The sequence below is a fragment of the Oryctolagus cuniculus genome, chromosome 15, assembly GCF_964237555.1.
Source record: "Oryctolagus cuniculus chromosome 15, mOryCun1.1, whole genome shotgun sequence".
Taxonomy (NCBI): domain Eukaryota; kingdom Metazoa; phylum Chordata; class Mammalia; order Lagomorpha; family Leporidae; genus Oryctolagus; species Oryctolagus cuniculus.
The window spans coordinates 5,301,619-5,870,026 of NC_091446.1; the positions used below are offsets into that span (position 1 = coordinate 5,301,619).

At 52.2% G+C, this 568,408-nt stretch overlaps 6 protein-coding genes and 2 long non-coding RNA genes across 30 annotated transcripts in view; 5 read left to right on the forward strand and 3 right to left on the reverse strand.

Annotated features, from left to right (window-relative positions):
- The first annotated feature begins 11,998 nt into the window (after window positions 1-11,998).
- Window positions 11,999-334,787, forward strand: ADAM12 (ADAM metallopeptidase domain 12). Of its 2 annotated transcripts, XM_008274835.4 has the most exons (23): window positions 12,001-12,586; window positions 59,918-60,015; window positions 104,740-104,813; window positions 213,940-214,018; window positions 228,108-228,184; window positions 239,213-239,387; window positions 247,053-247,118; window positions 248,178-248,249; window positions 255,613-255,782; window positions 259,585-259,669; window positions 263,952-264,100; window positions 282,473-282,650; window positions 288,417-288,506; window positions 290,315-290,510; window positions 302,180-302,288; window positions 302,397-302,595; window positions 304,459-304,536; window positions 307,167-307,275; window positions 310,793-310,928; window positions 311,549-311,657; window positions 315,369-315,548; window positions 328,253-328,383; window positions 330,146-334,787. In XM_008274835.4, the coding sequence occupies exons 1-23, from the start codon at window positions 12,499-12,501 to the stop codon at window positions 330,201-330,203; spliced, it is 2,706 nt and encodes a 901-aa protein (XP_008273057.2). In that variant the 5' UTR covers window positions 12,001-12,498; the 3' UTR covers window positions 330,204-334,787. The 2 variants fall into 2 exon arrangements, with proteins under 2 accessions (XP_008273058.2, XP_008273057.2); XM_008274836.4 differs by lacking the exon at window positions 315,369-315,548 and having other exon boundaries at window positions 11,999-12,586.
- Window positions 203,889-208,598, reverse strand: LOC138845273 (uncharacterized). 2 transcript variants are annotated; one of them, XR_011382193.1, is made up of 2 exons: window positions 208,303-208,598; window positions 203,889-204,359 (listed from the first exon to the last, which is right to left on the reverse strand). It is a non-coding gene; the product is annotated as an uncharacterized lncRNA (long non-coding RNA). The 2 variants fall into 2 exon arrangements; XR_011382192.1 differs by having other exon boundaries at window positions 203,889-207,126.
- Window positions 334,788-340,158: 5,371 nt separating the features above from the next.
- On the reverse strand, window positions 340,159-473,131 carry FANK1 (fibronectin type III and ankyrin repeat domains 1). Its single transcript, XM_008274828.4, is given in 12 exon segments — window positions 340,159-340,398; window positions 340,512-340,556; window positions 340,662-340,739; window positions 341,203-341,313; window positions 341,315-341,347; window positions 344,884-345,049; window positions 352,596-352,661; window positions 353,371-353,445; window positions 354,460-354,541; window positions 361,773-361,897; window positions 370,133-370,310; window positions 472,974-473,131. Coding segments are annotated over 12 exon segments (1,038 nt in total). The 5' UTR covers window positions 472,987-473,131; the 3' UTR covers window positions 340,159-340,332.
- LOC138845274 (uncharacterized) lies at window positions 453,403-454,908 on the forward strand. Its single transcript, XR_011382194.1, has 2 exons — window positions 453,403-453,770; window positions 454,399-454,908. It is a non-coding gene; the product is annotated as an uncharacterized lncRNA (long non-coding RNA).
- DHX32 (DEAH-box helicase 32 (putative)) lies at window positions 468,627-535,496 on the forward strand. 8 transcript variants are annotated; one of them, XM_051833498.2, is made up of 13 exons: window positions 468,627-468,737; window positions 471,634-471,708; window positions 486,016-486,534; window positions 497,207-497,400; window positions 504,941-505,313; window positions 508,884-509,129; window positions 510,772-510,871; window positions 510,961-511,119; window positions 520,210-520,401; window positions 521,781-521,930; window positions 522,914-523,101; window positions 524,256-524,437; window positions 524,985-528,129. In XM_051833498.2, exons 3-13 carry the CDS (start codon window positions 486,256-486,258, stop codon window positions 525,145-525,147), a joined length of 2,226 nt encoding a protein of 741 aa, XP_051689458.2. In that variant the 5' UTR covers window positions 468,627-468,737; window positions 471,634-471,708; window positions 486,016-486,255; the 3' UTR covers window positions 525,148-528,129. The 8 variants fall into 8 exon arrangements, 6 of the variants coding, with proteins under 6 accessions (XP_051689458.2, XP_051689459.2, XP_017206249.3 ...); XR_011382191.1 differs by lacking the exons at window positions 468,627-468,737; window positions 471,634-471,708 and adding exons at window positions 473,136-473,432; window positions 534,809-535,496 and having other exon boundaries at window positions 524,985-525,234; XR_007914499.2 differs by lacking the exons at window positions 468,627-468,737; window positions 471,634-471,708 and adding an exon at window positions 473,136-473,432 and having other exon boundaries at window positions 524,985-525,234; window positions 526,067-528,129.
- BCCIP (BRCA2 and CDKN1A interacting protein) lies at window positions 525,238-539,291 on the reverse strand. Of its 7 annotated transcripts, none has more exons than XM_002721242.5 (7): window positions 538,941-539,291; window positions 534,627-534,701; window positions 533,912-533,992; window positions 529,112-529,201; window positions 528,340-528,527; window positions 526,649-526,823; window positions 525,238-525,678 (listed from the first exon to the last, which is right to left on the reverse strand). In XM_002721242.5, exons 1-7 carry the CDS (start codon window positions 539,106-539,108, stop codon window positions 525,508-525,510), a joined length of 948 nt encoding a protein of 315 aa, XP_002721288.1. In that variant the 5' UTR covers window positions 539,109-539,291; the 3' UTR covers window positions 525,238-525,507. The 7 variants fall into 7 exon arrangements, with proteins under 7 accessions (XP_002721288.1, XP_017206251.2, XP_069913176.1 ...); XM_017350762.3 differs by having other exon boundaries at window positions 525,238-526,521; window positions 529,025-529,201; window positions 538,941-539,150; XM_070057075.1 differs by having other exon boundaries at window positions 525,238-526,521; window positions 538,941-539,149.
- A 102-nt stretch (window positions 539,292-539,393) lies between these two features.
- UROS (uroporphyrinogen III synthase) lies at window positions 539,394-562,204 on the forward strand. Of its 8 annotated transcripts, none has more exons than XM_008274834.4 (11): window positions 539,415-539,750; window positions 543,525-543,743; window positions 543,909-543,992; window positions 545,025-545,121; window positions 550,090-550,164; window positions 555,488-555,562; window positions 557,386-557,481; window positions 560,019-560,099; window positions 560,467-560,552; window positions 561,375-561,473; window positions 561,865-562,204. In XM_008274834.4, exons 2-11 carry the CDS (start codon window positions 543,681-543,683, stop codon window positions 562,000-562,002), a joined length of 894 nt encoding a protein of 297 aa, XP_008273056.1. In that variant the 5' UTR covers window positions 539,415-539,750; window positions 543,525-543,680; the 3' UTR covers window positions 562,003-562,204. The 8 variants fall into 8 exon arrangements, with proteins under 8 accessions (XP_002721286.3, XP_008273056.1, XP_008273053.2 ...); XM_008274831.4 differs by having other exon boundaries at window positions 539,415-539,657; XM_070057077.1 differs by lacking the exon at window positions 539,415-539,750 and adding an exon at window positions 542,899-543,024.
- A 151-nt stretch (window positions 562,205-562,355) lies between these two features.
- MMP21 (matrix metallopeptidase 21) overlaps window positions 562,356-568,408 on the forward strand; it is a 9,428-nt gene continuing 3,375 nt past the window's right edge. The window contains exons 1-5 of the mRNA XM_002721244.5: window positions 562,356-564,252; window positions 565,037-565,586; window positions 566,576-566,715; window positions 566,951-567,092; window positions 568,174-568,408. The exon at window positions 568,174-568,408 is cut by the window's right edge and continues 23 nt beyond it. Coding sequence (XP_002721290.3) covers window positions 564,091-564,252; window positions 565,037-565,586; window positions 566,576-566,715; window positions 566,951-567,092; window positions 568,174-568,408 — 1,229 coding nt within the window. The 5' untranslated portion in view covers window positions 562,356-564,090. The remainder of the gene's footprint in view (window positions 564,253-565,036; window positions 565,587-566,575; window positions 566,716-566,950; window positions 567,093-568,173) is intronic.

Consider the following 568,408-nt stretch of genomic DNA (forward strand, 5'->3'; position numbering starts at 1 on the left):
ACTTGGGGAGTGAACCAGTGGATGGAGGATCTGTTTCCCTGCCTCACCCTCCCTCTCTGTCACTTTGCCTTACAAGTAAATGTATCTTTAATGAAGACAATTCCTAAGCTAATAACATCTAAAATCATCTATTACAATCTCAACACATCAAGATTCCGTCAATAATGGCCAAAGCAAGTATGTGCACACTTTCTCCAGGGAGAGCCACGATTTTAAGCGTGAGAACTCTTTGAATTTTTCCAGTGAAGATTTTTTTAGCTTTTAATTATAAGTCCTAGCATGAGGAAAAGCAGAAAGTGAAATATCACCCTTAATAATCCATCAACCAACTGAACAGTTGTCAGTTATTATTTTCCTCACGTGGTCGTTTTTAACTGTGTTTTATTGCGGGAAATTTGAAATGTTAGAAAGGAAAGTCATGTGATGAACTTCCAAGCACCTGCCACTCAGCCCTGGAAATTAGAAAGCCAAGGCTAACGTTGTTGCAAGGATAGCCCTTCTGATTTTCTTGTCTCCTACGCCAGAATTATTTACAGACAAAACTCCAATATGGCCTCATTTCTAGATGCATATTACTAAAAGTTCCTTTTAAACTATAACTGCAAGACTGCTGCACCCCTTTGAAGATCAGCAATTATTTCCTAACATCAAGTCCTGATCAGTGGTCGGATTTCTCCACGTCTCTCTCAGAGGGATTTTAGGAGTTGTTCAGACCTGTGGACCAGCAAGCCTCACACACTGCATGTTGACATTTTTTAAATAATCGTTTAACATGCACAGGACCCCAGTCTTCCTTTTCTTGCAGTTCGTGTATTAAAGACACAAAGTTCAGCATGCCACAGAACCACCTGGGAGCTTGCGGGCGTGCAGGGTCCTGGGCCCAGCCTCATGGAAGATCTGATCCAGTCGGTCCGGGGTGGGGGGGGGGGGGCTGAGAATCTGCATTCTTCTTTTTTTTTTTTTTTTTTTTTCAGGCAGAGTGGACAGTGAGAGAGAGAGAGACAGAGAGAAAGGTCCTCCTTTGCCGTTGGTTCACCCTCCTATGGCCGCTGTGGCCGGCGCACTGTGGCCAGCGCACCGCGCTGATCCGATGGCAGGAGCCAGGTACTTATCCTGGTCTCCCATGGGGCGCAGGGCCCAAGCACTTGGGCCATCCTCCTCTGCCTTCCTGGGCCACAGCAGAGAGCTGGCCTGGAAGAGGGGCAACCGGGACAGAATCCGGCGCCCCGACCGGGACTAGAACCCGGTGTGCTGGCGCCACAAGGCAGAGGTTTAGCCTATTGAGCCATGGCGCTGGCCCAGAATCTGCATTCTTACCAAGCTCCCACAAGATGCTGGCTGCTCTGTGAACGCCCAGTAAGTAGCATGGCTCCAGTTTCTCGCAGCCCATCCCCAGGGTGTCACAGAGCATGTCTGCTTGCCCTATAGTGTTTCTCAAATCAATCTGGCTGGGTTGGATAAGAACAGTCATCGGGAGGCCCAGCCCGTGGCAGCGAAGGCGCTGATGATCACGCCGAGGTCTGTTATTTCCCCAGGGGCTGCAAAGTGCTGCTGCCCTAATTCTATTGCTCCTTTCCCTTCATTCCTGGCCTACTTCTATGGAGAGAGCCCTTCTCTCATCAGCTCTCTGAATACCCCCAGGTGGCGTTCCTACAGGACAGTCAGGGTAAGCGCTTGCGTCTGGGCCTTTGTTAACCCATTTGCAGAACGATGGCTTGATTCCCTGGCACCTGGAGCAGCCAGCGAGGTCTCGCTGGTGTTTGCCTACCCAACGACCTCACGCTTGCAAGGGCGTCTGATGCTCTGCCCTGCATCAGGGAGATTCTTGCGGCTCTAACGGCCATGCGTGAGGAGCGGGCACCTGCCGACGTTAGCTCCTGGCTCCTCCGGACACGACTGTAGTGGCGTTGATGGCCTCCTTTCTTTCGCTATGGTGAGACTTGAAGTCTAGCTTGTGTATTTCCTGCCCCAGCCCCGGACTCAGCCATTTTTCCAAGGACTCTGGTTGCACCTGAGGGAAATGGGACAACGGAGCCCACCGTGGCCACGATTTCCCCGCCTCCTCAGGGCATCAGGCTCGGACATTTATACGAATTCTTCCCGTTAGGGTTTTCCTGGATGCCATTCATTGTAAACCTCAGAGCAACAAGCCTAACGCTGCAGTCGGTAACACGATTGCTAAACATTTCAGCTGGTTTTTTTCTCTGACTTGTTTTCATCCCTTGGCTTCATCTTCCTAACGAGACACCACACGGAATGATCTCTTTCTGGTCATGCCACGAGGCAAACTGGATATATCTGTTTAATTTTACTTATAATTTTCAGGGACTGATTCTTTGAACATTTCAAGTTGTTTTATCATTGGGAAACATTATTTTCATGGTTTCAAAATCAAATCTACAAAGTATATACAGAGAGGTCTGACCTATTAAAACAATGTAATAGTGTAATATCATACCCATGCACATGACATCAGATTACGACTTCTTAGATGAACGGTAACAAAAAATCACACTTTCTGCCACATAAATTTTAGATCATTTTATATCAATAAATTGTAACTCGATAGTGGTCCCACTTTGGACACAGAAAATGTATGAAATGAAGACTGCAACGCACTCATAGTCCTTTGAATGCATTTATTTATCTTAATGCATCGAAGTGTCACTCGAAAATGTTATCCACTCATTTGTTCAGGCTGCGATAGATAATTCTGTGTTCCAATCCTGATCCGAGTTGCCCAATCAGAAACCTCAGGAGAACTATTGCTCTTCCCTCCCAAATGTTTGAATAATTTCAAATCTACATAAACATTGCGAGGATCATACAGAAGGTTCTCCTGCTTGTTTTACCCAGCTTCATCCAGCGTCCACACGTGAAAGAACACAGGAGGGCAGCGAATTAAGCTGACGGTGGCATCGTGTATCGAAGCGCTGGTTCAAGTCTCTGCTCCTCTGCTTCCCGTCCCACTCCCGGCTGATGTGCCAGGGAAGGCGGCAGAAGGCGGCCCAAGTGCGTGGGCCCTGACTGCCCATGTGGGAGACCTGGGTGGAGTTCCTGGTTCCGGGCTTTGGCCTGGCCCAGCCCTGGCTGTTGTGACAGTTTTGGGTAGTCCAAGGGCAGATGGAAGATCTCTGTCTGCATTGCTTTGCCTTTCAAATAAACAGATGCATCTTTATAAATAAATAAAATTAAAACATGGTACCTTTGTCAGAATGAGCAGCCAACACCCTCACAGTGCTGTTAACTGGACTCCAGCCTGTGTTCAGATCTCACGGAGCTCCTCCTCCTTCTGTTCCAGGATCAATCCGGGGTGTTGCACTGCGTTCAGCACCCATCCGTTTTCCATCGACCTGAGTCGGTGTTGAGGAGTGTGCCCATTTTACAGGCGGTAAGAAATGGAAACCCAGTGGTTTATGGGCAGCGGGATAACCAAGGATGCAAGTACAAATATGGGCGAAACTGCTCTTCTAGAAGCAGTCTGGCTTGGGGACGGAACTGTGGACCACGCAGTTAGCAGGGGCCGCCTGCAGCCCCAGCTTGGGTTTCTCCTTGGTGGTGGTGAGGTCTCGAAGCATTTGTAGTGTCACTGGGTCTCAGCTTTCCATCTGTGCAACCAGAAACGAAAATGGGCCCCCCTTGAGCAGTGGGAATTTGTAAATAACATACGCAGAGTGTTTGGACCGTAGTAAGTGCTCATTAAACGATAGTTGCCATTGCCATAGCAACCGTGGAGGGCAGGCCTCTGATGAGCACTTGGGAACTGCTGTCTCGCCAGGCAGAGCACGTGTCCTGTAAATCACGTGTCCTGTAAATCACGTGTCCTGTAAATCATGTGTGTGAATTTGCCCCTCCACTTACTGTGGAGTTCCAGCCCAGACAGGCAACCTCCCACTAAGGTGACCCCAAGCAGGGGAAGTTCCAGTCTGCCCTGACTCATCCATGAATTTCCTGCTGTCTGTGTACAGAAGCAGCTGTCTGGGGCTGGTGTTGGGGCGCAGCATGTTAAGCCATGCAAACATCCCATACGGGTGCTCTACTTCTGATCCAGTCCCCTGCTAATGGCCTGGGAAAAGCAGCAGACGATGGCCCAAGTGTCTGGGCCCCTGCCGCCCGTGGGAGACTCAGACCTGGCTTCAGCCTGGCCCTGCCCCAGCCCATTTGGGAGTGAACCAGTGGATGGCAGCCCTGTCTCCCCACCCCCAACGCTCCTTCCCTCTCTCTTTCTCTTTTTCCCTCCCTCTATTTCTCCCTCCCTCCCTCCCTCCCTCTCTCTCTCATTCCCTCTCTTTCTCTCTCCCTCTCTTTCTCTCTCCCTCTCTTTCTCTCTCCCCCTCCCTCTCTCTGTAACTCTGACATTCAAGTAAATAAATTAATCTTTATAAAAGCAGCAGCTGTCCAGCAACCTGGGTTCTTCTAATAAGCACAGCATCTAATTTAGTAGCGCATCACCATGGATCTTTGAAAGGACTCCTGACGGTTAACTTCTGCCGTGCTTCCTGACAAGCCGTTGTTCCTGGTGCTGGCGACAGCTGACCAGAGCGCCCATGGCCCAGTCTGCTGAGGCGAGCGCGTCCGTAAGTGCCCTCGCGTGTCTCTCTCCTTCCTCTTCTTTTTGCAGGGAAGGGAGGTTTCTGTGTCACTTTTCAAAATAGAGCCTAAAAGTAGGTCAGGAGAAGAGCCGTGAAATAGGTCAGTTGCCATAAATCTCCGCAGGGGAGGGAGCGGAGCTCAGCTCCCAGAAGGCTTTGCACGTAGACCCCGGTGCCTGTTCTGCTGAGGCCCAAAAGGCCGTTTGGGGCTGGGATGGCCCCAGAGCCTCGGCCACAGCTCTGGTGGAGCTGGCTTGGGGTCAGCCCAGCCCACTCACCCCGGACTGCCGGAGGGGTGCCACAGGGGAGGGGCTGCCACCTGTGCCGGCCCCCTTCTCTGGCACCGTGGTGCGCCCCCCACGGCCTCCATCTTGCCCCCAGACAGACAGCATTTTCTCCACGGTGCAGGTCTGTGGCTTTCAGGACCAAATGTTCTCAGTGTCTTGGCACTCCTCTATGTGGAAGCGGTTCTCTAATATGAGATTATAGTTTAAAAAAGGCCACGAAATTTGATGTTGTGACCAAGGCTCTCCCACGTGACTTTCACAGTTATCACCAACACACATTTCTGGTTTTAAATTATTCTGCCTCATGCTCGTATTTATGTTTTCTGTTGTTGGCAATATCTCCAAGTAGCCACAGTCCTTATCCATTGTCTGATTAGCAGAACAAACACAGTCTGAGGGTGTTTGGAGTCTTGGAAGAGCTTTATTTTGCTTTTATTAAATTTCAAAATAGTACCAGAAGTAATAGACTTAGTTAGAAATCAAAGATTTTCGAAAATAAAACGTGTCCCAGTACAGATTGCTAGCGTTGTGGAAATTAGGCCTAACTTGATTTGCAATGGTAATGGGCCTTAATGGAATAATTAGGGAGGTTATTGGGAGAATGGTCAGGGAAAGAAATGAAATATTGCTCACTTATCTTCTTGGACCTGGGCAATAGCCATGCTTACACGAAGTCACTGTTCTCGGGCCAGAACTGGAAAACCGTATGGAGAGGAAAATACTTAAAGGACCCAGATGGGAACATGGTGGCACACTGGTTCATTTATCTGCTCAGCCAGAAATTGCCAGCCTCCCTCTTTGCCAGGCTCTGGGCTGGCCAGGGGCACAGCAGACGAGGCAGTGAGCATCAGGGGACCGTGGCCTCGTGAGGTAGACAGGCACGCACATCGAGAGTGACCACGGCAAGCTCCGTGCTAGCAGTGGGCACCAGGACGGGGCGGGCAGAAAAACAGCAGGGAGGAAACAGTGCCCCGTGGGCCATGAGCGCTGGGCCGGCTGTGGAGGGCAGGAGAGGGCATCCCGACGCTGGAGGAAGTACATGCCCAGGGGCCCACGGGACTGGAGGGCGGGGCCGTGTGCTGGAGGACGGGACCATGTGCTGGAGGGCGGGGCAGGTGATCCATCCCCTGCAGGGGATCCAGTGTCTTTCTGAGCACGGCGAGGACCCCATGGAGCTTTGCTAGATGTTCATCCTCCAAGTGCCCCTGCCTGGAGTGACAGCCCAAGGAGCCCGTTCTGGAAAAACCTGGGATACTGAAATCGCTGCCAAAGGCAGAAAGGTCCCTGAGACCCAAGGAAGAGGACAGACCCACGACGACACGGATGTGATTTAGGGGGGACCTCGCGGGCGGAAGCGGGGTCTCTGTGGCTATGAGACAGCGGGTTTCAGCACCAGCGCCAGCAGGCGGAGGGAGGGCTCCACAGACAAAGGCAGTGCGTGGCTCACAGGAAGGCCCTGGGCTCCAAGAAAGGTCCACGTCTCAGGTGTGAGAGAAGGGGCACCCCACAAGCCCAGCCCTGGGTGTTATGCTAATGACCATCGGGTCACCTAAGAGGCAAGATGGTGGTCACAGCCAGGACGGCCAAGACGGCCCACGGTCCGTCCACCTGAACCCCTACGGAGCCAGGGGCCTGGGGCTGTCTCCGTGGGGACTGTCTTCCCAAGGCTATCCAGCCCTGGGGCCGGGGGACAGGGTGTCCGCAGACTCCAGAGGGACACAGGACTGGTGGCCAACAGAGGCACATGGTGGAGGAACTGAGAGGGGAAGGAGCCAAATGGACTCTGGAGTTGGGAGGAGAGGCGGTGGAAGACCCAGCCTCCAACCCCAGGCTCTCGAGGTCTGCATGTACCTCCTTTCAAAGAGGAGGAGGCCACCTAGCGGCGCCGGCAAACCGGGTTCTAGTCCTGGTTGCCCCTCTTCCAGGCCAGCTCTCTGCTGTGGCCCAGGAAGGCAGTGGAGGATGGCCCAAGTGCTTGGGCCCTGCACCCCATGGGAGACCAGGAGAAGCACCTGGCTCCTGACTCCTGGCTCCTGCCTTCGGATAGGCGTGGTGCGCCAGCCGCAGCACGCCGGCCATGGCGGCCATTGGAGGGTGAACCAACGGCAAAAGGAAGACCTTTCTCTCTCTCTCTCTCTCTCTCTCTCTCTCTTTTACTGTCCACTCTGCCTGAAAAAAAAAAGAGGAGGAGGCTGGTGGCTGTTGGGGTGCAGTGGGTTAAGCCACTGCTCACAGTGCCTGCACCCCCGTTGGAGTGTGTGGCTCCAGTTTCAGCTACTCTGCCTCCAATCCACTTCCTGCTGCCGCATCCCGGGAGGCAGCGGATGCCAGCTGAAGTGTTTGGGCCGCTGCAGCCACGTGGGAGACCCAGATGGAGTTCCAGGCTCCTGGCTTCAGCCTGGCCCAACTCTGGCTGTTGCGGGCACTTGGGGAATGAACCAGCAGAAGGAAGACTCTCTCTCTCCCTCTCTCTCTCTCCCCCCCGCCTCTCTGCCTCTCTCTCTGTAGATCTTACATTCAAGTAGATGAAGTTTACAAACAGAGGAATAGTGATTGGAGGGATTTAGTGAGGGCTGATGAGACCTCGGAGGCTGCAGGTTTAGGATTACGTTCCAGAGGCGCAAAGCCTCTGGACTAGGTCTGTGTCCCTATCTCGGAGACATGTGCTTGAATTGTGGTTCCTTATTTCACAACTCAGCCTAGGACAAAAAAAAGGAAGAAAAAAAAAAAAAGAAAAAGAAAAAGAAAAAAAGCTGAGCAAGCGCTTGCTCTGAGGGGTGGAGCAAGCAGGTGACATCCTGGGTCGGCACCGCACAGTCTCCCGCTGATCCCCGACCCGGAGCTCACCACGGCTGGCCGGCTGCCACCGCCTCGGGGCCTGGCAGAGAGGGAAACTGTGAATGTGCAGTGTCTGCTAAGAACCCAAGCTGCATCAAGTCCCAGGCCAGAGCTACGGGTAGGAGGAGGAAGAACGGAGTTCGGCCCCAGAACGTTGGACGTGGAGGGGGCAGCAGGGAAAGGAGCCCAGGATAGAAGCACCTGCTAGGATGCAGAGCCGAGAAGGAGAAACAAAGACTCCCAGGGGATCCCAGAAGAGGCCGCAGAGCACTGGAGAGGGCGGGTGGATGAGGGGCAGCCCACCCTGCTCAAGGCAGCCACCGGCCTCCAACCGCCACTTCATCCTCGAAGCAGCCTGGCCCAGGCAGACACCGTCCGCCAGCCCTTGGCTTCCCTTGGCCCCGGGCAGATCCTGTTTGGAGTGCCAGGACCGCAATTGGCCTCCACCGTTTAAGGGAAATGAAGAAACTGGAGAAGATCCAAGACGGAGCAACAAACATGATTAAAGAGGGCGAGAACAAGGCCCGAGGGGCACGTTACAGAAATTGGGGTCGATTTGCCTAAAACAGTAAAGACGAAATGAGGACCGTGCCTAGTTAATTTGGAGAGCAGAGAGCCCAGCCATGGACTTGCTAATGGATGATCCTCCCCACACGACTGGAAAGCAGGTCTCCCGGGGAGGAAACCTGCAGGAGACCAGACACGGGGACCCCTGCCTATCCCCGGAGCTCCTGCAGGTCCCGCCCAGCCCCCACCAAGCCCGGCTCCCCTGGCTTTGAGGAGCCTGAGAAGCAAGTGGCCGTCCTGGGGGCATGCAGGCCCCTCTGCCTCTGGGAGAGAGTGCCTCTTCATCACAATTGCTCTCTGGTGTGCTCAGGGTGCAGCGCCCCCCCCCAAAACCTGCAGGTGCAGGTGCGTGGCAGCTGGGGTTACAGATGGCCTGTAGCGCCCCCCCCCCCCGGCAGCCCCCACCCTGGCAGCCCCCAGCGGTGGTGGTTTGCATCCGTTCACCGCAGGACAGGCTACCCCCGCAGTGAAACCGCTTAGAGAACTTCCTGAAGCTTCGTGCCCGGAGACAGCTCTGCCTCGGGCCAGGCCGAGGTCTCCATTGAGTCAGGATGGAAAACCAAGCATGCGCCTGCCTGCCCTCCAGCCCGCAAACACCATGCACAACACGGATCTCTCTACAGAGTAGGGCGGCTGTGAAATTTGGTGGCAAACCAGACACTTGGACACAGAAGGCGCTGCTATTGAAAGAGATCCTGGGACAAAACAGGGACCCAGGCCTGCCCCAGGCGAACCCTCATCCAGAGCTCAAAAATGGTGAGGGCAGTGGTCTTGGCAATGAAATGACCAGGAATTCCTGGAAGCCAGAACTCAGCATAGAGTTACCTGGGTATCACCCCTGCTGTATAACTCATCAGCCTCCCAGATCTCTGACGCCCCAGGACGAACCTCTGTCTTCCGCCCAGCGCGTTCCGTGAGCAGGACTTCGGGCACCACTGGACCGGGTGGTTTTGCCTCGGGGTCTCTCTGAAACTTGCGTTCAGCTGTTGCCCAGGCCTGCTGGCCACCTGTCCCAGGTGGCAGTGCGAGGGGCGACTGCCCGGGTGACGCAGGTGACTATGGCTGGGTGACCTTTCTGGTCCCTTCTGACTCAGCACCACGTTTCCAGGCACCACCAGCACTCCCTCCTGCCTGGGCATTCTTTCCTCGCCATTAAATGGGCAACTTTAAGACCCCGTGGTGTACAATAGTGAAAGCAGCAGACAAGAGCTTCGCGTGCCCCACTGGGAGCAGGTTTTTGAGGAGGTAAGGCATGGGTTCTTGAAGCGAGATGATCTAGGAAACCAAAAACGGACCACATGTTGCTGCAGGCTAAGAGGAGCAGGAGTTTCCATCTCCCCAAGAGAGGGAGTTAAAAAGATTTCCAAGAATCTTAATCACAGAGCGCCTGTGTTTGTTGATTTTTGCAGCAAGCCTTGGGAACTGTGCTTGGAGAGAGGAAAGCTGTTCCGTGAGCTGTGTCTGCAGGCCCTTCGCTGGGCAGAGCTGCAGGGAGGTTGAGCCTGCACATCCCGCAGACGCCTCCGTGAAAGCCGGGCTCAGGAAAATGTGGCTCCGTGTCACGTCGGCTGACGGCAGATCAGGCTGCAATCGAGCGGGGGTAGGAAATAAGTGCCCTGTTCATCGTGAATGCCCGGGCTGTGACCCAGAAATAGCACACAGGAAACCGTACTGCAAAGCTCAGTTCTTCCAGAAAGGAAGGGACAACAAGCTGTCTATCTGAAATTTTAACGAGCAGACCCTGGCCCCTGACCCCACACCATTACCTAACAATCCAGAATTGAATGCGATGTCAGCCTCCATTTCCTGTGGAGGAGGGGCAGGAGTCCCCTCCAAGGCAGACCATCTGCTGGACCGACACTTGGCCCAGCTGGCTGGAACTGACCTGCACACAGTCCCAGTGCCCAGAGGCTCAGCCTAGCTCCTGGCTTTACAGAGATGGCAGATTACAGGGCTGGGAAACCAGACCCTGTGGCTAGGAATACCTTTCCCTTTCTAGTTTTTGGGTTTGTTTTCTGCAATGGCTGTTGGGTCTTTTTTTGGTCAGAAATGAACCAAGGATCGTCTTGGAGCACCTTGAGCCTCTGGGAGAAAGTAGTGCAACTTTGAGGGTTTTCTTTTTTAATTGGACTTTGATAGTCAAAGGTAACAGCTGACTATTAAAGAGCAAAAAGAAACAGTTGAGAAAGTGCCCGGTGCCGCTGGCGCAGGGCTTCCGAGGGCCGGCCTGAGTGAGCCGTTTCTCCAGTCTGGATGACGCAAGAGGCCCGCAGCTGGGCTCTGCGGAAAGAAGTCTGTCCCACTGACCTCAAAGGAAACAATGCTGAATTCTCTGGCCCGGCCTTTCGGAGTTGTAAGGCCCACACGTCTGACTCACCTAGGCCAGCTCAGCAGCATCTACGAGCAAAGCCAGGGTCCCGGACCTCTGACGCACTGCAGGGCTCGGAGTGCAGACTGGCTTCCCACGGGCTGAGCGAGGCGCACAACCCCGTGCGTGCGTATGTGTGTGTGTGTGCACACGCGTGACTCTCAGCAGACGGGAAAGCTCACACCCAGGACGCAGGGTTAAAGACCAGAGCGAATCTGCACGAAGACCCGGGCCGGCTTCTGATGGGAAAACCCCTTCTGGGAGCTGTGGGTTCATCCTTTGGGTTCAGGAGGTGAGGGGTGGGGGAGCACCTGAGCACCCCTCTCAGCCTCCATGAAGTGTGGGACACATAACAGTCAGCCGGCCACGCCACGATTAGAAGGGGTCACCAGCCAGCTCATTCGGTGAAGGATGGCGATTTGCCCATTTGCCCTAGCAGGCAGGAAGGTCCCGGACGGCCTGAGACATTCTCCCCTCCACTGGTGCAATGCCAGTGAGTGGCAGGGCTGGATCTGCTAGGAGCGGAAGGGGCCCAAGAGCCAAGACCTGCGTCTTGTTGAGGGGCGACCCCACAGACCCCCCCCCTGGAGCAGAAAAACCCAGCTTTCAGCAGGAAGCGGTGGAAGGGAAGGAAGTGGGCTCCAGGAGGGGCAGACCCAGGCCGGCATTGCCCCAGGTGTCCCCCCACCCCCAGCCAGCTCAGCACCGACCTACACCTGGGACTGCCAAGGGGTTCCTGGGAGATTGTGTGTTAAGCGGTCTGGGCCACCCCCTCGCTGTGGGCCCGGACGGAGCCCCGGGGCGGGCAGCAAGTAAGGCTGCCAACACCGAGGCCCCGACGGCGAGGCGTGGGATTAGAAGGCCAAGGGTTCGGAGCTCGCTTTGGCGCGCGTACGCGGTGCCGCCCGGCCCCAGGCCCCGAGAGTCTCCTTCCAAAGGCGCGGAGGGCGCCTGGGAATCTGTATTCCTATAACAAGCCCAACCAGGACAGGGAAAGTTTGGGAAACTTTGCCATGAGTCTACCCAGGCCACGGCAAAGAAATGGGCGCCCATCTTCCAACATGAAGCCCGAGGCTGCGCGGCCACAGCGCCCGGGCCCGAGGGCTCGCGTCTCCGCGCCTGGGGGCCGTCTGGGGGCCGCGGGCCGCCGCTCCCCGGCGCGCAGCCGCCGAGTCATCATTTCCAGCCCAGCCTGGAAAGCTGGACCGCGCCGCCGCGTGTGCTCTTGGCAGCCGGGCGCCCGGGGCCCCGCGGCCACATCATCCCGGGGCGGGGATGTGTGCGCTCCGAGCGCCCGCGCCGCCACCGAGCCACGTCTGTGCCGCCGGCGCGCGCGCCCCGGGAGGCGCCCTGGCCCGAGCCGCCCCGGGGGTGGGCGAGCGGCGGCGCTGGGCGGGACCCCGGCGGGCGGGGGCCCTGCGCGGTCTCTAGGACCCGCGGGACGCCGCCGGCGGGCGGGGTGCTGGGGAAGCCGATAATTTGTTCCGTGGTAATGAGAGCGGGGACTGCTGGCCGCGGGTCCATTTCACAGGCCGGCCTCCTCTCCCCGGCGAGCTCCCTCGTCCCCGGGCCAACTCGGACAGTTGGCTCACTTGTGGCAACGGTCAGGGCCGGCCGTGCCAGCGCCGCGCGCGCGCGCGCTCACACGCGCGGGGCGAACTTGTAAGAAAATGAGCGGCTAGGCCGGCTGCTCCGCGGCGCGGGCGCTGCGCGCGGGCTCCGAGCCGACTCGCCGCGGCGGGAGAGCCCTCGGGGCGACGCCCGGCCCCAGCCCGGCGCCCGCGTGGGATGCTGCGGCGCTCGCCGCGGGGCCCCGGAGCTGCTGCTGCACCGAAGGCCGGCCACGATGGCCGCGCGCCCGCCGCCCGCGCCCCCCGCGCGCGCCCTGCTGCTCGCCCTGGCCGGGGCTCTGCTCGCGCCCCGCGCGGCCCGAGGTAAGTCCCGGAGCCCAGGCGGTTCCCCCCTGCACGTCCGCCGGGGTGCCGAGCGCCCAGGCTGCCCGGAGAGAGAGGCGGAGTCCCCGGGCGCATCGGTGCGGCCCCGGGGCGCGTGCGCCCAACGCGGCGACCCCGGCCCCCTTCCTGGAGGCCCCCTTTCCGGTTAGGACGACCCCTCTTGGGTGACGTTCGCCGGGATCTCGCCGCGTAGCTTGACAGGTACACGTGTCGCCGGGAAGTATGCGCTCCAAGTGGTCTCACCGACACTGCCCCTCCGGCCGCCCCGGCCCCGGGGTCACTCCCCGCCCAGAAGTTTCCCTGCCTCTCTGGCTTCGCCACCTGCGACACCTGGGGAGCGCGCGGGGCCCCGCGCCTTCTCCCGCAGGTGTGCCCACTGCGCTCGCTGGATCCGCCGCCGCCTCCCGTCTGCGCCCGAGCCCCGGGCCCCCGCCCCGCCCCGCCCCGCCCCGCCCCGCCCCGCCGGTCACTGCCTGGGCGCCCGCGGCCGCTGGACCCCTGAGCGGAATTCTCGCGCCTCTCGCGGCTCAGGTTCTCGGCCGTAAACCGCCGCTTCCGTCAGCCGCGTGCGCCGCGAGAACTCCTTTCGGAGGGAAGACGGCGCGCGGGTCTCACAGCTGCTTCGCAGACGTGGGTTTTCCCGCGTGGAATCCCCTTGCAGCCGGGCACCTGCGGATCCCGTTTGCGTAACGAGGGCTCACCCAGCAGGTGCCTTTGTAAAAATTCGGGGGCTTTCCCTGCTCGCCGCCGGCGCTCCGCCGCCAGGGGCGCTGTCGGTCCGCCGAGGACGCCCTGCCTTGGCTTCTTCCAAGTCTGCATTTCTGATTTCTCTCCCGCAAACCGCCTCCATCACGAACCCTCACCGCGTTTTTGGCTCACTTTGCATTCGCCACTGCTACCCTCCACCCCGCACCGTGCCTACCTTATGTGGCCGAAACAACAATAAAGGCCCATCCGGGAGTTGTTGATTTAAAGAAGGTGTTGTACAAGGCAAGGAAGAAGCAAACGGAAGGCAGAGAGAATACTGCCGACTACATAGACAAGTGGAAATCATAGTCGTCTGAGCGTTTTCAGAGACTGTGTACAAGTTAGGCCCCTTGGGTGGTTATTGAGAAAGGACTTTGAAAAAGCCGAAAGCCCCAAGTGTGCCTGAGGATGGCTTACACATAAGAAATCTGCTGAGCTGGGACAATATTCGTGTAGAGGAAACTCAAATTAGACTAGTAACGGGAAGCCGTTTCTTGGAGGAGGGGGCTTATGATTTCATCTTTTAAAAAATATTTGAGAGGCAGAGTTAGAGAAGGAGAGGTGTTGCACCTGCTGGTTCACTCTCCAAATAGCCGTGAGAGTCAGAGCCAGGCTGATCTGAAGCCAGGAGCCAAGAAATTCCTCCCGTCCCACGTGGGTACAGGGGCCCATGCCCTTGGGCCATCTTCTGCTGCTTTCCCAGGCCATCAGCAGGGAGCTGGATTGGAAGTGGAGCAGCCAGGACATGAACTGGTGCTTATATGGGATGCAGGCATCATAGGTAGAGGCTTGACCCTCTGGGCCACAGCACCGGCCCCTAGGAGCTCTTACTTTATGACTACAGATTTGGGGGGGGGAGTCCTAGGGTATGCACTACCCAGTAGAAAGTCAGTGAGGCCTGCACATTTCCCGTGGGTTCCACACTGTGATAGATCAGGGGCTACTGCTTGTTCACCCGTGGACTCCCAATACCAGATCTTAATCAGCGTCCCAAGTCACACACCATTGAAGCTGTTGAAAAGTCCAAAAATATGAGACATTTGTTCATGCTGGCAGGATAAAAAGGGGAATTCTACTTGTGAAGGGAGGAGAATATCCCGGGTTTGTCTCTATCTTTGTCTGTTCCCCTCCATGGTACCTCCTGCGACAACTCAGCCCTAACAGTCCCAAACAGGACCCTGGGTCCCAAGCCCTCTGCTCCCAAATCATACCCCCTCCAATCATTCCTCTCCCAGTCTTTGTAAAAATTAATTAATTACAAAGGCATAGTGGTGAGAAGTTGATTGATTATATCCATTGGTTCACTCTCCAGATGGCCTCAACAGCCAGCATTGAGCCAAGCCAAAACCAGGACTCCACGTGGGTCTCCCACATGGGTGGCAGAGGCCCACACTCTTTGTCCATCACTGCTGTTTTCCCAGAGACACTGGCAGGAAGCTGGGTCTGAAGTGGAGCAGCAGGGGCCGCAGCTGGCCTCTGGTGTGGGATGCTAGCATGGCATTACAAGTGGCAGCTTAACCACCCCCCTGTGTCCTCATCCTCCCGGTCTTAATCAACACAGTAGTAAAATCCTGGGTGTCGGACCCAGAAGGACTGCAGGCTCTTCTCTCCCTTCCCCACATTCTTTGCCCTACACATCTCTTCCCGCTGGCTGCTCATCTGTAACCTTTGTTCATATTACCCAGTTCTGTTAGCTGTCCTGGCAGATTAATTGAACCCGAGGAGAGGGTTGTGGGAAGCCCAGTTTACAGCTGGTGGATTAGCAGCTGAGCAGGGCCAGCCCTGTGGGCCTGATGGTGCTGGGTTATCTCCAGATAGCGTCAGATGGAGCTAAATTGCAGATCACCCAGCCGGTGTTCACTGAGGAGTGGTTATTGGTGGGAGAAATCCCTTGTGGGGAGCAATCCGGACTGGACTAAGTTACTGGAATTAAGACTTATTCTATGCATCTGCTCTCCCACAATATGGCGCTGGGAGAGAAGTAAACAGCTTCCGCACAGCTGCCTCCAGTTCAACCAATAAACTGTAGGACTTGCTACTGATTGGAGGAGAGCAGCGTACTCGGCATGTGGGCAGCCGAGTTGGGATTGGCAGAGGAGGACTATAAAGGAGGAGAGAGACGGCATGCGCCAGGAACATCTAAGGGGAACACCTGTGCAGCCCCCGAGAGAGCCGGCCGGCGGAGTGCCGCTCCCCCGCGGAAGTGGGGAAAGTGGCAGGGGGAACCGCCCTTCCACGGAGGTGGAAGGGACGGTAGCCAACCCGGGAAGAACCAGCAGCAAACCCGGGGAGGGCCGAGCAGACGAAAGAACAGCGCAGGGTCCTGTGTCGTTCCCCCACGAAGACGGGGGAGCGACATCCCTGTGTATTTTGGTGACCAGAAGTGAGGCATTCTGTCAGTGAGTAGAGGAGCACCTCGGTTTCTCTTACCACACAACCTCCACTTTACTACGAACGTATCCTCCTGTTCCCCTGCCGTAGCTGGTTTCACTGGCATAGCAGGTCAGTGGTGTGAGCAGGAACCCAAGTGCCACATTTTGTTTGCATCTTCCATACTTAGACATTGACTTCCACATTTATATGTACTGCCTCAAGGTCTCATCATGACTGCTGTACCTCCTGATATCATATCTGTATTCTGCATGATAATGAGGCACAAGAGTCAAAAGACTGAGCCAGCCAATTTTATATTTATTAGAAAAATAATAATACAAGAGGGCTTTAAAAATTCATGGAAAATGCAAATTATGAAAAAGCAATCCACAGATTTCAAAATTATTTTGCACCAAAATAAAGTTATCTTTTTAAAAGATGTATTTATGTATTTGCAAAGCAAAGTTAAAGAGGGCAAGAGACAGAGAGATCTCCCATCTGCTGGTTCACTCTCCCAAAGCCCACAATGGCTGGGACTGGGCTGGGCCAAAGCCAGGGGCCAGGAGCTCCAGCTGGGTCTCCCACACAGGTGTAGGGTCTCAAGCGCCTGGGCCATCTTCCTGTGCCTTCCCAGGTGCTTCAGCAGGGAGCTGGATTGGAAGGGGAGCAGCTGGGACACAAACTGGTGCTCCTATGGGATGTCACCATCACAGGCACATGTCACAGTGCCATCTGAAGCTATCTTTAAGATTTTTACATTGAATTTAAAGGCAGAGAGAGAGAGCGCGCTTCCACTTGTTGGTTCACTCCCCAGTGGGTCCACCAGTCAGGACTGGGCCAGGTGAAAGCCAGGAACTCCATCTGGGTCTCCCACATGGGTGGCAGGAGTCCAGCTACTTGGCCCTTCATCTGCTGACTTCCCAGGCCATCAGCAGGGAGCTGGATCGGAAGCAGAGCAGCCAGGACTCGAACCAGCACTCCCACATGGGATGCTGGTGTTGGAAGTGGCCGCCTAACCTGTGCCACAACACCAGCCCTGAAGTTATCTTCTAATTCCATTTCTCCACAAACTCTCTGAAGTTCCCTTATGTACCCACTCATTCTATCCTTGATGGCTCGTTGGTTTAGGTGTAACATTGCGAGGCAAAGTCATTTCCTTTAGTGTTTTGTAAGGTGTTTTTCACCGTCTCTGCAGCCTACTGGATGGAGAAGCTGTGCTGGCCTGATTTTTAGTCCTCTAAGTGTAGTCTTTTTTTTTTTTTCTCCTTTCTGGAAGCTTCTATGTTTTTTGTCATTCATATCTTTGCATTTCAGGATGGCGTACTTTAGCCAAGCTCTCATTAATTACTGTGTTGGGAACTCAGTCTGAAAATGCATATTTCCATGTTCCAGCACACTTTTGTGTATTTTTTCTTCAGTTATTTTTTCCTTACTTATTCTACTACATTTTTCCTAAAACTGCTGTTTGCTGAGTGTCCCAACCTGCAATAAACACCCTCACCCTTTAATTGTCTTATCTATTTTTCGTCCTGTCACATTTTTGTTCTACTTTCTGGGAGAGTTAATTTTATTTTTCAACTCTTATCTTTGCTTTTTAAATTTTTCTACCACATATTTAATTTCTAAGAAATTTTTCTTGTTCTATGATATTCTTTGTTCTTTTAATATTATTATGGTATCTGTGATACTGTTCCTTGTTGTAGTGGATAGAAGATTTCTGTTTACTGACTGCATTAAGCATTGCTTGTTCAGCATCTTATTCCCATTGTTGGCTCTAGGGTTCTTCTTCTTTGTTCTCATCTCTAATGGTCTTCAAGAGTCTGGAGGTGCTTGGTTAAAGGCCATTGAAGAGTGGACTGCCAGTGCTGTGCACACAGGGACCCACCTACTGCTGGGCCTTTGCTCTCTCTGTCACCGACTCTTTCTCAGTCTAGTCGATTTTTCCAAGAATCCTCCAGCCTCCTGCTAAAGAGATTTAGGCTTGGCTTGAAGGCCTGTGAGGTAAGCAGGGGGGAGGATTAAGCCCTGTGACTTGCCATTGTGTATCCTTGGAAAAATTACTACTTGCTCCTTTTGTTTCCAGTCTACGCTGGCTACACTGTCTCACCTAGCTCCATGGAGTCCTTGCCTGCAGAACTTCTCTGCTTGCATGTCCTGTGTCTGTCAGAGTGTGCAGGGGAGGCTGCTAGGGTGCTGCTCTGGGGCTCTAGCACGCCCTTAGCCAGCATTTCAGCATTGCCTGCAGAGGTGCCCAGTGCCCCATCCCCACACCTGTCCAGGTTCCCATGCAGCAGTGGGTTCCAGCTTCCCTCTCCTCCATAAGTAGCCGCCTGTCCATCCTCTCCTTCTTCCAAAGCTTTGCTGCTTTCTCTTGCCTGTTGCTGTCTTCTCTCTGGTTCTGTCTTGAAATTATTGTTACTATAGTTACTCCTTCTGTGGGGTTTCAGGTGGGAGTACTTTTAAACACCTGCGCACCTGCTGTGCGCATTTGGAAGTCTGTGCTGTCGTTACCACACTGCACATAAAGCCACGTTCTTTTTCACTTGTCACTTGGCTCTTCTATTCCTTCCTAGTGGAAACAAAAAAAAATCCATTTTTGAATGTTTCAAAACCTTCTTTTCAAAATCTATAAAAACTTGAAGTCAACATATACCTAATTAGATAACTGCTGCAGCTGTGGAAATTGTGGGAAAAATTTAAGGCAGCTACATCGTCTGAAGAAGCCGAGCACATTTCTTCCCGATGTGGATGGGGCTGTAATGAACTCATTCATTGCCAGCTTGTTTTGGTTTTTGTTTGTTTTGTATCCGTGTGTGTCCAGAAGCCTGCCTTAGCCAGACGGCTCTTGCGGTGTCCGCGATGTTTATGGCAGGTGTGGGCACGTTTTCAGATGTTTCTTCTGTACGGGGTGGCCAGCCCTGCAGCCGCTGGCTGTGTGCCTCCACACACCATGCGCTAAAGGACTCCTGGGTTTGTGTATGTTCCTTAATGATCAAGTCTCTGTGCTTGAGAAGTGAAATGGACATAATGAAGAGAGAGAGCATTTTTAGGGGCTGTTTCTTTGTATATGTTTGGTTAGTATTTTTCATGCCAGCACATCATTACTTACGATCATTCTTTTAGTAACAATGATAATTATTATTATATAATTACTTACTGAATGCTTTGGTGCCAGTAGCTATGCTAAGATACCTGCGTGTACTGTATCCTACAATGGGACTTCACAGGTTTGTGGGAAGCTGGAATTCAAAGATACATTTATTTTGATGCAAAAAAAAAGTGAAGCCCATGCTTGGTGTTTATTTCAAGATGTGCACTTTCCACAGCCTTTTGGAAGACGCCTCGTAGGACCCTGGTGAGACTCCTGTGGTTTGTCCTCTTGTTCCACGCTGGAGCAGAGGAAGCGTGGCTGCAGGTGGTGAGCGTGTGCAAAGCCGCAGGGGCAGGGCCAGGTTCTGCTGGAGACCAGGTCTTCCCCTGACGGTGGCAAACATCCTGGCATCTTGGTCTTTTTCTTTGGCGTGACTGTTCCATCTACAGCAAGCTGATTGTAAACTGGTTTTCAACAGAAAGATAACACAGTTCAAATAACCTTGATTCGCCCACTGAAACGTGTGCCTTGCATACTACGCTCTCTGACAGGCTTCCGTTTTCTGTCTTCATATGTCTCCAGCTCATTTTCCCTCGTACTTTATTTCATGCTCAATATACCCTGCCTCCAGTTGACAGATGGGGTAGAGAAGGTGCATCATGCAGCATCATGTTGATGCTTTCTATCCTTTAAGCTTTTGTGTCATTCCAAGGTTACATTAAGAGCTCAGCCTCTTGGCAACTGCTTAAAAACCTGGGCAGCTTCGTTGGCTGACTTCTGTCTGTGTCCTGGGCTGGAAGAAACATTGGCCTCCTCCGTTTTGATGATGTGGTCTTAGAAATGTTGATACTCCAGCAGGGCGTGGTACGCGCTGGCCTGCAGTTTAACGACAGGATTCCTTGTTCTGTGTTCTGCTGTGTTTGTGATTAAAGCCAGGAGAGAACTTAAGCATTCCTTAGGAGAGCTACACTCACTTTAATCTGAATGCGATCTGGGCACTTGGTTTTGCTTGTTTGTTTTGTTTGGGAGCCTGCATTAGGAGGTAGTCTGTGTTACAGGAAAGTACAGCTGCCCTCTGCTTTATGGCATAGACACGTTCCTGAAATGAGGCATACTTAGGAAAAATTTTAAACGAAAATCACTTCTTCAGCCAGATTTCAGTAGGCTTTGAGATATGATCAGGAAAAACAGGGCCGGAAAGAAGTTTGGCTCATCATTCATTCTGTCATAAAATGAGAACATTTTCAAAGTTCTGGAAAAGACGTAGAGTAAGTTCACACACCTACATTCTTGGCAACCAGATTTGCCTAGGTATGACGGAGAACTTTTAAAATGTAAAGATTCAAAGTGGTAAAGACACCTGGGCTGCAAAGCCACCCCCTTTGCACCTGCCCATTCGTGAGCCTTCTCTGAAGGAGGTGCACTGTTCCGAGGGTGCTGGGTTTGTTTGCATACCTATCCCTGTTCGGTGGCTGAAATTGTTCATTCAGATTTGCTGTATTTCAAGATTAGGTACAGGGGCCAGCTTTGTAGCACAGTTAAACCATTGCCTGGGATGCTGGCATTCCATATGGCTGCAGGTTCAAGTCCTGGCTACTCCACTTCTCGTCCAGCTCCATGCTAGTGCACTTGGGAAAGGGGTAGGAAATGGCTCAAGTGCTTGGGGCCCTGCCACTCACATGGAAGAGCTGGATAGAGTTCCAGGCTCCTGGCTTCTGCCTGGCTGTTGCAGCCATTTGAGGAGGGAATCAGGTGATGGAAGCTCTCTCTCCTCTCTCCAACTCTGCCTTTCGCATAAATAAATACATCTTTTTTAAAAGATCAGTATATCTTTAAGACATTCATGTTGATGTATGAACTCTGTTCCCTTTCTGATTGAATGACTGAACTGTAAGTAGTGCAATCCTCTGTAGATAAGTGTCTGTTTCCCCCAATTCTTTTTTTTCTGAAATTTATTTATTTATTGGAAAATCAGAGTTACACACACACAAAGAGAAAGAGAGGTCTTCCATCCACTGGTTCACTCCCCAATTGGCCACAATGGCCGGAGCTGTACTGATCCGAAGCCAGGAGCCAGGAGCTGCTTCTGGGTCTCCTACATGGGTGCAGGGGCCCAAGCACTTGGGCCATCTTCCGCTGATTTCCTAGCCGCAACAGAGAGCTGGATCAGAAGTAGAGCATGTAAGACTCAAACCGGCACCCATATGGGATGCTGGCACTGCAGGCGGTGGCTTTACCCCTTAGGCCACAGCGCTGGCCCCACCCCCAATTCTTTTGATATTGCAATGGTCCTGGTGCCTGTCTCCCTGTGCACAGGTGTAAGCTCTGAGGAACCTGTTACAAACGCATTGTGGAGCTGTGGAGCACACCTATTTTCTACTTGAAAATATTTTGCTAAGTTTCTTCCCTACTTGATTGTACCAGTCCACCTATCTACTTGTTGGAGATTCTGTTGTCAATACTTGATATTTTCAGACTTTTAAATGCTGCTGGTGGGATGTGAGTCCTGCATTGTTTGCACTGCCATTTTCCTGATTGCTGCAGATGCTGAGCTCTGTGAATGTGTTTCCATGTGCTTTGTTTCTCCTGTTTCTTATTCTCATCAGCTCTCATGTTTCTCTGGAAATTTGGTTTAAGCAATCCTCTTTCCAAGCTCCAGAAGAGATTTTTTTAAAAATAATTTTAAAATTTAACTTTTTGCAGTTCATTTTTAGGGTAACTAAGATTTTTTAAAATTTATTTATGGTGTGAGGTTAGCATCTGTTTGCTTTCCATCTAGGTCACCAGCTGTCCTCGTAACATTTATTGAGTTCTCTCCCCCTTCTGATAAACTCCAGTGCAGATGATGTACAGACGGGTCCTGTGTTTGATCGACTATTGCATTGTGCCCGTTCCAGCATCATATATCCCCGGGGTCTTATACTTGATAATACGGCTGAAGTGTTCAGGTCGGTTGGTACAGTGTGTGGTGGTGCTGAGAGCAGACTTTGCTGTCGGCTGGGTGAGGCACCCCAGCCCCTCTGCTACCCACTGACTCAGGGTGTGTGGTCTTGTGAAGGTAACCCTGCTGGGGTGCTCAGGCATTCCCCGGCTGAGCCCCGAAATCCCCACAGCACAGAGAACTCAGCGCCGGGCAAGGCGGCACGGCTGGTCACCCTCGGCCCCGGAGCAATGATGTCCTTCTCTTCCCCAGTCCCCCCGGTCTATGAGATGGTGACAGTGACAGTGTCCACCCCGAAGGGTCGTGCTGAGGATTAAATGAAATCACAGGGCGCGTGAAGTCGAGCCCATGCCCCCTCCTCCTCTCCTTTCTTCTCCAAGATGATCTGGATGAGTCTTGAAGCTTCAGTGTTGCTTACGGGTTCCTGCCCATTTCTGCCAGATACTCTGGATATTTGTTGAAGTTGATTTCTTCTGAGAGGAGGAGCGTGATAGGGGCAAGAGGCAGGGAGTCACCACACAGACCCTGGGAGTCGGGTGAAAGGCCAGAGGCGAGCAGCCCACAGACTCGTTTATTTCTGTTGCTACAGCTGTTTATATAGCCAAGGCAGCCAATCTGGTCAAGGGGTGGTCTATGCCCTAACCAATCACAGCCTGTTGCCAGGCAGTTTCCAAAGCCATCCAATCACAGCCTGTTGCCAGTCAGGCTCTGTTGCCAGGCAGTTTCTGAAACCATCCAATCACAGCCTGTTGTCAGGCTCTGTTGTCATGTGGTTTCTGAAGCCATCCAATCATGGCCTGTTGCCAGGCAGTTTCTGTTGTCAGCGGCCATCTTGGCATGACCTTCTCACCTTCTCATTCCACCACAGATATTTATAGGCTAATCTGGGGGAGAAGGGGCATCCTGTTGACAACAAGGCTCCCCCTCCAGAATGTGATCATTTTTCTCTTTATTCTCTGTAATGTTAATCAGTGAGTTGTAAATAGTTTTCTCCCCAAAGTTCTTGTACTGTTTCATCAGCCGTGTTTCTAGATACCGAAGGTACCCAATAGATTTGTCCTTATTCGGAATAGCACGGCCATTTTCTTCCTTTTCTTTTTTAGATTTTAATTCAACAGGAGACATTTAAGCCACACAGAAACAGACCAGTCTGAGCACCGGGTGTGTGTGTGTGTGTGTGTGTGGACACCTCAGCTCCAGCAAGCACCGGCTCATGGATTTTTTTTTCCTGTTGAGTTTTATCTTTTTTGCAAGTCCTAATTGACATTTTCTTGTTGGTATAAGTAAATGTCGCTGAGGCTTGTATGTTGATTTCGAATGTAACTATCTTATTATATTTTTTTAGTTCTGATGGTTTTCTGCAGGTTGACGTCACAGAGGTCCCCGAGGATCATCTCCTGGAGGTGGTGGCCTCCCACTTCCCTTCCTTCCCTTCTTGGCCACGCCCTCCATCACAGCGATAAACAACGTGCTGATTCCTAGTGTCTGTGCTTATTTTTTCCAACTCTAATTATTTTAGATTTTGCTACTTTTAGACACTTTTTTCTTTTCTGACTCCTGTTACGTTGATGTCTGTTCCTACCTGCTTCCCCGTGTTATTAATTAATCTGTAGAAGGAGCACCTGTCATTGAGCACGAGCACTTCAGTAAAGGCATCTCCAACAGCTCTGGGCGCCTCCCAGGCAGTCCCCACAGCTGGGCGTGCTTGAGTACCTTTCACGTTCCTATTGGCTAGCATTTAAATTCTACTTTAAAAAAAAAGATTTATTGATTTATTTGAGAGGGAGGGAGGGAGGAAAGAAGGGAGAGAGAGATATATCCTTCCATCTGCTGGTTCACTCCCCCAAATGCCCACAACAGCCGGGGCTGGGCCAGGCCAATGTCAGGATCAGGAACTCCATCCAGGTCTCCCATGTGGATGGCAGGAACCCAAGTACTTGGTCCTTCACCTGCTGCCTCCCAGGGACATAACCAGGAGGCTGGATCAGACGTGTGGCATAGTCAGGACTCAAAGCTGTCCTCAAATGGGATGCAGGCATCCCAAGCAGTGGCTTAACCCGCTGCACAGGGACTCCTGCCCCACTCTGATTCTGCCATTTTGAAACGCATCTCTTATCAAAAAGGTAACGTGGTGGTGATCAGCCACGTTCTGTTGGAAGCAGCCTGGGCTGGTTTTGATTTATCGGGGCAGCCACTTCCTCTTCTCTTCACAGCTTCCTGGGTACCACTTCTGCCACAGGATGCATCACAGTGGTCTCCAAGGAAGCTCTCTGTGTTGCAAGTTCTCTGTTTCCTTGTTTATCTTTTTCCTTAATGTTCCTTAGCTATGCCAAGAATTCTAGATTGGAAGTTACTTTCCTTTAGCAGGTGTCACCTATTGTGTCCTGACTTCTCCTGTGCTTGTTGGGAAGAGTTTAATTTAATGATTTGTTCCTTTGCATTACACCTGCTGTTTAAGTTAGTTCTTTGTTTCCATAAATGGGGGAAAAATTAGAAAATTTAAAGCACGTGAATAAACAGCTCAAACAGCCAAGTACCCAGGCTAACTTCTGTCACCCCCGTTGTGATGTTGTTGGTGGATCAGAAGTTGAGCAGCTGAGACTTGAACTTGCACTCTGGTGTGGGAGCCACAAAGCAGGCCCCCAAAATGGATTTATTTTTAATTTGTGTATATTTAGCCCTGCTGTATTTGTTGAGTCCAATTAGTTATTAAAAGTGATTAGCCATTGGTTTTTCATTATGGTAATGAAATACTTAAGGGGGATAGCTGCACAGTTCTGGGGGCTCAAGGCCTGGTCTGGCATCCTTGTGGCCCTGGTGAGACCCTTGTGGAGCTTGGCAAGATGGCAGGAGCATGTGGAACAGAGACCCCCACGGCCAAACAGGGAGCCAGAGAGGCCTGCCATTGGTGTCTCCTTATAATTGCTCTCTTGAGAACTCACGTGGGTAGTTCCCACAAAAGCTACCGCAATCGCATCCGGGGCACACACCCACGAGCTAAGGATCTCCCACGGCCCTGCCTCTTCACAGTGTCACTCCGAGGACCACTCTTCCAACACGAACCCTTGGGAAGCAAACACAGCAGCTCTGCCATGACTGCTTTCTCGTCCTCCCGGTCCCTACCTTGAGGTTTTATTATATGTAGTCGGACCTTGGCGTCCATCCATCCTGTTTTTAGCTTCTCTTTTCTCTGCTGCTCTCTGCCCTGTTTTTTCCAGGGTGTCCCCTGTGTAAACTCCATTTCTCTAACTCTCTCTTCGGCTGTGTCTGAATGGCTGTTTAAGCTGACTCTTCACTGGCTTAAAATTTTCTGATGTCTTTTTTTCATTGATGGAACCTCTGTGCTTTTTCAAACTTGCTAGATCTTTTAACAGGTGACGTCCTTCCTGTGTTTTCCATTGTGCTTTCTTTGTACTGTCACGTGCCTTTTATAATTCGGGAGGTAAGCTGGTTACCCCTTAGATTATTCTCCTGGCACAGTCCTTCATCAGTGCGGTCATCTCCCCAGCGCCTTGCAGTTCTGAGCTGTGAGCCCCTTTAGCTTCCCCCTTTGTGCACCCTAGACCAGGCTGCACAACCCAGGGACTGTGCTGGACAGCAGGGTGAGACCCCCCTTGTCCCGACCCAGCTTTTGTGTGAGAATCTCAGAAATTTTACACTATGTGGTTGTCATAATTTTCACCTCCACGTTCATGGGACAGAGGTTTGGAGTTTGAATTTCTCGTGGGAGACTTCCAGCCTCTGCCAGATCTCTGGGTCGACGCGAGCCCCTTTGCAGTTCCTCTGGGGCATTTGTTGTTTCTTGCCCAGCTACTTGGGAGGGGCAGTCCTGACTCTAATCAAGGGGCTTAGAGTTTCTCCATCCTGGGTTTTCTTGGTCCTACTTCCTGTCACTGGGGGTCCAGTTCCCAGGCTGCACTTCCTGGGTCTCCACAGCCTTGGCAGTGTTTGAATGCTGCGGCCAGGGATTCCTTCAATTCTCTGGACATTTCTTTTCCTTTTTTTGTTTTGTTTTTCATCTTGTTCTATAGCTGCTGCAACACCACCACTCCCTTTCCCTAATGGTGTTGCAGGAAGGATTTCTGTCTGCATTCGCTCAGTCCACCGCACTTGCAGAACCCGGAGCCCCAGTATTGATTCTTCAGTTCTCTTAGTCAACATGGTTGTTCGCTCCCTCTTGTGAGCCCAGAGTTGGCCAGGAACTGGGGGTTCAGTGGGGGAGAACAGAGACCCTCACCTCATGGCAGGTAGCGGGAGTGGCTCCTACACGTGTGCAGGGCACCTGGTGGCCGGATTTGCCGCCTCCAGCCCTCCGTGTCCGCCCCTGCTCAGCTAAGCCCTCAGCTGCTGTCCTGCTGATCCTGGTGCAGCAGCTGCAAGGGGTGAGATGAGCTTTGGGGGCGATGCCATCAGCTGTTCCCAGATCCCTCTGGCTGAGGCGAAATGAGAACAGCTGGGAAACTGGGCGACGGACACTCCCAGAAGCTGCTCCGCCGCCAGCCGAGGTGCCAACAGCATTCCATCCGTGTGAGCCTTCCAGGATGCACACTGAATTCGTTCCATTCTTAAACATTTGCATAGGGAGAGGACCGCGGAGGGGAGTGAGCTGACAGTGGAAACCCGTGTCTGTCTTTGTGATTTTTGGAGTGAACAGCGTGGTTCCGTAAGACTGATTTCTCCACCGATTTGTCTAGGAAAATCAGATGCCTGATTTGTCATCAAATTTCTGAGCGTCAGGTTTCATCCGCAAGGGCCTTAGTTTCCAGAACCGTTTCCTAGGGGGAGAGTCTGCTCCCGGGAGCGTAACCGCTCAGCTGCAGGGCCTGCGGGTCCCCAAACGCTGCCTCCCAGAATCCAGCATCTTCTTGGTTCCCGACTCCACCGGCCTTTCCAGTGCCCCTCATCCTCCTGCCTCCTGGAGCACAGTGGGGACTAAGCCAGGGGCCACGGAGCCTCAGCGAGGAAGCAGCGTCTGCAGCGAGAGGCCGAAGCAAGGGGAGCCGAGCCCAGACAGGAGCTGGCTGATGGAGCCCTCTGCTCCCCTCGAGGACATCAGGGACGCACAATAGTGAGGCTTCTGCCACTCAGCTCCCAGCGCCCCTTCCGTGTGGACTGATTGCTCCAGAGTGCTCTGTTCCGCCGGGGGCTTGGATCCTGGCCAGAATTCTGGACTTGAGCTGAGAAGGGGCTTTGAGTCCTGACTGCACCCCTTAGGGCTGTGTGGGGGAGCCTGGCAGGGACCTTCTGAACTCCGTTTCTTTTTTGCCCATGGAGAGTGAGGCTGCTGCTGCCTCCTGGGTTGCCGTGAGCATCAAGGGAGGGAGATACTGGGGAAAGCATTTTGTTACCACTCTCCTTCTCTCTAGGTCGTGCAGAGGGACACGTGGGCCCACTGCGGGTTCCGTGCTTACGTTCGTCCTCATGTTGGGGAAGTTCTCAGACTCCTTAAAGCACCACGCTCTCCTGCTCCTGCTGGGCGGGGCCCACGGGAACCCCGCAGCTCAACAGAGGGAACGGCAGAGCGGGGAGAGGAGGGTCTCTGGTTCTCACCCTTGAATCGCATGTTGCAGTCTTTGTTTTTATTGATCTGGGCGAGGGGCATCTCCTTATGAACCAGGACTGTTTGAGGTTATCAGCCTTCCAGTATCCTTGACGTAGAGCCGACGTGATTATTACTGGTTCCTGGATGGGATGTGCAGCGGGCTGAACCCAAGGACTGGAGAGAGAGAATGCATCGTGGCAGAGCCCCAGGCAGAGGCGTGGGTCTTCAGCCCCAGCCTCCACTGGCTTCTGGAGAAAGGGGTTTGGGTGGAGGACTAAGTAGAATCGCACAGCAAATAAAATCTAAGATGCTCCCCAGGGAGCTAGTGGGCGTCAGTGAGAATTTCTGTAGAAAGAGGAATCTTTCACGTTTTTGAGGATAAAGCACACAAGTAGACACTTAGCTTTTTATTTCCTTTAAGATTTATTTATTTGAAAGAGTCACAGAAATAGGGAGAGACAGAGAGATCTTCCATCCGCTGGTTCACTCCCCAAATGGCCACAGTGACCAAGGCAGGGCCAGATCAAAGCCTGGAGCCAAGAGCTTCCTCTGGTCTCTCCCATGGGTGCAGGGGCCCAGGCACTTGGGCTGTCTTCTGCTACTGTCCAGAGCACGTTAGCAGGGAGCTGGATTGAAGTGGCAGACCTGGGGACTTGAGCCAGTGCCCATATGGGATGCCAGCAAAGCGGGGGTGGGGGGGTGGTCTCTTAACCTGCTATGCCACAACGCTGTTCCAGCACTTACTTTGTGTTGATTACCAGTTGGAGCACACAGTTGCAGCAGCACAGCCAGTTAGAAGCTCTGTCATCTTGATCTCGATGATGCAAGTTTAGAATATTCTGGAATCTGACAGGTTCCATTCTAAGACCAAACGTTGGTGTTATTCTCGCAGTTTGCAAGCAGGTCTAAGAGAAAGGGAAGGTTCCCACCCCATACCCCGCTTGCATGGTTTATCCCCTGGCTTGCTCGTACATGGCTGCTTCCAGCCACCATTTACCTTGAGTTGCAACATGGCAAATGGATTTTCCGAAGCACCCACTTCTTCTTAGTTCAACACATTTTCAGACAATGGCCCAAGGCTCCAGGTTGCACTTCTGCCTGCACACGGGAGCACGGTCTTTGCTCTCACTTTGTGGGGCAGGAAGAAGAAACTCCGTCGGGAGCTTCGCTTCTGTGATTGTATTCTCAGAGCGTCCTCCCCAGGCCCCGGGGAGGCGGACGCTACAGTCACTCTCCCACCACATAGGACAGCCAAGGCCAGAAAGTTCCGTGTGCTGGAAGACACGTAGCTGGCAGGTGACCCAGCCGGGGTTGTGCATAACAGTTGCTTTTCAAATAGGAAATACAGACGTACCTTGGCATCCATGAGGGACCGCCTCCAGCACCTAAATGCTCAAGTCCCTTATCCACAATGGCTTGGTATTTGCATGTAGTCTACACACACCTAGCGCCAGGTAAATAGTTGTCAGGTTGTATTGTTTGGGGAATAGTGACAAGGAAGAAAGTCTGTACATGGTCAGTACCCAGGTTTTCGTGGTCAATTCAGGGTTGAGTTGGTTGAATCTGCAGGAACAGAACTCGTGGACACAGAGGGCCAGTGACATGGAAGTTGGACTTCTGCAGGAATGACAGCAGTGGTGAGGACAATGGACTCAGCCTCCAGCAGGCGTTGTGGTCAACCTCCCGGGTCACTCATCCCATGGGACATCACAGTAACCCCTAGGAGTGTGTGCCAGCGTGGACCCACTTCACAGAGAAGTGGGGGGTTCACCACAGCCCCTATGTCATGTGAGAGATTAAGCCAGGACTGAACTCGGAGGTTGATTTCAGAGCCCACATGATCAACACTGGGCAGCCAGGAGGGAACCATGACCCCTGGGCCCCTTGCAGATGCTGAAGGCTTTTGATCCAGCTTCCTGCTAATGAGCTGGGCAGTAGTGGACACAAGAGTTCCTGCCATCCACGTGGAGACCTGGATGGAGCTCCTGCCTCCTGGCTTCAGCCTGGCCCATTCCCGGCTGCTGTGGCCATTTGGGGCGTGAACCTGCAGGTGGGAGATTGCTCTGTGTGTGTGTGTGTGTGTGTGTGTGAAGTAGAAAGCTTGGCTGATAATTTAATTGAAAGCAAAAGGTGTCTAATTTTACCTTGTGCCTCTGATACTCCTGAGAGGAGAGCAGAGGGAAGGATGGATGTCGATAACTCTGGCCCTTCTTGGCGTCTGGGATTTCTGTGGTGTGTACTTGGCAGCCCAGTGAGCACCTGCATAACTGTGTCCCTTCTTTTCCTTTTGTTCCCTCTCCTTCATTTTCAGTGTCAACTGGGGAATAAAAGGACCATGTCTCTTTTTTTTTTGTATTTATTTATTTATTTGAAAGTCAGAGTCAGAGAGAGAGAGAGAGAGAGAGAGAGATCTATCTACTATTCACTGGTTCACTCCCAAATGGCCACAATGGCTGGAGCTGGACCAGGCCGAAGCCAAGAGCTCCATCCGGGTCTTCTATGTTGGTGCAGCAGCACAGGTTCGTGGGCCATCCTGCCTTCCCAGGTGCATTATCTGGGAGCTGGATTGGAAGTGGAGCAGCTGGGATCCTAACCGGTGCCCACGCCCACGTGGGATGCCGGCGCTGCAGGTGGTGGCTTAACCTGCTGTGACCCTTTCTAAAGCAGCTCAACCACACCAACTACAGAAGGAAAGAAATGGTGCCAGGCTGCTTTGCAAAGCCTGATTTTTACTTTGTTTTCTGTTGCTTCCTTGTAGCAACCTTTTATTTACATCCATGTAGGATGAGTTCGGTGGTCTGAGGAACAACACTTTTATATACACAAGTCCGAAACTTCGCATACAAGATTATTGTTGATAAACACACATTAATTTTAAAAGTGCACTTCTTAAGGCTGTACCCTACTTGTTTTCATAATACATTTTTCTCTCGGTGCTTGCCATCAGTCCTATGTAGAAATATCATAAAAACAACATGCTGGGGTCATGGAATATTGAAGTAAGTTATCAAAGCAATCATGAAATTCGTGTTTCTGAAGAGCTCTATTATAAATAGCAGCTGGGTGGCCTAATTAGTTATAGGCCTGGGAATAGGATATATTTCGCCTCCACAAATTAGCATGCCCTTCGTTTCCTGTTTACCCCATTTAGTATGTGTGACTACGTGTGTATACAGAGAGAAATCTGGGATTGATTTTCTAATATTTTACTAAAAACTTTGTGTTTAGAAGAGATACTGGTCTGTGATATGTTTCATTTCTTAATTTTTATTTATTTCAAAAAGGTGGTGAGGGAGGGAGGCACAGAGCTTAATCTTCCGTCCACTGATTCACTCCCCAAATGTCTGCAACAGCTGCGGTTGGGCCAGGCTGATACAAGGTGCCTAGGACTCAGTCCAGGGGTCTCACGTGGGTGGTAGGCACCCCAGGACTTGAGTCATCATTTGCTGCCTTACGGGTTCCACATGGACATGAAGCTGGGTTCAGAAGAAGAGGTAGGACTTGGACCAGGCTCCCAGTAGGAGACGCACGTGTCCCAAATTGCATCTAAACCACTGCACAAAATGTCAACCCTCATTTTCTTTTTATATTTTTGCCTGGTCTTCATATCCGGGTTAAACTGGCTGCATAGCAAGAGTTACGAAGGTTTTCTCTTCTGTGCTTTGTGCAGGAGTTGTAAGATTGTTGTTATTTCTGGTTTGAATGTCTGCTCAAATCTCTCGGAGGATTTGTCCTTGTAGCCATCCAGGCCTAGGGGGTGTGTGTGTGTGTGTTAAACAGTTAATTGTTAAGTTAATTTCTTTGAAAGATATAAGACCATACTGATAATTCTCTTTTGTCAGTCTTGATAATTTGTGTCTTTCAAAAAAGTGTTCATGTCATCCGAGTTAACAGACCAATGGGCACAGCGTTTCCGTATTTCCCCCATGTCACGCCGTTATCTGTAAGGATGTCCTCCTCTTGAGATCCTGACACGGGTCAGTTGTGTTCTTCTCTCCTTTTCCTCTGGATCTTGCTGTGAAATTAAGGGACTTGTTGATGTTTGCCAGTGGCCAACTTTGCTTTCAAAGCTTTTCTCTTTTTTGCATTGATTTTGATTCTTTGTTAGTATGTTTTACTCTTCTTTGGATCTTTATGAACAAAAACATTCTCATTTTCTTGGAACTATTAACATTCCTATAAAATACGCCCTTAGCTGAATATCACAAAATTTTATAGGATGGATTTTTATGATCGTTGGTTCAGAACATTAACAAATGGGAATCTTCTGGGGTGGGTGTTTGCTGTAACATTTAAGAGGCTGCGTGGGGTCCCTCCGCTCCCTGTCAGAGCGCCTGGGCTCTGGTTCCAGATCCCTGGGAGCCCGCAGGGATAGCTCAGCTACTTGGGTCCCTGCCACCCACCCACATGTGGGACTTGGATTGAGTTCTGGACTCCTGGCTTCAGCCTGGCCCAACTCTGGCTGTTGATGACATTTGGGAAGTGAACTAACACATGGGAGATGGCTCGCTCTCTTTCTCTCTCTTGCTCTCCCTCTCCTCTCTCTCTCTCGATCTCTTGCTTTCTCTCTGTCCTCTTTCTCCCTCCCTCTCCCCCTCCCCCTCCCCCTCCCTCTCTCTCTTTGCCATTCAAATAAAAAGATATTCTCTGGTAATTACCTTTGGTCCATGGCTTATTTAGAAGTATATTTCTTAACATCAACCTATATGAGAATTTTTAAGATAACCTTCTTTAAATTTGTTTCTGATTTCAACTTTTTAAGTAATGTCTTCTTTGATTTTGATTTTTACATTTGTTGAGACTTGTTTTATTATACCCTAGCTTACATTCCATGAGCATGTGGGAGGAATTCTGCAGTAGCTGGGCAGGGTAGAGCCTTTAAATGTCGTGGGGAGTCGATGGAGTCATCAAGGCCTGCATAAGCTTACTGCTCTTTTTGGTTAACTGTTTCTTTTTTTAAAAAAGATTTATTTATTTATTTGAAAGTCAAAGTTACACAGAGAGAGGAGAGGCAGAGAGAAAGAGAGAGAGGTCTTCCATCCGATGGTTCACTCTCCAATTGGCCACAACAACTGGAACTGCGCCGATCTGAAGCCAGGAGCCTCCTCTGGGTCTCCCACGAGGGTGCGGGGCTCAAGGACTTGGGCCATCTTCTACTAATTTCCCAGGCCACAGCAGAGAGCTGGATCGGAAGTGGAGCAGCCGGGTCTCAAACCAGTGCCTGTATGAGATGCCAGTGCTTCAGGCCAGGGCGTTAACCCGCTGTGCCACAGCGCCGGCCCTGTGTGCACTGTTTCTACCAGTTACACATGAGTGAAATGTTTAACTGATGTTATCGATTTATTTATTTCTCTATTCAGTTCTATTCATTTTTTTCATGACTGAGCGTACTTCAAAAAGTTTGTGGAACAATAAAATTAATAAGTATTTTCATAGAAAACGTTTTGAAATCTATACAGAGTTTTTTCATAGTATGCATTTTCCTTGGACTTTCTGAAGTTCCCTTATTTTTAAAAATATTTATTTATTTGAAAGAATTACAGGCAGAGATGGGGGAGGGGAGAGAGAGAGAGAGAGAGCTTTCATCTTTCATCTGCTGGTTCGCCCCCCAGATGGCTGCAATGGCTGGGGCTGGGCCAGGCTGAAGCCAGGAGTCAGCAGCTTCATCCAGGTCTCCCAGGTAGGTGCAGGGGCCCTAGCACATGGGCCATCTGCTGCTGCTTACACAGGCCATTAGCAGGGAGCTGCATTGGAAATAGAGCACGCATTTGGGATGCTGGTATCACAAGCGGCAACTTAGCCTGCCTGTGCCACAACACCAGCCCTTGAGGTGCCCTGTTGTTTGAAACTCTTGCATGGTTTGTATGCGTCCAGGATGGTTCTGTTCTGGTGAACTGACCTGCTTATCTTCATGAAGCAGCCTTTTTGTCTCTGGTAGGAAATCGTGTGGTACAGTCTTCGATGGGTGTCACTATGGTTATAGCCCTACCTCAACTTTCCTGTGCTTGGTGTGTGCATGGAGAACCTTGTTCCTGCTTGTTTTCTTTCAATATGTGTGCATTTATGCTTCAAGTATGTTTCTCATAAGCAGTGTGCAGTTGGCTTTGCATTTTAATGCATTTTGAGGGTCTCTGCCTTTTAATTGAAACATTTAATCCAATTACATTTAATTTAATTATTCATATGGGGAATTAAGTACATTTCTTGCTATTTCTTTCATATTTGCCCAGTAGGTCTTTGTTTCTTTCCCTTATGTTCCTGTTTTCTTTTGGATTGTGTAATTCTAGGGTTTCATATTTTTAAATCCATGCTTCATGGTTTCGACTGTATTTTAGTGGTTGCCATGGGGATTCAGATATGTTCTCATTCATTCCCAGTGTTACAGAAAGGAGCATGTGTCTTTAGTGAGATTCAGAAAGACTTCATGAAGTTGGTGTGGGACCAATGTTCACGTCCAGCTCTATGATTTTATTTTATTTTTTTCACTTTGAGCATTCATTCACCTAGTATTTCTTTTCATTTAAAACATGAAAGTAGGATTGCATTGTCTTTTCGGAGAGCTACCCACTCGTGACGACTGTTTTATTTCACGTGACTTGAAATGCTCCCTTGGTCATGTATTCCTTTCTCACATATGTTTAGGTCCTGTATCCCACGTGCACTGGGTCTGTTGACCTGTGCAGCCGTGCGGTAGCTCCGCAGGCTTAGTGACTGCTGCCTGAGGAGGTTGTCTGGGAGATCCAAGCCCCATACTCTATCCCTTCCTCACTCTACCTTCCAGATAATTTTCCACGTAAGCTTCAGGCTCTAAAAGGAATCACGATAAATACGAACAGGATTGCATTAAAATTGCAGGTGCCTTCAGAGAGGAGCCAGCACCTGGTAGAATTGGTGTTGTGCATTGTTGTCACCAATTATTACCTTACTTTGCCAATTTTCTATTTGGGAACATTTCATTTACGTTTTTAATTAGGGGGTGGGTTTAGGAGTCTGTTAAGCAACAGCCTCTTTCCCATCTTAGATTCAGAGCTAACTGATTACTCAGGAAGTTGAATGTTGTTAGAGATCAAGATCAGTCTGAGGACAGCTGGTCTTTAGGTTCCATGCCATCAGAGTCAACCAACCTTGGACACTTGGGAGAAATTATGCCTGTGTGAATGTGTGTTGATGTTCTTCTGTCTTTATTCCCTGATGCTTACTTACATAGCATTTACCTTGTAGCAGGTGTTACATGGAATCTAGACATATGGGAGGGTTCGTGCAGTTCATATGCAACTAGTACATCATTTTCTATAAGGAGTACGAGCGTCTGAGGACTGTGGTATCCAGAACAGATCTCCCATGGATACTGAGGAATGACTTGCTAGAAAACCGATTGAAGAATCTGGCTGTAGATCCTTGGCTGAATTGGTTTGCTATGGCTTCACTTCCAACTGTGCTGGAAAATACTGACAACACCAAGCCTTGCCCGAGAGGGTCACAGCCCTCGACACGTAGCAGGAGATCAACCGGAGTGCAGGGGTGGTGGACAGATCCGAGGAGAGGGAGGACCCAGGGAGCTGAGCCGTCACGCTCGGTTCCTTCTTCTCTCATGAGATTAGGCTCTGGTTCCCTCCCTGGAGAGGTGGAGGTGGAAGCCAGAAACGCTGTCATAGTGGTACCTTCATGCACATGGAAGCAAGGATGAAGGTGGGAGGTGGGGGAGTGGGGAAGGAGATCAGTGCTGATCAGTGCAGTTTAATAGTCCCCCCGATTGTCTCCCCAATTTGTGATTCTACTCTCTCAGATTGTCAGTTCTTCCCCTTTGCTGACTGAAGTATTTGTCTTCCCTTCATTGATCTGTTGGGAGTTATTTATATAGTATGGCATGTCCTTTTGGGAGCCATGATTTTACAGGAACAGCAGGGCCATCCGTGTTTTACTAAGCATTTTTAGTTTTTTTCCTAGTCATTTTCCTTATCATTATAAATGGGATCCAAATTTCAATTTTATTTTAGTTGTGATATTTTCTTTTATGGAATATATATATACACATTTTGGGACTGGCGTGTTTATTAAAATGTCTCGCTGGTTTTAGTAGATGTTCAGTTGATTTTTGGGGGTTTTCTCGATGGCTAATCATGTCACCTATAAATAATCTTTGTAGTATTTCTCTGAATTCTTTTTTGTTGCTTTGTTGCATTGTCTCAAATGTAAATAACGACTTTGGAATATGTGTAAGTAGCAGCGATCAGTCTTTTGCTCCTTAATGTGAAGGTGATGTTTCACCACTGATTCTAATTTTGATGTTGATTTGAAATGCAAGTTCATTACTTTAATAAAGAAACTATTTGTAGTCTTCAAATAGGTTTTTCTAAAAGAAAAATCAACATTGGGTACTGAATTTTACTGACTGCTTTTTAGATACTTACTGAGGTATGTAACACTTTCACTTTTTCCCCTTTCTTTTAAAATCCTTTGATCTACTGGTGTAAGTATTTGTTGAGTTGTTGATATAATTATTCATTATAGATTTCCAAATATGAAAATATCCTTGTACTTTGGTGATTATGTCCAGGTCTGCTAAGCTATATCATATTTTTAATGTGCTATTGGATTTACCTTTCTAGTGCTCTAATGAAGATTCTTTGTGTCTGTATTAAGGAAGACAAAGTCTTGGTTGTCTATACAAATTCCGTGGCTGAAAACAATGGAGCATGTCTCCAGTTCATGAGTCTCTGAGTCAGGGATTTGGACTGGCAATCCTGGCCCAGGCTTGCTGTCGTGTTTGTGGGCCACCCAACCGTTATCAGGGCACCTGGGCTCTTCTCTGTGTCTCCAGCAGGCTGGCCCAGGCGAGTTCTTACAGGGAGTTGAAAAGCCCCAGTACAGAAGTCCATCTCAAACCTCTGCTTGGGTCTCACCTGCTAGCAACCATCAGCCTGTCAGGGATCCAAACTCAGGATGAAGGGGTGGAGAAATTGCCGCAAAGTCACATCCCAGCCCCAAAGCAAGAGGTCCTTTGAAGTGTAGCTGGAGAGGGGTGAGCTATTAGGGACATCTTAGTCTGCCATAACCCTGAAGCCCCTTTTATCTAGGATTGTGTGTGTGTTAGGACAATAGAAGTCATGAGAATTACCCAACTTTTGGGACTTTAAAAAACTCTTCCCTTAAAATGATCTGGGCCCAGTGTCTTTATGGGACCTGTGTCTCTTAGAGATTTTTCAATTTTTAACACACTGGTTTTACTGTTTCTTATTGGTCCAATTTTCATAAGTTATCTTATCCTGGAAAATCTTATTGTTTCCATATTTTCAGATTCATTAACATAAAAATGTGTAATACCTATTTAGTTTTAATAGCTATAATGGTACCCATTTCTCTTTTAAGTTTATTTTATTGTAAATGGACAATTTATATTTGTATCTGTTTATGAGCTATACAATGTTATGACCTAAGTATAATATATTATGAAAATGAAATAATTAAACCAAGAAAGTTAACATTTCCCTCAGTTCAGATATCTTGCATTTTTCATGATGAGAACATTTGAAATTTACTCTCAGTGATTTTGAAGTGTGCGACACATTATTATCACTTTGTTCACCATGCTGTGCTGTATGAATTTTATTATTCCTCTCATCCGAGGCCCTGTGCACTTTGACCATCATCTCGCTATTTCCTCTACTCCAAAGACTCCAGTAGCTGTAATTCTGGTCTCTGTTTCTGTTAGTTCAGTTGATTTAGATTTTGCAAATAAATGAGAAAATGCAGTATTTGTCTTTCGGTTCCTGGCTTATTGCAGATAGCGTAATGTTCTCCAGTTCCATCCGTGTAGTCACAAACAGCAGACTTCCTTTCTTTTCAGTGATTTAGTTGTGATACACACACACTAGATTTTATTCATTTATCCCTTGATGGACACTAAGGTTGACTCTGTAACTTGGCTACTATGAGTAGTGAATGTTAGATCTCTTAGGATGTCACACAGTTCCAATAAGCTTTCTTCATTTTTTCACATCCTTTTGTTTTTGCTCTTTTGATTGGATAATTTCAACAGCTCTTTGAGCAATCTCACAATTTTTTTATTTACTTTAACCTGCTGTTGAAATGTTCTGTTGCATTTTCATTTCAGTCATTGTATTTTTCATCTCTAGGATTTATATTTTTAACTTTCTATATATTCACTCAATTTCTTATTTACGTACTTCCCATTTATTAAATTCCATTTCCTTTTTTATCCACATGTTTTTGTTGTTCAGTGAACTTCTGTAAGATTATTCTGAATTCTTTGTCTTTCCATAGATATCTTTAGGGTCCATTCTTGGAGCTTGGCTAGGTTCCTTTTCAGGTATCATGATTTCCTGAGTCTGTAATCCTTGTGTCCTTGCACTGGCATTTGCCATTTGAGGGGTCAGCCACCTCTCTGGCTTTCTGGGGTGTCTTTGGCAGGTACACACCGTCGCTGTTTAGTGTAGCTGTGACTCTGGGTTTGCCAGCCAGTGATGATCTCGTGGAAGCAGAAGTAGCTTTCAGGTTCTTTAGGTGGCTGTGCTGCTGCATTGGCTCTCAGTGTGGGTGAGGCAGACGGATCGGCCCTGGTTTCCAGCAGGACTGCTGGCTGCGAGCTACACTCATGCAGAGCTCTGGCTGGCCACTGCACTTGCTGGTGACAGCCTGAACCACGGGTGTGGTCTTAGGCCAGGTGGCACCACTCTCTGAGTTCTGCAGTTTTGCAGGGTTGTGGGAGAGTCTGTGAGGTGGATGGTGTGACTGCTTGGGGTGGAGATGAGCCTTGGTTATGCTCAGTAAGAATGTGCAGTTTGTGGTTGAAGTTTGCCTGGGGGAGGTCTTGGAGCTCTGCGGAGCATTGTGTAGGGCACAGTAGAACTGGCCCCTATTCTTTGCTAAACTACACAGTTTACATAGTTACTACTATTGTTAAGCACGGAGGCTGGACTTCAGGTCTGGCTACCTAAGAGTTCAAGCCAGATGGAGCTTCCCACCATTTCTGGGAGTTACCAGCTCAACCTTGCAGTGGGCTGTGCTAGTAACAAGGCGTTACTGCTGGCAGGCACACAGGGCTGTCCCAGGATCTGCACGCTGGCTGCTGCGGGTCTGCCTCCTTGCTCTAACCCTGCCTGCTCCCAGGTGGTCCACATGTGTTGTTATCTGCTGCATTCCCTGCCAGGAAGTGAGCTTCCTGGGAAGGCTCTTGGAATGTTCTGGAAGGTGAACTTCCACGTTCCTTCTTGCTTCCCAATGCAGAGACCATGGGCCCTGGGAATCCTCAAGTATCAGCTGCTGACGTGGGGGGAGGGGGGAGGTGTGTGGTCATTGAGACCAGTTTCTCCCACCCTTACTTCTGTGCTCTCCGTGGGCATCTCGGGCTGTCCCTCGGCTCTGGGGCTTTGTCCAAGGTGTTCTTCCTGTGGCAGCTGCTAGTTGAACTTTCTGTGTTGGAAGCGAAATCTGCCATCACTGTTGATTTTTCTTTACGATTTATCTTTCTTCTTTAAATATATCAGATTTAGATACCTATTTAACTTGTCAGCAGAATTAAGTTTTGGATTTATTAATCAACTCTGCTTTTATTTATGGCCTCTACATTTACAATTTTTGCTTTTATTTTTTTATTTATATTTATCCTTTGAAATTTTTTTATTTTTATCCCTGAAATTGTTTTAATTTGCTTTTTCTAATCAAATGCATAATTCATCTATGTTCATATTTCTTGATAACAAAACTTTTAAAATTATACATTTTTCTATTGATAAATGTTTGGGTCTATTTAATGTATTTTTATGTGTAAATTCTTTTTAAAATATTTACTTATATTCACTACTTGAATGCAGAAGAGCAGAGAAAGAGAAAGAGAGATCTTCATCTGCTGGTTCACTCCCCAAATGTCCACAACAGCCTAGTGCTCTGCGTGGACCTTCCATGTGGATGGCAGGGGCCCAAGCACTTGAACCATCGGCTGCTGCTTCCCAGGATGCATTGTGGGAAGCTGTAGAATGACCGAGACTCAAACCAGCACTCTGGTGTGGAACGTGGGCATCTCAAGCAGTGGCTTAGCCTGCGGGGCCACAGTGCCTGCTCCATGTGTGAGCTCTTTAGATCAACTTTTACATGTTTCTACCTTCAAAAAAGTTCCCTTTTCCTGTGGGTAATTGCTGACTGATTATTGATAGAAGGGGTCTTATAGGACAGAGTTTCTGTAATATAAATATGTGAAAATCCTTGATTTCCATATTTTACCATCCCCCCAAAATTTGATGAGAATAGATTAGAATTTTATTGATTGAGTATAATTTTGAGTATTCATTTTCCAAAAAGAAAATAGCCATGGTGAATTCCATGGCATTCATGAGAAGACATAGATTGTCGTCACTGTCCCAAGTGTATTTGTTTTTAAATTTGTTTAAGACGATATGTAATTGTACATGTAATTGTACAAGTCTGTAGGGGACAGTGTGATAATCTGATCCATGTATGAAATGTGTAGTGATCAAGTCACGATGATTAGCAGTGTGCCTCTTGAGCTGTCCTCATCTCTTGGTGGTGGAGACCTGCAGACTGCTCTCGTCAAGTTCTCTGTAAGACACAAATGAGTGCTTGGGAGCGGCAGTCATCCTGTCAGGCTGCAATGCTAGAACTCCTTCCTCCTGCTGAGCTTTGTCTTGGTGCCTGCTATCCAGTGCTTGCTTCTTGAGTAGCCAACCAGTGTGCCCTCAGCATTAAAAATTAGTATGGTTTCCATCAAAATGCTACTTCAAAAAACAATAAAAAAAATTTAATTATAATATGAATGTCATTTGCATCCACAGTTGTCAGTAAGGTCCGTGGGTTTTTAAGAATTTTGCAGTTTTAGAGCTGGCAGAATGTGGGCACTCACCCATTCCCGTGGGCACCAACCTTTCCACATCCCCTCACAAGTGTTCACTGAACACCTACTACGTGCAGATACCGTGGGAAGTCAGTTGTGCATCCTCCTGTCTCCCTGAGCCCAGGACATAGGGTCATTAGTTATTTGGAAGCCGAGGCTTGGTGAGGGCAGGAGCCAATTGCACTAAACAAGCTAGCATTGTTGTTGGATATTGAGACAGATTCAACTCTCTTAATAGGGATTCCCAGGACTCCAGAGCTGCCTTTTTGGAACCTCAGGAAGCCAGTGACAGCATCAACATACCGTCTTCCAGCTGAGGAAGGTGAGGATGGGGGGGGGGGGGCATGGGACTTTGTAAGCGATAGACGCCATCCTAGGGAGAGAGCAGGATGCAGGAAAGCATAGACGAGGTATCTGCGGGAAGAAAAATCCAAGTAAACAAATGTAAGTATCTTTCTCTTAAAAAGGGATATTCTGTTATTGGTATAAGCATATTCTAAATATATCATCTCAAATGTAAATGGGCTGCCTTTGGGACAGCACACAGCGTTGTGGGCTTTGTGATGAACCTGGCTGCCTGGCCAGGGGTAGGCACGGTCTTGTAGGCTTCCGGAAGGGGTGTTGTTCCCAGGTCAGGGCAGCTGGAAGCCTGCAGGCAACCATGCCAGAGCCGTCATTTGCTACAGAAGGGAGATTCCCCTTCGCTGGAGGGACTCTGTAGGGCTTTTATGAACTCTTCCTAAAGGTGGGAGCACCACCCGGCTAGCTGGATTCCTTTAGCGTTGTCTATTCACAAACCGTGGTTAGCGTTAGAGGAGTCATAAATCAATGCCTTATTCTGCTACCAGAGCCCATCATGTAACTCAGCCCTTCCATAAACAGATGTAGACACTGAGAATAAAATGGAAAAATGACAAACTCATGTAAACATGCTGTGTGCCACATTCTATCACCGAGCACCTACTGTGCCAGGACTTTGTTGGCCTTGCCAGCTGCTCCCGTGGGCCTCCCCGTGGCACCTCTTGTTCTGTCACTGACCACTGTCCTCTCTCTGCCACCCCCAGTGCCTTTCTTCGCATTACCGTGGGCTGTGTCCCTGGATGCTCTGCTGTCCTGGTCTAACCCTGCTGTCTTCAGAGCTAAGCGTGTGACCTGGGGTCCCGAGGGCCTGGCACTCAGCAGGTGCTTCGTATAGCTGACAGGCTGCATAACGGTCTCCCAAGCTTGGGAAATCATTGGTATCAGAGTTCACATCCCATACATCTCACACATACGACGACGTTCTGTTCATTTGATCAGCACAGGAGTTTTGACTCATTCCGTTTCCAGCCTGAGCTGGTGCCCCCTCCTGGTAGTACCCCCACTTGGGGGAGGTCACCAGATTGATGCCAAACTTAGTATGGACTCTTGGTGAGCAGAACAACACAGCCCTGAACTGCTGGGCTGCAGTGAGCTGGCTCCCTCAGCCTGCACCACTGCACCCAGCTGTCCCACCCATCGAAGACGAGGAGCGAGCCATGAGGGCTTTTGAACCTACGAGCTGTATTTGGAGTGCAGGAGGTGTGTGTATGTCCTGGGGACGGACGGGAGGCTCTGGAGCAGAGGAGAGAGGCCTGTCCTGACCCCAGCGGAGTCACCAAAGGGGCCGAGCCCGTAGCCAGAGCAACCTTTGTGCTTTCGTCTTAGGAGATGGTTAGAGACTGCGGGCTCGAAGCCTGGGGTCGCCGAGACTACCGATCTACCAAACAGCCCCCGGTGAAATCAGTCGCTGGGGTCTTGTTTTGAATGCACGCTCTTGTACCGCACCCCGAGTCAGGATGGCACCTCTGCGTGTACTGAGACCCCACTGGTCTATCCAACCCCTTAAGTGTTCACCGAATCAGCACCCACAGCCGGCTGTGTGTGGTCTAAGTCCCCATCGTCCCAAGTTTCCCAATGTGGTGCTGCTTGGGAGTTTCCTTTAGGACATGTCATAGGTGTGTATCACCTGTGCTGTGCTTTCCTTAGTAATTTTGTGAATTTACCTTCAATGTTCCTTTAAGTCGGCTTCCACATCTTGCTTAAATTTATTTAAGAAGGAAATTGTGCTTCCATATTATAAATAGAAGGCTGAAACCACATGACATAAATACTGTAAAAATAAATCAAAGGAAAGCAAAGCAATGCTATTCAATTCCGGCCAGACAATAGTGTCTGCTGATGTCCCTAAGCCAGAGACCGCCTCGTGGACAAGAAAGGGCGGGTGGCCAGAGGCTGGGGCAGCTGCAGCCACGCGGTGTCCAGTGCACTTTCCCCGGGGCAGAGAACCGAGAAGGGAACAGCTTGTGTCCGCCCTGACCTTACGCTGCATCTCAGCACTGCCCATGGGCACTCGTGTCCTGTGGGCCGGGTGGGTCTGGCCCTCTGAGAGATGTGAAGACCTGAATGAGCCTTTGTGTAGGGCAGAGGGGGCGGGGCTCTGGTCCTCCCGTGACCTGAGAGCATCTGCATGGTCCACTCCTTTGGTCTGAGTCCAGAGGCCCGGAGTGAGGGGTGCTGGTGTCGGAGGACGTGTAGACCACCCCTGGAGCCAGCTAGAGCCTCAGGGGGCTCGCCGACTCCCTGGACAGCAGGGATGCTGGGAAAGCAGTGACAAGGGGACGCCTTGTCTCTTTAGCCAAGGGGTTGGCCATGTGTTCCTGGGCCCTGGACTCAAACCATCACCGGGGAGCGTTTTGGTGCCTGCCACCTCACAAGCCGGGGACCCATCCCTCTCTGTCACATCCACTCAGTGCCTGCACCTAGCGTGGGCTGCATCCAAGGTCCTATGCCCAGACGGAGGGCACCACGGTCCCTCACTCACGGAGCGGGCTCCCCTGGGGGTGGTAGCAGCCTACACTGGGGTGCCGGCTCCACATCAGGAGGGGGCTGCTGGGAGGCCAGTGCAGGGCAGGAGCACTTCATCATGGGGCAGGGATCGGCCGCCCCTGGCGCACACAGCAGGGCGTCCAGTGAGGACAGGAGGTGGCCTGTCTGGATTTGGGTGAAGCCACAGAGGACAGAGCTAGCAGGAGCTCCTCACAGCCAGGCCCCATCTGCCTAGGTGGAGGCAGAGGCAGGGACGCGGAAGCCAGGGGACAGCAGTGCAGGAGGCCCGGGCTGCTCCGCGCTAGCTTAGGGCTGAACAAGCAGCTTCCGGACCTCAGGCCCAAGAGCTCCGTCTCTGGCGCTTGAAGGGAGGACAGTGGTTTGCAAGGGACAGCAACTCAAGCAACTGATTTATTATTTTCTAAAGATTTATTTATGGGGATGGCGCTGTGGTGTAGTGGTTAAAGCTGCCGCCTGCAATGCCAGCATCCCATATGGGTGCTGGTTCATGTCCCAGCTGCTCCACTTCTGATCCCGCTCCCTGCTATGGCCTGGGAAAGCAGCAGAGGATGGCCCAAGTGCTTGGGCTTCTGCACCCACATGGGAGACCTGGAAGAAGCTCCTGGCTCCTGGCTATGGAATGGCACAGCTCCAGCCATTGAGGTCATCTGGGGAGTGAACCAGTGGATGGAAGACTTCTCTCTCTCTCTCTCTGCCTCTGCCTGTCAAATAAAAAAAAAATAAAATCTTAAAAAAAATCATTTATTTTAAAGGCAGAGTGAAAAAGAGAGGGAGAGAGAGAGAGATTCCATCTGCTGGTTCACTCCCCAGAGGGCTGCAATGCCTTGGGCTGGGCCAGGCTGAAAGCCAGGAGCCCGGAACTCCAGCTGAGTCTTCAACATGAGTGGCAGGGGCCCGAGGACTTGGCCACCAGCTGCTGCTGCCTCAGGTGCAGTAGCAGGGAGCTGGTTCAGAAGTGGAGCAGCCAGGTGCCAGACGGCACTCACCTGGGAAGCCGGTATTGTAGGGATCGGCTCTACCTGCTGCACCACAACGCAGACCCTAAAGCAACCTTGGAGTGGGTGGGCCAGGTGGATGGCCCAGACGGACAGGAGCCAGGAGTGTGCAAAGGTGCTGTGCAGGACAGAGCCCAAGGTTAGAGGGTCCAGGCTTTGGGGGAGCCCAGCTGTTGAGAGCACAGCGGCTCCGGATGTGAGGCGACCACGGCCTGCAGGTGAGCCAGGGTCCGAGCTCTGGCCTGGTGAGATTCACTTCTCCTGCACTGCGGCGCCCCCTGCAGCAGCTCCGTGCATGTGCACTTGGGAAGCACTGTGGACTGTGCAGCGCCTGGCACACAAGCCTTCCAGATCACACAGCCCCCTGCAGCCTCCTCCCGCAGGCGCTGCGGGGCTGGACCTTCCCAGAACGGCCAGATGATGTGGCGGTGGCAACACCCAGGTGGCCGTCCCTGCCCCGGGCCTGAGTTCCTCTCCCTCCCTCCCTCTCTGAGCGGACCTTCTAGACATCTGCTCGGACGTGTATTTTTGAGAGCAGAGTTTCTCGCCATGTGGCTCTGATTTGCGCTGATACTGTCAAGCCGAAAAACATAAATTGCACAATTTCCACAGAAAATCGATGTGACAATTTCTTTGCTCCCCACCCAGCTCCTCTCGTGGAAAGTCATCTGGATCCATGAGTGGGCTGCACGTGTGCCGGCTCACGGACCCGGCTCCCTTGGGGCTGCTTCAGGTCTTGCGTTTTCTTCCTGGGAACAGGGAGGGTGTTGAGATATTCACAAGAACGTCACCGGCCAGCCAGCAGCCGACACGGCCTGCTCTATAAGAGGCAGATGCTGTGTGTGCATGCTTTGCGTGGAAAACAGAGAGAGAGAGAGAGAGAGAGAGAGAGAGAGAGAGAATCAGAGTCTACCCATGCACGCCCTTTTGGCACTGGAGACAAAACAGCTGTATTCCAACACTACTCATCCCGACCTTTGTTCAGATGGGGAAGGAGCATGCCAGCGTGGCTCCAGCCGTCTCCCCGCAGAGAACTCCGTTACAGGAACTTTCTCTGCTTCCGACCCGCAGAGCTGAACCCGACGGCGTAGGTGCTGTCAGATCTGACCTAAGACATATTCAGAATCATTGAGGGTGTCAGGAACTTTCAAAGGTTTGAACGGCAGTTTCTACCCTTCAGTTCCATCCTGGTCTTGGAGCTCTGGGGGCTGCCTGCACTCTCTGTGAGGAGCTCTGCACGTATTTGGCTGGGAGGAGGTGTGTTTGGATCCCCGTCCCCCGTTTGATAACAGTTGTGTCCTCAAATAGGCGGCAGCGCCCTGTCTCCCACAACCTGAGCCTTCTTGAACGTATTTTAAAAGCGAATAATTTTGGTCCTGTGGTCTGCTGCAGACATCACTTGTACTTTAGCCAGGATATTATTTGAGAACTGAAAAGCTCTCTAGGTATTACATCCGTATATAAACCATGTGTTAGAAAGATATAAATGCAGTTTTGAAATATTTGTTAGACTGCTCTTGGCTTTCAGTGCGTGCCAGACATGTGCTTCGGTGACAGATGGAAGTGAGCCCTGAATGGAACACACAGCCGCTGTCTCCCAGCAGTTGGGTTGGAGAAGCTGGGAGATTAAGAGGATCCTGTTGCTAAGAGGTGTGTTCCCCAGTGGCTTCCACATATGTCGGTGGGTTGTTTGCTCTCACATTCTGTGCCGTTGAAAATATCGTTGTATGTTCTGAATTGATCTAGAATAATTAAGTTTAAGGCATTCTCAGGGTAACTTCAAATCTTGAAAGTAGAACATTTTCCTAAGAATTTATTGACATTTTTTTGGCTTTGTGGGCCTGTGAGCAATCCAGGGCAGTCTGGACCTAGATCTTCCAGATGCAGCTGAGGACTCCCTGTTAAATCTTGATTTCAGACCAACAAGCGAATGTCTTCTTGGTGTATACCCCAATATTGCGTGGGTGCACTTAGGCTAAAATGTTATTCATTGTTTATGGGAAATTCAGATTCAATGGAAGGATTCTATTTTTGCTTGCTAAATCTGGCAACTCCTCTGGATCCTAATTCATTGTTTGCACTTATAAACAGTGACAGTCAAAGAAAATTGCTCAGTGACGAAGCTTGGTGAGTGTGGAGGTCCATGTGGCACAGTGGTGGGGAAACCCCGGTCTACCCCGTGAACACAGCATGAACGCAGCCATAGGTCACATCATCATGCTCCTATTTTATTTTATTAGAGAGAGTGAGAGAGAGATTGATTGATTGATTTCCTGTCTGCTGGTTCACTCTAAATGCCTGCAGTAGCCAGGGCTGGCCAGGTCTTCCATGGGGGCGGGAGGTACCCAGGGCAGAAGTCAGCAGGAGTTGGAGTTGGAGACAGTGCCAGCTCTGAAACCCCGGCTCTGGTAGGGGATGTGGGCATCCTGACCTGCAGACCAGACACAGGCTGCCTGCCGCACTTCTGTGTAGACTCCGCTCCTTGCCTGCTTTCTCCCGGCGCGGATCGGGTTCCTCAGAGCTCCGTGGCCGCCTGCTCCCGTGTTGTGTGGGCCGAGCAGGGATGCCAGGGGCCCCCTCTCCTAAGTGCCCTTTGTTCTGCTGCTGCACGTGAGACGGCTTCCTTGCCCTGCACCACCCCCACTCACATGAGAACCCAAGCCGTGCCTCTTCCCAGCCTGGTGCAGTTGGCCCCTCTTTTGTGAAGACGTCTTGGATGGACCTTCTCATCTGAAATCTGGTTCTCGAGTTTTCTTCACTCATCTCTCAGCTCCCCGAGGCCAGGATCCAAGGGTCTCCTCCTGGGCAGTGAGGACGTGGGCAGCAGGTGCTCGGAAAATGCTTCTTTCCTTTCTTGTTCTGTAGTGGGAACTTCTCACTGAATCCTACCACGTCCTGGGTCTTAGGACAAAGGATTTCGGCAGTCACACTTTTAAAAAAAATATTTATTCGTGTATTTATTTGGAAGGCAAAGTTGAGAGAGAGAGAGAGAGAGAGAGAGAGAGAGAGAATCTTCCATCTGCCAGGAACTCCCTTCATGTCTGCCCTGTGAGTGGCAGGTACCCAAGTACGTGCCCATCTTCCGCTACTTTCTCAGGTGCGTCAGCAGGGAAGTGGAGCAGCTGGGATTCCAGCCAGCCCTCTGGTATCGGATGCCAGCGTCACAAGCAGTGGCTTAGCCCGCCATGCTGTGACACTCGCCCTTGTTGTCATCACCTTTAGTTTTCCTGCTACTCCTGGGTTGAACACTGCAGGCTCGTCGTGTCCATCAAACAGGTCCCACCTCCGGGAGAGGCAGAGCTCGAAGCTGTGTCTGCCGGCGTGGAAACCTGCGATGCCAGGCCCCACTCACTCCTCTCCAGCAGCACAGAGGAGCCTCCTCCCAGCCACCTCCCTTGAGTGAGGACTCTGACCCAGCAGGGTTTCTTGTGTGTTGTTTTGGAAATAGTTCTGTTTAATGTCCTTGACTCTCAGAAAGCTTCATTCATATCAATGAATCAGGAAGAAGACAGAGCAGTTAGGAATGGGCAGTCGACATGAGTACATTCAAGGGTGCTGCCAAACGTGGCAAATGGACTTAAAAACAAGTTCACTTTGGCCAGTGCCGAGGCTCACTAGGCTAATCCTCTGCCTGCAGCGCCGGCACCCCGGGTTCTAGTCCCGGTTGGGGCGCCAGATTCTGTCCTGGTTGCCCCTCTTCCAGGCCAGCTCTCTGCTGTGGCCCGGGAGTGCAGTGGAGGATGGCCCAAGTACTTGGGCCCTGCACCCCATGGGAGACCAGGAGAAGCACCTGGCTCCTGGCTTCGGATCCGCATGGTGCGCCGGCCGTAGCGGCCATTTGGGGGGTGAACCAACAGAACGAAGACCTTTCTCTCTCTCTCTCTCTCTCTCTCTCTCTCTCTCTCTCTCTCTCTTACTGTCTAACTCTGTCAAGTAAATAATTAAAAAAAAAAAAAGAAAGAAAAACTGAAGTTCTGACTGTTTCGGCTTTCCCTGTGGGACAAAGCCAGGATTTAAAGACAGTGAAGCCGCCGTGCAGTTGTAAAAACTGCAAACGACGGGTCTCTAATAACGTCCCTGAGTCAACATTCGTGCCTAATAGGTAGGTGTTGCGCTGACTAGGATTAAAACATCTCTGAACTCAGAACTCTAGTCCCCTGCTGCAGTAGTTTTGATTTCCCCGTCTGACTAAATTGGGATTTCCCATGATTCCGTCGATGCCAACGGCCAGAAAACTAAAAGTTGTAACAGTCGTGGCAGCACCTGCATCCAGACAGGCCCCCTGCTCCCTGGGTCGTCAGAACTGGACAAGGTGCTCCTGGAGCTAGTCACCCTCGCCCTCACCCTGCTTGGAGTCCCGCCTTACGCCCTGTCTCGCTCAGTCCCCCAGTGCCAGTCTCAGGAGAGGCCCAGCAGGTGGAGAAGGCCGGAGGAAAGGCTTCTGTGGTCGGGCCGTTTGCCTTTTTGAATTTTTCCCCCCAGAACACGTGGGCTCCCAGGTCTGTGCGTCAGCACTCGCCGTGCACTTTCCTCGGGAAAGCAGCGTTCGGGATGGAGGTGAGGGAGTCCCTGCACCAGGAGTTCATGAGCGTTGGAGAGCCGGCCTGCAGGAACGGGCTGAGGCCGTCAAAAAGTGAACTTCAGAGCGGAAGTGGCCACCTGGCTCTCGCTGGCTGTGGTGCGGCCTCGATGGGGGAGCGAGGAGCAGGCTGGGCGATGACGGTGTCTGTTACGGCCCCTCGGTTCCCTGTTCCCGTCTTAATTTGGCTTCTCAAGGAGGCCTCCCTGCTGGGTAGATAATGAGCACAGTGTTTCAGATGAGGACTCCGGCTGACTCGGCAGTTCCTTCTCATTAAAAATAAGTAAATTGGAATTCTGGCGTATAAATAAGGCCCATGTGGACTTGGTTCTGCGCGTCAACCTGCACGGGGCCAGACGCCACCGAGTGGCTACAAATCAATCACCGGTCAGGGCGTCCAAGATGAGAGCCCAGCGTGGACCCGGGTCCCTGCCGTCTCCTCGCACAAGGCTGGGGAAACGTTCCTAGAAACGTGTTGAGCGGACACTTGGCTGCACATGAGGATGCAGCAGTGAGTTTGACAGACACGGCCCCTGCCTGTACTCCTGCCGTCTTTGACTGGGAGTGGGGTGGTGGAGACGGAGCCGGCAGGTGGAGAGTGGAGAATGCTGTGGACGGAAGGGCCGAGGCAGGGTGGTGGGCTGGAGCCAGGCGCTGGCTGTGCGTGGAGCAGCCTGTCCGAGAGAGGGCGATCGAGCTGAGACGTGAGTCAGATCCGGGCGTGCAAAGGCTGGAGAGCAGTCTCCTGGGCAGCAGGACCAGCACAGGCCCGGGGTTGGACCTCCCTGTGTGTGTGAAGGGGCAGTGGGGTCTCGGCAGAGTGGGCGCGAGACACCTGTGGGAGATGCGGTCCCAGAACTTGTATGATTCGGGAAGGACCTTGAGTTTTCATCTGAGCATTTCCCAGCTAGTGTGTAGGGGGTTGGGGGCACAGACCCCATCAGCTGGCCATGTGGGTTGTCTTCCTGGCTTCACTATTGTGTGACCCCGACCCCGGACGAGGGACTTCACGGCTCTGCGTGACATCACCTGTTAACTGGGGAGAAGTCTAGGGCTGCTGCTGGGTGCAAACAGTGAAACTGTGGAAGATTTGAGTGGAGCTGGCTGTAAAACAGGTGCCCAGCTGATGTTTGGCATTATTGGATCATCTATGATCAACGCTGCATTTTTGACCTGTTAATAATTCTCATGTATCTGTTCCCCTCCAGGCTTTAGACAATCCATTCTTAGGCAGAGAGGTTTTCTGATGCAGATCAGATTTGCCCAGATTACAAACCCTTGAATGGCTTCCCGCTGCACTCCAGTAAAATCCAAGCTGCCTTGGACGTCCACTGCCTCCTCTCTGCAGCCCGTCACTCGCCCGTCAGAGCCACCCTGAGCACCTTCCTGCTGCCTCGAGGCGTTCACTTTTGTGGTCCCATGATGGAAGTCCCTGCTCTCTGTCTGCTCCTGTCAGCTGTCAGAGAGCCTGCAGATGATGAGCGTATCTGCAAGTGTTCCATTAGTAAGGAAAAGAGGCTTTAGGAACCAAAAGTGAGCAAAACACCAAACACCTGCTGGAGTTGCGGACTCTGGGTGATGAGAAGGGAACTGTGTTGAGGAAGTCGCCCGGCCAAGCCGCTTCCTTAAAGGTTGAGTGGTGTCAGTATGGAGCGAATGACAGGAAATGTTTTGCTCTTTGGCTAGAAGATGGAGATGGAATCCTTGGGGTTTACACATGTTGCATTTGAGGTGGTCATGGTGACCGATTCTGAAAATTAACATGTCTAGTAGATCTTATGTACGGACTGAACTTGGGGGAGATGGCCAGTGGGAAAATATTGATTCAGGACCATGGGCTTAAAAATTAATGAGGTCTCTGGGGAACAGCAAGGGCAGAGGCGAAGATGGCCAAGAGCTGAGTCCTGGGAGGTGTGCAGCTGGAGAGGCGGCTGCAGCGGGTGTGTGAGGGCTTTTCAGAGGTGCGGGGCTTCCTGGGGGCGCCTAGTGGGTCATTTCTCATTGTCGTTCAGCGGCAGTTAGTATAGTTACCAGACCGAATGGAACAAACTACGTTCCGTTCTTGCTCTTTTGCTGTTAATGTCCATTTTTTTTCATTCCATTTTCCCTCCCAATCATCTCTTGAAAGGTAAATTTGGAAGAATTCTGACAACCCCACCCCCCCGCCCACCTCCCCTGAAGTGTTACCAGCATGTCGTCCCTACGAGAGAGAAGCTATTTTCTTAGAACTGTATCTGTGAAATCCATGAAATCTGTTCTCTTTATATTCCTGGAAATAAGCCCATGCAGAGGGCTAGGACTTGCCATTTGTTGTTGGACAACATGGGGAAGAACCTGCTGGGCTCTGTGGCTGAGGCTGAGCCCCCCAGTTCGTGGTATGGGGTTTGTATTAGCTCCCCTTGACCCGTGAAGTGGTAGAGACAAAGAGTTAGCGCCGTCGACTGCTCTGCCCGTTACAGACGGAGGCACTGTGGGCCGGCAGGTGGTTTGTGTGTTGGAGACGAGTTGTGCTGGGGTGTGAGTTCACTTGGAACACTTATGGAAATTATAACTAGCTACGTTTGAATTTCAAGATGACATATAAAACATCTTCTCAAAATTGCAATTGTCCCAGGGTACTTGATTGCTTTTATTTCCAAATGGGCTTTGCCTTTAGCAAGCCCAGGGCTGCGTAGCCATGGTGCCAGGAAGACTGTGGGTTTGTAGTCAGGAGTCCAAATGATTGATTTGTCTTGAAGTTCATTGTTTTCTGTCCTAAAAGTATTATGTGCTGGTTATAGAAAAATCAGAAATACAGACATAAAGAAGTAAAACATAATGAATCATAGCCCCAGTGTTCAAAGAAAACCAACAAGAGTGTTTTGCTATCTTTCTTTCCAAACACTTACTTAAAAACAAACAAACAAAAAAAGCAAATGAAACAGAGAAACTGAACTAAAAGGCATCCACAGTGACTTTTGTGTCCATGGCCTCAGTGGAGCCCCTTGGTGACCACTGTGGATGCTGGTCCTGGCCTTGCCTGGCTCCCACGGGCTCTGAGTGTCAGGGCCTGTGGGTCACTTTGCCCCAGGCCATGCACAGTAGGGGTGGGTGCAGATCTCGCCTTGTGACTGCTTCCCTGTCCCAGGCCCCCGTCCGCTGTCCCAGGGTTAGCCTGCCGGCATGGCTGGCTGCAGTCTTAGACACTCTAGGTTCTGTTTCCACACCGGGTTATCACTGTGTCTGTGTGGTGGTCACTCGATGTCCCCTTTGCAAACCGAGCGGTGCGTCCCCCTTTCCCTCCTCCCCCGTTCTAGAGCTTCGCAGCCAGACTCGCAAGCGCGTTCAAGCTTTCGTCTCAACTTGTTTCCGTGTTCTCTTGCATGTTCTGGAGAGACTTCTCAATGGCTTAAGGATCAACTATTTTCTTACACTTCTGCCTTCTTTATAGTCGAGGGCACCCAGACTTCTTTATGCTTTTAGCTGGACTGCAAATACTGCCTCTTCTTTCTCTTTCATCTGACCAAGTGGCAGTGTTGGGAGGGAGGTGCAGGGCGAGCACCCCAGTCTGCTGATGGTTGGAGTCCCGAGTGAGAGCCAGCGTCTCTGAATCTCTTGACGCTGGGGAGGTCCAGGGAAGGATGATTATCCTCACAACATTCCCATGACATTTGGAAAATGATAATTAATAGACTTAGTTTCTAGGTTTTGTTTAAATGGATCGAGCAGCTTGGAGGCTGGAGTAGGTGGTCCAAGGCAGTCCAGATACTTTCCAGGTGTGGTTGGTCCTCAGTCTCTGGAGGGCATTAGCCCCAGAAATCTTTGTTTGTTTGTTTGTTTGTTAAGACTTAGTTTGTTTGAAAGGCAGAGTGACAGAGACCAGGCAAAGAGAAGGAGATCTTCCATCTGTTGGTTCAGTCCCCACGTGGCCACAACCGTCAGGACCGGGCAAGGCGGAAGCCAGAACCCAGAAACTCCATCTGGATCCCCCACGGGGTTCCAGGGTCCAAGCACCTGGGCTGGGATCCCCCGCTGCTTTCCTGGGTGCAGCAGCAGAGAGCTGGATCAGAAGCGGAGCAGCCTGGACTCGAACCGGCGCTCCTGTAGGGGATCTGGCATTGTAGACAGAGGCTTAACCTGCTGTGCCACAACACCAGCCTGGTCCCAGGCACCTTGGCTACTCAAGCGCCTGTGTACAACAGTGTAGACTCTTCAGAGATCCTCCACACATCCTCCTGTGTGCGGTCATCTCTGGGTGACTTACAATACTTACTCTGGGCATCGCGTGGGCTCTGGGGAATTGCTGTATTGTGTAGGGCTCGATGGCAGCAGAGGTCTCTATGGGGCAGACACATTTTTCAGATATTTTTGATCAGCAGTTAGTTGCGTCTGTAGAACCCAAAAACACGGAGGGCTGACTGTGCGCTGCACTCCAGCTCCCTGCTCCTGAGACGTCTTACCTTGCTGTGGCTATTATCAATGAAGCGGCTTTGGCGTAACATTTGGGATTCAGTTTATTCTCACTCATTGTTCTTTGGTGCTCTCCTGGTGAGCATTATCGGGCCCCCAGTCCCACCCAGGACCCCCGTACGTGTAGCTGTCACGTGTCCTAGGGCTCTTGTGTCGGATCATCCTGGCTTTTGAGAGCTTTGCCAGTTTCAGGACGCACCACGTCTTGGGGATTTGTCTCAAGACTAGACCACGGGCCGGCGCCGCGGCTCACTAGGCTAATCCTCTGCCTAGCGGTGCCGGCACACCGGGTTCTAGTCCCGGTTGGGGCGCCGGATTCTGTCCCCGTTGCCCCTCTTCCAGGCCAGCTCTCTGCTGTGGCCAGGGAGTGCAGTGGAGGATGGCCCAAGTGCTTGGGCCCTGCACCCCATGGGAGACCAGGAAAAGCACCTGGCTCCTGCCATCGGATCAGCGCGGTGCACCGGCTGCAGCACGGCGGCCATTGGAGGGTGAACCAACGGCAAAGGAAGACCTTTCTCTCTATCTCTCTCTCTCACTGTCCACTCTGCCTGTCAAAAAAAAAAAAAAAAAAAAAAAAAGACTAGACCACGGTGATGGGCTCGGGGAAGAAGCCCGCAGACGTAAACTGCCACTCGCAGCCCATCGTGTCCAGGGTGTGTGCCAGCCCCTGCCTCACCACTGTTGATGGGGATTCTGCTCGTGGGGCTGCAGACGGTGTGAAAGTTCTCTCCACTGTGCAGTTACTCTTCTCAGGTTAACGTTTGCCTCTGGTTCTGTTGAGGATTCTTGAGCTCTGTGGTTTTAAAATGGTATCACCCTTTTCCACGGAGAGAATGTGCAGATGAGAGGAGAGAATGGTGTTGTTCTTAAAGATCGAAGACGTGAAGCTGGGCCAAGGAAATCTTCTGTTGTTATAAGAGCATCACCATCCTATGGCCAGAAAACAGTCGCTCAGCTCACCAAAGTTTTCTTTCGGTCTTGGATGTTTGGGACAATAAAAACGATGCACTTCTGGGGCCTTTGCAGCTCAGCTTTTCTCCCATCAGATTTTCGAAAGAATATTTATCGCAGTCCTGATTTGCCAGCTCGGATTGATTGCCAGGCCTTAGCTCTAGGAGGGGTTGGGAATCATTTCCCTGTAAAGCCAGAGCTCCAGGTGTGATGTTTGAGTCTCCGCTGATCTCAGCACAGTCTTTCTCCAGTGGCCGTGGACGTCAACTTAGAGCTAAAGCTGGCGTCTTCTAGCCGTGAGTGTGTAGCTGTGGTTTGCACCCCGGGAGCGCGACCCAGACAATCCCTGCCTCACGGCCCAGCAGCTCGGATGCTGAACGCCTAGACTGGCTCCAGCCGCCGAGCCTTCTGAAAGCCCGCGTTGCTTTAACGTGTCGGAGCTTCCTGAACGCTCGGGCAGGGTGAGGGGGGACAGTGTGGTTCTCAGCTTGTGCGGGTGGGACCCCACCGGCAGACTTCGATGCAGGGCAGTCAGTCAGGATGGGGGCGGGTCTCGCGGCTCCACGACGTCCCCCATCCCTGTGTGCACCTCAGAGCAGAGCCATCAGTCCTCGACTCTGGGGAGCGGGCGTCAGGGTGATGTGAACCTGGTCCTCTCCCCTAGCACTGCCCTTCGTGAGCTGGCCAGAGTAGTGTGGGCTGGAGCAAGAACGGGGCAGGACGCGTGCAGGCAGCCGGGCCCTGGATGACTCACGTCGGGGAGGATCTACAGTCGCTGTGTTGGGGGAGGGGATGTCATCTTTGCCGGCTTTTCTGTCATCTTAAAAGCCATTGCTGCAAAGATTCTGGCCTGAGGAACCGGGCCTGTAGCTTGCTTCTTAGCCAGCCTTTGTCAGGGCTGAAGATGTCAAACCCAGAAGACGAAGCAAGCAAAGGGAACACACAGATCCCGTGGGAAGGCAGAGGGAATGGCACAGAGGCAACGGTGCTAGAAACTGAAATCCCTACTGTGCTTTCTTCCAGTGTGAGCTGATCCAAACCGGCCATTGGTCAGCGGCAAGCAGGTTACCCAATAGCAAACACTGGAAGTGCCTCCCCAAGACTAGTTATCCACATTCTCTTTTAGGCAACTGAGTTTCGTTGATGTCCAAACATATATTATGAAAAACAAAACGCATGCACGCTGTGTATTTTACAAGGTCATATCTTTTGAATGTATGCATCGGGCAGGATCTGCTTTTATGATTTGTCAACAAGATCACTCCATAAAGTGCACTCTGATATGTCACAGCTGTGTATAATCTATTCTGTCTATCCACGCAGCACAAATAAAATTTTTATTTGCATCATCTGAAAGAAATACCAGCGTATAAGTGCATAAGCAAAGCTCACAGGCAGGAGTCGCCGACTACAGATGCTGCAGGGGGATATTGTGCAACCAATTAAAAAGCTGAGAGACGGCTTCATTAGCCGTGCACATAGATAACAAAATCTGCACTCAGCAAACAGTGCAGTTACTCAAGTTCTTAAAAAGGTTGCACAACGCTCTGCAAGCGCTGGCCCGGCCGCCTCTCCATTCTCCTGGGAAGTTTTAGAAATAATGTCTCTCGGAGAACTGGAAAGCCACAAAGTCCTTCTTTTGGCTCGAGATGCTGGGATATGTGGGTGAAAAGGGAAGCGTTCGGTGGCGGGAAGGTTTCGCCTGCGGAAAACTGAACAGCCCGAGAGCCTGGGTCGCAGCAGCCCCACGGATGGAGGATGCTCTGTCCGTGGGGTGTGGGCAGGCCCGGCTGAGCCTCCGTGAGGCCCCCGGGTCAGGGCGTGGAGCCTGCCGTGGCCGGCCCGGTAGTATGGCACGCCCAGTGGTTCCCCTAGAAGCTGGGATGTCGCGCACTGTCTCCCTCCTGAGACAGACAGCTGCCCGGCCTCAGCCTCCTAGTGTCTGTGGCCTGCACGGAAACCTTCGGGGCCTTTCATTGAGATCACCCTGTCCCCACCCTTGCTGGGGCTGTGGCAGGCGACATAGGGCCCCCGTCTTAGAGCCCCCCCCCCTCCCCATCTCATTGGACAGCCGGCCGCACAGTGCACTGCTCAGCTGTTCAACCATTCACTTGTGCTGGGAGCTTGCGACTTGCCGGGAGCAGCTTGTAATTCAGCCGGTTTGTTTGCGGGGAGGGGATTGCCAAGGCCATTGCTGGCCACTTCACCTGACTTTTCGAAGGTGACAAGGCCGGCCATGGGGACTCTTGGCACCTGGAGCGGTTTCTGGTGGTGGAGGGGAAAGTTGGGATGGGTCTCCCAATTGCACTCCATAATTGCTGGTATTTCGCAGCTGCCTTAATCCAATTCAAATGACAAGCCAGCCGGCTCAGAAGTTCAGTAATTGCCGTCTCCAGGCTGGCTCTGCAGGGGCTGTTTAACTGGATCAGAACCCACTCTGTTTCTGTAAATTCCAAATGTGAATCTCAGGGGTCCTGAGCAGGAGGCCCAGGCCTTGGCGAAGCTTCGAGAACAACTCCGTTGGTTGGACCCGGCTGCTCCTCCCTCCCACAGCTCGGCAGGGGTCTGTGGTTCTCCCCCTCAAGGCTCAGCTTCAGTCTCCTCACCCCTGTCCCTCAAAGTTCTCTTCCCAGCCACTCCTTCCTTTGTCAGCCTGATTTTGTAAAGATTTTTAAATTTTGAAATCGTGGGGCTGGTGCTGTGATGTAGCAGGTTAAGCCTCCGCCTGTGGCGCCAGCATCCATATGGGCACTGGTTGGAGTCCCCCCTGCTCCTCTTCTGGTCCAGCTCTCTGCTGTGGCCTGGGAAAGCAGTGGGAGATGGCTCAAGTGCTTGGGCCCCTGCACCCACATGGGAGACCCAGAAGAAGCTCCTGGCTTCATATTGGCCCAGCTCTGGCCATTGTGGCCATTTGTGGAGTGAACCAGCAGATGGAAGACTTCTCTCTCTCTTTCTGTAACTCTGCCTTTCAAATAAATAATTACATCTTCAAAACAGTTAATCACCTTTGACGGACAGGAAGGTCATGGTGTCCTGTGGTCCTGGCTTCCTAACACAGGCTGCTCTTGGAACTGGCCGCATTCCTTGGGACATTTCTCTCCCAGGGCAGGAATGCAAGTCACAGTGGCGGCTTTACCTGCACCCTGCCCTCAGATGCACGGCGCCCAGAGAGCCGAGGGGCAGAGGTGGGTTTATGGGGTGAAGGTACCAGCAGTGCAAGCATAGGCGGTTGGCTCCAGGTGGCGTTCGGAGGGGCCGGCCTGAAGCAGAAAGAACGGGCTTCTGGAATGGGCGCGTCAGGTGTAGGGCAGCACAGCGCAGGCGGCTCAGGGTGCAGCAGGGAGTCCGCGAGTCAGCAGTGAGTCGGTCACCACGCGGCGCGGGGGAGGTGCGCAAGTTGCTCCACCCCAAGCCCTTTCCACAAAGGCAGGAGCGCAGCCCAGGGAGGAGGTTCACGGCCGCGGGACCTCCATGTCGCTGGTGGCCCAGACGGCCCCGTCCCTGCAGCTCCGGGCACCCAGATTCCCAGGTCCCTGCAGCTCCGGGCACCCAGATGGCCCGGTCCCTCCAGCTCCGGGCACCCAGACGGCCCGGTCCCTGCAGCTCCGGGCACCCAGACGGCCCCGTCCCTGCAGCTCCCGGCACCCAGACGGCCCGGTCCCTCCAGCTCCGGGCACCCAGACGGCCCGGTCCCTCCAGCTCCGGGCACCCAGACGGCCCAGTCCCTGCAGCTCCGGGCACCCAGACAGCCCCGTCCCTGCAGCTCCGGGCACCCAGATTCCCAGGTCCCTGCAGCTCCGGGCACCCAGACGGCCCCGTCCCTGCAGCTCCGGACACCCAGACGGCCCGGTCCCTGCAGCTCCGGGCACCCAGACGGCCCGGTCCCTGCAGCTCCGGGCACCCAGACGGCCCGGTCCCTCCAGCTCCGGGCACCCAGACGGCCCGGTCCCTCCAGCTCCGGGCACCCAGACGACCCGGTCCCTCCAGCTCCGGGCACCCAGACGGCCCGGTCCCTGCAGCTCTGGGCACCCAGACGGCCCGGTCCCTGCAGCTCCGGGCACCCAGATGGCCCGGTCCCTCCAGCTCCGGACACCCAGATTCCCAGGTCCCTGCAGCTCCGGGCACCCAGACAGCCCCGTCCCTGCAGCTCCGGGCACCCAGACGGCCCGGTCCCTCCAGCTCCGGGCACCCAGACGGCCCGGTCCCTGCAGCTCCGGGCACCCAGACGGCCCGGTCCCTGCAGCTCCGGGCACCCAGACGGCCCGGTCCCTGCAGCTCCGGGCACCCAGACGGCCCGGTCCCTCCAGCTCCGGGCACCCAGACGGCCCCGTCCCTGCAGCTCTGGACACCCAGATGGCCCGGTCCCTCCAGCTCTGGGCATCCAGATGGCCCGGTCCCTGGAGCTCCGGGCACCTAGATGGTCCAGTCCCTGCAGCTCCGGGCATCCAGATGGCCTGGTCCCTCCAGCTCTGGGCATCCAGATGGCCCGGTCCCTCCAGCTCTGGGCATCCAGATGGCCCGGTCCCTCCAGCTCCGGGCATCCAAATGGCCCGGTCCCTCCAGCTCCGGGCACCCAGACGGTCTGGTCCCTCCAGCTCCGGGCATCCAGACGGCCCGGTCCCTGCAGCTCCAGGCATCCAGACGGCCCGGTCCCTGCAGCTCCGGGCAGTCCTCCGCAGATGTCCACAGAGGTCGCCACCTGCAGCCAGGGCCCTCATCCCTGAAGACCTGGCCCACCCTGCTCCTGGGAAGCGCCCATGGCCATACCCAGCTTGGCTCCCTGTCCTCACCTTCTCCCGGCCTGCCTCTCTGCCGTGGGCCACTCTCCCAGCTTCCCATCCATCCCGGTTCCATGGGACTTTCGGTGCCCTGTGCCCAGTTTGAGAAGTTCCTGGAAAGGCCGTGCAGACGGTCAGTACTCTGGTCCTAGGCCTTTAGTCACCTGAACATAAGTGCAGGCTTCCACATGGAGAATGATAAACCGGCGTGGATTTAAGAGTGTTGGGGGAATTATAAAATGTCTGGGGTTAAAATTTCAGCACCGTTTGTGCACCGTGAATGTGAAGTCTTTAGTAACTTAACACTGTGCCGTTATGACTCAGGTCTGAAAATTAGGAGTCCTGGTTGAAGAAATGGGAGTAACGCGCGGGAACGTGTCCCTTCCCTTACCCACGAGGGGCGGGCTGTGGCCGCCCCGGAGCGCGAGGCCAGAGGAGTGGGGCGCTCATGAAAAAGCGGCGCACCCTGCGGAGGAGAAAGTGCTGTACTTTCCCTTTGGGCTGGACCGCGACGGCGCTTTCACCGGTTCCACGGCAGCCCGAGAAACGAGACCATGTGATCGCTTATTGAGTGACTTTTTTTTTTTTTTACATAAACCAGTCTAGTCGGTCTGAACTGGCAAATTAATTTTGTCTATAGAATCACTTACTGAAGCATATAAAATTAGACTTTGTAAGTACAGAGAGGAGAATTGGCATTGTGTTTAACAGATTCCCTGGGACTTAAGTAATGGATTTAGACTTTAATACAGCTAAAGCCTCGAGACTTTTTATAGAGAGCTGATCTTAAGGAAGGCATTAATTCATCACTTAAAAAGTCACTGCTTGTACATTTTTGTTGCTTCAGGGAGTGAATTATGTACCTTGACCATGATAATAGCCCAGCACGTGTCACTGGGCCTGGAGGAAAAAAAAATTAACTTTTGTTTTCTTTAAGCTACACAATTTTAACAGCTAGATTGACGGAGAATTCATGCGTTTAACACTTACAGTGATTTAAGGGATTATAGTGCTTCTCTGGGCTCATTCAGCGTTCAAATATGTTCACTGTGCCATTTGCGTAAAAGCCTGTGATGCCAAACTCTTGCTGAGCCGAGCGACAAATGGGCTGGTTTCCTTTTCTTGCAGGGGTGAGCTCAGGGGAGCAGGGAGCGGCCCCCGAAGTCGTCAGCGCCTCCCTTTGGAGCAGAGACCGCTGGATCCCGGCAGAGAGCATCCGCACGCAGGTCAGGGTTGTTTGCTTGCTTGTCTGTCTCCACCGCGTTGAGGCTGCTGACTGTTGAAAATCGCATTAACGGTGGTGCAATTCTTGGATCGGGTTCTGTCCTAACCCACTGCAGTGCTACCGTTACCTTGGAGAATGAGCACTCTTTCCTGATGCGAGCCGACTTGAAGGTGACTGTTCTGAGGCTTGGGCTGGCACTCTGTGTGTCTATTGAAAATTAATTTTCACACAAATACCAGGGATTATACTTCCAGATACACGAGTTCTTCGAGACACACCAACACTTCCATGTTCCGTTTTCCTGAGTGATGGGTGTTTGCCTATGTTTATGTCTGTGTAAGCAACATTTTGATTTTTTGGATTGCCTATTGGTAGAAACATTTATGCAACTTAAAAGAAATATTTGTAATGCATTTTAATACAGTCTAAACTTTGTTTGACGCATTTGATCTGAGCCTGCTATGATATAAAAGCATAATATAAAATACATGAAATTCTGGTAGTAAATTTAATATTTTGGTGAGTTTTATCTGCCAAAATTGACAGGACTTCTTAAATTTCAGAACTTGTAGGAACAGTTGGAAAGTGATAAAATCTATAGAAACATGAGCTCTTTGGAGAGATCAGATGATGGATTTGTCCCTGTGCTATGTAGAACTATTTTTAGATTTTTTTTGTAATATAAAACAGGTTTTTTTAAAGATCAGTTGAGATTATGAAAATCCTTTGTAGCTTTCTGGGGGGTGGCAGTGGGCTGCTTTTATGTGAGCAGTGATGCGCTGATTTACATCATTAATTTATTTTCTGGAGAGTTGGAGTTTGGAACTGAGCCCTCGAAAGGTCGGTGGTTTCATGAAAGGAACCAAATGTCAGAGCTTCGCTTTTTAAGACGTTTCGGCCTCACAAAGCCTGCTGTAAATTGAATATATAACGTACAAGTCAAGCATTGTCCTATCTGAGGAAAAACTTGAGATATTAAAGAAAATTTTGGCCAGCACCATGGCTCAATAGGCTAATCCTCCACCTGCGGCACCGGCACACCAGGTTCTAGTCCCAGTTGGGGTGCTGGATTCTGTCCCGGTTGCCCCTCTTCCAGGCCAGCTCTCTGCTGTGGCCAGGGAGTGCAGTGGAGGATGGCCCAGGTGCTTGGGCCCTGCACCCCTTGGGAGACCAGGAGAAGCCCCTGGCTCCTGCCTTCGGATCAGCGCAGCGCTGGCCATGGAGGCCATTGGAGGGTGAACCAACAGCAAAAAGGAAGACCTTTCTCTGTCTCTCTCTCTCACTGTCCACTCTGCCTGTCAAAAAAAAAAAAAAAAAAAAAAAGAAAAAATGTCATTATGTCACCAATCCTCAAAATCAGACTCAACACGATAGATACAGAACAAGAGGAGTGAGCCGTTTTACAATGAAAATGACTACTTAAAACATGATAAGTACTAATGATGTGAAACTTTGGGGCAGTTCGGAGCTGGGAGCCATTGAGGGACTTTCCCTGAGGGTAGAGCTGCCCGATGTGGTAAATGCAAGGAAGAAGGCCCAGCTAAATGTGGGTTTCAGATAAATGATGATTTATTGTAAGTGTGTCCCCACATGCAATACTGAAGTCCCATGTTGACATATTCACACCTAAATTGTAGTTTATCAAATGCAACCTTCGTGTGCTAGCGCTGAGCTTGCAACCCTGGCTGGGGGAGACTCGGAGCAACGCGCGGCCGAGGGCTATGGGCTTGCTCGGGGTGCGGAGCAGGCCGGGCACGTGCTGGTCTCTGCCCTCCAGCTGCCACCCCCCCATCCTGCAGGTGCCACCAGGAATGCTGGAGTGGACGGGACACCCCCACTGGACAGGCTCCCCGTGGTGGCTGTGGGCCACGGGCACTGTTTTGGTGGAAAACAACCCCTGTTCTCTGGTACATGTCCCGGCTCCTCTGGGAGACTCCCTCCAGGGTGAGAACCGTGTGGGTGGTGCCTGCTGTGCTAACCTGACTGCAGTCCCCGGCGTTTAGGGGAACGTGGCCCGGGTGAGTTGGGAACAGTGCCACCGTGGGGCCCGGCCCAGGGCAGAGCCCGTGGCTTCCGCATCGGGACTGCGTAATTACAGCACGTCCTCGTGTTTGTTGGATCACTGCCAAGGAAGGGTGCACGAGGAGGTTTGCTGGGATTCTCTGTGGAGCAGATGTGTGCTCCAGCCGATGGTGTACATATGTGTGTCTCCCTGTCAGTAACAGATAAGGTTTTAGTCTGAAACCAGATCTGCACCGTGTGTCCTCAGGTAGACAGAGCACGGTCACATTAATGAATACGTTTGCACACAGCGGTGCCTGTTACAGCTCAGACTGCGGGCTTTCACAAGGCTGCCTTACCCCCTGCTGCTTCGTAGCCAGCTTCTAACTGGGCACCTGTGACCGCCAGGTGCCAGGCGTCCGGCAGCGGAGGAGGGCCACGGGGCTTCCTGCCCCCTGCGATGTACATCCCAGTGAGGAAGACGGAAGTGCAGTAAATCCAGACGTGCTCCGTGTTTGCCAGCCCGAGTCCCCGGGGACGCACGCGGAAGCCGTGTTTGGATGGGTTAACGGGAAGGGGACGCACGCGGAGGCCGTGTTCGGATGGGTTAACGGGAAGGCCCTCCACAGAGGGGAACAGGGTGACAGCCTTTAACCTTTTTAAGTTTTAACCATTTTAAGTACTGAAGAGCAGGCCTGCGAAGTGCAAGGAGCAAGGAGGAGCGGGTGTGGCTGGGGCACGGGAGATGGGACGGACACAGACAGACAGGTGGACAGATGTGCATGGCTTGGGAGCAGTAGGTTCCAGATTTCCCACAGGGGTCCTCCTGCTCCCACAGAGAGAACATCGATCCGTAGAACATGGACGTCAGCGTCCAGAACGCGGCCGAGGGCGGCTCCTCCTCTCCTGGCCAAACCGTCGGGCTCAGTTTTCACAGTTGTTCCTCCCCAGAGGGGACACGCACAGCCTTCCTGAGAGGGGCTCCCTTGTTCCTTAGGATGTTCTCCATGCCGCTTCTGTCTGCATCGGGAATGCCGCTGGAACCCAGGGCCGCGGCTGGAACTGCAGGGCGGTTGCCTCTGTTTGCCCTCTGGGCAGTTTGCCGGAGTTGGCCTCAGATCTGGTGCTCACGGTTGTGCCCGAGTTTCAGTGGTGAATCTCTGTCCACAGCCTGGAGGCCGCCTCCTCCCAGCGAGGCGAGAAAGGTGTGGCCACTGTCACTCAACACCCCACGGGCCACAGGTGTGGGCTGCACCCGTCCCCACTCACCCCTGCCATCACCCACTCTGAGGAATCAGAGGAGGCCACGCGTGCAGTCTGCAGGCTGAACCCGTCGCCTCCCCAGAAGCATTTAGGGCTTAAAGAGCAGGACGGTTCCCCGGGGTTCCCCACTGCTTCCCAAACGTTCACGCCACGCCTATGATGAGCCAGACTTGGTGCTTGCTCCTGGAGCCAATCTCTGCCCAAGCATGGTCACGAAAGGTCTCTCTGGGGAGGTGACATCTGCCCTGGATGACATGACAGGTGAGCCAGCCGTGCAGAGACGTGGGGACGAGCATCCAGGACGAGGGACAGAGAGCCCAAGGCTGGAACAGAGGAGGGAGAGGGGAGTGCATGCAGAGGTCAGCAGGGTCCTGATGGGGTAGGACAGGAAGGGGTGGGTACCCTGGGGCTCTGCGCCTGGGGGAGTGAGAGTTGGCCCTGCAGAGAGATTTGGGGCGGAAACAAAGAGGGTGGGAAGGGGGCTGGAGCAACTGCCTGGGAGAGGCGGGCAGCTCAGACCCTGCTTGTGGGTGGTGGAGGGAGGTGGGCCAACAGTGAAGGGAGACTCAGTGGGGCTGTTCCTGCCGGTGGGTGAGACCCCAAGGGATGAGCCTGGCTGCATCGGTGGGGGGGGCTGCTGCCCACTACTTTTGGTTCTCAGGGCGTCGGTGGCTCCCGGCATGCACGCTGCTCCCCATTCTGGCCACATATCAGCGTTTCCTGGATTCCTGTCACAGTGTCTGGTGTCCAATGCCCAGGGTTAGGGACGATTTCATTGGTTTGGGGAAGGCAGAGCCATCTTCCCTTCTAAAGATGCCGCCAGGTGATTTTAAAGAACACACACAGTTGAGAAAAATGCGTAGAAACATGGGCGTGTTTCTCTGTCTCACCGGGTTTGAGGCTTCTCCGAATGGGATCTTCAGCAGTCGAGAACCAAGCCATCACTGCCACCCTCGCGCTGCAAGAGTGGAGGTCCAGGAGGAGGTGGGCCTGGGGCAGGCGGGGACCTGGCAGCCTCTTGTCCTTGTCAAGCACAAGCTGTCTGCCTCCTGTCCCTCCTGGGCACCGTGGAACGCGATGGAGCAGCATCCGCACGCACGCCTCGGAGACAGACGCTTCCCCTCAGCAAGGGGGTGTGAACAGTTGCACGGCCTTTGGGGCCCAATCTCCAGTTTCTTGTCTTGCAAAGCATCCGGCCAGAGCCAGGGCAGACGGGTCACCCTGTGACTGACAGCGAGATGGCCTCGGTGGGGCTTGGCCTTGGATTTCCCGCCTTCCCACGGGAGGATGAGATCATGGATACAGGAGGTGAAATGGAGAGTAAAAGCGAACCGGTGAGGACATGAAAGCCAAGCTCGTAGTGCAGACCGCGGATCTCAGACCCGCAACAGCGGCGGAGGGCAAGGGCAGCGGCCGCGTCTGCCCCGTGCACGTCCACTTGCTTTGTCTCACGGCTCAGAGAACCGAGTGCTGTTCCTCCTCGTTCTTCCCGTGCCAGCCCTGCGTCAGAACGGCCCTCGCCAAGGTCGGAGGGGCCTCCCCGCTCCCCGCTTGTGTGCGGTTTCCCTTCTTTCTCTTTCTTATCTCGGCTCCGCTCCTCTCTTCCCATTGGCTCCTGGGACCCAGTTCTCCTTGGTTTCTTATCAGTTTTCAGCTCTTGCTATTCCAGTCCTGTGAGTTTCTCCCCAGGCCCACTTCTCTAAGGGCCTGCTCTCAATGACGTCACTCAGCCCTGTGACTTCCTGTCCACCTGTGCCAGGGACTCCCAGGGATACTAAGCACCCAGAGCTGCCACACTTTGGGTCCTTGGTACAGGCAAAGCGTGTGTGACAGCTTCAGCTCTTGTCATGTCTCTGGCGTTGACTTAAAATCCACAGCCCTTGCTCTGCTTGGAGCCTTTGAGGATGCCCTTGGTGCACGCCGGGCACCTTGAGGGGAGAGTGCAAAAGGTTTGTTGACTGACACCCAGGCGTCCCCTGCGCCCAGGTCCTTAGTCGCCCACTGCTGCAGAGCTGGCTGTGACTGCTACAGGACACAGCCTGAGTCAGCTTCAGCGTCCCCCACCTCCTGCAGAGCGTGCGGACCCCCTGGGCTCCCGCAGCGTTTTGGGTGTTGCCTCTTTCAGCCAGTGCGGGACCTCGGGAAGCATTGGGAGCCCCGGGAGCCTGGAGGGACACTGCGGTTTTGACTCTGGGTTGCCAACGTCTCACCTGCAGGAGCCGCTCCTTAACAGGTGGTGGTACGTGGCCAACCCCGTGTCCTCCATGTTTCTCCTTCTCTCAGGGCTCATCTTGACAATTGCAGGTGGTACTGGTGTTTGGCCAGGTAAGCTCAGTGGTTAGCCTTGTGTTAGAACAAGCCAGCCAGTGGCATTTCCTTGTAAGAAAACAAATTTTTTTTTTTTGACAGGCAGAGTGGACAGTGAGAGAGAGAGACAGAGAGAAAGGTCTTCCTTTGCTGTTGGTTCACCCTCCAATGGCCGCCGCGGCCGGCGCGCTGCAGCCGGCGCACCGCGCTGATCCGATGGCAGGAGCCAGGAGCCAGGTGCTTTTTCCTGGTCTCCCATGGGGTGCAGGGCCCAAGCACTTGGGCCATCCTCCACTGCGCTCCCTGGCCACAGCAGAGAGCTGGCCTGGAAGAGGGGCAACCGGGACAGAATCCGGCGCCCCAACCGGGACTAGAACCCAGTGTGCCGGCGCCGCAGGCGGAGAATTAGCCTAGTGAGCCGCGGCGCCGGCTGTAAGAAAACAATTTTAAAAAGATTGTAAGCTTTGTCCTAAGAAGCATACGGGGCTCACAAGTCGGGACATTTTCTCCCAACTGCCCAATTGCACCGCTGGCTGCAGCCCCAGCCCCACCCTAGCCTGGCCATTCCTATGAGGCCGTGCGGGCACACAGAAGGCTACTGGAGGCCTCAGCTCCCGTCCCAGGCCTCTCACGCCTGTTGCAGCGTGAAGTCCTGCCCGAGGACAGAGAGACTTGGGGAGGGGACTGGGATCGTTTCGGAGAGCCCGGGCCATGCCCAGCCTCTGGGCAGAGGAGCTGCAGAGCCAGAGCTGGCTGCCCCGCACCTGTGTGTGTGAATTCAGGGGTCTTACGTGCACTGGGAAGACAGTGGTGGGGCGGGGCTCGCAGAGACGGATTCAGACCCTGCTGGGCCTCCCTCGCGCTATGACGTTGGGGCGGCCGCTGGCCCTTGCTGAGCTCCCTTTCCTCGTGTGCACGGGGGTTGGCTGCACCCACTTTGCTGCCTGCAACAGCACGTTTGGCTCTTAGCAACGTCCGCGGCCTCCTCCCTGCTCTGTGTCAGTTTCTTGACTTCCGGACGTTGCATTCTGCTGGGTGACCCTTTGTTGTGTGTGTAGCGTAAGTGGCTGTCTTGTGCCATGGGGGATGTTTATCCTCTCGTGCAGGTACCGTGTCCTCCCAGTCGTGGTTACCGCAGACGTCTCCAGATACTGTCCTACGTCCCCTGGGGGCCAGAACCGCCCCTGGTTGGGAAAGGTGAGAGAGGTCAGGAAACCCACAGCTCCTGGAGCTTTGCCTTGAGCTTGGACGGGGCTGGCACTCAGCCATCCATGCGCCTGTCTCCTGGGGCAGCTGGAGCTGGGGATCAAATCCAGGTATTCCGGGTTGGACATGGACATCTCAACTGCCAAGCCACGTGCTTGCTTCATTTACAGACATTGGAATTAGAATCTATTATGACTTTGATTTGTTATGGAATATTCTTCGTTCTCTAAACCACTGAGAAACCTGGCACCAGACCAGGCTCACAGGAAGCAGGACATGTGCTAGCTTTGGGCTGAGGGCCACAGGTTGCCATGCCTGGGCTGGATGTCCCACAGAGGCCATCTCACTGGCTCCTCCTGTACCTGCAGGGTGGACGCTGTTGTCCAAGGTGGCCTTGGGGGTGCTCTCGCCCAGAGGCCGGGGGCACGTGAGAAGATCAGCGTCCTGTCTTCCATCCTGCTTCACTCCCCAGGTGGCCACCAATGGCCGGAGCTGGGCCTATCTGAAACCAGGGGCCAGGAGCCAGGAGCCAGGAGCTTCTTTCGGGTCTCCCACATGGGTGCGGGAGTCCAAGGACTTGGCCCATCTTCTGCTGCTTTCCCAGGCGCATTATCAGGGAACTAGATTGGAAGTGGAGCAGCTGGGACTTGAACTGGTACCCACGTGGGATGCCCACACTGCAGGCCGGGGCTTTAACCCTCTGAGCCACAGTGCCAGCCCCTGGGTGTTCTTTCTATAGCACTTTGCTACTTCCCAGAACAGTCCTCGGCTTTCCTCCCTGTGTGCGTGGTCCCGGGGCTGGTTCATAAATCCCCACTCCAGACGGCTGAGGTCACCGGTCGGAAGACAGACATGGGGAGCGCTCGCGGGGGCTCACCCCCTGCCCGTCTTGCCCTCCCCGGGGAGATCTGGCTTTCTTCAACAAGATGTGACTGCTCCATCTCAGCTCCCTGCCAGCGCGTTTCCTGTTCTCTCTTCCTCTCTGGCTGCCGCACAAAGCAGAGAGAGCAAGCCAAGGTATTGTGCTTGCTTCAGCCACGGCCCCCAGGGGGACTATGTTTCCAGCCACTCTCACCTCCAGCCTGTTTCTTGTGACAACGGCCTTGATATCATTTGTAAAAATCTTTATTATTGAATGACCTCTTCCTGCAGTTCCCACCCCCGAGCCTCTAACACTCATCAAAAACCTGGATCTTTTTTTTCTAAATCATGTTTTTTAAAACACTGAATCCATTGGACAACTGTGAGAGATAATTTTTCTTGGCCCTTTGCATATTTGACTAACGCGCGGGACACTTGGTTGCTTGGTGTCAGGAGAAAGGGCGTTTGATGAGTTCTGTTTTCAGAGGTTCGTTTGTCTGTCCAAAGCCGTGCTGAGCTCTGGGCTCAGGGGTCTTGGACGGAAGGGCGAGCAGCACCCAGTCCTGCCCTGGGAAGTCCATAGCGTAGAGTGGATTTTAAATAAGTGCGTAATAAGAGATGTGTGCTTAAAAAAAAATAACTTGTATTACGAAGTTTTAGATTTACTGAATAAGGCAAAGATGCTACAGGAGTCCCCTTGTATCCACCCTGGTTTCCCTTGTTACCGGCACTTAGATACCTGTGGCCCGTTTGTGACCTCCATGGATACATTTCTGTGTCTGAGACCTTTTGCTGGGAGAGAGAGTTGGGGGACTGAGATCGCTTAGAGAGCTCGTCGTTTCTTGCGAGGATTGTGGTCCTAAAGAGCTTATTCCCCCCTCAGCTGCAGTGGTGTCCGTGCTGCACCTCCTCCTGTCTTGTCCTGTGGAGGCGGGATGCTGCCACCCGTGGGTCCACCTGGGGTTTCTCTCAAGTTGCAAACCTGAAACCAGTGAGGACTTGTGCCTCCCCATGCTTGCTCCCTGAACAGTCTCAAGGGAGTAAACGGGTTCTTGTTCAAGCAAAATTCTGCATTCAGATTTGGAAAACAAAAGCCTTCCTGTTCTTTCCTTTAAAGCTAGAAGCGGGCTGCTGCGGTGACGCCTGCATCCCACACCAGAGCTCTGGTTCGAGTCCCGGCTGCTCCACTTCTGAGCCAGCTCCCCACTAAGGCACCTGGGAAGGCAGAGGATGATGACCCAAGCCCTTGGGCCCCTGCCACTCGTGCGGGAGACCCGGACAGAGTTGCTGGCTCCCAGCCTGAACCTGGCCTGTGGACACTGTGGGGTGAAACAAAGGGTGGAACCTCTTTATCTCCCCCCTTCCTCTCCATCTCTCTCTCTCACGCACCCCCGCTCCCAATCTTGTTTTTCCTTTCAAGTAGAAAATAATAAGTAAATAATCGTCTGAAAATGAAAAATCTTTCCAAGCTTACCACAAGAGTGTGTGTATGGAGACTCCTGTTAAAACAACAACCGAATACAGCGCTGGAGGGAACCTTGACCTTGCACTGTCACATACAGAGAGCGTCCACCAGAGACCTTCTCTTTGTTGATTTATCGCTGTCTGCATGTTCTCTCCTGCGTGTCCCTGTGAGCGCCAGGCATGTCTGTCTGTGGTGTGCATCCATGTTTTGCAACCATTATTCATAATTACCTCCTAAAGAGAGAAATTCATTGGAATGAAAATTTAATTTCTCCCCACCAAGAGGAGCTGAGAACTGAGAATCGGCTTCCGGTGGCCTTGCTGAGTGCCGGAGGACCCAGTGTTGTGCCTGAGACTCTCCTCTCCTGTCGTAAGCACGGGTTTTTGCCTCTGTGGGGGCAGCGTCTACGCAGGTTGAGAAAGCGCCGCGGGCGCCGTGTGTCAGTGGGCAGACAGAAGTGTCTGTCTCCCGAGACCGGGCGTCTGCAGGAATCTGCCCACTGCAGATCTGAGGCAGCTGAGGATTCGCGTTGATTCCCCACCCACACACTGCTCAAGCGTTCTGTGCAGGAACAGCTTTATCTTTGCAGAAAAATTACAAAGAGAGTGCATTGTTCCCGGTGCCTCACCCAGTTCTCCCTGCTAGGAACGTCTCGCACGATAGTTACAGTTGTTTGCCAGAATGAATGAAGCCATTATGGTGATGGTTAATTCAAATCCATATCTTATGCAGATTGCCTTAGGTTTTATTTTAATTTTTAAATTTTTAAAATTTTCATTTTAATTAATTTTTAACAGATTCAATATGGTTTGTAGATACAAGTCTAAAAACAGAATGATATTCCCCCATCCTCCCTCCCATCCTCTCCTTCCTTCTAACCTTTTTTTTTTTTAGTTTTTGAGATAACCTATTTTAAATTTACATTACAGTAAAAAGACTTAATACTTCACCAAGTTCTTTTTTTAGAAAAAGATTTACTTATTTGAAAAAGTGACAGGCAGACAGAAAGAGAGAGAGAGAGAAAGAGGGAGAGAGAGATCTTCTATCTGCCGGTTCACTCCCCAAATGGCAGGACGGGGCCAGGCTGGAGCCAGGAGCCAGGAACCGCATCCGGGTCCCCCACATGGGCGACAGAGACCCAGGCACGTGGGCCATCCTCTGCTGCTTTCCCAGGCGTATCGGCAGGGAGCTGGACTGGAAGGGGAGCAGCTGGGACTTGAACCAGCGCTCACATGAGGGATGTCGGCATCGCAGGCGGTGGCTCTGCCGGCTGCACCACGGCATTCCTGGGTGTTCCCTGAGGGCCTCCATCCCAGGGTCCCCGTGACGCCCCCTGTCCTGTCTCCCCAGGCTCCTCCTTACAACAGTTTCCTAAGCTTTCCTTGATCTTGCTGACTTGGCAGTTTCGAGGAATGCTGGGCAAGCCGTGTCGACTGTCCCCCATCTGTGATTTGTCTGTGTGGGGAGAGGCGGCACAGGTAAGGCGCTGGCCTCACTGCCCCGTGTCCTGGGCACATGCTGCCACAGGACTTGCCACTGCTGGTGCTGACTGCGGCGGCCCAGCTGAGGGCTGCTGGCTGCGTTTCTCCCCTGGGGGTCCCTCTGTCCCCCTGCACCCGCGTTCTGTGGAAGGAGGCTGCTGAGACCCCCACACGATGGAGTGGGAGCCGGGCTCTACCTCCTCGGGGGAGAAGAATTTCGTGTAGTTTGGGGACTTCTGTGTGTGAGACTTGCTCCTCTCCCTGTTCATTGCTGTGTTTAAGCCTTTTTCTCGTGGGCATTTGTGCTTTCGGTTGCGAGCCAATACTGTTCTAGTTACGTTGTTGTTCAGAGTGTTCTGGCTTTGGCCACTGGGAGTTCTTTCAGCTGGCTGCTGTGTGCTTTTGACCTGTGTGCATTTGTGTGTGTGTGTGCGTGTGCGTGTGTGTCTCATCACTTCTACCACTTGTCACTACACACACCCTGCTTGTCTGGTGTCCTTGTGTTTCCTGTTCTTGTCCTAACGTTGCCTGTTTCTCCAAGGAGCCTCAACTCACTGGAGAATGGACTTAGAAACCAAGGCCTGGGCTGGGTGTGCTCACGGCCAGTGGGTTGTCCTGGCTTGCAGGTCAGCTGACAGACTAAGGAGGCACCTGTGGGCCTTTGGAGTCAAAAACAGAAGAGTGGCTAGCGGCAGCTATCAATTCTTGAGACTCAAACCCAATCATTAAGTTATTTCATCTGAAAACGTTATTTTAAAAAGTTAATTCCTGACGGTCCAGCATCTGACATACAGAACTCCGGCATTTCACATTCCCCGAGCGGATCCGTGCCTCGGGGCTCTTCTGCTACTTACCGGGAACGAATCGACCTTTTCCTGAAAGTGGCGCACAGGATTCCGTTCCGGTGGCGCTGCCACTTTCACAAGCGTTTTTCACACTAAAAACCCCGAAAGAGCTTGTCTTCCCTTGAATCTGCCGACCTCCCAGGAGTGTAGAGACTGGGCCATCCGCTCGGGGGGACCCTGCCGAGAGAACGGGGTCATGGATGTGGCTCTGCTCAAACGTCCCCTCCTAAGGGGACGCTCAGAGCTGGGTTCCTTGCCCTCTCTGGCACGCGCTACCCAGCAGGCACCTCTCAAGGGTGTAGGTGAGCTGACTCAAACTCACAAGTGTCAAGTGTGCGCTGTTCCCTGTCGCCGGCGGATCAGCAGGCTTGTATCTCCCTTTGTGGGTGCCCCATGTTACATCCATGTTTGCGAACTTCACCCGTTGTCCGCCAGCATAATCTTAGCCTAAGCGTAAAAGCAGCTACATACATATGATAGTTTATCCACACTTGTTGTACGTAGTAATTCCCCTAACACCTAAGTGAATATCAAAGACTAAAATGAAATGTAGGGTGGGCATTTGTATAGGAATTAAGACAGGCTCGGGCTGCCTGCATCCCATAACCGAGCGCCAGCTTCAGTCTGCCGCTCTATCCTGATTCCAACTTCCTGCTAATGTGCGCCCCAGGAGGCAGTGGTAGCAGCTCCAGTGGACGGGTCCCTGTCGCCCACATGGGAAACTGGCTTAAGTTCTCAGCTTCTGGCTTTTTCCTGCCTGTTGTGGGCATTTGGGGAGTAATCCAGAGGATGGGAGACACCTCCGGCTCTCACTGTCTCCCTGTGGGGTGTGGGGGGGGGGGGTGGATGGGTGTGGGTGTATGTGTCTACTTTTCAAATGAATAATTTTTAAAATCAAAGTGTGCTGTGTAGCTCTTATAATGAATTTTCCTGTCACCAGGGAACATTGAATACCTCATCAGGGTCGCCCACATGCAGTCATGGACATTGAGCCCTGCCCGACGTGGGGAGTGGGTGCCACCCGATCCCTGGGCTCCAGCAGCGTGAAGCCTCCGCACCTGCTGGGGGTGTGGCTCTGCCTGGGGCCGAGGTTCTGGCCCGTGGAAGTCTGTTTCAGGGTTTGACAAGCAGGAGGCCTTCAAGACATTCACGGAAGATATGTAGGGTTACAGAGAGGGAGGGAGAGAGTTTCTGTCCATTAGTTCATTCCCCAAATGGCCTCAACAGGCGGGGCTGGCTCTGGCCAAAACCAGGAGCCTGGAACTTCATGCAGGTCTCCCATGTGGGTGGCAGGGGCCCAAGCACTTGGACCACTTCTTCTGCTTCCCCAGGAGTACACAGGGAGCTGGGTCCGAAACGGAGAGGCCAGGACTTGAACCAGCACCCGTATGGGATGCTGGCATCACAGATAGCAGGCTAACCCACTGCACCGCACACCGGCCTCAACAAACTTCTTCTAATTCCATTTCCCACAAACATGTTGAAGCACTTTTGAGCATTTTTGAGGGGGAAATAAATTCCTAATTTGAGATGATCTTTTCTGTTGAGTTCTTCTGTCTGTTCATTTAATTAACAGCATTTCTTGAGAATCCATTACGTGCTGGCTCCTGTGTGGGAGCTAGAGATATTCTACTCTTTTTAAAAAGCATAAATCAGCCGGGACCGTGGCTCACTAGGCTAATCCTCCGCCTGCGGCGCTGGCACCCCGGGTTCTAGTCCCGGTCGGGGCGCCGGATTCTGTCCCGGTTGCCCCTCTTCCAGGCCAGCTCTCTGCTGTGGCCAGGAAGTGCAGTGGAGGATGGCCCAGGTGCTTGGGCCCTGCACCCCATGGGAGACCAGGAGAAGCACCTGGCTCCTGGCTTCAGATCAGCGCAGTGCGCTGGCCATAGCAGCCATTTGGAGCGTGAACTAACAGCAAAGGAAGATCTTTCTCTCTGTCTCTCTCTCACTGTCCACTCTGCCTGTCAAAAAAATTAAAAAAATAAAAAAAATTTTTAAAAAAGCATAAGCCAGCAGTGCCAGGTCAGCACTCCTGCGCTACTTGCTCAGACAGAGCCCTTGACCGTGTCCATCCTCGTGCTGTACGAACGTAAGGGTTAAGAGCCTGCCAGGGGTACAGGACTCTCTCCCAGCTCCTTTGAAATCCAACGCCTTCTTTTCTAGTTCAAAACAGGACCACTGGGGCATATAATCTTTGCCCGTGCCTAGTCAGCTGCTAGGAATGTGTGTACACGGCCAGAAGTTCCTGCTGGCTTTCGTGTTCTCTGCAGTGGGCTACGCGGGCACACATCAGGTCTCCAGGCCTCCCCGCGGCTGCCCGTGCGTGAGAGTGGGCGTTTGCTGTCTTGCCACGTTCGTGTCTGGGGCTGCTTCGGGAAGGTTGAGAGTCCTGGTGCTGTAGACCCCCGCCCCCCCGGCCTGCATTTGAAGGGGGGGGGGGGGCTTTCAAAGTCCACCTCCAGAGCAGTGTTGGCGGCGTCTGGAGGCTGCGTTTCCGGGCCTGCAGCTTCATTGGCAGGTGCTACGCCCCGTCTGGTCCAGCCTGGAGTGTCTCTGGGAACGCAGCTGCCCTAGGAAATGCCTGTAACAGGCGTTCACACAAGGCGGTCACCCCCAACTTCCAGATCTGATTTCCACGCCCCGTGTTGCCACTGCCCAGACATAACGAGAAAGAGCTGTCAGCCGGGAGGGGCAGACACGCGTTCTGGGTGCAGCAGACAGGCGCACAGAGCCGATCTCCCGGCCCCGGCAGGTGCGGCGAGAGAGAGCCGGTGAGTGGAGCCGGCAGGTGGGGAAACGAGTTGGAGAAGCTTTAAAGATGTTCTCTAAAATAAACGCCCAGGAGCCGCGCCAACGCGTGTCTTTGGTTCACTGAACAACCCTCAGAGACAACACGTGCGCTTTTCTCGGAGGAACCTTACCAGTTGCAACTGCTCAGGTTTCCAGTTTCCAAGAATTTCAGCACGCCCGGCATTGGCGCGTCGTCATCAGTGACTTCAGAGGCAGCTCCTTTGAAGAACTCCCTGTGGCCGTGACAGCAAATTAACTGAGCGACTTTATTTGAGCAGCTGAGACTGGAGCAGCTCTCCCAGCCGTTCCTTGCCGTTTCGGGTTCAGATAAGAAGGCACATTCACGGTGTCCCAGCTTCTGTGGGAGCTGAGAGACCCGCCCAATCCCGCTCCCTGCCCCTCCCTGTAGGAAGCCGCAGCCATCGCGCTCTGAGCACCCTGTGGCCAGTCTAGGGCCTTGGCTTGCTTGGCATTGGCACGTGGTGAGCTCTCTTTTTGCAACTGCTGTTTCTCGACTTCTCGATTCCAAATGTTTCTGGGTTCTCCTCCTACCTCTTTGTCCACTCCAGCTGCTGCTTCCTCCCCTCCCGTCTCGGCCACCGGCCCTCTGAATTTGTGTTGCTCTCAGCTGCTGTCTTCTGCCTCCTCCCTTTTTATCTCATTGTACCTGGAGCGTTTCAGCACCTTCCAAGGAGTCAACTATTGATTCCGTTACTGTGACACTAACTCCTCACCTCTAGCCGAGAGTTACAGAGAGGCAGAAGCAGAGAGAGAGAAAAAGAGGGAGGAAGGGAGGAATCTTCCATCTGATGGTTCATTCTCCAAATGGCCATAATGGCTGGAGCTGCGCCTACCCAAAGCCAGGAGCCAGCAGGTTCCTCTGGGTCTCCCACATGGGCGCAGGGAACCCAGGACTTGGGCCATCTTCCAGTACTTTCCCAGGCCTTCAGTAGGGAGCTGGATTGGAAGTGGAGCAGCCGTTCCTTGAGCCAGAGCCCATGTGGGATGTCAACACCGTAGGCAGCAGCTTTACCTGCTAAGCACAGCACCGGCCCCAGCCGTGATCTTTTGCCAAGTCCAAGTCCACGTGTATGACCATCGTAGGTCCTCTTGGTCTGGGTGCTACACGATTCTGTCTAGCTCCTGGCCCCCAAGACAATTTCACCACATCTCCTTGGAAGCTGAGTGGCTCAGGGATGTACTCACGTTGGGACGTAGCCACCTCCTGTACGTGAACTTCCACCAGAGTAAAGCAGAAAGAGCCCTTTAGATTCATCTCGGTTTTCTGGACTCTGTTCTGCCCTTTCTCGTAATGAACTCTGGCTGAGAACGATGATCCATTGTTGAGAATGATCTAATAAGGAAACTGACTCTTGGTTATGAGTGATACTAATCAAACTAAAACCTGCTTATGTTGAGTTGGGATTTTTTTTTTTCTATTCACAAAATGAAGAAGTCCTGGGGGTATTTCCCGGCTTCCTGGACAGGATCCAGGGACTGAGCCAGTGTCCCCACTGGTGTTTCTTATCTGCATCCACTGGCTCAGCCTCCTGCTGGCTCTGCCTCAGTCCCAAGATGCCGGCCAGCCGCTACAGCCTCGTGTCCCTTTCTGATGGACTCCAACAGAAAGCACTCTCCTCCTCAATTACATAAGGGAAATCCTCGCATCGAGTCTTTGAGGATCAGCACAGACCACGTGGAAATGATCATTGGGACCAAAGGTGTGCAGTAGTTGTCAGCCAAGCCCAGGTCACGTGTCCGTCCTTGGCACATAGTCCCGAAATCACGAGGGTTTGGTGGGAGGGTGATGGTTCCCTCAAAGAATTCTGCACTCTGGTCCTGTATGCAAGGGGCATGGGAGACAGCGGACAAAACTGACAGGTGTCCACTGGGTCGTGTATCATCCCAGGAGAGGCTCCATGATGGCTGACACACTTCCTACTTGGATGGCTGAGTGATGAGATCTGACCTCCTGCTATGGACGCATTATTGAAGGGATCTGTACACGTCACAGCCGTCAGTTGCAGTTGCTGACCATAAGACGGTGATGCTTTGTATCTGAGATGCCCTCTACTACAAACCACGCAAGGCACCAGTCAGTCTGCAGTGGACATTTTCATGCTTCTAGGATATAGTTTGAGGACATTTCCCCAAATAGGAAAAAAATCAAGATTTGAAAAAAAAAAAGTAGTCAAAACAGCATGTACTCAAAATTAGAGCTGATTTTAAACAGTAACCATGTAGAAGTTGGGTTTTATACTATGTATTAAAAATGTTAAGTAGGTCAACAGTGAAAGCAAGATTTCCATGGTCCATTTAAAGTAGGAAAGGGAAGGCTTGGGTTGAAGGTTTGCCTTGGCTGTGTAGCACGAATGTTCGTGTCAATGCTCACGTAGTGTTTGGGGCTGCCGTGCTGGGGGAGAAAGGCAGAGTGGAATCTTCTACACCATCCTGGTGCCTGGGGAGGCGAGGTCAGGCTGCAGGAATGGGACCTGCGGCAGGTGTCCCCCCAACTGCTGGTGTGTGGACGAGGAAGCCAAAGAGTGCACTTCCAACCCCAAGAGGTGAGTGGAACCTCGCCTGCAGCCTCCTGGGGCTGAGAAGATGGATTCTCGATCCGCAGCCAGGGAGAGTCGTCTCAAGGAATAGGTACTGGGCAGAGCTGGACTCTCAGCAGGAGTCATTGCTGACCTGGCTGAACAAGTTAGAGACTGACCACATCAGTCTAACTGGCCCATAGACCGAAGGTTGCACTTTCTCCGCTGGGACCTGTTATTTGGAGCATCTCTGGGGACTTTCATACACAGTGTCTGGCATGAAATATGAAGTAGACGTCTTTTTTTTAAGAGGTGGGAAACTGCCAATCAAAAGAAAAACAATAAAAGCAGACTTGGAGATAATACAGATATTCAACTTAATTAAGAAGGACTTGGTGTTATTTTGAAAAAGTTTGAAATGGAGAAAAACATGCAGAAAAGTCGATAGTGGCCTAGAATCCGTGAATAATGAGTCAAGTGGGAATTGTGTAACTGGATAATGGCAGTCTCTAAAATTAAGTTCTCATTGGAATGGAAATAGAACAAATTAGGAATAGTAAAACTGAAGATAAATAAATTGGCCAAAGCAAATATATAGAAGGAAACAATGAAGAGACCAGGACAGATCCTACATGACATTTGGAAAGGTTAAATGTCTGACTTATCTGTTCTACTTAATATGACTGGTTTAGTTCTGTAATTGATGCACAGTTATTCTTAAGTGTTGAAAATTAACTGAAATGTGATCCCTGTTGAACATGGGAGTGGGAATGGGAGAGGGAAGAGATGTATAATTTGGGACATGCTCAGGCTGACTTGCCCCAAGTGGTGGAGTTGGAAGCATACCAGGGGATTCCAATTCAATCCCATCGAGGTGGCATGTACCAATGCCATCTCACTGTTCCAGGTGATCAGTTTCAGTTCACAGTTGGTCATGGTGGAGGGACTGGGAGTCAAAGGGAGCACATAGACAAGTCTGGTACCTGCTAACGCTAACCAATCGAGTAAATAAAGGGGAGAGTGATCCAACATGGGAAGTGAGATACTCAGCAGACTCATAGAATGGCAGATGTCCTAAATAGCACTCTGGCCTCAGAATCAGCCCTAAAGGCATTCGGAGCTGGCTGAAAAGCTCATGAGAGTATTTCAGGCATGGAAAGCCAAGACACTCTGGCAAAAGATCTCTGTGAGTGAGATCCCAGTGGAAAGAACAGGTAATCAAAGAAGGAGGTACCTTTCTCTGAAGGGAGGAGAGAACCTCCACTTTGACTATGACCTTGTCTAAACAAGATAAGAGTCGGAGAACTCAGAGGGCTTCCATAGCCTTGGAAACTCATGACTGGAGCATAGGGAGATTACTGATGCCATAGACAGGAGTGTCAATTGGTAAAGTCAACAACAGGAGTCACTGTGCACTTACTCCTCATGTAGGATCTCTATCCTTAATGTGCTGTACATTGAGATTTAATGCTATAATGAGTACTCAAACAATATATTTCACTTTGTGTTTCTATGGGGGTGCAAACTGTTGAAATCCTTACTTAATGCATACTAAACTGATCCTCTGTAAAAAAAAAAAAAAAAAAAAAAAAAAAAAAAAGAAATTATCAACTCCCAACTTGACTCTCACTGGGATTAAACATGACAATAGGTCTGCTCTGATTTCATCATCATTTAAAAAAAATCATCTATTATTTTTCACTTTATGTTTCTGTGTGGGAGCAAACTGTTGAAATCCATACTTGATGTATACTAAGCTGATCTTCTGTATATTAAGATAATCGAAAATGAATCTTGATGTGAATGGAAAGGGAGAGGGAGTGGGAAAGGGGAGGGTTGTGGGTGGGAAGGACGGTATGGGGGGGAAGCCATTGTAATCCATAAGTCGTACTTTGGAAATTTATATTCATTAAATAAAAGTTTAAAAAAAATAAAAAAAAATAAAGCTGCTTTTCACAAAAAAAAAAAAAAAATGTCTGACTTGCAACTGGATTCCTAAGAAGGAGTAGAGAGGTCGAAGCAGAAGCAGTATCTAAAGACACAATGGCTGAGGGATTTTCAAAAGTGATGAGAAGCAGTCAGGTCACAATTTTAAGTTGTGTGAACACTAATGAGAATAAATACAAAGGTATCTCAGCTTATGACAATAAAATTATTGAAAATCAAAATCTAAGAGGAAATCTTTATAGCATTCGGACAAAAGACTTTGAAAGGAGCACAGTTAGGACTTACAGCTGACTTTCCAACAGAAGCATGCTTGCCAGAAGCAAATGGAAAGATAACATGAGAGGCAAGACGGTAAGGACAATGCCGCCTAGAATTCAAGTGCAGTGAAAAGGAAGATGTTTAAAGACCGGAGATAGGTGGTAAAATTCATCTGTAACAGACTCGGCTGTAAGAGCTGTACAAGGGTATTCTTCAGATTGAAGGAAAACTCCCCAGATGGAAGCATAGAACTCCAGAAGAGTGGTTAAGCCTACAGTACTGATAACTCTGTTGCATATTTCACATTTGGTTTATACTCCCACCATCAACGGGCATTCGGGTGGTTCAGCTTTTGAGCAGTGAAGAGCAAAGCTGTCAGGATGAACCCTGTGTGAATTGTTGTGTGGACGTTTCTCTCGGGAAGATGTGTAGCAGCAGAATTCCTGTTTCACACAGCAGGTTTATGTTCAGCTTTCTAGGAAACTATGCAATTGCTCTCCAAAGCGGTTGTACCAGCGTGCTCCCCTAGAAACGTGTGTGTGTCTAGTTGTCCCACCCTCAGCAAAACGCTTGGTATTTTTGGTTTTTGGAGCCAGCTGTTCTGGTGGGCGAGTATTGGTGCCTCCTTGCAGTGTAAGTTCACGTCTTCTTCGAGTCTTGTGTGCTTGGCCTTGTTAGCGTCTGCTTATTGCCCACTCCAATATAATTTTGCATGAACATTTGCTCCAGTTTTGTGTCCGTTTTAAGTGAGTAGTTTTTGCTCTTGGGCGGTCAACAGTTCTTTGTGTGTTCTAGAAACAAGGCTTCTGTATTGCAATTATTTTCCCCTCCTCTGCCTTAACTTTATGTTTTTTAAATGATGTCTTTTGGCAAGCAGAATTTTTAAAATTTGAAATCCAATTTATCAAGTAGTATTTTCTGTAGTATACCAGTTTCTCTGCTTTCACCTTTAAACGCGCTTCCTCCTGAAGCCCAGGGTGGAGTGTTGCTTTTTCTCTATCTGACCATTTACATTTAACTTCATTGTGGGTATGATTTGCTTTATGCAGTGGTGGCTATACATTTTCTTTTCTCCATATGATTTTGTTTCTTCCTTGCCTTGTTTTGGATTTATGTCTTTGTTTTAGTATTCCGTTTTTCAGCATAGTTGGTTTCTTAGCTCTCTGCCTTCACCCCATTGTGTATTAGTAGTGATTTGTTCATCAGTTCATGTATTTTTGGTGTTTGTATGAGGCACAAGCTTAGAGTCTCTCAACCATGGTGTCTCAGCCAACGATAGAAGATAAGATGATTTTAGTGTTTATTTTCCCAGTTATCCCAAGAATGAAGTGTATCAAACACCACTCTAAACGCATAGGAGAGATGTTAGTTCGTCATATACAGAGTTGTTTTAAGGGTTATGGCGTAACCTGCGGAGGTCTGCTTGGGAAAGCTGTTATTAAGAATCTACTGCCAAGTGATACTGTTCTGTGGAAGGAAAATGTAAACATGGCTGCAGCCTAGGGCAGGCATCCACCCGTGAGTTAGCTGCTTGGTGTGAGATGTGATGGTGGTCCCGCAGCTTGGAGGAGTGGCGTGAGACAGCGTCTGACAGGGCTGCCAAGACCACCGTGTGTAGAGAAGAGGACCTGTCCCACAGCTGCTGCCTCCCTAAGTCCACACAGCATAATTTCCCCTTTCTGCTTTGCCTGGTTTTGCTCAGAGCACCAAACCTCACCTCAAAACAAGTCCCCAAGACCCAGGAGCAGGGCAGGACTTTGTCAGTTGCCCCAGATGAGCACCTTCAGGCACAAGCACTCCACACGCGTGTCATCTTCTTAGAAAGTCATTGATAATGAGTCCTGGGCAGTGGCCTGGGCCCTTGTAGCGGATGTCACACTACTCTTTCTCATCTACGTATCCCCACTCACCACAGAAGACCAAATTAATAAGAAGGGAAGTGACAGCTTTGCTGAGAAAAAGCTGTACAAACATGTTTGTGCTTTTCCTGTACCGTGACAGAGACAATTAGAACAGCTGTTGTTACATTAGTGACATCCACAGTTACTACGGGCAACCGGAGATACCAAGAGGATGAAATATCCACTGGGGTGAATGGGGACCAGATCACCCAGCACGTGGCCCGGAGTCTCTGTGCTTCCGGAAGCAGCAAGGGGTCACCCTGTCCGGAAGGGAGCCGTGATGGAATCAGCCCTCTCGCCCTGGTCTTCCTGCAGCCTCCCACTGGTCCCACCCTTCATCCTTTACCCAGCCTGCCCCAGGTGTCCACCCAGTTCCTGCTCCCACTTGTAAAAATCACCTGTTTGCTGGTGTCGCTGTTCCCACACTCAACTTGTAGAAGGCGGAGGTAATGGACGACTCAGGCACGCACAGAGCACAGGCACTCATCGCTATGTAGAGATGCAGTCTTTTTTTTTAAGACTATGATTTGATTTTTTTTTAAGATTTATTTACTATTTGAAAGGCAGAGTTACAGAGAGGCAGAGGCAGAGAGAGACGGAGGAGAGTAAGAGAGAGGGTGAGACAGAGAGGTCTTCCATCCACTGGTTCACCCTCCAGATGGCCACAATGGCCGGAACTGCACTGATCCGAAGCCAGGGGCCAGGAGCTTCTTCCGGATCTCTCACATGGGTGCAGGGGCCTAAGCACTTGGGCCATCTTCCACTGCTTTCCCAGGCCACAGCAGAGAGCTGGGTTGGAAGTGGAGCAGCCGGGACTCATATAGGACGCTGGCACTGCAGGCCACGCCTTTACCGGCTACGCCACAGCACGGGCCCCAAGATGGGTCTTGGGGAGTGGAGCGTCTCGCTGTTTCCAACCCTTCTTCTTTCTTTCACGATGTTGTTTCGCACTGATGATTTATAATTTGGGATAATGGGGGTCCTCACCAGTGGTGGTTTCCTCTCTGAAAACAGTTGAGTAGGAACTGACTATGGACAGGAGACAACTGTGCTTTTGTTTGGGGTTGGTAGGGAGCATTTCCAACCCTGTGGAGACCCTCTGTCCTCCCACCCTGCTGCGTCTCGCACACCCCCGCCCCCTCATCCTCAGCATCCTCATGCCGGGGTGGGGGCGGAATTCTTCCCCTCTCTCTCTGTGTTCTTCCTTCTCATTATTCTGCTCTCTGAAACTCGTTTATCATGTTCAAAGACCAATTACTTTCTAAAAAGTGCTGACTTTCCATTTCCAGCCCCAGCTCTGGGTGAGCTCACACACCAGAGGAGCGCAGACCAGAGCCGCAGCTGTGACCCCAGGAGCGAGCGAGCGAGCGAGAGAGCGAGCGAGGGCTGCCGCTGAGCCCCTATCTCGGGGCAGGGCCATGTGAAGGCTGGAGCTTGGCCTGCAGAGTTTGGCAGGGAAACACACTCGGAGAAGCAGAAGAACAGTTTGGAATGATAAAAGCACCAGGGTGGAGGGGGCAGGGTTTGAGGAACAATGAGAGAAAGAAGCCAAATGATGATTTGATTGAAGCGTCAGCACTGGCTGGCTCCGAGAGCCCCTCTAGAGAACACACAGCAGACTGCGGTTTCTCCCGAGAATGTCGGAATCTCAGATAAGACCAGGATGTTTTTGTACACTACTTGGACTTGAAGTTTCTCTTAAGTGGCTCAAGCTGTCCCGTGCTTGTGATCCGTGCTAACCCATATATGTTCCTTCAATTTGAAAAAGATTCGGTGATTAGACCCCAGGCAAGGAGCCTCAGCCGTGAGCCAGGGAGGCAGAGAATGAGCTGTGCTGGAAGTTCGGGCAGAGTCAGCGTCTGTGACAGGCGGCGCCCAGCGGAGCTCTGTCTCACTTCCGAGTGATCCTAGGAGGCTCCTGAGGGCTCCTGCCTTTCCCTGGCCTGGAACTGAATATCGCCTCTCACGATTGTGCTTGGAGTTTCTTGCTAACAGGGCACACCCAACAAGGCCACACCTCTCCCCTCCAAAAACCCAGCTGGTTCAGCTATTCTGTTCCCACCCCCACGTCCCCACCTCCCAGCTTCTGCACCTTCCCCCCCGACTCAGCTTCCTCCAGCCGGAACGCCCAACTCGTCCCTCCCACAAGACCCAAGAACTGTCCCTCTGCAAAACCTTCCCCAGTTAAGTGCCAACCACCACTCCCCACTACGGCACCGACATCCCTGCGGCCCAGTGGGGCTTGAGTGTGGTTTTATTTTTGGCACGTTTCCTCCCATTCAAAGGTGGCCTTTCAAAGTACATAACACATCTGTTTGCCCATATAAGTAACAACTAAGGGAACTCAGAGATTTTCTCCTGCTTATTAAGTTATAGACCATCTGGTTAAATGTAGCTATTCAGGAAGAGAAGATTAAAATGGGGTCTCTCCCCTGTGGGGAGACATTTTGGACTGGACGGTTCTTTGCTGGGGCAGGAGGGTGCTGCGTGTGCATTGAAGAATGTTGGGCAGCCTCTCTGGTCACCAGCACACCAGTCACCCTGCCATGACAACCAGCGACTTCCGCAGACGTTATCACACGTGCCCTGGTGGCAAAATCATCCCTGGTTGAAGCTACTGACTGTAACCCAGTTATTGACATAGCTGTTTCTCTTGAATACTTCTGTGTAAGTTAGCAGATCAGATACAAAGACCTGGTGAGAGTAGCTGTTGGGATTGAGGCAGCGTTATCAAATGGTTGGAAATTTTTATCCTCGGAGGGGTAAACAGTGAGGAAAGGGGTTAAGGGAATAATTTTTTTTTGACAGGCAGAGTGGACAGTGAGAGAGAGAGAGACAGAGAGAAAGGTCTTCCTTTTTGCCATTGGTTCACCCTCCAATGGCTGCTGCGGCCGGCGCACCACGCTGATCCGAAGGCAGGAGCCAGGTGCTTCTCCTGGTCTCCCATGGGGTGCAGGGCCCAAGCACCTGGGCCATCCTCCACTGCACTCCCTGGCCACAGCAGAGAGCTGGCCTGGAAGAGGGGCAACCGGGGCAGAATCCGGTATCCCGATCGGGACTAGAACCCGGTGTGCCGGCGCCGCAAGGTGGAGGATTAGCCTAGTGAGCCGCGGTGCCGGCCAGGTCAAGGGAATAATCTGAAGAGGCAGTGACACAGGGGTGAGAGAGAAAAGTGGGATAGCAATGGCAGTAAAACACTAGACAGGAATGTAGACTCTGATTGAGCCTTCATATTGGAGGGTAATTCAGGAAGTTCCTGGAAAACCTGAATTAAAAGATGAGTTTACTTTGATGATAATTTGAAATCCGTGTTTTCTTTTCCACAATACACATTTCCCATGAGCTCTTTGAAGCCCTGCCTTCCTGCTATTCTTTACTGGGGGCCAGGGCTGCTTGGTAAAAAGTCTTCTGCCAGGAAATCAAGCCAGCATCTGGCTGTGCCGCCTGGAAGCCCGGTGACCTCGGGAAAGCTGCCTAACTTCCCGGAGGCTTTCTTCTTCGCGCGTCAGGTGGATTTCTTCATCTCTGTGGCCCTGCACGTGCCTGGGAAGTAGTATATGCTCAACAAATATGTTGAGTGGACGAGAAAAATGAAGACGTTGGGGCAGCCGGGAGACATCTGGGCTGTGAAGCTAGGGACTGAAATTCCAGGCGGGATGTGAGGGCCCAGGGTTGGGATCTTCCTCCAGTGGAAAAATGCGTCATCGGAGAGGAAGGCGCGGCCGTGGACACGGGCAGGGTCTGAGCCGCCACAGCCTCGTCCCTGGACTCTGCGCACTTGCTCTGCTTCTCAGTGCTGTGCCATGATTTCAGTGTTCGCATCAGGGTTGGTCTTCCCTCTCCATTGCTTCCACGTGTCCAAGCAGCTGGCAGAAATAATATTCCTCTTGCTAGAGAAAAGTCTTAGTATTCCTTTAGTGCACTTTGCTGCTGCTGAATTCTTTCTGTTTGAAGAATATCTCTTTCACCTACAATTTTGAAGGATATGTCATGGGAAACAGAACCGTACGAGTCAATTATTTTCCTTAAGTCTTGTAGCATAGGGGTCTCCAAAACCTGCATGAAAGTGCATATCCTGGGAAAACTCTGCATGGATTTTTAAAAAATTGCATTGCATCAAAGTAAGCTTATCTTTGAATTGTTTTCCAAAAACTTGGTGAAATATCCTGGGATATTGTTTTCTGTGATGTCATTTGTCAACTATTGTTGCTCTTTTTCTTTAACAATGTTACTATGACTCACGTAGGTTTGGCTTTTCTATTTTATGTACTTATGGAGATAAGCATTTTTTGAGAGGTGGAGGCAGAGAGAACCCATTCACTGATTCACTCCCTAAATGCTGGGAGCCAGGACTCCATCCAGGTTGCTCAGCTGGGTGGCGGAGACGTTGCCGTCTGAGCCGTTGCTGTGCCGCCCAGATCGTGTGTTGGCAGGAAGCTGGAACTGGATGCAGGTCCAAGGCTCACATCCAGGTGCTCTAACAGGGAATGCAGGTGTCCCAGCCCCCAGGACAGACACCTGCCCCAGCTTCTTCCTGGTGTGTTCACATGAATGATTTAATCTATTTTGCCAGCTTTGGTAGATTCCTAATAGCTTTCTTGTCAAGTGCTGATCCTGTTATGTTTTCTCTCACTACCTTTTTGGCATCTGATTGTACACACCTTTCACCATGTCCCATACCTCTGGAGCTCTGTCTAAATCTCCCGCCCTTTGTCTCTTTGTGCTTAAAGCCTGCATATTTTCTTCAGGCCTTTCTTCCACTGCACTGTTTCTCTCTTTAGCTGTGTTTAAACTGCTGTTGAGATCACTTCTCATTCATTCTTTGACCTGGGTTGTGGCCCTGTGAGATCCAAACTCAGATCCCAGCGTGGAGGATTCTCAGTATCCCCTTCTGTCAGGCTCATCTCCAGTTCCTGCCCGTGTAGCCCCCTGACTCTTGTGGCTCAGCAGATTAAGCTGCAGCCTGCAGTGCCAGCATCCCATAGGAGCATGGGTTCCTGTCCTGGCTGCTCCACTTCTGATACATCTCCCTGCAAATGCACCTTGGAAAGCAGTGGAAGGTGACCCAAGTACTTGGGACCCTGTGGGACAGAGTTCCTGGCTCCTGGATTTGGCCTGGCCTAGACATGGCTGTTATAGACATTTGGGGAGTAAACCAGCAGATGGGAGATCTTTCTCTGTTTCTCCCTTTTCCTCTCACTCTCTCTGTATAACTCTGCCTTTCAAACAAATAAGTAAATCTGTTTTAAAAAGAAAGAAAAGAAAGTTCTGAGATTTTTTCAGCCTCTCAACTGCCTCTTACACTGTAGATGCCTTCAGGGAGAAAGTTAACCCCAATTCTGGAGCCCTGCCCTGCTGTCCTTGTCTACCTGGGCCGTGGCGCCAATGTCCTTCCTTCCCTTGGAAACTCTGCATTGCTGTCACATATCATTTTAATGCATTTCCTCAAGATGGCCTGGTTATTTTCAGTGGGAAGATGGCTCCAAATGTCTCCCGCTGTCATGACCAGAAGCAAAGCCCTTCGTTCTTACGCTGTCAGTTTAGCGGCTGAAAATGTCTTATCATGAGATTCCTGTCATTTTTTTAAAAAATCATTCCCCTGGGGTGGACATACAGGTGATTTCTGAGTGTCCACTGTGAGCTGTGCTATGTGTCTTTCTGCATGCTTTTCTAGTTATTTCCTTCAGGATGACTTTCGGGAGTGGAATTGTTGAATCCAAGCTGTGCACATTTCGGAGGCGTACGGTGGCTATTTGCAGTTAGCTTCACGGAGGGCTGCGGCAGGGCACACTCTGACCAGCTGTCCCTGGCAGGGTTCCTGATGCCGCAGCAACACTGGCGTCTCACACGTTAGCAGGTCTGGCCTGACCCTCATGGCTACCAGGCGGGCTAAGACAATGTGCTTTTGAAGAAGCTCTCAACAGGTTGGAATTGTGGGTTGAAACTCACAGGGTAAGGCAACAGGTAAAGTGACAAGGCCTCCACTTCAGTTAAAAAAGAAAAACTAAGGAGGCAGGTGTGCACTAGGGAACTCCGCTGTCCCAGCAGGCCAGGGGAAGAAGAGCTGGGCTCGCAGCAGATGACCGGCTGACGCACTCCTGGATTTGTTTGTAGACCGCGAAGGCACAGATCAAAGAGGTTAGGGGTCTCGATGAACTCCGGGTTAGGAGACGCATATGTGAAATCGTCTCCCCATGCTTGTATTTGACGAGGAATGGGTGCACCTGTCAGGATTCTGGAACAGGCACAAATGGTGGCTGGCCTGTCATTGTACCCTGAGGGAAAAAAATGGAAGGAACGTGGTGCGTAGCTCCCACAGAAGGTGTGGACTTTGCGTGACTCCAGTACGTTCATTCTTTTCTACCACATTTAAAAATATCTTAAAATAGGGTCGGTGGTGTGGCACAGCAGGTTAAACCGGTGCTTGTGGCGCTGGCGTCCCGTATGTAGGTGCTGGTTTGAGTCCCGGCTGCTCTGCTTCCAGTCCAGCTGCCTGCTCGTGGCCCTGAGAAAGCAGGGGAAGATGACCCAGTACCTGGACTCCTGCCACCCGCGGGAGAGACCTGGATGGAGTTCCAGGCTCCTGACTCCAGCCTGACTCCGCCCCGGCTGTTGAAGCCATTTGAGGAGTAAACTAACAGATGGAAAATTCATTCTCTCTCACTTTCTCTCTCTCTCTCTCTCTGCTTTTCCGTGTGTTCCTCTGTCAGTCTGCCTTTCAAATAAGCTAAACTTAAAACACATTTTAAGATCAGAAGCACATGACCACACACTGTGCGCTGTAAGTGCTTTGGCACTGTTTCCAGACGCCCGGCACCCTCGGGGCTGGAGGGCGCCTCCTGTTCTCTGCAGTCTCTGTGCCCCAGGACTGTGGCTTGGTGGTAGCAGAGAGGATGTGAGATGTGTGATCCCCCGTGCTGTGTCGTGTCTGTGTGTGTGTGTGTGTGTTCACACTTCATCACAGCAGCGTAGTTTAGTTTCAGTTGTCAGAGGTCGGAAGGTGGGCTTGCCGTCAGGCCACTCCGCTCCGTCATCCGGGGCAGGAGAAGAGTCGCTGTGCTGAGGGCCGGAGTCCCCTAGAATCACTGAGAATCACCAGCCATTGTTTTCCTGTTCAGGTGACTCTGCGGGGTGGTGTTACTGAGGTTCTCAGGAAGCCTGGTGCTCTTAGTTCCAGTGGGAGAGCAGAACTAACTGTGTGTGCCCGTGTGTTTGTCGTAAGATGCTGGGTGTGGGAGGTGGAGCAGGAGACTTGCTGGCGTGGGGGTGGAGGGACAGAAAAGATTCCTCATCAAGAGAGCCAGGCATGTGGCAGGTGGCACAGCCCCGCTCAGTCACCTTGAATGCTCCCCCGCCCCAGCCCTGGGCTGGTAGTGATGGAAATGATGTCATTTAATGCGCCCAGCTGGTTTATCATGATTGACAGGTGGGGAGGCGGGACTCAGAGGGGCTGGCGATGGTGTTCAGTGCTGCGGTTTGGATTTGAGTCCCTGACTGTGTGAGCCTAATTTATTTTATGGGAAACGAAGGAATCTAGAAACTAACGAAGTTCTAGTTTTGTATGGGAAGCTACTTACAAGCTTAATTGCTGACTTTTATGCTCCACTAAGCCTGCATTTTCCATTTATGAAGTCTTAACAGAGAAAACTGTCATTTAAACTTGATGTCCATGAAGTACGTTATACGTATTTTTATTTCAGTGCACCTGCAGGTAAGATCCTACTTTATAGTAGAGGAACACATACACACGCACGCACACACACACACATGCACACACATACACACACACGCACACACATACCCACACATATGCATGCACACACACATACACGTGCGCGCACACACACACACACACATGCACGTGCACACACACACTCACACACACATACATATGCACACACACAATACACACATGCACACACACACATACACACGCACATACACACATGCACACACACACACACACATGCGTGCACCCACACACACGCACACACGTACACGTATGCACACACATTAACACACACGCACACACATACACACATGCACGCACACATGTGAGCACACACACACACACACACACTGTTCTTGTGCAAAATTTCTTTCAGCTAGTAATTTCCCTGAAATATTTTCTGAAGCGTTCGCTTTGAAATTCCTACAACTAAGACGTTTTCCAGCAGGCATTCAGGGATCCCTGCATGACGCGTCACCTCTAGGAAATAATGGAATTTTGGGTTACAGTGGTGAAAAATCTTGTTGGCAGGTTACAAGTCATTCCTGCCCGTGTGCTATATCTGTTAGCCAGCCTGTCTCTTCTGTTTCTCCTTTCGCCAAGTGGAGATTATTTCATGTTATTATCTAGTTAAGTTGATTACTTGCCCAGTTCCTATCCTTGTCAGGACAGGGAGAGAGCCCTGAACATCCAAGCCACCTCCCAGCAGCACAGCTGCGTGTGGGCCCGGAGGAAGTGAAGGTGCAGCCATGACCGTGAGCTGACTTGGTCGTGTCCACTTCAAGGCAGCCGACATGGTCCTGCTAGAAATGCTACCGTTCCCACCATGACTGCCGGGATGCTGCCGTCTTTCCCCTCTCCTGGTTTGGTTTCAGATGTGCCAGTCCAGGAAGGCGCAGTAGGCTCAGGATTCAGTAATCACCCATCTGTAGTAAGCAAACTTTTCTGTTTTGGTTTGAAAATTGTGTTGAGGATGAACTTAAATGTACCTAACTTTGTCTATGTAACATCAACAACACAATAGGTAGTAAATTGATTGGTACAGTCTAATCAGATATTGTAATGACTTTGAACTTCGTAGCAAATATCAAAATTGTTCACCAGGGTGGACATCGGGACCTACAGCACTACCAGGATCCAGGTAAATATCAGAGGAGGGACTGTGCAGAAGTGCTTTGTACTGCATTGAAGGAGTTAATGCATAGAAGCATTGTGTCTGGACCTTCTGTGTGTGGTGAAGCAGACAGGTAGACTAAGGCCACCAGAAACTACAGCCTGGGGAGTGCACACAGTACACTGTACACAGTTACAGCCTTTGGAGAGCACACAGGACACTGTACACAGTCACAGCCTGGAGAGTACACACAGGACACTGTACACAGTTACAGCCTGGGGAGTGCACACAGGACACTGTACACAGTTACAGCCTGGGGAGTGCACACAGGACATTGTACACAGTTACAGCCTGTGGAGTGCACACAAGACACTGTACACAGTTACAGCCTGGGGAGTACACACAGAACACTGTACACGGTTACAGCCTGGGGAGTGCACACAGGACACTGTACACAGTTACAGCCTGGGGAGTGCACACAAGACACTGTACACAGTTACAGCCTGGGGATTACAGTGTACACTGTACACACTGTTACAGCCTGGGGAGTACACAGGACTCTGTACACAGTCACAGCCTGGGGAGTACACAGTACACTGTACACAGCTACAGCCTAGTGAGTGTACACAGTACACTGTACACAGTTACAGCCTGGGGAGTGCACACAGTAACCTGTACACAGTTACAGCCTGGGAGTACACAGTATACTGTACACAGTTACAGCCTGGGGAGAGCACACAGGACACTGTACACAGCTACAGCCTGGGGAGAGCACACAGGACACTGTACACAGCTACAGCCTGGGGAGTACACACAGGACACTGTACACAGTTACAGCCTGGGGAGTGCACACAGGACACTGTACACAGTTACAGCCTGGGGAGTGCACACAGGACACTGTACACAGTTACAGCCTGGGGAGTACACAGGACACTGTACACAGTTACAGCCTGTGGAATGCACACAAGACACTGTACACAGTTACAGCCTGGGAGTACACAGTATACTGTACACAGTTACAGCCTGGGGAGATCACACAAGACACTGTACACAGTTACAGCCTGGGGAGATCACACATGACACTGTACACAGTTACAGCCTGGGGAGTGCACAGTACACTGTACACAGTTACAAGCTGGGGAGTACACAGGACATTGTACACAGTCACAGCCTGGGGAGTACACAGTACACTGTACACAGTTACAGCCTGCGGAGATCACACATGAAACTGTACACAGTTACAGCCTGGGGATTGCACAGTACACTGTACACAGTTACAGCCTTTGGAGAGCACACAGGACACTGTACACAGTTACAGCCTGTGGAGAGCACACAGGACACTGTACATAGTTATAGCCTGGGGAGTACCCTGGGGAGTGCACACAGGACACTGTACACAGTCACAGCCTGGGGAGTACACTGGACACTGCACAGCACAGCAGGATAATTGCCCTCCAGGTCTGCATGGCCACGTCACATAAAATGTGGAGGCAGAGAGGTGAGTTCCATTGGAGCCAACAATAGGACTTCTGGAGCCAGGAGCACCTGGGTGTTGTGGGATGGCAGTGTTTCAGGAAGGTGAGGCAAGCAGAGCAAGGCGTGGGCACTCATTTGTCCGTCTCTCATGTGTGAGTTATACCCTTTCACCCTCCTGTTTTTAGCTTTCCCTTTTAAAATGTGCCTTGTAATTAACAGGCAATAATTGAACGTGTTTTTAGGGTCCAGTGTGATTTGCAGTATGTGCATGCGTTGTGTCGTATTCAGCTCGGGGCATTTAGATCCTCTGTCATCTCAGTTCTTGGTGTTGAGAACTTTCAGAGTCCTCTCTTCTGGCCGTTTGGATAGATGTGACTTGATACTGTCTGGCAGGAGACCAGGGGCCCGGCGTGTTGTAAGCGAGAGCGGCTGGCCGGGCGGCAGGTGACAGGCCACCTTACTCCGTGGACTGCACACTGCATCCCGTAGGCGCCATGGGGCTGGGAGATTTGTTGGCCTCTGCTTTGTCTTGGCCAGCTGTCGCCACCTGAAATGCAGGACCAGCACCAGTACTGCCGCTTTTCTCAAGTTTTTCCCTACTGAGAAGTGGGCAGTGGGAGTTGTGTGAGAATTCTCCAGCCCGCTAGATGCTAGAACTGAGTGGGATCGCCATCCCCAGGTGGCACGTGCGCCAGCCTGGGAGACGCGTGAACACTGAGGTTCTGTGACAGCCTCAGCACCACCTGGGAACTTGGCACCCACACCCACACCCAGCCCTGCCCCACGCCCACGCCCAGCCCTGCCCCACGCCCACGCCCAGCCCCTGCCCCACGCCCACGCCCAGCCCTGCCCCACGCCCACGCCCAGCCCTGCCCCACGCCCACACCCAGCCCCTGCCCCTGCCCCACGCCCACACCCAGCCCCTGCCGCACACCCACACCCAGCCCCTGCCCCACGCCCACACCCAGCCCCTGCCGCACGCCCACACCCAGCCCCTGCCCCACGCCCACACCCAGCCCTGCCGCACGCCCACACCCAGCCCTGCCGCACGCCCACAGCATCAGAAACTCTGCTGCGGGGCCTGCAGTCTGCATTTATCACAAACCCACAGGTGGATGTGGGGCTCGCTGGAGTTTGACAATTTTTTTTTACCCTCTTGAAAGCCTGGGGAAGTAACCAACACAGAATAATATTTCACGTCGTATAAAATTCTATGAAATTCAGATGTCGGTGTCCAGAGTGAGGTCGCCTTGGGCTCAGCCCCACTCATTCACGCCGTCTGTGGCTGCCTCTGTGCTGGGGTGGCAGGGGCTCCCGGAGCAGAAAGCTTTTAGTGTCCGCCCCTTTGTGGAAAATCTGCATCCCCCCTGCTCAGGAGCGCCGGGGGCTGGGCACGTGGGTGGTCAGAAACCCTCCTTCCAGACCCCTGGTGCAGCACGGTGGTGGCGACAGGGAGAAGGGGCTGCAAGGGGAGGTCGTGCTTGGGGAGGCTGGGGAGGGGTGCAGCGTGCACGGTAGCATCGGGGGGATCGGGGGCAGGGTGCGGGGCACTGTGGCCTCACGGAGCACCTGGGACGCACGCCTTGGACTCCAGAGAGAGGCTGGAGCTAGAGATTGGGAACCAAGGGTTTCCCGTGTATCGGATGGTTTTCGGTGCCTGTCACTGGGTTTTGCTAATACCTCAGCATCAGAAAGGTTACATCCCAGCCTTCATTCAGCAAAGACAAGACAAAGAGTGCTTCGAAAAGTTTCTGGAAAGTAGAATTAAAGGCAGGGAGCAACAAGCGTTTGGTCTGGCAGTTCAGACCCTGCTTCGCACGCATCACACGGCAGAGCCCCACTGTGGCTCCCGACTCCAGGTGCCTGCTAATGCAGACTCCCAGGCAGCGGCCACGGCTCCGGGACGAGAGTCCTGGCTCCCCACGGGGGAGACACAGACTGAGTTCCGGGCTCCCACAGGCTCGCCCCAGTCCGCCTCTGGCCATTGTGGGCATTTAGGGAGTGAAGCAGCACACAGCTCTGTGTTTTCTCTCTCTGGTTCTCGATCCTCCTCTCAAATTAATAAGTAAAGATTTTTAAAAAACGATGTGCATTTTCAATGAGCTTCTGGAAACCCTCTGGTGCACTGAGGACCGCTCTGTTCCCAGCACCAAGCCTGGTGGGAGATGGGTGCAGAGGCCGCTCACGCAGCCGGGTGCCCCGGGGGGCGGAGCACTTCGGTTGCCCTTCCTGAGACCTGAGTCTTGGGTCCCACGGCTGCCCCCACCGCGCCGCCACCCAGCCGCACCCCGGCTCCGTTCTCCCGGCATTGCTGGAACTCCCATCCAGCCCCTGCCTGTGCCCCTCCCTCCTCTGCCTGTCTTCCTCCAGTTCTGAGGCTCCCGTGCCCCTCAAGAACCACTGGGCCAGCAGGTGCAGGTGGAGGGCAAGGCTGGGGCGGTCCTGGCCCTGCATTTCAGGTGACAACGGCTGGCCAAGACAAAGCAGAGGCTGCCAAATCGCCCAGCCTGAAGTCAGGACAGGAGCACTCTCTCTGCGAGGCCCGTGGCGTGGGTTTCCAGGGTGCGACTCGAATGTGTTTTATAAGAAGTGCACAGTGAGCTCCCGCTCTGCTTGTGGTGGACAAATGTGTTTGTGCTCGGCCGCACTTGGTGCGCTTGGCAGCGCCTCTGACCGACGGCCGGGTGACTCTCTAGAGGGCTGACTGCATTCTGCTAATGTTTATTTGAGAGAGATTACGGTGATACTTTAAGAATGGCTCCGCGTCAGCACGGGACAGGGAGGTTCTGTAGAAGGCGGCTTGCGTACACACCAACTGGCAACTTACGCTATTAACTTCCTCTGACAGCTCTGAAATGGTGTTCTGGGGGAAAAGAGACGCGTGAACATTTCCAGATATCAAATTAGTGAGATAAATGACCTCTGTGTTGGAAACCAAGCCTTCTGGATAATAAACACGGAGCATGATATTTTACGGCCGGCTGTGTCTTAGAAGCTGGGGCGAGGCCTTCCAAAAGGCACAGCTCTGTGCTGTTCTGTGATATTTTAATACCCGGATTATGTCAGGAAGCACATCTTAGAAAGCACTGCCTTCAAAATAATTCACATCAGAATGAATTATTCATGTGCTTTGTGCCGTAGCCAGACAAGTCTTCTAGAACTTTCTATCTCGTTCTTTAATCCTGGTCACATTTTGCGTAAGGTCAGTTTTCCCATATGGAAGAAGGAGTGCTAAGTTGTTTTCAGCCATCCACCCAGGACTGACCTGATGCCTAGATTATAAATCAACCTTTAGCTAACAAATGTAAAACATTCCCATGGACTGGCGCCGCAGCTCACTAGGCTAATCCTCCGCCTGTGGTGCCAGCATACCGGGTTCTAGTCCCAGTCGGGGCACCCGATTCTGTCCCGATTGCCCCTCTTCCAGGCCGCCCTCTGCTGTGGCCAGGGAGTGCAGTGGAGGATGGCCCAAGTGCTTGGGCCCTGCACCCCATGGGAGACCAGGAGAAGCACCTGGCTCCTGGCTTCAGATCAGCACAGTGCACCAGCCACAGTGGCCATTGGAGGGTGAACCAATGGTAAAGGAAGACCTTTCTCTCTGTCTCTCTCTCTCACTGTCCACTCTGCCTGTAAAAAAAAAAAATAATAAGGATGCATTTTCATTTCATCATGCATGATATTTTCCCAACAGACAATTCATCATTTGAATTTCATATCAATCTTATAATTATTTCAGTTTTTGAGTGCTGCTGGAACAAATTAGCATGATTCACATGGCTTAAACCTCACACAAGGTTCTCAAGGTCAGAAGTCCAGTGGACAAGGCCGGGTCCTCTGTTACGGCTCTCCAGGGGGAAGGCCTACAGGTGCCTCTGCGTCTCTGTGGGAGGCGCTCAGGGAGGGTCTGTTTCCTGCTCAGTTAGGATGTGAGGTGCAGCCTTTGTGGCTATAGGGCCAGCGTCCCTATCTTCTTCCCGGCTTTAAGTCAAGGGCCGTTCCCAGCCTCCACAGCCACCACATTCTGTGGCTTGTGGCTCTTGGCTTCTTGCTCAGAGTAAGCAAGTGGCTTATGTCCCGCTCTGTCCCACGTCTTTTACCACATCTATGACAGACTCTCTTGGGATTCTGTAGGGCCCACACACACGATGTAGGTCAGTGTCCTGTCTCAAGTCCTTGACCTCGATCAAGCTTCCTGTCCCTTTCCTCAAGCAGGAGATGTGACCGCAGGTTACAGCGTTGGCAGGTGGACACCCTGGGGACCGTCCTCCCACATCCACACTAACAGATGGGAAGGTACTGCTGTCCCAGTTTGCCCAGTGGGGAAGCTGAGGCCCACAGCCACATGACGGCCCTGCCATCCAGCACCCACAGATGCCCCCAGTGGGCAGACTTCCCTTCCCAGTGTGTAGCCTCCTCTCCCAGATGAGACGAAACTGTTCTTTGTTATTTGAAATTATCTTACCACTCCAGTCGGAGGCAGAAGAACCAGTCCATGGTCACCAGCTTTCAACTCAAGTGTCCTGAGAAATCAGTCAGGGTGCTCAACACCACATCCTCCACCACCTCCCAGAAGATGCTGGGAGATGGTTGGGATGTGGGAGGAGGGAGGATGGCTGGGAAGATGCTGGGAGGTGGTTGGGATGTGGGAGGAGGGAGGATTGCTGGGAAGGTGCTGGGAGGTGGTTGGAGGATGCCAAGGTGAACCTGGCTTCCAGAGCCCAGCCCAGGCCTTCTTCCCTCGGTGAGCCCTCGTCGCCAGCCTACGTGCATTGCAGTGGTGCAGCCTTGACACTGCTCGTGGGGGCTGCCCCCGCGTGTGTACAGGATGCTGAGTCCACAGTGCCAGGGAACCTGCAGGTGCTCATGAGCCCATCTGGGGCCTGGCTGCCAGGAAGTCTCATCTCCGCCAGTGCTGTCCCACATCCTCTCCTGGGCATCCCGGGCTCCCTGAGCCAGGAGCAGGCCGCCAGGTGGACAGAGGGGGCTGCCTCTCTTTGTGGCTGACAGGGACATCTGCACAGTACAGCTCTGAAGCTGGGAAGGTTTAGGGTCCGCTCGGCCCCAGTTAGAGGTCGATTTCAATAGCATGATGTCATTCTACGGTGCAGCCCCTGGTCACCGTGTCACCACAAGCCACCATATCAAAGTGATGAAATGCCCTAAAAAAAGACACAGCTGGGTGTGCGAGAGCAAGCAGCCCCACTGTCAGGAGTCGGGGCTTCTCTGAGGGGGTGTCCAGGCTGACAGCCGGAGGATAAGCCACCCAGAGCACTCTGGGAGTGCTTCAGCGGGAGTCACTGGCTGCAGCGACCTGGGAGCTGAGCTGGGAGTCAGAGCCTGGAGAGCGAGAGCCGGATCAGTGAGAAGTGACACCTGTCGTGGGTGGATTGCATCCTGATTATACAGCTCCGAGGGTGGCCGTGCATTTTCGTGTTTACTGCTAATGCGGGACCCTTGAGCATTTCTCGGACGGCTGGAGCGGTGAAGTCTCCCCAATTTTGCTGATCTGGAAAATACCTGATTTCCCCTTCACTTCCAGAGTAGCTCTCTGGATGTAATATTCTGGGCTGGAAGTATGTTTCTTTTAAGACCATGCATGCATCCCCTGCTCTCTACTGGCCTGTCGGGTATGCACAGTTTTGCTGTAGGTACAGGGATCACTGTGGGCTGGGGGCATCCCCCACCTCACTCTGTGATGGCGGGGGGCGGACAGGGGACTGGCCAATAAGCCCCGGGTCGTGGGTGTGCGAGGCTGGGGAAAGCTGCACCGTGGTGGTCTCCAGATGGCTTTCCGGCAGGCTGTCTCGTCCCACCCTCTCCCAACCCGGCAGAAAGCACAAGAAGGCAACAGGTGAATGCTACGTGTGCTGTGGAACGGGCCATGGTCATCTCCAGCCCGACACCACACTCGGGAAACCCCAGCCAGCGCTTTCAGACGCCCTGAAGACAGCAGTGGGAAATCTAAGCAGTCTGACAGCTCTGCAGGCTGGCAATGGAACCGGTGAGCACGGAGTACGGAACCGGAGCTGAGAAGATCCCCGGGCCGCGGCGGCTGTGGTTTTCCTGGTAGCAGGGAGGAGGCGGCTGAGAAGCTTCACGGCTAGCATGCCACGGAACACGGCGAGAAGACTCCCCACTACATAGCCCGGTGTCAGCGCACAAGCAGCCCACAGCTGTGGGACACGTCTCTGCAAAGCAGTTTTATCTAGAGACCCGAGGATAATGTGTGGCGAGCTGAGATGGGGACAAGTTGTTGGCTGATGTCAGTTCTCCACCAGGAAGAATCGTCAATCAATAGCTCATGGATAAGCATGATCCTGGTCTATGTGACACCTAATGGGCCCCAAGTCGGGATGCCCCCTTATGGTGCTACTGTACCCCATTTCCTCACTGTGCTTTAGGGCAGTGAATTCAACTCCATCTTCAGTCTGCAGTGCACGGACCCTCAAGGCTGTGGGACTCGTGCACTAATATTCAGGTGGCGCTCAGGATCGCTGCTAAATTCTCACAGCAGGGAGTGGTCCCCTGCCCCCCGATGCCCAGGCTGCCGTCTGGAGCACTAACTTAGTGCCGGAGAGGGATCCGGTTGTTGCAGAGTTCCCTGGAATGCGATGTTTTAATATTGCTGTTCTGCTTGGAAAATCAGACCCCTCTGAGCTTCCAGTATTGATGGATTTGATGAATGACTTTGGCAAAGAACAGACCAGAGTCTTGACAGGATGAAGTAGGAGTTGTGATGGGAGTGGATTTGGCCACGGACACTGATTTTCCCATTCTCAGTGGTGATTCCGTCCTGCCTGTTCGTCCTGCTGCTGAGCTGCTGCCCCAGAATCCCTGCTGCTCGATGAGGTCAGGTGGTTTCTAAGTGGTTAAGATTGGCATGGAAACACCAAGGAGGCGACGCTGTGCATTGTTCCAGCCACAGAAGGGCCCCTGAGCGCAAGAAAAGCAACGTTTATGGACTTGACTCCAGGTATTTGAGTGAGCCCCTAGTTACACAAATTAACAAAGGGCAGCCCTGCGTGGGGGATGCCAAGGAGGAGACCAGAGTTGGCTAACAAGTAAATCACTTCGTTCGCATCTGTTTGTGCTTGCCAGGCTGCCTGGCCAAGTACACTGGGGAGGAGTGCAGTGGCCGTGGGGCTGGGCCCAGTTCTTCTCTGCGGACCTGCCTGGGCTCGCCGTCGGGGAGTCTGCAAAAAGCTCATTTCCCCGAGGAAGCCGTGTGCCTGCCATGAGTCCGTGCGCACTGAGAGGAGGAGGCGTGATTAGCGTGGCCCAGTGACAAGGCTCCCATCTGAGGAGGGAAGGGAGATTCGGGGTAAATGCTCCATCCTTTCCTAGCTGGCACTGGGGACTTGCATCTGAGCCCTGGGTAGAACTAGCAACAAAGAGTAATTAAAAATAGCCAGAGCCATCTTATGAAAAACCCTATAGGGAGTTGAACCATGAGCCAAAGTCCTATTTCATGTACACATTAGATGCACATATGTACATGTACATGCAATCCACCTGTTTCATATACACATGTACAGGCACACGCATCCGTCTTTTCATTTACGTCCAGTGAATGGAAGATCTCTCTCTCTCTCTCTCTCTCTCTCTCTCTCTCTCTCCGCCCCTGTCCTGATCATCGTTCTTGCCTGCCCAGCCCCAGCCTGCATCACCCTGGCCTGCTGTCTCCCCCAGCCTGTGGCTGGGCCCTGCACACTGCTGGAGCAAGACAGGTGTGTAGGGCGGATGCAAAACAAACCCACCCTGGGGAAGAGGGGAGTGAGGAAATACTCCTTCTGAGTGTACCTCGGAAACCAATTTAAAGATCCTGAGTCAAGTCAAGTGGTGCAAACCCCGCAACCCAGAGAGTCTATCCCAGGTACAGCCAGGGAAGCTCTTGTCCAAAACAGGGCAGTGTACGCCGAAACACGAGAAACCTGCAGGAAGCGCCACGGGTGTCCTTCTTAGGGGAGTGGCCATGTAAGTCGGTCACATGAAGGGATGCCGCAGAGTGGACTGTAGCTGTTCACAGCCGTGTGTGTGAACCGAGAGAGGGAGGGAGGGAGGGAGGGAGAGAGGCATCTTCCATCTACTGGCTCATTCCCCAAATTCCTGCAATAGCTCGGATGATCCAGAACAGTCCAGAAACCCAAAACTGCATCCGGGTCTCCCATGTGGGCAACATGGAACCACGTACTTGGGCCATCACCTGCCTTCCCAGGTGCAGTAGCAGGAAGCTGGATCAGAAGTGCGGAGTAGCCTGGACTTACAGGCCATAGCTCCATGCGTTCACAGCACCCGCCCCTACGTGCACAGGTTGCAAAATCAGGTCAACTAAAGGAAGCTGATGAAGCTGTACCGGAAACCAAGAGAAAGAGAAACAGGAAGCAGGGGAAAGAATTAGTGAGTTAGGGGTCGGAGAATAGTACGGGTTGGATGCATTTCCTTCCCCCAAAAGTGTTTGTTGAAGTCCCAACCCTCAGTACCTGGGAATGTGGCTGTGTTTGGAGACTTAGCTCTTAAACAGGTCACTGGGGTAGGGTGAGGTCGCGTGGTCAGGCCGGTCCTTGACACAGTGCTTCCTGGGAGGAGACAGGATCCGTCACCTACCCCCACAACATGGCGGCACTGCGTCCCTCCAACTCATGTGACCTTCACTTGTGGGTTTTGTTTCGTTTGGACTAATTCTTTTACTGTTGAATATTTGGAATTCATAAGTCATTTTATCTTAAAGTGCAACATGTGGGTAGTTTGTTCTCAGCATAGCCAAAACCCTGTATTGTAAAATAAATTTTAAAGAAGTTTCTCAAAACCTGGAGTTACCATGGTGCCTTTCTCAGCTGGGAGGCAGCCGTCTGGAGACCAAGGAGAGAAGCCTTGGAAGGAACTGAACCTGCCAATGGTTTGACGTTGGCCGGAACTGAGAGGCAACACACGCCTGTTTTCCAAGCTGCCCTGCCTGTGGTGTGGCTGTGACAGCCCCAGCACACTAACACAGCCATCTGCGATCCTGACAGTGTTCTGCCTTAGCAGTGGGAGGGAATAATTCTATCGTTGCTTTGATAGACTGTTTTGGATGTACTTTCTCCAATTAAAAAAACAGAAGTATAATTACTGCCAGGCATTTAATTGATTTATTTAGCAAGTATTCAACAGAAGATGCAGTTCTAGTAGGGTAATCAATATGTCATTTTCTTAAAAAAAATTTATTTGAAAGAGACAGAGAGAGGATAGAATGCTTCCATCTGCTGGTTCAGTCCCCAAATGGCCACAGTGGCCAGGGCTGGGCCAGGCAGAGCCAGGAGCTTCGTCTGAGTCTCCCAAAAGGGTGTCAGAGGCCCAAGCATTTGCGCCATCTTATGCTGCTTCCCAAGGCCATTAGCAGGAGACTGGGTCGAAAGCGGAGCAGCCAGGCCGTGAACTGGTGCCCACATGGGATGCCGGCATCGCGCAGTGGCTTTGCCCACTGTGCCACAACGACAGTTCCATTGTGTCGTTTTTAAGAAAAGGAATGCTACATTTCTCCAGTATTGATTTGTTTTCAACCAATGGATAACCCTCCAAGGAAAATGGACTGAACACATGCCTTTAAACTAAGCAGTGTAAAACTCTGTGGTTTTAAGTTAAACAGCTCTCCTTCTCCACTCATTCCTCTTACACCATTCACATCTCAACTAAAAGATCCAAACCGGGTCCTCTCACCTCCCTGGAGGAAAGCAGGTGCGTTGGAAAGGTGCTGACATTGGAAACTTTCAGCAGCTCTGTAGTTACTTTACTGGAATTGATACAAATGCGAGTGTCTAAGCTAAGCTTAGTTCTTTGGAGAGACGCATACTGCAAGTGATTTCTTTTTAATAGCAAATATGATTTCAGGACTTAGTGATAATATTTGTGGATAGCTTCAACAAACACAATTGTCACTAAAATGCTCAGTGCTTTATACTCAAACATGGTTAAACAGCGCGTTACATATACATATGGTGTTTGGACATATTTTGACAGAATACTGAAACATATTTTTGTTTTAGTAGTTTATTGTAAATGTAATTAAATCTTTTCCAACATATTAATAAGTACACATCGCAAACTCTGGGGAGAGCATTATGTAAGTGTTGATAATTAAAATCCAAATCCAAGTGCCAGAGAGTACAAGGAAAACTAGGCACAGGTCCCCGGGACAGACCCGCCAGCAAATGCGGGCTCCTAAAAAGCCCCTCCGTGTGCTGTGTTGGAAAGAAGTAATATGAGTTTAAGGGTGCAACTAAGAGTATCGATTTTAAAATTTCAGCAGACAGAAATCCATACAATTCTTAGACATACCGGACAGCCTCAAAATATGTTAATTAAGAAGTGTGTTTGCATTGCCTTTTGCTGAAATGAATCAATAAAAACAAGCGCTGTTTAACCCCAGAAAATACACACAAATATTTTGCACGTGTGGAGGTTCAGCAGTTTCACTCTGGAGCTTAAGGAACTGTTTAAAACATAGCCTCGGCCTGCGCGGTGGCTCACTTGGATAATCCACTGCCTGTGGTACCAGCACCCCGGGTTCTAGTCCCGGCTGCTCCTCTTCCAGTCCAACTCTCTGCTGTGGCCCAGGAAGGCAGTGGAGGATGGCCCAAGTGCTTGGGACCTGCACCCGCATGGGAGACCAGGAGGAAGCACCTGGCTCCTGGCTTTGGATCAGTGCAGTGCCGGCTGTGGTGGCCATTAGAGGGGTGAACCAACAGAAGGAAGACCTTTCTCTTTGTCTCTCCCTCTCTCACTAACTCTGCCTGGCAAAACAAACAAACAAACAAAAACAAAAAACAAAAAAACAAAAACCAACCACACAGCCTCCATCAATAACTCGAGGAGGGTACCCTCCAGGCGTGTTACCTGCTGCAGAGGCCTGCTGTCAAGTAGCAGGTGGTGCTGGAGCCTGGACTCCCTGCCCCCACCACCCCCTCCAGGGATGCTGGGGCAGAGCACTAGGGAACGCTTGCTCCACTGTGGCCTGAGAACTCGCGTGACAATGACTTGCTGTGGGTTTTGTTGATGTTTGTTTCATTTTGTTTTTCAGTGTTGCATATTGGGAATTCATAATCCCTTTTATCTTTTTTAAAAGATTTATTTATTCATTTGAATGGCAGAGTTACAGAGAGAGAGAAACAGAGGCAGAGGCAGAGAGAGGGTCTTCCATCTGCCGGTTCACTTCCCAGTTGGCTGCAATGGCCGGAGCTGCACCCATCCGAAGCCAGGAGCCAGGAGCTAGGAGCTTCTTTCAGGTTTCCCATGCGGGTGCAGGGGCCCAAGGACTTGGGCCATCTTCTACTGCTTTCCCCGGGCCCCAGCAGAGAGCTGGATCAGAAGTGGAGCATCCAAGACTTGAGCCAGCGCCCATATGGGATGCCGGCACTGCAGGCCATGGCTTTACCGGCTGTGCCACAGCACTGGCCCTAATCCGTTCTTACGGTGCAGTTTATACATAGCATAGCCAAAACCCTATGTTGTGTAAAAAATAAATAAATAAAAAAATAAAAGGCTCTTGTACACCCAAGTTGAAGTTGCCACGGTGCCTTTCAGCTACTGGGAATGTGGAAAACCGCCTATAAACTATTGTTGTCAAGGCTCTTAGGCAACGTAATTGACAAAGCAAAGGTAGACAAAGCCGTGTGGGTGGTGACGTTGTCCCAACAGGGCTGTCACCCGCAATACTTGTGTGCTGTGTGTGGTAGAAACCAGGTGCCCGTCCCCCGGGGTGCCCCCATCTCCCTCCACTTTTCTCCCTTCCAGCCACCAAGGAGCCTTAACGGATACACTCGGCTGCGACGGGGTCTAGCCCTTTCTCGGGGGGCCTCACCATTAGGGACGAACCCCTCCTCTTCTCACACTGGCCAGGACAGCCGTGCCCCTGAACACAGCATGGATGGGGGCTGACCCGGTGCCTGCATGGGCTGGGTCCCTCGTCTGGGTGCCTGTGTGGGCTGGGTCCACTCTCCTGGTGCTGTCAGATTGCAAACACAATGCTGCTTGTTTTGAGACACCCGGGAAGACACTTCCATTCTCCCAGGAAGTAATGCCCGAGGACTATGTGAGTGCCCAGTTGGAGCCCAACACGAGGGAGGGAGACGTGAGCGTCAGTCACCCGGCATCACTGAGGGTACAGGAAGTGAGAGGAGAGGAGCGGGTCTTCAGAGAGCAAGCCGGGATGGCGAGCGTAGGTTGTCATGGTAAGGACTCCACGCCACTGGACTCCAAGCATCACATCTGGTCAGCTGCTTTAGAGGGGAGAGAACCCAGGGTAGGGTTGGGAGTTTAGGGACCCTGTGGCAGTGGCTCCTTCTCAAGTCAGGCTTAGAAACTCGGGGTTCAGGGCAGAGAGAGCACAGGTGTCTGCTTCCCACTGGCAGCTGGGCATACGGGTGCTGCTTCCTGGGCCCCACAGGAGGGGTGTTCCCTGCCTGGGGGAGAGAGACCAGGCTGATGAGCTGTTGGCCCTATCGTTGATTGGTTCCTCTGCTGATTGAGCTGTTCTTACTCCCCTGGTGCCCCTAGGACACCAGGAACAAGCAGACTCCCAACAGCGTCCTCAGTTGATCCATGTGGCCAGGATGCCTTCCTCACAAGGAAGACGAGGCCAGGAGGCAGGAGAAGGAGTACCTGGGGGAGGAGGGCGAGCTTTCTTGGAGTGTGATGAGGCTTCCTCAAGTGACCGGCTTTTGTGCTGACCCAAGCAGGAGGATTGGGAGGAACACATCCTGGGTAGAGAGGACAGCGCAGCCAAAAGCTCAGAGCTGCGGCAAAAGCTTGGTGTGTGAGAGCAGCCGGCAAGGCCAGGTGGGCTGCAGCCAGACGCGCAAGGGGGAGAGCAACAGAGGAGAGCGTGGCGGCAGGGGAGGGCCGGGCTGTAGGGACCGGGCCCCATCCGCCATGTCCAAGACCCCGCATCTTGGTATTGGTGCAGTGGGATCCAAGGTAGGCTCAGTTGAAGAAGTGGGTTGGCCAGGCTGTGCGTGAAAGACATCCTTTTACTGTTACTGGAGACCGACTGGCAGGAGGGCAGGGGAAGGTGCGAGTGACTCGGACTGGAAGGGGTGTCCAGTCGCCTGGATGAGGGACCGCTGTGGTGTGAGCTAGGCTGGGGTGGAGAGAGGTGAGGCTGGACCAGCGGCCTTGTACCTTGGTGGGAAACTCGACTGGATGTTTTTGTGGATCCGACGGAGCTGATGAGGGAGAAGGAGGCTTGGCGGGTGGCTGCACATCTGGGACGTGAGCAGGTGGGCGAGGAAGGGGCCCCTTGCGGAGGCAAAGAAGATGAAGGAGAGAGTGGGTGGGGCTGAGGGTGCTGAGGGATCAAGAAGGGTGCCAGGGAGAGCAGCAGAACAGCCGTGATGGTGCCACGTGGGAAGGTGTCGTGTCCCAGCCCCTGCCCTGGTCTTCTGCGCTTGGAGTCTCTGCTCCCAGAACGGGCTCTCCTCTCTCTGCCGAGCAGGCCCCCGGAGCACATCCAGATGTTGGCGAGGCAAAGCAAGATGTTTTCCGACTGACTTTCCTTGTTTATCTTTCAGAACCATCCAGAAGTGTTGACTGCTCGCATACAACTGGAAAGCAAAGAACTGATCATAAGTCTGGAAAGAAACGCGTAAGTGTTCGCTCCTGCTTAGGGCACGATGGGGGAAACTTCAGACGGCAGGGACTGAAACGTGCTGTGTCATCTGTGTTGGCATCGGCAGAAACAGAGCCGAATGCATGGATCTGTAATCCAGATTTGGAGTTGAGGCTGGAATTAGCTTCAAGAATTATCCACTGGAAAAATAAAGACTGTTATCTTTCCAAGAAAGAACTTGATAACTCAGCAGGTTTCTTTTTTTTGTTTTTTCATGGTTCTGCTGTTTCTTTTTGTCAGAGCCTGATTTTTCGAGGAGAGAATTGAATCATCTGTTCTGTCCAAATAGCGGTGTTCCATAGTTAATTGACTTTCGACAATTCCTGGGTTATATAAGAGGAAATGACTTCAAATGGATAGAAGTTCCTTTCTCCTTGAGAAATACCAAGAGTTTATTTTACCTTTCGAAGCTTGTCTCCAGTGGTGTTAACTATTTATCTTTTTATATTAAAATGTGGCCCCTTTTGGGAAAAATTGCATAAATTTTTAGACAATGGTCTTACATTTTTTTTTCTGGAGGATGTAGGTGTAGGGACAATGCTTTGTGTGCCTTCCTGCATGTGCCTGAAGGCGGGAGTGGAAGTGACTGGCCCCGTGCCATTCCTTACGTTCAGGTGATCACGTGGAGGCTGCAAATCCCAAAGCCCCTCGTGTCCTGTCCGGCAGTGGCAGAGCTGAGCTGCTGGAAGTGGCACACTGTGCTGGCGCTGTCAATCAGCTCCCGGGGACTGCTGGACGTGCCGCTGCCGCCTGTCACTCGTCTCTAAGATGCCGATCTTGTTGGACTGACGGCTGAGACAGGCAGCCTTGGTGGCGTGAGTCCCACCATGACGAGGAGTCAGAAACCTGGCTCTGTGTCTCCACATGCGCACGTCTTCCGTGCTTCGGCGCGTGGGCTGGAGGGGCTAGGGCAGTCAGACCAGGGGGATCAGCGGCAGCCAGTCCCAGCATTCGGAATCTGTTGGCACGGCTTATTGCAACTCAGTCCTCCCGGGATCCCTGGGTACTGGGTGTCCTTGGATGCCGAGGTTCTCGGGCACTCAGGTCCCTTTTGTGAGGTGGCATGGTGTCACCCAGGACCTGCGCCCCCTCCTGCCTGCTTCCACCATCTCTGAACGACTTACAGTACTCCCATGGGTGACTGCTCTGTAGGTGCCACTAGACGCTGTCGTTCGAGGAATCTTGTGAAGGGAAAAGCTGTGCGTGTTCAGTACAGATGACGAGTCCTAAAAGTAAGCCATCTCGGTGCACGGCTGGCTGAATCCACAGGTGTGAAAGCTGGGGGGGCGGAGCGCCCGGGGGCCCCAGAGCCTGGCTGTCTCTCTAATGTGCTTTGTCCTCACCGGTAAGTGAGAAAAGCCTGGTTAGCAGGACACGAGTACAAGGCCTTTGGCTTTTCCTGTGATTGGATCTGAACGCCAAGGTCCAGGTGCCTTTATTGGGGAAGGAGGCTCTGAGCAGGAAGGTGTGTTTCGCTTAGGAAAGAAAACACCGTCCTGGTCCTGTTCTTCCCTGCACCAGAGAACAGGTGGGACACCTCACTTGCTGTACCTGCCTCTCTCTGGCGCTGAAACTCCCTCAGTGGAGGAAACTGAGTGTTGCCTAAGAGAGGGGAAGGAGAAAGCCTTCCTGTGGGCTGTGCTTCCCCGGCGGGGCTCTGCGGATTGGCAGCTGGACTGGGCGTGGGCGGCCAAGGCTCCAGGCTGCTGCAGGATCCCGCTGGGTGGAGGGAGGGAGCTGGAGTTCTGACTGCGGGTCACAGGGCAGGGGTAGACTTAATAAAAGCCTTGGGCTATTTGTTTTGATTATAAAAGGAGTTTGGCTTGTGCAGAGAAGTGAGCACTGGAGAGAAATAAAGAACAAAGCTCCCAGCTTATGCGTTTGGACTCGAAGGCGCCACCCTGCTTGCTGATTGGTGGCTGCTGATACGAGTCGGGTTGTTTGGCTATGAGTAAGGCTCTGCTTTCTCATCTTAGTGACACTGAGTCTGTGGCCTTTTACTTCCGACCTCATTTGGCTTTACGGTGGGACACACTTTCCCACGGGGAATTAATGTGGTAGGGCCCACCTGGGTCTCTGAGTCTGTGGGGTGGGACAGTGGCCCTGTGCGTGTTTTCCCCTGAAAACGCCTTCCCTTCCACGCCTGCAGACGACATGACACACACGGACAGCAGACACTGGCCAGTTAGGAGAAGGCAGCTCTGTAAGAGGTGCCACCATTCGCTTCCTTCCCCTCGGCCCTCATAAGATAATCTCAAAATGAGAGAATGAAAACGTAAAACCATCTCTTCTCAGTGTCATTCTCTCTTCCCACCTGTCAAGCTATATTTTAGAAGATTTATAGAGTATTTAACGTAGTCCTATGATAGTCCTGAGCTTGATTTTAATTAGGCCGCTATCAATTTTAGAGATTCTATTTTGCTAAACACAACATTTTTGTGAAGAGAGCCCACCAATATTAGTATTTTTGTAAGGTATTTCCCTCCCAAATGTAAATATAACAGTTTGTTGAAAGAAGTTTCGTCTCTCTTCTCTTTATTTATTTTTTTAAATTTATTTGACAGGTAGAGATACAGACAGTGAAAGAGAGAGAGACAGAGAGAAAGGTCCTCCTTCTGTTGGTTCACTCCCCAAATGGCCACCACGGCCGGCGTTGCACCAATCCGAAGCCAGGAGCCAGGTGCTTCTCCCTGGTCTCCCATGCGGGTGCAGGGCCCAAGCACTTGGGCCATCCTCCACTGCCCTCCCGGGCCACAGCAGAGAGCTGGCCTGGAAGAGGGGCAACCAGGACTAGAACCTGGCACCCATATGGGATGCCGGAGCCGCAGGTGGAGGATTAACCAAGTGAACATGGTGCCGGCCCCTCGTTTCTCTTCTAAATGGCTGTGAGTTGGAGGCGATGAATACAGAAGCATCTACACCTTGCGAAGTGGAGTGAGATGCCTTGTACTTTAGAGCTTTCCCTGCAGAAGGTGATCGCTCACCGGAGTGCACTGGAATTCCTGATTTGCATCGCCTTTGACGCCGTAGATACGACGCGGGGAGTTTGTCCAGAGGAACCTCTGAGCAGAGAGAGATGGAGCCGTCAGCAGGGTCACTTAGACGTTCAGCAGCCGTCCAGGAAAGGGCCTGCGAATCGGAAGCCAGCTGCGTGGTGGCCTCCTGCAGCCGCTCCAGGCTGGGAATCGGCCCTCTTCTGGGGATGGTCACTTCTGAGTATTTTACCTAAAGTACCAGGATCGGCAATTGAACCAATAAATTAGGGCTCAGCTGTGAAAGCACGGTCAGCAATGATGGGAACCTTTACTGCTGTAAAAATTCACGGCGTAATCAATGCAGAGAGCATGCTATAAAGTTGTTTACGTGACATTCAATTTTTATTTTAAAATTATGCACATGGCCTGCGTCTCTGAGTAGGAAGAGCGAGGGAGATATTTACTGTGTTGGCTCAGTGTTTTACTACAGAAACATAACATGTTAAAAATCTGGGTGAAAGGCATTTTATTTTGAGGGGCAAAAAGCTGTTGTAAAAACTTGATAATAGTTGAAAGGAATGTTAAAGTATTTATGATGAGAAGAAAAGGGGGAAAGACCTATAAAAGGATGGAAAAAAATCCTCTCGTTGATGTTGTCTTTCGATGTCCAGGAGTGTGCTTGAGTTGCAAAGTGCAGACAGATCACAAGTGAAGGGGCCGGTGCTGTGGCACAGCAAGAAAAGCCACCGCCTACAGTGCCGGCATCCCACATGGGCACCAGTTCTAGTCCCAGCTGCTCCACTTCCGATCCAGCTCCTTGCCAATGAGCCTGGGAAAGCAGCAGAGGATGGCCCAAGTCCTTGGGCCCCTGCACCCACGTGGGAGACCTGGAAGAAGCTCCTGGCTCCTGGGTTTGTCCTGGTCCAGCCCTGGCTGCTGTTGCCATTTGGGGAGTGAACCAGGCGATAGAAGATCTCTCTCCCTCTCTCCCCCTTCCCCCGCCCTCCATAAGTCTGGCTTTCAAAAAATTAAAACATCTTAAAAAAATCAGGACCCAAGTCAAAGTGGCCATGGTCCTGAGATCCTGACAGCTGCAGCCCAAGCCGGCACTGATCCCCTCCTCACAAGCTCCTCCACGGGGCACCAGTTCTTCCTGGAATTGCGCTGAGAGCTGTTTCAGGGAGTATAGCATCCCTAGTTTGTACAAAGACCGGATGCTGCTCACTTAAAATCTGTGCTTGTGTAGCCAGAATTAAATATTTAGGTGCTTCCCCCGAGAAACGTTTTTCACATCACTGCTGTCTGCCTGTGGAGCCACAGGGGCCTGGGTGGTAGCAGCCATCGCTCATCGGGCTCCCCGGGGGCCTGGGTGGTAGCAGCCATCGCTCCGCGGGCTCCCTGGGGGCCTGGGTGGTAACGGCCATCGCTCCGCCGGCTCCCCGGGGGCCTGGGTGGTAATGTCCATCACTCCGCGGGCTCCCCGGGGGCCTGGGTGGTAACGTCCATCGCTCTGTGGGCTCCCTGGGGGCCTGGGTGGTAATGGCCATCGCTCCGCGGGCTCCCCGTGGACTCTCGGGCCATTCCTCCAGCAGGTGCTCTTGAAACTGCATCTTTGACCAAGATGCTTTATGGGCGAGGCTGCCCAGCCTGGACGCCCATTCTTCCAGTTCAGGCTAATGGGGGACGATGGCGGCGGATCCCACTCCCTCCACTTCTCGACCCAGTGAGCGGTCTCTTCCAGCTGCTCCATTGCTGGCGGAAGGCAGTTGCCATGAGAAGCGCAGAGCAAGCTGACCTTGTCTTTGGGGTGTCTTGGGGTGTCTCTGGGCTGGAACTTCGGCATCGACATTGGTCTGGAACAATTCCAGGCATCTCTTAAGATACAACTTCCATTAGGGTTCGTCCTAGATTAAGAGCGGAAGCTTTCAATTGTCAGACACAGGTGTGAACGTTTGGGAAGGCACTTAGGTCGGGTCACCTCTCAGAGCAGGTGGTGGTGCCCGGCATGGGGACAGAGCCGGCGGGGAGACCAGCACCGGCGGGCGGTGAACCTTCTGAGGATACCAATCTGCTGTTCGTGGTGTCGCACTGCCCAGTTGGGCCGAGATTGCTGCTCGTGGCCTTGGGCCGTGTGTGCCACCTCTGGTTGGCCCAGGGTGTGCCACCGTCTCCGGGAAGACAAGCAGAGGTGCACTGAGCCCCCTTCCTGGTGGAGGGAAGCCGGCAGAACACGGCAGGGTCTGGATGATGGAGATTCCAACAGCGACCAAGAGAGCATTTCACGGTTGTGGTTACATGCAAAGTCCTGGGCTTGGGCTAACAGGAAATCAATGGCGAGTTCAGATTTGCCCTCTCTTCACAAGGGAGACCCCGCTGGAGCCTGAGGTGATGTGGCTTCCAGAAGAGGTGACCGCCATCTGAGCGGGGAGCCATGTGTCTGTGGCGGGTCCCAGCCTGGGGAGGTCATCCTTGTGCCATGCAGTGACCCTGGGTAGCCACCGCCCGAGCCCTGCACCCTGTTCGGGCAGGATGTCTGAAGCCGCCGGCCCCTTTGTTCGCAGCTCTGCGGGGCGTTCCTCCCTTTCCTACCACTGAGGGCCGTTCTTAAGCACAGGCGCATGGTCTCGACCTCCTCCCCACTGTGTGGCTCCTCACGGGCTCTCCCTAAACCCCCACCAAATGAATGACAGTGGAGAGCGGACGAGCTGGGCCAGGCTGGACGTGGGTCCCCATGAGGGCGCAGGTCTGTACTGTGCAGGGTCGGGGAACACTTCAAGGAGAGAAACTGTTGGAAAGGAAACAGATTTGTCTTCGGGTCTGTATTTTAAACCCAGCTTGGCTTCCGATCACAAAGTGGCTTAAACGTCTGTGAGCAGTCGGTGCAGAAAGACAAGGGCTCAGGATGGCCGTGGCGGTCAGGTGTGACAGCCCGCACCTCTCTCTGCGAGTCCAGGGTAGGCGGTTTTTACGCACTTACACCCCTGTCTTCCCCGTAGCTGCTCCCGGGGAACAGCTGTTCCCACTGTACACCTGTACGTCTGGTGACAGCAGACCATCCGGGCCACACCAGAAAGAGGGGCCGAGCTGACTTTGGTTTTACCATCCCGATCTTCTCCAGAATTTGTCTCTGAAAGCCTTTGCTGGAGCACAGTGTGCGATGCCCCCCCCCCCCGGAGAAGCCCCACCCACCTGCCAGAGCCGGTCTCTAACCAGCTTAGTCCTCCAGTTGTTGCCTGAAAGACCAAGTACAAAGCTATAGCTCAGAAGTTCACCTGCCTCGTTCTGTGTTTCCATCTCCCAGCTTCCTTTCTGCTGCCCGCAAACCTTTATCAATGGAGTTCTTTGTTCATTCATTCGGTTACCTGGTTGTTTGTTCACAGACACCGTGGTCGACACTGGGCAGGGGAATGGTGAATGAGAGCCTAGCCGAGGAGCCCAGCACCCTACAGAGCATCACGCAGCTGGTGACTGCCTGGTGCCAGGGAGGGCAAGCAGGGGGCCCTCGCCTGGTGTGGGGAAGGAAGGCACTTAGGAAGCAGCAGCGTTTAAGCTGTGCAGGAAGAGGGGGGAGCCGGGTAAAGAAGGCAGAGGGTGGGGAGTTGGAGAGAGAGCAGAGAGCAGGTGCGGGTCCCCAGGGAGGAGGACGGGGCTTCTCGGAGACTGGGAAGGCGGCCGTGCGGGGGAGCAAGGAGAGTGGTGGCCAAAAGACGGACAGGGGCAGGCGGGCCGTGCACCATCCTGGGCACCGTGACAAGGATTTTGCTGTTTCTTCCCTGGAGGGCAGGGGGCACCGTGGGAGGAAAGCCCCCAGCAGGGAGCCCCCAGGGAAGACTGAGCTTCCTCAAGACCGTGTGGCTGCACGTGAGGACCTGACCTCAGGATGCCTTTGCTGGGGAAGACCACCCCTCTCGAGACTGTGCCCCTCTCGCTCCGGTTTGAGTGTGGTGTCCTCGGGTGGGCTCCTTAACTCTAAGAGACTCTGAAAAGGGCGTCCGATGTGGAAGTGGATGTCGACATCTCAGCCCGTCCCTCGCAATCCCTCGCTCCCGGCACCACAGCCTGGCGGCTTTCTGATGGACATCCTGCCTGGCCCTGGGGTTCCTGTCCCCAGACCGCTTCCCACATGGACGGCAATGGTTCTCCTGCTCCTTTCCAGGTGGTCTCTGGCTGCTGGGTGCACAGCCAGTGCCGTTTCTGTGGTTGTCATCACTCTGTCCCTGCCCCCGTGGTGTGGCCGGGCTGATGTGCAGGTGCTGTGGCGGCTGGTGTGTTGTGGCAGGTCTCTTCCTGTGTCCCCAGCAGGAAGGCCACAGTGTGTCTGGGTGGCATGCTAGAACTGTTCATTGGTCACTTAAGACTTAACTCTCTGGAGAGCTTAAAACTTTAGCATAGTTTTAACAAGTTCATAAGCACAGGTTCTGATCTCTGTATTAAAATGCCGCATGAAACCAAAAGCTTAGAGTTGTTTCAGAAATGTTAACCCAAAACTTGCTATCCTCAGTGGAATCCGAACATCTGCCTGTGATTGGTCATGCCTCTTACTGTGCTGGGGAGACAAAACCTCACCTTGCTAGTTACAGCTCTGTCTTGATTCAGATTCCACGCTGTTAGAGGTGGTGGAGAGCCGTAGTGTAATTTTCTTTACCAAGAGCCCATGTTCCCCTGCATTCCTCCTGGGCTCTATCCAGTACTTCAATGGAACTTGCGCACTTATGTTCCTGGCGCACTGTGCATAACAGCCGAAGGATGAGAGCATCCAGGTGTCCATCAGCAGACGGGAAGATGGACACAGTGCGGTTATACCTGCCGGGAAATGCATACTCCTGGCGCTGGCGCTGTGGCTCAGCAGGTTAAGCCTCCGCCTGCAGCGCCGGCATTCCATACGGGCACCAGCTCGAATCCCAGCTGCTCCACTTTTGATCCAGCTCCCTGCTAATGCGCCTGGGAAAACAGTGGAAGATGGCCCACATGCTTGGGCTCCTGTACCCATGTGGGAGACCAGGAAGAAGCTCCTGGCTCCTGGCTTCAGATCGGCACAGTTCCAGCGTTGTGGCCATTTGGGGAATGAAGCAGCAGATGGAGACCTTCTCTCTCTGTCTCTCCCTCTCTCCGTCTGTAACTCTGCCTCTCAAATAAATAAATCTTAAAGAAAATGTATATTTTTCCGCCTTGAACAGGAAGGGAAGCTGACACGTGCTAACATGGATGGCTCTTGAATGTGTTATTATAAAAGACATAAATCAAGCACAAAAGGACAAATGCTATGGAGTCACACAGAGTAGTCAGATTTGCAGGGTTGGCTGACGGGGACGTGGGGTGTTGGACGATGGGGCAGTGTTTAATGGGGACAGGATTTCTGCCTGGGAAGATGACGATACTGGGAATTTGGATGGTGATGATCATGTGAGTGTACTTAGTGCCACTGAGGTATACCTTTATCAGTGGTTAAAATTATAGATGGTACGTGCATCTTACCGTGAGTTTTTAACAGCTAGGTTCTTGGTGTGTCATTATTGAGCAAAAGGAAGGCACCCTCGTTAAATTCTTTCATGAGCTCACATGATATAGAATAGAAGGTGGCCAGTGGCTTATTCTGGATCTTTGTTTCTTAATTCCGGGAGACTCATTCCCAGGTAATGAATATGGCTGTGTGGCTGTAGCCAGGATGGCACTCACGGAAGCGAATAGAATGTTCCTTGATGCCCCAGTTCTGAGACCCTGCCCCCTTCTTTCCGGAGCTGCTTCCATGGCCCTCATGTAGAAAAGCATGATTGACAGTGTCGCTCCCCGTCTTCGTGGGGGAACGACACAAGACCCTGCCTAGGCTTCATATCCGAGTCACGGCACCATTATGTTGCTCCCCCTCTTCGTGGAGGAGCGACACTAAACCCTGCGCTGTTCTTTCGTCTGCTCGGCCCTCCCCGGGTTTGCTGCTGGTTCTTCCCGGGTTGGCTACTATCCCTTCCACCTCCGTGGAAGGGCAGTTCCCCCTGGCCGCATTCCCCACTTCCGCAGGGGAGCGGCACACCGCTGCACGGGTTCCCTTAGATGTTCCCCATAGATGTTCCCGGTGCATGCCGTCTCTCTCCTCCTTTATAGTCCTCCTCCGCCAATCCTAACTCGGCTGCCCACACGCCGAGTACGCTGCTCTCCAATCAGGAGCAAGTCCTACAGTTTATTGGTTGAACTGGAGGCAGCTGTGCGGAAGCTGTTTACTTCTCTCCCAGCGCCATATTGTGGGAGAGCAGATGCATAGAATAAGTCTTAATTCGAGTAACTTAGTCTAGTCCGGATTGCTCCCCACAGACAGTGACAGGACTCCGAGCTGGTGTCAGACAGGGGAGGAGGCAGGTCAGTTCCTCCCCTAGATGGGCAGAACAGTTTATACCTTTCCTCAGGTCGTTGGGAGGGCGAGTGGCTGTGGGATTTATGGCACTTGGCACCCACGCTGGCATTTAGGGAGTGCTGGCGCCATGCTGTCACTTGGGGAGAACTTGGGTGCTGCGCTGTCATCTAGGACTTGGTCATTGTTCTCTGTCCCCTTCTCCCTGTGCCACCTCTCTCCTCAGGAACAGGGATCATGGACATGGTTCTCGGCTGTTCTGCTCCTGCCTCCAGCTCCCGTGGCGCCCGCTGTTCCTGGGCCCTGGCCCTGCTTCCTCCACTCGACCTTCTCCCCCTCGCTCCCTGCCATGGTCAGCCTGGGCCCCCGTCACTGCCCCCCCAACCTGCACTTGCTGCCCAGCCCTGTTGTCTGCCCCAGCAGGAGAGCTACAAGTCCCCTGTGTGCTGTGGTTCAGGTAGGCCAGGAGATGCCATGTGATTCCCTGGACCTCTGTGGCGGGGGGACTGGGTACAGAGTAGAGGACTGGGGTACAATGGTTAATGTGCCTGGACCCTTCGTCCATGTGCAGCAAAACTAACACACGGTCACCAGCCTCTCCCACCCCCAGGTGGGCATCCTGTTTCATCTACAAATTCCTACCTATCTATTGCTAAAATAAATGATTTTCTGCTGTACCCCGACTTGAATAACAACAAAATATCCACCACCATCCATGTCTCGTAGACTCCCCGTCTGTTCTGGCAGGCGGATTGATTGTATCAGGCTGTAAGCATGGTCCCCGGTTGTATCTGTTGCCTGTATCTCTGAAGTCTCTGTTAATGCATCGATTCTCTGTCCCTCTCTTTAACACTTGCTGTGGGGAGCAATCCGGACTAGACTAAGTTACTCGAATTAAGACTTATTCTATGCATCTGCTCTCCCACAATATGGCGCTGGGAGAGAAGTAAACAGCTTCCGCACAGCTGCCTCCAGTTCAACCAATAAACTGTAGGACTTGCTCCTGATTGGAGAGCAGCGTACTCGGCGTGTGGGCAGCCGAGTTAGGATTGGCGGAGGAGGACTATAAAGGAGGAGAGAGACGGCATGCACCAGGAACATCTAAGGGAACCCGTGCAGCCCCCGAGAAAGCCGGCCGGCGGTGTGCCGCTCCCCTGCGGAAGTGGGGAATGCGGCCAGGGGGAACTGCCCTTCCACGGAGGTGGAAGGGATAGTAGCCAACCCGGGAAGAACCAGCAGCAAACCCGGGGAGGGCCGAGCAGACGAAAGAACAGCGCAGGGTCCTGTGTTGCTCCTCCACGAAGAGGGGGAGCGACAACTTGCACGTGAAATCTTCCAGTCCTTGCAAGACCATTGGCAAATGGAACCAGACGGCTTTCCTGGTAAGGTCTCCATGCTCTGCTCTCTGTGTCCCCATGGTGCCGTCCAGCCCATTCCTGTGGCCCCTGTGCTTCCTGTTCACTGGCAGTAAGGTCTGTGGACTTCTTCAGATTGGCAGGACAATGGCACAAGCAGTGCCTTGACCTTCCTTTGCACCATGGCAGGTGTTCCGTGGCCTCTGGTTGTCTCGTTGGTGCTGTCGAGTGTGTTCGGGGGTCAGCGGCCACTTCATTACACAGCTCCATCTGAGCCTCACTGGCTCCAGTCAGCAGCCATTAGCAATCAATCCCAGATCTGTTCTTTCTTTGGGTCATGCAAAAGAGTAATGTTTTAATGCCGTTATCTCTTCTTCATTTATTAACTGGAACACTTTTTAGATTTTTTTTAAAAGATTTAATTTATTTATTTGAAAGGCAGTGTTGAAGAGAGGAGTGAGAGGAGAGAGAGGAGAGAGAGGAGAGAGAGGAGAGAGAGGAGAGAGAGGAGAGAGAGAGGTCTTCCATCCACTGGTTCACTCCCAAATGGCTACAATGACCAGGGCTGGGCCAGGCTGACGCCGGGAGCCCAGAGCTTCCTCCAGGTCTCCCATGTGGGTGGGACCATCTCCGCTGCTTTCCCAGGCATGTTAGCAGTGAGCTGGATCAGATGTGCAGTAGCTGGGATGTGAACTGGCAGCCATATGGGTTGCTTGCACTGCAGGCAGTGGCTTTGCCCACTGCTTCACAGTGCCGGCCCCGTCTGGGCCAGTTCTATAGAGAAGAACTTTCCCACCAACAGCTGGCTACCCTGAAGCATGAGATACAAGGCAGGATAAGTTCTTTCAGGGCCACCCTGCTCACCACTCTGCCTTTGCTGGTGGGCGGCCCCTTATACCCCAAGGTCCGCACCCCACACCGGTGCTTCACTCCGCCTGTGTTGGGCACCCACATGCGTGCCAGGTTCTGTGGGTCTGAGCTACACCAGAGAGCAGGGAGGAGTCTGACTGAAACCTGTGCAGAGGGCACCCGAGAGCACCCCTGCATCCCCCGTGGAGGTAGAGCCGCAGGGGTGAGGACGGGGATGTGCGAGCTGGCTCAACAGCAAGTGACAGAAGTTGTCCCCTGGAAGCAGGTGACTCGGCCGTGAAGGCTTCCAATCCCAGCAGTCTGGGGAGGTGACCGAGGTGTGGTGAGGAAAGCAAAATGCGGCCGCTCATCTAGAAACGCTCGCTCCTTTCTGCTCAGCGCTGGTGGTCTCTGCTGCGGGACAGGTGGGCGCAATACAAGCAGAGAAGAGCTGCTTTATTTTCCTGGGATTGTCTTCCTGCGAAAGCCGTGTGGGCAGACACAAGATGCAGGGCCCCCCCCTGCTGCAGCCTTCGCTCGGGACAGGTCGCCCCCACCGAGCTCCTGCCAGGGGCCATCCGAGGTCTCTTGGATTTCAACTGCACTAGAGATTGAATGGGCCCCTCTCATGGTTTGCCCTGCAAGTCCGGCAGGCTGGCATGGAGGTACCCTTTGAGCTGTGGTGGGAGCCGAGAAACACCCACTGGACAAATAACCTGTCACCAAAGTTCACTTGGGGGCGGTGGGGAATGGTCTTTGTTTTTCAAGATAGATTGATGGATTTGGAAGAGAGACAAAGAAACATCAATCTTCCAGAAGGCAGGAATCCATCCGAGTCTCCCACTTGGGTGGTGGGGGCCAGGCCCTTGGGCCATCTTCTGATGCCTTCTCAGGTGCGTTAGTGAAGAGCTGGCTTGGAAGTGGAGCTGCCAGGACTAGAACCGGCACTCCTGGGTGGGGTGCCGGCATCTCAAGCAGTGGCTTAACTCGCCGTGCCACAGCGCCGGCCCCAGAACACGGCTTTTACGTGCTGCTTTCACAAAATAAAAGTGTGTTTATGTTTCCTGGATATTTCCAGCACAACCCTGAGAGTATTGTGTATTCTCAGCAACAAAACGTCGAATGTTGGGAAGTTGACTAAATTTAACATATGACGTTAAAGTAATAATAAAAAAAACTACTAAAAGCAATATCTCTGTAATAAATGTTTAAACTTCATTTAAATTTTGGGTCAGATTTATTATCTCACCAAGTAGGGTAATGATTATGGCTTGAGTACTTTGCCCCTTGCATTCTGTAAACAGTTCCTGGTCCGAAAGCCTTGTATCTCCACTTTGGACCATAAATAGCTGTATAGACACAACACCAATCGCTTTCATTAGAAACTATCTAAGGCTGCTGCTTTCCCCAATGTAATTTTGCCTGTAGGAACCTAAAAATAATCATTGATACAGAGGGTAATATATTATTACATTAATTAATTCACACAACCAGAGAAAAGATCCAAGGTTACATTTGGTTCTTCCACATGTATGGAGTACCCCTAACAACCGAGTTCTGCCATTTTCAGAGTGGCAATTCTAGCCCATGTTGATAGAAATCATGAAGACATAGACAGTCATTTGGGGAATTCATGCTACCTCCTGCCATCGCTTTAACTCTTCTTTCTTCCTTGTCTTGTCTTGTCTTGTCTTTTACAACCAGAGAGGGTTTCGTGTGCATGGTGTGGGGAGAAGCACTGAGCCAAGCACAAGGGAAAATGGGGCCTCTGGTAGCCGTGGGCTTTGCACATTTGGGACAAGTTATTCGCCTCTGTGAGCGCTCTCCTCTGTGATAGGCACGAAGCCTCACCTGCTCGCGGGTCGGATGGCTTCCAGGGGCCCCGTTTCCACCCAGAGACCTACGGCCTCGGTAACGGTGTGCACTGGGGCGAGTGCTTCCTTCCCTGGAAGGATGCCAGGACTGGCCGCGCCGAGAGCCTGCCCTGACGCGGCTGCTGCGTGAGGAACCACGGAGAGCATGCTGAGTGTAAGTGCTGACGAGACACAGGCTCCCTGCTTAGCTGTATTTCAGGGACCCAGCAGACCCTGCGCGTGTAGCTCCGTCCACGAGGTACTGAGCTTTGTTCCCTGGAGACCGGAGAATCCCTGGGGTTCCCTGGCCCAGGAAAGTCCTTTTTCTTGGGAGATGGAAGCAGGTGAGGTCACACAGCTGAGGCCAGTGTGGGCTGGAGGGAGGCTCCTGACCAGCATGATGAAGTGTGCGTGGGGTTCACAGTCTACGAAATAGACACCGGATGGGCAGTGCCCAGGGGAAGACAGTGCCTCGGCCTGTGGTGTCAGGGTCATTTGAGAAGGCTGGAGGGTCTTCATGACTCTGAGAGGTGATTGTAACCGTGATCCCCGAAGGACTTTGGCCGTAAATTCTAAGACGATTGTGATGAAAGGAAAGGCCCTGGGCACCTGCAGGGCCCTCGCTAGGCTCCAGGTCGTGATCCAGGGAGCAGGGCACAGGGTTCACTTTTCACACACTTTATGTGAACATTGGAGGTCATAGACACCACAGGGACTGTGCGTGTGTGTGCAGATCCAACACAAGTGTCTTGTCCAGAGTTAGTGATAGACACACATTGGTGCTTCCCTTCTGGTCTCCTGGGATGGGAGTCCAGGTTGCTTTGCAGAGGTCATTGTCCTTGGAGTGAGCTCAAGTAAAGTGACCACCTTTTATGGCCAAAGACAAGGCTTGGCGAGGCGTTGTGGTGAACTGGCCACTTGCGTTGTGCACGTGGAAGTAGTGAAAGCAAGCACACACGGTGCATTGCTTAGCTACATCTCAAAACCGACGTGACCACATGTGAATGTGCTTAGATCTATTACTTATTATTACATAAGTGTCAGTCTTCGTGCCTGCATTGCAATGGTTCTTTTTTTCCTTCCAAGTCAGCCATAACCAATGTGTTCTTGTTTAGAAGTCAGTTAGTTGAGGCTGTACTTCTACTGAGTTTTCAAAAAAATCCTAGAGTATTGCAAACATGACTCATGGCCTGAAAATAATCTATAGGTATTGATTGATAAACAGAAATTAGGGCTCCATGGAAGTTAAGGTTTGAACATCAGACTCTTTCTAGTATTTATATGTTATATATTAAGAAATACTAGCAACTAAAAACAACTAAATATTAAAAAATGAGCAATCCTTGCTTGTTAATAAAAAGGGAATATTAATCTGGGATTTGGTGTTTTGCCATTTTTCCTTCTCACGTTTTTGTAATAAGTACTCGAATCTACGACATGTTCTGTTCATTTATGTTTGTTCATTGGTTTCCTCATGCAGCCGAGTTTTAAACCTCGTGCTGGGGTTAGCACATAAAATGAAATGAGGCAGCTCTTGTCCCCCGTGCTCCAACCACCTCCATTCTGTAGACTAGCGGAGGGCAGGCTTGTCTGAACTGATTCAGCACATTCTCACTCGGGGTGTTGAGCAACTAAGATTTCTGGTTAACAAAAAGGGAAAGTCCGATGAGTAGCCTGTTCCTCCTCCTCTCTCCATCTTTGCCCTTGCCTTCTTCCACAAAAACTGGATAATTTTTGTCTTTTTCTCAGTATGGTTTTAATTTCTTTAAACCTGCATGTGTGTGTGTGTATGAGAGAGAGAGAGAGAGAGAGAGAGAGAGAGAGAGAGAGAGAGCGCTTGCTAAGTCTGTGTTACATATTACACAGTTGTATTTCTTGGTGTAGTCCAGAGACGGTTGTTTTTCTAACAGAGCCTTTGGGGTGGATGTGGCAGAGACAGCACTGGCACTGTGGCACTGTCCTCACAAACATGTCGTGTCCTAGAACTGGCGGCCCCTGGCCTTGAAGAGCAGCTCTGCTCTCGGGGACCCTGTCCGCCGTCTGCCTCCTCTGCCAGCCTCTCACATTGCCCGATGCATCCCCTCAGCAAATCGCCTGATGCAGGGAAGGGGCCGTGGCCAGCGCGCACCTCCCGTGTCCAGAATGAGAGCTCTGCTCGCCTCTGAAGATGATCTTCTAGTTTTGCCATGACCCTTTTCCCCAGTAGCCCAGTTTTTCTAAATGAGAAGCAGATGACGAGCGGCCCGTTCCTTCTGCCCTCTGCTGTCCTCGGATGAAGTTTTCTTGGTTCCCGTGTAAGGTTGTTAAGCCGTCCCAGTAGCTTTCCCTTTGGATGCCGTCGTAAACGCTGACCATTTTCAGTTTATGGGAATCTTACACGGGATACAGAGCAGTTTCGTATCCAGAGCTGCTTGTGAATGGAGACAGCTCCGCAGGCCGCTTGGAGCACCGGCCCCTCGCAATGCGCCATGTTGACCGAGGACAGACCTGCAGGTGCAGGCTGAGACCACCCAGCCTCCATCCGTGGCTGGGTCATGGGCTCACACATGGCAGAAATGCCAGTGCTGTTGTGGGCAGGTGGAGCCCGAGGTCTCAGGCCACGTGGCGGCCAACCTTGTGTCTAATCGCCTGGGAGAGGTCATCCCAGCTTTGCCCGTCCAGAAATTATTCTCCACAGAGCGCAAGACGTGTAGACTCCCAAGGGTCAAACTCACGTGAGGTCGACTCCTAGACTGGCACTTGTTCTCAGAAGACCCAAACAGCCGAGTTCAAGACCAGGGCCAGAACAAAGGGCAGGGAGAGCCCATTCAGAGATCAGGGCACACGGACAGGAGCCCTGGAGTGAGATGTCCAGTGCAAAGCTGCCACAGCCCTTATGCCCCATGATCCTGGTCAGCCTGTTAACCTCTCTCAGCCTCAATGTCCTCCTGTAAAAATGGGAATAGTATCTGTGGAATTGGGGCAGGTAAAGTTATGCAAATCCAGTGTCCAGGGTCTAGCCAATCAAAAAGCTCAGTATATTAGCTGGGTTTAATTCAGGGCACTGGGGACCCATAGTTCATGCCCACACGGGTCCCTGTCTCTAGGGAGCCGGGGCCTATGGCCGTGTCGGGCCGCCCCACACCGAGTCAGGTCAGCTCTGTCCCTCCTCTCTTCCACTGGACGTCCAGCTCCCAGTGTCCGAGCAGCAGCGCTCGCTGCTCACAAGCTCCTCCACAATCCCCTGCTGCCCTCACGCCCTAGATCTGCAGCCCTGCCCCCTGTTAGCGTCAGATCTGGGAGGACCTCGTTGTTCAAGGGGGGACTTCGGAGGGCTCATCTGTCTTGCGTCGATTCCCCTGTCTAACTTGCAGAGCAGTGTTTATGTCCTCTGCTGCTTGGTTCCTAGAGGGGATCTGGGCCACGGTGTAGCATTGTTCCCCCATCCCCACCAGTGAACTCAGTTTTCTTAAACAAAGCACCCAGTGTTATATGTTCATCCCGCAAACTGTGCTACGAGGGCTTTGAAACTGTCGAGACGTGCAGATGGGCAGTTGAGTGGCGAGTCCTGGTTTGGCTCGTGGGGTGACCACATTCCCTCAGGGCCCAGGAAGGCGCACTTCCGTCTAACCCCAGAGTAGATCACAAGCGATAGATCACAGGGTCTTTGTAACAGAGAACAGAAGACCTCGGAAGTCAAACCTGCACCTGGGGATCAAGTGTTCGAATCGCATTTTCCCGTAGTAAAATATGTGGCTATTCCCATGGGAACGCAGCAGCAGATGGCCTGAGGACATGGGCCACTGCCACCTGCCCAGCCCCAGCCATTGTGGCCATCTGGGGAGTGAACCAGCAGATGGAAGATTTCTCTTTTTCTCTGTCCCTCCCTCTTTCTCTGTAACTCTGCCTTTCAAATAAATAAGTCATTGTAAAAACGTTTATGGAAAACAGATATTTCCCAGGTGTATTAGGGGGCTGTATCAGAAGTGGAGCAGCCAGGGCTTGAACCAGCGCCCATTGGGATGCCGGCATCCTAGACAGCAGCTTAAGTTGTCACACCACAACCCTGGCCAGTTTTTGGAAGGCCACACACACATCATCTACATTAGTCAGATATAAACACAGAGATACAGGTAGATGATGGCCAAAACCATCCTTTTGATGTCTTGTTGCCGTGAAAGTTGAGGACCATGTTCTGTGTGGGAGCCCCTTATTTTTGGCAGTCTCAGGAGCACCTGTCTTCCCAGCTGTGCCCCCCCCCCCCCCCCAGCACGCTGCTCCTAAGGACGCCGCTTCGTGTCCAGAAATCCACGACTCCTGGGCAAACCGTCACCCGCTTCTCAACGCCTGCTCTCACTGACTTCATCGAATCTTCCCTGAGTCCTTGGCCGAGCTGTCTCTCTCTCCACCCAACGTCTGCATTTATATGTTTTTATCTTTATCTTTATTCCTACCTCAATAAAATGAGGACAGTTATATCTCCTTGCCCATCTCCACGGTTGATGGATGAGAGTTATCTCGTGAAGCGATTGTAATATTTTATATGCCGTGTAATTCTTCCATGATCACTGTGGCAGGTCATATCTCCCCGTTTTTCTTTTATTGGTGTAGATAGAGTTTTATTTAAAGAGTCAATAAAACGGTGTTTTTAAATGCACAACCACTTCTGTGCGCCTAAGAAACTTGGTGAAAATAATAGATTCTCGAGTGCTTGAGAAGTTCTTGGTTCTGAGTTTACTGGGGTCAGAAATAGCTGCTTTGCTGAAATTGTGAATCTCCCGCCTTCTCGAAGTAGAGAAGAGGCCATCTCAATGAAAACGGAACACTGGGGCCCCAGCACTGAAGGTGACGTGTGAACTCCAGGGCTGCACAGTTCAGGGCTTTTGGCAAGAAGGCTGGCGTGGACCTGCCCGGCGTCATGGCTGCCGGGTGTCTGTTGTGTGACGTCATTCTTCCTGGTGCTACCTCTGGACTTGACTGTGTCCCTGTGTGTTGAGAGCGTGTTCAGGGTGGAGTGATTGTTGTCAAGTACAGAGGAAGTGCAGGAGGTGCAAACGTTTGGGGTCGAACAGGCAGGGGTGGGAAGTGTGGGCCTTGGCAGGGAAGCAGAGGTGGGCTCGTGGGCCCCCAGGTGGGCCCAGAACAGTGCTCTGTAAAGTACTGCCCGGTGCAAATCCACGGCGTCTCTATGATTGTATGATTGTATTACTGATTACTGCCGCTGTTCCTACCCCAAGCTGCAGGACCCGTTCCCGAGAGCGTGGATGTCCTGCAGTGGTACATCAGGACTGGCCACGGCAGTGTCACGGTGAACGCGGAAGGGATTTCTGGGTGAATCCACTCCCTCCTCATCCCCTGTGCTGCCTCCTAACCTCACGTCCCGTATTTTGAGGCCCTCCAGGGTGACTGTGGGAAATTTGCCTTCGGTCGCTGCACCTCTCAGTTGGCACAGTCACTGCCTCTCTGAGCTGGACCACGGCTCAGAGAGGTGCAGGAGACCCCTGGGTTTTGAGCCTCTCCGGAGTCCATGCAGCGTGAAGGTTGTAGGCCAAGCCAATCGCCAGGAGCTTTCTAAAAGTCCCCAGGCAGGGAAGCTGGTGTGATTGGCATTTACCTGGACAAAAGGGTTTTTTCGGAAGCACTTCTGGCAGCAGTCTTAGAACCACCTTGGTAAACCAGGTAAACCACCGTGGGAAACCAGGCTGGAACTTTGCCGAATGAAGTGGCTGGTGCTCTCATGAGATCCTGCCAGGCCGCCCCCCCTCCCCCCCACACTGCTCCTGCTCCGGCCCTCCGGGAGTCTACACCCCCTGGATGTGGCTCCAGGTCGGAGCAGGGCACAGGGGGAGCCGAACTCTCGGCCTCTGCTGCCCCGGGCGCCTGCTGCACTGTACAGACGGCAGGCAGGCAAGCTGCAGCCGGGCCAGCCAGCTCTGCCAGTCCTCCCCGGAAGGCCACTCGGTTGTCTTGGAAACAACCCTCATGCAGCCCACTGCTTTGCGGGGGATTCAGTGAGATCAGAGGAAGCCGGGATCGCGCGGGGTCCTCAGTGCATGGGGGAAGCCACGTGTGGGTGTTCCTTAGTACAAAGCAAAGCAGATTGGACACCTTCATTTCCTGCGGGGCTTAATAACCCGTTTTCCTGGTAACCTTTGCTTTTCCAAAATGGATAGCACGGCCGAGCTGGCTAGGAGCTGTCCCACCCCCCGCAGTGAGGGGGATCCCCCTCCAGCAGCCAGTGGCCAGACGCGTGGCTCAGCATTGAGAGAAGGACCCACGTCAGGAGGGGTCTGCCCAGTGACAGCTTCCCCTGGCAGCACACTGGAGGTTTCCTGTGTTCCGGAAACTTCTGAATGTGGGTAGAAACCCCTGCTGAAGTGGGGGTGCCCAGAGCTGGTGGTGTCACGCACCCGGAAGGAGGCCTGCAGACGGACATGCGTGGGGGGCACTGTGCAGGCTGGAGGCTGTGGGGGCCGCAGGCTCGCCTGGGTCGGGGCTGACGGAAGCAGCGCCCGTGGGTGGAGCACTGTCCCACCTGCATTGTCTTATTTATCCGTCACATCTCCGCTGTGAGGTGTGTGCTGCCATGACCCGCGTGTCACAGCCAGGGCAACTGAGGCACAGCACAATCAAACGAGCCACTCCAGGTCCCACAGCTGAGACGTGTGCACGCTGGGGTCTGACCCAGGCAGGCCGGTAGGCTGTTCTGATGGCCGTGGGCACCAAAGGGAAGAGGTGGGCTGAGAAGAGGAACTGTGCTGCCCAGGAGGGCCCTGGGGAGCCTCAGAGAGCGACCGAGTGGCCCCCCGGGCCCAGACGAGCTGAGCACTAGGGCGGGGTGAGCAGGGCTGTTGCCTCGGCACCCCTGGCACGCGGGTCCTCTGCACCCCACTGTGCCGTGTCGTCACCCCCTCCAGGGGCAGGCCTTGGGGCTGCAGCAGAGAGAAGCAGGCCCACGTGGGCCTGCCTCACTCATCCACGAGGCTTTGTTCACAGAGCCTGGGCAGGAGCTGCCTCTGGTTCACTGCCTATCCCAGCCCTCAGCCCTCTTCCCACAGGACGAGTGAGGTGAAGACCCCCACTCCCCTACCCCCACGGTGTTCTCTTGCCAAGTGAGCCTGAGAAAAGCCAGAGGCCCCCGCGTCCTCTCCCGGGGGTGGGCATCCCCCGTCTCATCCCATCTCTGCCGTACAAGAAGCAGATGTCTTATTCTCATCCCCCAGGGCTCCGTCCGTGGCCGGTGCCATTAGCTGGCTCCACTCACAGGAGGAGCCGGCCGCTTAGTGGCCGTTCCCCCGTGGGCTGAGCTCACTCAGCAGAGCCGCTTCCCCGGGGAGCAGGAACATGATAAGCCAGCATAAATCATGCCGAGCAGAGCGAGTACACATCATGAGTCATTAGGACGGATGACACGCTGGCCAGAAGATGAGAAAGCTTGGATGAAGACCAGTTGTAAAAGCACCAGCTAATGCTGCAGCAATGCATTGTGGTCACTCAGCAGTGGAATGAGTGCTCCCCCCACCCCTTGTCTCTCTCCTTCTGTCTTTGTAAAATAAAAAAGAAATGTTTTCGCAGGAAATGTCAGCGGTGGTGTACCCTGTGTCTGGGAGGGCGGCGGTCAGGCAGGGGTGAGTTTGAAAAGACGCTTTGATCAGGGAGCGCTGGAGGCGGTTTGGCACAGGCGTCAGAAATGTGGGTCCCAGTCCCCATCGGGCATGTCCCGCCACGCAGAAGCAGCCAGGACAGGGCACACGGCAGGACTGGATGAAGTTCCCACCCGGAGACGTTCCAAAGAAGGGGCCACGGAGTCACAGTGCCACCTCCGTCTGTTCCCAGGGGCAGCTGGAGGCAGTGGACACAGGGCTCTGCACAAAGAACATCCCTGTTGTGCCCCCTCCCGGCACTGTGACTGCGATGGCCACGTTTAGCGTCTGCTGGACTGGGTTAGGGATCCTGGGCAGCTGGCAGAGCACCATGCCTGGACCTGTCTGAGATGAGCATTTGGGTCGGTGCACTGAAGAAGCAAAGCCTGTGTGAGCAGGCGCCGTCCAGTCCACCGAGGTCCAGATAAAACAGCAGCCCAGAGCAAAGGTGGATGAGTTGCCCTCTCTGCCTTCTGGAACCTGGGCACCCTTCTTCTCCTGCCCTTGGACAGCAAAACTCCACGTTCTGTAGGTTTAAGACTCTGGGTCTCGCACCAGCCAACCCCAGGAGCTCAGCCCTTAGTCTGGGACTGAGAAATCCCAGGTTCAAGCCTTCACCCTCGGGCTGAGCTCGACCACCAGCTGTCCTGGTTCTGTAGGAGCAGGGACGGTAGACGGCAGCGGGCAGAGCTTCTAAGCTTCCATGGTCACATGAGCCAGTTCTCTTAATAAATCCCCCTCACTCATCCATCCTGTGTTCAAATGTGCCATCCATCCTCCATCTATCTTCCCTCTGTCCATCAATCCTCAGTTGTCCATCGTTCATCCGTCCTCCCACCCACCCATCCTTCCTGCGTCCTCTACCCACTATCTACTCATCATCCCTCCCCTTTCACCCATCACCCGTCCATCTATCTTGCATCCCCCCACCAGTCCTAGGGGTTCCATTTCTCTGGAGACCCCCGATGGATATAGCAAACTTGGAAAGTCCTTCAACTCCTTCAAGCCTGCTTCTTCACCTACAAAGAGAATGATAATCGAGGTATCCCCTCTGTATACAGGTCTCTTTGATTTCAAGCAGTTGAAACAGACTCTGCTGAATTAAACTGCAAGGGGGTTTGGGTAGCAGTGGGGGAACAGGAAGGAGATGAGAGTGGCTGTCATTACCGGAGGAAGGCACGTGAACCAGGTCTCGGGAAAGGCAGGGGCCGGGCCACCAGGGATCTTGGAAGAAGTTTCAAATAGCCAGGCTCCCCAGGGTGTGATAAGGACATCCTTGTGTCACCTCATCAGGGTCATACCCCAGAGAGAGTGTCTGGTCACTGTGTTTGGTCAGTCCCCATCTCTCAGCTAGAGGGGACCACGCTGCCTTGACTTTGTCCACTGGGTGTGGCAGAGTTTCCGTTAACACAAGAAGGCAGGAAGGTCGTGTGGTTCGATCAGCATCGTGTGTGTGGTAGGGGATCCTAGCACCACACCCAGCATCATAAGAGCTGAAGAGTCAGCACTTGTGTGTTAACAGGCAGAGGTTGGCCTGATTGATAGCAGATCAATAGTGTAAACTACCCCGGATGAAAAGCTGATGATGCGCACACACAAACGAGTGCACTGAGCCAGGGAAATCGCCCACGTCCTGGGATTGCATCAGCGTCCACATCCTGGCTGTGATGTTACACTGGAGGTTTGCAAAGATCTTTCCACCGGGGGAGGCCGGACAGACAGTGCAGGCATTTTTTTCTAGATTATTTCTTGACAACTTCATGTGAACCCACAATGGGCTCAAATAAAAATTTTCAGTCCATAGCAAAAAGCCAACCATGACTACAAAATCCCAAGAAGATTTTTGGTCTTTGTTGGAGTCTGTTATTTTAAATTCTGACACTGCAAAAAAAAAAAAAATCAGAAAAATATGGTCTAAATGTGAGAGTCTTGATGGATTAAAAATTCTTTTTAAACAATTTGAGAGAAACTTAAAGTACAGCAAAACCAGATCAGGTTATTCCTCTATAATAACGCTCGTTATTGGACAGTTGATTAATTGGCCACACACACACACACACACACTCCTACCTTCCCAGTAAACATGCTAACAAAATGTCAGCCTGGTTTGTCCCCAGTGGCTTATTTTCGGAGGAGCTGTTTGTTCTCAGCTCTTATCTCTTTCATATTAGCTCATGTGAGCGAAGGTGGACTGCCGTGGGTGTGAGCTCCTGAGGGCCGTTTGCTGGGCGGGCGGAGACCTGAGTCCTGGCTGTTGCTTGCTGGGATGACAGTGTGGGCGGAAACCTCATCTCGGGACCTGGAAGAGCCCTGCGCTTGGTGTGCCTCAGCCCCCACTTCCTGTGATGGTCCTGGACGCACTGGAGCCCCTGGCTGGGGGGAGGGAGACTCTGGCCAGGCCCCGAGTGTTGCTCGTGGCTCCTCCCTTTTGTCTCTTCTGGCCAATGTGTATGGGTGCTGTGCTGTGTCAGGGGTCCCTGTGCTGAGCAGTATGGCCGCCCAGACCCGGTCCTCCCCGTGAGAAACTCCCAGTTTGGTAGACCTTGATGTGTGTCGCAATAAAGGGACTCAAGGCAGAGTCTGCATGTCCTGTATGCACAGCCACAAGCGAGGTCCATTCACAAGGGAAACGGCAAGTTCAGCCATGAATTCTGAGTTGGAGTTGGAGCTCCTGCTATTCAGATTCCTTGCAGCCAGGGGCTGCGGCTGGTGTCGGCTTCCGAAGGCCCCTCTGGAAGCTTGTACGCCGTCTTTCTCCTCCAAGACTGCAGCGCACTCCCCACCGTGTCCACGGGGACCACCCTTTGTGGGAAGGAGGGGGTGCACGTTGAGTCTGCTTGCTGATGTGTGTGGCTGGATTTGGGAGGAGGAAGCTGATGGGAAGCTGTTCTCCAGAGCTAACTGGGAAGAGGAGGTAGGAACATTTAGCCTTGAGGGACAGGACCTGGGAGAAGCCCATGCTGATGGGCAGAGACTTCATCTCCTTTGCCTCGGCATCCTCCAGCTGTGAAGCAGGAAGAGGCTGTCGTCCACAAGGGGTTCTGGAAACTTCTGGAAACGAAACTCCACCTGCAAAGCGCTCAGAGCAGTTCCTGGCTCATGGTACACACTCGCTGTCAAAAAGTACGGCATGTGTTTGTTGATGGGCCCTCCAGAGGGTGAGCCAGTCAGAGGGCAGAGGAGCCAGTCAGAGGGCAGAGGTGTCTTCTGATGGCTACTGAGGGTGGAACCACACTGGTGAGTGGAGATTACAGAAGAGGAACCAAGGGAAGCTCCACAGACAGGGGCTGAGCTGCTCAGGAAGGGACACGGCTGTGTGGGAGGGCACCTGTGGACCGGCAGGCCCACGCGTGTCCTGGTGGAGAGCAGAGGCCTGTGGGAACGGCGGCTCGTTGTGTGCCGGCTGTGTGCTGGGGGCCCTCACGCAGTGGGCACTGCCGATTTTGGGCATTTCTGCCTCCACTTGTTCATGCCCAGTGCCTGGACGACACCTGGACACAGAGGAGGCCTCGTGCTGGACACGGAGCGTGAACTGCAGGCTTGAATCCTTGCTGCAGCCCAGGGTGTACCGGAGCCGTAACGGCCAGCGTCACGCTGTGGATCAGGACACGGAAGCACAGGGGAGGGAAAGCTCTGCGTGCCGCCAGCAGGGCTGGAAGCGCACCTGACGCCGTCTGCTCCACTCCTCCGCCTTCCCTGAAGCCCCCTGAGTCTCCGGGCTTTGATCCGAAGGAATCTCCAAGTTCAGGGCGTGTGCCCCTGGGTCCCTGGCTCTGGGAGACCCAGGGTCCCGGGAAGTGGCTCGTTTTTCTTTCTTGGAGCTGCAGGGAACGGCCAGACGGAAGAGGAGGTGAGGTTATGGCCACTGCCGCTGCCCGTGTTATCTCTGCTGCCACCGTGCTGGTTGGAGAGGTATTTTTAGAATGACACGTTCATTACTCATGGTTGACATTTTTACTAGTACCAAAACGAGACAGCAGCCAAGAATTCCTGGTTGGTGACTTATTCTGGGGGTTGGCGCCGAGCCCTGTCTTAGATGATTCACTTTTGTCTTTGGCTGTGCAATGCCAGCAGCTCTGGCAGCTCGGGGCCAGAAAGCGCATGGGTTTCTCAGGACTGATCCGGACGCTGGAATCCATCCCGCGTCACGCACGGCAGGCTCTGTCCCCTGCTTCTAATGGTAACTGTGGAGTGCACCCGCGTTTCCTCGTTCCTACCAGCACCGGGACACTGGGGGACCACGCCGTGGCTGTGGCTGTGACGTGGCCCGAGTGGACTCAGCTACTTCTTGTCGTGGAGAAAGGGTGAGAGCGGGTAGCATCCCACACACGCGTGTTATCCGCTGATACTTTCAGACCACTTCCAGAGGCACTAATGCTTAAGGAAGGCATACGGTTGACTCCTGTCGCTTTCTGACTTCCTGAATTACACAGTGGATCTGAGATAGCCGTGTGAAGGCTGACAGAGAGGGCTTTCTCAGGAACCACTTTGAGATATTTTAAAGGATAATTGGAGTGATTTTTCCATCAAGAAGCGATTTTATGCAATTTTTAAACCACTTTTATTTAAATATCGAGAGACATTTCTTCTTTGCTATACAAAAGCAAAACTGTAGATGTGTGCTCACAGCAGTGTCTGCATATTAGCTGAGTTCATCTGGAGCTGTTCGTGGCCAGTTTCTTGAGGAAAACACTGTGAAATCTGGGACGCCATTCAGCAGGTCCAAAATAGCGAGGGGAGGCAAGCACTTGGCCTTGGGGTTAACAGGACTGGGCACTATACCGCAGGACCTGGGTTCAGTTCCTGGCTCTGGACCCTGAGTCCAGCTACCCACCCGTACGGACCCTGGGAGGCAACGATGGCGGCCCAGGTAATCGGATCCGTGCCACTCGTGTGGGAGACTCACAGCGAGCTGCTGGCTCCATCCCCAGCCCCGCCCCGCCCGGCTCTTGTGGCACTGGGGCGCCAACTAGCAGATGGGAGCTGTGCACTGTCTCTCGTTCTTTCTCCCCGACCTTGTCTCGCTGCCTCTCAGAGCCTGATTCCTTTTGGGAGCTGAGCTGTCACTCGCAACTTCACATCCTGTCGATGGGCGTCTCTGGAGATCTTTCCAGCCCTTTCCCCCATTTCTGGAAATGGGAGTTCTCATCTTTTTGTCCCTGGAGCCCTTTTATGCTGGCCTGGGTCTTAGGGCCTGTTTATTTCTGCCTTTCTCCTCCAGAACACCGGGGCTTGTGAGCCAATTCTCCTCTCCGTGTTGTTCGATTTCCTGGGCCTCTTCCCCTCCACTTCTAAAGATACCCAGGAATCCCTACTGTTTCACGGTAGGTAGGTGGTTGATTGATAGATGGATAGGTGGTTGACAGATAAGTGATCGACAGATGAGGGAGGCAGAGAGAGCGAGCGGTCACTGCTGCTCCACCCACCCTCCCGTCCGGGCCCCGCTGAGTGTGGCCCCGTCCAGCCCACGTGCGGCTCCCCAGCCCTCGCCCCTCTGCCCACTCCCACTTCAGATCACACAGGAAGGGCCACTTTCTTGCCAAACCCAGTGATTTCTCCCGGCCCACTTTTCCCTTGCCCTCTGGCTCGATTGCTCACCCACCCCGAGATCTCCATGGTGATTTGTCTTTTCTGGTGTCCCCTGCCTGCCCAAGTGCCAATTCCCCAGCCTGACTTCTCCTCGTGTGCCTGGACCCCAGCGCTTGGAACTGAAATCCTGTAGGCTTTCTCTGAGACCTACATCCTGTGGCCATAGGTTGCAAAATGATGGCTTCTCAGCCCTGACCTGCCCATCCCCGCCAGCCAGTCCCAGGGTGTCCCACTGCCTTCCAAAGGACACCTCGCCGTGGGCTGTAATTCCCAGCTCTGTTCCCTTCTTGCGGGCGCAGCAGAAACGCCTTCACCGTGCAGATTTGGTGCTTCTTCCACGCTTCTTCCTTCAGAGCCCCCCTGCCCCACCCCGCCGGGCTCTCATGAGCAGACACCTGGGTTATTTCAACAGTCTGCTCAGCAAGCTTCCAGAAACTTCCTGCCACCAGTTTATCTTACAGAGATGCCAGCCACAAAGCCCGTGGGTCCTGTCTGTCTGTCTGTCTGACAGTGGGTGCTCTTTCCCGAGCTTGGAGTAGAGTGAGTCGCTGTGAGGCTCACCCACCCTGGAAGCGCCCTGTGCCGGCGAAGGGTCGTCCTGCCGCCCTCCCTGGGCCATCCCCAGCCTTGCTGTCCGTGCGGCTCCAGCTCCTCGTCTTCTCTTTCCCCAGTGCAGCGCCCCTCCCAGGTCACCCCGTGAAGTTATTCCTCCTCTCCACATACGCCTGGGCGTTGGCGTCTGTGTGGTTCTCTTGTCTCAGATGCCTTCGTCACTTTTGCTACTCGTTTCCTAATGGGCGGTTCTGATACCTTCTTCTTTCAAAGATTTCCCTGTGCAAGTTACGGTTCTCCCACCTGTGCCAGTTCAGATAGGATTATCCATCTCTGATTCTGTAGGATTTTCTACCTCTCTCTATGCTAATGGGGTATGAGCTGCTTATCTGGCCTGCGGTGACGCTTTGAAAACTTCATGGAAATACGGAATTCAAAGCTGGTTTACATGGCCAGTGTTGGGACAGCAGTTGAGCTACCAACACTTGGGGTGGCTGAACCCCACATCGGAGCGCCTACACAGATGTCTCAACTCTGCTCTCCTTTCCAGCTCCCTGTCGCTGCACACCCTGGGAGGCAGCAGGCGATGGCCCGGGTAACTGGGTCCCTGCCACCCCTGTGGGAGAACTGGACTGAGTTCCAGGCTTGTGACCTCCCTTGGCCCAGCCCAGTCTGTTGAAGGCATTTGGGATATGAACCAACAGGTGGGAGATGTCTGCCTGTCTTTCTCTGTCTTTCAAATAAATAAAAAAGCTAAGTTTATTTTGATGCAAAAAAAAAAAAAAAAGTGAAATCCATGCAGTTTTTTCCACAGTACACGTTTCCTGGGAGCTTTTCAAAGATCCTTCCTGTCGTCTGCTCTCTGTGCTCCTGGCACCAGACTTGTCAAGTGATAGATGTCAGTAAATCCCAACTGAATCACATTTTAAGTGATATTTTCCTGCTGAGGGAGCAGGATTGGATTTCCATTAATTGGCTTATCCAGTCCGAGGTTTTCATCATCGTCATGAAGATTTCCCAATGCACAGTCAGTCAGAGTTGTCCAGAAAGTGCTGCAGCTCCTTCCTGCTTTTGTGTGCTGGGCCCTCTCTCCTCTCTGCTCTGCAGGGCTGCGCCCCTTCCCCGCCCTCTGCAGCTTGCTCCTCTCTCCCACGTGGCCTGTAGTTGGTACCGGATGCAGACGGTGCACCGTGTGGAGGGTGCTCTCCAGCAGTCTTTTGGTTGTCTTATCTCCCAGAATTTCGCATGAGCTGGAAGAAGGCAGAAGCCATGCTGTACGCCTTCCCTAACCACCACCAACGCTGGGCTCGTGGCATCCACATAGCTGTGCATCAGAAACATGATGAGTTGTTTAGATATCTTGTACTTCATTTCCAAGTATTCAAGACCATCCAACCCACAGTTTTATGGCTGAACCCTTATGTTCTAATCACAGAGTTGCCAAAGCATGAGCAGGCAGTCTGGAAATGACTAGAATGTGAACAACAGAAACCTCCTGCCCCCAGCCTCATCCAGCTGGTACTGTGCCGTCTACCAGATTTGAACAGAGCCGCAGCTCTTTGCTCAACGTGCTGACTCTAAGCTTCTGAAAGCTCGTGGAGGATGGTCAGCGAGAGTGAGGCTGCATTTCCCAATGTGGATGTCGGTGCCACCCCAGGGGACCAAGAACTCCTCCTCCCTCTGGGCTGGATTCGGGGCAAAAGATGGATATTAGAAGCAGCTTCCTTTTGGCCGCGTCTCTGAAATGCCTGGATATTTGTCTCTAAAAAAGCAGAGCCGGTTTCCTCCTTAGTAGTCTTCTATGCATAAAGTATCTCTAGCTTTTTATCCCCCTGAAAAAGAAGCCGCTAAAAATATGTTCACCCCAAACATGAAAAATGCATCTCCAAAATGCTTTACTGTGTTCTGAGTGAGCCCCTCGGGCTCGCAGGATGCTGCACCCCACTGACCCACACCCAGACAGCGTGGGTGCCCGCCTCCCAGGGTGGCCCCCGAAGCGGGCGGGGCATGGGTGAGAAGTGCTTTGCACAGAGCAAGAAGTCACTGAGACCCAGCTGGTCACCAGGCACGCTCCTAGTGGCCATCCTTCATTGCTGTCCGTTTTACTTCCACACTGCTAAGACGCCTCAGAGCTGGGCACAAGACTTCTGGCAAAGATGTGCTGGCTGGTGGCACCAGCCCCCCGGGGCAGGAACCCCAAGCCGGGCTCAGCAGCTCCTGTGCTACGTGCCTCTCCCCATCACCCTCACACAGGAGACGAGCTGTCAGAGGGGGGAGGAGAGGATGACATCACCGCTGTCCCCTGTGGGTGGATGGGGGCCCCCAGGCTTGGCTGGGCCACTTCCCTCCCAGGGGACATTGTTCATGTGGAGAACAAAGCCATGTTCCCTTACAAGTGTGATGCCACAGCCAGGCGTGGAAGGAGCTGGCCAGCCCTCTTTGTCACCATGTCTCAGCCCCGAGCTGGGAGGCAGACCCGGGCCTGTGCCTTTCTTCTCCGGGGCAGACATCTTGAAACGTGGAGGAGCCTGGGGCCCAGCCGTGGCTTTGTTTGTTGTTTGTGCAGAATGTTCAGAGAGCGAGCGAGCACTTCCGTACCTGATCCAACTCAAACAAAGCCAAATGGGTCTTCATGAAACAGGGCTGCCCAGCATGTGCTGGGGGCTTAGCCGGGGCCCCACTGTGGACAGGCCAGGAGCCGGGGCCTTGCCAACTGCTGCATCCGCACAAGCACAGGGAGGGCCACGACCCCCAAGCCCCCGCCCCGTGCTGGGCCAGAACTGCTTACAGTGCTCTTGACTGCGTCATTTGGCCTTGATTCTGCAAGTCCTTGGGGAGCTTCAGTGGAAAATGAGCAGGCCCCATCAGTGTTTCCTGCTGACCCAGAAAAGCAGCCCCAGCCATCCCCTGCTTGCAGCAAAGGCCTAGGGCTCCCCGTCAGCTTTGACGAAGTAGGTAAGCGGGGGTCCCTCAACGTGTCAAGGGTATTCGAAAGTGTGTTTTCACAACTTGACCAAGTCTGGGGAGAAAAGAGGCTTAAAAGTAAAGTGTTAGGAGCGGCTGCCAATTGAAAATGAACCACAAATGAAGATAAATCACCCCTGAGCATTTAATGTGGAACAATGGGAAAGTAGTATCAGAATTGTAAAAATTTGATTTGCATGCAACTTTTCAGAAACTCGGCTTTGCAAGCATAAATTGAAACAAGCAGACTGACTCATGTAATGGGGCGGGGGGTGAGGGAGGAGATCGGGGGAGGATTCCAGACGTGTGTGTCAGGAGATGGTTATTGGGCTAGCCAAAAAACCCACAATCTGTTTTACCCCAGTAACTCTTACTTTGCCATGGAAGATTCCAGAAAACATTTATGAAACACACCAATGGCCAAGGCCCTGCAGAGCACCTCAGTAGGAACTATTGGTAGCATCTCGTATCAAGTGTCTGCTGCTTGAATTGATTCTGGGAACGTATGGTTTCTCCTGGTACTAAGGGGTGTCACTAGCATTCTCGCCCCATTTATACATGAGGTCGGCGTGCTCGCCGTCTCGCCCCCGGCCACACAGCTGTGCAATGGCGCGGTCACGGTTCAGGCTCAGTTCACCGTTGCCTTCAAAGCACCTGCTTTTCCATCACCTGGTCGTGGGGCCTCTCGGCCTGGTCAGCAACAGGAAGGACGGACTTCCTGTCCCAGCCTCAACACATCTGACACACAGGAGACTGAGCTTTGTCCTGGTGTAGGTGTTCTGCTTGTAGGGAGGACGAGATTAGCCCCGGACAGCGATTCTGTCGGTCTGACAAGCCAAGCGTCCTAAGAACTGGAGGAAACAAGCGACTGCACAATGCGTGGTTTAGATGTGGGTTTTCCTTCCCACTTGTGATTTGTCTAATTGAAGTGTAATTCATGTGACATAAAATCCCCCTTTCAGAGTGTCTGGTTTCCATGAGCATTAGTACATTCATAGCATCGTGCAGCGCTCACCACCGTCTGACTCCAGACCCTTTCCGTCACCCCCAGAAAGAAACCCCAGGCCTGTGAAGGTCGCGTCCTCCTCCCCACGTTCCTATCTCCCAGGTCCTGGCAACCACTGATTGCTCTGTCTCGATGGATTTTCGCATTGCAGACATTTTGTATAAATGAAGTCATACGATATTTGTCCTTGGTGACTGGCTTATTTCACTTAGCGCAATGTTTTCAAGGTCATCCCAGTTGTAGAAGGAGCCGGAACTCCATTCCTGCTCGTGGCAGAATATGTTCCCCGTTATCAATGGGCCTCATTTCACTTGTTTATCATCAGTTGCCGAGTGGTAGCTGAGGCCTCTGTAAACCTCGTCTGAGGGAGCCTGGTGTGAGCGAGGTCCATCGCTACACCGTCGGCAGCGAACAGGGATCCAGCAGCGTAGACAGTGAACAGGGATCCAGCAGTGTAGACAGCGATCAGGGATTCGGCAGCAGTGAGGAAAGCCCTGGAGGGGTTTCATGTTGCCTTGGCATGGCACGGAACCCCTAATTGTGACCGTCCAGGCCAGGGTGGCCGCCATCGCCCCACCTCTCTGATCCTGATCCTGCCGCTGCTCACTCATCCCACTGTTCCTCTTCCAGTCTTGAACGTGTCCTCTTCCCGCCACACGTTCCGGCCCCTGCCTGAGAAGTCCTGCCTCCCTGCAGCCCACTGGCTGCTCCTTCTCGGCCTGTTGGTCTCAGCCCTGTGCTGTCCCATCACCAGATCGCAGGTCAATAATACAGGTTTTAACCAGCCCTCGGGGGAATCCCAGTGCCCGTTCAAATTGGACAAGAGCTAGTGCAGGAAATACCCCTAAATCCCTGGTGATGCGACCGCCCTTGCCGGGCTGAGCCCCACAAGCAGTCAGAGATCAGGAGAGGTTTCTACGATACAGGTGGAGGCAGAAAGAAAAATGACGCCCACGCCTTCTACACTTTATACAGCACTTGCTTCAACACGAGAAAAGGAGCTGCTGTGTGCTCCGGAAATTGCAGCCAACGTCGACATCAGGATTTTGGAAAGAGAACTCTACTCCCGTCTCATTAAGCACTATTCATAATAGCCCAGATCTGCAATCAGCCTAAGTGTGCAACTGATAAGTAGAACACAAAACATTAAACCTGGACAACACAACGACCTTGAAAATGAAGGCGTCCTGTCATTTGCAAGCACATGGCTGGACCTGAAGAGCATTATGCTAAGTGAAAGAAGGCAGGCGCAGGAGGGCGAACACTGCGTGGTCTCACTTACGAGTGGACACACTCATGGGAGAGGGCATGGAGGGCTGGCTGTGGGGGCTGGAGGCAGGGGGGAGGGGTGGTCAGGGAGTATGACGTTTCAGTTAGGGTGAGGAAGTCCTGATGTGTTGTCCAGCATGGCCACTGCAGCTCATCGTCTTGTATCACGCGGCTAAAACTGGCCGAGAACAGACCTTGAATGTCCGCACTACACGGGTGAAAGGACGGCTGAGTGAGGCGACGCAGCCTGAGAACGAATTAGCTGGGTTGGGGTCATGAAATGCACGTGAATCTAAGCGTGGTGCCGTGTGCCATGGGTGTCTGCAGCTTGGATCTGCCAGTCATACCTCAGTGAGGGAAGGGGCAGGGGCAGCGTGGCCAGCCACGGGGAGTGGCCCGTCTGTCACACCGGTGGGGTGTGGAGGCGCCGTTCTTCCCACTCAGCCCACGGAGTTTCTGATGTTGGCGCCTCTCCTGAAATCACAAGTCACAGGGTGTGCGTTGTGTCATCTTCTCGGGCTGACGCCATGGAACGTGGCCCGCGCCCACAGTGCCCGCAGCATCATGCGTGCACTTAGAGGGCTTCCTTGAGAGGTGCACACGGCTCGGCTCTGTGCCTTGTCTTTAGCTAGTGGAGGGTCCTTTCCATGCACTCCCCAGGGTGTAGCCTGGGGCTGGTCAGCGCAGCCTGGGGGATCGCTCCCCTGCTGAGCAGTGCATGACCAAGGGGCTGTGTGGAGACGGCTACAGCAAGCCTGGCAGTGGTCTGGAAGGTGTGCCAGGAGGATGGAGGACGTGGCCAGGTCGGGAGGGGAGCACCAGGCATGCCTGTGGACACCAGAGACAGAGGATAAAATCCTTCCTGGGAGCTGCACCAACCAGAGCTCGCCTGGGAGTCCAGCTGCCCATCACAGGACAAGATAAAAATCATTGCAAGTTGAGCATCCCGAATCCAAGGTGCTCAGATGGCCCCCGATTTCGGAGCATCACACGTTTCACATTTGCAGAGTAGGGACGCCCAGCGGGGGAAAACCCATACAGATATTCCAAACTCCCGCAGCCTCTTAGCTCTGAACACTTCTGGCTCCGCACACTTCGGCTAACGGGTGCTCGAGTTGCAATACACAACCGGGTGTCGCAAGTGAAGGGAGCGCTTCTCTTCACCCTCCCAAGGTCTTGAGACGCAAAACCTTGCAACCAGGCACTGTCATTCCTTAGATCCAACAGTGAGGAATTTGGTTGTAATTCTTCCTTTTAAGAATTGTTTCCCTCTTGGGGAAAAACAAGAGTGTGTGTTTCCGTTGCTGAAAGGAACAAGTCGCCCCCATGGCCGTATGAGCACGAGCTTTGGACTACGTGTGGGTCTCCACACCTTCAGTGCTCCAGAAAGCTGACGGGTGGGAATCCGAGGACAAGTTCACACAGCGCGCTCTGAGCGGGGCTGCTGACCCTGGGAGTGATGCCAGGAGAATGCACAGCCGTGCGTGTCTTATGGGAAGGGCCCACATCCACACCCACTGTCTTGGTTTCATCCAACTGTGCATTGGCTACTTTAGACTCATGGAAATGATGAGTTTTTTTCCCATACATAATTTTTATTTTTTGTCATTTTCATATCTTGCCTAAAGCTGGAAAACACATAGTTGAATTCTAAGTACATGTAATGTCGTTTGACTTAGGTTAGCATCAAAAGTTAATCTTTTAATGCTAGCATTACTGCTGGAGGTGCTTCTCCCCTAATCCCTGATTTTAAAAAATTGTTGACAACATTTCTGCCTCTTGCTTTTGGTTTATTTCCGCTCCCAAGGTGCCCGCTTAGACAATGGGATCAACTCACAGCACCTGAGGCCCTGAAAACGCCTCTCTCTGTCTCTATGAATAATTCATTTGTCTGCATAGCCTCTGAGGCAAATCCTCTTTACAGAAAAGAAAGGGAAAATGTAGTAGAACACACTAAGTGCAGTGAGCTCCGAGGTTTGCCCTCAGAAAACGAGCCACGATCTGAAGGGAGAAAAGAAGTTTCTGTGCGTGGGACTCCTGGGCGGCAGATGACCATGGAGGAGTTTCTGTGGGTGGGACTCCTGGGCGGCAGATGACCATGGAGGAGTTTCTGTGGGTGGGACTCCTGGGCGGCAGATGACCATGGAGCCGTTGCCTGGCATTGAGACATCCAAGTTCCTGTTCTGGAGACGGCCTTCCAAGTTCTTGTGTTAATTTCTAGAATGTCCTGTGCGTTTTGGACTTTTTACAGTGAAACCTATTAGGTATATTTAAGGCATACAACATGATGTTATGGGGTATATAAGGAGAGTAAAAAGTTACTGTATGTACTTTATAAACACTCAGGATGTAATTTAAAATATGAGTTTCAAGGTACATCATTTTATACAATGCAGATATTCCTGTAAAGGAATAGAAGTTGAATTTTTGCCCAAATTTTTCAATGATTTTTTAAGGCAAGGCTTCGGGTAATACCTTGGTGGAGCCACAGTGACCCTCGCTTGTGCTTTCTCTGCTCTTGCAGGCTCCTCGCCTTCATCCATTCTTTTGTGTTTGTCTCTAAACTTAACAAAGACTGAGTCACCCCTGTGCTGGGTGCTCGGTCTTGGGCACACAGCAGGGTGCACCTTGACCTTGTCCTGCTCGGTTGTCCCAAGTCCACCACATTTCATCGCTCTGGGGCTTTACATTCGATTGCTTTGGAACGCTGGCCCCTGCAGTGCGTCATGAGTTACCAATGAATGCAGATTCCAAAAACCGACGCACCTTTCAGTTCCATCTTCTCTAAGCTTTCTGAAGCACCCTCAGGGCTGGCCGTGAGTTGATCTTGGTTAGATTTGGGTGACAGGTGTTCAGGGTCTGTTGTGGTTATGTGGGGGTGATAGGCATATTGGGGCCATCTTTCTTTTTGAGCAAATCTGAAATTTCCCTAAATAATTTTAAACTGCCGGGCTTGCCAACAGACAAAACAAATTCCCATTGAGCTCTAGCCATCGAGGTAAAGAGCAGCACAGCAGGTTCTGTGTTCTCTCATAGCCCAGGAAAGGGGCACTGCAGTTTCCTAGGAAGATCTCCAAATCCAGCAGGTCATGGGGGTGCTGCTCTACAGGGTGCTGCTAGGAACGAGGTCATCAATCCAGAGGTGGGCGGGCGCTGGCCCAGTGGGGAGGAGGGTTTAGGGTTTGCCAGTGCACAGAGCAGGCTGGCACCCCATATGGACCCCAGGTCAAGTCCTAGTTGCTCATTTCCAGTACAGCTCCCTGCTACTGTGCCTGGGAAAACGGGAAGGTGACCGCAGTTCTTGGGCCCCTGCACCCACATGGGTGACCCAGAATAAGCGCTTGGCTTCAGATTGGCCCAGCTCGGGCCATTGTGGCCATTTAGGGAGTGAACTGGTGGATGGAAAATCTCTCTCTCTCTCCTCGTCACCCCAACTCTGCCTTTCTAATAAATGACTCCTTAAAAGCAGCAGCAGCAGGCCAGTGTTACCTGGGCAACACCCCTGCCCTCGACTGCCTGCCCTGTGGTGGACAGCACCCCTTCCCTTAAGGGCCCATCGCCCTGGCTTCCCAAAGTCCTGGGGCTCCTCTGGGGCCTCCTGCCTGCTGGACGTCCTCCATCCCCTCCACAGCAGAGCTTCCCTCTCTTCTCTGCCCACGCCCGCCGCGTGCCAGACAGATCTGTGCTCCAGCTCTGACTCCGGAGTTCCACATCCGTCTGGACATCTCCAGACACCAGACTGACCACGCTCAGCCGTCCTCCAGGGATCTCAGACTCAGCAGTTGCAACCCCGGGACTGCAGGGTTTTTTGTTGTTGTTGTTGTTGTGTGTGTGTGTATGTGTTTTAAGATTTATGTACTTATTTGAAAGTCAGAGTTACAGAGAGAGAGAGGAAAAAAACAGAGAGAGAGAGAGAGAATCTTCCATCCGCTGGTTCACTCCGCAGTTGGCTTCGATGGCCAGGGCTATGCCAGGCTGAAGCCAGAAGCCAGGAGCTTTGTCTGAGTTTCCCCTGTGAATGCAGGGCCCAAGCACCTGGGCCATCTTCCACTGCTTTCCCAGGCCATGAGCAGGGAGCTGGATCAGAAGTGGAGCAGCCGGGACTCACACCAGCTCCCCTGTGGGATGCCGGCGTCACCGGTGGCAGCTTTACTGGCTCCCAGTCTGCAGGTGGACGTCCAGGCCACTCCCGCTCCCTGGGGAGTCACACACAGCCTCTGCTGTCACTCTTGATCTGTTGGCCCTGGCTGGACCCGGGAGAGTTGCTGGGTGCCCCCTGCCTGACCTCTGGGCACCAGCAGCTCTGATTCCTCCTTTGTCTCCGCCGCCCCTTGCTGGCCCAGCCGAGAGCGAGCCTGCTGCCATGAGCTCCTCCCCTTCCTCTGTGACCTCCCGTCCCTCTCAGGATGAAGCCCTCACGCCAGCCCCTCACTCTCCCACGGCTCCTGGCCTGGTCACGCACCTGTCACCTGTCCCCAGGGGTTCCCGGCCTCTGAAACTCAGCATCCTCCTGAGCTCTCCTTTCTCAGCTACCAGGCTGCCAGGTCCTGGGGTTCACCCCCCTCACTGAGCAGTACTGTTATCTCCATGCAAGCCGATGGTTCCGTGGGTGGTGGTTATCCAAGAGCCTGTCCTCCCAGTGAAAGCCAGAACAAAGCCAGAACAAAGCCAGAATGGCGGTGGGGGAGGTGTGGGGGGGCAGTGGTGGGGGTGGGGCTGGGGAGGGAGCTGGTGAATGGTTAGCAGGGATTGAGAAAGCTGGGCTGGCACGCAGTGTGCGAGCAGCCTCGTGTGTGCCCCGTCTCTCCTCACTCCTGCAGCCCAGGGTGGGAGCTGCACCCCCGTCTCTCCTTGCTCCTCCAGCCCAGGGTGGGAGCTGCACCCCTGTCTCTCCTTGCTCCTCCAGCCCAGGCTGGGAGCTGCACCCCCATCTCTCCTCGCCCCAGCAGCCCAGGCTGGGATCAGCACTCCCGTCTCTCCTTGCTCCTCCAGCCCAGGGTGGGAGCTGCGCCCCCATCTCTCCTCACTCCTCCAGCCCAGGCTGGGAGCTGCACCCCCGTCTCTACTTGCTCCTCCAGCCCAGGGTGTCTGGCTTGTGCACGACCTAGAGACGCAGCCCCTCCTCAGGAACCCTCTCACCCCCCACCCCCGCAGCCTCTTGGGACTCCCCACCTCTCCTCCTGTATCTGCCCATCCAGGTCACAGGACACCCTGCCCGGTCTCCTGCCCACAGCGTGACTTCTTCCTAAAGACTCCCGAGCCCGTCGCCCTGAGCTGGGGAATGCTCTTGGCACGTGAGCCGTCACCCAGAACCTCACACTGGCCTCGCCCTGGTCTTACCCAGCCCTGCTTCTCCTGTTTCCCAGAGTAACCGGCCTGTCTGTTCTCACGCCCTCCTCTTCTGGCCTACCAGCTGGAGAGAAATGCACATTTCGGTTGTAATGGTCCAGTACCCCAGTGGGCCAGCACAGTCAGCGGTGCCTAAGCCTGTTCACTCCCCCCCCCCCCCGCCCCGGCCAGCCGAGTTTCGGCTGTTGATGCCAAAACTTTATCTCCTCTGCTGCACCAGCTCGTTGTATGCAGAACAGGCCCTCGATAAGTCCTGGAGGAGCCACGATCTTGAAACCAAAGTTGTGTAGTTGTGTAGTTGTGTAGTTGTCCCATAGACCTGCCGTGGGCACATTCCGTGAGCTCTCCACCCCTCCCCACACACGAATGCCTGAAATGGGAAATAATACCAAACCAGACCGATGCTATCTTCTTCATAAATACAGTTTGGTATCATCCACAGTTTTGGTTGTATGTGTATGTATAGGTATATAAATCTGTGATAAAATTTTACAAATAAGGCACAGTAAGAGATTAACACCAATAATAGAGCAATTATTACACTGGACTGTAATACAAAAGCCATGTGACTAAGGGCGCTCCCTGCCAATGTGTTATTGTGCTGCACCCAGCCTCCTGCTGATGGGAGACAGCAGAGATAATGCCTGCCTGACAAAGTGAGCCGCGTGGCAGAGGAGTCGTGCGGCTGTAGGCTCCCACAGTGGGGTTCCCGAAGCACAGACGTAGGAGGACTGCGAAGTGACGAGCTGGTGGATGGCATACACACGGTGGATACGCTGTACAAGGTCGGTCTCAGCCTGGGCTGGCTGGAGCGGGACAGCCCAGATTCCACCACACTGCTCTGAATGGCGCATGATTTAAAACTTACTATTCCTGGAATTGTCCATCTCATGCACTCAGATTGGTTGATGCAGGAAAGTGAAACCTGCAGTCTTTAAACCAATTTCTGTGCCTGTGTTTGGAGTAAGATCACGTGGCTTTCATGGGAATATCTGTTAGACAGCCATGGCAAAGCCTCATCAGCTTTTTGTATATTTAGGGATCGGCCACAGCAATCTAACCAGCGTTCAGACAACAGCCATCGCTGAACCGCTTTATATTTCCTTAAAGAATAGTTTTGAGTTTCTTTCTTTGTGAATTTCTTTCTACTTTTTGTATCAGTGCAACTCAGGATGAAAAATGTAGAATATTGAAAACACAGGCAAGCCAAAAGGAAGGGAAAAGACAGATAATCTCATCCCATTTGGGCACACTTTTCTCCCAGCCTTTTGCGGAGGGGGGGCATGCTTGAACTTGCAAGGAGGGGCTTCCTCTGTGCAGGAATAATGCGTGTGCTGATTAGCGTGGGAACGGCTGCCCGCAGCCCGCTGTGTGCTACCCGTCTCTTCATTACTGTTCTCAAGAGGGATCGCTGGAGCCAACTTGCACTTCCTTTTCAGTAAAATAGATGTGTGTTTATTTTCCCATCATGCACATGCGAAGATAACAGTGATATACGGCCCCTTCCTTAATCTCTTCTCGTTTCCTTTATAGAACATTTGGGGATACAAACTTATGTATACAAAGGATCAAAAGATACCAAGTGCACCGTATAAATACAGTTGTCACTCGCCTCTGTATCTGTTACCCTAAATCAAAGGCTGCCTCACTGCGGTCCCCATGCAGGTGGGACTCCCCGGAGTGTGCCGGGGAGGGAGCAAGGCCATTCGAAACCTCGGTTCCTGCAGTTACCCAATACCCTCCCTCCCACTGGAGCACCCCGGCTTTGGGGGCTGGGATGGGCAGGCTCCTACTATCCCCTGCATAACGTGCCAGTCTCCCACGTCTCCAGCCTCTCTCTCCTTCCCAGCTCCATGCAGCCCCAAACTGTACCACCCTAAAAACCAGGCCTCCTTCCCCACCGAGCACCCACGTCACGTGGACCCTGTGGTGTCCTCCATCCCCTCACCCTTTCTGGCCCACAGCCTCTCCCCACTCTCTGCTTGCTTCCCTCTTCCCTGACCATGACCTTGTCCGGTGCTGACCCGATGTGGACTCCACTGAATTTTGGCCAAGTCCCTCGGTTTCTACTTTCCTTTTTTTTTAAAAAAAAAAGGATATTTGTTTATTTATTAATTTATTTGAAAGGCAGAGTTGGAGAGGAAGAGGAGGGTATTCCATCCTCTGGTTCTCTCCCCAGATGGCCATAATGGCTGGAGCTGGGCCAGGCTGAAGCCAGGAGCCACGAGCTTCTTCCAGGTCTCCCACGCAGGTGCAGGGGCCCAATGACTTGGGCCATCTTCTGCTGCCTTCCCAGACACATTAGAAGGGATCAGAAGTGAAGCAGCTGGGACTTGAACCAGCACCAGCATCACAGGTGGTTGCCTAACCTGCTACGCCGCAACGCTGGCCCCGGTTTCTACTTCCTTAACACCTCTTCTCACCCGATGGCTGCTCTTCTAGTGCCATGTTGCCCCTCGGGGGGCCTTTCCTGCCCTCCCAGGGCTTCTCCTCCTCCCCCCAGGCCTCACGTGCTGAGGCCCCGAGATCCTGCCTGGGCGGCCAGTTTCCTCCCCTACACCCTGCGTCTGGGGGACCCATCCTTGAACTCCACCTCTTCACTGAAGAACAAGTAAAGAAGTTTCGGATTCTCTTTCTCCTAGAAGGCTCGGGAATTTTCATCTATAAGCTGACAGCAGGCAGATGAGCAGGGAGAAAACGTACCACACTTACTAACAGGCAGAAACACGGGCGCCGCACGCCGCGTCGGGGACTCGAGGGGGCGGGCTGCACCTTCTACAGAGCTGAGCAAGCAGGGGGCATCGGGGGAGAGAGGTGTGCAGGTGAAGTCCCTGGAGCTCAGCCCATGGACATACACCTGGCGGCTTGCACCCACCTCTCCTCTCCCCCCGGGGTGGGGATTTTTCCTGCAAGGAGAGAAAAATCTGTTTCTCTCCGCTGCTTACCTCATTAAAGCAGAGGATGTAATTTTCCTGTTACAAGGCAGACTTGGAGAGTTAACCCTGTCTACAGTCTTAGGATAGCTGTCTCAAACTACCCCAAAGAAGCAGGTTTGGGGGTGGCGTAGGCTGTAGCACCCGAAGCTCACATCTTCAACCCCACATCTGTCTGATGTGAGAGCTCAGAGCTGGGGTCAAGCCTTGGAGGTCTCTCCTGCACACTCTTCACGGGCACCTGTGGGCAGGCCACGCCTTTCCCCCCTGTCCCACCCCCAACCCCACCCATGCCCCCGTCTCCCCTCCTCTTCTCCACCAGTGACTCCACCCACCCGCTGCCTGCTCTTTGTGCCTGTCCTGGGAACCTCATGTGCTGCAGGTTCACTTGCTTTGCCCTAACTGTGTCAGCTGGTGATGGATGGACCGGGAGAGAAGACAGGAAGTATGACAGGGTGGTACTTAGGCTGTTACCTGAGCGACCGTGAAGGTGTTGGCCCAGTGTTGTGACGCCCGCGCCTTGCATCAGAATGCCCAGCTCAGTTCCCAGCAGGGTCAGATTCGTCAGTGACGGGTCCTGCCGCCCACGGGAGAGACCCGGATGGAGTTCCTGCTTCTGTCTTTGGTCCAGGGCTCGCACGAGTTGTTGCAGGCATTTGGGGAATGAACTGGTGATGGAAACTCGTGTGTGTGTGTGTGTCTGCCCCTCAAATACATAAACGCGTGGGAGAGGGAGGGCCAGCGGCGCGATGGCCGGTACCTCCGACTGGGATTAAGAGGAGGAGAGCCGCTGTCTGTCTGGTTTGGGGTTTCCACTGGTGCCGCAGAACCTGCTCATTTCCTCTTACTGCTTTTACAGATTGCTACAAGCCCCGTGGCTTAGAGCAACTGGGTTTATCATTATCCAGTTCTGGACGCGAGAGGCCCCGCCTCATCCCACAGGCTGACAGCAGGCCGTGTGCGGTGTCTGTGGAGCTGTGTTCCCTCCCGAGGATCCAGGGAGGCTGCTTCCCGGCCTCTCCCAGCTTCGGGAAGCTTCCTGCATTACAGGTTCTTGACCTCACCCTCTGCTTTCAAAGCCTGCAGTGCAACACCTTCTGATTCTCTCCCAGCTCTGCTCTCCTGCTTTCTCTCCTAAGGAGCCTTCCCTCGCTAATCCAGGCTAATCTTCCTCACCCCAACACCCCTCGGCCATCATCTCGGCAGAGTCACTTGGCCGCATGTTTGCGGGTTCCAGAAGCTGGGATGTGGCCATCCTTGCCCGTTACAAAGGATGCTGCTGTCAGAGTTCGTGTCGTCCTATAGAGTCCACACCGAGAGCTGGACACGCGAATGCAGGTGCCACATTTGTCTGAGATTCGGGGTCGAGAATGACCGTTGGGGATCCAAAGAATAGAAATTGGGGCCAGGATGAGTCTCTTAAAGAGAGAAGATTGGAGGAGCCAAGGCAGGGGTGCAGGGAGCAGGGGTGGGGCTGCTGCTCGTGCTGACGGGAAAGTGGTCCTCAGTCTGACCTTGGTAGCAGCGCTGTTGGTGGGGGCAGGAGGCCCACGGCAGGGCGAGAAGAGGATGACAGTAAGAGACAGAGACAGCCGGCGCCGCAGCGCACTAGGCTAATCCTCCGCCTAGCGGCGCCGGCACACCGGGTTCTAGTCCCGGTTGGGGCGCCGGATTCTGTCCCGGTTGCCCCTCTTCCAGGCCAGCTCTCTGCTGTGGCCAGGGAGTGCAGTGGAGGATGGCCCAAGTGCTTGGGCCCTGCACCCCTTGGGAGACCAGGAAAAGCACCTGGCTCCTGGCTCCTGCCATCGGATCAGCGCGGTGCGCCGGCTGCAGCGCGCTGGCCGCGGCGGCCATTGGAGGGTGAACCACCGGCAAAAGGAAGACCTTTCTCTCTGTCTCTCTCTCTCTCACTGTCCACTCTGCCTGTCAAAAAAAAAAAAAAAAAAAAAAAAAAGACAGAGACAGCCCAGGCAGCTCCCTAAGGAGAGTGGTGTGGGTGGTGTTGCTGGAGAGAGGCAGGCTCTGCGAGGAGGTTAACGGGGTTCACGCAGGCCAGGGTGCGGTGCTCCCCTGGGAGACACCCACCCAGCGACTCTAAGGGAGCCTTGGGAAGTGATCCATGGCGCTCAGCTTCCAGCCAGACCCTGTGCATCCCAGGACGGCAGATCTCCCTTCCTCACTCCACAGTGCACGTGCGTCAGCGTGGCCCAGAGGCCAAGGGGCTTGGGGGAAGCAGGGGTGGTCTCTCACAGGTTGGACGTCGCTTTCTTTGGGATGTGGTTGTTTACGACCGTCTGAGGAGAAGGCTGGACAGGTCTAGGAAGGGATAAGGAAGCTGTAGCGAAGAACCACGGGTCGCACGAGGCAGCCCCACACACACCCAAGACGCACAGCACCCAAGTCAGGCTGACCTGGTGGCCACGGTGAAGAGCCAGCTCCTGACGCGTGCCGACACGTCTCCGCGGGGGTCCGTCTCGCATGCTCGGCTGGGTTTGTAGGGGCCCTGGCGTGACAGCTTAGCCTGGGAAGGCTTTGTTTTGAAGGTGGACGTATGAAGGCGGCCAGCGTTTGCGGTCGGGAAGGACCAGCGGCTTGGGTTTTCCTTGCTGGGCTTTGTCTTGCCCTGAACACCAGGGCGTCCATTCACAGAACGGGGCCCTGAAGTCCTTTTCAGTCAGTGGTTTATTTCTTAGTATGTTTATGGTTGCTAAAAATTCAACTTATAACCTTTTAAAATGCAACCTTTCGAAATGTACACAGGCCACGGTCCCTCAGACTTCCTGCGTCTTTCCTGAAGAAAGATGATGGAAAACAGCAGCTATGACGGGCTAGGAGGGCTGTACTGGCTTAACAGAAACTGGGGGCTGCCGCTGGGTTCCGCTGCTGCCTGCGATGCCTGTATTCCCTGTGTGCACCGGCTTGAATCCTGGCCGCTCCGCTTCCAGTCCGTCTCCCTGGCGATGTGCCTGGGAAAGCACTGGAAGATGGCCCAAGTCCTTGAGCCCCTGCACACACGTGGGAGACCCGGGTGGAGTTCCCAGCTCCTGCCTTCAGCCTGCCCAGTCCTGGCCATTGTGACTGGGGGGTGAACCAGTAGATGGAAGATCAATCTCTCTCTCTCTCTCTCTCTCTCTCTCTCTCTGTAACTCTGCCTTTCAGATAAATAAATCATTTTTAAATAAATTAAAAATTTGAGTCTTACAGTTATTCAAATATCAAAATCAATGACAAAAATAATACACTAGGAAAGATATTGGCAGCATAAATGTAGTTTCATGAAGAACTTTTACAAATCAACAAGCAAAAGATATTCAGAGCAAAATGAAAGTGAGCCTAAATCAATTACAGAGGAAGTACAAATAATCAGTGGTTAAATAGGGGAAATACTCAAATTGATTCGTACCTAAAGAAACGCACATTCGAGTGAGATTTTCTTTTGTATCTCTCAGATGGGCAAAGAGAAAAAAGCACAATTCAGGGCTTCTGAGGCTTCGGGAAAGCGAGTGGGTCCGTGCAAAGCTTAGAGGACTAGAAATGTGTGCGCCCTTTGTTGGAGCCTGGGGCAATGAAGGCTGAGAATATAGAACATGTCGGGCTCAGCGATCCGTGTCAACGATTTTTCCTCAGGGTATCTAAGCTTTTGCAAGGTATAGCAAAGGTACATTTGGTGCCATGTGGTTATGATATTCTCTGAAGATAGGTTTTTTCCTGGAGTCATTTATTTTATTTGAAAGGTAGAGTTGCAGAGAGAGGGAGAGACACAGAGAGGAGGTGGTTCCATCTGCTGGTTTACTCCCCAAATGGCTACAACAGCCAGAGCAGGACCAGGCCAAAGCCAGGAGCCTGGAACTCCATCCAGTTCTCCCACGTGGGTGGCAGGGGCCTGAGGACTTGAACCGCCTTCTGCTGCTCTCTCAGGCGCAGTAGCAGGGAGCTGGGTGGGAAGTGGAGCAGCTGAGCTCCAGTCGGCACTCGTGGGCTGCTGGCGTCATCAGTGCTGCTTGACCTTAACACTGTGCCACGCCAGCCCCTGAAGATGCGAGCATTCAATATTCGTGAAATGCCAGGAGCCGCGGTGGGTGCATGGCACGAAGCGATCAGGAATGAGTGGAAACAGACCCGCCCCTGCCCTCCCTTGTGGCTGAGGGCAGGTGGATGAATTGGCCTTGAGAGCCCCAGGCCCCCTTGGCGGCTGGAATATCACACGGGGGACGCCTGCCCTATGCCTGGTGACACGGGAGCAGGGAATACTCAGAGAGCTTCCCAAGGAAGTCACATCTCAGCCAAGAGGGCACCTGCACGCCTGGTCCCTGGGAGCCATCCCATCGCGGTGTGGTCATCCCACCAATGTTTCTGGGTGAAAGGGGACCTCCTCGGGTCGTCTGCCTTCTGTTCTCACTGGCCTTGTGCTGCCTGACGGCCCTCCGTCTGCAGCGCCAGGTTTTTCATCTTAAAGTCTCTAAGACATTTGGTGCATCAGGTACTTGCAAAGCAAACAGCCATTTTCATATGAAGAGAAGAGGCGATTTGGTCGCAGGAGGCTGTGCAGGTGGGCTGGCCTGTGTGTCCTGTAGCCGTGCCCCCTCCTGGGGCCCAGCGCTCGGGGATCCGCGCAGGGCCCGGCGTGTGTGTGACTAAAGTGTTTCCTTCGGCAGGAAGCCGACCCACATTTCCAGCGTGTAAAACCCCCTCTTGGAAACACGATTTCCAATTATCTGGTTCATTCTGGTAGGAAATAGACGTCTAAGTAGGATGTTCCCATTTAAGTCCTTCAAAAAAAAACATATGTTTCAAAAATATGACTAAACCTTCTTAGGGTCTTAGAAAAATTAAATCCTCCTATCTGAGCCCAACATTCTACACTGGAAATTCCTTTTGGAAAATCTGTTTTGCTTTTGTTCCTTGAGCTGCCGGTTCTTGGTCTTGTACGAAACGATCTCTTGGAGTCATGCATTTAATAGAAGTTGAATGAAAAAAATTCTTAGGATGCACTTTTAATGGGTCAAAAGCTCTCACATGCCAAGTGCTAAGCTTTTGTTAAATACCAGTCATTTGCTGGCATATCAGGAGCATTTGTAAAGCTTTGTGAACTTTTGGAAAATATTGCTTTGCTTTTGTTGACAGAGCTTGTTTCCTTTGGAAGCCCAGGCAGCTGGGGGTGGGGTAGGCGGCCCAGGCACTCAGCTGGGGGGCGGGGGTCCCCAGGGACTCGACTGGGGGCTGCCTCTGCAGTACATCCTCTTCTGCCCTTGGCGCAAGGACTGGGAGGGTCCAGGACAGCACTCAGCCCCCTCCCCTGGCTTCTGGAAGCTCCTCTCCATCCAGGCCGTGGACCCGGACTTGGGTGTCACCAGAGGGAGACCCCGTCCCACCCTTTCCCCGGGGCTCCTGGCTTTGGAGCAGCAGGAGGGTGCAGCCCAGGACCCGGCTCCCTTCTCTCCCCGCTCCCTGCCGCCAGTCCCTTTCAGCCCCACACAGAGCCCGAGATGTTTTCCGGCCGGAGGGGGTCTCTGGGAAGAGGGGAGGACTGAGAAAGGGGAGGGCAGTCCCCACCAGCCGTTGTTTGCTGAGTCGGTGCCGTCCCAACTGCTCATCTAAGCCAGGCGTCCCAAGGGGACCTGTGGCTGTGCGTCTCAGGGGGGATGGTTGACTTGCACCTTCTGAGCCAGGTCGGAAGTGGGGCCTGAGGACTGTGTGGGCGAGGTGCGTGCTGCAGGCCAGGGTGCTGTGGACAAAGGGTGCTGTACTCCCAAGTCTGTGAAACAACCCACGGAGGGGCCGGTAGTTGGCGGCCGTGCACCCTCCTCTCCTGTTGTGGTGGCGCAAGGATTCCAGAGCCGCGCTGCCACTCTGTGGGTGAGGGGCCTCACGCCCTTGGCCAGGGCGGTCCACGGGCAGAGGACTCCGCAGCGCCGCCCTCCCTCTCTACCCGGAAGCTCCCGCCAGGCGAGTCAGCCCCTGGGGCCGGGGCTGTGACTGCCAGAAGCCATCCCCGTAGAGGAGGCCGGCGGGGCCTGGCTTGGTCAGCGCCTCGTGCTGTGTTCTGCAGCCATAGCCACATTCCCCCTTGTCCCCTGCTGCCACCCCCGCCCCGAGCCCATGCGTCCATCCCACGTGGTTCTGATCCGTCTATGCAGACGTCTGGTGGCTGAAAGGAGCACTGGGCTTGGGGGTGGCACGGCTTGTTTCTCCACGTGGATCATCATCTTTCGGCCATCTGTGACATGTGCGGGGAACAAGCTCCCAGACCCGGGCATCCGACGTCTGCAGCTGTCTGCAGTGGGACGCCTGCCCCTGCTGCCTTCCAAGACAGCCCATTCTTGTGTTTCCAGAACAACTTTGCTCTGTGCCCCATTTTTGCTTAAGTCCTGGGCAGTAGGGGGGAATGGCCTTGCAGTGGGCTCTGGCCCCCCGCCCGACACTGTTGCCATTGCTGTGTGACCTGGGAACTCCCTGTTGCGATGCCAGGGGGGCCAGAGAATGATGTTCCCGCCACACTGCTGTGAGCCGTGGGTCAGGCTGGGGTCTTTTGCTTGTCTGGGTGATAAGAGCTGAACCTGGTGTGTGCGGAAATCCCAGCTGGTCGTCAGACGGGCAGACCAGACCAGCCTGCGTTTGAGGTCAGCCGCCTGCTTCCCCTGCCTGAATGCTTGCTCGCTTTCCAAATCCATGTGCTCACCATCCTGCCCCCACCCCCACCCCGGGGCAGAGACGTCTGGCTCCTGGCCTAGCGGGAAAAGCAGGCCACTTCTCCAGATGGGGTGGCGAGACGTCACACGGGCATGGAGCGCTGCCTCCACGGGGCAGCACGGGCCGGGGGAGCTCGCCTGGGCTTCTTCACTGCTCTGGGCGTGTTTTCTCGCCGCCCCTGGAAAACTGTGCCGTGACCCTCTGTATCTGAAACTCTGACTGCTGGGTCGTAGTCCCTGGTGGCATCCTGTCTTTCTCCCCATTTCCCTTCCTCCTCCGGCTTTGTAACCTTAGGATGCAACATACAGAATACCCATCATGCAATTAGAAAGGCGAGCCACTCGGGACCACTCCCCCTCCAAGGGCGGGGCAAGCTGCTCTGATCCCCGCCCCTGGGGCGGGGCAACTGTGAGTGTGGGACCAAGTGTGGGATGATTTTCAGGCCCCAGAAGAGCAGCGTTTGAGCCTCAGCCACCACAGGAGCCTCTTCTGACGGCACTGGAAGGGAGGACGGGCCTCAACTCTCTCCTGAGGGCTTCCCTTCCTCCCTCTCAGCCTATTCCTGACCCACAGGCGGCCGGGGCCGGGGCTGTGACTGCCAGAAGCCATCCCCGTAAAGGAGGCTGGCGGGGCCTGGCTTGGTCAGTGCCTTGTTGCCTGCAGCGGCAGCACCTGCCTGGGGCTTACAGAAACTTCCAGAAGTGCCCCCTCCCTAGTGTGGAGGGCCAGCCCCCCACCCGTGTGCCTGGCTGACAGCAGATGGGAAATGAATGCCCGGACCAGGGCACTGTGGCCCCTGAGCCGTGGTGGGCCAGGAAGGCAGGACACAGAAGGGCTGTGCAGGGACCATGCACTGGCCCCGTGAAGCAGTTGGGTTGGGAAGACGCTGCTGGACACGCCCTTGGGCCTCCCTGAGCTGCAGGGACTCCTCCGTCCCTCATGCCTGCTCTTCTCTCTCCCGTCCTGGTGACCCCACTTCCCCAGAAAGGCCCTGTCTGGAAGCCACAGGCCCCAGCTTCAGGAAGGCAGGTCAGGGCCCGGGTGAATGAAGAGCCCAGATGCTGGAGACGGTTCAGGGCGCGTTCCTCCCTCTCAGGGCAGCCCTGCCCACCCAGCCCCTGCCTGGGCTGTGCTGGATGGTCGTGCATTGGGGTTGCTAGAAACGGGGCAGTGCCAACCCTGGGCTGGGGAAGGGGTGGGGCACAGGTCACCCTGAGACCCCCCGGCTCTGGCCCACCCTCACCCAGCACCACACCCCCAGGAGTACACAGGCCTGGGGACAGCCCTCCCTGGACTGGTGAAGGGGGTTGCACTCTGAGGGCACAGTGCTGGGTTCCAAGCCAGGCCATGCCTTGTGCACGGCCCAAGAAGCCACCCCAGCTCTCTGAGGTCTTCCTCTTTAAAACTGAGGGTGCCCCATGGGATGCTGCGTGGGCTCCAGGCGGCAGGAATCAGCACGGGCCACACACAGGCAGCGGCAGCCCACAGCGTGGCTTCCACAGAGAAGGACCTCTGTCCAGGGAGCCCTTGTGTCCTGAGCCGTTAGAACACAGCTGAGCCACGAGAGAAGGCAGCAGGCGGAACTGCACCGAGAACGCCTCCTAGGGAGCACAGCCCGCGAGCACGTGTGTAGGGAGGCCGGTGCCACTGGTGAAGCCGCACGGGCTGCTGAGAGCTGTGCCCGTTGTAAGCTGAACCCCTCCCTAAGTTGTGTCCCATGCATCCATCCGGAAGGCCTGTGCAACCCGTAGAGCGAGAGGCGGAGGTGGGACGAGAAACCCAATTGGTTTGAAGAAAGCGTTTGCCGGAGCTTGGCCGGCTGTGCCTTCCACCCCTCCCAGGAACCCAGGGACGATTAGCAAGGCGGATGAAGCAGCGGACAGGGCCGTCTTCTTGGCCTTTGTGAAGCCATGGGAAATTGCCTGTTGCAAGTCTCATTTCCCAAGGAATTGGATTCCCTCCTGCAGGAAGGCTGAGGGCTCTCCGGAGAGGCGGAGAGGGCAGCTGTCCCGGTCTTATCTCCAGGCTCAGGGCTGTGAACGTGTGAAAAGGCAGCTGCGGGCAGCCCCTGCTATCAGCCGCCATTCCTGAAGAACAGTCACAGCCACCAGTGCTGTCTACGTTCTGGCCAGAGAACAAGATTCGAGCCTCGGATGGAAGCTCTCGGTGCCTGTCGGCATCACCAAGCTGGCCAGACCCACTGCGTGGCCCGTGATGAGTGTCACCCCCAGCCGGGCAGCTGGCTCTCTGGACGGGGGACCCAGAACTCTGCTGTGCAGGGAGAGACGGCAGCCTGCACTCCGACGCTCACCGGGGGCAGAAGCTGTGCCTTGTCCTCAGTTTCCAGATGAGGAGACTGACTCACAGAGAGGCTAAGAGATCTGCACGGAGAGACACAACTAGGAACGGGGCCACCGCTAACGAATGCACCAGCGTGTGGTTTCCCACGACACCCCCAAGGCCAGTCGCCCCCAGGGGATGCTTTGGTACGAGGGGCCGTGCTGTGCTGCAGACATTCCAGGCCTCTCTGCTTTCTGCAGAACCTGCAGGATGCCCCCCGTGGTCACTGACTGTGCCCTCCCTTCCTTAAAGAGTGGCAGCGTCCACGCGTGGATCGCTGTGGGGCCACTGTTTCAGGCTGCGTGTGGGCAGCCTCTCGCTTCAGCAGGGGCTGGGCGCGCCTGCTGAGGACCTCGGTGATGACCAGCTGGGGAGGGGGCTGCGATGGCCAGTTGGGGTTACGCCTGGTGGTAAGGACAAGGTGACCTTTGGGATCTAGCCTGGCCTGAGGGTCTGTGACGGTTCAGTGACTTGGAGGACAGCACTGGCCTCGACAGCAGTGCCCACCTGTCACATTTAGCTGGTGACAGCTCCGGGTGTCTCCTTACCATGGCCAAGTTTCACTCACCTGGGCGGTCACACTCTGGAGAGAATGAAGGGGGGTCGGGGAAGAGGGTCTTCCAGCCCTGTGAGTTTCAGACGGACCTCAGCCCCTCCCCTCTGTGTTGAGTGCAAAGAGCAGCAATTTGCAGTCGCATTCTTTTTCCTCAAGTGAGGGAGAAGGGACAGATGGCAAGAGTTTATTTGAAGCGTTTTAACCTTGTCCACATGTTACAACCTTACGAAGAGCAGAAACCCGTGTATATTAGCGTCGCCACAGTTCAATAGCCTGAGCATGATAGCTGCCGTTTTGTGCGGCCCCTGCACATCTCATGTACAAGTGCGCTACCCCTCAATGTCAGCTGACTGCATCCGTGGGCACCGTGTGCGCTTCACTGGTGGCTGGGGCTCGGTGCTCCCGTCCCACCGCCCGTGCTGCCCTGTACGCAACAACCCCATTCTCTTTTTATTTAAGACCTTTCTTAACAGGTGCTTGCAGTTCACTTTTTTGAAAAATCAGTTCTGAACTTTTATTACACATTGCAAATGAAGCTCTTAAAAATCTCAACTTGGGGCCTGGCATTGTGCTGTAGCGGGTAAAGCCGCTGCCTGCGATGCTGGAAGGGCCTTGCTGCTGGTTCAGAGACTTCCTTATTGGTCTAATAAACTATTGCTCTGTTGCCATGGCAAATCCCAGACTTACCTAGCTCCTGTCTCCTCATGGCTCCCGCCCTATTTCCAGTCGTGCTGGTCTTATTTTGACAGCTATGAACCAGGTAGACTCCCACTGATGGTCCAGTTCGGCAAAGCGTCCCTGTTCCTGGGCTGGGTGTTTGGCAGCTGAGATGCCTTAAGACACCTGTGTGCCACGTTGGCGTAGCTGCGCTCAGCTCCCAGCTCTGACTCCTGGTCGCAGCCTCCTGTTACTGCCCGTCCTGGAAGACAGCAGTGATGGCTCAGGCGCTTGACTCTGTGCCTCCCAGTGAGAGAACTGGATTGGGTTCCCAGCTCCTGGCCCCAGCCTGGCCCAGTCCTGGTCATCACAGGGATTTGGGGAAGTGGGGAAGACACTGGCTGGTTCTCTCTCTTGCTGTGTCCAGCAGGGCAGGGTGTCAGGTTGACCTGGGAGAGGACTGGGGTGGGTTACAATAAAGCAGCGACTCGGATGAAGGACTTCAGTGTTGGGAGACCAGGGGGCGCTCTGTCGGAGACCAGGGGCGACGGCAGAGGCCCCAGGGTTGTTATCCCGTTTTGTTATCAGCAGTGACGTTATTGCTTAATCATAAACAATGTGCAGTTCTACAAAAGCAGGATCCTGTAACAGGAAGTTTAAGCACAGAAAGATAAGGAATAAGTCTCGGTGTTTACAAGAAAGTAGAGGAAACCACGGGTTATACAAGATTTTTTTTTCATTTGATAGGCAGAGTTAGACAGTGAGAGAGACAGAGAGAAAGGGCTTCCTTCCGTTGGTTCACCCCCCAAATGGCTGCTATGGTCGGCGCGCTGCGCTGATCCGAAGCCAGGAGCCAGGTGCCTCCTCCTGGTCTCCCATGCGGGTGCAGGGCCCAAGCGCTTGGGCCATCCTCCTCTGCACTCCCGGGCCACAGCAGAGAGCTGGCCTGGAAGAGAAGCAACCAGGACTAGAACCTGGCACCCATATGGGATGCTGGCACCGCAGGTGGAGGATTAGCCAAGTGAGCCACGGCGCTGGCCCTAGGATTTCTTAAAAACCAGTAACGAAGGTACAACCACAGCCTGGAGAAACCCTAAAGGAAACAGATTCTTGCTCAGAACAAGCAGGAGAGAATGCGTCAGCTGTCGCTTCCCGGGGCCTGCGATGTCCTTATCTGCCTCTGCATCACCGGACTGAGCTCTGCCGGTCACACAACTGCCCGGGCGCCTCTGCAAGTGTGCCTGCAGCCAAGTTCAGGCCATTCTCCAACTCCCCCTCTCCCCCTCTCCCCCTCTCCCCCTCTCTCCCCCTCTCCCCCTCTCCCCCTCTCCCCCTCTCCCCCCCTCTCCCCCTCTCACCCTCTCTCCCCCTCTCCCCCTCTCCCCCTCTCCCCCTCTCCGTCTCTCCCCCTCTCGCTCGCCCTCTCTCCCTCTCCCCCTCTCCGTCTCTCCCCCTCTCCCTCTCTCCCCCTCTCCCCCTCTCCCCCTCTCCCCCTCTCCGTCTCTCCCCCTCTCGCTCGCCCTCTCTCCCTCTCTCCCCCTCTCCCCCTCTCCCCCTCTCCGTCTCTCCCCTTCTCGCTCGCCCTCTCTCCCTCTCTCCCTCTCTCCCCCTCTCCCCCTCTCCCTCTCTCCCCCTCTCCCTCTCCCCCTCTCCCCCTTCCCCCTTCTTTTCTCTCTCACCTCTTTCTGCCTCTCAGATGAGAAGTCTGTATTTCTTATTTCTCCCTACAACCTAACAGAGATTTTTCGCTTGCCCAGAGTTGTCTGATGATTGCCACAGGAAAGCCTATTGCTGATGGGAATGCTGAAATTATTTAAATAGGTGGCAGTAACTTGGTGATTTCCCTCGCCCTGTGAGTCCACTCTCACAGAACCCACCAGGTGAGCCCACCTGACTGGTAGACAGCCCAGCGTGTCTGTTTCAGTCGCAGCTGCTGGGTTGGATCGAGGTCGTTCAGCTGTGATGTTCTCACCAGACTCCTCTGAGCGGTTAGAAACAGGAGCACAGGAACGCAGTCCCATGTACGGGCATCTCTTTCCTCTGCAAACCGTGGACTCTGCACAGCTCTGCCAATCTTAAACAATAAAGAAAGAAATAATAAGGGGCCCTTAGCACGCGTATGCCAGAGCTAGAGAGATGAGTGTACTCCAGATTAGCAAACGCCGCTCGCCTGCCCCAGGAGGAGTGGCACGGGGAGCCCAGGCGATGGGGTTGCTGGGGGCCTGGTTCGGGCTGAGCAGAGGTTTGTGGAAGGAGTTCGCTGGGACATCCGTGCATGGCATCAAACAGCTGCAGCAGGCGCTGACCGCCAAGAGCAGGCTCCGGCACAGCCAGGAGGGAAAAAAATCCCTGGAGGCTTGAAACTAGGGGTTTGTGCCGTTTTTATTCTTTTACCTTCGAGAGAGACCTCCAAATAGCCGGCACAGGAGGCCGTGCAACTGTGGAGCAAAGAGCATGGGCTGCCACGGCCTGCAACCCCCAATCTCATTTTTCTCACCTGTAGCGCTGGGGAGACCTGCGGGTGGGACACAGTGTGTACCAAGCCCTGGCCACATAGGGATGAAGCAGGTGTGGGAATACCTACTGCACTTGCTCTCATCCGGAGCCGGCACACGTCTGTGAGGGCCCTAACACGTCTGTGAGGACCCTAACTCCGCAGCAGCCTCTCTCGTCCTAATGCCATGGGAGAAGTGGGCTGGGCTTTGCTTTCGGGTTCAGTGGGAGGTTGGATGGGGAGCGATGCTCGGAGCAGCCGAGTGCTGGGCTGGCTGGGCAGGCACACCAGCGAGGCGGCTCCATTCTGCCGGCTTTCTTGCCGCATTTCCACCTGCACTGCACTTGTCCCAGAACGCAAGAGTTTCCTCATCTCTGGGGCTTCTGCCAGGCCCCGTGCACCTCCGAGGCCCTCTGTGCGGCTAAGGCCAGGTCTCCTGCTTCCTGGCTGCGTCGGCCTGAGCAAGATGCTGTTTCCCGTATGTAAAATGAGAACAAGAAGCCCCCCCTTGGTCGGCAGCTGTGGGGTCAGTTGATTGCCGTCAGCTCCGTTTGCTCTGAAGTCTATAAAGCAAAACGAACCAAAACGAAACTTAAAATCCGCTTTTATATTCTGCTTCTATACAGTTAAAACAAATTCTCGTTTTTTGCTATTAGAAAGCACTGCAGTTGATAAGGATCCAAAATCTTAGTGAATAAACAAGCTTTTCCTGGTGTCGTATGAAGCTACATGGAGATAGGGCGTGTATTCTCGTAGAACCTATGGGATTCATTATTCATTCTCAGTAACCTTTGCTCTTTTCTGGCTAAGCTTTAGTTCATATTTTCGAAGATCACATGCAGGAGCTTACTTCAAAAAGCTTGTAGAAAAATGGAATTAAGGACCCGGCGCTGTGGCTCACTTGGTTAATCCTCCGCCTGCGGCGCCAGCATCCCATATGGGCACTGGGTTCTAGTCCCAGTTGACTAGGACTTGACTCCTCTTCCAGTCCAGCTCTCTGCTGTGGCCAGGGAGTGCAGTGGAGGATGGCCCAAGTGCTTGGGCCCTGCACCCCATGGGAGACCGGGAGGAAGCACCTGGCTCCTGGCTTCGGATCAACGCAGTGCCCGCTGTGGTGGCCACTGGAGGGGTGAACCAATGGAAAGAATGGAAAGAAGACCTTTCTCTCTCTCTCTCTCTCTCTCTCTCTCTCTCTCTCTCTGTAACTCTACCTGTCAAATAAATAAATAAAAAATCTTTTTAAAAATGGAATTAAAAACATAAATGTATGTTGGCGTTGGTGCAAAGTAATATGAAATCCATGCATGGTTTTTCTTTAATAGAAATTTCCCATGCACTTTTTAAAAAATATTTAATTTATTTGAAAGGCAGAGTTACAGAGAGAGGTAGAGACAGAGAGCCATCTGCTGGTTCACTCCCCAGATGGCCACAATGGCCAGAGCTGTGCTGATCCGAAGCCAGGAGATTCTTTCGGGTCTCCCACATGGGCTCAGAGGCCCAAGGACTTGGGCCATCTTCCACTGCTATCCCAGGCCATAGCAGAGAGCTGGATTGGAAGTGGAGCAGCCAGGACTAGAACTGGCGCCCATATGAGATGCCGGCGCTGCCACGTGCCAGCCCTATTCTATGTACTTTTTGAAGATCCCTTGCAATTAGGGGGGCCTTTGAAGATTAAAGTCTAGCCTTCTGTAGTTATTGGTAATATAAAAATGCATTAATTGTCAGCAGTCTTCTCCATTGCAAAGATGCTGCCACTTAACTGTTCCGCCAGCTCATCCAGCCTCTCACTCGGTGTCCTAACAGTTTATGAAACTCTCGTACTTGCAGTGCTTCTTGGCTAAAATCCCTGATTCTTGAGCTCAGAGGCAGGAGAACCAGAGACTGAACAGCTCCCCATTAACTGTCACCTGGGATTTCAGACAACCCGCGGCGTGTGGAAAGATTCCAGGGAGAAGGCACCAAGAGCCGAAGCCTCGGGGTGTGCGTGAGGATGAGGTCCTTGGCCCTCTCCGGGGGCATCCCAAGAGTCATCTTTCAAAACATGGAGTCTTCTGGTTGGCCCCGTGGCCGTGTGCTCCCGTCTCCTGCTCAGGTCTCCCCAGTGGCCTGGCTGAGTCCCAAGGAGGGAGAAGGGTCGCCCCCCACCCATGAAGCCCTCTGGGCTTTCGATGTGTGCTCGGCGTTCCCGGTGGTGGAGACGAGAGGCACCGTGGATGACAGGCCAGTCTGCAGTAGCATCTGAAGCTGTGTGATACATTTCACACAGTAAAAGAGAAGAGGCCTGGTCTTGGAGGATAAGCCCTTTCCTGCAGTTCTGGCGACTGAAACAAAAAGCCCGTCACAAGCTGTGATTGCCGTCCAAAGGTCTGATGTAACGCATCTTGTTAGAGGTGAAGTCGAGAGCCTTCTGTCTTGCTGACAGTTGGGGAATGAATAGCTAAGCCCCTTCAGGCTGATTCGTGCTTGTCCGGAGTTTGCTTTGTGATCTTTATGGGAATTATCAGAACCAGGGAGGGGGCTTTACTGTTGCAGGGAAGACTGGAACTCGTCCCCATCAGCTGCCGCCAGGTTTCATCACACCAGCTCCACCAGTGTTTTGCACACAGCGGCTCTTACTTCCTGTGGGTTGCGTAAGGTCGAGGGCGCGTCCTTAGTGGGAGCAGTGAAAGCCCTCCCCATTGTGATCTGGGGCGGCTCTCACCATCTTCTTTCTCATCAATCTCTCTGGAAAGGAGCAAGTTGTAGGGCCCGGTGCTGTGGCACATGGTAGGTTAATCCGCCTGTGGCAACGGCATCCAATATGGGTGCCGGTTCGAGTCCCAGCTGCTCCTGTTCTGATCCAGCTCTCTGCTGTGGCCTGGGAAAGCAGTAGAAGATGGCCCAAGTGCTTGGGCTCCTGTGCCCACATGGGGACCTGGAGGAAGCTCCTGGCTCCTGGCTTCAAGCTCTGGCCATTGCAGCCATTTGAGGAGTGAACCAGCTCATGGAGGACCTCTCTCTCTGTCTCTCCCTCTCACTGTCTGTAACTCCACTGCTCAAATAAATAAATAAATGAGAGGAAAGAGAAATGCAACATGGGATTGTCACTGAGCCAAGGATGCCCTACTTCACCTTCCTGCCAGGGTAGGTAGTGTCACTGCTGTGTCCCCCAGGGAGGCTGAGGGTCACACAACCTGGAATGACAGGATGTGGCTAGGGTCCTCCAAAGACAGGTCCGGAGTTTGGACCGATGCCGGGGAGAGCAGGTGTCAGAGAAGGCTTTGAAGGAGGACAATGGCCCAGTGACTGTTCCAGGCTGACCTCACGGGTGCGTGAGAGATGGCAAGAGGAGGGGGAAGAGGTAAGAAGAAGAGATCAGGGCACCAGCAGGAGAGCGGAGACTCCATCCCGCAGCCGTCATGGGAAGTGAGGGCCCGGGCTGGGCTGGGGGTCCCCTTCGAGTGGGCTGTCAATTCCAGGGCCAGGAAGGAGCCCATACACAGCCGCCTACTTTCAACTTGGAGGTGGAGTTAGGAGCCCCAGCAGGATGTACTTCAAAACTCAATCACTGTAAAAGAATATGGTGGTTAAGTGGATCTTCCCCCAACTGCTTCTGGATCCTCCAGAACTTTCTATCAGAAACAAGCTGGATCTTAGGCCCTCATGTGCATTCCCAGAGAAAACCATGCATATCCTGATAATATCTGAGTTCTGCAGGGAAAATCATAGCAAATGTTTGCAGTGTGCAAAAATGTTTTGAAATTCATGCATAATTTTTTCATGATGAGCATTTTCTATCAACATTTTGAAGAGCCTAGTGTGCATGGATGTGAAACTGTTTCTGTACCCAAATGAGCTTTCGATTCCATTCTTCCTGAACTTTCGGAAGGACCCTCGTATTAACCCAAAGAAGCATCTCATAACCACCCTGCAATCGAAGTCTTTCCCTCCCCCAACTATTTTTTTCTTTAAAGACTTATTTATTTATTTGAAAGACAGAGTTACAGAGAGACAGAGACAGAGGCAGAGAGAGAGAGAAAGGGAGAGAGAGAGAGAAAGGTTTTTCATCCGCTGGCTCACTCCCCAGATGGCCACAATGGCCAGAACTGAGCTGATCCGAAGCCAGGAGCCAGGAGCTTCTTCCAGGTCTCCCACACGGTGCAGGGACCCAAGCACATGGGCCATCTTCTGCCGCTTTCCCAGGCCATACCAGGGAACTAGATAGGAAGAGGAGCAGTGGGGACTTGAACCGGCACCCAGATGGGATGCTGGCACTGGAGACAGCAGCATCACCTGCTGCACCACAGCACCAGCCCCACTCCTCCGTCTTACAGGCGGAGAAACAAGGAAGCAGGGAGCTGCCCAAGTCTCACAGCTCCCGGCAGACAGCACTGGGATGTGACTGCCTCACACGTGTCATTCTGCATCTGGGCTTTTGACTTTGCCACCATAGCTGGGAGCCACGCTGTTGGCCACAGGCTTGTGCTGTGTTGCTTCAGTGGCTGCAAAGATGCCACGTGCTAAGTGAGCCCTCCTTCGTCTATTACCAGTGTGCTACTGCTGGTGCTTAGACTGTTTCCAGTCTTCGGATTCTAGCCAGGTTTCTGAAATGATTTAGTGGGTCTCGTGATAGACTTCTGTAGACACTGTTCCTTTCTTTTTTTTTAACTTTTATTGAATGAATATAAATTTCCAAAGTACAGTTTATGGATTACAATGGCTCCCCCCCCCATAACCTCCCTCCCACCTGCAACCTCCCCTCTCCCACTCCCTCTCCCCTTCCATTCACATCAAGATTCATTTTCAATTATCTTTATATGCAGAACACCATTCCTTTCTCAAGAGTGGTTAGGAGAACTTTGGTAAGCTGGTTGTCACTAAGCCTGGAAACCTGCTTTGCTTTGCACTCACCATGTTCCTGAAGGTCAAGGCCAAGCAGCACGTGGTCCCCTGCTTACACGGGAAACCATGCTCAGGCTCACTGTGGCTTTCTGCAGGGGGGCTGGTGGGAACATTGTGGGCACACCTGCCTGTGGCATCCCCGGGAGCCTTTGCAAGTAGGCTTTGTCAACCACGGCATAATTAGCTGTGGTCACGTGGAGATTCAGAGGTAAGAATAAATACTGGTGTTATGTCGGCGGGTAGCTTAGCCTGTGCGCATTTTTATACTCAGCAATTACTCTGTAACCCTCTAGAGAAAAAAAACTTTGAGTGTATTCAATGGGGAGCTTTTATGTATTTCAGTGACTTGGTAAATTCTAGCATATCATTTCACTAAGTCCCATTCATCGTTTTATTGAAAAGCAGAGTAACAGACTGAGGGTGAGACACTCACTCCCAAAATGGCCACAGTGGCTGGAGCTGGCCTAGACCAAAGCCAGGAGCCCAGAACTCCATCCTGGTCTCCCACGTGGATGCCAGGGAGCCAAATACTGCTGTGTTCCCGGTCACATTAGCACTTGCAGGGAGCTGGATCAGAAGCAAAACATCCAGGACTCAAACCAGCACTAACCTGCTGCACCCCACCCGCCCACAGCAATAAGTCCCATTTGATGCAAATGCACGAGTTTTTGCCTTTTTTTTTAAGATTTATTTATTTATTTGAAAGTCAGAGTTACACAGAGAGAAAAGGAGAAGCAGAGAGAGAGGTAGGTCTTCCATCCGATGGTTCACTCCCCAATTGGCCACAATGGCCGGAGCTGCGCCAATTCAAAGCCAGGAGCCAGAAACCTTGCCCGGGTCTCCCACGTGAGTGCAGGGGCCGAAGGACTTGGGCCATCTTCTAGTGCTTTCCCAGGCCATAGCAGAGAGCGGGATCGGAAGTCGAGCAGCTGGGACTTGAACCAGCACCCGTATGGGATGCTGGCACTGCAGGCCAGGGCCTTAAACTGCTGCACCACAGCGCTGGCCCCACAATCGAGTTTTAATTTGATTTTTCTGCCTGTCTTGTGGAGACACATTAGGATGTGTAATATCCCGCAAGCCTCTGGCACGTGCTGCTCTGAGATGTCCCGGTCTGCGCTGGCCAGAGGAGGCGCTCTCCTTCAAAGACCACAGCACGTGCACAACACATGGCGTGCAGCCCGTGATGGCCTAGGGAGAGCAGAGCACCTGCATCGCTTGGTCGTCTGTAGAAGTCTGGTCCAGAACACTTTTGCCAGAATGCTGATACTTCCATCTTCAGTAGCTCTCCGAGCTCAGGCCTCCCCTAAAACGGCGGCTGCAGTCCTATTCGTGTTTATTGAGCACCTGTTATCTGCTCAGCATTCTGCTAGACACTGCAGAAATAAAAGTGGGTGTGAAAAGGTGAAAATGGGAGAGCTTTGGGGGGCGTTTGAGGGGGGGACGGGGGAGAGCAGCCCAGCGCTTTAAAGAGCTCCCTCCCACAGCGCTGTGAATATAGTCAAAACCGCTGAATTGTGCGATTTTAAAGGTGGATTTTACAGTATGTGAATAATATATCAGCGATGCTGTTATTAAAAGGAAAAGATTACTCTGGCTGCCTGAGAGACAGGTGCTGGGAGCTAGCTCGGGGTCCACACACAGTCGTAATTATTTGGTGTTGCAAGGAGAGAAACTCCTTCACCTGCTGTGGCAGCAAAGTTGAAGAGAATCGATCTCTCCCTGATCAGAGCTGCCCTTTTAATTAAGCTCAGAAGACTCCAAACACTGCTGCTTCAGATGGACCCCTGCCGGTCGCTGAAAATGTTAGCACGGGTGGGCAAAGCAAGAGTGAGACCTCACAGCGCACCTGAGGCCAGGGCAGCCCGGTTCCCCTCCCCACGCGGGACCGCAATGGATCGATCCCAGAGAATAAGAACGGGAGGCCCACTTGACGCTCCACTGTGAATTCGTGTTTGCCTTTGCAGATCCGTCACGGAAAGACAAGCTGTGCTCCATCAGGATACGTGAACCTTTATTTCCTGAAAACCAGAGGGGTGGGATGCATGTGTGTCTACAATGTACTTAAAAAAAATAAGAGATTTACTTATTTATTTGAAAGAGTGACAGAGAAAGAGGGAGAGACAGGGGCAGAGATCTTCCATCCGTTGACTCCACTCTCACGAAACCCACAACAACCATGGCTGGGCCAAGCCAAATTCGGGAGCCTGGAACTCCGTCTGGGTCTCCCACGAGCGTGGCAGGGGCGCAGGTACTGGGACCATCATCCACCACCTTCCCAGGCGCGGTAGCGGGGAGTTGGATTGGCAACAGAACAGCTGACATTCACACTGGCATGCCATCAGCTAGGCGGCTCCCCAGTGGGAAAGATGGGGTCTACTGGCAGAAAACGGGGCAGAGTACCCCCCAAGGAGCCCGTCAATGCCACTGTCCACCTTCTGTGGCCCCTCACCTACAGAGCTCACCTGGCTTTCTGCCAACCATCAAACTTCCCTAGGGTCTGGAGAAGCCCCAGCCCTGCCTCCACCCAGCCCCTGCTCTCCCAGCTGTGCCTCCCGGAGGGAGAAGTCCTCCGCCCTTGTCACTGTCTCCCTATGGCTTATTTCAGAAGAGACGCCCCCACACCCCGTACACCAGGGCAGCTTCCGTCATGTTCTCCTGTGCTCACTGTACCCACTCCTCTGTGCTTTGCTCTGGCCCACCTGTGTGCTCAATGCTTCCATACAGGACTGGACTTCCGGGGACAGGGGACTCACATGGGCTGGCACCCAGGGAGAGGGGTGGGTTCCCTCTTTCAGGCCGAGGATCTGGGAGGATTAAAGAAAATGGTGTTTGCATAGTGCCCGGTACAGCGCCTGACACAAGGCAAAGCAGTCGTTGGCGGCAGCTGTCTCTGTCCCTCTTTGTCGTGTGCTATTTCTGGGAGAATGAAATGCAGCCCATCAGGTGGAGTTAAAGAGAAGGACCCTCCCCCCTCCCCAGCAGGGTCAGCTGGGAGGAAGCCTGCAGGCAGGGATGCACCTGGTGGGCAGGGGAAGATGGGATGTTCCATGTTCCGTGCTTGATTGGACACTGGCCCCCAGAAAGCCTAAGAGTCAAACAGCAGCTTCTGGGAAGGTCCCCGGTGAGCTCTGTGCTGTGCACTAGGGGAACCGGGTGAGTTCCTGCTAGCAGACGGTGCCAGGAAAGCTGGTGCTCGCTCAGGCGATCAGACGCACTTGGAACATCTCCTGGGTCTGGGTTCCCACATCGGTCCCCGACAAGTTGGGCTGTTGAGCTTATTGCCAGGAGGACTGGGAGTTATTGCAAAGGCAAAGTCAACACCTTGTTGCTTTCTTTTTTCTTTTTTTTTTTTTTTTTTGACAGGCAGAGTGGACAGTGAGAGAGAGAGAGACAGAGAGAAAGGTCTTCCTTTGCCGTTGGTTCACCCTCCAATGGCTGCCGCGGCCGGCGCACCGCGCTGATCCGAAGGCAGGAGCCAGGTGCTTCTCCTGGTCTCCCATGCGGGTGCAGGGCCCAAGCACTTGGGCCATCCTCCACTGCACTCCCGGGCCACAGCAGAGAGCTGGCCTGGAAGAGGGGCAACCGGGACAGAATCCGGTGCCCTGACCGGGACTAGAACCCGGTGTGCCGGCACCTCAAGGCGGAGGATTAGCCTAGTTAGCCGCGGCGCTGGCCAACCTTGTTGCTTTCTAAAGGCTTTTTCTCAGGTCCTCCATGGCTTCGACCTGCATTCGGCGGAGTAATGCGTTCTTTGTGCTGTCATTCTCTTTCCGAAGCCTTCTGAATGGGTGTGGACACCATGCGCTGAAGTGTGCGGATCGTTTTGCTAATCACGTGACTGTTGCCCCAGACTCTACAGAGGCTGAAAATGTAGCCACTGGGGTTGTCACAGATGCCTGACCCTTCATCCTGCTGTGGTTATTAGGATAGATCCTAATAGATTCCGTGGGACAATAGGACATTCTGGTGACTTATTGCTAATCATCGATTACTGTTAGGAATTCTGAAGGGCAGTCACTGCTCCCGACAGCTGTTGCTCTTATGCCAAGACAGGAACAGCACCGTGGAGCAGGTCATTTTTATGCAATGTTGTCAGTTTGCAGCAATTTGCAGGTTCAGCGGAATTTTATACAAGTGTCTCGGAGAGGTTCACCGGGAAGCTCCCATAATGAAGATTTTGGAGGCCGTGCGTCTCCCCGCCCTCTCCGTCAGGGAGTGAGCAGTCCACATTTCCTGAAAGTAGCCAGGAAGCCGCCGCGGGGTGGGAACTGCACTCCCGCTTTGCTGGGCGGCTGGCTCGCTGCCACGGCTCCCCGCCACGGACTGACAGCGCGGCTCTGGCCTTTAGAATCCCGCTTCCTTGCTCGCCTCTCTTTGACAGCCACACAATGAGTAAGAGAAGAGTTCCATTAATTCTTGAAAAGAAACGTCCTGTCATCCGACAGGTCTCCCAGAATATTCTTATGACGAAGATTTGGCGCATACTTGAGAAAATCTAGGCTTTTTCTAGCTGCAGGCCAGGGGACACGATTACCCAGCAGGATGTGGAGGCGAGAGAAAAACACAGCCCTTGTTTTTCTTCACCCTCCCTGCTTTCCACGCAGGTTTCCGAAGGCTCCAATTCGGAGCCGTTCGCTCCCCAGGCGTCAGGTGCCTGCCCGCGCTGCGGAGACCTGGGCAGTTCTGTTTTCCATCTTCGTGTGCCGTGAGCAGCTCTTGCTCTTCTGTCCGTGTTTTGTGCTGATTTGCCCCCCAGTAATTACAAGGAGGTACTTCAAAAGTGTGCGGGAAAATGGAATCCAAAGATAAGTTTACTTGGGCACAAACATTGTTTGAAATCCATGTATTTTTTTTTTTTTGCATAATGCACCTTTTCCATGAGCTTTTAAAAAATCCCCATTTGCATGCATGTCACAGTTTTACACCAAGATAAACTTATCTTTTAATTCTTGAACTTTTTAAAGTGCCCTGTATGTCAGGGATTTTCTGTTGATTGATCATCTACCTTTGAAAAGCAAACATAGGGGCCTGTGTTGTGGTATAACAGGTTAAGCCACTGCCTACAGTGCCAGCATCCAATATGGTGCTGGTTCAAGCCCTGGCTGCTCCACTTCTGATCCTGCTAATGTGCTTGAGAAAGTAGCCAAAGATGGCCCAAGTGCTTGGGCCCCTGCACCCATGTGAGAGACCTGGAGGAAGCTCCTGGCTTTGGCTTGGCCCAGCCCCAGCTGTTGTGGCCACTGGGGATGGGAGATTCTCTCTCTGTGTGTCTCCCTCTCTCTCTCTCTATAACTCTGCCTTTCTAATAAATAAATCTTAGAAAAGATATATCCTAATTTCATTTATTTTTATCTTAACTTCATTAAGAATTCTATGTATGTTACATCTGTTTTCTCTCTCCTACAATTATTTGATCTTTTATACAGTTGTATGTGAATTTTCTTCTTTTAAGATATATTGTATTTATTTGAAAGGCAGAGTAACAGAGGGAGAGAAAGAGACCAATCTACTGGTTCACTTCCTCAAGTGGCTGCAATAACCGGAGTTGGTCCTGGCCAAAGCCAAGAGCTCGGAACTCCATCCGGGTCTCCCGTGTGAGTGGCTGGGGCTGAAGCACTTGGGCCGTCTGCGGCTGCTTTCCTAGGCACATCAGCAGAGGCTGAGATTGGAAGCCGAGCAGCCAATCAAACGCACGCTCCAAGACAGGGTGCTGGTGTCCCAGGCAGCCGTGTACCCCGGGCCTCACAGCCTGGGCCCCTGCACTCGGAGTTTCACGTGCTCTGAGAGCTCCCCAGCCAACCAGGAGCCCTGATAGGCCTGAGCAGTGTTCCCGGAACCTTGGGACCCTCGGGAGGAGGGTGGCTCTGTTGGGAGGGGTGCTGGGCAGCACACTGGGCCCCACCCAGCCCTCTGTGCACCCTCCAGGTTGGGAACACCACAACTTTCTCCAGACATCGCCAATGGCCTCCGGAGGAAGTGTCACCCAACTGAGAACCACTGATTTAAACTTAGGAACTTGTATGGCAACTTCTTAAATCCCCCAGCTCTTCCTTCCTTATCTGTCAATTGCTAGAAGTGCTTCTGTCATCAGAGCAGCGCAGGTCACGCACACGCACACGCACACCGTCCCGTGGATACAGAGCAATATTTTGGGGCCGGCGCTGTGGCTCACTTGGCTCATCCTCCGCCTGTGGCGCCGGCATCCCATATGGGCGCAGGGTTCTAGTCCCAGCTGCTCCTCTTCCAGGCCAGCTCTCTGCTGTCGCCTGGGAAGGCAGTGGAGGATGGCCCAAGTGCTTGAGCCCTGCACCCCATGAGAAACCAGGAGGAAGTGCCTGGCTCCTGGCTTTGGAACGGCGTAGTTCTGGCCATAGTGGCCATTTGGGGGGTGAACCAATGGAAGGAAGACCTTTCTCTCTGTCTCTCTCTCTCTCTCACTAACTCTATCTGTCAACTATATATATATATATATATATATATATATATATATGCAATGTTTTAATTGTAACTTCCTTTATTCAAAGCATTATTATCAGGAAAAAATTGGAAATGACTAGCGACTCGAATGCTGGCACATTAAAGCGTGCAAGGCTTCTTGTGTATTTTTGTCATTCTCAAAACAATAAATTCTGGAATTTAATCTCTGATTCCAGAGGGATGGTGATAAGGAGATGAGTGCAACAAGAATTGTTTGAGTAACCATTTAAATAAATAACAGCAGCTGTGATCTCAGCATCAGTAAATAATCTAGAAGATCAGAAACTTTGAAAGCTGCACAAAAATGTTGGCCACAGAAGCCCTGGTGTCTGAGCGACCCGTTGCTGCCGGAGTAGTTGGAGCAGGGGCGGCCGCATCTCCTTCGGAGCTCCGTGTCGATGGGCAGGGCCCTGGGCAAACCCGGGAGAGGGCGCTGGAGGGCATGGCTGAGGGCTGAGCTCTCTGGGAGCACTCCCTCTGGAGCGATCTTTTGAGTGTGGTTTTCCGGGAGACACCCGATCTCAGTTACCATCCTGATTCACGTCATCTGTGCTGTGATGCGGCCAAGGTCATCATTTCTCACCCGGGAGCCCATGTCCACTGTGCCTGCAGATGTGGACCACGGCGCTGTGTCTGCCCCGCCTTCTTCTCTGGCCCCAGCTCGGAAGGCACCCATCCGAAACCATCTCTACTTCACAGGCCGTAGCTTGGCTTTCATCCTTGTCTCTAGAGAATTGCAAGAGCCTTAAAGAAAGAGACCCACCTGCCATAACCCCCGTAGAACTTAGACTATGGGTCTCCTGTCTTTCTCTTACTGTGGGTATTAGCCAGATAATCTTACCATTGCCTGGTACTGCTCTCATGAGACGCAGATTAACATCCCACACTAGAGACATCTGGCACGCTTGACGCAGATGTCTGGTGTGTTCTAGAAGTGAGTTTCGCCGTGTTGCTTGGGACTCGTGTGATACTCTGAACAACTCAGTTCCCCAGCTGAGGATTACCGAGTCGCCTCTTGGACTTTAATGCCTGTGTTTGAAAGTGGTTCCAACAACACTGGATTTGTGTTTCTTCCTGGACTAGGCAGGAGAGTGCCCCTGTGAGTGTAATTTAATGAAATGTTGCTGTTTTGTGATCCAGGATCCGGGAGTCTCTCGGATCAGTATCTCCGATGTGTACGGCAAGTACTTTTTGAAAGGGTGAAAATGGAATTCACATCCTTGTGTGGGTTCTAGACATGTGGCTTTAGCTTGCAACAGGGTGATTTTTCTTGTGGTCTATTTCCCTAGGAGAGAGTTTGACAACCTCATGGTGTCAGTTTTCTGAGGCCCAGTGTTTGACTTCAGGCTAGGGACAGCTTTGCTGTATTTAGATGCAACCAGAAAAAAATTGTCTGCAGCTACATGAAGTCTTGCTGGGAAGGCTACATGACAGCCTCCCGATGAGATTCTTGGGCCATGATGTGGTTTTGCTATGAGTGTATGCACCAGTGAACATTATTAGAATTTACTCAGATACCAGTGATGTTTGAGCTATAAATAGGGTCATCTGGTGACCAGAATATCTCAAATTTAAAAAGATTTCAACCCAAAACAATACAAGGACTATGACCAGTAATGCTTTCGCCCCAGCAACAGCATGCTATGTGTATCCTAGGACTGCCAAAGAGAACTGTGAAGCAATACATGGGTAGAGATACAAGAAGTTCACTAGATCTGAGACAAGAACCTTTAGCCTGGGTTTTGTCTTTGGTTTTTGGAAAATGCTCTTTGAGCTTGCGTTTCACCTACCTGATGCTAGGTGTGTGCTTGACCTGTGGGAGCCCGTCACGTTCAGGTGCTCCGTGGGAAAGGTCAATTGAATAAACTGATCCTGAGTCGGTGTGGGCAGACCTAAGCGTCTGAACGTGATCCCATCCATTTCCGGTGTTACAGCTGTCACTGGCATTAAATGCAGTCTTCAGCCATCTTATGTAAAGTAAGTCCTTGTGATTAAACTTCAGGGGCGTACCATCGGCCTGATTTATGGATGTTTTTCTGCTTCCTTTCTGTATAGTCAGAATTCTTTGGGGTGTCAGTGACAGAAAATCAAACTGCTTAAAGAAAGGTGTGAAGTTTTATGCCACTTAACGGGGCATCAGGGGACAGCATGTGTCCGATGTGGCCAGGGCCAAAGGCTCAGAGTGACGGCCAGACAGTGCCTCCTGGCTGCCCCCGGAGGTCAGGGCAGCGCTGCCATTGCCAGCCCCAGCCCCAGCAGCTTGGAACCCAGGTGAAGGTACTGTCTTTGCCTAGGGCCTGCCGCCAGGTCCTGTGCTGGTTTCCAGGTGGCCTGGCTCTCATGCCACGCCCCTCCCTGAGCTGATCACCACGGCCAGACCTGCAGGTGCATTGGAGCTAGAACAGGGTGTGGGCGTACTCCGGCGGAAGGCAGGAGGGGAGATGGAGATGATGGACAGGGTGACCGCTGGAGGATAAAAAACGGGGTTGTGATGGAATGCAGCCTTCCAGGGTAACCAAACAGTTGTTTAATCTCTACAGTACAGAAAGCTTCGTCCTGGGTGTGCCTAGAAGTCAGGAGTGAAAGAACTACTTCTGTGCCGTGGGAGCCCACATCCAGGTGAACACTGCACCCCAGTGTTCATTCAGCAAACGTTAGGGGAGCCCCTGCAGGTAGGTGGCACGTCTGAATCTACAGGTGCCACACACTGCACTAGGTGCTCGTCCCACAGGTGAGCAAACCAGGCCCAGTCCCCACCCTCATTCTGTTTGGACCCCCCCACACACACCTCCGAGGGGGGACTCCGGGGACTAGGAAGGGGCTCCCGTGCCGGGCGCTGATCAGACCGAAGCCCCGTGATCCCACCGTGCAGCCTTCCCCAGTGTTTCTCAGTCAGAGGTGGGCTCCCCGGAGTACGGCCCACGGCTGCAGCACCCACGCCAGCCACCTGGGAGCTTGCTCAAGCGAAAGCTCAGCCTGCACGCCCACCTGTGCTGCGGGATCCCGATGGGTGTGTGCACAGGCTCCCCGGGGCTCATGTGCAAGGTGGCGTCCAGAGGCCCCGGGCCCGCTCAGCAGTTGGCAGTCGAGAACCCCTGGGCTGCATCCGCCTGTTCTGAGTTTCACCGACACACAGCCCTCTGCGTGGCAGTGTCCACACCTGCTTTGATGCCACGGTGGGACAAAGACTGTGACAAAGCCTAAAATATGTACTGTCTGGCCCTTGACACACTAAAACCTTGCTGACTGCTCTCGTAGTAGGAAAGATAAACTGATGAGTGAGGACGAGCTGGGTGGCCGCCGGGGACCCCACACTTAGAAGGACACTTACTGGTTTACTGCCCGCCTGTCAATGCCTTGAAATCTCCCTGTGCTCACTGATTTTAACTGACTCATAATAATCGTATGTATTTGTGGGGTGCACTCTGCTAGCTCCGCGTATGTGTACGATGTGTGATGATCAGACGAGCGTGATGGGCATAGCCCTCCTGAAATAGCGTTTGTGTTAGAAACCTCGTCTGCGTGTTTTGAGATACGCAGCCAAGGGCACGGCTTCGCATCTGCAGTGAGCAGCAGCAGCTGCGGGGCTGGGCCTGCTGGTCAGCGAACAGTCCCATCAGCACACTGAGCGCCGGGCTGCAGGTGCACAGGGCGCCACGGGAGAGCCGAGAGCCTGGCCTCGGGCCCGCTGAGGCTCTTCAGAGTGACCGTTGACTAAACCATGATGGGGGAGAGGACTTCTGCAGGGGATGGCCACCTGGGAGGCAGGCATGTGCTTTCCAATGTGGGTGATGCAGCGCCTGACCCAAAGGGGCTTGGGCAGAGTAGCTGTGGTGGCACAGCCGTCCCGACAGAGCTGGTGCCGCGTGGCTTGGTTAGCTCCGCAGCTGGCTTCCTCTAGGCCATTTGCAGACACCCCAAATCTGACTTCTTGTAAGAGCACCTGGGCTGCAAGAAGCAAGCTCACTCCACAGCAGACCCGCTCCCAAGAGAGGACGGGGACACAGCTCCGCCCGGGGTCTCACCCTCGCCTCCCCCAAAGTGGGGAGACCGTTTTGTGCCGCCCAACAGCATCTGGGAAGTGGGTGGGAACAGAAGGGAAACTGTAGCTGGAGACGGATTTGCTTGGATCCCCTGAGACAGGCAAGGGGCATCCCGGGTCATGCTGGTGACACACAATTTGCTGTCTAAGCATCCAGTGGCTCTCCAGGAAAGCCCCCAAGATGCCCTGCTACGCGCGCACCCGCACGGTTTCTCTCCGACTTCTGCGTTTCCGCGTGTTTGTGTTTCTATGTCCGCTCAGAAAGAACGTCTGAAATCTGTAAAACATAATTTTTCTTGGCCGCAGCACCCACATTCCGTCCAGGAATTCCACTCCACTTGCTTTTATAAAGCAAAGTTAAGATGTCTGTTGCAGTATTTACCTTAAATGTGATTTCTGTTGCAGCCGAACCTCAAGGTCTTTCCTCCCTCCAACCGTGATTCTTTTGAGAAACGCCAGTCAGATGGCACTGGGCATGTAGTGTGCCAGTCAGATGGCACTGGGCATGTAGTGTGCCAGTCAGATGCCACTGGGCATGGGAGTGTGCCGGTCAGATGGCACTGGGCATGGGAGTGTGCCGGTCAGATGGCACTGGGCATGTGGGTGCGCCGGTCAGATGGCACTGGGCATGTGGGTGCGCCGGTCAGATGGCACTGGGCATGTGAGTGCGCCGGTCAGATGGCACTGGACATGTGAGTGCGCCGGTCAGATGGCACTGGGCATGTGGGTGCGCCGGTCAGATGGCACTGGGCATGTGAGTGCGCCGGTCAGATGGCACTGGGCATGTGAGTGCGCCGGTCAGATGGCACTGGGCATGTGGGTGCGCCGGTCAGATGGCACTGGGCATGTGAGTGCGCCGGTCAGATGGCACTGGGCATGTAGTGTGCCAGTCAGATGGCACTGGGCATGTGAGTGCGCCGGTCAGATGGCACTGGGCATGTGAGTGTGCCGGTCAGATGGCACTGGGCATGTGAGTGCGCCGGTCAGATGGCACTGGGCATGTAGTGTGCCGGTCAGATGGCACTGGGCATGTGAGTGCGCCGGTCAGATGGCACTGGGCATGTGAGTGCGCCGGTCAGATGGCACTGGGCATGTAGTGTGCCAGTCAGATGGCACTGGGCATGTAGTGTGCCAGTCAGATGCCACTGGGCATGGGAGTGTGCCGGTCAGATGGCACTGGGCATGGGAGTGTGCCGGTCAGATGGCACTGGGCATGTGGGTGCGCCGGTCAGATGGCACTGGGCATGTGGGTGCGCCGGTCAGATGGCACTGGGCATGTGAGTGCGCCGGTCAGATGGCACTGGGCATGTGAGTGCGCCGGTCAGATGGCACTGGGCATGTGGGTGCGCCGGTCAGATGGCACTGGGCATGTGAGTGCGCTGGTCAGATGGCACTGGGCATGTGAGTGTGCCGGTCAGATGGCACTGGGCATGTAGTGTGCCAGTCAGATGGCACTGGGCATGTGAGTGCGCCGGTCAGATGGCACTGGGCATGTGAGTGTGCCGGTCAGATGGCACTGGGCATGTGAGTGCGCCGGTCAGATGGCACTGGGCATGTAGTGTGCCGGTCAGATGGCACTGGGCATGTGAGTGCGCCGGTCAGATGGCACTGGGCATGTGAGTGCGCCGGTCAGATGGCACTGGGCATGTAGTGTGCCAGTCAGATGGCACTGGGTATGTGAGTGCGCCGGTCAGATGGCACTGGGCATGTGAGTGCGCCGGTCAGATGGCACTGGGCATGGGAGTGCGCCGGTCAGATGGCACTGGGCATGGGAGTGCGCCGGTCAGATGGCACTGGGCATGTAGTGTGCCGGTCAGATGGCACTGGGCATGTAGTGCGCCGGTCAGATGGCACTGGGCATGTGAGTGTGCCGGTCAGATGGCACTGGGCATGTGAGTGCGCTGTCAGGCTCAGATGCTTCCCGGTTCCCTACAGAAACTCACTGCTGGGATTCCTGTGGGTTAATGAAATCCACACTCTTGTTCGGCGTGGGGATCCTAAAGTCCCATTAGAAAGAAATACTCTACATGGGTTTTCTTTCCTTTCTTTCTTTCTTTTATTTATTTATTTATTTTTTGAGATTTTATGTATTTATTTGGGAGGCAGAGTTACAGAGAGAGAGGAGGAGAAACAGAGAAAAAGGTCTTCCATCTGCTGGTTCACTCCCCTTACATGGCCAAAATGGCCAGAACTGGGCTGATCTGAAGCCAGGAGCCAGGAGCTTCTTCCAGGTCTCCCATGCGGGTGCAGAGGCCCCAGCACTTGGGCCATCTTCTACTGCTTTCCCAGGCCACAGCAGAGAGCTTGGTCAGAATTGGAGCAGCCGGGACTAGAACCAGCACCTATGTGGGATGCCGGCACCACAGGTGAAGGCTTAGCCTACCACGCCACAGCACCTGCCCATTTTTTCTTTTCTTTTATTTTGCCATATTAGCCACCTGCCTATGGCCAGTGCCCTACTGTCACACCTCCATCCCTGATTCAAGCTAGGTACTTTTGAGCACCGGAACTTCCTGAAATATGGCAGAGAAGCAGAGTTTGCCCCCAGTCCTTCCAGGCCCTGCCACCTGCGGGCACGCGCAATCAACCGCCGTCTTGCACAGAGCCCTGCTTTTGTGTCCAGTGGTTTCAGGGCTGAGCCTCGGGTTAACGGAAGTGTGAGGGCAGGAGCTGAGAGCTGCCCGGGGCTGTGACCTGCAGTCGGTCCCCTGGGGACCCTGCACATCTGTGGATGACGAGGACCCCGGTGACGCAGGGCTTTCTGCTCTTGGCCCTGACAAATGGCTGTCGCTGGTTGCTGGGAGCAGCTTGTCACTTCAGTTGCTGCTTTTGCCTTGGAGTTCATCTGTAATTTTGCTCTCGTGGTTGTCTTAAATGTGTAATTTTGAGAGAAAGTTTAAAAAAAAATCTTCCTTCCACTGTGGCAGTTATTGTGGCTGGAAATGACTTCTATTTTGTTCAGGTTTAAAGAGAGAGAGGAAAAAAAAAGAACACTTGGTTTTTCAAACCCTCCGATTACAGGGTGGGACTCCTGGGGATGGAGGAGGAAGATTTGCAGACTTGGGAATGGCATTGCCGAGTCTTAAATTTATACAAAATTACAGCTGAGTGAATTTAAGGGTGTGCCAAAAGAGGTAAAATGGCCAATAATCAGAAAGCCCCAAATCTGGAATCAATTAACTGAAAACAAATTGACTGACAATTACCGCACGCCCTGTCTGTTCCCGAAGGTCTTGAAATAGAGCAAAAGGCCCCGCAGGTGCAAGGCTGGGGGCCTCTGTGCCTCCCAGCCTGGGCTGGGGCTCCGACCACAGGCCACAGAGCAGGGCGGCCTCACTCGCCACACCTCCGGACACTCTGAGTCCCGTGGTGCATTGCGAGCGTGGGCGCATTACTCAGGGCGAGGGCCACTCGTTGCCTCCTGGACCAGTAAGACGATCAGAAAGCTGCTGCACGCACGCCGCCTCCACAGCTGGCCTCCCCCAGCGCTCTCGGCCGCGCCTCCCCTGTGGTCTCTGCATCCTCACTGTGTCGGGGCTTCCCTTTCTGCACGTCGCTGGGGAGCGCCCAGGTCTTGTGCGTGTGTTCCAAGGACGGTTCCCCGGCCCTGTGGAGATGGCCACCTGCTTCCCTGGCGACTCCAACCCCGGCCGCCTCCCGCTCTGCCTTGAACAGCTCCCGGGACATCGGTTTTCGGGGGGCTGAGGAACGAAGCTCTGTGAGCTGGGAGGGTGAACGCTGCAGAAACACATCCCCCAGAGCTCCACGGGCCAGGAGCACAGAGTCGAGGGCCTGAGCCCTCCCGTCGGGCCGTGCTCCCGCTGATGGCACTAGGGCAGGGCCCTTCCTGGCCTCTTGCAGCCCCTGGGGCTTGGGGGTGTCCCGCGGTGTCCTTGGCCTCAGCAGCCCGGTCTCTGGCCTCCGTCCTGGGTCCCTGCCTCTAGCACGACATTCTCTGAGTCCGTGCCCAGACGGCCCCTGCTCGCAGAGCCCGCCTTTCTCTCCCCTTGGTCACCTCTGCAGCTCAACCCCAAGAGCCACCTTGTCCCGGGTCAGCTTGGCTTTCCCTGTCTGTCCACGGCTTTAACGTCTGGCCTGTGGAAGTCGTTCTGACCACTCCAAGTGGATGCGCTGCCTCCTTCCCGGTCTGGCCAAGCCTACATGCCATCTCCAGAACATTCCACATGCGTCCAGCACGCGTGCGTCTTTGCTCACGGCATCCTTGTTGTCTCGAATGCAGCGCTGCCATCCTACCCACCGTCACTCACTCACACACACACACACCAGACACACACACAGACATACAGACACACACACATACATACACATACAGACATACACACACGTATACACACAGGCACATACACACACACACATACACACACATACACATACATACACACAGACACACAGCACATACACACAGACCCATACACACAGACATACACACACATACACACACATACACACATATATACACAGGCACATACACACATAGACATACACACACATACACACACATATATACACACATATACACACAGGCACAGACACACAACACACTCACATACACATACATACACACGGACACACACACAACACAAACACTCACACACAGACCCATACAGACACACATATACACAGAGGCACACAGGCACAGGCACACACACAACACACACACTCACACACACACAGAGTCCCAGAAACTCTCCAAGGCCCTCCTCAGAGCCGCTCTTGGCTGTCTCTCTGGTCCGGGGACCCCTCCTCTCTGAACTCCTGGGGGCTTGCAGCTCGCGGCCCGGTGCTTCCCTGACACTGTAGCTGCTGTCGCTGTGAGCACCGGCGCTTGGGGAGTGCTGACGGAGCCCGGGGAGCTGGGCCCGTGGCACCTGGCCCTGGTTAGGTCCCACAGCAGCGCCGCAGCCTGGGTCCTGCTGTATCTGGTACTGTGAGAGGTGAGTGCCCGTCCCGAATCTCACAGACTGGGGCCAGTGTTGCCGTGCAGCAGGTTAAGCCACCTGCTGCGATGTTGGATCCCATGTGAGCACCACTTTGAGTCCCGGCAGCTCCACTTCCCATCCAACTCTCTGCTAATGTACTAGGAAGGCAGCAGAAAATGGCCCAAGTGCTTGGCCCTGCACCCATGAGGGAGACCACAGATGGAGTCCAGGCTCCAGACGTCAGCCTGGCCCAGCTCAGTCATTGCAGCCATTTGGGGAGTGAACCAGGAGATGGAAGAGCTCTCCTTTCCTCCCTCCCTCCCTCCCTCCCTCCCTCTCTCTCTCTCTCTGTAACTCTGCTTCTCAAATAAAATAAATCTTTTTTAAAAAATAAAATCTCAAACTAGTGAGAGGTGGAGACAGGAGTTGCACTCATTTTTCTGATGCCAGAATTCTGGTTGTTAGCTTCCACTGTCCCTGGCTGCTCTTTGGATTCATTTCCATAATCAGCACGTGGACTTCCCAAGCTCCGAGGCATCGGAAGCTCCGGGTCCCGTCTGAGGATCAGCGTCGTGGTGACTAACGTGCGGCTCATCTGGTCTTCAGACTTTCTGGGACGTCTGAAACCTGTGGGTTCACTGGAGACACAGGAAGTCTGGCTTCCCTCCTGCTGCCTCCCAGTCTCTCCAGCTGCCCAGGTCCTGCGTGAGCTGCAGGCCGCCCAGCCGTGGCAGCTCGCCCGTCCCACCGCGTGATGTGGCCCAGGTTGGACCTGTGCGGGAGCCCCAGTTAGTCAAATGACAAGTGACAGAATGGGGACTGTCAGGGCTTGTCTTTCAGGCAAGAATGGTCTTGAAACCAGGTTCTGAGTGCTGTCCTGCCCACTGGTGACGGGTTGTGTAGACCACAGCGTGTGTGTGAGAGACCCAACAGGAATCACAAGTGCGCCACTGAGTGCCTGCATGTTGTGCTAGCATTGGCCTGTAGAAATTTTGCTCTTCTTAGCCCATTGTTTGACCAAAGAGCAAAACTTTGATCAAATAGTCACTTCCTGTGTTCATAGAATAAAGCTTATTCCTTGTTCTAAGATCACCCTCAACCTCAATGAGCTAAAGAGAAAGAGGGATGTAGTGTGCTTGAATGGACTGCCTTCTCATGGTTGAATTAGCAGAGATTATTACTGACGTGGAGGGGAACTTTAGATTGATCTATTTTGTTTTTATAAAGTTAAGTTAGGGGCAGACTTCGGCATGGTGGTTAAGATGCTACTTAGAATGCCTGTGTCCCTGCTCAGAGGGCCTGGGTTCAAGTCCCAGCTTCCTGCTAACGCGCACCCTGGGAGGTAGCAGGTGATGGCCCAAGTGCTTGGTTCCCTGCCACCCACGTGGGCAACCAGGGTGGAGTTCCCAGCTCTTGTTCCCAGTTTTGACCCTGCTTCGGCTCATCTGTTCCAGACATTTGGGAAACAAAACAAAACAAAAAATCATGTTGGTTGGACCCCAGGAAGGGCTGTGCTGTTGACAAGGCCTGAGTCGTGGTCGGCATGAAAGAGGTGAATTGGCTGCCCTCAGGCCCAGAGAGCCCCTGCGCCGCACGCGGATCTGACGTAGGAGTGGCTGGAACACAGGCCTTGTCAGAGGGTCACTGAGCCCTGCTCAACCCAGTGGTGGGGTGCGGACAGTTTGCCAGTGGCCCTGGGCTGCCCCGTCCTCCAAACCCTTGACATTGCCTCTCTCGCCCTCAACTGCGCTGTCCGAATCACCCGCCATTTGGTAAGAGTGAGCGGACCGGTGTCTCGACTGAATCTCACCCTGGTTCCTGGAGCCCCCAGACACGCAGGTCAGTGGGAAGGGGTGCAGCTGGGAGTCTCAGGCCTTCTCCCCGCGCTGCCGCCCTCCGCTCTGATATCAGGCAGTAATAAAGCAGGACGCAGTCTTGCTGCACTGGGAAAAGCCATTTCTTCCCTCTTGAAAAATGCTCTCCTCTTGTCTCCCCGCAGCTGGGAGCTTCGAATGGGAATAAATCGCCAGGAATTCGACAGTAACACTATATTCATAAATACGCATGAAATTCGGTGGGGTTGAAATAAAAATAGAACAGGAAGCGCGCACTCTCGGGTTTAAGGCCAGACCTGGGGATGGGGATTGAGCTTGTTTCTAGTGGGTTATCCGTTTGCTTTGCAAGGACGGATGCCAGGCGCCCAGCCTGGAGGGGAAGGTGCGGGCAGAGACCCCCAGACCCGCCGCCTTCAGGCCCGGAAACGGAAGCGACAGGATCAGCGTTCCGCCGCATGTTCCCCCACCGCAAACCACACGGCAGATTCTTCCACACCGAACATCTGGCGTCTCCCGATGGCTTCCTTTTAGGGGTGGGGACAGGTCTGGCTAAGGGGCTGGGAGAGGGGGAATTCGCGTGCTGGGGCCTTCCTGGCCCTTCCCCATCACCTGACTCTGCATCCATCCCTGCCCCGGTGCCAGGGCTGAGATGACGTCTCTGAAATGTGTCTGGAGAGCCCGGAGCGTCTGCCAGGGCGACTCCCCCCCTCCTGTCCCCTCCTTGCAGAGTCTGGCCAGGGAGGGCTGCAGACCCCTCCGAGGGTCCTGCCCCTCGTCACAGCCATCAGCCTGCCTTTGTGCTTCCCCAGGGTGTTTGGCCCAGCAGTTACAATGCTCGCATCTCACACAGGAGTGTCTGGCTTTGAGTCCCAGCTCTGGGGCCGGTTCCAGCTTCCTGCCAGTGTGCACCCTGGGGTCAGCGGGTGACGGCTCTAGGAGCCTGGTCCCTTCCATGTTCAAGGGAGAGACCTGGACTGGGTTCCTGGCTCCGGGCCCAGCCCTGGCTGTTGCAGGCATTTAGAGTGAACCAGCAAATGGAAGATAATTCTCTCTGTGTGTCTCTGTCCCTCTCTTTCTTTCTTTCTCTGCCTCTTAAATAATTTTTTTAAATATTTATTTGTTTATTAGAAAGGCAGAGTTACAGAGCAACAGAAACAGAGAGAGAGAGAAGGAGAGAGAGAGATCTTCCATCCACTGGTTCACTCCCCAGATGGTCACAACAGCCAGAGCTGGACCTATCTGAAGCCAGGATCCAGGAGCTTCTTCCAGGTCTCCCATGTGGGTGCAGGGGCCCAAGGACTTGGGGCACCCTCCACTGCTTTCCCAGTGCATTAACCGGGAGCTGGATCAGAAGTGGAGCAGTCGGGACTCAAACTGGCACCCATATGAGATGCCAGCACTTCTGGCGGTGGCTTTACCCTGCTACACCACAGCGCCAGCCACTTAAATAACTGTTTTAAGTATTTTCAATGCTTCCTCGCACATGCGATGCTTCATTTATATCTTCACGGTCTTGTGAGTCGGTGGCGTTGGGAACTCTTGATGTGAGAGTGTGAACGGACAGCACACTGCAGTCTAGTCCCACAGCTTGTGGAAGGCAGCGGCACCTCCCACAGAGAGGCTGGGGTCGTATGGTGCCCACCCTCTCCCCTGGGCACTCAGGGAGCTCTCCTGCCTCTGCTCCACTGTGTCCCCCACACCGCACCTAAAGGACCCCTCTGCCAGCAGCTGCACTCTCACTCAGCATGCAAGCCGGGGGTGTGCCCTCCCCTTGCCGTGTTCCACAGCCTCCAACCTCCCCAGCCCTGCACAGGAGGCTGCCGCTGGTTCCAATGGAGGGGGCACCCCTGGAGGCAGCGGGGTCTTCGTCCTCCTCCGTCCTCAAATCAACCAGACAGGACTTCCCTGGGGCCACCCCAGTCCTCCTGCTTGCATCCGTGTGCGGAAGCTCTGCTCCTTAGCTGCAGGTTCTGGGAGCGTCCGCGCAGTGATCCTAGGCCAGCGTCCCTGCGTGAGGACATCGCCCCAACAAGTGCCCTGCTCTCCCTGGCACCGTCAGGCTGTTTGCCTCTGCCCTGGGCCACTCCGGGCAGCACGATCGTGCTCTGCAATCCCTCGTAGTCAGCAGGAGAACTCCTGGGCTGCCCCCTCGCCGCCGGCTCTCGCTCCCATTTAGAGCAACACTCGGTGGCTTCTCTCTGGTCCTTGATGTCCCGTCCCTTTCCCTGTCCTCTTTGGCTCCCAGGGTTTTACAGAGCTTGTTAGGTCACCCGCGATCCCCCCACTCAGAGAAGCTTTCTTCATGTGGCTTCCTGATTCACCTGCTACCTCCTGGACGCCCGCCCGCCCTCGCTCGCTGACCTCCCCGCGTCTCCCCGCTCACCCCCGCGTCTGCAAGCTGCTGACCCCCAGGCTGCCCTCCAGGGCCCCACTGAGCGATGCCACTTCCATAGGCGAAAGTCACCTGGATTTCACTGACGCAACACGGAATTCCTCACTCCTGCGCTAGCGCCTGCTGTGCCCACAACCTTCTCCCTCTCCAAGTAAAGCCGTTCTGTGTCCAGGGCCAACATCCTGGGGTCATTGCTGATATATATTTTTTCTTTCCTTACACACCCCATGAGCAGTCCAACAGTGAATTCTATCAGGCTGATTTAATATGAGGGGTCTTCAAGCACTTGATGAAAAATGCACATTATGAAAAAAAAAACATGCATGCAAATGAATTTTGTGCCAAAATGAACTTGATTTTAATTCCATTCTTGCCAAACTTTTTGAAGCACTCTCGTGTGCTCGTACTCACGGCACCCATCCTGAGCTGAGCCCCCAGCCCCCCTTCCCACAGCTCTCGGGCTCCTCCCACTCGGCAGCCAGCGCCACCCCGCGCCCTGTGCATTGCCTCCCTCCCCGCCTCAGCCACGAGGTCCCAGTGCCTCCCACTCCACTCAGAGCAAAGTCAAGGTCGTAGATGTCCTTAGACGGGTTCCTTCAGCCCGTGGCTAGAGGTTACCACGCAGGAGAGGGTATCACTGTTCCTACAGCAGAAAAAACAACTCCCACTCCCCCCCGTCTCTCCTTCTTCCTCTCCAATTTCCTTGATTTACCCACCTTCCCAATGCAATTGGCGCACCCCAGTGACAGTCATCTTACTTATCTATCCGTTGTCAATCCCTGGAATCATACCCAAGGCATGGCAGGTGCTCAACACATAAATATTTCGAAAGGGGTCAACAAAGGTCCAGGTTCCTGAATTATCTGCTGGCACAGTGGTTTGTAAATGCCAAAGTCAGGGTCCTCATGCCAAAGCCAGAGCGCTCACTGGGGCTGCCCTCTGTGTCCGGGGATCTCGCGCAGCCTGAGGTGGGTTCCTTTAGTCCCCGTCCCTGAGAACCTCCTGGTCCTTGTCCTGTATGCCCGTCGCTCCCCTTGGGACGCCCATGCCGACTGTGCTTCCTCTTGCAGCCCCGGGAGTGAAGCAGCTGCCACCCCGGGTCTTCGCTGCCGTGGCTGCCTGCGTCTCTGTGGTGCCCACTCTCGGGCCTTCAGTGACGAAGCCCTGGAGTTCCTTCCTCTGCCCAACCCCTCCCCACGCTCCGGTGTCTCCCAGGTTCCAGGCACTGGCCTCAGCCTCGGCAGTTTGCCCCCAGAACCTGTCCAAGAGATGCTCTGCCCATCTCAGCCAGCAGGTGCCGTCACCGGGCCCTTGCCAGCCGGCCTGGCCTCAGAGCACCTTTGCCGCCATGGTCTCACCTGCGCGGTGCTCCCCCTACCGGTCTGTGCCTCCTCCTCTCGGGTGTAGGTGCCACGGCAGCTTTCTCCCTGTCTCTCTTCCTTCCAACCCCCCGGCCACAGCGACTCCCCCGAGGCTGGGGGCTGGAGCTCAGCTGGCTCCAGGGCCTCTGCAGTCTGCCCCGCCCCCACCCAGTGCTCCACTCCCCCAGCGTCTCAGGAAAGAGTCGCCTCTTCCTCTGGGAGTTTTTACTTTAAGTGGACGTTTGGTCAAGCCCAGGCCCCCAGAAAACAGAGAGGAAAGGAGAGGAACCCTCAATGTGCGTCATCTCACCCGTCAGCAGCCAGCAGGAGTCAGCCGGCCAGCGACAACGAGCCAAGCCTTTGAGCAGGCCAGCTCACCTCCGACGCGTCGGCGGGACTGAGGTGATGAGCTCATCTCCGCACCCTTCCAGCCACGCCAGCTCCGACTCACCACTGTGTGCCACGTGGCACCTGCCGTGGCACCTGTGCCTAGGGAGGTCATTGAGCTTGTCGGCGTTGCTGGGAGACTGCGTGCTTGTCAGTCACATGTCAACAAACTACGTCGAGGCAGGCATTCCGAAGGCTGAAAGGACGACTCTCACAGGATGAGCAGCCATGCACCAGCGGTTTCTCTGAGCGCAGCTCCCTGGCGAGGCAGTCGGCGGAGGGGCGACGCTGGCTCAGAGAGGAAGGGCACCCCCCCCCCCACCAGAGCATCAGACAGGGTGGGTCCGTGTCCCTCGGGGCTGCGAAGCTGTGACCACAGGGTCATCCTTTCCACCCAACAGAAACCACTTGTGGTTTGCCAGTCTTGCACAAACCAGTGTCAGACGCGACAGGACCCGGGCCCCGATCAGTAGCAAATAGTAAATCAAGCTGCGTGGCATGTCCTCCACATCGGGTCTGGCCGTATCGCTGCCAAGGGGCTGGTATTAACCATCTCGGGGTCTGCAGGCCTCACAGCCCCACCACGATTCCCAATTCCACCGCCGTGGCACAGTCTGCCATAGACAGCACGCAACTTACGGAAAAGTGAGAGAGAGAAGCCGGGCCCCGAGGGTCAGCTTGCTGACCTCTGCCCCACTCAGCACCCTGAACCCTGGCAGGCTCAGTAGAGGCCACTCTGGTCTGACTTTGAAGTCGTTCCTAGTGACATTTTTATCTTTTCTCCAAGATTTACATCATTTTTCTTAACAGTTTCATGGACTCTCACCTTTAAGATATCCGCTTTCAAGAGTTTGTAAATAGAGCAACAAACAGAAAATTAAGTAATGCTCTGTAGGAATCAGCACTGTTTAAGACTGATACACAATTCATGCATATCTCTAAAAATGTATGTTAATTGACATAACAGCTGCATGCATGTGTCATGCATGTGTTTTGAAATATGTACACATTGTGGGACAGCTCAGTGAGTAGTGATTCACATACATGCATCGTTCATTCATTTTTGTGATGAGAACTCTTAATCTACTCGCTGAGCGGTTTGCAAGAATGCAATACCTTATTGTCAACTAGAGTCACCGCATCTTAAAAATAGGTGATTTGAATGGGGTCCCCCTACTGACTGGCATTTGCGTCCTTTTACCAATGTCCCCCACGCCGCCACCCCCCTACTCTCCCCACCCCTGGCCACCGCCACCTCCAGTCCTTCGTAAACTGCCCCTCCTCTCTACTCCTGTGAGTTCAACTTTCTCACCTTCCTCGTGTGCGTGAGAGCAGCACTTGGGACTGCTGCGTGACCGACACAGCTCTTCCGTGTCGCGTGCTGCCTCAGCGTCAAACCACAAGGTTAGCAAATCCCACCTCATTGCCATGGGCATGGAAGGCCAGCTGGCTGGCACAATCCTGGGGACACGGGCCATCAGACAGATAAAGCTCTGAGGACGTGCACGCTGTTGTGTGTGGCTTCAGGAGGCCAGCAGGCGTCCCGTGCAGGGTGTTCATCTGAAAGTCAGAGACGTTGGAGGTGAAGCCCGGGTTCCGTGCTGGGACTCTGAAACTCATCAGAGTGGTCTGACCCAGTGGGCTGAATGAGTGTGGTCAGTCGAGTGGTCTTGGCTTTGTGGTTTACTTTGCGTTTCATTTGGATGTTTGCTTTGATGGGCTCAGTGCTATAAGCTTGCAGGCGTATGCTCATTTCATGCCTGCATGCATTTAAGTAACAGAGTAAAAACAATTTCGGTTGACATTGGAGGTCTCCGAGAATGAATCTGTGTCACATGTTTTATCTGTCACTGGCTCCATCAAAGTTCCAGAGTCTGCTTCCTGCTAATGGCAAGGTGCACGCCCCCACCCCGCCCCGCCCCCGCCTGGCCTTTGATGGTCTCTGCAAGCTCCTCCCGGATCTCCACCCAGACGGGCTGACAGCTTCCAGAATGCGTTCTCCTCCGAGTGCGTGACCTTTGCATTAGGTGTCTGTGACGGCTGCCAGGGAGCAGGAGCCATCAAGCGGCTGAAACTGGGTCACTCCTGGCTTGGAGCCGACGCTGCTCCCATCTGCACATCATCTTACAGACTGCTTTGTTCACCACCCTCTCCTGATGAGCACCGAGAGTGGTGACTGAAGAGACGCACCGATTCCCAAATCTCTCAGACTGGACAACAGCAGTGCCCCCTTTTTCCAAATCACCCCCTGCACCTTGGTTTCTCACGTGCGTAAAAGCAGGCGTCAATGCCACTGTCCTTGCTTTGTCCTTTGGGAGAAGCCACCCCTTCTCTGGGTTTCACGGATGAGTTTTCTTTGGTGTCGTTTTATTCTGCAGGATAAATTAATCCACCAGGGTGTTTCTCTAATGGATTTAATCTGTGGCAGGAATCAAATAGATTGATCCTGCAATGCCGTTGATTCCAGACTTTGTCTCTTGGAACCGTCACTTGGTTGTGTTCACTGCATACATTTTGAGTGTTTCTGCCTCCTGTGGAATTTTGTGGTAGAGACCCACAGCTCTAGGCCACCCGAGATAAGGGCCTTTGAGAAGGACCACTCACATGCTGAAGTGGCCTCCAGCGTATTTGCTGAAACGCCACTGGCTTCCTTGCTTGAATCTGATCTTGCACATATCCCGTAACCAGGGGCAGGTGCGGTGGCAACAGCAGCTTCCGCTGCCCCTTGGGATTCCCGTGTCAGAGCAGCTGGATTGAGTCCCACCTCTGCCTGCGCATCCGGCCTCCCGCTGCTCCGGGAGGCAGCAAGTGCTGAGTCCCTGCCATCCTGTAGGGGACTGAATGGTGCTCCTGGCTTCTGGATTTGGCCTGACCCAGCCCTAGCTGTTCACGGGCGTTTGGGGAGCCAGCCAGCAGATGAATGACCTCTCTCTCTCTCTCTCTGCCTTTCAAATAAATAAAAACAAGTGAACATTAAAACAAACAAAATAGACCACGTAGAAAACTCCTATAACCCACTCCCGAAGTTGTATGATCGAGTGCTGACAGACAGGGTGCCCTTGAAGCAGGACTCCCTTCTGCTGAGTTACAAAGCAGAGGTTTGGCCCCTGGCATTCAGGGAGACGGGCGGATGCAAACCCTTGTTTCTGTGTCACATCCCTTTGGGAACCCTGATATTTGTCTTCCCCACGACACTCTGGCTTGTTCCCCCGGGGTCCTTGTCCGTGTCTGCCACACAGCTCCACCTCTTTCCTTGGCTGGTCTCCTTGAAGTGCAGGGTTGAGTTGCTCGGACGCCATCCTCAAGGGGCGGGAACGGCGTTGTCTCCAGAGGCAACAGGCACAGGCACCTGCCCCGGGCTCCCACCCTGCGGTGACCCCAGCCTGAGCCTTCTGCCTGCAGGTGCCGAGCACCCAGCACCCCGCACCGGCGTGCCAGCACGCCGTGTCCTTGGCGTTCAGAGGGAGCTGGAGGGAAGCTTGCAGTCACCTAGGGAACAGTCCCCGGCAGCACAGTGGCATTTGGTATCTTATTTGCTGCATCGAATTTATTTCTTTTTTCATTTCCTTCACAGTTGGGGAGAGCTTAGAAAAGAGCAGGAATGAGAACGAATAGCCATCACGAGGGACAGTCTCTCCAAAGTGGACGATTCCTCAGAGGACCCTGTCCTTTCTTACATCTGTGTCTTGAGGAGGAACGGAAAAGGCCTACCCACGCGGAGATGTCTGCCCGTCGGCAGCACCTAAACGTTACCACGAGAGGAAGCAGCTACTCTGCCATCCATCCAGGCAGCTTGGAAACGGGGCAGGAAGGCGCCCCGAGACAGGGCGAGGCGGCGGCAGCCAGGGTCAGGGTTGCCAGTGCCGTTCTGAATCCACAGGTGGGGCTGATCTCCTCACACCTGGAGGCTCTGTGGTCTTGGGTAAGCTTAGCTGCCCACCGTGCCTCAGTTTCCCCACTGATAAGAGAAAATGGTAGCACCTGCTTCCCAGGGCAGAGCTAGAGGGAAGCAACGTCAGTCCACTTAGAACAGACTTCCGAGCGTCTTCCGGCCCGCCCTGCGCCTCCTGCTGCACCGGCTCTGCCTGCTCCCACCACCGCCTTCCTGCCAGGGCCCCACAGCCCCCAGCCCTTCCTGTTGCCTGCTGGTCCCAGACTCTGAGCCATTCCCGCCCCCGTGGGGCCGTTTCCACCCACACTCCCTTCTCCCAGGGCGGTGGCGCTCCCCCACTGCAGCCGTCCGTCGTGGTGATGGTTCCTGGGGAGTAAACCCCCTCCCCTGAAGACTCGTGCCCCCCGCGCACGTGCACGGCTCACAGAGCGGCTCCTGCTTGCTCCTCCTTCCTGCCTAAACTCTGCCCTTGCAGGAAGCGCTTGCTTAGAATGTTCATAGACTCTTGCCGCCCCCAGGGGACCTGGTGGCTGAGCACTTTGTGCAGTCCAGCTGGAAGACAGACACCAAAGCAGGTGACAGCTTTGGGTTTCCCAGTGCAGGCAGAGCAAGCACCAACCACAGCCCTTCTTGCTGAGGTCCTGGGATGCAGAGCCCCAGCACGCCTCTCCCTCTCTCTACCTCCTGGGCCTGGTGCTTGGTATTGCAGATGGAGGTGAGGAACTCCAGTGGCAGCTGCCGCTGGTCAGAGAGCATCAGAACAAAATGTCACGCACTTCAGAATGACAAGGGACAGCAACGGCCACCGGGGCCCCCTCAAGGCCTCACTCATACCAGGGCCGGGGTCTTGCTCTCAGGGACGGTGCTGACCCAGTGAGAGGCGGCTCACGTGGACCTGACCAGGCGGTGCTGCTGCCACCCACCCCCCCCCCCGGCACCTCTCTCTCACTGAGAGCTCCCGTTGCGATGGCGTTCCTAGGCCTGGCCCCCTCCCGATGCTGCCCCCTGAATGTGCTCCTGTTTGTCCCACGCTGGCTAAATAGAAGCTTTTTGCTCTAATCTCCCCTGGAACTCCATGTTCAGCATATAGCAGTGCACACGTGGCCCCATTGTGTATTCTTTTTTTTTTTTTTTCTGACAGGCAGAGTAGACAGAGAGAGAGACAGAGAGAAAGGTCTTCCTTTTGCCGTTGGTTCACCCTCCAATGGCTGCCGCGGCCGGCGCACCGCGCTGATCCAAAGGCAGGAGCCAGGTGCTTCTCCTGGTCTCCCATGGGGTGCAGGGCCCAAGCACTTGGGCCCTCCTCCACTGCACTCCCTGGCCACAGCAGAGAGCTGGCCTGCAAGAGGGGCAACCGGGATAGAATCCGGCACCCCGACCGGGACTAGAACCCGGTGTGCCGGCGCCGCAAGGCGGAGGATTAGCCTAGTGAGCTGCGGCGCCGGCCTCATTGTGTATTCTTTAAAAATCACTGTCCCCCTGCTCTGAGAAGCAGATGCCCGCCAAGCTCTGGGGCCTTGAGTCGTGCAGAGTGGAAGCACCGTGGCAAGGAAGGGGTGTCATCAGCTTCCCTGACGACCGGAGTCGTTTCTCTGCGACTCCAGGCAGAGCACTGATTGGCAAACACATTCGAAAAGGGAAAGGCCGGTGCTAGGTTCATGCCCTCTACCTGTGCGCTCTTGTTGGAAAAAAAAAGATAGAAATTATTTGGAAAATGCGGTTGTGCAGTGGTGAAGAGTCCCACATCCCACTTGGCAGTACCTGGGCTTGGTTCTTAGGCCTGACTCTTGACTCTGGCTTCCTATGCAGACTCTAGGAGGCAGCAGCGTTCCTGGCACCCATGTGGGAGACCTGGATTGAGTTCCTGGCCCCTGGCTTTGGCCCCAGCCGTCACAGACATTTGGGGAGCGAACCAACAGACGGAGGCTTGCACGCTCGCTCTCACTCTCTCTGCCCTCCCCATAAATAACTAAATGAATGAATGAGTAAATAAACAAATACAACTTCATGCAGTGTAGTAGCAGCAAGGTTCCTTCTTCTTGGCCATGTAGGACATCTGTAGTTAGAGGACAGGTGCACCAGCATCTCGCATTCAGCTTTGTATGGCCGAAGCCAAACCACTGTGCAAGGACGCGAGGCCCAGGCAGAGCGAGCGAGCGAGCGGGAGAAGCCAGCCCGTGCTCTCGCCAGGTGGGTGGAGAGCATTTAGTGCGACAGCCGATCGTAGGCAGCCTGCAGTGCCGGCTGTGGTCTCAGGACCCTGCGGAGGCTCCCCTTCCCTCCTCATTCTCCCTGTGCAGGGTGATGAGCGTCGTTTTGTCCTCACCTGGCCCTGGGGGGTTGAGGCCGCCTGCTGTCCTCCTGTTCCTGTCCTACAGATGCACTGGGAAAGGGAGGTGGCCAGTCAGGACCTGAACTAAAGCTGTCCAGGTGGGGCTCTTGGGCTCTCCACTGGTGTTGCCAGGCTTGCTTTTCCCACAGTGTCATTGTCAGGACAAGGCACAGACCCGAGCGACAGTAACGAGTGATGGGCGGTGGCCAGCAGACAGGTCATTGAGTTCTGAAGTTGCCCACATGCTTAGCTTTCAATAAAACCGCGTGCTATGAGGTTGAACTCCAGCGCTGATTCCCCTGATTCCAGCCCAGAAAGTGCTGTGTGGAACAGGAAACACCATTTGCCATTTCATCATAACAACTGGGGTACCTGAGTCTAAATCAATCCTAGTTAGGAGACGGATATAGCAGTGAGTGTTTAAGCATGAAATCTGGTGGGATTAATGAGCTCTGTGTCATGTTAAAAATCGGAGATCACTTTACCGGACCTGTGAGCCTTCTCCAGAGAACCCCTTCCTTACGTAGGGATAGCAGTACCACCCGTGGTAGGCACAGGTGTGGCGTCATCTCAGCGTGGCTGGAGTGAAAGACGTGAAGGCAGGGACATGGTTTTGCGGCGTCACCCTTACCTGGGCGCTGTGGCCTGGGACGGGGAAGAACAGGGACCGTGGAGGAGAGAGTGGAGTGGATGTCACAGGCGGCTGAAACGCAGAGCCTACTCGTGGTCCGCACTTGGTCTCTACTTCTTGGCTCATGAGTCCCAGCGGTGATAGAGAAATTTTTAAAGAGAAGCAAGAGAAACATAAGGATAGCCATAATGGAAGCAGATTCCACGAGCTAGATCATCGTATTACACAGCCATTTATTAAGGACACATTTCCGATGCCAAGTTTGTGAGTGTTAGCCGCAGCCCTCGCTAACAGACTCCTCCACAGTGACATGGAAATTGCCCTAACATCCCTGTGCTTGGAATTCAAAACATCCTCTCCTGGATTCCTTTTTCCATCAGTCCGTCCATTTAGGAAGCTCCTGCGGGTGCCCGCTGTGTGGGCTCTTCCAGAGAGCTGCTGGTAGTGCCTGTGCCTGTGGGGGCGGGGGGCGAGCTGGACGAAGCCCCTCCCCACCCTGTCCTTGCTCTTGGTGTGAGGGGCGGTTGTGCAGGAGCAGGGGAGAGGCCGGGAAATCGCGGTGAAGAGAAGTCCAAGTATGGAGTGGGCGTGTAGCCGAGCAGCTAAGACCCGCGTCCCACGTCAGAGCGCCTGCGCTGGTTCCTGGCTCCGGCCCCTAGCTAACGAAGACCCTTGAGGCACTGGCAATGGCTCCAGTGCTTGGGCTCCTGCCACCCATGTGGGAGACCTGGTTTGAATTCTTGAATTCTTGGCTCCTGGCTTCAGTCTCAGTCCAACCCCAGCTGTTACAGGCATTAGGGGAATGAACTAATAGATAGGCTATATCTCCCCTTCCCTCCCCCTCCCTCTCCCCTTCTCCCCCTTTTCCTCCCTTCTTCTCGTCCTCTCTTGGTCTCTCAAATAAACACATTTTTTTTTTTAAAACTGGGGGACCGCCATCGTGGTATAGTGGGTTAAGCCGCCACCTGAGAGGCCAGCATCCCATATGGGTGCCAGTTCGTGCCCCTGCTGCTCCACTTCCGACCCAGCTCTCTGCAAATGGCCTGGGAAAGCAGCAGAGGATGGCCCAAATGCTTGGCCCCTGCCACCCACATGGGCCACCCAGAAGAAGAGTCTGGTGCCTGGCTTTGGCCTGGTTTAGGTTTGGCTGTGGCAGCCATTTCGGGAGTGAACCAGCAGATGGAAACTCTGTCTCTGTTTCTCCTTCTCTCTCTGTAACTCTGATTTTCAAATAAATATTTTTTAATATTTTTGAGTGTAGAATAAATGTTGCAACGTAAAGGGAGTAACTGCCTTGCTGGGGACCCCACCTTCCCGGGAACGCGAGCCTCACCTCTAGGTTGCTTTTCTGGAGGGCGAGGAGATGACCAGGCAGGAAGCCAGGCACCCCCGTGTGAAGCTGCCATGGCCGAGCCAGGGGGCGCGGTGGGAGACACGGAGCCCTGGCTCCTGTCAGCCCCGGCGCACGCGCTGTGCAGTGAGCGGCCTCTTCCTGAGACGACCTCAACCCGCCATGTCCTGAGAGACCCGACTGAGGGCAGTTCAGACGGGGGAGGCGCTGGCGAGGGGGCCCCCCTCCGGCCAGCCTGTGGCGGTGGTTTCGTCCCCACCACCATCAACGCTGGCCTTGGAGCCCCTCTGGCCCTCCAGACCCTGCTCCCCTCCTCCCCTCCGCGTGTGGGGTGCATCTTGCAGCCCCACTGCTTCTGGAAACTTCCCAAAGCAGCATCTGAGGTTTTCCTCTTTTATATCTACGTACGCCTCCCCCAGCACCATAGGAGGGTCTCGGGAAAAGATGGGGAATTCAGTAAATGTTCATGGAATAAGCGAATGCGCGCAGGATAATAACTCGGAGGGACGATTTTCGTGTTGTTGACAAATCCAGGGCCTTGTTAAGGAAACGCCAGGTGTGTGGTCGGTGGACTGTGCTCTCGGAGCCCGGCCCTTCTGTGAGGTTTCTACTGTCTCTTGGATCCTGCAGGGAAGCTCTGTGCTGTCACAGGAGCCTGACCCTCTGTGTCGGAGTTCCGAGCGCACCGTGCGCTTTCCTGCACGCATCGGCGCCTCGGAGTGGACCTGGCCCTGCGAGGGTGCACGGGTAGCTGGCCAGCTGGCGGGCCGAGAGGGCGGCCCGTCAGGCCTGCTTCTGCTGCACACACTGGCCGTCCAGTGGTCACTCGGGGGTGCGTGCCATTGCCAGCAGCATTGCAGCTGCATTTCAGCCTTGATTTGTTTCCCTACTCACGTGCTGTAAATGTGTTCTGAGGGATTATGAATGCCCCACTGCTGTCAGAGAGAGAGACAGACAGACAGACAGACATTGTGTATGTAGCAGACCGATGGTCACTGACCAGGCCACGCAAATAAAGGCAGGAGCGTCTCCCCGTCTCCCAGTGATCTCAGCTCCTTCCATTGCCAGCGAAGGGCTGGTCATTGACTACGAAGGGCTGGCTCATTTCTAGGTGAGGCAGTTGAACGAAGCTGCAGTTTAGCAAATAAGAAATGCAGATGAAGTCTTAGACTCTGTCTCTGGCTCTCCCCTTCCTCTATGGTTTTCTTTGATTCCCTGATCCCATTGGTCTTTCGTTGCCTTACACCACGCCTGACACTTAGGATACACATAATTCAAGTGTCCTGGATGACTGGGTGGAGGAGCGGCCAGACGTGTGGGTGGATGGCTGGAAGGCTGGGCGGCCGGCTGGGCGATGATGCGCGCATACTGCACCGACTGATAAAATCCCGGTGAACTGAGGAGAGATGGGTGCCGTGTTACTGTCCACAAGCATCACGCCTGGGATTATTCTGAAGGCTGAAACCATGATCAAAATCCATGTGTAGCACAATCCGCTTTTATAGTCGCTGTGTACTTTATTAGCGCTGATTTACCGAGCCGGCGTAGCCTTGCCCGAGGAGTCGTAACCGCTGGGAAAATGATCGGGCTGAACGCAGTATCTAAAATTTCCTCCTTCACATTGCGGCTGTGCCTCTCCCAGAGTGCTCTTGGCTGACGGGTGAATAACGCCAGTGTATTTAAGACCACGGCGGTGACGGTGACCCTGCAGAAGCACTCCGGTGCCGTGAAGGGAGGTGGAAACCAGCGAAATCCCAGGCGCGCTCTTCATTAACTTTCTCTCTAAGCAGCTTCTTTGTACATGATGAGATTTTATAATTGAATAGGGAAATGGATCAATAACTTCCAGTGCAAGAGCAAATGAGCACTTCATAAATATTTATATGAGGAAAATGAAGCACTCTGCCTCTCGGTTTTAAATCCTTTTGGAGCAAGCGCTAACAGAGCCTGGATTTAAATTCTTGGAGGGATACGGGGTGGGGGTGAGATGTGTTGTAGGAATTATCAAGCTTGCATTTACATTCAGAGTCTCCATTTCTCTTCCACTTAACATTTCCATTTCCTTTGTCATGGGTGTGGTAGTCGGTGTCCCTCAGCACCCACGGACTGACACCCACTCCCCCCACCCACCAGGGCCACGATTCTTGGGGTTGCTGGCTGCTGAGTCCTGCTGGGAGCGCGGTGCTCAGCTCTCGACCTTAAGCCCTGTGGTCAGGAAGCTGAGATTCAGCCCTTGGGAGGCAGTGACCACGAGAACATTCTTGACCTTGCGAGGTGATGACCGTGGGAACATTTCAAGCACCCGTCTGTATGTGTGTACATTAGGGCCATAACTGGGCCCGGGCGTGTGGGCAGGGTTTTAGGGTGTTTAAAACAGCTGGGGTGCTGTGATCATCTCAGACCATTTCCACTCTTCCCGTCACACTTATGGATTGTACTGGTTTTATTTAGATAGACACTTTAGGAAGCTTCATTGAAAGATTATTTCTCTTTGAAGAATAACCAGCGTTTTACACATTTCTCAAAAAAAAAAAAAAAAAGAGCGAGAGAGAACTGATGTCTCTGAAGGCCAAGCAGAGAACTCAGGGGTGCGTCTGTGTGCAGCCGTCACGTACACCTGGCCCCCAGCCCTCTCCACCTACCCGGTCACAGCTGACAGCTTCCTCTCTCAAGCTCTGCCTGTCTCACGTCAGTTGCTGTCCCAGCGGCTGTCACACGTTGTTGACATTGTGGCTGGAAGGTCCCAGAGTGCGTGGACCCTGGTCTCATTCATCCTTATGTCCCCTGTACCCAGCCTGGCATGTGTGGGCACTCAGTGTGGATTGAATTAATGAACAGATTCACTCAAGATCCCCTCCCCCAATATTGAACACAATCAGAACACAGAGTCCCCATGATTCCATAACATCTCTGTCAGCATTCGAAAGTTATGACCCATTTTTCCTGACAAAGCCCAAACGTTTCCAAATCGCTTCGGCTCTCTCCCTGGGATGGGCCTTGTGGGTTTTATCGCGGAGTGGTCTTTACCGCCATCGGTGGGGGCTGTAGAAACCTGGGCTGATTCTGATGGATCAGGCCAGCTCACCCCGAGGCCAGGGTGCAGAGAAAGTGGTGCCGGTGGACTGTGCCTTGAGGACGATTGATGACAAAAACAGGAAGGCAGAATAGAAAGGAGCCAGCAAAGAACCCAGACTGCGCTCACCGTTACTCGCAGGAGCCGCAGCAGTGCCAAGTAACGGCAGAGGGGGAGGAAGCTGTGCCAAACCCACCATGGCTTTATCAGGACGCAGCCGACCCTGGTGGGAGAGGTGGGCGGTTCCCACACGCCTAACGCCTGGAATTCAGGCTGCCCGCGGGGGTGTGGGTGGCCGGAAGCCGTGTTTTCCGGTCTCCTTTGCTTTTCCATACCCGCAAGAGCATTCTTCCTGAAGCAGTCTGGTTTCATCTTTTTAAAAACTTCATTTATTTTATTTTTGAAAGTCAGAGAGACAGGCAGAGAGAGATCTGCCATGCACAGTGCCTGCAGCAGCCAAGGCCGGGTCACAAGTGAAGCTGGCCATCAGGAACCCAACGCAAGTCTCCCACGCGAGTCCTGGGGCCCCAAGAACTCGAGCCATCCCTGCAGCCCTCGTTAGCAGGGAGCAGGAGTGGAGAGCAGGGCTGGGACTCGAACCCAGGCACCCGATGTGGAATGCAGGCATCCAAACAGCGTCTCCACTGCTGAGCCAGACGCCGGTCCCTAGTTTCATCTTTTAGTCTCCTGTGTGTGTGTGTGTGTGTGTGTGTTTTCTCTATCTGTTTTTATTCTGTTCTGGTACTTTCAATATCAAAAACGAAAGGGTAGGAAACAATTACTTTTATAAGCAAACAAGGAAATGCATTGGTTTTAAGAAACAGACTCTGACAACTTGTGTAAGTTTTCAATTGCTGGTTGCAGAGCTATCATAAATATGTTTACTAAGAAACCTTCCGCTGAGGACTGGGATAAGCAGAAGGGAAATATAAATAGTTCTCGCTGTTTTCTCACATGTTTGATTGATACAGACTCTAGGTATAACACTGTCTCTGTTGCATGAACACCAGTTGGGACCGCGTCACCGTGGGCCACGTTCATCGGCTCTCGGCTCTTGGCCCATCAGTACACCGCTGGTTTGTGCTCTTGACTCCTTGAGACTGTGTTTATTTTCTGCCCAAGAGCAATAATGCTGCTAATATAGAAAAGACTTCTGGATGGCCGTGATGTTTGACTTGTCGATAAAGGAAACACAAAAGCTCTCCCCACTAGTAAAAAAAAATCCAAAATTAGAGACAAAAATTACATTCGAGTTGAGGTCACCGACTGCTGTTGAATCAACACACAGGGGTTTGTACCCGCAGAGCTGGATGGGCTGCCCCGGCCTGCGTGGTGCAGTGCTCACACCCAGCCCCTCTGTCCACGTGCAAACCCCTCTTTCCTTTTCCACCACAAATGTAGTGACACGGAAGGCCTGGCTCCAGTGGCAGCCAGTTCCCAATCTTTGCTGCCTGGAGTCAGGTGGGTGTAGGGTGACTCGCTGTGCCATTAATTCTTTGGACTTCACGGTCACTGCTCTCTGTTTCTTGTTTGCTTTCGGCTCTGTATCTGGGTCCTCCCCAAGCTTCCTCCCCGTTTTCAGAAAGCAAAATGTTCTTGGCTTCTGTCTTTTTTAAAATATTTTTTACAGATTAACTTTTATTTTATTTGAAAGGCAAAGTTACAGAAAGGCGGGGGGGGGGGGACAGAAAGAGATCTTCCACCCACCGGTTCACTCCCCAAATGACTGCATTGCTCAGGGCTGGGCCAAGCTGAAGCCAGGAGCCTGGGTCTGCATCCAGATCTCCCACGTGGGTGGCAGGGGTCCAAATACTTGGGCCATCTTCCACTGCTGTCCCATATGCATTAGCAGGGAGCTGATTGGAAGCAGAGCAGCCGGGACTCGAACCTGCTCTCTTACGGGATGCAGCAGCTTCGCCCGCTGTGCCAAGACAACAACCCCCGCCCTTGGTATTGTAAATAACCCAGGTGAAGAAAACAAGGACCTGTTAGGCCCACGTCTGAGCAGGAAGCCGTGGAACAGTTCTGCAGTCAGGCTCGCCGAGGCCGCCTCCCCGCACTTGCAGGCTGTGAGCCGCGGGGTTGGAAACAAGTCACCTGATCTCCTTGGACTTAGTTGTCTCTTCTGCAAATCGGACAGAGTCCTGGGGCCTTTGACAGTGTGCTCACAAAATATTAACGCCCTCCATGCCATGTCACTGGGCCTCGACGGATGGCGGCCGTTGTCCGCGTTCCCGTCGGTAATTACCAGTGTGTTCCATGTTGCCCCCGCGTAGCGCCTGTGTGACCCTGTCCTTTATTTACAATCTGATGCTTCTGGCTCCTCCGGGGTAAAGTGGTGCTGAATTGTTCTCAGCATTTTCTTGACAACCTGGCCTCCCCCTTCACGAGAGGCTCGCATAAGGGTTTCTCCTTGTGCACCTGCAGCGGTGGAAGCCGTACGTGGGCCCCACGTGCATTGTGACAGCAGGACACACGTCGGGTTCACGCGCCTCTGTGCAAGTGGAAAGAAAGGCTCTTGTTAAAGTCTAACGGGCCTGCCTCAGTCCTGCCTCCACTGTGTAACAGAATACCGGGGCGGGGCTGCTGGTAAAGAGATGCCTTGTGCCCACACGTGTGCAGGCTCAGTGTGGCTGTGGCGAGGGCCTCGTGGTGGAGGGCAGCCAGGGGCAGGAGGACGTCCCCAGACAGGAATCCACGGAGGCTGGACAGTGGCGTGGCCAGGCTTGCTTGTTCCCCTGTAGCAATCCTCTCTTGACAAGTCACGCAGGGTTCCCTGAAAACGACCTTGACCGCTTGGAGGGCAGTGCCCTCCGTGACCTGAAGGTCCCCCCTGCCCCTCCACCCTAAAAGGTCCCACCACAGTGAGGATCCAGCCTCCAAGGCCTGAGTTGCGTCCAGAACCTGGCCAAGCCCTGATTGGAGAGGCGGAGCCCCAGCTGCTCCTGTGTGCCAATGCTTTCTTCGCCCCCTCCCCCCAGGTCGGCCACCCCTCAGTGGCCCTGCAGACGGCAGCTTTACCCCCTACGCCACAGCGCCGCCCCGAGGGTCGCTATTTTTAAACTGGAGGGTGGTGTGTGAGTTACACTGCCACGGCCTACACCACCGAAACGGAGGCCCCGTGTCAGCCTGTGAAGCAAAGATGACACAGAAGGCGCCCACGCGGGCCGTGTGCCCACTCAGCACAGATGCACAGCGGCCCTGCACGCGCCCCAGCTCCCGGGGCGGCACCTCTGCCCTCTGGGCTGCTCCTGGGTCCTCGCTGCATCGTGTGTGTCGTCAGCTTCACCCGCCGGCTTTCGGGAACACCCTGGTGTCCTGGGTCAGTGAATCTCCTAAGAGACCCCGTGATGCCTGATCCCCCGTGAAGGAAGGCGCCTTGGCCCCAGGCAGCGGGCGGGGCGTCCTGGGAGCTGGGAGCCTCCGTGCACAGGCGCCAGGGCCAGGGCCAGGGCCAGGGCGGCCTGCGGTGCCTTTGCCCCCACAGCTTTTCCAGTGGGAGTCGCGAAGAATATTCCAGCTTGGTGGGGGCTCGCTCCGCAGTTGTTATCGGCCTCAGTGACTGCACTGGATGAATGGCCTGTTTTGTTTCAGTTGTGGATCGGGTCTGTGACCCTGGGCCTGAGGACTGTGCGGCTCAGCTCCCATGCATGAACTGGGGCCACAGCGGGAGGGCGCGAGGACTGGTGTCCCCTTAGCTGTCTGGCACACAGAGTGTCATTTCCATCACTCGGGTTGGGGGTGCCCCCGCAGGGCCTGTGTTGCCCAGAGGGGGAGCACAGCATCTGCCCTGGGGGGGTGGTCAATGCCCCAGTGCCCCTGCCCTGGGGGGGGGGGCAATGCCGCCGGTGCCCCTGCAGGAGGCAAGGCCTGGGGAATCCCAGAACCCGAATGAGGGACCTTCTCACTCCCTCCACCACCAGCTGGAGGTGAGCCTGGAGCTGGGGGTGTTGGGAAGAGGCCCCCTCCCCCCACCAAAGGCTCGGAAGAGGCACCGTGTGCGGTCTCTGGCATTTCTTGGTGGGACAGAAGGTGGGGGCGGGCGTTTCAGGCCCCATCCCCTGTGGGGCGCAAGCAGAGCGAGAGGACGGGGCCACAGCGCTGCGTTTCTGGCAACGTCTTGGCTATTGGAGAAACACGTGTTTAAAACAAAATCCTCAGAAACCTCTCCTTGCTGCTCCGATGCTTTGCCTGTTGGGGGTTTGTGTTCTCCGAGCCATTGTTATTGTTATGATTAAATAATAATAATATTTTGTAAAGCCGCCCTGGGAGCAGGCCAGCCCGCGCGGAGGCGCGTTGCAGCCCGGAGCACCTGGCTGTGTGGCCCGGCGGCCTCCCCGTGGCTTCCGTGGCTCGGGAGGCTTCTGCCCTCTGTGAAGACACAGCGACCGCCTCCCCACGTGTGGGTGTGGGGGGCTCTGCCTGCCCACGCCGCCGACCCCCTGCAGCCGTTGTTTCTGGCAGGACGCCGGCTCTGAAGGTGGTCTCTGGCTCCCCCCCTCCGGCTGTGCCTCCTCCCTCCCCGGCCCCTGCACATCTGGAGCAGACGTGGCCGCCTCAGCTTCTGTTGGGCCAGGGGCACAGGTAGTACTGCCGGGGCTTGCTGTGGCGCTCCGTCCGGCCCGTGCCCCTGGAGGCCATCAGCCCCTGCTCTGGCACCTGCTCCTCTTGGAGGACAGGGTGGGGACCCCTCTCCCAACCCCATGCCCTGTGGCTGCCATGTTTTGCTGTGGGGATTGTAGCAAAGGGGCTCAAGGCAGGAGCCTCTGGGGGACTCAGGACTCCCAGGTGGGCGGGGCACTGCAGGGAGGCCACTATGCTGCCACCTGCCTCTGGGGACACTGAGAAGGGGGCACCCTCCTCCCCTCCTCCAGGGCCTGCGGGCTGCAGGGGATCCGCCGGAGACCCGGCCGTGTTGCAGAGCAGGGCTCACAGCCAGCCACACACAGCAGAGGCAGGAGCTGCCTTTGGCCCTCTCGGGCAAGACCGGAAAAGCACCTGTGCTCTCCAGGTGCGTGCAGACAGCGGAGAGGCAGGGGCCAGCCCCCAGGCCGTGGGTGTTCCTGCCCTCTGTCCAAACAGCATGCATTCTGTGAGGGACGCTCAAAGACTGCGTGCCCAGGTTCTGCTCCTCATCACAAGCCCCCCCGGAGTAGCCCCCACTGGTGTAATGGCAGAGAGGGGGAATCAGCACCCCCCCCACTGGCTTTCCCCCAGCCACAGCTCAGCAAGGCGCAGGCGGGCAGGCGTGGGGTCTCTGCCCTGACAGGCTGTGTCACCTCGGGACCCTCAACTGGGTCCCAAGAAACCATCAGACGAACCCAGATTTTGTGTTCTTCAAAAATGCCTTGATTGTCAAAAAGCACAGGAAGGTAGCAGGAGTGTCCCAGATCTGGGGAGGAAGGGTGATGAGCACGAGGTCGAGGAGGGAGGAAAGATTCTGACCTTGCGCCGAGGTGCGGTTTGCACGGAGCAGCGCTGAACGGTGCGTGCCACATGGCAGTCGTGTGGTGCGTGCGTTGTCTCTCTAGGTGCCTAAAGAAAAGGCAAGGGGACGTGACAGCCCCTCACGCAAGAGCTGATCTCGGGCAGACTCAGAAAATGTGGTGGGAGCAACACTGGGTCACCTGTCACTGCTGAGACACGCGTGGAGTGTGCTGGGACATGCATGGAGTGTGCTGGGACACGCGTGGAGTGTGCTGGAACACACATGGAGTGCTCTGGGACACGCGTGGAGTGTGCTGGGGTACACGTGGAGTGCTCTGGGACATACGTGGAGTGCTCTGGGACACACGTGGAGTGTGCTTGGACACACGTGGAGTGCTCTGGGACACACGTGGAGTGTGCTGGGGTACATGTAGAGTGTGCTTGGACACACGTGGAATGGGCTGGGACACGTGTGGAGTGCTCTGGGACACGTGGAGTGTGCTGGGGTACACGTGGAATGTGCTGGGACATGCGTGGAGTGCTCTGGGACACACGTGGAGTGGGCTGGAACATACGTGGAGTGCTCTGGGACACACTTGGAGTGCTCTGGGACACGCATGGAGTGCTCTGGAACACACGTGGAGTGCTCTGGGACGTACGTGGAGTGTGCTGGGGTACACATGGAGTGTGCTGGGACACATGTGGAGTGTGCTGGGACACACGTGGAGTGCTCTGGGACATATGTGGAGTATGCTGGGACACGCATGGAGTGCTCTGGGACATACGTGGAGTGTGCTGGAACACATGTGGAGTGCTCTGGGACACGTGGAGTGTGCTGGGGTACACATGGAGTGTGCTGGGACACGCGTGGAGTGGGCTGGAACACACGTGGAGTGCTCTGGGACATACGTGGAGTGTGCTGGGACACACGTGGAGTGGGCTGGGGGTAATCTGTGTTCACAGGAAGCATCTGAGATCCAGGTAACCTACCCTGGGACAGCTTAGGAAAACAGAAAAGAGTGCGTGTGTGTGTGAAGAAACCAAGGCGGGGCACAGAGGGTAAGGCAAGTGAAATAAGACGGTGAATCTCGAGTCAGCACCTGCATCTCCTGTGGGTGCTGGTTCAAGTCCCGGCTGCTCCACTTCCAATCCAGCTCCCTCCTAATGACCTGAGAAAGCAGCAGAGGATGGCCCAAGTGCCTGGGCCCCTGCACCCATGTGGGAGACTGGGAAGAAGCTCCTGGCTTCGGCCTGGCCCAGCCCTGGCTGTTGCGGCCACGTGGGGAGTGAACCAGCAGATGGAAGACCTCTGTCTCTCTCTGTCTCTCCCTCTTTCTCAACTCTGACTTTGAAATAAATAAATAAATTTTTAAAAATAAATAAATAAATTTTAAAAACCTGTGAATCTGGATAAATGGTACCTAAGTGGGTACTTACAAAAGCTGTGGAAGATGCTATTTACAGGCAAACTTATTTGGGTGCAGAAAGATACCGATTTACTAATTTGATGCCAAGGATGCGAAGTGCTACCTTAAGAATCACTGAGCAGGCTGGGGTCGTGGGGCAGAGACCCCGTGGCAGCATGGGCCTTGTGATATGCGTGTCCGGAAACTTCTCACGGTGTCCTTGTACGTGTTAGTTGATAGTTTCTGCAGTTTTCCTGTAAGTGTGAAATTCTTTCCAAAGAACGTTAAAGCTCTTTTTGGAAAATGCACATTCCTGGACGCAGGCCCCCAGGATTCTGAGCCCCTGGCCTGGCTGGGGCTCCCGAGCCCCTCCTGTGTGTCCAGGCCGCGGGGGACCTCTGGGTGCCTGGTGCGTGCTGTCACACTCTGCAGCCCCAGAGCATGGATTCCGCTGTGATGTGTCCTGCCCTTGCTCCTCCGTGGACTTCGGGAGTTTTATCCTGAACCTGTGATAGACATATCCCAAAGAAGGGAGCACCGTGTGGTCACCCCTCGCTCACACCCAGCCAGGGTGACTGCTCTGGGCTGGCCAGTGGGTGGGGGCTGGGGCTGGGGTGCTGCTGAACATCCTACAAGGCACAGGACGGAGCCCCCCTCCCAGCAAAGAAGAGCCTAGCACCACGTCACCACTGGCAAGGCTGGGGAGCCCAGCCGGGCACCCTCACCCGACGCTGCGGCATTAGGAGGCTGCCAGGCGGGCTTCCTGCTCTGCCCCCGCCCCGAGGTCCCTGTAGACAGGCACCAGCCACCGCGGCCCTTCTGCCCTTCACACTTCAGTGTGAATCTTCAGGAACACAGGCACCTTCGTGTACAGCCTCCGTGCCTTTGTCACACCCAGCAAGACGAGAGGCCATCCCCCAGGACTCTCTGATCACTGGTCCAGATTCAAGAGGCCTGGGCGCAACCACGCTGGCCGGCAGGGAGCTGAAATGCAATTGTTTCATCGTGGAACTATCCACGCTTGTGGGAACAATAACAAGCACTAATGCGACATTTGATCTTCTCGCTGGACGGAGCCGGTTCTTCCGTTTTTGAATGTGCAGGGAGTGCACTTAACACATAATTGTTTTGTGGCCCCAAGAAGTGTTGATTCATTCAATAAGCTTGTAGGTGATTATAGTCCTTTTTTCTTCATGGAACTATTTGGAAGGATTACTGAGGCAGATCATTGTAAATTGCATTTTTTAATCATTAAATTATGCCTCCCTCCTCCTCAACATACTTAGCTATTTTTCCCCCCAGACACATGGAAAGTTTTCAGCTTTTAATGAAGAACTCGTTTCTGGAGCGTGTTCTTAGAATGTGAGGTTAGTAGCACGGATGCTGTCATCCCCGTTCCCAGCTTTGCGTGCAAGAGTGTTGTGTGAAAACGAAACCATACATCCCGTCTGTGTTCTAGTTGCTGGGTTCTTTGTAGGAAGTGTTCTTCTGTTTTCCTTTTTAAAGAAACCACAACATCATCGTCTGAGTAACAGACCCATGACTGGGAAGCCACAAATCCTGGGAGCAAGTGTGTCTTGTTTTCTGGCCAAAGTCCACCCTGGGAAGCGAGGTTTTGCTCCGGGCCGGGTGCGTTGAGTGCGTGTCCGATTTTGCTCCGTAGCCAGCTCATCATGGGGACGTCAGTGTGGAGAAGCTGCAACCAGAAAGGGAAAGCTCGGGCTGGCCGTGCGGCTCAGCGTGTCAGGCCTGCGATGCCAGCCTCCCGGGGGGCGCTGGTTCGAGTCCCGGCTGCTCTGCTTCTGATCCAGCGCCCTGCTAATGCCCTTGGGAAGGCACAGCAGAGGATGGCCCAAGTGCTTGGGTCCCTGCCACCCATGTTGGCGTCCTGGATGGATTTCTGGGCTCCGGGCTTTGACCTGGCCCAGCCTTGGCTGTTGTTGCCATTTGGGAAGTGAACCAGAGGATGGAGGATCTCTATTTCTCTCTCACTCTCTCTCTGCCTTTTTTAAAAACAAAACAGGAGGCGAGGAGAAAAGCTCTGATACTCAAGCTGGTGCTGTAAACCCTGTTGTTGTCCTGCTGCCAGCGGCTTTTAAAAATTACACCCAAGGGAGTGACACACTTGAGTGCCTGGACAGCACGCGGGTGCTGAAGCTATCACCAATGTCACGGACGATGCCGTCAATCAGACACGAGCTGACTCATCTCCCTGTCATGGTTTTTAATTAATTTTATAGTTTGCGACTGTGATGCCTGTTAAAGTCTCCCTCACTCTCTTCCACGGCCCAGGGTGGCACTTCGTTGTGTCTGGCATTACTTAACTTAAACCCACAGCTAACTCACGTTCCCTACATTCTCAACTGTGGTTCTGCCTGTAGAAAATTCGCTGTTAGAATGCATGGAACTCTTGTAGCCTACAGGGCTAGGATTGAGTGAGACACCCAGGCACTGTGGAAGGTGCTGCTGACCGCAGGGCTGGCCATGTGGAAGGGGCAGGTGGCTCCCAGGTCCAGCTTTGGGGCTGCTGACTGATTTTTTTGGCCTCCATCCTGGAGGGGACCCGGTGGGTGCTACATTGTTACTGATGTCTACCATTTGTAGATTCTTCTCCAGGCTTCTCAACAGCATCAGATCTGAATGCAAACCCCTCCAGACTGAAGGAAAACAAACAAAAAAACAAGCCCAGTTGTCGATCAGGTGGTAAATCCAATAAGCACTGCAGAGGAGGGGGCAGGAAGCCGGCTGCTCGGGAGTGTTACGAGTGCTTCTTGTCGAGGTTTCTTTTGAAAAGAACAGCAGAAGAGAACATCCTGAAAGAACCCCGCAGCTGCAGTTCAGAAGGGATTTATGGCTTCATGTTACAGCTTCGTATTTTACACCCCTTCGTTGTCCCAAAGACACGCGCGTCTCTTCTTAATGGCTCTCCTGCAGGCAGTGGTGCCGCTTGGTTCTGGCAAAAGCTTGTGGCTTTTTTTTTTTTTGGCAGGTTGAGGGAGGGGGTTCTCTGAGTCAGCTTCAAGGATCTTGACAGGCAAAGCTGCAAAGGGTGGGTGGGCTCTGCTCCCCCGGGCTCACGTTCAGGGAGCCCCTTATTTAAAAAGCAGAAGTTGAAAACCTGAGTGCGGTGCTTGGCGGCCACAGCAAGGCTCTGAGCAGTCCCAAGAGCTGACTTAGAAAATCGTGGAGAGCAAGGGCCGCCTTCCCTGTCCCCGGTCACTCTCGGATCTCCCCGGACAGCCACGTGACGGGCATTTGCAGAGCAAAGCTGTTTTGAGCAGGCAGAAGGGCCCAGGTTTGATCTAACGCACTTTCTGTGGGCTTGGTTCATTGGAGGTCAGTTTTTAAGAGAGCCCAGCCGGCCAGCCCGCAGGTCTGCCCGGGAGCCGGCTGGCTGGCTTCCGCCGGGCCAAGAAAATCCCCGTTGGCCTCAGAGCACCTATTACTGCAAGTCGCTCTCGGAGCCGCGTGGAAACCGGAGCTGACGCGCGTCCAGCTTTCTGGGAAACCACTTACCGGGCCGGCGAGCTGGACTCCCGCTGCACTCGCGGCTTCGGGCTGTGCAGGAGAGGCGGGCTCACACCAGTGGCGACTCGAGCATCAGGTGGGTCACTGATTTCTAAGCTTTAGAGCTGTGATCCCCGCGGGGAAAGGCGTCTGCACTTGCTGGTTCCAGTTCACCTGGCTGAAATGCCTTTAGTGCGGTAGACTAAGACATGCCCTCTGAAGGTGAATTTGTAGGTATTTTATAATCTCTTTTTCATTTGGAAGGCAGAGTGAGTGAGGGCATGAGAAAGAGAGAGGGATCTTCCAACTACTGGTTCACGCCCCCAAATGGCCACAATGAGCCAGACCAAAGCCAGGAGCCTGGAACTTCATCCTATCTCCCACATGGTTGGCAGGGGCCCAAGTACTTGAGCCATCTTCCATTGCTTTCCCAGGAAAATTAGCAGGGAGCTGGATGGGAAGTGGGGCAGCCGGGACTCAAACCAGCACTCAGATGTGGGATGCTGACATCTCAAGAGACAGCTTAACCGCTGAGCCACAATGCCCGCCCCTAAACACACACACACACACACACATACACACACACACATACACACACACACACGTATACATTCCACCATATGAACCGAAGACCAGAAATACTCTAGATGGCAGAATTTTAAAGATCAAAAGTATCTTTTATCTGCCAATATGTATTTAATTTTTGGAGATAGTGGTGGCTTTTATGTTTTATTTATGTTTAGTTTATTTATTTACTTGTTCAAAAGACAGAGTGACCCCAGGGAGCTGGGGGAGATCTTCCATCCACTGGTTCATCCCCCAACCACCTGCAACAGCCAGGGCTAGACCAGGCCCAAACCGGGAGCCGGTAACTCCATCCAGGTCTCCCATGTTGGGGGCAGGAACCCAGGCGCTCGGGTCCCCCTCTGCTGACTCCCAGGTGCGTCCGCAGGAAGCTGGATTGGAAGCAGAGGAACCAAGACGTGAAGGTTCTCACATTCCACATTCCAGCGTGAGATGTGGGCAGCCCATCCCTGCGGTGGCTTAGCACACGCTGTCCCAACACCTGCCCTGGTTTGTACTTTTTAAAGCAGGAATAAACTTCTCAGATGCTAAACAGCAGCAGACCAAAAGTGGCTCTGTGACCTGGGACTGCCTTTGATTGATTCATTCCGTGTGTATTTGGCGGCTTCCGTCACTGTCACAAATGCCTACTTGTGAAGGAAAGAGGCGGCCTTGGCTCCTGGAGGGTCACAGCCTGAGATCAGGGGACCCTGTTGGCTTGGCGTCCACTGAGGCCGGAGGGCAGCAACAGCAGAGTGCGTGCAGAGCCAGGGTCACAGGGAGAACCAGTGAGCACTCAGTCCCTGGGACCAGCACAGGCCTTTCTAGCGACCCTCTCATGAGAACTCCCTTCTGAAGGTGCCCCTGAGACCGCAGACCTCCTGCTGGGCCCACCTCCTGGACACCACCACTGGGCCAAGCCCCCAGCTTCCAGGACCAGCCAAGCCATGACTGTGAACTTCAACCGTCCACCTCCTGTTTAAACTGCAGTAGGCACCTGCTCCAGCCCCGGCACTGGGATCCCAGCAACAGAGGGGACCCGAGAGCCCCTGCCCTGGTGGGAGACTCACAGCTCACACAAGTCAGGGCAAAGAAGAAGTAGACGGTGTTCAAGGTTCGTGGCAGGATCCCGAGGGGAAGATGGACAAGGAGAACCAGACTGAACAATGGGCAGGCAGGGGTGGTTGCCCCAAACGAGAGATGAGGGTTAGTAAGGAGTTGGCCAGGCAAAGAGAAAGGAGGGACTCAGGCAGGACACCAAGGGTGGAGGCCTTAGGGAACCCTAGGGAGGCCTCAGAGCCGCAGTGGGCTGAGCTGGGCCGGGGGACATAGCAGGTGCCGGTTCACGCTACAGCAGGGTGATGGAGCAGGTGTGAGTCCACGCTGAATCTGTAGGAAGCAAGAGAGGGCTTGCCGTGGACACGGGGCAGGATCTCAGTTCTGTTTGGAAAACCTCGCTGTGGCTGTTGAAAGACCAACAAACCCGAATGATGCAAGACAGAACACGGGCATTGGCCTAGGTGATTGCAAAAGCTCGGGTGTGAGAGAATGGGCGCCCGCAGACTTACCAGCACGAAGAATTGCTTGCAGAATGCGGGCCAGACATGCACTGTGGGTCCCCGCGGGAGCTCAGATGCTCTGCCCAAGGTCCCCAAAGCTGAAAATGGCCGAGCCAGATTCTCCCTCACCTGCTGCTGCCACGCTGCCTTGCTGTGAGGAGGGTTTGGAAGGTAGATGTGTCTCCCGTCCGTGGTTTCATTACTTGGAAATATATGGACGGCAGCATTCCTTCCGGAGCCAGGACCTGGCTTCCAGGGGAACAGGAAAGACTCCGCCCAGCTCCTGTGGCATCTCAAGCCCTCACTTTAACCCCTTAGTAACCAGATGCAGTGTTCCGATCAGGTCGGAACTAAGAATTTAACTAAGAGTTTTTGCTGCACGGGAGCGGAAGGCTGGTTCTCCGTCTACAAGGGTCTGAGGCCGAGGGCTGGACGTGAGGTGTGCTCGTGTCCAACAGCCTCGGGCCTCTGCACTTCGGGGTGCAACCTCGAGCAAATTCCCTAAGCCTCCGTGCTTGCCTTTGCAAAACCGCCTTTTACCAACCCCTTGGTGCTCCTTTTTTGTGTTTTTAAGATTTATTTGTTCCGTGGCGGCCATTGGAGGGTGAACCAACGGCAAAAGGAAGACCTTTCTCTCTCTCTCTGTCCACTCTGCCTGTCAAAAAAAAAAAGATTTATTTATTATTTCAAAGACAGAGTTAAACACATAGAGAAAGACAGACAGAAAGTGATCTTTCATCCACTGGTTTGCTCCCCAAATGACTATGACAGCCAGAGCTGGGCCAACCTGTAGCCAGGAGCCTGGAGCTCCATCCAGGTCTCCCATGTGGGCGCAGGAGCCCAAGCACGTGGGCCGTCTTCTGCTGCCTCCGCAGGTCATACAGGGAACTAGATGGGAAGCAGAGGCTCCAAGGCTCGAAGCAGCACTCACATGGGATACTGGTGTTGCAGGCAGCAGCTGGACCTGACGTGCCCCAAGGCCAGGCCCAGCACTCAGTGTTCTCGGGATGGTTTAAAGAGCCACTCATGGTCACATGTCCGTGGCCAGCCACACCGTGGATCTCAGGGACTGCTAAGTTGGAAGTGGCAGCCGCAGCCCAGGGCAAGGTGACCCCAAAGAACTTGAACTGCAGGCTGGCTTTGTTTCTGGTGCCAGGTCTGCTTGGTGATTCTCAGATAAGATAGCACCGGTGAGGGAGTACACACGGGCAAGCTTCTCCCTGCACCTTTGGGTGTGGAATAGCATCACCTTTACCATCCCGACGACACAGAAACAGCCACACGTGGGCAACTGTCCTCCAGGCGAGAGCCTCACAGAGCCATCGCTGTCCCTTTCACCTCATTGTCCTTTCACCGTTGACCCCGGCAACAAATGGGAAATGCAGCCACCCAACCCAAACAGCAAAATGAGTATGAGCCCTGAGGGCAAACTGCCTACCCAGTGCTAGCTGTGTGACCCTGTACAAGTTGGCTAACTTCTCTGTGCGTCTGGCTCTCGTCTCAAACACCTCCCTGACAAAGTAGTTGTAAAAGTTGAATTTAAGGATGCGCGAATGTGCTCGAATTTTGGCTGCTGGTGCTGTTGCTGCCGGCACAGCCAACTGTGGTTTTTAAAGAAAGCGAGACCCTTCAGGGGCACAGCTATTGCACCTGTGCCGGGCTGGTGGACAGCTCAGAGGAGGGCGCCAGGCCCGGCTCCTGATCCTGTGCTGTGGTCCCCTCTCTGAGACGTGGCTGTGGTGGGTGAGGTTTTCAACTTCTGTATCCACAGTCTTACTCTTTCCTTAAACTTGTATTGCTGAAACTTGGGTGGCTAGTGCACTGGGAGGACACCCAGATCCCCTCCAGCGCAGCCTAAAACAGCGTCTCAGTCCATGGTCAAGACTTCGAGCTGCCCGTGTTCCTGACATCAGGGACTAGGCAACCCAAAGCTGCAAGAACCTTGCGAGTGACGGCCCCGAGTGCTGCTGGGGCAGGAGCGCACCCCTGGCCTCCTGTGTTGATGGTTCTGCCGCAGAGGGTGGTGGACAGATCAGCACTGCTGTGCGTAGAGACCTCCCAAGTCTGCAGCCCTCAGAGGTGGCACGTGGGGCCCACAAAAAGCTCGTGGGAAATGGCTCTTAGGAAAACACTCTGCGTGGACTTCAAAAATGGGGGTGGGGCACCACTAGAAGCGTCTTTTTTAACTTCCTGTTTCCCACAAGCTTTCTGAGGACCCTCATGTGCGCCCCGGGCACTTGGTGAAGCGGTGGGGGCATCGGAACAACCCCAAAGGACAAACAGCGCACGGCATCTCACGGTCTGAGCTCCGTGACTTGACTGGGGCTCCGTGTGCTGGGAATTTCTACTGGGAGCAGGAGCCCAAGGAATTATTTTACAGGAAACCTGTTTGTTCCCTACAACTTCCAAAATGCTGTATCAACAGTTTTCTTTATTATACTTTGTGAAACCAAATGAAAAAGAGCTGGGCACAGGGAACATCCCCCTCTCTTTTCTTCTTAATCCATTCCATGGGAAAACAAAAGTTGTTTTGATCATGCTAAGTATTTTAGTAAAGAGAGAATAACAAAGAAGATGGAATGTAAATGCTCCATTGTTCTTACAGATGTACTGTTCCAAAGAGCGAGGATCCCAAAACGCTGAAATTCTAACCAAAAATAATTTGGATTATGTGACTAAGTTGAAATGAGTGTGAAGCAAAACAGCACGAGCCCCGTTTTCAAATGTTTGTCCCAGCGTTTTGGGGAAAAGAATATTCCAGAAAAACATGGCGTCTGGTTCTGCTGGTGCCTCTGTTTGGGTCTTCAGAGCCCCTGCGGGCATTTCTTCCTGGGAAGGCCGTGTAGGCCAGTGGGTAGGAAGGGACAGCCCTTGGAGTCCGGTCGAATCGAGTTCTTGACTCCTCTGGGCATTTCTGTTCTCAGCCTGGCAGCTGCCACCCGTGGCCATCCGCAGGGTCTCTGTCTGTCGAGCTGCTGTGAGAAAGTGCAAGGGGCAAAGGGCACAGAGGTGACAGCGGTGAGGCCTTGCTTCCCCCACCCCAAATCAAGAACCCAGAGTGTGGGCGACTGACCAGGCTGTGCCAGCCTTCTCCAGGAGAGCACGGAGCGCGGCTGTTTGCAATGACTGAGCAGGGCTGCCGGAGGGCCCATCTCACCGGCTCACCGTCTCAGCGTCCACCTCCCGGCACTGGATGTAGGGAGAGCATCCCACTGTCTGGTGCCTACGAAATAGCCAGAGGACCCGACAGCAGCTCCGCCTCCACGGCTCAGGCCAGCTCGCGTGTGGCGGGGTGTTCAGGGATCACGGGTCCTGCCTGTGCGCCCTGCTTGTCCTCCTGCTGTTTGCCATGCATCTGAGCTCTGGCTGAGGAGTGGTTCCGCTTCAGGGGGAGACAGTGCCCAGGGAAGCCTGGTCTTGACGCTGAATTCTGATGCCGGTTGTTTGAGGTGCGGTGCGGTGTGAAAGCTCTGGGACTTGATCGCGCGTGGGAAGGATTGGTAGCTGTGTTTCCACAGTTTTGTGATTAGTGCAGTAATCACTTGTGGTAAAGTCGATCTTTGGCAGAAAGCAGGGCAGATACTTTGAATATCAGAAGGGTCTCTGGGAGGGAGAACTTGAGGAGGCCCGCGTCACACGTGGGTTAATTGCCCCGAGTATCTGCTGTGTCTTCCTGTGCCCATTGACAGGCAAGGCTGCCTTGTGAGTCTCGCGTACGAATGCGTCACACGGAGTGATTCAGCCCCCAAGCTGTATGTGTGGCCTCAAAGAAATAGAGAAGCCTCGGCAGGGCCGTCGACTTCTTCACGGTCTCAATAAATGACACCGACCTCCTAACTCTTCCTTCCTGCTTCCCTGGTTTAAGGAGTTCTGAAACCATCGGCCACGTGGCAGCTGAGACACCGGGGCCAAAGCCACCCTTCCCCTGGGACACTGCCACAGACAGCCGCCCTGGGCAGGTCGCTGGCCTCCCTGCGTCTCCCTAACGTGGAGATGAACATCATCACCGACTCCCAGGGCGAGACGCTGCAATGATTAACCGGGGCACGGAGGGCCTGACTTGGGGCCTGCCCGGGTTCCTGCCCAGCCAACAGGGACCCATGTGGAAAGGAGGAAGGAACGGTGGGCTCTCTGATGGGTGGGGCAGCCTCCACCCTGGAGGGAAAAAGAGGCAGAAGCAAAAAGGGCATTCACGGTGTCCCGGTACAGGCCTGGGGACCGGGGCGGCTCAGGCCCTCAGGGAAGCCGCTCTGGAAAACTCAGAGCAGAGGGTCGGAGGCGGTCAGCTGTCCCAAGGCCGCCCGGAGAAGCTTCTTATACGGGGCCCAGCCAACACGAAGGCCCTAAGTGGGGGAGGGTCTGGAATGTTCTGGATCCAGCCAGCGGCCAGCAGTGGCAAGGATAGCGTGAGCCAGCAGGAGCCTGGACCTGTGCCATGGGACTACAGCAGGACGAGGAGGGAGTGCCTAGGGACCTGGAAGGCACGGGGCTGCACCCCCGTGCAGCAGGAAGGCACCAAACGGTCTTTAGCAGGAGCTGGGGGAGGGGGAGCAGGTGCACAGTGCCACCGCAGGCTGGGCTCTGCCTCCGAGGTGTGGCTTCCGGTGACGCCTGTGCCTGGAGCCGGCACTATGGAAGCACTGCTTGTGCAAGAGAAAGCTAAAGGGCTTGGGAGCGCAGGCCCCCAGCTTTCCTCCTTGTCTGTTCAACCCGATCACAGGAGGGGTTTCCTGGGCACCTGCTCTGTGCTGAGATGGAGACCAGGCCTCAGGCTCGGGGCAGTGCAGGTCAGGGGTGAGAGAGGAAGCATAGCCCAGCGTGCGGCGGCCCGTGCAGGTCAGGGGCAGAGTCGGCCTGGGGAACGGAGGCGGCAGGTGGCGCACAGCAGAAGGCGCAGGCTTTGCTGAAGGAGCCAAGGCCTGCAGGCCCCAGCAGACGGAGCGGGAGTCGGCCGCAGGGCTGGCTGGAAGGAGTGAACCAGGGAATGTTGCACAGGAGATTCCAAAATGTTCTGAAGGCTGAATACAGTCTGCCATCTCCTTGTAGCCCGGGGAGATTACAAAGAGGTTTATCCCTTCTGCGCATCTTGGAAATGCAGCATGTCAATGCGTCCAGTATTGTCTGTCTGCACCTGGGATGTCCGTCCCTGTTTGTAGCATCTCTGCTGCTGTCCCCTGTCTTCTGTGACACCTCCGTGCTGTGGTTCCCTCCCCTTGGCGGGAGGGGGCCAGCAGGGCCAGCCCTCTCCAGCAAGCTGCCGCATCCTCTTTGGCTCTAGCCGTGCAAGCCGATGATGTCCCCAACTTGGAAATCTGCCTGCCCGAGCCACAGGGTGTGTGTGTGTGCGTGCTCACATGCACGTGTGTGGCCTGTGCCCGTGTGTGCACTCGGGTGGGCAGGGTGTAGGGGTCAGCAGAGAGATGGGTGCACAACGGGTCACGTGGGGGTTAAGCTACAAAACACACACCTGCCTGGGCTCCTCCCCTGTCCTGACCTGAACAGATCGAAGACCCCCCTGAGAGCTTCACCGGATGACCTGGGACCGGGGAGGGGGCCACAGCTTGCTGCCCATGGCCCAGGTGCTCCCAGGCACCACGTGGGGCGGTCCTGTGCCCCCATTCTTACACTGCTCTTATTTTTCCACAGAGGTCTCATTGCCAGCAACTTCATGGAAACCCATTACCTACAGGACGGTACCGACGTCTCGCTCGCTAGAAACTACACGGTAATTCCTGCGTGTCCGGGTCCTGGAGAACCACGCGTCGGGTCTCTGCCCGCATCTGTGGCTGCTTCGCTCTGAGCAAAGTCACACGCCCAGAGCTCGCACTTAAGCCTCAAGAAGTGCTGCCTGTACCTTGGCAGTTGGGTGTCCCGTTGTCTGTCAGTCCAGGAAACCAGCCTTGACCAGACACGTGCTGGGACAGCCCGTGGAGACGTGGCCTTCCTGCGTGGCTGACCCTGAGCCCACCTCCCGGGGACAACAGTCGGGGGTGGGGGGTGCCCACTGGACAAATCTTTCGAAGGGAAACAAACCAAAGTCAAAGAAGACTTGGAGCGCAGTCGTCCCGGGCTGAGCGTTGCTCTGTTACGTGTCCAAGTTCTTAACGAAATGGGAGCAAGTCTCCCTGCTGAGCCTATGATAAACATGACAGGAATGACACAGATAAGGCTTCAAAACCCCGGGTGGTGCAGGAACGTGACCTTGATCACCTGTGATCACTTGTCTGGGTTTGGGCTCTGAGATGTAACTTGGACAAAATGCTCTTTGTCTCTGTCCCTTTAAGACGTGTTTGCTGTACACTGTGGGTGATGGGCCCAGTGTGTGAACGTGGGGCTGCCAAGAGAGTGCGGCAGTGCTGCAGCGCTCTGAGGATGAGGAGGGGTCTTCCTGGTAGAGAGGGTGGGGCTTCGCATTCCAGGGCGAGCGTGGAGGCCGGCACCCACTCATCGCGGAAGCGCCCTCCCACGTCCTTGTCTGTGGCGATTTCTTCCCCCACCGCAGGCCAACACGTCTCTTGATCACGCATGTGGCGTTGGCACTTACACGGGGCAGGCGCCCGGGGAGGTGGGCTGCAGGAGCCCTCCCAGCTGGGAGAAAACACGGTGGAATCCTGGATGAAACTCCAGGAATGTGTGTTGATGAAAGAACCAGAAAACCACCCGGAGGCAGAATCGTAGAGATGTGGTCCCTGGTGTTAGCAGGGGGCTGGGGCCAAGGGACCCGGAGAGGGGGCCTGGTGCTGGTGTGGGGGCACGAGAAGTGGGCACCGGCCGCTGAGAAGCTCACTGCCTCTGTGGAAAGGGGACGAGGAGAAGCAGTCCAGAGAAGGCGTAAGAAGAGGGGTGTGTGCCCAGCGCCCTGGACTGAAAACAGATCGCAGAACAATGCCAGCAAAGGGTCCTCCAGCCGGCCTCCCCTGCGCACGGCGAGTGGGCTGGGCTCCACTCCAGCGTCCAAATGAAGTCCTCCGTTAAGACGTTGACCTCAATACCGGTCCCCAGTGAATGACCCTGCCCCGCCGTGGGCTCAGGCTGAATGAAAGCCAACACAAAATCGTTCCGTGGGGAAATTTCTACTGCTCAGATTATACGGAATGCTCATTCCAGCAAAAAAGAAAATACTGAGGATGAGCACCAAGATCAAAATTACAACCCACGTAATGAGAAAAGCCGCGAGCGAGCGTTGCCAGATGAGAGAGACCAGAGCTAGGACCTCCAGGAACACGGTAACAGAAAAATCAGAAAAATGTAGACCAAGTCTGATAGAAACGGCGGCCTGAAAACACAGTAGAGAGCAGGCAGGAAGCAGTGTTTAGACTGAATTGAAGAGAGACGCGCTTCTTGAAGGAACATCGCAGAGAGGGAAGAGTAAGAGTGAACTCCTTCCAGGGAGGATTTAGGGAATTCAGGACCCTGAGGGGCGACCTCAGAGACCTGCACAAACTCCTGACCCTGGAGCAGAGCACGCGTTCTTAGCAACCCCGGACGAGGACGGGAGAGCCGAGGGGAAGTGGCTGTCCACCCAACTGGTGTACTCACCTTGTTTTAGCCAAACCAGGGTGAGATGGACGTTCTGCTACCCAGAGTCCACCCGAGAACAGCTAGCCGAGGGTCCCTGAAGGAAATGGAGGCCGGAGGCAGGGGCGAGCCCAGCCCCAGGGGAATAGCTCTGCATGGTCTGTGCAGAGCAGTAATCAGAGTGGTTTAGAACAATTTAAGGATTTGTATTGGACTAGAGAATTATCATAGCCCTGCTGATTGATGTTAGATGTTGAAAAGTGTGTACCCTGTGGTTTTAAGTAAGAATAGAAACATAGAATGTAAAATTCCAAATCATTGAGGATGAGTAAAAATAGCACGTCAACCCAGTAGAGTTCAGGAGATAGGAAAAATAAATAAGCTAGGGAAATATAAAATACAAAATAGATAAAGTCAGCGTATTATTCACATTGTATATAAATAGACTGAATCTGTTAAAACAGAATATCTATTTAGGATTTAAAATAAAATCCCAACTGAATCTGGTTGCATGGTTCCACCCAAAATACAAAATGCTTATGAAAAGAAAGTAATGGAAAAAGACATTCTAGATAAATCTTACCCCAAGGAAAGCTGCAGTCGCATCTGCATCAGAAAAGCTGGGGCTTGCAGGAGAGAGCCACCAGCAGAGGTGAAAGGGGCCACTTTCTGAGGGCATCCAGGTCATCGTCCACTGCTTTCCCAGGCCATAGCAGAGAGCTGGATCGGAAGTGGAGCAGCTGGGACTCGAACCAGCAACCGTTTGGGATGCAGGCTTTGCCTGCTGTGCCACAGAACCAGCTCCTGAAAGAACAATTTTTAAAGTAGCAGCAGCAGCAGCAGGGGAGGAGTTACCAGACTCTTTCCAATTATGAACGTGGTTGAAAAATCCTAAATAAATATTTAGAGACCCTCCCTGGCACCAGAATTTTACAAACATCTGTGATCAGATGACACTCATCTGCGGAATGCAAGGATGGCTCAGTGTTAGAACTGCTAATGCTGTCAGGACAGCAGTGTCTGCAGGCGGCTGACACATCCTCTGTCAGAGTCACAGCCCTCATGGGTGGGGAATGCTCACGGGACCCTCCCAGCGCCCCCAGCACCCGGCATCCTGCCTTAGGAGGCTTTGCCAACACTAACGTCTCGGCCAGGGCACTGTCTTGGGAGATGCCATCCAGAATCCATTCATTGCCTTGGCAGATGTTTGGTGAGCAGCTTCAGGGTGCCCACTGTTGGGGCAGGGGTGTGAGGTTGAACAAAATCTATTCCGATGCATAGAAGCTGATGGGGTGAGGTGCAGCAGGTTAAGCCTCCACTTGCAACCCCAGCGTCCCGTATGGAGCACGGGTTTGAGTCCCAGCGACCCTGCTTCCAAACCAGATTCCTGCCGATGCACCTGGGAGGCAGCAGCAGATGAGCCAAGTCCCTGCCACACATGCGGGAGCTCCTGGCTCCAGGCTTCCAGCTGGCCCAAATCTGGCTCTAGTAGGCTTTTTGGGAGTGAACCAGCAGGTGGAAAATGGATCTCTCCCTCCCCCTTCCCCTCTCCCTTCCTTCCTCCCCCTTCCTCATTTCCTCCCTCTGTCACTCTGCCTTCCAAAATAACAGATCTTTTTTTAAAAATTACATAATAAAAGAGAGAGTGATGACAGAATGAAACGTTGGTAGAAACAGCAGCAGGCAGAGACCAGAGGATGCGTTAGGGGAAGCCTTTTCCTGCAGAAGCAGGTTGTCATGAACAGAATTGTCTGGAAAGAGGAGGGGGCAGAAGACACAAGAGCTGGTGGTGGGCAGGGGCAGGGGTCAGTGGGGCTGTGCCTTCCACGAGACGGACAGTTCACTCTTGCTGGCAGCATGAAGAGCAGTGGGCGGCGGGAAGGCAGGAGACGCAGTGGATTCTGGTTTGCTGAGTTCGTAGTGGGGCAGACAGGCCACGGGATTCAGAGGGCCGCTGGTGACCTCGAATCTGGATGACAGGAGAAAAATAGAGGCCGAAAACGACCTGAGGCTGCCCCTCGCACACAAACGGCAGTTAGCGCGCGGTCTCACGCTTGGCTTCCGTACCCCAAACCACTTGCCCTTAAGCTCGCATTTCAAAGGTCTGTCTGGATGTAGCACCAAGGCTGTCTCTATGGTGTAAATCAGTATTCCAAGAGGGAACGGAATGGAGACCCTGTGATGCTGTGACAGTAGCCAGCACCCTCCAAAAGCCCGTTGTCCGCGATGACAGTGGACACGCACATGGTCTGGAACGGGCCACACCTGCTCCCAGCGATTTCTGTTCCAGTCTCCCTTCCTCCTTAGCTTTTTCTTAGCCGTCGCTTCCCCTTTGCCTCACTGGGAAGGGGTGAAGTGATAAGAGCAGAGAAGAATAAACTCAGGACTAGGTAAGCGAGGGCCTAGGCAGACGGCTGCCAGGTCTGTCCTGGACTCGACCGTAGAAGCTGGAGGCTGCGACCAACTTAGGAAGTAGCTGGGATGGAAGCATCCGGGCACCCTGGGAGTCGTCTGGGATAGAAGTGTCCGGGGGTTCCTAGGCATGAGAAATTACCCGGCAGTATCCTGTTTTTCCTGATGGATGCTGAGGGGTGGGGGTCGGGGGTGGTCATTCCTTCTTGTTTTCCCGTGGAGTGCCTTCCTGGAAGGGTGAATACCTGCCCTGCTGCTCCCCGGGGGGCCAAGTGCTCCTGGGGGCCAGGCCTGAGGACCTCCCCCCTGCCACGTGGGGTGGGGCTGGAGCCCTTGCTTGGAAGGGGATGGGGCTGCTCCCGCTGTCTTCGCTCAGCCAGTGGTGGATGGAACCTGCCTCCCCCCTCCCACCCCGGCACCCGTCAGCCCCACCCTCCCCGGGATGAGCCAAGGCCTTGGCCTTGGCCGGCAGGAGAGAAAGGGAGACTGCAGGGAGCCCCTCGGGCCCAGGCCTGAGCTCGCAGCCGGGAGCCCAATGCTGGAGGTGATGAGGCTGCTGCTCCAGGGTCACCATCGGCTGATGCCGGGGCTCCGTCTGCAGCCGGCGAAGCCCCAAGCCTCCGGAAACAGCAGCGCACGCTGCTTTTATCATTCGAGCAGTAATGATTTTGCTGTACGTCCAGCAGCTGCCTTCTCCCCGTCCCTCGGGTGCCCTCCTTGTGAACTGTCAGCCGTGAGCCCAGAGAGAGAAGCAGCGGACATTCCCGTCCCGAGTGACGAAACCCACGGCCCCAGACAGCTGCTCCCCGCAGCCGGGACCCTGCAGAGCGGCCGCGGCCTCACCGCGCGTCTCTGGTGAAGGCACGGGGGCAGCTTTGGGCTTTTGTTTAAATTGAACCAGACGGGAAAACATGGAGAAATGTGCTGACTCAGCCCCCATCCTCAGAGCCAGCCCACAGAGTCGTCCTAAGTTTTAAAATCATACATGGAAGACGAAGCTCTTTTTGGCTATTGTGCCTTTTTTGTCTCTTCTTCGATTTCTCAACAATTAGTGCCCAAGTGCTTGGCTCCCAGGAGGGGCTGATCTTTCCTCCTGGCCGTCTGGACGGAATGCATGTTTGTGACTTGACCCTCCACAGGCCACTTAGAAGGGAGGGTTGCGTCTTACAATGTCGGTTTTAACAAGGTCTGCGGGAGACGGTACCCAGGACATCTGTGCCGTTTACGTCCCAAAGACAGCTCTAGGAAAGACCCACTAGTGTGGTTGGTGCAAATGCGTTGTCTGGGGTCTACTTGGTGGCAGAACCAGGCCCCAGGACCATCATGAGGGATGCAGTCAGGGTGGAAAGCAAACAGGAGACCCCACTGGGGCTGGGACGAGGAGGAGACTGGCATCATCCTGCTCATCACAAACACAGTGAAAATCTGTGTAAGTGCACCGAGAGGAAGTAGAGGGGGCAGATGTCTAATCCGGTGTGAGTGATCCTGGAAGGCTTCCTGGAGGAAGGAACATGTGGCCCAAGACTTGAAGGCTGGATGAACCAGGGGCTGGGAGAGGGAGGAACACTCCGGGTTGGTAGAGTGGAGAGGTCGACACGGGCCAGGGTGTGGTGGTGGTGGTGAACTTGGTGAGCACAGAGAAATATCGGTCTCAACCAAGGTGGGGTATCAGGACCAGTTTGGGCTCTGCAGAGTCCACTGGCTTCAGCGTGAAGCAGCAGTCGGGGGAGCAGGAGTGAGGCTTTGGGGGGACCAAGCAGGCAGCTCTCGGGCTCTCAGAGCAGGTGAGGGGGAGACGGGGAGGCACGTCTGGCCCGTTCGTGTGAGTGCTCCCCAGATAGCTTCCATTTGCTGCGTGTGTTTCTCGTTGGAGAAGGAAACAGTGAAAGCCCTGCTGGGACAGACGTCGAAGGGGCCCAGCGGCGCTGCCCGAGGCCGGCCCGTCAGGTGCAGTATGTTGGCCAAAAGTATTGTTCGGACGCCAGCCTAACATTTCCATGGCAGCTGTTCCCAGCTAAGGGCAGTAGGGTCTTGCACACTTGGCTTGGACTAAGGGACATTGGAGAGCCAAGCAGAACCCAGTTTAGGGAGCGCTGAGAGGTGTGGGCAGGCCCAGTGTCACAGACATACAAGGCTACGGAGCCCCCGCCTGCACCGCAGCCCCCACTCTCCAGCTCTCCCCGAGTGGCTGCCCTGTCCTTGCTGACCGAGGCTCTCAGCACCGACTCCCAGGCTCAGGCTGCGCCCACAGCCCACGCCGACTGCGGCCCCGCGCCCCTTCCACCCTGAGCTGCAGAGCCCAGGCCCTCCCCGCTGCGGCACTGGAGGTGTCTGGGCCCCTGACTTCCTGTCCACTGCCAAGCTCACCTCCTTTTAATCCCACCTGATCGGTGAGCATTTTCTTTTATTTCTCCCATTCCTGTGACGTTTGTATTTTGATGGTCCCTGGTCTTCAGTACCTCCCCGCACTGCCCCCTCGATCAAGCCCTGATGCCTTGGACTGGTATTCAGCAGGGCGTAACCGGGATCCATTCATTCGTACGCTCAGCAAATGGGTACTTAGCGCCTGATACGACTACCACGGGGCAGCACCGGCGATACACCAGGCACCGTGAGAAGCACTGTTCGTATGTGTTGTTTGATCCTCACAATTCATTGATTTTTGCTATTTTTATAGCCAGACAAGACACCTGAGCCATCAAGGGGTTAAGTAGGCCAAGCCCCAGCTAATGAGGACTCAGACCCACGCAGGCTGATGCAGAATCTGAGCTCCTGACCACTGCACCACACTGCCTCTGGTCCACGTGGAACAAAACACCAAGTGTTGGTGTTACGTGGTTTTGGCCAAGGAGTTTGCCATCACAGCAATGCTGTTTTACAGATTGGAAACTGAGTCTCATGTCTCAGCTCCTGCTGGGATGTCAGTGACCTCACCATCGCAGCCGGGTTGTCCCCAGACCCCGTGAGCCAGCAGGGCCCAAAGCAAGCGTGAGTGATTCCTTAAGCGTGCGCAGAGCCGGAGAGTTTGAATGGCCCCTGACGTGCTTCCTGTCACAGCTGCGGGAGCCCTGAGTGGAGGAGTGGCCGCTTCTTCCTTCACCACCCTGTCCTGGGCCACGTAGCCCGGCTCTGGGGGACTCAGTTTGCCAAGTCACTTTTTCCTTTTGCATGATCGCCAGGTTTCAGTCTCCAGGAGACGCGCGGTGTGTTGGCGCTGATGTCCTGCACGAGGGAGTGGAGGCGTGACCACGGTCACACAGGCATCACGCATGCACGCACGTGCACACACACTGGCTCGCTCGGCCTCCTGCCTGCAGGCTTTGTTCTGGGTTTGCAAATGACTTCATTCCCTGCCTTCCCCTGAAGACACCCTGAGGAGGTTGTGCTCGGGAACAGCATTCCGTCAAGTCTGATGGCTTTTGAACACGACGGGGCAGCAGGGATGGAAGGAAGTGGTCGGCCTGGGGTCGAGAGGCCTGGGATTTGGTTCCTGCTCTGGGACCTTCGATGGCCTCGGTTTCCACGTCCGATCAGACAAGGGCTGCTGAGAGAGGAAGCTTGGCCTTAGGGGCCCCCAGAGCTTCCTTCCCGCGAGAGCTGCTTGATTCCTGCACGGAGTCAAGATGGTTTGCTGAGTCGCCTGGGGCAGGGGAGGGCAGGGGAGGGCAGGGGAGGGCAGGGGAGGGGCGGCAGAGTTCGCAAGGACGAGCGTGTTGGAGACTGACTGCGCCAGTGTCTGCCCCCAGAGCTTTGGAATCACAAGGTCAGGCAGTTTTTGTTACCACTTGAGCATATAAAATCCCTGTCTTTGCAGTCTCCTGAGAGTTGGGATCAGAGGTTTGATTTGGCTTCCCGCAGGGCACGGAGTTGAGGGCTACCAATTTTCAAGTTCAAGAGTTCTTATTCCATCTTGCTCTTACCCACCATTCTATTTGATTGATGGCATTAAACAGAAGGAAAATGTATCTTACTGGAGTGGGGAAATGCATTAGGTTAAGTAGTGGGTATATAAAGTACATGTTAGAGGTTTTGTAAAGAAGATGTAATTTTGTGGTTATGCATGTTTGGGTCTCCTCTGTGCTGTGTTTTGTTGGTAGAAATAGAATGCGTTGGATCAGCAAAGTCGGCAAAGCCAGCTGTCGTTGTAGGACAACATCTCGTTCAACAGCGTCTTTAGAGACGTGTGCCCGTGGTCTGTACAGTGTGACACGCTTGGGGCCATCAGAGAGAAGGCAAGGCACAGTGTGGGGAGGGGGCTGTGCAGGGGACCTTGGCCATGGCCCTCCAGCATTGCTCGGGGTGGTGATCCATGGGGTCAGGGGCCCTGGGCCGCAGCTCCCCTCTAGCGTCATGGCTGCCCACTGTGTCTCTCACTGGCATGTCATGTCCAGACCCACAAGGCCTAGCTGGTTACCACCATTCACGTCAGTGTGCCAGGCTCCCACCTGTAGGCTCCCTTGATGGGGCTGCCGCCTGCACTGCCCGTCCGGCCCCCAGTGGAGCCAGAGTCCATCTCAATTTCCCGACCAAACATGTGGCACACGGCGTCACAGCCATGTCTTTGGCAGTCATGAAATTCTCTGCACCGTGACTCGCTGGCTAAATCACGTTTGTATTTAATATTCAAGTATTTAGTGAGCCATACTGAGAAAACAGTGTACTCCATGAGATTGTCATTGTCCTAGAGATCTGGAATGTGCAGTTCTAGTGACGATTCCAGGGGCTGCAGAAGTGAATCGCTGTTGGGAGTGAGTGGTGGTAAGTTGAGGGTGGAGTGACAGTCGTGAATTCTAGAGGTGATGGAGAGAGATGGGGTTGTAGACTTCTAGGAATAGTCTATGAGAGCTAAAACCCACTGCCTCCTCTTATAAACAGTACTTCAGCTGAGTTGTTGAACTGGAAATTAATTGGATACTAATTTGTTCTCGGCTCATGCTTTAATGAGCTTGTAGTTCTGTGTATTTAATTTGAAAGTACATTTGATAAATAATCCATTAAAAACAAATTGAGACTGAGAATGAATGCATTGGAAATTTCAGAAGTCAGTAATTGAGATTATTGCCATCATATGGTTTTTGATTATTTTTTATTTATTTGAAAGGCGGAGAGACAGAGAAACAGACAAATCTCCCATTTGCAGGATCAGTCCCCAAATGCCTGCAGAGGCTGGGGCTGGGTTGGACCAAAGCCAGGAGCCTGGAACCTGATCCAGGCCTCCCGTGTGGGTGGCAGGGACCCAAGTGCTCCAGCCAGCATCTGCCGCCTCCCAGGGTGCGTGCTAGCAGGAAGCTGGAACTGGAAGCGGAGCCAGGTCTCAAACTCGGGCTCCCTGACGTGGCACGGGGGCCTCCCAAGCAGAATCTTAGCTGCTGCACTAAATGTCCATCCTTGGTTTTAATTCCTTAACCAGTGTTTAGATGCCCGTGGTAGCATTCCGCATTTCTCCAAAATGGGAGAGAGTCTAACGTATGGGACCCCACGATCTGTGTGCAGAGCCTGGTGACGTGGGTCCCCGGGACACCTGTACTGCAGTGGCCGCTGTCCTTTCCCTGAGCGTCCTCAGCTCAACACGCTGGCCACGAGCCCGAGGCTGAAACCTACCGTGTGCAGCAGGATCCCTCTGATGCCCTGGGGGTGACAGTGCAATCATGGGGTCCCTCACAGAGCAGTCCTCTTCCTGAGACCCTCGTGCCGGGCTCAGTTACCTGGGGGCAGGGCAGCAGAGCAGGCAGCCAGCAAATCATTTCACCCAGGGCAGGGACAGGCCTGCCAAGCCCACAGCATGGGTGGGTGTCTGGCATGGGGCTGGGCAGCCCACGTATCCGCTCCTAAGCCACGTGTCTGTCAAGGAGGATGGCCTCACTGGCAGCGGAGCTGGGCACTGTGAGAGCTATGCTCGCCCTGACCCTGAACTGCCACCGCCCCTGCTGTCCCCTGCCTTTGCAAGTGCCTGTCCCCTGTGGGCATGGCCCCTGGATCCCAGCCATCCCACCCCTAAATTGATGGAGAGACTTGGGTTTCAGGAAGGAGTCCACAGGACTTTAGTTGTTGGCAAGCGATAAGATCAATAACATAGAAAATCCAACTTAGGCTTCAAACTATTAAACTGAGAAGATGTTCCAGCAAAATGTCTACTATGAGACCAACTTATAAGACCCAAAGTTTCCCTTTACATTAGAAAATAACCATATATAAGACCTAATAGAAGAAACATGCTACTCATGATGTCAGTAAACCTACACAACACCTAGGCTTGAGCTTCAAGAAAACTTTCTAGAGGCCACATGGGAAGAAAAAAACTTAAACTGAACTGAAATTCTTGAAATATGACCTTATTAAAAGGAGAGACCTACCATGTACATGAATAGGAACGTTTTTATTGTGAAAACACAAGTTCATCCCAAATGGATCTGTGCCTTCAGTGTAGTCCAAGCTGAAGTCTCAGTGGATATTACACCATTCGGAAATTCATCTGAAAGAGAAAAGAGGCAATAACAGCCTAGACACTGCTGGAAAAAGAACAGTACCCAAGGAAAGCAGGCTATCGGCAAGGTTGCCAACACAATTAGACAGAGAAAGGGCAGCCCTGTTCACTAACGGTTCCGGGACAACCGGGCTTCCGCAGGGAGAGGAAGGAAGGGCCGCTCCTGCTTCAAGCTACACCCAGAAAGCAGTTCAAACTGGATTGGAGACCTCAGTGCGAGAGCTAAACCGACAGTTTTTGAAAGAAAACGTAGGTGTGGATCCTCACGCACTCAGGTTGGCCCGCGGTTTCTTAGATACAGCACCTAAAGCATAAACAACCGAAGGGCAGAAAACCCTGCAAACGGGAGTGCATCCAAGTGAAAACCACAAGGCCTCACTGGACACACAAGCAAGTGAAAACCCATGTAGACGGTGGTATGAATCATTCCCAACCACGGATCTCCTAAGAGCCTCGAACCCAGGACTTAGAGAGCGTTTCCAGCAGCAGGAAGACAGCAATGCTATCTGGAAGTGGAGAAAGATTTGCGCAGGCGTCTCTTCAGAGGACTTGGACACACGGCCAACTGCCCACGCAGAGGCGCTCGACGTCATTAGTCTGGTTTAGGGAAATGAAGGGAAAACACACCGAGATACGACTTCACATCTGCTGGGCTGGCTGTAACAGAGAAGCACTGCAAGGCGTCGGCGGGAACGTGGCGAGGGCGACTCCCTCAGCGCCGGCTCGTGTTGCTGCAACGCGGCCTGGCTGTTTAGGAAAGCAGTTTGGAAGCACTTCTAGAACCTTCCGTGCGATCTCGCAGTTCCGCTTGTTGGTTTATACCCACATTCCTACTCGCAGTAGGTACCCAGGCGAGTGAAAACTGCGTCCTCACAAAGACGCGTGCCCTCGCATGCCTGCAGCGTGCCTCGCTCTAGCCAAGAACTGGAAAAAGCCTGTACGCCCATCAGCCGATGGTAAGCAAAGCACTGAGTCTTCAATGGTAGGAAGGAGTGGCGCGTGACACCTGCCACACTACAAGTGACCCTTGGGAACGTTGTGCTGATGACGGAAGCCCGACCAAGCAGGCCGCTTGCTGTCTGACTCTATCCCAGGGCTCCCCTGGATCCTGCGGCTTCCGCTCCCGGCCACTGTGGTAAAGTGGAAGCTGCAGCAAAGCCGGTCGGTACATCCAAGAGTTCCATTCACAGCATGTGGTGGTCTGCTGAGTGTGCGACCGCCTTCTGTCTTCGAGAACAGGCGGGCATACACCTTAACCACAGAGAGCTTTATTCTTCACGACTGTGATGAACGTCTGAGCTGTGGGGAATGGCGCCAGGAGACACAGGATCACCACAAATCTGTTGCACAGTAAAACAAGGTCTGCCTGTTTGTGCAACGCACAGCACAGGCAGAGTTGCAGGGCTAGAAAGTGGAGTAGTGGGCGCCAGCCGCCAGGGGAGTGTGTAATTGTGAGCGAAGGTTTGGGGAGGGGCCATGATAGGGATGGCTTGGAATTAGATGGTCGTGATGGGTGCACAGCACTTGGGATGCACGAAAACCTGCTCATTGTGTGCCTTTAAAAGGTATTACGGCCGGCGCCGTGGCTCACTAGGCTAATCCTCTGCCTTGCGGTGCCGGCACACCTGGTTCTAGTCCCGGTCGGGGCGCCGGATTCTGTCCCGGTTGCCCCTCTTCCAGGCCAGCTCTCTGCTGTGGCCAGGGAGTGCAGTGGAGGATGGCCCGAGTGCTTGTGCCCTGCACCCCATGGGAGACCAGGAGAAGCACCTGGCTCCTGCCTTCGGATCAGCGCGGTACGCCAGCCGCGGTGGCCATTGGAGGGTGAACCAACGGTAAAAGAAGACCTTTCTCTCTGTCTCTCTCTCTCACTGTCCACTCTGCCTGTCAAAAAAAATAAATAAATAAAAGGTGTTATGATATGTGAGCTGTATCTTAACCAGAGAACTGGCTCTCTCTGATATCAAAATGTAGTGTAGAGCAATAGTCATCAAAACTGTGCGGTGTGACACAGAAACAGAGCAATGGAGATTTGTCAGTGGGCTAGCCACAGGGGGCAAAGGTGAAGCCACAGTGTTGTGGGTGCTGCGCGTGTGACGAGGGGACACCAAGACCAGGAGGAGGACAGATGGCGGGGAAGAACAACTGGCCCTTGGTCTGTAGGGGAAATTGGCTTCCAGCCTCACACTTGCACACACAATCGCACACATTGCAGACACGTGTGAGCGCTCACTGTGAGATGCTGGAAAGAGGAAAATGAAGAACTGATTGATGACGTTTCCCAAAGCTGCCTGCAGATGCACGCAATGCGGCAGGTAGCTAGTGTGCAACCACCAGAAACCCTGGGCGGAAGCCGTGATGAAGCAGAGCAGGTTACTGACAGAGGATGGCTCTCTTGCACCTGTCAAGCACTCCCAAATCAGCGAGAAGGCAAACAAAATGACAAATGCCGCTCTCCCATCCCCCGCGTCCGCCGTCTGTCACGTGACCTCACGCTGTTGTGTTCTGCCTCATGACAGAGGTCCCTTTTTCCCTCTTCCACTGCCTCCACCGCTCTGTGCCGGCTGGTCCCTTTTCTCGGCAGAGTCTTTGCCGGACAGAACAACTGCACACAGACCCTGCCTGGAGACAGGGTGTTCCTGCTGTGGGGGAGCGGCCTGGCACGTGGGGGAAGTCCGCTCTGTGTCCCCTGCGGGAGCTGCAGCCCCTCCCCCACAGGGACCCTACACACAGCAGCACCCAGGGGCCCTCAGTGAGGGGTGCTGAGTTCACCAGGCAGCCACCTACGTGGGGTTACAGCTGAGCCCCGCACAGATATCCATCCCCACTACGGACGTGTCCCTGCTGTGTTTTCTCTTGCAAGCAGTGAGGTTTGTAGAGGACGGAACGTGGGAGCTGCTGTCCACGCTGAGCGGAGCTTCCTGCCCTCCCCTACCGGGACTGACCTTCACCCCCAAATCGGTGACTCAGTTCCTCTCAGCTGCTTTGCTGCTGTTATAACCTCAGATTTAGGCCCCGCTGTGTCACGTTCCACGGTATGCTTCACTCCCGCCTCCAGTTCCCCGTGTCCTCACAAAAGGCAGTGGACATGAGGATAAAACAGCGACATCGCCATGACGGGCTCGTGGCTGGGTTTCACGGGACACTCTGCACCCGGGCTCTCCTGAAGGGGTCACGGACGCCAGAGTGGACCTGGGATGTGTTTGCAAAGCCCTCCTGATGACCCCAGGCAGAATCTGACACTCCTGCCGTGGAGCCTGGCCGATCAGGGTGGGCTTGGCGTCCACAGGAAGACCCCTGCTTATGTTACAAGGAAATCTCACGGGAGGGCTGGAGAGGGTTGGCTGAGTGCCAGTGGGCGTGAAGATGCTAATTACTGAACCTGCTCTCTCCTCCCCTTCAGGGTCACTGCTACTACCACGGCCATGTGCAGGGATACGCCGGCTCACTGGTCAGTCTCAGCACTTGCTCTGGTCTCAGGTAAGTGGCCATGACCGTCACAGCCCCAGCCTCAAGCGCACCAGCCACAGGCCACCTCTGGGTGTTCCCAGTCACTCTACCCCAGGAGTAAGGGATGGGCCCGCGGCACAGCCACGGCCACCCAGGCCCCGGGTTCCCCTTCCCGTGCTATCTTCCGCCCCTGTGGGCTGGGGACCCCGAGCTGGCGCAGACTCAGGTTCCGGATGTTCTGTGAGACCCACTCATGTGGAGCGCGTGCCTGAGGCTGCCAGTGACGGGACGCGCGGTGTCGGTGCTGAGGCCGCTGGCCTGGTAGACGCTTCAGAGGGTCTTGTTAGGAAGCAAAATACAGGAACTGCTCCGACCTTGGCCGGGGTGAGGAGAACACAGGCGGGGACGGGTCAGGGGCTTGCTGCAGGGCGGGGGTCACAAGGCTCCCTGGGGAAACTGCTTCCCGCACAGCCCCCCACCCCCACCCCAGTCCGCCGCCATCCTCAGGGCCCCCCGGGAAAGCCCTCTCCTGCCGCAGTCCCAGCTCCGCAGCGTTCCCACGGTTGAGGCCTCGAGTTCAGGTCCTCGGCGTCCAGGGAGGCTTGGGCGTCTGGTGCCAGAGCGCGATTCCGCGGGGAGAGGACCCGGGAGAAGGCGCGGCTCGAGTGGAAGGCAGGGCTGTGCACGTGCACCGGCAGTGGCAGCCCCACCCCTGGGCTCTGTGTGGGACCCTGGAGAAGGGGAATGCTCACCTGTGTGTAGCACACACACCATGACACCCGGGCACACACAGCATCATATGCCACCACACACCATGTATTACTCATACACACCACAACACACAAGGCAACACACCACACACGACACAATATACACCACTATACAACGTACCACACACATGACACAACACATACATGGCATCATACACCACACAACACACATAACACATATCACAACACACGACATATTACACATACACACGACAACACACACAACCTGTTACACATACATACCACAACACACGCACGCAACACAACACGATACACATACACACACGGTATCATACACCATAACACAACACACACACATAGCATCATATAGCACAACACGTGACATATCACATGACGTATGTTTCCCTCCCGCCGCTCACTCGAGTGCCCTCGGTGCCAGCACCAGTGGTTCTCCGTGTGGGGGCGCAGCGGTGCGTGGGACCTGTGCCCCAGAGCCCAGCCCAGCAGAGGGAGCAGGCGATGAGCGAGAGTGAGGCGCGTGATGGGTCGGGGAGGCTGAGCCAGGCAGAGGGAAGGCCAGTGGTGGAGGTCGGAGGTATGGGGGGGGTCACAAGGTGGGGAGGAGGGCACCCCAGACTCCTGCAGGAGGTGCACCCCCGGCAGAGGGAACAGCGCATGTAAACGCCCAGGTGCCCCTGGAGCAGCCGGCCAGGCTGGGGAGGCAGGGGAAGCAGCTGGGGTCAGAGGGGACTTGGAAATGCAGGTGGTGGTGGTGACCCCTGCCCTGCTGAGCAGAGGAGACAGGGCTGAGTGGACATTCCCACAGGGTCGCTCCAGCTGCCAGGCCTGGAGACAGGAACCCAGCCAGGTCCCTGCACGGCCGCTGAGGCCTCGGGAGGACCTGGAAGCCTTGCGGGTGGGGGTGGGGGTGGGGGTGGGGGTGGGGGTGGGGGAGGGGTGTTGGGGAGGCTGTGACTCCACGCTTGCTCCTGCCTGTGCCTGCCCCAGTGGTGGGGGGCGTGGAGACGCAAGAGCCCCGAGCTCCAGTCCCTGTTAAGGTGCTGAGGAGGACATGGTGTGTGTGGGGGGGGGGGTCCCCGGGTGGGCTCTGCACAATGGCATGGCCCGCCGTACCCTGGGGGTCTCTCGGGAGCAGGTGGGGGAAGGGAGGGTGTGGAAGTGAGGTTTGGGAGGAACCCCGCCCCCCAGGTGTGAGGGAGGAAGTGTTGAGGTGGAATCAGCCAGGGGTCACAGTGGGATGCAGGGTGGGAGGAGGCTGTGGGAGAGCTGGGGGTGGGTGGGGGTGAGGGGCTGGACCCTGAGTCCCAGGAGCACAGCAGCAAGTGGGGGGGGGGAGTGAGAAGGTGGCAGCGTCGTGTGGGGGACAAGGGCCCAAGCTCTTGAGGGCGACAGAGATGGGGGTGGGGGTGAGGTCAGAACCAGAGGTGTCCAGGGTGACGGTGAGGGTGGGTAGTCTGGGACAGGGGACATGTTCTCATCCTGGGCCGTGATGGCCAGGCCGTCATCCAGCCGTGGGACAGTGGACAAGCCCGCAGCCCTCCCCGAGCCCCAGCATCCTGGGTTTAAAACAGATAAACTCTCCAGCTGGAGGGGGCGGGGATGTTTGGATGGTGCGTTCAGTGGCCTATAGGAGAGCTCGGTGATGAGCCCGCCTTGAGAGAGCGACCAATCACAGTCCCTCGGCCTCTGGAGGGAGTGCCACGGTGTGCCGGGCTGGGGCTGGGGCCGGGGCTGGGCAGCTCCGGGAGGTGTGCCTGCACGCTGCTCCTTGGCTCTGCCCATGCCCAGACCCAGACCCAGGCCAGGCCATGTGGCACGGCGGTCATGGCGACCTCGCTCCTGCGGCCAGTCGGTAGACACACGCGGAAAGGGGAGATCGACAGTTGACAGCCGTGCTTCTCAGAAGACCCGAGGAGGGACGTGTTTGTTCCGAAGGTTGTTCAGTCCAGGCTGGGCATTTCCATGTTACACGGTGCCCAAAGGAATGACAAGCGAATTCCAAGTGGCATGAAAAAGACAGAATGACCCGGGGACAGACCGCGCAGCTGAAAAGCCCAGCGACAGCCACAGGCGTGGCCGGGTCCAGGGTCCCGGTGCACCTGCCTGCGTCTGATTCCTCTCCACCTCTGCCTTCCTCCACGCTGGTGTCGTCCCCGGGCGTGGTCCCAGCCTGGGCTGCAGTCTCGGAGCACCATCAGCTGATTGATCCCGCAGTGACGTCCGAGACCGAGGTGCGGACGAGAGCACTTCCTCTTGAGGCCTCTTGGCTGAGCTTGCGCCGGCCAGCCCAGGGCGGTGCCCACTGCGCGCAGAGGAGGGAGCCCTGGTGTCTTCCTTGGGCCCCAGCCTCAGGGCCTCACCTAAACCCGCTCACCTGCTGTCACTGTTGAGGTAGGGACTAGGACCGCCGCTGGAACTTGGGGATGGACAGCAAAGCCACTTTCCGCCCCTGGTGGACGCCATTTGCTTATCTTTTATGCCAGCAGCACCAGGCTCCGTCCTGAGACGTGAGGAGGGTGGGGCCTGGCTGCGAGGTCAGCTCAGGTGCGCCACGTGCATCTCGTCGGCTCTGGCAGGACCATCGGGGTGGGGGGCTGAAATAATCGCAGGAGCAAGATGGGGAGAGCAGGCAGGGGCCCCACCCCAGGCACCTGAGGGGCAGCTGTGCCCAGCGCCGAAGGCGGGGAGCAGGGCACCGGGCCAGGCACTGAAGTAAGCAGTGAGCTTTGGCCAGGAGAACATACGAGAGCCAGGGACACCTGGGACCAAAGGGGCCTCCTCCAAGCGTGGCTGAGCTGTGGTCTCACATCACCAGAACCAGGGCTGCGGGGCAGGGGGGCTGCTCACTTCCGGGAGGTTTTCAGAGAGTGGCAAATTCCTAACAGGCAAAGAGAAAGGGACCGACTCCGAGGTGTTCCTGCTCTCCCCTTTTCTCGGTCGAGGAGACCAGTTATAGGCCAGGGACATCAACTAAGGAGGCAGAAGACTGGTCCTGATAGTAGCCACCTGCCCTCCTAATGGCTGTGCTGCTGGGCACAACTCCCCAGCCTTCCTGCCAGGCCTGCCCCGGCCCTGAGTTCCAGGCATGCTATCTCAGCCCTGCTGGCCACCCCGCAGGCCACAGGCAGTGACCAGGGTCCAGGCTCCTCGGCCTGGCAGCTCAGTGTCCCCCTCTGGTCTCCGGCACCTTGAGAAGACGCCCTCCCTGGGCCTGACGCTCAGCCCCAGTTTGACAAAGGGGAGCGTGCAGTGCCGTGGCCGGGCTCTGAGGGGAAGGCAGAGAGCAAGTGCTGGGCGTCTGGTGTGGACCTCAGGGCCGTGGGCACGGCAGCGGGGGCGCTGTGTGAGTCTGACAAGCCCCTTCCCCAGTGCCCCCGAGAACCTCCAGCTCCCAGGGCCCTGGGCTGTGGTTCCAGACGCAGCAGACCATGCGTCAACAGAGAAATTCCCGAGTTATGCAGTCAGCTTCATGACCTCGCAAGTGCAGACTGAGACCCGAGCGGGGAAGCTGCCTTCGATCAGCTGCTCCCTGGGGGCGGGATCGATCAGGACTGGACGTGAAGAGGAGGAAGACGCAACCGCAGGGGCCCTCGCCTGGAAGACAAGAAGGAAGAAATCAGGGCTTAGACGCTGCGTTCAGCTGAGCGGGTTCCAGAAGCACGTGTCAGATCTAGCGATGTGGAAGCCGTCCCCGTGCCCCAGGGGACACTGCCGGTCCTTGGAGCCCAGCAGATCAGAGATGGGCAGGCAAAGACAGGCTCTGTCCTGGGCCAGCAAAGAGGGGAGGTGGGAACCCCTGAGTCAGCCGCCATCCCTTGAAGCTGAAAGGGAAAAAGATGAGGGGGAGCACAAAGATAGTGGTGGGACGGGGGTCCCGCCAGGGAGTCCGTTCTGACCTCCAGGTGGCTCCCAGTGCATGGGGGGGGCAATCCGGCCGTGGTTAGATTTGTCCTGGAGCCTGGGCTGCCCGCCATGGCCGTCCTGTGAGTGCACTGCCATCACAGTGTCTGGGATTCTTCTCCTATGGCTCCGTGCTCACATGCGCTCTCCCCATGGCTGGTGGGTAAGCATGCGGGCATCACCACACTCCATGCACAGCCAGCCAGCTGTCCCCCGTGGAGGCGAGCTAACTCCATGTGCTTTGTGCTCCGCCCCCATGTGGCTACTGCATGCCCACATGTCCACCCCTCCTGACCCTGCTTGTCAGCCTCCCGGCTGGGGCCGGATGGTCCACCTTTCCTCTGGTTCCCTTGTCCACCCCTCCTCAGCTCCTGGTTCCCCCTCTTGGAGGGAACCACATGTTTTTCCATCACTAGTAGGAGTCGTGGTGAAAATTACACTTAATTTCTTTTTGTGAAAAGGTTTATTCTATTTATTTGAAAGGCAGAGCTACAGAGAGAGTGAGAAAAGGAGAGAGAGATTCTCCATCCACTGGTTCACTAGAGGCAGGGCTGGGCCAGACCAAAGCCAGGAGCCTGGAACTCCATCCGGGTGTCCCATAAGGGTGCAGGGGCCCAAGCTCTCAGGCCATCTTCTGCTGCCTTCCCAGGTGCAGTAGCAGGAGTCGGATCAGAAACAGCAATTGGTACTCGATCCAGCACTCACATGGGATGCTGACATCACAGGTGGGGGCCTATCCACTGTACTGGAACACCTGCCCTTTGGCTTAACTTCCTCTTTTTTTAAGATTTATTTATCTTTATTTGAAAGGCAGAGTTACAGAGAAGGGGAGAGATAGAGAAAGATTTTTCCGTCCGCTGGTTCATTCCCTGAATGGCCACAATACCCACGGCTGGGCCAGGCCGGAACACAAGACTCCTGCTGGTCCCCCACATTGGTGGCAGCCACCCAAGCACTTGGGTCACTGTTTGCTGCTTTTCCAGAAACTGTAGCAAAGATCTGGGTCAGAAATTTGCTTTTAATTTATCCATTCATTTGAAAGAGCTACAGAGAAAGGGAGAGAGATCTGCTAGATCTCTAGCCCACTCCCACTAGGAGTCAGGAGCTCATTTGCATCTCACACATGGGTGCAGGAGCCCAAGCACCTGGGCTATATTCCGCTGCTTTTCCCAGACCATCAGCAGGGAACTGGATCAGAAGCGGAGCAGCCGGGACCCGAACCAACACCCCTGTGGGATGCTGGTATCCCAGGCAGCACTGTGCCCGCTAAGCCACCACGCCAGCCCCCGTTCTTAACATCCTGTACAGTCGTTCAACCTATCGCCTCTTCCATCGCACGCACCTCCCCGTCCTGGTTCCAGGTCTTTGTGTGTCCAGCCCAGAGCCTTGCACGTGGTAGGGAGATAATAAGGCTTTGTTTTGGCTGCCCCTGCGTGGTTCACTGGAACTTACTGACAGGCCCCGCCCTGTGGCGTCTGCAGTCACCGATTTTGCTGCCATCTCTGGTGATCACCATGTATGAAGTGGGCGGTTCCTTCTGCCACCGAGTTCCTCCAGCAGAGCACAGAAAGGCACGCTCAGAGCTAGCAGCTGCGTCTCTCACCATGTTGAGACCAGAATCTCTCCCTGGGAAATGCAATCAGCACCAGCCAGGATAATTTATATTTTCTAATCATTTCCTGCCATTCTCCTGCTTGCCTGGGAGTGGGGAGGTCATCGGAGCTGTGTTAGTGCCCGGTGCGGCGTTGCCCCCCAGATGAGACACCCCATTCCCGGAGGGCAGAGGCTTCTCTCGAGGAAATAGCAGTCTGCTGAGCTTTCATTCTGAAATCTAAAAAGCTGAGCTTAAAACTGTGGCCGAGCCTTCTCCGTTCCCTTGAGGGAGACGAGCGGAGCTTGGCGCAGCCGGGAAGGCTGTCGGGTCTCAACGCAGCAGCTCTGCTTCTCCAGCCCCTGACGTTGCTGCTTCTGCTTCCGCCGCGCTGCTCCCTGCGTTGGGCCCCTCCGTCCTCTCCAGGCACCCCCAGAGGAGGCAGGGGAGCGTGGGGGTCGGGAGCCCAAGCCATGGACACACAGGCCCAGGCCGGAGCCACCTGCCACTCGCACTGTGAACATGGCTGGAGCCGCAGGGCAAGCAGGTGGCCAGCGGGATCCGTGTCACAGGCCGAGCCCAGGCCTGGATCCTGGCAAAGCACCGGGAAGGGTGCTCTTGCCACCTGCAACAGCCCCTCACCTTCTGCCCAGAACGCGGCCTCGGCTCTCCCTGGCGGCTGCACCGGGGTCCTGTCCCCCTCCCCCTACTCAACCAAGGAGCCAAGAGCCCCACATTAAAAGCCTGCTGGGTTCCAGTTCCGAGCTTTGAGCGTCTTCCAAGTCTTAACTTTACAGCTAAATATCTATGACAGTCAACTTAAAACAAATTACATTCCCTTATCTAGCTCGGGGCCCTCGAGGGCTGTGAGAACATCAAAATTTTACATCTCGGAAACCCTGAATACTTGAATTGTGTATCCACGGTTGTTTCCAGCAGTCTTTAGAGCTAAATGATTAATTAGACCCAGGACGATCCCAAGCAATTATTTAATTACGCTGTCCTATAGGCTGCCAGCTGTTCGGAGCAAAGAAAAGGCCTTCACCCCAGTTTCTCAACATCTGGCCTTTGGATGACTCAGAAGATAAAAGGAGATATGAGAACATTTTTATGACTTAAGTAACAATTTCTAGAAAGTTTCCACGGCGTAGCAAAACTTTTTCAGTGGTTTGCTTCTCATGATTAGAATGTGGTGACATATTTTAGTCTCAGGCTTAGGCTTGTTTAAGTCAGACTTGCAAAATGCAGCGTGCCGTGTTCTTTTTAGGGTAGGAAAGCCTGTTTTTTAGCAAGTCTGCATTTCCAATTGCTGCCACTTTCCCCCTTGCCTGTTTTTTAAAGTTCTCTGTCTTAATTTAGGCTTTTTTTTAAAAAAAAAAAAAAGGTTAATTGATCGATTTGAAAGGCAGAGCAACTGGGGGAGGGGGGGGTAGGAGGAAGAATCTTCCATCCGCTCGTTCAGCTCCTCCCCACCCCCTGGGTTGCTCACCACCCAGGTCTGGGCCAGGATGAAGCCAGGAGCCCGGTCTCTCACACACATGGCGGGGCCCAAGCACTCGGCCACTCCATGAGCTCCGCTGGTGCAGGGCAGGAAGCAGAGCTGATGGGACACCAGCCTGCTCTCCAGCGAGACGCTGCTGTCGTGTGTCGCCTTAACTTGCTGCGTCGCAGTCCTGGCTCCTCAATTCAGGCTCCTAGAAAGCAACTTTGACGAACACAAAGTGCCCACTACCCATCCTAAACTTGGAAATGTCGGCTTTATTGCATAAAGGGTGGTCGAGGAAAGAGACACGCAGTTGCGGCCAGCGTCGTGCCAGAGGGACCTGGAGGTTTCTTTCGGATGCTGGTTTGGGGAAGGAAACAGCTTCACATGAAGACTTTGCATCAATGCGGGGGATTTAAAAATGCAAGGGATCTTCACAATGTTCGTGGACACTGCACGGTGAAACAATTCTGCCTGGATTTCAAGATGTTTCGGCACCAAAATCAGCCTATTTTTAAATTCCACAAGCTTTTTGAAGCGCTCTCACAGCCAAAGCCAGCGGGTCCACAGCACGCCGGACTGGCGCCTTCCTGCACAGCCGGGTGCTAGGACCCCGGGTGGCGGACAAGCACCGCTCAGACGTTTTCTGATCACCCAGGCGTCTTGGTGCTGTCTTCTCAGGGTACAAGCCCCAGACATGATCTTTCTGCTTCTCTCGCTGCCCGTTACAACTCATGAAACGGGAGTGGCGGAGTGGACTGTGGGTAATGAGCTGATGAGGCCTGTTCACAACAGTCACTGGCTCATCCGACCCTCTTCCCTCCCCGCCATTGAAATGCTGTCACTCTCCTGAAACGTAAAGATGTTAAACAGTCGCATGCCCAGAGGCCATCACTAAGTGTAGGGTGAGTGAATGGCTGGACGCGGAGAGAGCCATGGTAGATGACACAGAAACATCTTCCAAGTTCAGGTCGTTGGCCAGGGCATGCGAGTTCATGGCTGTTTGTGAAGAACTGAGGTCTCTAACCCGCAGGGTGCTTGCTGCACCATACTTGTTTTTTTTTTTTTGTTTGTTTGTTTTTTCTTTTGACAGGCAGAGTGGACAGTGAGAGAGAGAGACAGAGAGAAAGGTCTTCCTTTGCCGTTGGTTCACCCTCCAATGGCTGCCGCGGCTGACGCGCTGTGCTGATCCGAAGGCAGGAGCCAGGTGCTTCTCCTGGTCTCCCATGGGGTGCAGGGCCCAAGCACCTGGGCCATCCTCCACTGCACTCCCGGGCCACAGCAGAGGGCTGGCCTGGAAGAGGGGCAACCGGGACAGAATCCGGCGCCCCGACCGGGACTAGAACCCGGTGTGCCGGCGCCGCAAGGCGGAGGATTAGCCTAGTGAGCCGCGGCGCCGGCGCTGCACTATACTTGTAAGGTACCTTAGACCTAGTGCTCTAAACCTGGAGTCCCTCTGTCCCGAATCTGCTAAAATAATCTGGGTTGTTCTAGCGAGAACCTGAGGTTTGTGTCTCAGAAAAGGCTGAGTCTGCCAGCAGTGTCTAACAATCAGGTGGACTTGGCGTGAGAATTGTGTGCATATCTGAAGTGGGGAGATTTTGGTCACCTAGCAAGCAGTGTAAGGTGGTGACAGGTGGGGACCCGTGGAGCAGACGGTTCCCCAAAGTGCGATTCCTCCAAAGGGAGTCTTTCAGTGTCAGGAAGCACCTTCTAAGAGAAAGGGTTTTACCATCCCACTCAGCGATAGAGGAATGAAAATCAACATGCAGGCCAGTGACCCCTGTCACGTGGAAGAAGTGGACACCCCCAGCGGTGCTGCTCGTCCCTGGGAAGTGAGACACGGCCTTGGCTCCGAGCCCCAGGCAGGCAGGCAGGGTCGTGGGCCGCAGCTAACGGCCACATTTGCCTCTGCAAGTTACGTTTGTCCACTGGTTAAAAGAATCCATACTTTTACTCCCAGACTAAAAGTTGGCTCCGGGGACTCTCAGTCATTTTTCCCTGGTGTGTATTTATCTCAGGAATGCTGTGTCCATGTCAGGGAGCCACAGGTGCCAGCATCCCCTGGGAGGTGTTCACACAGGGGAGTACTCGCTGCCTGCTGTCCTCTGGAGTAAGATATTAACCGAGCCTGATCCCCATGGGTGTCCTTACCACTCTGAGGCGCGTCTTCAGGCCTCCCTGGTCTAACGTTCTAACAGGGCAGCGTGGCCACCTGGAGCAGGAGCTGCCACTCTCCCCAGGTGAGCGGGCCGAGGCCCAAAGAGATGAAAGAACTTAGTCAAGGTCATACAGCTACCATTAGCAAAGCGGGAACGTGAGCCTGAAGCTGCCGTCCTGTAGGGCCCCCACTTGTCCTTGGGCTGGGACATCTCCAGGTGACCGTCGCTGGTTCTACGGGGAGCTGCCCACTGGAGCCAAGGGCACGAGCTCAGCCTGCAGGGAGCAGTTCTAAAGCTTTGAGAGGTTCTCCTGGTTCCCTCTTTTCCCTGATTTCCACATCTCCCCCCAAGTTAAATAAGCAAGACACAAAAGAATTAAAATTAATACTCATCCTTTTGTCCATCTGCTCAAAAATATAGAAAATAGGACTGGTCAGTCTACACACTCTAGATGTAGAAATGTCCTAAGACTTCTGGATTATTTCTGCTAATGAATGCAGATATAGTCACGGCAGACGAAGCATTCTTGTTTGTTCCTCCTGGCAGTGCGTCTTTGAGATACAAAAAGAAAAAAACAACATAAAGACACAATGCAGTCTATTCTTTGGCACAAAATATTTCAAACAAAAAGAAAACCTCAGACTTGCTTTTCAAAAGATGTGAACAATGGGCCGGCGCCGTGGCTCAATAGGCTAATCCTCCGCCTTGCGGCGCCGGCACACCGGGTTCTAGTCCCGGTTGGGGTGCCGGATTCTGTCCCGGTTGCCCCTCTTCCAGGCCAGCTCTCTGCTGTGGCCAGGGAGTGCAGTGGAGGATGGCCCAGGTGCTTGGGCCCTGCACCCCATGGGAGACCAGGAAAAGCACCTGGATCCTGGCTCCTGCCATCGGATCAGCGCGGTGCGCCGGCTGCAGCGGCGGCCATTGGAGGGTGAACCAACGGCAAAGGAAGACCTTTCTCTCTCTGTCTCTCTCTCTCACTGTCCACTCTGCCTGTCAAAAAAAAAAAAAAAAAAAAAAAAAAAGATGTGAACAATGAATCAGTGCAACCATCTGATGAGACGCAGAACCTGAACGTGCCTTGGTGTTTCTCCTTCCACCCCCTCTCCTTGAGCCATAAACAAGAAGCTGTCCTTCAAAGGTTTCTACTCTTTCTCGCTTCTTTTTCAATAGGGGACTTATCATGTTTGACAATAAAACCTACATCCTGGAACCGGTGGCGAATTCCACGCGTGGCTACAAGCTAACCCCAGCTCAGAGCCTGCAGAGCGTAGGAGGAACCTGTGGGTCGCATCGGAACTCGTCACACCTCGCTGCCCAGGGCTTGTTCCAGACGCCAGCAAGAAGGGTAGGAGGGAAACCCCCTTCCGTGTTTTCTGGGGGGGCTGGGGGTCTGAGCGGTGGACCCCTGATGCCACACACATGGAGATCTTGTATCATTTGAGTGCTGTGCCTGGGGGTGAAACCCCTCTGATCAGGAAGGGGTGACACCCGGGCCAGCGAAGCCCCCTCACCGGCACCCTCAGGCTCAGAGGAGGACCGCGTCCTTTGTTCTGTCTTCAGTGAGAACTTCCTAGGGGTCTCGCCAGAGGGTGGGCACCCCACCACGCACGGGAGGGGAAGACGCACCCTGACCTCCCTGGCGGAGAAAGCCCATCCCGAGAGCTCTCCACCAGACAGTCGGCTCTGCAGTCCGGCTCCCGGCGTGAGCTGAGCTGCAGGACACCCAGTGTTTGCCACCTGCTTGTGCAGGGCTGGGTGGCAGTCTTGGGCACCAAAGTGAGGAGTGAGCCTTGCTTACCCCAGGCCACACCGCAGACGCCCGTCCATGTCCTCTCGGGCTGGCCACACCGTCTGTCTTCTCCCATGACCCCTCGGGCTGACTGCGCCGTCCGTCTTCTCCCGTGACCCATCTCCCAGCAGCAGTGCAGGTGTGGCTGCCTGGGGAGCCCTGGCTGCACACAGATTCCCTCCCTGCAGCACCCCACCCCCCCCAGCAGTGGTGAGACCCAGGAGCTGGACCAGCCGTGGTCCTCCCCGTGGTCGGAGGCCTTGAGATAGATGCGCACTGCCAGACAGGAAGTCATCAGATGTCTCCTGATTTATTTCCTCTCTTGATTTCCCATTCCTCTGTTGGCAAGGAAAAGCAAAGATGGGCTGTCACGCGTGCTCGCCTGGACCGTCTGCGGCGTGCTCTTCAGGGCTCCTCTGGGTTGACTTTCTCAGCTTTCTAAGTAGACCACTGCTGGACATTCAGCTGGTCATGGATTTTATTCTTGGTTCACTTGAAATCATTTTCCTGGGGCCAGCGTGGTGGCGCAGCAGGTGAAGCAGCCCCTGGGACGCTGGCATTGCATGCGGGTTAAGTCCCGGCTGCTCCGCTTTCAATCCAGCGCCTGCTAATGCACCTGGGAGAGCAGCAGAGGCTGGCCCACGTGCTTGGGCCCCTGCACCCACGTGGGAGACCTGTATGAAGCTTCTGGCTCCTGGCTTCAGTCTAGCCCATCCCTGGCCACTGTAGCGCCTTGGGGAAAGAACCAAAGGATGGAAGATTCTCCCTCCCTCCTCCCTCCCTCCCTCCCTCCCTCTCTCTCTCTCTCTCTTCCCTTTTCTCTCTCTTTGTAATTCTACCTTTCAAATAAAAAAAGAGTCTTTAAAAATAAATAAATAGGCCGGCGCCGCAGCTCACTAGGCTAATCCTCTGCCTTGCGGTGCCGGCACACCGGGTTCTAGTCCCGGTCCGGGCGCCGGATTCTGTCCCGGTTGCCCCTCTTCCAGGCCAGCTCTCTGCTGTGGCCAGGGAGTGCAGTGGAGGATAGCCCGAGTGCTTGGGCCCTGCACCCCATGGGAGACCAGGAAAAGCACCTGGCTCCTGCCATCGGATCAGCATGGTGCACCGGCCACAGCGGCCATTGTGGGGGTGAACCAACGGCAAAGGAAGACCTTTCTCTCTGTCTCTCTCTCTCTCTCACTGCCACTCTGCCTGTCAAAATAAATAAATAAATAAATAAATAGTTTTCCTAAATTCAAATAACAAGGGTTATCCTAAAAAATGACTTCCCATTCTTAAAGTGTGCTTCATCATCCCCTAAACTGCTGCTCTTTTTTTTTTTTTAAAGATTGATTGATTTCATAGAAAGGAGAGTTAGAGAGAGAGAGAGAGAGAGAGAGAGAGAGATCTTCCATCTACTAGTTCACTCCCCGGATGGCTGCAATGGTCAGGGGCTGGACCAGGTTAAAGTCAGGAACCTAGAACTACATCGAGGTCTCCCACAAGAGTGCAGGGGACCAAGCACCCAGGCCACCTTCCTCTGCGTTCCCAGGCACGTTAGCAGGGAGCTGGATCTGAAACAGCATCCGGGTCTCATGCTTGTGGAGGATGTTCAAGCCATGGCACCAGGACACGGGCCCTGCTGAGCCGCTCCTGACTGACCGGCCGAGGGCTCTTCCCTTCTGCTTGCACACTGGGTCCAGTGTGTGTGTTGGGGGAGGGGTGTGGGCTGCATTGTACTTGCGTGGCCCTAGCTGCCCTGTTGGTTCAGATATTCCCAAGCCTCTCTTTGGCAAACACTGGCAACCTTTTTTCTTTTTCTGTCTCATCATGAGAGTAGGAAAAATTGTCCTGTAGGTACCAGGCTGACCTTGACATTGACACCGGTCGGGCAGGCTGATGCCTATCCCAATCCGGGGGCGCAGAAGTAGAAAAACACACACGTCTGTGGGCGCCACCAGCCCAGGAGGGTTTTCTCCCTGGGCCTCCAGCCCCGCGCCTCTGCAGTGACAGGTGGAAGAGCCAGCCAGGGTCACGGGGACTGTTAACTCCGCTCTGCAAAGACTTTTGCCCTGGATGCCAGACCCCGATAAGACGTGATTAAGCTGTAACTTTTCCAGTCACAAACAAGCAGAACATTTGCATTTTGTTTGCCAGGCTCTCTGCGCTGTGCCCCTTGTCGGATGCAGGATACCCGCATCATGAGATTTATAACTTGACGGTCTAAATGATACTCGAATGTGTTTGCCATTTCATTTACAAGTAGGAACTTGATCTGTACGTGCCAAGCACATTTTAATTCTTTAAGCATATAGCTCTCTAGAGCTATGATTGTCACAGTAATTTCCAGTCATTTTTACTTGTAGAGAAATGCAGAGAGCCTGAATAACAATGTTGTTTTGTTAATAATGCATATTGACGTGTAAATGAAGCTTTAAATTGAAAAGGGAAGGCAGGATGCCATTCAGTTCCGTTCTGCACTTCTCTCTGGAAATAGCTGTGATTGTTTTATGGAAGAGAGAATGTCCTTGACTTAAAATGCATGTTTGTAATGAAAATGGCACCAAACATAATTTTCAAATAAGTGGAATACTTCAGAATTGGAGCTACATGGAAGATTGCTCTGGATAGCGCCATGATGGAAATGAGAGGCACACTTTGGAGGGAGACAGCACTCACCTGCCCTGCTTAGGCTGCTTTGATTTCATACCAAAAAAAAAAAAAAAAAATCAGGTTGCCGCAGCTAATCAATCTTGTTTATGCAGCGTGGTTCCTCCCTGCGTCGTTCTGCCCCCACCAAGTGTTAACTATTGCAGAGATTGGATTGAGGCTGCGATTTTCTGCAGATGTTTGCATTTTTCCTCACAGAGGGATCCGGAATAAATCTCCTCCCAGGGCACACAGCCGCTATAATCTAGACCTGCGCCACCGTTTGTCATTTTCACAAGGCTCTGCATTAGGCTTTAGCGACAGCCCCAGTAGTTCCTGGAAGGGCACGGAGACCAGAGTGACCCAGTCCACCTTCCGCTGCGTGCAGCACTCAGACCCGTAGCTTCACCTGGCACAGCCGCCTCCCCCGTCCACCCGCCTGCTGTGCGCCCAAGAATGCAAACTAATTTTTAGCCTCAGCAAGCCATGAGGAAGGCAAGCGACAAATGCGCTTCCGGAGAAAATCACCTAACGCATCCCAAAGGCGATTGTGAATTACTTCTCAATTACCCTCTCTTCAGGGACTACGGGGCGGCACCATTGTTCCTCCCTTGGTCCGGATAATTAGAAGGCAGGCAGGAAAGTGGCTGTCTCCCTGCAAGGAAACCCTTGCTTGGTCACCTGCGTCCACCCAGGACCGGGAGGCAGGAGCCTGGTGAACCCCGCTGTTGGCTGTTGTGTCTCCAGACAGCTCATGGCATGCGGGTCTCCACAAAGTTCTTGGGAAATACATATTGCGGGGAAAAATACAAAAACAAACGAGGCATGCATTTCCAAATCGGGTTAGAAAAATAAACTTTTAATTCCGTTTGCATCAACTTGTTGAGGCCCTGCTTTCTTGGCCAAGGAAGCCCCGCTGCAGGGGCGGAGTCAGCAGTTACAGTGGTCTCCATTGGGGCGGGGTCAGCAGTAACAGTGGTCTCCGTTGGGGCGGGGTCAGCAGTAACAGTGGTCTCCGTTGGGGAGGAGTCAGCAGTAACAGTGGTCTCCGTTGGGGCGGGGCCTGGCACCTGTTGAGTATCAGCCACTGGCCAGGACTGCATTCCAGGAGCGCGTTCCGGCTGTCTGTCAGAAGCCTTATCCCTCTGGAGAGAGAACCAGAAGCTCCCACAGGGCCCTGGGTGGTCTGGTGCATTTTCAGTAGCGCCCCTTTGTCCCTGGTAGTGCCCAGCCCATCAGATTCAGCCCCGTGTTCCAGCATTTTCCCATTGTGGTTGATTCCGCCAGGCTGGCTGTTAGCAGGTGTCAGGGGCCGTGTGTCATGCGGTGTGCTCCGTGCACGTCGTGCACATGCAAGTCCCTGATGCGTGGTGTGCACCACACTGCTGTGTGAACAGGGTGCAGCTTCCAGGTACTCACAGCGGGACCTGGGAGCCCACGCGTGGAGCTGGAGCTGACCGTGACTGCTGGGCTGGGCAGAGGACGAGCCGAGCTGACCATGACTGCCGGGCTGGGCAGAGGACGAGCCAGACTTCTGATGCTGGTCCTGCAGCTGCCGAGCCAGGGGCCCGGGGCCCTGGGTCCTGGTTCTTGTGGTTGGACGGGGCCTGGCTACGTCTCACCTGGCTTGAATGTGTTTGCCACACCCACTGTCACAGCATGGCCCTGGCGAAGCCCCCCACTGCTCTCCCAGGTTCCAGTCCCCTGGCAGCCAGGGTGAGGTTTAGAAATCTCACCTTCAAGCACTCCCAGGGCTCTCAGGAGATGAGCTGCTCATTCCGCCCCTAGCTGAGGGTGGCCCCAGGGCCCCGGCCCCGTCTTCAGCTCACCCATTCTTCCCCTGCTCCTCCCAGCATCAGGACTTCCGCTGTTGCTGTTCCACCCGGCTGCAATGCTCTTCCCACCACGTGTTCCACACGTACCTGCTCAGCCTTCAGCTGACATAACCCCTTCACCCCTCCCCCAATCTTTGTTCCGAATCCCGTCTGTCCGTTTCACAGGTGGCTTTGCTTCTGCTACCGCATCATCAGCCTTCTCCTAACCCCCAGGTGGAAATGTGGGCCTCCCCAGGGCAGTAACCTTGGGTTTTCGGTCCATCCCCAACATCCAACACAGCACGAACCACAGGGTGCACAGAGCTGAGCCAGGGGGTGCACAGAGCACGAGCCAGGGGGTGCACAGAGCAGAAGCCACGGGGTGCACAGAGCAGAAGCCACGGGGTGCACAGAGCACGAGCCAGGGGGTGCACACAGCACGAGCCAGGGGGTGCACAGAGCAGAAGCCATGGGGCTCGCTCGCTGCAGACGCATGGCTGCCCTGTTAGGAAATCACTGTGAGGAGAATGTGTCAGGACCCGGGTCTCAGCTGGCCTGGCCCAGTGCGACAGCTGTGCTCCCCCATGCCAGGCCCCTCCCTGCAGGCTGGCTGGGCGGCGGCCCTGCGCTGGGACCTGGGCCGGGATGACTTTAAGAGGCCCAGGAAGCGGCCTCCTGGCGGCAGCACTCTGAGCACGCCTCGGCTTCCCCCTGGAAGCAGAACCGTTGGGCCGTTCTCAGCGGCTTCGGTTGCTGTCTGGGAACGGGCTCTTGTTCCATAAGCCCGAGAAAGGAAAATCCAGTCCAGCAGCCAGTTTCAAACATTGGTTTCCATATCACAAATTGAAAATAATCATCTGTCACAGCTGGACAGCCCGGCTAGGTGGAAGTCACGTGGGGGTAACCGAAGCCTTTGCCTGTGCGGGCCGCCGGCGGAGAGTAGACCCCCTGGCCGGGAGCCGGCCGCTCCCCCGTGCCGCCTTATTATTCTGTGGTTAGCTTCTCTCTGAACGTGCACTGCTGCGGATTCAGGGGAAGATTCCGAGTGCTCTGGAACCGGCAGAGACAGGAAGCTCGTGCCTGTGTGTGTGTGTTTGCATTATCTGGAGTTGTGTGTTTTCTAAATGAGGATCGGAGGCCAACTGGAAGGATCCTGGGTTGTTTATTTCAGGCGTGCGCAGTCCGAGCAGCCAGAGACCTCTCTGTATTTTTCAATGGGAGGTTGCACTTAGTTTTCCATTTCTGGAGCTGTATTTGTTTTTCTGCATAATTAGCCAGATTTGTTCGTGGTGAATCTGCGATTCCTGAGCCAGAGAGAGAGAGGTGCACGTCTTTCGGCCTTGGGCGAGGAGACAGGGCCAGGTCTCCACATCTGGGGGCGACTGGTATCCTGTATACCCATGGGTCCAGGGTTAGGACCACGAGGCATCCTGACAGCGGCGCTCACAGAGTTCTGTTTCCCCTCACAACGCCGTGGATGTGGGAGCAAGTGCGCCTTTCGGGGAGCCTCGGCCCCCCGTCAGGAGGCTCCAGGTTTCCTCTGGGACGCCTCAGTTCATGACTCAGCGCAGTCGGGCGGTGAACTGGTCGCCTGCCCGAAGACAAACACTGTTCTGTAAAAATCCGTTTGGAGGATCCCGGCCTGGCAGGGGTTGGTTTGGTAAAAGATGTTTCCCCCAGGATTCTGTGCCTGGAAACCTGATTCAGCGCCTGCGTCCGTCCTCGCGGCTTTTGTCCCAGAGAGAGCCTGGGAGACGCACGCACGCCAAGTTGCAAAGTCAAGCGTGTGTCTGCCGCTCGCTCTGAAAGCGAGGACCGAATCCAGGGACTCCTCCCTGCTGCCGCCCTGCGCTGCAGACAGGAGCTTTGCCGCTTGTTTTTCATGGTTGCTTCCGGGGCCCACCCCCCCATGGTGGCTTTATTTCTCCTTACAGTGCCTCTGGGACTTCCCCGGGAGTTCTCGGGACACGTGGACGCCTTTGGGGGACACATGGACGCCTTTGGAGGCCGCTGGACGGAATGGCACCCAGTTCCTGGGCTGTCTGTCTGGGTGGCCAGCATCTTCTCTCTAGCCCGTTTCCTTCTCAGTCACTTCCCCCTCGCAGACGCCCCATTCTCCGGAGGCAGGGGCAGAGCCGGGCTGTTCTCCTGCACTGTTCCTTCGGTCTCTTCCTCGTCTTCCTCTGAACACCCTTTCCCAGCCACTCCGTTCATCACCGGGCTGGGATCCTCCCTGCAGCCCGCAGCCCCCAGTCGGCTGCCAGAAGCGGGCTCCCCGGCGCGGGCTCCGGAGGTCCCCGTTCCCAATGTATTCCCGCACCCTCTCTCAAGTCACTAAACGGTACGGTTGGGGCGCCAGGGCCCCGGCCACACTGTGACACGCTGCGTTCCGTCTTTAACGATCTTCAGATGCGCTCCGCGCGGGCTCTCGTGGACCGTCGCCGGCTGGCCGTGCCCCAGAGAGAGCTCTGGGCTTGTTTGTTGATGGGTTCGTTTGTTTAATGAGGATCTTGACTTTTCCTCTTGCTGTAAGGGGTGGCTCAGCAGCAAAGCTAAGCTCCTGCAGGATTTCCCGCGGGCAATGGAAATGGGTCACTCGAGTGGAGGGGGCCTCATGAAGGAATTACTGGGGTCAGGGGCCAACTTCCAGATGGAAGGCAGGCCCAGCAGCCCCGGGCCGCCGGGGACAGACGCTTGGCTTCACGTGGCGGGATTGACACTCGGTGACAGGGCTCTGGGAGGCCCAGACAGGAGTTAACCTCGTGTTCACTTTCGGCAGCATAAAAGAGAGACGCTCCGGACGACCAAGTACGTGGAGCTGGTCATCGTGGCAGACAACCGAGAGGTGAGAGCTTTGGAATTTCCCAGCAGAGTGGCTTTTTTTAAAAAGCGGTGGTGGGAATGTTTAGCTTGCTTTAATGAGCCCTGGCTTCTACGTGCGCTTAAACGCGCTGGGAAGAACTCACGGAGAGAGTGGCTTTCTGATTTTATAAGACAGAAAATGTCAAAATGTTGTCTATTATTGTGAAAGGAAAGCAAATTCTTCAGAAGGAGAAAATAAAAAAACCAAAAGCCAGTGTTGCTGGGTAGCTTTGCTCTCCGAACAGGAGCTCACCTCCGGGAACTGAGGGCGTGGCTCTAGATTTTATGCCAGAATGTTTGGGGGAACGTTCAGCTTTTTAAATGTTTACTACTTCTTAAACCAAAGTGAGTGAATGAAAAAGAAAAACTGTAGACACAAAAACAACCCTCCCCTCTGTGGTGGGGCCTGATACCACGTTAGTTCTATTTTTTTTCTTTCAAATAATTTATCTTCTCTGTATGTAGTCAGTGCTTCATTGACATATTGTGAATTAAGTAACATCCTTTTGTAGATCTGTTCAACACCCGTGAAGGCAATGGCTTGGTAATTTCTCCAAGACCTCCTCCCATTCTGGAAGTTGCGATCAGAGGAGACGATGGGGAATTCAGTAACACTATCCATTCTCCTCCGTGCTCTTTGACATGTTGCCATGGACTTGTGTTCCTTTGGCTATCTGATTCTTAAAAACAAGTATAAAGAAAATTTCTCCACAGTTAAAGTCAAGTTGATGATATGAGAAACGGCTTTGGACTTCCCTCTCGCCCGTTTTCTCTTTGCCAAAACGTGTCCCCGCCTCTGCCATGGACGAGGCTGGGAGAAGCACACCAGTTGCTCCCTTGGAGTCCTTGGCGTGGGCGGAGTTGCTGGAGTCCCCTGCCGGGGAGAGCGCCCCGCTGGCTGCACGCTCACTTCACAGAGAACCTCGCACGCGTGTCCCTGGGGCTTGTGTGAGAGCCCCGGACCGCACGTTTCCAGCACCTGGGATGTTGAGGTTGATTGATGTTCTTGTCATTATTAATGCTGACATTTGGAATTGTTAAGTTTCAGAGACAAGGAAAAGATCTGGAGAAAGTTAAGCAGCGATTAATAGAGATCGCTAACCACGTTGACAAGGTAAGCTCTTTTTGGAGCAATGAAATCACTCAGAGTGTTTGGAGGTGAGGTCGGGAGGACGAGGCACACCTCACTGACAGCAGGGAGACCTCTGGGTGCTGGATTGGAACTCGGGGCCGGCTGTCCTCTGAGCTTGTGATTCCCTGGTCCAGGGCAGCTTCTGGACTGCAGTGGCCTGGGGGACACAGCTTGCTCCCGGCTCCCTTCTGAACAGAGTTCCGGTCTGAGGGGACGTTGGACTCCGCAGTTAGATCCCAGAGCCCCCGCAGGGTGCATCCAGCGTGCCAGGGGAGCTCTCAGCGGCATTGGTGCCCGTGTGCCTCGGCGGTGGGTGGAGTCGGTCATAGCTTGTTCAGAGCTCCCTTGTAATTCTCAGGTGCAGCGTGGCTGGCCATCACTGTCCCAGAGCCACCACAGCTTTGCAGCAGCACTGGGCCTCCTGCCTGGGGAGGGAAAAGGGGCAGGGGAGCAGCGTAAGAAGAATGAAGGACCAGGTCCTTGCTGGGCCTTTCACAGCAGGGACCTCTGAAGCGGCCACGTTGTGCACAGAGTGTTTGCGAGGGAGCTGTGCCGGAGCCGTGTTTCTGGCAATCCTGTCGTAGTCCAGCAGAGTTTTCTATGTATACAGAAAAATGGAGGCAAATTCACCTCCGGTTCCATGGGCCTTCTGCACCGTCCCAGCAGTGCGCGTCCAGAATTCAGGATGAAGCCGTTGTGGTCCCTCCCTTCCGAGGGGAGCAGGAACTAGATCAGTGCTCTGAGCGGGGGGCTGTGGGGAAGCAGGGGAGGACCCTTACTCCGTCCGGGGATCAGGGAGGCTTTGCAGGGAGGGAGCCCTGGGAGGTGAGTGCAGTCTCACCAGCAGAGAGCAGGAGAGGCCTTGGCTCGCTCCCCACAAATCCGGATGTGGCCAGTAGCTTCTTATGACAGAAGGGAGTGTGTGTGTGTGTCCACCTGCATACATGTATGTTCCTATATGTGGACATAAAATTCATGACTGCATGTGTATTTGTATGCTACACATGCTTGTGTTCACATGTGAATACATGCACACGTATGTATGTGCACTGCGTGTGTTCACACATGCTCATGTTTATGGTTGAATGCATGGACGTGTGTCCAATGCATTGTGTCCTTGTGCACATACACGTGTTCATGTATGCATGCACACCTGTGCTGCGTGTGCGTGTGTGCACATGTGCTCATATCCTCGCATGAACGCATGCACACGTGTCTGTGTGTCCTGCATGTGCAGCCAGTGCATGTGGCGCAGTCAGTGCATGTGTGTCCCCGTGCACGTGTGTACATGCTCATGTTTGCGGGTGAGTACACGCACATGCAGGGAGGGCAGGAAGAGATGAGGCTGCCCCGGGCCCCCCGTGCCCTCCAGAGGCATCTTGGCTCTGCTGAGCAGTCGCTGGAGAGCCAGGGGACTGTCTTCTGAGCAGGGCAGGGACGCTCAGGACTCCTCAGAGACATCCCTGCAGCTCGCGCGGACGATGGAGCAACCAAAGAAAGGGGGCTGCTAGGAGCCTGCTGCAGAGAAATGAGAAAGCTGGACCCAGGGCAGTGGGAGCAGGGATGCGGCAAAGATGAGAATTTAGAGGCATTTAAAGGGACGGGGCTACTGGGAAGTGTTTTTAGCAGGTACCGTAAGCTCGGCTGTGAGAGCTCGCGCAGGTGGGGTTTTTCCCGTATATAGCAGAAGGAGCTGCGCTTGCGAGGTCAGACCCAGAAATGAGCCTTCTAACCCCACTGGGGCCCTTGTCCCGGATCTGCTCACCTTCCGTGAGTCCAGGACCCTGTGCCAGACAGAAGCAGAGGATGAGAGACAGTGAAAGTTTCAACGGCCGTGAGGTTCATGCTGCAGGGTGGCTGGAAGATGCTGCCTGCCACCCCGAAGGAACTGGAGTAGGAGGGGTTTCACCAGGCACTCTGAGCAGGTGTAGATCAGGGCTTGGCACTCAGGGAGAGGCTCCGGCTGCCTGGAACTCCGTGAAAGTCGGATGAACACAGATGGCCCCCGGTACCCTGGACGCCGTTCCCCAGGCACGCCTTGCTTGCTGAAGCATTAAGCTGTGTCCCCAAGTCAAGTGGACACAGAAGACTGCGGGCACAGGGCCAGTTCTCCTGGAACAGGCAGGTGAAGGGCGGGTCGGGGCGGATCAAGGGTGATGGCAGAGTGAGAGGTGCGTCTCCATCCAGGCATCAGAATCCCCTGGGGTCTTTGCTTGTTTGTTTGCTTAAATCAGGGATGGGAAACATCTGGCCCATGGGCCGTACACGGCCTGTGAAATCATCTGGCATGGCCCAGCAGGCGAGACCTGAAATTCAATAAATCTACAACGGGCTAATTTTTACGTTGATAATTTTGTATGGTCCACAGATGATGTTATAAATATCCAAACGACCCTTGGCAGAAAAAATGGTTCCCCACCCCTGATTTAAATGATGATTTTTAAAAACCAATTCTCAAGTCTCTGCCAAGGGATTCTTTTTTTTTAAAGGTATTATTTATTCATTTGAAGGGGAGAGTGAGAGAAAGAAAGATACCTTCCGTCCACTGGTTCTTTCTACAAGTGGGGTTGGTCCAGACCAAAGGCCGGAGCCTGGAGCTCCATCTGGGCTCCCATGTGACTGGCAGAGGCCCGTGCACTTGGCCACTGCCTGCTGCTCTCCCAGGCACAGGATCTGGATTGGAAGCAGATGCCCGGCTGCGGGCGACAGCTTAGCTCACTGTGCCTCGATGCCAACCAGCCCAGGGATTCTGATTTGATTGGCCTGGGTGGGGCCTGGGCACAGGAGATTCCAGGGCCGCCTTATGATTCCAGTGTCAGGCGGGACTGAGACACCCTGACTACCAGAGACACGGGCAGATTTGGGTGCTAGAGCCTTGGCTGCCCGGTGGGCCGGGGGGTCAGTTGCCCGGCAGGTCTCTGCCTGTCCTCCAACGGCACAGAAGTAGAGAATGCAAGTTCATCTCAGGTCCCAGAAATAAAAGGGACAATGAACCATATTAAACTCAGACTGGAAATGGCTGGAACACCATTTTTTAAAAAGATTTATTTATTTTATTTGAAAGGGAGAGAGAGAGAGAGAGAGAGAGAGAGATCTTCCATCTGCTGGTTCATTCCCCAAATGGCCGCAATGGTTAGGGCTGGGCCAGGTTAAAGCCAGGAGCCAGGAGCTTCATCCATGTCTCCCTCGTGGGTGCAGGGGCCCAGGGACTTGGGCCATCTGCTGCTGCTTTCCCAAGCCATAGCAGGGAGCTGGATTGGAACTGGAGCAGCCGGGACTCGAACCAGTGCCCCCTGTGGGATGCAGGCACTGCAGGAAGAGACTTAACCCGCTACGTCACAGCGCCAGCCCCTGAAACATCATTTGTTTAAGTGCTGCTATTGTCTCTCTGCGATTGTTTATTTACGTGTTATTCTGGGTCATCCCTTGCTTCAGTTTGCAAAACCAAAAACGAGCAACTGGGGGCTTATTAATAACTTGCACTGGTAATTAAAGAATGCCGTGTGGAGACAAATGCTGGTGGGGTCCGTGACGTTTCCAGAGTGGCTGTTCTCATGTTTCTGACACATCCAGCCCGGACGACCCTGTCAGCCCCCAGCAGACCCCCAAGACCCTGGGGGGCTGCCCAGGCCCTTAGGAGTCCCTGCTGCCACGTCTGGTGACCGGTGACCCTTGGCTCTCTTAAGTGTTCCAAATGGCAGTTTTGCAATTCTACCCGTGGGAGTGTCTCAGGCCAGAAAACAGTGACTGTCCTGGTGGCCACGTCCTCATTTGCTGACATCTTGGCTCTCCTGGGCCATTCTGAATTAATAAGCGCTTGGCTGTGCTGACTCGAAGAGGAAGAACCTCCCTGGGTAGAAGACAGAGAAGTGATTAGTGACAAAGGGGACACTCTGAAATGATCAGGAAAGCCCCCGCCTCCCCCACAAGCAGAACCAGGAACGTGTGTCTGACACTCGGCCAAATTCAGAGACGCTTTCCCAAGTCCTGGTTCAATTCCCCCAGGAGCCGCAGAGCATTGCCCGTGAAGGCGGAGGTTCCAAGAGCTCCATCTCTGCTTTCGCTCCAGTCCATCCTGGCTCATTAAACGCCTAGCCCTGGGTCAGCTTTGGCCCCGTCAGCTAAGATGCCCTCGTCCCCAGCCGTGTGCCTGGTTTTGCAGCCTGGCTGCAGCTCCCGACTTCGGCTTCCTGTTCATGCAGACACTGGGAAGCAGCAGCCATGGCTACAGGGGTTGGGTCACCGCCACCCACGGAGGAGACTTGGATTGTGCTGTCAGCTCCTGGCGTCCGCCCGGGCCAGCCCTGGCTGCTGCAGGCATTTGGGATGGACGCTGTCCACTGGTAGATGGGCGCTGTCTCCCCTCTGTGTCTCAATCTGTATCTCTGCCTCTCAGATAAATAGTTAACTAAATAATAAAAAGAACCCAGCACCAGCTATCAATTCTTGCAAGTTGAACCCCGCTGACATCCTTCTAAAAGCACTCATCTCCTGGGCACTAATTTCCCTGGGTGTATCCACCCCTGTGTCCATCTCCTGTCCTCCTCTGGGTGTGCCCCTCCCCATGTCCATCTCCTGTCTTCCCCTGGGTGTGTCCACCCCCGTGTCCATCTCCTGTCCTCCCCCCCGGGTGTGTCCCTCCCCGTGTCCGTCTCCTGTCCTCCCCTGGGTATGTCCCTCCCTGTGTCCGTCTCCTGTCCTCCCCTGGGTGTGTCCGCCCCCGTGTCCACCTCCCGTCCTCCCCTGGGTGTGTCTGCCCCCACATCCATCTCCTGTCCTCCCCTGGGTGTGTCCGCCCCCGTGTCCGTCTCCTTTCTCTCCTCCCCCAGCCAGTTGCCTGAAGGAGGCACTTTCCTCCGGACTCCAGGGGATTCCACCCCTCATTTCAGATCCACATCTTCCAGAAAGTCTTCCTGAATCCCTCCAGGGCAGTATTTCCTGTTTGAGCCATTGCTTGGGTCGGAATTCCCTGGAGTGATGCGGAGGTATCCTGGTCACATGCAGGGCAAGAGCAAGGACAAAGGCCCCCAGCCTTTGATCCCCTGCTGGTGCCAAGCCCAGTCCCCGGCAGGAGCTGGGAAAATATGGGCTGCTTACAGAAATAGGGGGATTCATTCGGCTGGGCCTGCAGCTGTGTCCACGTCCAGGCCGGGACTCCTAAGCCAGGAAGGCAGCTGCCACGCTCTCTGGGTCCTTCACAGGACCGGGTACTTCTCTCCAGGACTGAGGTCACAGTTGGCCCTTGTGGGAGGGGCTCAGCTCTGGCCCGGGAGTGGTACCATCACTAGATCAGCGTGCCTGTGCCCAGACGCAGCCATGCTGCTGTGGCCTGGAGAACATAACCAGGCTCTCCAAGCCTCAAGGAGACTAGGAATAGTTCTGAACTCAGAGTTGTTTGGAGGGCTGAGCAACGGCATAGGAGCCCCTTAGCACCATGCCCAGGACACAGCGGTGTTATTAGGACAAACCAAAAGGGACTGGTCGGTCGCCAGGGCATGCAGAGCAGGCAGTGGAGGGGTGGTGGCTGATGACTGGAGATAAGCTCAGCACATGTCACAGTTGGCAGTGGCACTCCTTTTGGAGAGGGGACATTGTGTGTTACACTCTAGGTGTGAAGCCTGTTGTGAGGATGTGGTTAGAGAGCCCGGCATTACTATGAAAAGCTGGGAGATAAGTGAGCAGGCAGGCTGGTCCCTGCTTCCAAACGGTGCTCCTGGGTGGCCAACCTCGTGTCCCTTCATGGTGACAGCCCTGAAGCCCAGCAGGGGATCTGACCCTGAGGCCGCCTCTCAGCAGGCTGGTGCTGACATGGGCAGAGGGGCCCTGCTTGTCACCCCTGTCACCTCTGTACACGATGCAGCTGACAACGTCACCTCCCCAAGGCTGCAGCCAAACGTGCGCGTGGAGAGGCGCAGAGCAGAACAGGGACTTAATGTGGCTGCGAACTTGCAAGCGGGAAGCACGGGGCAAGCAGCTCTGGATCAGAAGCAGACAGTGGAGCGGCATTTTGGTCATGGAATGTTCTGAGTAACTCAGCAAGGTCACGGCTGTAATTGTCTGATACCAAGTCCGACCATGCCGCGAGGTAGTTTGCAGTCATCAGCTCTTTTGCCAGCCCACTGCTCGCCAGGTGACTGTGGGGCCAGCAAGGGGAAGACGAACCCGCCTGCCGTGGGTTGGAATCCTAGCTCAGACGTTCACGTCTGGGGAACGTCATGCACTTTGGCTCACGTCGGAATGGTGCTGCACTCTCAAAGGAAGAGCCTCTGTAGTTTTTGTTACTCAACGGCCAGATGCTTCCAGCAACCGAGAGTAGGCCTGCTCACGTCTGGCGCTTGGTCTTGGCTGCTCACCGGCTGCGGTTCTCACCTTGGCCTCTGGGTTCTCGTAGAGGGAGACTGCACCGCATGCTGCCTCGTCCGTCGCGGGCACTGCAGCATCTTACAGCCAGATGTCCCCAGGTCCTCGGCTCCTCCACTGCGAGCAGCCAGTCACCTTCCTGACTACGGGTGCTGTGGGGACAGCGGCACAGAGACCGCTCATCCTGCTCAGGCTCCTGGGAGTCAGAACTGTCCCCTGGGCAGATTAGGCTGTAGGTGGGAGCCAGGGACACATAAGGGGGAGGGACAGAAGGGGAATGAGATGACGTGCGTGGGGTGGGTGTGCCTGCGGCGTCACCTCACGCCCCCATGCAGGAGCTGGGTTGAAGAGGTCTCCCCAGCACAGGCCCAGTGCGCTGACTGCTGGGGGGGTAAGAGCGTCGCCATGACAGTTGCTGAAGGAGGCAATATCATTGTTCTTTATTGTTCTCCCAGCTAGACACCTGCTCAGTTAATTAAAACCTTCCAGGGTGATTGTAGGTGACAGAATCTCAGAGTGGCAGCCAAGGCTGAGCCTTTGCTCAAAAATTAATACGGATTCGTTTTCAGTAACTCATGGGCAGAGCGTTTTGCCTCAAATGAACCAATTATTGTCCTTGGCAGCAGCGTCTGACAGATCCTAATTCACTCATTGTTTGTCCTGCGGTGGATATTAGCCGCAGCCTTTAGCTGTAACAGACGTTGATATGCACGTTTTAAATCACCGATAAATCAGTTGAAATGTGTGCTGTCATCCCAATCCAGGCAGACAATAAAAAGGCTAATAGCGTTAGCATCGGATGGGTCACCAGTGGAGAAGCCGGTTAGCACAGCCCTGTGCCTCGGCACTGCAAATATTAAATTCTACGGCCGCAGGAACCAAGGGGCACGGAGTCGACTTTCTGACCCAGACACCGGAACTCTGTTCTGGTTTTCGTTTCAAGTCCTGGTCAGCGCGCCTCCCTGAGGCCGTCTCTCTCCCTCAGTTTTACAGGCCGCTGAACATCCGAGTCGTGCTGGTGGGCGTGGAGGTGTGGAATGACATTGACAAATGCTCCATAAGCCAGGACCCGTTCACCAGCCTGCACGAGTTCCTGGACTGGAGGAAGATGAAGCTTTTGCCTCGCAAATCCCACGACAACGCGCAGCTCATCAGGTGGGCGTCCCGCCCCTGCCCATGCCTGAAGGACTGGTGTCAGCCCCACCCCTCCCCGTTCAGCTCCACCTGCACAGCCCCCCCCCCAACCTGTGCCCCCTGCTGCCGAGCACCCGGCTGTCCAAGGGGCCTTCTCAGTCCATCAGTGAGGCAGACACCCTCCTACAAGGGCAGATCTGTCAGGAAACCCACACCTCTAAGAAGTCCCGCCTCCTTCCCTCACCTGGGCTCTCCCGGTCTGCCAAGTCTTCTGGTGTTCGTCTTCATATAAAGTCATCCTGAGTAGGCTGTTTTCTAAAGACTCATTTCCTTTCATTAATGAAAAACACTGTTCACACAATGTACAAAGACAGACATGTGGCTGAATAGCGTCAGATGCTTGGAGAAGAGAGCTCTCTGCCTCTGCCTATTCCAGGTGCTACTCTTCGGTGTTCTAGATCAGACCGTGCCCGTAGAGCAATGCGTTAACTTTGTGTTCCTTCTTCAAGTCAGTGTGTGTTGCGCACCTGTTAGGAACCAACATTGTAAACCTCCTTGCTCTCAGGAGACCCCGGTCTGCTGGGAGAAGATAGCAAAAAAGGCGAAAATTTCACAGAATCGTCAGTGTCATGAACAACAGGAAGAAGGGAAGCATAGCTCGAACATAACAGTATGTTGGTAAGACGGCACAGATACCGTTCTGTTTAAAAGGAAACATTGGCACAGCCGTTAAGACGCTGCTTGGGTCAGTGCCGTTTCGCATCAGAACGCCTGTTTGAGTTCTGCGTCCTCTTCACACTGAGGAGGAAGCTGATGGTGGCTCAAGTATTTGGGAACCTGTCAGCCGTGCGGGAGACCTCGATTCGATTCTGGGCTTTGGGGTTCAACCTGGTCCAACCCTGGCTGTTGCAGGAATTTGAGGAATAAACCCAGCAGCTGGAAGAGTTCTTTCTCTCTCTCTCCCTTTTAAATAAAATGGGGGAAAAGTTATGGAAGCTCTAATTAAAAGATAAGCCTATTAAAAAGAGACCGTCTTATAATAATCTAAATTGGTGTGAAATAGATATTTACAGAAGTGACATCTTTATGTAAATCATTAGACCACTGATGCCATTTTTCTTTTGTTTGCGTGTGGCTTCTTCCGCTGAAATGCAAGCCTTGGAGACAGAGCTGCTTCTCTCGGGCAGACCAGACCTGCCCTGTGGAACGTCCGTGGGAGTAGAAGCCAGTTCTGCTGGTGGCTTCGTTGGTTATGCCTTGATCAGTCCTGAGCTACTTGACGTGGATTCATGGATTTTGAGCCATAGTGTTTTGTTTTCTTTTTTTTTTTTCCCCAAATGGAGTTTATCCAACCTGAACATCTGGAAGTACATTAGCGTCTTACGTGCGTGTGTGATTTATCGGTTCCCCTGGCCTCTGCACTGCAGGGAGAGAGGCTGGCATCGCTGCTGTGGAGGCGAGGATGCACTTGACCCTGGTGTAAAGGGTCCTCCATCCATAGTTTCAACCAAGCTTGGCCTGAAAATACTCAGAAGAAAAAATGTGCAGATACTAAACATGTACAGGTTTTTGTTTTTAAAGATCTGTTTATTTTCTTTGAAAGGGAGAGTGACAGAGAGAGAGATAGGGAGAGAGAAAGATCTTCCATCCTCTACCCCAAAGCCCAGTACAGCAAGGGCAAGGCCAACCCAAAGCCAGGAACCAGAAACTCCATCCAGGTCGCCCACATGTTTGCAGGAAGCTGAACCAGAGAGCACAGCAGCCAGGTCTCCAACCGGTCACTTCGATACGGGGTGCAGCTGTCCCAAGCATCAGGTTAGCCCCCTGTGCCACAGTGCTCATTCCTACAGACTTTTTTCTTCTCATTATTCCCTAAGCAATATAGTACGATAGCTTTTTAGATAGCATATCCATTGTGTTAGGTGTTATAACCCAGAGATGACTTAAAGCGCATGGGAGGATATGCATAGGTTCTGTGCAGGTGCAATGCCATCTTATACAAGGGACTTGGCCACCCACAGATTTTGGTATTTGGATGGGCTCCTAGAGCCGATCTTTCATGGCTACCAAGGGATGATTATAATAGAATAGATGGATGGACAGGCAGATGGATGGATGGATGGGTGGATGTGAAGGAGTGGAGGGAGGGAGAGAGGAAGGGGCTTTATATATACTTACTAACTCTGTTCAATTGGCCATGGCTAATATCCAGCTTTTCAAAGGAAATAAGCATTATGTGTTCATTGCATGGTCAAGATAGGATGAGTAAGTCACTTTAGTCCCTTAAAGGGAGTTCAACAGATACAATGTTATTTTTTGTTTTTGTTTTTGTTTTTGTTTTTTTTTTTTTTTTTGACAGGCAGAGTTAGACAGTGAGAGAGAGAGAGACAGAGAGAAAGGTCTTTCTTTTTCTGTTGGTTCACCCCCCAGGTGAACCACCACCATGGCCACCACCATGGGCAGTGTGTAGCAGCCAGCGCGCTGCGCCAATCCAAAGGCAGGAGCCAGGTGCTTCCTCCTTGTCGCTCCCCCATTCGCGGAGGAACGACACTGAACCCTGCACTGTTCTTTCGTCTGCTCGGCCCTTCCCGGGTTTCTTGCTGGTCCTTCCCGGGTTGGCTGCCGACCCCTCCACCTCTGTGGAGGGGCGGCTCCCCCTGCCACTTTCCCCACTTCCGCGGGGGAGTGGCACACCGCCGGCCGGCTCTCTCGGGGGCTGCTCAGGTGTTCTTTCAGGTGTTCCCCTTAGATGTTCCTGGTGCATGTTGTCTCTCTCCTCCTTTATAGTCCTCTTCCACCAATCCCAACTCTGCTACCCACACGCCGAGCACGCTGCTCTCCTCCAATCAGGAGCAAGATCTGCTCCTGCAGCTCATCAGTCAAATTGGCAAGAGGCAGCTATGTAGAAGTTGTTTACTCCTCTCCCAGCGCCATATTGTGGGAGAGCAGATGCATAGAATAAGTCTTAATTCCAGTAACAGTCTAGTCCGAGTTGCTCCCCACACTCCTGGTCTCCCATGGGGTGCAGGGCCCAAGCACTTGGGCCATCCTCCACTGCACTCCCGGGCCACAGCAGAGAACTGGACTGGAAGAGGAACAACCGGGACTAGAACTGGGGGTGCCGGCACCACAGGCAGAGGATTAGCCTAGTGAGCTGCGGCGCTGGCCACAGTGTTGCATTTTTAGTGCGTGAGTTGGAGTTGGAGTTAAGAGCACTTGCACCAAACAGGCCTCTGGAGTGTTTTAATGGGTGCCCAGGTTATGATCCCAGGTGGGAGGCCTGCACCACAGCCACAGGGCCCCTTCTGGAAGCTTCTCCGTGGGTGCTGAGGCATTGTGGGTGTTTACTGATTCTACACTGGCTCCAGGGATCAATCCTTTTTCTGCCGATTTCAATTTTGCAAGCTGTATTAGCCGGACGTTTGCTAAGAGTTTAGGTTTCTGGCAGAACTGTAATGGGTCACACAGGCAAGCAAAACTCAGCTACGACAGAAAACCTGGGAAACCACGAATGCCCTCCTTTATTACAGAGTCTGATAGCGTTCAGCCATCAGCAGGTGCCCTCGCTCTGTGAGGAAGCAGGCAGGACGCAGCTGGCGAATACAACCCCGTGGTGATGGCCGCCTGCACAGCCAAGCTCCACAAGGATGTGGGCCTGTGATACGACGGGAGAAGTACAATTTAAGGAGAAAAGATGAAAATCACATGCACACGTACTCTCATACCGCTGTTTCCATTTTTGCATATCCTACAGAATTGCAGACACTAGAAAATGCCTGCATTCTACATTAGATTAAAGAAAGCCCTTTCTTTTGTTTCCTAGTGGGGTTTATTTCCAAGGGACCACCATCGGCATGGCACCCATCATGAGCATGTGCACCGCGGAGCAGTCTGGAGGAGTGGTCATGGTAAGTCAAGGGTACCGGGGAGCTTGTGCCCCTCACTAATGATTCCCCAGGAAGCCACTACTCTGATCAGACTTTGTGAAGTTAGTTCCTCTTGTGTTCTTTTTTTTTTCTCAAAATTTTTATAGGGGTGGGAGCAGTACCGAGAGAGGGGGGCGTGGAGCGTGCTCCTATCCAGTGTGGCACTCGCCAGCTACCCGCAGTGGTCAGAACTAGGCTAGAGAAGAAGCCAAGAAGTGGAAACTAGTGCAGGTCTCCCACGTGGGTGGCAGGAACATGGCCACTTGAGCTATCTCCCAGGGTGCACATTAGCAAGGTGCTGGGGTCAAGAGCTGAGCCAGGAATCTAACTCAGTTACTCTGTCTGATGTGGGCCAAATGCCTGCTCCCCCTTAGCTCATTTTAGATTTCACTCTGCTCTCGCACTAGCTATGTTTATGACCCTATATATCCCTCGATATTTTTAGGACTGTGACTAAAACCCAGACTGCACACAGGAAAGGTGGGTGTGAACCAGCAGCTCAGTGAGGCACGTGTGCAGCTCCTATGGGAACCGCTGTGCACTGGGCCCTGGGGCCAGCGCCTCCTAACCCAGCAATGCCCCAGCGTGGGGTGAGCCAGGGTACTGGGGTCCCGCCTTTGCTCAGCTTCTGGGACCGGCTGTGGTGTCACCAACTGCGGCCGCTCGCATGGTTTTCCGCCTGCAGGCCCAGCAGCCACAAGTCTGAGGTTTTTAACTATTTGCCACTGCAGATGCTTTACATACCTCTGCCTGTGCACAGCCTGCTTTATAATAACCTTTCGCTGGGAAGGCAGGGTCCTCGGCTCCTGCTTTGCAGGGATGATATTGTCCTACACGGGCTGTGTATGCTTGCAGAAGGAAATGAGATGGAAGACGATTTGGCCTTCGGGTAGACTTAAGAGCTTTGAGGGCCTGTCCAATGGGGTCTTGTGCTGTTCCCCACCACGTCTTTCAGGGAGGGGCTCTCACCTCTGCTGTCCCTGTACCCCAGCCCTCAGACACGGAGTCTCCTTGAGAACCATCACTCCATCTCCGTTAAAGGAACGGAACATTGTCCTTCCAAGAAACTTTTCAAATGGAAGGTTGATTAATGTCCAGTCGTATTAAAAGATACAAGTACTTGGGCTCTGCCTATCTAATCTTCTTGGAGAATACACACACACACGCGCGTGCACGCACACACACACACACACACATTCCTCTTCTCTGGGTGCACAGGCTGGGATTTGACAGAGGCAAACCCTGGCCATAAGGCTGCCTGGAAGGACTGACCCTCCCTCCCCACTGGATTTCCGGCTTGAACTGGTTACTCTCTGGTTTCTTTGAGCCAGGAAGCCCAGAATGTGGTCTCTACCATGGAAGTCTTTGGAGAGTCTGGTTCAAGGGCCGCCAGCTTAATTTCAAGGCAGATCCCAACCGTATTTTCATGGGGCAGCCTACAGAGTTGTAGGTGGGAATTAGTTTTCTGTATCATGGTTCCATGATCAGTTGCTATCAACTTTGCCGCTTAAAATTGGCATCAGTCAATCTTCGAGCTGAGGATGGAGACGTCGTAGGCATGGCAGGTTCGGCCACTGTGCAGTGCTGTTTAGCATCTTCCTGCAAGCCATCTGGTGTGGTGAGTGTCTTCCCTGGGCTTGCCTCCCTTCCTCTGTTTCCATGTAAGCATTTTGTCAACATTCCTTCTTTCTCTCAGAACTATGAAGGGTCATCAAAAATTTCACAGAAAATGCATTTATTAGGGAAAAGAAAGCATGGATTTCCAATTTTTGTACCAAAATAAACTTATCTTTTAATTCCATTTTTCTATGAATCCTCATATTTGAAAATAAATGTGAAAGATATAAGCCAAGTGTGTGTGATGCAAAAAGAATCAGGCCAAGACCAAATTATCAGGAAATATGCTTTGACCCGTTTTTCAGTAGCTGGTGTCACCCTCAGACACACTGCTTGTGTAGCCACAGAGAGGAGGACCATGGGGCCGGCGTTGTGGTGCAGCAGGTTAGGCCTCCCCGTGCGACACCAGCATCCCATATTGGAGTATCGGTTCACGCCCTGGCTGCTCCAGTTCCAGTCCAGCTCACTGCTATGGCCTGGAAAAGCAAATGATGATGGGCCAAGTTTTTGGGCCCCTGCCACCCACATGGGAGACCCAGATGGAGTTCCAGGCTCTTGGTTTTGACCTTGTCCAGCCCTGACCATTGAGACCATTTGGGGAGTGAATCAGCAGATGGAATATCTCTCTCTCTCTCTCTTTCACTCACTCACTCTGCCTTTCAAATAAATAAATAAATCTTGTAGGAGAGAACAGAGAAGCACCCAGTGGGATGAAAACACCACAGCGTCTCTAATTCCTCTGAAATTCTCCAGGTGGGCATCCTGAGCAGATCCCGCCCAGCATTCTCCTGCGGGTCTCTGCCGTTAGACTCCTGCGGCCACGCCTCCCTCCCGCGCTCGCCGGCTGGGAGGAAGGAAGTTAGAATCTTCATAAAGTTAGACAGATGCTTCTCAGTACCTTCCCTCTGTTTTTCAGTATGGGGTAAGTTGTTGAGTAATTTAGAGCCATGGCTCGGTATCTAGCCGGCCTACCACAGTCTTGGTTTGGGGAGAAACAAAGAGACTGTTTTTTCCCTCATTACAAGTGTAAGCTGTTTTATCAGTCTCCTAAGAGACATTCTGTTTATAATCACTTATGCATGAAAGAATGTAGAACAACTTGGCAGTTAGAAACAAAACTGAGACTTTCAGTGACACAGAGAAACGGAAGTGGAGTATTTTTCAGGGTGAATTCCTTGCATTTTGTTGCATTCCCAGGCTGCATTCCCAGGCTGACTGCAGTCTCTCCTGAAAGGTATTCCTGAAGCTTCCTACAACAGGAAACAGCATCCAAACCAAGTGACCACCGATTAGGGAATTCAGCTAGTCTGGGAATAACTGGCTTCTCAGACCTGCCTTAGACTCAGGGCTGCAGGCACAGACGCCACCCACAGACCTGGAAAGTCACCTGAGCGGTCTCTCTGCAGGGGCCTCGGGACAGCTGTCTCTATCAGAAGCGATGTTTTCTCCAAGAGGCAATGTTGTGCTGCTTGCCCAGAGCCTCGTGGAAACAACTTGTCTCCCTCTTGGGTGGCACAGATCAGGGTCCAAGGAGGTGCAGCCCTCACTCCGTGGGGTGTAAACCTTGTCAGAAGCACCATTCGTGGGCACAGTTTCTGGAAATCATATTCACTAATAAATTAGTTGTTACAGTTAAATAAATATATCTTTTTTTACAATTTGTTTATTTATTCAAAAGGTAGAGTGACAGAGAGGTGTGGTGGGGGTAGAGAGAGATCGAGAGAGAGAAAGAGAGAGAGACAGAGGGAGAGAGAGATCTTCCATCTGCTGGTTCACTCCCCAGAATGTTGCAACAGCCAGGGATGGGCCATCCTTAAATCAGAAACCTGGAATTCCAGCCAGTACTTCCACAGGGGTGGCAGGGGCCCAAGCACTTGGGGCATCTTCCCCTGCTTGTCCAGGCCATTAGCAGGGAGCTGGATCTGAAGTGGAGCAGCCGGGAATTGAACCGGTGCTCATAGGGGATGCCTGCAGGCTGTGGATTAACCCGCTATGCCACAATCAGCCCCATAAATGTATCTTCAGTTAACTTCCAGCGTCTATTTGAGCCCAGCCATCCAAGCGCCACACTAAGTGAGCAGAGGCCAAGCAGTGCCCATCCTAACCACAGGACGGCCAGCAAAGGTGCGACCTAACTGGATCGCAGCTCTGGTCTTCAGACTCCTCCGTGCGGGCAGCGTTCAGTGTGAGTCACCGTGACTGTCCAGAGGCCTGCTCGCTGACAGGTGCTCTGATGGATGTAGGAGGCCACAGAGCACGCTTCCACAGTCAGCTCTGCATCTTCTCGCTCAAGGACAAGGTGGCACATCTGTTACGACAGAGTGGCCCCACTTCCTGTTTTGCAGGGCGGCCGCACCCCGGACTGGGTTTGGTGGGGAAGCGAGGCCACATGGTAGGTGGCAGTGGCCGCCATGGTTGTGCACCTGTAGAATCCTGCTGCATACTTGCACCATCAGGGACCACCCACTGAAATGTGCCAAGTTCTACCTCTGCGTTTAATTTGAATACTGGGCTCCACACCCACCCCTTAGAGGGACCTGGACTAAGTCAAATGGTGTTAATGAAGGGGCAGTGACCGGACAGGTCTGGGAGAGCAAGACGGCGAGGAGATGTGAGCTTTATGTCTGTCTCTTGTGTTTCCTTCGAGGACCATTCAGACAGCCCGGTTGGTGCGGCCGTGACCCTGGCACACGAGCTGGGCCACAACTTCGGGATGAACCACGACACGCTGGAGCGGGGCTGCAGCTGCAGGACGGCAGCTGACAAAGGCGGCTGCATCATGAACCCGTCAACCGGGCAAGTACCGCTGCCCCCAGCCACCGCAGGGCTGCGGGCAGCCGCGCCACGCCCTGGGAAACAGCCGCACAATGCGTCCCCCTGGCTCTCCGGCCAGAGCATACACGGGACGCTTCCAGAAAGAGAGTGTTCCTCACGCAGCACACGTGGACCGTGCCACTCCAGGAGTCACGGGCAGCTGGGGCGTAAAGCCACACAGGCAGCGTGAGGACTGACCTCTTCCTGGAGCGGAGGTGGGGCAGAGGGGATGGGTGCTGTTTTGGTTCAGGACTGGCAAATCCCCCTACCGTCCCGGCACTTGCTGATTTGTGCCTGCAGCTCTGGTTCTCCAGGCGCTGCCAGCTAAGGGCCTGGCAACCCCTCTGGGCAGGGGTCCTGTGTGCACAGAGGGCGCAGGGTTGGAGGAGCTTCTCCCCTCAGGTGGGCCCGGGGACGTGGCTGAGGTGTTCTGTGACTTAGGGTCGGTCCTGTCCCTGTGTCTAACACCATGTCACCTCATCAGCTCGGAGAGGTTTCCTGAGCTGATTTTGCAGTAGGTGGGTGTTGCGCCACCTTCCTTGATGCCGATTGGAGCCCTAGACTGGGTTCAGCCAGGAAAGAGGACAGTTCCATCGCTGGAGCGCTCAGATGAGATGGGAACAGACGCACCTTGAGCTGGGCAGGTTCGCATGTGAGCTTGTGCCCCGAACAACCTATCCCAAGCTGGAATTTGGTGCCAATTTCAGAAGATTCGTGTTAGTAAGGAGAGGTGTGTACTGCGTACTGTGCCAGCTTCGAGTGCACCTTGAGACCTTGCAGACCCTTTGCCTGCCTGGGACTTTCCAGGCCAAGCCTGCTCTCCAGGTCGGCCGCAAGGACACATCAGGAGTGAAGCATGTGCTGACCACGCAGCCCAGAGACCCGGCTCTGTGGGGGCTCGCTGGCAGGGGACAGCGTGGCAGGAGGGGGCCACCTGCTAAAGAGATTTCGGGGCCCCAGAGGAGAGAAATTGTGGAAAAATGTGGCTATAGCTTTGCAGGCAACAGCCTGGGGGCCTCCTGCCAAGTGGTTTGTAGGGCTTGAGTGGCTCCTAACGCAAGGACTGAGCAGAGCCGCTCGTCGGGGCATGGCCACTTCCCAGGGACTGCTGGGAAAGCAGCGTTCTTGCCCGTTTGCTGCTGCTATAACCTGATGCCTGAGCCGGCTAATCTACAAAGGACAGAGGTTTGCTTAGCTCCTGGTTCTGTGGCGGCTGGGGGGTGTAACAGCCTGTCATCTTAAGTGAGGCAGCCGCGGGGAGACCGAGCGAGCCGTGGGGAGACAGAGCGAGCCGCGGGGAGACAGAGCGAGCCGCGGGGAGACCGAGCGAGCCGCGGGGGGACAGAGCGAGCCGCGGGGAGACCGAGCGAGCCGCGGGGGGACCGAGCGAGCCGCGGGGAGACCGAGCGAGCCGCGGGGGGACAGAGTGAGCCGCGGGGAGACAGAGCGAGCCACGGGGAGACAGAGTGAGCCGCGGGGAGACAGAGTGAGCCGCGGGGAGACCGAGCGAGCCGCGGGGGGACAGAGCGAGCCGCGGGGAGACCGAGCGAGCCGCCAGCCCGGGCCTCTCTTCCTCTTCTAATAGAGCCGTTGACGCCAGCATGGGGGCCCAGCCTCAGGACCCCGTCACATCCTATCCACCTCCAAGGGGGAGTAAGTGTCCAACACAGGGACTCTGGGGCACACGTTCCAGGCAGGCCAGCAACGCGGCTTTGTGTGCGTCCCCACCTGTCGCGCCAAGCCTGCTGGGTCATCTCTCCTGCTCACCCAGGCCTGTCACCCAGGCCCCGTGGAGGAAGCGGCGCCTCAGTCTTTCTCGACAGAGACCAAAGACTTGCACCCAGGGGAAGTGGCTGAGAGCAACACCAACAGGAAGCGCTGGGTTGCCAGGCTCTGGGTGCTAACAAGCAGAGCTCGCCACGAGGGAGGCGGCCACCTGGGAGTGAATCTGCTCTTTGTCATTGAAGGTGTCTGGGTGGAGGCGGAGCAACTGTTTGGCAGACACTTGGGTGAGACGATTGGGCCAAGGGCCCATGGATGCCTTCTGGGTCCAACGTGGAACCAGCGTCACCCGGCGGCACACTGTGCACGCGTCGCAGCGCCCCCGCCTTGCGGGAAGCTGTCCTGCAGCTCGTGGCCTGCTGGTCCTTGTTCTCCATGCACTCGCAGGGTGGCCCCAGAAGGCACCCTGGCTCGGTGCTTACTTTCCTGGTCATCAAAGGGGCCCAGACATGGGACCGTCCATCTCCGGAAAGGGTTCCAGCAAGCAGAAAGAGAGGGAAAAGTCTAGATTGGGAGGGTTGGCCTGGGGCCGAAGGGGCCCGGTCGTCCTGGTCCTGACACCAGCTGCGCTTAGTGACGCAGGCCACTCAGGAGCCCCCGGGCTCAGCATCGGTGAAATGAGGGGCAGGTGCCTCCCTCCCTGCCTTCCCACATCAAGCGAACGTTCTCGACCCCTGTGCTCGGGTGGGAGGGGTGCTGCTGTGAGGAAGACCCCACCACCCCAGCATAGGAGGCGGAGGCTCAGTAGCAAGGCCACGCCCAGGCACCGAGTGGCCTGCACTGGCCGTGCCGAGGGTCGGAAGCCAAGTTCCCTGGAGACATGTGGACACCTTGGGCAGGTAAGGAATTGTTAAGGATTCAGCAAATCACTTAGCGGCCTTTTTTATTTTTATTTTTTGGTCTTGCCAGGGGCTCGCTAATAGCCTTCACTTGATTTATAACTTATTAGCAATTTCCGAGTTTTCTTCTTTGCTAAGCTTGCGCCTCTGCGTAAATCTTCTATTTGGTTCTCGTTTATGATCCCACATTCCTGTCCAGAGAGTGGTGTTTTTAATTTTCTAGGAGGGAAGGCGACTTCCTAAGCAAGTGGAGAATTAATCATAGCAGCCCACAGCACGGGGGAGGTCGGGTGCCTGTGCACCTCCCAGCCCACAGCACACAGGTCAGGCTGCCTGTCCACCCACCCCCCAGCCCACAGCACGGGGGAGGTCGGGCTGCCTGTGCACCCCCCAGCCCACAGCCCACAGCACATAGCACGGGGAAGGTCAGGCTGCCTGTCCAACCCCCCCGCCCCGGCCCATAGCATGGGGGAGGTCGGACTGCCTGTCCACCCACACCCTAGCCCACAGCACGGAGGAGGTCGGGCTGCCTGTGCACCCCCCACCCCCCAGCCCACAGCACGGGGGAGGTCAGGCTGCCTGTCCACCCACACCCTAGCCCATAGCACGGGGGAGGTCAGGCTGCCTGTCCACCCCCCCCCCCAGCCCACAGCATGGAGGAGGTCGGGCTGTCTGTGCACCCCCCAGCCCACAGCACAGGGGGGTCAGGCTGCCTGTGCATCTCCCAGCCCACAGCACGGGGGAGGTCAGGCTGCCTGTGCACCCCCCCAGCCCACAGACCACAGCACACAGCACGGGGGAGGTCGGGCTGCCTGTCCACCCCCACCCCCAGCCCACAGCATGGGGGAGGTCGGGCTGCCTGTCCACCCACCCCCCAGCCCACAGCACGGGGGAGGTCGGGCTGCCTGTCCACCCCCCCAGCCCACAGCCCACAGCCCACAGCACGGAGAAGGTCAGGCTGCCTGTCCACACCCCCCCAGCCCACAGCATGGGGGAGGTCGGGCTGCCTGTCCACCCACCCCCCAGCCCACAGCACGGGGGAGGTCAGGCTGCCTGTCCACCCCGCCCCCCAGCCCATAGCATGGGGGAGGTCGGGCTGCCTGTCCACCCACACCCCAGCCCACAGCACGGAGGAGGTCGGGCTGCCTGTCCACCCCCCCCAGCCCACAGCACGGGGGAGGTCGGGCTGCCTGTCCACCCCCCCCCCCCAGCCCACAGCATGGGGGAGGTCGGGCTGCCTGTCCACCCCCCCCAGCCCACAGCACAGGGGGGTCAGGCTGCCTGTGCACCCCCCCCATCCATCTGCTCTGGAATTCCCCAGGCTGCTCCAGTGTCATCTCCGTGTCCCGAGAGGGAATGACGTGAGATCCTGTGTCTTCGGACGTTGTGAATCACTGCACAAATGCAAGGTGCAATCGTTATTTTATTATTCAGCTCACAGGGACGTTGGAACTATCAAAAAGTTAAAGGCTTTTTGTAGAATTCCTACTGAAGGTTTCGGAAAGTCCTCCCAGCACCATTCACAGGCACTCAGCAACCCGCCCAGGGTCTCCGTGGGAACGAGCCCATATCCAGACTCCAGTCCTCCTCTGACTTCTAACGATAGAGTCAGCCGTGGCGGCAAACACTAAAAAAACCTTCATTTACATCTTAGCCCCAAAGGTGACTGGGAAAGAGATGAATCAGTAGCCATTTTAGTGATATCAAGGACATTAATAATTGCTGTTAGTTATTCAGAACTAACAACAAATGTTCATTGATAATAGTGCTGACGTTAAAGTCTCAGAATCAAAAATAAACATCGAAGATGGTTGGAAGAGGCAAGAGCGTGGCCATTAGTGAGTCCTGGTTATTCTCCATCACGTCATCCCAGACATCAGGGCTCGGAAAATGCGACCCAGAGGCCGTCACGGAGAGCTGAGCACAGAGGCCATTTAAGCTTGCGTGTCGCGATGTCAGCCACCTGACGCGGTGTCAGTCAGAGGGAGTTCCCTGTGGGTTGTTTCATTAATTCCTGGGAGCGTGTGTGAGGTGTGTTTCGTGTCTTGGGATAGCTAACATCAAGGCCTGTCCTGGAAATGACTCTGGCAAAAGCAGCAGCTGGGAGTCGTGTGGGAGTCGAGTCAGCTGTGTCCATTCATTCATGGGCTTCTTGGAGCACGTCCGTCGGCAAGGGTGGAGGGCGAGGCAGGCGCGTGTGCAGGGGAAGGGAAATGCGAATGATGGGAGCATTCTTAACAAAGAGTGATGAGCAAACTAGCGAATGTGGCTTCCCAGAGGAGAAAGCAAAAATGAAGAATTAATATCCAAAAAGTAGTCTCACGGACTCCTCTGTTTGCAGGAAGAGGAGAGCTGGCCTCCCAGGGCCAGCCCGCCAGGCAGTGCCATGGAACCTGCAGCGCGTGTCAGCGGCACGCCAGCCCCATGTCCTGCAGGGACCCAGCTGGGGGACCGTGAACAGGACAGGCAGGGTTCCCATGCTCGGGGAACCTGTGTTCTATGGGAAAACAGACCAGGAGAGCATTTAAAATCTCAGGCTGGAAGGCCAGCTCGGAAGGGAGGGAATGCGAAAGGGGATGGGGGAAACCTGGGGGTGGAGGTGGGGGAGGAGCCAACGCTAAGGGGGGCAGAGCCTGCAGGGAGTGAGGAAGGGGCAAACTCTGGGGCTGGGGCCTGGGGGCTCAGAGGCCTTGAGGCTGGGGGTGGGGAGGGGTGGAGGAACGGGGCGGGGCCCAGCAGAGCCCAGCCCACCCTGGCAGGAGCAGGGCACATCATCACCACACAGCCGGACTCCCTGGAGGTTCTCCAGCCACACAGCGCAGATCTGACTTCTTGCTGAAGATCTGTTCATTTTCAAGGACTGTGGGCAGCATCTGAGCTACTGTCGTCAGCCAGAGCCGTGGTGTATAACTGCGCAGAAGCGGGGAGAGGCGCTCTGTAGACTGTAACCCCCAGGATCCGGCCCGCGCAGCGCGGACTCCCGCACTGACACTGCTGGCCGCGTGTTGGCGCCGCGCCCTCCCGCACTGGCCCCTCGCGCTCAACCTGGGTGCACGCGAGGCTTTCCCGTGTAGGATCTTCCCCCTTTCCTGCCTAAGCGTCCTTCTGGACTCTGCTTCCAGGTGCCACACAGAGCCTTATCACGCGTGTAGGTCTGAAAAGAGGGGTTGCTATAGTTTCCACTCTGGTGGAGTAGGACCCCTGGGTTCCGTTCAGACCAACGGGCAAACGGCTCCGAGGCACCAATCACAGTCTCGTGTCCACCCCGAGTGGACACGACGCCTTGAGTGCCGAGGACAGCGTAGAGAGAAAGAGAGCAAGTGGGGGCTTCCCCGTCCCGAGCTCAGGCCTTCAGGGACAACGTCTACACCGAGGGCAACTGGCCGAGCTTGAGGAAGGAGCGTTGCCCTGTGCCCCCCTCCAAGCTTGTGTCACTGGCTCCCTCATCTCCGTTTCCTTCCGTTCACGCTGCACTCGGGCACACCCGCCTGCTGTCTGCACACGGCACACACCTGGATGAGCCGCTGGACCTGCTCGGCCTGCATCCAAGTCAGCCTTCTCCAGTGACAGCTTCACACTCAGGACAAGGCCCTGCAGGAAATAGGGTGAACGCGAGAGTGGTGGGCCAACGGCCAGAGGCCAGAGCACAGCCCCTCCCTACCGCAGCCACACCGCCCCCGGGGAGCCGGGAGCTACAGTGCAGGGAGGGTCCCAGAAGCCAAAGGCAGGACCTTGGCTCCCCATAACTCGTGCTGTGGTCGGCCGACAGGACGTGCACTGGGTGGATAGCCTGCAGGCCCAGGCCTGTGACAGGAAGTGCCCTGGTGCCACGGGGCCACTGCAGGAGCACCCAGTCCAAGCTGTGCACAGTCCTGGGTACCCCTGCCTCTCGTCCACCAAGACGAGAATTGAAGAATTGGTGGAAAAATAGAATTGGAAGATAAGTTTATTTTGGTGTGTAAAAAAATCTTGAAATCCATGCATTTTTTTTTTTCATGATCTGTACTTTGCACAAAGGTTCTGAATGGCTTTCAGGACATTGTGCACCAAAACCAATGGATCGCTTAATCCCGTTTGCTCACGAACTTCTGAAAGAACCCTGTATTTCAGTGTGTGCCTCTGGAAGCCGCGGGGATGTCGTCACACACGACCGTGGTAGCATCTCACACCCTTGCAAGGAGTCATTCCCTTCCCCGCATCCGCCCTTCACACGGAGTGACTTTTTTTTTCTCAATAAAAGGGAAAAGAATCTTCATTTCCTTCCTCAAAGCATAGGGGGGGGGGGGGCGTGTGCGTCCTCACTCATGGAGGAGCGGCAGCTACGGAGGAAGCAACTGCAGTAAGAGGGAAACGCAAGCTAACTAAGCGCCGACTCTGAATCAGCCGCACCCGGACAGGAGCGCAGGGACGAGCCAGCCCTCCACAGCCCCGTCTTGTTTCCTCTCCGTGTAATTAGACAACGCCCACCGGGAAACACAGGGCGGCCTTGCACGTACGCAGAGTGAGATGGCCAACACCTGCTCCCCAGAGCATGGACTCGCCCTCCTCTCTTAGGCTGGACACAGAATCCATCAGACGAGGGAGGCAGCCATCATGGCCGTTGCTGCTTGAGCGTGTGGTTCAGAGAAGTGAGCACACAGGGGCCAGCTCGACGCTGGCCCAGAGAACCACGCTGGTGCCACCCTGTTTGGTCAGCAAACTGCGAGAAGTGGCCGTGATTACACCCATTTTAAAGACAAGGACACTGGTGCTCAGAAAGCTCATCAGTGGGCTACATTTTCAAAGCCAGCCGCAAGGGAAGCCCCAGGCCACGGAACCCAGTCTCTCCCCCGCCCCTGCCACGCGCTTGCTGTGGGGAAGTGGCCACGGCCACATCTGGGTTCTGCGTGAGGACCAAAGGCGTCTCAGGACAGAGCCGTGTCCCCGTGTCACTGTGGGAAGCAGAGGGCAGCCCCACCTGTCGGGTGCTCCGTGCCGTGCTTCCTGGCACAGCAGCAGAGGATTCTGTTCCGCCGTTGACTGTGCGCCCAGCATTGTATTTGTGGTAGAACATGCGAGCGACAGTGCAGTGTAGCTCTGCCAGTCCCTCTCCCCGGGACACAGCGTGGGGGCCACAGTGTGAGGTCGGGAGTAAATTCCGGGCCTTTGCAACCCTGGTATCCACAGGGCTCGTGATAAACTCCGCTGGCTGGGAGTGCGCACTGGGTCCCAGGCACCTAGCACAGTGGATGGCGCGTGGCAGAGTTTAGTGAGTTCTCCTGACTGAAGGGTCACATGGATGTGGTGGGGGCGTGAAGGTGGACAATGAGCATTTGAAAGGATGGCTGGGTGGTAAGATAGGTGGGTGGAAAGAAGGTTGGGTGATGGGAGGGAACGAGGCGGGAGGGAGCGGATTCTTTGAGATGGTTGGAAGGAAGAATGGTGGGTGCATGGATGACGGGTGGGTGGTGATCACAGCACAGACACCTGCAGGGTGAGGCCTTCTCTCCACGTCTCAGTTTGACGAAACCTCTGGGCTCTGGGGAGAAGAGTCTGAGGCCATTGCATTCCGTGCTAAGTCTGGCACTGGCCCCATTCACCATTGTAATTTTTTAAATATAAAATTATAAAGTATTATGATTTTTATATCATGTCTACAATAGCTTCCAACAACAGACACAATATAAGAAACAAAAAAGAAAGTAAGAGTTGAGCACACCCAGGCAGGAGGCTGAGTGCCTCTTTCTGTGGGCGCTCGTGGAGATCGGGTGGCAGGGCCGACGTGCTCTCAATGTCCCCGACCCAACAGCCTTTGCTTAACTGCGCCACAGTGAGAGGCTGGAGTCAAAGAAGTGAAATCTAAAAGTAGCTGACAGATAAGACCCTGGGACCCCAGCAGACCTCTCTGCCGTTTACGGAAAGCTCTGCGTCTCCTGTCGCAGGTCAGTGTCAGGGCCCTGAGAAAAAAGACGCTTCGCGGGTGTGGACACAGGTTCTGGATCTCAGCCTCAGCTCTGGGCTCCAGGCCCCAACCTGGGGCCTCACCGGGTTACCTGAGGGCAGAGGGCCTTTGGCTCCCAAACCCTGGGGGGCTGAGTCCTGCTTGCCCAGGGGTGACCCCAGTGTCAAGTGCACAGTGAGGCAGGGACAGGGTATGTGGGACTTTAGCTCTGCTGGGGTGGCTTGGAGGCGGCTCCCGTGACCCCTTCTCCTGTCATTCTGGGTGAGGAGCGCCGTCCTGGTGCAGAGCTACAGAAACACCGTGCGCCTGCGGGCAGGTCTGTCCTGGGGCGGGGGAAAGGCTCACCTGGCCCCCAGGGAGCCCCGTCCCAGACACGCCACCACGCAGCTCTTTTGAATGGAGCTTAGCGCCCTCTGAATTCCCCACCCGTGGCAGGCTGAGGCCCCTGGGCTCTCGGGAAGTGGCCCCCGGGGCCCAGAAGTAAAACGTCCACTCGGTGGGGACATGCAGGTGCCGCCTGTGCACGTCCACTGACCCGAGCTCAGCGGTGTCTGCCTGTATGAAGATTTCTCGGAAATTGTATCTGCACTTTAAATGGTTTCTGTGGAGGAGCGGCAGGGGTCGAAGTTCACACCGTAAGACCATGAACTCGCATGTGCTGCTGTGGGCTCGGCTCTGGGCCCCAGGTGCTTGCTATCAGCAGTTGGAATGTCCCACTGAGGGCACTTTTGATCATTTCTCCTGGTCTGAGCTTTGTTTAGCTTGGCGCGGCCCAGCTGGGAGGCCCTGGGCCGCCGTCCGGCTCTGGGGCCAGTGCACTCTGCTCCTGGAGGGGATGAAGGGTGCATGGGGTTCTGCCTGGGTCCCCAGTGCACTCCCTGCACACCCCTTCCCTGTCGCCATGAAGGAGGGAGTCACCCGCCTCTCCGGTGAGGACCGGCCCCTGCCTGATGCCGGTTACGGCCCGAACGGACTGATGGCCCCCGTCAGGTGTGTACACACTGACCTGGGCTTCACCTGGGTGTGCTGGGCGAATCCCAAGGCCTGGCCCTCTTTGTGGCCGTACGCCAGGGACCGTTAGGCCGTGCGAGTGAAACAAGGGCAGCCTTTCCCTACAGCTGGCTCCGTGGCGCCGCTCGGCACCGGCAGCTGCCTCGCTCCCCCAGGGATGCTAAGGCTCCTGGCACAGCCGTCTGCGCAAGTCATGCCTGGGGCTGCCCTAAGGCCCCTGCCCTCGGGGTCCCCCTCGAAGTAGCCCTTGGAGGCCTCCTGATGCCTTCAAGGCCGAGTGGTTAAGTGGGAAGGACACAGGCCGTGAGTCTCCACTCTGGAACCGTGTGGCCACGGCCGGGTCTCCCTCTTTCCTCACCCGTGAGATTGGAATGATTGACTCACAGGGGTGTCAGTGCGAGCCTGCAATGGGGGGGTCACTAAACACGGGGCTCCTGTGGGGTTTACGCCCAGAGGGTCTAGAAGGAAGTAGAACTCGGCTCTGGACTGGGAATGAGATGTGGAAAGGTTGGGTAGGAGTCATTCAGTCCTGTTCCCCGGAGAGGGGGCTCCGTCTCCATGGCCACACCCCACTCTGGGCGAGGGCCTGGCCTGGAGGAGGAGGGCGAGTCCTGAGTGGGCTCAGGTGGGATGAGCTCTGGGGAAAACCTGAAAACAGCGGTGCCACATGGCAGGCGGTGGCCGCTGAGTGGTCTCTGTGTGTGTGTGTGTGTGTGTGTGTTTTGCAGGTCGTTCGTGGATTGTTTGTACCAAACCCACGCTCTTGTTGAGCCAGGGGAAACCTGGCCCTATACTGGGGGGGGGGGGGGGGAGGCTCAGAAGGCTCGTGGGAAGCACATATTATGGCAGCCTGTGCGTGGATCTCAAAAACTTCAGTACTGAAACTTGCAATTCTCATTTTCATTCTGTTTGAAAGTCAGAGATAAAGCCCAGAGCCCAGAACTCAATCCAGGCCTCCCATGGGGGGGCAGGGACCCGTGTACTTGGGCCATCACCTGCTGCCCCCCACTGGTGCGCATTTGCAGGAGGCTGGAGCGGAAAGTGGACTGGGCCTGAAACCCGAACGCTGGGCTGCGGCGGCCAGTGTCCCGAGCGGCATCCTGACCACCCGCCCCACACCCAGCTTATCTCTTAACCCCAGTTCCAAACTTTCAATGCTGTCAGCTGCTATTGCATGGAGCTTAAAGCTAGCCAATGCCATGGCACATTTCTGTGTGAAGCTCGTGTCTCCTCCTCCTCAGCGTATGAATCCCCATTTCACAGATGTAAAAACTGAGGCTCAGCGACACACTGTCAGGTGGGGTGTTCAGACGCCGTCCCCTGACTGCTGCTTCTGCACCTCCTCCACACCGTAGCTCAGGTGCAGAAGAGCCTCCAGGCCTGCCGAATTGGGGCACCGATTCGGGGCACCTGCAGGGAGGCGCCAGGGGAGGCGGAATGTTCTTTCCCACAGCCGGCGCGCCCTTCGCCGTCTGCTCACTCGGCAGCTGTGGGCAACATGCGTTTCTTCCCTCCCCAGTCGACTGAAAGAGCGGAGTCTGGTTGGCGCCCCAGCCCCAGCCGCTTGCAGCCTTGGCTTTTCCTGTCGCCCGGCTGTGTCAGGGCGCCGAGCCCCTCTCAGCGGCTGCCCGCGCTGGCTCCCTCCCTCCTCGCTCACCTCCCTTCCTTTCCTGCGCTCAGCGCTCGGGCCCAGAGCTCGGGACTGTGAGGCCGCAGGAAGCAGGGGGCACGGTGACCCGACCCAGCCGGGTTGCAGCTGCTTCCCCCGGCTGCTGATTTCCAGCACGAGAAGCGATTGTCTGAGACTAATTCCCGGGGAGCTTTGGCAGGGCGCGGAACCCGAACTTCGCCCGTGGAGGTCGGCGACTTGGCCTGGTGGGGTTCACCCTGATGACCACGACAGGCTCCTGCGAGACAGGGCCTTTCTCCCGGCCGATTCGTCAGCGTCCAAGTGACCCCTAAGCGCTGTGACGGCTCAAGGGCAAGGCACCGATGCTGGGAGGCTGCGGGTGGCATTGGCCTTGTAAGCTTGGACCCCTGCCCTGAGGTCCCCCAGCTGTCCATTTCACCCCCTCTTCATTTCCAACCTTGCGTCCAGCCTGGTTGAGCTCGCCCCGAGTGCCCCTGGCGGTTAAATATTAGAATCTAACAAAAGAGGCCGCATCCCAGCAGGAGCCGCCATCCCCCCGCCGTGGCATTGGAGATAAATCTTCTGCTCCGAGCTGCTTCCTGTGTCTCCGTGTCACCATCTTCAGTGCTCCTGCGCCGGGCCGGGGGGGGGGGGGGGGCTGGGAGAAGGGATCTTTACCGAGGAATTCTCGGGTTTTACTGCTTTGCCCTGGTCTGTCATTGCTATATGTCACTTCAATTAGTGCTGTCCTGGCGCGTTCGGGCTAATTTATTGGGTGTATTAAAAGTGCGCTGTGATGAGCTTGCCGATAGCTAGGGAAGAGCCTTTTCTCTCTAAGCTGCAGCCCAGCCCGACTGTGGGCCGCACGAGATCTTTGATGCGTGAGCGTCCTCTCCACGACCGCTCCGGGGAACGGGACTATTAAATAAGGAAGGAAAAGCCGGAGCGAGAGGAAGCACAAGACCTGGGCTTTGGGTTTGGAGCTGGCGGCGGGGAAACAGCCAGACCATTGCCGGCTCCGTAACTGGTGTGCGGGGTGAGGATCGGCCCCATCACCCTAGTGCGTCAAGGTATTTGAAATCCATTCCTGATTCTAATTTGGCTTTACGAGGCAGATACTCGGGGAACGGTCAGTTACCATTGCCCAGGATGAGACGGGGCTCTTCAAATGCTATGCAGCGTGTTTTCTTAGAAACTAGAACTGCTGCGTACCACAGAACTATTTCTTAAAGGTCATGAAAGGTGACCTGTGGGGGACCTAGATTTGCATTCACCAATGGATTTAAATTTCTTATTCTTTTGACACAAATACCTGTATTTATTGTACAATCCACCTTATTCCATGGAGTACCCTTACATCTGAATTCTAGATCCAAGTGATTGGTTCCCACCTGCTCCCACCTGCTCCACCACCTGATGGACGGGTGAACACTGTGGCACAGTCTTCCTGGTGATGGGTCCTTATTCAGCCCCAATAGGAACCAGGTGCCCAACACGCAACAGCATGGGCAAGCCTCGAGAACACTGGTGAATAGAGGCGAGACGAGAAAGGCACGTGTTGTAGGATTCAGAGCAGGTGGGGCAGGACGTAGACGCGTGGTTGGCAGGAGCTGGGCGAGGGGACAGTGAAGAGGGGACGTTTACCAGGCATCGAGGTGAAGGAATGTCTCAGAACTGGGCAGTGGTGGGAGTCACACAGCAGTGACCTGACGCCTGGCTGCAGGAGTGACTTTGTGCCCTGCGTATTTTCTGTCACTTAAACAAATCACCTGGTGGCCCCGCCTGTGAGCTTCCTGACTCAGTGGGTGTGGACAGCACCTGAGAACTTGCATTTCTAGAAGCTTCTGGCCCTGCAGGTCCTGAGACCACCCCCTGAGGACCACCAGACCCGGCGCACATTGGTAATGGGAAGATCGGTTCCCTGTGTCCCGGGCCCACCACTATCTTCCACGTGTCCACAGCTCTCTGCAGGTGACGTCAGCCGGGAAGAGAATGCTCTCTTGATAACTGGCGTGTGGAACCCAGAGACTGGACGAATCTGGCCTCTGTCATGTCCTGCCTGAACTCTAAGCAGCTCCTTCCACCTCACCTATGAGTGTGGGTGATGGCAATTCCTGCCGTGTTGCGTTGTTCTGAAATTTCGAATTTTAATGAAAGCCTGTAGGTCTTGAGGGAGGAAGGGGGTAGGTGGAGGTTGCCTCACAGGTACCAGAGCACGTTACTCACGGGGCTGGGCTCTACAGTTCTGGAGTATAGCAGGCAGCCACAGGCCACAGTGTATTATTACTTTAAAAAAAAAAAATGCTGGAGAAGAGTTTAAAGGCTCCTAATCCAAAGAATGACAAAGTCCCAGGAGATAAAAGCCCCCCAAGATTTGATGGGGACACATTGTGTACTTGTTCTGAAGCATTGCACGCCAGCCTGTCAGAACATACAATTACTACATGTCGGTAGAAAACCAGTGTAAAAGATGTTTCTGTGAGGAGAGCGCCACGGTACCCCCTAGCCTAAAGCAGGAGTGCAGGAGCTACGCCGCGACCTGTGTGTGTGCTTTGACCCCATGACTAATGGGAACTTACGACCTTGCAGCTGGAGTGTGACAGTTTGCAAAAGGAACAATAACCATGGAGCCCTGGCTTGAAGTCTTCCTCGGAGCCTCTCTGTGTGACATTAAATAATAGTGTGGGCGAGGGTTTGACACTCCAGACCCGTGTCCTGGAGGAGGGGACACTCGTGGGCCTTGGAGAATGGACGGAGAGGCAGTGGGGGGGGCACCTCCGTAAGGAAGGGGTTCGGCGACACTCAAGCAAGGAAGCGGTGGGCGGGGTCCGGAGCGTCTGAGTTACCCGGGACCCTCCTCGGAGCTCTGAACTCAACAGGCAGCTTGAAAACCTCCTTTCAAGTGAGTCAGCGAGGGAGTGGGGGATATCCCGGCCGAATCGGATGACTTCTGCCACCGTGGGAAGTTCAAGGGCAGAGTCGTGCTTGGCCGAGGTCCTCCTGTGCTCCCGATTTGTGTGGCTGAACCAGTTAGAGAGGTGATCTCACTGACAGATCCCGCAGGTGGATTTCTTAAACCTGGAGGGGACGGTGATGCACCCCTGGGTGCGTGAGGTCCATTGGCTCATCTTTGGTACAAGCCAAGTCCTGTCCCTTAGCTCCTGAGCCATTGGGCATGGGCTCCTACCGTGCTCTGTGCACCAGGCGACCAGTGGCTACTTAGGATATAAAAAGCATTCAGAGATGAGGACCACATCATAATAAGAATCCAGCATCTGATGCAACCAAATTTCTCTGCTGAGATATGAAATAATTTTACATTATTGGTTGCACGGGGTGGGCTCTAATCTTTCCATATTTTTCTTAGTCCCGTGCACCCATCAGCTGTGAATGTCTCAGAGCAGAACAGAGGTGAGGAGCAAACCCTTGGCTTGTGATAATAATTGTATTTAAAGGGTGGGGGGTAGAAATAAAGGTTTGGAGTTCTTTGGAAGAATACCTGCAGTGGTTCTCGGCGCCTGGGCCATGCAGGGGAAAGCGCCCTGTGTAATGACACTTTGTGATGCCTTCTTGCTGTCCACAAGCCTTGGCCCTACCCACAGGATACCAGCAGTTCCCACACTGGTCTTGGGGGAGGGGCTGCCCTCCTGGGTGGTCACAGGAAGAGTTCGTGTCTCACTGTTGGGTACGTCCCGTCAGGCCCGCCCACGCGTGTCGCTTTGGGGAATGTCTGCACGTCCTTGGAGGTCCACCCGCGAGTCCAGTGCACGTCCTTGCGCACCACCATTTCTCTTTCTAAAACCCACTCTCTCTACTCCCTGGTCATGTTTGCCCCACTGAAAGGCAAGCTCCGTGGTGAGGGTTTTGTGCGTGTTGTTCCCGGCCACGTACCCCAGCCTCTTGGGTGCTGGGGAACTGCAGGGTCACTGGGTGGCGAGCGATCGACTGCTCTCTCTCTTTTTTTTTTTTTTTTTTTACAGAGTGGACAGTGAGAGAGAGACAGAGAGAAAGGTCTTCCTTTGCCATTGATTCACCCTCCAATGGCCACCGCGGCCGGCGTGCTGCGGCCGGCGCACCACGCTGATCCGAAGGCAGGAGCCAGGTGCTTCTCTTGGTCTCCCATGGGGTGCAGGGCCCAAGCACTTGGGCCATCCTCCACTGCACTCCCTGGCCACAGCAGAGAGCTGGCCTGGAAGAGGGGCAACCAGGACAGAATCCGGCGCCCTGACCGGGACTAGAACCCGGTGTGCTGGTGCTGCAAGGCAGAGGATTAGCCTAGTGAGCTGCGGCGCCAGCTGACTGCTCTGCAGAGATCTTACTAGAGTGACTTCTGTCACTCCTGGTGTCCCCAAGGGGAAATCGGCAAAGATGTCCCACAGGTGCAAGGTGTGCCACAGACTCATCACTGTCTGGGCGGACAGCTGGGGTGTTGTGGGAAGCTGGTAGGAAAGCCGACTGACCAAATGCAGCAAGTAGGCAGGAGCGTCTGCTGAAGGCCCGTGGCCTTCCTGAAGGGTCGCGCTGGGATAGCACGGGGCGAGTCAGAAAGGACCCAGCTGGAGGGAAGAGGGGCCGCCCCCGGCTACCCACAGCCGGAGCCGATCACGGTGGTGACGCGGAAGGCGGGCCATGTGCAGAGGTGGCCGTGTGGTGTGAGCCCCAGTGAGGAAGGACCGGCTTAGGGTCGGGGAATCCACCACAAGCTCAGCTGGCGTAGACGGAGGCAGCCTCCAGGACCAAATGCCAGGCGCCGGCCGTGGGGCTGGGGCCGTGGGGCGGGGGGCTGTAGGGCTGGGGCCGTGGGGCGGTGGGTGGTGGGGCTGGGGCCGTGGGGCGTGGGGCTATGGGGCTGGGGCCATGGGGCGGGGGGCTGTGGGGCGCCGGCTGTGGGGCTGGGGCCGTGGGGCGGGGGGCGGTGGGGCCGGGGCCATGGGGCGGGGGGCGTGGGGCGGGGGGCTGTGGGGCTGGGGCCGTGAGGCCGTGAATCTAAGTGACAGAGGGTTTTCAGCGCATTTGGAGTTTGTTCTCCAACAGGCAGCTAAGGGAAGTAGACATCGACCACAGAGGTCAGTGCTCCCGCCTGGGACATCCAGCCCAGACGCAGAAATGTCTTGTCAACAACGTTCTGTCCCGTCCTCCCTGAGACACTCGGCTGGTTACGTCCTGGACTTCAGCAGACCCCATTCATCGAAGATGTTTCTTTCATGTTAACACACCCACCCCCAGGCCCGAAATGTGTGCACTTGTTACCGTGTGAGAGGATGAGATGGGCAGATGCTCCGATCTCGGGGGATGAGGCGGGTCTCGGCACTCCTGTCCCCTGGGGGCTGTGCGCTTTCTCTGTTCCCTTGGGACACTGGCGCCCAGTCCCCTTTCGGGTTCTCTCTCCTGCTCCTCTTGCCATAAACCTTTCCTGAGACTTCGGTTTCGTCCTAATGTCCGTCCTAATTTACCATCTTCTAGCAGTCAGTTCCCTTCCAGAAGGAGCTGATTGCAAATGGTCACTCGTCCACATGGCAAGAAATCAGTGTGCCTGGCGTTTAGGGTCCCTGATCACCCTGGAGATACACGTGTGTTGTGTACTTCTTTGCAGAGAGAATTGGTGTCAATTAGCTGTGTGAGGTGCCAGCCTCGCCAATGCAAACCTTCCCTAAGTGCAAAATAGCACAGATTGTAATATTTTGAAACTGTCCAGTGTCGCTTTGCTACCAGGATTCACCAATCTGCCTACCTAGGACAGGTATAAAGATTTCAAAGGGGACTTGGCTCCCGCACTTACAGTAAGCCCTGGTCGGGGTGGGACTTGGGTGTGAATGTATCCGTAGGTCAGCGTTATGCTCCAGAGTTAGTAATCTGGGGTTGATCGCAGCACTTGGTGGGGGAGGGTGGTGGGAGCAGTGTGGCTGTGACCGTGTGTGCACGGACTTGAACTACTGTCACAGGCAGCATTACCTGGGGCTGGTGTCCTGTCGCTGGGGAGCGGCTTGGCTTGGGTTGGCCAATGGACATGGAGTCAAGTGTTGTCATCCTGTGGACGTCTCCATGGAGAGGGTGGTGGGGTTTGCTGGGCCTCACATCCTCACTGGTGGCAAAACCCACAGGTTTCGGTCATGCTTGTCCCCAGAGTGCTTGCTGCCTCCAGACACGGGAAAACGTGTTTGGGAACGAGAGTGAGACACTCCATGCGAGGGTGCTTCCAGAAGTTCATGGAGAATGGAGTTCAGAGGTTTGAATGCTACATGTTTTTTGAAATCCATGCACAGTGTTTTGTAAAACAAACCTTCCGTGAACTTTGGAGGCACCTGGTGTATGTTGAGTCGCCCAGCTGCCATAGGAAACGACCCTCGAGGCTCCGTGGCTCCGTGGCTCCGTGGCTCTGTGGTCACAGGTGCTCCCCTCTTGCTGGCTGCTCTGGGGCTCCCTACAGTGAGCAGAAGGGTGCTGGGTCTGTGTCCTCTGACTCCTGAAGCCGTGGAATGCACTGATCTCAGCTTACAGAGGGGGACAGCTAGGACATCAGTAAGGAGTAACCCTTTAAATGCCATCCGCTGGGGGACTCGCCTCTCTCGTGGTCATGTTCTGCCATCAAGAACTGGTCACGCAGCCCATGCAGGTGCATGGGACTGGGCAGCCCTTGAGCCTGTGGAAGGGGAGTGCGACTCTGCTGGGCACTTGGGCCGACTCTGCCCCCTCTCTGTGGCCCTGGGATTTAGAGGTGAGAGTAGGCTCTCCGTCGCCTGACCACCTCCGTTCTCTTCCAGCGGTGCTGGGGGACAGCTGGGATTTGACCTCCGTGGGCTGAATGCCCACACTGACCAGGTCTGACCTGGGTAGAGACGCGGGCCCCTGGAACCACGGACTTGACAAGCTTGGTTGTTGGCGTGTTTGGTTCTTGTTGCAGATCCTGAGAATTCCCTTTCTCTTGCACCATTCCCGCCAGAGCTGTCTGGAGTTGTTGTTGGGTCAGGCGCGTCCTCGGCAGAGGTGATGGCCGTGCCCAGGAGCGGGCGGCACCATGCAGGCTGCACCTGGATGCCATCGCGCACTGAGACCCACAGCGGACCCCTGGGCGGACGTCGCCAGGGCTGACCAGGGGCAACAGGAGAGGCCGACCTGTGCCCTAACCGCCGCTCTGGGCTGTCCGTCCGCAGGTACCCGTTCCCCATGGTGTTCAGCAGCTGCAGCAAGAAGGACTTGGAGACCAGCCTGGAGAAGGGGATGGGGATGTGCCTCTTCAACCTGCCCGAGGTCAAGCAGTCCTTCGGGGGCCGCAAGTGTGGCAACGGCTACGTGGAGGAAGGAGAGCAGTGCGACTGTGGGGAGCCGGAGGTAAGCAGGCCGCCTCCTGCAGCCGGGGCAAGCAGCGAGAGCCTGGAGCAGTGCCGCGGGGCGGTGAAACCCAGGCCCCCCGCCCAGGGAGGTGGCTTTCTGGATTCTTAGCTCTGGCGCGGAGTCCGTTGTTGGAGGGCACGGCGTTCTCTGCAAGACGAGGGCAAGAACGATAAGAAAGCGTTTAGCTTCGAGTCTGATGGAGGAGAGAGCCTCTGCATCCGGGCTTCAGGTGCTCGTCAGCACCGTCTCTCTCTCTGGAAGGCTGCTGCGAGAGGGGAATTTGAATGAGCAGCATTTGTTTCTAACCCAGCTGAAATCCTGTCCCTGCTGCCGCAGCCGCCTCTGTATGCAGGACCTGGTGCTCCAGCTGCTGCCCACAGGCGCCGGTAGCACCGAGCGAAAGGCGGCGCTGCTTTTAGCCAGCTCGGGCTTACGCACCCCTGTCCTGTGGCCAGTCTCGCGCCTTTGTCTCCTTTCTCTAGGGCCCAACATAAAGGTAATCAGCCTAAGAATTGGGTTTTTTTTTTTTTTTCAAAGATTTATATATGCATGTATGTATGATTTTGAAAGTCAGAATTACAGAGAGATCTTCTATCTACTCCCCAGGGCTGGGCCAGACTAAGCCAGGAGCCAGGAACTTCCTCCGGGTCTCCCACGTGGGTGCAGGGGCCCAAGGACTTGAGCCATCTTCCACTGCTTTCCCAGGCTTGTTAGCAGGGAGCTGGATCGGAAGTGAAACAGCCCGGACTGGCATTGGCGCCCATATGGGATGCCAGCACCACAGGCAGCAGCTTTACTGGCTACACCACAGTACCAACTCCAGAATAAATTTCAACAGCGGGGCTGGCGCTGTGGCATAGTGAGCTAAGCCTCCAACTGTGGCACGAGCATCCCACAGGGGCGCCAGTTCATGTCCCGGCTGCTCCTCTTCCAACCCCGCTCTCTGCTATGGCCTGGGAAAGCAGTAGAAGACGGCCCATGTTCTTGAGCCCCCACACCCACGTGGAAGACCCAGAAGAGGCTCCTGGCTTCGGATTGGCCCAGCTCTAGCTGTGGCTGCTATCTGGGGAGTGAACCAGCAGATGGAAGACCTTTCTCACTGTCTTTCCCGCTCTCTCTCTCTCTCTCAAATAAATAAAATCTTAAAAAAAAAAAAATTGTTAAAGCTACTTGTTAACCTTGAGAAGGAAAGGACATAGCGAGACGCACCAGGTAGACAGGTGCCCCTCGAAGCCCAGAGGAGGCTGTGATTAGAACACACCCAGGCCAGTGCTTGTCAGGCAGGTGGCTGACGTGTGGGATTCCCTACCCTGGAGTCCATGTAAGCTGATGAGCAGGACATTCAGCGTGGCTTGGCCAGCTCCGCCGATGTGCTTAGTGAGGGCTCGGGAAGCACAGGTCTGAGAAGGTGCCCTGAAACTGGGTGTCCTAGGGCGGAGGGAGGATGGGCTGAGACTCCGAGGACCCCGTTGAGTCTGGTGTTCATCACGGGGACGGAGGTGTCGTCATGCCCCAGCCCCGAGCCTCTGGGGCTTCCGTGCCAGCAGGCGCAGGGTCTGATGGTTTCCACGAAGAGTGCTGCAGGTGTGCAAGGGCTGGGCGAGGGCGTGTGCTGGGCTCTGTCCATTGTGTGCCTCTTCCAAGCTCGGAGCTTGCTGACATCAGTGGAGTTGCCTACTGTGCATTGAATTTTGATCACAATGATCAGAGAGCAGTCACCGCGTAGGAGAGAACCTTAATTGTAATGCTGCAGAAAACCTTTTTAAGATTAGCGGAGGAGGGGCTGGCACGGTGGCAAAGTAGGCTAAGCCTCCGCCTGCAGTGCCGGCGTCTCATATCAGCGCCGGTTCTCACATGGGCTGCTCTTCTGATCCAGTTATGGCCTGTGAAAGCAGTGGAGGGCGGCCTAACTGCTCGGGCCCCTCATCTGCTTAGGAGACCCGGAGAAACATCCTGGCTCCTGGCTTCAAATCGGCCCAGCTGCAGCCATGGTGGCCATTTGGAGAGTGAACCAGTGGATGGAAGACCTTTCTGTCTCTCCCTCTCTCTATAACTGCCTCCCACATAATGAATAAAATCTTAAAAGAGATTAGTGGAGGATCACTTGAAGCCGGGGGAAAGGAACTCCATGCTGGCCTCGTTAACCACTTGAAGAAAACAAGATTACATCACCCATATTTCTCAGGAGAGACCATATTGACTTAGAATGCTTTGTCATTGGTTTGAAGTCCTTATGATTGTTTATTAGTCTAAGTCAATTCGGCAGCTCTTGATGGAGCCATGAGTGTTTGGCTTTGGACGGATGCCGTCGGCTGTCACCGTTCCCTGTGCCACCAGCAGCAGCGGCACAGCTGCCACCCTCCCCACCATCACTGCCACACCAGCATCATCACCACTGCCCCCACCACACCACAGACCACCATCTCCATAGCTACCAGCCCCCTCCCCCTCGGCTGCCACCCCCCCATTAATCATCACAGCCATTGCCGTCTCCTCGGCCACCATCACCAACCGCGTCCCCACCACCACCACTGTGTCAGCGAGTGGTTCAGAGCCTAAAACCTGCCGGCCCTTCTTGTCCAGATCCTCTGCCCTGTGAACAGTCGGCCGGGCAGCTTGGCAGGTGCGTGCCGTCTCCCCAGTAGCACACCTCGTCACAGGGCAACTTGAGTGTTCCCGATTCCTTCCTTGGGTAGAGCCAAATTCTGCTCACACACGGTTCCCAACTTCATTTTTCTAGAGCTAGGGTCCTTACTTTGCGGGATAAGTTCCTTCCCTCCATCCACAAGACTTCCTTCCCAGAAATCTTTCAAACTCACAGAAGAGCCTTTGGCTGCGCATTTTTCATTTTTGCTTTGCAAAAGAGGTGAAGCCCAAACTGAGTCATAGGAGGGTGACAGCTGCAGGACTCTCTTGGCCAAGGCTTTAGGCTGACCCGTCAGCCAGGGCTCTCCATCCTGCTACCCGTGCATGGGCCCTGCGGTGTTCCTGAGGCCTAGGCATCAGACTGGTCCCCACGTGCCGGCCCAGAGAGGTACTCTGTGTCACCGCATCGGGACGCATCAGGGAGCCGGGGAGTGGGCGCTGAGAACAGCGTCTGCTCCCTCGCTCTCAGAAATCCTCTCCGTCATTTTTGGGAAGATGCCTTGCCACCTCGTCCCAGCCCGTTGTGAGAGAGACTCCACGTCTCCCGCTACGGCCTGAGAATGCCAACGAGGGTTTCGCAGAGAATCTAACGCTTTCTTTAGTCTCTCTGTTGGAGACTCGGTGTTCACTGGCTCTGCCGCACTTCTCTGAGCACTAAGATAATGGATGTATCAGCAGATGAAGACTTTGTCTCTTCTGAGAAATATGGTACTGCAGGAGACGTAGATTCGGGGCTACTTAAAAGGCAAACGATTGCAGAAGGCTTCCCGTACAGGGCGTTGGATTGATGGCAACATACGGCTGTGCTGACAGCTCACTCACTCTTCCAGCTAGAAGGCTTGGGAGAGCAGCCTTACCTCCTTGTTTAAAGTCAAGAGGATGCCGGTAGCTTGCAAATATCTTTTAGACTTGGTTATCTTTCTCACATTATCAAGCCCCTTTGAAGTCGAACCATTCTGCTTGGCTGCATTTCCGTTCAAGCTGCTGCTTATATTACTTGGTGAGTTGGAGGGAGAAAGAGAAAGGATTTTAGGACCCAGATACAGGACGGCGGGTTTCACTGGGGACATCGAGGAAATCGGCTTGGTTGGCCGTTGTTGGCTGAGGCTTGCGGACTGTGGGGAGCGTCCCACGGCCCCGAGCAGGAATGCAGCTCAGGGGCTCCTGGAGCAAAAAGCAGAACAAATTCCGAGCTTTTTTAGTTTCTAAGTCCATGAGTCAGAGGCTCTCCCTGCCCTGGACGCTACAGCTACAACTTCTGGTTGGCAGTTTTATCTTACTGTATACATTACACATTCCGGATGTTTATAAAGCCTCCGACAAATCTCAGATTTAATAACTTGGGAAGTGTGGGTGATGGGAGCAAGCGGCAGACACCCAGAGAGCATCATTCATGGCTTTCCACAGGATGCGGTTCGGGCTTCTCACCATAAATCTTCCGGACTATTGAGAAAATCTTATTAATCGCACTTCTGATACTAATATAAATCTGTCTCCAAAAAGCTGGCTTCGGGAGCAAACTATTATACCGTTCAATTAGTCTATGCCCAGCTTTGCCTTTGCCAATAGTATATGATTTCTTTAAGGCACATCATTTTTGAATATCTTTTAAAGATTTATTTATTTATTTGAAAGGTAGAGTTACAGGGAGACAGAGGTCTTCCATCCGCTGGTTCACTCCCCACATAGCCGCAATGGCCAGAGCTTCGCCGATCTGGAGCTGGGAGCCAGGAGAGTCCTCTGGGTCTTCCTCATGCATGCAGGGGCTCAAGGACGTGGGCCACCCTCCACTTCTCTCGCAGGCCATAGCGGAGAGCTGGATTGGAAGTGGAGCAGCCGGGACTCAAACCAGCACCCATATGGGATGCCAGTACTACAGGTGGCAGCTTTACCTGCTATGCCACAGTGCTGGCCCTTGAATATTTTTTTTAAATTGATAAAGGAAGCAGTATTCCAGGCTCAGGGAACGTTCCTTCTTATGTGAGGATGATTTCTTCTAAAACACGACAGCCCCGAGTTACTGGAATGCTGTGGGGAATGAGGATTGCTGCGACTCCCTGGGTAAACCTGAGAACAGCCTGAGTCGAGGACCAAGCAAGGAGTCCTCTCGTTTCCTTCACGAGGGAGGAGTGAGGCCTGCGAAGGAAGTTCACTCTCTCTGGCCCTGGTTTCTCATCGTCCCTCGCAGATCGGGGGCCGGCGTTTGGCACAGCCATTAGAACGCTGCTCGGGACGCCTGTGTCCCTTGCTGCAGGGCGTGGGTTCAAGTCCCTGCGCCAGTTCTGACTCCAGCTTCCTGCTCATGTACACCCCGGGAGGCAGCGGTGATGGCCCCACGTGGGAGACCCAGGTTGAGTTCTGGGCTCCTGGCTTCAGCCTGGCCCAGCCGCAGCCGTTGTGGGGAGAGAACCAGCAGATGGAGCATCGCTGGCTCCCCCTTTGTTCCTGTGCCTTTCAAATAAAATGAAACAAATTAATTCCCCACAAACCAAAGAGCCACAGCCCCTAGACCTGCTTCCTGGCCTCTGGGGCACTCTAACGTCCACTCCTTCTCCTTGGTGGGCCTTGTCCAGCCTGACAGCTACGCACTGGGTGAGGGGCTCCTGCACACCTGCCGGTGCAGTGCAGTCAAGTGCTCAGACAAAGCGAGTTGACTTGGTGAGTGAGCCCCACGTGAGACCCCCCCACAGACCCCCACCGTGCTGCGCCTGGAGAGCTTCCCGGCCACGCAGCCTTCCTGTCCTGGTCACGCAGCCTTCCTGTCCCGGCCACGCAGCCTTCCTGTCCTGGTCACGCAGCCTTCCTGTCCTGGTCACGCAGCCTTCCTGTCCTGGTCACGCAGCCTTCCTGTTCCGGCCTTTTGCCTCCCACAAAAGGCACTCACACGCTTCTGACCTTCCCAGGGACTCCTAGACCGTGTCGGGCGCGTTCATGGACTCTGCACGGAAGCCTTGTTTTCTTGCAGATGAAAACGCTCGGGCAGGCAGGTTTCTGTCCAAGTGCCAGCCTCTCGTGTTCTCTGTTCCCCTCTGCGGTCGCCCAAGATGTGACCTTTGCACTTAGCGTGCTGGCCGCACTGTGCAGCCCTGTCCATCAGAGCCCACTCCCCTCTTCCAGGAATGCACGAACCGCTGCTGCAACGCCACGACCTGCACTCTGAAGGCAGACGCTGTGTGCGCGCACGGGCTGTGCTGCGAAGACTGCCAGGTGAGCGCCCCGGGGCTGCGGCCCGACCCTGACGGCACCGGCAGGTGCGGGGCCGGCGCGGGACGGTGCTGGAGCAGTGGGGGCGGTGGCTGCATTGTGTGCAGAAGGGCAATATCCAGCCCTCGTTTTGGATTAGCTCCCCATCTTCCAGTGAGATGCACAGTTTAATTGCTAATCATCTGTGATAAATTGCTTATGGGCTGGAAACGAATAGAGCTGCAAAACTCAAGCTCAGCATCCAGCGTTCTTTTCCAGGCGTGGGGGGCATCGGGCCCGCGGGCCTTAGGAGTCCACAGATTCGCTTGGTCGGGCCCTGCCGCCGAGGCAAGCACGGGTGGGACTCGAGTTCAGTAAAGGCACAGCAGGCTCGTTTGTAAGCTGGTCATTTTGTACAGCCTGCGAGAGATGCTGTGACTATCTAATCGGCCCTCGGCACAGGAAAGGTTCCCCAGCCCTGGATACATTGGAGGCTGGTGGGACCCTTTCACCAGAACCGGAACCCTTTCACCAGAACCGGAACCAACCCCCGTCACGCAGGCTCATCCCCGGTCTCTCGGCTTGATCCCCAGAATGCCGTGCTGGTGACCCAGCAGCTGCCTGGGGTCCTGTGTCAACGTCTCCATCTCAGGGTCTTCCCAACAGAAGGGTTGGTTGACCTGGCCCAGCCAACAGTGGTCCTTTCTGGTGCCTTGTGTGGACCAGATTGGGCTGAGTTGCCGGCTGCTGCTAAGATAATCCCGTGCATGGCCGTAGGTCAGGGTTAGCGCTAGCTGTGAGTGTCCCCGTCACATTGTCTGACATCTGGCGGGCCGGAGGCCTGCGTTGTTGACACAGAGGCTCCCAGGGCAGTCGCACTCCTTCCTAGTGAAGCAATGGATCCCGTGTTCTGCTTATAGGACACTCCCTTTAGCGCCCCACCGAGCACGGCGACACAGAGGTGCCCTGGAACACTCCCGGCCAGCTTCAGATGTCCCTCAGCCCCGCCTAACGGTGGCGAGCTCGGGGAATAGTGTGAGGCCAGTTCCTGCGCCCACCGAGTGGGGTGGAAGGAGCCTGGGACAGGGCTGGGGGCAGGTAGGAAGCCAGGCTGAGCTTATGACAGACCCAGGGCAGGATGCAAGGGAGGAGGCGGGCGGGGGTCCGCGGTGACGCCTGGTGCCATCTCCTTGGACTCACACAGCTCCTTTCTGCCCCTCGACCTTCGAGAAGGGGGCAGGAGCCTCCCGATCAGTGTGGTGTGCGAGGAGCCGCTCCCAGGGTGTGGGGGTCCTGGCTGCGCTGCTGCAGACAAGCCTCTCTGGGCCTCAGTCCCCCTGATCCGGCGTCTCCAGCACCCCCTCCCACGCCCTTGTTGTGCTGTTTCTCTCCCCAAGGAGGCTGAAGGAGGTTCCAGGGTTGGGCGACAAAGTAACGGTGCTATGTTGATTGTGGCCTGGGAAGTAGTTTTGTTAATGCCAACCCTGCGGTGGGAATGTCCGCTTAGGAATGTGGCAGTGTTGGCAACCACAGAGCTTCCCCTTAAGACTCCCCAGCCCAGCAGCCACCCCGTCCCTCCCTCCCCTTCCCCGGAGGGCTCAGGTACCAGCAACCCGCTCATCCGCTCATCAGAGACCCTGCTGCTGCCTGAGACTAAAAAGAGGCTGCTCTTGGGTCAGTGCAGGATGAAGGGACGGAGCGAGACCACGGAGTCGTGAGCTCTCTGTGCTGTGGAAGCGACCCCACCCCTTCCCGTGGCGCCCTGGGGGTGCCGCTGGGGCCGCCTCCGCCTCTCCCGTAGGAGTTGAGCATAACCGACCCTCTGCTTTCAGCTGAAGCCTGCGGGGACGGCGTGCAGGGGCTCCAGCAACTCCTGTGACCTCCCGGAGTTCTGCACGGGGACCGGTCCTCACTGCCCGGCCAACGTGTACCTGCACGACGGGCACCCGTGCCAGGGCGTGGACGGCTACTGCTACAACGGCATCTGCCAGACCCACGAACAGCAGTGCGTCACGCTCTGGGGACCAGGTAGGTGGGGTGCAGGCAGGCTTGGGGCGGTGGAACAGGGAGGCCGTGCTGTTTCCACCTGGGCAGGTTGGGGGGGTGGAGCCAGGACCACGCTGGGCAGAGTGGCAGAAGGGGGACGCTGCCTGGAGCCGGCTCTTGAGCTCAATGTGAATCCTCCATGTGCTTTTGCCCACACAGATGGACGGACAGTCCCACCACACTCAGGTCATGGTGACCCAGCTTTGAGCTCAGACCAGGCCCCGTCAAGGGCTAGGGGTGGCAGAGAGAGGAACCGGGAGGGCTTCTGTGAGTGGGAGGACAGCGGGATGAGAGCCTGGGTGGCGGAGCTCAGGGCACGTGGGGAGGTGTGCGACAGCCTGGACGCCGTCTGATGCAAAGGCAGTGACGGATTTGGTGTGCGTTTCCGGAAAGGCACCTGGGGGAAGGTGGCCAGGGCGCAGTGGCCGGCTCACCCAAGAGGCCACCTGTCGTTGTTCACTGCTTTCTGGGGCTGGGGCAGGGCCCTGGGCTGTGTGCTTGGCATGCCTTGTCTCTGGTAACCGTCCAGTGACCCCTGAGCTGGGGATTATGACCATGAGGCTCCAGCTCTGAGGCCAGAAGTCCGTTTCCCCAGGTCACGAGGCTGGGATTCGAACCCAGGCCATTGTGACCCAGTACCCACGCACTGCTCCCACTGCACACAACACCCTGAAGGGGCAGGTCTTGAATGCAGGTTCCAGATGCCCACAGGCCAGAGTGAGGAGAACCAGTCCCCTGAGTGTCTCTCCTCCACGGCTCCATCTTTGGGGCCAGAAATCCAGAGCCTGGGAGGGCATCCCGGGAACCACTTGTGATTTTCTGCCTGTCTCCAGCTCCCGGGATTCAGGCTGTGAAGCCCCTGGGGGGTCCTTTCCCCGAATGGAGGCCCCTGCCCCATCTTGTGCTCTCTCACTTCCCCTGCTGCAGTGTAGCCCCGCCCCTTGGCTTGCTCCCCCTCCTGCTGGCCACAGGGCCGACCTCAGTCTTGGCCAGAGAGTCCAGTGGCGCCAGCGAGGCCAGTGTGGTCAGCCGGGCCCGGGGCAGGGGCTGCGGGGGGGGGGGGGGCAGTGCAGACATTTGTCCGTTGTTTGCGGTGAGGTACACGGCTCCGGAGTGAGCAGGGAGGCCAGCTGTGATGGGAAATGCTGACCGGATGTCGGAGCTTGGGTCTTACCTGTGACGTGGAAGCAAGGACCAAGCACAGGTCGCAAGGACAGGTGTTTCCGGAGCTGGGCACCTGCCTGGAGCCCCTTCCCCAGCAGCCAGTGCTTCACCTTGACCTTGCAGCTCCCTAGCAGAGCAAGAGCAGCAAGGTCACAGCGACCCCAGAGGAGCTGCCTCGATGCTCCCCAGGTGCACACACGCAAGCAGGTGTACTGAGGGGCTCTGGGCCCTGGGCACTTTGTCTTTGGCGCTGCCTCGCCCTCGACCCTGGCCTGCTGGGCCATGCGGTGCTCTAGACAGTGGGTTGGGGGACGGCACCGTTGTGGCCATGACGAGCACTGGGCAGGCAGACGGCCATGTGGGCTTGACGGGGCTTAGTGACGGAGGTCACTTTGGGACGGCTGCAGCCGCTGGCCAGATCCGTACAGCTGGAAGCATCCCCAGTGGCGGTCCCCTGCCCAGCCCTTCTCGGAGGCAATAATGGTCCCTTCTTGAGTTACAAGCGCCATGATGGCTTCTTTCCAAGGAGCACTCTGGGCCAGAGCACTCGCGGCACCAGGAGCTTTGGGGAGCGACCGTGTTCTTCAGTGCCCTGCTGCATGGTGACACCTGGCCCCGTGTCCAAGTGAGCTCAGCTGGAAACGCACAGTTCTCTCTGCCCCCGAGGGACTCCCCTGGCTGCAGGCCCTCAGTGCACCGTGACCAGGGCTGGTGGTTATGATCTCATCGGCTGGTCCTCCCCAAGCAGCCAGGATCGTGCCTTTCCAGTTTCCAGCAGCCACTGTGTTCCTTGGCCCCTTCGTCCAGCATTTTCCACCCTCTGTCTCCCTCTGACCCTCTGACCCGCCTCTTCCGTAGGCCTCATGATGTCACAGGGCCTGCCGGATCACCCAGGCCCATGTCCCCATTCTGTCTCTCACGTAATCCCGTCATCATGTAAGGTGCATGGTTCCAGGTTCCAGGCGAGGGTGTGGACCCTCTGGGCTGGGGCTGAAGCTTACTAGCAGGGTGACATCAGCAAACTGCTCGCCACATTAGGCCTCATCTGTCAAATGGGCACAGCGGTCTACCTACCCCGTGGGGCTACTGCCATCCTCTGGCCAATCCTACAGTCTATAGTCTGCAGGATATTCCGTGTGTAGGGCCCTGCAAACTCTGTGCACCCAAACTCTGTGACCACAGGTGCTCACAAACCAGGGACCAAGATGCCCAAATCCTGGGCCTTGTGAAAGGGGCTGTGACAGGACCCCAGGCACCATATGGTGGGCTGGACGGGGCAGAAACCAGGCTTTGTAGATGAGGGCGGATCTGCCCCTCTTGCTGGGGTGAGAGAGGAAGCAGGTGGAGGTAGGGAAGTGGGAGCAGCACACACTGCAGGTGGTTCTGTGTGTGTAGCACTGGTCTAGGACTTGGAGACCAGAACCCTTGTCTGTCCGTGTCCCCGGACCCCCACAACTCCCTGCAGGCCTGCTCTGTGTAAGAGGCTGGCTCACGGGCCCCGGTCCTGCTGGAGTGACACTTCCCACAGCCCCCGTGTGCTCTCACCCAGACCTGGCGCACAGTCGGGATCTGCCTCCATCCTTGCAGCCTCCCGGGACAGGCGCGGTCCGGGGGCAGGGGCGGCTGCTTCCGCCAGGCTCCCCGGCCAGCCAGACGCACTGGGGCGAGAACGCCTTCTAATGCTTTGTGACAGTGGTTGGTTTGAATTAGCGTTTCATGATTCAGGGAAGGAAAACTTGTTGTCAGCATGCGTGTGCAGTATTTCTTCTCCCCGCCCCTCAGGGAGTGCTCTGGGTTGTGGCCACGTTTGCCTCCAGGGAAGTATGGTTACTCAGAGCCCAGGAGTCATCCAGTTCCTGCTCTGCTGGCCCGGGGACCTGGCCGAGCCGTTGAGCCATCTGGAATCCTCCAGTGACACGCAGGATGTCCGTTACTCCGTCTGCAGATCTGGCTGCCCGTCCTGACCGGATGGAGCCCTTCCTTCCGACTAACGATCCCTTTTAGCAATGGGCTTTTCTCGACCCAGCATTGTATTTCAATAAAATAATCCTACTTCCAAATCTGCCTACAAAGAAAAGGATAGAAAATTCAAAACATATGCCTGCGACGCCCCGCTGGCAAGGACACTTGGAGAATACCTTTGGAGTTTTGGGTGCGTTTGTTTGTTTTTCTAGTTGTTCTTGTTGTGGGCAGTGCTCTTGCTGGCTGGCAGTTCAGTTTCTTTCAACGGATCTTTCTGCCTCAAATCTTGTATCTCAAGACCTCGTGTGCTGCTGTCAAACCCATACCTGTTATCTGCAGCTCAGACTGGACAGCTTGAGTGTAGCGTTCTTTGTCCCGGTCGGTCTTCATAGCCACAGAGATTGTCTGCCCGTGTGATGTGACCTTTCTTGCTTGTGCAGTGCCAGCTGCATCTGTCTCGCTAGGCAGCACGTCGGCTTCACCAGGGTGGTTTGTCAGAATCACTCGCGTGGTTACTGAAACCATTACTTGGAGATAACCACGTGTCTAAGGCCATAAACCAGTTGCGTTGGGGAAGCCCTGACGTATATTAGTTTTCTGTCGTGTGTCGCTCACCAGACTCCAGGGTCCTCGGACTTATGCAGTGTGAGCCAGCCACATGTTCTGGGCTGGTAGGTATTCGGTGTTTATCTGCAAGGCTGGTTCCTGTGAGCTTGGCTCGTTGGGATCCACCTGGGGCGGTGCATTCGCGAAACCCCTACAACTCCCGTGGGTGCAGGTGGAAAGGAGAGGCCTGTTGTTTGAGACAGGAAAATGTCCCTTCAGGTGTGCGCATTCGGGTTTCAGTTTCTGATGGAAGCAGACGCTGACTTGGAGGAAAGAGATGGGAGACCTGGACAAGCCCGGGTGCTCGCCGCAATGCCTTTGTCTCAGGGACAGGGGCTGAGAAGTCGGTGACAGAAGGGAGGCGGGGCTGATTTGACTGAACTGGAGAAGTGCATTTGCATAATGCAGTCATTTTAAGTAAAAGATTAGATTGAGTAAATTGTGGGCTTCATTGGAGATGCCATCATGTCTCTTTCAGAAGACATAATGACACTGGGGACTTCCACACTATGAGCACAACAGTCAGTTATACCATCTGAAGATAAAGCTGGTGGTTAAACTCCGTCACTTCCTATAATTGTGAAATACAGTGGGATGCCAGAATCCCCTCTGAAAGGCGAAATTCTATCTTTGATAGCGGCAGCGCTTCTGAGTGTTCGTTACTGAGAATTCAGACTTTTGACTGCTGTCCTGGGGCAGGGATGAGAGAACCACGGGCGTTCTTCCCGAGAGGGAGTTGTGAAATCTTGAGTCTTGGTGGAGACGGGTCGGGGGCAGCAGCCGAGGGCCCCACTCTGTCCCAGTAACATCAGACAGTTCCACGTTGACTTCGCTGACGTCTGAGCTCAATGCAGATGGCGCTGACGCACTCAAAGCCACGAAACACCACTGCCGACCTGGGACCAGGCAGTCACGTGCCAGAAACTTGTGCCTCTGAATCCATTTTCCCTCAATGATGTTTTCTTCTAAGGCCGGAGCTGTGTCTGCTCCCAAGGTCAATGCCAACCCCCATGTACCTTCCCTGCTTGGAGTCTCCTTGGTCTGACTACAGTTGAGGGAATGACAGTTGATCCCTCTGGGCAGCAAAATGGCACAGAAACGTTCATGTTAAGGAAAAAGTAAAAATCCAGAGAGCAGGGAAGGTGGCCTTGGTCCCGGACGCCTTCCTTGGGGGGCACTGGGGACGCCCTGGGCTTTCCCACCTGGTTTTTCACTCATTCCTCCTCGGACCCCACCTGCTCCGCACACAGGGGTTTGCACAGCCAGGCCGGGTCCTTCACCGTCAGAGACAAAAGCAAGTGTGGTGGGTTCCAGGAGAGGACAGGTGGGGCCTGGCCTCATGGGAAGGGAGCCACGCGGGGAGGCCCTGAGGGACACGGCAGCCCTGGAACCTCGTCCAGTTCAGAGGGAGACACGGACTGACCTGGCTTTGGCCCTGCACCCAGCATTGACCATCACATAGCCTACAGGATGGACTGCTCTGATTGGCTAGGATCGAGCCTGATGTGTGTGTTGCCAGCATCGAGTCGGGAAGTAGCCCCCCTGGACCATATGAAATAATTTCCCATGAGTAAGGGGCATGTGGGAGACACAGTGGACAAAGCACTCAAGCGAGCTCATGTCTCCCACACCACAGTGCGTTCTCACCAACTCTATTGTTGTGCCAGACCAGCAGAGGAAACCCCTCCCCCTGCACAGGCTCTCCTGTAAGGCGAGACCCCGCCCAGGAGGGGTGGAGCCAGAGCAGCACTGAGGGTGCTGGGCACTGCTGGCCCCAGGAAGTGGCCCAGGACTCTGGCACCATCCTGCAACCTGAAATCGGAGGAAGGTGCAGCACAGCCGTGTTGTGAACTGGGCCTCTTCCAACCACTGTGTCCATGTAAGTTGGATTCCTTTTAATCCTCCTCACCTTTTGTATTTGTGCAACTTTTTTGTGATTTTAATTCATTTGAAAGGCAAACAGATTTCCCATCTGCAGTTACACTCCTCGGATGCCCACAACAGCCAGGGTCGGGCTGGGCCAAAGCTGGGAGCCCAGAGCTCAATCCAGGTCTCCTGTGTGGGTGGCAGGGACCCAAGTACTTTAGGCAACACCTGCTGCCCACCGGGGCAGGTACCAGGAAGCTGGATTAGAAGCACGGAGCAGCTGAGACTGGAACCAGGCACTCCCGTATGGGAGGTGGGCACCCCAGGGGCATCTTCCCCCCTGTGTCCCACACCCAGTCCCCTCTCCTTGACCTTTCCGTATCCACGTTTCTCAGGAGAGATTTCGCATCCAGACCTGAAGACTCCAAAGGCAGGAAATTTTAGCCAACAAGCATTGTAGACAGGGCCCTGGCTCCACGCTCTGCCCTCCTCCCCGCTGCCTGCCTCCCCCGACCACCACCAAGTTCAGGCACCCATGGGCTCAGGGTGCTGCTGGAAGTCCCTGAGAGCTTGAGGGTGGAGAAGGCAGACCTCTCCCACCGAGACTGACCACGGGTGCCGTCGGGGGAGCTCTCCCTTCATGGATCACTCGCATGACAGGGTTACGGTGCGATGCTGCTGAGTCCACAGGGAGGACAGGTGTCTGCCCTGTCCCCGGCTTTATGCAGCTCGTGCAGCCAGGACCCGGCCCTGCCCCGCTGTGGCGAGCGTGTCATTGCTGCGCCTCATTAACCGTGGCCGGCCCGGGCCGCGCATCAGCAGTGGAGCGCTCTCATTCTTCCTCCACATTTCCTGCGGTTGCCGGCCCCCCGACAGTCCTCGCTGGTTTTTCTTGGAGAGTCGGGCCCCGGAGACTGCAATCTGTGAGGCCGACAGGTGGACGTCCCACTGACGCTCGTGAACACGACGCATACGCCGCGTGCTGTGAGCAAGGTCAAGGACGAGTCCGGGAGCCACAGCCTCCCTGCCCTGGGCTTCATGGCAGCCTTCCCCACAACCATGGGCTCCTGAGACCCTGCGCCGTGCCAGGGCTCTGCCCCCCACTCACTGGCCCGGCACCTGGGAGCCAGGTGGTATCCGTGTCGCCACTTTGCAGCGGAGCAAGCAGACTTGAGCTCACCTAACGAGGTTCTGTGGTGCCTCAGGCCCACACCCCATCAGCCTGCGCGGTGCTGCGCCCCAAGCCCTCGCTCTTCCAAGCCTGCGCCGTGGCCACCGAGTGTGAAGACCAAATGTGGGGAGGCATCGCCAGAGCCGTTAACGTTCGGTAACCCTTCGTCCCTCACAAACCCACCTGGAAGACACGGCTTCCCCAGGATGACTCCTCGGAGAGAGCAGTGCACTGACGCCTCAGTCTCCCGGCCACCTCTTCCGAATGCCACAGCCCCGTGGGAGAGACACTGTGTGGGTCACGAACGCCTTTGCATCCTGAATTAGGAGGCTTATGGTGGTCCACTGACCTCAAAAAGACAAGTTCACTTGTCATGTGTTTAATTATTACTCCTAGGGATATGACTTCCTGCCTCTATTTTTGGTTCTTCTGGTAAAAGAGCTTTTAAAATATCTCTTTGACAAGCAACAGAATAGGTGATTAGGTTGTAGAAAGCAAAAATACACGCCCACTGAGCAAATAGAAAAACAAAATTCACCTGTCCCTCTGCTGGGAGTGGCTCCTGGTGACAGCATCACAGGCAGGAGCAGGTGCTCACGACAGCGTCCCACGGGACCGTAAGCCAACATCAGGGCAAGGAGAAGTGCAGGGGGCACCCTGCGGGAAGCGAAATCACTTTGAGACAAAAGGGAAACAAAGCGTCTGAGTAAAATTGTTCCAGGATGAGGCAGAGTAAAATGAAAAGGCAACATTTCTTCATTAAAATGTGGATTTTCAGAATTTCTCAGCAGCGTTAGTTGCCAACGTATCCTAAGACTTGACTGCCACTCGTGTTGGTAAAAAGATTCCAAATGGCCCTACATCTCTCCGTGGGACTTGGCCTTTGGGCAATGGCAGCGCCCCTGAAGTGCAGGTGTGGGGCTTCCGTTACCACGACTGCTGTTTGATGGCCCTGAGAGTGCGTACGTCGCTGCATCTTGTGCCCACCTGTTTTTTTGGTTTTTTGGGTTTTTTTAGATTTTATTTACTCATTTGAGAGGTAGAGTTACAGACTGTGATAGGTAGAGACAGAGAGAAAGGTCTTGCATCCGTTGGTTCACTCCCCGGATGGCCGCAACAGCTGGAGCTGCGCCAATCCAAAGCCAGGAGCCAGGAGCCTCTTCCCGGTCTCCCATGCGGGTGCAGGGCCCAAGTACTTGGGCCATCCTCCACTGTATTCCTGGGCCACAGCAGAGAGCTGGCCTGGAAGAGGAGCAGCTGGGACTAGAACCTGGCGCCCATATGAGATGCTGGCGCCGCAGGCGGAGGGTTAACCCACAGCGCCATGGTGCCAGTCCCAACGCCACACTGCGGACTTCTGGGAGCTAAAACTGAGCCTGGCACCGTCTCCCAGGGGCCCGTGTGTTCTGCCTGTGGTTCTCCGGCCGTGACCCGGTGTGTTCTCCGCCAAGGTGCTTCCGTCTCTGCTGGATTTCCTATCACACTTTGAGCCCCTGCGATCGGGGTTTGTGTGTCGGGTTTCCCTTTTGCTCTGCTGCTACCTTTGCAGGATGTCCCATCCCTCTTGTGTCTGATCTCTTGGCGCTTCTTATCTGTGACTGGACACCGCGCACTGGTTCACTTAGGAGGAGCGGAGGGCTCCTTGACTCACTGATCTGGAGGCGAGAGCAGAGAGCAGAGCACCTGTCTGGCGGGGAGGGGGTCCTTCCTGCGTCGTCAGAGCACGGTGGAGGGCAGCATGAGGCGAGGCAGAGCGAGTGAGCCGGCCCGATCTTCCTCGTCGTGGGCCCTGCTCTCACAGCCCCACCTAGTCCCATCTCTTGCCTCTCCTCTCCCCTCCCCTCGGCTCTCCCTAGCCCACCCTCACCCAGTGCTCCCCATTGCCCCTGAACTGTGTGCGAGCTCCAATCTCAGAACCTGCACAGAAATCTCTTTCTAGCTCCCAATAAGGAGAAAACTCCTCACGGGGCAGGTTGACGTTGTGCAGCGGAGTGTTGTGAGTGGCCACAGTTCCCCAGGGGGGAGGACTTTGGGTTGGGGAGGATGACTCCCTACCCAGCAGCAGAGTGGCCCCATGTCCTGGGACTGTGCCCCCCTGGCAGGTGCTGTTCTGCCCGGACCTGCTGTTCTCAAGCAGGGGACGAGGGAGCGAGTCCTTTTCCTGCATCGCTTTATCAGCCCCTCAGTGTGCAGCTGCAGCACCGTGTCCCATGTCCGTGGAACCTGGGGTGGCCTGGGCTGTGGCACTGGGTCTAAGGCCTGGTGTGGAACCCAGACCCTCCACAGGAAGGCTCTGCAGGGCTCCACCTGTGGGGAGCAACTCGGACTGGACTAAGTTACTGGAATTAAGACTTATTCTATGCATCTGCTCTCCCACAATATGGCGCTGGGAGAGGAGAAAACAGCTTCTGCACAGCTGCCTCCAGTTCAGCCAATGAACTGTAGGACTTGCTCCTGATTGGAGGAGAGCAGCGTACTCGGCGTGTGGGCAGCCGAGTTGGGATTGGCAGAGGAGGACTATAAAGGAGGAGAGAGACGGCATGCACCAGGAACATCTAAAGGGAACATCTAAGGGGAACGCCTGTGCAGCCCCCGAGAGAGCCGGCCGGCGGTGTGCCGCTCCTCTGCGGAAGTGGGGAAAGTGGCCAGGGGGAACCGCCCTTCCACGGAGGTGGAAGGGACAGTAGCCAACCCGGGAAGAACCAGCAGCAAACCCGGGGAGGGCCGAGCAGACGAAAGAACAGCGCAGGGTTTAGTGTCGTTCCTCCACGAAGACGGGGAGCGACATCCACCCTCCAGCCCTGCCCTTGATAGCGACGCCAACTGAAGCAACACACGTATCCTCCTAAGTCCCGGTTTTCTTGTCCGTAGAACAGATAATGAGACCTACCCTGTAGCACCACTGATAGGATCCAGTGGTGGGATTCAGCCCTGACCTCTCTAAGATTTTCTCCCTGGTCAGCATTCGTAAAACACGCCCCTTACTCCGTTTCTCCCTTTGTGCACTTCCCAACATTGGGCTTCAGAAAAACATTCATTTGTTTTCCATTTCTTGCAATTTTCAAACCATCAGGGGTTCTGTCCAACTTGGACACCGCTGTACTACCCCCAGCTGAACAATAGGGATGAATAAACACACATGTGTGACTGAGGGCCACAACATGACAGATGGTCGGAGAGACGGACGGAAAGACCAGGGTGGGTGACCGGAAGGAGACAGAGCTAGCCAGGCAAGCGATAAATACCCAGAGTCCATGAAGACACACAACTGTTGCAGTGTTAGATGCCAGGTTCCCCTAACTGCTTTGATCAGCTGGAGCCACGAACCTTGGTTATAAGGACCCAAGCAGGAGTGACTTAAGGACAACGTGCAGGTTCCGTGTGAGGCTCCCTCCCCCATTCCCCACCAGCACCCGCACCCCCACCCCCATCCCTTACTCTCCAATCAGCGCCACCCCAGGCCAAAGCTGGGGATGTCCGCAGTGCAGCCCCACTGTGAGCAAAGGGATGGCCAACTGATGGAGGAAAAGCGGCGGCTGTGACGAAGAGTCCTTGCCGTCTTCATGACAGAAAACCAGCTCTAGTTTGGGCTACTGCCCCTGTAAAAGCAGTTTGGGGGAGCCTCTCCAAAGTGGTCCTAAAAACAAAAATGAGAGGTGCGGGCCGGGGTGGCTCAGGGCCTTGGTGTGTGGCGGGGCACGGTGCTCGCCTCGTGCAGCGAGGTGCGTGGTGTTGGGTGGAGTTTCTCTCTCTTGGTGGAATGAGATGATCGTGTCTGTGAGTGGCTGATAGGGAGGACTTGGGCACAGGTTAAAGGTGAAGTTAGCAATGAGCGCATTGCTGTTCCCCGGGAGGAGGAGGGCCTTCCCTTCACCTGGTTGGTCCCTTTTCAAAGGCAGACGCAGCTCTCCCAGAGCTGGGCTCAGGAAGGAAGCGATAGGAGAGGCGATGCCCAAACAAGATGCCAAGGTGTGAGGGGAGGGAGGCGGAGACCACAGCATAGGCAGGCGTGGTTCTGAAGGATGTAGTGTGGTTTCCTCACATGCTCCTGGTCTCCAACAGACACCACTACCCTGGGACTCCAGAGCCCTCCGGAGCTGGCACTACAGACCCCAGCTGCATCCCCTTCCCCGCCCCACACTTCCCTCCCTCCCTCCCTCTCTCTTCCTCTCTCTCCTTTCTCCCTCTCCCTCTGTCTCCCTCCCTTCCTCCTCCCCTCTTTCCCTCCCTCCCTCCCTCCCTCCCTCTCTCTCTGTCTGTCTCCCTCCCTCCCTCCCTCTCTCTCCCTCTCCCTCCCTCTCCCTCACTCTCCCTCCCTCTCTCTCTTCTCTCCCTCTCCCTCCCTCTCTCTCTGTCTCCCTCCCTCTCTCCCTCCCTCCCTCTCTCTCCTTTCTCCCTCTCCCTCCCTCCCTCTCTCTCTGTTGGTCTTTCTGTCTCCCTCCCTTCCTCCTCCCCTCTTTCCCTCCCTCCCTCCCTCCCTCTATCTCTCTCCCTCTCCATCCCTCTCCCTCCCTCTCCCCCTCGCTCACTCTCTGTCTCCTCCCCCCACACTCTCTGGAGGCTACCCCAGTTTGCATTTCCTCACGGGGCTGTGTAGGTTGTTAACAGGTGAGCAAGCTCCCTCTTCTTGGCAGCCAGCCAGCCACCTGCTGCCCCAGGCCGGGTCTGGTTCCACAGGAGCCCTGGATAGCAGGCCCAAAGAGCAGGTGCTGCGAGATGTGTGCTTGGCCTTGGGCTGAGCCCAGAGAGGACACTGGCTGTCGATGCTGGAGGCTCCACCGGCCTCAGTGGAGACACCGGGTGTGACTCCTCCGAATCTAAAATCCCGGTGTTCAAAGAAAAGCTCGCAGGAGCTGCAGGTGCCACTTTGCTTCTGTTCCAGGTGCCAAGCCCGCCCCCGGGATCTGCTTCGAGAGGGTCAACTCTGCCGGGGACCCCTACGGCAACTGCGGCAAAGACTCCGAGAGCTCCTTCGCCAAGTGCGAGCCGAGGTAGGCGATCTGCACGGCCTGACGGCGGCGTGGCTGTGCCCTTCCCACGTGGCCTGGGCTCGGCCCCCACCTGTTCTGCTTGGGAATTGTTGGTTCTCATCCTTCCAGAGATGCTAAGTGCGGAAAAATCCAGTGCCAAGGAGGTGCCAGTCGGCCGGTCATCGGGACCAATGCAGTTTCCATAGAAACAAATATCCCACTGCAAGAAGGTGGCCGGATTCTCTGCCGCGGGACCCACGTGTACCTGGGCGATGACATGCCGGACCCGGGGCTGGTGCTTGCCGGCACCAAGTGCGCAGATGGAAAAGTAAGAGGCCAACACTCACTGGTGCCACCATCAACACTGGGCTACGGGGCTGGGTCGCTTCCTCGACCCACTCCTCAGAGCTTGTCTCTGGATCCAGTCCTTTGCGACTTGGAAGGTTAAGTCCATACATCTCAGGGACGAGGCTGGCCCCGAGATGCAGGTGTGGGGAATCAGGCTTGCCTTCCCGGCCCTGTAGTGTTCCTGAGTCCTTCCCGCGTCTGAGGTCTCAGAGGTGTCTCTAAGTGCTTTCATAGGACCCTAATTTCAGCACGGTCATGCATTCGCTCAGGACCATGGGGGTCACCGAGAAGACAGGACAGGGCCAGGCCTGTCTCCCCTCCCAGAATCCCAAGGGCAGGGACTCTCCTCCCGCCCACTCCCTGTACCCCAACAGCCTGAGCCACCCATGCCTGTCCCTGGAGGGCGTGGGATAGCACAGGAAACACAGGACAGGCTAGGCGTCCCCTGGACCTCACGGCCTCTCTGCACGTCTTGACGCTAGAATGTCACCTGATTTTTAAATTGGAGTCTGGACACCTGAGCCAGGTGTAGCTGGGGTCTCAGCTGATCTCTGAAGGCTGTCTCCAGCCTCGCTTGGGGTCGAGGAGGAGAACCACACCGCCACGCTGCAATCCTCTCAGGCCCGTGCTGTGTGCCTTGCAACCCTGGGCGACTTCCGTGTCAGCCAGGCTGTGGCCTTTCCCTCGGCCTGGATCCCACCAGCTCCTCAGAGCCGCTGGGACAGGCACTTCTCCCACAGGGCATTCAGGGGCAGGCAGTGACCTCCCCCGTAGGAAAGTCCTACTTGGCAAAAAATGCTTCTGTGTTCAAAATCCGGGCTCTTCGTCCTTTGACTCCACTCGTTTGTGACGTCTGAGAGAAGGGCCTGGTCCCCACCGTCTGGACTGTGTCGTGCAGCTTTGACAGGAGCCCAGGGCGGCCCGGCAGGTGCCCGTCTCTGTGGAGCTGAGGTGGAGACCACAGGGCCGTTGGCTCTCCTCCGCCCAGCGCTTCTGTGGCTGCACTGGGTCCTGCACTGGTGACACTGCCAGTCCCTGTCGTGGGAGAGCTCCCTCGAAAGAGTCTGGGGTCCAGGAGTCGTACGGGCCCCAGGGAGGGGTCTGGCCCGTCTCGTGGAGAGAAGACAGACGCTCCAGAATGTGGACGTCACTGCACGCTCCAAACGAGAGTCGGGAGAAAATCCATCATTTGGGATCGACTACAACCACGTAAAACGCCTGAAAGTGTGAATGTTCACGCTGACGGTGCCCGAGTGCCCTGAGTTTGGAGTCGCAGTGAGGCCCGCGGCGGAGCTGAACAAAACGCGCGATGGCGCTGCTGCTGTGCTGAGCCAGAAAGCCGTCTCCTCCAGCTTCCGTGGCTTGCTCCCGTTTCCCCATGTGTGCGCACATGCGTGTGTTTGCATGTGTGTGTGCACGTGTGTGTGCATACATGTGCGCATTTATGTTATCTGTGTTTTGTGCTCTTTGTTGTGTGTGCTGTGTGTGTTTGTGTGTTTTGTGTCTGTGCTGGCATGTGTGTGTGGTGTGTGCTTGCGTGTGTTTGCATGTTTTGTGTGTATGCTGACATGTGTGTTGTGTGTGCATACATGTGCGTATTTATGTTATCTGTGTGCTTGTATGTGTTTGCGTGTTTGTGTGTATGCTGGCATGTGTGTGTGCATGTGGTGTGTGCTTGCATGTGTTTGCGTGTTTGTGTGTGTGTGTTGTGTGTGTGGTGTGTGCTTGCGTGTGTTTGCGTGTTTTGTGTGTGTGTTGGCATGTGTGTGCGTGTTGTGTGTGTGTGGTGTGTGCTGGCGTGTGCTTTCAGAGGCGCTGAGATGTTTGCTGTGTTCTCTCTCAGATCTGCCTCAATCGGCGGTGTCAGAACGTCAGCGTCTTCGGTGTTCACGAGTGTGCGAGGCGGTGCCACGGCAGAGGGGTAAGTAGCCGGCCGCCTCCGTGTGGGCAGCCAGCTACGCCACAGCTCACGCGTTCAGCAAAGGTTTTTACAACCCACGGCTTTTTAAAACTACAGCGGCCAGTGTCTGCTCGGGATTTTTTCTGAAGACATTCATTTTCTTTGACCTTTACATAGTGTGCGAAATGTCATTTTTATTTCACAAAGAAAATCAGATTGAGCAGTAATTATCTTTTAAATTAACATTCTGTGACTTCTAAAAAGAATTTTGTCATCTTCAAAGTAATTTTAAAATTAGCCCTCCTTCCCGAAGAAGATTGCACACTGGGATTTGGGCAGCACTGTCCCTGCCGCCGCCGCGCGGATGTGTTTCTGAGCTGAACTGTTCCCCAAAGAAATTAAAACAAGGCCGGCGGACTGTCCTCGCCACACGGTCTTGAAATCCCACCCAGCGGGTTCGAAGCAGGCCACTGTTTCAACCCGGAGACTCCTTAGGGGGAAGACAACTTTAATTGTTTAAAGAGTAATTTATTCTTCCTGATGGACTTGACCTTGGTCATCCCTGCCAGGGCTTTGTCCTGAAACCTTTTCTGCAAGGCTCAGGCTCCGGATTCTCTTTCTAAAGCTCGCACGCGCTGGCCCACGTTCCAACATGGCGCCCTACTGTGCCCCCCAGTGGGGTGATGGCCACAAGTGCAGCTGACTCACGACATCACAGCCCTGTTTTTTAAGATTTTTTTATCCACTTGAAAGAGTTACTCAGAGGAAGAGACAGAGAGAGAGGGAGAGAGAGAAAGAGAGATCTTCTGTCTGCTGGTTCACTCCCCAAATGGCTGCAGTGGCCAGAACTGAGCTGATCTGAAGCCACGAGCTTCTTTGAGGTCTCCCACATGGGTGCAGGGGCCCAAGCACTTGGGCCATCCTCTGCTGCCTTCCCAGGAGCGTTTGCAGGGAGCTGGGTCCAAAGTGGAGCAGCCGGGGCTGGAACCTGTGCCCATGTGGGATGCCGGCAGGCTGAAGGTAGCGGCCTTACCCGCTGTGCCACAACAGCAGGTCTCTGTGTCTTCACTGAATCCAGGTTTCTAACAGCCGGGAGAGGCAAACTCGCCCAGCCCTCGGATAGCGCGCTGGCGTTTCACTGACAGACGTCAGGCCCCGAGTCGGGGTGCTGGGCTCCTCACACCCCTCTGCGTGGGGGAGAGGCAAGGCCACACTCCCCAGGCAGGTGGAGCAGCCGGCCGTGCACCTGGTCCGGGTGTCCCAGTAGCACCTGCATTGAGGTTCTGGCTGTGACTTCCCTGCTTACCATGGTTGTAAAAGGCTGGCAAGTGCCCGGTGCAGTGGGAGGCCGTGAGGGCTGGTGCGTGCACCCAGTGGGTGTACATCAATGGCACCATCTCCCAGGAAACAGACTCAGCACAGGCTACGCCACAGGCTAATTAATTTGGCTTCACTTCATCTTCATTGAAAAACCAGGGGTCTTTGAAATGTTCAGGGAGATGCAGGTTATGGACAAAAACAAGGCATGGATTTCAAAATCCTTTTGCACCAAAATAAAATTTTTGCTCCATTTTCCATGAACTTTTGGAAGTACCCGGGATTTTCCAATTAATCCTGACTGTCGGGATTGATCAAAAAATGCCAGCGAGAACAGGGAACTGTCACAGCGGGATGTGGACTCCAAACCTCCGTAATCTGTTCAGGTGGACATGGCACCGATAACTGGATGCAGCGCCACGGCCTCGGGTTGGCTTCGTGTCTGTGGTTCTGCGCTGACTTTCTCGTATAAAAACACCCAGAGGTGCAATTGGCCAGTTGCGTGCAGGGCCCGTGGCTCCCACCGGATTCCCACCCACTCCCTGTGGCCGGACTGCTTTTTAGATGCCTTGCCTTTATGCGTATCACCAAAGGATGCACCCTGGTTGTCATGGAAACAGCATCCTCTGGTCTTCGGGCTCATGTTCCGTTTGTGCCTGTGCTAGTCCAGCAGGTCGGGGAGAGGCCCCGTCAGTAACCCTCGGTCCGTCATCACCCCACTCCTGCTTCCTGGCACCCCTCGCTTGCCAGCCAGAGCCGCCATCTTGTTCCATGAGGGAGCTGGGGACGGCAAGAAGGAAGCAGCTGGTTTTGGACTGCACTGTCCAAGCCTCACTGCCTTTGTGGATGTCAGGAAGTGCAGGTCCAACCTCAGATCTTGCCAGGTTGGCCTCTCTGTGCTGCCCTGCTGAAGGTGGCCAGTGTGGGCCTGGAGGCCATAGGTCCCGCGGTGCCTTGGGGCTCTGACACAAGGCCATCATGGTCAGACAGTGAGGGCTTCCAGGAGGGAAAAAGCAGGCCAGGGGGAAGCCAGGAGAGGGGCAGAGCCAGAAGGGACGGACAGCCCTAGGAATCCTCCTTTGTCCCCTGCAGGGCTGCCGACAGGCGACGGTTGCCACCTCAGCCTTGGGCCCGGTCTCCCCTGGGTGGAGCTGTGTTGGGGCTCATCCTTCTCATGGTGAAATATACTGAGCCTGGATCCGTGCATGCCAGGGGAGGGCTCTGGCCACAGTGCCCTTGCTCGTGCCATGGCACTTGACTGGGGCTCAGAGACTCAGCTCTGCCCTACCCGAGGAAGCCCTAACGCTGCCTCCCCCATCTCTTCACCCCGAAAGGTGTGCAACAACAGGAAGAACTGCCACTGCGAGGCCCATTGGGCGCCTCCCTTCTGTGACAAGTTTGGCTTTGGAGGAAGCACGGACAGTGGCCCCATCCGGCAAGCAGGTCAGTGAGGACCCAGCGTCCCTGGGTGCATGCTGAGCTCCAGGTGGGCGTGGTGGCCGACAGTGTGGGTGCAGGTGCAGCCCCAACAGCAGGAAACCCCGTGGAGGCCCTGCGTGGGGCTGACGGCCTGTGCCCTCTCCCGGTTTCCAAGCCCTCTCCCGTCTTTGCCCAGTCTCTCCCAAGGCTCCTTGCTCTGGGCTTTGGTCCAGTGGCTGCTTGGCCGTTCTCAGCTGGGGCAATTTCTACAGCAAACTGCTGAGGGTAAAAACTGCATCAGCGCAACAGAGGCCTCCGTGTGCTGGGGTCTGGGGTGTGGACTGAACGCCCTTGAACTCGCCCAGAGTGACAGCCCTGCTCAGGAAGGTACCAGCACGGCAGCTGGCTCAGGTGCAGGCGCGGCACTAAGCCACGCAGGTGCCTGTTGTCCCCTGTGCCGTATCTGACACCCAGATCAAACCAGTGCTTTCTTCACATCTAAAGGGTCTGCGGAAGGCCAGCGCCGCGGCTCACTCGGCTAATCCTCCGCCTTGCGGCGCCGGCACACCGGGTTCTAGTCCTGGTCGGGGCGCTGGATTCTGTCCCCGTTGCCCCTCTTCCAGGCCAGCTCTCTGCTGTGGCCAGGGAGTGCAGTGGAGGATGGCCCAAGTGCTTGGGCCCTGCACCCCATGGGAGACCAGGAGAAGCACCTGGCTCCTGCCTTCGGATCAGCGCGGTGCGCTGGCCGCAGCGGCCATTGGAGGGTGAACCAACAGCAAAGGAAGACCTTTCTCTCTCTCTCTCTCACTGTCCACTCTGCCTGTCAAAAAAAAATAATAATAATAAAGGGCCTGCGGCTCAGGAATGTGGAGTAACTCGCCCAAAGCCGCACAGCTAAGACGGAGACAGGGCTCCGGCCTACCCGGGGGAGGCTGTCAACGGGAGCGGTGCTTGCACTCTTGGCTCGCCTCTCCAGGTGTGGGCTCCTAGCACAGTGCGACTGTCTCAGAGCTCCCGCCGGGCAGTTAAGGGGCCAGCCTGAAAAGACATGGCTTGGAAAGTGAGAGAAGCAAGGTAAACAGAGGCAGAGCCGGCCGGGAGTGCAGCTCAGAACCACGGAGGGCCTGGCGTCGCCTCACTCGTCCCCAAGGCCTGCTGTCATTGGCAGACTTGAATCCTGGCTCTGCCATCATCGCCATGACAACAGACACAACACCAGTCTGCGGGGCCAGGCCACACCAGGCACGTCTGTGCAGAGAACCAGGACGGGCCTTGCGTGGCCACGCGGGCGCCTCTCCCTCGCTCCCTGCAGCTCCAGGTTATGGCTCTTCCTGGCCCACGCAGGAAAAGGATGGCCAAGCCTTGCCTTGTTGGTGAGCGTCCATCGCAGTGGTGGGGAAGCAGGGGCTGTGCTTGGTGCAGCTGCCACCCCACACCACTCACACAGGCGACAGGTGTGCACAGGCCTGACCTGTGCCCAGCTGTCCCCACTGCTCTCCAGCCTCGCTGGAGCTCGTCCCCTGGCCTCAGTGACAGCTCAGCCTTGGCCGCCGTGCTCTCGCTGCAACAACCGAATACTGGAATGCGGCGTCCAGCACAGAGCACCCAAAGGTGGCAGGGCCTTGGCTTCCAGCTGCTCATTAACAAGGAGCTCTGGGTCCTGCGGAGACGTGGTAAAGCATGTGCAACCTGGCCACAGGGGCCAGGCGGGGTGGAGGGCCCCCGGGGGACGGTGCACGCCCCATGGGCAGGAGCTGCCACCTATTGGGATCTGCAGGGTGGGCTAAGACGAGGAGTTTGGCCCAGGAGGGGACGTAGAAGGCTGATCCCAGGACGCGGTGCTCAATGCTCCTTCTGATGATGAAAGCCGTGGACCACAGCACCGCCCGAGGCTGGGGCCTGAGCAGCTTGGTGGATGGGCTCCCTTAGCAGAACCAGGCAGCCGTGGAAACAGCCAGCTGAGTGGGGGGAGCAGGGGCAGCAAATGTCTGATTGTGTAAACCGATCAGGGTGAGACTTCCCGGCTGATTTTAGGGAACCAAGACTTTTGCTGCCCACTTTTTAGACAGCTGTGTCGTGAGACAACAGAACTCTAGCCAGAGCCTGGCCCTGTGATAGCTGGCTGGAGTCTGAGTGACGTTTTACCCACGAGTCCAGGAACGCCAGCAGGGAATCCTGGCTGATGTATGTTGATTGTCCTCCTTGGGCTGGGACACATCCCTGGGGGTGTTGGGCAGTGCAGTCCAGAGACTGGGGTGCAGGTCTTGCTCCCCCACAGTGGGGGTTGCTGCACAGCTGAGTCGGGAGGTCAGGGTTGGGGGTTGGAACTGGGTGACTTCCGTCACCCTCACTCAGCCCCAGCAGCCTACAAGGCCATCTGTGCACCCACTACGTGAAGCACACCCTGGTCATGGCTGCAAAGTGAGGTGCTTGGACAGAGATCCAAGTTCAGGTGAAACTGCACGGTCGCCCAGCTGTGCCCCTGGGTGTCTGCCTCTGACACGGCTGTAGCCAGGCCAGGCTGAGGCTCGATGCCCCCTCCCTTCCCACGCCTTGAGAGGTCCCTTAGACGTCCTCGACAAATGGCATCAAATCACCAACATGCTGATTTTTATCGTCGAGACAAACGTCTCCAGAGAGAGGGTTTTGCCTCCAGTGGCTGATTTTTAAGAACCTAACATGACCAAGATGGAGCCAGCACTGTGATGCAGTAGGTTAATCCTCTGCCTGCAGTGCCGGCATCCCATATGGGTATCGGGTTCTGTCCCGGCTGCCCCTCTTCCAGGCCAGCTCTCTGCTGTGGCCAGGGAGTGCAGCGGAGGATGGCCCAAGTGCTTGGGCCCTGCACCCCATGGGAGACCAGGAGGAAGCACCTGGCTCCTGGCTTCAGATGGGTGCAACTCTAGCCATTGTGGCCACTTGAGGAGTGAACCAATGGAGGGAATACCTTTCTCTCTCTCTCTCTCTCTCTCTCTGTCAAATAAATAAAACCTTTAAAAAAAAAAAAAAAAGACCCAAACATGACCAAGAAAATTGAGCATTTTGTTTAAGCCCTGTAGTTTTCTTTTTCTTACTAATTTGAGATGCCCAGAAATAAGTCTCCTCTTAAAAATATACAAAGTGACAAAGCCAAGCCTACCACTGAAGAATGAGAGGCAGGGGCTGGGAGTTGCACAATTGAGATGAGGGCTGCGAAGGTTTTAGCTGGGATTCGCCTTGATTCTGATGAGATGTGCGTTGGCTGCCTGTCCCTTCCTGCCACGGCTGCTGTCACATGTCGGGAGCCTGTGTGGCCCACCCTGGTCCCTCCCACCAGGCTCTTCCTGCGTAGCAAGCCCCAGACTGGTCTGCGTGATGGCAGCATGACCGGAAGCTCGCGCACGACCTTTGAAGTAGACCAGTTTATGAGACCACCATTCAGGGGTGAGCCCCCTCCCTCTCTGCTCCTTCAAAGTTCGCTCCGCCATAAATGTCACAATTTGATCCCCCCATTTCTCATCGTAACGGCCTGCTTCCATGAGTCACATGTGCTCTGTTTCAGATAACCAAGGCTTAACCATAGCAATCCTGGCGACCATCCTGTGCCTTCTCGCCGCTGGGTTTGTGGTTTACCTCAAAAGGAAGACCTTGGTCCGACTGCTGTTCACAAACAAGAAGACCACCTTTGAGAAGCTAAGGTACCTGGGGTCGGGGCATCGTTGCTCCAAGGCGCGGTGGCCGGGGGGCTGTGCCGCCAACCACGTCGCCTCATTCGCCTCGCCAAAGACAGCGCAGGTTTTCTGGACGCTGAGACGCAGGGCTTTTCAGTTTGCTCGGTTTCTTTTTTTAATTTCTGACGGGCCAGTGCCCCTTTGACTTTCCCTTCAAACTATTTGCCGTTCAATACTTAAATAGGGAAGGTGCTGATGTGTTTTCTCCCAGCCTTACGTTAGTAACTGCTGCGAGACCTGGGAGCCCTGCACTGTCCTCTCCAGGGTGTGTCTGTGTGTGTCCGCAGTGTCTGAGCCCCGTGGCTCCACACATGTGACCGCTGACATGTCAGTTTCATAGGCGACATCTCTTGGGAGTCCGTCACAAAGCGGCTGTCCCAGGGGCTGCAGAACTCGCCCGGCAGAATAGCTGGCAGTCGCCACCTACTTCCTAATCTGGGGCGACTGTCGGATCATTCTTCCTTTGCATGTTCACTGCACTGAATTAGAATAAGTCAATTATGTGCGGAGTGTCACCATGACCACAACGCAGGCAGTTCACGAGAAGGGGGAGCGCCCGTGGTCACACGTGTGGGGCTGTGTTGCAGGTGCGTGCGTCCCGCCCGGCCACCCAGCGGCTCCCAGGCTGGCCAGGCTCACCTCGCCCACCTCGGCAAAGGTCTGATGAGCAGGCAGCTGCGTCCCAACACATCAAAGGTAAGTCCTGGACAAACACAGGAACGCAGTGCGTGCGTGAGGTTTTCCGTAAGAGACTGAATAGGGATGGGACCCTAGATGTGCTGCCTGTGAAACACCCATCCAGCACACTCAATGCCACAGGTGCTGGTGACGGTCAGGACCGGCAGGGTGGCCCCACTCCATCCCCTGCGGGACAGGTGTCTGGCATGTTGAGAGCCATCACCCCCCAGGCCCCGGGACCAGCCACATTCCCAGGGGCCCACGGGGTCCGCAGTCTGAGCAAGCCTCGGACGGTAGGGCCCTGCCGAGGTCTCCAAGCCAGCAGCCAGGTTTGGGGGAGTTCCCTCAGCGCACTGTCCCTTACCAAATGTTGCAGACAGGTCCGCCAGTCTCAGCTGAGCCCGTTTCGCTGCAGCTTGAGCTGTGCGGGCCCTGCCCACCCTGGGCGTCCATGTTCTGGACCCTTAACCAATAGCTGCTCAGGCCCCCCGCTTACTGTCTCTTGATTTTTCTGATACCCCGGTGAATTATTGCTTGAATTCACTCTGGTTTGTTTTTTACCCCAAGTTGATTTTTTTTTAATGTAGCTACAAGAAAGGAGGGAGCTTTGGCCCTGGTTGCTGGGGTCATGTCTCTTCTTTTTTAAAAACATTTAATTATTTATTTGAAAATCAGAGTTACACAGAGAGATGAGAGGCAGCGAGAGAGGTCTTCCATCCGATGGTTCACTCCCCAATTGGCCACAATGGCTGGAGCTGAGCCGATCCAAAGCCAGGAGCTTCCTCCAGGTCTCCCACGTGGGTGCAGGGGCCCAGGGACATGGGCCATCTTCCACTGCCTTCCCAGGCGATAGCAAAGAGCTGGATGGGAAGTGGAGCAGCAGGGTCTCGAACCGGTGCCCATATGGGATGCCAGTGCTTCAGGCCAGGGTGTAAACCCGCTGCACCACAGCGCCGGCCCCGGTCCTGTCTCTTCTTCCCCTGGGTCCTCCCCACTGACACTGACCTCAGCACACTTAGCCGGGCTATGCGCTTTCCACACCTCGTCTGGGTGACTCACTCCCGAGACCCGGGTCCGTGCTTCACTCGGGAGTCTCCAGTGTCGGGCACCTATTTGTTCATTATACCAGTTTTTTTTTTTTTTTTTTGACAGGCAGAGTTAGAGAGAGAGAGACAGAGAGAAAGGTATACCTTTTTTTAAAATCTAAATTTAAAAAAAATCAATTCCTCTATTTCATATGTGGGGTCACTCTGCAGATGTCCACGCTGGGAGCTGGAGAGTCAGTCCAGGTCACCCACGTGAGTGGCACGGACTCAATTACCTGAGCTGGCACCTGCTGCCTCCCAGGATGCCGGAATGGGGATCAGAGTTGAGACTTGAACCCCAGGCACTTACGGGCAATCGCAGGCAGCTTCTAAACCTCTGTGTCAAATACCAGCCTCTCCACAGGAATTCCTGACTATGGAACTCAGTGAGAGTCCAGACTATGACCGTGAACGAGATTGACGTTAAATGAGAAAGGACTGCAAAAACATCATCATCACAGATTCCATAGGAAAGAAACTGGTTATTTATTTGCAAGGGAGGGAGGGAGGGAGAAAGGGAGAGAGAGAGGGAGAGAGAGGGAGAGATGGAGAGAGATGGAGAGGGAGGGAGAGAGAGGGAGAGAGAGGGAGAGAGAGGGAGAGAGAGGGAGAGAGAGGGAGAGAGAGAGAGAGGGAGAGAGAGTGAGAAAGGGAGGGAGGGAGGGAGGGAGGGAGAAAGGGAGAGAGAGAGAGAGGGAGAGAGAGGGAGAGAGAGGGAGAGAGAGGGAGAGAGAGATCTCCCACCCACTGGTCTACTCCCAAGTACCCTCAACAGCTGGAGCTGAGCCAGGCCAAATGCTGGAACCAGGAACTCAATCCAGGTCTCCCAGGTGAGCCGGGGACCCAACCACTTGGACTGTCACCCACCGCCTCCCAGGTGCACATTAGCAGAAATCAGGCAGTGGGAATTGACTCAAACCTAGGGATGTGGGATGCTACACCCAGCACCTGCCCCATAACTTTTATCTCCCTTGATTCAAACAGTGCCGATGGGGCCGGCATTGTGAAAAAGTGGGCTAAGCTCCATCTGCAGCCCAGCATCCCATGTGGGCACTGGTTCGAGTCCCGGCTGCTCTGATGCAGCTCCCTGTTAATAGCCTGGGAAGGCAGTGGAGGATGGCCCAGGTGCTTGGGCTCCTGCACTCATGTGGGAGACCTGGAAGAAGCTCCTGGCTCCTGGATTTGGCCTGGCCTCACCCTGGCCACTGCAGCCATTTGGGGAGTGAACCAGTGGATAGAAGATTTCTCTCTCTCCCCGCCTCTCTGTAACTCAAAAAACAGAAAATGTCGAGCAAGAGTAGAGTGTTGGTGTCCACTACCATTCCTGATAGCCTTTACCGCCTTCTAGCCTCAAACGTGGGACTTTAGCAAAATTGGCTTCATTTTTAAGAGGCAAAAGCTGGACATGACCCAAATGCCCATCAACAGGTGAAATAAACAAACTGGCTCATTTACTTAATGGAATGCAACCCTAAGATGGGAAGAACCACTCACAGGTGCATTGTGGGAGAATGGAATGCAACCCTAAGATGGGCGGAACCATTCACAGGTGCATTGTGGGAGAATCTCAGAATATTTACTCCAAGTGAAAGAAGTCAAACGGAAAAGGATGACATCCTCTATGAGCCCACTTATGTAGAAGTCTCAAAACTTAGGCTAATCCTCCGCCTTGTGGTGCCAGTACACCGGGTTCTAGTCCCAGTCGGGGCACCGGATTCTGTCCTCTTCCAGGCCAGCTCTCTGCTGTGGCCAGGGAGTGCAGTGGAGGATGGCCCAAGTGCTTGGGCCCTGCACCCCATGGGAGACCAGGAGAAGCACCTGGCTCCTGGCTTCGGATCAGCGTGGTGCGCAGGCCGCAGCGGCCATTGGGGGGTGAACCAATGGCAAAAAGGAAGACCTTTCTCTCTGTCTGTCTCTCTCACTGTCCACTCTGCCTGTCAAAAAAACAAAAGTCTCAAAACTGCAAGCCCCGTGTGGATGAGGGGCTGGCGGCGTGGGAGGGAAGGCGGAGGCGGAGACGCCGGGCTGGGGCACATGTTCACTGCTGTGCCAGCCGTGACGGTTTCACACGTGTCGCATGGGTCCAGAATCGCCTGATTGTACAGTTGGAAGATGCACACTTAACTCCTCGTCAGTTATACCTCAGCAGAACAGCTTTTTATAAAGGGGGAGAGAGAAGAGGAGGGAGGAGGAGTCCCTCACTTCAGCTGTTGAGTTTTGCCTCCAAAAGCAAGGGGACCGTGTGACAGTCTCCAGACGCAAGCCCCTGCCCTCACCTGGCTGCTGGGGCTCCTGTCTCCTTGCTGTCACTGACCTGGGCACACTCAGCCAGCCACGTCCTGTTCTACACCTCGTCTGGGTGACTCACTCCCCTGAGACCTGAGTTCGTGGCTCCATACGTGGCACTTCTCAGTGTCCTGCGCCTCTTTGTTCATCACACCAGCTTTTTTTTGAAATCAATCCTCTATTTTAGATTCGGGGGAAAGGAGGGTGGGAAGTTTCTAGATTTCTTGAGCACGCCCTCAGGTAGCTGCAGCAGATGAGTTGCCCTGCTCCTCCGGCAGGGATTCTTGCTAACATCCCTAGGTTCGAGTCATTTAAATGTGAAACCCATCTCGGCGTGGCTCTTGGCTCTGACCCACAGGACAGTCCCAGGAGATGGCCACAGTGTCCGAACGTCGACATCAGCAGACCCCTTAACGACCGTGACGTCCCTGTGCCCCAGTCACCTCAGCGAGTGCTCCCGCCCCTGCACCAGGTCCCTCGGGCACCCAGTGTCCCTGCCAGACCCCTGCCCGCCAACCCTGCGCTCAGGCAAGCCCAGGTAAGCCCCGGTGCTCACTTTGACGGGAAGTGGGTCAAACCCAGATCCTGCCTGTTGCTGACGTGCAAACGTGGGTGAGCCGCTTCGCTTCTCAGAGCTTCTATGAAATGGAAATAATTCAGGTACTCGGGTGGCTAAACGCCAGCCTCCACATAGAGTATTTAGTTCAGGTCCTTGACTACAGTAAGGGTCGAGTACATTGTAATTTACTGTTATTTATATTCAGAACAGTTAAGATACCCATGCAACTTATCTTCTACATCATGGCACTTTTGAGTACAGCAGGTGGCACTATTAATAATTAGGCTTGGACAATAAAACAGACAGGGAATCCAGAACAGGTGGCCACCCTGAGGGACAATCATGACTGTGCACACCATTTTTCATTTTCAAAACTGTTTATAAATATTTGCCACCTATGGAGTTTCTCTGTCCCAGCACGGCATTGGATACTCTGTGTCTAGCGTGTCAGCTTTTATGCTCTTTGTGCAAGTAACAGTTTGCTTTGACCATGACTGTGACGGTTCACAACAGGAAACTTGAGGGGAAGCAGGGATCAAGCAAAAGAAAAACACGAAGACGTCATAATCACTGGTGATTTTTCATTGCTGTCACTAGTTTCCTTCTAGCAATTTTTATGTATTTACAGTTAGGTATATTTTAGCATAATTTAGATCACCCTCTGTGTACATAACTTTTATACATATTGCTTTTCTGCCTTCAAGTCATTCACATTTACCATGGCATTCAAAAATGTTATTTTAATGAAAGCTCTATAATTGAAGATGGGATTTTTTTTTAAGTATTTGCCAAGTACTGGGCGTATTTGGCTATCTCTTGCTGTAGTTTGAATGCGATCTGTCTCCCTAACCCATGCAGGACTTGAAACTCCAGGGCCGTGGGTTGGGGTGCTGGGAGGGTGAAGATGGATGCAGTTGTGGTGTGCAGGAGGGGGCCTGGCGGGAGGTCTGGGGTTGCTGGGTGCTGGGGGTGTGGCCTTGCAAGGTGCTTCCCACGAGAGGATTGGTTGTGGAAGGCGAGCCTCGCTGCCTGCCGCGTGCTCTGTTTCCGCTCCTCTGCACACACCGTGCCCTCCTCACCCGACACCAAACCGAAGACGCCCACCTGAGCCGGAGTGAGCTTCCAAAACTGTGAGCTGCAAATGAGCCTCTTTCCCTCGCAGGTAGATCCTCTCGGGCACCCGCTGTAGCGGTGAAAAGCTGACCGATCATCTCTGATGTTCTTAGAACATCTCTGTTATGCAGGTCTAGGCAGATAGATTTCGGGGTTTAATTTTTCTCTTAGGAGAATCTTAAAAATGAAACATTTAGTTGGAAACATGGTATGACCTTTTGAAGCCCATGATATGGAGATTAAATGTTTTTTCAGAACCGTCACATACATTTGTTACAACACTGTCTTTCTCACATCACTTTGCTAGCACTAAATCAGTCTGAACATTTCAAAGCCTTGCAGTTTGACAGACTACCTCACTTTTTGTCAAATACCTCGATTTTAATCTATCAGTTATTGAGAGGAGATGTTGAAGTTTCCAGCTATAATTGTGTGTCAATTTAGTTCATCAGTTTTTTGCCTCATATGTTCTGTTTTTTATGATACACACAATTAGGAGTGCTGTATCCTCTTGGTGAATTAAACTTTATCATTATTTAATGTCTAGCTTTGGTAATCTGTTCTAAAATCTATTTCATCTGATGTGAATAAATCCTCTCTAGGTTTTTTTTTTTTTTAATTTATCTGCAAGGAAGATATTTTTCTATCCTCTTACCCTTCCTATGGCACAATATTTGAAAACAATTGCTTATCAACACATTATTTGGTTCACGTTTTTCCCATCCGTTCTGTCAGTCATTGTATTTTAATAGGTTGTTCACACCATTTACATGTAATGCAGTTATTGTCACGTTAGGATTTAACTATAATATTGTTTGCTTCCTCCAATTTTTGTTCATTATACTCCGCCTTGCCTGTGGTTTAGTTGAACTTTTCGTAGTTTTCCATGTTGATTTCTCTACAGTGTTTTCGAGCCTGTATCTTTATGTAGTTTTTGGTATGACTGATCTTGGACAGGGTTTCTCAATATCAGCATTTTGGGCGGGATGATCCCTTGTCAGGTGAGACGAGATTTTGCTGTGCCTTGTAAGATACCTGTCAGCATGCCTGGCCCGTAAGAGACCACGTGATCGTGTCTTCACACAGCACCACACGTCGGGAGCCCCTGCTCAGCCATGGCTGAAACGGCCTCTACAGGCCAAGGACGTGCACATGGTGACAGTCTGCTGGCTTCAGTCTCTGACCGCTTCAGGTGGAATACAGGACCGTTCCGTTCCTTCTGTCCTCCTCTCTGTAACGGAGATGCCTCGATCCCACTTTCATGTGCGATGAGAACCACGTCAGATGACACCATTTTTGCTTCCAGCCAAACATAACGTATGGAAGAGCCTACTGCGTTCACCCAAGTATCTGCCACTTCTGTTCGTTCTTCACTGTTGATGATCCATGTTTCTCCAGTATCTTTCCTGTTTGGAAAACCTCCTATGGCCATTCTAAGAATTATTTTACTTCTTTGAAAGAGTTACACAGAGAGCCAGAGCCAGAGCGAGAGAGAGGGAGAGAGAGGGAGAGAGGTCTTCCATCCACTGGTTCACTCCCCAAATGACTGCAACGGCCAGAGCTGAGCTGATCAGGAGCCAGGAACTTCTTCCGGGTCTCCCATGCAGGTGCAGGGGCCCAAGGACTTGAGCCATCTTCTATTGCTTTCCCAGGCCATAGCAGAGAGCTGGATTGGAAGAGGAGCAGCCAGGACTTGAACTGGCACCCATACGGGATGCCGGCGCTGCAGGCTGGGGCTTTAACCCATTACACCAAAGTGCCAGCCCCTCCCATTCTTTTTTTTTTTTTTTTTTTTGACAGGTAGAGTTATAGACAGTGAGAAAGAGAGAGAGAAAAAGGTCTTCCCTCCATTGGTTCACTTCCCAAATGGCCGCAACCACTGGCACTGCGCCAATCTGAAGCCAGGAGCAGGAGCCAGGTGCTTCTCCCTGGTCTCCCATGCGGGTGCAGGGCCCAAACACCTGGGCCATCTTCCAATGCCCTCCCAGGCCTCAGCAGAGAGCTGGACTGGAAGAGGAGCAGCTAGGACTCGAACCGGCACCCATATGGGATGCCGGCGCTGCAGGCCGGGGCTTTAACCCATTGCACCACAGTGCCAGCCCCTGGCCATTCTTTTTTTTTTAATTTGACAGGTAGAGTTATAGACAGTGAGAGAGAGAGAGAGAGAGAGAGAGAGAGAGAAAGAGAAAGGTCTTCCCTCCATTGGTTCACTTCCCAAATGGCCGCAACCACTGGCACTGTGGCAATCTGAAGCCAGGAGCCAGGTGCTTCTCCTGGTCTCCCATGCGGGTGCAGGGCCCAAACACCTGGGCCATCTTCCTCTGCCCTCCCGGGCCACAGCAGAGAGCTGGCCTGGAAGAGGAGCAACCAGGACTAGAACCCAGCACCATATGGGATGCCAGCGCCACAGGCGGAGGATTAACCAAGTGAGCCACAGCGCTGGCCCCCCTGGCCATTCTTTGAAAGCGAGTCTGTGGGTGACCAGTTGTCTTGGTTTTCCTTGATCTGAGAATGTCTTCACTTTGCCTTTATGCCTGAGGGACATTTTTGCTGGATATAGAAGTCTGGGCTGATCGGTTTCTTCTTTTGGTACTTCTTTCTTTTGGATTCTGTGGAAGTGAGAGGTCCATTAAAAGTGCTGTCCAGGCTGCATCCCAGAGGAGGACGTGGCCATTACTGCAGGGAGGGATGGAAAGCAGAGATGGCCGTGATGCTGGGTGCGGGGGGCGGGGGGGGACGTGGCTTTTCTCTGGCATCGAGCTGCAGTCAGACCGAGGAGGCTAAAGCTGCTCTTTCAGGACCGGAAGGGGCAGGCTTTTCTGAGTGTTTTGCTTTACGGGTTGTTTGTTTGTTTGTTTGGTGCCACTAGTGATTTCCAGGTTGTGGGCGTCTCCAGAACCCACACCAAGATGCATGAAAGGACAAAAACAAAACCGAGCATGAGAATGAGCGCTGAGTAGCTGTTGGGCTCTGAGCCAGTGTGCTTCACTTTTTCCAGTTCTCAGGGTCTTCTCTCAGTTGCTAAGAGTTTTTTCCAGACGTCTTTAATTAGCAGGACTTGGGAATGGATGAAATATACTTATCCCTTCTTTTTGTGTTTATTTGATTACTGATATACTCAAACTCCTTTTGATACATCTATTAGCCAGTGGTAAGCTAGTAAACTGGATCTTTGGGAAAAAAAAAAAAAAAAACATACGAACAGCCCTGATTTATAGCTGATTTCTCTGCTGTGAAAACCCCTACCATGTCCAATTTCAAGCCATTAACGTGACATCACTGAACAAGGAGTAGGGAATTGGCTGTCAGGAGTTAGTACCAGCCAGCTCCAGCATTCCACTGCCATTAACTGTATTTCTTCTGTGAATTGTCTGTTCCTAACCCTTGCCTAGTTTTTCTTCAATTTGAGAGGCAGAGTTTTTATTCCTGATTTATAGGAATTTCTTTTTAAACAAATGATGTAGTTTAAAGTCATTTTATTTTGATTTTGTTAGCATAAGAAGAATTCTGACTTTGAATATTAAATGTATTAGTCTCTGCCTTTGTGGACTCTCCCATTCCTGTCATGCTTGTAGTCTGTTATCAGGACCCACATAGAATTTCTTCTGTTTATCTTGTTGGCCGTTGACAGCTCTTCAGCGTTTGCTTTTCTAGTTTGCCTGGATTTACACTGGTGGGAGGCAGTGGGCACCTCCTCAACTTTTTGGACTTTATTGAGGATCTGATGAAAGCTATGAACCCCAGGAGACGAGCAGTGCTCAGTACTGTGCATGTGTGTTGCAGGTCTGCACACGGCCCATGAGCGCCTTCCCAGTGGATTCCTCCCGCCACCTGTCCAAGTAGGGCTGCCCCTGACGGTGTGACCCAAGGGAAGACGCTCCTCTCTCTGGCTCTCACCTCCCAGCAGCAGTGAGCGTGCCCACAGGTCACCCCTTCCAGGCCCTCTCTGAAGCAGATCCCCAAAAACACTTTCGTTCTGTTTTTATGAAACTAAGGAAATGTTACCCTTCAAACATTAGTCACTGAAAAATCCACAGTTCTCACTCCAGGCTGGTGTCTGTCTGGAACTTTTCCGAAACATGTGCTATAGATTAAGCCCATGATTTCTCTCCCATCACACATAGCCGACTGGGATTAATCTCATGCAGGTGCCGGGGGAGTGTTTGGAGGGGTCCTTGTTTGGCAGCACAGATTGAATCCACGGATGCTGCCCCGCAGAACGCCCCATGCCCTGCCTACACCACATCACACACACACACACACACACACACACACACACACAGCTAACCCTGCCTGGTTCATTCCAATCCACCATCTAAACATTCCAGAAGGAAAGAAAACACTGCCGAAAGTCCCGCATCGGTCAACCTCACGTTGAACGGGAAAGCTAACTCTTTATAGAAGACATTCGGGCTCCTGTGAAATGTTCTGTCTGGCTTTTCAAAACCGAGGACAGCTGAACCAACTCTGGTGCGCACATGGACCTTCGCGAAACACCACTTCCTCCCTGGTGAGCCCACTCCTGGATCGCCAGCTCCCCACCCGAATCCTGGCCCTGACCAAGGAGACAAGCTCTGCCGTCAGCGACTTTCCAGGCAAATCCTCCAGTGCCTTCACGTGGCTGCTAGCCGGCTGCTGCCCAGCTCTCCAGGGCCACAACCTGCGCGTGAAGCAAAGCATAGCCCGGAGGCACGGGTGGCAAAGCCGTGGGCGGGGCGGTGAGAGGAGGAGGGTCTGGTCTGCTACGCTGGACACACACACGGCAGGAAGCACCCGAGAACCCTTCTCTGCTCGGTGCCGAACTCGCCCCTGCGCTGACTCGTGTGTGATTCGCCATCGATCTGCCAGAAACACAAGGCAGCGGGCATTTGCAGCTGACCAGCCGCTTTGGACGGCTCCAGGGGGGACCCTTCTCTCCTGCCGAGGCCGGACCAAGTGCATCCGAGGCACCGGAGGAGAAAGCAGCAGCGCAGAGAGGAACGGGGGCCGCTGCAGGCGGGGCTGAGGATGGGTCTAAGGAGGCTCGGAGGAGCTTTCTGTGGCCCGTAAGCAATTTTATGTTGCTGGCTAATTACAGTAGTGTTTTAAAATCACCTGAAAGGTCAGCTCTCATTTTTGAAATAAGAATAATACGTAGGGCCGGCGCCGCGGCTCACTAGGCTAATCCTCCGCCTTGCGGCACCGGCACACCGGGTTCTAGTCCCGGTCGGGGTGCCAGATTCTGTCCCGGTTGCCCCTCTTCCAGGCCAGCTCTCTGCTGTGGCCAGGAGTGCAGTGGAGGATGGCCCAAGTCCTTGGGCCCTGCACCCCATGGGAGACCAGGATAAGCACCTGGCTCCTGCCATCGGATCAGTGTGGTGTGCCGGCTGCAGCGCGCCAGCCGCGGCAGCCATTGGAGGGTGAACCAACAGCAAAAGGAAGACTTTCTCTCTGTCTCTCTCTCTGTCCACTCTGCCTGTCAAAAAATAAATAATAATAATAATAATAATAATACGTATTCAGTGGGGAAAGAATTCAGGCGCACCAAGCCCAGGTGAGGGCGGAATTCTGGAAGCCGCTTTCCTAGGGGGCAGCAGGTTGGGCTCTGGCACTGAGGCAGGGGCGCGGGGCTCAAGGCACCAGGGGGTGTCCAAAAGCCAAGTGACCCTAGAGGAGAGGAGCACCTTCCTCTGCTTCAGACGCGGGGTACAAGGTCCACTGTCCTATCTTCAGGGAGGGGCGGGGCCCTGGCTCTTGCTGCTCCCTTGCCCACCTGCTGCCTTAGCAAGGAGTTACCTGCTTACCTGGTTTTCTGCCTCGAAGGCACACACAGACCAAGCCCCTGGAACTCAGTCGAGGGTAGGGCCCACGCTGAATGGTTGTGCATTTTCAATACTGAGCATCAAGTCATCTGTCATTCTCTATGGGGCCACCACACTCAAGGAGTCTTGGACTAATGACAGTTGGAGTCCATTCCTCCATGAACCTGAAATGTGGCTAACAGGGCTTGGACTCCTGCTAGGCTCGCCCTGCCACCTGCCCAGTACTTCTGGAAGTTCCAGCTTTCCTGCCGTATTCCAATTACTGACACAGCAAGCCCACCGAGTGTCTTTAGAGGTCTCTGTTACCCGTGGCAGCACCCCGTGCGCTCTGGAGAGAGATCATTTCCGGGAACAGGAAGCCTCTGAGAGCAGTCGTGAACGTGATGGTGATGTTCCAACAGCGTTTTCCACTCACTTTGCACGTGAGAAACAGATGCCTGATGTTTCCTCCTTGACATGTGCCGACAGGTGCTGTGTGCCTGTAATCAAAAGTAAAGGGTCATCCAGAAACCGAGGCATCCGCCTCCACCTCTGGCTCCAGGTTCCCTTCCAGAAGCAACCTCTGTAACGAGGCTTCCAGAAGCAAAGCCCCTGTTCTTGCTCTCTGTGAAGACACTGAAAATGCATGCAGAGGAGAGGAGAGAGACACCCGTCTACCCAGCACCCAGCGGCCACCAGAATGCCACCCACTCTTGATCCGCCTAATGTACGCGGGGTAAATTCAAAGGGCGGTGCGCTGCGTGCTGACCTCTGCCCTGGTTCTCCGGCATCAGTCCTGTGCACGCCTACTTCATTCTCTTCGCTGGCTGCGTAGTTCATGGCAGAGACGTAGCATGACTTGCTTGGCTGCTCCTTGCCAGAGGCCACAGGGAATGTTTCCAATCATTTGCTACCTCTGAGAGGCAGGCTCTTGCCCGAGATGTCTGCGGGATGAGTTCCTGAGCGCACGGGTGCTGCGGAGAGGGCAGCTGCACACGGGAGTCGGACAGATGAGGCAGAGCAGCCGACCAGCCGCTTTGGACGGCTCCAGGGGGGACCCTTCACTCCTCCCGAGGCCGGACAAGTGCATCCGAGGCTCCGGAGGAGAAAGCAGCAGCGCAGAGAGGAACGGGGGCCTCTGGGGTTGTCCGAGGTCCTACTCCCCGACACGGCGAGTTCTGCGTTTTTCTTACCAGCAGGGTACATGAAGAATGGAAGCTTCCTGGATCTCTCTTCCCACGAGTGAGGTAGGACATCCTTCACGGTTTAGGGTTCATTTGCTTTGTGTTTTCATCAGCTGCCTTTCCATCTTTGCCAGTTTTACTGCTGTATTCTAGACAGGCTTGACCACCCAAAGATCAAAAGCATTTTTTTCTGTTTCTTATTTTTTCAAAGGTTTGGTCCATTTTAAAACGAAGGTAGTGATCTGTTCTAGATCAGCACCTAATAATCCTCAATACCATGTATTGTGTTTGTGTACGTACTTATCTCCCTTGGCTTGTTTCATTCGATTTATCTGCTTCCTCAACTCCACCCTCAATGAGGTTTTATAAGTGAATGAGCCCCTGTTGTTCCCTTGGGACCTCAGAAATGTCCCTTGAACTTCCCCTCTGTAAATGTCAGTAATAGTAGCTGTGTCTCACTGGACTTTGTGACAATTCAATGAAGCTATCTAAAATTAGAAAATATGCACATAACAGATCTTCAGAGAAATGAATTTCCTTTATCGACTTGAGTTTTAATTGACATGTAAAAACTCCCTGGGTACCACGTGACGTTCAGATGCATTCTCACTGTGCAAATCCAAGTCAGGGTAAGCATGTCTGTCTCAAACATTCATTTCATGGTGAAAGACTCCGAACTTTTCTTCTCGCTTTTTCTGAAAAGGCAAAACAAAACTTCTCCCATCTAATTGTAACTTAGTACCTGTTAATTAACCGTTCTCCATGGCTTCCCACCTCCTGCTCTCTCCCAGCCTCTCATAACCATGATTGTACTCTCCAAGTCTACTGGATCAGTAGTGCAAGATTCCATGTGAGTGTTGAGACCATGTGGTACTTATCCTTTGTGCCTGGCTTACTTCACTTGATGCAATGAGCTCCAGTTCCAACCATGTTGTTGCAAATGACAGGATTTCATCCTTTCATGGCTAAGTAGTATTCCAATGTGCATATGGACCACATTTTCTTTACCTGTCAGTGGGTGGAGCCCGAGGTTGTTGGCACTGCTCGGCAGCTGTGAGCAGTGCTGCAGGTACTGGAGTGCGGTGGTCTCTTCAGCCGATTGCTTCCACGTCCTTTGGATGGATACCAGGAGTGGGATTGCTGGCTTAGCGGGTACTTCCATTTTTCGAGGAACCTCCCTAACACTCTACAATGGCCGCACTAATTCACATTCCCACCAACAGTGTGCAAGGACTAGGAGTCCTCTGCATCCTCAATACCACGCTGTCACTTGTCCTTTTGGTAATGGCCATTCCAACGGAAGTGAGGAGATACCTCATCGTGGTTTTGGCTGGCGTTTTCCCGATAGTGATGCTGAACGCTCTTTCGTGTAACTATTAGCTATTTGTACGTTTTCCTTTGAAAAGTATCCATTTAGACTTATTGCCCATTTTCAGCCAGATTGTTTTGCTACTGCGTTCCTTCTGTGTTCTGGTTATTCACCCCAAGTCAGATGTATAGTTTGAAAATATTCTGTTCTGTGGGATTCTCTCGTTTCCTTTGCTTTGCAGCACCTCTGCAGTTGATGATGTTTGGTCTATCTTTGCTTTTGTTCCCGGTGCCTTTGGGTCTTGGCCTGAAATTATTCTTGCCTGATCTATTGTTCTGAAGTATTTCCCCTATGAGTTCTTCTGGTAGTTGGATGATAGTTAACTGCCTGTGCTATAGCTCTGATTCCCATGATTTCTTTCAGACGGACAGGCTGGGTGTGGACAGTGAGATGTTTGTGCCGCCCTGGGCCCTGGGCAAGCTCATCCGGGACCTCCATAGTCTCTCTGGCTTTGTCCTGTGATGACGCCCATGTATCCTGCAGGGATGTCTCTGAATGGACACTTCTGCTCCTGTTTGTGTGTGGAAGCCGGTAACAGTGGTGAATTCCTAACGCTCAAGGTTATATTTGGGTTTTAAAATACTTTTAAACCTCTGGGGAAAAAATTACAAGAACATGAGCGGAAATGTGAAGGAATGGGAGAACTCTGCTTAACAGCATTCGTGGGCTTCTCCTCTCTAATACCTGGAAGAAGTTGAAAGGGGAGAGGGGTGAAGTTTGAATTCCTCAAGCGTGAGTAAGCTGGTGTGGAGTCCCTTCTTAGCTCCTCTCACTTTATTCTCTGTGGCGAGTTGGACTTCTCGGGGGAAGCCCACTTGCAGGTTGTGGCGAAGGCAAAAGCACCACCTGAAAGAGAGCGCGGAAACTGCGCGCCTTCCTCGGAGGTCAAAGCATGTGAGCTGGTGCCTTCTGCCGAGGAATGGCCCGATCTGCGGCCTCTGGACAGCGAGGGCGCGTCTCCCTGGCCAGCCCCACCCTCCCAAGGTCATTTTGTCTGTAGCCTGGCGGGAAGTCAGGCTTTTATCCAGGCAACATCTTGGCGTGGAACCTGGTTGATGTGTCCATCCAAAGCGTGCCCCGGCGTGGCAAGAGGGGACAGATGGGGACCCATGCTGTCCCCAAGTCTGAAGTCACGGCTTTCAGTCAGCCTCTCAGCTGTTCGGGCTTTTAGCACTATGGTAACTAGGTTATTCAGCTTCTAAAGCAGAAGACGTGTCTGCGTGTGATTAATGCCTTAACAGGACCACAAGCATAAATTAGGAATGTCCCAGGCAAACCTAAATAAATGGGCAACCTAATTATCTCCTACGTTTCCATGATAAATCCAAATATATTGTGACATACTGTAATATATACCCTGCTTTTTCTCCTTTGCAATAAAAACCTGACGTTATCTTTATTGCCAAGACTAAACGCTTAGTCATACTTTAGCAAAATTAGTATCACTTAGTAATGAATTATTTAATCCCCAAAGACTGTGTTTTATGGTCTGTGCGTTCATTCTTACATTACACACGGACATCTAGCTCATGATTTCCGGCCCCCTTATAGGAAGCGGAGGTTGCCTGGGTTTATGACCCAAGTCTGTCGGTAGGGTTATGGCGCTGTGGGGTGCTGAATTCACCCCGACACTGACCACGGCAGTAAAGCAGCAGCTGACACTCCCCAGTTACTGCAGGCCAGGTGCTCTGCTAAGAACTCTGGTCTCAGCTAAGCCTGTCAGCCCTACAAGGAAGGAACTACCATCATCTCCTTCCTCCCAAAAAGGAAGCCCCTGCTTCCCGAATGGGTAGAAGCACAGCCGTGCCCTTGGGCACATCACACTGGCCCTTATTCTTAGCTAAGGGATTGGTCCTGTTTTTCTATCCCATAGCCCGTTAATGCTGACATCAGCGCACACTAATGTGGAAATGTCCCTTTCTCGGTGGCTTTTTCTCAGCCCCGATTGCCCACTGTTCCCACTTGGCGTGCTTCCCGCACAGCTGTGGTCTGCAGGCCTCCGTGGTGGCTTCCGCGGAGACGTGTCCAGTGGCGGTCTCCCAGCTGAGCTGCAGTTGTTGCCAGGATGCCACTTTAGGGTGATGACTGCTGTGGGAAACCCCACCCTAATGTTTTCCAACCATGTCTGAGCCTTCCTGGAGGTCTGCAGTCCTGGGTCCTGTGATGGTGAGCTGAGTCGCTGTTCTCTCCCCTTTCTGTGCCTCCATGATGGCTCCAAGGCCCAGAGGAGGAGGCACCCTGGCTCCCATGCCCAGACGGGGTCCGAGAGGAGAGCTATAGCCAGTGCTCATTCACTTCCCCCTACTTGTGGGCAACCACGGGAGGTGCCCCGTGAAAACAAGGGGCCTCTAGTTTAGGTGAAACCTCTCTTTGTTGTATTTCTCACTGTAAGATTCGGGGCATGAAGGAACGCAGCTGTTAAGTGTTGTCTGAGTCGGGAACTTCCTAGGCGTTTTTATCGGCCCCTCCCAACAATGCGTGAGATGGATCTTTCTTCTTCCCCTTTTTCCAGAGGAATCTGGGGGTCCGAGAAGTCAGGTGACATCTACAAGTCCCAAAGCACTGGTCTTTGGATAAATCCCGGAGTAGCGTACCCCTAGTCTCATGTTCTGCTACCTTCTCTGGCTTCGGGTCAAAGAGCACCCCACCCTTAGCTTCTTTATGTTGGGTTCGGATTTGTCCTTTGAGTGACTGTGTTGAACTTTGAACTAATCTGCACACTTTGGTGGAGAGCTTCAGGGCACCTCACTGAGCAGTCTAGACCCATCTTTGCTTTACTGACCCTGCGTGGATGGAGAGCGGATGGTCATCCTGTCTAATCCACTCAGTTGAACGAGTCCTGGTACGCGGTTCTGGCAAAATGGAAGAGGTGGGTCTGATGCGCACGGAGATTTCCACCAGTGTCTCCTGGTTGGAGAAGTCTGAAGGCACAGGAGAGTCTGCAGCCCTCCCTGGGGAGCACTGGCAGAGGAACCCCCACCTCACTGTACTCGCAAGGCTGGGAACAGCCTGGGAGCTGAAGGCCCTCGCGCCCACGTTTGTAGCTATAGCTAAAACTGGTAGATGTTACAGGTTTGGGCAAGAAGGTTAACCAAGGTCAGCTCCCCGCCTCCCTGTGTGGCGAGGGGAGTGTGCCATCTGGTTCTGCAGCCCCAGCTTCTCAGGGCCCTGACAGTCCCCAAGGTCACGGTCTCGTCACAGAGCAGTGCTCAGTCCAGGCACATCTGTGTGTTGCAGGGAACTTGGAAGCCAAGCCCTCCTCAGAAGCCCCTGCCTGCAGACCCTTTGAACAGGATGGCCCGGCACTCCAGCGCCTCAGCGAGGGCCCTGGCACAGCAGGGGTCCATGCCCCGCCAAGCACCCGTCAGGTTGGTGTGTGGGTGTCTCGCACTTTTGGGGGACAGCGAATTAACCCGAGCCAGGACACGGGCATGGTGGTCTCCTCCATGCTCCTCTGCACTCCCCACGCTGGGCGCAATCCACAGTAGAACTGAAGAAACCAGGAAGCAGTCAACGTGAGCCTCCTATCACAGGCTCACGGGTGGCTCTTGGCCATGGCCCGAATGCACCTGAGAGATCAAGACGAAGTAGAACCAGGTAGTCCATTCCGGAGGGCCACGGCAATGGGAAGGGGCCCAGGCACATCTCCCAAAGTGGAAGGCTGGACATCCACCTGCAGAACCTTCACCCCCACCTTGGCTGAGTTTGCCAGGCCCTGGGGTCCCAAGACCTAAGGCAGGGTTGGAGGACACAGATGAGACAAGGGAGGTACGCAAAGGTGAGGAAGCTGCCAGGCAGCAGGTAAGCTGGCCTGACGAGGGGCTTCCCCACACAGTTGACAGAAGCAATTGTGGCTCAATGTCACGCGTTCCCAGAGTGGTAGCTTAAGTGGAGCGGTTCACTCAGCGGCATGCTGGAGCCAGCTACACTGGTTGGCAAGAGCTATTAAATTTCTAGGAATTTTGCAAACTGGTTATTAAACCTAGCCAATATTAAGGATTAAACTTAGACTAATACAAATTAAAGCAAAGTTAATGAATGCTCAAAACTTATCACTTCCAGTAATATTTTTAAAGATTTGAGAGAGAAAGAGGTCTCCCATCTGCTGGTTCACTCCTCAGATGGCCACAACGGCTAGAGCTGGGCAAATCCAAAGCCAGGAGCCTCTTCCGGTCTCCCACGTGGGTGCAGAGGCCCAAGCAGTTGGACCACCTTCCATTGCTTTCCCAGGCCATTAGCAGGGCCCTGGGTCAGAAGTGGAGCAGCTGGGACATGACCTGGTACCCATATGGGAGGCGGTGGCTCAACCCATTACACCACAGCACTGGGCCCCCTCCATGGTAGCTCTTGGGAAGAACGTTTGGGATGCAGGAGAAAGAGCTGCCTACCACATCTGAGAGGGGAAGCTGGCCAAAGGGTCAGGACAATGGTTCCATTCCTGACTGTCTAAGTACAGAGAAGCTGCACCGCATTCCAATTATTTCATTGTGGCTTCCATGTGGACCTGAAAGTTGCTGTGTTCTATTTGAGGAAAAACACTACACGGGCATGATGAGGGGCAGTCCCCCTTTTTCAAATGCCCTTAAGCAAATCTTAGCTCTGCTGGCTGCTGACACCAGCGCGAGCCGATTCTGGTCTCATCCTGCAAATTCGTTTTCGAGGGATCCTGTGTGCCCAGTTTTGTTTGTTCTCTAGAGCCCGGCGCCCCAGTCCAGTAGCTGCGAGGTGCACTCTGGATGGGAAAAGCTAAGCTTTGCTGGGTCTCAGATTCTGAAGACCATAGTAACCCCAAAAATGGCTATTATATATGTAGTTTGCATTGATGACAGGTAAAAATAATACTTAAGATATAAAGGAAATTTGTTAGTAAAATTCTTTTTTGGCATGGCTGCTGGAAAAGTTAGACAGTGTTGTCCTGGGGTCTCTCGGGGTGAGAAGTCTGGCCTTGGACAGGGCTTCTCCGGCAGGAGTTAGTCATAAGCCATGGGGGGATCTTGCAGCCCTGGCAAGAGCGTGGTTCACAGGCCCCAGTGTGAGAGGCAGTGGGAGCTGACCCGGAAGCCACAGAAGTCGTTCTCCTCGGCCTCTGACCGCAGTTTTGTTCTCTCTCTCGATTTGCTCTGAATTCAGACCTGCTCCTAAATGTCCACACCAAGTGCCCAGAACCCACACCACCTACGTTAAGTGAGAAGCAAGCCGCCGCAACAGTGAAGACAGAAGTTTGCACTATCTTCCAGCTCCAGTTGGAGTTGTTTTTATACCAACCCTTAGGAATTCGATGTTTAAAACACCAGTATCTTAAGAACTTTGAGCTACTGCCGTCGGTGCTGTGCTGTGCCTTGGTGCTCTGTCTACTGGCTCAGGTACTTGTAAGTTATTAATTTATGTGGAGAGTTTATTACAGTGCAGTGCGCTGTAGTAAGCATTTTTACCATCACTGAGTTTTCCGTGGAAGGAAGGCTTGATGTGCTTTTAATATTTTAGTGAACTTGAAATATCTTGCTTGCTGGGATTCTGGACCGGAAGTTTACGCTCTGACCAAGGTGCTATTGGAAAGCAGTTCCCCACACTGACCCGTGGTTATGGTGCCTGAACAGCCCAACAGACCCTAAGTGGACCCTCGCGTGATTTTCTGGAATCTCTATCTTGGGCCAGAGCTGGGAAGGCTTCAGGTCCAGGCTGTGCTAAACTTTCAGGGAGACCCTAGGGTCCCTGCTCAGCTGACAGGCAAGCCGCCCAGGGGCTGTGCCTTAAGGCTGGGGGCCAGCAGGGAAGCTTCTGGCTTCTGGTCAGGAAACTTTGGAGAGAACATGGGCTGCAGACAGAAGTCTTAAGATGTGGCCACATGAGGATAGGCAGTGGAACAGTAGGGCAGTCCGAACCTTGACCTTGAGCTGACCAGCCCTGAGCACATTTTGGCGAACAGGCAGAGATAAGCCAAACCATGGGCAGTTGCACAGATCTTAGTAGGAACACCACACATCTCTTTCTGTGGTGTTGCTGCACAGCGTGCCGGCATCAGCACGGGGTATAGAATAGGAAGGTGGTGGTGCTGGAACAGCAGCCCCTGCCCGGCTCTGTGACACCTCCACCTCCTTGCGCTGTTGGGCGCTAAGCAGATCTCCGTGTTGTCTGCTCAGCTGCAGCCCTGCTGAGATGATCCTGTAGGCATGGGACCACAAGTATATTAGGTGTGAACCAGTGCCCAGATATAGTCAGTCTGGCAGGTAAAGTCTCCTTTCAAAACATGGTTCACCTTATGAAAAATCAGCTAGGATCACTGTGCCTGCAGGAAGTGTAACCACCTACACGCCCTGGTCTCTAGTGCGGCCCGTGTCTGCTCTCCCAGTCGGGACGCTGAACACGGAGCCGTGAGTCACTGTTCAGTGCTCTGGGGAGCATCCTGTGTTCCCCGCGTGGCCGCAGGAAGCTTAGCATAGAACCTGAATCCACCCCTGAGCCCCTCACAGCCTACGTGTTGAGCATCAAAGATTGTGGTAAGAAAAGTACATTTTTCTAATCCTAAATATTCATGAAACGCAGGCTTGGGCGGCAGCCCCCTCCATCTTTACTCTTCAAATGTCTGGCTCGGGCACCATTTTCACAAGATCTCGAAGACGCTTGAATCCAATCGCATGCAAAAACATAACACTTAGATAAGTAGCTTCCACATTAGAAGGCAATTGACAACAGCTCCATAATTCACTCTGAGTGTTTTATGATAAAGCCTTCTTTTGGGGTCATTTCAATGGTTTTCCTATGCCTTGAAGCAGAAAGAAAAGTACGTACCGAGAATCCTGGTTTACCTTCCAGAAAACAAAACATTGACCTTTCCCGTGTTCTCCACTGTACGTAGGCAACGTTGTGTTCATGACTTTGGATAAACCAGACACATGCATGTCACAAACACAAGAGGAAACCCAACTCTCAGAGCATGCGTCTGTTGGTTATACAGTTACTTTCTGAAAAAATGTAAAGTTACATCAGAAGACTCTACTACTGCTGAGATACACGCAAATTACTGTAACTGACCCTACACTTGGTGACTATGTTTAGGCCAAAGATGTGCTGGTGAAAGGTTTACAGAACGTTATGGTGCAAGTGTGGCACTGTAGCCCCTCCCATGGCAAGTACAAGGATACGGACCCGCTTTCCTTGCCTGGTTCTCCCTTGGCTGATACCAAAGGAGCTAAAACTGTGACCGCAAGCCCTGGTGGCATGGCCACACGGGGGCTGCAGCACGTTTTTCCTCTGCAGTACTTCACTGCTTTGTAGAGCCACGCCCTTTACTTCCACCTGGAGACAAACTCAGACCTAATGCTCACACCCCGTACAATTCACAAGAGGCAGTGGTAAAGGAGCCCTTCCAAGATGCAGTGTTTATCAGTGAGGCCTATTTAGCAATAGCTCCCATTTTAATGTAACAAACCAGGTTGCTGGGCGTTTTGAATGATTCCTCTCCCTAACTTCTTCACAAATGATGGAAATAAAAATCAACACTCAGATTTCTAGAGTTGTACAGGCCTAAGAAATAAGGCGAGTTTGGGTTTCATATGCCACCCCTGGGAAAGCTCACGCGCTTGACAAAGAGTGGGCCCAGAGCCACTTTTCTTCCTACGTCTCGTTACAGTTGTAGCCCCGTGATCCCCCCTTCCAGGGAAGCCCTGGCTCATCGGCCAGGCATTCCGTTTCAAAGTTTATCTCCTGCAGTCTCTTAACAGTTTGTTTTCCTGACACATGCAGTCAGATGCGTAGCCACCAAGAGAAACAATGCATAACATTTTCCATTGTCAAAAATGTGCGTGGGGAGGTTACACTTCCCAGTGTGAATTTTTCCAGCTTCCACATATGGGATGACATCACAGAAACCACAAAAGCAACAAATTAAACCGCATGAGAATAAATACCCCGACTAGTCTCAGAGGGGACATTTTTATGCCTTCTTGACTTCGCTAGGAATTCTCAGGCTAAAACTTCTAAGCCACTGCTCTCTGGCAAGTCAATAGAACACATCAATGTCTCCTCCAAGAGGAAAACTGCCAAGACTTGGGTCTGTGTCAGAATATTCTTAGGAGCCCGCAATTGCCCATGGTGCTGAACAGAGCCTGTTCTGTGCCCACGGGAGTGCCTGAGCGTCCCTCTGTTCCTTAACTCGTGTTTACCAAGCACTCTGAGCCATGGAGACCGGACCACCTAGAGGCCTCAGCTCCCGAGCGGGGAGGCGGGTCTCTCCAGCGCACCTTGACCTGGTGCAGTGTTCCCACAGGAGGCGCATTTAATCGTCAGACTCCACTAGGGAGAGCACTCCCAGGAGCAGGAGGCCCAGGGCACACGTGGCCTGCTCTCGGCAGCCTCAGGCACACACAAGCAACGCACGTGCAAGTTCCACCCGGCCTTCCAGAAGCTTCCCAACACCGACGAAAGCCAGAAGTGTGACCCTCAGGCTGGGGGGGGGGGGGGGGGGGGAGACCACAGGTACCATCTCTCCTCCTCCGTCTACTGCCACCGCTACTGCCCAGGACTCATCAGCACACCTAGACCCACCTTTCTGCCTTTCCCTGTGTCTCAGAGACAGTTCCCTTCTGGACAAGATCTGATGCTACGTCTCTTCAGTCTCCAAGGGTCAAACCTCTACTTTTGTCACTACTCCAGGTCAGCCAGAGCAGGTTCCGCTGCAGCGTGTGGCTGCCCCAAGGCCCACCAAACTAGGTCCAGCAGCAGAGTTCCCCTGCAGGCACATGACCTCCCACTCTGTGCCTTGTTCCAGTTAGAAGCGGGGGTCGGCTATGGAAACAAGCTTCGCTGTGATTGCCCAGGTCGCTAGAATCATTCTGAAGTCCCCTCTCGGCATCCAGTGCCTTTAAAACTATTTGGAAACTCTTGACAGTAAAACAAGGACCATGATAAGAAAACTATGCAAGTCCCGTGCAGGGAACGTTTCCATGCAGTGAGAATGTGTCATTCCCCACCCCCCATTTTGTAGAGAAAACCCCTCTTTACTTTTGGGACCATAATGACAGTTTTTAGTCCAGCCACTGCAAGCTTGTTTCATAGGAGAAAGACTAGGAAAAGACAGACTGCGTAAGGAGTCATTGCAATAGTTCAGGAAGGGATAGTGACGATTTAGCACACCCTTAAAGTAATTCTCAATTTAAAGTCATTTTGCAACTCCAGGTTGAAGGCCCTGTAACTCGGCTGTCAAAGGACATCCTATGTCCCCTGTAAGCATCCTATGAAGTTTCAGTCTTTAATTTAGCACATTTTAAATCCAAAGGAATGATTGTTTCATTAAAAAAAATGTTCAATTATGGTTTATGCTGATGGCTATGAGTAGACACCTCAATAGAGCGACGATGGGGAAAACAAATCAGACAAAAAAAAAATCAAAACCTTTTGGGATTCCAGGACAAGCAGTGGCAGAGCCAACAGTTCTGCACCTTCTATCAGGCCACATTGGTAGATGGTGGGAAGGCTGTTTCCATGTGTGTGGCCACTGTCACTGTAACTTTAAAACTTGGCTCCAGGCTGTTTAGCACCGTACAGATTAAAGGTACAGCTACATCAGCTAGCACAGTCATTTTATAGTGCTTCCTTCATGTATCATGCTTTGGTTTGCTAATTTTTCCCACATACCTTTTTGTGTTACAGTCTCTCAATTTTGTACACATTTCTCATATTGGGATCTACAGGTAAACACGACCTGCTATTTCAGTATAAAAAAGACATTGTTAAGAATATTGTATCCAATAAATGGTAAACAGGTAAACACAAAGACAAGTCTCATTTGTTACTGAGTGTGTTACCTGCTTCTGTGTCTCCTTTTTCTATCTGTAGTCTCACATTCACAAATGGGTGCATAAATTGTGCAGTAGTGCACAACAAGCTAAGTAAGAGTGGTCACTGTCGAGCGAGGATAAGGGCATTCTACCCATCTGCAGACACAGGCAGACGGGATGACCACCATGGGGTGGGGCGCCCGGGACAACTGGATACTTTTTTGAGCAAGGTTTAGACAGTAACTCGAAGTAATTTTTTAAACCTCACCTTACTTATGAGAGAAACTGAAAAAGAAAGGAAGTGGTGGTCGATGAGTTTATATCGGATGTACCTAGAATAAAAGTATAAGCATGACAGATCCCTCGTTATGTTTTCAAAATAGCATCCAATTTTATAAAGAATGAACTGTAGAAAATACAAAGTGAAAACATATACACAATAAGAATGAAGGGGTCTTGATTCCTGCAAGTCGCCACATACCACCAAACAGACACACAAATGAGGACACGGGAGATGTCAGACAGCCGGTGCAGTGGGTCAGGCTGACACCTATACCGATACTCCAAGTGGGCAAATCTGCCCTCGTTCCAAATGTGCTGGGGCAGGGGTAGAGGAAAAATTCTCAAAGAAGAGTTAGTTCCCTAGAAATATAATTAATTCTTTACTCAAATGTGAATTGCAGGCTATCTAGAAAAACAGCAATGAAAACAACATCACAAATGCTAGGACAGCCAGCACCGTGTTCACTTGGTTAATCCTCCGCCTGCGGCACCAGCATCCCATATGGGCACCGGGTTCTAGTCCCAGCTGCTCCTCTTCCAGGCCAGCTCTGTGCTGTGGCCCGGGAGGGCAGTGGAGGATGGCCCAGGTGCTTGGGCCCTGCACCCGCATGGGAGACCAGGAAGAAGCACCTGGCTCCTGGCTTCGGATCGGTGCAGCACCAGCTGTGGCAGCCATTTGTGGAGTGAACCAACGGAAGGAAGATCCTTCTGTCTCTCTCTATAACTCTACCTATCAAATGAATAAAAATAAAAATGCTAGGACAGCTTTTTTCAATCCCATGAATCATAAGAACTCACCTGTGGTGCCTGCTGGCCTCCAGTGCTCAGGTGCCGATGCTGTGGCACAGCAGGTTAAGCCGCTGCATGCAATGCCGGCAGCCCGTACCAGAGAGCTCGTTTGAATCCTTTGAAGCCCCCACCTCTGACCCAGCTCCCTGCCAACGCACCTGGGAAAACAGCAGAAGATGGCTCAAGTGCTTGGGCCCTGCCAGCCATGTGGCTTTGGCTTGGCCCTACACCGGCTTTTGTAGCCACTGGGGGAATGAACCAGCAGATAGACGATCTATCACTCTTTAATAAGTAAATCTTTAAACAAACACACACACACACACACACACACACACACACTGCTTGTGTCCTTTCCCTCTTTCCATGGGGATTCCAGTTTACAGGGTGTCAGATGAGGCCAGGAACATTTTTTTTAACTTTTATTTAATAAATAAAAATTTCCAAAGTACAGCTGATGGATTACAGTGGCTTCCCCTCCCCCCATACCGTCCCTCCCACCTGCAACCCTCCCATCTCCCGCTCCCTCTCCCATTCCATTCACATCAAGATTCATTTTCAATTCTCTTTATATACAGAAGATCAATTTAGTATATATTAAGTAAAGATTTCAACAGTTTGCACTCACACAGAAACACAAAGTGTAAAGTACTGTTTGAGTACCAGTTATACCGTTAATTCACATAGTACAACACATTAAGGATAGAGACCCTACATGGGGAGAAAGTGCACAGTGACTCCTGTTGTTGATTTAACAACTGACACTCTTATTTATGGCGTCAGTAATCACCCTAGGCTCTTGTCATGGGTTGCCAAGGCTATGGAAGCCTTTTGAGTTCGCCAACTCTGATCTTATTTGACTATTTCCATAGTCAAAGTGGAAGTTCTCTCCTCCCTTCAGAAAAAGGTACCTCCTTCTTTGAGAGACCAAGAACTTTCTAGCTAGCAAAGACCTCCAGTTGAGTCTTTTCCTCAGGAAAGTGGAGGAGAAATATTTCGATGGTAATATAACTAAGGGAGCAATGAGGGGAAAATATATATCCCTAAATATCAATGAACAAAACAGATAAAAATGAGTGAACTTAAGTGTATAACATTAAAAAGTCAAAGAACGAGGGGCAGGTGTTTGCCATGGGGGTTAAGCTGCTGCCTGGGATGCCCGCCTCCCTGTTGGAGTCCCTGGGTTCAAGTCCTGGCCCCTCTCTGCATTCCAGCTTTCTGCTAATGTGCGCCCTGGTAAGTATGAGGTGATGGCTCAGGTACCGGAGTCCCTACCTCAACATGGGAGACCTAGATGGAGTATAGTCTGACCCTGTCCAAGCTGGAGAGTGAACCAGAATATAGGCTTTCTCTCTCTCTTCCATCTCTCTCAAATCAATTTAAAAAAAAAAAAAGTTAAAACCAGAAGAAGTGCATCTGTGTACATAAAATTCTAGGGTTAGCACTGTGGTGCAGCAGGTGAGGCTGCTGCTCACCACACCAGAGTGCCCGTTCAAGTCCCAGCTGCTCTGCTTAGGTCCAGCTTCCTGCCGATGCACCTGGGAAGGAGCAGACAGCCAAATCCTCGGACCCACGTTGCCCATGTGGTAGACCCAGATGGAGCTCCCGGCTCCTGGCTCCAGCTTGCCCAGCCCTGTCTGCTTTGGTCATTTGGAGAATGAATTGGTGGATGGACGTGCTTGCTCACTCTGTCATGCTGCCTTCCAAATAAATAAATCTTTCAAAAGAAAGAAAAAGTATAAGCTAATCAGAGAAAATAGAATTAGTAAAAATGTGAGTAGCTCTTAGTGAAAATTAAAACAGGATATAAACCACCTTGTAAACTCAGTAAGCAAAAAGAAAAGAGCAAATATGCATAGCACGTGAGCGTATGTATGAGTTCAAAAAGTTCATGGAAGAAATGGAATTAAAATATCTAAACCTTGTTCATCTAAAAGCTCTGTCCAGTGTGAAATACTTTTCCAGGCGATGATACCAGAACTTCCGTTTTCATTCCTGAAGCGCAGAGGGTGCTGGGAGTGTACTCGCGTCAGTGGAACCTTCTCTACATCATCATCGGAAGAGGAGAATGTCACGAAGTGTGTGCCCCACGCAGACGCTTCTCACAGCAAAGGGAACAGGAGAGTGGACAGAACACAAGCAGGCTTAGGTATCTGCAAACTCTTCACCTGACACAAAGGAGCACTCAGAATATGTAAACACACAAAAAACCTGATTGAGAGATGAGCAGAGGATCCAACACGCACATCTCAAGGAAAGACGTGCAAGCGGCCAGCAGTACCTGGAAAAGTGCTCGGTACCGCAGCTGTCAGGGAAATGCAAATCAAATCCACAACAGGTGTCCTGTCACTCTAAAATGGCTATTACTGAAGACACACAAAGGCTGGTGAGGACGCAGAGAAAGGGGAGCTCACAGAGGAGACTGAAGACCCACCAGCGCGAACAAGACGGAGTTTCTTCCGAATCTAAAAGCAGGTCTGCTGTATGACCCGGTTATTCCACTTCTGGGAATCTATCCAAGGGAAGTGAAGTCAGCATGAGAGTTACCCGCATGCCAGTGTCCGCTCCAGCACTGTTCACAGTCACCAAGAAAAACAATCAACCCTGGTGTCCATCAGCAAGTCGATAGGTGCAGAAAATTTTACGTACACAGTGAAATAATACTCAGCCACCAAAAAGAATGAAACCCTGACGTTTGCAGCAAGATACTTGTACTGGGAATTATGTTAAAAGAAGTCGAAGTCGGCCGGCGCCGCGGCTCACTAGGCTAATCCTCCGCCTTGCGGCACCGGCACACCGGGTTCTAGTCCCAGTTGGGGCACCAGATTCTGTCCCGGTTGCCCCCTTTCCAAGCCAGCTCTCTGCTGTGGCCAGGGAGTGCAGTGGAGGATGGCCCAAGTGCTTGGGCCCTGCACCCCATGGGAGACCAGGAGAAGCACCTGGCTCCTGCCATCGGATCAGCGCGGTGTGCCAGCCGTGGCGGCCATTGGAGGGTGAACCAATGGCAAAAAGGAAGACCTTTCTCTCTGTCTCTCTCTCTCTCACTGTCCACTCTGCCTGTCAAAAAAGAAGAAGAAGAAGAAGAAGAAGAAGAAGAAGAAGAAAAAAAGAGGCCGAAGTCTACATGTGCGTAGAATTTTTTGTGTATGTGCCAGTTATCTGCACACAGTGGATCTGAATGTCGCTCAGCTGTTTGAGACACTGATGGTGCTGGCGGCGGCTGCTGTTTTAAGTGTTACATCCTTCAATTAGGACACAAACAAGACTTTTTCCTGTGAAAGTTAATGTAGATGGTCCATGGCTGCAGGCTTCCTCTTCAACATCATCTATCCCTTCTTAAAATGGGTTATCCATTTGTAAACTGCTCATTCCTCTGGGGCACTGTCCCTCTAAACTTTCATAAGGCATCCATGATTTCACCAGGACTAAGCTCTGCTTCTTAAAGAGACTTTCAAAATCTGCTCTAGCAAATCTAAAAACACAATATGCATTTGCACAAAAAATGCTAATGAAGCATCTAAGGACGGGACTTCACATCGCCCAAAAACCCACTTCTGAGGCAAACACTACGAAGCCTGCAGAAAGCAGGAGGCTGCCAGCATCAACAGACCTGCCCCTTCCCAGAGCTGTGGCTTCCGTTCCCTTTAACTGATCTCTCCCTAGAGACAAGCACGTGCCTCTCCAGACCTACGCAGCCGGTTTACTCATGGGGCCACGTTAACGGCTTGTCTCTGAAGACAAAAAACGCATGTGGTCCCTGCCGAGAGTTCACGCGTTTGCAGAGCTAAAGCCCCACCACCTTTGAGTCTCTACGCTCCAACCGGCGGGCTCCGTCAATGAACGCACGCTCGGCGTGTCTGCTGCAGACACCCAATTTAATATACTTCCCTTTGGGCCCGTGGTCACGCCTTCATCCTCAGGGACGAGCACTCGCAGCAGGTCTGTTCCGTGAAGGCTGCCCCTCAACCAGACCCCTCCAGTGGAGCAGACCAGAGACTTGAAGGATGCACGTGAGCTTTGATGGGAGACCAGCAGCTGGCGAGCAAATTCCAGGCCTGTAGGAGGAGCAGCAGCCCCACAGCACAGCCTAGACGGCCCTGTGCAGGGAGGGGAGGGCGTAATTGAAAACACATGAGGCCCAGAGTCCAGCAGGGACCTGCAATGGCTCAGAAGGCAGCGGGGAGGGGGAGGGGGGGTGCAGTGCATAAATATTGTTTCACATCTAACTCCAGAAGGCTCAGTGCAAGAAAACATCCCTGTCCTGCAGCTGCCCAGTGATGACACCACACACGCACGTGCTTAAGTTAAAAGATGTATTTCAAAGTGGGAACAGTCACAGGTTACAAAAAGTCACTGTGGATCTCCAACTAAATAAATAAACGAGAGCCCTCCACGATGCGGCGTTTCACAGGTCTGCTTCAGCAGCCGCGTTCTGCAGTCTTCCTCGGATTTGGTACAGAGCGGCACTCTGCGTCAGCGGATGGAGGACTTCTTTGGCAGCTGCTTTTTCCTCCTTTCTTCTAATAAGGAGACTACATTCTAGATAAACAGAGCAAACAGGTGAATGTATTCCAAGGTTTCTATTTGTAGTGGGGGGGGCGTGTGAAGCAAATTACTAGATTAGACTTGATAGGCATAAAAAGCAGCCCAACCTGTCGGTCAAACACTCTGGCCATTTCTAGGACACCTTTGCCAAACTGGAAGAGGAAAGAGGAGAAACAGCATTGCGCATACGTCTGGGATGATACAGTTATCCGCCTGCTCCTCCGCGGAGAACCGCAGCTAACCGTGGGCCCACTTACCTCGTTCTTTATACTTGCATCTGCCCCTTGGTCAAGTAGTAGCTGAACTAACTCTTCATGGTTATTCAACACGGCCACCTAAGAAACAAAGCACAGTGCAACATGAAGGCACCACCCCACCCACCCACCCACCCACCCCGGCCCAGCCCGGCCCCGCCACGAGCATGGGCAGCAGGAGGGCCTCCTGGGTGGCCGGCTCCGCCAGCAGCACCCTCCGAGGGCAGGGCTGGCCAGGCCACTGGGGCCTGCGTGGCAGCAGTGACAGCTGCAAGGAAAGTGGCAAGCGGAAACGGAATCTCCTTCCCCTCATCGTAACAGCAACATGAGAGATGCTAGCCCAGACTAGAACAAAGCAGCGTGTTCGTTGTTCTTGATGGATCTGCTGTGATCCAACAATGGCCCAGGGGAACTGGGGCTGCCGATAATCCTCAAAGCACAAACAGTGGCATCCTGAGGCTCCTAGGAGTACCTGCAGGGCCGAGACCCAGGGCTCCCAGGGCTCCTTCCAGAAACCCCTGCACGCGCTGGCAGAAGCGCGTACCATGAGCGGCGTCTTTCCATCTCTGTCCTTCACGTTCACGTCGGCCCCAGCCTCGATGAGCAGAGAGGCCACCCTCTGGTTTCCCGACACTGCAGAGACTCTCATCAGGGGGGGTCCATCCTAAACCAGTGTCCATGGCGTCCACCTGTGGTGCATGAAGAACCGCTGCACTTGGCCAGCCTTCTCTGCATTACAAGCCCGAGTCGTGAACTCACAGAAGGAGCACTGAGCTGCCCAAGCTGCCCAAACTGCCCCAACGAGATGCCACATTGCTAGACTCGGCGAGAGTCGGCTGGACTGTGCCGGCTTAACGGACATTTCCCATCAGTGAGAAGGTGGGTTAGCGTCACACCGGGGCTGCTTCCCAAGACGCCCCAGTGAGTTTCATGGAAAAGAACACGGCAGGCTGGCCAAAGTAACTGAACTGAGCACCGTACTTTTGGCTCCATTGTGAACTCCCTGCCTTAACTTCAGGCCCAACTTCCCTCACCTGTTCTTTTCCAATTATGTATCTTTCTAAGCAGCTCCACATCCTCACACTTCTCAGTTCTTAGCCATTGTAGGCAGGGTGCCTAGATGCGTTACACAGACCCCCACTGAAAAGCCGGCTGGCCTAATGCCTTCCCCTGAAACACTGCACACCACTTCCTCACACAGCCATTTCCCAGTCGTCCTCTCTACACAGTGATCACTCCAGTTAGTCTTTTTATAGGCATGTTTTAGAAAGTGTAAATGTCAGGCCAGCACTGTGGCCCAGCAGGTAAAGCCACCACCTGTAGTGCCTGCATCCCAAATGGGTGCTGGTTCGAGTCCCGGCTGCTCCACTTCCCATCCAGCTCCCTGCTATGGCCTGGGAAAGCAGCAGAAGTCCTTGAGCCTTTGCACCCACATGGGAGACCCGGAAGATCTCCTGGCTTTTGGATTGGCCCAGCTCCAGCCATTGCAGCCATCTGGGGAGTGAACCAGCAGATGGAAGACCCCCTCTCTCTCTCTTCCTCTGCCTCTCTGTAACTCTGCCTTTCAAATAAATAAATGTCTTAAAAAAAAATGTAGACGTGGTATCCTTCTGTTCCAATGCAGACCTCACCAGTGCGTGAGGAGTGGTGTTGACGTAGAGTCTGCTGTGTGCTCACAGACAGACACAAACACGCATGCAGTGAATTCTGCTACAGAATTACTCCAAAGGGAGCTGTGGCTTTGGTAAAACATCAGAACGGAGTGAACCAGGAGCTGCCGGAGGGCCTAGGACGTTCCAGACACTGACATGTGTGACGTTATCCACTGCAAGACCAGCAGGCCTCACAACTCCTCCCCCTGCAAATCGACACCCTGTGAGCAGCAAGCCTCAGAGTCTGTAATAATAATCACAGCACATGAGCTTTAAACGCGCGTTTTCTCTTCTGCCGGAGGCCATGAAGGGGTGGGAGTTTGTACCCCAGGTCTACCAAAGATCAAAGCAAACCTGGGAGGACTCAGGTGCCTTTCCTAAGGTCAAGTGGTTCCCCGTTCAAGTACCTAAGTTGCTCTCAGTACAAAATCATGACACCTGGGAGGATGGTGGCAACACCCCAGCTCCCAAATCCACCCCCCAGCCGTCTGGGGTGACAGGAGAGCCGACATGTAGAGACTCATGTTGACATCATCTCCGTGCCACCAGCCCACCACACAAAATCTTTAGTGGACACGTCCATGCTAACAGTTCTGCCCTCTGCAAAAGGGCTCCAACTCCGTAGAGAAAGACGGGATTTATCCCAAATAAGTGTGTTCATATTTTATCTAATGCTCAGAGCCTCCATGTCCAGACTTCTAGAGTTCCAGTGTTTTGAGCAGAGACCTGCCCGGTTCTGGATTCTTTTCTTCTTTTGGCAAAGTTCAGCCTTGTCAGCTACGGACTGCACTGACCCAAAGCGTGAGCAGAGCTGCGGTAAACCCTCGGGGGAGTGCGGCTGTCACGGCTACAGGTGGCAAGTGTGGCCTGGCTCTGCCACAAAAGGCCACAGGCTGAGCCTTCTGGCCTCGTGTGCATCTCTAAAGCATAAAGGAAACCAGAAATGCAATAAAAGGAAGTGTCCTCGTGACTGAGATTTTCATGTTCCCAACTCTCCGAAGGCAGCAGCAGGAACCAGTGGGACCCCACAATGTGAGTCTCGCTGAGACAAACGAGTGCAAATTCGCTTAGGGCTTCCAGGAGACCGAACTGTTCCTAATTTGAGCTGGTTTTCCAGGTCATCAATTTAATTCCTCAAGTACCTGCCACCATGTGGCAATCACAACACAGTGTTTTGTCCATCATTATTTACTTCCAGACCTTGAAATTGTTAATGTCTTCAAGTTCTAAGAGTTGAACTAAAGATTCAAGGTTATCAGCAGTTATCACAATTGATTTAGTTCTAATTACCCATCTTCAATCCCAGGCCAAACAATTAGACTTCAATTCACCAAATCAGATTTATACTTCCTGCCAAGGAAAGCCATTCTACATGCCTGCTTCCAGAGGAAGACACTCAGCACTGAAAGGCTTTATTCTTGATACAATTAGAACCTTTAAAAAATTTTTGGGGGGCCGGCACTGTGGCACAGTCGGTTAACACCCTGGCCTGCAGTGCTGGCATCCCATATGGGCGCCAGTTTGAGACCCAGCTGCTCCACTTCCAATCCAGCTCTCTGCTGTGGCCTGGGAAAGCAGTAGAAGATGGCCCAAGTCCTTGGTCCCCTGTACCTGCCCACGTGGGAGACCCGGGAGAAATTCCTGGCTCCTGGCTTCAGATCAGCGCAGCTCAGCCATTGCAGCCAGTTGGGGAGTGAACCAGCAGATGGAAGACCTCTCTCTCTCTCTGCCTCTCCTCTCTCTAACTCTGACTTTCAAATAAATTAATAAATCTTTAAAAAAAAATTTTGGGGGGAAAACTGATCTTTAAAGCAAGGCAAGGGGGCCGGCCCTGTGGTGTAGTGGGTAAAGCTGTCGCCTGCAGTGCCAGCATCCCATATGGGCGCTGGTTCAAGACCTGACTACTCCACTTCTGATCCAGCTCTCTGCTATGGCCTGGGAAAGCAGCAGAAGATGGCCCAAGTCCTTGGGGTCCCTGAACCCAGGTGGGAGACCTGTAAGAAGCTCCTGGCTTCAGAGTGGCACAGCTCCAGCTGTTGCAGCCAATTGGGGAGTGAACCAGCGGATGAAAGACCTCTCTCTTTGCCTCTCCTTCTCTCTCTCTGTATAACTCTGACTTTCAAATAAATAAATAAATCTTTTAAAAAAAAAGTAAGCCAAGAACAAAAATAATTTTAAAATCAACAAGAAGCCCTGTCATGCTAACAGATCTTAATATCTTCATGCCTCTAACACTTAAGACAATATCTGCAGCTTGGCAGGTGCCCAGTAGAGCTCTGATGATGGACTCAAGAGACAAGCAAGCAAGTGAACAAAGAGATGAAGCAGAGGCATCAGGCCTGCCGGGGATGCAAGCCTGCACCACTTTCCTCTGGGATAAGCCGAGTTCACTGGTGCTGTCCGGGCTCCAGGGGCTGCACGTTACAAGGCCCCGGAGCTTTCTCGCTGGTAGATCGGGGGTCTTTCTCCATTGTTGGAGTCTGATTCACCAAAGGCCCTGCTTCTCCCAGATCCCGTGGAAAGCCATCCAGGCTATTACTGACACACGCAGGTGAACACAGGAGGTCGCCTACCTCACAGCCATCCTTTATCATCCACTCGACCACATTGCAGTGGCCTCCGTCTGCAGCCCAGTGCAGAGCTGTGCAGCCTCCCAGGTCTCGGGCCTCCCAGGAAGCGCCATGCCTTCGGAGATATTTCACAACATCCAGGTGACCCGCGTAGCATGCAAGCATCAGACTGCAACAGGTGGAAGAAGAAGCACTGGGCTGTGAGCACAGTCGCCAAACTCAGGTCCTTATCTTGCCCTGCCTGGCTTAAATGAAGAAATCTTAATTTGAGTGAAAAAATTCAGGTGAATTATTTATACAAAAATGCGTATGCACTCATCAATGATGAATGGATAGACAAGATGTGGAATGTGCATGCAATGGGGTATTATTCAGTCATGAAAAGGAAATGAATGCTACCATATGGGTGAACCTTAAGACATTCTGCTGCATCAGAGGTGCCATTTTGCATGACTCCGTGTATATGAACTATCCAGGACAGACACGTCGTCAGCACAGACCAGCAGGCTGTGGCATCTGGGCATCAGAGGAGAGAAGTGTGGAGGGACTACTCATGCCTACACAACTTCTTTCTGGGGTGACCAAACAAGTCCTGTCACCAGAGGGGCAGCGAGTGCACCGTTCTGTGAGTGCATCTTAAAATATAAAGTTACACATTTTAAAGAAGTACATTTCATGATATGTGGATTACATCTCCACAAAAAACAAACAGTGACTATTTCAGTATAAAATATTGGCTTTAAAAACATCTAAGAGGTGATGAAGATATTGGAAAAATACATAGTTGACACTATTTTAGCAATAACTACTAAATCCATCGCTCCAAAAATTGGTGCATAAAAAAAAGAATGAAACATCTGGTTTGTCTTTGTAGGATGAAATACAGTCCAAGCCCAGGTGACGAGGATAAGCATTCTTCTAAAGACTGCGACTAACACACACAGACAGAACCATGGAATTAGAAAGCCCCTTTCTGCAGCTCCAAATTAAATCACTGGTTCAGCCAGGGAACATCAGTGGATGCTAGAACTGTTGGACAAAAGGTTAATGGGGAATAGGATGTTCACATGGTATTGAACCATGGCCCCATAATTTGCTAAATGTAATGGGAAAGTACACCTATGCAAAGTAGGGGCCCGCCTGTCACCACCCTGACACATTAAACCCAGAATCAGCAGCTGTGAGAGAACTTGTATGACAGAGCTCCTAATGGAGGAAGCAGGAAGTCACAAAACTAATTCCAGCGAAAACAACAGATGCAGAAAGGTAGAGGGAGGTTTCGGGATAAAAGATTAGGGGCCGGCGCTGCGGCGTAGCAGGTAAAGCTACTGCTGCCTGTAGTGCCGGCATCCCACACGGGTGCCATTCAAGTCCCTGCTGCTCCACTCTGATCTAGCTCTCCGCTATGGCCTGGGAAAGCAGCAGAGAAAGGCCCAAGTCCTTGGGTCCCTGCACCCTCATGGGAGACCCAGAAGAAGCTCCTGGCTCCTGGCTTTGGATCGGCACAGCTCTGGCCATCTCGGCCAATTGGGGAGTGAACCAGCGGATGGAAGACCTCATTCTCTGTGCCTCTCCTCTCTGTGTAACTCTGACTTTCAAATAAATAAATCTTTAAAAAATTTTAAAAATAAAAATTAAAGAGACCAAACGATCAGATGCAATAGGAACCATGGTCTTACCCCACCTCCCAGTAAAGCTGTACACAGCCTTTGGGGGAAAGGGGGACCACCCGCAGGGAGGCTGGGCAGCAGTGACAACAGGGAACCTGTGTGAGGAGCCTTCAGTGTGTTGATGATAGGGTGGTTATGTTTTAGGGGACACACACTCAAGTATGCATGGGTAGGGGGTTGTGATGCCTACTGCCTACTCAGTTCAGTGAAAGACATGCAGAGAAGCAAATATAACCAAATGTCAACAGTCTAGGTGGTTGGTTGGTTTGTTTCATTGTTGTTCTCTTTCCTTTTCTAAACATTTGAAATTTTTCAAAATAAAGAGTCGCAAAATGAAACGGAAGCTCTCGACTTCCTGGCACTGAGCCACCAGGGACCCGTGGCTCCTCCTTTCCAGGCAGAGGCCAGCCTGGTAGAAGCCACCTAGGCCCTCCACGTGCAAAGCCACTGAAGTCTACACAGCTGTCAGCTGAACTCAGCCCGCCTCATCCTCAGGTGTCCTGTCCAGCCCCTGCCTCATGAGGCCGCTGTCATGTTCACCCCACAGCAGGGGAGACCTCGGGCCACGGGGCTCTTCTGGAGCCCACCATTGCAGGCCCCCCACTGTGCCCAAGGCAGGCCCACCTGGAAGGCAAAGACGCCCAGCTGCTCTGCTCACCTGCTGCGGCTGGGTCCCACTGCCCAGGCATGCAGCACCACGTCGCCAGGCCCTTCTCTCTCTCTCTCCCTCTCCCTCTCCCTCTCCCTCTCTTTCTCAGCCTCTATGATCATCTCCTTTCTCTTTGACATGTTTTCTTGTATTTCCTTATTCTTTAATATACTTGTCTGTTTAAACTGACAATATTTACATAATAAATATTCCATTACATGAAGATATCAGCACTTAAATCAGTCTACAATTGAACATTTGATTCAAATTTTTCACAACTTTAAATAAGACCACAGTAGCCACCTTACTACCTAGAATCGTAATTGCATTTCTGGTTGTTTCTAAAACAGCACGGCCATGTCTGGAGAGGACGACTCTAAGTGCTTTCAGGGAGGGTCCATCAGCTTACACTTCCATCAGCTGGATCTGGCAACACCCATTTCACTGTGCCTTGACCAACACTATTACCTTTCAAGTCCCAAGTTGGCAAGTGCAAGTGTTTATACTAACAAGGCAAAGCACCTTTCATATGAATTGCTTATATTGATTCTGGCATGAACTGTCTTTGTGTGTGAATGTGTATAGAATATTTTCTGTTGGCATGCATGTGTGTGTCTTCAATACATTAAAATGCCAGTTGTTTATCTACAATACACGTGACTACTTCCCCAAATTGTTAACTCTGTAACAATTTTTTGGACAGAGTTAGAGAGAGAGAGAGACAGATAAAGGTCTTCCTCCCGTTGGTTCACCCCCACAAATGGCTGCTATGGCCAGTACCATGCTGATCCAAAGCCAGGAGCCAGGTGCTTCTCCTGGTCTCCCATGCAGGTGCAGGGCCCAAGCACTTAGGCCATCCTCCACTGCCTTCCCGGGCCACAGCAGAGAGCTGGACTGGAAGAGGAACAACCAGGACAGAACCAGCACCCCAAACGGGACTAGAACCCCGGGGTGCCAGCACCGCAGGTGGAGGATTAGCCTAGTGAGCCACGGCACTGGCCAACTTTTTAACTATTTTAAAATGTGTGATAGGCTCAATCTTTCCCTTAGTGATTTATCTTAATGTTTTTATGCATTTCACATTATAAACCAGCTACATATATGCTTGTAATTTCTAGGCTTTGATGGTGTTGGTTTTTTATGTATCTTAATTCATAGGGAATTTATTTTGGTACATGCTTTCAGACCAAGATCTGTTTTTCCTCCCACAAATGGCCTATTTTTTCAATACCTGCCTCATTGGTTGGTTATTTCCATCACTATACACTATGTTCTTGGGTAGATGGAATCTATTTCAGTATTTCTATTCCATCCTACTTTTATCACTTTTATCATTTTTCTAGTTATTTCTACCAGCATCATATTCATTAGTCCTACTTCATGAGGTACTTTAATAACTGTCACCGCAAGTCCTTCGAGGCTCCTCTTGGACAGTTTGCATACCCATCATCATTCATTTATTCTTCCGGACCAGTCACAACCATTGTGATGGTCTCCCAGGAATGGTTCTACCCAAGGCTGCAAAGAACCTGTGTGCTACTTTGGGCAAAATTGAAAACAGCATCATGTTCACTCCTGCCATTCTGGCACAGGCTACAGGTCTGCGTGTTAAGTCTTTGTCTCTCAGTGAGGTTCTAAAGGTTTATCTTTTCTCTTTTTTTTTTAACTTTTATTTAATGAATATAAATTTCCAAAGTACAGCTTATAGATTACAATGGCTCCCCCCCCCATAATGTCCCTCCCACCCTATAGGTTTATCTTTTCATTGAAATTGATTTTATTTATTTATTTTTTTGACAGGCAGAGTTAGACAGTGAGAGAGAGAGACAGAGAGAAAGGTCTTCCTTCTGTTGGTTCACCCCCAAAATGGCCGCTAAGGCCGGCACTGCGCCGATTCAAACCAGGAGCCAGGCACTCCCTCCTGGTCTCCCATGGGGTGCAGGGCCCAAGCACTCGGCCATCCTCCACTGCCTTCCCAGGCCACAGCAGAGAGCTGGACTGGAAGAGGAGCAACCGGGACAGAATCCGGCGCCCCAACCGGGACCAGAACCCAGGGTGCCGGCGTCGCAGGCAGAGGATTAGCCTAGTGAGCCACGGCGCCAGCCTTTTCTTTTTATTCTTTAAGATTTATTTATTTATTTGAAAGGCAGAGTTACAGAGAGGAGAGAGAATCTTTCATCCACTGCTTCACTTCCCCAGATGACCACAATAGCCAGGATGGGCCAGGCCAAAGCCAGGAAGCCAGGAGCTTCATCCGGGTCTCCCATGCAGATGGCAGGGGCCCAGGTATTTGAGCCGCCGTCTGCTGCTTTCCCAGGTGCATTAGCAGGGAGCTGGACGGAAAAGGCAGCAGCCGGGACTTGAACTGGTGTCCACACAGGATGCTGGCACTGCAGGCAGCAGCTTAACCCACTGCACCATAACACTGGCCCCTCTAGATTTTTATTCTATTTTATCTTGTTACAGTTAAAAACTTCTAACGTCTCTGATACCTGCTTGCCTTACTGAACCTCCTCCTGTGGTCCACGTACTAGGAAGTTACTTTGCTAAGTCTCTGGGGTAGGGGATGGCACATCTTAGCTCCTATCCTACCAAGCTGATCAGCCTTCCACAATGCTGTCTAGTCGTGAAACAAAACGTAGCTTGCATTTATCATACACCAGGTCCTGTCTTACATGTGGAACACATGTTCTCACTAAATACTCAGGGCAGACCTAGGATAGTGCTTCTACTAGCCCCATTTCACAGATGGCAAAACCGAGGTACAGAAATGTTAAACAACGTGCCTGAAGTCACACTCCATTCCCATAAAGGAATATAAATTTGACATTGATTGGTTGGCTCTGCCTATGCTCTTGCCCCTACTCACGGGCTTCACTGATTTTGAAGAAGAATTTTTCAACACCAAGATTGACTGACACTGTGGCTAAGAAAAAAAATTTGTGGGGCTGCTGTTGTGGCACAGGGGGTTGATCCCTTGCTTGTGATGCTGCCATCCCATATTAGGCTGCTGGTTCAAGTCCTGACTGCTCCACTTCACATCCAGTTTCCTGCTAACGCACCAGGGAAAGCAGTGGAAGACGGCCCAAGTACTTGGGTCCCGGCACCCATCTGGGAGACCAGAATGGAATTCCTGACTCCTGGCTTCAAGGGGCCCAGCTCTTCGGGGAGTGAACTTGCAGATGGAAGCGCCTCGTGCACGCTCTCACTCCTTCTGTGGTGAGCTGCCTTTCAAGTAAATACATCTTTAAAATAAATAAAACTAAATTATTTGTATGCTGCAATGAAAGGGAACGCTTCCTGCCCTCCATGTGCCAGACACTGGCCAAACGCTGAGGAGTGCCCTTCACTTTGAAAACTGAGACACTTGAACTGGGAAAGGTGCTGACTGAGACTACTTCTGTTTCCAAATATACACAAATTCAGGTTTCCACCTTTACTCTACGAGTGAGAAGTGTTAAGAAATTTCCTAGTATTAAAAACCCCACCTGGGCCGGCGCCGTGGCTCAATAGGCTAATCCTCCACCTTGCGGCGCCGGCACACCGGGTTCTAGTCCCGGTCAGGGCGCCGGATTCTGTCCCGGTTGCCCCTCTTCCAGGCCAGCTCTCTGCTATGGCCAGGGAGTGCAGTGGAGGATGGCCCAAGTGCTTGGGCCCTGCACCCCATGGGAGACCAGGAAAAGCACCTGGCTCCTGGCTCCTGCCATCGGATCAGCGCGGTGTGCCGGCTGCAGCGGCGGCCATTGGAGGGTGAACCAACGGCAAAAGGAAGACCTTTCTCTCTCTGTCTCTCTCTCTCTCACTGTCCACTCTGCCTGTCAAAAAAAAAAAAAAACAAAAAAAAAAAAAAACAAAAAAAAACCCCACCTTCCCATGTGAAACTATGCATTGTGAGATCCCTATATTCCTACACACACACAGCTCGCTCGCGCTCTCGCTCTCTCTCTCTCTCTCTCTCTCTCACACACACACACACCCCACAGCTTTAACAATCAGGTTATCCTGTGCAGGTTTTCCAACTTCTCTCTTCTGGAAAAGTACAGGGTTATTTTTGGTACCTGGAAAATCTGAACAGGCTCACTGGAAGAACAATCAAGCCACAGAGCCTATATTGGAGGTAATTCTTTAATAAATTTTCTAATTTCTTGCATGGATTTGGTCATTTTAGATTTCCTGTGTCTTGGATTGTTTTGGTGACTTTTCTGAAAAATGTATCAATTTCAATGAAATTATCAAATCTATCACAGATGCAAAAGCACTTTTTTGTGCCTAGATTTCCTCTGTATCCTTTCTTCTGTTTCTGTCCCCTTTCTATCGGGCGATTATGCTGTTTCTCTCAGATTCACCAGTTTGGTCTATGTTACCATACAGACTTCGCAGTATGACTCATCTCTCAATCTGCTTTTTGATTAATTTCTACTTTTAATTCTTCGCTTTTTTCCTACTTCCCTGGCCCTCCATTGTCTTTCCTTTTTAAATTGGCACTATTCTTCTCAAACTTTTTCAGTTAATGGCTTAGTTCCAAAAGTAAACTAAGTTTTTGGGGGGAGGGGGATTTCTTAAGTGATTTTTAAAATGTCGCAGTGTAAAACGTATTGTGTCTACATTGTGTCTGGAGAGCAGAGGAAGCTGGTGCTCCGATTCGAGATTCTATCATGCTGCCCTTGTCCGCGGCCTCCTTGTTCCGTGGCCTGAGTCCAGGCCTGCCCCTTCGCTCCGTGTGCATCGCATGGCCCTGAGCCCCTGGAGCCACAGCAGTGCACTTTGCACAGTGTTCGATCCAGGCAAAAGTGCAAGCACAGGGCCCGACACAGGCCTGTCATTCTGTGAACGCTGGTTAGCTTGACGGATCAAAGCTGATGCTGGGTTGGCCAGTGTAAGTCTTCGACAATATTCTTCCACCTGTCCTCTAGGTTTCATGCTCTTTCCTCGAGCTTTCCTTGTAACACCTTGTACAATGTGTGCCCTTTCGCCTCTGTGTTCCTGGGTTCTAGCTCTGAGATCAGCTTCCATTTGCAACTTTAGAAACACTGAGACTCTGTAAACAGATCACGGCTGACATGCAGACAGCTCTGAGCAAGTGCCAAGTACAAGGGCCAGGCACTTAGAACTCGGTGCCCAGCATGGAGCTGGCCATGGCTGTGTAACGGCCACCTACTGAGCAGTCGGGTGTGCACAGGCCCTGATGCCCTCCCCAGAGAAGGCTGACCCACTCTAACAGACGCCCATCTGCCTGATGAATGTGACCACCCGCAAACAGGGCGACGTGTCAGCGGCTGCCACCACCGCCTTTCCTGGGGATCTACTCACCCATCAGCACTGTGGGAAGGAACTGAAGAAATCTATTCGAGTGCAGCCAGAAACCCTCTATGCACAAGCCATGTCCCACCTCCTACCTGTCCTTGCCACTTCCATTCTTCAGATTCACGTCTGTGCCATTGGAAACTAAGATCTTCACAAGCCTAAAGGAAGCAATGGTGAGGGTGAGGGGCAAGCGGCTTGGATGACGTGGAGCTGTGAAGACCCAGGGAAGTCAGCCACACTCCACGCCCCTCTTCATCTTCAGAGGCTGGTATTAAAGACAGGGCATGACTAACCCAGATCTTACCCCTTACAGATGAATTATCCATTAATCTCAAACTAAACCACATAAAACAAATTAGACTACCAAAATTATGCACTATCATGTTAATGACTACTTTTAACATATACTCAAATGGCAACACTGAATCAAAACACATTTCTTTTCTAAACTGTGTTTAGTAATGAAAACACAAACATGATGTTAAAAGGTACCAGTATTTACGCTGTGTGGAACAGACAATGGAATGTGGAGGTTCTATCTTAGCACCCCCGCAGGGAGTCTGCTTTCCAGGATCTCTACCATCTTTTTTTAAGAAATTCAGAATCCAGTAAGCGGTTTTCCAAGGATATGGAAATGGTATTGCTTGTAATTGATTGATTGTCTCCTTTAACATAGATTGTACGTTTTACATTCTCTCCTGCATTTTGTGTAACTATGATTAAAAAAAAAAAAAGCTGAATTTATAAGCCAATATGCAGCACAGTTTGGGAAAGAGAAAAAAAGCTGGGTCCCCTGCAGCCTTGACCCCTGGCTGGCGTCTCTGGGGGAGGGGGAGGCCTCACTCAGAGATCAGAAAAGAACCATACCTGGTGTAGCCTTTCTGGGCAGCGACCATCAGAGCAGTGAAGCCAAACTTATTGGGAACATCAACCTTCACGTGGCTGTGGGGAAACACAGAAAGAATGAGCGTGCTCACCCCAGCTCCCTGTAGAGCAGTGACTGACAGCTCTTACAGAGCACAGGTGGCCAAAACAGGCTCATTTAGGGAAGAAAAAAAAACAGTTTCTTTCAGACTATGAAAGGTTTGTTGTCTTAGAATGCCCTGCCTAACATTTTAAAAGAGTCAAATTTAGGAGAAAAGAAAAACAATTGCTGCAGTCACTCTTAAAGCCGGCACTCCCTTCAACTCAGAAGCCAGGATGCCATCAGGGGAGATGGTACCATGAGCACAGCCTCGAGAAGTGAGCCGAGGGCGGCGTCTTCCCCAGGGACCGTCCCCGACTTAGGGGAGACCTAGGTGAGCCGAGGGCGCCGTCTTCCCCGGGGACCGTCCCCCACTTAGGGGAGACCTAAGCTTTGCCCTGCACCACCGTCTCCTACTGGGTGTGGAGCGATGTGTTTGAAGAAGGCAGAGCTGTCAGCCCAGGGACTCTGGTTTTTGTGGGAAGCTTCTCCGACCTACAGAGCCCCGGATTCTCCCAGGCATCACAGCTGACTCAGAAACCACGTGGGAAACGACTTGGTGTGGAGGAGGCAGCCTCAGAGGTGTCTTGGGCACGCCTGGTCCCCAGCTTCCCGTCACCTCTCAAAGGGAAGAGCGGCTGATCCAGCGCCTCCCTGACTCCCTCGGGAACTCGATGAGAAATCCTGGGGTGGGATGTGCCTAACGCGTGGCATTCAGGCACGGGGCAGAAATTATTCCTCGGAAGAAACACAACCCCCAGATTCGCTGTCTCCTTCACAGATTTTGCTGAATCACTGCAACAGTGACACGGCGGGGCCTTACGGCCGGATCCACCGACCACACTGTAGTGCCCACGCCCGTCGCCTGCGCTCAATCTGGGAGGCCGGCTCAAGGCATGGGAATTCTCAAGAAAACAGGGTAAAGCCACATCACGTGTGTCCGTGTACTTGGGGGGCATTTTAAAAAGAAAAAGCAAACTGGGTCCTCTCACCCTCCTTGAAATATCCGAAGGAGCAAATCTTCGTCGTTCATGTTGACAGCTCGGTGGAAGTACTCACTGCTAATGGGCTCTCCTGAGGAAGGCAGGGGGACAGCAGTCACCCCGAGGAGGAGGAGGAAAGGCCCGTCCCAGCCACGCCCACCAGGGCCTCCAGTGGATGCCATGTTCACCCCCACGAAGGCACTTGGCCGTTCCTCTAGCCACAGCTTACGTCTGTCCGCCGACTGCTTCTTTCTCTGAAAGAGACCCTGCACTCAGGCACTGGACATTTTCTTATAAAATCCTGCTTTGTGTTTGAAAATGATACCTCCAGATGTCACTGAACCTTAGTAAATGACTTTTTTTTTTTTTTTTTTGACAGGCAGAGTAGACAGTGAAAGAGAGAGAGAGAGAGAAAGGTCTTCCTTTTCCACTGGTTCACCCCCCAGTGGCCGGCGTGCTGCGGCCGGTGCACCATGCCAATCCGAAGCCAGGAGCCAGGTGCTTCTCCTGGTCTCCCATGGGGTGCAGGGCCCAAGCACTTGGGCCATCCTCCACTGCACTCCCTGGCCACAGCAGAGAGCTGGACAGGAAGAGGAGCAACCGGGACAGAATCCGGTGCCCCGACTGGGACTAGAACCTGGTGTGCCGGAGCCACAGGCAGAGGATTAGCCTATTGAGCTGCAGCACCAGCCATAAATGACTCTTACAAGCAAGGAAGAACCCAGCAATTGCCACAACATCCTACCGTTATTTGCCAGTCACTAAACTGTTGAAAACAACAAACAAAAGAACACAAATTGCTTTCACACTTGAAATTGCAGTTTTCAGTTCTTCCCAGGAATACGGTCTCCTCTGAGCTGGTGGGGGCCAAAGGAGCATAGGCCTGCAGGGAAGCAGGGGGAGGACCTGCCAGGCAGAGAAGAACAAGAAGGAGTCTGAGGAGGGAAGCAAGCAGGCAGGACTGCACCTGTCCCTTTGTACAGGGGAACCGAACTCCGCAGGGAAGAGGAAAGGGCAGAGTTCCGCAGGAGCGGGAACAGGAGTTCAAGGCCACCAGCAAGAGTTCAAGGCCACCAGCAAGAGCCCATCCTTTAGGGCACTGCTTTCATATTCCATCTCCCAGAGCCCCGTGGGTGCCCGCCCCAGACTCCATCTCCTAGAGGTCCCCGCGGGGGGGGGGGGGGGTCCTCTTAAATTACCACGATTAAGCTTAAGGGAAGCACTTAGAGTAGCGCCTGGGTGACAGTGACTGTAGGAGCAGCAGCTGTCACTGTTGGACACAGTCCCATGCTTCTCTCATACCAACGTGACCGTGGCAGGTGCTCACATGTGTCATCATTGGTCCAAGTCATCTACAAGGCTGCGAGGTCTCGTTCATTCATTCAACAAGTACTTAGCAAGCGACTTGCATGCCAAGACAACAAGACAAACATCGCCCTCCCCTGGTTCATTTACACTGTGAGTCCCACTTCAGTCTATTATTATTTTCAGTCCCAAAAGGAACTATCTAGCCCCTACCCCCACCCTCCTGCACTGCCCCCCAGGCTGCCTCCTGGGCTCACCCTACCTAACCTGCCTCTCCTGGCCTGGCCACCCCGTGTCTGCTCCTTAAGGGACAGCAGCTCACAGGCTTAGGGGCCTCTCCCCCGATTTCCTCAGAGGGTCAGTGGGTCAACTGGGAGTATGGTGCCAGAAGAATAGGGGGTCTCTATCAGAATGACCTTTAGCCCTTAGCTTTTGGTAAAAAAACAAGTCAATACCAAGTTAAAATTACTTGGAAATAACAAATTATTTGTCTGCTAGAGCTTGCCAATCTCTTAAAGGCTTTTTTGTTGTTGTTGTTATATTATACTTCCTTTTCTTCATTCCACACATATTTTAAGGCCAAAAGTTTCAAATCAATGTTATCACAATAAAGCCATCAGAGGCCGAGGCCTGCACTGCCCTGGCCTTCAAGGGGAGGGCATGCCTGGCCCAGCAGTTGTACCACAGAGGCTAAGGAAGGGGCAGGGTTCTTCCTGAGGATGCTTGACATTGTCTGGTGATACTCTGTCACAATTTAGGAGATGGTGCTGCTGTCCAGGAGAGGGCCAGGGATGCTGTACACAAGACAGCCCCTTCCCCCAGAGAATCACCTGGGCCCAAAACATCAGGAGTCTCAGGCTGAGAACCCTTGACTACATCCACATGGAGTGAAGAGATCTGTCTGTGACCCGTCCACACCTCAGGGGGATCAACTAGCCCTACCGACTGTTTCTCTTTCTCTTCGTTTCCCAGAAAGCAGGGGGAAATGGTGTGGTATGTCTCTGTTACCCACCAAACAGCCCCCACTGCTGCGAACATCAAACTTCAACTGCCACGAAAAACATGAAAACACGTCATCTGGACAGAATCACCAACAAAAACATCTTACTTCTACTGTATTTTAAAATGTGGTGATACCCTAAACCAAATCCTATCAAGCTGCATAAAGGCCTGCACACACAATGCTTTCTAAATTCTCTCAACTGGGGCTGAGTCAGTTGTCCCAGGTCACCCGGTTAGGAGTGACCGCAGCAGAGATCAAGCCAGGTCTCTAAGGTCACACGCCTCCTCTTTCTAGTAGTCAGTAAATACGGAGGTATCTGACCATGTCACAATATGCTTCCATCCCCGTGAAGTTTTGTCAAGTTTGTAAAAGTACAATTAAGAGGAAGGGCATTTTCCATGAACTTTTTTGAGTCCACTTGTACAAACAACCTAAATAAACACCCGTCCTGGAGGTGTGAAAGGACAAGCACACTACAAAGCTTCCGCGGAGCGCCAGCCTCTTGGGACTTTGACAGCAGCTCCAATAGCACTCCCAGCAGCCCTCCACGTGCGCTTGCGCGCGGGCACCAGCTTCCACGCTGCCCAGGTCACCTGAACAGCAAGGCCCTCCTGCGGGGGCACCTCCCAGAGCATCCCAACCCGGAGCTCGGCAGCGTGCACCTGTAAGCAGAGTGAGTGTATCTGAGGATGGCTCGCAGCAAAGACCAGAGCAGCCAGATATAATGGAAGCAAACATGGCCTACTCCAGACTCTGCGAGCTGTGATCAGCACATGAGAACAAGGGGACCTCTCGCAGACGAGAGGGAAAGCAACACCCTGGCTCCATGTTTCTTGCTTGCCAACTTTCAGCAAAATGGAGACACCACCATCCTTTGGGGTAGGAGAGCCCTCTCCCAGCACGAACTCCTAAGCCTCCTCACTCTCCGCCCTGGCAGCCAGAGGGGCAGTGAGCATTAGCAGAGGAACCCACAATGATGGAGGCACAGCCAAGCCTCATGGTTACAGGAATGACAGCAACGGGGAGGAAATGACAAGGCCGGAAAGCCATTCTCTGCAGGGCACAGCAATTCTTTCTACTTCTACTAACACGCAGGAGTCATGAAGGACAAAAAGCCAAAGCTCCAGGGAGACGCTGTGGGCCTGGCCGGGAGACTGCGCCACCATAAGTGCAGGTGGACACACACAGGCAGGCCTTCACAGGTTTGTTTTCCTCGCAGTTGTCCCGAGTGTTAGAATCACAAATAGCAAACTGATGGTGTCCACGGTGTGGACATCCTCGAGTGCTCGCCTGAGCTGGATGGAATTCAACACTCAGGGCCCCGTGAGCGAGGACACCCAGGAGCAGCAAGACAGAGTGGTCTCGGGAAGCCATTGCCCAGCCTCTGTAGGGAGGCCGTTTAGCTGCAGCCGTGCCCACAGATGCTATAATGCAGCAATAACACCTTTCATTGTAGAATTTAAGTCTTTATTAAAAGCAGTGAATAAATCATGGGCTCATTGGAGAAGACATTTGCCAATTAACAAGTAGCAGCTGTTTTTCTTTCTTTTTAAGGCCCCAACTGATTAAAATTGCATGCCTCATTTAAGCAAGAGTCTCATGTACTTTACCTGGGAAGGGAAAAAGATTCAGCATCCTTTATTCAAACAAAGGGCATGCTTTTGTGATTCACTGAGACACTCTCAAAACTAAATGCAAATTACCAACCCACAGAAGCACTTCCACTTGCTTTACAGAATGTGCACATCTTCAAGTCTTTGTTTAGCAAGATCTGCCTCCTTTATCATCTTCACTGGATGTTACCAGCTGAGCCGAAGGAAGAAGATACCTGATCCCCACCACTCTCAGCAGAGTCCCAGGAGGCTGACATGGCTCCCTGGTTGCGGGCACTTGTGCTGTTACATGGCAGCGAAAAAGGTAGGACTCCCCAGCACACCTGGTCATCGCCAACATGTCCCCACAGAAGGGCTTGTCACATTACCCGGGGAAGCCAAGGCACTGTACTGACGAGGGCCCTAACCAGCTACGCATGGCTGCCCCTCAAAAGCCAGCTGGGCAAGAAGAAGTCACACCCGGCCAGTAGGCACGACCCTAGCCGGCACACAGGCCGAGAGTTAGGACAGTTCTCACTTTCCAAGGAGTGCTCCAAATGTGCACAGAGGCACAGCGCTAGGACAGTTCTTACCTTCCAAAGAGAGCTCCAAATGGGAACTCAGGCCAGAAGGTCCTGAAGCCCCTGCCCTGGCTTTGATGTGCTACTAAAAGGTGCCAGCAGCTCCCTACAGGCCAACACGGATGGCTGCAGAAACCACTGTGTTCACCCATGACTGGCAAGTTCAGGTACAGGCTCCTTGGCCAACAAGAAGCTGATCTGTCCCCAACACACAAGTGCAGGCTGAGAAAAAAACCAGTGTTTCCCTAGATACTCATAATGCGGTCTCTGGGCCTCAGACCATCCATCCATCCATTGAGGATCTGATACCCTTTAGAGATGGCTGATCCAGCAGCCTCACCTTCAGGAGCTCACAACTTAGGTGGGATTCAAAAAAGTGGGTAAATATGCAAACAAGACACGAGAAGTGGTATTCAAGGTGATGAGATCTCTCTCTGGACTGGGGGAGGGGCTAAAGTGTGTGGCAGAGCAAGTGAAGCTACACAAGGGACCACACCAAGCAGAGCTTTGTCCATGGGGCAGGCTCAGCGGGCGGAGCTTCAGCAGGTGCTCCCGAGGACAGAGGCACGGGAGTATTTGAGTGGCTGCAACCTGTAGGTGGGCAGAGACAGCTAGAGGGCAGAAGGAAGCTGAGAGGTGGCCTGAGAGAGCATCCTAGGCACGTGTTCCCCTGTGGAGACCCTGGCCCAGTGCTAGGCCCCCTTTGCCGCCTTTGATTCCTGTCCCCTTGCCACCAAATCCGTACCTTCCTGCAGCACAAGAGAACACAAATGCATTCTGTTGCTCTGCCCTGTTCTTCCCCAAAGGACTCCATGAGCTAAATACTGTCTGTATAAGAGCAGATGCTTTCCACGCTGCCAGCTCAAGGAGCAGGCCTTTAAGTTGCCGCTGCCAGTACCCCGTAACTCCCAGCTGCTCCACTTCTGATCTAGTTCCCTGATAATGGGCCCAGGAAGGCAACAGATGACACCCTAGTACCTGGGCTCTGGTCACCCATATGGAAGACCCAGATGGAATTCCAGGCTCCTACTTTCAGTCTGGTCCAGCCCCAGCCATTGTGGCCTTTTGGGGGAGTGAACCAGCAGATGGAAAATTTGTCTCTCCCTCTATCACTCTGCCTTTCAAATAAATAAAAATAAATCTTTTTTAAAAAAGGAAAAAAAAAGGAATTTGCTCTCTTTGCTGGCTAGAATCTCCATAATTGAGCATTTCAAGTTTCCTCTGTAATTATGTTTTTCCATGGCTGACTGAGCATTATTTGGGAATGTACACAGAGCCTGAGCTTTAACTGAACCCTCGAGTTTGCTAAACCAATATCTACTGCCGGGGCCAGCACTGTGGTACAGCAGGTAAAGCTGTCACCTGCAGTGCTGGCATCCCGTATGGGCACTGGTTCGAGTCCTAGCTGCTCCACTTCCGATACATCTCTCTGCTATGGTCTGGGAGAGCAGTGGAGGATGGCCCATGTCCTTGGGCCCCTGGACCTGCCTGGGAAGACCTGTAGGAAGCTCCTGGCTCCTGGCTTCAGATCGGCGCAGCTCTGGCCATTGCAGCTGTCTAGGGAGTGAATCAGCAGATGGAAACCTCTCTCTCTCTCTCTCTGCCTCTCCTTCTCTCTCTGTGTAACTGTGACTTTCAAATAAATAAAATTAAATTAAAAAAAAAGATCTACTGCCCTGGTGTCATATTTGCGATTAAAGGTATCATGGGCTAACTCAACATGAAAATCATCTTTCATCCACACAAAAATCTTCGTGAATAAACACCTGAAGGGCACAGTGAAACCACAAAAGTATATACATCCACGCCAAGTGCCACAATGAATAAAACTGGAGCGCAGGGCCAGGCGTTCGGCTCAGCAGTGAGACATCTCCGGTCTGTGTAGGGGGACCAGGGCTCAGCACCAGCCTCTGCCTCCTGACTGCAGCTTCCTGCAGTGCAGACTCTGGGAGGCAGCAGCGATGGCCCATCAAGGGGGTGACCTGGACTGAGTTCTCTCCCAGCTGCAGCCCCAGCTAGGGGCTGTGGGGGCATCTGGGGAGGGAGCCAGCAGAAAAGGAGACCCCTCTTCTGTCTCCCAGATACGCGCATTTAAAAACCGAAAAAAACACCTTACTCACAAACAGGTGATTTCCTTTGTGCAACTCACACAAGACTTGCCAGTGCTGTCAGGAGGGGCCGTGAAAGCTCTATTTTAATCTTGACAACATGCTTGCTCAAAGACGGCAGACACTGGACACACACAGTTAACAGAAATTTTTAAATAACAAGCTCACAAAATGCAGTACAGCTTGACAGGGACAAGGATGAAGTGGTTGGGGCACTGGCGCCAGCCTCTCAGGTCTCTGCCTCGGGGTGGGCGCTGGCCGGCCCCTGAGCACCTGCGGATGGGCACTCATCCTTCCTCAGCCCCTACTCCCCAGGAGCCAGCCGTGTGCAGCAGATCAGGACGCACACTTGAAAGGAGCGACTGCGAGCAGACCCCTCCCCAGGGGCAGCAGGCAGCCTGCTCGGTCCACTCCCTTCCAGCTCCTTTCCTAAGAAGGCGATTCCACCGTGTGTACCGCATGAGCACCAACAGGTGTGTACCGCATGACCGCCAACAGGACAGTCCTGGCACCCACACAGCTCTCCCAATTTGTGAGGGCTGAATTAGACTTCCCTAGTGTTGTATGTTACAGCTGGGCCCAGCCAGTAAACAACATTGTCACAGTATTCGAAAACAGAACTGCTCCTGCTTCCAATAAGGCCAAGCAAAAAACAGTATTTACACCTACAGATTCCCGTCACGTTGTTAATCCTCATCTTTGGATCAACGAGGGCAGGCGTGTGTGTACTCACCGGTCGTGGATACAGAGACGACTGGGCTGTACTCAAATTCTCCAGAGGGGCTGGTGACCTTCAGTCGGAATCTGTACAGTGTCCTTGGTTCCAGACCTTCCACGACGTGCTGTGTTGCGTAGCCCCTAGACAGAGGGAGACACACAGGTAACTGACAGGTCATGAAATGAGCAAGTGGAAGTGGTTTTTGAACACCAGCTATCTCCAGCGCAGATCTGATGCCCAGATTTGCTGAACTCCTTGAGGACAAAGGATCAGTCACGTGGAGCATCCCCGGCCAGCAGGTTCCCTCTCTGCCCCCCTGTGCCTACTCCAGTGCCTGTCACAGAGCTGCCATGCAATTCCGTGCTTTGGAGAAATAATCACATTAACCCATGATATTTGAGCCCCAGTGACAAAGTTTCACCTTTGAATGATAAGACAGGCAGTCAAACTGTACAGATGTGATTTGCAAGAGGGGCCCCTGAGTGGATGGGTGAGAATAACAGGCAGCTGCAGACCTACATCAAGGCAAAGCAGTTCTGCAGGGAGGAGGCCTGAAGAAGCAAAGCACACAACCACTAGCAGCCCACTGGCAATACGGGCCAGTAGCACATGCAGTAACTCTAACATCCTGCCATCTGGGGATGAATGAATGGCGGTGGAAACAGACACTGAATGCTGCTAGAGCAGAAATCTAATTGGACGCTTGCAGTGGTAACCCCCTGCCCCTGGAAGCAAAAGGACCGAGGCTAATCATCTGGAGCCTGCAAAACGAGCACCAAGAAAGGCAGTTAGGTGGCCTGCCTGCCTGCCCACCCCAAAATCCTGGGATCCAGCCTTAGGTGCAAGATCTCTCCTCCACCCACACGAGTCCCAGGGGCCTGGCATTGCCTCGGTGTCTGTTCTAGGGTATTAGGTCTCCAAAGAGTCACTTCCATTTCCCAAAATTGCCCCAAACCTCAGTTTCTTTTGCTGGCAAAATTCTTCGTTGGTACTGACCCAATTCCATGTACCTCTTTTCAAATTCTCCATGTATTTGTTTCTTCATACCTCAAAGGTTTAATTTTTGAGGGGACGTGTGTATGCGGATGTGAGTGTGTGTGCCATTTCCAGTTCCTTCTGCCCTGCTTCCACACCGACCCAGTTCCATTCCCCCGGCCGGACGTGCTCCCTGGGCTCCTCGCTCTCCAAGCTTACCACTGTTGTCTCCACTTTTCTGTCTCTAGTTTTTCTTCCCTTCTCACCAGATCTTCGGCAGAGGCCTGAACCATACTTTGGGACACAACTAATTTAGCAAAAGATGTTTATGTGCAACCTAAATATTTACACATCAGTTCCACCCATGAAACTTACAAATGCACGTTAACACCCTTCATTTGCAAGATGCTGGGCCAAGCCTGGCGGTAGCCTCAGGCAGGTTCAGGCTCATCTCAGCCTCAACTTTGCCAACAACAAGATGACTGCGTCTCCTGCAGATGAGACAGCAAGAATAGACGCCGCCCAGGACAGTGGGGAAGGGACACTGAGGCAGACTGACGTAGCAGTGCTGGAGTGAGCATCATGCCTTACGAAAGCTCACCTGGAAACACGGCTGCAGAGGCCTGGGACAGGTGGGTGCGCTAACACCTCGCCTGTTCATCAAACACCCTCATTCCTCACGTGCAGGCCCCACTGAGAACGCCGTCTTTCCCAGAGCAGGAGGCATGGCACTGAGGGCATCTTCAGTACCTGTGCTCTAGATGGAGGAGTGTCTCCAAGACAGAACCCAGGAGATCCTCTAAGTGTCCCTTGCCAAGCTCAGCCACCAACAGGCTGTTTGCCGCAGTGGTTAGGGTACCATGTGGGACTCCCACTCCGATGTTGGAATCCCTGCGTTTCAGTCCCAGCTCCAACTCTGACTCCAGCTTCCTGTTGTGCATACCGTGGGGGTAGCAGGTAATGGTCAAGGACTTGGGTCCCTGCCAGCCATTTGGGAGATCTGGATGGAATTCATGGCTCCTGGCTTCCACCTGGCCCAGCCCCAGCTGTCATTTTGGAAGTGCACCAGAAGATGGAAGATCTTCTGTTCGTCTGCCTCCCTGCCTTTCAAATAAAATGAAAATAAATACATTTTTTAAAGATTGATTTATTTATTTGAAAGAGTTACAGAGAGAGGAGAGGCAGAGAGAGAGAGAGAGTCTTCCACCCGCTGGTTTACTTCCCAATTGGCCGCTATGACTGGAGCTGCACCGATCCAAAGCCAGGAGCTTTTTCTAGGGTTTCCCACATGGGTGCAGGAGCCCAAGGACTTGGGCCATCTTTTTTTTTCTTTTCTTTTCTTTTTTTTTTTTTTTTTTTGACAGGCAGAGTGGACAGTGAGAGAGAGAGAGAGAGAGACAGAGAGAAAGGTCCTCGTTTGCCGTTGGTTCACCTTCCAATGGCCGCCACTGCCAGCGCACTGCGGCTGGCACACCACGATGATCCGAAGGCAGGAACCAGGTGCTTCTCCTGGTCTCCAATGGGGTGCATGGCCCAAGCACTTGGGCCATCCTCCACTGCACTCCCGGGTCACAGCAGAGAGCTGGCCTGGAAGAGGGGCAACTGGACAGAATCCGGTGCCCCAACCGGGACTAGAACCCGGTGTGCCGGCACCGCAGGTGGAGGATTAGCCTATTGAGCCCTGGCACTGGCCTTGGGCCATCTTCTACTGCTATCCCAGGCCATAGCAGAGCGCTGGATCAAAGTGGAGCAGCCGGGTCTTGAACCAGCGCCTATATGGGACGCCGGCACTTCAGGCCAGGCGTTAACCTGCTGTATCACGGCATCGGCCCCAGTAAGTACATTTTTAAAAAGCATTTCCTCTGGTCAGGGGCAGAGAGGCTAGGTGCCAGGAGACCATTATCTATGACAGCAAAGGGGAAATGGGGAGCGGGACACCCGGGACAGGCAGGTAGGTAGCCCCTGGGCCACCTGAGGAAAGAGAAGGGTTGGGGCGCAGGCACACCAGGCGGACATGGCCCCGATGTTCTCACTGGGAAAGAGCACGGGGGCAGAGGGCCCAGCACACTCCCGAGAGATGAAATCAAAGACCTGGCAGAGCCAGCTCTGAAAACTGGGACGTATTTGCAAAGACCTGCCTCCCAGGGCATGTCTCTCCTGTGCGGCTTAACCAAAATGTGAAGGTTCCACACAAAATAAAGTCATGGACATGCCATGATCCTTTGCTGCATCTCAAGTGACTTCAGCACCAAAGTGAAAAGGAATTCCTGCGCGTGAGTCTCACGGAGCCAAGAAAACTCGGACACAGAGTAGAGTGCCCGACCATGGGCCTGCGTCTGCCAGCGGGATCATTTTCACTAGGAGAGCCTCCTCTTCACCCAGAACGTCGGTCAGGTTGGCCTCTGTCGGCCCCTGACCGGCAACAACGTGCTGTCCCTCCCGCCTTGGGCGGGTGCCACGTGGCAGAAGTGATGCCCAGGCCTCAAGATGCTTGGGGTCTTCTGCTTCCGCTCCCCTTGAAAGCCAGCTCCCCTGCTAGGGAAAGACCCCCAGTCTGGTCAGACCAGGTCACTCGAAGACACCAAGCAACAAGGGAGACAAAGAAGCCCAGCTGGCCTCCTGCGTCACCCCAGCTTTCCCAACTAAGGCCTCACACACACACACGCACGTGAAGCAGCTGTGAGGTCCCACAGCCCAGGATACCCACAGCAGCCAGGACCACACTGCCCACCTGTAGATGGGCACATGGTGTCTTAGTCATACCAGCCAAGACCACGAGCAGCAGGGACACAAGCCACCCCAAGCTGCCCAACTGTGGATGGACACTGGCTATCTTAGCTGGAAACCACATTTGTGGGTGGTTTGTGAGGCTGCAGTAGGTGACTGACGTGTCAAGAATTAACAAAAAAGAAGCCACGAGAAAGACAATGAAGAAATAATGAGCATTAAGAAAACTATTTGAATCAAAAATATGTGTGAAAGATAGATACAAATGCAGTGACTCAGGAGGCAAAATGTCTAAAAACCAAGATAAATGTTCAGAAAAACGTCATGGGCTAAGATATCAGCCTGGCACAAAGTGGCCACGTGAGCAGGTCGTCTGTGATCACCCAAGCACCAGCTGTGAAGCCACGGGAACTGGAATCACGAAGGCTGGGCCCTCAACACTCTGACCCCTGAGAAGAGGCCACCGAGCCTCTCTGAGCTCACAGTGAGGTGCCAAAGCTTAACACAGTTTTAGGACAAAACCAAACCAGTGTCTCCTGGGAAATGCAACTTTGCTGGGCATCGTTAAGAACGGCACCTGCACAACCCCTGCAAAGGGAACCAACCACACTGCTAGACAGCACGCCTTGCTGAGCACACTGGTGGGGGGCTCCAGACTCTCACAGCGTCAGTCGAGACGGCCCCTAGAGGGCACACCAAAGCCCAGCAGGCACAGCTGGCCACGGGACGCTGCACAGGGCATCTCAGTGCAGACACTGAGGACTCACAAAAGCAGGCATGGGACCACAGAGTAGCACAGCTTTGCACGGCCTGGGCACAGTAGGTAAAAGGATGAGGTCAGCTCAGAACTACTCCACAATGGCGGGAAATGTGCAAAAATGTAAAGCGCACCTCTGTTTTTCTTACCAGTCCATAAGCCAACACTTGCAAGAGCAGAAAACACACAGAACTTCTTGAGTTTTCTTTCTGCACTCCCTCACCAGCATCTCAATCCAGCCACTTGTTGAGGACTCAAGTTCCCTTCTCAAACCCAGACGCTTCCCCTGCCCACCCTTCCCCATCAGTCTCCTTCCATCTCCACCTGGCTGGCGAACAGTTCCAAACTGAGCTTCAAAACTGAGATACAGGGCTGGTGTTGTGGCCCAGTGAGTCAAGTCACTGCCTGCACTGCCAGTATCCCAGAGTGCTAGCTCTGGTCCTAGCTACTCCACTTCCAGTCAAGCTCCTGGGAAAGCAATGGAAGGCAGCTCAAGTACTACAGCCCCTGCTGTTCATGTAGGAGACCTGGGTGGAGCTTCAGGCTCCCGGCTTTGGCCTGGCCCAGACCTGGATGTTGTAGCCTTTTAAGGAATGAACCAGCAAATGGAAGATCTCTGTCTCTCCATCTCTCTGTGCCTTTGTCTCTGCCTCTCAAGTAAGTATCTTTCTTTTAACTGAGATATATAAATAAATATACAGATATATGCCTCCTGTAATTATCCTCGTATCTCATACCCTCTGTCTGGCTCGCCAACAAATTTTTCAAATCTCTCTTTAAAACGCACCCTGAATCCAACCGCTTCTCACACTGTTCTGCTATCTCCCTCCTCAATTATTGCAAAAGCTTCCTAATTAGCCCTCCCTGCTGCTCGGCCTCCCTGAAGCCTGCTCTCAACTCAGCAGCCAGAGCGAGCCGGTGAAACACAAGCCAGGCCATGCCGCGGGGCAGCGGAACCCTCTCCTGTGGCTTTCCCCACGTTTCTGGAGGGAGAGGCCAAGGGTCTCTGGGTAACTCATAGACTCAAGGGCTGAACACCCCCCATCACCTCGCTGCCCTCCGTGCACGCCCTACCCTCGTTCACACCACTCCTTGGGGTTCTCGGAACAGACCAGGCGCACTCCCACCCCAAAGTCCTCTCACTTGCAGTTGCCCTGCCTGGCAGGCTCTCCTCACTTCTGGTCCTCTCTCAGAAGATTCCTCTCCAGGGGGCACTCCCTGACCTTCCTTGGCCCTCAGTTTTCCCACGCCTCCTCCCTTTAGTGCCAATGGCCATCCAACAGTCTTTTCTCTTTGTTTATATACCGTATCATCTGTCCTCCACATCAGGAGGGGGGAATTTTTGCCTGTTTGTCCCCAGCATCCAGAAAGGTGTTTGGCCCACAGCACACATTCAGCAACATATGATAGAGAGAAGGCAGTGCAGGACTCCCACTATCGGGAATTCATTCAACAGAGGGAGGACTGGACTTGGGCAGGGAAAAGGGAGGGGAACCTATTCACACAGAGAAACAGTTAACTGCACATGCAGCAGCTGCCGAGGCCTGCACCAAGGACAGGAGGGTGTGGCAGGAAGCTCAGTGCTCAGAAATAAGAGGCGATGAGAAAGGCAGGTTGCAGGCAAACTGTGAAAGGCACCAAGTGCTGATCTAAAGGGCACGACCTTCAACCATCAAACAATGGAGACCCACCGGAAGCAATCTGATGACAGATGAAAAAGAAAGCTAACCTAGCACAACAGAAAAAAGGCACGGATGACAAGGGGAGAGAGTGGAGGTCAGCTCACAGTCAGCAAGTGAGCTGGGCAAGTGGGCCTGGGGACACGGCAGTGAGCAGAACAGGAAATGGGGGGGAAGAGGAGCACAGAAGGGAGATGCCTCCCAACCAGATAACCAACTGGCTACAAGAGACCACGGAGGAGAACTCACAACCAGCTATGCGAGGCCACCCAGGAGAGGCCAAGTCCGAGACAGCACCACCTACTCAAGGTTACCCAGGGACAGCAAGGAACAGAGACTGACAAGTCAGGAAGAAGTTGTTAAATCCACAATCCCAACATTTGATACTCCAAGCAATCGTTTCTGTTTTTGCCTTTTTTTTTTTTTAAAGAAAAGCATTTGCTGGTTTCAGTGAGGTCTAGAGAAGTGGTGTAACAAGACAGAGGTCAAGATTAATGCAGTCTGCTTCTGCCACCTAGTGTTGAGGCTTGTGCTGCGCCATTAATTCTCCCAGAACGCAGGCTTTCCCCAGGCCTCGGAGTTGGCCTGACAGCTGCCTGGTCTCTGAGCAGGGAGAAAAGCCACAGAGGCACACTGGGGTGGGGGCCTGCGCACGTGGCTGGTGAGGCAGGACAGCGGTCACGAGGAAACAAATGCATGCTCTTTTCCTTTCTCCACAGAAGTACCTAGGCCACCACAAAACCCGAGTTCAGATGGAGACTCCCTTCAGGGAGCCACACGTGACACAGCTGAAATGGCACTGCAGCCCGGTGAGGCCACGGATCCTTTCCACATGGCCACATGGCAACTACACGGCAGGTTGTGTTTACAGGTGCAGAGAGGTTATCCATCAGGTAACAGCTGAAGCCTACACGTGTACATGAACACGCACCTGTATGCAAACAGGAAGGGACTCTGAAAAATTCACAGAAAAGTGGAATTAAATGAAGAATTGATTTGGGGGGCGAGAATCACTTTGGAACTCTGCCTTTATCCTAATAGCACTTTCTACAAACTTCCTGAAGACCCCCCAGTTCACTGCCCCTCACATCAGTCCCCTCATCATAAGGCCTCCTTGAGAAAAGGCTGGGAAGGTGACGGCTCTGTCGGCATCTGAGCTGCATCGATGCCGGCTTGTGAGAGCGCACTGCAGTTTTCCACGACACTGCCAGAGGAGTGACACGGGCAAAAGGTGCACCAGGTGCGTTACTTCTTACAGCCAGGCATGACTCTACAATAGCCTCAAAATAATAAAAAGCTGGATTAAAAACCAGGTTGGATCTCACCCCTGGTAATCCTGCATCACAGAAATACAGTCATTTTACAAGTGGCAAAGCTGTCAAAGCGAAGAAATAGGAGTTGAGAGGAAGACAAAGGAAGTATGACTTCTCGCTTACTCCCACGCCATCTGCCGACTGGTGCGACGGCGACCTGGATGGCTGCCGCCGCCGGCCAGCACACTCTAGAAGCCGGGGACAGAATGTCAAGCAAGCCGGAATCTTCTCTGCCTCCCAGTGAGTTCAAGCGCTGGTGGGAGATGTCGAATGAACACGCGGATATGCAAATGAGCCCCAGCAGAACCAAATGCTGTTGAGGCACAGGAAGCAAGGCTCTGAGCGAGAGGATGTGGGGTGGATGTAGGCTGCTCCAGGAAGCTTTGGGGGAGGCCAAAATTTGCCTGGTATTGAGGAACCAGCGGCACAGAAATACTCCCAGAAAAGGCAGCAAGCACAGCCCTGCTAGGGGAACAGGCTCGGCCTGGTCAAGGCTGAGAAAGAGGTAGCCAGCTTGGTTGGAGAGAACTGGCAATGGTAAGACAGATCAGATAAGCCAGCCGGGATGGACCCTGGGGACTCCGGGCACATCTGTGAACAAAAGTGCCCAGTAGCATGACAGGACTGTGTCTAATTTCATCAGCCTGTCTGGATTCAGTCTCACTTTATGGATTTTTTAAATACATACTCACACACCATCAGGATATTTCAAAAGTCAAAGAACCTCTAAAATGTTTAGGAGACTCAAAGTTAATGTTAGATGGTTATTTTCCAAAAATCATAATTCATGAAAGAGTGTAAACGCAACTGATGCTGTCTCGTTCTTTAATTCCAAAACAAGTGGTGGCTTTTTAGCAACAACAGAAATCATTCCAGGCAACCAGGAGATCAAAGCAACGTGGTAAACAGCAGCAGTGCACTTACGCATAAATGATACCATAGCTGTGCATTCTGGGGTCTTCCTCTTCAATCGAGAAGCTAAACCACTGCTCCTGGGGTCCTTGCCGTCTAGCTGCCTTTTCCAGATCCCAATGTAATTCAATGCTGTGATGAGTCACTTTGCCCACGACAGGTGGATGAGGCTTTGAATATGGCGAGATTTCTAAAAAAAGAATGATAGAGGATTTCAGGGCCCGTTTCCATGAGGAAGAGAGACCAGCTGCTCAGTGATCAAACTGTTTCTCCTTCAGGCAAACACAGAAGGAAACCTCCCCATCGCTTGCAGAACACCACCTGGAAACCTGAAAAATACCAGACCCAGCAATAGAGCGAGTTACACGTTCCTCCAGCAGCCTGCACCAAGCTCCCTTCCAGAAGGCCAGTTACCAAAGCAAACTACGGAGGCTGCCCTTCCCGCCCAGTGGATGTGTGAGCAGCCTTCAGCGAATGGGCTAAACCAAGCCAAGAGGCAGACACTGTATCCGGCCCAAATATTTATCACACAGATGACAAAGGGTTAACATCTATCCTTCGTCAACAGCTCCAACCCAGGAGAAAAAAACTCAATGGCTAATAACCAACCAGGCAAAAGATGAGCAGTGCAAAGAGCAAACACAATCACCACTACACACAAAAAGACAGCCCTACTCCCTGTGGGCCCCAGAAATTGCTAACAATGGGATATAACCTCATATCCAGTCAGACTTAAGAGAGACGTCCCGACTATTAGAAGTGACAGTTCAGGGGAAAGATCCTCTCACAGCCTGGGTGTGAGGAAGCATGACAGCCTTCTTAGATGGCAGTATGGCATCATCTGTCAAAAACTGAAAATACACATCCCCTCCTCTCCAGCCATCTCACCCCTGCATTCTCTTACACAGAAATTGGGGCACAGTGTGCACGCAGGGACATAAACACGAAGATGTTGAACACTACGAATATTTAGAAGTTTACCACAAAACTAAGGAAACTGATCCACTAGTAAGTGAATTGGCAAGTATGTCCACAACACAGAATATCATACAGCCTTTAAAAATGAGTCAATTCCACACTGGATGCTTTGAAAGGATTTCCACAAGTATTTTTCACTGGCAAAAATGCAAGGTGCAGAAAATGTCTCCTTTTTGTGCACGACAACAAGGAAAAGTGCCTGCCCAGAGGCTTAACACGCAGTTGTCCTGTTTCAGGCTCATTTTGTGCCCCCCCCCCCCACAGATTAAAGTTTCTTAAGGGTTGGGGCCGTGTTCACGCTTCGAAGCTCCCTCTGGATTCCCAAGTGCCTCGAGGCCTCCTGTACATCACTGGTTTTCCGTATTGAAGAAAAGATCTCCAATTTTCTTGAGCTGGTGTCCTGAGTAGGTGCCAGCCATACTCTTCAGACCCCAGGGCCTCCAGTGGTGCAGCATACTGGCCTCACCTGCCCCAGGCCTAACAGGAAGATAACCAAACCTTTACCCAGAAATCCCAGCGATACACTAGGGAGCAGCCTGCAAGCTCAGGTTTCCTAATCTTATTTTCTAAATGTCTGTAGAAAGCATGACACGACTGCACAAACCAGGATTTGAATACATGCTCTGAAACTGAGTCAAAAATACTTACCTCAGGGCCAGTGTGTGGCACAGTGGGTTAAGCCACTGCTTGCAACACCAGAGTCCTGTATCAGCTGGTTCAACTCCTAACTACTTCATCTCCCACCCAGCGCCCCACTAATGTGCCTGGGATGGCGGCAAATGATGGCCCAAGAACTTGGGGCCTGCCACCCTCATGAGAGACCTGGATGGAATTCCTGGCTCCTGGCTTTAGCCTTTTCCAGCCCTGGCTGTTGTGGCCATCTGGGGAGTGAACCTGCAGACGGAAGATCTCTATTCCTCTCTGCATCTCCCTGCCTTTCAAATAAATAAATCAAAAAGGAAAAATTAAACTTGCATCAAGTGCTTTCTGACAAAAACAGGTACAATCTACCTAAAGTTTATATATATATATATATATATATATATATAAGATTATTTATTTATTTATTTATTTATTTTGAATGTTAGAGTTACAGACAGTGAGAAGGAGAGACAGAGAGAAAGGTCTTCTGTCCGCTGGTTCACTCCCCAGATGGCCGCAACAGCTTGAGCTGTGCCAATCTGAAGCCAGGAGCTTCCTCCGGTCTCCCACACGGGTACAGGGGCCCAAGAACTTGGGCCATCCTCCACTGCTTCCCCAGGCTGCAGCAGAGAGCTGGATTGGAAGAGGAGCAGCCGGGACTAGAACCGGAGCCCATATGGGATGCCGGTGCCTCAGGCAGAGGATTAACCTACTGTGCCACTGCGCCAGCCCCTACCTAAATTATATTTCATACAACAAAATCCTCTACGGCAGCTGGAGAGACAGGAAGAGAGAGTAGTAGTTCTATTTAAACACACCAACATAGATGAACCCCAAAGTGAGTGAGTGAAAACACAGGCTGTGAAGCATCGGCATCCCATATAGGCACTAGTTCAAGATCCGGCTGCTCCACTTTCCATTTAGCTCTTTGCTGTGGCCTGGGAAAGCAGTAGAAGATGGCCCAAGTCCTTGGGCCCCTGCACCCGCATGGGAGACCTGGAAGAAGCTCTTGGCCCCTGGCTTCGGATCAGCACAGCTCCAGCCATTGCAGCCAACTGGGGAGTGAACCATCGGATGGAAGACCTCTCTCTCTCTCTGCTTTTCTCTCTGTGTAACTCTACTTTCAAATAAATAAATAAATAAAAAATCTTAAAAAAAAAAAAAAAAAAAGAAAAAAGAAAACACAGGCTGTAAAAGCACACACTCTGTTATTACGCTGTATGGAAATTTTATAGCCAATATCACATCCCTGTATGCGATTTATGAAGACACCATGTACTGAAAATAACCACATCAAAAAAGCAAAATCATGAATGCTAAAAAAATATTAAAAATCCTAAAAAAGAAAAAAAAGCCTGACGGGCATAATATGCACCAACTCAAAGCCGTGGGGAAAGGACAGGGACGTGACGGGGCAGGAAGAGGGTCTCCCCGGCTATGTCAGGACACACGGGGGCGCCTCAGAAAGCTCATGGAGAAAATGGGCTTGAAAGAAGCTGATTTGGGCGAGCATGTGGCACAGCGTGCTAAGCTGCTGTTTGACCACCAGCGCCCCACATGAGCAACGGTTCAAGTCCCAGCTGCTTCACTTCTGATCCAGCTTCCTGCGAGTCCAGCTGGGAAGGCAGCAGATGGTCCAAGTGCTTGGGCCCCTGTACTCGTGTGGGGGTGAAGTTCTTGGTAACTGGGCTGCGTCTGACTCAGCCTGGCCATGGTGGCCATTTGGGGAGTGAACTAGCAACTGTCTCTCCCTCTGTCACTCTACCTTTCAAATAAATAAAATTAATCTTTTCCTTAAAAATAAAGTTTATTTTGATGCAAAAAATTTTGAAATTCAATACAGCTTTTTCATAATACATATCTTTCATGAACTTTTTGAAGCACCTTCATATATGGCAAAACTTAAACATTTTAAATCTATATGGTACATTTGGATAGTGACTATTTACAATAATTTTGATATGTTTGAAGTATTAACTTTTGAAAAATAGCTATAAAAGTATATTATATACATAAGTGCTATAGGGCTCTTGGTTTTCTTAGGGAAACCGACTGCTGCATCCTAACCACAACTTAGCAAACGAGGAGGAAGGAACTAACCAGCCAACGACCTTCCATGTGCGTCGTCTCCACGCATCCCAGCGATTCCGGCTGGCCAGGGTTATGGAGACTCAGCCTCGCGTCATGACACCGTGGTTTAGTAGATCCCTCCAAAGCCAAATGCTAGGACTAGAGGACTGCTGTGGAAGGCCCCAGTGAAATAAGAAGACAGCTATCTCAATTCCAAAGCTCTCTGGCCTAGGGTCCTGCCCAAAGTCAGGATATGCGGGAAATCCCATGTTAATATCCAATTTCAAGAGACAAGCCAAGTTTATCATCAATTTATCTAAGAAACAAAAATATTCCCAGATACACAAGAGTTTCTCATGCCCAGCCCTTTACTAACTGCTGGTCTCAGCAAATAAAGAGATTTCCCTCCGTGACCTTGGCACTGGCCAAGGATGGTCACTGCCACCAGATCTGGTGACAAGGCCACTTGCAGCTGAACTCAGGACAGTCAGCACTCTCCCTGCCATGCGTCTCCCTCTGGATCTGGTGCAGAGCCTGAAAAAAGTGTGCTGTTTGGAAAGTTGCTTGTTACTATTTGGTTTTATAAAGGAATGATCTCAATGTCATGGCGCCATGGCCTGTCAAAGGAGCACCAGGTGTGAGGGAAGCCTCACGGCGTGCACACCAGTGGCAGTATTTGGCTGCCACGGAGCCACACAACTCTGCAGTGGCCTGCCCACCCAGCCTACCTGTGGTTGACACACTGGCCATTGTCCACATCCTCTGTCGCCCTTACTTTGATACAAAACCGCTAATCCCCATCCAGGCAAGGGCTGCCTTTTCACCAAACGCCACTCGTGCAAGACAAAATCTGAAATATGAGGACAAACACCAACATCCTCACCAGATATGAGCTAATTATCATCAAGCTTCCCAAAAAATAGTGGATGAAACCAAATTTTTTTTGTTTCTTGGCCAAACTAGAAAAAAATTTTAGCTGTCTTTTTCACTCTTATTATATCTATATAGTTTCTGTTTTCTCTTTGGTGAAAAACTCTGGCATTTTTGTCATAACCTGCTAATCTATTTATTTTGGGATGAGGTCACACAGAAGTGCCTGGCAGAACTAGGATTAAAACAGACACTTGAGCCCAAAATCCCTAGCTTTCAACCCTGCAACATACTGCCTCCCAAGAGATTACAGATCTGGGACAAAAATAATCCATGAAGGTCTGTCAAAAGTTTGGAGAAAATAGAATATAAAAATGAGTATTTTGGTGTAAAAACATCTTGAAATCCATGCACACGAGAGCTCTTCAAAAACTTCATGAAGACAGTGTAGCAATCAGGACGTCAGCTGGGAGCCTGAACCCCATATTGGTGTGGATGCTTTTGAGTCTTGGTTCTGTGCGGAATTCCAGCTTCCTGCTAATGTAGACCCCGGAGCCACCACGTTAGCTCAACTAGCTGGGTCCCTGCTACCATGTGGGAGACCTGGACAGCCGTTCTGGCCACCCAGCTTTGGCCTGGCCCAGTCCCAGCTGTTGCAGGCCTCTGGGGAATGACATCATCAGATGGATGGTCCCTCTCTGCCTCTCAATTTCTCAAAAGATTTTTTAAGTTCATAAAAAATTATGACAAATTTGATTTTAAAAAATATTTACACCAACATAAACTTCTACTTTAATTCCATGTTACATGAAGTAACTTATATTAGTTTCTTCTCCAGATTTCCCAAGACCATTCATTGTTTAAGTTTTTATTCTCACTGTAAGAGAAATCAAGAAAGAAATCCCATTCACAATAGCCACAAAAAAATCAAACATTTAGGAATAAGTTTAACCAAAGAAGTGAAAGATCCCTACAATGAAAACTATAAAACATTGATGAAAGATACCAGCAAGGACATAGAAAAAAATGGAAAGATATTCCTTGCTCATGGATTGGAGGAATCAATATCAATAAAATGTTTATACTACCTAAAGAAATATGTGGATTCAATGCAATTCCTATCAAAATACCAATGACATTCTTTACAGAATCCCAAAAAAAGTCCTAAAATTCATATAGAATCACAAAAGACACAGAATAACCAGATTGCAGGCATCACAATACCTGACTTCAAAGCATACTGCAAAACTATAGTACTTAAAACAACATGGTATGGCATAAAAACCAACCCATAGATCAACAGAACAAAATAGAGAGCCCAGAAATTAATCCACACACACATAGCCAAATGATTTTTGATAAAAATTCTAGACCATACAGTGGAGTAATGATAATCTCTTCAACAAATAGTGCTAGCAAAACTATATATACACATATACATATATATAATATACATACATATATGTGTATATATAGTATATATGTATATAAGGTATATATACATATGTATGTATGTTACATATGTATATATGTGTGTATATGCACATACATATACATATATTATTTATATATACATTTTATATATACATAAATATATTGAAGAATGAAATCCGATCCATAGCTCTCACCATATACAAAAATCAACTAAAGAAGGATCAAAGACCTCAATTTAAGACAAGAGACTAAAGTTACTGAAAGAAAATGTTGGGGAAACGCTCTAAGACATTGGTGTAGGCGACAACTTGTTGGACAAGACCCCAGAGCACAGGGAAGAAAAGAAGAACTCAACAAGTGGGATTATATCAAACTCAGAAGCTTCTCCACAGCAAAGGAAGTGATCAATAAAGTAAAGAAAATCAGCAGATTGGGAAAAAATATTTGCAAGCTACGTATCTGGCAAAGGACTAAACTCTAAAATATATCAGCAACTGAATAAAACTCAACAAAAGAACAGCCCATCCAATTAAGAACTGCACAAAGGGGGCCAGCATCGCCATGGCTCTGTAGGTCAATCCTCCACCTCAGTGCCGGCGTCCTATACGGGCGCTGGTTCTAGTCCCAGCTGCTCCTCTACCAGTCCAGCTCTCTGCTGTGGCCCGGGAAAGCAGTGGAAGATGGCCCAAGTGCTTGGGCCCCTGCACCCACGTGGGAAACCTGGAAGAAGCTCCTGGCTTCTGATCGGCAAAGCTCCTGCTGTTGTGGCCATTTGGGGAGTGAACCAACAGAAGGAAGGTCTTTCTCTCTGTCTCTACCCCTCACTGTCCGTAACTCTACCTCTCAAATAAATAAAATCTTCAAAAAAAAGAAAGAAATGGGCAAAGAACCCCCATAGACAGTTCTCAAAAAAACAAACGGCCATTAAATATTTTAAAATGCTCAATATCGCTAGCCATCAGGAAGATGCAAATCAAAACCACAATGATATATCACCTCAGCCCCATTCAGAATGACTGAAATCAAACACAAGAGAGTAACAGATGCTGGCGAGGATGTGGACAAAGGGGAACACTTTTTTTTAAGAGATTTATTTATTTATATGAAAGGCATAGTTACAGATAGGCAGAGAGACAGAGAGGTCTTCCATGTGCTGGTTCACTCCCCAGATAGTCGCAATGGCCGGAGCTACACCGATCTGAAGCCAGGAGCCAGGAGCTTCTTCCAGGTCTCCCGCATGGGTGCAGGGGCCCAAGCACTTGGGCCATCTTCTACTGCTTTCCCAGGCCATAGCAGGGAGCTGGATCAGAAGTGGAGCAGCCAGGACTTGAACCAGTGCCCATATGGGATGCCGGCATTGCAGGCGGCCACCTTACCTGCTACGTCACAGCGCCGGCCTCAAAGGGCAACACTTACACACTGTTGTTGGAAATGTAAATTAGCGCAGTCACTATGGAAAACGGTGGAGTGATTTCTTTAAAAACTAGAGATAGACCTGTCAAAAGATCCAGCAACCCTACTACTGAGAATGTACCCAAGACATATGAACACATTGTATCAGAGACGCCTGCACCCCCATGTTTACAGAGCACTGTTCACAACAGCCAAAATAGGAAATCAACCAAGGTTTCTGTTATCAGATGAATGAATAAAGAAAATGTGGTATACACAATGGAAAATTATTCGGCTATAAAAAAGGATGAAATTCTACCATTTGCAGCAAAATGGATGCAACTGGAGGACATCATGTTGAGTGAAAGACAAACACCTCATGTTTTCCCACATATATGGTAGCTAAGATTAAAACAGGAATCAAAAATTAAAAAATAAATGCCCGTGTGTTTCACTGTTACTATAAAATATAGTGTTACCAAACTTCATTTTATACCTTTGTCAAACAAGTGATTAAGAATGTTATACTGGGGGGCCGACGCTGTGGAACAGCGGGTTAACACCCTGACCTGAAGCGCCGGCATCCCATATGGACACCAGTTTGAAACCCAGCTGTCCTATGTCCAATCCATCTCTCTGCTATGGCCTGAGAAAGCAGTAGAAGATGGCCCAAGTCCTTGGGCCCCTGCACCCACGTGGGAGACCCAGAAGAAGCTCCTGGTTCCTGGCTTTGGATCGGCACAGCTCCAGCCATTGCAGCCAATTGGGGAGTAAACCATTGGATGGAAGGTGTCCCTCTCTGACTCTCCTCTGTCTGTGTAACTCTGACTTTCAAATAAATAAATAAATCTTTAAAAAAATGTTATACTGGGGCTGGCACCGGGGTCTAGCCAGTAAAGCTGCCATCTGCAGTGCCAGCATCCCATATGGGTGCTAGTTCAAGTCCCGGCTGTTCCTCTTCCAATCCAGCTCTCTGTTAAGGCCTGGAAAAGCTCTGGAAGATGGCCCAAGTCCTTGGGCCCCTGAACCCACGTGGGAGACCAAGAAGCTGCTCCTGGCTTCAGATCAGCACGGCTCCAGCCGATGCAGTCAGTTGGGAAGTAAACCAGCGATGGAAGACCTCTCTCTCTCTCTGCCTCTCCTTCTCTCTGTTTAACTCTGACTTTCAATAAATTAATCTTTACCAAAAAAAGAACGTTATACTACTATAGTTTTATGTTCTGTGACTACTTTAAAATTTACTGTATATGGGTGAAATGGTCATTCATACGTTCATTATTGTTTATAGTCACTGTCTATATTCCCACTAAACTATGGTGTTTTTGCTGTAATGTGAATTTAAAAGATGTTATTTCAAACACTAAAGAAAGGGAGAAGGAAAGAGGGTGGGAAAAGAAGGGGAGGGAGGAAGGAAGAAGAGAATATAACTATATTCTTAGAACTGTACCTAAGAACTATATTGAATCTTAAAAACTAATTAAAATTTAAATTAAATAAAAAAGGAGAAAAAAAGAAAAGGAAGGAAAGAAGGAAGAACTGTATCATTAGAACTGTGTCTAACTACACAGAATCTCTTCCTTTTGTATTACAATTATTTTAACATGAAAACTGATGAGAATTGTCTTATAATAATTATCATGCATTTGCTGTGACACCAATAATCTAATGTAGTAGTAAATTCCTTTAAATCTTTAAATTTTTTAAGGTTTTATTTACTTGGGGGCAGAGACACTTAGAGAAGTTGTTTCCAATCTGCTGGTCTACTCCCCATGTGCTACGGCTGAGCTGACCCAGGAACTCCATCCCGGTCTCCCACGGTGACAGGAACCCAACAACTTGAGCCATCACCGCCTTCCCAGGAAGCTGGAGCCAGAGCCTGGTAGCACATGCAGGTACTCCAGTGTGGGAGGCAGGCGTCCTAACCACCTTCTTCATCGCTGAGCCAAACATACGTGCCCCAGACTCCTCGTTTTAAATCTTGTTTAACCTCAGAACTAGCTCGAGTCCCAATGAAGTGTGTAAATGACCAAGAAAAGTTGCCTGAAAAAGTGGAGACGACTTAAGTCAGGCCTTGTTTGAATGAAGTATAGGATGTGATACCCAGAGGGGAAGACAGCTCCCTCATGTGGCACTGGGGTCAGAGAGGCTACTGACCTTCAGGAGCTCAGGCCAAAGAGATGGTCTCAGCGGCCCCCAGCAGCCACAAGTGGGGCCATGAAGGAGGACTTGTTTGCCTGACTTTCACCTTCAACACAGCATGGGCAGAAAGCCAGCCAGGTGCTGCTTCCTCAGGTTCAGCATGGGTGTGGAGGAGCAAGAGAGTTGCATTAATGAGTGAAGAAACGGTTATCCCACGTGGATAACACAGGCAGTGATCTAGTTCCTAGATAAATCTGAAGACTGTACTTTGGACCAAGAGCACACACCATATTGGAAAGTACTCTAGAGTTCACTACCAAGATATGAGTTCCTGTGTTTGTGAATGCTATCATCCTCAAGTTTCACAGGAAAAGTAGATACAAAGACAGGTAGTGTATCGATCACCGAAACCAGCTCACTCCACCCTGGGGTTTAATTTCCTGGCTGTGTGACAAGGAATACACCTTCTCTAAGGTAACTGAAAGCATTTAAAGTTAAAATTTGTGTTATTTATGTATTTAACCAGGAAGCTTATCCCCATGTTTCTAGTTGTCTTTTATCAGTAGAAATGCTGTTCTGAAAACTCTTTTCTTAAATTGTATACAAGCTTCATAAAGTATCTTACATACCACACATTCACAGACAAAATTTACATGTTGTTTTTTATATCAAAGTTTTAGAATTCTATTTTCTCAGGGTTATAAGTGTCAGATCTTTTTAAAAGTGCTTTTGATTGAAATCTGATAACCAGTGTCCAAACTTGATCTGTCACAATTTGGGTTTAAAATTTATTTGAACTTTTCTAAAGACCACTAACAAAATGGAAAGCCAGACTTTACACATTCCATTTTATATCATTCCTTTAAACAGCTGGTAGGATCTTTTCCCAATGGCAAGCATATCTTAGAGTTTCCAAATATGAAGAACAATAAAAAGCCACAAGTATCTCAAAAGGAGGGCTACAGGAGAACCGGTGTTTCTCCATAAACGCTTTCTGTAAGAAACTTCTTATGTAAAGCTGACAAAATATTTAATGACCCAAAACTGTCAAGTAATAAATAGGATGCATTTGAAATACGGAAGGATTCTCAGTGCCGTGGTTACTCAGAAGCCACCATGAAACCTGACCCTCAAGTGCATCAGAAATCCCTGCTACTGGAGATCCAAGATGGCTGGACAGGGGAGGCCACGATGACCTCAGCCACTTAGGATGCGTGAGGGGGTGTGGGAAGGACCACATTTCCCAGGCTCCCACACTTCCCAGGCTCCCACACTTCCCAGGCTCCCACATTTCCCAGGCTCTGACTGACAGAAATTTTCAGTGAAGAAGTAACAAAAACAAGATTCCACGGGATAGTGAGGAACAAAGAGAGACCCGGCTGAGGTCAGCTGCTGGCCAGGAGTCACCACATCACCAAGGCAGGCTCGCAAGAAGTTGCCCTGTGCCCCGCCACCCGAAGACTGGGCTGAGGGAGAATTCCAAAGTCACCTTTGACTTTCACTCCAGCCTGTGAGCTGACGGTCGGAGCTGGACTCCGAGAAGCCACGTTGCTTCCTCCTCTCCCCGACCCCTGCAAAGTGCCAGACTCGGCTCTGAAAAGTCACACAGCTGGTCTCTGACCTCTGCATGACTCCTCGCAGAAGTGGTCAGAGTGAGAACCAGGGGACTTGGGCAGAGGGCAGACCCCTGTATCCAGCGACTATGAGAGTCTGTGGCATTGGCTCTGGAACTATGCTCACTTAGTCTACGTGGGACACCAGCAGCATCCCCAAAACACACCTGCTCCCACCCAGGTAATGTATCCTGCAACACCAGGGCTGTGACGATCAGTTCTAAGTTCCTCAGTCCCTCTGGAATCTGCCAGGTAGGTAGACCCAGGTCCACCTCTCTGGACCCATGCTGCCAGAGTAAAATCTTCTGTATACCTTGTAGTCCCCCTGTGGGACTGGATCAGGGTTCAGTGTACTTTGTCCATCCTGGGACTAGGGCTGTTGGTGTTATAAGCCCCACCACCAGTTGCACTCTCTAGCAAGACCTGAGGAAGGGCCTGTCCTCATCACAGTCCTAGAGTCACAGTGACTGGCACCACACTCCCATCATCATTCAAGCTTACCAGTGGGACGAGGGGACTGTCTCCATCATCTCGCTCAGCACCAAGAACAAGGCCCTGTCTATCAGAATCCCCAGTGCAGCTGACATGTAACTCTGAGGAGTGAACAGACACACCCTAGGAAACCCACAGTCATCTCAAAGTCATACTTTCACTCCCATGAACTGCAGCAGACTATACCACTGTGTTTCTTATAGACAAAACGAACATTGACTAAAGCAGAAGAAATCACTCAGAAGCATCTAGGATCGCCCAGAACCAAACCCAAAGCAACAAGTGATGCCCTGCATTCCATATAAACCGTAAACTCTTTTCCAATAAAACCTACTCCGTAAAGGAGGAGGTATGATTACATCGATGTAGGGACACAGGAAACACAGAAGCAAGGTAGCACAACACCTCCAAAAGAACACAATACTTAGATCCTGATCTGAAGGAAACCTATGAAAAGCCAGAAACAGAATTCAAAATATGATTGTAAGGAAACTCAGTGTGATGCAAGAGAATGCATATAAATTAAGGAGATGAAGAAATCTATGAGTGATGTGAACGAAAATATTACTAAGGAGATAGAAATCACTAAAAACCAAATCAAAATTTTAGGGATGAGATCTTCAATCAGTGAAATTAAAAATATAATTGAGAGCTTGAACAACAGAATTCTGACTTTGAGGACAAGACTTTCAAATCACCCAATCAGACAAAAAGAATCTAAAAGAATGAAGAAAGCCTATGAAATTTGGAATACCATTAAATAACCAAATGTTCATATTATAGTTACTCCTGAAGGAAAAGAGGAGGAAAATGGGCATTGAGAACTAGCTAAATTAAATAAAGTTTAAATTTTTCCAGGTCTTGAAAGACATGGACATCCAGATATAGGAAGCTCAAAGGACCCCAAACAGATTCAACCAAAGGAGTCCAAGAAATAATGAAGTCATACTGTCAAAAGTTAAAGACAAAGGGAGAAACCTAAAGAGAGGAAGTGTGTGGCATAAAGCATTAAGTTCATATAAAGGAAAACCAACTAGAATGACATGGACTTCAACAAAAACTCTACAGGCCAGAAGACAGTGGGATGATACAGTCAAGGTCTGCAGTGAAAAAAAATTTCCAGTCAAGAATAGTCCATCCAGGGAAGTTATCCTTTAGAACTAAAGGAGATAAAAGATATTTTCCAGATAAGCAAAAGCAGAGAATTCACCACCCCCAACTGAACCTTACAGGAAATTCTGTAGGGAGTCCTGCATTAAACATCATGAAAGCACATGACACCACCAAATTCCCTAACGGGGCAGGTAGAGTCAGTATACAATCAACAAAATGACAGGTCTTAGTTCTTACCTATCAAAACTAATCTTGAATGTAAATGGATTAAATTCTCCTGCCAAAAGACTTAGGCTAGTTGAATGGATTAAAAAAAAAAAAAAAAAAAAAACCACACACACAATACTAGGGGCCGGCGCTGTAGCTCTGTAGGTTATTCCTCTGCCTGCAATGCCGTCATCCCATGTGAGTGCCGGTTCTAGTCCTGGCTGTTCCTCTTCCGATCTGGCTCTCTGCTGTGGCCTGAAAAAGCAGTATAAGATGGCCTAGACACTTGGACCCCTGCACCCGCATGGGAGACCCAGAGGAAGCTCTTGGTTCTTGGCTTCAGATTGGCCCAGCTCCAGCCATCACAGCCATCTGGGGAGTGGACCAGCAGATGGAAGACCTTTCTCTCTGTCTCTCTCTCTGACTGTCTGTAACTCTATCTTTCAAATGAATAATCTTTTTAAAAAAATCAAGATTCTACTATATGCTGCCTATAAGAAATTTACTTCACAAATAAAGATACACAGACTAAAAGTTAAGGACAAGTAAAAGTTACCCCAGATAAATGGAAACCAATAATGAGCAGGAGCAGCTATCCTCATATCAGATAAAACAGATGTTAAATCAAGAACCGTAAAGAGAGACAAAGAAGGACATTGTATTTTTAAAAAAAGATTTATTTATGTGAAAGTCAGAGTTACACAGAAAAGGAGAGGCAGATAGACAGAGGTCTTGCATTCGCTGGTTCACTCCCCAATTGGTCACACTGGCCAGAGCTGCACCAATCTGAAGCCAAGATCCAGGAGCTTCTTCCAGGTCTCCCACATGGGTACAGGGGCCCAAGGACTTGGACCATCTTCTACTGCTTTCCCAGACCATAGCAGAGAGCTGGATCGGAAATGGAGCAGCCAGGACTTGAACCGGCGCCCATATAACATGCTGGCACTGCAGGCCCCAGATATTATATTTTGACAACAGGTTAGATTCAGCAAGAATAGTCACTTCAACAAATGGTACTGGGAAAATTGGATCCCCGCATGCAGAAATATGAAACAAGACCCCTACCTTACACGTTATACAAAAATCAACTCAAAATGCATCAAGGATCTAAATCTATGATGTGATACCATCAAATTACTAGAGGATAACACTGGGAAACTCTGCAAGACATTGGCATAGGCAAAAACATCTTGGAAAAGACCCCAGAAGAACAGGCAATCGAAACAAAATAGATAAATGGGATTATATCAAGATAAAAAGCTTCTGTACTACAAAGGAAACACTTAAAGTGAAGAGGCAACTGACAGAATGGGAGAAAATATTTGCAAACTATGCAACTGATATAGGATTAATATATCTATAACCTATAAAAAGCTCAAGAAACTCCAACATCAAAGCAACAGTCCAGTTAACAGATGGGCAAAGGACTTGAACAGGCATTTTTCAAAAGATGAAATTCAAATGGCCAAATGACACTGAACAGATTTTCAGGATCACTAGCCATCAGAGAAATGCAAATGAAAACCACAGTGAGATTTCACCTCATGTCACCCTAGATAGAATGGCTCTCATACAGAAAGCAAAAACAATAAATGCTGGCAAGGATGTGGTGAAAAAGGGCCCCTAATCCACTGTTGGTGGGAATGCAAACTAGTGCAACCATTGTGGGAGATAATATGGAGACAACTCAGAAAGCTGAAAGCAGATCTATGACCCAGCCATCCCACTCCTGGAATTTTACTCAAATGAAATGAAGTTTTCATAAGAAACAGTTATCTGTACTTCCATGTTTACTTCACCTGAATTCACAACAGTTGAGATATGCAATCAACCCAGGTGCCCATCAACTGACGACCGGATAAAGAAAATGAGATATATATACACTATGGAATATTACTCAGCCATTAAAAATGAATGAAATCCTGTCTTTCACAGCAAAATGGATGCAACTGAAAACCATTATACTTACTGAATAAGCTAGTCTCAAAAAGACAAATATGGTTTCCCTGATCTGTGGTAAAAAATGGGGTACAAAAAAGTATAATGTATGTTAGTGAAAATGACATTTTGAGAATTTATTATTGTTTAGAGTACTTTCTCTACTGCTGTGTAACAGTGATTTTTCCCCTTAAAAAAAAAGATATAACAACCATGAATATATATTCACCCAACACCAGACCACCCAGATATATACAGCAAATACTCTTAGACCTAAAGGGAGAGATAGACCCCAATATAATAGTGATGACACTCCACTCTCATCAATGGGCAGATCATCCAGACAGAAAACAAATAAAGATAATTGGAGTTGAAACATTACTCTAGATCTAATGGACCTAACAGATACTTACAGGATATTTCACCCAACAGCTAGAGAATACACACTCGTCTCATCAGCACATGGAGTATTTTCTAGGATAGACCATAAAGTAGGCCACAAATCAGTCTCAGTAAATTTTAAAAGACTGAAATTATACAATTTATCTTCTCAGACCACAAAGGAATAAAACCAGAAATCAACAAGAACAACAGATACACATAAATGCAACATGCTACCAAATGATGAGTGTGTCATTGCAGAAACTAGAAAGGAAATCAAAAACTTTCTTGAGATAAATGAAAACACAATGTATCAAAACCTGTGGGATACACTAAAGCAGTACTAATAAGGAAGTTTATAGCATTAAGTGCTTAAATTAAAAAAAAAAAGAGAAATGTCTCAATTGAGCTAAAGATGCATCTCTTGGGTCTGGCACTGTGGTGTAGTGGGTAAAGCCACGCCTGCAGTGCCAGCATCCCATATGGGCGCTGGTTCAAGTCCCAGCTGCTCCACTTCTGGTCCAGCTCTCTGCTATGGCATGGGAAAGCAGAAGATGGCCCAATTGCTTGGGCCCCTGCACCCGCGTGGGAGACCTGGAAGAAGCTCCTAGCTTTGGATCTGCACAGATCTGTCCGTTGCAGCTAACTAGGGAATGAACCAGTGGATGGAAGACCTTTCTCTCTCTCTCTCTCTCTCTCTGCCTCTCCTTCTCTCTGTGTAACTCCGACTTTCAAATAAATAAATATTAAAAAAAAAAAGATGCATCTCAAAGACACAGGGAAACAATAATAGGCCAAACCCCAAATCAGCAGGAGGTGAGAAATAGTAAGGATCAAAGAAGAAATAAATTCAACTATAAAAAAAAAATGATCAGCAAGAGAAAAACTGGCTGGCATTTTTGAGAAGATAAAACAAAATAGACCAACTTTTAGCCAGATTAACAAAGAACAAAAAAGAGGAAAAAAAACCTCAAAATCAGAGATAAAGGAGACATTACAGTCAGCATCACTGGAATACAAAGGATCGTAAGAAACTACTATGAAAAACTATGCTAATAAACTGGAAAACTGAAGTGGATAAATTTGTCGATATACAGAATCTACCAAGACTAAATCAAGAAGTTACAGACGATCTTAACTCCCTGTGCCACAATGCTGGTCCTGATACAGACAAACTAACAGACCCATAACAAGCAATGAAATTGAAGAAGTAATTAAAAGTCTTCCATCAAGGAAATGTCCAGAACTTGACGGCTTTACTATTGAATTCTACAAAACATTTAAAGAGGAACTGACTCAAATACTTTGCAAACTATTCCAAAATACTGAACAGGAAGGAACTCTGCCAAATTCTTTTTATGAGGCCAGCATCACTCTGATAACAAAACTGAACAAAGACGCAATACAAAAACAAAAGTACAGGCCTAGATCCTTGATGAACATAGATGCAAAGATTCTCAACAAAATACTAGTAAACTGAATCCAGAACCACATCAAAAAGGTCATACATCATGATCAAGTGGGATTTAACCCAGAGATGCCAGAGAGGCTCAACACTGACAAAGCAGTAACTGTCATAAACCACATCAACAGAATGAAGAACAAAAACCGTGTGCTCTTCTCAATGCAGAGAAAGCATCTGACAAGACTCAACTCCCTTTCATGATTGAAAAAAAACCTCCACCAATTAGGTATAGAAGGAACATACCTCAAAATTATACAGGCTATCTGTGACAAATAAACAGTCCACCTCATACTGAATGGGAGAAAGCTGAAAGCACTTTCCCTCAGATCTGGAACAAGACCGGGATGGCCACTTGCACCATTCTTATTCAGTCTGGTACTGGAAGTATTGAGAAAAGCACTTAGGAAGGAGAAAGAAATAACCGGCATCAAAAGTGGAAAATAATCCAAGTTTACAGATGACAAAATGTCATAAATGGGAAAACCTAACCATTCCACCAAAAAGCTGTTAGAACAGATAAACCAAATCAGTAATGTTGCAGATTACAAAATAAACATTAAAAAGTAACTTTTTTATGTGTTAATGATGAACTAAAAGTAATCCCATTCACACACAATAGCCACAAAAAAATAAGCATTTAGGAATAAATTTAACCAAAGAATTGAAATATCTCTACATTTAAAATTATAGAAAGAAATCAGCAAAGGACACACACAAAAAAATGGAAAGATATTCTTGCTCATGGATAAGAATCAGTATCATTAAAATGTGCATAGTGCCTAAAGCAATCTACAGATTCAATGAAATCCCTATCAAAATACCAATGACAATCTTTATAGAATTAGAAAAAAAATCCTAAAATTCATATGGAATCACAAAAGACCCAGAATAACCAAAGAGATACTAAGCACAAAAAAAAAAATCAAACTTGAGGCATACCTGATTTCAAAGCACACTACAAAGCTACAGTAATTAAAACAGCATACGGGGTCAGCACTTTGGCATAGCAGTAAAGCTGCCGCCTGCAGTGCCAGCTTCTCTCGTGGGCTCCTGTTCTCTGCTGATGGCCTGGGAAAGCAGCAGAAGACGGCTCAAGTGCTTTGGGCCCCTGCACCCATGTGGGAGACCCAGAAGAAGCTCCTGGTTCCTGGCTGTGGTCTGGCCCAGTTCCAGCCTTAGTGGCCATTTGAGGAATGAACCAGTGGATGGAAGATCTCTCTCCCTCTGCCTCTCTGTAACTCTGCCTTTCAAATAAATAAATGATAAAAATAAGCATAGTAGTAACATAAAAACTGACACATAGATCAGTGGAACAGAACAGAGAGCCCAGAAATTGATCCACATGCAACCAGCTGATTTTTGATAAAAGTGCTGATTAAGGATCATATCTTCAATGAATGGTGCTGGCAAAACTGGATGCATATTTGTAGAAGAATGAAATAGATCCACACTTCTCACCATATAAAAAAATCAACTTCAGATACAGCAAAGACCTAAATTTAAGACCTGAAACTATGAAGTTGCTGGAAGAAAATGTAGTGTAAACACCCAAGACATTGGTGTAGGTGACAACTTCTTGGAAAAAGTCCCCAAAGCACAAGCAACAAAAAGCAAAATTAAATAAGCAGGATTATATTGAACTCAAAAGCTTCTGCATAGCAAAGAAAACAATCAATAGAGTGAAGAGACATCCAACAGAATGGGAAAAATATTTGCAAGCTACCTATCCAACAAGATTAATATCTAGAATATATCAGCAACTCAAAACAAAAACAAAAAATTCATTTAAGAAGTGGGTTAAGGACCTCAATAGACAGTTCAAGAAATACAAATACATGAAAAAATGTTCAACACCACTAGAAATCAGGGGAATGCAAGTCACATCACTATGAGACATCACCTCACATGTGTCAGAATGTCTAAAATCCGAAACACGGAGTAACAAATGCTGGCAAGGATGTGGACAAAGGGGGACACTTATATGCTACTTGTGGAATATAAATTAGTGCAGCCACTGTAGAAAACAGTGTGGAGATTTCTTTAAAAACTAGAGACAGACCTGTTATATGATCCAGCAATGCTACTACTGGGTAATACCCAAAAGACACGAACACATCATATCAAAGAGACACCTGTACCACATGTTCATAGCAGCACAGTTCACACAACAGCTAAAGTATGGAATCAACCAAATTAACCATCATATGATATATACACACAATCATGAAATATTATGGTTATAAAAATAATGAAATTCTACCATTTGCATTAAAATAGATGTAACTGGAGGACATCACGCTGAGTGAAATAAGTTGGATACAGAAAGACAAATACCGTACATTCTCCCTTCTAAGTGGGAGCTAATAAAAACAAAAAATAAGTGGGAGCTAAAATTTAAAAAGAAAAAAAAAATAAATGCCTGTGTGTGCCAGTATTGCTGGAAATAAAGTTTTGCCATACTTTCTTTTATGTCTGTGTCAAACCAATGGTTAAAAATGTTATACTGCTGTAGCTTTAATGGTCTGTGATTTAGAATACACTGTAATTAGAGTAAATGGTCATTTTTCCATTTGATTATTGTTTATAGCCCTTGCCTATATTATTACTGAACTAAGGTCTTTTTACATTTTGATCTCTTTATTTAGTGAAACATTAAGCCCTTCAAGGTAATGTAGATTAAAAATATTTTATCTCGGCCGGCGCCGCGGCTCACTAGGCTAATCCTCCGCCTAGCGGCGCCGGCACACCGGGTTCTAGTCCCGGTTGGGGCACCGGATTCTGTCCCGGTTGCCCCTCTTCCAGGCCAGCCCTCTGCTGTGGCCAGGGAGTGCAGTGGAGGATGGCCCAGGTGCTTGGGCCCTGCACCCCATGGGAGACCAGGAAAAGCACCTGGCTCCTGGCTCCTGCCATCGGATCAGCGCGGTGCGCCGGCCGCAGCGCGCCGGCCGCGGCGGCCATTGGAGGGTGAACCAACGGCAAAGGAAGACCTTTCTCTCTGTCTCTCTCTCTCACTGTCCACTCTGCCTGTCAAAAAAAAAAAAAAAAAAAATTTTATCTCAAAAATTAAAGAAGAATAAAGATGGCATTACAAGACAGGAAAGGTAGGGGAGAGGAGGAAGAGAGGGAGAGGGGAAGCGTAACAGGGAGAAATGAAATATCATTATATTCTTAGAACTGTACCTGTGACTTACACTGAATCTGTTTTATTTGCATTAATATTACATTTACATGAAAAAAGTATCAGAAAAAAAGCTATTACTGGGGCAAGCGTTTAGCCTAGCAGTTAAAGGTGCCCACATCCTACATCTGAGTGCCTGTGTCTGATTCCCAACTCCTGATTCTAGTGTACTTTTTTAAAAAAAAAATTTATTTTACTTGAAAGTAAGAGTTACACAGAGGGAGAGGGGGAGAGAGAGAGAGGTCTTCCATCAGCTGGTTCACTGGATGGAGCTACCTCAATCCAAAGCCAGGAGCTTCTTCCAGGTCTCCCACATGGGTGCAGGGGCCCAAGGACTTGGACCATCTTCTACTGCTTTCCCAGGCCATAGCAGAGAGCTGGATCAGAAGTGGAGCAGCCAGGACTAGAACCGGTGCCCATATGGATGCCGGCGCTGCAGGCGGCTGCTTTACCCGCTGCACCCCAGCGCTGGCCCAGACTCTAGTGTACTTCTAACCTGGACTCCGGGAGGCAGCTGTGATGGCTCAAGTAATTGGGCCCTGGAATGAATTCCCAGCTCCTGGCTTCAGCCTGACCAGACCCATTCCTACCGATTTGGGGAGTTAATCACTGGATGGGGAAGCTCATTTGTTTTCTCTTCACCACCCCCACAAATAAAAAAATATTGTAAAAATATAATAAATGTAAAAGAAATGTTCCAATACCTTAAGACTCAAAAGACAAATTTGTAAAAAAAAAATAATAATAATAGTTGATCACATTTCAAAAGCAGAGAGAACTGGAGATCACAGTGTGTATCAGAGTTAGCAGTAACAACCAGTTCATGAAAAGTAGGCAACAGAGGACAGGCAAAAATGAGTACCTTCACTGTCTACAGATCACTGGAAAACAGAACTGCAGTCCCCGTCCTTCCAGACAACACGTGAAATTTACTGAGGTCAAATTTCGCCGACAAGGGACATCTGCAGCCTGGCCTCTCACTGCAGATGGTCCATAATGAAGATGACAGTACGCCCAGGGCGACACTATGTAAACACAGAGGTGGCTGTCACCAGGGAGCAACGTCATGACCACGTATGTACAGCAACCATAAATCAAAAACGTACTCCAAACCAACACGGAGGACACGAGCATTCCTACATTTTAGATTTTGAAAGTGTGGAAAAACGCTTGCCATGGATACATATTGGAGAAGGAATTTTCAAATCTAGTATCGAAATAGCCAGAGTGCTGGCCATTTCTTCATTCACTTAAAGAAACTAGTCAGCTTTAATTCCAAACTGTTCCGTTGCTGTCGTAAGATGGGCTCCTTAAAACTGTAACAGATAAGAGGACCACATGTGTAGTTTATTATTTTCCCCCAATGATAACTAGCACTACACACAATCAACAACGTGTTCGAAGTTTCTCACAGACAAAAACGGGGGAAGTCACACTGGAGGCAATTGCATCCTGTAACACCCAGGGCTGTGTCACAGGCGGCAGGCGCACTCCACTCACACAGTCCTGGACTGCAGCAGTGACTGTCGGATATCCCAGTCCTAGAAATATATCCAAAGAAACCAATTCAGAAAGCAAAATAAATGCAGAAGTTAGCATGTTTTTAAATTTTTACTTTTTATCATGAGCACATTTCATGTCCTGGCGTTGTGATTCAGCAGGTCAAACTGCCACCTGCGAGGCTGGCATCCATATCGGAGCACCAGCTCAAGGCCCAGCCGCTCCACTGCCCATCCAGCCCCCTGCCAATGCACCTGGGACAGCAATGGAAGATGGCCAAGTGCTTGGGCTGCTGCCACACACAGGAGATCAGGATGGAGTCCCGGGCTCCTGGCTTTAGCCTGGCTCAGCCCTAGCTGTTGCAGCCATCTGGGGAGTGAACCAGCAGATGAAGGAATGCTCAGTCTCTCCGTCTCTCTAACTTTGTCTTTCAAATAAAGTCTTTATTTATAAAAATAACATTTCAAACACAAAAAAGAAGAAGCATCCCCTGTGCCAGTCACCCAGCTCATCAGTTACCGGCCTAACCACAGCCAACCTCATTCCATCTATGACTGCACTAACCTCCAAATCTTCTACAAACCTGGTTATTTAACAGCTAAGTTCCAATGAGACTGCACTTTGTATCAGACATAGGCTCAGTCTCTTTCTATAAGTTATATAATCTTCACAATAACCTTGTAAAGGCCTGGGATTCCTGCCCGTCTTACAAATGAGATTATGGGAACACGGAGATCACAAACTTGCCAGCAGGTAGACGGTTAGCGGCAAAGTCAGAAGCTGAACCCAGGAAATATCTCTGCAGAGCCATGTCCCTAAACTCTGTGGCGTCTGCTATTTCCCCAGGTCTCAGTGTGCATATACACACATAAGTAACATTTAAAAACCAAGAAAATCACTGCAGTGCCATGGATAGAAACAGATACTGCAAGCCATGTCCAAGATACAGAATTTCACATAGACTGGCACATCATTTAAATGCAAGAATAATTTGAAACTAAAAGCTGGGAGGTCTGTTTACCAATATAAGTGTGCTTTGTATGCTAAGGGAAGAATATTAAGTAGCATACATATGTGATTGTAGTTATATAAAATATATACATGTTCAGAGACAGAACTGTAATTTAGGAAAAGTAATGGAATTATGGCTGATTCTTTGGTACATTCCTCAAAAGTTTATTTATGTTTTTAAAGAGTGGGAGGGAGGTGGAGGGAAAGAGAGAGAAAATGAATATCTCTAACCCACCGACTGGCTCATTCTCCAAATGTCCAGGACAGCTAGGTCCAGTCCAGGCTAAAGCCAAGAGCCAGGAGCTCCGTCCCACACGGATGGTAGGGGCCCAAGGATGTGGCCATCTTTTGCTTCTTTCCCAGGCACATTGGAAGGAAGCAGGGTTGGAAGCAGAGTAGCTGGGACTTTAATTAGCACTCTTCTGTGGGTCGTCAGCATCACAAGGAGCAGCTTAACCTGCTGCCCCAGAAGACCAGCCTCTTTTTGGCAAATTTTAATGGTGTTATAGTCTTGAATAAGAAAAAACAAAATGTAATTGGACATGTTTGACTTATTCTTAAGGGCAAAAACAAAAAATAAAACCAAAAATATAACAGCGAGGACCAGCTTAGATTCTTCCTTGCTGAGTTTGCACATAATGACAGAAGTAAGACTGATAAAAATAAACCGGGAATAAGGCCATGTGGGTGCTTCGTGGCATGACACATTTCAGTTACATTACGGATAAATGTATTGACATTTTGGGGTCAAGGAGATACACTTTTATCACATTTGCTCCCAAGAAATAAGTTTCTTTGCACCCATCTGTTCAGCTCATTTGCGGACCACCTTTGCTGTGTGTGGAGGGCACAGATGTCATCCAGAAGGCCAAGGGAGAGGGCTAAGAGGTGAGCGAGAACGCCAACACAGAACCATACAAACCAGAGGCACTCAGCTAGGAAACAGAAGGCAGGTGCAGAGGGACCCTCAAGTGAGGTTTGAAGAATCTGGGCACAAGTCTCGCAGAGCTTGGAGGCAGAGTACAAGTGAACAAACTTACAATGTTTCCTTGTATTTTTATCCCCAAGTATCCTTATCCTTTAAAAGGAAACCATATAAAATACAAATTGGTCAAAAGCTGCCTTGCTCCACTCAGCTAGCAAGCTCTTCAAGTACAAAAACCAGGTCAGACTAAAATTCAAAAACAAAAGCTGAATAAAAAGATAAATGCCAAACCGTCTGGAACAGACATCAGGAAATACTGCTCCCCTCCTGGATCCACCATGGATTTTCCTCACCAAGAAAATGAGGATAATTAAGGAAGCCTGCCTGTCTGTCTTCCTCTCACGTTAACTGCAACAGTGAAGTGAGAACTTCGAAAGGCATTCAGGATGTACAAGGGTCTTCACAACCAAGCAGCGTGAACATTTTTGGGGGCATCACAATGCCCAGCCACTGCACACTCTCTGCTACATGTGAGCCCTGCTTGGGATTCTAGGGGCAGGAAATGTGTTCCCAAAATATTTCTCTCACTTGGTTATGACTTCCATTTACCACGGACTTGCTCTAAGTCCATGACACCTGTTGCAACCACACTAACCTCACAAATACACTGTGTTCTCAACTTTTTCAGCTGAGCAAAGAGGGAGAGAAACCAAGACTCCAAGAGATCAAACAACTTTTTCAAGGCTACAAAACTGTCAGTGGGGAGCTAGGGTTTTAACCCAAGGCTACAGCCCAAAGCTTAGCCTCATTCCCCACAGGCTGTTCCCGACACAGAGCATCAGGGCTTCTCCATGGGAATGAACAATGACTCTGTAAAATGACAAAGTCTTTTACAACCAGGTAAGAGAAGTCAAATTTCTCTAAGTATTCTTTTGACACAAAGTGCATCCCTGAAGTTTACAATGCTAGGGTATTTTCACAGTAGCAGGAGGAAAATGGTCAAGATAAAAGATTAGCAACATACATTCTTGAACATGGGCTACTGAAGGATGAGACCAAGCAAGCCATCAGAAGAGGGACGGCAACAAAAGACAAAATTGTCAGGGTTCCAAGATGGTGGAATAGCAACAGGATGGTCTGATTTACGCAGGGTGAAATTAATATCTACAAAAGAAGAGAGTGTACATTCTTAGGATAAAGCTGCAGGAGGGCCACAGTGGGAGACCCAGCCAGAGCAGTGTAGTTGGTCCAGGCACGTGCTGAGAAAGCAAAAACACAACAGAAGACCTGCCGACTTGGATCCAGGGAGGAGGATGTCAGCCCAGCAAGCCAGATGAGAGGGGACTCCGTGGACCCATGGCACTGCTGATGCAATGGAAGGGAGAGCTTAGTGAGCTGCTTTTGGAGTGCCATGTGGAACAGCAGGTGAATAATAGCCCAGAGGTGAGGAAGAATAAAAAAAAAAAAAGGCAGCATGACTCTCTCCCTCCCCACTCCACATTACAGTAGAAACCCGTAGCCATCACCCATCCAGCCTTACAAAAGATGTTTAAGGATGTGCTGCACACAGAAATACAGAAACATGGTCATCACTACAAAATGAGGTGAAGGAAGAAAATCTCACAGTAAAAGTGAAAAGGAAATCCAAAGTAAAAACTAGGAATAATTATGGGAAAATGGCAGGGCAAAGTCATTACTGTCACCTTGAATGTAAATGGCCTCAACTCTCCAGTTAAACACAGATTGGTTGAATGGATTAAAATGCAAAAACCATCTATTTGTTGCCTACAAGAAATATCTCACAAAGAAAGATACACACAGATGGAAAGTGAAAGGATGCAAAAAAGATATTCCATACTAACAAATCAAAGAAGAGCTGGTGTAGCCATCCTGATATCAGACAAAATAGACTTTAAGACAAATCTGTTAAAAGAGACAGAAAAGGGCACTATATAATGATTAAGGGATCAATTCAACAGGAAGAAGCACCAAATATGCCCCAAATTACAGGATACGTGTCTATTTAAAAGAAATATTAATGGATCTCAAGAGAGACAGACAAATACAATAGTAATGGAGGACTTCAATACTACACTTTCAGCAATGGACAGATCAATCAGACAAAAAAATCAGCAAGGAAACAGAGTTCAACACTATAGACCAAACAGACCTAACAGATATCTACAGAACTTTCCATCCTTCAGCCATAGAACATACATTCTTCTCATCAGTACATGGAACTTTCTCCAGGATTAACCACATGCTAGGCCATAGAGCAAGTCTCAACAAATTCAAAAATATCTAAATCATACCAGCATCTTCTCTAACCACAATGGAATGAAGTTGGAATTTCTATAACATATGCAAACACATAGAGATTGAACAACATGCTCCTGAATGAACAGTGAGACATAGAAGAAATCAAGAGAGAAACCAAAAAAATTCCTGCAAAAAATGAAGATAGCAATACAATATATCAAAACTTATAGGATACAGCAAAAACAGTGCTAAGAGGAAAGTTTATAGCAACTGATGCCTATACCAAGAATTTGGAAAGGTACCAAACAAATGAGCTATCAGTGCATCTCAAAGATCTAGAAAAACAATAACAAACCAAACCCAAAACTAATAAGAGAAAAGAATAATTAAAATTAGGGAAGAAATTAACAAAAAAAAAAAAAACAATATAAAAGATATAAAAGATCAGCCAAACGAAGAGCTGGTTCTTTGAAAAAATAAACAAAATTGGCACACCATTGGTCTATCCAACCAAAACAAGAAGGGAAAAGACCCAAATTAATAAAATTAGAGATGAAAAGGGAAATTTAACAACAGAAAGTACAGAAATAAGAAAAGTCAGATTACTACCAAGAGCTGTATGCCAAAAACTGGAAAACCTAGAAGAAATGAATGGATTCCTGGACACATAGAACCTATCTAAATTGAGCCATGAAGACATAGAAAACCTAAACAGACCCATAACCAAGACAGAAATTGAATCAGTAATAAGGACCCTCCCAACAACAACAACATTAACAACAACAAGCTAGGACCAGATGGCTTCGCTGCTAAATTCTAAGACATCTAAAGAACTCCAATTTTTTTCAAGCTATTCAAAGCAATTGAAAGGGAGAGAATCCTCCCAAATTTTTTAAATGAAGTCAGCATCACCTTAATTCCTAAACTTGAAAAAGATACAGCAGAGAAACAGAACTACAGACCAATTTCCCTGATGAACATAGATGCAAAAATCCTCAACAAAATACTATTCAATCAAATACAACAACACATCAGAAAGATCATTCACTCAGACCAAGCGTGTTTATGCCTGGTATGCAGAGATGGTTCAACATTTGCAAAATCAATGTGATACATCACATTAACTAACTGAAGAACAAAAACCATATGATTATCTCAATAGATGTAGAGAAGCATGTGATAAAATACAGCATCCTGGGGCCGGCATGGTGGCAGTAAAGCCACCGCCTGCAGTAGCTGCATCCCATATGGACACAGGTTCAAGTCCCAGCTGATCCACTTCCGATCCAGCTCTCTGTTATGGCCTGGGAAAGCAGTTGAAGGTGGCCCAGAACCTTGGGCCCCTATACCCACATGGGAGACCCAGAAGAAGCTTCTGGCTTCTGGCTTCTGGCTGCTGGCTTCAGATCAGCACAGCTCCGGCTGTTGTGGCCAACTGGGGAGTGAATCAGCGGGATGGAAGACCTCTCTCTCTCTCTCTCTCTCTCTGCCTCTCCTCTCTCTGTGTAACTCTGACTTTCAAATAAATAAATAAATCTCTTAAATTTTTTTTGAAAAACTGATCTTTAAAGCAAGCCAAGGGGGCCAGTGCTGTGGTGTAGCGAGACTTAAACTGGCACTTTTCAAAAGAAGAAATCCAAATGGCCAACAGACACATGAAAAAAATGCTCAGGAATGCACAAAAATCAACAGCCTTTGTATACACAGACAATGCCATGGCTGAGGAAGAAATTCTAAGATCAATCCCATTCACAATAGCTACAAAAACAATCAAATACCTTGGAATAAACTTAACCAAGGACGTTAAAGATCTCTACGATGAAAATTACAAAACCTTAAAGAAAGAAATAGAAGAGGATACCAAGAAATGGAAAAATCTTCCATGCTCATGGATTGGAAGAATCAATATCATCAAAATGTCCATTCTCCCAAAAGCAATTTATAGATTCAATGCAATACCAATCAAGATACCGAAGACCTTCTTCTCAGATCTGGAAAAATTGGTGCTGAAATTTATATGGAGGCACAAGAGACCTCGAATAGCTAAAGCAATCTTGTACAACAAAAACAAAGCCGGAGGCATCACAATACCAGATTTCAGGACATACTACAGGGCAGTTGTAATCAAAACAGCATGGTACTGGTACAGAAACAGAAGGATAGACCAATGGAACAGAATTGAAATACCAGAAATCAACCCAAACATCTACAGCCAACTTATATTTGATCAAGGATCTAAAACTAATTCCTTGAGCAAGGACAGTCTATTCAATAAATGGTGCTGGGAAAATTGGATTTCCACGTGCAGAATCATGAAGCAAGACCCCTACCTTACACCTTACACAAAAATCCACTCAACATGGATTAAAGACCTAAATCTACGACCTGACACCATCAAGTTACTAGAGAACATTGGAGAAACCCTTCAAGATATTGGCACAGGCAAAGAGTTTCTGGAAAAGACCCGGGAGGCACAGGCAGTCAAAGCCAAAATTAACTATTGGGATTGCATCAAATTGAGAAGTTTCTGTACTGCAAAAGAAACAGTCAGGAGAGTGAAGAGACAACCGACAGAATGGGAAAAAATATTTGCAAACTATGCAACAGATAAAGGGTTAATAACCAGAATCTACAAAGAGATCAAGAAACTCCACAAAAACAAAACCAACAACCCAATTAAGAGATGGGCCAAGGACTTCAATAGACATTTTTCAAAAGAGGAAATCCAAATGGCCAACAGGCACATGAAAAAATGTTCAAGGTCATTAGCAATCAGAGAAATGCAAATCAAAACCACAATGAGGTTCCACCTCACCCCGGTTAGAATGGCTCACATTCAGAAATCTACCAACAACAGATGCTGGCGAGGATGTGGGGAAAAAGGGACACTAACCCACTGTTGGTGGGAATGCAAACTGGTCAAGCCACTATGGAAATCAGTCCGGAGATTCCTCAGAAACCTGAAGATAACCCTACCGTTCGACCCAGCCATCCCACTCCTTGGAATTTACCCAAAGGAATTTAAATTGGCAAACAAAAAAGCGGTCTGCAGCCTAATGTTTATTGCAGCTCAATTCACAATAGCTAAGACCTGGAACCAACCTAAATGCCCATCAACGGTAGACTGGATAAAGAAATTATGGGATATGTACTCTTTAGAATACTATACTGCAGTAAGAAACAACGAAATCCAGTCATTTGCAACAAAATGGAGGAATCTGGAACACATCATGCTGAGTGAAATAAGCCAGTCCCAAAGGGACAAATACCATATGTTCTCCCTGATCGGTGACAACTGACTGAACACCAAAAAGGAAACCTGTTGAAGCGAAATGGACACTATGGGAAACGGTGACTTGATCAGCATAGCCCTGACTGTTAACAAACAACTTAATATATTATCCCTCTTAGTAGTTTTTTTATCTGTTCTACTTAATATGGCTGGTTTAATTCTGTAATTAATACACAGTTATTCTTAAGTGTTGAAATTTAACTGAAATGTGATCCCTGTTAAACATAAGAGTAGGAATAAGAGAGGGAAGAGATATATAATTTGGGACATGCTCAAGCTGACTTGCCCCAAATGGTAGAGTTAGAAACATACCAGGGGACTCCAATTTAATCCCATCAAGGTGGCATGTACCAATGCCATCTCACTAGTCCAAGTGATCAATTTCAGTTCGCAATTGATCATAATGAAAGGACTAAGAGTCAAAGGGAGCACATAAGCAAGTCTAGTACCTGCTAACACTAACCGATAGAATAAATAAAGGGGAGAGTGATCCAACATGGGAAGTGAGATACTCAGCAGACTCATAGAATGGCAGATGCCCTAAATAGCACTCTGGCCTCAGAATCAGCCCTAAAGGCATTCAGATCTGGCTGAAAAGCCCATGAGAGTATTTCAGGCATGGAAAGCCAAGACACTCTGGCAAAAGATCTCTGTGAGTGAGATCTCAGTGAAAAGAACAGGTCTTCAAAGAAGGAGGTACCTTTCTCTGAAGGGAGGAGAGAACCTCCACTTTGACTATGACCTTGTCTAAACAAGATAAGAGTCAGAGAACTCAAGGGGCTTCCATAGCCTTGGAAACTCATGACTGGAGCATAGGGAGATTACTGATGCCATAGACAGGAGTGTCAATTGGTAAAGTCAACAACAGGAGTCACTGTGCACTTACTCCTCATGTAGGATCTCTGTCATTAATGTGCTGTGCATTGAGATTTAATGCTATAACGAGTACTCAAATAATATATTTCACTTTGTGTTTCTATGGGGGTGCAAACTGTTGAAATCTTTACTTAATGCATACTAAACTGATCCTCTGTGAAAAAAAAAAAAAAAAAGAAAAAAGAAAAAAGAAAAGAATAGAAACTATCAACTCCCAACTTGACTCTCACTGGGATTAAACATGACAATAGGTCTGATCTGATTTCATCATCATTAAAAAAAATCATCTATTATTTTTCACTTTATGTTTCTGTGTGGGAGCAAACTGTTGAAATCCTTACTTAATGTATACTAAGCTGATCTTCTGTATATTAAGATAATCGAAAATGAATCTTGATGTGAATGGAAGGGGAGAGGGAGTGGGAAAGGGGAGGGTTGTGGGTGGGAGGGACGGTATGGGGGGGAAGCCATAGTAATCCATTATTCGTACTTTGGAAACGTATATTCATTAAATAAAAGTTAAAAAAAAAAATGCTCAGGTTGATTAGCTGTCAGGGAAATGCAAATCAAAACCACAATGAGCTTTCACCTAACCCCCATTAGAATGGCTTTCATACAGAAATCAACAAACAACAAATGCAGGCAGGGATGTGGGGAAAAGGTACCCTAACCCTAATCTCCATACTGGAAGACAGTATGGAGATACTTCAGAAATGTGACCCAGCCATCTTACTCCTGGGAATTTACCCAAGGGAAATGAGATCAGCAAATAAAAAAGTTATTTGCACCCCCATTTTACTGCAGCTCAATTCACAATAGCTAAGACATGGGATCAACCCAAATGCCTGTCAACTAAAGAGTGGATAAATAAATTACGGGATATTTACAACATGGAATACTACACAGTGATTTTAAAAAATGAAACCGAGCCGGCGCCGTGGCTCAATAGGCTAATCCTCCGCCTTGCGGCGCCGGCACACCGGGTTCTAGTCCCGGTCGGGGCGCCGGATTCTGTCCCGGTTGCCCCTCTTCCAGGCCAGCTCTCTGCTATGGCCAGGGAGTGCAGTGGAGGATGGCCCAGGTGCTTGGGCCCTGCACCCCATGGGAGACCAGGAAAAGCACCTGGATCCTGGCTCCTGCCATCGGATCAGCGCGGTGCGCCGGCTGCAGCGGCGGCCATTGGAGGGTGAACCAACGGCAAAGGAAGACCTTTCTCTCTGTCTCTCTCTCTCACTGTCCACTCTGCCTGTCAAAAAAAAAAAAAAATGAAACCCAGCCAGTTGCAACAAAATGGGTGAGACTGGAAAACATCATACTTAGTGAAATAAGCCAGTCCCAAAGGGACAAATACCATATGTTCTCCCTGACCTGTGATAACAAATAGAGCACATAAAAGGAAATCTGTAGAAGTGAAATTGACACTTTGAGAAGCAATGACCTTGAACAGCCCTTGTCATGACTCCTGAGGAAAAGAGTTTGTCTTTTTGGTTTTTGTTTTTTCCACAGTAACTGTTGAACTCTTTACTCAACATAGAGATAATCATATATGTATGAAGTTAATTGAAAATAGATCTTAGTAAAAAATAAGAGTGGGAATAAGAGAGGGAGGAGGATGGGTGGTAGCATAAGTGGGAGGGTGGGCACAATGGGAAGAATCACCATGTCCCTAAAGTTGTAATTGTGAAACGTATGAAGTTTGTAACTGTACAACTATATAGTTCTGCATACATTCCTTTTTTAAAAAGATTTCATTTTTATTTATTTGAAAGACAGAGTTACAGAGAGAGGTAGAGACAGAGAGAGTCTTCCATCCGCTGGTTCACTCCCCAGATGGCCGTAATGGCTGTAGCTGTGCCAGGAGCCAGGAGCTTCCTCTGGGTCTCCCATGTGGGTGCAGGGGCCCAGGCACTTGGGCCATCTTCTACTGCTTTCCCAGGCCATAGCAGAGAGCTGGATGGGAAGAAGAGCAGCCGAGACTAGAACCAGCACCCATATGGGATGTCGGCATTGCAGGCCAGGGCTTTAACCCGATGTGCCACAGTGCCAGCTCCTTGCATACATTCCTATGTATTTACTTTTAAGGGTGCAGTTTAAAAATTTGCCATGGGACCACAAATCCCCTTAAGCTGAGTGGTAAAAATAGCATTTTAAGTGTTAAAGTGAGCATATAGATAAAATTAAGCATTTGGTAGTAATAATATAATTACGAAGGAGTGAATGCTCCAACATGGGAAGCAGTCCATAGAGCAGACTCACAGAATGACAATTGCTTCAAGTAGCACTCTGACCTCAGAATCAGCCTTTAAGGCATTCTGGTCAGGCTGAAAAGCCCATGAGAGCATAGGCATGGAAAGCCAAGATATTGTGGCAAAAAAGTGTCCTACATGAAGGACCTCTGTGGGTGAGACCCCAGTGGAAAAAAGTGGTCATCAAAGGAGGAGGTACTTTTCTCTGAAAGGAGGGGAGAACTTCCACTTTGCTTAAGACCTTGTCTAAATACAAAAGGAGTTTGTGGATTCAAAAGGTTTCCATATCCTAGGGCACTCATGTCAACAAGCTTGGGTGATCACTGACTTCATACATAAGAGTGTTAACTGTTAATTTAACAACAGGAGTCACTGCGCACTAACTTTCTATACAGGACCTCTGTCATCAAAGAACTGGATTATGAGAGTTAATAGTAAAACCTGTTCTAAAAGATTTACTTGGTTTATTGTATTAAGTGGAAGATACTCTTATGTCTCATAAGCTATAGTTGTGTCTTGAGCTCACAAAAGACATCATTCTTGGGTTCTTCAAAGTTAATTAAGTTTCTCAAAAAAAATATATATACAAGTTAAACCTCAGAAAGGTTAACTTTTATTGAATTAAGAATTATTTTTTCCTTATTGTAAAAATAATTCTTCCTGGGGCCAGCACTGTGACACAACAGGTTAAAGCCCTGGCCATAAGCGCTGGCATCCCATATGGGTACCAGTTCTAGTCTCTGCTGCTCCTCTTCAGATCCAGCTCTCTGCTATGGCCTGGGAAAGCAGGAGAAGACAGCCCAAGTACTTGGGCCCCTGCACCCACGTGGATGGTGCGGAGGAAGCTCCTGGTTCCTGGCTTCGGATCGGCGCAGCTCCAACCGTTGTGACCAATTAGGGAGTGAACCAGCAGATGGAAGACATCTGTCTCTACCTCTCTCTGTAACTTTCAAATAAATAAAATAAATCTTTTTAAAAAATCATTCTTCTTGTGTTCTATTGAACAGTAGAGTAACAACAGTTAACAATAATGTACTGTATTTTTCTAAATAGTTAGACAAAAGACTTTTGAATGTTCACACTACATAGGAATCTTGAATATATGAAGCAATGGATGCTAATTATCCTAATTGATCGCATGTATCAAAATATTATATTATACCCCATAAATATGTGTAATTATGGTTTGTCAATAATAAAAGAAAATTGTCAGCCTCACTGACAATTAGGACAATGCAATGAAAATAATGACATTTCATATTCATCAAGTCTACTAGAACTGCAACATGCCAACCGCAGTGAAGAAGAGAAGTGGAAACACTCCCAAGCTACAAGAATGTAGCCTGGGAGATGGCGCTGGAGAGCCACCCGGCAAGGCTGAGCAGCACTGGGGCGTGCGCAGCAACCCGGAAGCCACTCCGCCCCTCCTTACCCTCGCAAAAATGTCCATCGTCTGAGAAAACGCCCTATATAGCCCACATGAGAAGATGGGGCGAACACTGGACAGTATTGCAGTAGAATACTATTTAGCAGTTAAGACAGAAGTTGAAACTAATTGGGGGTGCTGGTGCTGTGGCACCTGCAGTACCATTATCCCACATGGGCACTGCTTCTAGTCCCGGCTGCTCCTCTTCCCATCCAGCTCTCTGCTGTGGTCTGGGAGGGCAGTGGAGGATGGCCCAAGTGCTTGGGCCCCTGTAACAGTATGGGAGACCAGGAAGAAGCACCTGGCTCCTGGCTTCAGATCAGCGTAGCGCCAGCCGTGGTGACCATTTAGGGAGTGAATCAACAGAAAGAAGACCTTTCTCTGTCTCTCTCTCTGTCTATAACTCTACCTGTCAAATAAAAATAAATAAAAATAAAAACTAATTGAGTATAAAATATCTACAGGAATAAATCTATATTTGGAGAATGAATTACAAAAGAAAGTCATAGAATATGATATGTAGAGAATTATTTAACCTACATGGTCTAATTTTAAAACTTGTGTCAGAGAAAAAAGGAGAGAAAGGAAAGGAATGGCAGGAAAAAAAATCACTATTGGCAATGCTTTGCTTCCTAAGCTGGGTGGTTGTATATAAATACTTATTATTTATATACTTTATTTATTATATACTTTTATATATTTTATATATATATATTTTATATATATATTTTATATATATATATATTTTATATATATATATTTTATATATATTTTATATATTATATATTTATTTATTATATACTTTTTTCTGAACTACTTAGTAAAAGATCAAGGTAGTGCTTGGATATATTTCTATCCTATTCTTGTCTTCCTATCTCCCGAGTTATTAGGTAGCCTAGCAAGCTGTACCTCAAAATTACCTGACATTGTTCTGATGGGCATTCAGTGTCAGGCTTGGAGACATCACAGAGCTCCACATCTTCACCGTTTCTCACTGCACTGGCTCTCAACCCCACCACACACTGCTCTCCTTCAGGACGGAGCTCAGGTTCATTCACACCCACTCCAGCACCACTCCATAAGTGACATGAACGATTCTAATTTTATTCCTGTGTCCATGACATGCTGTTGAATAATTCCTTAAAGTATGTTGTACTTAAGTTAACAATGACAGATATGTAGTGTTTTAACACAAAGTATCTATAATGTATTATGAGAAATGACCATGCGGTGTATTTTCATAAGAGAAAACACATAGTACATTTTCGTTAGCTTAGTGCAGCCATGATACAGATAGAAGGGCTGCAAAAAGACCAAAGTAGGTCAACTGCTGAGCTGGCTTTACAAACAGTGCACCACTTGTTATTTTTGCAACCTTCAGCAATTCTGTAATCTGTAACCACCAGATGCCTGGTACATGGTGCTCCCGAATGTCAGGTCCTGGAAGCCTTGCCGTTATCACAATGCAATTCGCACACACACACACACACACACACACGCACACACCTATCCTAAATCTGCCCAACACTCATCTCTGTTACCCCATGCTTTAGTCGCAGTGTTTAGATCATTTAGATCCTACCTCCCAAGTTGCTCAATCGATGAGGAACTGGGGGAAGGGACTATGCGTGCCAGGGATAAAAGGAGCGGAGTCTCTGAGTGCCTCCTGGCTCACCATCTGCTCCGCCCCCGCATGCGTTCTGTCACCCACTGCCCTCATCAGATGCCAGACCAGGAGGGCACCTCTAAAACTGTGCGCCAAAACCAACCTCACCCCTTCATAAGTTGTTCCTCTCGGGTATGTTAGTTAAAGTGATCAAAAGCTGACTAATATAGTGAGTTAGCAGCCTCTCTTATTTACACAAATAAGATGAAGCTTTATGTGCCAACAAAAGTCTATGAAAGACTGCAGGATTTCAGTCCATGATGCCGTATTAAAGGGTGATTATGATTACATCATGGTCTTAAGTTTCCCTCAACTGCCATTTTCCTTCTCTATCCCTTATCCTGCCAATAGCCTTTTTTCCAGCCGTTCTCTATTTTTTATTTTTAACATCTTTCTGAATGTTACTACATGATGGGGCCTCTGCTAAGTAGAGAGAATAGGAAAGACAAGAGGTCTGTTTCAGCTCTCATTGAGTCTGCAGTCTTGCAGAAGGCTCAAACATTAAACAAAGGAACACTCCCTCACCCCCAAGAAGAAGGTAACACAACTCTAGTCACTGTCTAAGGAAAAAATGAGCTGCTGAGGACAGCTGAGCTCACACCTCAGCCACGCGGCACAGACAGGCAATGAAGAGCATCACGGCAAGAGAAAGAACTCGGCCTCCCCGCGTGTGATGGCAGCACCTCTGCAAGCTTGCCTGCTGCAGCTCTAAACCTCAAATGAACCCCGTTGTCTTAACAGCAATAGAGTGACCTGGCTAACATTAAGCCCTCTGGAGAAAAAATCCAGCCCTCATTACTGACTTACCTAACAAAGAGGAATCTTTAACAATTTTAACTTACAAAATCATGATTTTCTGACTCTGTATTAATCCAGATCCTTGCCACACATTGTGGCTTTTCCAAATGAGCTGCTCTACAATCTGCAACCACATCTCGGTTTCTCCAATAGCTTTCTACAGTGTTTTACAATGAAAAGAACAGAAGGGTTGGATGAACTTACTGTACAAAGACAAACTTTGTACCATAAATCTCCCTAAGCACATTTATTCTAAGTTGCCAGGGTATACACAGAACAATAAATGGTATTTTCACAGCCAGTATAGAAAGAACCAGGATCATAAATCGGTACTAATTATAAATAATGGCCACTGTTCTTTGCATTTATCAGACTAGCGTGCAGTGTAGAAGTCCCTTGCTTCTCGCAGGGGGCTGTTTGCACTTTCATCTTTCCCTGGCTCCGAGCATATCACCACTGCGAAGACTCACGGACAGACGCTTCATGGCAAACGGTAACTAAACATGTTCTGCAAACAAAATCCAAAAGGCAGCTGTTACATCATAGCTGTCCTAACGCTTCTCGGCCTTTTGGCTAAGATCAAGTGCACATCATAGCTGTCCTTCCAAAAAGCCTCTCCGCTTATGGATTAAAAAAACAGTTTGAAAATATTTACTAGTGCACAGCTTTGATCTCAGCACTGATCTCAGCTATTTCTTGTCTTCCCACACACACCCCCTCCGCCAGACTGCTTCCCTCCTCCAATTTCCAGCCTCCTTTCTCAGCCTCTTCTCAGCCTCTTCTCCAACTCAACACCCCTTCAACTCTGTCAATGTCCTAAACGTGTTTAGGGGACTTCTTGAAATGACCTTTAAGCCACTAAGCTTTGTTTTCAACCATACTGTCTCACTACCGATGAACACTGGCACATGGAAGGCAGTTAGGTACAACCCCGATTAATAAGGAATGTAACAAATATCATGCAGTCAGATGAGCTCTAGAAATCAGGCCACAATACCTCAAAAAATAAACACAGGTATTCAGATACTGGAAACTTTTTAAAATACTTTCTTGATGAAGCAAAATTTTTCTACAAAATAGCTATATTATTATTTTGATATAAAAACAGTATTTACTCATTGGTAATTCCCTGCCATCCCCCCCCCCCAAAAATCAAGCAATACAGAAACTTTGAAGTAGAAAATGAAAGTTCTCTTAGAATCACTTCCCCACCTACACAGAAAGGATCACCAACAAGAGCTTGGTGAAAATTTTCAAAGATCTCTTAAGAATGAGTAGATAAAATTTTGCAAAAAGGCATCTATTTGGGGACTGGCGCTGTGACATAGTAGGCTAATCCTCCACCTGTGGTGCCGACATCCCAAATGGGCACCAGCTCATGTCCTGGCTGCTCCTGTTGCCATTCAGCTCTCTGCTTATGGCCTGGGAAAGCAGTGCAAGACAGTCCAGGTGCTTGGGTCCCTGCACCTGCGTGGAAGACTCAGAGGAAGCTCCTGGTTCTTAGCTTCAGATCAGCCCAGCTCCAGCCACTGCAGCCATTCAGGGAGTGAACCAGCAAATGGAAGACCTTTCTCATTCTGTCTCTGTAACTCTATCCTTCAAACAAGCTTAAAAAAAAAAAGATAACTATTCAAGGGACTGTTTTGCAGCTTTTCTTTTAAACTTGGCAGGCTACTAATATATATTTTTGCTTACTATTACATGTAACTTTATTTTCAAAAGCAAACTACTCTCTGTATACTCTGTTGTAGTTTAGGCAATACTTGAATAAAAAGTCTGCATTTAAGCTTCCCATTGTGTTACAAATATTTTTTCATAAATATTTTTATGACAGGGACTGGCATTTAGCCTAATGGTTAAGATACCAGTTAAGGTATCCACGTCCCACATCAGAGTCTCTAGGTTCCACACCTGCCTCCAGCTCTTCACCCCAGCTTCCTACTAATGCAGGCTGTGGGAGGCAGCCATGAAGGTTCATGTACTTGGGGTCATGCCACCCACACATGGGAGACCTGGTGAGAGACCCAGCTCTCACCCTCAGGCCAGCCTCAGCTGTTCTGGCCGTTTGGGCAGTGAACCACCAGATGGTAGTATGTGTACATTTGTCTGTTTCCCCCCCACTCTGTGTGTGTGTGTGTGTGTATGCACACGCACATTTGCACGCATATGTGTCTGTGCCTCTCAAGGAGATAAAATGTAAAAACTGACAAATTTCTAGGAGGAGGATTGTTGGGTCCTTTATATGCATATATGTCTAGTTTTGGCACATGTCACCAGAAAACACTCTTTAAAAGGAGCGTAGGAGCCAGGCTCATGTTGCAGTGGGTTAAGGTGCTGCTTGGGACGTCAGCACCCCATATCACAGCACTGGTTCAAGTCTCAGTTGCTCCGCTTTCAATCCAGCTCCTTGATAATGCACTTGGGAGGAGAATAGAAAACCAGTCTCCTAGCTTTGGTGTGCAGCAGTCCCAGCTATTGCAGCCATTTTGGGAGTGAACCAGTAGACGCAAGATTGATATCCCATCCCCTCCCATCCCCCCCCCCCCCAGTTATCCTCTCAATCAATAAGCCTTAGAAAATAAAAGGAGCCCATAGCCATGCCCCAGCTGTACACAAGAGACCTCTGTTCTCATCCCTGGGAGAACAAGAGCTATCCTCCCACAATGAAATGAGAGGTTGAGAGACAGACTCATCCACGCACAGGGCCAGTCAACAGGGATCACTGCAGCACTATTAAATGCAGTAATGAGAAATCGGAAAGACTCTTCACAACACAAGAGTAGGTAAAGAAATTGAGGTCTATTTGTGTGTTGACATCAGAGCACTAGACCTTTTTTGTTCATTTTTTTTTGATAAGTTCTAAAACCTGCTGTTTGGAGTCTACATGAAACCCTTGCACTTATTTCTTTAGCTAATATTCAACAATTGACTTTATAAAATATAAAAAATAATCCTTTGGGCTGTTTATACAGGTATGTAGCAAAATTATAAAAATATGCATTTTATTCAGTAAATTTGTACTAAGAGCAAAGTACATAGGAGAAAATCTTCATAATAAAGAATTTTTATACGGAGAGGAAAAATGAAACATCAACTGGGGCTGGCATCATGGAGCAATGGATTAAGCCAATGCCTGCATGCAACATCCAACAGGGGCCAGCTGCTCCTCTTCCGATCCAGCTCCTGCTAATGTACCTGGGAAAGCAGTGGAAGATGGCCCAGTGCTTGGGTTCTTGCCATCCATGTGGGAGACCTGACCGGAGCGCCAGGCTCCTAGCACTGGTATTGGGGCCATTTGGGGGGTGAACCAGCAGATAGAATCCTCTCTCTCCCTCCCTCTCTCTCTCTCCCCTTAATTCTGTAACTCTGCCTTTCAAATAAACAAACCTTTAAAAATTTTAAAAAGGAAAATGCCAAATAGTTCTCCAACATGATCGTACAATTTTAGGTTGTAAGTTCCAATTGTTCCACATCCTCACAAAGATGTTCAGAGTAGCTTTACTCACAATCACCAAAACCTGAAAACCTACCAAACGCCAATTAACAGGTAAATGGGTAAACATTGTTAGAGCTACACAATGAAATATCATCCAGCAATAAAAATGAATGAAATATTCATAGTAATATAGTTTCAAAACATTATGGAAAACAATGGGAGGGCTCTCAGCAGAGGAGTGACATGGTTTGCTTTAGGTTTCTTTTTAAAAAAAGATTTATATTTATTTGAAAGAGTTACACAGAGAGAAAAGAAGAGGCAGAGAGAGACAGAGAGAGAGAGAGGTCTTCCATCCACTGGTTCACTCCCTAATTGGCCACAATGGCCAGAGCTGCACCGATCCGAAGCCAGGAGCCAGGAACCTCTTCCCGGTCTCCCAAGCAGGTGCAAGGGCCAAAGCACTTGGGCCATCTTCTACTGCTTTTCCAGGGCATAGCAGAGAGCTGGATGGGAAGTAGAGCAGGGGACTTGAACTGGTGCCCAGGGATGCTGGCACTGTAGGTGGCAGCTTTACCCACTATGCCATATTACCAGTCCCTGCTTTAGGTTTCAACAAGCTCCTGCTGGCTGTCACACTGGAAATAGGCCAATGGGGAAAGGGCAGAAGCATGGAGATCAGTCAGGAGTCAAATGAGGTGATCAAGGGAGAAATCCGATGCTGGGTAAGTCCAGGGATGTAACGTGACAGGCCAGATTCAATCACCAAAAGCCACCCGACACTGTTGCACTCCATCAGACGTGGAACAGGACACACCTTTAAGGCAATGCCACTTCTCCCTACATCCCTTCTCACCAAATGAAAAAGAAAAAACACAAGAGTTCTTAAAGTTCATGGAAGGCCCGGTACTGTGGCATAACAGGTAAAGCTGCTACCTGCAGTGCCGGCATCCCATATGGGCGCTGGTTCGAGACCCGACTGCTCCACTTCCGATTCATCTCTCTGCTATGGCCTGGGAAAGTCCTTGGGCCCCTGCACCCATACGAGAAGACCCAGAGGAAGCTCCTGGCTTCAGATCGGCGCAGCTCTGGCCTTTGCAGCCAATTGGAGAGTGAACCAGAGGATGGAAGACTTCTCTCTCTCTGCCTCTCCTTCTCTGTGTAGCTCCGACTTTCAAAAAACAAATATTTTTTAAAAGTTCATGGAAAATAGATATTATGAAAAAATATACACGATTTCAAAAAAAATTTATACTAAGATAAACTTGTCTTTTAATTGCATTTTCCAAGACCTTTTTGTATTACATTCATAGGAGCAGGGTTCAGATCAATCAGGAACGAGCATCCCAAAGCCCCTGCAGAATATCTGGAAGACAGGAGCTCACAGAAGTGGAGAATCCAGACTAGAGAGGCAGGGAATCAAGGCAGTGGGAGACAGAGCTGCCTGGCCTGCACACGAGGAGGATAGGGTTAGCATGAGGCCAGATAATATCGCCCACCATGTTGGGATGATATTGGACAGGGAGAGCCATAGCAAGTAGAGGCTAAGCCTGTGACTGCTCTGAACAAGTCTCCAGGGACCCAGTGGTCACCACTCAGGTGAGCCCCTCGACTGCTCCCAGGGTCAGAAGCAGCGGTGCTCGGAAGGAACAGCCCAGCAGCTCAAGACCAGAGCAAGATAAGCACACCCAGTTGAAGGCCAGCAGCCAGGCAGTCAGACGCAGAAGCCTCAAGAGTCAGAGGTGGGATGCGTCAAGTTCCGAATGTTCAACAGGGATCCATAAAACCTGAAGGAGACAGAAGAATCCATTGCAAACTGAATATATGAAAAAGTAGGAATTACCAGAAATGTCTGAGTAAAACAGCAAGTGGAAATTCTAAAAATGGAAAAATTGTTGAAATAAATTCCAAGTGGGTGGGTTACATGGAAAATTAGGTGGAGATGAAAAGATAATCATAAATCTGAAGAATTTGTTGTTTATCCAGAATAAAAGATTGAAAATAGAGGTTAAGACAACAGAGTGAAAAACAGAATGAGAAGATTAAAAGATAAGTAATATCTAAAAGAAAATGTATTATAACTAAATAAAACTATGAATATAAATCCACAGCTCCAGGAAACAAAAACGTTCCCAATCAAAACAAGCAGAAGGAAAGAGAAGCCTAGACACGTATGAATACAACAGCACAACAGTGAGGCAGTGATACGATGCCACAAGCAGCCAGAGAGAAAACACTCACCACCCACAAAGGATGGGCAGAAGGACAGAACTCCTGGGTGAACGTGGAGACGGGGCAGTCACATCCTCAAAGACACGAGAAAAGCAACTGTCAGCCTCTATTTACATGCAGCAAACACTCCCTTCAGGAGCAAGAATGAAATAAACATGTTTACCAATAAAAAAAAAGACCTTGTATAAATACTTCAAACTGTATCGTTTCATCTATATATATAGCTATAAAGTCTTCATCAAAACACAATTTTACAAAGAATTCAACAGTAAGAATACAACCCAACTAAGAAACTGATATCTGAATCGACATCCCACCGCAGAAGACATACAGATGGCAATTAATACAAATGCTCACACTGTGAGTCACCAGGGAAGTAAAAGTGAACACCACATAATACTGCTGCACATCTACTGCTATGGGTAAATCCAAATCCTGCCCAAATGCTCTTTAATCCCAGATGCTACGTAAAAACTTACATCCACATGAAATCACGTAAACTCTGAACAAAGACCCAGGGCTGCCAGGGGTTTTGGTGGGAAGAGGGGCTGAACTGGTGAAACACAGGGATTTTTATTAAGGCAATAAAACTAGTCCTTGGGATACTGTAACGGTGGGTGCACGACACTGCACTTGTCCAAACCCACAGAGCCTTACAGCAAGAAGAACGAAGCACGATATAAGCGAGGTTTAAAGAATTATTGACAGGGTTGGAGAATTCCAAGATAGAATGCAGAGCGTGACAAAACTAGGTGTCTATGTTACAAATGTACGAAGCAACGTCACTAAAGGGGTGTAACTTTGGTAATGAGTGCAGTCTCTCAGAACAAGGCCAGGCACCCTGGACAGAAGTACTCTAACCCTACGGTGGTGCAAGTTAACAATTCAGGCACTGGGCCAGCGCCGTGGCTCACTAGGCTAATCCTCCGCCTAGCGGCGCCGGCACACCGGGTTCTAGTCCCGGTTGGCGCCGGATTCTGTCCCAGTTGCCCCTCTTCCAGGCCAGCTCTCTGCTGTGGCCCGGGAGTGCAGTGGAGGATGGCCCAGGTGCTTGGGCCCTGCACCCCATGGGAGACCAGGAAAAGCACCTGGCTCCTGGCTCCTGCCATCGGATCAGCACGGTGTGCCGGCTGCAGCGCGCCGGCCGCGGCGGCCATTGGAGGGTGAACCAACGGCAAAGGAAGACCTTTCTCTCTGTCTCTCTCTCTCACTGTCCACTCTGCCTTTTAAAAAATAAAAAAAATAAAAAAAAAAAAACAATTCAGGCACTGCTGTATGTGAACAGTTAAATGGATGACAAATGGTAGGAGCCAGATTTCTCACTGTTGGACTGAGAGTTAACATTTAACCAAGAGGAGGAGAATAGGATGATCCATGAGTTTGAACTCATGTTTAGCTTAACTGGCATATATAAATATTTACAAATAATTATTACAAATAATATATATGCATGCGTTAGTATACCCTAAGGGATTTCCATGCTTTGTCAGCTGCGATGATACCCTAGCAAGAAGGAACATATATAAAAGCCAGATCTTGGCTTTTTTTTTTTAATATTTATTTTATTTGAAAGTCAGAGTTACACAGAGAGAGAGAAGGGGAGGCAGATAAAGAGGCCTTCCATCTGCTGGTTCACTCCCCCACATGGCCACAATGGCCGGAGCTGTGCCGATCTGAAGCCAGGAGCTTCCTCCGGGTCTCCAATGCGGGTGCAGGGGCCCAAGGACTTAGGCCATCTTCCACTGCTTTCCAAGGCCATAGCAGAGATTGGATTGGAAGTGGAGCTTCCAGGACTCAAACAAGAGCCCATATGGGATGCCAGCACTGCAGGTCATGGCTAAAGACCTGGGAAAAGCAGCAGAAGATGGCCCAAGTGCTTGGGCCCCTGCCACCCACATGAGAAATTCAGGTGAAGCTCCTGACTTCAACCTGGCCCAGTCTTAACTGTTGTGGCCATTTGGGGAGAGAACCAGTGGATGGAAACTCTTTCTCTCTCTTTAACTCTGCCTTTCAAATAAATAAATATTTTAAAGAATTAATGCTAACAACAATAAAAAAAAAAAAGAACCAAAAAACCCATATGGTGAGGGTAAGGGGAAATGCTAAAGAGATACAGAGGGAATTGGAAAAACTCCCAGAGGCCAAAGCCAGAACATTTGAAAGCATGAGAAGTATTCATGAGGCTGTAGTGTTATTAAGCAGATGTGGGAGAAGAGACAAATCTCCTCTGTAGGAGAATTGCCAGGAATATACAGAGGCTCTACCCTCAAAGAGGTGCCGTATAAACCCCCAACCCTTCAGTGTGGAAAGGAAGGGGGTGGTCTCTGTGACGGAGAAACTCAAAGTACTACCTCAGCCAGGTGACTCAAGGTAACAGCCACACGGATAGGTCATGGTGCTAAGTATGTATCCTTAACGTGAGGGGATGAAATTGGTACTTTACCTCTCTGGTCTTCCTCCCAAAAAAACCTATCAAGTCAAGCTAATCATGAGAAAAACATCAGGACAGATCCCAGTCAAGGGACATCGACAAGGCTTCTGAGTAGCACTACTCAGAACTCAAAATCATCAACAAGAAGAGTCTGAAAAATCATCACAACCACGAGCAACTTAAGGACACACGACAATTAACAGTAATGTGGACTTTGGGCGGGATCCAGGAACATAAAATCACATTAGGTGATGTGGAAATCTGCATAAAACATGGAATTCAGGTAATAATGTATCAATACCTGTGAATCTGTTGTGAGTCACAGGGACACTAGGTACAGGCTCTGTGGTCCCTCTGTAAACTACGCTTGTAATTTGTTCCTAAATCTAAACATAAAATATAAGCTTTTTTAAGAATCACTAGCATTCAGAGAATCAGAATATAACCAACAATAAGGTGGGAAAAAATAGCAATGAACCCAGAAATGACATGAACTGTAGAATCAGTAAGCAAATACATTACCCTACTGCAACTACGCACTGCACTGTGAGGGCATAAAAACACTGCAACTGAGGTTTAAGGAGTTAGTACTCTGGCTAAGTCACAGGTTGAGGCCCCTGCATCTCGTATCAGAGTACCCGGGTCTGACTAACACCTGGCTCCAGCTCCCAAATCCAGCTTTGTGCTAACGTAGACCCTGGAAGGCATCACACGATACCTCAAGTGGTTGGTTACCTGCCACCCGCGTAGGAGGCCTGGATGGAATTCCTGGTTCGGAAGTAACACCTTGACAGTAGGAACTCCATTTTGGAGCAGCTGAGACTTCAACCTAAGAAAGCACCCCCACACACACACCGGGAGACTCTGATCTGAAACCTTGATCTAAAACAGCTGGACAAAAGCAGTCCACTACATCACACTTGGCAAAGCATAGAAACCCCCGAGCATAATCCCTCAAGCTTGGAAGCGGATAGGCTGCACCTGGGTTAATGATAAAAGTATAATTTGTCTATGTCCCACATATTATTTAAGCCGATATCTGGATTAGAACTCAGAATACAGACATCTCCTCAGAAACCAGCTGCCAACCCCCCCCCCCCCCCGCCCCAGGCACCTCTAACGTCCTCCAGGAGCGAAGAGAACCTAGAACTTCACAACCAGTGACATCATCATCAGAAATAGCAGCTTCTTTAGGAACACAAATGCTGGGAGAACTCAGCAGCAGCCCATCGGAACTACAAAACCTTTGAAGGAAGTCTCCCAGGCAAAGAGAATCCACACAGGAGGCGAATCTGGAGCTACACAAAAGAATAAAGGGCACTGAAGAAGAAACACGGGGTAAACATAAAATGTCTTCTGCCTACGGCAACCACGCGCCAGTGTACTGAAGTCAGGAGGCCACACAGAAGCAAAATAAGTAACTACAGCACAAAGGGCAGTCCAACAGTTGCACAAAGGGTCTTCAAAATGGAACAACCTCTGCATGGATTTCCATGTTTTCTATCAAAATACACTTTCCTTTTAACTTCACTTTTATGCGAACTTTTTGAAGTACCCTTGTACGACGCATGTACCTATGCTACATTTTCTACAAACATGGTCAAGAGCACAAAATTCCTGCCTCTGCCTCTCAAAAAAAATTTTAATTTAAAAAAAGTAAAGACCAATTTGATCCAAGGAGAAAAGCAGTCAAAGGAACAAGTGTCATGCTCAGAACAGGTTCTCCTGCTTCCGTGCCCTATCCTAGTGTAGCTGGCATCACACACGGAGACTTGCAGGCAAGGCTAAGTCCAATCCATAGTATTTTCTGCATAATCTTTAAGAAAGCCTTCGAGTCTGCTTTTCTGAAGTGATGTCCTCAACAAACTTGGAAACCCTTTCAGAGAGATTGTCTTCACTCTGGCTGTGCCGACCTCTGCCCAGAAAAGGGCCATACAAGTGCTGGTATGAGCTTCAAGAGCAGACACTCTGGTGGGAAGAACAAACACCTTCCAGCCAGACCGCGTCACAGCAAAATTCTTTATCTCAGTCTCCATTTTCCCTTCCAATTCTCACTTTAAAATGGGAATAAATGTTAACGTGAGTTTACATGGCATTCCCTTCCATAGCCAGGACGACTGGTCGTCACAGTTCATAAGACAAGAAAGCTTCTGAAGTATAAATGCTCCAAATTTTCCTCAGGCATGGCATATTCTCTGCTTATTACATCCACGCACTCTGCCTTAGAACGCAGAGTCTATCGTATTTGGGTGGAGTTCAATTTGGTTAGAAGACAATCAGTTGAGTGAAGCATACAACTGAGTTCTTACTAAAACATCATTAAAAATAATGTGGTCAGATCTGAGTATTCTTTTGCAAAAATCCTTCATCAAACAAAGCAAGTGACACACAAATATACCAAAGTGATTTCTGCTAAAGTTATGCTTTTAGACATTTGCTACTAAACTATCTTTTACTCTTAAGTAAACGCTTTCTCAAGAAAGCAAAATGAGTTCATTAAAAATCCGTTTTTCCCAATACTGGGAAAAAATCCGTTAACTATTCAAAATTTTCTGGAATTTCAAACAACAAAATTTCATTTTCAAAGTCTTGATTCTATAAAGAGTAATTTTAATTTTTTTTTTTGACAGGCAGAGTGGACAGTGAGAGAGAGAGACAGAGAGAAAGGTCTTCCTTTGCTGTTGGTTCACCCTCCAATGGCCACTGTGGCTAGAGCGCTGCGGCCAGCGCACCGCACTGATCCGAAGGCAGGAGCCAGGTGCTTTCTCCTGGTCTCCCATGGGGTGCAGGGCCCAAGCACTTGGGCCATCCTCCACTGCCTTCCCTGGCCACAGCAGAGAGTTGGACTGGAAGAGGAGCAACAGGGACAGAATCCGGCGCCCCAACCAGGACTAGAACCCGGGGTGCTGGTGCCACAGGTGGAGGACTAGCCTAGTGAGCTGCGGTGCCAGCCAAGAGTAATTTTCTGATCTTCACAGAAAAACCAGCATGACGACAACACCTGAGCAGTGATTTCTGTGCCAGATGCGCTGCTGAGGGCTTCAGACCCACTACTGCATCCAGGCTCAAAATAACCCAGGACAAAGGCTGTTCGTGGATCTCGTTACGATGACACACGGGCCTCCCATGAGTAGGGAGGTGACCCAGCAAGGAGCAGCAGAGCTGGGACCCACAACTGTTTGCCTCCAGAGTCCTGAGCCACAGAGCTATGCAAGATCCGGGGTACTACTCAGTAACCAAGAGGCATTCTGGACCCACTGCCTCCCGGGGACCTGGGTCTCGGGGAAAGCTGCTCATTTTCCAGAGCCCAGAATCTAGGTGGCTCCCATTAAAATATTGTGGGATTTTCCTTCATTGTCATTCATTCTCCAAAAACATTGACCTCTAGGATCCCAGGACTTAAGACACCTAAACAGAGCTGACTTAGCAGCAAGCAAGGCTTGAAGCACTGTCCACACCGCCTCCCTGAGGCTGTCCCCAGGCGGCTGGGCCAACTCAGGGGATCTGGACGGCAACTGAAAATGACCAGAAATCCTCAGGCCAGCTGAGTGTTTCCACTTCAGCCAGAGCCTGACGTGAACCACCAGAGGCTGGACTTGCCTGGCTCTCTCCCACAACAGGCAGGCTGGGCTCCGTGGCCCAGCGAAGTTCGAAGCAGTGCATGGAGCTTGGCAAAAATGCAGGTTCCACAGGGCTGCCCAGACTTACTCCATCAAAACCTCAGAGGCCAGATGTGAGGATCTCACATGTGGACAGAACTTCAAGAAGCTTCAACGTACACTCCAGTCTAGGAACCACTACAGAGAGAGAGAAGGTAAACAGTGCCCTGGGCCACGGAGGGAAGACAACCCAGCACTTTCTACTGACTGCTTTGTGGGGGAAAAGCTGCCCTTTAACCTTCCACAGCCACCTCCCCAACCTTCAGTGAGTCCCCTACACGAGGCAGTAGTGTGAGCGTCTCCACCCTGTGGTCACTGCAGCAGCCAGGACTCAGGAAAGCCCACCCACTAAGAGGTCTGAGAAGCAGGCCAAGGTCCACGTGCAGGGAGGGTGGGCAGCTCCAGCTCAGACATCAAGGGATGCCTCCACCAGTCTGCCCGAAAGGGTGAACATCCTAGGGACAAAAGGAACGCTTTGGTGCCCAAACGTCCCTCCAAAACCTCTGTCCCTGCCCTCTTCCCCTCCCTCCCCGCCTCCCCACACACACGTGATCCTTGTTTGGTCAGAGCTCAACAGTGAGCATTTTCTCTGAACTTTTTTTCTAGACAGCTGGGTTGGGATAGAATCAGACACTGTGAAGTCACTGACTTCCAGTATGCTCCATGGTTGTCACAACACTCACGGGGTTGAGTAACCATTCCCCAACGTTTCCAACAGAAGCCCCGAGTCTGAAACAGGGCTCTAGGGCAAGAGAGGGCACCTCCGAGTAGTTTCCGGCCAGAGTGCCTGACCTCCGACCTCCAACAACACAGACAGCTCTGTGAGCACACGCTCAGCTGCATGAGACCTGGTCCATGCACAAATTACCTGCCATGTTTTCCTGAAAAGCACCAAAGGACGGCTGCCCCAGAAGCCAGCTCCAAGTCCTGTGGACCCTGCCCTCATCAGGTCACGGGTCTGGACAAGGCTGGGGAGGAACAGGGAGGTGTAGCTACCCAAGATACAGGAATCTGCTCCTCCAAAGGAGCTCCCTGGACCACAGAAAATGATCCTCTTTACCCTTCTGCAGATCCCAGAGTTGGGCTGGGGCACCTTGCCCACACATACCATGTGGGCCAACTTGGCCAGAACCCTGTAGCTGGCAGAGGAGGGTGAAGGAAAACAGGGATCTGGGAAACAACACAGGTCCTGTGAACGCTGTCCAATCCCACTGTTCACTTCGCATAGGAGGAGTCCCTTCAGTGCTGAAATTGTTGGACCTCGGTGGGACTTAATAAAACGCTAAGGAAGCCCACATCTTTAGGTCCTCTCACTTGCATGGGCTCTTCCAAAGCTACCAGAGGTCCCGGCAGAGTGTTGACGTTGTCAAGTACTTCTATGAAACTTGCAAAATTCCAACTCCAGGCATCAGGAAGCCGCTGTCTTCTTGTGTCCCCGTATCTTGATGTCGTCTGATATTCAAAGCAATGGGATCCAGTTACAGCAGAGTTCAAAACATATTGGGTTTGGGCCAGCACCACAGCTCACTAGGCCAATCCTCCACCCACAGCGCCGGCTCCCCAGGTTCTAGTCCCGGTTGGGGCGCTGGATTCTGTCCCGGTTGCTCCTCTTCCAGTCCAACTCTCTGCTGTGGCCCGGGAAGGCAGTGGAGGATGGCCCAAGTGCTTGGGCCACATGGGAGACCAGAAGGAAGCATCTGGCTCCTGGCTTCAGATAGGCGCAGCGCGCCGGCCATAGCAGCCATTTGAGGGGTGAACCAACGGAAAAAGGAAGACCTTTCTGTCTCTCTCTCTAACTCTGCCTGTCAAAAAAAAAAAAAAAAAAAAAACGTATTGGGTTTGGTTAACAGCGGGCATCCAAGTAGCCAGCAGCTGCTTCTCCAGATGGCCAAGGTGCTGCTGCCTGTCCACTGTGCTCGTCCCCTTCATAGACACTCTCGCCACCCGCTGCCCTAGAGCAGGATCACAGGTCAAACTGCCGTCCGCATGTGCTCTTCAGTGGGCATAAGATAAATCTAAAAGGTACATGTCAGAAGCTAGTCACATCAAGTTTTCACAACTCTAAACAGAGGACTTGATTCTGACACCTAATTAAAACAGTTTTCACCTGTCTGAAATATGCTAAATAACAGTGTCTTAATTGTACACACATTTTTTTACACTAAATCACATGAAAAACAATTTCAAGATTCCCGAGTTTACAGAACACCAGTACGAGTACAGAAGGGACGTACACCTGCGGGTGCAGAGTCGCGATTCTGCACTCCTGTGCACACCTTATCCGATGCCTCGTCCTCACTCAGCCAACAGTTCCAGAAAAAGCTGCAAGCAAACTGCCAGCAATACAACCACGTAGCCTGAAGAAGCAAATGTTGCAGTGCAAACCTCCTACACACGTCTCATACAATAATTCAATATTTGTAGTATATGAATAATTTGATTACTTGATTATGGGGCTCATTTGAACATAGTGGCAATTTTAAGACATAGTCAAGCTGCTCTTGTGAATGCCTTGATTTAAATAAATCTTCCACATTTTTCTACAATTATTGATCATTCCAAAATTTAAACTCAGTGGAAAGTAAGCATCCTTGTTGAAGCTGTAAAAAAAAAAAAAAAGATATTAAAAGAATAAAGATTGGCTGGGCCAGCACTGTGGCATGGCAGGTTAAGCCTCTGCCTTCAGTGCCAGCATCCATGTGGACACCAGTTCGAGTCCCGGTTGCTCCACTTCCGATAAAGCTCCCTGCTGATGGCCTGGGAAAGCAGTGGAAGATGGCCCAATGCTTGGGCCCCGTACCCACGTGGGAGACCTGGAAGAAGCTCCTGGCTTTGGATCAGCCAAGTTCAAGCTGTTGGCAGCCATTTGGGGAGTGAAAGGCCTTTCTCTGTCTCTCCCTTTGTAACTCTGCTTCTCAAATAAGTAAATAAATTTTTAAAAGCCTTTCCTGTTTTAGTTTAATAAATATTTATATATATACATTGAATATATAAAGAATAAATATTGGCAAGAGCTTGAAAATATCAAAATTCTACAGTGAAACAATAGCAATTAAGCATTCCGACGAAAAAAAAATACACAGCCATTTCACAAAAAAGCACGACAGCCAAGAAAATAGGAGTAACGACAACAACAAATGAAATAACCAAAACTGTAACAGGATGCCCAGGAGAGAGTCAGAACCTTCCCAACAGAATGCACGGACTCGGGAATGCCTGTGTTGACGTCCATACGTGCGGCAAGCTTTCATCCCAGCCTATTACAATGAGCAATTCACAGCACCACTGGGTGTGCACTGTTTGCCTCCAGAATCAGGATCCCAATTTACAGAGAATCAAAAAGAAATAAACTTCAAAAAGTTCATGGAAATGTCTGTAACAAGAAACAATGCATGGATTTCAAAAAATGTTTGTAACAAAGCAAACTTACCTTCTAATTTCACTTTTCCCCGAAATGTTTGAAGCTCCTTCATAAAAAGGATTTGTTAAAAATGCTTCTCAAGCATGTTATTGTAAAAAAAAAAAAAGGTAGAAACAAATTATTGTGAGATCTTGCTTTGTCTATTGCACAATGGAAAATGTGTGTGTAGGTAATATTGTTTAACCAGACATTTTTTAAGATACAGAGTATCTATGCTACATAAGTTTTCACAGTAAATTAAATGGATTGAGAGCTCTCAGAAAATAGAAAACAAGGCAGGTGTCGTGGTACAGCAGGTTAAACTACCACCTGAGACACTGACATCACATATCAGAACAGCCAGTTTGGCCAGCGCCATGGCTCACTTGGCTAATCCTCCACCTGCGGCACCGGCACCTCGGGTTCTTGTCCCGGTTGCTCCTCTTCCAGTCCAGCTCTCTGCTGTGGCCCAGGAGGGCATCGGAGGATGGCCCAAGTTCTTGGGTCCCTGCACCTGCATGAGAGACTGGGAGAAAGCACCTGGCTCCTGATTGGTGTAGTGCCGCCCGTAGTGGCCATTAGGGGAGTGAACCAATGGAAACAAGACCTTTCTCTCTGTCCTCTCTGTCTATAACTCTACCTGTCAAATTAAAAAAAAAAAAAAAAAAAAAAAGCCGGTGCCACGGCTCACTAGGCTAATCCTCCACCTGTGGCGCTGGCACCCTGGGTTCTAGTCCCTGTTGGGGCACTGGATTCTGTCCTGGTTGCTCCTCTTCCAGCCCAGCTCTCTGCTGTGGCCCAGGAGGCAGTGGAGGATGGCCCAGGTCCTTGGGCCCTGCATCCGCATGGGAGACCAGGAGAAAGCACCTGGCTCCTGGCTTCAGATCGGCTCAGTGCACTGGCCGCAACGGAAAAAGGAAGACTTTTCTGTCTCTAACTAACTCTGCCAGTCAAAAAAAAAAAAAAAAAAGAACAGGCAGTTTGAGTCCCAGCTGCCCCACTCTGATCCGGCTCCCTGCTAACGAGCTAGGGAGGCAGCAGCTGATGGCCCTCATGCTTGGGCCCCTGCACCCACATGGGAGACCAGGATGGTGCTCCTGGCTCCTGACTCCAGCCTGGCCCAGCCCCGACTGTTGCAGCCATCTGGGGAGTGAATCAGTGGTTGGATGATCTGTGTCTCCCTCTACCACTTTACCTTTCAAATAGATAAAGTAAATCTTTAAATGAGAACAAAGGGGAAGAAACCATGGAACACAGGGAGGCCCCACTTACTGGGATCACACAGCAATGAGTGAGGACACTCGACTGCTGTCTTGCAGGGCTCACAAGAAAGAATACACAGGATTATTCTGAAGCACCGGAGTGAAGAACTAGAGTCACGGAAGGTGTTACATTGTCAAGTGGGAAAGGTTTAGCCAGCAGCAATCATAGCAAAAAAGTGGTGCTCTTCAAATAGCAGAAAGTTTGTCAAAGAAACTGCTAGGTTTAATCAATTTTTACATGCATGCCTGAAAAGTCATCGAAAGGACAAGTATGACTTATTTCTCTAAAACAGCTCATAGAGGATTAATCAAAATAAGGGAAAACATGTACAAAATGAAGTGAGAAGTAAATAAACCAAGTACCAAATAATAATATTGCTATAAATTCTACAAAAGCAAACTGCTTTGTGGATGCCATTATTGTATGCTACTGTGAGAGAAAACCCTTCTGCTATCCAGAAAATCAATTTTTAGCTTTGTCAAAATTCATCTGAAATTAAAGCTACACAAGAATAATTCAAATGCAGTTTTGGCTTTTTAACAGAGTAAGATAAATCCTGGACAACTGTAGCATGCATTATGCATTTAAATCAATTGTCTGACAACATGACTACTAGAAGAAGTGGTAAAGTTTGCAGCATATTTAAAACATTCAAGTACTTAAAACACATTCTGGATGCAGCTCAACTAATCACTTAGTCACCTCGGGCAAAGCTGCCTTCCCAGCCCCTGAAGGTGCTGACTACTTCAGATTTTGTAACAGCTATATCTTCTTGGATTTCTCCTGTGTTAAAGGTAGTATTTTAAAGGGCCATGCCAATTTCGATTTCTTAAGAGTGTAAGGATAATGAGACATCCATTTTAAAGGACAGAGATCTTGTAGCACAGTATATCTTTTTTTTTTTTTAGTTTGAAAGCCAGACACACAGAAAGATTTCCTATTGATTGATATTCACACACACACACACACACACACACACCCCAGAGGCAAGAATTGAACCCAGGCACCCAAGGCAGAATGTGGGAGTCCTAACTGTTGTCTTAGAGCCTGAGCTCAACACCCGTCTTGAAACATCTAACACTGAATATCCTAACATGCATTTTCCTTCACTCAGATGGAAAACTTGAACACAAACAAGACACAACATGCTTATTCAAAAGGTTAATAGAGGTTTCAAGAAGAGCCAAATATTGTATAATTCTGTTTGTATGAGACGTTCACAACATAGAAACCCACAGAGACAAAGCAGAACAGTGGTTGTCAGGGAATGGGCGACAGGGAAATGAGGAATGGGGGTTCTTTCTGGGGCGATGGAGATATTCTGAAGTTAGAGAGCAGCAATGACTGCAGGACTTCTCCAGGGGGAGACGTTTGATATACTCAAAACTTTATTGAATAGCCACCAAATTTCCAGGTTTCTAAAGAGTGAGTTTTATAGTACGTGAATTCTCTCTCAATTCTGTGAAAATGAACAAAAGTAGAGTATGCCATTTAACATTTTTAATTTATTTTATGAATTTTGTTACTTGAGACACACAGTGATTCTTCCCACTGTACCTGCCCTCCCACCCACACTCCCACCCCTCATAGTCCTCCCTCTCCTAGTCTCATATTCTTTACTGAGGTCTATTTTCAGTTAACTTTATACATATACAACTAACTCTATACTATTTGTTGAACTTTACTTAGTATAAAAAACTGTTCCTCAACAGTTAAGACAAGGCTGTTCAAGTCACTACATTTCAAAGTGTCAATTTCACTTCTGCAGATTGCCTTTTAGGTGCTCTAACTAGTTATCACAGGTCAGGGAGAACATAAGGTATTTGTCCTTTCGGGGCTGACTTATTTCACTGCGTATGTTTTCCAGATTCATCCATTTTGTTGCAAACGACAAGATTTCTTTTTTTTACCACTGTGTAGTGTTTCATGGTGTGCATATCCCATAATTTCTTTATCCAGTCTTTAGTTGATAGGCATTTGGGTTGATTCTATGTCGTAGCTATTGTGAATTGAGCTGAAATAACATGGGGGTGAAGATTACCCAAGGAAAATGAAATCAGCAAATAAGGGTTAAGTCCCAGGAGTGGGATGCCTAGATTATGGTAGGTCTACATTCAGATTTCCAAGGTATCACCATACTGTCTGCCACAGTGGCGATTTACATTCCCACCAACAGTGGATTACGGTGCCTTTTTCCCCACATCCTTGCCAACATTAGTTGCTTGTTGATTTCTGTATGAAAGCCATTCTAACGAGGGTGAGGTGAAACCTCGTTGTGGTTTTGATTTGCATTTCCCTGGCGGCTAATGAGCCTGAATATTTTTTCATGTGTCCGTTGGCCATTTGGGTTTCTTTTGAAAAATGCCTGTTTAAGTCCTTTGCCCATTGCTTAACTGGGTTGTTTCATTGTTGTTGAGTTTCTTGATCTCTTTATAGATTCTGGTTATTAATCCTTTATCAGTTGTATACTTGGCAAATACTTTCTCCCATTCTGTCAGCTGCTTCTTCGCTTTGCTGAGTGTTTCATTTGCAGCACAGAAGCTTCTCAATTTGATGTAATCCCGTTTGTCGATTTTGGCTTTGACTGCCTGTGCCTCTGTGGTCTTTTCAAGAACTCTGCCTATGCCAGCGTCTTGCAGGGTTTTCCCAATGTTCTCCAATTATTTGATGGTATTGGGTCATAGATTCAGGTCTTTGATCCATGTTGAATGGGTTTCTGTGTAAGGTGTGAGGTAGGGGTCTTGTTTCATACTTCTGCATGTGGAGATCCAGCTTTCCCAGCACCATGTGTTGGAGAGACTCTCCTTGCTCCTGGGACTGATTTTAGCTCCTGTGTCAAAGTTAAGTTGGTTGTAGATGCATGGGTTGATTTCTGGCTTTTCTATTTGGTTCCATTGGTCTATTCACCTGTTTTTGTATGAGTACCAGGCTGTTTTGATTATGACTTCCCTGTAGTATGTCTTGAAATCTGCTACTGTGTTCCTCTGGTTTTGTTTGTTGTACAAGATTGCTTTAGTTATTTGGGGTCTCCTATGAATTTGAGCATCATTTCTTCTATATCTGAGAGAAATTCTGTTGATATTTTGATTGGTACTGCATTGAATCTATAAATTGCTTTTGGCAGTATAGACATCTTGAGGATACTGATTCTTCCAATCCATAAACATTTAAGATTTTTCCAGTTCTATGTTTTCTATTTAAGGTTTTATAATTCTGATCATAGAGATCTTCGACATCCTTGGTTAAATTTATACCAAGGTATTGAGTTCTTTTTGTAGCTATTGTGAATGGGATTGATCTTGGAAGTTCTTCCTCAGCTTTGGCATTGTCTCTGTATACAAAGGTTATTGATTTTTGTGTGTGGATTTTATACCCTGCCACTTTACCAAACTCTGAGTTCCAATAGTTTGTCTCTTGGTGGAGTCTTCTGGATCCGCTATATGCCCTATACATAGAATTGCCCTCTGCAAATAGGGTATAGTTTGACTTCCTCCTTCCCAACTTGTATCCCTTTTTCTTGCCTAACAAGTGCCAACTACTTGAGCCATCACCTGCTGCACCCCAGGGTATACATTAAGAGGAAGCTGGAATCTGGAGCTGATGTCAGGACTTGAACTCAGGCACTCTGGTGTGAGATTTGAGTATTAGAACTGGAGTCCTAACAAGGCCAGGGGCATAAGGGGTTAAGCCATTGCTTGCTATTCTGGTATCTCATATGGGCACTGGTTCAATTCCTATCTATTGCTCTGCTTCCCATCCAGCTTCCTGCCAGTGCACCTAGGAGAGCAGCATAAAGATGGCCTAAGTACTTGAGCCCCTGCACCAACTCTCTCCCTCCCCCTCTCCCTCTCCTTCCCTCCTGCTCCCTCAATTCTGCCTTTCAAATAAATCTTAAAAAAAAAAAAAAAAAAAAAAAACCCTATGCTGGGGCTGGCGTGGTACAGTGGGTTAACGCCTTGGCCTGAAGCACTGGCATCCCATATGGGCGCTTGTTCTAGTCCCGGCTGCTCCACTTCCAATCCAGTTCTCTGCTGTGGCCTGGGAAAGCAGTGGAAGATGGCCCAAGTCCTTGGGCCCCTGCACCCATGTGGGAGACCCTGAAAAAGCTCCTGGCTCCTGGCTTCTGATGGGCACAGCTCTGGGTATTACAGCCAAGTGAGGAGTGAACCATCAGATGGAAGATCTCTCTCTCTCTCCTTCTCTTTCTGTTTAACTCTGACTTTCAAATAAATAAATACTTAAAATAAAACAAAAACAATGAAATTAATAAAAATTATTTGGACATCAAGAAGTAAACAATGAGAAAATGTTTCAGATCTAACAAGTAATAATTAAGGGAAAGATTTAAAATAGAATAAACTCATGAATTATTTGACAATGAAAAGGGAATCATGAACACATGGAGAAAATACTAATTTGCTGGATTTTCATGAGACACTGCCTTAAAAATCAAATAAAAATTATAGCTGTCAGTATTACAAAGGAATTGATGACAACTAGTTAATTAGTATCCTAAACTTTATGCATATTTTTGATTAGCCCAGATCAGGAAAACTTGAAACAATGTCAGGTCATGTAGTTCCTACAGGAGAGAAACTTGATGGAAGTATAATTTTAGCAAATGTGATTGAAATCCTAAATATCTACATGACATTACCAGTGATAAGCTGCAAAGCAGAACTCCTCTAATTAAATCAAGGAGCTGGTGATATGGTGCAGGGGGTTAAGCCCATACAGACAGCTGGTTCCAGTCCCTACTTATGTGCCTGGAAAAGCAGTGGAAAATGGCTCAAGCGCTTGGGACCCTGCACCCACGTGGGAGACCCAGAAGGACCTCCCAGCTCCTGGCTTCGTCCTGGCCCAGCCCCAGCCATTGTAGCCATTTTGGGGGAGTGAAACAGCAGATGGAAGCTTGTTCACTCACTCTTTCTCTCTGCCATTCAGTAAATTTTAAAAAAATTATTTGAAAGTCAGTTACACAGAGAGGAGTGACAGAGAGAGAGAGAGAGAGAGAGAGAGAGAGGTCTTCCATCTGCTGGTTTACTCCCCAGTTGGCCACAACAACTGGAGCTGCACTCATCCGAAGCCAGCAGCTTCTTCGGGGTCTCCCACATGGGTGCAGGGGCGCAAGGCCTTGGGCCATCTTCTACTGCTTTCCCAAGCCATAGCAGAGAGTGGTGTGGAAGTTGAGCAGCAGGGTCTCAAACCGGCATCCATATGGAATGCCGGCGCTTCAGTCTAGGGCATTAACCCGCTGTGTCACAGTGCCGACCCCAATTTTTTAAAAATTAAAGAATTATCCTCCTACTTTCACAGAAAGTATTTCTACAGAAAATACTATAAAATTAAGACATATACAGCCAGACTACACGGGCCAATATTGTGGCATAGCCCAGCACACCAGCACCCATGGGCAGTGGTTCAGGTCCCCGCTAACTGCCTCAGAAAACATCAGGATCCTGGCTTTGGCCTGGCAGTGAACCAGCAGATGAAAGATTCTCTCTCCCCATCACCCTCTCTCCCTGTCCTCTAACACTGCCATTCAGACGTATATAAATTTTCTAAAATTTATATAAAGGAGGCAGGAAAAATCATTCTAACAATCTGTTCAAGATATGCATAACTGATGTTTGCAGCGCAATCTTCTGGTAGCCACCTTGTGACATTGTTTTCTTAGAGAAGAGAATTCATCCTCAGTTTCTGTAAGTTACCTTTTTGGTAAAGAATCAGAACACCTGGGGACGGGGGAGGACAATTTGGTTTCACCTTTTCCAGCCGTTAGCCCTGGTCAACAACATTCGACCTGTTATATTTGCCCCACTCTGATTTTTAATGATGCTTTTCATGTCATTGAGAAAAACACTTCAGCATATACCATTCATCATGTTAACAAAGTTCTTACTCCTAGCTCAGATGTTGACTGTCAAATTATTTTTCTCTATCAAAATGATCAAGTGATATTTCTCTTTTGTTTATGTGATAAACATTAATAGATTTTCTATCTTAAGTTCCTTTGGTATTTCTAAATAAAGGCAACTTGGTTGTATTCACTTTATACACTGCTGTTTTAGAGCTTAAAGCTCTATTTAAGGGGCTGGCGCTGTGGTGCAGGTTAATCCTCTCTACCTATGGTGCCGGCATCCCAAATGGGTGCTGGTTCTAGTCCAATCCAGCTCTCTGCTGTGGCCTGGGAAAGCAGTATAAGATGGCCCAAGTCGTTAAACCCCTGACCCGCGTGGGAGACACAGAAGCTCCTGGCTTCAGATCGGTGCAGCTCCGGCTGTTGTGGCCAATTGGGGAATGAACCAGTGGATGGAAGACCTTTGTCTCCCTCTCACTGTCTCTAACTATACCTCTCAAATAAATAAAATCTCTAAATAAAAAAAAAAAAAGCTCTATTTAAAGCTTCCATTTCTGTCTCATACGTGGCACCCCCTCTTCAAGGAGGCATGGGTTTTAAAAACCATCCTCTACTTCCTGTGACCCCAGCAATGCATCAGTCATAGCCAGGAACTACTTGTCTTATTTGGAGGGAGGCTTCTTCCAAATACCTCATTTTATACAGTTCTGGAAGCAGAATTCTCTAATTTTTTACCAGTACTTAAGTCACATAAAAATTGTGTAATGGCTTGTCAGTTAACCCTCTTGGGTTTTCTAGGTAAATATTCACATGTATCATCTCCAAACCATGAAAAATTTATTTCTACATTTCCCAGTTTTCTTTTTATTCTCTTGTCTGTTTCAGTTACATCACCTAATCATAAAAACAAATAGTGACAGTGGAGATTATTTTCATAACCTTGTCTTTAATGAGTATGCCTCTAGGTATTGCTCCCTTTAAGCACAACATTGGCATTTAGGCTGAAATATATTATACATATTATATGATTCTTGTAAAAGGATTATATATTCCTAAATTTTTTTTAAAACTGCTTTAAAATTTAAAGGATTTTTACTTTTGTAAAATGTCTTGACCATTCTTTTGATTAATATGGTGAATTCTATCAATAGATTTCCTACTAGAAAGCAAAACAGTAAACTAGAATTCATAAAGATATATGTATTTAAAAATTTAAAATTTTTAAATAATATATGGGAAGGGAGATAGTGTTTAGCCTAGCAGTTAAAAGGTATGTATCCCAAGGGCAGCATTGTGACTTAGCAGGTTAAGCTACCATCTGTTAATGTTGGCATTCCATATGGATGCAGATTCAAATCCCCGCTGCTCCACTTCTGATCCAGCTCACTGCTATGTGCCTGAGAAAGCAGCAAAGAATGGCCCAAAGATGAGTTCCTGCAACCACATGGGAGACCTGTATGAAGCCCCTGGTTCCTGGCTTTGGCTTGGCCCAGCCCTGACACTTTTTTTTTTTTTTTTTTTTTTTTTTTTTTTGACAGGCAGAGTGGACACTGAGAGAGAGAGAGACAGAGAGAAAGGTCTTCCTTTTTGCCGTTGGTTCACCCTCCAATGGCCGCCGCGACCGATGCACTGTGGCCGGCGCACCGCACTGATCCAATGGCAGGAGCCAGGTGCTTTTCCTAGTCTCCCAGCGGGTGCAGGGCCCAAGCACTTGGGCCATCCTCCACTGCCTTCCCAGGCCACAGCAGAGAGCTGGCCTGGAAGAGGGGCAACCGGGACAGAATCCGGCGCCCCAACCGGGACTAGAACCCGGTGTGCCGGCGCTGCTAGGCAGAGGATTAGCCTAGTGAGCCGCGGCGCTGGCCTTCAGCCCTGACACTTATAGCCATTTGGGAGTGCACCAATGAATGAAAGAGGTCTTTCTCTCTTCTCTAACTCTGTCCTTAAAATAAAAATAAAACTTTAAAAAAAAACAAGGCACGCATCCTACATCAGACTACCTCGGTTGTACTCCCAGCTCTGGCTGCTGATTCCAGCTTCCAGCTAATGCAGACCCCGGGAGGCTGCAATGACAGCTCATGGGTTCCTGCCACCCACATGGGAAATCTGGATTAAGTTCCTGGCTCCCGGCTTCAGCCCTAGTTGTTGCAGGAATTTGGAAAGTTAACTAGCAGATGGACATGCTCACTCTTTCTCGCTTTAAAAAAAAAGATATGGGTATTAGTCACTGCACAGAAACACCTGAAATACCCTGAAATCACTTTTCCCAGCTTCTTATTTCAAAAATGTCAAACCTATAGGAAGATAAGAGAACATAATGATTTCGTAAAATGTTGCCACATTCGCCTTGATACATACATATGTACACAATTGTTTTTCATTGAACCATGTAAGTGTAAGTGACAGAGTATTTCTCTAAATACTTCAGCATATAGTTCAAGAAGAGGGACAGATTTTTGTATAAAAAATTTGAAATCTCTGCCTAGTTTTTTCAAAATACACATGACCTCATATGGATATTCTATGTTCAAATTTCTCCCAATTGTGCTGTTTGTGTCCTTCTCACCCAATTCTTTCAATTCTTTGTCAATTCTTTTACTCAGCTCTTTCAATTCTTTGTCAATTCAGTTCCAAAATCATGAAACTGCATTTTTAGCTAGCTTCTGTCTTCAGCCTCCTTTATTCTAGAAGAGACTTGGTATTTTTCATTACATTCACATCTTTAAGGAGTCCAGGCCAGTTATTTCACAGAACATGCCAGTTTTTGTCTAATTGTAAACCCATGTTTATATTCAGATTGGACATTTTTAAGAAAAAGAATACCTATATGGGGTTGTATACTTCCCATTGCATCACGTGAGGTCACATGACATTGGCATGTTTCACTGACACCAAATCTGATCACTCAGATTCAGTGGAAATAAATGACAAACTCCGCTGTAGGGTATTAAATTGGTCCCGAATTGGCCAGCGGCAGATCCTTCGAGCTGGTTCCTGTAATTTTTAGCATGTCCCTATAGATTTCATAGATTTCAAAGGACCTCTATGCTTTCCTGGCACATCTTAATATCCTAGGCTCATCTATATTTTTCATGGACTAATACTAGAATCATCCCATTCACTAAGCCACTCTCCCCACTTCATTTAATGGTAAATATATCTAGAAACCAAGATCTTGCACTAAGTATTTTCATTCCTGCTGGGGATAATTGTTTCCAGGACATTATTTCACATTGATCACTCCAATTCACATCCAAAATAACTTCCTATATCCCTTCCTCCACATTCATACATTGCCTCTTTCACAGTAAGAATCCTGGTTCCCAAAGGCATCAAGGCGTTCTCAATTTCTCAGCCCTAGAATATATACCAAACATCATCAAAAGCCCTATCAACAAACTAAGCTACATTCAATATGCATTTATAGGCACCTGACTTTAGAATGTTTATCAATAAAAGTACAGAGACTGCAAATGTTAAAAAATTCAAATCATGCTTCTGTATAGCTTGTTAATAATTTAACAAACAGGTCCAATTGCTTCTGTTTGCATTCAATTTTATGTTTCTCATCCTTGTCAATTTTATGCTTTGAATATGCAAGACATTAACACGGCCTAACAGTTATCTGTTAACATCTGCCACCACAGGTGTTTTAAATCTTACTTACCCTTTGAACCACATTTCTATTCACCTTATGATGTGAATGTTTGACTTACTCTTTTGCAAAACTTATATACAGAAGCAGAGTATATATCACACTATTTATCTCTCTCAACTCTCTTTTCCCCTCATATCATGAAGAACTATTCCCAGGGCCAGCATGGTCATTCATGGGTTAAGCCACCAACTGCAATGCCAGCATTCCATATAGGGCACCAGTTCAAGTCCTGGCTGCTCCACTTCCGATCCAGCTCCATGCTAATGCACGTGGGAATGCAGCAGAAGATGGCCTAAGTCCCTGAGCACCTATACCCACATGGGAGACCTGGGTGAAGCTCCTGGCTTTAGCCTGTCCATGCCCAGCCACTGTGACCATTTGGTGAGTAAACCAGCAGATGGACGATCCCTCTCTTTTTTTTTCTGATACAAAGTATGTTTTTTTTTAACTTTTATTTAATGAATATAAATTTCTAAAGTACAGCTTATGGATTACAATGGCTTCCCCCCATAACTTCCCTCCCACCTGCAACCCTCCCCTTTCCCACACCCTCTCCCCTTCCATCCACATCAAGATTCATCAGTTTAGCATACATTAAGTAAAGATTTCAACAGTTTGCACCCACACAGAAACACAAGTGAAAAATACTGTTTGAGTACCAGTTACTGCATTAAATCACAATGTACAGCACATTAAGGACAGAGATCCTACATGAGGAGTAAGTGCACAGTGACTCATGTTGTTGACTTAAATTGACACTCTTGTTTATGGCATCAGTAATCACTCTAGGCTCTTGTCATGGGTTGCCAAGGCTATGGAAGCCTTTTGAGTTCACTAACTCTGATCATATTTAGACAAGATCATAGTCAGAGTGGAAGTTCTCTCCTCCCTTCAGAGAAAGGTGTGGGGAGCAACCCGGACTGGACTGAGTTACTGGAATTAAGACTTATTCTATGCATCTGCTCTCCCACAATGTGGTGCTGGGAGAGGAGCGTACAGCTTCTACCCAGCTGCCTCTCACCAACTTGACAAGCTGCAAGAGCCGCTCCTGATTGGAGGAGAGCAGCGTACTCGGCGTGTGGGCAGCCGAGTTGGGATTGGCGGAGGAGGACTATAAAGGAGGAGAGAGACAGCATGCACCAGGAACATCTAAGGGGAACACCTGTGCAGTCCCCGAGAGAGCCGGCCAGCGGTGTGCCGCTCCCCCGCGGAAGTGGGGAATGTGGCAGGGGGAACTGCCCTTCCACGGAGGTGGAAGGGTCAGTAGCCAACCCGGGAAGAACCAGCAGCAAACCCGGGGAGGGCCGAGCAGACGAAAGAACAACGCAGGGTCCTGTGTCATTCCTCCACGAAGACGGGGAGCGACATAATGGTGCCGTGACTCGGATAGGAAACTTAGGAGGGAAGAAACGGGAAGAAGTGGAAAATACCGGAGAGAGAATAGCAAAGAGCCTAGGGAAAAGCCGGACAGAAAAGGTGCCGGAAGAAGCTATCGAAAGCCTAGGCATAGACTCGGATACGGACTGTGGGAAAGAAGTTAGGATTTAAAGTGAAAGCAAGAAGAAACTTAGATACAGACTGCAGGTTGAAAGTGAAAGTGAAACCTATAAGAAACTTAGACTTGGATACGGACTGTGGGGAGAGGCCAGGAGAAATGAGGGAGGAATATTGTTGGAAGAAAACTTAGGGAAACATACCGGGTAGAGAAAAATGTTAGGGAGGATGAAGCCGCCAGTGCAGGCCGAGGCGGAGACGTAAGCTATCTTGGAATTCTTCAAGTCAGCCCGGGGAGCAAGAGGCGAAGATCTGGAACCAGAGGCAGAGACGTGGGCCGCCAGGTTGGAATTCGCCAGGTTAGTCCGGGGAACTTGGATTGAATGCTAGTGGCAGAGACGTAAGCTACGCTGTGTGACTCGCGGAAGCCGCCGCGTGCAGAGAGAGAACGGGGCGTGAATAGATAGGGAACGCGGGGCTGGCGCGAGGCTGTGGTGCGGACGCGAAGGGCGTGGAGACCGCGGAGCGCGCGAAGCCAAGCCGCGCAAAGCCGGGAAGCCCCGCAGATGAGAGAGGCGCGGGCTGAAGTGGCTCAGAGCCGCCAAGAAGTAGCCTCGGGGCGGGTGCCGGGAAGCCGCAGGGATAAGAGAAACAGAAGTCTAGAAGTGAAATGAGAGAAATAGGAATGCTGGTAGATAGAAGTAAAATAGGAGAAATAGGAATGCCCGGAGATAGAGAAATAGAGAAAGGCCTCCCCACAACACAGCAATGAGAGAGCTTGGATTCGGTCTGCCTGATTAGGACGATAAGCACCTGCGGGCGGCTAGCAGCTTATGCGCCGCAGGTCACCGAAGAAAGGCACGAATTAACATCAATAAGTCTCCCCACAATACGGCAATGAGAAGGCTTGGGTTCGGTTTGCCTGATTGCTAGGACTTGTAAGCACCTGCAGGCAGTTCTAGCAGAGTAGAGCATGCGCTGCAGGGCACCGAACACAGGCACGCATCAGCGCCTAAAAACCTCCTCACAACATGGCGAAGAGAGGACCCAGATTCGGTTTGCCTGATTGGTAGGCTTGTAAGAACCTGTGGGCAACTCTAGCAAGCAGAGCAGAGTGTGTGCCGCGGGGCACCGAAGACAGGCGCGTATCAACGCCAAAAATAAAAAGAAAGGGGGATCTGTGGGGAGCAACCCGGACTGGACTGAGTTACTGGAATTGAGACTTATTCTATGCATCTGCTCTCCCACAATGTGGCGCTGGGAGAGGAGCGTACAGCTTCTACCCAGCTGCCTCTCACCAACTTGACAAGCTGCAAGAGCCGCTCCTGATTGGAGGAGAGCAGCGTACTCGGCGTGTGGGCAGCCAAGTTGGGATTGGCGGAGGAGGACTATAAAGGAGGAGAGAGACAGCATGCACCAGGAACATCTAAGGGGAAACATCTATCTGAAGGAACACCTGTGCAGCCCCCGAGAGAGCCGGCCGGCGGTGTGCCGCTCCCCCGCGGAAGTGGGGAATGTGGCAGGGGGAACTGCCCTTCCACAGAGGTGGAGGGACGGTAGCCAACCCGGGAAGAACCAGCAGCAAACCCGGGGAGGGCCGAGCAGACAAAAAGAACAGCGCAGGGTCCTGTGTCGTTCCTCCACGAAGAGGGGGAGCGACATAATGGTGCCGTGACTCGGATATGAAGCCTAGGCAGGGTTTAGTGTCGTTCCTCCATGAAGAGGGGGAGCGACAAAAGGTACCTCCCTGACTGTTGATGAACAACTTATTATGTTATCCCTCTTAGTATTTTTTTTGTTTGTTCTACTTAATGCTTTTGGTTGAATACTGTAACCAATACACAGTTATTTTTAAGTGTTGAAACTTAACTAAAAAGTGATCGCTGTCAAATATAAGAGTGGGAATAAGAGATGGAAGAGATGTATAATTTGGGACATGCTCAAGCTGACTTGCCCAAACGGTAGTTAGAAACATACCAGGGGATTCCAATTCAATCCCATCAAGGTGGCATCTACCAATGCCATCTCACTAGTCCAAGTGATCGATTTCTGTTCACAATTGATCATAATGATAGATCTAAGAGTCAAAGGGATCACATAAACAACACTAGTGTCTGCAAATACTAACTGATAGAATAAAAAAGGGAGAGAACAATCCAACATAGGAAGCGGGATACTCAGCAGACTCATAGAATGGCAGATGTTCTAAACAGCAATCTGGCCTCAGAATCAGCCCTTAAGGCATGCGGATCTGGCTGAAAAGCCCATGAGAGTATTTCAGGCATGGAAAGCAAGACACTCTGGAAAAAAAAAAAATTGACCTAAATGAAAGATCTCCACGAGTGAGTTCCCAGTGGAAAAAACAGGTCAAAGAAGGAGGTACCTTTCTCTGAAGGGAGGAGAGAACTTCCACTCTGACTACGACCCTGTCTAAACATGATCCCTCTCTCTCTTCCCCCACCCCCTGTAAGTCTGCCTTTCAAAATAAATCTTAAATAAAATAAAGAAAACCATTCCCTACTAGTTCATGGAAATAGTCTCTTTTTTTTAAAGATTTATTTGAAAGGCAGAGATACAGAGAAGGAGAGAGGTCTTCCATGTGCTGGTTCACTCACTCCCTACTTGGCCTCAATGGCCAGAGTTGTGCTCATCTGAAGCCAGGAGCTTCTTCCAGGTTTCCTACATGGGTGCAGGGGCCTAGAGACTTGTACCATCTTCCAGTGCTTTCCCAGGCCCTATCAGAGCTGGATCAGAGGTGGAGCAGCCAGGACTTGAACCAGCACCCATATCGGATGCCAGCACTGCAGGCGGCATTTACCTGCTATGCCACAGTGCCGCCCCCCAACCTTTTTTTAAGCATAGTTTCATTGTGCTTGATTGTGTGGAAGTGCCTTTATTCATTCAAGCAGACTCCCATGTACGGGAAATGCCCCGAAATCTGAGAGCTCATACATGAAGAAGGAGGGCGTCTTCCTTGACCTGAGAACAATTCTGAAAACGCACACAGCATCAAAAACAGGCTGCAAAGCAGAATCTCTCGTCAGCTATGAGAGCTGCCGTGTAAATTAAAGCCACAAGAGAGTACACTGCACAAGCACTAAACAGCCTAGAATTACAAAGATCGGAAAGACCAGCTTTTAATAAATATGTGAGCAACCAGCATTCTCCCCTGCTTGGTAAGAGTAAATTACAACTTTGAACAACTGTTTGGCCATTTTTCTAACCAAGCTGGTCACATGCACACATATATCCAAACAACTCCACCCTTAGGTACAAATTCAACAGAAATACCTGTATACATTTGCCTAAACACATACTGGAATGCTCATAGAGGCACTATTCATAACAGCAAAAAACTGCCCAAATGTACATCAACAGTAGAAGTAAAGGAGAACAAATTCACACAATGGAACAGCAAAGCGAAAAAGCAATCTTCAACTACACACAGCAACACAGATGAACGTCACAGATATGATAGTGGGGAAAATACAACCCGAACAAGTGCCTGCTGCATGGTTCTATTTACAAAGCATAAGATCAGACCAAACTAAGCTAAGTGCTAGGAGTAAGGGCAGGAGCTTCCGTGGCAGGCACGGAGGCAGAATCTGGAGAGGAACATGAGGAGATAGTTATGAGGTGGAGCCAACGTTCTGCTTCTTGATCTCAGTTCAGGGTATAGGGAGAGGGGAGTTCACTTTGTGAAAATTCAGCAGGCTACACATTTATTATATGCACATACAGTTTATTTCAATAAAGCTATGTTTTAAATTTTAGCTGAATTATTAGCCTTCATGGAAACACAAATCATAACCACAGTGAGGGGGCAGGCATTGTGTTGCAGCTAGTTAAACCACCACTTGGAAGGCCCTCATCCCATATCAGAGGGCTGGTTCAAGTCCTGACTACTCCACTTCTCATCCAGCTCCCTGCTGGTATGTCTGGGATTATGGCTCAGTACTTGAGTTCCTGCCACCCAGGCGGGAGACCAAGATGCAGTTCTCAGCTCCTGGCTTTGGCCCAGCGCAGCCCTGGCTGTCATAGGCATGTGGGGAATAACTCAACAGATCGGAAATCCCACCTGCTCCAACTCTCATTATGCTAATTAATTAATTAAATACTTTAAAATCCTACAGTGAGATACCTTCTCACTCCACAATGATATTATCAAAAAGAAACAAATGCTAGGGAAGAAGGGGAGAAGGGGACTGTTGGTGAGAATGTACTTTAGTGCAGACACAGGAAACAGTATGGAGTTTCCTCAAAAATAAATAAAGTAGATCTGCCATAGAGCCAGCTAGTCCCCTTCTGGGTTCACATCCAAAGGAAATGCAGTCAGCATACTAAAGACATACTTGCACTACCATGACGACCGCTGCAGTAGTCACACAGCTCAGATATGGAATCAATCTAGATGCTCATTGACAGATAGGTAAATGATAAAATGTGGTTCGTATGTACAATGGACCATTATCCAGCAATAAAAATGAAATCCTGGTGAATTGGAGGACATCACATTAAGTGAATGAGTTAATCAAAGACAAATGCCACATGCTCTCACATGTGGAAACAAAAAAGACAATCTTAGAATAGTGATTATCAGAGTTTGAGAAAGAAGCTGGGAAGACGGATGGAGGGAAGTTAGATAATGGGTATCAAAACATGATTCTACAGCACAGTGAAGTGACTATAGTTCCCAATAACCAATTATATATTTTATAAATAGGAAAAGGGAGTCAAAAGTTCCCAAAGTAATGACAGAGAAACATTACCCTGATTTAATCACTGGGCCTCAAAAACATGTATTGATTTATTACACTGTACTCTATAAATATGCTCAATTAAAATAAGTTAGGGGGTAGGCATTGTGGTGCAGAGGGTTAAGTTGCTATTTCCATATCCCATATCTCAGTGACTAGGATCAAGTACCACTTCCACTTTCAATCCAGCTTCCTGCTAACGTGTTAGGGAGGCAGCAGATGGCGGCTCAAGAACTTGGGTCCCTGCTACCCATATGGGAAGCCTGGCTTTGGTCTGGCCCAACCCCAGCTACTGCAGGCACTTGGGGAGTGAACCAGCCGATGGAAAACACCTCTTTCAAATAAATTAAATGAGTAAATACTTTATTGAAAAATTTAAAATTTTTTAACATTAAAATTTTTGTTCTGAAGAAAAGGACAAAATCACTAAATTCAACTAAATATCTAATTGTCTTTAGGTGGAGGAACTATAATGAAAGTGAGGCGATCCTAAGATTCAAAAGTGTCAAACTATTAGCTCAAAATTATAGTCCAGTGTTTGAGCTTAAAAATCAATGTTTCACTGTTGTTTGTATTAAGATAAATGATGTTTGTTTCTATTAAGATAAATGCCTTCAGGGCTGGCGCTGTGGCGTAGCGGGTAAAACCGCCGCCTGCAGTGCCGGCATCCCATATGGGCACCAGTTGGAGACCTGGCTGCTCCACTTCCCATCCAGCTCTCTGCTGTGGCCTGGGATAGCAGTGACGATGGCTCCTGGCTTCAGATTGGGCAGTACCGGCCATTGCGGCTAACTGGGGAGTCAATCAGCAGATGGCAGACCTCTCTCTCTCTCTCTGCCTCTCCTTCTCTATGTAACTCTGATTTTCAAATAAATGAATGAATCTTTTTTAAAAAAAAAAAGATAAATGTCTTCATGTATATACTAACAAGTAGCACTGGTGTTCCAGGAGGCTCCATGCTTTCCCGGTACTCTGAAAACCCTTCAAGCTTGCTACTGCCTACACACAGAATGACACATTCAGAGAACGTAAAGGAAGCCTGCAGACTTTTCTCCTACTGGGCCTCATTAGCTTAAAGTGCAGTTATTGTATAATATAGTGAGAAAACCGCATAAGAGATCTGACAATTTTAGATGAAAGTTTAATAACTATGGTTATAGAAATACTAGATTATATTTTAGCAACAGTAGTGATAAATTTGTTACATAAAAGACAATAAAATGCAGCTAAAATAGGAAAAATATTATAGAAAGGAATTAAATAATTAGTTAATAAACATTTTTCTGGATCTTGTGGCATTTGTCAGCCTTTTACATTTTTAATTCACTATGCTTTTGTTCTAGATGAATATATACTTGAATATCCAACTTTGTATAAAGAGCTCTCATTCTTTTTCTTGAAGACAAATCCTCCAGTCGCTTCAGATCCACAAAACCTTGAGCTGCCCTGAACAGGATTCAGGTTCCCAGCCGCCGTTAGCCCTCACCATGCTGCACGCTGGACGGCAGTGATCAGGGCAGTCTGCGCAACTACGAGACAGATCAGTGTGAGGACGGGACCGTGAACTCAGTAGCCAAGGCCTCTGGATGCCAGGCACTGCAGTGTGGGCAAACCAGCAGGACCGCTGCCTGCGGAAAGCTGAGGGGGGAAACAGCAAGGAATCCGATTGGTCCCCGTAACAAGCTGTGGTCAGTGTTGGGAAGGATGGCCACAGGCATCACCCTGAGAGGGTAGAGTCGAGGATTCTTCAAGGAAGGAAACAACTGAGGGAAAACTGCCCCCACCGTAGGGTGCCTCCAGCAGAGTGGGAGGGCAGTGCTGGTGGAACACACGGAGGGCGAGGGCGAGAAGCGCTGCCCACACACCCGGGCAGGCGACACCAGGGGCAGACAGCACCATCTCAACCCAGCCAGATCTGACACTGAGCAGACTCAGGGCCAGGGCCCGAGGCTGCAGCCCAGCCAACCCCCCGGCAGCACCACTGCCACAGCTGGCAATTCCAGCCCGAGACAGTCCTCTGGTCATCAGGATCATGAGTGTTAACACAGGATGGAATCCTTGCTTCTGCCACATGTCAAACACCTTTGCCATTTCTCTTTCTTATTTGCAGAACACGGGAGTAGGGAGTTGTTCCAGGTGAAGCTGTTGGGTGCTGCGTGTAAAGCCGGGTCCACAGCGCTAAAGAACCAGCTGGCATCTGCTGGCTTCGCGGCCTCCTCCCCTCCCCTCCCCTCCCTCCAGTTTTCTTCCTTCCACTTGGTACTGGCAAGAGCATCCAGGGCTGGAATTCAGGCCACAGCTGAGTCCGTAGGAACAGTCAGACATCCTGAGGTCTCTGCTTACCCAACATTGCCACCTAGCGCCCAAGGCTAGCTTTAGCTCAGCCCTTACCCAGCACTTTGAGTAAATGCTGCCCTGAAATAGGCAAATCTACAATGATTTAAGGTGTTTAGGGATCTGTTCATGTGAACGAGAAAGCAGAGCCAAGAAATTGATTGCAAAATACTTTTCAATTATGAGGACATTCTTTCTACTACATTAAAAGATTCACCTTAGTAAAAAAAAAGAAAAAGAAAATTAGAGCCATTAAGTCTGATTATTAAAATGTTATCTCAAAAATATTAAATTGAAAAATACAAATTCTGACACAAGCATAATTCAGAATTTTTCCATCCACAGTACATTACATTGAAATTAGCTGTTCATTTATTGATTCCTCATCAGATAAAACTTTAAGAACAAAGGCTGTTTTATTGTGCTTCTTATTCCCAGAACCAAACAAACCAACCAGTAGATCAACTTAGGCCAGACCATATATGTAAAAAGTTCATGGAAAAATACATGTTTTGAATAAAGTATGCATGTATTTCAAAATGGGGGCAGTTGTTATGGGATAGCAAGTTAAGTCTGTGCTTGGGATGCCTACATTCCATATAAGGGTGATAGTTCAAGTCCTGGCTTCTCCACTTGTGGTCCATCTTCCTGCTAACACATCCTGGGAGGCAACAGATTATGGCCCAAGTGCTTGGCCCTGCCTCCCACGTGGGAGACCAGGTGGAGTTCCGGCTCCTGGTTTGGCCTGGCCCACACCTGCTGCAGGCAGCTGTGGAGTGAGCTGGAGATGAAAGCATTCATTCTCATTCTCATGCTCTCTCTCTGCCTTTCAAGTAGACGAGAATAAACATTTGAAAAATTGAAAGCTTAGCATGTATCTTCTCTGTCCACAATGAAATAAAACTAGAGGAGAAACTAGAAATTGTATAAATATGGAAAAATTAAACATCTCTTGTACAACCACTAAGAAAAAAAGAAATAATTTCTTGAAACAAATGAAATATTAAAATGCCACATCCCAAAATCTATGGGGATAAAGTAAAAATACTAAGAGGAAAGTTTATGGTAGTAAGTCCCTGTATCAAAAAAAAAAAAAATACATTTCAAATAACCAACCTAATGATGTACCTCAGTGAGTTATAAAAACCAGAACAAACAAAACCCAAATTAGCTGAAGGAAAATCAGATCAGAAAACAAAAGAGATTACAAAAATAAAGAACAATTAAATCAAGTTATTTTTTTGAAAAGAAAATAAAAAGCCTTTAGACTAACCAAGAGAGACAAAGAGACCCCCCCAAAAATAAAATCAAAGATGAAAGAAAGAGACTTTATAACTGACACCCTATGAATACAAGGGATCATCAGAGACTATTATGAACAATGATATGGCACCAAATTGGAAATCCCAGAAGAAATGGATAAATTTCTAGACACAAGTACAATCTATGAAAACTGAATTAACCGGACATAGGACACCTAAACAAGAAACAAGATTGAGTCAGTAATAAAATGTCTGTTAATAAAGAAAAGCCCAGGATCAGGTAGCCTTGCTGAATTTTACCAAACTTTTAAATACCAGTTCTCCTCAAACTGTTCCAAAATATTCAAAGGGAAGGACCCCTTCCAAACTCATCCTACGAGGCCTGTCTTACTTCTATTCCAAAACCAGACAAAGACAAGGGGAAAAAAAAGAAAAAAAACTACAGCCCAATATTCCTAAATGAACATAGATGCAAAAATTCTCAATAAAATATTAGCAAATAAATCCAACAGTACATCAAAAAGATCAAACACCATGATCAAGTGTGATCTGTCCCAGGGATTCAAGGATGGTCCAACATACACAAACCAATAAATGTAATATATTACATCAACTAAATGAAGGATAAAAAATCATGATCAACAGATGCAGAAGCACTAGATGAAATTCAACACCCATCCATGATAAAAAAAAAAATCTGGACTTAAAACAATCTTGAACAAATTAGTATAGGAGGAACGTACCAAAGGAACGTACATAAGGACTGTATAAGAAACCTACAGCTGGGGGGCGGCACTGTGGTGCAGCGGGTTAAAGCCCTGGCCCGAAGCGCCGACATCCCATGCGAACACAGGTTCCAGTCTCGGCTGCTCCACTTCCGATCCAGCTCCCTGCTGATGGCCTGGGAAAGCAGTGGAAGATGCCCAAGTGCTTGAGTCCCTGCACCCACATGGGAGACTCAGAAGAAGCTCCTGGCTCCTGGATCAGCACAGCTCCAGCCGTTACAGCCATCTGGGGAGTGAACCAGTGGATGACGGACCTCTCTCTCTCTGTCTCTACCTCTCTGTAACTCTGTCAAGGAAAGGAAAGGGGAGAGAAGGAAGAAACCCATAGCCTACATCACACTGAAGGGGAACAACTAAAAACCGATTTCTCTAAGATCAGGAACAAACCAAGGCTACCCTCTTTCACCACGCTCATGCAGTGTAACACTGGAAGTCTTAGCAAAGCAATGAAAAAGCAAAATGGTATCCAAGTAGGAAAGGAGGAGGTCAAATTAGCCCAGACAGCATGATTTTATATGTGTAAGCACCTAAAGACACCACCACTGAACTGTTAGAACTGGTTAACAAACTTGAACTTTAGGATACAAAAAAGAAAAAAAACCTACAAAACTCAGCTTTTTAATATACCAAAAATAAAACTGCTAAGAAAGAAATCAAGCATATAATCCCATTCACAGTGGATTAACACACACACACACACACACACACACACCCAGGAAGAAGTGAATGATCTCTCCAGTGAAAATTTCAAAACATTAATGAAATCAGTCAAAGAGGATACTGAAAATGCAGATATCTCATGTTCATGGATTGGAAGAATATCATTAAAAATAAAATATTGGGGCCAGTGCTGTGGCGTAGTGGGTAAAGCCGCCTCCTGCAGTGGCTGCATCCCATATGGACACCAGTTCAAGTACATGGAAGAGAGATCTGCATCACATCTTTATTGCTGCAGTATTCACAACAGACAAGGAATGGAATCAACCTAGTTTCCATCAATAAATCAAGGATGAAGGAAATGTGTTCTATTATACACTGAAATATAAGGCAGCCGTGAAAAAGAATGAAGTTTGTCATTTATAGCAACATGGATGGACGGGAGGATGATGTTAGATGAAATGAATTAGGTCTAGAAAGACAAACACTGCATGTTCTCACATATACGTGGCAATTAGACAGCTGATGTCAAAGAAGCAGAGGCTAGATTTGCAGTGACCAGAGCCTAGGAAGGATGGAGTGGGGAGGGTTACTGGGCACTGGTTGGATAGGTGGAATAACTTCGATGTTCCACAGCACAGGATGACTATGGTTGACAACAATTAGATATTTCAAGGTAGAATTTTGACTGTTTTACACACACACACACACACACACACACACAGTCTGAGGTTGGGGCCAGTGTTGTGGCATAGCGGGTAAAGCCGCTACCTATGATGCCAGTATCCCATATGGGAGCCAGTTTGTGACCCAGCCACTCCACTTCTGATCCAGCTCCCTACCAATAGCCTGAGAAAAGTAGTGAAGGATGGCCCAGGTGTCTGGGTCCCTGCACCCATGTGAGAGACCCAGACGAAGCACATGGCTCCAGGTGGAGCCCTGGCCATTGCAGCCATTTGGAGAGGAAACCAGTGGATTGAAGATCTCTCCATCTCTCCTTCTGTCTATGTAACTTTGACTTAAATAAATCTTCAAAAAAATGAGGTGACACATGTGCTAACTCGGATCATTACACTTTGTATACATGAACTGAAATGTCACAATGTACCCCATACATAAGTACAATTACTATGTCAATTAAAACTAGATTTTATGAAATGTGTATTACTTAAAAATAAATTTTAAAATAGATCTTTTATTTATTTGACAGACACACAGAGATCTCCCGGCTTCTGGTTCACTCCCCCAAGTATCTGCAGAAGTTGAGGCTAGGAGCCAGAAACTCAATTTGAGTTTCCCACTTGGGTAACAAGGACCCAAGTACTTGAGACATCACCTAGTACCTTACAGGGTATGCATTAGTGTGAAGCCAAAATGCAGAACAGAGCCAGGACTTGAACCCAGGAATTCCAACACTGGTCGTGGGCATCCCAAGTGGCAGCTTGAGCACTGAGCTAAATGCCTGGCCCAAAAAATATTTTTAAGTAATTAAAAAAGACAACAAAATAGAAACCATTCAGCAAGAATGACAAAAGTACCACAAAACAATAACAGTAGGTATATACAAGTTTCCCCAAAATCTGTTTTGAAATAAAAATATGCTTTTAAAAAATATATTGGAGGGGACAATGGTGTGGTTCAGGGAGTTAAACTGCCCCTTGGGACGTCTGCAGCCCATATCAGACTGCCAATTCAAGTCCTGCCTACTCTGCTTCTGATCCAGCTCACTGCTAATATGTAGTGGGTGATGGTTCAAATACTCATACTTTGCACCCACACGGCAGACCCTGACGGAGTTCCTACCTCCTGGCTTCAGCTTAGCCTAGTCCAGACTGTTATAGCCATTTGGGGGAATGAACCAGCTAATGGAAGACCTCTCTTTCTCCCCGCCACTCTCTCCTCCCCACCTATTCACTGTCTTTTGTCTCTCTCCCCTTTCAAATAAATAATTAGTATATGTACATATATAGAGAGAAAATTGGTTTAAATAAAGCCTTATTAAGTCTCTTCAAATAAAAATCCAAACCAAAAGGCCTCACCTAATTTCATGAAGTGATGTGTGTTCTGCAAACCAACCGCAAAGCCAACCATCACTGCCGATGCTGTGTCACCAGTGGGAGCTGGATCCCAGCACTCTGCAGGTCAACAGCAGCCCCAATGACTGAGCCCAAACTCTGACACATTCTCTATTTATGATCATTGTTCTTAACAACTTATCTCAACCGTACCCATAAATCAGAGAGGCAGAAATGTTTCTGTGGCTATCTGCCAGAAGTGTTGGCATTTTACTGTGACTACTCCAGGGCATGATATTAGAAATTCAACCAAGAAAAAAAAAAAAAACTCCCAAATCATGGGACAGCTTACTAAAATGGCTATTAAGGAAACATTTCAACTAAAGTTGCATTTAACTTCTAAAATGAAGCTTATGTATCATCACTACTCTAAAAAGAAATTTTTTTTTTTTTTTTGACAGGCAGAGTGGACAGTGAGAGAGAGAGACAGAGAGAAAGGTCTTCCTTTTTGCCGTTGGTTCACCCTCCAATGGCCGCCACGGCTGGCGCGCTGCGGCCGGCGCACCACGCTGATCCAATGGCAGGAGCCAGGTGCTTCTCCTGGTCTCCCACGGGGTGCAGGGCCCAAGCACTTGGGCCATCCTCCACTGCACTCCCGGGCCACAGCAGAGAGCTGGCCTGGAAGAGGGGCAACCGGGACAGAACCCGGTGCCCCAACTGGGACTAGAACCTGATGTGCCGGCGCCACAAGGCGGAGGATTAACCTAGTGAGCCTTGGCGCCGGCGAATTTCAGCGTTTCAGCGTTTCAATGTTTGGTCTCTATCCCAACTCCAAGAAAATACAGGCCAAATGACTGCCGTTTCTGCTGCATACTCTATCATGTTTCCTCACTGTAGCCTGAGAGTATATCGAATATTTGACAACACTCTTCAGCAAAGGGACAAAACAGTGAGCTAAAATAATAACAAGCAGAGTCACACAGAGTCTAAGAGGCAGTAGTTCTCTTCCAAGTCAAAATTCTGCCCCCATGTTCTTGGGCGTGGTCTCAGTGTCCTTCAAAGCGAAAGGGATGCTGACTGAAGCATTAGAAAAACCTGTGCCCTGCTCATCATAAAAAGTCACAGTAATTTTTTAAAAAGAGTTCCCAGAACTTCTAGAATTATAGGCACAAAGAACAAGGAATGAGTATTCTCAAGAGAATGCAATCACAAAGGTAAAAATCACCCGGCTTTCCGGTCCTAAAGGCAGCCATTTGGCACAGCCATTAAGACGCCTCTTGGACTGCTGCGCCCCATGTTTGAGGGCCTGGGTTCAAGTCCTGACTGTTTCCAGTCCAGCTTCCTGCTAATGCACACCTTGGGAAACAGCAGGTGTTGGCTCAAGTATTTGGATCCCTGCCACCTGCATCAAAGGCCTGGGATGAGTTCTGGGGCTGATCTGATTCAGCTCTGATTGTGTGGGCATTTGCGGAGTGAACCAGCAGATGGAAAATCTGTTTTCATTCTCTCTCCTCTTTCTCTCCCTCCTTCCCTACCCCTCCCCCTCCCAACCTCTCCCTCCCTTTCCCCCTCCTCTCCTCCTCCCCATCCCACCTCTCCCCCTCCCCCTCCCTCCCCTTCCTCTTCCCCTTTCCCTCCCACCTCTCCCCCTCCTGCCCCTTCCCCTCTCCCCCTCTCCCACCTCTCCCCCTCCCCCTCCTCTCCCCATCATGAATAATTTTTAAAAGTCAGGTCAGAAATAGAGCTAAGTGAGAAAATAGTCAAATTCCATGGAGAAATTCACTTAGAGAAATCCTCATCACCTGTGTTGACTGCACCTTTGCTCCACCTCAAATCCTTTGTACCCCACCAGGAGTCTCTCCTCTCTTACGGTCCTGCTTCACGTTCAACAGAACAATAGCAGCCACCCCAGTAGCCTGAGGACTGGCCAGCATCAATATTCCATGTAATTCAGGGACAAGGATTCCTTACCTCCTTCCTAAAGCTCTCCCAGAGCAGTCACAACAGATTCAAGGGCACAGTCTTGCCAGCAGCAGGTGTTTTAGTGGGGGTTCATATGCAACACTGAACACTTGTCCAGGCCAGTGACACCAGAACTAGCTTTTTATTATTATCTGCAGCAAATAACCACTGACTCCCAGATCACCTCAACTAACTAGCACTGAAATTTACATGATTCTTATGGCTTCTGTTTCATCTAGAGACCAAGAAACTCCTTCCCTTTTCTACTGGCTTACTTGTAATTACACGTGGACCTAAGCAGCCCCACGCCATCTTCGGCTGGTAAATAGCTTCCTTTTGTTTCTGTATTATGACAACTTTGATTCTGCTGGTGATTTCTGAGATTATGCCCCTAAATTTCTTCACGTATCTAGAGATGAACATGAAAGGACATGGAGTACATGACTTAACATTACAAAAGGCTGCAGAGGCTGGCGCTGTGGTGTAGCCGGTAAGGCCATCCATCACCTGCAGTGCCGGCATCCCTTATGGGCACCACTCAAGTCCCAGCTGCTCCACTTCCGATCCAGCTCTCTGCTGTGGCCTGGGAAAGCAGAAGATGGCCCAAGTGCTTGGGCCCCTACATCTATGTGGGAGACCTGGAAGAAGCTCCTGGCTTCACATGGACACAATTCCACCCACTGTAGCCATCTGGGGAAGTGAACCAGCACATAGAAGACTCACTTTCTCACTCACTCCTCACCCCTCCCCCACCTTCAAATAAATAAATCTTTAAAAATTAAAATTAAAAAAAAAGGGCTGGAGTCAGAGCAGCTGTGTGATGCAAACAAGTAACTAGGCTTCTCCAAGTCTCCACGTCCTCATCTGTGAGCCAAGGAAAATATTTACTGTGCCAAGTTGTTTAAGGATCATTGAAAATGTATGTAGGGGCCAGCGCTGTGGTGTAGCAGGTAAAATTGCTGCCTGTGCTAGTGGCATCCCATATGAGCACCTGTTCAAGTTCTGGCTGCTCCATTTCCAATCCAGCTCCCTGCTAATGTGACTGGGAAATCAGCTGAGGATGGCCCAAGTGCTTGGGCCCCTTCACCCACGTGGGAGACACAGAAGCTCCTGGCTTATTGGCCCAGCTCCAGCTGTTGAACACATTTGAGGAGTGAACTGGCAGATGGAAGGTCTCTGTCTGCCTGCATCTCTCTAACTCTTTCAAATAAATTTTTAACAAAAACAAAGAAAATATAAATAAGAAGCTGAACATTTAATAGGTGTTCAAATGGTAAGCTGTTCCTAAACACTTTATCATCATGGTCAACTATACATAGCATAAAATCTTAACCCTGTTCAAAGTGTCCACTTACGTGGCAGTAAGTGCATTCACAGGGTGTCACCACCACCCACCTCTGCACTTTCGTCACCAACTGACACACTGTCCCCATTAAACAAGTCTGCTCCCACCCCTGTATGTGCTGACACAAACTGATGATTCCTGGTATGTATAAAAATCTGTAAAGTAGTTGCCATTTGCATTATTCATAATCGCCAAAAGGTACAAGCAACCCAAATGTTCTAATGGGTGAATGAATGAAGTATAGTACACAGGTTATCAGGAAGTGAATTCTGACACATGCCAAAACAGGGATGGGCCTTGGAAACATTATGCTAAGTGAAATAGGAGGGCAAATATTGCAATGGAGTTCAGGACACGCCATTCACAAAATGGCACCTTGCATATGAACCATCTCAAACTGAAGGAACTGAGGACAAGGCAGGAAGGACTCACCTCCCCCGGCACTCCTCCCCTAGCACAGCTCCCGAGGCCCTCCGGGGAGATGCTCTCCAACGTGCCCAAGAGAAAAGAGTGTCCTTACCCACGACAACGGACCAAAGAGGACACAGAAGGACCTTGCTGCTTGCCCCAGTTCACTACTTTTTTTTTTTTGACAGGCAGAGTGGACAGTGAGAAAGAGAGAGAGAGACAGAGAGAAAGGTCTTCCTTTGCCGTTGGTTCACCCCCCAATGGCCGCTGTGGCTGGCGCACCGCGCTGATCCGATGGTAGGAGCCAGGTGCCAAGCACTTGGGCCATCCTCCACTGCACTCCCTGGCCACAGCAGAGAGCTGGCCTGGAAGAGGGGCAACCGGGACAGAATCCGGCACCCCAACTGGGACTAGAACCCGGTGTGCCGGCGCCGCAAGGCAGAGGATTAGCCTAGTGAGCCGTGGCGCCGGCCCAGTTCACTACTCTTAGCATGTACCCCTTTCTGTCCTATTTCCCACAACTCTCCACTCTTCACTAATTCCAGTATAAAAACCCTCAGGATTGGCAGCACTGTGGCACAGTGGGTTAAGCTGCCACCTGCAAAGCCAGCAGGTCTGAGCACCAGTTCGAGTCCCAGCTGCTCCACTTCAGATCCAGCTGCCTGAGAAAGCAGAAGATGGCCCAAATGTTTGGGCCCCTGTACCCATGTGGGAGACCTGGATGGAGTTCCAGGCTCATAGCTTCAGCCTGGCCCACCTCCCCACACACACCTGTTGCAGCCGTTTAGGGAGTGAATCAGCAGATCCAAGATTGATCTAACTCTTTCAAATAAATAAAAATCTTTAAAAGAAAAAATGTAAACCGTCAGGGTTAACTGTGTCCTCTGTCCTCGTTTCCTCAGAGAGGCTGCTGTGTCACAGAAAACTCAGATTACATCAATGTGTATGCTTTTCTCTTGATAATCTGCCTTACGTTACAGGAGCTCAAGCTGAGAACTTAGAGATAGAGGAAAAATATTTTTCCTCCTCTGCCCATGATTCCACTCACATGTGGTACCTATATCAGGCAAATTCACAGAAACAGAGTTGAGGGGCAGTAGTCAGAGACTGTCGGGGGGGGGGGTCCCAAGTGGCATCTTAACTGCTATGCCTAAGGCCTGCCCCAGTCCCTACTTCCTATATAAATCCAATTTATGAACTTCCATTACTTTTTCATACTACACAGAAGAGCAAAATATTTCAATTAACTAAACTATGGGGAAAGAAATCAACTGTGAGTCCCAAATGGTGACTATAAACTGCCAAGTTAAACCACAGCCACCTGCAGTTCAAGTGTCCATCAAGTCTACGTTGTATGTTGTAGGGGAAATGTGTGCAAACGGGAATGTCATGCGTCGTTTAGATCACACCCACCTGGGCTTTCCGTCTAGCCTTTGGCGTGTTTCACAGCGCGCTAGGCTGAAAAGTACTGGTGGTCGGGCACACGATTCCTGCCTCCGAACGTGCAAATCAAGCTGTCCCATGGAGGGCGGATCCTCTCCCACGTGGCAAGGTCACCGACACATCATTTTCAAGCCACTGCAACATTCCGACCTATCCGTGGGTCTGCTCTTTGGATTTCCCTTCGACTGCTGTTGACATCTTGCTGGTTACTCCACTTAGCAGTGAAAATATTTAGCACCGATTTTGTCACCGTAGGAGTCAAAATTTTACATACTTTTCAAAAAATTCTCCTTTAACACATGTAAGCAGCATCCACGGGGGAGTGTGATTCCATGCTTCTCAGAGAAGGGCCTGGGGAACAGCAGCTGGCCACCTGCTGGGGTGCGCCTGTCAGAAATGCACCGTGGCAGGGAGGGGAGTCCACTCTGCAGACACTGAGCTCTAGCAGGACACCCAGCATGGACACACTGACACTGGGACCTTGCCAGGCTGATGGACATTGCTGACCCACCCCAGCCTCAGGGGAACTGGGGCCACCAGTCGTCCCACCCTCCCTCTGGGATTTGCCGCCGGCTTTCTGCCTTCCTGGCTCCCTCGTAGAGCCCGGATGTGAGCTCACTTCACCTTCACACCCAAGTCCACCTGAGCTCAGACTCAATTTGCCCATCACCAACCCCTGCCCACCCCTCTCCACAGCAAGCAAACCTCCTCAGATGGTGCCACCCCCTCTGGAGCAGTCGTGGGACAAAGATTAGTCCTTAGGGCCAAGACAAGGGGAGGATCTTAACAATGAGTTCTCCATAGCCGTTCAAAGCTCACCATGGCTAGGAAAAATCTTACTCCCCACTTAGTGCTCACATTTAATTTAGAATTCAAGGGCTTTTTAAAAAATATTTATTTATTTATTTATTTATTTATTTGAAAGGCAGAATTAGAGAAAAATCTTCCATCTACTGGTTCACTCCCCAAATGGCCACAACAGCCAGAGCCAGGCTGGTCCAAGCCAGGAGCTTCTTCCAGGTCTCCCACTTGAGTGGCAGGGACCCAAACACTGGGGCCATCTTCCACGGCTTCTCCAGGTGCATTAGCAGAGAGCTAGACCAGAAGTGGAGCAGCCAGGACACAAACTGGCACCCGTATGGAATCAGTGTCTAAACAGCAGTAGCTTTACTTGCTGTGCCACAACGCCAGCCCCAGTTTTCTTAATAATGAAGACAAGGTTAAGAGACAGTGCTTTGAGTGATCCTTTGCTGTACCATTATGGGGTTTCTCTGACCTGTCATTTTCGATCCTGCTCATGTGTTCAAGTCTTCTACTTACTGACTTAATGAGTACTTGAGTGATGACGTGTGCCTGTGAACATGCAAGTGACCCACTGTCGATGGACAGGGCCTGTCCCCGGCCTCAAGGATCTTACATTCTGCCTCTGAGTTCAGCATAGAGAATATTACATAAAAAGAATATAGTTTTGTGGGTTTTTTCATTTGTTAGGTTTTTTAAAAGCATGAAAGATGCTGAGGGTCTTGTGCTATGGCACAGTAGGCTAAGCCTCCGCCTGTGGCACCAGTTCGTGTCCTGGCTGCTCCTCTACTGATCCAGCTCTGCTTATGGCCTGGGAAAGCAATGGAAGATGGCCCGAGTGCACCCATGTGAGAGTCCCAGAAGAAGCTCCTGGCTCCTGCCTTCAGATCAGCTCAGCTCCGGTGGTTGTGACGATTTGGGGAGTGACCCAGCAGATAGAAGACCCTTCTGTTTGTCTTTCCCTCTTGTGGTCTGTAACTCCACCTCTCAAATACATCTAATTTTATATATAAATATATATAAATTTAATTATATATATATATATAATGATGAAATATAGCTTTAGAAAATGAGGAAAAATAATGCAAATTTAGAATGTGACATATCAAAAGAATGAGGACTGCTCCTTTGTATAGACTATGTTGAAAAAAACTGCTGTCCAGGGGCCAGCACTGTGGCTCACTTGGTTAATCCTCCACCTGCATCGCCGGCATCCCATATGGGCACCGATTCTAGTCCTGGTTGCTCCTCTTCCAGTCCAGCTCTATGCTGTGGCCCAGGAGGGCAGTAGAGGATGGCCCAAGTGCTTGGTCTCCTGCACCCGCATGGGAGACCAGGAGAAAGCACCTGGCTCCTGGTTTCAGATCGGCGTAACTCCAGCCGTAGCGGCCATTTGGAAGGTGAACCAACGGAAGGAAGACCTTTCTCTGTCTGTCTGTCTCTCTCTCTCTCTCTCACTGTCTAACTCTGTCAAATAAAAAAAAAAAAAAAAACAACTGCTGTCCAGGAGAAATACTGGGGGAAAGGTTTGGATCTGTACTATGAGTATTTAGGAAGTTCAGAAATAATACCTCTAAGGGCAATCTAAGTGACAAAATATTGGAAGAATTACAGTGAGGTAGAGTCTGGTAGAGGGAGACACCCAAGATACCCACTGTTCTGTGGCCCACCCCACCCCACCCCATCCTTTCATGTGGCTGGTTAATTTGGATTTACGTTGTATTTGCTCCCTCTAGACCTTACTTCCTAGCTTGTATCTGGTGTCTGGGTGTAACCTGTACAGTCCTGGCAGGCCTCATCTTATTTTCACCACAAGGTGGGGCTCGCCATTGCCCTGATTCAGGTGAAGCAGCAGGAAGGCACCTGCACCAGACCTCAGAGCCAGCACCCAACAACACGGGCCTGACGGATTCCAACCGCCATCCACGCTACCTCGTGTGGCTGTGCTGCTGGCCATTATTATGGTTTTGTAAATTAACCTGTTTTTAAATAAAATTAACTCAAAGCCAACAGATTCCATTTGGAAGTAGTGGTAGCAGTGACTATTATCAGAGGAAAAAAGTTTTAGTAGGAGCAGCTGTGACAAGCCAGCCTGACTCACGCTGAAGTCATCCGTAATCAAGTTACCATCTGACAGCTGATTAGAGCATGAGGGGCCTGAGCACCAGGCCCGGGACAGTGTCTGTTTCACCAACACGCTGCCTACTGGCAGGCGGCTAAAGACCTGAGCTTAGGTGTTACACAGAACGAGCAACAATCAAAACGTGTGTGCGGAATCGGAAAAGGATGGCAAGTCACCTCTGCATAATGGCGAATTCAGAACCGAGGGGGCAGAAGTCACCCGATTCCCTTAGAAGACCTCATCTGTCTGTATCCTCTTCCTTTTTACGAAGTTAGGGTAACCAGACTGCCCCTCGATTATTTTGTATTTCCACGATACATGATACTGCATTAAGTTGTTGTGGTTCTTGGAAGCTTAAAATATTTTCAATGTTTTCTACCTTTGTCAAAGAGTGGTTAAGAATGTTATACTACTAAGAGTCAGAGAACTCAAGGGGCTTCCATAGCCTTGGAAACTCATGACTGGAGCATAGGGAGATTACTGATGCCATAGACAGGAGTGTCAATTGGTAAAGTCAACAACAGGAGTCACTGTGCACTTACTCCTCATGTAGGATCTCTGTCCTTAATGTGCTGTGCATTGAGATTTAATGCTATAACGAGTACTCAAATAATATATTTCACTTTGTGTTTCTATGGGGGTGCAAACTGTTGAAATCTTTACTTAATGCATACTAAACTGATCCTCTGTAAAAAAAAAAAAAAAAAAAAAAGAAAAGAAAAGAAAAGAAACTATCAACTCCCAACTTGACTCTCACTGGGATTAAACATGACAATAGGTCTGATCTGATTTCATCATCATTAAAAAAAATCATCTATTATTTTTCACTTTATGTTTCTGTGTGGGAGCAAACTGTTGAAATCCTTACTTAATGTATACTAAGCTGATCTTCTGTATATTAAGATAATCGAAAATGAATCTTGATGTGAATGGAAGGGGAGAGGGAGTGGGAAAGGGGAGGGTTGTGGGTGGGAGGGACGGTATGGGGGGGAAGCCATAGTAATCCATTATTCGTACTTTGGAAACGTATATTCATTAAATAAAAGTTAAAAAAAAAAAAAAAAAAGTTACCGTATGTGGGCGAAATGGTCATTTTTCCCATTCAATTATTGATTATAGCCATTGTCTATATTCCCACCAAACTAGGGTATTTTTGCTTTTTTACTTGTTAAACTTCTTATTTTGTGAAGTATTAAGTCTTTTTACTGTAATGTAACCTTAAAATATATTATCTCAAAAACTAAAAAGATAGAAAAAGAAGGTGAGAAGAGAGATGGCAAGGGAAGAAGGGAATATCATTATGTTCTTAGAATCGTATCCACAAACCATATTGAATGTTAAAAACTACTTGAAATTTTAAACAATAAAAATAATTCTGAACACGTCCTCTAACAGTTGGTTCACACTGAAGCGAAGCACAATATATTAGGTAAGTTAGACATGTTAGCAAAGAGCTCAAGTTACTAACCAGGCTATTTCTTGGGTCAGTACTTTTACCATACCAATTCTTAAATTTAATTTTGAACCGATCAGACTACACTTACAAGGAAAAGCAATGCATTCGATTCACCAATATTTTAAGATGACATCTGTCCCTTTCCCTGAAGTTTTAACATCTATTAAAAAAAAATTGACAGTGTCAGTGCATAAGAAAGAAAAAAGGAATCCAGTCAATAATCCCCATGCAAAGGAAGAAAAGGAGATTAGAAGTTTCTATTTATATTTCATTTTTCACTGGAAAAGCATTTGAGTTACAGGCTCTGGTTCAGCTGTTTGTCCTTCAATCTGCTACAACAAAGAGGTATTATCTCATGTGCAAATAATAGATGAAGAGTGGCTACTTCCAGCAGCCTGGGTTATGGAGACGTTAGTGGGAATGACCTGTGGTAACTCCTGAGGGCACAGAGGCAGGGCAAGCCACACACAGACCATGTGTTCACCGGCCCACCAGGTATCCATCAGTCAACTTCAAAAATCATCAGGACATCCGCAGGCAACCATTGCCCCAGTTCCTCAGGCTTCACTAATCAGCAGCTGTCGTTGCTGTTTTAGTCCAAAGCAAAGGAAACCTTTCCTGAACGGAACCCGACAGACCCACAGATGGCGAGACTGGATCCATCAAACCCGTCTGACCCAGCAGCTACTGTGGCACAGATGGCTCTGGACATGCTACTCCCTGTTCTTGTTCTAGGCACAGAACCCACCCACCAGAGCTAACAGGAAGGACAGGTAAAGCAGAACAGAAATAAGGATTAGGATGGAGCTCTGGAGGAGATTCTAAACACCCCATGCAAATGAGGCTGGTGAAAGAAACTGGGATTTTTCACTAGCAGAATGCTAAAACTTCAAGTCTGAAAGCACAGTGGGTTGGGTAGCTGTGGAAAAAGAGGTGCTCACACGAACTGCTGCCGGAAGCCTAACCTGCCGTAACCTGGCGGGGGAGCTCACCACAAAGTCAACACTACCTTTGGCCAGGCCATTCCACACCCAGACGTCTACTCTGCAGATAACACTGACACAAATGCAGAATGTCAGATATACCAGCTGTCCGTTACAACTTGGCTTATAACCACTTATTTAAAAAAAAAAAAAAACACTGTTGTATTAGTTTCCTCCTGCTGTTGTAAACACTTGCCACAAACCTAGTGGCTTAAAACAACACAAACGTCTTATCTCGCAGTGAGGTCAGAAGTCCACAGTGGGCCTGCCGGGCTACCATCGAAGGCTGGCTCCCTTCCAGGCCTCTTCCAGCTTCTAGAGACGGCACACACTGCTCGGCTCTTTGTCTCACTCCGACCTCTGCTCCCACCGTCACATTGCCTCTCTGATCCTGCCCTGCTGTCTCCCTCTTAGAAGGAAGCTTGGGATTGACTGCACTGGGCCCACCTGGACAAGACTTGCCCCAGAGCCTGAGCCTTCATCACAAAGCCCTTCTGCAATGTAAAGCAACACAGGCACAGGTTCAAGAGATTAGGATGTGGGCGTTTTTATTCTGCCTCTCACAATAGCAAACAGCTGAAAACAAACTGGCCCTCAGTCGTGGCCTGGTTACATCAGTTACAATAAATTCATACAATAAAATATCACATGGCTACTTTTAGAATGAGAAAACTCACTGTGTGCTAAACAAAAAGCTCTCCAAAAAGCAATGCTTGATGAGAAAAGCCATGTGAAGAACAGAGAGAGGAATGCAGTAATACAACGTGCGTGGTACAGATTTAAACTCTCTCCGGAAGGACAGACTAGAGCTGATCATGGTGGCAGCCTGGACAGGAACTGCATGGTGTGTGCAAACGTGAGGATTTTCACTGTACACTCTTTTTCAACTTTCAATTTTCAAAACATGTAACTATATCACTTATCCAAAAAGTAGAATAATAAAGTCTAGAAGTGAAAGAAAACAAAGTGTAAAAGGAGCCGCAGATTGGAGAGATGAGTGTGGGCTCCAGCCAGAAAGGCCAGGTTTCACAGTAAAAGAGACAAGATGCTATCTGATTCCACTGCTGCATAACAAATCACCCCAAGGTTTACTGGCAAACATGTATTATCTCTGGGTGAAGAGGGCAGACACCTGGGGACAGCTTCGCGGGTTTCTGTGGCTCAGGGTCTCGTGAGGCTGCAGAAGCTGCCTGCCAGCTCACTTCCTGACAGCGGCAGGGTCAGGCCCTGCTGGTTCCTTCCCACGTCCGCTGCTCCTCCCCAGGCAGGCCAGGCCATAGGACGCTTTAGTGCATCCACCGTGTGGAAACCAGCGGGTGATCCAGAGGAGAGGGAGGGGACGCCGGAGGGAATGATACAGCCAGCCCACAGCAGAAGCCCTGTCTTTCATAACTTAATCTTTGGGTGACCTTCCATCACTTATCCCATGGTGCTCATACAGACCACCCTGGTGCCATCAGGAGGGCTCTTCCAGGGCCATCTGGGGGGTGACAAGCACAGACAGGGAGCAGCAGCGGAAGGAGGGCACTGGTGGGTTGTACAAGTGAAGGAATAAAAAAACTACTGCCATGAATATGGAAGACAGGAAGGAAACTGGCCTAATCAGAGTCATAGTGCATACTGGGAAGCAATGAAAAAAAAAAAAGATACGGAGGGGCAGGCACTTGGTTCAGTGGTTAAGATGCTGCGTGGGATACCCGCATCCCTATCAGAGTGCTTGGGTTCAAGAAAGGGCTCCACTTCTCACTGAGCGTCTTGCTGATGCACACAGCAGGCAATGGGTCAAGGACTTGGGTCATTGCCAGCAACAGAGGAGACCCATCAGTAGTTCTTGGATTCTGGCTGCAGCCTGGCCCAGTGCTGGCTTATGTGCCCATTTGTGGGGTAAGGGGTGAGCCAGAGATGCAAGATCTTTGTCTGCCTTTGTCTTCCTGCCTTTCAAATAAAATAAAACAAGTCGATTTTTAAAAAATTTAAACAAGGAGGAGGGTTTTGTCCAACTACCAAGCCACCAATCCCGGATTCCTATACCTCAACTGATCTCCCTGATGGCACAGATTATCTAAAATTTCAAATCTATACCCTGGACTTTAAGTTGGAAAATGTTTTGTCCCATCCCACTGAAAAATTCTTTCATATATGTTAGGATCTCTCCTCTGCTTGGAGGTGATTTCTTTTTTTTTTAACTTTTATTTAGTAAATATAAATTTCCAAAGTACAGTTCATGGATTACAATGGCTTCCCCCCACCCATAACTTCCCTCCCACTCGCACCCCTCCCATCTCCCACTCCCTCTCCCATTCCATTCACATCAAGATTCATTTTCAATTATCTTTATATACAGAAGATCAATTTAGTATATATCAAGTAAACATTTCATCAGTTTGCACCCACACAAAACATAAAATGTAAAATACTGTTTCAGTACTAGTTATAGCATTATTTCACATTGGACAACACATTAAGGACAGAGATCCCACATGAGGAGTAAGTACACAGTGACTCCTGTTGTTGACTTAACAATTTGACACTCTTGTTTATGGCATCAGTAATCTCCCTAGGCTCTAGTCATGAGTTGCCAAGGCTATGGAAGCCTTTTGAGTTCGCCAACTACAATCTTATTTAGACAAGTGGAAGTTCTCCACTCCCTTCAGAGAAAGGTATCTCCTTCTTTGATGGCCCCATTCTTTCCACTGGGATCTCACTCGCAGAGATCTTTCATTTAGGTTTTTTGTTTTTTGTTTTTTGCTGGTTTGTTTTTTTGTTTTTGTTTTTGTTTTGTTTTGTTTTGTTTGCCAGAGTGTCTTGGCTTTCCATGCCTAAAATACTCTCATGGGCTCTTCAGCCAGATCCGAATACCTAATTAAGGGCTGATTCTGAGGCCAGAGTGCTGTTTAGGACATCTGCCATTCTATGAGTCTGCTGTGTATCCCGCTTCCCATGTTGGATCGTTCTCTCCCTTTTTTATTGTTAGTATTAGCAGACACTAGTCTTGTTTGTGTGATCCCTTTGACTCTTAGACCTAGCAATTGATCAAGTGATCAACTGTGAACTGAAATTGATCACTTGGACTAGTGAGATGGCATTGGTACATGCCACCATGATGGGACTGTATTGGAATCCCCTGGCACATTTGATTTCTTAAAGAGGAACATGTCTTTCTTTTCCATACCACTGGCCACCCCATACCTACAGTCATACAATGCACCTGGCTGTTGCTTAAGCACTACACATTGACTGACTTGAAGCATCATCCATGACAGCATCAACAAGTCCTATTCTTCAAAACAGAGATTCCCCAACTTCTCATTACATTTCATTTCAGAAAATTAATTTCCTCTTCATTGGCAGTGGGGACATGGTATCAAAACTTTACAGAAGGCTGACATCACGTACCTCCTGACAGGCTGCAATGGAAGGGACCCAGCACATCTTAACATATTATGAGGTAGCAATCAGACAAATCCAGCAGAGGCTACTCTGCAAGGCAATTGGGCTAGATCCTTCAAAAATGTTGGTGCCACAAAAGAAAATAAAATGCAGAGACTGTTTCAGATTAAAACAGACTAAAGGAATATAGCACTTAAATTCCAATGTGGGATCCTGGATTGGGTCCTGAATCCTTTAAAAAGAAAAAAAAATCCCCCTCCCTCCCAAAAAAGGCCATTATAATTGAAAAGCAGGGTGAGAACAAGAGAACAAGCTCTTACAGCACCTGCTGGGTCACTCCCCAAATGGCTGCAAGAGCCAAGTCTGCGCCAGGCCAAAGCCAGGAACCCAGAACTACATCTGGGTCTCAGTGGCCCAAGCACTTGAACCATCCTCTGCTGCCTTCCAAGGGACCTTAGCAAGAAGCTGGATCCAAAGTGGAGCATTCAGGACTTGAACCGGCACTCTGGGATGCTGATCATCCCACTGCCCAGAACACTGGCCTCGGCCCCGCCCAGAAGGCCTTTCCTTTATTTTTTTTTTTTTTAAGATTTATTCATTTTGAAAGTCCATGAGTTGAAGGGGTCCAAACACTTGGGCTGTCTCCCACTGTTTTTCCCAGACCATTAACAGGGAGCTGGATTGGAAGAACAGCAGCTGAGACTTGAACTGGCGCCCATATGGGATGCCAGCATCAGAGGCAGCGACTTTACCTGCTATGCTACAGTGCTGATCTGCCCATTTCTTAATGTTAGTGCCAGTTACAGGTGATGTTCACATTGTGATAATCCATGAATCTGTGTATTTAAAATTGTGTACTTTCTTGCTTCAATATAACTCTACAAAAATAGAAAACTTGTGGGATACATTTAAGTCTGGGCTTAAAGGGAAATTAAATGTAGGCATTGAAGGCTGAAAAATAATGTCTAAACATCCATCTCAGGAAGCTTAAGAAAAACACTCAACCAATGAAATTTAAATAATGTAAATAATAAGGATGAATGCAAAAATCAATGAAACAGAAAATCAATGTACAATGGGGAAAATACAAAAAGCCAAACACTGGTTTATTGAAGATAACACAGTTGATAATCTCTGTGGTAACCAGTCTCCAGGACGGCCCAGAAGGTTTGCACCTCGTGCCAGCTGTGTCTCTGTGTGGCTGCTTCTCATCCGTGTCATCAAGACGACAGCGCGAATCAAAGTGTGCAGACACCTGCGGCTGCGTTATCAAAGACACTGCAGCCCTGCCCTCGCTCCCCTCAGAGCCCTCACTCTGCAGAAGTGGCTCCACGTTGCCAGGACATTCAAGCATTTCTATAAAGAGGATAATGTGCTATAAACAGTGTCAATTTGCCAGATTTGCTGAGGGAGCCATCTTGAAACCAGATCCCCCAGCCTTGACCAAGCCTGCAGATGACTGCCTCCCTGTCCAATATACTGACTACAACCAAGAGAGAACCACCAGTTACTGTGTTTCTGAAACGCTGACCCAGAGGAAATATGGCAGATGATGTATTAGCTTTCCATTGCTGTGTAACACAGATCACAAATGAACACTTTCAGAAATACATATCTACTACACTAACATATTCTCTAACTTACAGATAAACTATCTCATACAGTTTCTGTGGGCCAGGATTTCATGTAAGAAAACACATGTGTAGTATCTTGCCTTTCCTGTGGCTCAGGAATTTGGATACCACCCACTGGAGTTCTCTCTCTGCACAGAGTCTCACAAGGCTGTGGTCGACGTGTCAGCTCAGTTAAGTTCTCCTCTGGCAGCTTTTCTGGGAAAGAACCCACTGTCAGTTCATCCAGGACGTTGGCAGGACTCACTTCCTTGTCTCTGTATGATTGTGTACCCAGGGCGGGGGCCACCTGCAATGCAGCTGCTTCAACATTTCCTCACACCAGCAAGGAGGCTCTTTGCAGAGTGTGCTAGCTATATGTGTGTGTGTACACATATATATGCATGTGTGTACATATATGTGTATGTGTGTATGCATGTATGTATGTGTATACATATATGTATATGTGTGCACATATATGTGTGTATATATGTGTATGTGTGTATACATGTGTATACATATATGTATATATGTATGTGTATGTACAGATATACATCACCTTGCCTGATCTCCTCCCTCTGAATGGGGCAGGATCTAGAACTGGGTGCTAACCCCCTGACTCTCTCTCTCACCTCGTCAGAGGAGTAAAATCCGTGACCTCTGCACTGCTCATTGGTTAGACACAATTCACGGATCCCACTCTCACTTACAGGGAGGACACTTCACAGGTACAACACTGGGATATGCAGGTCATGGACATCTACCACAGATAACAAATGTGTATTGCTGTTGGAAGATACTACTTTTTGAGAAATTTGCTGTACACCAACAGATAACTAATTAATAATAGTTGTGCCTAACTAGGCACAAGTTAATAACATAGAAGTGAAAGGGACTGTAGATTCTACAGATACTGTGGAGTTGATTACATTATAAGCAAACTTACAACAATAATTTAGATACAAATGGCTCTTTGAAAGACACAACTTACCCAAAATAAACAAGAACAGAAGTGTGTATGCTCCTATAGCTACTAAATAAATATAATCCACAATTTAAAACACTCCCACAAAGAAAACTCAAGTTCCAGATGGCTTCACTGGTTAATTCTCCAACTTAAATGAAAGACAGCACCAACATTACAGAAAATCCTGAGAACAAGAACCAGAGGGAAGAGAGCCAAACTCATTTCTTGAGGCCAAGATAAACTTGATACTGAAATTGGACTATGAAATTACATAAAGCAAAATTACAGGCTCTCATTCAGTTGAACACAAATCCAAAAGTCATTTCTTAAAACAGCACATTAAATTCATCAATGTATAAGAAAGATAATGCACCATAATCACATGGAATTTATTCCCTGAATGCAAGGATAGTCTAACATGTGAAAATCAATCAGGTAAATAATGTTAACAGGGAGGGAAAAAAAGGTGATCATTTCTTTGTTTTTTAAAAGATTTATTACACACAGAAAGAGAAGGAGAGGCGGAGGGAGAGAGAGATCTTCCATCTGCTGGTTCACTCCCCAATTGGCCACAATGGCTAAAGCTGCACTGATCTGAAGCCAGGAGCCAGGAGTTTCTTCCAGGTCTCCCATGCGGGTGCATGGGCCCAAGGACTTAGGCCATCCTCTACTGATTTCCCAGGCCATAGCAGACAGCTGGATCGGAAGTGGGGCAGCTGGGTCTTGAACCGGCACCCATATGGGATGCGGGCACTGCAGGCGGCAGCTTTACCTGCTATTGCCACAGCGATGGTCCCAAAAGTGACCATTTCAACAGGTGCGGAAAAAGTATTTGATAAAATCCAATATTCTTTCACGATTAAAAAAAAAAAAGAAAAAAAACCAGCAAGTCAGAAGGACAAGGGAACTTCCTGAATCTGATAACTGGATAAAGCGATCAGTGGTTTTGTACTGTCAATTTAGCTACAATGTGAATCCCCTGAGAATGTCCTTCCCTGTGTGGCTCCAGATTAGAATTAGCCACACGAGAAATTTCAGGAAGCTACTGAAGGGAGCATGAACCGCAGTCATCTGTTTCCCTATCAAGGCTGGCAAGGGCACCAGGCGCTGGCACGGTCTGTACACAGTTGACCTTCTGCTGGCACGGTGGTTCTCCAGATCTCTCCTACAGGATCCTGAAGTACAGTGCCAGATGCGCACAGCTTCTCTGGCAAATCACGTGCGTTGCTGAGGTTGGAGGTGATGAGAGACAGGCTTCCAGCGTACCCCCACAGGTCCTGCTTTTCACTGAGGGCTCCGACTTGTCCTTGCTCTCTCCATCTTATCTAGCTGTCCCTCTCAACTGCTGGTCCAGCTGACTTAGAACTCCATCAGACGCAGCATCAACTGAAAACACACAGTGTTGCATTGACTTCTCCAGCAGCTCCAGTTCTGCAAGGCCTAATCCCTATTATAAGCCCCTTCTTCTCGATCACTGGCAGTAGCTCTACTTCTCTGAGTACAGCCTTGTGGACACAAATATTCACATGGAAGTGGGCTCCAGAGGACAGAACCTTAAGGATGAGTTTTCTGCATTGGTACTGGGTGATCTGGAATCGTTTCTCCATTCTGAATAGATTCTCCATTCTGATTACCCCGGTGGTAAGGAGTCATTGGTAGTGCATTGCTTAGAGTGGTGAAAAAGTTACTTAAAGCATCAACTAGAAACCTGTCACCAAACGCCTGTAGAACCCTGATGGGATCCCCAAGCAGCTGCTACCTTGAAACTTTTTCGTAAAAATAAGACACACAATAGAGTTAGGGGACTTTTTTTGAGTGTTCTAAATGGCTTCAGGAAGGAAAATGGTGATGAATTCATGGCTTTAAATATCCACTTAAAGGTCAAGAAATGTGTTATTACTGCCCTAAAGAGAAATTAACTCCTGTAGTTGCAGGGTCAAGATTTCTAACAAAGATTTCTAAACAAGCCCAGGTCTAATCCTGTGCTTGGCTTAACTACGATACAGACAGACTTCCCAAGCTCACAGGTTTCACGTGGTAAAGTTAGGCCTTGGCTAGGAAGCAGTGGGATCCTGAAAGTCAGGACGGGTCCTAAGGGCAGATTTCGACAAGGCTGCAAGCCTGGAAGCTCTGGTTTCTGCAACCTCCTCACCAGCTGCAGAGGCTCTGCCTTGTTTCTGATTAGCCCTGCAACGGCCTTCCCGGGGGAAACTGCTGATCCTCCCCACCACCTAGCCTACCACCTCTCAAGCACGCTGGGCCGAAAACAAGACTCCAGGCCCGGCATGACTCAGACAGTAAGGCAGAAAGTGGGCTCCGTGTGGAGGTGTTGCAGACAACAAGACAATTGTGTAACTCTGTTCATTTATGTTGGCAGAACCCTGGGAAATGTGGATAGAAATCATTCCTGAGTGCAGGGCCAGGTAAAAGACAAAACGCTGGGTGAGGCTGAATTCATTGGCTGTGCTAAACAGAGACTCTGGGATCCCTGGCTCAAACCATTGGGAGGGGCTCTAGCATGTTGCTGGGTGGTTGACTAAAACCTGGATCCAAGCCGTCTTGAATTAAACCAACTGAAATGTCAGAACCTGATCAGCACACGATAAGGAGTCAGCAAACTTTCTCTGTGAAGAGCCAGACAGTGAATTTTTTAGGCTTTGTGGGACACAGAGACAAGTGGGCAAAAGACTTGAACAGGCATCTTATAAAAGGATATTCAAGTTGCCTATAAAATATGTTTAAAAGTATTAAAAACCATTAGTCATTGAGGAAGTAATATAAGCCACAATAAGATGCTTGTGCATATTCATTAAATGAACTAAAGCTAGAAAGAGCAGAAAACCACACATTGGCAAGGATATGGAGAAATTAGAACTGTCTCAAACACTGCAGGCACAATACCTTTATATTACTGGTAATACCTACTAACACTGAATAGGACTTAGCTATTCCACTCTTAGGTATATATATATATATATATATATATATATATATATATATAAGAGAAACGCACACAAATGTATAGCAAAAGACATGCACAGGAATATTCATGGCAGCATTAGCTGTAATAGCCCAAAGTGGAGACATTCCACATACTCATCAATAAAAGAGGCCGGCACCGCGGCTCACTAGGCTAATCCTCCGCCTAGCGGCGCCGGCACACCGGGTTCTAGTCCCGGTCGGGGCGCCGGATTCTGTCCCGGTTGCCCCTCTTCCAAGCCAGCCCTCTGCTGTGGCCCGGGAGTGCAGTGGAGGATGGCCCAGGTGCTTGGGCCCTGCACCCCATGGGAGACCAGGAAAAGCACCTGGCTCCTGGCTCCTGCCATCGGATCGGTGCGGTGCGCCGGCCGCAGTGCGCCGGCCGCGGCGGCCATTGGAGGGTGAACCAACTGCAAAGGAAGACCTTTCTCTCTGTCTCTCTCTCTCACTGTCCACTCTGCCTGTCAAAAAAATAAAATAAAATAAAAAAATAAAAGAAAAGTAAATTGGGGGATATTCATACAATGGAACATGATATAACAATGAAAAAGGACAAATTCCTGCTGTGTAACAGCCTGGCCCAGAAAAAATATATGAGATGATACATTAGTTTTCTATTGCTGCATAACAAATACATTATCACAAATGAACACTTTCAGAGATTTGAACAAAGTTCAAAAAGAGGTGAAGTTAATCTATCCTGATGTTAATCTTAGGAGTGGCTACATGACGGGGGCGACAGCTGGAACAGCACGGAGTTTCCAGAATGAAGGGAAGGTCTAGGGATGGTCTGCATTTTTATCCAGGTGACAGGAAGATGGGAATTCTCAATTTGCAAATATGCATCCAGGTGTACCCTGAAGATGTGGCTCTTCTCCAGCACCCACAGACTGTACTTGCTTGGCGCTCAGGAGAGGATACCTCGAAGTATGACACTGTGACCTGCTAAGCAGGACACCGGAAGGCCTCAGCGTCCAGATCTCTGTACCCCACCCCAAGCCCCACCAGCACAGTGAGGGGCTCTCTCAAGTTCCCACATCCGACTAAAAAGAATCCTTCCAAACGAGACGCAGTTGTCACAGACTCCCTCCCTGAAGAAGCTAAGAGTCCTGGCCACACCCGGACGGACTTCCCACCTATTCCACAACAGCTCAAGGTCACCTGAGAGACTCCGTCTGCAGAGGAAGAACGCCCTGCTCCCTGCACAGTTCCTCTGCTCACTCGTCCCCAGCCCCTCACGGCCTAGAGGGACTTTGTCCCAAGCTCTTGCCTGGTCTTCAGGCTCCTTCATTCCCCTAACAATTATTTAGTCCCCCTCTAAATTGCCTCGAGCCTCCCACTTGCCTAAGAAGATTATTTTTTAAGATTTATTTTATTTATTTGAAAGGAGTGACAGAAAGAGGGAAGACAGAGAGAAAGAGAACTTCCACCTGCTATCTCAGTCCCCGGATGGCTGTGATGGTTGGGGTTGGGGCTAGACTGAAGCCAGGAGCCAGGAACTCCGTCCGGATCTCCCTCACGGATGGCAGGGCCCCAAGTACCTGGGCCATCGTCCTCTGCTTTCCCAGGTGCCTTAGCAGGAAGCGGGGTAGGAAGGGGAGCTCCAATACGGGGCTTTGGTGTCACAGGAGGTGGCTTAACTCACCGAGCCACAATGCCAGCCCCAAATGGGGCATTTAAGCTTGAATCAGCTCACCCTTCTTAGAGCTTCATATTTTGTGTGGCTCCCAAGTATGTATGGCACATTCTACTCCGTATGCTTTTTCTCCTGTTAGCCTACTGTCACTCCAGCTCTGTAGATGCCAACCTTCAGAGAGGCAGGAAATTCCCTTTGTTCCTACAACTGCAATAAAAAAACAAAAGCACTGATTGTCTAGGAAGCAGTAATACACTAAATTTGCATTGTTATCTTCATTTCAGAGTGAAATACTTCACTAGAGAACTGAAGCACTTGAACTGTCCTGAATAAACAAATTAGTGTGTTTCTCTCAAGCAGGCAAAAACTGAAACTCTGGGGTGCAGAACTGTGGCACGAGAGACCACGCTGTCCCTTGGTACCCACTCCCACATCAGAGCGCCAGCTTGTGTCCCAGCGCCTCTGCTTCCAATCCAGCTTCCAGCTGACGCACCCTGGGAGGCAGCAGACAGCGGCTCAGGTGCTTGGCCATGGCACCCACGTGGGAGGCTCAGATGGAGTTCCGGGCTCCTGGCTCTGCCTGGCCCAGCCCTCACTGTTGCGGGCATTCGGAGGAGGAAACCAAGGGATGGAAGATATCTCTCTCTCTCTCTCTCTCTCTCTCTCTCTCTCTCTCTCCTCACTCACTGCCTCACCCTTACTCTACTGTGTCATCCTTTCAAGCAGATGCAAATAAACACAAACTTTTTTAAAAACTGAAATTCTGTGATTGGTTCTCCATTCTTCCTTTCCCACGCCCACAGGAATAAAGGGCTTCACTACAGTCAGGAAGATGAATAGTTTATCCTGTCCCATGGGAACTTCTCACGGGAGAGCTAAACACATGACAGTGCTTCTGAAAGTTTGTGGAAATAGAATTAAAAGATAAACTTATTTTGGTTCATAATTATTTAAATCCATGCAGATTTGTCATAGTACACATTTTCTGTAGCCCTTCTGAAAACTGTTTATATGTCCATTTTATGTGTGTTCATATTGGTCACAATATTTTAGAATAACAAAAATATTAACAAAATGCAGACCCAGTACTGATGAGAGAGGCTGAATGGGGTGAATGTTGTGACACAGCAGGTTAAGCCACCATGTGAGATGCTCCCAGCCCATTTCACAGGGTCTGGGATGGACTTCCGCCTCTGCTTCCTATCTAGCTCCCTGCTGTGCACCCGGCGGGGGGCGGGGGAGGGCCTGCAACCCATGTGGGAGACCTGGATGGAGCTCCTGGTTGGACCAGCCCTGGCCGCTGTAGATCTCTGGGGAGTGAATCTATGGGTAGAAGATCCCTCTTCCTCTGTCACTGTGCCTTTCAAGTAAATAAACAAAACTAGAGAGAGGGCTGGCACTGTGGCGCAGCAGGTTAAAGCCCTAGCCTGAAGTGCCGGCATTCCATACGGGCGCCGGTTCCAGTCCTGGCTGCTCCTCTTCTGATCCAGCTCTCTGCTGTGGCCTGGGAAAGCAGTAGAAGATGGCCCAAGGCCTTGGGCCCCTGCGCTCATGTGGGAGACCCAGAAGAAGCTTCTGGCTCCTGGCTTTGGATTGGCATTGCGGCCACCTGGGGAGTGAACCAGTGAATGGAAGACCTCTCTCTCTGTCTCTACCTCTCTCTATAACTCTTTCAAATAAAAAATAAATCTTTAAAAAAATAAATTTTTAAAAAATCATTTAAAAAAACAAACCAGAGATAGCAAGAGTGAAAAAGATAAATAGGCACACAAAGTCCCTCGGAAATAGTGATGTCCTGGAGAGACTTTAACGGACCAACAGGTGGACGGGCAGTGAGGGAGCCCAGGGGACACAAGAGCGTGAAAGCCAGAGCATCCTCCACAGAAGACCAGGTCAGCAGGGTCGCTGACGACCTGGAAAGGGGCAGGGGCACAAGAACTGGCACCTGGGTCCGGGAGAAAGGCAGGCCCCCTCCCTTTTGCCTGGGCCCCACAAGTCAAGCTCCCCAAGGATGCCCAGGGTCCCAGGAAAACCTTCTCCAGCTCTGACCCTGGCTTGGCACAGAAACACAGAGAATACTGCTGCGAGCTGCTTACTAGTTCAGGGGTGTGCCGCACCTACTGCGTTCAGTGAGTCATCCTCGCCATTGCTGGGCAGCGCTGGTAGGCACCAACCCCTCCTTGAACCTGGTTGGTCAGTTCAGATGAGACAAGTCGCGGCAGTGCTTCCCCTTCCTGCCGGGAGGAACCGGCCCAGGCATCAGGATCACACTCCATCTGGGGAGGATGCTGGTGAGCCGGAGCTTCTGGAGGCGCACTTTCGGCCACACCCTCTGCCCGGACTGTGGCCGGCTGAACATCAGAGGTCAGAACGCAGTGATTGTGGGTGTTTGGACAGGGATTTTAAAATGTTACTGTTTAAAGGCGTTACTTAGACATTGTTTAAGAAAGCCTTAAACTTGATTTACACAAGCATTTATTTCTAATAAGACTGGAATTGTAACCTGATTGATAGAATTAATATTCTTTAGGGACTAAGACTACTTTGGAAAGACTGTAATATAGGTTTCTTAAATGACTCCTGGGCTTAAGTGACTTTTAGATCCTTGCCAGCCTCCCAGAAATTAATGAGCAAGTGCAGCATACATGTCATGCAGATTTTGTTAGGTCTTAGGCTCTGGTGGCCCCTTGGTTCAAATATTAAGATTACGTACCCATTTTCCTAATCTTAGCAGACAAAATGAGACTCCTGCATCCTACTTAGGTTAGAAAAGAAAACACCATATTTGTAACTGAGCTGACACTTTATTAGCCCCTGATTTTGCCCCAAGGAACTCCCCAAGAGTTTGTAATTTCACTGCGGCTTGGCCCCCTTTGCTGTTGAGAAAAGCAGCTTTCTTTTTCTAAGAACACACAGCATCACTCTCAAGGAAATATCATTAGATAAGGCATCCAGCTATTAACACGGTGCCATCCACTCAGCCAGTGTTTCTTTAGGGCTTACCCCTGTTGCGCACTAAAGACAGATGACAAACAAGGCAGAGAGGGCCCTGGCCCTCTGTCACCACCCTATAGTCTGGGAGAGGAACTACATTTTCAAGATTAACAAAATAATCGCAAAGCGTGAAGAGGAAAGCAGAGACGTGGGTATAACCTCCAGGAGGAGGCACTACCTACTCTAGGGAGTCAGGGAAGGTGGCACTTGAGCAAAGACTGAATGAAGACATTTGGAGTGAGCTTGACCAGAGCAGGAGGGAGCCTCAGTCCTGAAAGGAGCCTGCTGCTTCTGAGGGTCTGAAAGACCCGCGTGTTTGCAGCATGAGCTAAGACCCCACCCACGGTGAGTCTCAAGAGAAGGCTGTGGGGGCTCCTGGCTGGCCAGTGACAAGACCTGCAGGACATTCTGCAGAAGTCACTCAGGATTCCAGGTAGAGCCCAGGAGGGGGTAGAGGGGAGGAAGAGAGCAGTGAGTAGAACCTGCAAGCATGATTTCCCCAAGACGGGAAGACCCCTCGCCACATAGGGAAGATGAGACAGGGGCACATCCCCAGGTGCCCGGAGCGGGAATAAACAGGCCAGACCAGCTGGGAGCTGGAGGGCAGGCAGGAGTGGTGAGTGACAAAGTCAAGGATGACTCAGAGTTCAGGCTGGCGTGACTGGGAAGAGGGCAGACTAGTGGAAAAACAGGTTTGGAGAGAGAAGTCCCTTCCTTGCAAGTGTAAACCTCAATGGCTTATTCATCCTGCCCGGCACTACCGGCACCTCCATTGCACATGCTCTAACACATGATGTGTACAGCCACCACGGCCTGGCCCGGAGTGGCCCAGGTACACCAGGGGTCTTCAGAAAGTCCATGGAAATGCATATTAGAAAAACATCTATGCTCAGATTTTTTAATAATTTGCACCAAAATAAGCTATCTTGTAACTCCATTTTCCATGAACTTTTGGAAGGCCCTCGTGTGTGTGAGTGCATGAATGTATGTATGGAGGGGTCAGGGAGCAGGCAGCAGTAAGTGGGACCTCGGAGGCTTCTCTCGATGCTGCATTTGATGAAAGAGTTTTCACTCAGCTTGTGTGCTTGCTTAGATTTGGGCTCAGGACCCCTAAAGTTACTTGCTAAGAAATCAGGGAAGAGATAGTACCATTAAGCCTAAATATTAAAATATAAGAGTAATCTGATGTCCATTTTCCATGTTATTTCATACCTCGTTATTTCTCCAATGGAGAAGTTAGTTGAGGAAAAAAACCAAAGATGTAAATGTGCAGTCCGAGAGCCAGACCACTGCTCCGGTGCAGGGCTGTGCACCTCCTCAGTCTGCCCTTTGCCCGAGGAGTCCTCTCCTGGCTGACATTACTATTCTGTGAAACAGCAGTGCTGCTGGTCACCCTCTGCTTCTTGCCAGAGTACGACGCAGGCTGGGGCTTGGAAAGTTTCTGGTAATTGGATTTTAATGACATAGTTAAGAAAGGTCACTCCTAGAAGCAACAGAAAACTAAGTATGTGGAAATAATATGTATATGACTGGCTTAACTGCTATTTCTAGTATTTGTTTGGCATTGGTCCTTAGAAACATCTTTAATCCTTAAAAGCAGTTAAAAAGGATCCTTCATCTTAATTAATTTGTTGATGCTACATTCAACTACACTGGCAAAATGTTATCTGGAACCATTCAATAACATCGGATTCTAGGTAAACAGCAGACTTAAAATATGTTGGATAATACAGGCCTAACAACAGGTTGCTAATACTGATAACTGTATAAATAGAACCATATGTAACTACAACTCTTGTTGATAGTCATAGTGCTTACTTTTTTTTTAAAGATTTATTTATTTATTTGAAAGGCAGAGTTACAGAGAGGCTGAGGCAGAGGCAGAGACAGCAAAATCTTCCATCCGCTGGTTCACTCCCCAAATGGCTGCAACGGCTGGAGCTGGGCTGATCTGAAGCCAGGAGTCAGGGGCTTCTTCTGGGTCTCCCACACGGAGGCAGGGGCCCATGGACTTGGGCCATCCTCCACTGACTTCCCAGGCCATGGCAGAGAGCTGGATCGGATGTGGAGCAGCTGGGTCTCGAACTGGCGTCCATATGGGATGCCGGCACTGCAGGTGGCAGCTTTACCGGCTACACCACAGCGCCAGCTCCTCCGTTATCTTTGAGAACGGGAAATAACTTTAGTCTCAGAACAAATCTGGTTAGATTGTGAGTCCTGACGTTGAAAGGAAACTTAGACATTATTCCATCTTCTCTTTTTAAAGGTTTACTAAATGAAAATGATTTAGCAACTCTTTACCCAAAAAGGTGTTCATCCGACTGCAAAGGAATCTGCTAGGGTGAGTGGTGACTGAATTCTTTAAAACTGATTTATATAAGCGTTTAGTATATGGAAAGGACTAAACCTACAATTTATCCCCAGGCATACATTACTTAAGTATCTTCTACCTTAGAATCCAGTGAAATGTGAGACAGAGGGAGCCTGGGCATCCCTAACAAATTCCTTAGGAAGCCCGCCCAGGGCTCCCGCTCGCTTTTCCGGCCCCTACCTGCCTTTCTCCTCTTCCCTGCCGGCTCGGAGCCTCAGCCCCTGCTGCTCTCCCAGGTCTCAGGGCCCTGGGCAAGGGACTTCCGCCGCCTGGAGCCCCCTCCCCTCGTCCTGTGTCGGTCCTCCTGCAGGCCGACCCCCGCCTCCTCCGACCACCGGGCCCTGCCACCCCCTCCCACCCCCTCCCACCCCAGGCCTCCTGGGTCCTGAGTCCCTGCTCGGTTCTCCCGGGAGGCCACGACCAACACCGTCCGTGCAGTGCCGGATCCGCGACGCCAAGAACGGGGCGAGAACCAGCAAAGACAGTGAGAAGGAAACGCGAACAGCTCCGCCTCCCAAAACCGCCCCCGACTCAGGAGCCAGCGCACGCCCTTCGCTAGTTTTCACTCAACAACGTCAGCTTCCACCGTGAACTCTGATGCGGCCACGCGCGGGCCCTCGGGGCGCCGTGCTCGGCCCTGGCTCGCTAGGCTCAGCGAAGCAGCGGCCGTCACACAGAATCCGGGACACGCGTGGAAACAGAAAAAAAAAAAAAAACACACCAAAACCTGCCGGAGCGCACGCCGGACCTTAAGTGACAACGCACACCCCAGAAGAGGGCCCCGCGCCCAGCAAGCCCGCCGGGGCGGGACGCGAGCGCGCCGCGGTCAGCTCCCTCGGCGAGCGGAGGAAAAACGCGCGCACAGCTCCTCAGACCGCGGTCCGCGCCGGCGCCGGCAACCACGCGGGCGGCAGAAAACCACGCTGCGAAGGCGCAGGTCGCGGGACCTCCCGCGGTCACTCAGTCCACGCACCCGGGCCAAGCGCGGCCGGGGGGCAGCGGGTCTCCACGCACACTGCCCCGGCCGGCCCAGACACGGGAGAGGGCGTCCACACCCGGCGCGCACGGCCGAGCTCCGCTGCCCGCCCCGGGACGGCCGCGACGGGTCCGGTCCGCTCCTCCGCCCGCAGCCGGGCAGCGCGCGGGAGCAGCCGCGAACCGCATTTCCAGGCCGCCCAGGGCCCCCGACTCATCCCCGGGCAGTGCCCGACGCGGCGCGGCCCGGCCGGCCTTACCCTGGGGCTCCATGGTCAGCTGCTCCCGGGCCCCCTCGGGCCGAGCCCCGGCGCCTCCTAACGCCTCCGCTCCGGGGCAGGCGTCGCTTCGGTTGTCCTGGCAACCAGCGGGCCGAGAGGCGGGGCCCGGCGGACGGCAAGCGGGAGCGACCAAAAGCCTCGCGGACTCGCGGGCGAGCGCGAGGAAGGGCCCGCGCGTCGCCGGGGGCGCGGAGCGAGAGTGGCGGCCGGGTCGCCGGCAGGAGGACGCTGCCCTCGGGGCCTGACAGGGCGGCCGGGCCCGCTCTGGTGGCCGACGCGGGACCCAGGCCTCGAACCCCAGGGAGGGGGCCTAGAGACCCTGCTGGCCGCGTCCTGAGGCGTCCGTCGGGCCGCGAGCCGAGCTTGGGGCTAGCCGGCCGGCCCGCGGGGAGGGCGGCCAGGCCTGGGCCGCCTCCCGGGACGGAGCAGCCGCTGCAGGTAAAGGCAGGGCCCGGGCGGCGGGCTGGGGGTCGGCGGCGGCCGGGGGCGGCCCAGGGCGGGTGGGCAGCCCCGGCGCACTTGTTGCGGCCACCTGGGAGTAGGGGGGGGGTCCCCCCGCCCGCCGTTGGCCGCGAACGACCCCCGCCCGCCCCCGAAGCGCGCCCCCTTCTCTCGGAGCCCGTGCCTCAGAGGGAGGCCGGGCGTCCGCCGCGCAGCCCGGCGTCGCCCAGGTCTGGGGCGGTGGTCGTCGGCCGGGGTCAAGCAGGCGCCGCTCCGCGGGGGCCGCGCGCGCCCCCTGCGTCCAGCCCTGCCCGGTCGCGCCCGGGATCGCGCTCAGCCGCCGGCCGGGTGGGATCCCAGCAGGCGTCGTGGTCTGCCGGCGTTCGCGCGGGTCCTTGGCGCGGTCGGCGGCGGCGCGGCACCCGCCCACCTGCTGCGCCGCGCAAGTGTGCGGGGCTGCTGCGGGGACCTAGATGTGCGAGCCGGTGCGGGTCCAGGAGCCGCCCGGAAGGAGGAAGGCGAAGCGAGGGGGAGGAGGAGGAGCAGGTGCGGGGGAGCCCGCAGGGCGAGGCGGTGCCCAGGTGTGCGGGTGCCGCGCCCGCGGCGGGCATCCCCAAGGCGGGGACTCGCCTTTCTCTCCGCGCGGGGCCTGACTGAACCCGAGACCCTCGCGTGCCGGCGGCGAATCAGGCGTTCGCGGCTCGGGCTGCGTGGGGACCACGCTTGGTGCGGTTTGTGGAAACTCGCTGACTAACGCGGCGGTGCGGGCCGCGCGCCTCTCTCTGAGCTGAGCAGTGAGTTCAGGTTGGAAAGTAGCTGCCGCGTGGGACCTTCGCTGCCCGCTTCTGCATTTGCAGGCAAAGCGTCCAGGGTTAGCAATGCTTCTGCATACAGCGTTTTGACAATTTGGAAGCTAAAGTGATTTTTCCTCCAAGACACCAGCGTAGTGATGCTGATTAGTAACAGCGTCATCGAAAGTCACAAGATGATGGTAATCTTTTAAAAGTTGGCATTTAGTGACAAAAAAAGGTTACATTTTCCCAGACAGTAGTTAGGCATTTGTATTTGAGGGTTGGGGGAGGAGAAGAAATAAATATTGCAGATCTTGCAGAAGTAACAAGGACTCAAGAATTTGGCAGTTACACCCACATTTTAAGATTGGGAAATGGGGGAATGTGTCGGAGGACTGTACAGCGGTGTAGAATAATTTATCAGCAGCTGTGAGGTTGGCATCAAGGAAGGCTTGAGTTGAAATACTTCCAGCATTGAAGACAAGTCTGAAAAGCAGCTTGCTGTGTGGACAGTGTGCTCCGGGAGGAGAGCGGTCAGGGGGTGGAAGTGGCCGGGAAAGCCGCTCAACACCTATGGCAGCGACAGCAGCAGTTCCTCTTCTAGCACCTAGCACTTAGCACCTGGCACCTAGCACCTAGCACCATGCCTTTTCAGATGTCTTCTGGATGACTGAGAGAAGCCTTAGAGAAACTGCTTTCCGTGTACCGGAGTCACTGTTGCTAATGGGTTCGCGTTTGGGGATGAATGGTAAAGGTCTTAGTGATCCTTTCTAGGTTTTTCTGCCTTGTACTTACTTTCCCTGGCATGCTCAGTATGTTTTTGGTGATCACATGAAAAACAGAGCCCTGGTTTTTTGTTTTGGTATGGTTTTTGTTTCTTTTTTCCAGCCTCTGTGCTTATCCTTGAAAAGAGCATTTGTATTGTAACTATTGACTGCCAGTGCCTAACTCAGTGTAGCAACCCAAGGAATAACAAGGTGCAGTGAAGAGCCCCATGTAGCCTTGCTTGTTATTTTTTAATGTTAAGGCTACATCAGAATTCAAAGTAATAGTAGCTGTAATGGAAAGTTGATATTCAATGCAAATAGGACCGTTTTCTAAAAGGCACATGAATATGTTAGATCAGTCTCCTAAATTGATTTGATTTGATAAATAGGGGTGGGGTGTTTGTTTTCATTTTCTTTTTGAAGTACTTTTCCCTCTTGGTTGTTACTTTCTGAAACTCATGAGGAGTTCAATCAAAGGTAGAAAACCCATTCCTGTTTTTGGTGTTTTTGTCCTCGGAACCTGTGGTGGTCTGCACTCTGGTTGTAGGATTGGGCTGGTCCCCACTAAATGCACTGCTCTCTCCTGCAGGTGCTGCACAGCTCAGCACGTGGCCCTACCCTACACTTTCCTCTAGAGTTTTCCTCTCATTTGATGCCCCTGATTGGATTGCACGCTTTAGAAGCCAAGTCCATGACTTGCACCTCTGTATTCCTTTTAGCACAGAGTGGGCTTTAGTCTGTGGCTGATCACAAGTGGAATGAAAACAGAGGGGACAAGCCTCCAGCGGGGGACGATTGCACTGGTTTCCAGCTGAGCCACCTTGGGAAAGTCAGAAGCTAGTATTTCCTCCTTCATAGCTGGAAATAATAGATCATAAAACCGGCACCGGTTGGCTGGTCACACACATGAATGCGAAATATCTTGACTATTGTAAAGCCTGTTTTAAATGTAAGTGGTTGTTACTGATTTCCGGCATTGAACAAACAAACGTTTACTGAGCGCTCAGAGTGTGTCAGGCACTTGCTGAGTTCTGGGGCTGCCGCTCAGAAAGAGTGAATAGGAAGTGACCAGCCACATTGCCTGTAAGGCCAGGGAACGGCTTGGCCAACGCACCACGTCCTGAGGGAGCAGCTCTTCAGGACAGTCCCTGTGTCTGCAGCAGAGGCTTCCATGAGGAAGTGAGGCCACAGAGGCACAGGTGGGTTGAGAACTTAGGTGTTGTGGTTTTTTCCTTAAAGGAGATGAGCAGGATTTGGGTCAGTGATACAATCAGTTTGGCCTTTGGAAAGGATCACTGGTAGCTTGTGAATGACAGCCTGGTGGAGAGCCAGAATTAGAGACAGAAGAAAACAACTGGGAGATTTTTGCAGCAATTTACTCAAAAAAAAAAAAAAAAAAAAAAAAGAGGCATGATAACAAGGCAGTCAGGGTGGAGGAGCCAGTGAAAGAGGCTGAAGCCACCACAGGTGCCAGTGAAGCCAGGACGACTCCAGGTGTGTGAATTGAGTGGCTGTTCTGGTATTTGTTGTTGTTTGTTGAAGTCTGAGACAGAAAAGAAGGAAAAAAATACTTCTGTTTTTTATTGTACCTGTGAAATACCTGAAATCTATTTTCTTTATATTAAAAAATTTTTTTAAAGAAATATGGGGAAAGGCAAGACAAGAGAGGAGGGGAGGGCATGCACATATAACTTTTCTTTAGTCCACATTCATTTAAGAAGAACTTGGAATAAAATCTTAACAGTTCACGATCTGAGCAGAAAAAAAAAAGAAGATGAAGTGTCAGAAATGAATGTGCTGAGGGCGAGGGAGCCCTGCGTGGTAGTTCAGCGGCTAAGCCACCACTCTCATCCCCTATCAGAGTGCCTGGGATCAGGTGTCACTCTGTTCATTCCAGCTTCCTGCTAATGTGCCTGGGGGGCAGCAGATGATGGTTCAAGTAGTTGGGTCCTTGCCACTGACATGAGAGACCAATGGAGTTCCTAGCTCCTGGTCTCTGCCTGGCCCTGCCCCAACTGTTGTGGACATTTGAGGACTGAACCAGCAGATGGAAGACCTCTCTCGGTGTCACTCTGCCTCCCCAAAAAAATGCAAGGAAGGAAAGAAGAATGAGAAATGGGGCAGATTTGCATTCTAACGTTGGGGTTGCCTGTCATCTACATTGGGATGCTGGATAAATAGGGGTAAGGCATGTGGATCTAGAACTAAAGAAGGAAACCCAAGATGAAGTTAGAAGCTTGGATTAAGCATTCCATAACTGGAGTTAAAATGTGAATGTTTTTCTCCAGGGAGATAGTGGACTGAGAAGAGGGACAAGGGTAGAACCTTGGGTGCACATATTTAGGGGCAGGGGTGGTAGTGGAAGAACCCGAGACCTAAGAAGAGTGGGGAGAAAGCAAGCTGCAGGTCTGGGGGAGCTCAGGCATCGGTGGTCCCGGGAGGGGCACGGTTTCCTCCCCCTGTTTGTAGTGAAGTGCATGTTGGCAGAGTCCTGATATTTGTAGTTTGCACAGTTGTCCTGGGGGTGACAATTCAGGTGAAATAGAGCTTCGGAAGTTGTCCAGGACAATGCCTCAAGGAGACGCTGTCTTCTTGAAAAGATGGGTGGAAGTGTGTTCTGTAAATGTCAGAGGCAAATATGTTAACTGCCTGGGGAGACTGGCAGCCACTGAGACCTCAGCTTTTACTGGAGATTTGCTCAGACATCTGCCTACTGCATGTATAAGCCTACTTCATTGTCTCTTCTCCTCGAAGTAAGAGATTTTAGAACTTCATGCAATGAAAAAAATCACCAAAATATTATAGCAAGGCATTGAGTAGTCTAGTTCTTTGAATAGCTAACAAGATCCCGGACTTAATAAACTTACTTGTGAGGGGTTATGTAGGAGAATTGCATACAAGCAATTGACTGAGCTTAAGTCTGTATTTAAAAAAATTTTTTTTGAGCTATAAAGACTGTTTAGTCTCAAACATATGTTACCTGGGGCCTACGCTGTGGCGCAGTGGGTTAATGCCCTAGCCTGAAGCACTGGCATCCCATATGGGTGCCAGTTCAAGACCCAGCTGCTCCACTTCCAATCCAGCTCTCCGCTATGGCCTGGGATAGCAGTAGAAGATGGCCCAAGTCCTTGGGCCCCTGCACCCGCATGGGAGACCTGGAAGAAGCTCCTGGATCCTGGCTTCAGATCGGCGCAGCTCTGGCCGTTGCTGCCAATTGGGGAGTGAACCATCAGATGGAAGACCTCTCTCTCTATCGCGCACTCTCTATCGCTCTCTCTCTCTCTCTATCTCTGTGTGTGTGTGTGTGTGTAACTCTGACTTTCAAATAAATAAATCTTTAAAAAAATATGTAACCCACAGGTTTTTTTTTTTTAATTCATTTTATTCATTTGAAAAGCAGAGTTACAGAGAGAGAGAAAGAGGGAGAAACAGAGAAATCTTCTATTTGCTGGTTCACTACCCAAAATGGCTGCAATGGCTAGGGCTGGGCCAGGCTGGAGCCAGGAGGTTCTTCCAGGTCTCCCATAGGGGTGGCAGGGGCCCGAGCACTTGGGCCATGCTCCGCTCCTTCTCAGGTGCAGCGGCAGGGAGCTGGACTGGAAATGGAGCAGTCAGGGTGTAAACCAGCACACCGATATCGGATGTCAGCATCACACATAAAGGCTCAACCTGCCATGCCACAGCGCTGGCCTCAAAAATCTTTGACTACTTTTAGAATGTAGGATTCTTTTCTAAAAAATTGACTGTAGGACTGGTTATATAAGCTGTATTTGATATAAATCAGTATTGAGTTAAAAGTAACTCGAGTATTTTCAAAAAGCAAATGAACTTGATTTGCTTACTTAAAGTCATCTTGTTAGAAGTTTGGAAATATTCTTAAAATCAATCTTTAATTTTTTCCTTACTTTATCCAGAAAGGTTTTAAACATATACTGGAAGCCAGATGGGGTGTGTTTGGAGGAAGTTTGGGCCTATTAAAGGCAAAGAAGTCATTTTCTAAACAGGTCAGAATGATTGAATCGCTTGTTTCATTAAAGCACCACATGCCTGCCAGAGAAAGTTCACATATCAAATATGTACCTGTAACTTCAGGGGGCCGTTAAAACCTGGTTTTCAAATCGATAAATCTATGCCCTGTTTTTTGTCTTGTGCTGTTCCTTCCAGAACATGCCCCGTTGTGTCAAGTACTTCTTCAGCCCACAGTGGTGCAGCGTGAGCCTGCTGTCTAACGCAGTCAGGAGGCAGCATGGTCATGTGGTCAAGCATCCGGTGTACACTGGACTAAGATTAAGCTGGCCTCAGACTGCCTGACTTCCAGCACCTGCTTTTCCACAGCTGGATAAATTAGCTAAACCTCCCCAGGCTTAAATTTCCTCATTTGAAAAGTGGAAATAAGAAAGTAAGCCCTCCTGAGATTCATAAGAGTTTAAGTGAAATAATCCATGTAAAGTGCAGTGCTTACCACAGCATCTGGCATGAACTAAGCGCTCTATAAATGCTAATTGGTGCAATTATCATCATTATTATTATTAGTCTGACTTTAATAGCTGTATGAAATGATGCTTCTCAGAGTGTGGTCTGCAGGCCAGGGCCCGTGCACAGTGAGACAAGGCACTGTGCAGACACAAATGGGATACGCCACTGCACAAACTGCCTAGGTCACCCGGCTTTTGTAATAGTAAGACTCTTGAACGAAAGAAGCTGTGAGTTCGTTTACTTGCTGATGCAGCCTCCTTCTGTTGCCACAAACCAGTGCTTTGAGTGGAATTGGCGGAGACCATTGGGCCAGCAGTCTTGCTGTCCAAAAAAGAATAGCCTTTGTCCTGAAGAGAGTTATTTTTCACTTGTAATTCCTCAATAACATTTTTCTAAACATTGTAACCATAGCTTATAAGTAAAAATCTATTTTTAAAAAGATTTTATTTATTTATTTGAAAGTCAGAGGAGGGAGAGGGAGAGGTCTTCCATCTGCAAATGACCGCAAAGACCAGGGCTGGGCCAAGCAACAAAGCCAGGAGCTTCATCCAGGTCTCCCACATGGGTGCAGGGGCCCAAGGACTTGTGCCATCTTCCACTGCTTTCCCAGGCTCATTAGCAGGGAACTGGATCAGAAGTGGAGCAGCCAGGACTCGAACTCGTACCCATATAGGATGTCCACACTGCAGGCAGCAGCTTTACCTGCTACTCCACAGCATCGGCCCCAGCAAAAATCTGTTGATCACATAGTCTGTGCATAGCCCTATACCTTGTTTTCTTGGGGTTGCAAAGATGGCTCAGAAACTCATCTTGCCTTCAGGATGTCTACAATAAATGTGGAGCAAGAGGGAAAAAACAGATCTGAGTAAGTGTGTTGAGGCTGTGCAGTGAGTATTTGGAGCAGTGTTACAGCTTGGCTCCCAGGTCTGCCTGGCTGAATGTCTCCTTTTGTGAAACTGCTCCCATGAAAGGACAGAATACTGTCATAGGAGGTCAGGTAGTGTGGAATTGTTCAGGAGATTCAGAAACCTGCAACACTATGGAATTGCCAGGTTTTTAGGTACAAATGATAAAATTATAGCTTTCTTTTTTTCTTTTTTTTTTTTTTTAATTTTATTTGACAGAGTTATAGACAGTGAGAGAGAGAAAGGTCTTCCTTGCGTTGGTTCACTCCCCAAATGGCTGCAACAGCCAGCACTGCGCCGATCTGAAGCCAGGAGCCAGGAGCTTCTTCCGGGTCTCCCACGTGGGTGCAGGGGCCAAGGACTTGGGCCATCCTCCACTGCCCTTCTGGGCCACAGCAGAGAGCTGGACTGGAAGAGGAACAACCAGGACTAGAACCCGGCACCCATATGGGATGCCAGTGCCGCAGGTGGAGTACCATGGCACTGGCCTCTAAATTATAGCTTTCTAATGTTAGTATTATAGAAAATCCATCCTTAGGGTTTTTTTTCCTATTTGATCTTACATGTAAACATATAAATAAATAACTTATTGCTCAATAGAACATATATGTAACTAAATTATTGCTCTATAGAACATGAATGAAGAGACATTAAATGATATTAAAATATTTATAATAATACTGATAAATATAAATATTAGCATATATTTTTATATTTTTCTCCAAAAAATGCATTGATGAAGTAGTACTGAAACAAATAGGGAGTTACATAAAACGAATATTTTTTTAAAAAGCAAGGGGTTGTGTGTGTATATGTGTGTTCATATATACCTACAGAGTTTAGGAAACCTGGGAATTAGGTTAAAAGACTTATTTTCACAGACCTTATGGACGATCACGTAAAATGTTCAAGAAATGTTACGTGGTTTTTAGCATTTCTTCGAAAAACTTTTTGTTTTGCATAAGAGTGTCTTCACTGATTTTTTCTTACTGAGCTATGAGGTGCAGCTGCTCATGGCCGTTGTACCATTTGCTTTAAACTCCTAGAACTGGATCTCACTAACAACTTTATTAAAATTGTAGGTGAGTATTGGGCAGATTATAGATAATGTTTCAGAAAATAGAGCCACATCAAATGTACTGGCAGAATTAGAAGGCAAAGCAGAGACAGAGAAAGGAAAAATTATGATCAAGAAATGACTACATGAGTGACACCCAGTGGTATTTAAAATAAAACAGCACGGTTTTATCCTAGCTCTCAAGTCTTCCGTGCTTGGGCTGGTCTCCTCTTTGAACTCACCTGGTGCGGAGTCTGCCTGTCTTTCTGTTATGAACCAGCCACAGTTTTCTTCCCTCAGTTTCTTGTCTGTTAAGATTAAAGGCCTGACCAATCCTGCCCATCCACACTGTCACCCACGTGCTCACATGTGGACACGTAGTAGGCACTTGAGAGGCCTGTGTCAGACTGTGTCACCCGTGTGCTCACATGTGGACATGTAGTAGGCACTTGAGAGCCCTGCTGTCAGACTGTGTCACCCGCGTGCTCACATGTGGACACGTAGTAGGCACTTGAGAGCCCTGCTGTCAGACTGTCACCCACATGCTCACATGTGGACACGTAGTAGGCACTTAGAGGCCTGCTGTCAGACTGTGTCACCCGCATGCTTACATGTGGACACGTAGTAGGCACTTAGAGGCCTGCTGTCAGACTGTGTCACCCGTGTGCTCACATGTGGACACGTGGTAGGCACTTGAGAGCCCTGCCGTCAGACTGTCACCCGTGTGCTCACATGTGGACACGTAGTAGGCACTTGAAAGCCTGCTGTCAGACTGTGTCACCGTGTGCTCACATGTGGACACGTGGTAGGCACTTGAGAGCCCTGCCGTCAGACTGTGTCACCGTGTGCTCACATGTGGACACGTGGTAGGCACTTAGAGGCCTGCCGTCAGACTGTGTCACCGCGTGCTCACATGTGGACACGTGGTAGGCACTTAGAGGCCTGCCGTCAGACTGTGTCACCGCGTGCTCACATGTGGACACGTGGTAGGCACTTAGAGGCCTGCCGTCAGACTGCGTCACCGCGTGCTCACATGTGGACACGTGGTAGGCACTTAGAGGCCTGCCGTCAGACTGCGTCACCGTGTGCTCACATGTGGACACGTGGTAGGCACTTAGAGGCCTGCCGTCAGACTGCGTCACCGTGTGCTCACATGTGGACACGTGGTAGGCACTTAGAGGCCTGCCGTCAGACTGTGTCACCGTGTGCTCACATGTGGACACGTGGTAGGCACTTAGAGGCCTGCCGTCAGACTGTGTCACCGCGTGCTCACATGTGGACACGTGGTAGGCACTTAGAGGCCTGCCGTCAGACTGCGTCACCGCGTGCTCTCAGTGCAGGCGCTAGAAGGGACTCGAGTGTTGGCTGAAAAGGAACTGGAGGATCTGGAAATCCAGGCATTGAGGATAACACGGGGCCGGTGCTGTGGTATGTGGCATCCTATACAGGCACTGGTTCAAGTCCTGGTTGCTCCACTTCTGATCCAGCTCTCTGCTAACGCGCCTGGGAAAGCGGTGGAGGATGGTCCAAGTGCTTGGGCCCCTGCACGCACGTGGGAGACCCAGAAAAAGCCTCTGGATTCAAATCGGCCCAGCTCCAGCTGTTGTGGCCGTTGGGGAGTGAACCAGTACATGTAAGACCTTTCTCTCCCTGTAACTCTGCCTTTCAATAAATGAGTACATTTTAAAAGAAAAAAACACCTAATGGGTCTCATTGTAGTGAAATCAGTGTCAACTGGCTGCGTTCTTTTCTGGAGAACGGAGGAGAATCCGTTTCCTTGCCTTGCAGTGTTTGTGTAGGGTAACTTCGCAAGGCAGTGAATGCCAGCCTTTCGCATGAAAGTTCTTGCTGCCCCTCTCTGTAACTCTGTCTTTCAAATAAATAAAAACAAATCTTTAAAAAATTAAAAAAATTCTTGTAGTAGAATGGTGGTTTAGACTTCACAGATTTATTAAGTTTTATTTTGAATTACATATAACCTACCGTAGTATTTGTTCTTCCTTCTGTAGATTGGCACTATTGAGTTTGCCAAAGGTGAGGACATGGCTCTCTTGCTGTATCTAACTATCTCGGGAGCAGGGGATGTAGACACTAACGTGGCTCTCCCCAGTCACAGGGTGCATGAGGCGAGGTGGCGATCCCTGGAGTCAGTGTGCCCAAAACTCAGCCTGTAGTTGGGCCTAACCCAAATCGTGTGGCAGTAAAACATCCCGATGACCAGATGAATGTGTTTCCCAAAATCTGTGCTTTTCCCCTCAGACGCAGTGGACTCAGTGTGGCGCCCGCTGTGGACTCTGGCAGACACGTCGGTCTGGCTTGTAAGGTGCCAGGTAGGAAAGCAGGTTAGGGAAGCACACAGACCTCAGGCCGACTGGGAGCTGGATCGCTAGGGAGAAGCAGGGCTGCTCCTGTCCCGGTGGCCCCGAGTCATGAGGGAAAGGTTAAGTGTGAGAGCATTTTGTCAAGAAGACAGACGTTCGGTTAGCTGTTGCTGTAAGACAAACCACCCGACAACATGGTAGCTTGTGGCAACAGTGACCATTCATTGCCCTAGAGTGAGCAGGCTCCCACGGGGGCTGCTGTCCGAGGGTCACAGTCATCCGGGGGCTCCATCGGGCTGGAGCGTCTCTGGCAGAGTGCTCTCATGGTTGGGTTTTTGCTGCTGTTGACTGTAAGTCCAGCTTCCATCTCCTCCCAGTGGCCCCTCCGGGTGGGTTGACATCTTGCAGATTGACAGCTGGCTCCCAGGGGGAATGTGTCACACGTGGGAGTGCCTTAGAAGTGATGCAGCACCACTTCAGTACGTTCTTAGGCCGCAGTGAGTCACAGGGCCAGCTCAGATTCCCGGGAAAGGAGAAGGAGTCCACAGAGTCCAGCTCTCCGCTGGATGAACAGTGGTCATCGTCCACTCACCAGCACAGGCACGTGTGCATGATGAGTGAGAGGGGGCTGGGGGAGCTCCAGAATGACGTTGGCCTCGGCAGAAATGATGGCTGTGCTTTCTTATTTCAAGGCAAGCCTAATCGGAACAAAGAAAAATGTAAGATTAAATTGATCTCCACTTAGGCAGTAGAACTCTGATGCTTGGAGACCTCAGAATTCACTGTCCTGTGACCTCAGGTTGCAGATCTCTGTGGGTTTAGTCTCACCCCACAGAGAAGAGTTTGCAAGTGCACCCATATTAGGATGATTGTATTGAATGCCATTATAATTCCATCTTAATTTTGAGATAGCTTTCAGAATGAATTTTTAAGGATGCTACCTGCATAGAGCTAAAAAGTCCTCCTCACACTCTGGTAGTCTGTTTCGTCCTCTTTTAGCTTATCTCTGAGTTTTTGTAAGGTCTCTTCTGCTCCTGCATCCACCCTAAAAATATACTTCATGTGTTTCTCTAGGCCTATTTTATTTTCTTAAGATTTATTTATTTGAAGGACAGAATTACAGAGACAGGTAGAAACAGAGAGAAAGGTCTTCCATCTGATGGTTCACTCCCCAAATGGCCGCAACGGCCGGAGCTGCGCCAGTCCGAAGCCAGGAGCCAGGAGCTTCCTCTGGGTCTCCCACACGGGTGCAGGGGCCCAAGGACTTGGGCCGTCTTCTGCTGCTTTCCCAGGCCACAGCAGAGAGCTGGATCAGAAGAGAAGCAGCCTTAACTAGAACTGGCACCCATATGGGATGCCAGCGCTTCAGGCCAGGGCATTAACCCTCTGTGCCGGCCCCACTTGATTGTTTTTTGAAGTTTGACCTGGTTAACGTGCAAGAGGCTGATCTTCAGCAATGTGATCAGACTTTTTTCTCTCTTGATTGCTAGTGGTTGGAAGAGGAAAGATCATTACCTGACATGCAGGGGAAAACTCTTCCCCTCGGAGGTAATTTCTCTCCTTCTGCAATAAAAGGTGTGTTTTTCTGACTGCTGAAATTCCTAGGTTTTCAAGACTAAGGAATCTCAAGAAATACAGTGAAGAGTTCTGGTTTCGTTAACAAAAGACTTTATTAATAAAAACTAGCAGTAACCTCAAGAGGAAAGCTTGAATAACTTCACTTCCCTGGCTTGACTCTCCAAACTGGCACAGGCAAATGTTAAATGAAAGGTGTTTTTTTTTTTTTTATGCTTTATTTTGAACTAGAGTATTACTTTAAAAAGAAAAAAAAAGGTAGTAACAGACTTCTTATAGCCAGCATAAGGGGAGCACTCCCGGCCTTCACAGTTCTGGCTTTTATAAGGTCCAGCATCTCTTTTGTCCTGGGATTAGGTGGCCACGTGACTGGCTAGCCTCAATCACAACGGCAGGCCCCCTGTTGCTGTCTGTTCACAGGGCTGCCCATGCAGAGGCCTGTAATAGAGGTCAGGCCCGGAGCACCCGGCCCAGCACAGAATCCTTCTCCACCCAGCCAAGGGAAAGATGGCCTCCAGCTGAACTCGGAGAACTAAGTGTAGGTGATTCCCGGACTTTTAAGCAGACAGCAGAAGTGACAGACAGTAGCCAGTTAGGAGAAAGCGACAGTGCTCTTGTTTGGATGCCTGTGCTTTCTAGCGTCTTGAGTTTGTGCCTGATTTCACAGTGTACTCTGTCTGTTTTTCAGTGTGGTTCGTTGGCAGTTATTTAACGTGCTGAAAAGTGCCGGCAGCAGTCAGCACGTGGGTGCCACCGCAGCGGAGAGCGGTGCGGTCTGCGGAATTTCACCTGCCGGAACCTCGCACTGGCCTCCTGGGCCTGGGCGTCTGCGTCTGTGTGAGTAGACCTTCCACCCTGCCGCGATGGGTTATTGACAGGAGAAACCCGACTGTGGGATGTCAGCCGCCTGAGATCCCTGTTGGACAAGATGGAAGAGGAGCTGGAATGTCCAAACTCGTCCCCGGAAAAACGCTATTTTCCGGAATCCCTGGATTCCAGTGATGGAGATGAGGACGGCGTTTTGGCCTGTGAGGACTTGGAACTGAACCCTTTTGATGGACTGCCCTACTCGTCACGCTACTACAAGCTTCTGAAGGAGAGAGAGGACCTCCCGATATGGAAGGAGAAGTACTCCTTCATGGAGAGCCTGCTGCAGAGCCAGGTCGTGATCGTCTCGGGAGGTGCCAAGTGCGGCAAGAGCTCTCAGGTGAGTGACAGCCCGCACGCTGGCACGTCGCACTGTCACCTCAGTCACTGCAGGTCCCAGCAGCCTCCCGCCTAGGAACAGTCATACCCAAGCCAAACAGCAGAGAAGATTCGCAATTCAGGGGCAACCTCTAGGTCACTTACCTAATTTTATTCATTTCAAAGCCAGCTGAACTGCATTAACACTTAGATCTGTGTTTGGTGTACCACTGACTTCTCTCTTAATAGGTGGGAAGAAATCCATTCGCATTAGCACAGTGTGCCTACTGGACTTTAAAAACGTGAGCGATGTTTGCCCACTGTGGTTTGTGCATGCCCAGTGGTCTGATCACCAGGGTGGGAAGATGTGCTTGTTGGTGAAGGGGCTGTCAAAATTCAAAAGCACAAAGAAATGACTGAGTAGCCAGCTAAGATCCAGGCCTGGGGTCACACAAGGCGAGGATTAAAGTTGTGAAAAGATGTGTGGGCTTTTTAAAACGATGCAGTTGATTGGAACACGGAACAGCTCATGAGTCCGGCAGCACTCGGGCCCGGAAGAGGCTCCCAGAGCCCTGCTGTAGGGCACTTGCACAGGCGGAAGGAAGATAGAATGTGCCTGGCGGGTTGGAAGATAGCCGTCAGCTGCTGGTGGGTGAGGTCTCCAGTTTCATTGTACTGTGTGCCTTGGGCTTTGGTTGGCTTACGCAGGAGCTTACGGAGCTGGCGCTGCCCCAGCCTAATGACCTCGTTTTTCTTTTCTTTTTTTTCTTTTTTTAAGATTTATTTATCTATCTATTTATTTGGAAGTCAGAATAAGAGAGAGAGAGACAGAAAGATCTTCCATCTGCTGGTTCACTCCCCAAATGGCCACACAGCCAGGGCTGGTTCAGGCCAAAACCAGGAGCCAGGAACTCTATCCATGTCTCCCACATGGGTGCCAGGGGTCTAAGTACTTGGGCCATCTTCTGCTGCTTCCCCAGGCACATTAGCAGGGAGCTGGATCAGAAGTGGAGCAGCTGGGACTTGAACTGGTGGCCATATGAGATGCCAGTGCTGCATCTGGTGCCTTAAACCCTTTGCCAACCCCAGTGAACCTTTTTTTTTTTTTTTCTAAAATAAAACAGGTAATGTAGGAAAGAAAGAAGTAAATTTTTCTGTCTTTCATAGTTCGTAACTAGTACTCCCTGTAACAAAAGACATTAACAGGAGAAAAGCAGACACGAGTTTATTAACAGGTACACCTCATGCGTACCTGGGACATCACGCAGCAGCCTGAGCAGAAGTCTAGAGTAGACCTCAGAGAAGGTGGTTACACTTCAGGCCTCGATGCCGTCATTCCCTGCAGTAAAGGGAGAAGAACAATGAACAGCCTGCCTGAGCTGAGCCGGGGTGGGGCTGCACCTTGCACAGTTGTGGGTCACTGTGCAGGCTGACCTTGGCCCCACTCTGCTGGGCACGTCTCTCTTGCAGAAGGGCAGCTTCTCAGAGCCACTTCTGCACCTGCCGTTTCTCTCAGTGGTCAGTGCGCCAAAGGTGCACGCTTTAGGATGGCACCTTCTGGTCTCCTGCAGTCACTTTTCAGGGTAGTGTGTCCTGAGCTCCCAGTGTCAGAGCGTTTGTGAACACTTCCTGTCCCATAAGTAAGAAAAGTAAACATTTCTAACTGAGCTCTAGTCACTGAATTTGAACTTGAAGTTTTGGCTTAAATGAGATCTGTATTTTACCCTCAAATTGGAGATTCTTGTGATGTGAGAATTAGGACAGAGCGCAGAGGTCATCTGATGGTACCCCTTCATCTCCAGATAACACAGTTGTGGCCCAGGGGATCTGAAAGCCACGTGATCTAGCGTCATCGCGTGACTTTCTGGATTGGAATGAAAAGAATTCTTTCCCCTGTATATTGCTGCCTTCACAGTGTTTATTATCTCTGGCGCCTACTTGTTTTAAGTGTAATTTGAAGCGGGGGAGGGCTTGACAAAAGATATTTTCAAGTCTAGTATCAAGGGTTTATTATGATTTGTTATGAAGAGTTGTTACAATGAATGATTTCAGTTCATCAAGATAATGCTGAGAACTGGATGGGTGTAATTTTCCTCATTTCTGGGGACAAATGTCAAGCTTAAACTTTTCTTAAAGTTTATTTTATAATAATTTCACATTTTACAAAAAAGTTACAAAAACAAGACAAAGATTTTCCTTACATTGTTCACCCAGGTACCCCAAGTGCAATACTGCTCAACACATTTCTTTGTCACTCCGTCTCTCCCTCTTCTTCCACACAAACGCATACGTGTCTGCACCCTGAGCCTCAGCAGTTGAGGGCACGATGGCTTTAACTCCACAGCCTTCGGTGAGTTCACTAGAAACTGCACAGTCACAATATAACTATCTGAGTCTGGAATATAATGTTGATAGCCGTGTGGTCGTTTCCAGACAACTGCATGAATTCCCCATCAGTGTATCTAAGAGATACACTTTTCTAGTCTGAAATCCAATCCCAGAATCACGGTGCAGTTAGTTCATTGTTAGGGTTGCTCAGTCTCCTTTGATCTGAAGCAGCTCCATAGTCTCTGCTTGTCCTTTGTGACCTTGACATTATTTTTAAAGCACAAGGCCTCCCTATCGCTCTCTGTCTCTCTTTCTGTTTGAGAGACAAGGAGACAGCAACAAGTAGGCGACAGAACAAGCTCCCATCTGGTTCACTCCCCAGATGCCGGCAACAGCCTGGCTAGGCCAAGCGAACCCAGGAGCCTGGGGTCAACCCAGGTCTCCCAGGAACTCAACCACCTGGGCCATCCCTGCTGCCTCCCAGGATGGACATTAGCAGGAAGCTGGAATCAGACTCCAGCCTGGGTTCTCTGCTGTGGGTGTAGGCGTCCAGCTCGATCTTGACCACCAGGCCAGACCCTCGCCGTGACCTTGACGTGTTCAAAGAGCAAAAGTCAGTTACTCTGTAGATGGTCCCCCAATTTCCTGTACAGCTAATAAAATTGGAACCCATCTGTGGTTTGCCAAGTCACGTTAGACACTGTCTCAGCACAGAGTAAGAATGCTCAGGCTTGAGTCTGAATGTGTCTGATGTTTTCTTAAGATTAGGGTCAAGCTGTGCCCCTGTGGTCTCCCTGCGGTACATCGGGAGGCAGGCGGTGTGGAGTCTTCCCATGCTGGGAGGTGGAGCTTGACCCTTGCTGAGGTGTCTGCCTGGTTCTAGCTCCTGTTTCCCTGTGGTCATTTGAGAGAAGAGTGCTTGGAAACCACGCAAAACGTGCTTCTCGGCATGCGTTCCCCACCAGTTAGCATCCTTTGGTGATCATCCTTTTCAGTTATTACATGGGTTGCAACAAAATGGTGATTTTTATCATTCTGATGTGGCTTCTGCATTTGCTATTTGGAATTCTTCTGCAAGGTCAAAGGCTGACCTTCTTCATCTTTGTCACTGTTTATTTACTGACTCGTGTCAGAGTGAGTAGATAAACTTTCATGTTACCTCATGGACACTCATTACAAAGCCCTTTAACTCTTGCTGACGTGATCTCTGGTGCGGTCAGTGGGAGCCGCCTGCACATGTCCAGCGTGTCTTCGACTTTACCCCACCATTTTTGAGCCCCCCCCCCTTTTTTTTTGGCTTCTGGATGCAGTGAGATGTCCAGGCTTTACAAGTGTGTGCCCTGTACCCCGTAGAAAGCGGCGGTTTCTCGCAGAGTCCTGGTCCTGGTGTTGAAGAGTGTATTTAGACATAGATCCTTGTCTTGCAAACCCAGAGCTCACGCAACGCCTCCGATCCTTGGAACTAACTGCGGGGTGTGTGTGGCCTCCCTGCTCCATGAGAGACGAGGCTGCCATCATCCACAGCCTCTTCTTACTTGTTCCTGAGTCTTCGAGTGCTCGCGGTGGGGTTTCAGAACGGCTAACCCACGCTAAAGTTGAGAAAAGATGTTTATAAATAAGTTTCCATTTAGAATACATGATCTGTAAAAATGAGGATTGTTATCGTGTGTTGTATTAATGCCTAGCACTGGCTGCCTTTGGAATTTTAAGTTGTTTATCATTCTGATAAATCTTGTCTTCTGTTAAGTGGGAGGGGCTTCCAGGGGCAGTATGTGTCTTCAGGTTAAGCTAAGTCAAAAATAATACAAAAACAGTGAGAAACTGTCTCTATTCCAAGCTAATCTTACTAGTAGGAATGTTGGTTGTTTGCTCAATTCTGGAAACAACTTGGTTAAAGAGTTTATGAGACACTTTTTTGTTCCTCAGAGTTTTTTTTTTTTTTTTCAGTTTTTCCATGATATGCATTTCCACAAACTTTTTTTTTTCAACTTTTATTTAATATAAATTTTGGAAGTACAACTTTTGGATTATAATGGCTTTTCCCCCCCCTAACCTCCTTCCCACCCACAACCATCCCATCTCCCATTCCCTCTCCCATCCCATTCTTCATCAAGATTCATTTTCAATTATCTTTATATACAGAAGATCAACTTAGTATATACTAAGTAAAGATTTCAACAGTTTGCACCCACACAGATACACCAAGTATAGAGTACTGTTTGGGTAGTAGTTTTACCATTAATTCGCATAGTACAACATTGATAGAGATCCTACATGGGGAGTAGGCGCACAGTGACTCCTGCTGTTGATTTAACAACTGACACTCTTATTTATGACGTCAGTAATCACCCGAGGCTCTTGTCATGAGCTGCCAAGGCTATGGGAGCCTCTAGAGTTCACAAACTCCGACCTTATTTAGACAAGGCCATAGTCAAAGTGGGAGTTCTCTCCTCCCTTCAGAGAAAGGTACCTCCTTCTTTGATGGCCCGTTCTTTCCACTAAGATCTCACTCACAGAGATCTTTCATTTAGGTGTTTGTTTTGTTTTGTTTTGTTTTGCCACAGTGTCTTGGCTTTCCATGCCTGAGAAACTCTCATGGGCTTTTTAGCCAGATCTGAATTTTAAGAGAGAAAAAAAAAGTCTGTGGTTGTCTGGTGCAGGTACAGTGGAGACTCTGGTGTCACTGCCATGGGGAGGAGCCCACTGCTCTCCTGCGCTCCCAGAGCCTTTTCCTGGTAGCCTTTTGGAGCAGACACCTGCATGAAATGGTGGCATTCTTGAGCTGTTTTGCTTGTTTCTGCCTCTCTAGCTTTTGTCACGAAATGTCCCTGGAGCGGGTGGATCTGTGGGGTGCATAAGCCTGGAGCAGCTGAGTAGCCCTGGACACCTCTGCCTTGCCGCCAGTGACTACTGGTAGATTCCACCTGATGCACTGCGTGTGCTGTGTGACAGACACCTGGTTCAGAAGGGGCCGGCTCCTCTGACAGCCGTGTCACTGAAGGACTCACAATGGGAGAGTTGGCCACCTGTAAGATGCTCTCCGCATGGGGAGTCTTGGTTCTGGTCCCAACGTAAAAGGCACCACACTTGTCACATGCTGGCGATGTTCAGAGAAGAAGGCAGAAGGGGAAGCAGCCCCCCCCCCCCCCGCCGCCCCAGGGCAGACTGCAGTGCCACACGAGGGCCTAGGGCCTCTGGTGCGGGAGCATCATGCCTCACAGAGGTGGCACTCCCCACTGCCTTCACTCTTAGTTAACCACACACGTGCTCACTGAGGCCGCCAGTCCCTGGCAGCAGGCGGGAAGGACAGCACGTTCCCTCTGGGATCGCTCGGGGTGTCTGCTGGCCCCAGCAGCAATGGAGAGAGCTGTGTGCAGGTGCTTGATGGCAGTGGAGAGAGCTGTATGCCCTTGACTGCTCCAGGTCTGCTGCAGGATCCTATTGGAGATCTCCCTGCAACCTACCCTGAGGGTCTGGACCCCGCCCTCCCGGAATCCAGCAGCCCAGTTGGGACGAGGGCGTCTTGGCTTCCCTGTCAGCATTTGTACAGTGTGGGCCCTCTAGTTACTGACGTCAGCGCACGAGGCCCTGATGGAGGCTGCACTGTGGTTACCCACGGACTCCTCCTACCTGTGCTCGTGGCAGCAGATCAGTCAGAGGCCAAGTGGTCCCCTCCCCGGCCGCAGATAAGAGGCCAGGGGTGCCGGCTCCCACCACCCACTCTTACATCGGCTGCCTCCCCTGCGTACCCCAGAGTTGAATCAGAGAAGCTGTTGGGACAGCATAAGGCCTGTGCCACTGCTCAGGCTTTTGTGTGTTCGGCTCATACAGACAGGACTGCATTTAGAAAAGGAATTGTGGGGCTGGCACCGCACTGCAGCAGGTTACACTGCCGCCTGCCGCACCAGCCTCCCATTTGGGTGCCAGTTCAAATCCTGGCTGCTCCATTTCTGATGCAGCTCCCTGCTAATACACCTGGGAAAGCAACAGAGGATGGCCCAAGGTCTTGGGCCCCTGTACCCACATGGAAGATGCCAATGAAGCTCCTGGCTCCTGGCTTTGTCCTGATCCAGCCCTGGTCATTGTGGCCATTTGGGGATTGAACCAGTAGATGGAAGATTCTCTCTGTCTCTCTCTCCCTCTCTCCCTCTCTCCCTCTCTCCCTCTCTCCCTCTCTCCCTCTCTCCCTCTTTCCCTCTCTCCCTCTCTCACTGTAACTGTTTCAAATAAAATAAATATTTTTTAAAAAGAAAAAAGGAATTTCTAGAATATGAAAAAATTAAGTGAATTTATAATGAAAACATCCACTGATTTCTGTTCACAAAGCTTCTAGACCAAATATATAGATTTGGGGCTTGTCTATTGCCAAAACTCCAGGTAAATTGCTTTGCAAATAGGGTTATTTATTTCATGTGTTAAGCGCTTTTCTATTTTTTTCACCACGCTCTACACCTTTTGCTAAGCACTTATTCCTTTGGAGTCTGAGTAGCCGAGAGTCCAGGGTCTGTATCCAGTGCCGAAGTGATACTGTTACCTTCATATTTATGTCTGGACTCGGCTCCTGGGAAGGTGCTGTGGTTCCTGCCTGCCTGGCTCCTGGGGGCAGCCCAGCGGCCGACACCTGGAGGGCCGCGTTTTCTGAATGCCGGGTGTGGGAATGAGCCCGCTAGCAGGCAGTAACTCATCACTGAGAAGAGTAAGGTGCTCTTGGCACGGTGACAAAGCGGCCCAGAGGGGGGTTCCTGGAGAGAACCGGATTCAAGACAAGCAGTGGTGAGGAGCAGGCCCCGCGTCCATCAGAAGGGCGCAGAAGGCCTGAGCTCTTTGTGCCGCTGTCGGCTCAAGCCCCTTGGTTATGACATTTCCCGCGTTTGCTGGGCCATGACTGTTGTCAGCCAGTCCTATGGAGTTTGCTGAAGTCACACTCAGGTCACACTCGGGATTGTGCCTCAGCTTGCCTGTGGCAGTTCAGGCCAGGGTGAGGGTGGGAATTCTAGCAAACAGGTCAGAGAATCTCACGTTGCCCTTTATTTCAGTTCAGTTTTCAGTTTGCATTCGCATCACTTGTTGTCACGATCCATGAGCAGCTGTTGCTGGAAGGGGGGCACAGCTGTGCAGTCAGAGCCACAGTCGGGTGCACCTGTCACCAGTTATGACTTCTCCTCGTCAGCAGACATCCCATAGATACGCGGGTGTTTTAGCTGGTGGTTCCACGGACCGTTCCCCTTGCTGAGTTCGTTTCTTTGCCTCTTGAGTGAAATGATTTGCTCTTGTAGAGGGAGGCACAGGGGGGAAAGGCCCCGCTGAATTGTGTGTCGTCATTTCCTGCTTCCAGGCCTAGTAATGCTTGCCTCATCTCACAGAGCTGTTTGTAGGAACAGGCAGGAGTAAGTGACATGCAGTCAAGGAGACAAGAGGCAGTGGCTGTGCCCGACCGGAGAGCAGTACCCACCAGGCATGTCCGGTGCTTCAGGAAAGTGGAGCAGATCATTTCAGCAATGGTTCTCTGTCGATGGACAGCAGGGTCCACGCTTATAGCCCTGTCCCTTGACCCTGCCCCCAGGCAAGACAGAGTCATGGAATGTCAGCTGCCGAGGGTCCCGTGGCTGCATGAGGATGCTCAGAGGCAGTGCTGGCACAGTGGGATCCCCCTGGCTGAGAACTGGAAGTCGGGGTCCATTCTGGCTGCTTCCTGGGAGTGTGATTTTGGACAGAGCACCTCTCGGGGTCCGCTTCCCCCATGGACAAGATGGGGGCATTGGCCCACAGGTCTTGCAGAGACTGCCTTCAGCTCTGACCCTCTGGGACCACCTAGCTGACCTGTAGCCTTGACCTCTCCCCTGGGTGCCAGGCCTGCTTTTCCAATGATCCCAGCATGGCTGCACTTGGGTGTGCTGTTGAGCTGACCTTCATGCTGACTCTCCCACAGGTTGTCCTCCTTCTTTTGTAACTCATCACCACCTCCCATCAAAAAAAAAAAAAACAAAAACAAAAACAAAACTTAACACTGTTCTTGTTAATGATACTGTTACCGTCATATTTATGTCTGGACTCGGCAATATTTACTTTCTTTCTATGTAAGTAGTCTGCTTGTGGGTACTGCTTGTTCTTCTCTTGCAACAATGCCACTGGATTTGATTATTCCTCTCCGATGCTAAGTCACTTCTTGGAAGTATCATGTCCTCATCATCCATCTGTCCATCCATCATCTGTCCAAATGTGTATTATCTCTGCTCTGTGTCAGGTACTCGATTGAGTACTGGGGACAAATTCAAAACATACATGTAGAGCTTGAGGTCGGCCGGCGCCGCGGCTCACTAGGCTAATCCTCCGCCTAGCGGCGCCGGCACACCAGGTTCTAGTCCCGGTCGGGGCGCCGGATTCTGTCCCGGTTGCCCCTCTTCCAGGCCAGCCCTCTGCTATGGCCAGGGAGTGCAGTGGAGGATGGCCCAGGTGCTTGGGCCCTGCACGCCATGGGAGACCAGGAAAAGCACCTGGCTCCTGGCTCCTGCCATCGGATCAGCGCGGTGCGCCGGCCGCGGCGGCCATTGGAGGGTGAACCAACGGCAAAGGAAGACCTTTCTCTCTGTCTCTCTCTCTCACTGTCCACTCTGCCTGTCAAAAAAAAAAAAAAAAACCATACATGTAGAGCTTGAGGTCATCCTGTCTAGTGGGAGGCGGGTTCAAACTAGCAGTTTTCATAGTTTTTCACATGAACGATGCTTGTCGTCTTGGCTAGCAACCCTAGACGTGGGCCCTGGAGTGAAGAGCACCAGTTTAAGAATCAAGGATTTGGCATGAATAAAAATTACCTGCTAGGGAGTGAGGGAGACAAAATTTTACATGAATTCTCACTTAGATTGGTGACCTTAAAATAAGTCAAGATAGACTAAATAAAATAATAGAATCTAAAAGTATTTCTGGACAGTTTAAGACACTAATTTGTCCTTCAAATATTTTTTGAGTCCGGGGATTATTTAATTACCGAGACAGATAGGTCTCAGCTCTCTCAGAGGGGAGTCTGGAGTCTGCCCCAGAACAGACCAGCAACCCCGTCTGGAAGTGCGCTGTGAGATCTCACACCTAGGGGGCGACAGCGAGCACCACGGGGAAAATAGGGGCATTCTTCTCACCCAGCCCCTTGGTTTGCAGGTAAGGAAACACAGCTCAGGACAGTCGTGATTTACTCAGAGCCAGGCCTGCAATGTCTCCTTTGTATTTCCTGATTCTTGTCTTGATTCTAGATTTCCTGAGGGCAGCGTCCTAAGCTTTCCCCTTTCATAGAACAAAGTAGGCCTTGAGGAAATGATAGTTTTCTACCTGTTGACAAGGCTGACACCTATCTTAGAGTGGAGGAAGTGCATTTGTGCTTTTAGTCACGGGGGAATCTGCAGTGTAACAACATTTTGGAGTTAATATTTTCTGTAAGTTTATTTTTAAATTACGGTGAGGATTAAAACCTAAGAATTCCATAAGTCTAGTAAATAGCAGATCTCAAGATAATTCAAGATGCTACACTTCTGAACACCTTAGTTTTATTTCAAAACACTCTTAGAATGATTGATTTTTAAAATTCATATAACAAAGCGTAAGTTATTGAGGGTGCCTTAAGATTGCAAATCAACTCAGTGGTTCTCTAATAAGTATTACAAATGAACTTGATAAAAAATCATATGCTTCACAATATATTTTAGAAAAAGGACTTTTAAAATAAAATGGCATAAGAGAAGCCTTGTGTGGAATTGACTTTCTGAATCTAAATGACTGATCATCTCATTGGATTTATTTTAAATTGTCTTTAAATAATAATAAATTATCGGTACATTTTAGCTTTTAATAGCAGAGAAATATTAAGTAGGCTTATGTGGGTATTATGATTATTTAGATTTAAATGTAAATCTTTGATATTAAGTCACTATTGTTTCATCTAAAGACTACTGAATATTTACATTGTTAAAACACAGTGGCTGACACCGGAAGCCGTATTTTTAATGGGACTTTCTTACAATCAGAACGACAGTAAGCATCTGTAACCATGCTAGCCTTTGGGGACACACAGCTTAGGTTAAAAACATTTCTTTCATTTTGCTCTTATCCCTCTTTTCTTCTGGAAGTCGGACTGACAGGTTGACGGCTTCAGTCCCCTGCTAACTCCTGTTTGTTCTTGCCTTCGTTTACTGGTAATAAGCATGTGTAATGCAAAGTGGTCAGAGTTTGGCTAAGAGACGATGCCACGCAGCCCACCGGTGGCTCGGTGGGGAGAGGCCTCATCGCTGACGAGCCCTGCCGTAGGACAGAGCTGCCGCGTGTTTGTCGTTGCTATGGTTTGCACAGCGGGAGCTGACCCTGTCTCTTTCCCGTTGAAGGTTCCTCAGTGGTGTGCTGAATACTGCCTTTCCATCCACTACCAGCACGGGGGCGTGATATGCACACAGGTCCACAAGCAGACGGCAGTCCAGCTTGCCCTGCGAGTAGCCGACGAAATGGATGTTAACATTGGTCACGAAGTTGGCTACGTGATCCCTTTTGAGAACTGCTGTACCAGTGAAACGATCCTGAGGTTGGTTTCTGGAAGTTTCATCTGCTGCCCTGATGACTCTTGGCTTGGGTTCTGCAGTCCCGAGAGCGTTGTCCTTGCCTGCCGTGCTCAGCACCCGGGCGATGGTAGCTGGTCTCCCCGTCACCAGCCTGACACACGCCAGTTGCTTTCTCACACTGGCATCACCGGAAGTTGCTCATCTCAGCTGCTTCCATGACTCCCATAATCCTCAGCGTAAAGGTACAACCTGTTACTTTGGACCCCAAACGCCCGCAGGCTCCCACTTCCAGAGTGCTGCCTCACAGTGGGTCTGCATTATTGCCGGTGCCACCGTGTGGGCCCCTGTCCCTCTCTGTGTGCCCACACCCCTGCCTTCATGCCCAGCAGCCCCTGTGCGTGGAATGCCTGTGTCTCTCCTGGGCTTGTCTCGTGCTGAGTGGTGCAGAGCCCCAGCTCTCCCACGGCATGAATCGGCAAACTCGCCGCTGGGCTTGGGGAATCCTTGCTGTCTCCCTCCACCACAGTGGTTCAGATCTGCATCTCTCAAATCGTCATTTTCAGAATCGTGTGGGTTCCATGAAGCCTTTTCTGTGGCTGCCACGGGTTACAGAATCTCTTGTTGTCGTTGTTGTTCAGATACATTGTGAGATTTCCTATGAATAAGTGTTCCAAAAGCTTGATAAAAAGGAGAAAAGAAAAAGCACAGAGAAAGCGGAAACACCGGAAAAGTCACTCTTTGGGCGTGTTACATCAAGGCCCCATAGAAGGCTGTGGTAGTCTGTGCAGCAGCCCCAGGACAGTCGGTCAGAGCATCCGGTCAACAGCCATGACGGTCCCGCAGGCTTCGGCTGCCCCAGGCACCGCCTGCCTGCCCGGGAGATCTGTGTCTGAGATCTGTGTCTCCGCACATCCGGAGCTGCCGGGGCAGCCTGCCAGCATGCCACGCACAGCACTTGGCAAGCTCTGCCTTAGAATGCCAGGCCAGGGTGGCTTTTGCACACCCACGCCTGCGGTGGCTGGCACACTTGCCCCATTCAGGATGCTCAGCCACTTCGACGGTGGCAGTGGGAGCCTGGCCCTGTCCCAGCCGAGCTGTGGCGCACCCTGGTGCAGTTCTGGTCCTCCTGAGTCACGGAACTGGTGTGCGCTTGTAACTTCTGCATTGTGTAAGTGCGTGTGAGCGAGCCAGAAGGAACGGCTAAGGCTCCCTGAAGCTTAGACACCCACAGACTAGCTGGAGAGCAGCACAGGACCACATGTACACATGGGGGGAAGGGCAGATTCATTCTGGACTTTTTTCCTTTTCAAGTAGTCTTTCAAATTATCTCCATTTTAATTAAATGTTGGCTATGACTAGGGCCTAAAGTTAATGCATTTATTTTAAATCTAATGCCATCAGACTCTGGAAACCCTTTGGAAAGAACTCATGGTATGGTTATTTTTCAAATGAAACATTATAGCAGTTTGTATCTTAATTAATACTAAGATAATTAATTGTATATGCCTAACTCCTTATCTTGTATCTGCATGGCTCTATTGAGAAGGCTACAAAGGTAAATAATTGTGGGGAGATTAACAATGTTGTCAGAGATCAGAGGTCAGACATGCCTCACCCTTCAAACATCCACCACATTTTGGAGGTGACTTTCGTGGGGTTGTTTTATGGTGAAAACCCAGGCATTCAGTTCTGACGGCCAAAGGACAACAGCTGACCCCAGAGCAGTCTTGGTTCTGATTGCACGTGGCACACCTTGGCTGACGTGACCAGTGCTCAGGTGTGCTGGGGCCACGTGTAAGGGCACCTTCCTTCCAGGTGGATGGAAATGGACGGCCTGGGTGACCACTGCAGGTTCTGCTTCCTTCTGCGTTGCTGCCCTGCCTTGTCCTCTCGTTTTGTGTTAAGATGTATTTGAAGGACAGAGTTACAGACAGGGAGAGACACAGAGAGAGAGAGAGAGAGAGAGAGAGAGAGAGAGATCTTCCTTCCACTGGTTCACTCCCAAAATGGCCACAGCAGCTGGGGCTAGGCCAGGCCAAAGCAGGAGCTAGGAACTCCTTCTGGGTCTCCCTCGTTGTGGCAGGGGTCCAATCACTTGGGCCATCTTCTGCTGCCTTCCCAGGTGCATTAGCAGGGAGCTGGATCGGAAGTGGGGCAGCTGGGACTTGAACTGGCACTGGATATGGGACGCTGGTGTCACAGGCAGTGGCTTAACCTGCGCCGCAGCACCAGCCTCTCTTGTTTTGCTTTCTTTACAGTTGCTCCTGTTGCCGGGGCACTGAACTTTCTTTTTCCACAGTGCATTTTCCCAGACCAGCCCAGAATCAGCAGTACCGTGCAGCATCGCTGTAAACAGTTGGAGCCTCAGGAAAGAGGCCAGAGCCGCTGAAAAGCCCCTTCTGCCATAAGAGAAAGCAGAACCCGATCTCTTCCCGGTAGTCTGTGTGCTGGAGAGGAGGCCGTAAAAGAGACTCCACCACTGACTGGCAGCCGTTCACAGCACACCTGACCTCTGATCCCTGTGCCTGTGGCCCCTCCCCAAGATGTGCAGGTTGGTACTCCTGCAAGAGCATTGTTGTGAGACCTGAACAAGTTAATATACGTGCCCAGCACACGGTATATGTGCGTGTTAGCTCTTTTTATCCTTTTAACTAGAACTCGATTCGTTCTTCTGGAGAGAAACACTAGCCATAATTCTGAATAATTTCAAATTCATTATCTATTTAAATTAGAGGATTTAAGTTTGATTACTGATCATATAAGATAATAAGATAATACTCTAGGGGCCAGCAATGTGGCACAGTTGGTAAAGCCGCCGCCTGCAGTGCCGGCATCGCATATAGGCGCCAGTTCAAGTCCCGGCTGCCCCACTTCTAATCCAGCTCTCTGCTATGGCCTGGGAAGGCAGTAGACAATGGCCCAAATGCTTGGGCCCCTGTACCTATGTGGGAGACCCAGAAGAAGCTCCTGGCTCCTGGCTTCAGATCAGCTCAGCTCCGGCCATTGTGGCCAACTGGGGAGTGAACCAGCAGATGGAAAACCTCTGTCTCTCTGCCTCTGCCTCTCTGTAACTCTGCTTCACAAAATAAATAAATAAATATTAAAAAAAAAAAACATTTTTAAGAAAGATAATTTATATATTTTTTTTCATTTTCTTTGTACCCCTTTAGTGTCCCATCCTTCAGACATGATAGGCACTCAGTAAAGCTGTCTTTATGCCTGCTACCGTTTATTTGGGTGCCATATTTACCAATTTTTTAGTTCATTTTAGAGCTTTTTTCAGGTCTTTTTTGAAACAGTGGGTACCTGAATATTATATACCTAAATTAGTCTTTTTGAACTACATATCAGTCTTTAGAAGTGACACAGATTTCATATACTGACCTTTTTAGTTTTGAAAGCTGAAAAGTTCTCAAATTTTTGTTAAAGTCAAATTCATTATATATATGTGCTTCAAAAAGTGCATGGAAAAATGGAATTGAAAGCTAAGTTTGTGGTTCTAAGTAGGTGTATTTCTTTTCATTAAGCTTTGCTAGGAAGGAAGGGAAAGAAGTGTATTTTGATTCAAAAAAAAGTTTTGAAATTCACCCAGTTTTTCCATATGCATTTTTAATGACTTTATTGAAGACCCTCTATATACATGGGTTTGAAATTGTTTTGTACCAAAGTAAACTCTTCTTACTCCATTGTCCTTGAAGTTTTTGAAATACTCTCATGCTTCTAGACAATATTAGTAAAGCTTTTAAATATTTTAGCATTTTTAGCTTTTTGAAATTATATCTTAAGAATTTAAAATGTAGATTGCACTTCCTGAGATCTTGGCTGTGTATCTGTGTATTTTTCACGTTGTTATCAGCAGCGGCACTTTCTAAAGCATTATACACACAATATCTTACTAACATAAAAGTAAGAAATACATCCCTGTGATAAGTAGGAAAAATAGGAAGATTTGTACTGTAAGTTTTAGGACCAAGCCTTCCTGATTCCTTGGTGTTTATATTATCATCCGGGAGGCCTTGCCTGCTCAGTCTAGTAGAATTTTAAATGTCACTGTCATGTACATGTCTTAGCGAATCCTAGGTACATCAACATTACACATACGCCCCTCCACTTTGCCAGCCACACTGCTTCCATACGGGCAGAGCTTGGGTGCGTTCTGCTGGAAAGGGAACAGAGATTCAACTTCTCACCCTGAGGAAGTGACATTGATTAGAACGGTGCATTTCGAAGCAAGAGGCAGTAGTCACTTGCATCATTAGGTCACACTTAGTGACCTCAGCCAAAGACCAGGAAGTATCTGCATTTTGCACAGAGTGTTACACTGTAGCAATCAAGCTGTTTTCCTGTTTGAGAAAAGGAATGATTTATCGTTAGTCATTTGGCCGGTTCCTGGGGTGACAGCAGAAAGGAAGAGAAAGGCAGGGAGCCAAGGCTTTGTTCTCCAAAAGCTACACAGAGGAAGAACGTGACCTCATCCTCACCAAAGTCCTGGGGTCTTGGTGACGTAACAGTGACCCAGATGTACCAGCTATCCAGATACAAGCCTGGCTGTATCAGCTCAGCCAGCCTTCCTGGGCCTCAGTTCCCTTCTTCATAAATACGAGCTGATGATGGCGACCTTGAAGACTTACCTGCAGGTTACACGCCAGCACTTCACCTGGCAGGCCTCAGGGCCTTCACGAGCGCGTGTTTCCTTCCTTTTCTTTCTTTCTTGAAGGGTTAATCGAGGACCACTCCAGGTTCCGTAGGGTTCAGCCGGGGTCTGTTCACGAGTAAGGTTTGCTGCAGGAGCAAGCGTTGCACCTAGCAGTTAGAAGCTGCTGTCGGGGCCAGTGTGTGGCGCAGCAGGTAAAGCCTGCAAGCCGGCATCCCGCCCACTGTGGATCCAGCTCCCTGCTGATTCGCCTGGGAGAGCAGCAGAAGGTGGCCCCAGTGCACCTATTTGGGAGACCTGGAAGAGGCTCCTGGCTTTGGACTGGCCCAGCCCCAGCCCCAGCCCCAGCCGTTGCAGCCTTTTGAGGAGCAAACCAGCAGATGGAAGATCTCTGTCTCTTCCTCTTTCACTGTAACTCTATCTTTCAAATGAATAAAATAAATCTTTAAAAAAACAAAACTGCTATCCCACAGTTCCTGGCCCTTCCCAGCTCATTCCAGGGTCCCTCCAGTGCAGACCCTGGGAGACAGCAGTGATGGCTCAAGTAATCTGTTTCCTGCCAACCACAGGAGAGACCCGGATTGATCCTGGCTCCTGACTTCAACTCTGGTCCAATTCCAGCCTTTGTGTGTGGGTATTTGGGGAATGAGCCAGTGGATGAGAGCTTACTGTCTTTTGTTACAGTGAAAGGATACAAAGCAAACCCATATAAAGGGCAATGGTGACTGGGGTGAGGTGCAGAGGAAACCAGGGGCAGAGGCCTCTCCCAGTGGGTGGCATGGACTCTGCAGCTGTCCTCCAGCAGCGAGTGTGACAAGTAGTACGGTCTGTAGTGGAGCTTCCACTGGAGGTCGTTCAGGGCTGGTCACATGGGCACCATCTGCCTATTACGTCCAAAATTCCCGACTCCCAGAAGAAAGGCAAATGTTCAGCATAAACTGTGTTGCTCAACAGTTGAGGCAGAGTCCTGGGAGGCTTGAGTCACCCTCCCCATATCTACTTCCCAGAGAGCAGCAAGGGCCGACCTTGCAAGCCAGCGTTTCTCGGCACTGCGGTCCCAGGACCACGCGTACCAAAGTAGGAATACAGTACTTTATGGATAGAAAGCTTAAAGAACTAGCGTCTTCAGGCAATAATATAGAGAAATATGTAACTAGTATCAAGGATATTTTCATAGCGTTGAATGACTAATGGGCGGTTATTTTCATTATTTTTTAAAGATGCATTTGTTTACTTGAAGGGCAGAGTTACAGAGAGAGAGCGAGATCTTCCATCCGCTGGTTCATTCCCTAAATGGCCACAATGGCCGGAGCTGCGCCGATCCAAAGCCAGCAGCCAGGAGCTTTCTCCAGGTCTCCTGCGTGGGTGCAGGGGCCCAAGCTTGGGCCATCCTCCACTCCTTTCCCACGCCATTAACAGGGAGCTGAATCAGAAGTGGAGTGGCTGGGCCGTGAACTGGTGCCCATATGAATTGCTGGCACTGCAGACAGAGACATTACCCACTACACCACAGTGCCAGCCCCTATTTTTATTATTTAAAAAATAAGATCCCAACAGCTAATGTGGGAAGGGAGGTAGCCAGCAAGGAGGAGCGGAGGCCTGCCAGCTCCCGCACTGCAGCCCCATGTGTACCACAGCCCCCTCCTCGCCAAGCACAGGGGCCAGAGACCACTGCTGGGTAGAAATGTCCAGTGTGCTGTGTTCCTGTGATGCCCTTTAGATCATAATAAAATAGCTATGGCCAACATACCTACTCCATCACTCACCTGACGCCATGACACTTCCAAGCTTCCCACAGAATGGGGGTGCGCAAGCCCTGCCCCCAACTCTACCCCTTTTGAAATCCAATTCAGCCGTGCCTCGGGCACCAGCCCCTGTGCCTCCCAGGACTGAGGGGACAGCACCACACCCAGAGGGGGGCAGTGCTCGCCCTCTCGAGGTTATCGGCACTTCCTCCCCGTGTGGACTTGCCCTTTGCCTGTATGTATGTCTCACTTCTCGCCAACCCTGTCTACATCTCTTCCTTGTATTCTTTCTTGCGTGGTGACAAGAACCCAGGCCGAGCCCAGCCACGGGCCACCCCCCAGCAGAACCACCAGAGAACCCCACCGGAATCACTACACCCCCAGCAGAACCACTACACCCCCAGCAGAACCACCAGGGAACCCCACCAGCATCACTACACCCCCAGCAGAACCACCAGGAAACCCCAGCAGAACCACTACCCCCCCAGAACCACCAGGGAACCCCACCAGCATCACTACACCCCCCCCAGAACCACCAGGGAACCACCAGAACCACTACACCCCCCAGAACCACCAGGGAACCCCCAGCATCACTAGTGGTCCCTCCCCTCCCAGGGATCCGGGCGTTTGCAGCTCCCCTCAGATAGGTGGCTTCTTGGTAGGTGCTTTGCTTGATGACCTCTGAGCGGCATTTCAGCCTTGCTGAAGCTGACGTCTTGGTGACGTCGTCTCCCACAGCAAGCCACCAGCACCGATGCCCCACAGTGGGCCTCGCTGGCCCTGGCCTGAGCCAGGGTTGTCCTTGTATCCTTGAAAACTGTACACTTTTGCTTCGAGTTCTCCCACTGCTGATATGCTAACCTGCCAAGGGTCTTTTATGGTGATTTCTTTTTGTTTATAACGCAGAGGGCAGACATTAAACACAACTCCTGTTTTATTTGAAGTAAACATTTAGGCAGAGGTTTTTAAGCTGGGATTCAGCAACGGCCTTTAGGACAGTCTGTGAACATACACAGTGGGGGCAAATTTTGTGTACGTCTGTGTTTGTGGGTCGGCAGATTTTATCAGCCCAAGGGAGCCTGGGCTCCAAGAGAGAGAGGGAAAGGGGGGCATGCTGCCGTGACTTGGGTCGGCGTGGTCTCACCTCCCTGTTCTTCCTGCCAGGTATTGCACCGACGATATGCTGCAGAGGGAGATGATGTCCAACCCCTTTCTGGGTAGCTATGGGGTCATCATCGTAGATGACGTGCACGAAAGAAGCATTGCCACGGACGTGCTGCTCGGACTTCTGAAAGACGTTCTGCTCGCGAGACCAGAACTGAAGCTCATCATTAACTCCTCGCCACTGCTGATCGGCAAACTCAGCTCCTACTACGGAGACGTGCCCCTCATAGAGGTGAAGAGCAAGCACGCCGTGGAGGTCGTGTACCTCAGTGGTGCTCAGAAGGACTCTTTGAAGTCGATTTTGAGCCTGATCTTTGAAATCCACCACTCGGGTGAGAAGGGTGACATCGTAGTCTTTCTGGCCTGTGAACAAGTAAGTGCGTAAAGTTCTAAGTCAACCGAATACATAACACAGGGCCTCATCTGGGAGGCCTGTAATACACACACAGGTCTCTGCTTGACACTTAACTGTTTAAATATTGGCTTCTGTCACACTCCTTTTTGTAGACTTACCAAGAAGCAGGGTAAATAAAACCCGTGCCTAAAAGGAGAACCAGGGCAGTTTCTCAAAGTCACACGCCGTTCTGACAACAAAGACGTGGGACGCATGTGGGGGGAGGGGGAGGAGGGTCCCCAGCAGCCTCCCTTCTGGCCCAGGCCCGCAGGGTGCTGCCCAGCGCAAGGCTAGTGCCTCGTGGGCTCGCTCCAAACAGCACCCCCTCGGTGCTGCAGAGGCCGGGAGACTCCAGCTCAGCCCCAGCTGCGGCGCCCCGGTGAAGATCAGGAGTAGGACCTGAGCGCCTGGCCGCAGCTGGCCCCTGACAGGGGGGCGGGAGGCAGGAACCTGGTGAATGGCACCCTCCGGCTGCCGACTCCCCAGAGGGGGCCCCTTTCCTTGCAAGGAGGATGAGAGAAATCCTCGTTAGGACTTCTGGGAGGAACACACGGAACTGTGCACGTGGCCTCGTTTCCTGCTCCTCTGTTCTTTGCGGCTGCACCGCCCCTCCTGCCCTCTCCAGCCTCTGTTGCTGAGTCTGATGGCTCCAGGAGCCCTGGAGCTCCACCGCTCATCTCCAGGCTCGTGGCCTGGCCTCCTCTTCCTGCCCATCTTCCCGGGGAGTGAAGGCAGGAGCGTTTAGACCATGACTCAAACCCATGGCGGTTCCAGTGATTGGCCAGAAACCAGAGCAGAAGCTCTGCCAGTGGCCCAGCCACCAGCCGGACAGACTCACCAGCCGGACAGACAGACCCACCATCCGGACAGACAGCCACCAGCCGGACAGACCCACCAGTTGGACAGACAGACAGATCTACCAACCGGACGGACAGACTCACCAGCCAGCCAGCCAGAGTCACCAGCTGTATGGACAGACCCACCAGCCAGACGGACCGATCCACCAGCCGGACAGACCCACCAGCAGGACAGACAGACTGAGCCTTTTCCTGAGTGCTCACGAGCTCCAAAATACTTGGAGAAGCATCAGTTCTACTCCGGTCACAGCTAAAGGGTGACCCGTCCCCCGCTCTGGGGACTTCAGCGTCCGCACAGCTGAAATGACATCTGTTTCTGTAACTTCACATCTCACATGTGCAACTGCATGTAATCTCACATGTGTGACACGGCCTTCCGTGTGTAGACGTTCACACTCTCTCGAGCAGTAAACCTGCTGTGTGTTACTGCGATTTAGTCGATTGTCGTCCCCTCTTCCTGCACGACTCGGAATCCTCAGGCAAGCCCTGAGAGGAGTCCTGGAGTGATTAAGGAGACAGAAGATGTGAAGAGAGAGAGGTGGTCAGTGTAGCTGCTGACACCCAAGGAAGGGGAGAGTGGCAGGATCAGAACAGGAAACTCCGGGAGTCGGGAACGCTGGCCGAGGACGCAGACGCCCGCTTCTACCCCCTCCCCCGGGAGGAGCGCTGGTCCTTCAAGGCAGAGTGAACAGAAACTGCGAAGTGGATTTTGGGAAATAAACCTCCTAACAGAATCGAGGAGGCGGGCCTGTGGTGGCCGAGTGCTGTAAGTTTAGTGTGACCACAGTGAACGGCACAGAGACTTCGGAACCTGAGACTTGAGGAATGCACTTCTGTGGGGCTGAGAACACCTGTGAGCTCTGCCAGGTGCAGCTGCCGCGGAGGGCGTGCGCGGAGGGCGTGCGCGTGCTCGTGAGGCTAAACAGCAGCCGGGACCAGGAGTGGCAGCCCACGCGCTTTCCTTTTCCTTCTCATTTCTAAGCTTCGGTCATATAGTAGCGATGCAAAGTGAAGTGACCGGCCTGTAAAAATGCAGGCAGAGTGGCAAGTCTGCGTCCGTTATGAGCAGCAGCCGTGCTCCTGGCCTGTGAAGCACTGTGCATGTGCGCCACGCAAACCCGCGACTCGCAGCCAGGGACGTGAGAGTGGGGGAAGGCCTGCGTGACTGCTGACGGGGAGCCTGGCGCCGCGGCCGCTGCCCGCCCCCTGAGGTCCCAGAGAACAGCTCGCCCCACCTCCGGAACCTGAGGGGGCCTGCGCGTTCCCAGGCCGTGGTGCACAGGAGGGGAGGTGGAGACGGGAATTCAGTTCCACGTCTGAAGTGGGGCGAGCGCTGGGCGCAGCGGGTGAGCGCCCCACTGCGGAGCCCTGGGTTCGATGCCCACCCTCGGCCCCTGGCCCCGCCTCTTGCTGATGTAGGCTCTGGAAGGCAGTGCTGATGGCTCAGCGGTTGCGAGACCTGGACTGAGCAGTCATTTGGGGGAATAAACAGTGAATGGGAACTCTGTCAAGTTAAAAAAAAACCCACAGCTGTAACAGTCGTGGGAGGCCATCTTTTTACTCAGATTCTTAATGACCTCTAATGACTGTATGAATGAGGCTACCATAGGAGTCTGTTAGCCCCTAGTAAGGTATATATTTGGGAAATTTTAAAGGGAGTAAGAATTACATTAGGTCCCTTCTATTTTATGTAAGATTAAAAAAAAAAAAACCTATGATTTGAAAGATAGTAAAATACTGTCTAGAATATTGTCTAAAATGTCTCACCCTTGTCCCTATTACTTGTACGTAGTGTTGTGGCAAATCGTAGTTTCTCTCTAACCTACTTGGCAGGGAAACTTTTTTTTAAAGATTTATTTATTTATTTGAAAGTCAGTGTTACACAGAGAGGAGAGGCAGAGAGAGAGGTCTTCCATTGGCTGGTTCACTCCCTAGTTGGCTGCAACAGCTGGAGCTGCGCTGATCTGAAGCCAGGAGCCAGGAGCTTCCTCCGGGTCTCCCACGCAGGGCCCAAGTCCTCGAGCCGTCACTGCTGCCTCCCAGGGCGTGCATTCTCAGGAAGCCGGAGCCAGCAGGTAACGCTGTCACCCACAGATGGAGCTCCTTGCTCCTGGCTTCGGCCTCCCCAGCAGGCAACTGGAGTGAACCAGTGGGTGGGAGATCTCTCCTTACTTCTCTCTGTCGCTCTGCCTTCCAAGTAAATGAAACTTCAAAAAAGTGATGTATCATCGACGTGAGAAGATTTTTGTTTACCTGCCACTGGCAGTGGGTACGTGAAGTTGCATCACGCTGGAAGCAGAGCAGGGCAGACACACAGAGGCAAAGCAGCACATCTCACAAGAGGCAGACGGCTTTGGTAAAGGCAGTGAAGTTGCTAATAAATTGTGTTTGACTTCTCCAAGGAAATTTTCTCTTCCAGTTATGTCTCCTTTCCTTATTTAAAGATGTGCGCTCTCTCTCTTGCTCTGTGTGGGTGTCCATCACTCTGCCTTTCAAATAAATAAACCTTAAAAAAAAAAAAAGGAAACAGATGTATATATGTTGGCAACAGCATTTCTTTCCCCTATCTACATTATACAGTGTTGCCTACACTTGTAGTTAATTCAGACTTTTTTTTTTAAGGAGGGGAGTTGTATTATACTTATTTCTCATGGATGATGCTGTTTATTTATTTATTTATTTGTTGCCATAGGACATTGAAAAAGCCTATGAAATTGTGTGTCAGGAAGGCTCTCACTTGACCCCAGATCTTGGAGAACTGGTGGTGGTTCCTCTGTACCCGAAAGAGAAGTGTACGCTGTTCAAGCCAGCCGACGAGGCGGAGAGAAGCTGCCAGGCCACTCAGAGGAGAGTGGTGCTGACCACCAGCTCTGGCGAATCTTTGATCTGGAGCAACACCGTCAGATTCGTTATTGATGTGGGTGTGGAAAGAAGGAAGGTAATTATGACCGCGTCAGCTATTAATCACGGATGGTTCCTAAGCACCAGTTCCTCGGGTCCCAGCCTTTCGTTGACTGGAAGGTGAAGGTGCAATGTGTGACCCAGAGGTGCTCGGAACGTGGGGCCACGCCTGCGGGGAAGGATTCCTGCAGCTTTCGTGAGCAGGGGGTGGTCGGAAAGAAACTAACCCAGCTGAGATGCCAGAGGGGAGAGTTGCGGGCACAGACACAGCCGCAGACGCGCAGAGGCGACGCCTCCTCGTCGCTGCCTGCCCAGGCCAGGGCCCAGCAGAGCGAATGACCTGCCTCCTGGCTGAGTGCCGTGTGCCTCTGTGTGTATCTGCTGGATGACTCTGGTGGCCCTGGAGCAAAGTGAGTAAAATCCTGCCCGAGGGAATTTACCAGAACAAGTTTCAAGTGCGCTGACTTTAATGTTAGCAAATTTTAGCTTTTAATTGACATGAGAATATTTTCATCCTAAATCTTTTTAATTTTTTTTACTACTTTTAAATAAACTACCCAAAAAAAATGAAAATAAGATATCCCAAATTCTAAAGACACTGGGACCTCGTGAGCCATGGCGTTTGAGCATTTGAGCCTCCTGAATATTGGTCTGGTTACTGCGTTCGACGTCGAGTGGATTTCCCCTCCCAGGGACCATGGGCCTCCTCAGTGTCCCCGTCGTGCTGGGACGTAGCGGTCCCAGCGACTGTGAAGGTTGCCTTGGCGACAGTGAGGGTTGGTCCTGTTGCTTCTGTCCACGGTCAGGGCGCCCAGAGCCTCACTGCCCCTCAGTCACCCTGAGTTCCCGGTGCAGTCTCTGTGTGGCTGCAATGCCCGGAGAAGCACTGGGCTTGTGAGGGGGGCGAGACCGCTGAGGTCACAGTGCATGTCAGCGAGACTTGGGAGGGACCACACCACACTGATGGTCACGCAAGCGTGCGTGGGGGGGCCCAGTGCAAGCCCAGGGCCTGTGTGAGCGTGTCGCCTGGCGGGAGGGGGCCCACGGCCAGCCTGCCCCAGGACCTGTGTGAGCGTGTCGCCTGGCGGGAGGGGCCCACTGCCAGCCTGCCCCAGGGCCTGTGTGAGCGTGTCGCCTGGCGGGAGGGGGCCCACGGCCAGCCTGCCCCAGGGCCTGTGTGAGCGTGTCACCTGGCGGGGAGGGGCCCACGGCCAGCCTGCCCCAGGGCCTGTGTGAGCGTGTCGCCTGGCGGGAGGGGCCCACGGCCAGCCTGCCCCAGAGCGTGTGTGAGCGTGTTGCCTGGCGGGAGGGGGCCCTCGGCCAGCCTGCCCCAGGGCCTGTGTGAGTGTGTCGCCTGGCGGGGAGGGGCCCACAGCCAGCCTGCCCCAGGGCCTGTGCAAGCGTGTGGCCTGGCGGGAGGGGTCCCACGGCCAGCCTGCCCCAGGGCCTGTGTGAGTGTGTCGCCTGGCGGGAGGGGGCCCACGGCCAGCCTGCCCCAGGGTCTGTGTGAGTGTGTTGCCTGGTGGGAGGGGGCCCACGGCCAGCCTGCCCCAGGGCCTGTGTGAGTGTGTTGCCTGGCGGGAGGGGGCCCACGGCCAGCCTGCCCCAGGGCCTGTGTGTGTCGCCTGTCAGGAGGGGCCCACGGCCAGCCTGCTGCATGCCGGTGTCTCCGTTTGCAGGTGTACAACCCGAGAATCAGAGCCACCTCGCTTGTCACGCAGCCCATCAGCCAGAGCCAGGCAGAGATCCGCAAGCAGATTGTCGGCGCATCGTCCTCAGGTAGCAGGCGGACACCAGATCCGCGCTGTGTAAACCTGCCCGGGGCAGCCGAGGCGCGGCCGCCACAGCCCTCTGCCTGTCTCTTCTAGGCAAGCTCTTCTGTCTCTATGCTGAGGAATTCGCCTCCAAAGACATGCGGCCCCTGAAGCCGGCGGAGATGCAGGAAGCCAACCTCACGAGCATGGTGCTGTTCCTGAAGAGGATAGACATCGCGGGCCTGGGCCACTGCGGCTTCATGAACCGGCCAGGTAGTGCCGAGGGCGGGCCGCTGGGCCAGCGGCAGGGCGTGCTTGGCGCTGGGCGTCTCTTCCCATGGAGGCAGAGATGCTCTGGGGGCCACTTCTCAAAGAACACACAGGGAGTAGCTCCGGGCCGTGGCAGTGGTCTGCTGTGGGCCGCAGTCGGGGCTGCAGCCGGGGCGGAGTCTGTTGGAGGGGACATTGCTGGCACACGGCCCCTTTAGGAGTCCTGTCGCCGCCCTGAAATGTCCGTCTGTTGCCACAGGGGTCTGACGTGGGCGTGAGCGGTCAAGTTGTGAGGCTCTGGGCTCAGACTGTCTCGCTACAGCCTGAACACTTCTCTCCGGGGGATGGACGGAGCACACTGGGAGAAGCCCCCTGTCCTGGAAGAGTCCCTGTGCTCCAGAGCCTTGGTGGGCCCTTCGCTGCTCCCCCAGCCGGTGCTACCTTGGAAGTCAGAGCGCTGAGCAGAAGGCAGGAGACACGGAGTGGGCGGCTGTGCCTGTGCCGGGGCAGAGCCTTCCCTCGCGCGCAGGAAGGGAGGCGGGCGGCTGCTTCTGTCTTCTGGCCAGCGGCCGGCCTGCCCTGGGTGCCGGGTGCACATTGCCGCGATGCTGGATGCAGATTCCAGGCGGTGATGTTGGCCGTGTGGGCTAAGATGTTGGCCTCTTCAGCTAGGCCGCTGGGGAGGGCCCGAAAGCAGCAGTGTCTGCTCGTCCCCGTCCGTGGGCGCCCTGCCAGTCCCCCAGGGTGACGTGCTCCTGTGTGCAGGGCCCTGCTGACCTGTCACCCGACACCAGCACCAGGGCGGGAGGCGGGCGCTCTCCCACGCTTTGTCTTATGATGAGGCCACTGAGTCACAAAGCAATGAGCTACCTCACGCAGGTGGGGACAGACCTGTCAGAGGAGGGGTAGCCCTCGAGACGATCCTAGGAGGTGACGTAAAATTGTGAAGTGCATGTGGTGAACCCAGTCCGCTTTGTGCTACTTAGAAAGCACTAAGAATGGTGGCAGGTTGGGGGCGGGGTGAGACATGGGCTGGAGCTGGAGGGCCCAGGCCGGCCCCCAGAGCCAGGCTGCAGTGGCCCTGTGGCTGGGATCCCCGTGCTTTGGAAGTGGAGCCATTCTTTACTTTTCTTCTGGTCTTGGAGGACGACAGATCTGGAAGGGGAGTCCCCTCCGCTCTGGTCATTCTGTGAGCTCAGGGCTTCGGGTGGCTTGGCTTCGCCACAGATGAACCAGCTACTGAAACTATTCCAGAAACTTCCGCTGGAGAACAGGTTTCCTCTGTGGGAACTGCTCCTTCAGTTTCACCCACTGCCTGTCGCTTAAGCCCAGAATCACCACCCGCTGGTGTCCCAGGCGTCTCCTGCTCGGGGGAGTGGACGTTCCCGGACTGGACGCGCAGGTGCGCCAGAGGCGGGCTGGGGGCAGTGTCTCGGGTTCCCCCAGCAGCGCAGGGCGGCGCGCGGAGCCACTGTGCTCACTCTCGCCCTCTGGGCTGCATTCTCCCCGGGGCCTAAGCTGGGAGCTGCGGACACGGGGACAGCTTGGTTTTTGTCTCCTGACAATACACACACAACCATTTTCTGCTGCGCTTGGGGAAAACATAACTGTGGGGAGGATTAACTCTGACTCACGGTTTGGGAAGCAGAGAGAGAGAGACGCTTGCAGCTGCGGCGTCTGATTCAGCTTCTGATTGAAATGCGCAGACGCAGCAAAGTGGCCGCCCTTTCAGGACCCATGAGCCGTACGAAAACGACTTTGGCATAACTAGGCTACAGCGATTAACTGAATTCCCTCAACAGGCGCTCTTTTCCAAAATCCATTTCCTTTTCCATCCCTGACTGCCTGCGGGTTGACCTGCATCGCGACAGTCGCTGCTGATCTGGGTCAGGGCGCTCGGGACCGCCTGACCACTTCCATGGGCACAGGTGCCCTGAGACCGCTGTTATCACCCTGGGAAGGCCATGGTGCCCAATGGACGCTGGGAGAAAAGCCAGCTGGGATGGACCAGACTGCACCGGCTGTCCTCCGGACTCAGAACTCATTTTGGTGGCGGCCAGAGCACTGGCTTCAGAGTGATCTCTGATTCCTTGAGTTGTGTAGGGATCTGTCTTTCCTTTCACAGACTGCCAGGCGTGGCACGCGAGACAGAGGCCTCGCAAGAGCAGAGAAAGCTGCAGGAGAAGGCGCTGGGGCCTGCAGAGGCCAGCATTGGCCCTGGGAGCAGGGGTCCCAGAGCTGCCCCTGGTGGTGGGACAGAGCCTGCTGGGACACGTCGCACGCCGAATGCCCAGCTTGTGAGCAAATGGACCAGGGAGCGTGTCTGCCCATCCCTGAAAGCCTGGGGCGTTGCTCTGGAACTCAGACGTGGTTCTGAAAAGTTTACAGTCTGTGCTAAGGGGAGAGTGAGAGAGAAACAGGCTGTTGACTGCCTAGCCCTTTGTGTGCAGGCCCTCCTGTCTGCAGGCAGGCCTCACGCTGGGGCTTGCATCCGAACAGGCAGACTGACAGGGGCGGCCCCAGCCTCGAAGCTAACAAAGTGCTCTTGTCTGTTTAAGGCCACAAAGGATCTGTTACATCTTCCGATGGGGGCAGGTGTGAACAGAGCCAGGCCAAGGTGCTGGTGCCACGGGGGTCCCTGAGAGGTCAGATGAGATTCTCAAGTGAAAGCGCTCCTCTGCCCGTCCTCGTGTTTGCCTGGAGACCATAGCAGGAGCACTGGCCTCAGGGTCACAGGAGGTCCAGCGGTGGCTGTGCTGGTGGCACCCATTGCTTTCAAGCTGCATGCCGGGGCCAGCATTGGCCCCGAGTTAAGACACCACCTGGGCATCCACATCCCATATCCGAGTGCCTGGTGTGAGTCCTGGCTGACGTATGATGTTGACAGCCTACCCAGGGAGGTAACCGATGCCGGTGCAGCACTTGGGCCCCTGCCATCCGCGCGGGAGACCCAGGCTCTGTTCCCGACTCCTGCACTCAGCCTGGCCCAGCCTCGGCTGTGGCAGCCATTTGGGGAGTAAACCAACACGCGGAAGAGCTCTCTGTCTCTCTCTTTCAAACAGAAGGAAAGTAACTTGTTTAAATGTACCTGCTTACATAGATTAAGAAAGAAAAGGCAGTGGGTGAGCTGCACGCTGCCGTGAGGCCAGGCTCTCACTTCCCAGGTGAAGCAGCAGCTGCGGGCGCAGCTTTGGCAGGCTCCTGCCCTTCCTCGGCGTGCAGTGGGTGCATCGCGGGCAGGACCCTCAGGTGACAGTGCCGGGGGGGGGGGGGGGTCAGCCAGGGGTCGGCCTTTATGCACGGGGCCGCCTGAGCTCTAGTGAGGCAGAAGCCTTTCCTTCCCGTCCTCTTATTCCCGAGAGGCCCAGGACTCCTTGGCGTCTGCGTCGCGGAAGCCCGCACCACTTCCTCCTCCGGTTTCTCCCCTGCCGCGGGCTCTTCCTTGAGTGGACTCGACGCCCAAGGCCCAGTCCTTCCGCCCGCAAGCCTGCTCCTCCGTATGTCTCTGAGTGATGTGGCCCTGGCATGCGGGATGTGCCGCAGGACGTGCCACGGGAGTGCGGCTGCTTCTGCTCTTCCCGGGCCAGCCTCTCCCCCACCTTTTCTAAGCCTGGCGGCACACAGGATACAGTCTTGTTAGAGTAGTCTCCTGTGGTGTGTACATTAGCTGGAATTCTTCTGGCTGTGGGTGCCCGTAGTCCAACTCAAACCAGCACCAGCAGAAAATGAATTGAGAACGTCAGGTGTCTCCTGAAGTCCAACACAGGAACGTGGCCGTAGAAACTAAACCTTGTGTGGTGTCGACACTTGGCTTCTCATACCGCCCCCCCTCGTGCTCCCTCTTCAGTCTGAGTCCCTGGCTGCTCTCTGCCCTGAGCTCTATGACGTGCTGTGTCTGCCCCTGGACACGCTCATCCTCTCGGTCTGAAGTCTGAGACTCCAGGGAGGGGGCAGTGGCTCCATTTGAGGAGGTGCACGGGGGCCCGTGCTGGCTGTGGGGGGTCACGTGGTATACAACCATGCAGGTGGAGATACAGTGCCCAGAAAAGGAGGCTGTCAGGGTACAGCTGTGTTCCCAGTGTAGCGTGGTGTTTGGTGTGCGTGTGGGCCTCCGTCATGAGACCTCCTGCTGCACGAGGGCGCAGAGTGGGGCCGACCCTCCTGTGAGGCTGCCCCGCCCCTAAACAGACCACAGACAGGTGGCTCGAGCATCCCCCTGTGCAGGAGGAAGCTGCCAACAAACAGCAGACTCCTACACAAACAACTCACGCTGGTCATTTTAAAACCCATACTTTTCCCCTGATTTTTCCAGGGTTTTCTGTTTTTACCAGCTCCATATCAACTAACTGCAGTATTACATCTGTTTAAAGATGATCTCACGGGTGGGCATGGGGAGCAGTGGTCAAGGCACTGCTCAGTCCACCCACATCCCATGACAGAACCTCCTGCTGGTGCCCGCCCTGGAGCTGTGTCCTGGGACCCACGTAGGAGATCCACACTGAGTCCCAGGCTCCTGGCTTCATCCTGGCCCAGCCCTGTCTGTTGCAGACATTTGGGGAGTGAACCAGTGGGTGGAAGATCTCTCTTCCCCTCCTCCGATCCTTTGAGTCAATAAAATACATAAATAAGTATGATCTCCTCTAATGGATGTGGGTGGGGAGAACCTTCAGCTGGTCACCCCTAGGAGAACTTGGGCAGGTGTCTTGGCTTTCCCAGCGGTCACTGGGGCTGGGAGCTGCTTGCGGCTGACAAGTCCGCAGCACCTTCGCGGTACCACTGAAGAAGGCTGGTGGCTTTCCCTAGCGCGAGGAAAGGCAGCCACGCGTGGGAGACGCATGCTGCTTCTGCTTCCCTATTCCTGCCCAGCCTGGGCGAAGCGACCGAGGCCCCGGCAGAGAAGGGCGGTGCCTCCTGCTGTGGACTGCACGCGGAGCAGGAGCAGAGCTGGTGTGGGAGGGGCCTCGTGCCGCCACAGTGCAGCGGGGGCAGAGGGAGCCCTGTCCCAGGCAGGGCTGGACGCACGCACGTCTCAACCCCTGGCAGCGGTGGGGAGTTGGCAATATTTGCTTTGAGATTACCACGGGAGGCCGCTCCATCCCTAACGTCCCCTCCACTCTAATGGCTCAGCTTGATCCTTAATCCTGTGCCTTCCTTGGTAAGAGAAGAGTGCAGGAGTGTGGCAGAGGGAAGGACTGACCTTGGCCTTGGGAACTGCCCGCCTGCTCCAGATGAGGGGAGCTGGCGCTGCCCTGTGTATCCCCAGGGATAGTTGTAACCTGGAGCTCTAACCTGCAGGCGGGTTCACCGCAATCGGCTTCCGTCTGCATCGTAGCAGCTGCATGCAGAGGAGGGTCACTGTTTCTCAGGGAGGCAGAAAGTACAACAGAAACTGTTGGAACAAGGAGACTTGGCTGAGTGCCCGGAAGTTGGAGGTGGGGCAGGGCAAGCTAGGATTCCTCCTGTTGTCCATCTAGCATTTGGGCACACATTTTCATTTTAGAATTGACATAAAATTTGTAAATCTGTTTTATTTATTCTACTTATTTGGAAAGCAGAGAGACCAACAGAGGTCTCCCATGTGCTGGTCCACTCCCAGAATGTCTGCAACACAGGGCTGACCAGACCAAAGCCAGGAGCCCGGGACTCCATCCAGGCCTCGCCTAGGATCGGCAGGGACCCAACTACCTGAGCCACTGCCTGCTGCCTCCCAGAGAGCCCTGGCAGGAAGCTGGAATCGGGAACGGAGCTGGACCCCGAGCCCTGGCCTGTGTTTTCTGGATGCGGGGAGCAGCCTGGGAGGCTGTCCTTGGGCTCATTTGACCTTGCTCTTGCTCAGAGCTGGCCCCTGAGTGGGTCCCTCCTCTGCAGAGGACTTGAGCCTTTTTGCAAGTGAACAGCCTCTTTGTGGTAACCAGTTTCCTGCTGGAAAATGCAGCGCCATGTTGGCATCTGGGGCTCCAGAGGGAAAAGGACACAGAAGCGTAGGACACGCTGTGCCTGTGGCCCTTCAGGTCCCCGAGTGACGGCAGTGGGGGCACAGGCCTCGCAGCGAGCTCGTCCCGGGGAGCGCTGCAGCCGGCAAGAACGCCCGAGGGAAACTGCGTCAGAGGAGGGCAGTCTGATTCCGCACTGCCGGGAGGAGGAAGCCTGGTGTCGTTCATCACTTAAGCGGCTCTGCCGTGAGGATCGCTCAGCTAAACCCTCTGCTTTGCAGCTAAGGCGACTGTATGGTTCCCAGTGGGGAGGGATCTTAAACTGTAGACTGGGTTATTAGCAAACCCCATCCGGTTGGCTGGCTATTTATTAATGCTGCACCACCTGTGTGGTCCCACGCATTCTTTCTGATATGCTGCAAGTCCAAGAACACCCTCTCTGTTCTCGTTAGGAACAGAATCAGGAGGTCATTTCTGTTGCTGCCTCTGTGTAAAGTGAGTCGTCCGTGCCCTTTGCGGACAGACCCCGGATGCGAGCCAGATGCCCACGGGGACAGTTGCCAGAGGCCCCGGAACTTGCAATGCGGCAGCCCTCTGACTTCTTACAGAAGCTCGCGTGCAGGGATTCCCTCAGCGCTGCCGAACCCTTCGCCGTTTCCTCGGAGACGCCCCTCCCCCGGCGCTGCCTGTCCCGGTCCCAGCAGAGCAGCGGCCCCCTCGGTGCCACGGCCCCCTCTTGGAAGCTTGAACTTTTTCAGAACCCACCTGTTTCCTTCTCAGGACTGTGATCTCTCTAGGTCTCGTCTTAGCAATTGCCAAAAATCTTCGTGCCAGACGGGTCAGAGGGGTCAAAAATAGGGCAGGGGATGGCACACGTGGAGCCCAGCCCGTAAGACGCTGGTTAAGCTGCCCGGGCCCCACAGTGGCGTGCGGGGCTCCTGCTCCAGCTGCGTGCTGATGTAGACCCTGGGCGGCAGCCGTGATGGCTCCGGTACTCAGGTTCCTGCCACCCACATGAGACTGAGGGACCTGACTGAGTTCCTGGCTCCCAGCTTCGGCCTTCCCAGGGGCCACTGCAGACGTTTGCAGGGAGTGAAGTGGTGGAGGGTAGCTCGCTCGCTCTCCCTCCCTCTCTGTGCCTCTCAAAGGACATTTAGGACAGGAATATCCTGGGCTGCTTGGTCTGCTTGGTTTAAAGTCATCGTGGGGAAGATCAGACACGGCTGTGACTTTCAGGGTCTTTCCTCCCAGGGGGCGCTAAAGCTGTCGTCCAGGCCTCCGCTGGGTGCCGGTTTCCTGCAGCCTTCTCCGGGGTGGGGTCTCCCTGCCCCTCTGTCCTGCCCCTCGCTCTCCCCACAGCCCATCTCTGCTCACGGGAGGTGCAGCAGGGTGTGGTGCTCTGCCCTCCAGCAGCAGAACGGGACGTGGGGCGCCTGGCAGGGCAGTCACCGCGCCGCCCACAGCCGGCTCTGCCCTTGCTCTCCCGCTGGCCGGACGGGAGCAGGGACCGCATCACCTCGGGGTCTGTGACTGAGCGGCTGAGTTCCTTGGTTTGCCTGAGATTTTGACAGATAGCTTAGCGGTTCAAGCCTGGGCAGCAAAGGAGTAAGTTCTTACTGTCTGACTTTAGCTCCAAGTGCCGCGGGTGAAATTGCTTCTTGGGTTCCCACCGCCGTGTCTCCCACCCGCCTTGCGCGCACGGGAATTGAGACAGAGGAAAGCGATCTGATCGCACTCGAAAATCCTGCAGCTTCTGGGCAGACAGCAGCTGCACACTCCAGGTCTGTGGCTCCCCAGAAGACAGGAGAGAACCCACACAGATTCACCTTGTCTCCTTGACCTGCCCAGACAGAGATAGGCGGCTTTGAACAAATAGATTTCTTGGAAAAAAGCACAAAAGTACCAGCCCATTGATTTTATGTAAATTGAAAGAAGGGGCAGGCGCCATGGCTCACTAGGTTAATCCTCCGCCTGCGGCGCCGGCATCCCATATGGGCACTGAGTTCTAGTCCCGGCTGCTCCTCTTCCAGGCCAGCTCTCTGCTGTGGCCCAGGAGTGCAGTGGAGGATGGCCCAAGTGCTTGGGCCCTGTACCCGCTTGGGAGACCAGCAGAAGCACCTGGCTCCTGGCTTCAGATCAGTGCAGCGCCGGCCATGGCGGCCATTCATGGAGTAAACCAATGGTAGACCTTTCTCTCTGTCTCTCTCACTGACTGTAACTCTACCTGTCAAATAAACAAATAAAAAAGAAAGGAGAAAGGCTTGGCCACAGTAAGTCATTTGCATTGGCAGGTAACTTGCCGTCCTCAGCTACTCTTGTGTGCCATCATGTCTGAGTTCTGGGCTGGTTCTGGTGAATTTTTCCCTTTATTGGACAACATATTTTCCTGCTGTTCATGCCTGGTAATTTGTACTGGACACTAGAGGCTGTACGCTGCACACTGTAGCTGGCTGGGCACTGACCACTCCGGAGTTCCTATAAATGACTCGGCTGTTGTCTGGGACACCGTGCGGCCCTTTCGGGTCTGGCTTTGCAGCTCTGTCCCCTTCTGTGTTTCCGACACAGGGCTCTGTGCGTCAGGTCTTCCGGTCCGGCTTGTGGGAGCGGTGCTACCCTACAGCTGTGTGAGCGCCAGGCTGGGGCCTTCTAACCCTCTCCCACTGCTCTGAGTCTGGCCTGGGCCGTTCCTAACAGAGGCAGCGGCTGGTGCTCCACGGCCTAGTCCAGGACTGTCAGATCCGCAGTCCTCTCTGGCGCTCCCAGCCCCCGCGGCCTTGGCTGTGACCACTGTAGGCCCCTCGGCCCCTCGGCGCCGTCCTCGTAAAGCAGGCTCCTCCTGGGTTCCTTGGGGTCCTCTCCTGCAGCCCGGCCTGCAAACTCCTTCAGGGCATCACCTGCAGTCTTCGTTTTGCGAGCTGTTATTTCACGTGTCTGCCTCCCGGTTGCTTGTCCGATGCAGTGCCAGCATCCAGCCCGTTACTCTGGCCTGGCCGAGCCAGCGTCCAGCCCGTTACTCTGGCCTGGCCGTGCCAGCGTCCAGCCCGTTACTCTGGCCTGGCCGTGCCAGCGTCCAGCCCGTTACTCTGGCCTGGCCGAGCCAGCGTCCAGCCCGTTACTCTGGCCTGGCCGAGCGACCTTAATTGCTGCGTCTCCTCTCCAGCACCAGAAAGTCTGATGCAGGCGCTGGAGGACCTGGATTACCTGGCAGCGCTGGACAACGATGGCAACCTGTCGGAATTTGGGATCATCATGTCCGAGTTTCCTCTGGATCCGCAGCTCTCCAAGTCCATCCTGGCAGCGTGTGAATTTGACTGTGTGGATGAAATGCTGACGATCGCTGCCATGGTAACAGGTACTCTGCAATGGCTCTTCTCTTGGATTCGGAGTCTGCACCAGCTGTGGGTTTACACAGATCCATTTGGAATTGTATTTCAGGGGCCATATTTACTCAACCTCGTGAAGTGACTGGGAAGTCTTTGTACAGATTAAAGGGAAGGGGCCAGCACGGTGGCGTAGCGGTTAAGCCTCCACCTGCAGCGCCAGCAGCCCTTCTGGGCTCCGGTGTAAGTCCTGGCTTCTCACTTCTGACGCAGCTCCCGCTACTGCACCTGGGAAAGCAGCAGAGGATGGCCCGAGTGCTTGGGCCCTGCCCTACGTGGGAGACCCGGAAGAACCTTTGGCTCCTGGCTTTGGATCAGCCTATCTCTGGCCATTGCAGCCATTTGGGGAGTGACCCAGTGGATGGAAGATCTCACTTTCTGTCTCTCTCTCTCATTCTCTGTAACTCTGCCTTTCAAATAAATAAATTTTAAAAAGTAAAAGGGATACATGATAAGAATCATCTTTTATAAAAGATGTATTTATTTATTTGAAAGTCAGAATGACAAAGGGAAAGACAGAGATCACCCATCCACTGATTCTTTCCCCATATGGCTGGAGCTGGCTGTAGGCAGAAGCTTAACCCATTGTGCCACAAGTATGCATTTAACATGACAAAAGTCTAAAAACACAAAGTGGAAAAAAAAGAGATTTGCTTATTTGAAAGGCAGAGTTATAGAGGGAGGGTTTTGGGGAGAGGGAGAGTTAGAGGAAGGAGAGGCCAAAGCCAGGAGCCTGACTCGTCAGGATCTCCCACACGGGTACCAGGCCCCAGTGCACTGCTCTCCCAGGCGTGTTAGTAGGAGCCGGATTAGAAATGGAGCGGATGGGACTTGAACCAGAGCTCCGGTAGGGGGTGCCACCTTGCAGGCAGTGAGTGGCTTGACTCTGCCCGTGACGCGGGCCCCCAGAACCAGAGACCTTCTTAACCAGATCCGTGAAAACTTGCCAAGTTTGCTTTTGCTGGATTAACCGGTGTTGACAGAAGTGTTTTCTCCCAAACAGTGAAGCGTGCTGCTGGTTCTTGAGCTTCCTGCGGCTTCACCCACCCCCCCACACCCCACCCTCCCGCTTCCATGGCTTCACTTCCTCCTCTGCCAGAGGCACACGCTGCCCTGGGCCTCCCTGCTCCCACCTGAATCCGAGCAAGGTCTTTACTCTAACGGGCAAAGCTGGGAAGAGCAGACACACGGAAAAGGGGAGAAAGAACGAGGCTAGACCTCTGATTCTAAGCACACAGGAGTGACGTATTTACTCAGACAGGAGCCACCAACAGGCAGCAGCGCCTCCCCGCGTGTTGTGCTATGCGGTGTCCCCACTGTTGCTGACCCCGTGACCTTTTGTGTTTGAAAGCCCCTAACTGCTTCTCGCACCTGCCACACGGAGCTGAAGCGGCCGCCCGGGCGTGCTGGAAGACATTCCTACATCCTGACGGAGACCACTTCACCCTCATCAACGTGTACAAGGCCTACCAAGACACAACTCTGAACTCCGCCAGCGAGCGTGAGTGAGGCTCGGCTTGGGGGTCCCTGCTCGGTCCACCTTTTCCCCAGATAAGGCTAAGTTCTTCCGCCTTGGCATTTGGCAGATGCCCTCTTTAGCCCCGTGGCCTCGGAGTGGAATGGCACCCAAGGCCCCGGTACACCCCTAGGTTCCTGCTGCTCCCCTGGAGCTCCGGCGCGTGCCATGAGTGCATGTGTGTGCAGCTCCAGCATGGCCGCTTCCAGAGGGGGGTGCCCAGGGCAGATCAGTCCAGCTGACGTCCCTAAGTGCCAGCGTGTAGAACCCTGCTGTGTGCGGTCCATCTCGGAGCACTTGATTCTCCGTGAGGAAGCAGGACCCGAGCTTGTGGAGCGTGGAAGCCACAGGCCCGGCTGCAGGAACCGAAGCCCCGGCTGAGCAGGGGAGGTCGAGGTTCCCACAGGGCACGGCAGGGTCGGGAGGCCAGAGCCCGCGCGGGCAGCCCTGCGGAGCTCCCTCCCTGCCAGTTTTCGCACCTGTTTTCCCTGGAGCACCTATGAGCTGGTTTGCCCCGGGAGCTGCATGGGGGACACTGACCAAGCCACGCCTTTGTTGCTGCACGCAGCCTGAGTGGCCGCTCCAGCCCACTGTGCAGAGGCCAGGTGCATTCCAGGTCAAGGCAAACCTGCAGTTACGGGCGGCAAGTTTCAGAGTGAGCCAGCGACTGGATCTGGCTGGGATAGGCGGCTTAGCGCTGAGGGGACTTCCCCATCAGGCCTCGGCGGGGCTTCTGCAGTGGCGTTCTCCTTGCTGATTAGACGTGGCCGTGCGTACCCTGCGGCGTCACGAGACAAACACTGACTTAACACAACCTCCTCTGCCCCGGGGGCCACAAAGGTGCGCTCCTGCTTCCCCAGCACCGGGAACGGGCGTTGCCAGGCGGCTGGGGCGGCGGAGCCCGCGGCACGGCCTCCCTGCCTTCCGCTTCCGCGGCCGCCACAGCCCGTCTCTGTTCTCCCTCCCAGACTGTGTGGAGAAGTGGTGCCAGGACCGCTTCCTCAGCTGCTCCGCCCTCAGGACGGCCGACGTCATCCGAGCCGAGCTCCTGGAGATCATCAAGCGAATCGAGCTGCCCTACGCGGAACCTGCCTTTGGCTCCACCGAGAACAGCCTGAACATCAAGAAAGCGCTGCTGTCCGGCTACTTCATGCAGGTACGGAGGGCCGGGCCGCCCCACCCCACCTCTGCAGGACGCTCGGCCTGCAGCCCTCACTTGGAATGGCCGTGCTGTTGACGCTACAGGGAAGGCTCAGTCAGGTCACTTCAGCGCAGTGAAACGAATGATTCAAATCCAGCAGCTCGACCAGAGCAGGCTCTGAGGCTCCAGCCATGTGCCCAGAGACAGCATGCACACAGAAACGGAGGTGAGCTCAGAAGACCGCTGCCTTGGCTACAGTTTAGTCCAGCAACCAGTGGGTTGGCTGATGCTTAACTAAGTAGTTGTTTACAGCCTGGTCAGCGGACTGGCCCCGGGGCCTCCTGCGGCCAGCCCAGCTCGGTTCCTGGATTACACTCTATCGGTTTGGTTTGCTGGGCCCAGTGCAGGTACCCAGTCCAATTCTATGGTATCCTACAAAATAGTGTTCAGCAGCTTTGTTAAATAGGTTCTTTATTTACTATTCAATAAGACTAAAAATCCATGTGATTAAAGACTTGGTATTTAAATATACTTCCTTTCATTCAAGGGCATAAAGGGACAAGCCAGGACATGTAACTGTCCACAAGGACAAAAAATCTTTTTCACTGTAGAACACCAGATACAGGGACTCACTCGCCTGTTTGCAGATTAGCTCAGTTTAATGAGTGATATTAATGCCCCACAATTCAAAGCCCTGTCTCCTTTCTTCCCCATAATGAGGGCTCACACACACACATCACAGCGTAGGCGTGGGCTTCACATCGTAGCAGGGAGAAATATGGAAGTTCCACATAAACTCTACCGCAGTCCTCGGAGATAAAGGCACTTCATCCTAGAGTTCTCGTCTGTCAGGAAGAAGCCGCTGCCTGCAGCACAGGGTCACTGTGAGGATTAAGGGAGCTGACGTACCCAGCGTGACGCATACGCGCCCGTGGTGTGGCAGGTCTGTGCTCAGCTCTGTTCACGACCACAGGAAGTTAGCACACTGCCCTCACGCTGAGGAGGTCGGTCAGCATCATCACTGTCTGAGTTTTGGGCAAAGCAAGCTTGTGGCTTATTTTCTGCATTTTTAAGCTGTTCTGTAGTAAATACTCAGGGTTTCTTCTCAGCAGACCTTCATTCCCTCTGTGTTAACGCCGTGTCCTTCTCCTTGAAATGCCGCCCCTTAGATCGCGCGGGACGTCGACGGGGCGGGCAACTACTTGATGCTCACACACAAGCAGGTGGCGCAGCTGCACCCCCTGTCCGGTTACTCCATCACCAAGAAGGTGCCCGAGTGGGTCCTCTTCCATAAGTTCAGCATATCCGAGAACAACTACATCCGGATCGCCTCCGAGATCTCACCCGAGCTGTAAGTCGGAGGGAGAAGCAAGGGCTTGCTTGGGAATGTGTGCGTACGGGGTGAACACAGACATGGTTCCTGCTCCACTTCCAGTTGTAAGCCTGGAAGTGTCGACTCCACGATGATCCCAGACACCTCTCCCTTTGAGGTTACGAAACAGGACAGCATGTCTTTAACAAGACGCTGGCGTGCACTGCGCAGGTGCAGGGACCCTGAGGGGAACGGGCGTGGCCTTCTCTCTGTGAGAGGAGCTGGTCGAGCGGGGGAAGGGGAGGGGCGTGTGAGGGAGAAGAGACAGCCAGGGTGGGCTGCCGCCCGCGGTCAGGGCAGCGGCCTGATACCGGGGAGCCGGCTCGCTCTGGAAACCAGCTGGGCTGCCGCGTGCACATCAGGAAGTCTCTATTCTGGGGGGGCGGAGTGAGTTCTGCCAGTCGTAGCAGCAGGTGCTCCCTCCCGGGGAGTCTGGGAAGGGCTCAGGCCCAATGCTAGGTGTCCCTACGCCCACACGCCCTCCACCATCCCCACCCCCACTGATGGTTTTGTTTTGAACAAACAGATTCATGCAGCTGGCACCACAGTACTACTTCAGTAATCTGCCTCCTAGTGAGAGTAAGGATATTTTACAGCAAGTGATGGGTCGTCTGGCCCCAATCTCCACGATGAACAAGGAGGGTGAGAAGTGCCCCGAGAGCACCGAACAGCGATGCACGGTCCAGTGACTGCACCAAGCTCCACGCGCAAGGCCCCGGGGCGCCTGCCCCACGAGCACCACGCCCCGCAGGACGGTGCTGAAGGAGTAACGCCTGGTATGTGGTCTTAAAATAAAAATAGAGGAGTTTATTGAGTTCTTTAAATTACTATTCCATATTTTTCTTCTTATTGGAAAGGTTTTTAAGCATCCATTCACAATCTGACCCAAATTTTTAAAGATACAGATAGTGTAAATGTGTCCCAGACACATGGAACAGAACCCTACTTTTTGTAGAGGACTTCAAATAAAGTCACGAGTTTTCAGTAAACAGCCACTGCGTTTTCTGTCATTTTCCAAAGACGAGCCAGCCCTGTCCGTGGCAAATGGGTTAGACGGACAGATGTTCTTTCAGTTTATCCATGATCTCGTCCATCTTGTCGCCTGGAATCACCATCACAGTCCTCATGGGCTTCATGGGAACGTCATCGAAAGACCATCTGCCTCCCAGACAGGTGTCGCGGTCCTCCTGCACCGAGTAGCTGAACTTCAGGACTGCCTTCTAACCAGACAGATGACCGTGGGTTAAAATCGGGCAACCCAACGGCAAATCTCATCTAACCCACAACAAGTACTATGTTTGGCATGTGTTTCAGTAAGACTGACAGTGAAAGGAAGCACAACTTGAACAAAGGAAAACTTGAATGGGTCACTCTGGCAGACATAAAGCGCTCAGCAGTGTTTAACCCACGGGCGGAACACGGCTGGAGCCGCCACTTAGAAGTGAAGCAGCAGCCAATGATGTTACTGTTACCACCCACTCACACTGTCACCAGTCCCAAGGCTTTCATTCTCAAAAGGGTCTGTGACAGACAAGAGAAAATAAAATGTTCAGCTCTGGTAATTAAGAAGAATCAGCCTTCAAACGCTGGTCTGTTCCCATCCCCCAGCTCTTCCTCCGCGTAAAGCTATCACGTGGATACAAAGGAAGTCTGCACAGCCGGCCATATCAAAACACCCGTTCTACAAGCGTGACATGAACCCGCACTGGCAGTCTCAACAGGGAGAAGTGACAGCGTCCAAGTCAGGAAAAGCGGCCCCCTCCGATCCGTGATGACTCAGAGGAACGCTCTGCACTCGGCCCTCCATCGCGGTAGGAGAAAGCGCAGCAGCAGGGCCCACGCGCACACACAGGGCGCGAGCAGCAGCTCCAGGCCAACGGCTGTGCCGTCTCAGAGGACTTCCCTCATGGCCCACGTCCGCGAGCCGGGCTGACGTCTACCTCACAGCGCAAGGTCCCGGGCAGCACGGCAGACACACAATGCCCGGTGACCGCTAGCCGGCCAGCAGCTTTCCTCCTCCTCCCCCTTGGGGCCGTGTGAGGCGACGTGCCAGGAGCTGCCAGCTGCCAGGGACACGGAACAGAGAGAGGCTGTACTCGGGGGACTGACATAAGCAGGAGAATAAGAAACTGGATTATTGCTAAGAAAATTCTTATTTAAATCTAAACGGGTGAAACGGGATAGTCTTACCTCATAGAAAAATTCTTCCTCTGCGTTTGCAAACATTAACTCTTCTTTCTTTTGGCTGCTCCGTTTCTTCTTGGAACTGCCTTTTCCTGCTTCCACAAACGTCTTACTGATCAGCAGGTAGAAGCAGCACTTCCCGCACGGCTTACTGGTCTTGTGTGCCTCCGCGAGTTCTTTCCTGCAAGACACACAACACGCCGCTCTGTGTGAGGCGACACCCACCCGAGCAGAGCACACAGCACTCGGCGCCGTCTAAGAAACCAGGGAGGCAGCTTTGCGGGGCTCTGCAGTGGCTTCCGGAACAGGCGTTCAGTCTGGGCACTGCTAAAGCAATGGCTGTGCTGGTGCAGCCGGTTACACTTCAGACTGAGGGCACCACGTCTCTAGTGAACAGCGTGAGGAAACCCGATTGTGCTCAGTTGTCGACACAAAACAGCTTACGGATGAGCCACAGGTCTGCTCGGCATCACTGCTCCGCCTGTGCAGAAGTCAAAAACGTCTCAGAACCTGAATGTCTCTGAAGCGGTGACCCTTACCTGGCACACAAAGGCGCACCTTATCCAGGTCAGGACAGGAGCCCGCGGCAGTGACTTAGGACTAGCCCAGAACTACTTCCTGACCTACTGCACAGACGGCGACAGCCTGAGTTCCAGAACAGTTCATGGAGTGACAGTGACGGCTTCACGTCCTGACAACTGCACAGCCCTGCGTGCCGGCGCCCCTCGACAGAAACGAGCTTGCTTTCCTAAAGGACTGGGGAAAGCACCCTCTGCGAAACCATGGCAAGGTGCGCTCCAGCTAACCAGAAACCAAAGCAAGGGGCAAAGGGCACTCGTGGCAGGACAAGTGCAGTCTCAGCGGCAGCTGAGGGTGGGAGGCCGCGCACCGAGCCAGACCTCGGGTCCCCGAGCGGGGCCCCTCCACAGGCACCGTGACGTCTGAGAAGGAACACTGCGTAAGGCCTGCGTCTGTACCACATCTGTTTCAAAGGCAACTTCACTCAGCTAAAAGATTCCACAGCTCTTCTTGAAAATATCTCTGTAAACTTCTAACTCCGACATTAAAAAACAACCCCAAGGAGCCAGAAACACAGAATCAGAACTATGGCCTCATTGATTATAAAGCATACTAAGGAATCTGGGAATGTTACTGTTTTGTGACTGCTGTACTGTGTCAGATGTGAGTAAAAGTCTATGTGAAACCCGCCTACCTGGGGCAGGCATTTGGCACAGCAGCCGAGTTCCTGCCTGGGACAGGAGCCCCCATACTGGAGCCTCCACTTCCAATCCAGCTTCCTGCCACTGGGCACCTGGGAGGTGGCAAATGACCACTCGTGTCCTTGGGTTCTTGCTGTCCACCTGAGACACCCGTATTGAGTTCCAGACTCCTGGCTGTTGTGGGCATTCCTGGGTGGGGTGAACTAGTGGATGGAAGGGCTCTGTCTGACTTTCAAATAAAATGAAAATAAAAATTTGAAAAAAAAATTTCAGCTACTTCAATACCATTTATTGTCAAAAATAATAAAAAACCTGATTACTGTGAATGTATGCACCTCACAGGATGTTTCCTCTACCCTCGTCAGGCCAAACTTAACCGAGGGTGGAGCTCACTATCACTCCATATTCCACGCACGTCCCAGGACTGGGCTCACGAGGGCAGGCTCCCGCTCAGAGGCATTTTGCAAAGGGTCTTACTGCAGCTGCTGGTGCATGGGCAGGGCGACCTGCGGGGGGACGTTCATGAGCCTCTCGCTCAGGAGGAAGCCCACGGGCTTGCTGGCGTCCTGCAGGAGCGCGTCCAGCTGCTCCACCACACTCTTCTCACAGCTCTTCTCACAGCAGCTTAGAACCAGCTCTTTGATTTGCTCGGCACACGGGGTACCCTGGAAAGCAAAGAGACGGCAGCCCATCACTCAGGACAGACGTGAAGGTGAGCCCTCCTCCCGGCCTCACTGCTGAGGGTGGCTCGGCCCTAGCCTTTAGTGTCTGTGTCTTCAGTGCTGACGTTTAAGTACTTCTCCAAGTAACTACCCTGGTTAGTTAGCATCCCGCGGTCAGTGCCCACGAGAGGGTTACGGTGAACACTGACAGTGCAATGGCAATTCTAGTCTCAGACACGAGGAAGTAGCCAGACAGGTGACTTTCAAAGTGAAGACTGAAGTAGCTGCATCTTATTCTGGGAGGTGAGCTGCTCTACTTGAGTCAGTAATGGCCTCACTAAGGAGCCTCAACCGCAGCAGCGACAGACAGCCCCTTGCCGTCGGCAGACCAGCGACAGGACAAGTCCCGGACCAGGGGATGACCGTGATGTCTGGACAGAGCACCTTCCCATGAGAGCAGCAGTCACCAGACCTCCCAGGAACACACATCCCCCACTTACACTAGGGCACACGATACTTCCATCAAGCTGTAAATGAAAGTGGTTTTGGTCCACGTAATCATTCCAGTGCCTCTGGGTGAAACTGACCTTTCTCTCGGTTAAATTTAAAAGGCTTATGAAGCCGAAAATCTCATCTTCATCCATATCATCATCGCTGTCTTCTGAAATGTCTGTTTGCTATTTTAAAAAGAAAAATATTTAAATTTTATATTTATTTTATAGTTCAGTTTTATATTTAGAAAGAAGTGTAGTACCAAGTCTTAGAATCTAGGCCACATTTTTTTTTTACTTCTCAGAAGCTCAACACTGCTTTACTGCCGCCTTAGGAAAGCTCTGTATCCTAAACACCGTGTGACCTTCCTAATGCCCCTCCCTCCCACGACTCTGCCTCTGCCCCTGGACCACCTCAACCTCTCTGAATTTCTTTATACTTGACTCTTAAGACACCTCCCTTTGCCAGATTCACAATATAGCATGACTCCAGAGAAGATAAAACTCATCAAATAAAGCAGTGAAACTTGTCTTCTAAATTAACTGGCTGGAGCCAACACGTTTGTTTCTCTGCTGGTCACAAAACTGTCCCACCAGGGCCAGCGTCACGGCCAAGCAGGTTAAACTTCCACCTGTGATGCCGGCATCCCATATGAGCACTGGTTTGAGTCCCAGCTGCTCCACTTCCAATCCAGCTCCTTGCCAACATGCCTAGGAAAGCAGTGGAAGAAGGCGTGGGCCTTATGGCCATGTGGTGAGTGAATCAAGGGATGGAATATCTCTCCCTCTCTCTCTAACTCTGCCCTTCAAATAAATCTTTTTTAAAAAACATCAAAAAACCTGTCCCACCTAAAACCCATGCTGATGAAGCGCTTGTCAGTCTGGTCTGTCAGTGAAACCGACAAGGCTTATACCCACCACGTGGGCAGCAGAGAAAACAGGAACACAAAGAAGGAAATGAGCTAAGAAAACTGAATTATTGGACACAGTGGTTAAAAACACTGTTTCTCATACTGGAGTACCTGGGTTCAACTCTTGGCTCTACTACGGATTCTAGCTGGAGCTAGAGAGGCAGCAGGTATTGGTCCAACTCGTAGGGTCCCTGCTGCCCATGTATGAGACCCAGCTCCCAGCTCCCAGCTCTGGTCTGGCTCAGATCCAGCAGACAAGAGCTATCTTCTGTCTCTCAATTTTGTAAAAGGCAGGATGGGTGGGTGCAGGTGGGGGAAGTGACCTGTTAAGATTCCTGCATCAGGACCAGTGTTGTGTGGCACTGCATCCCATATGGGCACTGGTTCAAGTCCCAGCTGCTCCATTTCCAATCCAGCTCCCTGCTAATGTGCATGGGAAAGCATCAGATGATTCAAGTATTTGGGACCCTGCTACCCACGTGGGAGACCCAGATGGAGTTCCAGGCTCCTGGCTTTGTCCTGGCCCAACCCAGAAGCTGAGGCCATTTGGGGAGTGAACCAGTGGATGGAAGATCTCTCACCCTCTCTCTAAGTCTACTTTAATAAGTAAAACTTTAAAAAAAAAAAAAAAAAGTGCCTATATCACATATCGGCATCCTGAGTTCAGCTCCCAACTCTGCTTCCTGACCCAGCTTCCTGCTCCCAGACCTGGGAGGCAGCAGGTAATGTCTAAGTAATCCAGTTCTTGCCAGCTATGTGGGATGCATTCCACTGGGATGCCTCGGTGCACCGGCCACATTCTCTCCTTTGCCCATCTGCTTGTCCAGGACACGGCAGGGAGCCTGGCACATAGTGTACTGGGATACATGCTCAATGAAAGAATGAGGCTGCTGCTTCTATACCAAAGGACGGCTGAGATCAACAACTGCCCCGAACGTCCTTGAACCTGTCCTGGTGGAAGGGACTGAACAAAGCTCCAGCCACACCCTGTATCATCCGTTATTGACTTAGGTACAGCCTGTAGTCCTCAGCAAGACAGTCACAGGAACTCAGCTCAGAGAACAGGGTGGGTATCAGCCTCTTCACGGGACAGGAAGTCAGCAATCAGAGACAGAAGAGACCGGTTCTGCTTGAGGGGTGCAGGACCTAAGTTGATGACATCATTAAGAAGGAATTACAAGGCTTTAAAACCAATCAAAGGGGCATGCCTTTGGCACAGCAACTGTCACTTAGAACACACACATCCTATTTTGGAATGCCTGGTTCAAGTCCCAGCTCTGTTTCCAATTCAGCTTCCTGCTAATGCACACCCTGGGAAAGAGGCAGATGACGGCTCAAGTACTTGGGTCCCTGCCACCCACATGGACAACGTGGAAGGTGTTTCTGGCTCCTGGCTTCAGCTTGACCACCCCTGGCATTTGAGGAGTGAACCAGAAATAATAATACTAAAAGGCTACACAAAACATGAACCTGGTTGTTGGGGATCACCATTCCCTCCTGTTGTAACAGGAAATGGTGGGATGGCTCAGGTAAAGCCTCAAATGCCAGAAACTATGTGCCAAGGTGAGAGAATTCTTAGGTTTAACAAAGCAAGATGAGAACAGAAGTAGAGAGAGAAGGTAACTCATGAGGCGCCAGCTTCACGAGACGACCACCACGTGTCTGCTCACGGAGGAGGAGGCAGTTCAGAGAAAAAGCAGTGGATGAATCCGTTTTCCTTCTCCAAGATCAACCTGACAGTCTGCGGCCACCAGAGTACCTGCGGCCACCGCAGCAAAGCCCGGGCAGGGACGACAGACGAAAGGCCAGGCCAAGGACAGGGGACCCTCAATGTCAAGGCCCGAGGCCCTGGACTTGTTAACATGGCTCAGGTGGTTAGCTGGGACACACTCCATGTCCCGTCCTGCAGGTCTGTCAGTCATCCAGGAAGCACCACACAGGGTGTGCCTTGGGTCCTTCCTCAGGTCACAATCACATCGCCACCCACCCGCCTCTGCCTGCCCCAGGAAATAACACCACCCGTCCTACCCCCCACCCTTCCTAAGCCTCTTCATTTTTCACACAGTGCTAGCCCGTAAGCGCTGGGCAATTCACGACCGCCAGAACGTGGTGAAGCCTCTCCCCTTAGTCTCTAGCTTCTCCCTCCAACTCACACACAGGCAACCTGCTGTTCTCCCTGACGCTTTGCTCTCTGTGACCCTAGGGACTTCCTGCTGAAGGGGAATCCAAACCCCCTCAATCCTAAAGGCTCCAGGAAAAGTCCTAGGATCAACACGCAGGTGTGACTGTGGACGGAGAAGCCGTAACTGCAACTAGAGCTACCTGCGTGACTGGCACTCACTAGGCTGAGTCCCTGCCAGCTGACCAGCTCTCCGGGATGAAGCAGCTGCCTCTCGCTAGGAGCTACAGTCGGCCTTTGTCTGCTGGAGAGCAGGCAGTCTACAAGGGAAGTGACCACAGGTTACGTTTCTCTGGTTTCTTTACATGTCCTGCCACAAGGTCACTAATGTCGTCAGAGCTCTGAGACGTGTCCATTCTGTTTAGTAACAAAGATGCTGGTGCCCCTAACATTCAGGGTCAGAATTTTAGTGGCATAAAAGATTAAAGTGTTTGAGGAACAACAGGAGAGGAGGCAGGAGCCGTGAGTAAGGTCACATTTCAGGAATTCTGGCTCTGAAGACACAGTGGGACTGCTGACGCTGAGGGCAGCCTGGAGCAGACTGACAGGAGCTTCTGGTTTGTTTTTCACAATGGGACATAGAGCAGGGGTTAGGAACAAGAGAAGACAACAACAGTGCCAGCCACACATGGCTCACGCTTGCCATTGCCAGCCACTGCTCTGAGTGCTCAGCTCCTCTGCTTCACCGCCCAGCCTGCAAGCCCGGTGCTGGCGTCATCTGCAGAAACGGAAACCTTCCAGCGGTTGCGGCGGACTGTGTCTTCCAGACGGCCCAGAGCTCTGTCCTGCCCCTCGTTCTCTTCTGACAAGGTGACCCACGCTCCTCCCATCGAGTGGGGGCGCGGGGCCCTGGGCAGCTGTCTGCTGATCAAATGACTGGTGGCAATGACACCATCACACAATTCTAAGCACTTCCGCCTGGCTCTTTCAGGGTGCCTGCCCTTGGAACCCAGCGCTGCAGAGGGGTCCCCGTGGAGAGGAATCCAGGCTCTGGCTCACCGTCCAGGGTGGGCTCCCGACGGACAGCCAGCTACCTTGCTAGTCGAGTGAATCACGTGTCATCTTGGACGAGAATCCTCCAGCCCCGGCTGAGCCTCTCAAGCTCACGGGACACCGAACAGGAGCTGGATGAGTCACGCCCACTAAGCCTCAGCCAGCCTCCAGTGCCCAGAGCTCTGATCCGACACGGGCCGTGGGGCAGCTGGTTACGCAGCAACGGGAGACTGGACAGGCCACCAGAGAGCAAGGACTCAATCCAGTCCTCGTTTTAATGGACTCTGAACCTGAAAACGACAACTCCCTCCTTCGAATGCCCCCCTCCGCTTAGCACGTGCCCACCACTTCCCTCCACCTCTCCAGTCACGCCTCCAGTCTCCTGCACTGGCTCTGTGCCGCATGTCACCCACCCGAGCCCTGGTGCTGTTACCAGGGTGCCTGCCCCCAGCCCACCCTGGGCACTCCCGGCCACTCCCCGACCTCATGGCCATCTATCTGCTGCCCAGTGCATCTCTTCCACACATCACAGGGCAGCTCGAACTCAAAAGGCAGGAATCCTCCTCCTCCTCCCCAGCTGCTGTCTCGGGTGCTCCAGCCCGGATTCCTTTTCCTCTCCCGGGTGCCAACCACACACTACGCCCCTCATACTTCATCTCCCACGTGTCCTCTGAATCAGCCCGCTTCTCCCTCACCATTGCCTTCCCTGCACTGCTGCAACGGCCTTCTTCCCAACGCAGTCACACTTGTGCCGACTGGAGCCGGACAGGACAGGGGACCGGGCACCAGCATCGACACAGCTGTCCTGCTCACCTTAATCACACTCCCAACATGGTTCTGCTGAATCAAGAGATCTGTTAGCTCTGCCGTGTTCACAGGAGCCTTTAGGAACAGCTGGAAGGGGAGAAAGTTACTTTCAATTAAGGTCAAAGCATCATTTCTAAAAAACTTAAAATCTCATGTTCAAATGAAAATAAGGAAATTGCAATGACTCCATCAAAGTGACCTAGAAAAGCAACCCCAGGAGGAAAAGAAATTCACAGGAGTGAACGCTGAAGGGAAGATTTCAAGAAAGAGGGTCCTGGGGGTGGTCCTGGAGGGTCAGAAAAGGGAAGGAGTAGGGGAGGGAGGAAGATGGACACAGACCGCGGCGTCGGGCAGAGGTCGGAGCGCCAAAGCCATGCCGTACAGGGGGAGGAGTCGATGGAGCAGCCAGCGCTGGACAGTGCCGATGGCCCACAGCTGTAACCAAGAACTGTTGTACCCACACGTGTGGGTGTGAACTACAGAGAACAGGACAGCAGCTCACACAATGAGCGGATGAGGGAGGGACACAGGCTGCTTGAACACACTCATCGGGGGTCCGGGCGCAGAGGCAGAGGCAGGGGAGTCAGCCTGGGGAGGGGGACATTCCTCCTTCCAGGGAGGTGCACACAGGAACTCTGAGAGGATGCAGCCAGGCAGCATGCAGAATGGCCTGGCTTTTCTTAGATGAAGAAATTTACGCGTAGTAAGAAAAAGACAATACCTGCTGCAGTAATTTCTTAATTCCGTCATAATCATTATCTGAGATGGAGTAAGCTTCAAAATCAATATTCACTTCCTGTAAATAATATACAAAACAGGTCACCACACATTTTTTAAAATGACATTATTTTAAAAAGGCATTATTTTCTAATTTGCAGATTCTTTTTTCTATTTGTTCTACAGAAGATACCAGAAAAAGGACAAGAAGACAACGCTACTTGAAGAGCTATGAATGCCTGGACTTCAAACAGGTTCTCTGGGTTTGGAATCTGGCTCTGAGCTGCAGGATGTCGGGAAGAAAGCAGACCTGGCTTTTGCCTTGCGGTCGTGTGTCTATTTAAGACACTCCTTAGGCTGATCCACCTGCCAGAGCCTGGGCACCCCACCCAGCTCGCTTCAGATCCTGACTCTGAGGCAGACTCTGCCACACTGTGTGAAACCCAGGGCATTGGCTGGGGAAGCTCCACACACGGTCAAACTCAACCAAATAACAGACTGTCATTGTTCAATTTTTTTTTTAAGATTTATTTTGCTTACTTGAAACTCAGAGTCAGAGAGAGAGAGGGAGAGAAGTCTTCCATCTGCTGGTTCACTCCCCAAATGGCCACCACAGCTGGGGCTGGGCCAGGCTGAAGCCATGAGCTTCATCTAGGTCTCCCACGTGGGTGCAGGGGCCCAGGCACTTGGGCCATCCTCTGTTGCTCTCCCAGGTGCACCAGCAGGGAGCTGGACTGGAAATGGAGCAGCCAGAACTTGAACCAGTGCCCACATGGGATGCCGGCACTACCGGCAGCAGCTTTATCTGCTACGCCGCAGTGCCAGCGCCAGTATTCAAGTCTTAAATGTACCTCTAAGAAATAAATTCTTCAAATAACCTTCTCCTTGCACTTCTTCCCTGTCAGGGTAGAAGCCTCGGCTCTCTGTCCTACACTGCTGTGGCATCCCGACTGCAGCAGACGCCCCATGGGTGAGCGTCCAGAACCCTGCCCCCGAGTAGGGGTCCTCCGAGGTGTTCCAGGGAGCAGCTCTGCAGAACACAGCACTGTCTCTCTCTCTCACACTCACACACACACACACACACACACACGCTGATGCGGAATCTACAAGACTATGGCATCTAGTCCTGCTCTTCTGAATAAAAATCTCTGTTGGTATTACTGACTGTCTGCTGTAAGGAGAAACAAAGAAAAAACAAACATTCCTGTAGCAGCAGAGAAGAGCAGGGCAGAGAACCGAGGGGGGGGGGTGGGGGTGGCGCTCAGCTTCCCATCGCTCTCCTGGACAGGACCCCAGCTACTCCTAGGCCCTTTTCTCCTCCGGAGTTGTCCTCTGGGGCTTCCAGGAAGCACAAAGTCCCAGCCCCAGGATCACAGAGACTAACTAAACACGCCTAGCCACTCAGCACTCCTTTCTGAGGTTCCCTAACACACCCTGCTGTCACTCGCCTGCTGCCCCCCTTGTCCTTTAAATCAGGCTCCTTAGGGCTTTAAATAACCACGCACAGTTCCTTATTTCCTCTATACTACAGATCAGAGGTGCAGCAGATCTCCAGTTTCTAAAGTAATTCTCATGGATTCTATACCAAGCAAATGAGCAAGCCTCCTTCAAATGAGAAAAAGGTCCACTGGGTGCACACGGGGAACTGACTAGAAGTTTCTTCAGTCCAAAGTCATAGAGGTGGGACTGGTATTGTGGTGCACCAGGTAAAGCCACCACCTGCGGTGCCGGCATCCCATATTGGCACCAGTTTGAGTCCCAGCAGCTCCACTTCCAATCCAGCTCCCTGCTAATGCACCTTGGAAAAGCAGCAGAGGACGGCCCAAGTGCTTGGGCCCCTGCTATCTCTGTGAGGCCTGGATTTGACCTGGCCCAACCCCACCAGGCCATTGTGGCCATTTGGGGAATGAATCTACAGATGGAAGATGGATCGATCGATCAATCGATTGATCTCTCTCCCTCTCTCCCTCCCTCCTTCCATCTGACTTTCAAATAAATAAATCTTTAATAAAAAAAAAGTCACACAGGCTTGGGTGTTTGGCACAGGGGCAGCTTGGGATGTCATACCCCATATTAGAGCACCTGAATTAAGTTCCGGCTTCAATTTCAATTCCAGCTTCCTGCTACTGTACACCCTGGAGACAGCAGGTAATGGCTCCAGTACCAGGGTCCCTGCCGCCCATGTGGGAAGCCCAGACTGAATTCCCAGCGCCTGGCTTTGACCTGGCTATTTTTGGGGAGTGACCCAGTGGACAGGAGATCTCTCTCTCTTTACTTTAAAATAATTAAGAAAAAAAAAAATCATACATGTCAGGGGTAAAAAAATCACAATGAGGGGCTGGCGCTGGGGCGTAGCAGGTAAGGCCACCATGGCTGGCGGTGCCGGCATCCCATATGGGCGCTGGTTCAAGTCTCAGCTGCTCCTCTTCCAATCCAGCTCTCTGCTATGGCCTGGGAAAGCAGAAGATGGCCCAAGTGCTTGGTCCCCTGCACCTACATGGGAGACCCAGAAGACACTCCTGGCTCTTGGTTTTGGATCGGCCCAACTCTGGCCGTTGTGGGCATTTGGGGAGTGAACCAGTGAATGGAAAACCTCTCTCTCTGCCTCTGCCTCTCGGTAGCTCTGCCTTTCAAATAAATCTTAAAAAAAAAAAAATCACAATGAGAGCAGAGTTAGAATTATAAAGTCTTATAACATCCCCCACTCCAGATTACTGTCAACATAAGTCATTCTTTCAAAAGTCGTCAATACACAATCAAATGCGCCTTGTTTCGTAAGTGCCCCGCAGACTGCACAAGCTGTTCTCCCGTAACCTGCCACGCAGCCCCGGCTGTAAAATGATGGCAGTCCCGGCTTCATGGATGATGTGAGCGTTCAACGAGTTCACACAAAACACGGAGACCGGAGCAGCAGGCACTGCTGTGAGTACTACTGAGGGTAACTCCTCACCAGCAGAACTGATCAGGGCATGTACGGAGTACATGAAAAAGCTCATGGATTTAAAAGGCTAGTCTATTTTGGTGCAAAAAAAATCTGAAATCCATGCAGTTTTTTGGGAACACATTTTCACGAACTTTCTGAAGCCCTCCTTGCAGGCATGGATTTCAAAAATTTTTTAAGATTTATTTATTTATTGAAAGTCAGAGTTGCACAGAGAGAGAAGGAGAGGCAGAGAGAGAGAGAGAGGTCTTCCATCCGCTGGTTCACTCCCCAATTGGCTGCAACGGCCGTAGCTGGGCTAATCCGAAGCCAGGAGCCAGGAGCTTCTTCCAAGTCTCCCACGCGGGTGCAGGGGCCCAAGCACCTGGGCCATCTTCTACCACTTTCCCAGGCCACAGCAGAGAGCTGGATCAGAAGTGGAGCAGCCGGGACTTGAACTGGCGCCCACGGGGGATGCAGGCATTGCGGGCAGCAGCTTTACCCGCTACATCACAGCGCTGGCCCCGAATTTCAAAATTTTTTATCAAAATATATTTCAGTTCCACTTTTTAAAAATTTATTTATTTAAAAGACACAGTTGCAGAGAGAGAGAGAGAGAGAGAGAGGCAGAAACAGAGTCTTCCATCCCCAGATGGCCGCAGGGGCTGGGCTGCACCAGGCCCAGGACAGGAGCCCGGGGGCCGGGGTCCAGGCTCTCCGGACGCCCTCCGCGGCTCTCCCAGGCGCAGGGGAAGCCGAGCAGCCGGGCTGTCACCGCCGCCCGACCCGCTGCGCCCCGGCGCCGGCCCGGGTCCCACTTCCCGCGCCCTGACGCCGTTCCAAATCCGCCAGATTCGTCATCGCAGACTCCCAGTGCCTGTTTGGCATCTGTGATGGGTGCCAGCCACACGGATGTTTAATCCCAGACGGCCCCACGGACAATGCAGGAAGCACCCCAAGTTAGCAAAGCACAGCTCCCAGTGACGAACAACGGGGGCGGCGGAGGAAGGGCGCCCCTCACCCACGCTCCTCCCGGCTTCCACCCTCCGCGACCTCGTGCCCGTCCCGGCCTCCCGCCCGCTCCCACGCGCCCATCCCCGCCGCCTCTCCGTCCCTCGGCCGTGAGGACGCGCGGGGCACGGCCGGGCTCCCGCGCAGCCGGGACAGGACGGACTCCGAGGCCCCGCCGCCCCACCAGGCAGCGAACCATCCACAGCCCCCAGGGACGCTCACGGCGGGCATCCGGGCAGGAGCCGCCGGGTGGAGAAGGCTGCAGCCGCCGCCACACACCCTCGGGGACCGCCTCGCCGCGCGGCCCACACCACGGGCCCACGGCCTCGGTCGCCACAAAGTTCTCTCTCAGGTGTAAATCTAACCGGGGTAGCAGGTGCTTCTCACCTCGTCAACGATCTCGTCGTCCTCATCCTCTTCTTCGTCGCTGTCTTCCTCATCTTCGTCCTCATCCTCAACTTCATCTTCCTCCTCCTGCTCATGGCGCTGGACCGGGGCGCCAGGCGGCCGCGGGACCCCATTCCCGACTGCTCGCCGCTTGGACCTGGACGCCATGTTGCCCCCCCACCGATGCACACTGCGCCTGCGCACCTCCCTGTCCTTTGACCTTCCGGATTAACGCATACCGGCTAAGGGGGTGGACCATTACAAAGGACGCCGGCGCAGAGGCCACGTGAGCCCCAGTAACCCTAATGGAGTCCAAAGACATATGAGCCCCAGTAACCCTAGTGGATTCCAAAGCCATGAGCTCTCAAAGTCGGGCTTTTCTATCTCCGCTCCTTTTCACTCCAAGGTTTCTCCTCCCCTTCGCGCAGTGGTTCGACCCACCCCGCGCGTGCCTCCTTCCGGCGGCCGAGTTGCCAGTGCGCACGCGCGAGCGCCCAGCTGGGCCAGGCGCGGGCAGTCTGACGCCTGTGCTGGGGTCTGGACGTGCGGGGGTCTGGACTTGCTGGGACTCGGCCCTCGCTGCGGTCCGCGCAGCTCAGACTACGAGGGGAAGGGGCCGGTCACCCCGCGTCGTCGCCCCTGCGGCCTCCTCGCTGGGTCCGCGCGACACCCGGGCAGTGGCCCTTCTCAGCGCGTTCAGCCTCACCTGCCCGCGAGGTAGGTGTCCTGCCCGCGGAACCTGTGACATGGAGCCCGGCGACGCGTCCTGGCGACGTGGGACCGCGAGTCCGGTCTGGCCCCGGCTCCTAGGTCAGCGGGCCCGTCCCGATGCCCCCGCGCGGCCTCCCCCACAGCCGCTGGCACGGGCTCGCCCGGGACCGAACCCCTGGCCTTGCTGACCCTCTTGGCCTGCAAGTTTTTCAAGACAGGAGCCAGCCCTGACATGCGTGGGGGTGCGGGGGGCGGGCGCGCGGGGCCTGGGCGCCCTGCCGGCGCCTGCTGGGAGGCGGTGACGGCTCAGGTCCTTGGGGCCCTGCCACCCCTGCTGGACACCTGGATCGAGGTCGGGGCTCCTGGCTTCAGCCTGGCCCAGCCCCCGCTGCGGCCGGCGTTTGGGGTGTGAGCCAACGAGTGGGTGGGCTCTCTTGCTCTCTCTCTCTCTCTCTGCCTTCCAAATAAATAAAAGAAAAAAAGACCCAGGAGAGAGCGCGCTAACGTATCGATAGAGTTGTGTCTTGAGTGATTCTTCCCATTTCTTCATACCTTCTTATTGTAAAATATACGTAACAAAAGTTACTGTTTTAACCATTTCTAAGCTCAGTAGCGTTAAGCATGTCCGCATTGTGCAGCCATCACCACCATCCGTGCTCACAGCTTCCCTTCCTGCAGAGTTGGGTTCTGTGCTCATTAGAGAGCATCCCTGGGCTCCTCCCCTGCCCGGCCGTGGCTGTGAGGTCGCAGCTCTGGGACCCTCAGCAGGAGCAATCAGGACTGGCCCTCTTGAGGCTGGGCAGGATGTCTCCAGGTCAAACGGTGTTACCCCGTGTCTGGATTCCCGTTGTGTGTGTGCACCACATTCCGTGTATCTTTGTGGACACTGGGCCGCTCCTGTGTTTAGCTGTGGCCAGCACGGTTGCACAGACATCTCTCCCTCTTTCAGTTCTTTGAGGCCTGTACCTATTCTGTTCTGCTTTTTATTTTTTGAAGAACTGCACTATTTGGTAGTTTGCACATTTTGCACAGTGACCAAGTATCGTTTTGCTAGAAGTGGAGGAGGCTTTGTGCCCTGGGTTCCCCGCGTTGAGCCTGTGGTCAGAGTGTGAATTAGAGCAGCGATGTGATGGCCACTTGTGTTCTCAGTCAACAAAATACGGTAGGGGCTGGCGCTGCTCCACTTCCGATCCAGCTCCCTGCTAATGGCCTGGGAAAGCAGTAGAGGAGGGCCCAAGTGCTTGGGCCCCTGCACCCACGTGGGCGTCCAGGAAGAAGCTCCTGGCTTCAGTCTGGCCCATCACTGACTGTTGCGACCATCTGGGGAGTGAACTGGCAGATGGAAGATCGCTCTGTGTCCCTCCCTCTCTCTCTGTGACTCTGAGTTTCCAATAAATAAATAAATCTTTAAAGAAAAGAAAATGTGGATCTCTGTGTGCCGGAGCCTGGAACCACGGCAGGAGCGGTAGGGGCTGAGTGGCGCACAGGCCATCCTGTGGCTGCTCCTCCAACAGCTTGTGGTCCCCGCACCTGCTTGCTGTGTGCCCTGGAAGGATTTGTGCTTTACCAGACAATGTCAAGGTTGGGATGGGTGGTGTGGCGCAGTGGGTTAGCCACCATCCACGATGCGGGCGTCCCATATCAGAGCACCAGTTTGAGCCCCGGCTGCTCTGCTTTCGATCCAGCTCCCTGCTAATGTGCCTCAGAAGGCAGTGGAGGATGGCCCAAGTGCTTGGGCCCCTGCACCCACGTGGGAGACCTGGATGGAGCTCTTGGCTCCTGGCTTCTGCTTGGCTCCAGCCTCTGCTATTTGATTTACTCCATTTGTGGAGTAAATCAGCAGATGGAAGATTCTCTCCTTCTCTCTCCTCTCTCCTCTCTCCCCTCTCTCCCCTCTCTCCTTCTCTCTCCCTCTCCCTCTCTCTGCTGCTGCTGCTTGGCGATGCCAGATTCCTGGACTCCCCGGGTTGGAAGGCATATTAGATCAAGCAGAGGGAAACACTTAGGACTTATAAGAGTACTCCAAAAAATTTGTGGAAAATAAAATTTAAAAAGTAAGCTTATTTTGGTGTCAGATTTTTAAGTCCATGTATATCAGGAGTTTTCAGAAAGGTCATTATGAAAAAAAAACAACCCTGCCCCAGCATGTCTGAATTCACGGTGCAGGTCATCCAGGAGGGCAGCTGACAGCGAGGGCTGTGGAGTGTCCACAGGTGGGGTCTCTCCCTCGGGGGAGCCGCAGCTCCGCCCTTGCTGAGGCCTCTGGACCGATGAGTGAGGCCCAGCCGCACAGCCCAGCATGGCCTCCTTCTTAAAGCCCACCAATGGAGGGCTGGACCATGCCTCCAGAGGACCTGCAGGGCACACCTCAGTGAGCGTTGCAGACAGCTGTGATCCGGCCAGTGCGACACGTGAGAGTGCCCGTCACCCATGCTGGACCCTGACTGCATTTTCAGTAACCAGAAAATGATGGGAACCACAACTGCTCCTCCCCGGAGCGCCCCGTCTCAGCCAACACCTCGTGGAAGCAGGCAGACCTTCACCGAGGCTTCGTTGTTGGTGGAAGCAGGCAGAGCTTCACCGAGGCTTCGTTGTTGGTGCAGGGCAGTTCCTTCGAGCCGGATTTCCCTCCGATGTTCCACAGATGCTGCAGTGGTCCAGACCCAGTCAGGCAGGCCCTGAGGAGTGGCGCCCAGCGTTCGCGTCCACTTCCAGCAACGCACCCCACTGACTCATCAGCCACTGCGGAGTGTTCGTTGAGCAGCTAACCGCTGGCTAGGATGCTGTTACGAACGATCAGCATCATTTCTTTTGAGACCTTGGGTGGTCGTAAAGTGCTTCCCTCAGTACTCGGATGTGATGTTGCTGGTTGAAGAGCACTGGGCTCATCCTAGCCTGCGAAGATAATTCCTGTGAATATTTTGGTACATTTTCTTTCATATGTATGTGTATATGTAAGACTTACAAAGTCATACTGTTTGTGTAGTCCTGAACCCTGCTTTGTTTACTTTTATTTGTGATTATGTAATACTTGTGGGTATCTTCATGACCTGATGTAACTATGCTGTGTTGTCTTTAACCATCCCCTCTATTGAGTGTTGCACTGTTTTCAATTATTTGCAGCTATAAAGAATATCTACAGATTTATTTATGACTATTGCCTTAGTGTGATTTTTTAAAGTAATTTAAAAAAAATTTTTTTTTATTTATTTAAAATTTTATTTATTATAACAGAGCTACAGAGATAGAGAGGCAGAGACAGAGAAACCTTCCATCCGCTGGTTCACTTCCCAAATGAGTACAATGACTGGAACTGGGCTGATCCAAAGCCAGGAGCTTCTTCTGGGTCTCTCGTGTGGGTGCAGGGGCCCAGGTACTTGAGCCATCTTCCTCTGCTTTCCCAGGCACATTAGCAGGGAGCTGGATCAGAAGTGGAGCAGCCAGGACTCCAACTGGTGCCCATATGTGCCACAGTGCTGGCCCCAGTGTGCGTTATTAGAAGTGAAATTATAGGAAGCAAAGGTAAACCATCTATGAGGCCTTTGTTACAGGTTGACAGATTGTCTTCCAGGTCATTTGGCAATCTCCTAATTCTGACAACAGTTATGAAACACCAGGTGGGGAGTGAGAACTCAAGTCATTATTTTCCAACGTGCTCATATGAGCTGTTTAGTGTGTTTATCTGGAATTGAAAGTAGTTCATCTCCTTACAATTTCAGATTTGTTTTGTTACTGATCCAACCCAGAGTTCTCACCACTTCCCTTCTGTGAGCCAGAGATGGTTGGTGGGGGCCCCTGGCTTGCACGAATGGCTGCCATCCACCTCTGAGCGGTATCGGCCGCTAACACGCCTGCCCTCCTTGGTCTTATCAGTGACCCCGGCCTTCAGAAAGAACAAGCCCATTAACGCCAAGTCACGGTGAGGGCGGGACAGGCCCCATCCATCATTGCTTACAGCAAGAGCTGTTGAGAGCCGACGAAGATCTGCCTCTGCCCTGTCCCTGCGCCCCTGGGGACCGGCAGGCAATAATGAAGGTTCTTTTACTGAAAGACGCCAAGGACGACGCCTGTGGCCAGGATCCATATGTCAGGGTGAGTAGCCTGAGACTTCTGTCCCATAAACCCGTGGTGGAAGCAGGGGGCTGGAGCAAGGCAGGGCGGGGGTCTGCTAAAATCCAGAGGAGATGGCACAGAACAAGGCGTTAATGGGACATGGGGGCCTTTTCCTCACGTTCAGAACTGTTCTCTCATTTGCAGGAGTTAGGATTACATGGACTTGAGGCCACTTTGATCCCGGTTCTAGCATTTGAGTTTTTGTCTCTTCCCAGTTTCTCAGAGAAGGTAAGCCCAGTCTCCCCCAAGCCCTTTCGTGGTGTTTTTATTGTCTGTAGACTCCTTGCCAGGCCCAGCCAGGACTGTCTGCTGCCCCTTTGTTTTGCCACCATACTTTAAAACAGAGCGGCACAGCCTGACCTGGTCGCGGGGCACTGCTGGGGGATTCTCCGAGCCCCTCCCACCTCCTCCAGAGAGGCCCCCAGTCTCAGAGATGGGCCCCGGAGAGCAGGGCGTGGCGAGAGCTAGACCTGTGCTGCTCTCCGCAGTTCGGAGCCCTGCACTTGGATCCTCTCGTTTAATCCACCGCCCGCCGCAGCCTCTGCAGAGCAGGCGAGGAGGTGTCTCTTCCCGCTGCAGAGATGGAGGCCCCGGCTTAGGCAACGCGGCCAAGGCGTCCAGCAAGGGAGGGGCGGGGCCAGAACCCAAACCCAGGGCCTCTGCCCACAACCGCAGTTCTGCTGCCAGGTGTAGGAGTGGCAGGCAACGCAGGGGACAAGTCTGGTAAAGCCTTCCGGAAGTTTCCAAGTGGAGATTCAGTCCCTCAGCCTCAGTGAGGTCAGGTGTGTGCAATAGCCTGTCTCAGAATGAACGTTCTGTAGGTTTTCTCACCGTCAGTTTCTTGGAAAATCGGGCCTTCAAGACAGACGTCAGACGTCACCCCCTGAGTGTCTGGTTTGTTTCAGGTGCAGTTCAAGCCTGCCCTCCCCCTGCACTGCACCCCAATCCCAGGCTGAGTGAGGGTGCTGCTCTCCACTGCAGTTTCGCTTTTCACCCTGTGTTGGCCTTGCCTGCTCTCTGCTAGACCAGGAGCTGCTGGGGGCTGGGGAGAATGCTACGCACCTGTATATCCTGAGAGACCTAGAATAGCTCTAGGCTTGTCACAGGCACTCTGTAAGGCTGGTGGTTGGATGCCTGGCTGGGTGGGAGGAACCGGTCTGGCTGCTGCTATGGTAAAGCGATTAGAATTGTGGGTCAGGACTCCCTGGGAGGTGTTGGACTTGGCAGTGACGTAAGTGCCTCTGCTGTTTTGGTGTGCAGCTGTGTCGTCCTGAAGACTACGGGGGCCTCATCTTTACCAGCCCCAGAGCCGTGGAAGCAGCACAGCTGTGTTTGGAGAAAAGCAGTAAAGCTGAAGGTGAGAGCTGTCTCCTGGGAGCACCACTGGCCTTGCTTTTTTTTTTTTTTTAAAGATTTATTTTACTGGGCCGGCGCCGTGGCTCAATAGGCTAATCCTCCACCTTGCGGCGCTGGCACACCGGGTTCTAGTCCCGGTCGGGGCGCCGGATTCTGTCCCGGTTGCCCCTCTTCCAGGCCAGCTCTCTGCTATGGCCAGGGAGTGCAGTGGAGGATGGCCCAGGTGCTTGGGCCCTGCACCCCATGGGAGACCAGGAAAAGCACCTGGATCCTGGCTCCTGCCATCGGATCAGTGCGGTGCGCCGGCTGCAGCGGCGGCCATTGGAGGGTGAACCAACGGCAAAGGAAGACCTTTCTCTCTGTCTCTCTCACTGTCCACTCTGCCTGTCAAAAAAAAAAAAAAAAAAGATTTATTTTACTTATTTGAAAGACGGAGTTACAGAGAGAGACAGAGACAGAGAGAGAGGTCTTCCATCCACTGGTTCACTCCCCAGATGGCCACAACGGCCGGAGCTGCACCGATCCGAAGCCAGGAGCCAGGAGCTTCTTCCAGGTCTCCCATGCGGGTGTAGGGGCCCAAGGACTTGGGCCATCTTCCACTGCTTTCCCAGGACATAGCAGAGAGCTGGATCGGAAGAGGAGCAGCCGGGACTTGAACTGGCGCCCACAGGGGATGCAGGCACTGCAGGCCAGGGCTTTTAGCCACTGGGCCACAGAGCCGGCCCCTACATCTACTCTTATTCTTCCCCTTGGTTACTGTGTTCCAGAAATGGCTTAGTTCTGGGAAAGAGAAGACAGGGCCACTCCTAGATGCAGCAGACATGCCGAGGGGACTCTCCCCCATGTCTTTTAAATGACCAGTTGGGCATTCGTGTCTCCCTCGGAATGTACCAGGCTCCAGTTTCTTCCTCAAAGAACATGATAAATCCCACTTTTCTGGAAGAATGAAGATAAAATCTAACAAGACACGGGTAGAGTACCTGGTCGGTATTTAGTGACTAGGCCGTCTGTGTCCCCTTCCTCCCACCCCTCGCCTCCCTCAGAACAGCGTGCAGTCACGCGGCCATTGGTGAACAGCGTGCAGTCACGCGGCCATTGGTGAACAGCGTGCAGTCATGCAGCCAGTGTGAACAGCGTGCAGTCACGGGACCAGTGTGAACAGCGTGCAGTCACGTGACCAGTGGTGAACAGTGTGCAGTCACAGCCCAGTGTGAACAGCGTGCAGTCATCAGTCATGCGGCCATTAGTGAACAGCGTGCAGTCACGCGGCCAGTGTGAACAGCATGCAGTCACGGGCCAGTGTGAACAGCGTGCAGTCACGTGACCAGTGGTGAACAGTGTGCAGTCACAGCCCAGTGTTGAACAGCGTGCAGTCATAGGGCCATTAGTGAACAGCGTGCAGTCATGCGGCCAGTGTGAACAGCGTGCAGTCACAGGGCCAGTGTGAACAGCGTGCAGTCATCAGTCACGCGGCTAGTGTGAACAGCGTGCAGTCACGGGCCAGTGTGAACAGCGTGCAGTCATCAGTCACGCGGCTAGTGTGAACAGCGTGCAGTCACATGGCCAGTGTGAACAGCATGCAGTCACGGGACCAGTGTGAACAGCGTGCAGTCACGCAGCCATTGGCCATTGTGAACACTGTGCCGTCAGGTGGCCAGTGGCGGGCCTCCAGCTCCCTGTTCAGACTCACTGAGCACTTCCTCCCTGACCTTTGTGGAGAGCCTGCTGAGCACCAGGCTCTGTGATACTCTTTTTTTTTTTTTTTAATTTATTTGACAGGTAGAGTTAGACAGTGAGAGAGAGAGAGAGAGAGAAAGGTTTTCCTTCCATTGGTTCACCCCCCAAATGGCTGCTACAGCCAGAGCTATGCCAAACCGAAGCCAGGAGCCAGGTCCTTCCCCTGGTCTCCCATGGGGTGCAGGGCCCAAGCACTTGGGCCATCCTCCACTGCACTCCTGGGCCACAGCAGAGGGCTGGCCTGGAAGAGGGGCAACCGGGACTAGAACCTGGCGTCCATATGGGATGCCGGCGCTGCAGGTGGAGGATTAACCTAGTGACCCCGGTGCCGGACCCTCTGTGATACACTTTTACACCAGTCTCTCACTTAACCCACTCAACAAGCCAGAGGCATGCAGTGCTGCAACTTGTTTTCCAGATGAGAAGACAGGCTGGCTGAGGCCGCAGAGCCCGTCAGCACGGAGCCGGGCGTCCACCCACTGGTGGACTCCACACGGTCCCAGCAGGGAGCGGAGGCAGCAGGAGTTGGCTCCCACAGGGCTTTGGCATGTGCCAGGGTTCGGGTCACATGGCCATTGTGACCATGACAAGTTCCATGGCATCCCTGCCCCTCGGTTTCCTGGTCTGTCAGGCGGGCATGGGAACGCCTCCCTCACAGGGTTGTTCCTCCTGCTCGCTGGTTGGAAGGTGCGGGTGCCTGCCGGGTGCCCGATGCCACCCAGAGCCCTCCACCCGCTTCCACCTCCAGTTGCAGAGGAGGAGCCCAGAGAACAGAGGCTGAGAAACTCACCCCGACACGCAGTCCGCAGGTCACAGGCCACAGGCTGAGTCATGCCGCACCTGTTGTGCCCCCAGGAGAAGCCAGGGCTGGCCTGGAGCGCGATGAGTGTGACGGGTCATTATCCCTCTTCCCGATTAGCGGCTTTCACCGAGGCCCGCGTTCGCGTTCCTGCCTGCTGACGGGGAAGTTGGCCGCTTGTAGCTTGTGTAGCCTCGCCTGTGTTGCGTGGGGGCTTTGCCCGACAACTGTGTTTAAAGAACATTTCCCATGTTTTCTTACTTACTCTGATTTTAGAGATATATAGTAGTTAGCTCCAGTCATTTTTTTTAAGGCCAAGAAGTAGTGAGCTCTTTCATCTACTGGTTCACTCCCCAAATGCCTGCAACAGGCTGGAGCCAGGAGCCTGGGACTCAATCCAGGTCACCCATGTAGATGGCAGGGCCCCAGGTACTTGAGCTGGCACCTGCCTCCCAGGGTGCACATTAGCAGGAAGCTGGAATCAGGTAGAGTCAGGACTGAACCCTGGCACTCCAATGGGGAATGTAGGTGTCCCGAGCAGCTCGTTATCCGCTGGGCCAAATGCCCACCCAGTCCCAGGTATTGTGATGAAGAAGCAGACCAAAGGGATTGCCTGTCCGGGAACACCCTAGTCAGGAAGAGCCGGCTCCACGGCCAGGCCCCCTCACTCCCCCCAGGTCAGAACTGGCTCCATGGCCAGGCCCCCTCACTCCCCGAGTCAGGGAGAGCCGGCTCCATGGCCAGGCCCCTCATGCCCCCCAGGTCAGAGCCGGCTCCACGGCCAGGCCCTCTCATGCCCCCTAGGTCAGAACTGGCTCCATGGCCAGGTCCCCTCACTCCCTGAGTCAGGGAGAGCCGGCTCCACGGCCAGGCCCCTCATGCCCCCCAGGTCAGAGCCGGATCCACAGCCAGGCCCCCTCACTCGCGTGGTGGTTCCCCCATGGAGCTTGGGAGGGAGTTTGTTCACATGCTCTGGTAACTTTAAAGTAAATGAGACTTACATTTGTGGAGTAGGAGAGAAGCTGAGACTTCGTCTTTGGTTAGTGTTTGGAGTCTGCAGCGTAGAGTAACTGTTGGATTTAAGGGGAGAGAATGATCATCAGATTTCAGAAGGGGAGAATTCTTTTATTTTTTAAAGATTTATTTATATATTTATTTGAGAGGCAGAATTATAGACAGAAAGAGGGAGAGACAGGGAGAAAGGTTTTCCATCCACTGGTTCATTCCCCAAATAGCTGCGATGGCTGGAACTGGATTGATCCAAAGCTAGGAGCCAGCAACTTCTTCCAGGTCTCCCACATGGGTGCAGGGGCCCAAGGACTTGGGCCATCTTCTTCTGCTTTCCCAGACCACAGCAGAGAGCTGGATCAGAAGTAGAGTAGCCAGGACTTGAACTGGTGCCCATGTGGGATGCCAGCAATGGAGGTGGTGGCTTTATGCCACAGCACTGGCCCAGGGAGAACTCTTGTTGCTGGTCTCCTAAAAGTGGAGTGAATGCCCAATGGTCTTTTGGTATACTTATGTAATCTATTTCCTTTCTTTCATCCACAATTAAAGTTTTTTTTTTTATCATCGCATGGTAGTATTCTATGTGAAATTGTTAATGAGCCTGAAATGTGTTATTTCCACTCTGACCTCACGCATGAATGAGCCCCCACCTGAGATTAGTCTGATGGCAGCGTTTAGACTTAAGTCCCAAATAAAACTAATTGTCCTTTTATTAGACAGTTAAATTGCTTTTTAAAATAATTTTTGAAAAACTTCTTTATCTTAATGTCACCATGCAAATTAGCTCCTGAAGTCGTGGTTGCTTCCCCAAGAGACCATGAAAAGGCTCCCAGTGCCACCGTGAGAGTGAGGTCATTCGAGACGCTGCATTCGCCAATGCGGTTTTTAAGACTTTGCCAGCAGAGTCCGGCGCCGCGGCTCACTAGGCTAATCCTCCGCCTTGCGGCACCGGCACACCGGGTTCTAGTCCCAGTTGGGGAGCCGGATTCTGTCCCGGTTGCCCCTCTTCCAGGCCAGCTCTCTGCTGTGGCCTGGGAGTGCAGTGGAGGATGGCCCAAGTGCTTGGGCCCTGCACCCCATGGGAGACCAGGAGAAGCACCTGGCTCCTGCCATCAGATCAGCGTGGTGCGCCGGCCGTGGTGGCCATTGGAGGGTGAACCAACGGCAAAGGAAGACCTTTCTCTCTGTCTCTCTCTCTTTCACTGTCCACTCTGCCTGTCAAAAAAAAAAAAAGACTTTGCCAGCAGAATCCAAGGAATATGCAAACGGAGTTCTAGTTTCGGATGCTGTTCTTCACGTCTGGTGTCCGAGGGTCTGCCATGCTCCTGAGCTGCCCAGGGGGAAGACGCAGCGTCGGGCTGCAGGCAGGGAGGGCCGCGGCGGTGTTTGCAGCTCCCAGCTCACGTGTGATTCCGTGTTTTGCAGTCTGGGAAAGGTCTCTGAGAGAGAAATGGAATGTGAAGTCGGTGTATGTGGTGGGCGGTGCTACTGCGTCCCGAGGTAAGGAATCGAGTGGAACCCCAAGCCGGGCTTACCCTTCCGTTTCGTTTCGTTGCACCTTAATGCAGTTGAAAAATACGGTTCTTTGTGTTTACAAAAAGTAATGAGTTTATTAACTCTGAGATGCCATTGATAAAGTAAGCATTGACTAAAACAGAGATATTCAAGCATTGCTAAGTGGCATTAAACAAAATTGGTGATGTCTTTGGATGTACCTTGTCAGCATCTATTCAAAAGCTTTATTAAAATGCCGTGACCTTTGGTCACTTAGTCCCATTGTGAATGTACTTAATGCCAATGAGTTATACACTTAAGAAATGGTTAAAATGGTGGATTTTGTTATGTATTTTTACTACAATAAAAAAGCCTAAACCTCAGGTGGTGGTGTGGTTGGTTTTTACAGTTTTCTTAATATCTAATGTATTTGTCCAGGTAGTCTTGAATTTATGTATTCTTTTCAAAGCCTAAGAGGTGAAAAGCAACTCATTAAAAATTAGCATTAAAGCAAGTTAAATACTTAAATGGTGCTTGACAATTATGAATGGATTAGCTTGTAGCTATTTCACAGTGGTTCCGTTTGTCCAGATTAATTTTAAAATGTCAAGGGAAGACATAGTATGAGAATGAAAGTCGTCCAGATACTAAAAGCACATTTTCCAGACAACAAAATAAGGTTGGTGACTGCAGAAGACGCCCAGGGCTCCCAGACTGCACAGCCCGACCACAGCAGGGAGGGGGGATCAGTGATGGGGTGGCCCAGGGCCCCACCTCTTTGCCCCCAAAATAAGTTTCGAATCTGCTTGCACTGCCTCTTACTTTTTCTTTTTTAAAAACAAGGAGGAAAGTAGTTAATGTAGGCGATTTCTGATTCAGTAGCCCAAAAGTCAGCTGTCAGATGTAGAGTACACTTACAGATTTTCTTAGCTGGGTTTCTGAGCTGCAGATTCACTCTCACACATCACCGCCCTGCAGTCTGACTCGGCAGCGTTTGCCCTCGCTGCTCTGCCAGGTGAGAAAGAAGCTGAGGAGGCGCTGCCGTGAGCGAGCGGCCCGGAGGGTGCCGTCGCCCACTGGCAGCGGGCGAGCTCCCGGCCGGAAGGAGGAGACGCAGTAGCCAGAGGCAGGAAAGCAGGGTTTGGCAGCCTCACGGGTCTGGGAGGAGAGCCATCTCCCTGACACGGGTGTCGGTCGGCCAGCTTGAGCGTTCTCAGTCCGCCTGCTGACAGATGCTCCAAGGAGCTCTCTTGAGTGGCGTCTCCAGACTCCCTGAGGCTCCTGTTCGTCTGGTTCCCAGCAGGAGCCTGGACAGCTGGGAGGAGAGCAGGCTGAGTGTGTTCATCCTACTTGTGCTGTGCAGCCCGTGGCCCCAGACCTCAGGGGCTGGAAACGGCAGCATTCACTCTCCTGGCGTTTCTGTGCCGAAAGCCTGGGCCTGGCCCAGCTGGCTCTCTCCGGCTCAGGCCACCCCCAAGCTGCGCTCAAGACGGTGGCCAGAGCGGCAGGCATCGTGGCCTTTTCTGCTTGCCGGCTCACCCACAGGGCCTTGCTGAAGGGCCACTTGGGCCGTGGCAGCGGCTCCCCGTGCAGGACCATCCAAGGAGCCAAGGCACAGAAGTCAGGGTCTCCCATGCTTTCTTGTAGTTCTTGAATCAAGTCCTAGGCCATTCCCACTCGAGTGGAGGGAATGGCGCCAGAGATGAGCCCCCCACCCCCGGCCCTGGCTCTGGCTGCCCCAGGCACGAGAGGCCATGCATGGGGGTCAGGGGAGGGACGTGAGAAGCAAAGGGAAGCAAAGGTCAGCAGTAGTCTAGATGTAGCCATGGAAACAGGGCCCAGTGGTCCCCAAGGGGTCTCGCGCGGAAGTGCAGAGGGGAAAGGTGCCCGTCACTTCATGAACGGAGCCGCGTGACTTACCTGTGCATTACTAGTGGGTGGGCGGGCCTTTGCTGATAGCGCTGTGTGCCTTTCCGTGTGGTCCACGTAAAATCTCCCGAGATCATTTTGGGTGTGTAATGTATGCATATTCTAGAAAGATCTCAGTTTGCATCAGAGAGCCCAGGTTGGTTGTCTTTGTGACATAATGCCCTGTAACCCCACCAGTCTCCCGGGGGAAAGCCCTCCTGTGGCCGCCCAGAGGTGCGGTGCCCCCCCCCATCTGATCGTAGGGTTGGCACCTGAGGACCATTTCGGGGCCAGAGTTGGCCTTGTAAATCCAGATACACAGTAACCTAGCAGCGAGCAGCTCAGCACACAGACTTCCTTGTGAGGTGTCTGTTCGAACTGTTTGAGCGAATGATCATCACAGGTATTAGTACAATTTATGATGCCCGCTAGGAGCCCCTGTCGCACACCAGGCACGGTGCTGTGCACTTCATGTACATGATTTCTCATTTCCATCAAGAAGGTTTTAGGAAGGTTATTTTACTGCTCTGAAAACAAAAACCAGCCTGAGAGAGGGGAGTAATGTCCCAGGGTTACAGTACAGCTGTTGTTTAAATCCAGGACTACATTTCCCCAAAGCCACCATGCCCATTTCACTATTTTTGAGCCTTAGCTTTTTTTAAATATATATTAAATATTTATATATTATATAATATATATTTTAAATATACATTTAATATATATTAAACTTAAATATTAAATTTAAATTTTAATAAATTTTTAATTTTTAAATAAATTTTAAATATTAAAATTAAATAACTAAATATATATCTAATATGTATTAAATGTATATAAAACATATTTTATATATCTATATATATATATTTGAAAGAATCAGAAGGTAGGGGGAGAGAGAGAGATCTTTCATAAGCTGGTTCACTCCTCAGAGGGCCACAACGGCCAGCACTGGGCCAGGCCGAAGCCAGGAGCCAGGAGCTTCACCTGGGTCTCCCACACGGGTGGCGGGGGCCTAAACACTTGGACCATCTTCCGCTGCTCTTCCCAGGCTATGAGCAGGGAGCTGCATTGGAGGTGGAGCAGCCAGGACACGAACTGGCGCCACCACCAGCCGGGGTGGCTTAACCAGCTATGCGGCAGCACTGGCCCCAGCCAGCCCTGTGTTCTGTTTTACACATTACTCTCTGCCAGGTTTTCCCACAGCTTTGCTAATGTCCTCAGTTCCCATTTCCTGGTTCTTAACTGACTTGCTTTTGCACTGAGGGTTTCATTTTACCTTCAGATTTACCAACTATAAACACTAGCCGGCAGATGTCTCGCGACATGTTTACACAAGCCCAGGATACTGGGTCCACTGCGGCAGTCCGTGTCTCCCTCGAGCGTAAGAAAACCTGGTGGCAGGTTTGTCTGTGGCCGGCGTGGTTCACTTAACGCAGCCATGGAGGAGTGAAGTTTCACCATCAGCCATTACCTGGGGAAGGCCCTGACCTCAGACTCGCCCAGGCCCAGGAGCTGGCTGAAATGCGTGTACCGATGATGGAGCAGAGCCAGGCTTGCCACACGTGCCTGAAATCTTAGACCAAGCCTGCATTCCTCAGATGTTTTCAGAACCTTCTGTGGGCTGTGGGTGGATGAAATGGCCCCAGTCGCTGCCCTCGCAGGCAGAGCTGGCCTGGTGCAGCCTCACCCCTGGGTGGGGTAGCGCTTGTCCTGCCCACGGGCTTGTGGTCAGGATCCAGCGAGCAGGTGCACACTCTGGGAACAGCAGTGCCTTGTATGGGAGTCTAGATGTGGATGCTGTTGTCCTGTTGCCTGGGGAAAAGGCTTCTTGGTGCCAATGTTAAGCGCCACTGTCACAGCAGGCTCTTAGGTCTCGGTTCCGTTGGTGGTGGTTGTCAGATTCCTTGGTGCAGGTAGCCCTTCCAGAGGCAGCCAGAGGGAGGAGGCCCAGCGCTGGCCGGCTCTGCGGCGGAAGCGAGGGTTTTGGCCCTGAGTGCAATTTATGGCTGCGTGTGACTTGTTTCTCTTTGACTCAGCACGTTTTCTGTGATCTGTAAACTAACGCTGCCATTGAAGCCGCTGTCGGTTAGTAGCCAGCCCTCTTGTTGACTCCGAGATGGGAGGCCCGTAGCATCTATCCCAGTGGAGTTCCACATTCCTGTGAGCCGGCCCTGGCCTGCCTCCCTCAGGGTCCGTGGCAGAGGGGGCACGTCTTCCTGTCTGGAAAAGTGCGGGAGAGCCCGGGTTTGCTTGCCTCCTGCTGAGCTCACGCGTCTCTCCAGAGCAGCCAGCGAGGCCCCTCCCCGTAAAGGCTGCATCTGCCTGCTGGGTCTCCCACATGGGTGCAGGGGCCCAAGCTCTTGGACCTTCTTCCGCTGCTCTTCCCAGGCTATGAGAGGGAGCTGCCCCCTCCCGGCAGCTTATTGGAGGACCTTCCCCATGTCCCTCCCGTTTCAGGCTGGCCGCGGGGATCTACATCTCTCTGGACAGGGGCTGGCCCCATCTCCCTAACAGACAAGGGTTCTGCAAGGCAGCGCTGAGACCCTGGCTGGCAGGAAAGCAGCCTTCCCCACCCCCAGCCAGGGGCTGCGTGCTCACCAGCCACACAGTCCAGGCAGCCCTGGTGGCTAGAGTGTCCCCCTCGGGTGGGTGAGCTCTGTGGGGCTCCAAGAAGTTAGTCAAGGCCCCGAGAAGTTAGTTAAGGCCCGAGAAGTTAGTTAAGGCCCGAGAAGTTAGTTAAGGCTCTACTCTCTGCTACACACCTCGGAGGGGAGGGGCCAGGACCTGGCGCCTTCGTGGTCTCGGTGGACACAATTCAGAGGAGACTTGGTGTGACTGGTGCAGAGTGTGTGTGTTACCGAGTTCTGGTCAACTGCAGGCCGCACAGACTTGTTCCCGGCAGATCATGGCCCAGCTGAAACCTCCTGGTTACACCGGAGCCATTGTAGCACAGCAGGGCTGCGCATCGCTCGGGCCGTGGTGACGGCTGGTGTCCACAGACCTGCGCTACCAGGAGTGTAGAGCATCTGCGGTTATGTAACCCCCGGTAGTGCGAGCAGGTGTCTTGGTTTGTGTGCTTGCTGCACTTCTGGTCACTGTTTTAGAGCATCCTACACGCTTGTAGGACAGGAATGCCCAGCTACACGGGCAGCAGCCTCCTCTGTCTCGTGTTCACTGGGTCTCTTGGTCACATCACTGTCGCCTGTGCATAACTGAATCCTGTGGTGGTTCTTTGTGGCCCTGTGGACACATGCCACGTGGCCCCGATGTGTCGCAGGCTGTGCCCTCCAGACTGCAACCAACACATTTCTCAGAACAAAACCCCTGCCAGTAAGAGATGCGTAGCTGGATTTGCACATTAAAAATAACACGAGGGAAAAGGACTTCAAAGCCCCCTAAAGAAACACTTGTCTGTGTTTTCCAGTGAGTAGAATCGGCCTGCGTGCGGACGGAGAACACAGTGGAACCGCGGAGAAGCTCGCGGAATACATCTGTTCCAGTAAGTAGGGAAGCTCGCCCCACGCGGAGCAGCCGCTCTGTCGGCTGGTCTCACAGCCGCCACGCGGGGAGAGCCCGTGTCCTCGGGGCATGCCCGGCTGATGGGGATTGATGCGCAGCGTGTAAGCCACTCTGGGACCACAGCCAGCTGTGTCAGTCTGTCCTTGGAGATGTGGCCCCCTCCTGTCCCCTGTTCCCTGTTCCCCCCGTCCCCTGGGGACGTGGGCCAACTGCACGCATCCCAGGGAGACAAAGCCAGGAGGCCGTCGCGGGGAACTCGCTCTTTCCTCTCTGGGGACGGTCTGCCCTTCCTCTCAGAGCTGGCCCCCCGCCCCAGGGAGCGTGGCCGCTGATGAGGGGTGCAGTCACCCCTCCCCCGTGGTTTGGAGCTGAGGAATCCCTCTGGGGTGTCCCTGCTTTAGCTGCGTCCCGGTGTCAGGTTGTGGGAGGGCCCGGGGCGGCTGCTTGCTGCTGGCCGGAGTGCTGAGGACCAGAGGTGGCCGGGGCTCCCCGTCCTCAGGTGCGTCTCCAGGGCACGGGGGCCTACGTGGATGTCTCCGCACTGCCAGGAGGCTGCCATCCAGCCCAGTCTCTTCACTTGGAGAGAAGTCGCCGCTGCTGTGTGTCCTGCAGAAATGTTATAGCCCAGAACGGTGGGCCACTGTCACGGTCAAAGGACACAGCCAGGAGACTGTCATGGGGCAGAAGCGTCCACCATCTGCTGCCCGTGAATCCGGGCTGCCTTTCTTCTCCAGCCACCTGTGTCTGAGTCAAGGCTCCATCTAGGGGTGGGGGGCAGCTCAGCCTGGCGTCACAGGGACCCCCCCCCCCCCCGCGCCGTGCCATGTTGCGAAGCAAGGGTGCAGACTAAAAGCTCATAGGACTGAACGGCTGAGTAGCCCCTTGAGCATAAAGCCCCCGTGGCCGCCCTGTTGGCTGTGGAATGTTCCGGAGTGTGGATTGCTGCAGCCATTTCTGCAACGTCAGCCCAGAAAGGGCAGCCGCTCACTCTTGGACAGCAGGTGTTGAAACGCAGCCGTGGCCGGCACCGCGGCTCACTAGGCTAATCCTCCGCCTATGGCGCCAGCACACCGGGTTCTAGTCCCAGTCAGGGCACCGGATTCTGTCCTGGTTGCCCCTCTTCCAGGCCAGCTCTCTGCTGTGGCCCAGGAGTGCAGTGGAGGATGGCCCAAGGCCTTGGGCCCTGCACCCCATGGGAGACCAGGAGAAGCACCTGGCTCCTGGCTTCGGATTAGCGCGGCACACTTGCCGCGGCGGCCATTGGAGGGTGAACCAACGGCGAAAGGAAGACCTTTCTCTCTGTCTCTCTCTCTCACTGTTCACTCTGCCTGTCAAAAAAAAAAAAAAACAAAAACAAAAAAAAAAAAAACACAGCCGCTGAGAAGCCACGGGCAGGAGCTCGCTGTCCAGGTCGGGTGGGGCGGGGCCCTGGCTTCGGCTCCAGGTCCTCAGCTCCCTGGGGTGGCTCTCAGGGCATCGGCATGAAGGGTCATTCTGCGTCCTCGCCGTGCACGATGCAGGTGCCCCAGGCTTTGTGTTCCTCATGTCTCCAAGGGTGAGTGTCACGGGCATGACAGGGCATCCGGGCCCTTTCTCAGAAACGTAGAACTAAGTGTGAATGGAAGAGCTTGGTGTTCCCCCTGGGATGAACACAGGGTCAACAGAATGAGTCTAGGTTCTGTGGGGGGAGGGCCGCCAGCGCCCCCTCCCGTTTCCAGGCAGAGACGGAACTGGCCTCGCAGTGGCTGCATTATCCCGGGAGGAGACCAAAGGGAACTGATGGTTCCTCGTTATATGGCCCAGAGCCCTCGCCGCCTGCTCGTCACCAGTGTCACCCGTGTCATCTGTTTGCTGTCATGCTGGTGTCCAGGACCTGCCTCAGGCGTGGGAGGGGAGACGGTAAGGTGTCCCGCCCTCACCTCTGAGGACGCTGGGCTGGGTTCTTTGCTCTGAGGCATCACCAGCCTGTCTGTGGGTCCACGTGCAGGTGGGACGTCCGCTGAAACGCCAGGCCGAGACCGTCCCCAGCTGTCACCACGGCGAGCACAGTAAAACAGGCCGCTTATAGTCTCTGCCCGTTAATTCACCTTGCAAAGACGTGCCAGGCCCTGCGGAAGCACTTAGACCCATTCACCCCTTAACCTGGGGCTCACAGCGCCGAGGGCCCTGTGCTTCCTCGCAGGGCACCTCCCGGAACGGGGAAGTAGTTACAAGTAGACTGGTGAAAGTGGGGACAGTCGGCTTTGGAACAGAGTCTGCAGGCGGGCAGATGGCACCGCAGTTCCTGGGAGGTCCTGCGGGGGCCGCCTGCTCCCGTCTTCCTCCAGTCAGCCTCCTTATTCCAGCTATCGCAGCTAAGTGCGCACCTCTGCACACCCGACTCTCCCGGCAGCACCTGGGGGAAATCAGCGCGTGCCCGGCGGGTCTCGGGTTTGCAGACGTGTGTGCATCCCCTGGCGAGAAGACGCCTTAGGAGATCGGTCCCGTCTCGCAGTCTCCTGCAGGGTGACTTGTTGAGCCCTCCTCGGCTGCACAGAGCTCCCCAGGATTTTCAGCACGGTTACCCGGCCTCGGCCCTGACTGCCCGGAAATCCAGGCCTCGTCCTGGTAGAGGGACGAGGAGCAGAGCCTCCGGGCTCTGTGGGCTCTAAGCATTGCTCTGTCCTCTCGGGGTGAAAAGCAGCTTTAACCGTCGCGTTGGAGAGGAATCCACTGTACGCAGTTTAGCCCCAGAAGGAAGGGGTTGTCTCTCCCACTTCTCCAGTGGGACTGGCTCTCAGGAATGTGCCTGTAGGAGGTCTCCCCTCGGCGGCAAAGGAGGCTGCCGTTGGGACACGTCCACGTGCCCTTCCTTTGCTGACAGGGCGGTGTCTTCCCAGCGAACAGCCGAGCTGGCGGGACGTCAGTGGCCCCTGCGTGCCCACACCAGGCTCCCTGGCGTTCGCAGCAGGTGCAGTGCCAGTGCCGGCCCTCGGGCAGCCCAGCCCTGGGAGTGCAGTGAGGGAAGAAGCGCTGTGAGAGGGTTCTCTGGAGGCTCCTTGCACCCGGGGACTGGCTGGCCACACAGTTGGCTGCCCGGCTTTTCTGCTGGACTCCCACCGCTGCCACAGGAAGAGCTATGGTTTCGGCATTCTCACCCCACCCCCACACCAGCCCGCATCCCACACCTGACACACGGGCCAGGTGAAGAAACAGCACTCAAACCTGACTTTGAAAATAGGTCTCTAGGTGTGTGAAAACCGTTCCTCCTCTCAGAAAATGAGTCGGGCGTGGTGTGTGTGCCGCCATAGGTTCATGAAACTAGGCAGCCTGCAGTCACCCCTCCCCCGCAGCTGTAGCTGGGTGGAGATGGGGCTGGGTGCTCTTCCAAGCCTGTTTTGCTCCTCTTTCTGGCTTGCAGACACCAAAGCAGCTGTGTCCAGAGAGACCTCAGGGTGTTTGTAGAGGACCAGTGCCTACAGTGCCCCCCCCACCCCAAGGATCAGTATTTGAAAGGCAGAGATAGAAGGAGAGCGAGCGTGCACTTCCATCTGCTGGTTCACTCCCCAAATGGCTGCAGTGGCCAGGGCCGGAGCCCCAGGAGCTTCTTCCAGGGCTCCCACGTGGGTGCGGGGGCTCAGGCACCTGGGCCGTCCTCTGATGCTTTCCCAGGTGCATTAGCAGGGAGCTGGATCAGAAATGGAGCAGCCGGGACTCGAACCTGGCGTCCTTATAGGATGCCCGCTCTGCAGGCAGAGACTTCACCTCTGCCGCAGCGCCAGCCCCTCCTCTGATGGCCAGATGGGGCAGAAATGCTTGGCTCTGGTCTTCACCCTTCGGGAAGGTTCTGGCATCTGAGCGCCCGTCAGTGGGGGATGGGATGGTTGCAAGTGGGTGTCCACATCGCACGCTGGTGTCACCGTTCTGCGAAGCTGGGGCCGCCCTGTGTCCTCCCCGAGTGGGGGTGCATGGGTGGGCCCCGGTGACTGGCAGGCGGGTCTCTCTAAGGCCTGTCCATCAGCCCTTGGTGCGCTTGGCCTGGCGGCTGCTGGCAGCCCGGGAGAGCAGGGAGCCGGCCTTTGCTGGCAGCGGCTGCAGCGCCGCCCCCGGCTGCCTGCAGAGCAGGTGCCCCGGCTCCCGCCAGGCCTGTCTCTACCTCTCTGACTTAATTTGGGGTGCCACCTGCCTTCTGATTCATGACTGCAGGCCAGGAGCCACTTCACGGAGAAGCAGCCCTTGTTGGGGGGGGGGGGTTTCTAAGCTTCGGCCCACTTTACCTCTGAGGATTTTCATGTGACCCTTTAAGGTCAGCAAGGTCGCAGCTGCTCTTCCTGGGACTGAGACCAGGGCCTGGGCAGGGCCGGGAGCCCCGGGCTGCTTCTCCCGCCCTGCCCCAGGCACGGCAGCTCGGCTGACCTGGTCCAAGCCTCTCCACCAAGCTGGTCGTTTCTCCACAGAGGAGTCCTCGCCCCTGCCTCTTCTGTTTCCCTGTGGAACCCTCAAAAGAGAAGTCCTGCCCACAGTGCTCAAGGAGCAAGGTGAGGCCGCGCGCGGCACCTGACTCCCGGCCTCTGAGAGCCGCCCGCGTGCCGGGCTGCCCGGCACCACGAGCCCTGTGCGTGGGATTCGGGCTGCCCGGCGCCACGAGCCCTGTGCGTGGGATTCATGGAGTGGCCAGGGACAGGCCTGCGGGACAAGCTCACAAACCTGGGGACCAGAGGTGCGCACGGGTCCGAGTGAGGCCCCTGTGCCGACTCCGCCTCCTCCTCGCCAGGAGCTGCCCGCAGTGTTCAGCAGGCTGCAGAGGGCCGTGCAGGGCTGCGTGGCCCCAGTGGGGGGTTGTGGGCTGGGGGGCTCCGTCGCATTCCCAGCACGGTGAAGTCTTTCTGGTTCCGATTGCACCAGGGGTTCCGATGGAAAGCATAACTGTCTACGAGACAGTTCCACACCCTGGCATCCGAGGGAACCTGGACAGCTACTATTCCAAGCAGGTACGCCGTGGCGCCACAGAGCTGGCAGGGCCCCAGGCTGGTGGGGGGAGGGGACGAGCTGGCAGACTGGCTGTGCACGAGGTTCCTGGTCCCCAGCCGTGTGGGTGAGGCCGTGGGCTTCCCGAGGCTCCGTCTCTGCCTGGGCAGGAGAGACCCTGCGTGGCGCGTTTACAGGATTAAGGGAGATCATTTCCACCAAGCTCTCGGTCTAGCTCAGGTGTATACAGACCTCAACTAAGCAGCGGCCGTGTGTTGCCCCGGCCTCCATCGTGTGGGAGCTGTGGGGCTGGGCCACGCGGGGAAGAGCCTGCGGTGCCCTCTCTGGGGTCTGCCTTGAGTTGGGGTGGCCTCAGGCGGGGGCGTGGAGAGCTCTTGTTGGAGCCGATGGACGCCAGACGCCTTCAGCATTCACGTTCGATGCTGTCCCAGAGCCGGCTTCCACCCTGACCCTGGGGGTGGTGGTGGGGGACCACCGGGGCAACCATGTGCAGGAATGCCACGCAGCCCGCCTGTCTGCTGAATGCATTGTCGGTAGGGAACCAGCGCTGCTGCCTGCTTCCGGTGCCAGGAGCTGGAGGCACTGGCCCGTCTGCCGGGCACGTGGCCTCAGACCTGAGGGCCAGCGCCGTGACCGGGAGCAGTGCCAGCCTCTCTGCTCTTTGGAAGTCCTTCCCCAGAATCCTGCCTGGACGGAGCCGAGAGTGCCGCCGTCAACCAGGAACCACGGCCGCCGTCAGAGCTCTGCGGCCGCCGGGGCAGCAGGAGTTTCCGCGACGGAGCTGGAGCCTCGCCCCGATCTGATCTCCTTCTCGCCCCCCACAGGGCGTCCCGGACAGCGTCGCCTTCTTCAGTCCCTCTGGTGTTAAATACAGTCTCAAGCACATTGAAGAGCTGTCTGGTGACAGCGTGGGTCAGATCAAGGTGAGACGCCCGGTGGGCTTTGCATCTCCGTCTCTTTGCTCTTGACTGCTGATCCCAAGGTCCCGTGTCCCGTGAAGGTGCTCCCAGCCTGGCCCACGCCCTGGCGCTGCTTGGTAGAAGGGGAAAGGCAGCGCCTTCCTGGCTGGCGCTCCTGCACCACCGGGGCGGCCCCTCTGGCTGCCTCCTTGGCCGTGTCGTGGGGATGCACTCCCGTGCGGCCTTTAAACCTGGTCTTCTCTGCCTAGAGTTAGTGTCGGGAGCAGAGGCGCGCACGCTCCGGGCGGCACGAGGCTGCCAGGAGACGCCGGGGGTTTAAGGGGTTTTGCCGACAGTGGAACCAGGCGGCAGCCCCTGTGGGGCACTGAAGCTGTTTCCTCTTCCTACCCTGCAGTTCGCGGCCATCGGCCCCACCACAGCCCGTGCCCTGGCTGCCCAGGGCCTGCGTGTGAGCTGCACCGCAGAGAGCCCCACGCCACAAGCCCTGGCCGCCGGCCTCCGGAAGGCGCTCCCCCTGCCTGGCGGCTGCTGAATCACCCACACCCGTCCAGCTCCTGCCTCCAGCCCGAGTGGAACCACCTGGGGGTCGGGAATGGGGACGGGCTCGGGCCAGCATGAGGCCCACACGCATGTCCACGGAGCCCGGCCCAGCTGCAGGCAGCCCCAGGCCCTGACAGCGTGCTGGGCCAGCAGGGAGGAAGTCCAATAAACATGCTGGCCGCAGGCTCCCCGCGCGTGCGCCGTCTCTCCTGGGGCGTGGTTCTCAGTGTAAAGCCGCGTGTGGGGAGGACAGCCGCGCCCACCCCGGTAAGCGGCAAACCCCGTGTGGGACACGGACGCGGACCCACGGAGGAGGCAGGCGTGTGCTGTAACAGGACCCCCAGGGCCCGCCTCCTGAACGGATTTGTTCTGGAGAAACAGCCATCCTCCGAGGCTCCCGCACCTGGCAGCCGAGGAGACCGGGGCCCAGGAAGGCAGTGCCCTGCAGAAAGGCTTTGAAAATCTGCCCCAGGTTTTATTTCCACTTTTAAATCTTTGCCCAGAATTGAGCTGAGCTGGAGGAAACCTGTGTTTGTCTTTTTTTTTTTTTTTTTCGACAGGCAGAGTGGACAGTGAGAGAGAGAGAGACAGAGAGAAAGGTCTTCCTTTTTGCCGTTGGTTCACCCTCCAATGGCCGCTGCGGCCAGCGTACCACGCTGATCCAAAGGCAGGAGCCAGGTGCTTCTCCTGGTCTCCCATGGGGTGCAGGGCCCAAGCACTTGGGCCATCCTCCACTGCACTCCCGGGCCACAGCAGAGAGCTGGCCTGGAAGAGGGGCAACCGGGACAGAATCCGGCGCCCCGACCGGGACTAGAACCCAGTGTGCCGGCGCCGCAAGGCAGAAGATTAGCCTAGTGAGCTGCCAGCTCTGTGTTTGTCTTTTACCAGCCTGTGGGCTCGTGCAGGAAACGCGGAATGCTACACGCACACCCAGAGTCCTGCAGAGGCTGGGCTGGGAGGCACTTTGTGTGGGGCAGTACCACCCCCACTGGGGGCAGGGGGCCCCAGGCAAACTCACTCCTCAGAGCAGCCCTGAGGAGGGACATTCCCGTCACCCCCTTTTTTGGAGAGAGGTGATTGGCTAGGACCACACAGCTGGTTAATGGCTAGGTTCACACAGCTGGCTCATACACAAGCACACACATGCACACACACGTGCGCACGGATGCACACACATTCCTCTGTGCGTGTGTGTACCGCACTGGAATCTCATGACTCCCCTTCATTGTTACTTTTAAAAGGTACATTTTCTACATTGATAACTGAAGAGACCCGAGGGCTGGTGCTGTGGCGTAGCGGGTGGGGCGCCGCCTGTGACACCAGCACCCAGATGGCACCGGCTCAGTTCCTCGCTGCTGCACTTCCCGTCCAGCTCCCCGCTGTGGCCTGCGAGGGCAGTGGAGGATGGCCCAGGTCCTTGGGCCCTGCACCCCACGGGAGACCTGGATGGAGCGCCTGGTTCCTGGCCCAGCCTGGCTGGTGCAGTCATCTGGGGAGTGAACCAAAAGGATGGAAGCTCTTTGTCCTTCTTTCTCTGTAATTCTTTCAAATAAATAAACATTAAAAAAAAAAAAAAAAAAAAAAAAACCTTCAGACAACATTACAAAACAATAGAGATCCTAAAACCATAAGTAAGAAAGTGAGTATCTGAGGAACAAACTGGGAACCCCCAAAGAGCCCTCAGAGAGAAACCTGCCCCCCCACCCATGAGCAAGCGCAGGGCCCAGGTCTCCTGACCCGGCCAGGCTGGGGGCGTGGGGGAGGGGCGTGGGTTCGCACGTTTGCTCTTGGGCAGATGGACCGAAAGTCCTAGCAATTCAGGCAGCAGCCCTGCACCATGGAGATGGATCCCCAGGCGTGTGCGACCTGGGAGGGGCCAGGAGTTCTCGCACCACCAAGAGAGGAGGCCCTGGGGCCTTCAAAGGCGGCCTCCGGCCGGGCGCACTTCAGGGCTGGGTGAGAAATGCCTGCGAACCGCCAGCCCCCCCACATCTGCTTATAAAAGAGCCCCCGGCCAGCCCACGCCACAGGAGGGGCGGCGCACGCACTGGGCTCGGAGGGCCAGGGCTCCGGCCAGGCCATGCTGGCTGCCTCCGTCTTCTGCCCCGCCCTGCTGCTCTGTGGGCTCACGGCCCCCCGGCCAGCCCGGCCGGAGATGCTCTTCCACAGCCGGGACCACTCGGACCTGGAGCCGTCCCCCCTGCGCCGGGCCAAGCCCATCGCAGACCTCCACGCCGCTCAGGTAGGAGCAGGCCCAGAGAAGGGCGTCACCCATACCACACGTGTGTGCACACACACCCATGCACACACATGTGCATGCAGCTGCACGCAGGGCCAGCAGGCTTCCAGGGTTCCAGCAGGAACAATGACAAATCTGTGCTGAACCCAGGGGGAATCCACAGCCCAGAGTGACTCTTGCCTCCCCAGGCAGACACCCTGCGGGCCCACGTCAGGGCCCTCCCTTGGCTGCCCACCGTGCCAGTCTGGAGCAGAGAAGGGGGCCCCGCCAGCAAGGCTGGGGATGCGTGGCTGGGCCGAGCTGAGCTGCCAGCCACTGGCTTTGTGGAGCTCTGTGGCGCAGGGGGAGGGCTCCAGGGGAGGGGAGTTGGGGGCGGCCAGCGGCCTGCAGGAGGCCTTCCCCGGCCTGCCTCACGCCCTCGGTGCAGCTGGCAAGAAGCTCGGGGCCCTCAGATGCAGCCAGGCTGCCCGAGTCTCGTGCCCAGCTCTGGGGCCAGGCCGTGCCCCAGCCTCCTCCAGGGTGTGGCGTGCGGTCCAGCCCTTCCTAGCCTTGCTGTTACGGCCCATGGCCTCAGCCGTGGCTCCTCTCCTCCCAGCCTCACACACCAGGCCGGCTTCATTCTCCTGCTCAGTGGGCCACAGGGCCATGACTCCCATGTGCAGCCGTGTGTGTGCGTGTGTGTGTGTACGCACACCTGTCTGTCTGTCTCTCGCACAGTCTGGGGCAGGGCAGGCACACGGCTGGCAGAACGCAGCCCCACGGATTCTTCTACCTTTCCCTCCCGCAGCGGTTCTTGTCCAGGTATGGCTGGTCGGTGCCTTCGGCCTGGGGTCCCATCCCCAAGCGGCTGCCGGAGGGCCGCGCGGGTGCTGCCCTGGCCGAGGCAGTGCGCAGGTTCCAGCAGGTGAACGCACTGCCGGCCAGCGGGGAGCTGGACGCAGCCACGCTGGCGGCCATGAACAGGCCTCGCTGTGGCGTCCCGGACACTCGGCTGCCGCCCCCCGCCGCCCCCACGACACTGCCCCCCTGGGGCTCACCGAGCCCGCTGGGCCTGCAGCCCAGGGCCCGGCCAAAGCGCTTCCTGCAAATGCTGCTGCCAGGGCTGGGCAGGCAGCAGGACGACTCCCCCGACGGTGGGGCCGCCAGGGCCTTCTCCAAAAAGACGCTGACCTGGAGGCTGGTGGGAGAGGCCTACAGCAGCCAGCTGTCCGTGGACGAGCAGAGGTCCATTTTCAGACTGGCTTTCAGGATGTGGAGCGAGGTGACGCCCCTGGACTTCCGGGAGGACCGCACGGCCCCCACGGCCACAGTCGACATCAAGCTGGGTTTTGGGAGAGGTAAGAGGGGAGCGGGCGCAGGAGCCCGCCCCGTGCCCCGTGCCCTGTGCCCCCAGCCAGTGCTCCGTGCCCCCAGCCAGTGCTCCGTGACCCTGCCCCATGCCCCGTGCCCTGTACCCCGTGCCCCCGCCCCTTGCCCCGTGCTCTGTGCCCCCGCTCCTTGCCCCATGCTCCGTGCCCTGTGCCCCATCTCGCCTCGTTGCTCTGTGCACCATGCCCCCAGCCCATGCTCCGTGCTCCGTGCCCTGTGCCCCTTGTCCTGTGCCCCCACACCTTGCCCCGTGCTCCGTGCCCCTTGCCCCGTGCCCTGTGCCCCGCCCTGTGCCCCGTGCTCCTGCCTCCTCAGTGGGGGCTCCAGCGCCACCCGGGGCTTGTTCTGGGCGACACGCGTTGGAGCTGCGGCTGAGTTAGGCCCTGCATGGCTGCTGCTTTAACACTCAGGGGGAGGGAGGAGCCCCTCATTGGACACAGCACCTGCAGTGGTCACACAGACCTCCAAGGACAGCCCCCCTGCTCCAGTGGCACAGCTGGCCTCCGGGCCAGCTCACCCAGAGCACCCAGTGTGCCCGGCAAAGCACTCATCCACCCTGGCCGCCCTCCGCCCTCCTGCAGAGAAAGGGCGAGGGAGTGAGCGGGGTCACTCTGCTGGACAAGCAAGCCAGCTTCCCCATGGCCCGTGTGTGACTGGGGGGCTCAGAGAGGGCAGGTTGGGGGGCGTGAGGAGGGTCAGCACTCCCTCCCTCTACTCCATGACCTCATGTGAGGAGGCAGCTTTGTGGCGTCACCTGGGCACCTGTCGGCTCCCACAGCACCGGGCACCTCGCTGTGTCCGGCAGTCTTCCCACCTTATCACTACCGCTCAGCAACAAACTGTCTCCCCCACCAGCCCCATTCGAGGGGCCTGGAGCAGCTGCCCGCACACTGGATGGCCAGGTGCGGGGCCTGTGCAGTGGGCTCCGAGTTCCCTGGCCTCCCTCTCCCCTCCCCAGGCCGGCACCTGGGCTGCCCGCGGGTTTTCGACGGCAGCGGACAGGAGTTCGCACACGCCTGGCGCCTGGGCGACATCCACTTTGATGATGACGAACACTTCACACCGCCCACCAGCGACAGGGGCATCAGCCTGCTCAAGGTGAGGGTCCCTGGGCTGCCCGGGGCGCAGGGGCAAAGGGCAGGGTGGCACGGGCCGAGGGCTCTCGTGTGACGTGTCCGCGTCCTGAGAACGCTCGCTGGGCTCTGACAGCGCCCCGGGTCTCGCCGTGGCCCCCTTCTCCTTGGCAAGCTCGGGTCTGTAGGAGGCGCAGGCCGGCCGGCTGCAGGGCAGGGGTCAGTGCCAGGGTCACTGATGGTGCGCGCTCCCCTTCTAGGTGGCCGTCCATGAAATCGGCCACGTCCTGGGCTTGCCGCACACCTACAGGCCGGGCTCCATAATGCAGCCCAACTACACTCCCCAGGAGCCCGCGTTCGAGTTGGACTGGTCAGACAGGAAGGCGATCCAGAAGCTGTATGGTAAGACCGGGCCCGGAGCTCCCGGGGCAGCCCACCCAGAGAGCAGGAAGATGGCCAGCGCCCAGGTCGCTCCCACGTAGCTGCCCACTGTCGCCATGGCCAAGTCTCGTGGCTCAGAGAGGCCACGCCCGGGCCACAGGCACTGCTGGTGAGCAGCGGGTGCTCCCCCAGGCCACAGGAAAGCGTGCGGGTAGGCAGGACCGCCCAGCGGCTTTCTAAGCACAAGTGGGCCACCCGCGCCATCACAGCTGCATGAACCGGAAGCCGCTGGAGGCCGACCTCCAACACTAGCCATTTTTCTATTTTTGTTTTATACCAGAGAGACAAGAGATCTTCCTTTTACTCCCCAAACGCCGGCAATAGCCAGGGCTGGGCCAGGCAGGTCAGGCCAAAGCCAGGCGCCTGGAATCCATTCAGGGCTCCTGCAGTACTTGGGCCGTGGTCTGCTGCCTCCCAGGGGGTGCACTGAGCAGGCCGCGGGGTGGGAGTGCAGGAGCCGGCAGTCAGCAGGTGCAGAGAGAGGGGAAGTGGTGTCCCCCCGGGGACCGCACGGCCACCCCAGGACAAGCTCTAGTCGCTACTTCATTGTTCAGGCTGAAATCCTAGTGGCCATTTAATTGAAGTGACAAGTGACTGGGCACAGATGCCCATGGGAGGAAGCCCCTCCCCCTCTCTTCCATTTCACGGCCCCTCACGTCCATCTTTGGAGCTTATGAAAACCGGGACTCACCGATTCCCTGGTGGCCATCACTTCCTTGTGTGTGTGCCAGAACCGAACGTCCTCTCTGATGACGTCAGCCTGGCCATCCAAGGAGGCGTCAGCTCGCTATGAGGGGCGCCCTCCCCAAATAACCCTGCGTGCAAAGTGAGGCACTCAGGAGCGCCCGGGGGCGGGGGCACTGGACGCTGAGGCCAGGGCCCTCGCGCCCACTGCACAGCTGCCCCAGCTGTCGGACGTGCCCTGCTTTGAGGTGTCCGGTGCAAAACTCCGGCTTCGCAGCTGCGTCTCTTCCAGTCACGGGAACGGAGCCGGGCTGGGTTTGGCGCCGGGGACCCGAGGTTGGATTTTGCTGCATTTTAGGTTCCTGCAAGGGGTCATTCGATGCCGCCTTTGACTGGATTCACAAAGAGAGAAACCAGTTCGGGGAGGTGCGGTTGAGGTTCAGCACGTACTTCTTCCGCAAGAGCCGGTACTGGCTCTACGAGAACCGCAACAACAGGACGCGCTACGGGGACCCTGCCCGGATCCTGGCTGGCTGGCGCGGAATCCCAGCTCAGGGCATCGACGCCTTTGTCCACGTCTGGACGTGGAGGAG

Bases quoted from the DNA above. Each gene is read 5' to 3' on its own strand.
- ADAM12 (XM_008274835.4), top strand. From the start codon at position 12,499: ATGGCCGCGCGCCCGCCGCCCGCGCCCCCCGCGCGCGCCCTGCTGCTC. The intron at 104,814-213,939 runs GTAAGTGTTCGC...ATTTTTCCACAG, and splicing joins ATAAGTCTGGAAAGAAACGC to AGGTCTCATTGCCAGCAACT. The intron at 255,783-259,584 runs GTGGGCGTCCCG...TTTGTTTCCTAG, and splicing joins GACAACGCGCAGCTCATCAG to TGGGGTTTATTTCCAAGGGA.
- DHX32 (XM_051833498.2), top strand. From the start codon at position 486,256: ATGGAAGAGGAGCTGGAATGTCCAAACTCGTCCCCGGAAAAACGCTAT. The intron at 486,535-497,206 runs GTGAGTGACAGC...TTCCCGTTGAAG, and splicing joins AGTGCGGCAAGAGCTCTCAG to GTTCCTCAGTGGTGTGCTGA. The intron at 523,102-524,255 runs GTACGGAGGGCC...GCCGCCCCTTAG, and splicing joins TGTCCGGCTACTTCATGCAG to ATCGCGCGGGACGTCGACGG.
- BCCIP (XM_017350761.3), bottom strand. From the start codon at position 539,108: ATGGCGTCCAGGTCCAAGCGGCGAGCAGTCGGGAATGGGGTCCCGCGG. The intron at 533,993-534,626 runs GTATTGTCTTTT...CTCCCCTTCCAG, and splicing joins TTAAGAAATTACTGCAGCAG to CTGTTCCTAAAGGCTCCTGT. The intron at 525,679-526,648 runs GTAAGACTATCC...CTGTCTGGTTAG, and splicing joins AGGAAGAATTTTTCTATGAG to AAGGCAGTCCTGAAGTTCAG.
- UROS (XM_008274834.4), top strand. From the start codon at position 543,681: ATGAAGGTTCTTTTACTGAAAGACGCCAAGGACGACGCCTGTGGCCAG. The intron at 545,122-550,089 runs GTGAGAGCTGTC...CGTGTTTTGCAG, and splicing joins GAAAAGCAGTAAAGCTGAAG to TCTGGGAAAGGTCTCTGAGA. The intron at 560,553-561,374 runs GTACGCCGTGGC...CGCCCCCCACAG, and splicing joins ACAGCTACTATTCCAAGCAG to GGCGTCCCGGACAGCGTCGC.